This window comes from Tursiops truncatus, chromosome 18 (genome assembly GCF_011762595.2).
Source record: "Tursiops truncatus isolate mTurTru1 chromosome 18, mTurTru1.mat.Y, whole genome shotgun sequence".
Classification (NCBI taxonomy): Eukaryota; Metazoa; Chordata; class Mammalia; order Artiodactyla; family Delphinidae; genus Tursiops; species Tursiops truncatus.
Window position 1 is genome coordinate 2,212,607 of NC_047051.1, and position 469,911 is coordinate 2,682,517.

At 41.9% G+C, this 469,911-nt stretch overlaps 2 protein-coding genes and 4 long non-coding RNA genes across 21 annotated transcripts; 3 read left to right on the top strand and 3 right to left on the bottom strand.

The window, feature by feature from the left end:
- The first annotated feature begins 16,671 nt into the window (after positions 1-16,671).
- LOC141277092 (uncharacterized) lies at positions 16,672-22,785 on the top strand. The gene is made up of 3 exons (XR_012327835.1): positions 16,672-16,690; positions 17,531-17,714; positions 22,278-22,785. It is a non-coding gene; the product is annotated as an uncharacterized lncRNA (long non-coding RNA).
- Positions 22,786-31,053: 8,268 nt separating this feature from the next.
- Positions 31,054-61,436, bottom strand: LOC141276999 (uncharacterized). Of its 2 annotated transcripts, none has more exons than XR_012327509.1 (3): positions 59,531-61,436; positions 59,010-59,143; positions 31,054-35,341 (listed from the first exon to the last, which is right to left on the bottom strand). It is a non-coding gene; the product is annotated as an uncharacterized lncRNA (long non-coding RNA). The 2 variants fall into 2 exon arrangements; XR_012327508.1 differs by lacking the exon at positions 31,054-35,341 and adding an exon at positions 50,485-51,019 and having other exon boundaries at positions 59,531-61,435.
- Positions 61,437-62,261: 825 nt separating this feature from the next.
- Positions 62,262-282,236, bottom strand: LOC109550265 (uncharacterized). Of its 11 annotated transcripts, XR_012327502.1 has the most exons (11): positions 281,947-282,236; positions 280,303-280,390; positions 278,978-279,139; positions 275,824-275,921; positions 260,524-260,741; positions 234,901-235,068; positions 165,162-165,240; positions 160,582-160,618; positions 87,019-92,543; positions 86,091-86,138; positions 62,262-66,917 (listed from the first exon to the last, which is right to left on the bottom strand). It is a non-coding gene; the product is annotated as an uncharacterized lncRNA (long non-coding RNA). The 11 variants fall into 11 exon arrangements; XR_012327505.1 differs by lacking the exons at positions 86,091-86,138; positions 87,019-92,543; positions 278,978-279,139 and having other exon boundaries at positions 62,262-65,034; positions 281,947-282,117; XR_004523020.2 differs by lacking the exons at positions 62,262-66,917; positions 86,091-86,138; positions 87,019-92,543; positions 278,978-279,139 and adding an exon at positions 93,294-94,267 and having other exon boundaries at positions 281,947-282,117.
- SGCG (sarcoglycan gamma) lies at positions 281,709-326,274 on the top strand. 3 transcript variants are annotated; one of them, XM_073794950.1, is made up of 9 exons: positions 293,882-294,038; positions 294,320-294,408; positions 301,025-301,219; positions 301,835-301,936; positions 303,476-303,563; positions 310,564-310,683; positions 314,193-314,265; positions 323,055-323,178; positions 325,530-326,274. In XM_073794950.1, exons 3-9 carry the CDS (start codon positions 301,025-301,027, stop codon positions 325,701-325,703), a joined length of 876 nt encoding a protein of 291 aa, XP_073651051.1. In that variant the 5' UTR covers positions 293,882-294,038; positions 294,320-294,408; the 3' UTR covers positions 325,704-326,274. The 3 variants fall into 3 exon arrangements, with proteins under 3 accessions (XP_033699377.1, XP_073651051.1, XP_019791985.1); XM_033843486.2 differs by lacking the exons at positions 293,882-294,038; positions 294,320-294,408 and adding an exon at positions 281,709-281,843; XM_019936426.3 differs by having other exon boundaries at positions 293,882-294,408.
- Positions 326,275-330,894: 4,620 nt separating this feature from the next.
- On the bottom strand, positions 330,895-407,010 carry SACS (sacsin molecular chaperone). Of its 3 annotated transcripts, XM_033843539.2 has the most exons (10): positions 406,910-407,010; positions 391,322-391,844; positions 369,655-369,805; positions 363,801-363,888; positions 362,817-362,902; positions 360,025-360,136; positions 357,163-357,309; positions 353,616-355,107; positions 352,910-353,001; positions 330,895-343,769 (listed from the first exon to the last, which is right to left on the bottom strand). In XM_033843539.2, the coding sequence occupies exons 2-10, from the start codon at positions 391,339-391,341 to the stop codon at positions 332,212-332,214; spliced, it is 13,746 nt and encodes a 4,581-aa protein (XP_033699430.1). In that variant the 5' UTR covers positions 391,342-391,844; positions 406,910-407,010; the 3' UTR covers positions 330,895-332,211. The 3 variants fall into 3 exon arrangements, with proteins under 3 accessions (XP_033699430.1, XP_019792450.2, XP_033699432.1); XM_019936891.3 differs by lacking the exons at positions 391,322-391,844; positions 406,910-407,010 and adding an exon at positions 369,872-370,042; XM_033843541.2 differs by lacking the exons at positions 352,910-353,001; positions 353,616-355,107.
- On the top strand, positions 370,363-386,861 carry LOC117308820 (uncharacterized). Its single transcript, XR_004523050.2, has 3 exons — positions 370,363-371,036; positions 376,079-376,261; positions 381,185-386,861. It is a non-coding gene; the product is annotated as an uncharacterized lncRNA (long non-coding RNA).
- Positions 407,011-469,911: the final 62,901 nt, after the last annotated feature.

Below are 469,911 nucleotides of genomic sequence, written 5' to 3' on the forward strand. Positions count from 1 at the left end.
TTTCCTTCTTTTCCGTCAGGGTCAACTTCCCTCTTTGCTCCCTCATCCCTGGGCACATGCCCACTGAAGCACCCCTCCCTCCTGGGGTTGGAACGGCATCCTGGAGTGTGGAGACCCCAGCCCTGGGTAGACTGGACTACTGCCTAGAACATGCACCCCCCCCTGCTCCCAGGGCACTTTGTGGGACCAGAAAGCTGGTGATGAGCATCTGTGCAACAAGCTACTCCCCATCCTCTGTTTCACGTCACGACCATCTCTTCCTGAACATGCTCTGTGGCCTATACATGATTTTGAAAGACAGGCATAAGCTTTATTTCAAGAAACTGTTTTAAATGTTTGCAACTTTAGAAAAGACACAGAGAATCATGGAGCATGAGAAAACACAGACTTAGAGCCAAGTATCCACTTGGTGAGAGGTGAGAATCCACCTCTCCTTTACTGGACGCCTGACTTCAGATGAGTCCTCTAACTCTTGCCACATTTTCCTGCCAAGGGCCCACACAGAAATAACTGGGACTTTGAGGATGCACAGTCTCTGCAGACCTACTCAGCTGTGCTGCTGTTGTGGGAAAGTGCTTGATGAGGTCAGTGTGCCGTGTGCCAATAAAACTTTATTTAGAGACACTGAAATTTGAATTTTAGGTAATGGGTCATAAAATGTTACTGTTCTTTTGATTTTTTTCATCCATTTGAAAATGTTAACTTTTTAAAAAAAATAATTAATTAATTTATTTATTTTTGGCTGCTTTGGGTCTTCATTGCTGTGCACAGGCCTTCTCTAGTTGCGGCGAGCGGGAGCCACTCTTTGTTGTGGTGCACAGGCTTCTCACTGTGGTGGCTTCTCCTGTTGGGGATCACGGGCTGGCTCTAGGTGCATGGGCTCAGTAGTTGTGCTTCGCGGGCTCTAGAGCACAGGCTCAGTAGTTGTGGCGCACGGGCTTAGTTGCTTCGCGGCATGTGGGATCTTCCTGGACCAGGGCTCGAACCCATGTCCCCTGCGTTGGCAGGCGGATTCTTAACTACTGTGCCACCATGGAAGTCCCTGAAAATGTTAACTTTTAGTCCTGGGTCAGAAAATAACAGGAAGTGGTCTGGATCTGGCCCCAGGACAGTACTTTTCATGGCCCTGAGTTCAACTATCTGTGGCTGACTCATCTATAAATGTCAAAGCATGAGAATCACCTCCGGGCGTTAAGTGTGGATAGTGTGAAATTAGTAAGCAAATTCACCAGTGCCAGCCACAGAGGAGGAAGTCAATGATTCTTTTTTAATTTAAAAATCAGAAATAATTGTTGTCATTATCAACTTATTCAATGGATATTTCTTGTCTCTCTTCCGGTCAGCTATTGTTCTAAGGGTGGGGACACAGCAGCTAGGAAGATGCACAGTTCCTGCCCTTCCAGTGTTTACATTCTAGGGAAGGCGAAAAACACTTGGATAGAAAAATAGAATTTCTAGCATGTCAGAGAGTGATCAATACTAGGGGGAAAAGGAGTATATGGGGAAGATTTAGACTCTGGTTTCAAATTTTCAAGTCATCAACACACAGATGGAACTTCAAGCCATAAAATTTGTGAAGTCATCAAGAGCACAAATGGAGATCATAAACGGAAAGAGGTCCAAGGCTTAGACACTGAGCTACTCTATTATTAGCGGTCAGGGAGATAAAGAAGAAACACTCAAGGAGACTGAGGAGTACAAGGGAAACCAAGACAGCGTGCTCTTCTGAGAGCTGGGCGTGAAAAGGGGAGGTTCTGGGTGGAGAAGGCTCACACATGGGAACTCCTACGTCGTCCAGGAAGTTGACGCCTGAGCAGTGGCTGGTGGATGCAGTAACACGGAAGTCACAGGCGGCCTCGACAAGAGGAACTTTGGCAAAATGATTGGGTTTGGGGGGTAGAATGATTTGTTCAATATCATATATTAATGCATATATGTGGAATCTAGAAAAATGCTGAAGATGATCTTATTTGCAAAGCGGAAGGAGAGACACAGACGCAGAGAACATATGTATGGATACCAAGGGAGAAGGTTGGGGGGGGATGAATTGGAAGATTGGGGTTGACATATATACACTCTTGACACTATGTATAAAATAGACAACTAATGAGAATATAGTGTATAGCACAGGGAACTTTACTTAATGCTCTGTGGTGACCTAAATGGGAAGGAAATCCAAAAAAGAGGGGATATATGTATGTGTACAGCTGATTCACTTTGCTATACAGCAGAAACTAACACAACAGTGTAAAGCAACTGTACTCCAATAGAAATTAATTTAAAAAGCAAGAGAAAATGGGAAGAAACAGGAAATTGGAAAGGAGCAGAGGCATCACTGTCAATTCAAAAAGAGTCACGTACCAAAATGTTCATTGCAGCTCTATTTACAATAGCCCGGAGATGGAAACAATCTGTGTGTCCATCATCGGATGAATGGATAAAGAAGATGTGGCACATATATACGATGGAATATTACTCAGCCATAAAAAGAAACGAAATTGAGCTATTTGTAATGAGGTGGATGGACCTACAGTCTGTCACACAGAGTGAAGTCAGTCAGAAAGAGAAAGACAAATACCATATGCTAACACATATATAAGGAATTTAAGAAAAAAAAATGTCATGAAGAACTTAGGGGTAAGACAGGAATAAAGACACAGACCTACTAGAGAATGGACTTGAGGATATGGGGAGGGGGAAGGGTAAGCGGTGACAAAGCGAGAGAGTGGCATGGACATATATACACTACCAAACGTAAGGTAGATAGCTAGTGGGAAGCAGCTGCATAGCACAGGGAGATCAGCTCGGTGCTTTGTGACCGCCTGGAGGGGTGGGATAGGGAGGGTGGGAGGGAGGGAGACGCAAGAGGGAAGAGACCTGGGAACATATGTATATGTATAAGAATTCACTTTGTTATACAGCAGAAACTAACACATCATTGTAAAGCAATTATACTCCAATAAAGATGTAAAAAAAAAAAAGGAGTTTCCTGAAGCCAGGGGTGGAGGGTGGGTTAGAATGAAAGGATGGAGCTGAGGGTTTTATTTGCCTGTTTTCATTTCTTTTTTAAGGGGGAGAAAGAACAACTTGTTAACATGCTGATTCAATAGAGGGTGAAATGGAGGAGATAGTGGAGAGATTAGCAAATTGCTGGAGCAGTGATCAGGGAATAGGTGAGAAACGGTCTGAGCCTTGCATAAGTGGAGGAGCTCAGGGTAGCTCAGAGCCGGGAGAACTCAGCCACAGAGACAGGAGAGCAGCCAGCACAGGTAGATGCAGATGCTCGAAGGTGGGAGTTCATGGAAGACCTCTGCTGGTTGTTTCTATTTTCTCGGTGAAATACGGCTTCAGCAGAGCGATAATGAACTTTTAAAGTTGAGGAAGAGAAGATGTGAATAATCATTTGATTACTGTGTTATGATTGTTGGGTAGTATATAGAACAGTTTCTTGGGGGGGGGGTATGGATTTAATAGTTTATGAGTGAATTTTAGAATATCCACAAATCCCCTAAAGCTAGAGGGATGATTTTCTCCAAATATGCATTTTTTTCTAGAAATTAGTTCCTAGCCCTCTTTAGATTATCAAGTGGGTTCATGGCCCACGCAAGATTAAAAACCAAAACATGACATAATAAACCTACTGATGAAAAAGGGTAGCCAGGGCATCACGTCAGGGTTTCTGCTCCACGCCTGGCCTGGACCAGAAGGCTGCCTATCCTCTTGTCTGGGATAATAGTTTCCTTATTGGGAGCAAGAAAATGAATTACGGCTGAGGACCAAATGCTGGGGTCCATAGAATCGTATTCAGAGTGAGGTGTCAGAGGGAGACGGTCCCTGCGTGGGCATCTAGATGAGTCAACTGGAGCTGGGGGTCCAGGAGAAGATCCAGAAGGTGAGACGGGCACGAGCATAGCTCTGCTGTTCTGCAGATACACACAAGCCCCTCCACCTCCATCCCTCCCCCTCCAGACGTCAGCTTGCCTTAGAGGATGTTCAGCGAGGGTAAAATCACATTCAAACGGAAAACATTCAGAACAATTTGGTTTCCTCAAGGTTAAGAAACACAAACTTACTTGAAATAAACAAATATGGAAGAGGAAAACCTACTTTAACCTCAAAACTGAAACACGGTCTCCATTTTGAAAAGATAAAGCAGCATTGAACGATCCCATTGGAGTGCTCAAATTAGGAAATTAGTTGAAATTTGAGGTGTTTTTTATATCTTTTAATCTACTTAATTCTGCATTCCTAAAAGATGTGGTACAAACAGGCAAGGTGTTTGATGTGGAATAATAATCATACAGAGCAGAATAAAAATACAAATTGTGATGAAGATAAATTATGTCACATGAAAACTACTCATTTGGGGAACTTAATTTTTTATTTTCCCTGAAATTAAAAAAAGGAACTGTTCAATTAGTAGATATTTTTAATTGAAAACTTCAAAAAAGAAGTCCAGTTGATCTTTATTTGACATTCATATATATCTTCCTAACTTTTACTTCAAAGCTGAAGGGAAAAAATGCAGCTGTCTTGCCTGATTTTTGCCTTTGGTGTCATTAAGAGGAGGGGAAAGCCTGCCCCAGGCTGAGATGCTATTTACCCAGTTAAAGGCTAAAGCCAATTGTCACATCCAAGTTATAAAGTCCTTATGAAAACAGCAACTTATAATGGAAATCTGGAGCCACCTAAGCTCTGGTAGGGCAACATGCTTCAATAATAATAACAATAATAATAAATCTGGGTTTGCTATGTTCAAACTCATACCACATTCTTGCTGTGAGGAAAATCAGTTTGTATTTCCAGGGAGGAGTTCCAAAGTAGAATCGGGTATTTATCACGACTGAGCTGAACTGACAACCTCTCCTCATCCTATGCTGCAGATTTGGTCCATGTTTACATGCGTTATTTTTAAAGTTAATGTCTTAATGAAAAATACTTCCTATCAGAATTGACCTTTCCTCTTATTCCTAAAGAAAGGTACCACCATTCTACTTAGATGAAGGTATGACTACAATTCATTTTATTAAATATTCCGTTAGAAAAACACTTTCTTTCTTAGCAAAGTATGCACTTGCTTTCGTCTTGGCATTTTCCTCTTAGCTGTCGTCATTTGATGGAAGCATTTACTTTGAAATGCCTGCCAAGTATTTTTGCCCAATACCACAATAACAATGCAGCAATGTAGGAGTGATTTATCCTAGTAAGTTTACAACGGCCGAGCCTGCGTGGAACATTCTGGAGTTCAAACAGAAGGTTTGCTTTTTTTCTCTTAAATTGCAAGAAGACTGTCCAACAGCACACTGTGCCCGGCTGACCTTCCCTGCGCAGTATAAACACCACCAAGTAATTAACTGGTCACTTCGATTAAAAACAAAAGACACTAAAACACAAATAGCTGTGCACATGTCCATCCTCGAAGGTACAGATCTGTACAAACACACACACACATACTTATGGGTATTAATCACTTTCCCTTCGATCCTATTAAGAGTTTTATTATGGACACATTTTTTATTAAGTAAGTGAAAGCATCATTTCTTTGCTTAATTTCAATGGGTTTAAAAAACCCATTTTTATTTCTACCATAAATTAATATGAGCATGTCTTGGTTGGGTTGCCTAACTACTGGACCTCACTTGAAATAACCAAAATGAATGTATTTTCAAATTTGCCTCTCGTTTTACGTCTGTGTGTGGCTTTTTAAAAAGATCCACAACAAAGGGAAAAATGCTTGTAGGCTGCAGTGCCAAAGGCTGAAGGCTTATTTAGAAAGGTCGCTGCATCCAAAGGACAGATTGCCAGTTCTTTTGAATTTTCCTTCCTTGCCCCTTCTATGGAAACAGAAAGAAACACGAATCGTCGTCTGGGAGGCAAAGGTAGGGACCACCCAGGGCAGAGCTCACGCAGTGTCTAGTGACCTTCTGCTCCAGCGCAGCACAGAAAGAGGGCGAGATCCAGACGCAGCTCCTGCGGAGCCCTCAAGTATTGCCACTTCATCTCGCCCTTTAGAGGCTTAAAAGATGCCTAAGCGGCTGATTGTTTCAAGAACAAAGCCAGACCTGGCTGGGACTGGCCCTCCAGAGGGCTCCAGCCTTCATTCTCTGACCTCCGCCTCCTAACCCCACTTGCCCTGTTTCTGGAGGATGCTCTGTTTTCTTTTCAGAACAATCTGTCGAGAAAGTGGGCTCCATGAATATTCAATCCCTAAAGGGCAACTCCTAAGAAATAAAGTGAGCCTGCACTCCCTGGCTCTGTGCTCTGTGTAGGGTGGTGAAGACAGACCCCCTCTGGACGGAGACGTGTGTGGCAAGGGGCACCTGCCTTAAGTCCGATCCACCGGGACCCATGGGCCAGATGCTGGGCCTGCACAGCCCGAGGGCAGGGTGAGTTCAGGGAAGCTTGGTAGTGACGTCAGCAGCAGTGGGGTAGCTGGGGGATTTCACATTTCACAGTTTTTCAGACTATTCTGCTAGGATTTTTAAAAATCTAATTTTGCTTGTACTCACGTGTGTTTGTGCTGGTGGCAGTGGTTGGTTGATTTTTTTTCGTTTGCTACGGAGCTTAATCAGGGGACCTCATTGTAAAGAACTGGTTTAGGATGGGGTGAAGAACACAATTATTTATAGATACCGGGTGGGGAGAGGGGGTGTGATGGTGGCTAGGAGAGCCACATGGACACAAAGTAAAGCGACAAAGTACATCGAGGTAAGCAAGTTTCCAGCAGACAGCCATTCATTGGGTCCGCAATATTTACTGAGTACTCTGCCCTGGTCAGACACTTAACTAAATGCTGGAAATTGAAAAGATAAATAAGGCAGAACTCCTATCCTTAGATAGACTCTAACGTAGGAGACAGGCCCACAAAGAAGCAGACTGTCATCCTTAACGCAATTGACTTATAACATTTATTACCAGGCCTGGCAAATGGTGGGTAGTCAAGAAATATTTGTTGGGTTCTTTAGCAAGCACCTAATAAAGGCAAGTTTCCTAAGTAGTTAAGTATTTGTTTCAGATTATTTTTAATATATATGTTTTTGTTACCCCCCCCTACCTCCCACACTAAATTGGTAAATTCACTGAGGTCAAACCTGTGTTTACTATCTCTTGTCTGAGCCTTGATGCGGAGAGTGAGGTCTGGTTGGTGAGAATTACATCCTGAGAGGAAGACAATTTCTTTTCACTTTCACGGTGTTTCAAAGTCATGTACATTTTACAAATATGACTATTTTAATATTAAAATAAATGCTAATATTTTTAAATGCTTAATGATGCCTACATTGTAGTCTGAAGTCCTTCGATGTGGGAAACCAGGCTGAATTGAAGTGTAGTCACAGCATATGTAACTGACTCAGCCTCTGGGCAGTTTCTCATGTGCCCTTTGGTGTCACAATAGCTTATGAATCTAAACTTTATCTGCCACCTGAAACAGGACACATGATCTTAATGGCTTCTTCAACGCCCACACACACTCCCAGGGTCTGTGCCCCCGTGAGGAATGTGGCCCAGACTTGGGACGGTTTATGTTCACAGATGACAGGGATTTCAGGGCTGTGTCTGCTCTCAGATCCACCCCGCCCCCATCTTTTTCTTTGCTCTGCTCTGAATTCAAGGGTCTTAATTCTGCTCCTTTGCCAACTGGTTTGTGAAATGGAAGCACTAGTATGAAACTGAAGGCGGGGACGAAGGGGGAGTCCAGAGCACAAGCACCTGGTCCTGTTATGTGCTTCTCAGAAGTGGTGTATTTCCTCCGTAGCCCCACCTGCAGCCAGTTGAAACCAATAGATGCAGAAAAAGCATTGCAAACTTCAACACCCATTCATGATAAAAATTCTCAAGAAACCATAGGAAATTTCCTAAAAGTGCCACCTTTGTGTAGCAAAAACTACACAAAAAGACTAATGGCAAAAGGAAAACTGCTAAACTTGACTTCATGAAAATTAAAGCCTTCTGTTCTTCAAAAGATGATGTTAAGAAAAGGAAAAGGCAAGGTACAGACCGAAAGAAAATATTATTGGTGCAGATATCTGACAGAGGACTTGTATTCAGCACATATAAGGAATTTTTAAAGTCTTAAAGTCAACAATAAAAAGAGAAACAACCAAATAAAAATGGGAAAAAAAAGAGTTGAATAAACTCTCACAAAAGAAAATATATTAATGGCACATAAAAAAGATGCACCACATTACCGGTCCTCAGGGAAGAGTCAATTGAGCCACAATGAGGTAAGGAACCCTTAGAATGGCTGAAATAAAAACGCCTGCTTGATAATACCACATGTCGGGACAGTGTGGAGCCACTGGAATGCTCTTACATTGTGTGAAGGATAAAATGAAGTAGCACGACCACTTCTTGACCTGTTCGGCAGTTTTTCCTATAACTGCACCTTCACTCCTTACAGTTACCCAGGTGAAAAGAAAATCAGTCCCACAAAAAGAATTGTGCGTGACTGTTTATAGCAGCTTCCTCCAGAATAAGTTGGAAAGAGTGGAAATGTTCATTGAAGGATGAATGGATAAACATGAATTGATGAACTATGCTCTATTCATAGAGGAATATGATCCAGTACAAAACAGTAATAATATACTGCTGATGCATGTGTAGCAGTGCAGGTGGATCCCAAGAACTCTATGCTGAGTGAAAGAGGCAAGGCATGGAAGTCGCGTTCTGTCTGATTCCTCTTAATGAGGAGCTTCCTGATCTGCAGGACTAATTCAGGATCCGTGGTTGCCTAAACCAGAGGGGCTGAATACTAGAAACTTGACAGGGGAGTTTGGGGACAATGTCGCTCTTTTATAGCCTGTTTGGAATTGTAATTACAAGGTTGCAGAGATTTCCAGAACTTACTTTACCATACCCTCAAAATGGGTGCATTTTATTGAATATAAAGTATTTTAATACAGTGAATTGTGTGTGTGTGCAAAGCAGATCAGAGACATATTTTTTATTCATTGTCCACCCACGCCAAAGTGTTAAAATCCCCAAGAAGGCATTTTCAGACACTGCCTCAGCTCTGCTCATAATTGATCATGAGTATGGGATTACAAGTATTGTAACTAAAGTACAGATTTTTTTTTTTCCAGAATTGATTTTTTTTTGAAGGAAAAAAAATTTTCCTTTCAGCTTTATCTAGCTTATGAGTCCTGGACTGTTTGTAAATATTTCATTTCCTAACAGTTTAAAGAGACAAAAGAAACCTCATAAAGTGCAAAGTGCTCAGAGTCGCAGCCACTCTCTACTGGGGCTCAGCTTATGAAAAGTATGTGACAGAAAGATATTTTTCCTCTTCCTCAACAAGGCAGATGTCCTAATACTTCTTCTTCCATAAGCACAGATCCCTTTACAAAAACAACACCTTCCTCTCGGGAAACATTTGCACATTTAAAATAATTCGGTAGCCCCCTTTCAGTTTCTTTGGGTGTCTGAGCACATCCTGCTTTGCTTGTTTTGTTTTGTTGGTTTCTGATCTGAGACCATCTGACATGTGCTTTGGTCTCCCCACTTGGAGAAAGGCACAAGGCAGGAGAAATGTAGTTGGCTTGCCCTTGAGATGTGATTCATTTCAAAGAGCAAAATCGGAGAGGGCACACAGGAAACTCCACCCTGGACAGAACGCGTCCGCCCAGAGCTGCGAGACCCAGCAGTGCCCAGGGGCCGGCTCCGACTCCCTCTTACGGGGGCCCCTCGGGGACGGGGTCAGGGGCCCGCAGCCCAAGCCCTGCTGCTCCCCGTTATAGCCTGCGAGTTAGTGGTACAAAACACGACGGACCTCTGTAGGCCTCTCTCCTGGCCTTCCCTCCCCTGAGCTCCCTGACAGGGCAAAGTCCTCTGCCCAGTTCTCAGAACAATTTTTTACGAGCCTCCAGCTCCAGTTCTCTGCTTGGCTCGGGAGTCTTGCACCACTGTGTTTTCTTTTGTATCCATAAAACCCTCTTTCAATCTGGCTTTTCTTAACTTTGATGTCAGTGGGAAGAGATGGCAAACTTGAGGAGAAAGATGTTTCATTAGCCAATGTTCACTTATTGCAACCACAGACACATTTTGAAAAGCCTGGAGGAATTTGGGATTTGTGCAAGAAGCCTTGCATCTCTGCCCCGCAAAGAGGGTGGGCGATGGCGTCGGCCTTCTCTGTCTGAGCTTTAAAGGGCTAGCATCTCTTCAGCAGGTAGCAGATACATTCCTTCGCCTAAGTTATAATTTTAGATGTAGTGTCGGGGAGCTGCCGATAGGTGGTGGCAGGGCAGTTACCGGCTTGAGCTTGACGCAAATCAGCATCACGGACACGGAGGAATTTTCTGATGGCACTTCGTCCACCAGGAGCCCTTGTTGTCGGCCAGGTACTGTGCTCCCACCTTTGAGGAATGAGAGGCGCAAGGGAAAACAAGCTGACTCCGTGTGTGTGGCCAGTAACTGGTGACACAGGGAATCCAACCCAGCTCCGGCCTCTGAGTTCGTGACAATACACTAGACCACCTTGCAGCCAGGGCAGGTAAACGCCGTATCACATTTTGTTTAAGTTTCAACTGAAAAAATACTGTAAGTCGTTATTTTCCGTCAGACTTAAGAGTAGCTGCAGCCACCTACAGCAAAACTCAGTCCCAAGTAGACAAGGTTCTGGAGAGCCGCGACGTTTCACACAAAGCATGTATGTGTGTGAGATCATTTGCGAGAAGCGCTTAGAATAGAATGGTGTACGGGGGGCACTCAACAAGCACGAGCTGAAATTAACGGTAATGAAGTGGAAGTCTGATCATAGAACTGCTTCCTAGGGGAGTCGGGGGGGAGGTCAGGAAAGTGATATTCCTGATCACAGATGAGCAAAGGGACAATTTAGGCATCAAATCTGGAGAACACGGTGGTCTCAGGTTTAAATCTAGAACGGTCCATATCGGACCCTGTAATCAGGAGGTCACACAGTAACAGCAGGTAATCGTTCCTGGTGGCTGAAATCGTAAGAGGTAAAACGTGGAAACTTATATTCTATGCCCTGTTTGTGGCCCTGTGGCCCAGAGCATCGGAGAAAGTCTACAGAAGAGACAGACAAGCACGGCGCAGACGCACAGAAGGAAGCCAGCCAGGACAACGCGTCTTAACTGTGCTGAGATCCAGGGTCCAGCTCAGTCCTCAGGCGTGGCTGCGTCCCTGGGTGCTCCAGCTCCTCTCCGCGGAGGAGAGTCCTTCTCTGCGCCCCCAAAGCAATTTCAAAATCTGCTGGCCTGGCTTTATTTTTCTTCATGAAACGTTATCTACCTTTTCCTGACGCTATACTACGTATACATGTGTTTGCCTATTGTCTGAATCCCCCAGAAAAGGTCAGGAATTTGGTCCACGGCACTATCTTTAGAGCCGAGCACAGTGCTGGACACATAGTCAGTGTCTGTTGAATAAATCAATGGTATGAATGGATAAAATCTCCTTGCGCTTAAGCTACTTTTAGCTGAACTTACGTTTCTTGCAAATCAGAGTTGTAGCTGACCTACAAGAGTAGGGGCGTGGCTGAAATGTTCAGATAGCAGGAAGCACCAGGATGCTGGGTAACAGGTAGCAGAGGTGGGAGAAAATGTACTAGAACAATGAGCTAACCATGCCGGCTGCATGACCAGGACACACCGGTTCCAAGATCTGCCCAGCACCATCTGATGACAACACCTGCACCAAAGAGTGATCTCCATTCCAATAAATGTGTGATCCGGAAACAAAGCATTATTCTTACTCCAGCAGAGCAGTGGTTTATCTGTCTATCTAGGTGGTAACAAGATGTGCTTATGGGCAGAAGAGCCCTGGCATTGCTATCCTGCCTCCAGTGGAAGTGGTCTTGAAATAAGGGCATCGTATCAGAGAATTCCGGTTCCACGATCTCAGACAGACAGAGAAACACAGCTGTGTAGCTGACGCTACTACCTAAGTATCTGATGCAAGTGTAATAACACTGAGAACTGAGTGTTGGTTCACAACTTCCAGAGCCTCCCGGGTGAAATCTGAAACCAGCCTCTGTACGGAGGCAAGGAGAGACCAAAGAAAGAGGCAGCCACTCCAGATTGGTAGGTGGCAGGTGTGACAAGCAAGGGAACTTACGTAGGAGGCTTATTCTCGGTTACTGCAAAATGGCTAGGTCTCCGCATCCACCCACCAAATCTTAACAGTCTGTCTAGCAGCCTTACCTAGGTTCAGTCACGTGTTCAGTCCAGGTGGTCTCAACACCACATTACTCTCTCACGGCTGCACCCCTGAAAGGGTTCCTAGAGTGGGAACGGTGGCTGGAACACACATTCCAAGGACAGGGCGGGGTGTGGAGTCTCCGACTGCTTGGGTCCAGCTCGTGGGTCAACAGGCAGTCACGACTGAGAAGAAATGAAATCATGTTAGCATCCTCTGCTTAGTTAGCCAGAGACATACATAATATACTTATTTTTTTTCCAGCCAAACTGGTAAAAAGTTTATAAAAGAGTGAATGCATCAATTCAGACCGCTACATGTCCTCCAATGTGTTTCTGTTCTTCTGTAATAGAACGTCCAATTTTTAGCTGGCTATGTGCCCAGCCACCAAGAAGGATTACATTTACCTTCCACCCTGGTAGCTGAGTGTGGCCATGGTACTAAGTTCTGGACAATAACCTGTAAACCTGAATGGTAACTTCTGCATGGTGTCCTTAAGGGAGAAAGAAGTCTTTCCCTTTATCTTCTTCTTTCCCACTTGCTAGAGTGAGGACATAATGGCTGGAACCCTGGCAGCCACCTTGGCCCACAAAGTGACCTTGGGAACAAAAACCCAAGAAGCCAAGGTCCCTGACACTTCAGTTCCACAATATCATCTCTGGACTGCATTCTCCTGGAATTGTACATGGAAGAAAATAAATTCCTAATTTCCTTAAACCCCTATTGGGTTTTCTTTCACTTGTGACCAAACCAAGTAGGGGAATTTATTCCCTATTAATGGCATTGATATGCATATGTTGGACCATCCTTGTACCCTAGGAAAAAATCCCACTTGGTCATGCTGAATGATCCTTTTAAGGTACTATCGAATTTTGCTAATATTTTGTTGAGGATTTTTGCAACTATGTTCATCAGGGATACTGGCCTATAAATTTTTTCTTATCCTGTCCTTTTCTGGTTTCAGTGTCACGGTAACGCTGGCTCCATAAAATGAGTTTGGAAGTGTTTTCTCCTTTTCTACTTTTTGGAAGAGTTTGAGAAGTATCGTTATTAATTCTTTAAATGTTTGGTAGAATTCACTTAGTGAAGCCATCTGGTCCTGGACTTTTCTTTTTGGAAGGTTTTAGACTACTGATTTATTGCTCCTTAAGTCTCCAGACTTATTCAGTCTAATCAGATTTTCTATTTCTTCATGATTGAGTCTTGGTAGGTTGTCTGTTTCTAGAAATTTTTCCATTGTTTCTAGTTTGTCCATTTGTTGGCATATAATTGTCTATAGTAGTTTATTAACGATCCTTTGTATTTCTGTGGTATCAGTTCTAATGTCTCCTCTTTCATACCTAATGTTATTTGAGAAAAACAAAGTATTTTCAGATAAACAAAATCTGAGTGTATCTGTCACCAGCAGATCTACACCATAAGAGACGTTTAAAGAATTTCTCTGGCTTAAGAAAATGATTCCAATTAGACCTCAAATGTACACAAGGGAATGAAGAAAACCAGAAATGTTATATATGAGAGAAAGTATGCAAGACTTTTCTGTGTTTTTAATCTTTTCAAAATCTTTTAAAAAAATAATAACTATTTAAAGGAGAGATAGCAATGCTCTCTGTGATTAAGATCAGTTGTGGCAATGAAATATATGACAGAAGTGCAAAGGAAAGGCGTCCCCTCCAGCTTTTCTCATTCAGTAGACGTGGGATGGGGATTGAGAATTTACATTTTTAAGAAGTTCTCAGGCGAGGCTAACGCTTCTCGCTAGGGACCAGTCTTTGAGAACCACTGAATTATAGATTTAATGCTATCCTAATACAAATCTCAGCAAACTTTTTAAAAAACTAGTTGATAAACTAATTCTAGAGGGTTTAGAAAATTAAAAGAGTATAGATAGCCAAAATATTCTTGAAAAAAAATTGGAGGACTTACATTACCTGATTTCAAGATGTGCTATATAGCTACAAGAATCATGGCATAATGGTATTTGTGTAAATATGTGAGGACAGGGAATAATGAGAACACTCTTCACGCACTTCTGGTGGGAATGTAAATGTCACAATGACTTTTAACTGCTTTCTCGAAGTATCTATAGAGTTAACTGTACACTTCCCATATTAATCAACAATTCCACACTCAGGCATTCACCAAAGAGAAATGATAGCATATGTGCATGAAAAGACTTCTATATGATCATACAGGCTCCACGAATTACAGCCCCAAAGTGGAGACAAGACAAATGCCCATCACCTGGAGAACAAGAGGAACAAGTTGTGTCATGTTTGTGCAATGAATTCTACTCAGTAATTAAAGGAATAAACTACTGATATACTCAACATCATGGATGTCCAAAAAATTATGCTGAGCAAACCAGGCCAAACAGAAAAGAGTATCACACATCCTACATGATTCCATTTATAGAAAACTCTAGGGAAAGCATTTAATTTCTAGCAATGAAAAGTCATTGCCTGAGGCCAGGGATGGGGGAGACTTTGACTGTGGAAGAGATGAGGGATCTTTTCGCAGTGATGGAAAAATTCTATATCTTGATTGAGATGGTGGTTACATGTGTATACACATTTGTCAGAACTGATTAAATTGTACATTTCAAGTGTCTGTATTATATTGTATGTAAAGTATACCTAAATATAAGTGATTTTAAAAGATAATGTACAAAGGAGTTTTCAGGAGGCTCTCTATTATGTAAGACAGAAATACTATAACATTCTTTTGGGGTAAAATTTATCTTATTTAAAGTGTTTTTACATGATTAATTATAATGCAGCATTTTGAGGAATCTGTTAAATTTCTAATGACACACATTTTAATCTCTTTGTAGTCCATCACATAAAGCATTAGCTGTGGATATTTGAGAAATATGTTTGGGTGAGCAATTTATAAGTTAAATAATATGTATATATGTGTAAAATTACGCACAATTCAAGTTTCTTACAGTTGCTCATATATTAATATTGTCTTAGTATATAAGATACTTCTTAATCCATATTTTCATAATATTTGAACTGCAGCAAATTATACGACTTTCTGTGACAAAATTTTTATTATTTTGCCTAATCTCTGCAGCAAGAATGCAATTATCATCAATAATTATAATCCAAAGACAAAAAGAAAAGCCTAAAGAAAGGACCAAATTGTTCTTTGTCACTATGATGCTCTTCGGCTTAATTTTTGCCTTGGGTAAATGAAAATGGTTGATGGATTTTAATGTCATTTTAGCCCTTTAATTCTACAGTAAATAATTAATCTTTTATGATGAAATGTAGTCATGTTTAATAATTCTGTCATTGTCTTTCATTGCAGCTCTGATTCTTAAAGACCTTTGATCCCTAGATGAGGCTTTAGCAAATTTCCTCTCCATGTGCAGACACATCTTTCATCAGATGTAGGATTAACCAGGATTAGTGATCTTTCAGAGACAGGGACGTCCGGGATTCCATTTTCTGTAGTGATCGTTTTTCTGTGGATTATAGGGAGATGTAATATATGAAATATGGTAGTTCTTCAATTTTTGATTTCTTTAAAACCTAAGAGAACAGAGAAAATGGGGGTGGGCAGGAAAACTGTGAAAACACATTTTAAGACCTACAAAGTAAAACTAAACTCCAAAATCTGGAAGGAAACAGAAATACTGAGTGAGGTGTGAAGAGAGATATTGAGGAGCTCCCCATAAACAGGGTTTTTCATGATGAAATCACGGGATCACCTTGCTTTACCGGCCTTTCCTAGCCCCCAGGATTCTCCGGAAGGAATTCTGAAAGACAGTGCGTTTAACACCAAGTAAATTCTCTGGGATTTTCCACAAATTCCCAGGAAAGAAGTGTGTGGGTTCCCTTTGAAGTTTAATCATTTCTTTAAACTATTAATAAAGGAATCTTTCACAGCTCCGGCTTTTGCGGGAAACAGACAAACAAAGGCCCACATTTTATATCACTTTGGGGGGGAAAAAAGAAAGTTATTTTAGGGCTTCCCTGGTGGCGCAGTGGTTGAGAGTCCGCCTGCCGATGCAGGGAACGCCGGTTCGTGCCCCGGTCCGGGAGGATCCCATATGCCGCGGAGCGGCTGGGCCCGTGAGCCATGGCCGCTGAGCCTGCGCGTCCGGAGCCTGTGCTCCGCAGCGGGAGAGGCCACAACAGTGAGAGGCCCGCGTACCACAAGAAAAAGAAAGTCATTTTAGAACTTCCAACATATTGGCGTTACCTCGTCTCACCACACGCCGGCAACACTCCCGTTTCGGCAGCTTGGTACCCGCGTGTGCGGGGTAAGCGCGTGCAGGGGCACTGCGCACGCGCGCAGGGGCACTGCGCACACACGCAGACGCATGCGCACACGCACGACTTGGCTCCGCTGAAGAGGGCGGGGCTCCCGGGAGGGCATCGAGGCGACGGCGTCTGTACTCCGGCGCTGCTGGGTCCAGGGCACCCGGCTACGACCCAGACGGAGGTGGCCGACAGTCAGTCAGCCTCTGAGGAGAAGCGGCTCCTCCCAGGGCTGAAGGGCCGCACAGGAGGCTGGCAACGAGGTATCTTAATGTCGTCTCAGTGGAGGCGTTTTTGACAAAAGATGCGCTTAGGCTCCGGGAAAGGGTTTGGTGACAAATTCCCCCCAGAACTGACTCCACGTCAGCACAGCAGCCGAGCATCCGCATCGTGTCCGTGGTGGGCTCGTGTCTGCAGGAAGGAAGGGCGCGGGTCAGGAGGGGTTAGACTCGGATTGATGCGCGGCCCCTCCTGACCGCCAGTTCTCGGCTCTCTGCTAGCTCGTTCCCTTTAACGTACAGTTTTTAAAATTCGCTTAAACCTCATTTGTCTTCCAGTTGAAACTTTATGTGGTCTCTCCCTTTTAGAGCAAACTGAGTACGTGCATACATCCACAGATAGGTACATCCACATATACATCTGAACCCACACATACATTCACATATACATGCACACATGAGTGCACATGCATCACACATACGCAGACTTACACACACACACATATACACATACGTACACACATATGTAAAAACATGAATGGGAAGAAAAAATGTTTAACACTTCAAACTCCCGATCTTTACTTTTTCACCTTCCATTTCTTATCTCCCTTTCTCTCTCCTTTATTTGCCAGTAATCAATAAAAATTTTATTTTAACCAGTTTCAAAGCTAAATAGAGTAATTACCCTGCCGAGGAACCAGTTCCGTTCTGAGAGCATGTTTGTAAGTCCAATTTGTTCATGAGTCCAACAAAGTTAGCCTAGGTACCCAACTAACACAGTCGGCTCTATAGTACTGCTGTAATAGGTTTATAATACTTTTCACACAAATAATACATTTTTTTTAAATGCACAAAAAATAAAATATTTTTATTCTTACAGTACAGTACTTTGAAAAGCACAGTAGTGCAGTACAACAGCTGGCATCCAGGGACTGGCACCGAGTGAACAGGCAGGAAGAGCTACTGACTGGAAGAGAGGAGGTGGGAGATGGTAGAAATGAAGGACCCTCAGCAACAGGAGACGGAGGGCGAGCTGAAGTTTCACTCACGCCTGACGCTGATGGCACAGGTGCTGGTTCCTTGCTGGATTCAATTCTATCTACCCTCTTGAGAAAAAGCGATCCAGTGATATCTGGTAGCAGCTCTTTTTTCTCATCATAGGTGACACAGTAGCACTGGCTTGCATGCTGAATGGCTGCTGCAACCTTTGTGTACCGTTCTGCGTTCAGGTCCTGTGCCTCAAAAACTAACAGTGCCTCCTCAGATAAAGAAAATCCCCTGCCATTTCCTCTTCGTGAATCTCTTCAGTTCTTCAGTTACTTCTTCTTCCTCTTGTCTCTCTCTGTCCTTTCTCTGGGCCTTCAGTTCCATCAGGTCTTCATTAGCAAGCTCCTTTTGTTGCATAGCAAGGAGTTCAATGAAGTCGTCCTCTTGCAGATCTAGCTCCAGCTTCTCGCTGAGGGTCACTATAGTTGCTAAGACCTCTTTGGACTCTTTTTCCACCTTCTCAAATCCATGAAAATCGGGAGCAAACTTCAGGCAAAGTTTCTTCCAAACCCCATTCATGGTGACGGCTGTAACCTCACGCCAAGCAAAGTCAGTGTTTTTTTATGGCCTTGTAGATGTTGTAGTCCTTCCAAAATTGTTGCAAGGATTTTCCTGATTCATCACTCGCCTTTACTGCCTGATGAAAAGTGTGAATAGTAAATAGTATTTCTTGGAAGTCACTGTAACTCCCTGGTCCATAGGTTGGATGAGCAATGTAGTATTCGGTGGCAGATGCACTACTTTGACGTTGGGATGAAAGTCATCCATGAATGGGGGGTGGCCCAGAGCATTGTCGAGCAGCAAAAGAATGTTTTGCTGAGGGGCTTCCCTGGTGGTGCAGTGGTTGAGAGTCCGCCTGCCGATGCAGGGGACACGGGTTCATGCCCTGGTCCGGGAAGATCCCACATGCCGCGGAGCGGCTGGGCCCGTGAGCCATGGCCGCTGAGCCTGCGCATCCGGAGCCTGTGCTCCGCAACGGGAGAGGCCACAACAGTGAGAGGCCCGCGTACCGCAAAAAAAAAAAAAAAAAGATGTGCTCTCTGATTCTTTGCCGTGTTTCTTCTTCAAGTCTTCATAAAGGCTTTTAGCTTTCTCTTGAATCAGCATTAAGCTGAGCAGGACTCAGCGCTGATGTTGGTCCTGCATCCGCACGCTGAGAAGTTTCTCCATCTCTTCCATCACTTTTCCATGCTTCTTCAATATCTTGTCAACATTGTCAGCACAGCAGACTTCACATGTTCTATGATCTTGTCCTTGTTCTTTACAACTGAGCAGATGGTTGAATGAGTCATGTTATAAGAACAAGTGACATCTGCCATCTTTTCGCCTCGCTCCACTCTCTCAATTATATTCACTTTTGTTTCCATCGTTATTGCTTGGCGCTTCTTAGTAGTACCAGCTACATCACCGTTGCTTTAGGCTTGTTTCCGGACATCCTAGGCTTGAAATAAAGATACTGTACTACTGTATTCTGTACTGTACACTAAAGTACACAAAAGCACAACCACTTGTAGAGGATGCACGCATGTGACACTGTATGCCAGACACGTGAACTAACTTACGTGATTGGACGTGCGAATGCACGTTCACATCTTTGAAAGTTTGCAACTTGAAGGTTCGTAGGTAGGGGACTTACTGTACATGTTCTACAAAACCTTACAGATTATATCATTTATATACAACTATAGCTATTGAGAAAATAAGGTCCAGCCCCTGCACGGCTACCACACTGAAGAGCAAAGGCACCCGCAGACTCGCATCCATTACCTGTACCTGTCAGTGTGGTGTGGGAGACGGCCCATTCGAAGGATAAACCTCAAAGTCACAAAAAGTAGATCTTGTTTGTATCCTGATGCAAACAAGCCAACTTTAAAATGATACTTGCACATGGGGTCCATATTAGGTTATGATGGTGTGGTAAGTCTATTAGACAAAATTTAAATACACTTATCAAGGCATTTATGAGTGAATAAAATGATGCTTAATAATACTTTGGAAAAAACTATTTAGGAACAAAGATGAAATAAGATTAGAAAGATACCGACTGTTGATGAATCATGGTAATAGAAATACGAGAATTCACTATACTAAACCCTACTTTGTTGTATGTTTGAAAATTTCTAATAAAAACGAAGACAAAAATAATACAAGAAAAATAATGTATGAATTTTTCCCCTTATATATTCAATACAAATAAAATTTCAGATATGCACTTAATAATGAATCACTGAATTCCTAATCAGTAGTCTGTAGTTAGTTCTCAAAGGAACACAAAATGCCTATTTATACCTGGAATTCGTGTTGGCCATCCATTATTCAATATGGTATATTTACACTAAAAATGGAGACTAGGAAAACTAAATGCCTAACATGATGTAATTTTCCTTGAAGTGAGTTTAGGCATTCTTACAAAAGAATTTTAACATATTAAATATATGTTAAATGAAATTTAAATTATACATAGCATAACATTTTGTATACATGTCTATGTAGTACTACAAATTTTAAAAAAAGATTATATATAAAATAGAACTCTCATTCAGGAACATCAACTACATAATAATTATGTTCCAAAAGATCTAAGAAAACCAGTATTTATTAAACCTCTTTAAGACTAAATGATATCCTAGATAGTCATAAATAAACTATTTATTAATACAATAATAAAGCAAAGCAAGTTTACTACCAGATTCTCATATGAGACTCATGTTAATTAGGTAATAGATGTATATTCTCAAAAAAAAGTGGGGAACTCAATTAAATTTCCAGTACAAATCATAAGTGTAAATTTGTTTTCTTAAATATGCATATCAAATTATTTTTCACTCAAAGGATTAATATTAAGTGGAAACCTATCCTCTGATGAATTTGTACCTTCTGGAATATAAGGTTAATGTCCAATAAAAATATAACGCAAGCTACAAATATAGTTTTTAATTTTCTAGTATCCACGTTAAAAAGAAAAAAATAAGTGGAATTAATTTTAATAATATATTTTATTTAATTCATATCCAAAATATAATTTTAGTACAATATCAATATTTTAAAGATATTAATAAAATAATTTACTTTTTGTTTTTCGTACTGAGTTTTCAAAATCTGTGTATTTTATACTTACAAAACATCTTAATTTAAATGCTAAGTTTTCATGGGACATACTGGATCCATGTTTAGATTCCATAACATTTATAGTTGAAAAAGGAGATTCAAATACTCAAGTTGTTCTACAATGCACTTAAAGTTTCCAGTAACTTCATAGAGCATCAGGTTTTGGGTGGTTTTTTTTTAAATTTATTTAATTTATTTATTTCTGGCTGCGTTGCGTTGGGTCTTTGTTGCTGCATGCAGGCTTTCTCTAGTTGCGGTGAGCAGAGGCTACTCTTTGTTGCAGTGCGTGGGCTTCTCACTGTGTTGGCTTCTCTTGTTGCAGAGCACGGGCTCTAGGAGCTCAGGTTTCAGTAGTTGTGGCACGTGGGCTCAGTAGTTGTGGCTCACAGGCTCTAGAGCGCAGGCTCAGTAGTTGTGGTGCATGGGCTTAGTTGCTCCACGGCATGTGGGATCTTCCCGGACCAGGGCTCAAACCCGTGTCCCCTGCATTGGCAGGTGGATTCTTAACCACTGTGCCACCAGGGAAGCCCAGAGCATCAGTTTTTAAACTTAAATGAAAACTAATAAATTAAACTTATAGTCCCTCAGTCCCACTAGTTGCAATTCGAGTATTTAGTAGCCACTCGTAGCTGGTAGCTGCCACGTCGGACACCAGAGCCCAGGTCCGTGGTCTTCCTGAGTCCATGTGGATGGAGTACTACCCGAGTAGTTGAAGCAGTGAAAGTGAAGGTGGCGAACACCCATTTAAAGTGTATATTTTAAAAGGAAAATGACAAGTATTTCGGACTTTTCCTCCCTCCCAGAAAATAGCAAGACACTATTTAATTATTTTCAGTTTTATAGTATTAGCCACAGATAAAAATAAAAGCACATCATCTGTCTAGTACTCACCATTATTCTTTTTTAAAAAATATTATTTTGAGCATAAAATATTTGCCTTAGAATAAACAAACTTTGTAGTTATTTCTTTTAAATGTACAAAAATGTCCTAATAATAAACAGCTTGGATCTTTCCAGTTTTATTTCCAAGCCCTGAGCTATGGGCTTATTTCAGGCTGTAAAAACTGATACAGGGCGGTTCTGAACCACAGAAATCCTTCTAAATACAATTGCAGTGACATTTAGATCCACGGGCTGCCAAGGGAAATTCATTAGTTTCCCTCCATGAGCATCATTACATGAAGTCTCCTCCCTGGGTTATTTTTTGACTTTCCTCATTATCTTTTCATTCACTTTTTCTAATCACAACTTCATGCAGCTTCACTTTGGGCTTTGGATACTTCAAACACTACTGAACTACAGGGACATAATATATTCTCTAACCCAAATAATTTATTCCAGTGTGATTATAGAAATCGAACACTTGTATAGCACATGTGATATGCGCCCCGCTGATCTAAGAACGCTCCTTGTTCTGGTCTATGTCATCCTCCCAGCACCCCTGGAAGTATGTATTACTGTCTTCCTCATTTTACAGGTGTGGCAACCGTGCACAGAGAGGCTAGTAAGTCACCCAGCGTTACACAGTGAGAAGTGGTGAAGCAGTGCTTGAATCCAGGAGTCTGGTCCCAAAGTCCATGCTCTTCCACTGCTCTGTTGCCTCACCAGGGCGGCCTTTGGCCCAGCTGCTTGAAGTTACATCCTGAAGTCGGCGTGTTTCTTCGGAATAACATTTTATCTGCAGTTTCTGGTCCTGTTATGCCAGGACACATAAGCAGAGCCGATCCACATGGACCCAGTCTTAAGGCAATATAGGTGCTTGATGCCACGATTGCACTTCGCGCTGACTACATCACCAGACACTGTGATTGCCACGAGTCACGGGCCCTGCCATTATTCACCTGGGCAGCTCATCTTGTTACCCGGGAAGTACCCTGTGACGCTCAGGGCACTTGGAACTTCTTTCATTAATTGTGGATTTAGGAGTTTTACTCCAATATTGAGATACAGGTGAAAACCTCCTGCCTCCTGACCACAGCGGCCCTGTGTCTGTAAGTACCTTGAAATTGACTTATACTAAAAGTATCATTTTTACCAATGGCCTTTTTTTCTGTCACCAGTAAACCTCTGTTTCCCTTCCTATAACAAATTTCTGTTTTGATTGCATTGCTTTTTAGAAATCGGCTGAGAATACATGTGTAGATGGAAGTACACCTCTTCCACCATTATTTGATAACCCTATACCAGTGGTTCATATTCTTCTGAGTTGAGAGAGATGGTGATGAGTTTTTTCCTTAAATTCTGGATATCAGTAAATAATTCACTTTTTTTTTAACCCTCCTGGTCCTGCCAACCATGAATGGTTGGGTAAATACCTTTAAGAACCTACTACTAATAGATCTGAAATTGTTTTTTAGACAGGTATTTTTCTGCCCTCCATTTTTAACGTACTTTTATTTTTAACATTAAAGTCTTAAAAATATCAACATAAGTCAGTATTTCAAAAAATGCTATGAAGGTTAAGTAACATTTTCACTGTCATAGTTTTGTCTTTGAAGCAAATAATCTGTTTTCTTTGTTTTTCCATTTGCCTACAATCCCTTCTGCGTGGTTCAGCTGTGCAGACACTGTAGTGAACGGCCGAGTGGGTCTGGTGGGTGGAATGAACAGGTGTAAAGGTCTGAGGGGCTGGGGGTTCGGGGAGAGGAGAAGGGGGCCTCGCTGCATTACAGTCGACACTGGTGGGAAGCATGGACCAATTAAGGCTTCATACTCACCCACCATCCTCTGAAACTACCAAAGGTCCCCAGAATCTTACCATGGCCAATCCAATAATCAATATGAATCTTCATTACTTACCTTCTTAGCAATATTTGACAAAGCTGATCACACTTTAAAAACATGATGACTCAGTTTACAGGATACCATTCTCTTGATTTTTCCTTACTTTTCTGGTGACTCCTTTGCAGTCCTGTTTGCTGCTTGTCACCTTGACCTCTAGACACTGAAGTACTCTGAGATCAAGTGCAGACCTATTGTTTTTTCTCACCATATTTGTGCGGGTTCACACAGTCCCATGATTTACATATCATCTGTTCACTGATGAATCTCAGATTTAAATGTCTAGCCTTGAACCTGAGATCCACTCTCAAATATCCAACTTTCTACATAACGTCTTCGCTTAGATGTTTCAAATTTAATACGTGCAGTACTGATTTCTTATTTTCCTGCCCAAACCTGCATTTCCCATTTCAGGCCAAGCACCTCAGAATCATTTTTACTTCACTCTTTCAATCATCTTTCATCTCTCCAGTGCACATCTAATTGATTAGAAGATCTTGTCAATTTCAGTTGTCCAAGTCACCTCAGGCTGCCATAAAAAAACATCATAGACTTGGTGACTTAAACAACAGTCCGAGATCAAGGTGCTGGCAAAGTAGATTTCATCCTGAGGCCCCTTCTCTTGGGTTGCAGGGTAGGGTTGCAGGTGAAGAGGTATCTCATTGTGGTTTTGATATACATTTTCCCTAATGACTAATGATGTTGAGCTTCTTTTCATGTGCTTCTTGCTCATTTGCATATCTTCTTTGGAGAGATATCTATTCAGATCTTTCGCCCCTTTTTCAATTGGTTCATTTTTTATTGAATTGTATGAGTTCTTTATATAGTCTAGGTACAAGTCTCTTATCATATGTGATTTGATGATATTTTCTTTCATTCTGTGTGTATTCTTTTTGCTATATTGATGGTGACTTTTGAAACACAAAAGTTTTACATTTTGATGAAATCCAATTTACCTGTTTTTCTTTTGTCACTTGTATTTCTGGTGTTATATCAAAGAAAACTGCCTAACCCAAGATCACAAAGATTTATTCTATATTTTCTTATAGGAGTTTCATAATTTTAGCTCTTACATTTAGATCTGTTACCCATTTTGAGTTAATTTTTGTACATGGTGTGAAGTAGGGTTCAAGTTCATTCTTTTGCATGTGATTATCCAGTTGTCCCAGGTTAATTTGTTGGAAAGACTGTTCTTTCCCCCACTGAATTGTCTTGGAAACATTGTCACAAATCAGTTAACCATAAATGTGAGTATTTATTTGTTGATTTAATTCTTTTCCATTGAATATTTTCTATTTCTAGCCTTATACCAATAACATACTCTTTTGATTACCATTGCTTTGTAATAAGTTATGAAATAAGGAAGTGTGGGTCCTCAGTCATTGTTCTTTTTCAAGTTTGTTTAGGCTGTTCAGGGTTCCTTCCTTTTCCACATGAGTAGTTTTAAGTTCAGGTTGTCAGATTCTGCAAATATGTTAGTTGGTGTTTTGGCAGGAATTTTATTCATTTGTAGATCAACTGGGGGAGTATGCCATCTCAACAATATTAAGTCTTCCAATTCATCAACGTGAGATATCTTTCCATTTATTTAGGTTTTCTTTAATTTTTCAACAATATTTCATAGTTTTTGGAGGAAAAATTGTTCACTCTTTTGATCTATTTTAAAATAAATTTAATAAATGAAATATTTTAAAAATATTTTATTCCATTGCTTGTAGTAATCTCTCATGATCCTTTGTATTTCTGCAGTGTCACTTGTTACTTCTCCTTTTTCATTTCTAATTCTATTGGTTTGAGACTTCTCCGTTTTTTTCTTGATGAGTCTGGCTAATCGTTTATCAATTTTGTTTATCTTCTCAAAGAACCAGCTTTTAGTTTTATTGATCTTTGCTATTGTTTCCTTCATTTCTTTTTCATTGAGTTCTGATCTGATCTTTATGATTTCTTTCCTTCTGCTAACTTTGGGGGTTTTTTGTTCTTCTTTCTCTGATTGCTTTAGGTGTAAGGTTAGGTTGTTTATTTGAGATGTTTCTTGTTTCTTGAGGTAGGATTGTATTGCTATAAACTTCCCTCTTAGAACTGTTTTTGCTGCATCCCATAGGTTTTGGGTCGTCGTGTTTTCATTTGTTTCTATGTATTTTTTTATTTCCTCTTTGATTTCTTCAGTGATCTCTTGGTTATTTAGTAGTGTATTGTTTAGCCTCCATGTGTTTGTATTTTTTACAGATCTTTTCCTGTAATTGACATCTAGTCTCATAGCGTTGTGGTCAGAAAAGATACTTGATATGATTTCAATTTTCTTAAATTTACCAAGGCTTGGTTTGTGACCCAAGATATGATCTATCCTAGAGAATGTTCCATGAGCACTTGAGAAGAAAGTGTATTCTGTTGTTTTTGGATGGAATGTCCTATAAATATCAATTAAGTCCATCTTGTTTAATGTATCATTTAAAGCTTGTGTTTCCTTATTTATTTTCACTTTGGATGATCTGTCCATTGGTGAAAGTGGGGTGTTAAAGTCCCCTACTATGATTGTGTTACTGTCGATCTCCTGTTTTATGGCTGTTAGTATTTGCCTTATGTATTGAGGTGCTCCTATGTTGGGTGCATAAATATTTACAATTGTTATATCTTCTTCTTGGATCGATTCCTTGATCATTATGTAGTGTCCTTCTTTGTCTCTTCTAATAGTCTTTATTTTAAAGTCTATTTTGTCTGATATGAGAATTGCTACTCCAGCTTTCTTTTGATTTCCATTTGCATAGAATATCATTTTCCATCCCCTCACTTTCAGTCTGTATGTGTCCCTAGGTCTGAAGTGGGTCTCCTGTAGACAGCATATGTATGGGTCTTGTTTTTGTATCCATTCAGCCAGTGTATGTCTTTTGGTTAGAGCATTTAATCCATTTACATTTAAGGTAATTATCAATATGTATTTTCCTATTACCATTTTCTTAATTGTTTTGGGTTTTCTATTGTAGATCTCTTCCTTCTCTTGTATTTCCTGCCTAGAAAAGTTCCTTTAGCATTTGTTGTAAAGCTGGTTTCGTGGTGCTGAATTCTCTTAGCTTTTGCTTTTTTGTAAAGGTTTTAATTTCTCCATCGAGTCTGAATGAGATCCTTGCTAGGTAGAGTAATCTTGGTTGTAGGTTTTTCCCTTTCATCACTTTAAATATGTCCTGCCATTCCATTCTGGTTTACAGAGTTTCTGCTGAAAGATCAGCTGTTAACCTTAAGGGGATTCCCTTGTATGTTATTTGTTGCTTTTCTCTTGCTGCTTTTAATATTTTTTCTTTGTATTTAATTTTTGATAGTTTGATTAATACGTGTCCTGGTGTGTTTCTCTTTGGATTTATCCTGTATGGGACTCTCTGTGCTTCCTGGATTTGATTATTTCCTTTCCCATATTAGGGAAGTTTTCAACTATAATCTCTTCAAATATTTTCTCAGTCTGGTTTTTTTTTCTCTTCTTTTTCTGGGACCCCTATAATTCGAATGTTGGTGCATTTACTATTGTCCCAGAGGTCTCTGAGACTGTCCTCAATTCTTTTCATTCTTTTTTCTTTACTCTGCGCTGTGGTAGTTATTTCCACTATTATATCTTCCAGGTCACTTATCCATTCTTGTGCCTCAATTATTCTGCTATTGATTGCTTCTAGAGAGTTTTAAATTTCATTTATTGTGTTCATCATTGTTTGCTTGCTCTTTATATCTTCTATGTCCTTGTTAAACGTTTCTTGTATTCTCTCCATTCTATTTCCAAGATTTTGGATCATCTTTAGTATCATTACTGTGAATTCTTTTTCAGGTAGACTGCCTATTTCCTCTTCATTTGTTTGGTCTGGTGGGGTTTTACCTTGCTCCTTCATCTGCTGTGTGTTTCTCTGTCTTCTCATTTTGCTTAACTTATTTTGTTTGGGGTCTCCTTTTTGCAGTCTGCAGGTTCGTAGTTCCTGTTGCTTTTGGTGTTTGCTCCCAGTGGGTAAGGTTGGTTTAGTGGGTTGTGTAGGCTTCCTGGTGGAGGGGACTGGTGCCTGTGTTCTGGTTGATGACGCTGGATCTGGTCTTTCTGGTGGGCAGGACCGAGTCCGGTGGTGTGTTTTGGGGTGTCTGTGACCTTTTTATGATTTTAGGCAGCCTCTCTGCTTGGGTGGGATTCTGTTCCTGTCTTGCTAGTTTTTTGGCATGGGGTGTCCAGCACTGTAGCTTTCTGGTCATTGAGTGGAGCTGGATCTTAGCATTGAGGAGATCTCTGAGAGAGCTTTTGCTCTTTGAAATTACATGGAGCCAGAGGGTCACTGGTGGACCAATGTCCTGAACTTGGCTCACCCACCTCAGAGGCTCAGGCCTGACACCCAGCCGGAGCACCAAGACCCTGTCAGCCACACGACTCCAAACTGGGGAACTCCACACTCCAGAGGCCCTCCTTTCGACGTGCTACCTCTCCCCTTCTGCGCAGGTCTTAAGTGTGTGATATCTTTGCGTGATTTATATATCAGGATAATATTGGGCTCATAAAATGAATTATAAAATGTTCCCATTCTTATAGTTTTTGGTTAAGTTTGTAAAGAATTGGTATTAATTCTTCTTTAAATGTTTGGTAGAATTCATCAGTGAAGCCACTTGATACGGGGCTTTCCTTTGTGGAAAGTATTTTGATTACTAATTCAACCTCTTTACTTGTTATGCTTGTTTAGTTGTTATACTTTACTTGTTATTCAGAGTTTCTGTTTCTTCTTGAGTCTGTTTTAATAATATGCTTCTTGTGGGAATCTGTCTGTTTCAACTAATTTATCTAATTTTTGGTCTACAGTTGTTTATAGTATTCCTTATAGTCTTCTTTTGTTTGTTTGTTTCTGCAAGGTCTACACTGATGTTTTCTATTTCATTCCTGATTTTAGTATGTTCAGTCCTCTCCCTTATTTTCTTGTTCAGTCTAGCTAAAAGTTTGTCAATTTCATTAATCGTTTTGAAGGACCAACATATGGTTATTGATTTTATCTATTAACTTCTGTTTTGTATTTCATTTATTTCTGCTCTGATCTTTATAATTTCCTTCCTTCTGTTTTCTTTCGGTTTATTGTCCTCTTTTTCCAGTGTCTTAAGGTGGAAATTTAGGTTATTGATTTGACTTCTTTTATATATATACATATAGGCATTTACAGCTCTAAAATTTTTTCAAAGCTCTGTTTTGGCTTCATTCCATAAGTTTGGTATGTTGTGTCTTTGTTGTCATTTATCCCACAGTATTTTCCAGCTTCCCTTATGATTTGTCTGAGTAGACCTATTCCAACTTCCATATGATTGCTGTTAGAATGATGTCTCCTCTACCCATTTACTTTCAATATATCTGTATCTTTGTATCAAAAATGTGTCTTCTGGGGCTTCCCTGGTGGTGCAGTGGTTGAGAGTCCACCTGCCGATGCAGGAGACACGGGTTTGTGCCCCGGTCTGGGAGGATCCCACATGCCGCGGAGCGGCTGGGCCCATGAGCCATGGCCACTGAGCCTGTGCGTCTGAGCCTGTGCTCTGCAATGGGAGAGGCCACAACAGTGAGAGGCCCATGTACCACAAAAAAAAAAAAAATGTGTTTTCTGTAGACAGCATATAGTTGGACCTTCTAACAGGTCTGTAAACACATGAAGTATTGCATTAGGCTTTTTATATTATCTACCAGGTATTTTTATGAATATCTAAATGGTCTTCCAAATCAGTAAATCTGACCCATCAGACATGTGTATGTTGGAGGGTAGGAAGGGACGGGAGCATGAGAGAGAGGGAAGTCATGGATAACTACAAAGCTGTTGGCATAATCAGTTGAGTGGGTGAATGTGGCATTTACTGGAACACTGAAGAAGACAAGGAACATCATATTGGGAGGGGAGAGATCTTTCCAGAAGCTATTCAGATGGTTTTGAAGATTTAATGATAATGCATGCCAGGAGGCCTAATAAACGTAGGGCAGAATACAAATATTGATGATAGCAATGCTGATGACGTCGGTGATGATAACTACCTAGCGGTCATGGGGTTCCAATTGGACAAATATTCTGGAACCACTTCTTTTACCTTCAGCTCCATATACATGTTTCTAGCTGTCTAGCCTATGTTTTGGCCCTAAATATAAATGTTAATGTTAATCCTCTTATACTCCCTGGCATCTCAATCTTCAGCTCTCTCTCATTTCACTGGGATAAACACAGCCAAGTATTTTCTTCCAAAATACATCTACAGCACATCCAAAGGTTTTCCTACAGACAAATTCCCAGGACATGAAGCGAAAACTAAAAAATGTGGTATAAACAAAGCAACTCTATTTACAAAAGTCCAACTTAAGATTGAACAGAGGAAGAGTGAGTCAGCATCGCTCACCACCAACAGATGTTGTTATAGGTCATTGTGGTTGTTTTTAATCTCTGTCAGTTTTTTTTTAAACCTTAGCGTGCATAAGAGTCACCTGGTAGGCTTCCTAGGACCCACAGAGAATCTGATTCAATGCCTGGAATAAATCATAGGTAATTGCCCTTTTAACGTAATCATTAAATGATGATGATGATGATGATGAGATGGTGTTGCCCATGGATCACAGTGAGAGAAACTGTCCATCATTTTGGTCATTAGTATCAAGCACGCCTGTCGTGTCTCTGCTTACTTCCGAAGATTACAACTGTCGGTAAGATTAACAAACCGTTATACCTAATGCCGCAGCTGTGTGAGGAAACCCCCCTTCCCTGAATATTTGTAGATCTCAGACTCTTCCTGCTGTTATTGCTTCTACTGAACACTCTGGGCTTCTCTTGATGCTAGTACAGCTGTTTTCCAGAGAAAATAACTGAGGAATGTTTCTAATGAGACAAATCTGATGAACAGCTATTTTGAAAACATTTCAGAAGCTGTTTACCAGGGGAGTTGCACAGATTTAAGTTTGAATTTATGGAATGTGTTCAGCAGAGTTAGTGTCACAGCCAATTATTATATAATTGCTTAAGATTTCCTGCTGTGTCATTCAGCTGTGCCCTCCCTGTAGACGGCTCTTAGAGGGAAAAATAAAGTGTTGTCACAACCTCAGTTCCCCCTTGTCTTATGGTAGATCTATCAGGCTTGTAGATAGTAGAGTTACAAAATCGGAGTTATGTGAGGAGGAACACATTTGTTTGGGGGGATTGCAAGCCTTAGACATGGCCTAACAGAATATGTATTTAACCTGTGTTGTGGCATCCCCCCAGTCAGCAGAAATGAAAGTAGATACAACTTTTTAAAATTGGAAAGTAATTTTAAAAACTATCCATTTATGATCAAATGGATATTGCAAACAGTCTTTCATCATTTAACCCGCTTTTTATTTAATTTTTAAATGCTTCTTGAAAACTGGTTTTTGCCACAGCTGCCTTGGTGCCATGGTGCAGAGCTAATCCAAGTGGAGTTCTGGAGAGAAATGTTCTTACTGCACCAGAGTAATATGATTCCACCATCTTATTTTCAATGGAAAAGTAGGAATCCCTACAGCCGTGAGAGAGCATCTGCAGTCATTTCAAGAATGCCGGGAAAGTAGCTAATAACTCTTTTCTCAGCTTTATTGAAGTATAGTTGACAAAGAAAATGGTACAAAATTATAAGATATTTAAAGTCAACAATGTGATGATTTGATATATGTATACATTGTGTGTACACGCAATACGTATACATTGCTTTCAGAGAAAGTTTTTTAAGCTCAAAGGGCCTGTCTTGTTTATTACTGTTTAGTACCCTGGTACATAGTTGATACTCAATAAACAATTGATGAATGAATTAAATTCCCTAATTATTAGATTATTTTGATTACTTTCCTCTACCAAAATATTTCTGTGTTTTTACCATTCATCTTACCCTTTGAATACTTCTGCTATTATTCCCAGTGCTCAGAATATATCAACAAAAGAAGCAGGCAGAGATTCTAGTCCTCCTAGGGATCACTTCTAGCCAGGGAGAAGATGAGTTTAGATGGAGATAAAAACAATAAATATAATAAATAGCAAAGTCATGTTATCCTAGAAAATGATCAATGTTATGAATGAAGAAAAAGGAGGAAGCATAGTTGGCTGAAGAGTACCATGCTTTGGAGGAGTGAGGAAGGTTTCGTTTTAATAAAGTATTAGCATAGAACGTTTTTTAAAAGATGAAATTTAAGCAATTTGAAGGAGATGGAGAAATTAGCCATGAATTATGTGAGGGAAGGGCATTCCAGGAAGAGGAATTAGCTTGTCAAAGGCTAAAGTGGAAGGGACCTGGTGTTTCAGGAACAGTCAGGAGGTCAGCGAGGCTGCAGCAGGGAGAGGTAGGGAACAGTAAGACTATGGGGGTGTTACGTAGGGTCTTGTAGACTTGGGTTTTTTCCTCAAACCCCCCAGAGCTCTGTATTTTTGAGTTATCACTGTGACTGCTCTGTTGAGAGTAGATTATAAGAGGGCAAGGGTAAAACAGGGTGACCAACTCCATATTCTGGGTGAGATGTGATGGGGACTCACATCCAGGTGGTAGCAGTGGAACTGGTAGGAAGTAGTTGGCGTCTTTGCCTTTGGCTATGATGGAGTAGATTTTGTACAGACTAACTAGCCTGCCTAGAACAGGTTATAAAGGGGATAAAATTAAAATAACAACAACCTTCTGAAGGCACTTTTGTCTTCTAGAGCAGCCAAGGTGTCTACAACTTGAGTGGCCGAGATGCTCAGAGAAGGGACATGGCATTGAGGTGAGCCACTTCTCTCATCTGGGTATCTGCCAATTTCTAAGGCCACAAAACTGAGAGGATTAGCTGAAAGCAGTGGCAGAGAACGACAGGAGTTTCACAGGTGTGTGGAGACAGATGTTGAATTTTAGAGGTACCAAGGCAACCCAGATTTGAGAAGAGGAGAGCCCGGAGGAAAGGTTGTCATGGAGGCATTGGAACTGGCTGATTCTTAAGCTACACGGGGGTGAGGGGAGTGGGGAGCTTGAGGGGCCAAGAATTCAAGCAAAACTGCACTGACAGTTCTAGACAAATGCAAGCAGGTGATTAAGCATGTGGCTGGGAATACAGACACCGAGCTTCAGGACAAGACAAACGGGGTACCGTGCAAACACAGTGAGCTTTCACATAAGATCCCCAAAGTACTATTTTCTAGGAGAAAGGGAAAATCAGAAATACATTATCCTTCATTAAGACAGAAACCCAGTTTGAAACATCACCATCCTGAATGAATCAAGTGTATCTATTCCTATTCTAGTTATCCTCCAGATAAAAGGAAATAATCCTAGATGAAGATACTATATTTCCTGTCTCTATAACATTTATACACAATATCCTCCATTCAGCAGTTTATTCTCAAGCTTTTAGGAGATAGAACCAGTTGGTCAAAACGCAAGAGAAAAAAATAGAAACCAGCAGCAGCTCCACAGGTGATTAAGAATTACGGGGAGGGGGAAGGGTAAGCTGTGACGAAGTGAGAGAGTGGCATGGACATATATACACTACCAAACGTAAAATAGATAGCTAGTGGGAAGCAGCCGCATGGCACAGGGAGATCAGCTTGGTGCTTTGTGACCACCTAGAGGGGTGGGATAGGGAGGGTGGAGGGAGGGAGACACAAGAGGGGAGAGGTATAGGAACATATGTATATGTATAGCTGATTCACTTTGTTATAAAGCAGAAACTAACACACCATTGTAAAGCAATTATACTCCAATAAAGATGTTAGAAAAAAAAAGAAATATCAGACTAATATGTTCAAGGAAAGAAATGACAGGATGGAAGTTTTTACCAAATAATGGAAATCTATTAAATAGAATCAAATGGAAATTTTGAAGCCATAATATAAAATAACTGAAATCAGCTGCTCAACAAACAGTTTCAGCAGCTGGTCAGACGCAGGAGAGTGGGTCACTAAGCTGGAGGAGAGATCTGTAGGAAATACCTTATTTTGAAATACTGAAAGAAACTTTTCAAAATGAAAGAGAAGCAGTATAGAAGATAGAAAAAAGGCTCTGTGAAAGATCTAAAATGTGTATAATTGTAGTTCCAGATAGAGGCGAGAAAGTATGAAATAGAAGCAGTATTTGAGGACACAATAGCTGAGAATTTTCAAAACTGACAAAAGACTCAAGTCAAAGATTAAAAAAAAAAAACAAACTATGACCACAAGCAAATTAAATTAAAAAGAAAAAAACATCCATCTGCACATTAGCAGCATAGTAAAATGGCTAAAAGGCAAAAAGGAAAATGTTCAAAGCATCTAAAGGAAAATAGACACATTTCCTTAAAAGGAGCAATACCAGTACTGAGAGCTGATTCTCCATAGAAATTATCTGAGCGTGAAGAAAATGGAGTGACAACTTCAATATGCTGGAAAAAAATAACTGCCGACCCAGAACACTTCATTAGCAAAAACAATCCTTTGGAAATAAAGACCTTTAGACACACAGAAGCTGTGAGAAATTATTAGCAGCAAACCTACAATGAAAGAAATAATCAGGGAGTTCTTCAAGCAATAGAAAAATGATGGAAACGTGGAAGTACGGAAAGGTAGGAGGAACAGTGGAAAAAGTGAATATATAGGTAAAGTTAAATGAGAATTTCTGTTTCTAACATTAATAGTTATGTCATATGCTTGAAAATACATGTAGAATTAAAGTACATGACATTAATCGGGAATTCAACTTTGTAGTAATGAAGAAGTAATAAAAAGTACTTATTATTTAGAGTAGTCCTAATCGGTGTAGGATTTATTTTGAAATCTATAGGGATAGATAAGCCTATAGAGAGGAAAAATGGAATAAAAAACAGAATCATAAATATTTGATTAACTTAATAAAGGGATAAGATAATCAGAGAGGACATACAGTAAATAGTTTATACATATAATGCCAACTATATCAGTACATGTTCCAATTAAAAGGCAACACTTCAAGATTTTTAAAAATCCCAAATATATGCTGTTTCCAAGAGATATGATTTGGATATAAGGGCACAGAAATGTTAAAATAAAAGAATGTAAATGATATAATATGTAAAGTATAACCAAAACAAGCTGTAATCCCTTTACTAATAGACAAAGCAGACTTCAAGGCGAGAAGCATTGCTAGAAACATATTTCATAATGATAAAACAGCCAGCCTACTACATAGATAAATTATAAATTTGTTTTCAGCAAATAAAATTAAAATATATGAAGTAAAAACTGGTAGTACTGAAGAGAGGACTAGGCAAGTCCACAGTCACAGTGAGAGTCTTCAACACTCTGCCCTTAATTGCTGGTGGAGCAGACCAAAAAATCCTACACAGAATATTTAAATTGCATTCACAGCAAATTTGACCTAATTGATAAATCTAGAACACTGCACTCTACTTTTTAAATGCATTTGGGGTGTTTAGTGCAATTGGCCATTGTCTGGGCCTTGAGGCAAGTCTCACCGAATTTCAAACAATTGAGATCATTTAGAGTGTGTCTCTGGTACAGTGGAATCAAGCCACCCAGAAATAACAAACATTTTTAGAAAATACTAAATGAAACATACATATAATGCAGTGCTATACGAAAATGACAGTGTGTCACGACAACGTTGAACCACGTTGAAGAACGTTGAAAGTCGGAAATAATCATCCCAGGACTGAAGACAGAGCTGGAGGCGGCACGAAAGGCAGACTCTGTCCAGCACGCGTGACATGTTCTCCTCCTTCCTGCCAAGCATCCTGTACACGGGGCTGCATATTTGTACAGAGGCACCACGGAGGTGGCTCTGGGAAACCTCCAGGGAAAACAAAATAACACAGGTTACTTTTAAAGCATAAAGGCAACAAACAAGCTGAGGGACACAGAGGGATTCAGTTAATATTGTTCCTGTGAGTCCTTGTTAGTGACGCTGAGGGTGAGCTGCTGGAGGCTTCAGGCCCCCAAGAAAACGACTAAGAAAGTGCCCTGCACAACAGGGCTGAAGGAGCGACACATACATGGTCTGTAGAGCTGACAGACAAAGAGAGATTTAGGAAAAGAGTATAAATGTTATACTGAGAATGCACAAGGTGTATGACAAAGATTAGGTGGGGCAGATGCTGAGAGGCAGAACGTGCTGATTGCCTCACCTCCAATGGCTGAGAGACAAAGATGCCCGAGCACATAATGCTGAGAATTCACGTCAGAGAAGTACAAGGAAAGATGCTAAGAGAGTTAATACTTTGTCTGAAATTGGGTGCTAGAGAAGAGGAAGCAGAGGGGGAAAATGAGAAATCAGATACTTTTACAAGCTATCATAGTTCAGAAAATAAAAGAAAACAAAGCCGTAAACTAAAGTTATTGCCTATAGTTCTAATAATAATGGTTACCCCCTGCCCTCCAGAACAAAAATACAGCCCATCCTGGATTTCAGGACTTCATAAAATCAAACAGAGAAAGGACATCACATTGTACATAAAAGTTATAAATCTGAGACCAGAACATACCGGTCACGGCAATAATATAAACTGGCTAAATGAGCTGCATCACACGTCAAAGAAGAAAATAATTTCTAATTGGAACGTTTCATGCCCAAGAAACACACCTAAATCAAAGTGATCAGAATAGGCAGAGGTACACAAGATGAGTGCCAATAAAAAGAAAGTAGAGCCTTTCAGCTTCTGGTCCAACACGGAAGGAGCTTAGGAGTTGCCACTCTGTCCTAACAACAAGTAAAAAGCTGAACAGATTGGAAAATCGATGATTCTTCTTAGATCTGTCAGAGAAGTGAGGTCACAGGGCAAATGACTGCTCCGGAAATGGGACAGACCGGTAGATGTTGAGAATCATAACTTACAGGAGTAGAAACGCACGAGCAGAAGCCTCCCAGGGAACCAGCGTTGAGGTAGGAAACCCTGAGCTGTACTGAGGATTACCGGAGGTCCAGTGCAGACAAATGGAAGACTCGAAACACCCAGACGAGTCAGTCTTGGGGTGGCGGCACCTTTGTGCGCTTTACCTCTAGGAGGCCAACCATGTTCTCGCAGCAAATATCAGAGAAAATCCCCCCATGATTCCTGCAAGGGAAGGGGCCAGGAACCATTCTTAGATAGGCCAGCGTACTTGTTCTTTTTTTTTTTTAATTGAAGTATAGTTGATTTACAATGTTGTCTTAGTTTCAGGTGCACAGCACAGTGATTCAGTTATACATGTATGTATGTATGTATATAGAACATATATATATATATATATATATATGTGTGTGTGTGTGTTCTTTTTCGGATTCTTATCCCTTATAGGTTATTAAAAACTATTGAGTAGGGGCTTCCCTGGTGGCGCAGTGGTTGAGAGTCCGCCTGCCGATGCAGGGGACACGGGTTCGTGCCCCAGTCCGGGAAGATCCCACATGCTGCAGAGCGGCTGGGCCCGTGAGCCATGGCCGCTGGGCCTGCGCGTCCGGAGCCTGTGCTCTGCAACGGGAGAGGCCACAGCAGTGAGAGGCCCATGTACCGCAAAAAAAAAAAAAAAAAACAAAAAAAACACGCAAAACAAACAAACAAAGCTATTGAGTAGAATTCCCTGTGCTATACAGTAGGTCCTTGTTGGCTCTCTATTTTATACATAGTAGTGTGTCAGAGTACTTGTTCCTATCAAGGCCTGCCCTCAAGAGAAACTAGTCACCCAGCATCTAACCTTTTTTTTAAATCGGAGCCTAGCTGACCTGGGGAGAGGGGAATACCCATTTGGGGAAGGTACGTATTCCCCTGCAGCCTTCCGTAGCTATCCTGCCCCACATAAGTGGTGGGGGGGACTGAGAAGCAGCGGTGAGGGTCACATTCTGGGGCGCAGGCTCCCCAAAAGACAGGGGCCTCATCGTAAGACTGTAGAGTGCATTCCCTTCCTGCACACCTCACCACTGCATCACTAAAAACCAGTGTACTGCAGTTCCTTCCACCCAGAACTTCCATGTCCAACGTCCAACAAAAAATTAAAGGATACTAAAAGGGAAAAATGTAACTTGAAGAGACTGAACAAGGCTCAGAACCAGTCAGATGTAGCAGGAATTTTTAAAACTATGATTAATTTGCTAACAGCTCTAATGGGAAAAGTAGGCAACATGCAAAAAAAATGAATAGTGTAAGCAGAGAGATGGAAAGTCTAAGAAAAATCAAATAATAGAGGTCAAAACACTAACAGAAGTGAAGAGTTCTTTTGATGGTTCATTAGTAGACTGGACACCGCTGAAGGAAAAAAAAATCTCTGAGTTTGAGGATATGACAAAAGAAACATCCAAAACTGAAAAGCAAAGAGAAAAAAAAATGACCGAGAAAAACAAAAGAAAAGAGAAACAAGATTATCCAAGGACAGTGAGACAACTACAAAAGGTGTAACATGTGCCTTACGGGACTAGAAGGAGAAGAAGGAAGAGACAAGAAGCGATATTTGAAGCAGTCATGACTGAAAATGTCCTCAGTTAATGGGAGACATCAAAGCACAGATGCAGGAAGCTGACACACCAAGCAGGATAAATTTTCAAAAACCTACCCTCGGCATATCATATGCAAACTTCAGAAAATCAAAGATAGAGGAAGAACTTTAACAGGAGTCAGAGGAAAAATACATATTACCTGTGGAGGAGCAAGGGTAAGAATTAGATCTGACTTTGCCTCGGAAAAGAGGAAGGAAGGAAAGAGTGGAAGGAAATTTTCAAAGCATTGAGAGGAACCAACGCTTTGAAACCAACCAACCTAGAAACCTCTACCCTGAAAAATTATCCTGCAAAAGTGAAGGAGAAACAAACACTTTCTCAGACAAACTATGAAAGAAGTTTCTGCCCAGTAGAGCTGACTTGCAAGAAATGTTATAAGAATTTCTTCAGAGAAAAAGGAAGATGACATAGGCCAGAAACGTAGATCTACATAAAGAAACGAAGAGTATTGAAGAATGCATAAGTGAAGATAAAATAAAAACATTTATACGTTTATTTATTTATTTATAGTTTATTCTTAATCTAACAGATAATAGTTTGTTCAAGATAATAAAGCAAAATGTATTCCATTACGTATGCTTAGTATATGTATACATATACTTATGTATCAGGGAAATGACAGCAATGATACAAGGGGCGGGAAGCAGGAATTAGGATTTTTTTATTACACGTACTTTCTTGCACTACACGTGAGGTGGTCTAGCGTTATTTAAAAGCAGATGTGGATTAGCTGTAAATGCATACTGCAAGCTCTAGAACAACCACTAAAACAAGTAAAAAGAGAGGTTTATTGATATGCTAAGAGAAGAGAGAAAATAGAATCATATAATAAAATGCTCAGTTAAAACCACAAATGGCAACAAAAGAGGGGAGTGAACAACATCAATGAATAGAAAACAGTAATGAATATGGTGGTTATTAATCAACCCTCAGCAACACAGTGGAGCAAAAACAGAATAACCTCAGAAAGGGTTTCGTTTTGGCTTCTCATCTCATCCCCCAGGCTGGTCTGCTCTGCACCAAAGGGAACTCCCTGGCCCTGGAAAGTTCCCCTCATGGAGAAAAGGAGAGCAGGGTGAGCAACCAGCTTCCCAAATTTGGGGGGCACTACATGAAGAACTGTTTTGGTTTTACCCACGTCCCCCCCACCCCGGAGGCGGGCATAGCTGAGACATCTGGAGATGCCTAGCAGTAAGGAAGGGCAGGTGCTACCTACCTCAGCCATGTACTGGGAGAGACCGTGGTTCCCAGTGGCTTGCTCTGCAGAGGACCCCAGACCCCCATAGTCCTTTCAGATGCTGCAAACTCCCTGCAGCTTTCTTCACTGACGACCCCATTGTGGACTCCAGTGGATGGTCCCACAGAGGACCCCGCTGCTTCCACCACTGAGGACACCCAACAGTCAGAGCAGCAGCTGCAAACCTGCTGCCGTGCTCACTGCTGATGGCCCCAGAGGTTTCTGTGTTCCGACTCCCACTGTCTTGAGTCTCTCCTCACCTCAGCACAGAAGCTCCAGGCCCCAGGATCCAGTGTGGCCACTGCACCCTCGTGCTGCCAGCTCAGGGCCTGCAGCTGCTTGGGCGTACACAGTCGACCCCAGCATGTGTACATGTCCAGAGCTGGCCCGTGTGGCCACATGAATGCACACCAGCAGCCCTGCAGTGCAGGTGCACGTTGCCAGCTCGTGTGCCCACAGTTGGCCCTGGCCCCCGCCGCTTGCCCAGCCCTCACCACTGCATGAGTGCAGGCAGCCAGCCTCTGCCACCGCTTAGGTATTTGCAGCCGACCCCCCAGTCAAGTGTGTGCACACCACCAGCTCCTCCCACCACCTCCCCCTGATCAGTCCCTCACTGCTGTTGCCCCGACCACCACCAAGGACCCCCCCAAAGTGCTTACCACCAAGGACCACGCAGCTGCCAATGTCAGGAACCCCAGAACCCCCGGGCCACAGCTGCTACATGTGCCCACACCACCAGACCCAGGTGCCCACACCTGCCCGCGAAGGCATTTCCTTTATGAAGTCAGTTCTTAATGTCTGGAAGACGTGACTGCTTCTTCAAATGCACAGACACTGACTAACTCAAAGCTACAGGGATCATGAAGAATCAGGGAAATGTGACACCACTGAAGGAACAGTAAACCTCCAGTAACTGACCCCAAAGAAGTGCAGTTCCATAAACTGCCTAACAGAGAATTAAACATGTGTTCTAAAGAAACTCAGCAAGCCACGAGAGAGCACAGATAGAAGAAAGAGTCCTCAAACTTGAAGGGGTCATTTGAATTTATCTGGTTAGAGGAGGAAAAAGAAATGAACATGAATGAAGAAAGCCTATGAGACTTAAGGAAACCACCAAAAGAAACAATATTCACATGATGGGAATCCCAGAGGGGAAAGAGTGGTGGAACAGCACAGAAAGCTTATTTAAACAAACAAGGGATGAAAAATTTTGAAATATGAGGAGAGATTTAGATATCCAGCATCGTGAAGCTCAAAATTCCCAATCAGGTTCAACTCAGAGAAGACTTATCCAACTAACACACCATAGTAAAGCAATTATATTCCGAAAAAGGTGTTAAAATAAATAAATAAAAAAGAAGACTTATCCAACTAACACACCATAGTAAAGCAATTATATTCCGAAAAAGATGTTAAAATAAATAAATAAATAAGACTTATCCAAGACACATTATAATACAACTGTCAAAAATCAAAGAGAAAATCTTGAAAGAAGCAACAGAAATAAGTTTGTCGCATACAACAGAATGCCCATAAGTCTACAAGCAGATTTCTCCGCAGAAACTTTGCAGGCTCCGAAAGAGTGAGATGATATATTCAAAGTACTGAAAAAAAAAAAGAAATCCCCCCCCCCAAACCTGGCAACCAAGAATACTTTGCCCTGCAAAGTTAGCCTTCAGCATCGAAGAACATGTAGAGACATTCCCAAACAAAAGCTGGAGTTCATCACCAGTACCACTGCCTTACAAGAAATGCTAAGCAGTTCTTCAGTGAAAAGAAAGGTTGCCAAATAGTAAAATGAAAGGATATGAAAGTATAAAACTCACTGGTAAAGACAAACATCTAGTCAAATTCAGAATACTCTAAAATTGTAATGGTAGTGTGCAAATCACTAATAACTGTAGCATAAAGATTAAAAGACAAAAGCATTTAAAATATGATAGCTACAATAATGTGTCATTGGACACACAATATAAAAAGATGTAGGGCTTCCCTGGCGGCGCAGTGGGTGAGAGTCCGCCTGCCGATGCAGGAGACACGGGTTCGTGCCCCGGTCCGGGAGGATCCCACATGCCGCGGCGCGGCTGGGCACGTGAGCCATGGCCGCTGAGCCTGCGCGTCAGGAGCCTGTGCTCCGCAGCGGGAGAGGCCACGGCAGTAAGAGGCTCGCGTACCGCAAAAAAAAAAAAAATATGGTTCCCTTTCCTTGGGCTTCCCTGGTGGCGCAGTGGTTGAGAGTCCGCCTGCCGATGCAGGAGACACGGGTTCGTGCCCCGGTCCGGGAAGATCCCACATGCCGCGGCGCGGCTGGGCCCGTGAGCCATGGCCGCTGAGCCTGCGCGTCCGGAGCCTGTGCTCCGCAACGGGAGGGGCCACAACAGTGAGAGGCCCGCGTACCGCAAAAAAAAAAAAAAAAAGAAGAAGATGTAAATTGTGACATCAAGACCATAAATTGGGAGGAGATAAAAGTGTTGAGCTTTTATATGCAAACAAAGTTAAGTTGCTTCCCTTAAAATACACTGTTAAAAGATCATGTTTTATGTAAGCCTCATGGTGTATACACTGAGAACTATAAAACATTTATAAAAGAAACCAAAGAGTTCACAGATAAATGGAATGACATTTCTTGTTTATAGATTGGAAGAGTTAATATTGTTAAAATGTCCATTGTACACAAGGTGATACACTGACTCAGTGCAATAGGGGTAGAGATCAAAATCCCAATGGCATTTTTCACAGAAATAGAACAAAAATTCTTAAATGTATATGGAAATACAAAATGTATATGGAAATGCAAAAGCTAAAGCAATCTTGAACAAGAAGAACAAAGCTGAGGGATCGCGATTCCAGATTTCCAACTACAGTCATCCCTCAGTATCCTTGGGGGGTTGGTTCCTCTCCATGGATACCAACATCCACAGATGCTCAAGTCCCATATATAAGATGGCATAGTATTTGCCTACATCCTCCTGTATACTTTAAAGCATCTCTAGATTATCTATAATACCTAATATAATGTAAATAGTTGTAAATACAATGTAAATGCTATGTAAATAGTTGCCGGCGTGTGGTTAATTCAAGTTTTGCTTTTTAAATTTTCTGAACTTTTTTAAAAAATATTTTTGATCCCTGGTTAGTTGAATCCCTGGATGTGGAAGCATGGATTCAGAGGGCCAAATATACAAAGATATAGTCATCAGAACAGTATGGTACTGGCATAAAAACAGACACACAGAGCAATGGAGCAGAAATAAGAGCCCATAAATACACTGATGCATATATAGTCAACCAATTTTTGAAAAAGGCACCAAGAATGTACAATGAGAAAAACATGATCTCTTCAATAAGTGGTGTTAGAGAAACTGGATATCCATATACAAAATAATGGAATTGAACTTTTAACTTATACCATATACAAAAATCAACTCAAAATCGATTAGAGACTTGCATATAAGAACTGAAACTATAAAATTCCTAGAAGAAAACATAGGAAGAAAAACTTCTTGACATTCTTGGCAATATGTTTTTTTAACTGAACACCAAAAGCACAGGCAATAAAAGCAAAAATAAATAAGTGGGACTACATTAAACTAAAAAAAAAAAAAAATTCTGCCCAGCAAAGAAAATAGTGAGCTAAATGAAAAGGCAACTTACTGAATGGGAGAAAATATTTGCAAAGCATACATCTGATAAGGGGTTAATATCCAAAATATATAAAGACATCAATCGCAAATAAATAAATAAATAAATAAATAAATAAATAAATAAATAAATAACCAACCCACCCAACTGAGAAATGGGCAAAGGACCAGAGGAGATATTTTTCCAAAGAAAATATACAAACGGCCAATAGGTATATGAAAAGATGCTCAACATCGCTAATGATCAGGGAAATGCAAATCAAAATAACAATGAGAAATCACCTCACATCAGTTAGGATAGCTGTTATCTCAAAATCAAAAGATATGTGTTGGTGAGGACAAAAGGGTACCCTCGTGCACATTCATCAGTGGATAAACGGATAAAGGAAATGTGGTAGCTATACAATGGAATATCGTTCAGCTGTGAGAAGGAAGAAAATCCTGCCATTAGCGACAACATGGATGGACCTTGAGGACATTAGCTTAGTGAAGTAAGTCAGGCAGAGAACGACAAATACTGTATGTTCTCACTTATATGTGGAATTTTAAACTACCAAACTCCTAGAAACACAGAATAGATTGGTCGTTACTGGAGGCGGGGGGCGGAGGGTAGGGGAAATGTGAGAAGGTGGTCTGAAGGTACAAACTTCCAGTTATAAGACAAATAAGTCCTGGGGATGTGATGTACAGCATGAGGACTATAGTTAATAATACTGTATGTGTATTTGATAGGTGCTAAGAGAGTAGATCTTAAAAGTTCTCATCACAAGGAAAAAACTTTTGTAACTATATAAAGTGATGTTAACTAAATTTATTGTAATAATTCCTTTGCAATATGTACATATATCAAACTCATTATGTTGTACTCTTAAACTAATACAAGGTTATATGTCAATTATGCCACGATAAAACTGGAAAATAATTGGAGACAAATTTTTTTAAAAGATTATTCATTGCATCATTGTTTATAAGAGCAAAATATAGGAACTCACCACAAGTACACCAGGAAGGTTCTGGTTAAATAAATGATGGTAAACAAAGAAATCTCTTTTGATTATCCTGTAGAATGATCGTCATAGTGTTGAGTTAAAAAAGATCAGGTGCAGAACAGTACATAAGGTGTTGCCATTTATGTAAAAGAAGAGGGGCAGAAGACAATAAACGTGGAAGCGTAATTCTTCCATTTGTGTAAAAATTTCAAGAAGGATTAGGGTTGCCAGATAAATACAGGCCACTCAGTTAAATCGGAATGTGAGATAAACAATTTTTTTTTCAGTTTATGTGTATCCCATGCAATGGTTTGGACATACTTATACTAAATAAGTATTCATTTATTATCTGAAATTTAATTAGGAGTCCTGTGTTTTTATTTGCTAAATCTGGCAATGCCAGGGAGGATACACAAGTGACTTGTAACAGTGTTTAGCTACAGGCTGGGGAGTCTGGAGTACTCATGAGCAAACATGAGACAGTTTGCTTTATACATTTTATACTTTGATTTTTAAGCCATGTAACCGCATTACCTATTAAAATAATATAAATAAATAAAACAAATAGAGAAAGCTAAATATTCATATAAGCGAACTACTAACAACCATGTGTCATTAAATGAGATTTCTCTTTTATATTCTGTTTCTGGTGAAACCAGGCCACATCTGTCACCTTATAATTTGAAAATATAAATGTCCACAATTCAGTGAAAGTTGAAACATTCTGTGATTTTTATATTTTCAAAGTTTCCTAAGTCTCCCTAGGCTTCTAGTTGGCCCATTTCAGCGGTGGAAAAAAAAAAAAAAAAAAGTCAAACATCTGAGGTTTGGGATAGAGGATAAAAGTGTCATAAAGTATTATTCTTGAGAAGGCAAGCTCAGCCAGGTTTTTGAAATCTTCCCAAATCTTCCCAGCCTTTTGACAGCTTCTCAGATAACGCAAAAGGCCAGTCAGACATGTCTCTGCAGCAAGCACCAGGTGGGGAAAAAATCAGAGGGAGAGAGTGACATGGGACTTTTTGGAGTGGCACATCCACACCTGGTGAGCTCACACACTCCCACAGAAGTACGTATGCAGATGAGCTGATGCGTAAAAGTAACCCGAGTTACAGTCAACGTAACATAATTACTCAAGTGATAGGGAAAATGAAAAAAATTAGTAATTCTGACTAGCTCTGGTCTCTGATTTTAAAAAATAATATGAAATTAGCATGTGTTTTTAACTTTTTGACATCAATATCTTTATTGTGTTTCTTAATTTAAAATTAATTTTCCTCTTTTTTATAGATAGGAAGTATAACAAAATTATAATCCAAGGCTCCTTAACTGGTAAAAATGTAGCTTTACTATCTATATTTTTCTCTCAAGCACGTTTTTGGGGTTTTTTAAGTATAAGTAAATGGCTTCTTTTAGGGGTTCAAGTAATATGAATCAGAAGAGATATTTTAAGCTGAAAATTTCTGAAGCTATCATTGCTTGGCAAAATTGTAGGGCAGTCAAGGTAGGTTTTTTTTTTTTTTATTGTTTGGCATTTTGAAAGTAGAGTTTATAAAAATGTCATAGCCCTAGTTCTAATCAACTGAGAGATTCCCACCCTCCAGCTTTATGCCAGCCGGCTCATATATCCTCACACTTTTTTGGCAAATGGTCAAATACAACACACATTATAAGCAGCTGGATTAATCTGACAGCTCTTAGTAGAACCCTTTCATCTGAAATAGAAGGCTGCTATTTAAGTACAGTCTAATTGGAAAACACATACACATTTATTCCTAATCAATGGGATTATGGCACAAGAATGTAACTTTGAAATTCCAAATGAAAGGTGTTGTTAAAAGTAAGAGCTCATAAATTTACAATTGTTTTCAGTATATATTTTTCTCTTCTTTTTAATGTTTTGTTTAATTTTATTTGAAGAAAAAAACAGGAAAAAAAGGCAACAGTTACCTTTCTGTATTGTTTGTTCTCTAAAAAATGTAAAGAACACAACACAGAATAGAAATTTCTATAAATAAGACGCTGGAATTCTTAGTTTAGCATGCAGGGGTGTTTTTTTTTTTTTTTTTCTGTCTGAGATTATAATCAAAACAGTATTGGTCTTTCTTAAAATTTCACCATCTCCATCATGACGATATTTGCAATGTTTTAAATGAGAACCATATGTTCTTCTGTATCCTACTTAACAGTGGTAGCCAGATGTCTGAACAAATTATGAAGGACAGCTCTACCAGCTTCTCCTAACAGTTAAGCATATTGCTGACCAGTTACCAGTTCTCACAATCTGTCCTCACCTCAGCTGGCAGAAAGAAGAAAAAAAAGTCTACCTTTAGGAACATATATACATACGTGACTGGGACTTATTATTTTGGTCAATGGTGAAAGGTGACAAACTTTCTGAGAAGCAAACAAAAATACCTTTTAAAATATTTATAGTGTTCAAATGAATTACAAAAACTGGTATCTTGGTTGCAATCCTACTAAAATCAGGGTGAAATTCACAAGTTTTATCATCAACTACTGCCGTAATTTCTCAGTGGACAGTCTTCTGATTCTGCAAGTTTATTTTTAAATTTTATTTATTTACTTATTTTTTTAACATCTTTATTGGAGTATAATTGCTTTACAATGGTGTGTTAGTTTCTGCTTTATGAAAAACTGAATCAGCTGTACATATATATACATCCTTATATCTCCTCCCTCTTGCATCTCCCTCCCACCCTCCCTATCCCACCCTCCCTATCCTACCCCTCTAGGTGGTCACAAAGCACGGAGCTGATCTCCCTGTGCTATGCGGCTGCTTCCCACTAGCTATCTATTTTACATTTGGTAGTGTATGTATGTCCATGCCACTCTCTCACTTCGTCCCAGCTTATCCTTCCCCCTCGCCGTGTTCTCAAGTCCATTTTCTACGTCTGCGTCTTTATTCCTGTCCTGCCCCTAGGTTCTTCAGAACCATTTTTTTTTTTTTAGATTCCATATATATGTGTTAGCATACGGTATTTGTTTTTCTGTTTCTGACTTCACTCTGTATGACAGACTCTAGGTCCATCCACCTCACTACAAATAACTCAATTTTGTTTCTTTTTATGGCTGAGTAATATTCCATTGCATATATGTGCTACATCTTCTTTATCCATTCATCTGTTAATGACCACTTAGGTTGCTTCCATGTCCTGGTTATTGTAAATAGAGCTGCAATGAACATTGTGGTACAGGACTCTTTTTGAATTATGGTTTTCTCAGGGTATATGCTCAACAGTGGGATTGCTGTGTGGTATGGTAGTTCGTGGTTGTTTTTTTAATATACAGCAGGTTCTTATTAGTCATCTATTTTATACATATTAGTGTATACATGTCAATCCCAATCTCCCAATTCATCACACCACCCCCACTCCCCCACCACTTTCCCCCCTTGGTGTCTATACGTTTGTTCTCTACATGGTGTCTCTATTTCTGCCCTGCAAAACAGTACATCTGTACCATTTTTCTAGGTTCCACATATATGCGTTAATATACGATAGTTGTTTTTCTCTTTTTGACTTCACTCTGTATGACAGTCCATAGATCCATCCACGTCTTTACAAATGACCCAGTTTCGTTCCTTTTTATGGCTGAGTAGTTTTCCATTATATATATGTGCCACATCTTCTTTATCCATTCATCTGTCGATGGACACTTAGGTTGCTTCCATGTCCTAGCTGTTGTAAATAGGGCTGCAATGAACATTGTGTTACATTGGGGTACATGACGCTTTTTTTTTTTTTTTTTTGCGGTACGCGGACCTCTCACTGTTGTGGCCTCTCCGGTTGCGGAGCACAGGCTCAGCAGCCATGGCTCACGGGCCCAGCCGCTCCACGGCATGTGGGATCTTCCCGGAGCGGGGCATGAACCCGTGTCCCCTGCATCGGCAGGCAGACTCTCAACCACTTCACCACCAGGGAAGCCCCGTGACGCTTTCTGAGGCATCTACAAGAAAGGGCATCTACAAGAAAGCTAGAGCTAAATTATATTTAATGGTCAGACATTGAACACTCCCCCCTTAATATATGGAATAATTCAAGGATGTCCTCTTTCAGATTTGCTACTAACATTTTAATAGAGTTCTTATTTGTGTAATGAGGCAAGAAAGAGAAACAAAGGCATACAGTGGAAAAGGAAGATGTAACATTGTCTTTATTCATAGAAATCATGATGGTATAAGTAGACCATCCTAAAGAATTTACAAAAAAACTACTAGAACTAAATAAGTGGATTTAGCAAGGAGGAGGGTAAAAGGAAAATAAATCAACTGTATGTCAATATACTAGTATCTTTAAAAAATAAAATGTTGACATAAAGATGGTTAAATTAGCAATAAAATCATAAAACAGTTAAGGATGAATTTAACAAAACACATGTGGGCCCTATCACTGAAAACCATAAAGTGTTTCTCAGAGAAGATGAAGACACTAATGCTATACAACCCAACATGGATGACCCTTGAAAACACTATGCTAAGTGAAGGAAGACAGGCACAAATGAGTACATGCTGTATGAATTCATTTGTAGGGATTTCCTGTGAAGATCCTCCATATTGACATAGAACATAGCATTCGTTTCCAGGGCAAGGTTGGGTGAGAGTGACTGCAGACAGACATGCAGGAGCTCTGGGGGTGATGGAAGTTTTCTATATGTTGAGTGTGGTAGTACTGACATGGGTATGTACATTTGTCAGTTTCATACACCTGGACACCTAAAATGCTGTAACAAAGAAATGCCAGAAGAAAGAGACCAAATTGTCATCCTTTGTTGATTTAGAATATACAAGTGGAAAATGAAAAAAACACTGGATCCAGTAAGACACTTTGCAATAACATGCTAAGCAATTCCACTTTCCAGAGAAAGAGTATAAACACTCAAGGGGCCGTAGCTGAGGGAGAAGGGAGATTTGGTGTGTAAGCCTGACACGGTCTGCTGCCTTTCCCTGAAGCATTTGCAAATTCATTGGTTTTAGGGTCAAAGAAACTAAGAACCTGAGGCTGAAGCAGATGCTAGAACGAAGAAGAGCTGAGAAGATACTTTAACAGCTGTGAGGGACATGAGAGATGGAAAACGTTAGTTCAGGCTTATCAAGACAGAGAAGAGAAGGACAGAGAAGAACCTGACAGTCTGAGGCACTTATCTCTTTTCATTAATTGTTAAAATCCGTCAATTCCTAAGCAGTGTAGGCTAAGAGGAGAAGCCAAATAGAAAATGATTGCTAACAGAGTCATGGGTAAAACAGAGACTTCCAGTACTAGCAGTGTAGTGAAGTGGCCATGCAGATAATAATAATAATGATGGATAATATACACAGAGATCCCAACTACTTAAAGGAACTGGAGAGTTCCCATAAGCAGTCAGAAACAGGAAGAGAGCTTATTCTCAAAAACCGCAACTGGAAATAGTAAGAGTGGTGCATTTGTAGCTTAGTTGTGTAAGGATGCTCAGCGCCCTCCCCAGTGACTGAGGCAGGAAATATTAGTGAAGAATTACAGCCTCCATTGGTCAAGGTGTGAGAGATCAGAGCTTAGGACTGAAAAAGCAGCTGGATATGTGATAAGGGAAATTCTAACAGCAAGTAAGCAGTAGGAATAAGACTCAAAATCTGAGTATAAAATCTGCCTAAATCCCTAACTGTTGAAAAACTCAGTGGTGCACAGGGAAGATATGAGAGGGCTCAGTGCAAAAGTGGACAGAGCTTCATCAGGTAGTGTGAGTTTGCTGCTTTTTAACTGAGTGCATTCCAATACTGTACACAGCCCAGATAGCAGACATCTGAAACTGCACAGGCTTGATGTATCAAAGGGCAGAACATAAGCCTTGCAGAACAGCTGGAAATTAGCAAGGAAACCACAGAGAGGATTCAGCCCCCAAAATGAGTATAATTTTTACTGAAATCCATTGCTGACCATGAAATTAACACAGGCCCAGGAAAGATCCCCAGCGGACTGGGCTATAAAAATCAGTGGTTGAGCGCGGTATAAACAGAACAGAGAGATAAACAGCTACACCCTGGGAGTGGGAAGAGGGAGACAAAGTTTGAAATTTGAGTCAGACCTGCAGTACTACCACAATCATCAGAACACAACAGAATACAGAGTTGCTACAATGTATTGTCTCCAGTGTCTAGATTTCAATCCCAAATTATAGAGCATGCCCCCCCCCAAAAAAAGAAAAACTAAAAAACTGATGCATTACCTATACTTAGGGAATAAAGACAGTCAATATAGACTGACTCCAAGTGAGCCTAGATAAAGAATGTAAAGCAGCTATCGTGTATGTGTTAAAAAAGGTAAAGAGAAATACAAGGGGAATATATATGATAAATGAGTGAAAGGATAGCAAGTCTCCACAAAGAAATAAAATCTATTAAGAAACAAAAATTCTAGAGCTGCAAAAGTAACAACTGAAAATTAAAATGCACTAAATGAGATCAATGGCAGATCGGGGTAGCAAAAGATAGACTCAGTATTCTTGAAAATAGAAATCACTCAATATGAAGAATTTTTTAAAAATTTAGAAATACGAACCGAGCCTCAGAGACTGTTAATATAAACTGTATGAAATATGTTCATTGGGGTTTTAGAAGAAGAGGAGAAAGAAATAAAGGCAGAAAAAGTATTAGAAGAAATAATGGCAAAACATTTTTGCTAAACATGTTAGGAAAATTAATTTATAGATATAAAAAGTGCAACAGATGCCAATCATAATACAAACAACAACAAAAAATCACATCTAGGATCTTCATAGTCAAACTGCGGAAAGCCAAAAAATAATGACAAAAATCTTAAAGAGGCAGGAAAAAATGCCATATTGCATACAGAGAAATAATTACTGACTTCGTAACAGTAACTATGGAGGCCCGAAGACATTGAAGGGACATAATTAAAGTGTTAAAAGAAAAACACACACACACTTACCCAAGAATTCTATATCCAGTGAGAGGATGCTTCATGAATGAAGTTTTAATAAAAATATTTTCAGATAAATGAGAGCCGAGAGACTCTTACCAGCAGATTTGTACTATTAGAAATGCTGAAGGAAGTTCTTCAGGCTGAAGCGAGATCATATCAGTTGGCAACTCAAATTTACGGGAAGAACTGGAGAGCACTGAAAACTGTAATGTGTGTTAATGTAAAGTAAGAAATACAATTAAAAATGGATTTTCTTAGTTTTTTGAAAGACTTGAATAAAACAAATGTATAAACACAATATGTATAAGAATATATTTATAAACATTATAAACATTACAACAATATCACTAAAGTGAGGGGTAGTGGGTAATGAAAATATACTGTTGCCAGGTTCCATCTTTTAACTAAAATAATTTTATATTAATGCTAATTTTGTTAAGAGAAACAAAAGCAGACAGAGATATGGACAATGATTAAGAAATGGCATCTCTAAGCACAACCATGTCAGACTGGATGAAAAAAAAGCAGAGGCACCAATTACATGATCACTACAAGGAACACATTTTAAGTTATAAAGACATAAAAAGCCTGGAAATAAAGGGCTGGGAAAAGATATACCACGAAAGTACTAATTAAAGCAGGATCAGGGCTTCCCTGGTGGCGCAGTGGTTGAGGGTCCACCTGCCAACGCAGGGGACACGGGTTCGTGCCCCGGTCCGGGAAGATCCCACATGCCACGGAGCGGCTGGGCCCGTGAGCCATGGCCGCTGAGCCTGCGCGTCCGGAGCCTGTGCTCCGCAACGGGAGAGGCCACAACAGTAAGAGGCCCGCGTACCACAAAAAAAAAAAAATGTACCCATGTAATGTATTAATAGAGTAAAAGAGAAAACATCCATTCATGACATAAATTGTCAACAAGCTAGGAATACAAAAAAACTTCCTCAACCTGTTGAAAGCTGACATTATACTTAATGGTTTCCCCCTGAAATCAGGAGCAAACACAAGCATATCTATTTTTACCATCTATATTCAACATTGACCAGATAATCTAACCAACACAATAGGTAAGTAAAAATATTTTTAAATAAAGAAAGGACTTTAGAATAGACAATAGGAAATAAAATTTTCTTTAATCACAGATTAAATAACTGTGTATGTTTATCTATTTGTCTTTTCTTTGTATGTTCCGTTTCTCTTGCCATCAGTGCTCTTGCCTTCCTTCAGCTTTATCCCTTCCATCTCAATCTTCCTGACTCAGAGACTCAGAGCACAGTTACAGAAGCTGTTTTAATATTCCCATATGCTGGTTCCCCTTATTTGTCATTTCTGGGCATATTTCTAACGATTAAATTTTCTCCTGGTTATCAGTCACATTTTCCTGCTGTTTTGCATCCTTAGTTTTTGAATTGGACGGCAGATGTTGTGAGTGTTATGTTGTTGCCTGCAGGATTTTGTTATATTCCTTTAAATACTATTGGATATTTTTCTAGCATGTAATTGTATTACTTGAAATCATTTAGATTACGTTAAGACTTGCTTATGTTTGTCAGGACCAGAGAACTTTTATCTACAGCTGATCTGGTCTCAGTGCTAAAGCATGTCCGCCCACAGTCCTGTGTATCACAGTGGCGAACTCTCCAGTGGAAACAGAAACTGTTCCCAGCTTTGTGTGAACAGGGGAGTTTTTCTACCTTGTCTTCTCTAGTTGTTCCTTCTCTGACTTTGGACATTTCTTCTCATGCACACGCGGGTCAGCACTCAACCAAAGCCTCGAGGTCACCCCTCTGCAGCTCTCTCTGCACAGCTCCCTCCTTTATGGTTTTCCAAGTCACAGGCACCTTGGCCTCCCTGAACTCAGAGAGAATGGCAGGCTCTGTGTGGGCTCTCCTTCCACTCTCTCCAGGTCTTTAAACAATGCAACCATGGGTTGTCCCGTTTGTTTCCCTTTTTGACCAATTTTATGGTTGTTAAAGTTGTGAGCATAGGGAGGGATGAGCCGGGGAGAGTGAGGGGCTTGCTAAGTCCAGGCTCTCTTCCTTCATCTTTACTGGAACTTACTTGATTGATTTCTAAAGTAATAAAACTACAATTCTGAAACCACAAAAATTCTATAATTTGCCTGTTTAATAATTCAGAACAATTCCCAACCCACCCCCAGGTTTATAACTTGTCATCTGTGTTTTTGAAAAGTAACATGATACTTTGGTTTTTTGGGTTTTTTTTTTACATCTTTATTGGAGTATAATTGCTTTGCAATGGTGTGTTTGTTTCTGCTTTATAACAAAGTGAATCAGTTATACATATACATATGTTCCCATATCCCTTCCCTCTTGCGATACTTTGTTAATGATAACACCCTTCCCCCACATTCATTATCTTGATTTGGCACCATATTAATCTGGAGGCAAGAATTAGGTTAAAGTTAAAATTATGCGTTATTAATTTCCCATAGACCTACATTCACAACTGTGTGTGCATTGTGCCTACAAATGTAATAGAGAGCTATCATTACAAAATGAAAACCCAAGGAAATAAAGGATGAAAGGGAAAGAGATATAAGAAAAGTGATGGGATTACAAGTAACAGAATCATCTGAGGTGAAGTGTAAACATGTGCTTTGTGATCACAGTTTTCCACATCCTCTATGTTTTCATTTCTAATTTGGAGGTGAGCAGACCGCCCTCTAGTGGGGTAGAGAAGCATGTCAGTTAGCAAATTGCAGAGGGAACCAACAAAACATTCAGCAGTATTTTTCTCCCTCTTCTTCCTTTACTTAAGAGATTTTACTTCAAATTTAAGAGATTAGTAGAACTTAGAATTTTCAGAGTTTTACAAAAGAACTTAATATTTTATTCTCACATAATCATCATGAAGCAGATGGCACAGAAATTCATAGCCCTATTTTACAAATATTGAAGCCAAGGTTTGAATATAGCTTGACCTGATTGGTCAGCTATATTAATAACTAAATAATGTGATTAGAACTTACAAGTCTGGTGTTAGGAGTAATGTTCATTTTATCATGGAAAGAGGTACACATTTCTACAGCAGAAGGCTGCTGAGACTGTGCCTAGATTTGTAATGACAATCACGTTGCAGAATGTCTATGTTTCCCATTTGGAACTTCTCCAGACCTTTTTAGCATGTAATCTTGATCCTGATGACTAAGGTCATTGCAGAGAAATAAAAACATCTTCTTAATTTATTATATGAGTTTTAAAGTTCAAAATAACAAAATCAAATGGCATAGATATATTCCCTGAAGATAAAATTGCTGAGAATTTTTGGAAAGAAAGTTTCCTTTGTTTGAAAAAAATGCATCTTCTTAACTGTATCTTTTTCCAGTAAGTACTAGAAAACTTCTGACTTTGGGGGCGTGTCTCAGGGAAATTCCTGAGTGCCTCATCGGTTTTGTGGTATGAATTTATTTAGAGGCTCCATTAACTTTATTTTGTTAAGAAACCCTTTGACCTTATTTGTTCACTGTGGATTTTTTGTCTTAGTGGCTAAGATGGACGTGAAGGCCAACCCAATAACCTACCTTCTAATTTTATCTCATCATCTCAAAAGCATATTTTTACACCTATTACCTAAAAAGAGTAATTAGAGGGGATGATAGTGTGGTTTAGTGGTTAAAGACTTGGTCTGAGAATTAAAGAACCTCTACTCCCACTCACTGAGCTGACGCTCTGGCATGGGTTAACCCTTTAATTCCGGTAAATGCAGAGCTTTCAAAAGGAAAACTAACACTTCTTCAGAGGTGATGAGGCTAGTATTTTCCAGAATAGAACCACTATGTAATTGTCTTGGGTGACTGTAATTTATTTTGAGGTTTTGCAATCAGTGGTAGATTTTGAGGGGAGTTATTAAGAGATCATGACCTGGATGAGCAAAAAGCACACCCTCTGGTTGGCCCGGGTTTACTATTGCATGCCCGTGAAGGCACAACAGAGTCTGGAAGACTTGCTTGATTGTAGAAGACCCAGGTATTAAAGACAGTATCAGCTTTATTTTACTTTTGCCCAAATCTGTAACGCTCTCAGTTAGTAGCATACTATTGGAGCTGCTGTTCAATCCAAAAGCACTATAGGGTTCAGAGAGGAAACTCAGAATATGCATTTCCAGACCTGCCCACTACGTACCTCCAAATCCACTGGAAAAAAAGACAAGAAACAAGAATATAGAGAAGATATCTCCTCCACGCTAAAGTTAGGACAAGAGCCAAGTTCATACAACAAACTCAAGAAAACACTGCTTATAAGTACAAATTGAACCAAGCTGAGGGAGAACATTAGGAACCTTTCAAATAACACAATAAGTAAAGTAACCGTAAGAATTTTGACAGATTTTACTTGTATTCCCTGAACAGTTTTTAGATTATATAATTTTCATTCATGAAAATTAAAGAAAACATCAACTCCCTGACATAGAACATAGGACCACAGAAAGATATAAATGAAAAATTATATATCTAAGGGAAAAAAATTACAAGGAAATATAAAATTTCAAAACATTCAACAAAACATGAGTAGAATTGACCTTGGAGAAAATAACATTAAGATATGAAATAATAAGATTAAAAAGAAGTCTTACAACTCAACAATAAACAGCTTAAAAACCCCATTTTTAAAATGTGCAAAGGATTCGAATAGATATTTCTCCAAAGAGGATGGCCATAAGCACATAAAAAAGATGCTCAAAGTCATCAGTCATCAAGGAAATGCAATCAAAACCACAATAAGGGGGCTTCCCTGGTGGCGCAGTGGTTGGGAGTCCGCCTGCTGATGCGGGGGACGCGGGTTCGTGCCCCGGTCCGGGAGGATCCCGCATGCCGCGGAGCGGCTGGGCCCGTGAGCCATGGCCGCTGAGCCTGCGCGTCCGGAGCCTGTGCTCCGCAACGGGAGAGGCCACAGCGGTGAGAGACCTGCGTACCGCAAAAAAAACAAACAACAACAACCAAAAAAAACAAAATAAGATACCAATTTTCACCCACTCGGATGGCTAAAATAAAAAAGACACACGAGACAAGAGTTAATGAGGATGTGGAGAAATTGGAAACCTCACACACTGCTTGTGAGAATGTAAAGTTGTGTGGCCACATTCTGGCAATTTAATAATGGAGTTATCATACGACCCAGCACTTCCACTTGTAGAGCTATCCAAGACAGATGAAAACAGATGTGCACACAAAACTTCTGCACAAATGTTCAAGCAGTATTATTCACAACAGCCAAGAGGTGGAAACAACCCAAATGTCCATCAACAGATGAATGGATGAACGAAGCGTGGTCTATGAACACAATGGAACATTATTCAGCTTTAAAAAGGAGGAAATTTTGACATATACTACACCATGGATGAACCTGATGACATTGCATGAAATGAAATAAGCCAGCAACAAAGGACAAATATTGTACGATTCCAAATAAGGTCACATTCTGAGCTTCCGGGTGGACGTCAATTTTTGAGGGACACGATTCAAAACCTAATTATTTCTGTGTTAAGCAATAGTCTAAGAATATTTTCATATAATATATCATTTACTCATCACAATAACCATGAGGTAGGTACTAGTAATTTCCAATTTTTTAGGTAAGAAAACTGAGCCATGGGAAGTACACAAAGCTAAGTGATTAAGTCCGTACTGACCAGGGACCATGGTCGTATCTGAAAGCATGTGACTGCTCTGCACACTTCGCAGCACTGGCTTGGCTGGACACATTCTCGCATCTTTATTCTCTTTTGCCTTCTTCAGGAAGTTTTCTACTTTTCCACTGAATGATTTATTTTCAAATATTTAGTCATTGATTCTTGTTATGTATTACTTCTAATGGAAAACAATAGTAATAGTTCGAATGTCCAACGGTTTGGGTTAGTAGTAAAAGATGTCCAACAGTAGGATTTACATTCAGTTAAAAATAATTTTTTTTAACTTCAAAGACAGTACATGTTCGTTTTCCCCAAAATGGATATATAAAAGTTATAATGGGAAAAAAAATATCCCTTATCTCACTCAGTGATAATCATTATTAAGACCTTGGGGCACACATTCCCATTCTACATATAGTTTCCTTTAAATGGGACTGGTCTTGCACACTTTAAAATAAGCCTTCAGTTGGGAAATTGGAGATTTAGTTTGCTTACTCAGTTACTCACTGGTTCGCACGTTCAGTAAATGTTTGCTGAACACCTGCGATGTGTTGGAAGTGATGCTGGTTGTTAGGGGATGATGGTGAGTGAAACCTGAAGAGTGCTGCCCTCCTGCAGTGCACAGTCTGGTGGGAGATGCAGATTTCCATAAGATAATCACATGCACGAAGGAAACAGAGCCGTGATGGGTAAGTGCAGGCAAATAACGAGGGGGAGTGTTTCAGACAGAAGACACGTCATGAGCAAGTAGTCAAGAGCTGCTGTGAGTTAGCAGTGGCTCCCAGGGTGTGAAAGGACCAGCCAGCCAGGGGTCGGGAGGCGTGCCGTTTGGACATACGGGTGGAGAGTTAGGCAGGGAACGGATCTGCACTCTCTCATAGGCAATTAGAATCCTTTTGTATTCATCCTAAGTACAGCTGCACTCTGTCCGAGGGTTCTGAGTGGGGTGTGACATCAATCTATCTTTCCCAGCTGCAGTCCCATTGCTAGACACTTAGTTGCTCCAATTTGTATGTAAGTTGTTCTAATAAATATCACATTATTAAAGTTTTTTTCTCCTACTAATCTTCTAGCACTGAATTGTTATTTGTCCCAACTAATTTCACATTTAATGACATTTAGATATTTTCCACTATTTACTTTTTTGGGGCAATTATTTTGTTCCAACATTTGTTTTATAAACTTCCAAAATAAGACACTATATTTGAAAAATTTTAATGATATTAAAAGGTAGGAATAAGATGTTTAGAGAAATGAATAAAAATGCATCACCCCACGGGCAGTACTTATGCCTCAAGTCTCAGATGATTGTCACAGAAATAAACGATTATGGTGCACCAGATCAACAAGAAGTAAAACCCAGCAAGGGACAGGACTCCTTTTTGGGTAAATTGTTTTTTAAACATCTTCTCACTAACCACTTTCTTTTCACAATTTTAAGTTATTTTGCAATTGGATCATCTGGAGTGGTTGGTTGGAATAATTATTCATCCAGCCTTTGAACTGCTCCTCATGGAGAACTGACCAGCTCCTGAGAGAGCCAGCCCGCTTCCTCTTCAGGTCCTTAGAACTGGGTTTTCCTGGTGGCCTGTGCTAGTTTGCCTGTGTCTGGAACTGGTAACAAGGAGGGGATGATTGGGAAGGAGAGGACAGGGAGTTTGGCTTTTTTTTTTGGAATGAATGAATTCTGAAAGTATCAGTCCTATGAGACAGTTTTTGGTACACCTGGGATTATAAACTGAAAAGCAACATTTGACTCACTCTACAGTGGAGGGACATAGCTTCTTGACGATTTGATGACTTTTATCATTCCATTGATAATTCTGAAACCCAAATTTAACCTATAGCTTCTAATCTTTCTTTTAGTGACCACTTTTTTTTTTTTTTTTGCAGTATGCGGGCCTCTCACTGTTGTGGCCTCTCCCGTTGCGGAGCACAGGCTCCGGAAGCGCAGGCTCAGCGGCCATGGCTCACGGGCCCAGCCACTCCATGGCATGTGGGATCTTCCCAGACCAGGGCTCGAACCCGTGTCCCCTGCATTGGCAGGCAGATTCTCAACCACTGCGCCACCAGGGAAGCCCTACTGACCACTTTTTAATAGCTGTATTGAGGGTCAGTAGATTTGGTTTCTCTTTAGCCCCTGATTCCAACATAGGTTGTGAGAAGAATAAATTAACCAAGGAATGGATGAAAATGAGATTGCCGATGATAATGCAGGGAAGGAGGATCAGGACAGCTGGACTGGATCGCAGCTGTAACCAGGGTAATTGGACAGCCCTCACTGAGAAGGCTGCATGTGACTCAAGAATTGCAGAAAGAGCCTTTCAGGCAGGGGAGCTACACATGGGGGCCCCTTGGGGCAGAGGCTTGCTTGCCGTGCCGGAGAAACGGCAAAGGCCAGCAGGGCTGAAACCCAGTGTCAAGGAAGAGACAGAGGCTGCACAGTGCAAGGCCGCCTCTGTGATGGGGAGACTGCAGGAGGGGACCGTGAAGGAAACAGAGGCAGAAAGTTGGGTAAGAGCCACGTAAGACTGGCAAGGGTACCTTGGAGGTCACAGAGAGTACGCTGTGCTGTTCTGAGGGTGGTGGAAGTGGGCTCATTGTGTCGTTAGGCAGTGTTTCAGAAGGAAAGGCCAAGCCGCTTTTTCAAGACGGTGCGTTAATCTCGGTGCGCGTTCCTAGGTAACACAGAAAATAATGTTAAAATTTGCAATCCCGCTGTAACACATAAGGGAAACCAGAGGCTGTGAGGAATCTCTGTATGTTGTAAACTAAACAGAAACAGTCTAAAACCGAAATTGTGTGTAAGACAGGGCAGAGAGAGCAGAAGTGGAAGGGAACCCAGTGGGAACCGGCAGAGGCCTTCCTAGCGATACTGCGTCAGAAGTGGTCAGACCGTTCACGCTCTCTCAACCTCCTTCTCACGCCTCCAGCCAGGCTGCAGTGACAGAGGTCTGCCTCTACCTGGGACTCGGTGGGTCACAAAGACACACGCAGTGCCCCGCAGGGCTGGTTACGGCTGGAAGGAGCTTGGAGGGCACACAGGAGACCAGCCACCGTGGTACCTGACAGATGGCTCGTGAAGAGCGTCCATCTTCTTACTGAGAAAAGGCTGGACGAGTCACAGCAGCACACGCTGCCTCCCTGCCAGTGGGCTGTAGTAACAGACGCAGCGGGTACATCCTCATTCAACACCTGCCACGAAAGTGAGACAGGTTCAACAAACTGGAGAGCTTACACCTGAAGAAACAAAGTTCATAGTGCAGTAAAATAGAGCTTTAAAATAATACTTTCCTAAAAGCCAAAGGATGGTATCAATAAAAATGTATCAAAGGAAAATGGACACTGAAGAAAAGAGATTCAGTAAGCTAAAGAATTAAGCAAGAGGGCTTCCCTGGTGGCGCAGTGGTTGAGAGTCCGCCTGCCGATGCAGGGGACGCGGGTTCGTGTCCCGGTCCGGGAAGATCCCACATGCCGCGGAGCGGAAAGAATTAAGCCAGAGGATTTTCTCAGAATGTCATGCAAGTGGATAAAGCGAGAGAAGTCATAAAAGAGAGACATAGAATAAAACCAGAATATCCAGCATCTAATTAAAGGCAGTGTCGGTGGGAGAGAATGTGAAAAATATATATTTCAAGAAGCAATAAAAGAATAGTTGAAATCATGGAAGAGATGAATTTTCAAACTGAAAAGGCCAGTTAAGTGCTGAGTTGAATTTATAACGCCAGCAAGCCAGCCTCACCTCTCACACAAACACAGGGAATCAGTGGCAAAGTGAAAATCTTAAAATTTCCCAGAAGGAAGGAATAGGTTATTTAAAAAGCAAGGAGAAACTGGTGGACATTAAACTTCTCGGCCACACTAAGTACTAGGAGACAATGGGGTAGTATCTTCCGTATTCTACGGGAAAACAACCTTCAACATAGAATTTTAAACTGAGACATTCAAGCCCTATTTAAAGGGTAGGAGTAAAAATGACAATATTTTTGCATGCATAGAGCAAAAACTCTATCAACTATCTACCTTTTCCAAAATAGGTATTAGAGGATGAACATCAGAAAGAAGAAAATAAATCCTTGAGGAAGAAGCATACAAATATTAGAGGTTTTTACTATTTACTATTGAGCCAAAAGTATTAGATATATGTGTGTATCTGTCAGAATTTAAATCTGTAAACATTATAACATGTACAATTTTATACCCATATATTTAAACATATTTTAATTGTGATGAAATTGACAAAACCTAAAATGAATCATTTTAAAGTGCACAATTCAGTGGCATTTAGGCTGCACCCCATAAGTTTTGGTACATTGAGTTCTTATTTTCGTTTGTCTCTAAGTTTCTTTCTAACTTCTCTTGCGGTTTTGTCTTGAATCCTTTGGTTACGATTATGTTGTTTAATATCTAAATATTTAAAAATTTTGCCCAGGTTTGTTGTGGGCTGTTCAGTTAACCTTCCAGTGTTTTGAGGAATGTCCCATGCTTTTCTACCCTGAGGGAGATCTGGTAGTCCCCAAACAAGATAACATAGACACACACAGTTATTTGTGCATCTGATCTGCCGTGTTTTCTCTGGAGCAGGGTGTCAGGGTCCTGCACTGGGAATGTGGGCTGCCAGCTTCGGGATGGCTGTGAGTCAGGAGGGGGTGGGACAAAGCGGTTAACACACCACAGATCTTGCCTACCACTTCTGGTGGACTCTTTGTAATTCAGGATTCAACTGGCTGCTGTAAACCTTTGACCACTTTCCAGAGTTCTGACCAAGTTGGTTCTGTTTCTGCTTGATATATTGATGGTTCTTTGGAGGCTCGGGCACCCGGAGTTGCCCGCCAGGTCATTTTTGTTGATATAAGTCTTCCACACCCACTTACTTTTACACTGTGGGGAAATGGTAAACTTCGCTGAGAAAATATAAATTATGATTGGCTTGAGAAAAGGTAGAAAACTAGAAGAGAACCATAAATAAAGAAGAGATTGAAGTAGCAATCTAGCTATGACCCACAGAGTAGAACAAGGCTCTGGAGATTTTCTAGTTGATTTCTATGAAACTCCCAAGAAATAAATAATTCTGAGCACATAAGAAATCGTCCCATGGGAATTTGGAGAGCATATGGGAATAGAGCTTAGGTGTTAGACCGAGGAGGATGGAATTGTAAGTTTCGATCTGCTATTTATTGATGTAAATAGTCTCACACAGGATTTGGGACTTAGAGTGCTGATTTCAGGACTTGGAATGACTGAGTTGGCTGGTCGTTGCCTGGACCTGGTGGTGGCTCACGATCAATGGCGGGGTGGGGATGGGGCAGTGCTGGAAGCTCCCTGACATCCTCCAGAGGAAGGTCTCTGAAGGCTCAGAGAGTAAGCTTGTCGGATTGGATAGATCGTGTGTGAGCATCTCAACTTCCCCATCAAGTGAGATAACCTGAGAGGCCCTTGGTCTTCTTGGAGTTCTCTTGAACATCAAGGTGGTCCGTTTCCCCGGTGACATTACACTAATGGGACATGAGTGCAGAAGCTCCTCCTGGGAGTCCAGGCGCCTGAGCCTTTGCACTGTCTGTTCTCTATAAGGACACTCTTGTCCAGACATCCCACAGCAAAGCCCTCACCTCTGTTAGGTCTTCACCCAAACTTTCCTTTTTCAAAGCGACCTCCCCTGATTACCCTATTTAAAACCCTATCTAATGTTACATGCATTTAAGTAAGAGCACATGTGGGGGTAAAGGATGAACAGATGAACAAAATATTAAAGTGAGAAGGGCTTTCTGTGGACTGACGACAATAGTACACCATTCATTGTGGAAGATCATTTATCTAAATCTTTGCATCTAAAAACCAAAAAAGAAAAACAATCTTAAAAGGACATCATGCATCATAGTGTAAAATTGTGTATCATCTATTTTATTTATGCATAGACACGTGTATAGTGCTGTGTAAAAATGTGCCTGCCTCTTCCCATATGTGGTGTCTCTGGGGAAGGTGACAGGCAAGAAACGAGGGTGGTTTGCAGTATTCTTACAGCCAGCATGGGAAAGTCTCAGTGTCCATCCAGCCTTCATCGTGGGCACTTAGATGCCTCCCATCGTTTCTGTGTCTTCATCCAAGTGTCATTGCCTAACTTTATTAAGGAGGCAGAGAGGACTTGGGCGGGGGGAACAGAGATGAGGTGGGGCAGCTCAGGGACGGCTCCCCACCCCATCCCAGGACGTGCAGACTGCGTCCAGCAGGGAAGACAAGCCACGGAGATGTTCTCCAAGGAAGCGAGCTCATGGTCGTTTTCCTTTATAGGAATCAGTCTGACTATCGTAGAAAGGAAAAGAAGAAAAGATGGAAGCAGGGAGTCCTGCGCAAGGCCAGCGTGTGTCTGGAACGCGCAGACGTGATTGGGAGGGACAGACAGGGGCACCTAGAATCAGCATCCTTGCTTTGTTGTGTGGCTGACCATGGCATAATCCAGCACAGGAAATAGAACTGGGATGATTGCATCTCATTCTGCCTCCAGCCTCAGTCCTTGACCTAGCACAAAGTGCATGCATTTTGCTGAATTAGGTGCCAATCATCACAGACTGAAACGAGGCACAGTAAGATAATGAGAGTCAGCTCTCTGCCTCTGCTCTCCATGAAGTATACGCCTTATTCCCAAGGTCTGGAGGAAAAGCTGCTTCACCTGATGCCTTTTCATTGCTACCTACAGTCTGTAAAGTGTCATGGTTGCCATTTTCCCTTCAGAGTGGTAACACATGCATTGCATTTTCTTTAAACTGTATCAGTTGAACTTCTATGAAAATAAATGATTAAATACTCACACAAACTTTTATTTTACATCAACAGCCATCATTACATAGGCCTTGATTTATCCTACATAGAGTAAATTAAAAGTATGGAAAAATCATAGTTATTCAGGAATACAAAACAAACATCTAAATGAGTAAATTAAAAAATAAAATAAAGGTAGTATCCCCGTAGTTTAAAAGAATGGCTTTGGTAACATTAAATGAATAAATGTTAAGAAGAATATCTGGTCCATGTCGTAATTATCAGTCAAATGCAAGAGTCAGACAAATTTACCAAAGTGGGCTATGAAGCAGCGATCTTCATAATATATTCAAAATCTTAAATTCATCTTTCTTGGTTTTTACCCATATAGTTCACAAAACTAGAAAATTTAATACATAGAAAATATGTATGCATGTATGTTTTAAAATTACTCAGAGTAATGATACATGCAACTGTTTGGCTTCCAATCCATGCATATTTAAAGGCCAAAGATGTTGGTACAGTGTTTTAATTAACCCGACGTTCCCCAGGGTTAAACAGCAGCTCAGGGGAAGTGACAGAGACAAATGGACCCGCGGCAGCTCCTGTCACCTGCGCGTCCTCCCTGGGACCCCGCGTCTGTGCTTCTCTCTCTGGATGCCCTGAGATTCAGTATTCCATCATGGAAGACATGTCCCTGAAACATTAATTCCTACCGTTCGTAACTCCCTTGAGTATTACGAAGGGGGAAAATCACATTTTTTAAAAAAATGGTCTTTTTTCATGGTTTCTGCATTTGGTAGCAAATTAGAGACTCTGGGTCCTCATTATCCAGTACTCTTTGCTCGCACTTGGAGGCAGAGGGAGCATCAAAGGCGGCGCAGAGAGTGAACTGGGCATCGCCAGTGGGACCTGGCCTCCCAGCTGCGCCCCACCGCTCCCAGCGGCCAGCGGTCTGTTCACCCTGCAGAGGACAGGGTCTCAGGGCTGAGGCCGGGGGGGGGTCCCCCGAGCGCCCTCGGTTACCCCGGGTCAGTGTGCATAGCGGTGAGCTCAACAAAAAAACAACACGAAACTTAAAAAATATCTAAAAGCCCAGTTGAGCGTGAAATCGCCACCAAAGAGGACGTCAACAACTAATAAATATTGCAGGTGACCCAGAATTGGCATGCGGTTAAACTGAGAACATCCGTTTTCATTGCGAAATAATCAGCGTCACTCTGCATAAGACTTCATTTAATTGTCTTGAACCTAATTTCATGTACTAGAAAGACCACTGTAGTAAAATTCTAAGTCAAGGTTTAACCATGTATGAGCCTTGTAAAAATAAATAAATAAATAAAAACAATGCTTAATTACTGTGATTAAAAAAAAAAAAGACTTCATTTAAGGGACCCTTTCCCTTGAGCTTGCTGGAGACCCACGCCCTGGGGCTGTGCTGTCGGGCCCAGAGCTGGAGCGCGTGCACCCCGCCTTCCCGCAGGAAGCAGGGCATCAGGAGGAACAGCAATCGAAAGGCAATTACCGGGCACCAGACCGGCACAATCTGTTCAAGGGACTTGTCCGCCGGCATGGGGTCCGTGCGCGCAAGAAGGACCGGGTAAGGGATTCTTCCTCAAGCCGCAGAGTTTCCCAGAGATGCCGAGGGATTCGTGCCAGGTCTCTCGGCCAGAAGGAGAGCAGGGCTGCACCTTTCCGTCCTTATTCTCTGTGCAGAAGATTTCTGATGTCCCAGACATTGAGGACCTCCATTTGATAGAGCAGCCTGCTTTGGGGATGTTGACAATCAGTATTTTTCCTCTTTGCCTTCTCCCTGGAGATTATGTTAGACAAGTAATTATTATATTAACCAGAGTCAAGGCAAGAGAGAAGAAAAAGCAAAACAAGACCCGAGTTAAAGAGAAAATACGTACCTGGGCAGGTAGCAAGGCAGACATTTCTTTCTGGAGGTCCAGCTATTTCTATTTCTATCTTTGAAATCCAGCTAATATTTTAAAAGAGGGCATACATGATTCTTGGTGTAGTTTTACTTTGTTATTTTGGCTAAAAAAACTAAAAAACTACTTTAACAGGATGACTGTAAGAAAGATAAGTTTCATTTATGCTTATCAGAGGCATTTACAAGAAACAACCTAAGTTTTGCTTACACAAACCAAGTTAGTTTATAAAATAAACTAGCTGAAGTATCTGTTATGTGGCTTAACCCGTTTTGTCTCCATGGGGAATTTGCATACCTGGTCTCCAATTTATTTCATTTAAGCCCACCTGGAAAGACGTCAAAGATAGGTTGTTGCATTTTAAACGTTTTTGCAGAAAAATAGATATGGTATGTTCTTGTTTTATAAAATAGATTGTTAGCACATGTATTAAAAAGGACCTTTACCTGGGTGTTCTTTTGCACACTGGAGAGTAACGTGGTGGGGGAAGAGACTTTTAAAAACCTTTTGAATTATATTTGTCTCTCTCATTTATTTATTATAACATTATCAGAAACAAACGTAGATTAAAAAGCAACACATAACAAGCCTAACAGACAAAGTCTCACTAAGAGGTTGTTATTTATTATAAGTGAGGGACAGAGGTTGAATAGGGGAGGGAGATGATGACCCCTTAATGTGAGAGAAAAATAAGACTCTTCCACCTTTGAAGTCAAACCAAATAGCGCTACAGGCAAATCCTTCCATACTTTCCTCTGTTGCTGGCAATGTTTATCTTCTGGTTTGCTTTTCAAACCTCTATCAAACTTCTGCCTTGAACCTCTGATAGTTTTGGACCAACAAGAGAACTGAAACTTCTAAGTAAGAAGTATCAGGTGTTAGACCCTGCCTGGTGACCTTCAGTCACAGGGAGTGAGTGGCTGGTCCAGTTCAGGTCCCGAGCAGACACGAGTAACAGTGCATCTGTACATCTCTCAGCCATGATCCTTCGGAAGTACCTCTACGATGACAGCTCTCATCAGAGCGTTGAATTAGTCGTGGTTACATCCTAGGGAAGGAACTGTGCCCTGGCACACAGAGTTGGGATGGTAAACAATCTCCCATTTCCCCGTTGATATTTTGTGAGATTGTTACTGACATAAGTATATTCCAAGTTACCAAATCGAAGGGAAGAAATAAATGAGATGTTTACAAGGATTACAAAATTTGGGGTGGAAATTCTTAGCGAAAATGCCTTGGAAGATAACAGGAGAGAGAAGCCAAAATTCTTGACAACTCAGGATGAAAACACCTCAGGAGATACCATGGAAAGAAAGGCTGGATGACCACGGTCACAGCCACAGCTGCAGTGAGTTCAAAGCTGTCTGAACAGCCAGTGTGAACCTTCCGAGAGAAAGAATTCACCTTTTCCTGATCTCTGCACATTGATTTCACATTGTTGGACCTTGACGAACATCCTTCGGTTTTAATCCACCAATGCATAGATCCAGTCTGCCAACAGGGGTTTAAATATGCAAGAGAAACCTCCTCCGAAGCATGGAGAGAAGGGTTTTCCCACTGCCAAGGAACCGGAGCTCTGTGTTTCCCAGGAGATTTTGCGGAATAGTTGAATTAATGGTGCAGTGCAGTCGTGCAGTCAGTGTCAGAGGGGCTGAAGGAAGAGTGGTCTCTCCATCCTGGATCAAGGATGTCACGGAGCAGCAGGTAGATCCCAGCTCAGGAGCTCAGTGGATGAAATCCACTGCTTAACCTCAGTCTCCTAACAGTGAAACCAAGGGCAGTAGATTGGATCAGCAATGGACAAATTTTTATATTATTTTTCAGTTTAAGAAACCCCTTGTAGAAGAAAACTGTACTTTTTAGAATAAACAAATAAAAGAGATACACTTGTCCAAGCATTTTCTCTGAAGCAGCCTGGGAGGGTCTGGCGGAAGAGCGAGAATAAATGCATCTGAGTTCTCCCAGCATCCCCACGGTTCGGCCTCAGGTCTGCCTGGGTCCACAGCCTCTTACTCAAGTGCCACTCATATTTACTATAGTTCTTTGCAGATTTTCTTAACACCTGAAAAACGGTCCCCCTTATAATACACATGCCAGTGTATTTCATACTCCAGTGTACTTAGAAAATGTAATAAAATTCAAAATAAAGAGAAATGAAAAATAAAATTAAAAATTTAATTTTGGGGGCTTCCCTGGTGGCGCAGTGGTTGAGAGTTTGCCTGTCGATGCAGGGGACACGGGTTCGTGCCCCAGTCCGGGAAGATCCCACATGCCGTGGAGCGGCTGGGCCCGTGAGCCATGGCCGCTGAGCCTGCGCATCCGGAGCCTGTGCTCCACAACGGGAAAGGCCGCAACAGTGAGAGGCCCGCGTACCGCCAAAAAAAAAAAAATTAATTTTGTTTATAATAAAACAAAATTTATTGAGTGCTTTTATATATTAAGGCATTTTTCTAAGTGTTTTTGCAGATATCAACTTATTTAACAATCTCCATAAGAATTCCGTGGATCAGGTACTATTTTTACCCCCTTTTTATACTAAGAAAGTAAGGCACAGGGATTTAAGGGTATTTTTAAGGACTAAATGGGATAAGAGCTTATGTTTTTAACACATTTAAGAGGGAAAGGAGTTAAAAAAATACACAGACACTTATAAAGAAATATTAATTCAGCATCATCCTTAAGAGATTTCCATAAACCTTATAGGAAAATATGTAGTACACATGGAAAACACTAAAATCGTTTCCGACCTAATGGTGTATGAGAACGTAACGAAACTCGGTCCAGCTCCGATGAGCTCGTTTACAAATCGAGCCGCCAGGTTACCCTCACTCTTCCGGAAACGCAGCATTGCCTAAAACTGTATTCGCTTGCGTCTGTCTGCCAACTCAGAGAAGCAGCTCACCTCCAAAATGCTGGTAATACATGTGGATAATGACACATGAGAAGACACTTCTAGTGCTCAGTAAGGAACGTCCGCCCTCACCCTGAGGATCCAACCAAGTTGACCTGCAAGGATGTGCCGTGGCCAGGACCTGTAGAGACTAGAGCAGGGCCCGCACGCGGAGTCCCAAGCAGCTGCTGAGACCTTCTCCCTCCCTCCCCCGTCTGCTCCGTCTTCCTTCCCTTTGTCCCCTGGCTCGTGGCCTTCCATTTCCCATCAATGAATTCCCCTTTTTCCACATCTGGCTCGCCAGGGTCCACTCGTAGGGTGCCTCCTACACGGACCCCATCTCTCCCACTCCATCCCCTTCATCACCTCACCAGCCTCTCTTGAGGGGAATCCGTGTGGTGTGAATTCTACAAAATGCTGGCGGAGCAGAAGAGCACACAGAAATTGTACAACGTTCTCCTTGTCCAGTCTCATCAATGGCAGCTGTCTTGTAAGCAGCTCTTAGAGAGGCTGACGCGTTTGCGCTGCCCCTGAGCAGCCTGGGTTCACGTGCGACTTTATGCAAAGCACACCCCAAATGTATGGGAGGAACACAAACGTTTCTTAAAAGATCCTTTCTATGTTTGTTGAATGAATGATGGACAAACAGATGAGTTAAAACGTGCAGAATCACCGTGATACAAGACACAGTTAAGTACACGGATAAAGTGAAGTATAATCTTAGAATCTGCAAAACATTCCACTTTGGTTTACGTATTTTCCATAATGATATGTTACTCTATAATCAGACTTTAAAACATGTGGTTTCTCAGAATTTTATAAATTTGTATAAATTTATAAATATACAGTCATATAAAAATATATGTATATATTTTGTATATAAATATATACATATATATGTATATATAAATATACAAAGTCAATTTTTATAAATTTGGACAATAAATAAACAAGAAAATAGTTGAGCGAGGACAAGTAAGACTGCAGAGATTTTTTTCCCTGGGATGTACACTGATACCCTTTTTCTTTCCAAACCACATTTTGCATGTGACTCTTTTAAAAGTGTGTGAAGGAATGAAGATGGATATATTCATCTGGATATGGTCCTGCTCTTGGGGTGAGTTCCCTGATTTTTTAAAACTCTTTGCTCTTAAATCAAGTTCACCAACAAGACCAACAGAGCAAGAAAGTTTTCATGGTTGGAATCCACGTTGCTACTTTATAATGTCCTAAAAATCTTTTTTATTTCCTGATAGAAAACATTCTTAAAGACAAAAGTAAAAATCAAAGTATTGTTAGTGATTTGACCAACATATTATTCACACATTTGAAAACTAAATTAAGAGAGCAAGATAAAATAGACTAAAACGGTTAACAATCAACCTAATGTTTAACATTTTGATCTCAGTTGTTGAAAGACAAAATACATTTTCAAAGTAGAGCTGGCTGCACATGAAATTGCAGTGGGGAAATATTGTTTTTGATGTTCTCCTTCTCCAGTTTCGACAGGGTGTTTCTTTATCGCTTGTTCTTTCAATCTCTCAGTCTGTCAGTGCCATTCCCTCTATGAAAAACTTACTCCTGGAAAGAGATTCATTTATTTCATGACTTCAGTGAACAGATACTTTAGCCAAGTATCATGCTAGGCGTTGTGGGGTGATGCAGATGTGAGCAAGGCGTCGTCTCTGTCCTTGTGGAACCTCCAGTATCACCTGGTGTGTGACCAGGGGAGGATAAGCAGAGCAAACTCAGTGTTATCGAAAGGATTATTTACAGATAGAGTGAGAGGGCGTCAGAGCAGAAGTATACTTCTGATGGATCGCAAGGAAAAATCAGTTGTACTTTGATAAGCAACTACACCAGAAATGAATGAATAAGTATATTCTCAGTGTCAACACTCAATATTAAGCATTATTATTCCAAGTGGAAAGAATAGCAGGGTAAAGCAGTGGATTTCCACAGAGGTTTCTAGGAATATAAAACTGAACCTAAAACACCGGGACACGAATGGAGAAGCACTCAAGCATTGAGTAAAGCTTTCAGGTTCACGGGACGTAGAGTCTGTTTTAGGAAACCACTGACGGTCAGTTCAGAGAAAACTGGCACTATGGGCATTATGCTTTTGGAAGATTACACGTGTAGCCCTGCAGAACGGATTGAAGGAAGAGAAAGTTTCTGGAGGGGAGGCCATTTCGAAGGCTACTGGGACAGAGCCCGTGCAGGAGGTGGGAGAAGTGTGCACAGAGCAGAGGTATGGAGGTACAGAATTCAAGGTGTCTGTGACAGAGATTAGGACGAAATGTGACGTCACCTCCAGCTTCCTACCTCTCTTTATCTGTCCCCTTCCTCGTCCTGTGTGATTTTGTTCATCAGTGGTCTTCGACGTTTCAGCACCAATCCATGGCGGTCTCGCTCTGCCCCAACTGAGCATCCCACTCTGATTAAGTGTGAGGTTGGCCATCCCCTCTACATCTCCAGGTCTTGCCCTAATCCGCCACTGCCCTGCACCCTTCTGCTCCACTGAGACTTGCAGATACATTTCCCCAGATAACTCCCCCGCCTTCAGTTCAGTAGCATCATTCTCCTCATTCTCCTTTATGCTCACAGTTGTATTGGCACTGACTGCATATATTTATCGTTTTTTCCCTATTCTATTAGTTTGAAAGTTTTTATTAGACTAGGATGATTTTTAGTAACTAATGCATGAACAAGCTACTAGGCGCATATCTACTCTGTGGGATAAATGCATCTTTAACTGGTAAGTGGATAATTATAACGGTGAGAGATCAAAGTATAAAACTCCATCATATTGTATACGTCTTCTATTCTGAGAAATAGTATTGTGTTTGTTAACTCAGTCAGTGCTGTGTTTTGTTGAATAATACATTTCTAAAATTTATCTGGAATCAGATGTGAGAAATTTGAACTATAGGCTTGAAAGTTAAAAACAGTTTCTATTCCCAGAGAACCGAAAGATATGAGAAAAATCCCTACTTTAGCATCTTACTTTTTAGATATGATATTCAGTGACAGATTTGTACATTTTCTTGTACAGACATTAATTTTTTTCCTTCAGTGGAATACTGAGCCACTGCCTTAATTCCAGTAAGTATCCAATGATGAATGAATATTTTTTCTTTTTGGTGCTCTTAAAGATGTCTACACTTGCCTCAGTTATACTGCTGAGGCAATCTGGGTTTCCCACTAGCACTGGCACTCTTAATGTCTGCTTTACTTATTTTTGTTGATAATGATATTAAAGAAAAATGCAACTAAATTTTGACTAATTGAGCAACTTCAATTTGATATACAAATATGATAACAGCACCATCCGGCTGTGTTTTTTTGTGGGCGATAGTCTTCAAAATTTACAAAAGTTCTAACTTTGTATAAGGAAAGCCCTTTAAGAATATCAATATCTAATAACAAAATTTCAAGTTGTTAAAAACTGAATATACATAAAAATTGCCTGTTCTCTCAAAAACACATGGCCTACGTTGTCTTGGAAAAATATGTTTTCTAGGAATCAAAGAACAATAGCTATGAGACATTTTAGCAATTATCTTATGACAAAGAAACAGAGGCCCAGAGAGGTAGAGAGATTGACACAAAATAATGCACTTTATAAGGCCCATAACGGATATGTGTTAAACATAAAAATCTTCTCTACTTCTTTGTACTAACCCACATTGCACTTTTAAACATCTAAATTTGGTTTTTTTAGTTGTGGTAGAATACCCACAACATAAAACTTGCCTTCTTAACCATTTTTTCTAAATTTGATTTTAAGCACTAGTATTTTGGATCTCTGCCACAGAGCATCAGACACTGAGCTTTGAAACGGGTACCATTTCTTGCTATGTGGACTGCTGCTAGAGGGGCTCAATAAATATTTTGCCAGATAAGTAAAAAAGTATACTGGTGTTTGGGAGCTGGGAAGGAAAGGAAGAATCTGGAAAACAACTCTGAACCTTGATTTCAATTTCTGCCTAAGATAAACTCTTAAATATAACTTGACTTTTCAGTAAAACAAGTGCCTTTACGTTAGGACGTGTGTGTCTTACTGGTCCATCTCAGGGTCCACTTTTAACCCCGATCCCTACTGATTTAAGTGCGTTAGGAGCACAGACAACCACCATTTCTCCAACTCCTACATCCATGGCTGGACACACAGTGCAGCACAAAGAGCCCTAAGTGATGAACTACACAACCAGGTTGTGCTTCAAGACCGTCTCTCTGCCCGTATAGCCCAAATATGTTTTTAAGAGTTTAAAGTGTTAACTTTTTCAAATGTACTTAATGTGTTATTTGTAGGTTTCTGTGAATTGCAGAATACCTTTTTCTGAAGCCCTTTAACTAATTTGCCATTTTCTTTCCCCATTGCTTTCTGTCTCCCAGTAAGTAGGATGTCCTTAGACATATAACATCCTTTGAGCATGCAAGGCAAGTCTTCTCTTGTCACTTAAGTTTTATTGTGGCCAACTGTTCACAAGTCAAATAGTTTTAGTTGGGAGTATTTTTAAGACAGTAAGTGCCTGTGTTTACTAAAATGTAGGAAAATCTTTGCTTCCCCGCGTTAAATAAAGCCCCAAGAAAAAGTAATTTTTTTTGCGTTGCTCTTAGTATCTTCTAACTTGGAAAAATTACATTCAGAAAAAGTTGGTTTAATGATGTCAGATAAAGTACAAAGTTTCAAAACTCATTCTGTGAGCATAATTTATAGCTACATAAATGCTGATTCCGGGTTTGAACGCTGAGGCAGCCCGAGGAACACCATACCAGCTGTGACAACTTGCAGGTTGGGTCCATTATAATTGAGTTTTACCTATTTATCCACTATTTGCAAGAACTGATTGAGCTGCCTCTCGATTTTACCTACACTCTGGGCTTTTAGTGCATTGAAATTACAGTTTTGAACTGAAAAATACCATAAACAAATTAATCTTTTTAGGAAGAGGCGAAATATACTGGCTTGAGCGAAACAGGTTGCAATTTTTATTAAATATTTTAAGTGCTTTACAGCCACTGGATTGCATTGGATTAGACTGCATTTCAGAGTCATCTTTTTTCTCTTAAATCAAAAATTGTTACCAATACCCGACATTTTTAATTAGCTTCTGAAGTTTTCTGCTTCCTTTTCGAAGAAAGGTGTTATGTAGTCCTCTTGTTTATTCTACTCAGACTCAGTAAGGCATTGTTCTTTCTTCTCATTTTTCTTTTCCATTATTTTTCATTTTTATTTATGCTTTTTTTTTTTTTTTACAAAACTATCCTTCCATTGTCTTTAAATAGACTTTATGTTTTGAATAGTTTTAGATGGAGACAAAAATCGAGAACATAGTACACAGTTCCCATACGCCCTGCACACTGCTTCCCTGTCATTATCTCACATTAATGCAGTACATTTGTTACAACCAAGAAACCAATATTGATACATTATGATTCAGTAAAGTCCTTTATTCAGATTTCCTTAGTTTTAACTTAATGTCTTTTTCTGTTCCAGGATCTCATCCAGGAACCCTCTGTACAATGAAGTGTCACGTCTCCTTAGGCAGATGTGACACTTCAGTTAAATTTTGTGAAAGTTGTATGCATTGTGTTTAGATTAATTTTTTTCAAATGAATCCAATAGTCCCAGCACCATTTGTTGGAAAGACTGTCCTTTCACTATTGAATTGCTTTGCTCCTTGGTCAGAGATCAGCTATATTTATGTGGGTCTGTTTCTGGGCTCCCTATTCTGTTCCACTGATCTATTTATCTATTCTTTCACCAATATTGCACTGTCTTGATTACCATAATTTTATAGCAACTTTTTTTTTTTTTTTTTTTCCGGTACGCGGGCCTCTCACTGCCGTGGCCTCTCCCGTCACGGAGCACAGGCTCCGGACACGCAGGCTTAGTGGCCACGGCCCACGGGCCCAGCTGCCCCGCGGCACGCGGGATCCTCCCGGACCGGGGCACGAACCTGCGCCCCCTGCATCGGCAGGCGGACTCCCAACCACTGCGCCACCAGGGAAGCCCTATAGCAACTTTTGAAGTTAATAGTGCCGGTCCTCGAACTTTGCTCTTCTTCAGGGTGGTGTTGGCTATTCTGGGTATTTCCCCTTTCATTATAAACGTTAGACTCATTTTGTCGATGTCCGCAAAGTAACTAGCCAGTAGTTTGATTTAGTATGATGTGAATCTGTAGATCAAGTTGAGAAGAATCTTAACAGTGTTGAATCTTCATATCTATGAACATGGAATTTCTATTTATTTAGATCTTCTTTGACTTCTTTCAGGAGAATTTTGTAATTTTCTTCATATAGATCTTGTACATATTTTGTTAGATTTATACCTAAGTATTTGGGGGGGAATGCTACTATAAATGCTGTTGTTTTAAATTTCAAGTTCCAGTTGTTCAGTGCTGGTGTGTCGGAAAGCAATTTATGTTTGCATATCAATCTTGTATCCTGCAACTCTGCTATAATTGCCTATTAGTTCCAGGAAGGTGTTTTCCCAATTTCTTTGGGATTTTCTACATTGATCTTTTACATGACAGCTTTCTGCTCTAATTTTTATTAGTTCTTTTTTATACGTGCTCTAGGCATAAATTATTCTACTTTCTGTAATTCTCTAAAATAGAAGTTTAGATTACTGATTTTAGAATTTTTGTCTTTTTTAATGTATGTATTTAATGCTATAAATTTCCCTCTAAGCAATGCTCTCGCTGTGTCTCACACATTCTGATAAGTTGTATTTTAAATTTCATTTAGTTCAAAATTTTAAAACCTTTCTCTTGAGACTTCTTTTTCCATTGTGTTATTTGGAAACGTGTTGTTCAATACCCACATGTTTTGGGATTTTCCAACTATCTGTATTGATTTCAAATTTAATGCCCATGTGATCAAAGAACATACTTTGTACTATTTCTATTCTTTTAAATTAGTTGTGTTTCTGGCCTAGAAAGGGGTCTATCTTATGCGTGCTCCATGTGAGCTTGAGAAGAGTGTGTGCTGTGATATTGCTGGATGCAGAATTCTACAAAGGTCAATGAGGTCAAGTTGTTATGGTGCATTTCACCTCAGCTGTATCCTTGCTGATTTTCTGTCTGCTTGATATGTCAATTAATGAAGAGGAATGTTGTCTTCTCCAGCTATAATCAAGGACTTGTCTGTTTTTCCTTGAAGGTCTGTCAGGTTTTGCCTAAATAGAGGCAAAATCCTCTCTGGCATCTTGATTCTCTCTTGCTAGGTGCATACAAATTAAGGAGTGTTGTCTTCTTAGACAACTGACCTTTATATCATTATGCAATGTCTCTTTTTCCTTGTTCTGATGTCCACATTGTCTGAAATTAATTCGACTGGCCAACTTTCTTCTTATCACTGTTAGTATGATACATATCTCCCCACCTCTTTACTTTTCACTTGTGACTTTAGGTTTAAAAAGGGTTTCTTGTAAACAACCCGTAGTAGGATCTTTTTAAAAAATCCGCTCTAACAACCTGTCTTTATTAGTGTATTGAGACCACTCACATGTAAAGTGGTTATTGACATAGTTGGATTCATAGTTACCATGGTTGTAACTGTTTTCTATTCACTGTTCTTCTTTCTCTTCTATTTTCTGCCTTCTCTGGCTTTAAGTTAGCACTCTATATGACTGTATATTCTCTTGGCTTGTCAGTTATACTTCTTTCAAAAAAATTAGTGGTTTCCATAAAGTTTGCAATATACGTTTATAACTAATCTAATTTTATTTTCAAATTACACTGTACCACTTCGTGAGCACTGCGGGTGCCTTACAGCAGAGTATTCCCACATAAAATTGCTGTCTTTATCTCCAGTGTATCATATGTTATAATCAATCACACAATACATTGTTGTTATTATTACTTTGAGCAAACATTTATCTATTAGATGGATTAAGAATAAAATAAATGATTTTACTTTACCTTCTTTCCTTCTCCAATTTCTTTTTTTAATGTAGATCTAAGTTTCTGACCTATGGCATCTCCCTTCTCTCTAAAGAACATATTTTAATATTTCGTGCAGGGCAGGTGTGCTGGTAATGAATACTCTCTTTTTGTTTGTTTGAGAAAGTCTTTACTTTTCTTTCATTTTTGAAGAGTAATTTCTCTGGATGTAGAATTCAAGGTTGGTGGGTTTTTTCCTTTGAACACTTCAAATATTTCCTTCCATTCTCTTCCTGCTTGCACAGTCTCTGATGAAAAGCATGCTGTTATACTTATCTTTTTCCTCTATAGATAATTTTGTTCTTTGCTTTATTTCAAGATTTTCTCCTTGTCTTTGGTTTTCTGCAGTTTGAATATGATATGCCTAAGTGTAGGTTTTTTGGTATTTATCCTACTTGATATTCTTTGAGATTCCTGGATCTATTCTTTGGAATGTCATTAATTTCGGAAAGTTCTTAGCCATTATTACTTCAAATATTTCTTCTGCTCCTTTCTTTCTTCTCCTTTTAATATTCTATTTATGTGTATGTCACATCTTTTGAAAATACCCCACTGTTCTTGGATATTATGTTCTATGTTTTCCTTTTTCTCTATTTGTATTTCAGTTTGGAAAGTCTATGATGACGTGCTTCAAGTTCACTGATTCTTTCCTCAGCTACGTAGAGCTTACTGATGAGCTCATCAAAGGCATTCTTCATTTCTGTTAACAATGTTTTTGATTTCTAGCATTTCCTTTTGATTCTTAGCGTTTTCATCTCTCTGCTTACATTACCCATCTATTCTTGTATGTTGTCCACTTTTTCATTAGAGACATTAGCATATCAATTACTTAAAAATCCTGATATAAAATTTTCAAAATCTCTTCCATTGGTGAGTGTGGTTCTTATGTTTGCCTTGTCTCTGCTGACTGTGTTTTTGCCTTTGAGCTTGCATTGTAATTTTTTGTTGAAAGCTGAACGTGGTGCACTGAATAGAAGGAACTGAGGTAAGTAGGCCTTTGGGAAGAGTTTTTGTGTTTATCTGGGTAGGACTTAGGCTGTGTTTACTGTTTGGTGTAGAGGTGGGTGTCAGAGGCTAGAGTTTCCTCTGGTGCCCACGTTTTTCTCTCCCATATTGTCTGGGTTTCCCTGGAGACTCCTTCTCAAATAGAGTCTGAACTTTGTAGCTCTTTCAGCTTGAGGCACTCTTATTATTCAGGATCCCTGTTAATTGCTGGCAGGCAGTGGGAGAAGGAAAGCAGTCATTCATTTAATGATTAACTTCAGTCTTTCTGTGTCCCTCAGCTGTGATTTTCGCAACCATTTCTTAGCTTTTTCTCTCTCCCCTCCTTAGATGAAACGGGAAGGTTAGAGTTGACTGGAGTTGCGTAATTGCCTTTCTCCCCAAGTGAGACAAGGCTCTGGTGAAGTCACTGTCCCTGGGGAGTAAACACTCATCATAGAGAAAACACCGGGCACATTTCAAAGTAGTTGGTGTTCTCCTCCTCATGCTGCAGACAGACGTGATTTTTCTCGGCACCTACCATGAGAATCTGCTGGGTTCCTTCACTTAAAGTCCACGAAAGGATGGAAGTCCCCCTGGACTGCAGCCCCAGGAGTTCCTCACCACCAGTCTAGTCCAAACTCAGCCTCCAGCAAGTCATCACATTACCACTCGAGTATGCCTGCTGGTCTATGCCTGCAGTGCCTGCTGCTCTGGGCAAACTGATCTTGGCTGCGGTCCCCTGAATTCAACTGAATCTCCAGACTTCAGGCTGGCGATTAGCCCTGGAACCTCAATTCTCTGATGGGTTCAAGAAAGCCTTTGATTTTCAGTTAGCTCAGATTTTCTCTTGTTGTGAGGACGACAGCAATGATTTCCAAGCTCTTTACATGTTGGCACTGAAACTGGAAGTGCTCTGCACATTTTTTTAATGTAGTATTTTTCAAAGGCACTGGCACTGTGCTTAACATCTGGTTACTAGATAAAAACTGTGTGGTTAGGAAAATATTTTTTCAAGTATAAGGCTGAGAGATCAATCCATAAAACTTTGCACACCTGAACAAGTGTTCTGTGGACAAAGATCCCTTTAGCAATTGGGGGGTGTTTTTTATTCTCTGATATTGTACTGCTCCTTTTTTTCTTTCTTTCTTTCTTTTTTCTATTTTTTTTTTTTTACCATGCCACAAAGCTTGCGGGATCATCGTTCCCAGGCCAGAGGTCGGGCCCGAGCTCCTGTGGTGGGAGCTCAGTCCAAACAGCTGGACTAACAGACAACCTCAGACCCCAGAGAATATTAATTGGAGTGAGGCCTCCTGGAGTTCCTCATCTCAGCACCAAGACCCGGTTCTATCCATCTGCCTGCAAACTCCACTGCTGGACATCTCAGGCCAAACAACCAGTAAGACAGGAATACAGCACCACCCAAAAAAAAAAAAAAAAGAAAGAAACAACAAAAAAATATGTTACAGACGAAGTAGCAAGGTAAAAACCTACAAGACCAAATAAATGAAGACGAAATAGGCAATCTACCTGAAAAAGAATTCAGAGTAATGATAGTAAACATGATCCAAAATCTCAGAAAGAGAATGGACAAAATACAAGAAACATTTAACAAGGATCTACAAGAACTAAAGAGCAAACAAATGGTGATGAACAACACAACAAATGAAATTAAAAATACTCTAGAAGGAATCAATAGCAGAAGAACTGAGGCAGAAGAACGGATAAGTGACCTCCTGGAAGATAAACTGTTGGAAGTAATTGTCAGGGAGCAGAATAAAGAAAAAGAATGAAAAGAATTGAGGACAGTCTCAAAGACCTCGGGGACAACATTAAACACACCAACATTTGAATTATAGGGGTCCCCGAAGGAGAAGAGAAAAAAGAAAGGGTCTGAGAAAATATTTGAAGAGTTTATAATTGAAAACTTCCCTAACATGGGAAAGGAAAGAGTCAATCAAGTCCAGGAAGCACAGAGATTACCATACAGGATAAACCCAAAGAGAAACATGCTGAGGCACATAGTAATCAAACTATCAAAAATTAAATACAAAGGAAGAATATTAAAAGCAGCAAGGGAAAAGCAACAAATAACATACAAGGGAATCCCCTTTAGGTTAACAGCTGATCTTTCAGCAGAAACACTGCAAGCAGGAAGGGAGTGGCAGGACATATTTAAAGTGATGAAAGGGAAACACCTACAACCAAGATTACTCTATGCAGCAAGGATATCACTCAGATTTGATGGAGAAATTTAAACCTTTACAGGTAAGCAAAAGTTAAGAGAATTCAGCACCACCAAACCAGCTTTACAGCAAATGCTAAAGGAACTTCTCTAGGCAAGAAACACAAGAGAAGGAAAAGACCTACAAAAACAAGTCCAAAACTATTAAGAAAATGGTAATAGGAACATACATATCGATAATTACCTTAAATGTAAATGGATGAAATGCTCCAACAAAAAGACATAGACTGGCTGAATGGATACAAAAACAAGACCTGTGCATATGTTGTCTACAAGAGACCCACTTTTGAACTAGGGACACATACAGACTGAAAGTGAGGGGATGGAAAAAGATATTCCATGTAAATGCAAATCAAAAGAAAGCTGGAGCAGCAATTCTCATGTCAGACAAAAGACTTTAAAATAAAGACTATTACAAGAGACAAGGACACTACATAATGATCAAGGGATCAAACCAAGAAGAAGATATAACAACTGTAAATATTTATGCACTCAACATAGGAGCACCTCAATAGATAAGGCAAATGCTAACAGCCATAAAAGGGGAAATAAACATTAACAAAATCATAGTAGGGGACTTTAACACCCCACTTTCACCAATGGACAGATCATCCACAATGAAAATAAATAAGGAAACACAAGCTTTAAATGACACATTAAACAAGATGGACTTAACTGATACTCATAGGACATTCCTGCCAAAAACATTAGAATACACTTTCTTCTCAAGTGCTCATGGAACATTCTCCAGGATAGACCATATCTTGGGTCACAAATCAAGCCCTGGTAAATATAAGAAAATTGAAATAATATCAAGTATCTTTTCTGACCATAACGCTATGAGACTAGGTATCAAATACAGGGAAAAAACTGTAAGAAATACAAACACATGGAGGCTAAACAATACACTACTAAATAACCAAGAGATCACTAATGAAGTCAAAGAGGAAATCAGAAAATACCTAGAAACAAATGACAATGAAAACATGACGACCCAAACCCTATTGGATGTAGCAAAAGCAGTTCTAAGAGGGAAGTTTATAGCAATACAATCCTACCTCAAGAAACAAGAAACATCTCAAATAAACAATCTAACCTTACACCTAAAGCAGTTAGAGAAAGAAGAACAAAAAACCCCCAAAGTTAGCAGAAGGAAAGAAATCATAAATATCAGATCAGAAATCAATGAAAAAGAAATGAAGGAAACAATAGCAAAGATCAATAAAACTAAAAGCTGGTTCTTTGAGAAGATAAATAAAATTGATAAACCACTAGCCAGACTCATCAAGAAAAAAAGGAGAAGACTCATATCAATAGAATTAGAAATGAAAAAGGAGAAGTAACAATGACACTGCAGAAATACAAAGGATCATGAGAGATTACTACAAGCAAATATATGCCAATAAAATGGACAACCTGGAAGAAATGGACACATTCTTAGAAAAGCACAACTTTCCAAGACTGAACCAGGAAGAAACAGAAAATATAAACAGACCAATCACAAGCACTGAAATTGAAACTGTGATTAAAAATCTTCCAACAAACAATAACCCAGGACCAGATGGCTTCACAGGTGAATTCTATCAAACATTTAGAGAAGAGCGAAAACCTCTCCTTCTCAAACTCTTCCAAAATATAGCAGAGGGAGGAACACTCCCAAACTCATTCTACGAGGCCACCATCACCCTGATACCAAAACCAGAAAAGATGTCACATAAAAAGAAAACTACAGGCCAATATCACTGATGAACATACATGCAAAAATCCTCAACAAAATACTAGCAAACAGAATCCAGCAGCACATTAAAAGGATCATACACCATGATCAAGTGGGGTTTATCCCAGGAATGCAAGGGTTCTTCAATATATGCAAATCAAGCAATGTGATACACCATATTAAAAGAGTGAAGGAGAAAAACCATATGATCATCTCAGTAGATGCAGAAAAAGCTTTTGACAAAATTCAACACCGATTTATGATGAAAAACCCTCCATAAAGTAGGCATATAGGGAACTTACCTCAACATAATAAAGGCCATATATGACAAACCCATAGCCAACGTCGCTCTCAATGGTGAAAAACTGAAACCATTTCCAATAAGATCGGGAACAAGACAAGGTTGCCCACTTTCAGCAATATTATTCAACATAGTTTTGGAAGTTTTAGCAACAGCAATCAGAGAAGAAAAAGAAATAAAAGGAATCCAAATCGGAAAAGAAGAAGTAAAACTGTTACTGTTTGCAGATGACATGATGCTAAACATAGAGAATCCTAAAGATGCTACCAGAAAACTACTAGAGCTAATCAATGAATTTGGTAGGGTCGTGGGATACAAAAGTAATGCACTGAAATCTCTTGCATTCCTATACACTAAGGATGAAAAATCTAAAAGAGAAATTAAGGAAACACTCCCATTTACCATTGCAACAAAAAGAATAAAATACCTAGGAATAAACCTACCTAAGGACACAAAGACCTCTATGCAGAAAACTATAAGACACTGATGAAAGAAATTAAAGATGATACAAACAGATGGAGAGATGTAGCATGTTCTTGCATTGGAAGAATCAACATTGTGAAAATGACTCTACTACCCAAAGCAATCTACAGATTCAATGCAATCCCTATAAAACTACCAATGGCAATTTTCACAGAACTAGAACAAAACATTTCACAATTTGTATGGAAACACAAAAGACCCCGAAGAGCCAAAGCAATCTTGTGAAAGAAAAATGCAGCTGGAGGAATCAGGCTCCCTGACTTCAGACTATACTACAAAGCTACAGTAATCAAGACAGTACGGTACTGGCACAAAAACAGAAATATAGACCAATGGAACAGGATAGAAAGCCCAGAGAAAAACCCATGCACATATGGTCACCTTATCTTTGATAAAGGAGGCAAGAGTATACAGTGGAGAAAAGACAGCCTCTTCAATAAGTGGCATTGGGAAAACTGGCCAACTACATGTAGAAGAATGAAATTAGAGCACTTCCTAACACCACACACAAAAATAACCTCCAAATGGATTAAAGACCTCAATGTAAGGCCAGACACTATAAAACTCATAGGCAGAACACTCTATGACATAAAACACAGCAAGATCCTTTTTGACCCATCTCCTAGAGAAATGTAAATAAAAACAAAAATAAACAAATGGGACCTAATGAAACTTAAAAGCTTTTGCACAGCAAAGGAAACCATAAAAAAGACGAAAAGACAACCCTCAAAATGGGAGAAAATATTTGCAAACGAAGCAACTGACAAAGGATTAATCTCCAAAATTTACAAGCAGCTCCTGCAGCTCAATATCTTAAAAACAAACAACCCAATCCAAAATGGGCAGAAGACCTAAACAGACATTTCTCCAAAGAAGATATACAGATTGCCAACAAACACATGAAAAGATGCTCAACATCACTAATCATTAGAGAAATGCAAATCAGAACTGCAGTTAGGTATCACCTCACACTGGTCAGAATGGGCATCATCAAAAATTCTACAAACATTAAATGCTGGAGAGGGTGTGGAGAAAAGGGAGCCCTCTTGCACTGTTGGTGGGAATGTAAATTGATACAGCCGCTCTGGAGAACACTATGGAGGTTCTTTAGAAAACTAAAAATAGAACTACCATATAACCCAGCAATCCCACTACTGGGTATATATGCTGAGAAAACCATAATTCAAAAAGAGTCATGTACCACAATGTAACACAATGTTCATTGCAGCTCTATTTACAATAGCCAGACATGGAAGCAACCTAAGTTTCCACTGACAGATAATGAATAAAGAAGATGTGGCACATATATACAATGGAATATTACTCAGTCATAAAAAGAAACGAATTTGAGTTATTTGTAGTGAGGTGGATGGACCTAGAGTCTATCATACAGAGTGAAGTAAGTCAGAAAGAGGAAAATAAATACCGTATGCTAACACATATATATGGAATCTAAAACAAACAAAAAAAATGGTTCTGAAAAACCTAGGGGCAAGACAGGAATAAAGATGCAGACGTAGAGAATGGACTTGAGGATATGGGGAGGGGGAAGGATAAGCTGGGACTAAGTGAGAGAGTGGCATGGACATATATACACTACCAAACGTAAAATAGATAGCTAGTGGGAAGCAGCCACATAGCACAGGGAGATCAGCTCGGTGCTCTGTGACCACCTAGAGGGGTGGGATAGGGAGGGTGGGAGGGAGACACAAAGGGAGGAGATATGGGGATGTATGTATATGTATAGGTGATTCACTTTGTTATAAGGCAGAAACTAAGACACCATTGTAAAGCAATTATACTCCAATAAAGATGTTAAATAAATAAATAAATAATATATATATGTAATATCATATATATATTTTTTCTACCAGAGGGAGGGTATCTGTATGATCACTGAGATCTTCCTGTTTTCCTTTTGATCCCACTACAGATGATAAAATACGCTGGAGCATGAGAGTAGCTACTTAAGGGGCTGTGGCAGCGAGAACTGAGCAGCTCTTCTCCTGTAGCCAGAAACACCCTGTGCACATCTGACTACATACTGAACTCACCCCACAGCCTCGTGAAGCACAGGTGTTGAGGAATGAGACAAGTACAAAGAACAGTCTCTCCTAAGTGCGTCCAGACGGTCTTCAGGACAACTTGGACTTAATATTTTCAGTATTTTTTAGAGCTTTAATCGCCATAAGTAGGGACCATGGTATCTGAATTTTATAGGTAGACAGAGTCCATGGAGGACTTCTAAACTCACACATTCAGTCATAGATAATAAAATCAACCTAAATACATATGAATTTCAATTGTGGGTTTTCACGTCAGATGGTTAAGTCAGCATCTGAAACCTGAAAAATGCAGGCTGCGTTCCGTAATCAAACCTATTGATTTCACTCACTCTCTATATCAAGCCTTCTTTTGTCTCTTTCTATCATGTTTTGTTCATGTCCTGTAGATAGTGTGTATGCTGGTTTTCTATTTCCTAGAAATGTGTCTTTCGAGTCCGATTTTGCCGTTATGAAAACCAAGAAGGACTTTAGTCCTGCACAGTGTCATGTTATTTAAAAACCACAGAATATGTAAATAAAATTCATCACCACCATGTATAAAGGCAGGGAACAGAGACATTACCGTCCAATAGTAAATTCCATCATTGTTTGCCTGTTTGTTTGTCAAAGCCTTTATGAAGCGTGCTACTTTCGGGACTGTGTCCACAAGCTCCAAAATGACCTAAAGACGAAGCGTGGAGACCAGGAGGGAAGCAGAGAGAGGTGGGGCCCGAGGCCCAAAATACAGGGGGTTAATGCAAGGAGGACTTGAGTCCAGAGCGGAGGCTTTCTCACTTCATAAATTACCATCCTGATGTACATTCAATACTGGCGAATTCGGTGCACAAGTCATGCAAAGAATGTCCGTGGGTGGGGAGGGCTGACAGGAGGGGTCAGGCAGCAGTGTCTGCGGCTGGGCTTGCTTTGTTAACGGCCCCAGATTTCAAGCAGATACGAGGACATTCTTCACATACCTGAGAGCGCCGGGTGCTCCAGCACACTGTTTCCATCTCTAAGTGGATCTCGAAAGCTCTTTCTAACTAAAACGCTGGCAAGGAAACAATCCCATCACTACATGTCGCTGTCATTTTGTCTTTTGGGTGATTGGTTGCAGACGCTGGTTCGAAAAAATGCTTCGGGGTCCTCGTCACCCCACCTGCCAGCCGTCCACACTGAGCCACCGACTGGGAGAGCAGCCGCTAGGCCACAGTGATCTGGCTTCTAAACTTACGTTTTCTTGCCTCCACTTACCGGTGCTTATTTTGTAAAAGAAACGTCCGAGGGTTTTAGATGATAGTATAAGGCAATAATGGATACCTTAGATAACTTTATTAAACATAGATTAAACTTTAATTATAGAAATACAAGGAATTGTATTTCTATAGGAATATTCTATGTTCTTATAGAAATACAAGGAATATCAAATATACACAAATTCAGGACAAAGTTTAATTCAAAATAGAATTGGACTGGGAGAGCAGGAATATTACTTAGTCTTATCTTTAACAGAAATAAAAAATGAAGGCTGTAACAACTAGATGTTTTCTTAAGTGAAGGAAAGTCTAAGACTAATTTTTTAAAACGTGAATAGTAGATAACCTGAAAAGCTCCTTGTGATAAGGCTATTGTATTCCTTGTGGAACGTATTTCAAAGCATGGCATTTTAATATTCTTTACAAGATAGGACAAACAAGGGTTTTATTTTTGTTATTGCTATATAATTAAAAGTTGTGTAAGCCAGGAGGTGTAATCATATTACACTGCTTAACTGTAAATGTTATTAGTCATATTAATGTACACTCTGATTACTGATTTATCAAAAGGGAGATATACGTATTTTGGAAGAATGGGAGGGGGGTAGTCTATGGATATGGAGGACTATATAAAATAGATTAATTCTCAACCTGAATACAGGCAGACCCCGTTTTTAAATTTATTGTGCTTCACAGGTAATGGGGTTTTCACAAGTTGAAGGTTTGTGGCAACCCCACATGGAGCAAGTCTTTTTCCAACAATATTTGCTCACTTTGTGTCTGTGTGTTACGTTCTGGTAATTTTCACAATATTTCAAACTTTTTCATGACTGTTACGTTTGTTATGGTGGCTCTGTGATCAGTGACTTTACTGCTACCCCTCCCTGAAGGCTCAGATGATGCTTAGCAGTTCTTAGCAATAACGTATTTTTCATTAAGGTATGTGCATTGTTTTATTAGACAACATGCTACATTGCACACTTAACAGACTACAGCAGAGTGTAAACATAGCTTTATTTGTGCTGGAAACAAAGTTACGGTGACACACTTTATCTCAATACTCACTTTATTGCTGTGGTCCAGAGCCAAACCCGCAGTATCTCTGAGGTTTGCCTATATAAGGAGAGTAAGAGATATCGTCTAAAAGCTAGAAATCAAGAAAGAGCTGTCTGTCCAAGCATTTATTTGGGAATGCTGTGGTAAATTACATTAGAAACAGCTGAAAGATAGGAAAGAGTAGAACAAAAATTAGGAGGATGGGCTAAGGACCATCATTTTTCTTAGACAATTATGTTTTTTGTTTTTGTTTTTGTTTTTTGCGGTACGCGGGCCTCACTGTTGTGGCCTCTCCCGTTGCGGAGCACAGGCTCCGGATGCGCAGGCTCAGCGGCCATGGCTCACGGGCCCAGCCGCTCCGCGGCATGTGGGATCTTCCCAGACCGGGGCACAAACCCATGTCCCCTGCATCGGCAGGCTGACTCTCAACCACTGCGCCACCAGGGAAGCCTGACAATTGTGTTTTTAATGATCACTGTCAGAGTGCCACTTGAATACATGCACATTATTACTTGGATAATTTTAAACAGTTTAACAAATTTTTTAAAGAAATTAAGTCCTATTAAAAAAATTTTTTTTGGTATAGACTATAGCAATATTTCTCTTCAGTTAATATAGAAAAGTAGAAATGAGAATTAGCCAACCTATTATTTCTTGCCAAAATATTAAAACAGCGCTGAGAACAATCAAAACTAAAGAATATAGCCTGCAATTCTGCTTTCCTAATAAATAAAACTATCGTCATTTTCCCGTCCAGACTTGTAAAAAACTTCAGCCTATTGATCAAGACTGAAACTTTGAGACATGCTATCTTGGTATGAATCCTCGTCGTATCTCTTATTTTGTGATTTGAACAAGTAAGTTAACCTACTTAGTGGGCACATACATCACTACATTATTTAAAGGTTGAATAAGATGATAAGTGTAAAACACATACCTTGTGCCCAGCACATGTTCAGGTTAGGTAAATGTTGATTTTTCTCTTGTCCATGGCTGAAATCAAAGCGTGGGCATATTTTTGCATCTCTCCACATAAACTCAATTCAGGAGCCACTTTCCAGCTTCCGACACTGCCGTGCCCTCATCATGCCCATACTGTGTTCCGCTAACTCCTACCCATTCTTTAGAAATGCCTTCACTAGTGGCCCCTACGCACAGTGATTCTCCCTCTTCCGTGTTATCCTCTGCAGCCTCCTGCTATTTCCTTAACGACACTACCATGCAAAATAATTATTTCTGTGTGTAACTATTTCTTCGGTATCTATTTGTGTCTGATAACAGACTTTTAACTCTTCAGGGCAGGGAGGATTTCTCTCTCAATCATTATTATAACCTCAGCTCTGAACACAGTGTTTGATACGTAGTAGGTGGTCAGGATACGATTGGTTCAAGGAGTGACCGACTAGTAACTGTGGTGTGACTTTCCGTAGGTCTCTGAACTGTTTCTTTCTTCACTGTCTCCCTTACTATCAGAATACTTCCAATTCCAGCATCTTCCACTTACTGGCAGTACGCTGAAGAATGCTCTAGGAATAGGGATTGTTCTTGTTTGGGATTATATATGTTTAATAAACACACCAAAGTGTGAAGATCTCTGTCTCAGTTCTCAGATCTAGTCTTATACGACCACACTCCTGTAATCACCGACTCAAATTGGTGATTCAATGTATGTCTGAATGTTTAAGTGAAAAAATACACCAAGACCATCCATCAGGCAGTTACGAGGCTTCCTCAAGCTTAATTCCACTTTACAGCGTTGCTTTTCTTAATCCATCTTCCTAGTGGCCAAATACTTTGTACAATTGATGCCTCATCTTTTAAGAGGAGAACAGTACAACATGGAACACATTTGTCCTCTTGGGTTTTTTTTTTTTTACAGTTTTATAATATTTTCTAAATGCCCATATTCCATTTGATATCTTCTCATTGAAAGCACACTTACTAGAAATATTTCAAAAAATCTCCTTTTGCAAGTCACCTTTTTAGGGAAGCTTTCCCTGGTTATTATCTAAGCCTGACTTATCCCTGGTTATCATCTAAGCCTGACTTATCCCTGGTTATCATCTAAGCCTGACTTAGGTCCCTTCTCACCCAGGCATCATTGCCATCATCACCAATATCATTCTTATTATCACCATCCTGTAAAAACTGCTGAGAGCCTGTGTGTGTGGCGTTACACTAAATGCTATACGTGTACTATGTTGTCTAATTATGCAAAAGTCACAGTGACAAACCCCTAACCTTGATACATCAGGTCAAACGAGTTGTTTGACTTTGCCCCAGTTTCAGTTTTATTTAAGCTGGTGTAAAGCAGATTGTTTCTTTTCCATTTTGGTGGAAGCCTAGAGATTGAGTATTTGTTTTTCAGTACTGGATTAAAAAAAAATTTTTTTTTGTTATTGATTTTTTACTGAACTGTGTATCTAGATGTTGGCTGTCAATTAGCTTTGATAAATGGGAATATATATACATATATTATATATATACAATAAATCTATATATTTATATAGATATAAATATAATTACTGTATTATATTATTATATATGCAATACATACATGATATACATAAATATTAGATATGATTATCTACCAAAGCTAATTGATAATAATACATACAAAATACAATTATATAAAACTATGTATGTATTAAAGTATCTATACACATGTACAAACATATATGAACTTATATGTATTAATGGTCTATTCACATATACCTTCTCTCATGATTCAGCAAAGGCCATCATGAAACAGAGTGTTTAACTCAGAAATGAAACTTGGGTGTGAACTCGTACACAGGGAACCCCCGTTACTGACTTGTCACGTTACTGAACGTCGTCTTTTCTTTCTTGAGTCGTGATAACGCAGACCTGTCCTCTAATGTCGTTTCAGTGTCGCTTTTCTCAGAAATAACTACCAGCAAGGCCGCATGGATTCAAGGTAAGTCTTCGCTGTAGCAGATTATATACTAAAAAAAACCCTAGCATTATAGTTTTTCCATTTTTCGTCCTTTTGAAAGCCTTAATATTATTGCTATGAATGTGATTGTATGAAGCTATAAATTCCTCACTTAATCATTTTTAAATCTCTCTGACTGTGACCAGGAGTTGGAAATACATAAATGTTAAATTTTATGCTTTTTTCCATGTTCCCAAGCCCTGCTCTTCTATTAAAAACTGTCATCTGTTACCTAGTCAAAGGAAAATGGATAAGAAAAGCTTATTGTAGTCCAAGGAACATTCCTTTTTGCATGAATTTCCCAACTTTAATAGGAATGTAGGCTGACTGACAAAACTTGGAGTTTTCAGAAACGGCAGGACTGAGTGGGAAAGGACACGTCCCACCTCCTGCTTTGCTTCTCCCCAGCGTCAGTGTAAAAATATCTGGTTTGCAATCTGTGTTTGGGTGCACTCCGTCACCAGAAATATTCCTCTTGGGACTCAAGTATATTTCCTTCTGATTGTTTTATAATTTCGAAGTCAGACTCAGTTTTCATGGCTTTTTATCCCAGGTGAGGATAGGTAATGCTTGGGTCAAAAATGCACCTTTTTCATAAAAGAAAGGACAGACGCCCTGGCTTCAGCAGAACTGTTTTGCTCTAAGCACCTTTCACTGAAGTTCAGCATAGGCGGACCATCAGGCTGACAGCAGGAGTTGCCAATATTTTGTTTTGGTTCTTTCAAGGTGGGAGGAGTCTGGCTTTACAGCTTACAGGATTTCTTTCCAGCTCCTTCTTTCTCTAGTATAAGATCTTGGGCAACTACTTGCTTTTCTTCTTAGCCTTCTTAGTTTTCTCATTGGCAAAATGGCCATAATCACACTTACTGCAGGGGTTTCTACTGATGTTTCGAGGTCTAAAAGGAATAAGGTTTTATGTCACATCGCAAATAGTCAAATCAGTCCTCGGTACGTAATATCATCAAGCTGTATGATACCTATGGTTTCCAGACTAAGTTTGAATGATGATTTTCATATTTGTCAGAACTCTGAGAAAGGGGTTGACTCCAGGACGCAGGCAGAGAAAATACAACGTAGACCTGGAGCATTCTGTGTTACTAGAGAGTGAAGTGCTCAGGAGAGGACAGGACGTATTACAGGGGCACAGAGGCCGACATGAGAGAGCTCCCGATGGCCAAGCCGGGAATAATTTGAACAACAGAAATAAATGGAGTACTGGATTACCGCCCACAGGATAAAATAAATAGCCATGAGTCCAACATCCTGGTGAAAGTACATAATTGAATAAATAACGAATAGAGAAGAGGGATATCTCTTCTTTACAGAGTTCCAGTTGATGAGTAGAAGCAATGAGGAAAATACAAAGTCAGCACTAGAACACCACAGTAATAGTTGTTGTTGGCCAGATTCACCAAATGGTGTGAGTGAAGATTTAAGGAGAAACAGAATCGTTGCGTTCCTCGCAATGTATCTCTCCCAAGATATTTATTAATTGCAAAGGGAAATCTTTATAATGGACAAAGCTACAGACACCATCTTAACTAAGTAATCAAGGTAAATATCCCTGATGATAAAACATCTCGGCATCATATACCCTCAGGATGTCGCACTGAGAAAGGCCCATCACTTCTGTGATCTCCTTTAAAAAATGGACAACTTCAACATAATAATAAAAAAATAGGACAAACCCCAATGAGGGGACATTCTATAAAATAACTGACCAGTACACCTCGAGCGCCAACGTTCTGAAAGACAAGGAGAGATTAAGGAAACGAAGGAGGTGAAAAACTAAATTCAGTATGAGCTCCTGCGTTGGATCCTGGAACAGAAATACGGACGTTAGTGGAAAAATACCAGTGTTAACTGCTTAGTTTTGGTAATCGTACTATGATTATGTAAGATATTAACACTGTGAGGGACCAGGTGAAGGGTGTAGGCAACTTCTTTGTAAGCCTAAGTTTAATTTTTTTAAATAAAAAGTTGAAATATCTGTTAGGACAAAGCTGTCATTCTTCTTTGGGAATATATCTAGCCATATCACTGAAATTGCATATTTCTAATTTATTACCAATAATTTTACAAAGTTTTGGGAGAAATTCTCTGAATCCATCCCTGAGTACATGCCCTCTTTCAGAGCTAAATCCTGTTGCCCTTCATCAACAATATTTTAATTTGGGGGCGGGGGGGGGTAGGTTGACCTCTGGGTCACAGAATGATTTGAAGAGAAGCAAACCCATATGAAATCATGAACTAGAATGAACTCAGAGATGGTACCCAGGAATTGTCTGGAAATCTCTGTGAAAGGCCATCAAGAGGGCAAAGAGGTTCAGGATGGAATGAACCCCAGACGTTATGTACCTTTCTGTTCTTCAGACTCTCGCCGCACTTTCCTCATCTGTTCAAGGAATGAAAAAGCATGTGATTTCCCTTCAGAATGAGCCTTGCGTGAGAAGCAGCCTCGTACAGGTCGGAGCAAACATCAGGGTCCCCGAGCTGAGCACAGCACTGGTGACCATCAGAAATGCAACAGGGCCAGGCCCAGGCATTGATACACTGCAGGCACTCATTGCAAAACGATGAAAAGAACACACATATCTTTAATCAAAACGAAACACTTAAAAAACATTTTTTCATTTAAACAACTCCACCATCTTGTCCCAACCGTCACAGAACTTCTGGGTTTCCATACCAGGAAAACTTTTTAAAAAGAAACTTTGAGACTCTGCTAGGCACATCAAAAATGGTTCTTTTATGGTTCATTGTCATTTAATTAGACTAACAGCGTTTCTTAAATGATACAGTTTTTGCTTTTTATTATATCCAATGCATGGGATTTCCAGTCAAAGTAAGGCAGGTGTGCCCCGCCATTGAGGTGCTCATTTCCCTGGTGACGGTTGGGCCACGGTGCTCTGGTTCTGACCCTCTGCAGCAGGGTCTGCATCTCAGAGGAGGTGTCATAGTGCTGGGCAGGAGACCTCTGCCTCTGCTGTCGACTCGTAACCACGGGAAAATTAATGCTAGGATGGGGGTCCTACATAGAACGTCTTATAAAGACATTTAAGATAATTTTCTTATTTTTAAAGAATGAGATCTAAGAATAAAATAAAAAATAATATTTCTTTCTAAAAGGAGAATTGTTTGAAGATCCAGGAAATTATAAATTAAATGTCATGTTGGGCTCCTGTTTCCCAGTGATTAAAGGACTTGGCTGGAGAGGCCCCTCTCCTCAACGCCCCCCATGTACGGAGAGACAGGTTCTGAGGGTTTCCTCTCAGCTCTTCCAAGTACCTGGCACGTGCTCTTCCTAAAGCTTAAACGCAGTGAAACTTAAACTTTCTGGATCGTAAGCCCCTCTCGGAATATGATGAAATGTGTTGATTGTGGGAGAAAAAAGTATATACACAAATCACCCCCCATCTTGCTTACTATTTCCGGTGCCGCCTAGATCTTGTGAAATCCACCCCCCGCCGCCGTGGACTGGAGAGCTGGGGAGAGTCCAGTTTTACCTATGCAAACAAGAGTTCTCTTTTATTGTGTATTTTCCACGTGCTTAGCATGTGTTATTTCGTCTAATTCTCAAAATAATTCTATGCATAACTGAGGCAGGTGCAAAATGAAAATGCAGGACCCTTGGTTTTAAAACCGTAGGAAAACAGTGCTTATAACGACACCGAAACACAGCGCTCTTTACTTTCTTCCTGGGTCTCTCACCTGGGGTTCCTGGGGTTCTTTTGTTTGCAACGTCACGCTGCCCTCCTCCTGCACAGGCGTGCCCAATGGGCATGCAGGGCCCCCGCGTGCGCACAAGGCCTAGCTGGGCCCCTTTCCCTCCCGCCGGGTGGGGACGCCTGTGCTCTGGCTTCAGGCGGACGAACCTCGTGACCTCGAGCCCGGCATCCCACTTCCTAGGGGCCTGGGGTCAGGACCGGGCTAGAAGGTCAGCCCGTGGACCACGGCGATGCCCGGCCAGCGCGCCCCAGGACTCCTCCATCGCCCCGCCCATCACCGGAGGGATGCGCACAGCGTCGTCACCCTCACCCCAAGGTTGGCTGCAGCAGTGGTGCCTGGGTGGCACGGAGGGGGAGGCCAGAGGGGACCTCGGGGGGCCGTGATGGGGGCGCCGGCAGCTGAAAGCCTGTCCTGGGGAGAGGGGAGAAGCAGCAGTGGGGGAACCCCTTGTAAGCTAAGGCCCCGAGCCCCCCCTCCCATGCCCCCTTGCCCCACTGAACTTCACTTAAGAAACAGATTCAGGGGCTTCCCTGGTGGCGCAGTGGTTGAGAGTCCGCCTGCCGATGCAGGGGACGCGGGTTCGTGCCCCGGTCCGGGAAGATCCCACATGCCGCGGAGTGGCTGGGCCCGTGAGCCATGGCCGCTGAGCCTGCGCGTCCGGAGCCTGTGCTCCGCAACGGGAGAGGCCACAACAGTGACAGGCCCGCGTACCGCAAAAAAAAAAAAAAAAAAAAAAAAGAAACAGATTCAGAGATGAAATTATTAAATGTCAAGACACTGGAGGTAAAGAAGATCAGGGTGTTTAGGTAACGGTCCAAGGCACAGAGAGTAATCGCGGAGCAGGGATTCAAAGCCCGGTCTGCGGGTTCCAAAGCCAGCTCTTCAGCACTCAGGCACACAATGAGGTGGTGAGGACAGGTGTGGACCGGCAGGGACCGAACCTAACGTGCTAAAGCACAACCACCTGTACACCCACGGGGAACCGTCAGCCCACGGGAGGACCTCGTTAGTTTAACAGGAAAGAGCTAAATCGGACTGGAGTTCTGTTTCTTTGACTTTAATATTTGCTTTTTGTTGCTTTTGTTATTATAATCCTACATAATGGCCTGCCTCGGGGAACTCTGCCCCTCTGCCTGAGTGTTAAACTAACGCGCCTCTGTTCAGCTCACAGGGAGACGTCTGACCCCGTCCATCCACCTGGGGATGGCCGCAGGAAAGAAGAAATTAACACATCCCCTCCCCTAGGCTGGCCATCCCATGGGACCTCTGCAAAACCATGGCCTTTTTACTTTACTTCCTCATCTCCTCCCTGTCTCTGTGCTGTAAAGGAGACTGGCATCCAGACCCCAAAAAGATGGTTTCTCAGAGACACTCGTCTGCCATCTCCTCGGTCAGCCGGCTTTCCGAATAAAGTCATCTTCCTTGCCTCGGCACCTCGCCTCCGATTCCCTGACCTGTCGTGCGGCAAGCAGAGCGAGCTTGGACGCGGTAACTTTAGGACCTAGGGAGACAAAGATGAAGGACAAGGCATCCTAAGTGTTCGGGGTTCCAAAGAGGAAGGGGTGGGATCGGGCAGGGGCTGGGAGTGCCTGGCCCCAAGCAAATGGGAGGTGGGCAGGAGGGGCGGACGGACAGGGCCCAAGGGGCCTTCTGCCGCACGCGTGTAGAAAACAAGGACAGGGCCTGAGAGGCCACAGGAGGCCCCTGCCGGAGGCTCAGGAATCACAGTCAGCCAGGCTCACGGCCCTGAAGCCAGACGTCACGAGAGGCAGAAGCACCCGAGAAGCCTACCTGTGAAGCAAAAAGAGTGTCCGAGACAAAGCACTGGAGACACCACAGTGAAAGAGCCAGCAGGTCTGGGTGACGGAGTGTGTTTGGAGTCAAGGCAGAGAGCCAGTCAGACCAGGGAAGGATGGATGAGGCCTTCGGACGGTCTGAATAATAATCCTTTTCAAAACACAAAAATCACCAAGCCCCACTGAACTTATTCATTCGGATTTAACTGTACACCAACTTGACTGTACTGGCCTCACCTAAGCACTTTTTTCCCTTTGAGTCTTACCGTGATTTCTCCATATTGCTAAATACATCAGGCTATTTCTGTAGCAGCAGCGTCATGTATCGAACCCAGACTCCCTAGCGAAGCGAGTGGAGATGCAGACTCATGCATGATTTGAGGCTTCCCACATGATGTCCACGGGCGCTCAGACAGCGGGGTTCACCTGGCTTTTTGCTAGGCGACGTGTTTCGCTGTATTTTGTAACAGAGAGATGCGTCAGGCTACACTGGCACCTGGACGAAGCTGCCCGCTCAGAACAGCTGTGGGCACGCAGCCTCCATCTGTCCCCCGGGCCCGTCCATCCAGGCTGGGAGGGGTGGCCTTGGAGACAATATAAAACAGCCTAACTGTAGCTGAAACCAGCATCTTCCTTGCATAGAATTTATTTTATGCTTCTTTCTTTCAGTCAGGTTTGTGCATTTTCTGGTATAGAATGTCTCTAACAAAGCATTCTGGATGATTGCTAGTCCATCACAGAGTTCACCTTTGCCAAGTCAAATTTACCCGTTTCAACGGCTCCACCAAAGTGAGCTCACCCTCAAGAAGTCCCACCTGCTCTTGGAAGAGTAGTTGCCGTTAGCATAGAACTCTGCCTTCCACCAAGCATGTGGGGCACCTTCTGCACTAGGACAAGGCCCTTCTTCAGCCGCCCAGCTTGGCTTTGCCCTCCACTTCCTGCCCAAGGGGAGAACATCGCTGCGCTGCTCACCAACAGATCTGCACAGGAAAGGGAGCTCAAAACATTCGCTTTATGATTTTTTTTTTTTTTTTTTTTTTTTTGCGGTACACGGGCCTCTCACTGCTGTGGCCTCTCCCGTTGTGGAGCACAGGCTCCAGACGCACAGGCTCAGCGGCCATGGCTCACGGGCCCAGCCGCTCCGCGGCATGTGGGATCTTCCCGGACCGGGGCACGAACCCGTGTTCCCTGCATCGGCAGGCAGACTCTCAACCACTGCGCCACCAGGGAAACCCTAACTTTATGATTATTTTTAAATTTATTTTTAAATTTATTTTTTATACAGCAGCGTCTTGTTAGTTATCTATTTTATACGTGTTAGTGTATACATGTCAATCCCAATCTCTCAGTTCATCCCACCACCCCCACCCCGCTTTCCCCCCTTGGTGTCCATACGTTTGTTCTCTCCATCTGTGTCTCTATTTCTGCTTTGCAAACCAGTTCATCTGTACCATTTTTCTACATTCCACATATATGCGTTAATACACCATATTTGTTTTTCTCTTTCTGACTTACTTCACTCCGTATGACAGTCTCTAGGTCCATCCACGTCTCTACAAATGACCCAGTTTTGTTCCTTTTTATGGCCAAGTACTATTCCATTGTATATATGTACCACATCTTCTTCAACATTAACTTTAAATAGCTCTGATAAGATAGACAAATGTAGACACTGCTCTTCGCAAAGTTTAACTCATCAACCATGCACACGGATGCGTATACAGATACCGATTAGCTAGCTGAGGATCAAATAAAGGAAAAAACGTGGTGGTTTCAAACTCTTTTTATGCAGATTTCAAAAGATGAAATAGAGTTTCATAAGAGTACACTAGTTTGCTAGGTCTGTCATAGCAAGGTACCGCAGATGGGGCGGCTTAAACAACAGAAATCAGTTTTTTCACAGTTCTGGAGGCTGGACGCCCAGGATCACATGCTGGTGGGGTTGGTTTCCTCCCTTCTTGGGCTGTAGAGAGCCCTCTTCTCTCTGCATCTTCATATGGTCTTTCCTCTGTGTGTGTCTGTGTCCTAATTTCTTCTCTTTATAAGGACACCAGTCAGATTGGATCAGGGCCCCACCCCCATGACCTCATTTCACCTTAATTATCTCTTTAAAGGCCCTTTTTCCAAATAAAATCACATTTTGAGGTCCTGGGGGGCAAGACTGTGACATGAATCTTGGAGGGACACGCACATTGTGCAGCCCTTGACAATGGGCAACTGTACTTTGTGAGACAGGACCCCCGATGCGAGCCTACGCGTCCGTGCTGAGCGTCGTGCGCATAGTTCAAGGGTGAGTGTCAGGAACACGACTGATTCGACTTCGTATGGTGTCTCACTCTGCAGAAAAGACTCTCATTTGTTTCTGTTTTCCATCACTCAACTAAATCTTAATTGAACACCCATTATGTACAAAATGCTGTTAACTGCACCACAGATAGAAAAGGATTCAAAGACATCTGAGGTGCTCCCCATTCTCAACACAATTCCAAATCTTCCTTGAGAACCAATGAGGTTATGTGGTTCGTATATGGTAAACGCCAGAATGCACACTAGCCCTTAAGACAGTGACTAGTGACAGCTGTAGACGCTCCTTATAGGTTTTGAATAAATATTTTACGCATAAATATAATTATTTTTACAGCGTTTTGTTTTTGGTACCTGGAGAGGTTAAAAGGGAAGCTGGTTCTATTGTTCAGAACATTTCTTTGTGACATTTTTCCAGTGACAACTGAGGCTTTAGGAGAAAAGACAAGGCTTGGAGTGGCCCTAAAGTAAATGACTAGTCACGCTAGAGCCTCACCTGGGGGGAAATTTGGGAGAATTCCTGTGAAAATCAATCATGGGGAATTGATAGGGAATCTAAGATCGTATCACGTTAAAAGCAAAAAGCCACCCATCCTTTGGCTACCTGTTAACTCTTTACTAGATGAATGCATTTGCTTGGTCACAGTTTACAGATCTTTTTCCCCTGAAGACAAGAATTCTGCAACTTTAAAGAAACTTTCTCTGTGGAAGATTGAGTGGAAACAACAATGTATTACGTTTTTTCCCCTTCAAATGTTACGAAAAATACTCTTTCTAGATTGATAGCCAACACTTCACTCTTTAATCCTTCTGGATCCAGCTTTGTGCCAAGTTAGAAACCTTTAAACACGTTTGTTAGCAGTGGCCTGGGCCGGCTGGCTTTGAACTGCTGTCACACTCCCGGGGCTGTAATTTCTACGAACCTGCCCCTCACACAGGCTTGCAGAGCGCTGCCGCGAGCCTCGTGTGAGACAAGAAGAGTCATAAATAACAACTGTGTGAAGCCCTCCAGTTTTCATCCATCGTTTAGACTTAATACAAAGGCATTTCAGAAGTGAGTCCTATTACCGTCTGAAACAATGCAGGCCTGCGGTAGGTCTATTTGAGACAAGATTTTACAGCTATGTCATAAAACATATCTGAGTAAAAACACATGGTTTCTTGATCGTTAAGATTTTTCCAACTGAATGGGCCAAACTTCACAATACAGCAGAACTTAATGTTTGCTTTGATACCTGTAATGAACGGCCCAGTAATCCCAGAAGGCCATGAATTTTAACGAAAGATTAACCGTTTCCTACAATCTTGTGCACGTTCACTGAAACACACGAATAAACCTCTTTTCCGGATTTAGCCTCAAGGAAAACATGCCCACGCGTGTGGGCTCAGGTCCATTCAGTTCGCTCCCAACAGCTTCTATCTGCTGATGTCAATGCTGATTTCCGGTCCCAGATCCCTTCTTGATGATCACAAAAATGTTTTCTCCAAAAAGACAGCGCCAACTACCTCGAAAGGGACCAAATAGTAGATAGAGCAAATCAGAGAAACCGCAGTTCTGGGAAATGTTAACCAAAGTGATTTCCTGAAATTCCTTATTTCAACTCATTACAGGGACACTGAAAAGGATCTGGCCATAGGCAACACGCACCTACGTTTCAGGTTCAGATTAACGGCCGGAGTTCAATTTTGGTTAAAGAGAACACATTCATCCCTCTTTAGAGTGGTTTTCCTACTGATTTGTTTTTAAAAGCAGCCACTGCGAGCACATGCCAAGATGCGGTTGTTTCTCCCTGACACCCAGAGTGGCTGAACCGTCCGAGCGCACCTTTTCACAACCAGCCTCCTCCCCACGCCGGACACTGGCGTTGTGGACACGCGGCAGCCACTATCCACAGTGCACACGAGCTGCACAGGCCCCCAGCGCCAGGCGATGGAGAAGGGCAGGTGCGGTGCAGGACGGCGCATCTCTGGCCAGGGTCCCGGCAGCACGGCCCTGCCCACACCTCGCCCAGATCCCAGCTTTGGCTTCATGGTTTCTGATTCAAGCAAGTTCTGGGAATGAACCGAAGGAGGGAACCATCCAGTTAGTCCTTGAGACGAAGTGTTTTTAATGCTCTCTGGCTTATTCCGGGTTCTTAAGTTACATCCTCTCCCGGTGTGCTTTTCTGGCCGCGGGTGGCCTGGGTTGGTCACCAGTGGTCCACGCTTGGCAGAAATGCTCTGCCCTGCTCTCCACCGCCGTCCGAGAGGTGGGGCTCCCCCGACGCAGGACAGGCAGGAGAGCGTGGAATTTCAGGCGTTTACACACTTTCTTAGGTTGGAGCTCGGTTTCTGCAGTGGACTCATGTTTCACCTGAGAAACTGTAACAGGGAACAGCCAATCCTGACTCCATGTTGGATCTGTTTCTTTCCTTTAATGGCTGCTTCCTCTTGCTTTTGTTCCCTAAAAAGATACAGTCTATACATAAGGGCCTTCCCTGGGGAACCTGCCCCTCTGTTAAACCAAAGTGCCTTTGTTCAGGGGAACATCCGGACCCTGTCCACCTGGGGATGGCTGCAAGAAAGAAGAAATGAACACATCCCCTCCCCGAGGCTGGCCATTCCAGGGGACACTTGCAAATTGTATGGCCTTTTTACTTTACTTCCTCATCTCCTCCCACTCTCTGTGCTGTCCAAGAAGCTGGCATCCAAAGCCCCTGGGATGGTTATTGGAGACTGTAGTCGGCCACGTCCTCGGTCTGCTGGCTTCCCGAACAAAGTCATAGTCGCTGCCTCAACACCTCATCTCCCGACGTACTGGCCTGTCCTGTGGCGAGCAGAGCGAGCTTGGATTTGGTAACAAACCAACCCAAACAGTGTGAGAGCATCGCACCCACGGACACGCAGCCAAGAAGATGGTGAGCAAATCACTCCGTACATTTGAAGCAAACAGGCTACTTGAGGAAGGAACACATTATGCCTTTATGACTGGTCATCAGTAAAGAGAACTGATTTTAGATTCCACCAGATTACTTAAAATTTTACGTATCGGGGCTGAACACATATGTCATTAATTCCCAAATAACATTTAGCTTTTGTGATTGAAACAAGAATAGGCATGAATCTATATTACTTGGTATTATCCACCAGACACTGTTCTAAGTGCTTTACCTAGACCACACACCAGCCCTACGAGGGGGGCAGGACACTGAAGAACCCCCGGAGCTGACCTTGGGTTCGGACAGAAGTCAAATGCTACACCCCAAAGTGAGATCACAGATATAATATCCATTGCAAGGTTTCTTGAAAACGGTAACTGCTCAAAGCATGTTTGCTACCAGTAACGGTACTAAAATTGCAGGGAAATGAATTATTCCTGCTACCTTCCAACAACTTTGCTCAATATTTATGTGAAGAAACATAATATTCAACCTGCTTCCACTAGATAAATGAATGTGGCACATGATTTCTGAAGTTTCATCTTATCTCCCTGCCCACACATTCATGAGCGGGCAATAAAAGCTTCAAGTTTTTTAAGCTACGAAGATTTGGAGGAAGAAGAACAAAGGGCGTTATTTACTAAAGCTACTTCGGCAGTAACCTACTATTATAAGTAGGTGTACTCAGATTTTTTTCATCTCTTCAAACCAAATTTGGCAATAGAAGTTGTTCAGTGTTAGTGGCAGTATTAAATTGTACTGATTATATGTGAATCAGAGAAATATACACCCCCAAATGGCGTTTTCAATAATCAGAGAAGTATTTTATATGCAACAGGTGGAGAGACTGTAAAATGCCTGTCAGACACCCAAGGCGTTGCCTATTGCAGAAATCACAGGCTTTGGGCCTGGCCCAGCCAGCTTCAGCTTTCTCGCTGTAGATGTGTCCCTGGAAGGTTTTCTCCACCTTCTTAGCCTTCCATGTTCTCATCTTTGAAAGTGTGACTGGGTGGATTAAGAGGTGATGCCTTTACAGCACCACACAGTGTCTAGCATTTACCAAACGCCCAGTAGGTGGTAGGTTTCCAGAGTCCACATGTTCTTGTGGGGAAGGAACCTTTCCACGAGCAGAAGACCAGCAATGATGTCCCCTTCCAGGCTATGTTCATAGGTTTGTTTGTTAGGAGCGGAATTGCTCAGTTTTTTGGGGGGGGGAGGGGGCAGCTGTGTGAGGAGGGTTTGCCCACCTGGGCAGCAGAGTGGAGGGGGGAGGGGTAACAGAGTGGCCGCACCAGAGGGGCATCACATCACTGTCTTCCTGCACCGTCTTCTGGCCATCAGCTTTGCATTAAGGCTGAGAATGAGGGGACGGGGTGGAGAAGACGCACGCAGGCTGTGTGGGTTGAAGATAGGGATGTGACAGAAAACAGAGCAAAAATCTCTAGGGAAGATGATCAAGGAGGCAAACTCAGGAGGAAGGCCTGTAACCCGGGTCCCTCTGCTGGGGCTTCTCTGCTCCCCTCTGCTTTCCCAGCTGTCCGTCTGCCTCCCAAAATCTGAGTGAAGTCTCTTACTTACGGTTCCCACTAAGAAAGCTATAGTATGCATCCCACCCTTGCTGAGCAATGAACACCTAACTCTTAAATTGTTCACATTCTTACTTGTAGTTCTTCAGGTAATTTAGCAGATACTTACTGTGTTTCCCACTGCAAAGGAAAACAAGACTTTTGCTGGAAATACAAAGCTGGATGAGGCATTGCCCGGCTGCCCCAGGAGCTGGCAGCCCAGCATGGGAGGTTAGGTCGAGCGCAGAGAGAGAGAGCACAGCAGAGACGGACGGGTAGTGCACAGAAGCAGAGGCCAGCCCGCGGCGGGCAGACGGACGTCCTGCAAGAGGGGCCCCTCAGCTCTATCCTAAGTAAAGGGAAACTGGGGGAGGCACACCTTACAGCATTCTCTCTCTTTCTCTCTCTCTCTCTTTGATTTAGTGTGCAGGCATTTAGAGCACACCTGATGGCCTCACCAAAATCAGGGAAGTACAGAGCAGACAGAGAGAAGGAAAGAGTGATTTCCAACACAGCCTGTCCAAAGTGACACGTGCTTCTCAGACACAGAACTCTCCAATCTGTAGTGACCGCAGGGAACTGCCCACAATAAACAGACCCTGAAAAGAATTGCAAACCCTCCCTGGGCACTGTTCCTTTGCCCAATTAAGACCTGGCATTCATGTGACAGATGCCCTGGTCAAAGGACCAGACTCCGTGTGCCCTGGTGGAGGTGGCCAAGGGCACGAAGGGCTCCCAGGCCCCCCCGCCCGCTGGCGTCTCAGGCAGGGACGGCTTCAAGGAGCGTGGTGGACGGAGACGGCCCCGCAAGGGTCAGGCCTGAAAGCAGAGTGGTAAGTTTTCTCTGTTTCTGTTTAGTTTAATACACGCAAATGTCCAGAAGCGAGGCCCACTTCTTATTTTCCTAATAGTTTCAACCGCTGTGTCCTCTCACGGGGGCCCCGGAGGAACATTCTGTGCAGAGGAGCACAGCTGTGTGACAGGAGGGAAGGCGCTGGGCCAGCTCCACTTGGTCAGTATCTGCAGTCTCCCCAGATCCCCAACCCTCCCTAGCCCTTAACCGTGTATGTACGCATGGCTATGTGTGTGTGTGCAAGCGTGTACATGTGCACACGTATATGTGTAATCGTGACGTTTGGGATTATAGCCCGGATAAACCTAAAGGTCACAGTCGGCATCATTTCAGACGCTCTTTCACTGATGACTCATTTCATTGATGAGTGAGTTCCGCAAGTGGGGAAACTTAGCCTGAGACTTGGTGTGGACCTCAAACCCTGCAAAGTGGACGCGGGGACAGAATCAATGATTTCGTACTCTGAGCCTGCCCAGCCCCTCCCTCTGCCAACTTACAGAAAGCCAAGGAAAGAGAGCATCCCCCCCCCCGCTACACACGTGGGTGCGTTTCTAATTCCTCTTGAATCCCAGCAAGGCTGGTTCTGTTCAGTGTCCTGTCACAGTAACGATCACCCAGGTTAAGAGCGAGCCCTCTCCAAGACACGATGCTATTTACACGAGAAATCCATCTTGCAATGTGTGACATTTTTTTCCATTACAAAAACTGCAGCTCGCGGTATGAAAACGGCTGATGAGAGGGTTTAAGGGTGGCGTGTGAGCTCCTGATAATAGCACCACCCATTCCGGCGCCACTCAGACCTGAGCACGTTGCATGGGGCATCTCCTGCATCCAGACGGGGTGATTTAGTTATTTTTAGCCAGCCCTGGTTAGATGGGAGGCGGTGCAATAAGGGATATCACCCAAGGTGACCCCCGCACCGTAAAGAACCCCTCCTCCTGGGCCGTGACGGTTGGGGGTGCTCCATCCACTCCCTGGGTCCCTGCTGCCTTAGAGAAGGACTCACCCTGCCTGTGGGACTGTCCCTGCCGGGTCACGAGAGCCAGGAGCGGACTGTCGCAAAGGGCATCTCGTTCGGTCATGGTCACGGGGTTCTAAACAGGAAAGGGACTTGTACTCTGTGTTCCCTTGCAGTCCTTGGAATTTTTCATCAGTTTTTGAGTCAGCCTGAGTCTGTTCTGGAATTCGGGAGACTTAATCGTGCTTCCATGTCAAGGAATTATTGCAGATGTCGACATGATCCCTTCTAAATGAGCCTTTACATTTTCGAGAAATGCCTTCCTTTGAAGGGAGGGTGCCCACGAGGACCCCAGTGACCTACATATTTGTGATTCCCTAAGACTTCAAGCCAGCTCTTGGCACCCCACCAGGAATCTTTGGTAGGAAAGTTTTGAGCTAGATACTTTCATATAATAAATTCTATCTGACAATTCGGGCACTCCCTTTCATGACCACATCTCCGCTTGCCAGGCGGGTACACTGTACAGAGTCAGTGGGCCCAGTACCCACCCCGGGCCCGGGAGTTACATGTGCTTTTTGTAAACCATTCTTTTAATGAGTTCAAATGAGACTGTTTCTAGTTACATCTCATATAGAAAATGTACCTTTTTTTCAAGTAAATGCCTGCAAATTTATATGAGAGACACGTATCACTAGTAAGAAGATTCAAAAACCCAACTTTATACGATTCGAATTTTATCAGTAATTGTGAACCGTTTTTATAAAATGCTAGCTAACCTTTTTCTTCTTTTAATGTAAATATAGTTGCTGAAGAGGAAAAACCATGGTGTTTAGCCCAGCAATTTAAAGCTTGTCCCCTTTGATGTGTTCTAGGTATGGAAAGCTTTTCTGTATTATACCCTTAACGCAGAGAAAAGGCTGTTAGAGAATCCTTTATCCCAGCGGAGACCCAGTTCACGCTGCAATTGCCTTTCACTCTGCAGAGCCTAAAGAGAGATGGAAATTTTATATGGCCTGATGTCAATCAGGGATGTGCCTTGTGGAGCATCTAGTTAAAATAGCGAAGTTAAAGACCTTGCCTACTCTTCTTAACTGCGGCTGTAAACTGTCTGCCCAGAACTTCCCTCCGTGTTCAGCCACGTCTCCAGGCCCCACTCCTCTCTTTCTCTGAAGTCTTCTTGCCCAGAGTGAGCATGGAGGAGCCGGCCTCTGTGCATCACCTCTCCTGTACTCACTCACTCACTCATTCATTCATTCATTCTAGTCATTCGGACATCCTTCTCGACTTGTTGGCCTGACCCAGGCACTATTTCAAATGCCACGTTGAACAGAGCCAAGAGTGCGGAAATCCTGGCCTGATCACTTACAAAATACGAGAGGTTTGGGCAGTTACCTGACTTAACCTCTCTGGGCCTCCAAACAGAGAAGGGAACACGCTTACCACACGTGGCTGTAGATATTGATGCGGAAGGTAGCTGTACCTTCCCGTAAAGCGAAAATGCAACACCCGTACTTGTACGTTTTCCTTTATGGTGGTGCTTTCAGCCTTCCTACAAGTCTTCAAGTACAGGATCGTTTTATCCTCACGCCAGCTTTGTGAGTAGAATTTATTATCTCTCTTTTCCCAAGAACTGAGGCAAAAGGAAGACCACAGATGGGCGGACTGTCCCCCCAGTGCTGTCTCAGCACAGGTCCTGCTTCTGGACCATACGCTGCCCCGCGACGTCCGTCTTGCAGAGCATCACGTAATGACAAAAATAATGTTAACGTCAGGAACCACCTGTTCATAGCCTTGAGATCATTTTTTTTTCTGTAGGAGACAATTATCTGTGGGTTCCCCGAAGTGCCTGGAAAAGTACTTTCATACAAACCCACTGATGCCAGAAATCCCAATAGTAACAACTAATTCCTTGAAGGTGAACATTGACCTTTTCCTCTAATATTTATCAGAAATGTACATGGGCCTAAAAGCGGAAGCATATTTAGTCTATAATTCTTCAGAGCATGTGATTCTGTCAGCTTCGCCCTTGAAAGAAAGAAAGCTGGGTAGAGAGAGATCTGGAGCACACTTTTGGGTCTAGGAATTTTCTGTAATACCTTTATGACTTAAATACACTGTTTATAGCTTTGTTTAATCTACAGAAACACTTTGTTATTAACCCAAAGTCCCCATATTAGGAATTTAAAAAATAAATCATGTTATACTCATAAATTGACTTATTAATAAACAATTAAAATGGTAAAGAAGATTATTATAAAGGGGAAAAGATGGCCAGTGAAGGGGAAAAGGAAGAGACCTCGGGACTTGCCTGGTGGTCCAGTGGTTAAGACTCCGCACTCCCAGTGCAGGTTTGATCCCTGGTGGGGGAACTAAGATCCCACATGCCGCACGGTGCGGCCAAAAAATGAATAAATAAAAGATAAATAAATAAAATGCACACACCCAGTCATTAAAAAAAAAAAAAAAACGTAAAAAAAAAAGAAGAGGCCTTGGGGCAGGAGGAAAAGACAGCAGTGAGGCAGAGAGGACCCACAGAGCACGGCCATTTCCCTACACAGAGTTCTCAGGGCACATCATCTGACCCAACCAGGTCTACTGAATTGAATTTACACTTTGATTCAAAAAAGCAAAGTTTCTGCCCCTAAACCTATACTTGCCTCTTGACGGAGGCTGATCCTTTCAGGATAGCACCAAAGGAGGCATGAATTCCCTGTGTTTTTTATTTTAAGGAGGTGCTAACATGCAGTTTAATTATAAGCACTTAAATTCCGGTGATGTCAATGGCCTCACCTCCGAGGGACCCCAGGGCAGGGCCGCAGGACCTGGAGCGGTGACCAGTCCACAGGCACGTGTGGATTCAGCACACAGGCCTGTGAACGTGGCCGGGAGCCTTTTAGGTAACGTCTAGGAACAGCTGGCTTCAATTCAAGATTTTGTGGAAAGAGCAGAGTAGGGGATGGAAAGTTCTGAAAAGGTAAGGAGTCAAGTTCAGTAGACACAGCACAGGTTGTGGCTGACAGTTCAGAATTCTCTTCTGCTATTTTAAACTAGGCCCATGGAAAAGTCCAGCTGACAGACCAGTTATTAATGGGTTCACTACGTTCCAAACAACATATGGAAAACTTTCCTGTAAGAAGAGAACAAAGTATGTATTATTTTATTTTTATGTTAGAGAGAGGTTTTTAAAAAATTGTTTTCCGTATTCCAAGACGGAACATGTTTGATGCAGAAAACTAAGTACACTGAAAAACAAATACCGATAAATTATTAGTTTATAGACATTTATAACATATCCATATTTTAATTTTAAAAATATAGAAAGCATTTTTTTTTTTGCAGGGTTGCTGCATTGGGTCTTCGTTGCTGCACATGGGCTTTCTCTAGTTGCAGCGAGTGGGGGCTACTCTTCGTTGTGGTGCACGGGCTTCTCATTGCAACGGCTTCTCTTGTTGCTGAGCACGGGCTCTGGGCGTGCGGGCTTCAGTAGTTGTGGCTTGTGGGCTCAGTAGTTGTGGCTCGTGGGCTCTAGAGCGCAGGCTCAGTAGTTGTAGCGCACGGGCTTAGTTGCTCCGCGGCCTGTGGGATCTTCCCGGACCAGGGCTCGAACCCGTGTCCCCTGCATTGGCAGGCGGACTCTCAACCACTGCGCCATGAGGGAAGTCCCATATTTTTATTTTATAATAATCTTCTTTACCATTTTAATTGTTTATTAATAAGTCAATTACAAGTATAACATCATTTATTTTTTAAATTCCTAATATGGGGCCTTTGGGTTAATAACAAATTGTTTCTGTAGATTAAACAAAGCTATAAACAGTATGTTTAAGTCATAAAGGTATTACAGAAAATTCCTACACCCAAAAGTGTGCAAGTTTTGAATGCTCTGAAGGAATCAGCTACATGTTGCAAAGCAGCTTTTCCCAAAGTCCATAGTGAATGATAATTAATGAGAAATGATATGAATAATTGCCCACCTTCCCTTGCACTTTGTTCACCCTTTAAATTATTTCATTTCAGCACCACAAATTAGATAGGAAAAGCTGATATTTTTTTAAAATTTTGAAACAATTTAGTCTTATTCTCCAAATTGCTTATTCATTTCCTTTGGTCTGTTTTCTACTGGGTATCCAACGTTTTCCAATTTATTGCTAGGCTCTCTTTATAGTCTAAGTAATTAAGCCTTTGTCATGTATATTATTACTTCATTATTTGATTTCGAATTTTGTTATGGAAAACTTACATACACAGAAATTTTAAATATGCGTAGAATAACATATATAAATATTTTCTTGGGAGTTTTACCTTTGATAACATGCTTATTTACAAAGGTCTTCCCAACTCCAAGAATGTAGAAATAATTTCTTGTACTTTCCTACACATAAAATCCATGAGGAAGTTTATTCAATAAGAGACAGAAGCCTTACCTTTGGAAAGTTTTGAATAGTTAATCAGTTGCCTCAATATCATTTGTTAAATATTGTCTATTTTCCCCACTGATTTGCTAATTCTTGCAGTATACTAAATCTCTATATACAGCTTTTTAGCACATTTATTCTTTCAGATGAACTTTGAAATCAACCAGTAATTTTAAATATCTTTGAAATTTTGAGTAGAATTGTGTTAAGTGTGTAGAGTATTTTGGGGAGGATTTACAATATGTTTCTGTATTCAAGTATTACATCTTTTAGTGGGATGTTTTATGTTTTGTGTTTATGTTTATGATAAGATGACTTTTTAAATCTAACCAATTAGCTTTTTTGGAAATGTATTGCTTATTGCCAGAGCAAATCTGATCTGGTCCCCATAGTTTATGACTGTTTGTCCCCAATAAGGATATTATATATTATGCTACTTAATTTGTAACCAAGACCATTCTGAGTTTTTTTTTTAAGTTTTGATTGATTTTAATTGTTTTCTTAGTCCAAATAGATAATTGAATCCTCAGAAAATAATTACCAATTTGCATCCACCTTTTCTTTTTTGTTTGATTAACTATGACAGTAAGAAACTCTTTAAATTCCAAACTCTAATGTTTCACCATTTAACATAAGTCTGACATTTTAGGGATTCTTCAACAGATGAAGCAAGTATATCGTCCTCTTCTTTGCTTAAGTGTTTAACTAGAGTGCACACTCAATGTTATTACCTGTCTTTAGGGATTCTGATTGATTCTAAAAACTTTGTGACAATATCTACTCTCCACTTTAAACTTTTAGAAATAGAAGTTTAGAAATAGAGTCCCTGAGTGTAGCTGGGCACACAACTACCACAGGACGGGCATTTCCCAGCTTTCCTTGAAATTAGCCCATGTGGTTAATTTCAGGGCAGTGGGATGAGAGCAGAAGTGAAGTGACAACATTTGTCTTCCTGCCTTAAGGGCAGCGTCTCTGTGGAGACGTTTTTTCTTTCTCCAGTGTTGGACTGGGTTAGTAATAAGTAGACCAGCACTCGGAACAAGAGGTGGAAGTTACTGGGATTCCATAGTGTCCACCCTCCTGGTTGAAAGCCTGGGTTATCTCAAGGGTCAGAGCAGTTGACCAGTCGAGACCACTGTCTTCCCCTAGACTGCTAAGGAAAGGACATAGTATGTGTAATGTATACATCAATTTATATTAATATTTGCATATGATATGTAAATGTATAAATATATTATATATTCATGTATATATTTAAGTGATTGTGTTTTAGCATCTCTTTCTTATAGAAGCTTCGTCTATACCATAACTAATACACACATCAATTAATGTAGTCATACGTTTTTGTCTCTTTTGATCGGGAAGAGGCTGGTATAATAACCCTTTAGTGTGATGTTAGACTTGGTTGACTACTACTTAGAGTTTTTATATGCACTTCCGTTAAGAGACTGGTCTGTATCTGAGAGAAGCGGATGGAGTAAGAACCTGGGCTTTCGGGCCAGACTTCCTGGGTTTCAGTCCTGTTGTCTGTTTCTTGATGGCTCCAAACCTGAAGATATTCACCGTCACCGTGCGTCAGTTACGTCATCTGTGAAACTGGGAAAATCACTGAACACTTTCAAACAGCTGGTGTGAGGATGAGATAAATCAATACGAGTAAGGTGCTTCAGACAGTGCCTGGCACAGAGCAGGTGTTCACTGAATGCAATTATTAGTGTGAACGTGTGCATTTTTGTTGTTGTTTTTGTCCTCAGGTTTCAGTATCTGGATTATCCGACTTACTTTACTGGATTAATTTTAATTTGTATTTCTTTTCCATTTTTCTCTGCTGTGGAACAGTTTAACTAGCATAGCCATCACCCATTTTGTGAAAACAATTCTTTGAACTCTTTTAATTAATTCTAAGGAAGTTGTTCTACCTACAATGTTTACATCTTTTCCATAAATTACTTTACCTCTGCCACTGATCTTATTCTGGGATTGGTTCTTCTTCGACATTATCTCCTCTAAATCTTCACCATGGGGCCGAGGCTTCTGGAAAGTCGATATATGCCTGAAACAGAAGTCCCCAGATATCTGCTGCACAGGTCTAAGTCCACACTACAGTGAAACCACAGTGACCGTCCAAATTAATCCCTCAAACCTTCCGTGCCTCCCCTTCACTAAAGGCGCGTGGCTGGTGAACAAAGTTCCCCTTTCTGTCTGTCCCCAAGGACTGTGCGATTGTCACAGGGCAGGTGTGAGCTCGATGGGGCTGGGTGAGGAGAGACAGGTAACATCGCTGTAGTTTTCAAGCCTTGTGCTCCCCTGCACCTTCCTGCCACCCACCTCAGAACTATTGGAAATGTCTCTGTGTTATAAACTTTATGTGAAATATCGTTAGCCAAGACACGTCACCCTACTGTCAAGGAAACAACAGTTGAAATGATCAGAACACATGAACAAGCATTTACAGTTGCCGTGGTGGACTGAACTGTTCCCCCCAAAGGTATTAAGTCATAACCCCCAGCACCTGTACATGTGACCTTACTTGGAAATACTCTTGTAGATATAATCAAATTAAGATGAAGCTATACTAGACTAGGGTGTGGCCCAAATCCAACAGCTGGTGTCTTATCAGAAAAGGAGAGGCAGACACCGAGGCCCAGAAAGACGGCGGGAAGAAGGCCCTGTGAGGGCAGAGGAGCACCGAGGACCGCGGCCACCCCGAGAAGCCACGAGACTCAAAGATCCTCCCCTAGGACCTTCAGAAGAAAACCCTGCTTCCGAGAATGGCCTGCTGACGTCTTGATTTCAGACTTCTTGGCCTCCAGAGGTAGCAAGAATAAATTTCTGCAAAGTCATCCACTCTGCAGTAATCCATTGCGGCGGCCCTAGGCGATTCATACAACTGCTAAGAGGAAACGGAAGACCGTCAGCCTTTTTTTCCCACAATCCATACGGCTTTTATTTTGCTCTTTCTTTTGTCCTATTGCCCTGAGTACAAATTTGATTTTGACGTGGGGGAAAGGTCTTTAATCACCCTCCATTAAGGTTGATATTAAGCTTTGACTCTAGGACGTTACCAAAGAGAAAGAGCATATTAATCCCCAAGTGTGTAGAAGAAAGTAATGAATGCAGATAAGACTGGAAATAGACAAAAGAGAAAACGTGCAAAGCCAACATCAGCTTCTTTCAAAAACTAATCGAAGTAATAACATTAATGAGACTCATCAGTGAAAGAAAAAGCACAAATTAACAATATCAGATACTTCAAATGTTAAAAAGATATTAAGGTGATATGAAGAAAAATTCTATGCCAATAAATTTGACTATATAGATTAAATGGAAAAATGTACTGAAAAAAGTTGATCAAAGTGACATAAGGAGAAATGAAATGTCTACAAGTCCTTTATCTATTAGATATATTGACTAGGAAATTAAAAATCGTTCGATAAAAAAGGTTTCAGGTCCAAATGACTATACTAGTGAATTCTGTAAAACTTAAGAAGGAAGTAGCACCAATCTTACACACACATTTACCGAAAAAAATGATACTGGAAACATTTTCAACTGGTTTTATTCAGCAAGAATAACCGTGATGCCAAAATATGGCAAAGACATTACCAGGAAAGAAAATATAGACAAATATCCCCCAGGAGCACAGGACCAAGCATTACTAACAAAATATAAACATACCTGATCCAGCAAAAGATAGTACATTATTACAACAGAGTTTATTCCAGGTGTACACATGAATTCACCATTTAAAAATCAATCCTCATAATTCACCTCACTAACAAGCTGAAGTAAAAATTTAAAAAAGGTGATGTCACTTGATGCAGATAAAATTCAACAGCCAAACATGATTTTTAAAAAAGAAAAGCAGCAAACGAGAACAAAATGAAATTTCCTCATTTAACAATAAGGCACGTCTAAAGTTAACATTGCAGTTAATAGTGCCTCCTTTACCGCTTTACCCTGTGGTCGGAAGGAGAGTGTTTGCTCTCACCATGTCTGTTCTGGGACTTCCTGTCCCAGTTGCTGCAATAAAGCAGGATGCAAGAGAGCATCCCAATGGGAAACAAAGAAGGAAAACTGTACATCCTTAAAGATGGTGATTGTGTATGCAGGAAAACCTCATGGAAAATACAAAATGAGGAAAACACCAAAGTCCTAGAACCAAACAGTAAACTTAGTAAGGTCGTAGGATTTCTAAAAAACTTTTTATTTTATATTGGAGTATAGCTGATTTACAATGTTGTGTGAGTTTCAGGCGTGCAGCAAAGTGATTCGGTTTTACATATACATACATCTATTTTTTTCAGATTCTTTTCCCTTATAGGTTATTAGAGAATATTGAGTAGAGTTACCTGTGCTACACAGTAGGTCCTTGTTAGCTATCTATTTTATATATAGTAGTGTGTATGTGTTCATCCCAATCTCCTAATTTGTCCCTTCCCCCAACCTTTGCCCTTTGGTAACCCTAAGGTCACAGGTTTAAAGGGTCAATATACAAACTTCAAATACATTTCCATATAATAGTAACAAAACATGTGAATATAAAATTGTAAAAGAAAATATCACTTCAAAAGCATTACAATATCAAGACCTAACAGATAGGGATGAATCTTAGAAAATGGGCAAAAGAAGACATGCAGGTGCCCAGTGAGCCAATGCAAAAGTGCTGAACGTGTCTGGCCATCGGGGAAAGAGCAGCTAAAGCCACAGCAGGTGCCCTTTCACACCCTATGGAAGAAACGAAGGCAACCGGGCCTCGGCATCTCATTTTTGGCGCCTCCATGGAATAGTACAGATCCGGAGGAGGAGACTCCCTTCCCAAAGCAACAAATGTAGGACGGGGAGAAAACCGGTCCACATGTTTGGGGAGCAGGATATTTGCACAGAAATGCATTCCAACCCTTGTTTCCACCTCATTCCAAGGGTTCGTTTCAGCTTCCAGGAGGAAAGCTTTCCAAACTAAAAATAAAAGTTGCCTGCATTTCTACAGAGGTTTTAGCCTAACGTTCTAATTTACTGCCTTCAGTGCCCTTTAAACGTCACGGTAATGGCAACAGGAAAACAGAAGGGAAAAAAATGAGTAAAGTGTATTTTGGAAAATTCTCCTCTTGTATAACCGTGTCTCCACCAGTAGCTTTGCCGCGGAGGTGGGTCAGCGGTGGGGTTGGCAGTGTATTGCTGGGAGCTCCACGGGGACGAGGCCAAGATTAACAGGACTTTGAGAAACAATACGCCTAATTTCACGGTGACCCTCCCTCACCAGCATCCTCCGCACTCTTCGAAATACGCCTTTTGATTTGTCTTTCATTATAAAAGATGATGACTGCATCTAGGAAACAGGATGGATTTATCCTAGTACATCGTAATGACAAACACTGCCAGATTCTCAGGCTTCTGAGGCTGAGTGGTGTCCGCTGCATGGGCTCCACCAAAGAACTGAAGTCTGAATTCAGCTCATTTGAAAACGTCCTCCACGTGGATATTTCAAAAGCTGTCGTTACTCCCAGGGCTTTCCTTGAATGTGAGAAATAAGTTACTAAATCATATTTACGTGTATGAGATGACCTTATCCCTACCTGAGGGTGCAGGAAGACAGATATAAATATTCGTCTACAGACAACAGCATGCGTTCTTAGTTTGCTTTTAACACGTGCATTCAGAGAACTCAGGAGGCCCACCACTGTTTTCCAGCAGCAGTCCTAAGTATCAGTACAAGTAAGCCAACTGTGCATCTTTCTACTGGAATTGGTTTAGCAAACAGAAATATTTTTAGTAGAAAAGTATCATAAAAGTGTCACAGCCATTATGTTGCAAATGCAGCTAATTTATTGTCTAAGGGACAGATTTCTCCCTTACTCGTAGAAATTCCATAGAAATTTATATTTTTGTGTGTGTAGGTACTTTGAGTTTATAGCCTGGATGTTATCTCACAGAAAGAAGCACTAGGTCTTGGAGGTTTGCGCATGCATGGGGGTAATGATATTCATGTTAAAGTTACCAGAGGTTCCTGAAATTTTCCAGAACTTACTACCGAATTTTTGAGGTGACACATTTGATTCAGCCATTCATTCATTTAAATACTGGATGACCTCAGTCCTTTGAAGACCGGGGCAATGCAAGTGTTCCATCTTTTCCACAAGTCAGGAGAGGAAACACAACGAAACCCTGACTAGGGACTTAGCTGCAGTGACGTGCATGGCGGAAAGAACCTGGAGAAAGCGCGTCATCGTAGCCCGTGTGGCGACGGGCAGAGACGGGGCAGGCAAGTGAAGTAACCGGGCCTGCCCTGGCCTGCCTGTCCTCTCTGGTCTCGGGGCCTCCCGGTGCAGAGGCCGTCACGGGACGCCCATCCCGAGGAGGTCTTTGTGCTCTCGGCTGTCCTTGAGCTCGCGTAACTTGCCCTGCCTCTTGGAGATGCGGGGACCTGGAACATGTCTCCTGTGTCCCACACCACCTACGGCCATTGATTTCGTTGCGACTGATGGTAACGTTCTTCTCCCCTCTGCAGAGGGAAATGCTCTAAGGCAGAACAAAGTGGACGTTCTTGGTCCCCAAGCCTTTCCCTGAGCAGAGGTGGAATGCAGAAAAAGAGGAAGAAGGTATTTGAATACAGAATTCTCCTTTTTAGGGGCAATAACCAGGTTATCTCAGACTCCTGGAATTGCCTTTTCTCTGGCCTTTAGGTCCTTCCTTCCTCCCTCCCTCCCCACACTTTCCTTCTTCTTTCCTTCCCTTTCTTCCTTTCTCTCTTTTCTTCCTTTCTTTCCTTCCTTCCTTCTTTCTTTTTCTCTCTCTTTCAGTCAATCTTTTTTTTTTTAATTATTTATTTATTTATTTTATATTCATTTTTGGCTGTGTTGGGTCTTCGTTTCTGTGCGAGGGCTTTCTCCAGTTGCGGCGAGCGGGGGCCACTCTTCATCGCGGTGCGCGGGCCTCTCACTGTCGCAGCCTCTCCCGTTGCGGAGCACAGGCTCCCGACGCGCAGCCTCAGTAACTGTGGCGCACAGGCCTAGTTGCTCCACGGCATGTGGGATCTTCCCGGACCGGGGCACGAACCTGTGTCCCCTACATTGGCAGGCGGACTCTCAACCACTGTGCCACCAGGGAAGCCCTCAGTCAATCTTTAAGAGTGACTTCAAGTCCATAATTCTCTTTCTAGGAACCCCCTAAACTAACAAGGAATAAACCTTTCAACCAACACTTTTATATACAAGGCAGCGTGGTACCAGGGCAAGGATTTCATCACCTGGAGCTTTGACGACAGATTCACTGATGTCTCTCTGGGAAGAGTAGCAGGATTCACTTTCCCTTGTTCCCAGTCACAGAAATAACACAATATGATTTGCTCTGGTCCTCCTCCAAAGGCCGGCCCCTCACTGCTTCCTGATGGGAAGGAAGACGCTGTGGGGTGACGTTCCCCCTTTCCCTGATTCCCGCTCTCAGTAGCCTCTGGGGGGGACAGAACACACCCACTCGGGACTCTGCATGAGCTTCCTTTCTGGAGTTTCTGCTCCAAAACAATTGCAATGATAGAAAATCAAGCCCAACTATACCTGTTTATTGCAGTGAGCCCACCGCATTTGGAAAGGATATTAAATAACAATTATGCTTTCATAAATTGACTTTGCAGGAGAAGGATTAGATATTTAAACTATTATCACGTCCATGATCTTTCAGATGAAAACTTTCACTTCAAAAAGGAAAGCGATCTCATCAAGGGCCAACTGTACATGTTTTTTTAAATAAAAAAATTTTAAAGGTGAAAAGATAATACGAAATTATAAAAGCTTGAATAAATATATCTGTGCATTGGATCCATCGTAGGCACCGACATACACTTTGTATTTCACAAAATAGATGCTGTTAGAATTTAGATACGCAGGGTTGCCAAAACTGCACGTGTTTCCTTAGAGACCTTTTAAAAGCAGAAATCTAATTATACAAAAAATTTTAGGAAAATAATAATGGCAATTTTAAAGTTCCAGATGTTAGAGTCTTTAAACCAACTAGGCTAGACGAGTGTCAACAGTATGGTTTTCTTTCCCCTTTCAGAACCTTGGTCTCTGAGGGTGAACGGCACTGCACCACCCAAGGCACGGGTCAAACAGCTATTTATCCCCTGCTTTACTGATACAATGTAGTGCTCATAACGATGAATCAAGTGCTACCCGTTATCACAGGCAATCAAGAAAATTAAACCTCCTTAAAAATCATTTACACAAATACAAAGCATTTCAAACTTAAGTGACGCTGTCATTATTTTTGTTTTTCCAAGGTACGGCTAAGTTCTCTCTCTCTGGCTGATATGTCCAAGATGTCACTGACAGTGGCAGCAAGACCACCAGATTGGTTCTGATTTTTGTGCTCCACCTGTATGTCTTTCAAAATTAAGTATCTGACATCTAATTTTACTGAGATGTGCCTTTTCCCAAGTATCTAATATCCTAGAGAACTAACGTAAAAGTCATCTCTTGTCCATTTCCTGAGAGTTTGCCTAAAAAGTGTAAAAACTGCACCAGGGGCTTCCCTGGTGGTGCAGTGGTTAAGAATCCGCCTGCCATTGCAGGGGACACGGGTCCGAGCCCTGGTCTGGGAAGATCCCACATGCCGTGGAGCAACTAAGCCCATGCGCCACAACTACTGAGCCTGCGCTCGAGGGCCCACAAGCCACAACTACTGAGCCCGCAAGCCACAACGACTGAAGCCCGCGCGCCTAGAGCCCATGCTCTGCAACAAGAGAAGCCACTGCAATGAGAAGCCCGCGCACCACAATGAAGAGTAGCCCCTGCTTGCCGCAACTAGAGAAAGACCGCACACAGCAACGAAGACCCAATGCAGCCAAAATTAAATAAATAAATAATTAAAACAAAACAAAACTGCACCAAAGCTAGGTTGACCAGCCCGAAGTGTTCTTTGAGACAGCGTGGGGGAAGTTCCAGACCTGCCCTTCTCATGGAGGAGCGGAGCCTCAGCAGAGCAGCTTCAAGAATCTTTGCTGGAACACGCGTCCCGTGCGCTCTGACCTCTCCCCTTCAGCATCTTGTGGATGCTCAACACACTGGAGCCAATGCTCTGAAGTGCCCGACTGCCTTCCCGCCTCAGCACTGGCTCAGAGCTAATCCAGGAAAAAGGTGGCTTCTCTCTAGACAAGCAGGAATCAGCAGAAAGTAGACAGAGTGAGAAATAAAACACCCCCAGGGGCATGTCTCTGTCTCCTCCAGAGGCCGCCCAAGGTCCTGCGTGGCCTTTGTACATCTCCCGTCCCAGGACTCCTGTCCGCACAGAGGCCCCCTCCCACCGTGATCTCAGAATCCGGCCCAGATCTTCTCCAATGAAAATTCCAAAAGGACCTTCCATCCTGAAGAAGTTGCTTGAGGAAGAGAGTGAGTTTTCTCAGGGCCTCTGGCCGGGCTCACAGGAGCACAGCAGTAGGTAACAAGCTGGCTCTGAGGGTAACACACACCGGAGAGATGCTAGGATTTCTCAGAGGATTTGCACTTGTGTCGGGTGATTGCAGGAGAGTTTAAGGTAGCGAGTCTTTGCTTGAGGTGTCAGGAGGTACAGGGGACCGCATGATGGGACCTCCTAAATCCCACCTAGAAGCTGGGGGGCCTGGACAGTAATGATTAAACAGCGGCCGTCACCCGCCCTGCGTGGGAGGGGAGACGTTTGGTCACTTCCGCAGCTGGACAGGGTCTGTGTCTGTGCTCAGATACCCTTCGAGTTGTCCTGTTTGTCCTGATGCTTCATCGCCACATAACAGCCTTCCTGACATTGAAATGGGTTTATGGTCAATAGGAGAACACCGAGGCCTTGCGCTGAGCGCCAGTCCAGTTCATAGCAGCACAAAGGACTAGCTGACAGCTCCAGGCCAGCTCCTGGACGCCAGGGCTGCCTTCCTCTCCCTCAGCCCCCAGATTTGGCCGATGCAGACAGAGGAGGCCACTGGACACACTCCACGCTCCTCAGACGCTCCGCGTGGGGACATTTCACTGTTGCTCGCCGGGGCTGAGATTACTTAGAGGACACGAACCTCATCCATCCCAGGAGATTTGCTGGGTTCTTTGATATGACGGTAGCTGCCCGGTAGCCTGGAAGATTCTGCACAGGACACACCAGCCAACTGGAACAGAGGCAGTTATCAGAAAGGAAGAAAAATTAGTCCTCAGAATGAGTCTTGAAACCAGGGGCCTAGATTAGAAAACCAGACGAGGAGTCCAGTCGGGTGGTCTTGGGAAGCCAGGTGACCTTCTCTCAGCTCCGTCAAGGGCTGACGATCTTGCAGTTGGCACCAACAGAACAGTGTTCGCTAGAGCGTGCGTTTCCCCAGGGCTCAACAAGGGCCAAAGACCAACGGTGATTCTCTGCAACAACTCTGGCTAATGCTTGGGTTTTAGACTCTTCTTAGCGTCAAAGGCAAGGTTTGGACAAACGCTGCAGTTGCGGTGTCCCTAACTGAGAATTGCGCTGGACTTGGTGTGCACGAAGGCTTATCTCAGCTGTCCCTTCTGGGAGTTTTATAAATAAACCTCATTTTGGAGGTTTTTGTGTAATTTTTTCCATGCAAACATGATCAATTGGAGTGTAGATAACTGTAAGTGTTTGCAAATCTCTAACACATATCCTGAATACACAGGCTAAGTGTGTATGAGGTATAGGTGCAAACCTGACGTCTGTGTAGGAAAGAATGATCTGACGGTGCCCAGACTGTTTGGGGAATGTCCGGCTCATTTATCTCAACAGGAAGAGGCAGATTTTGTGTCCCTTTATGAGGACACATTTTTTTGAGTCAATTTAAAACAGACAAAGTGTCCCTGAAGTGAACAAGTTAACCATTGTGGTCAGCGCAGCTCCAATATTAGCGTTTTTGGGGACTGGCTAACTCGTGTTGATAGGGTTGTAATGACCTCAGCGGAAATGTTTTGATAATGTGGAGGTTAAAGTTCACTTTGTAGAAGACTGAAGGTTGATATTGATGTGAGGGAAACTTAAGAACTAAAAGGCACCCGTAAAAAGACCGTCTAGTCTCCAAAGTGTGTATAAGAGCAGCTAGCCGGTGGGGTTGTCAGATGCAGCAGACAGGTACTCAGAGAAGCCCCTGTGCGCTGGGAAAATGTGCAGGAGAGCTTTGTGAGTCCTTCAGTAGGAAAAGGAGAGAGACCCCAGGGGATAAAAACATAGGATGATGATAAGGGAAATCATATTAGGGTCCTAAAGGGGGCCATAATGTACTAATGGGTAAGGTTAGTAGTGGAGCAAAAGCACAGAAGAGTGCGTGGGCCAATCAGAAATAGTCTGATTCCATTGTCTTGGGTGGAAGGCGTCTGCTTCTGTAGTCAGTGGCTTCTGGAGAATTCCAAAGAACCCTTAGTTTAGGGTCTTTCAAAGGATGGGACGTCTAGTGTCAAGGAGAAGTGCTGCGTGTTGGTTAACAGGACACACACCTTCACTTTGACTGGTAAGTCCGTTATTCAGAGAGCATCTTCCCTCAACGCTCACGGGCAGCTTCTCTGATGCTTTACAGACATGCTGAAATGTTTCCATGAGCGGGTGGGCGTGCAGACAGCACCAGCAAGACCTCCTACGACTAGCTCACCAGCTCAGGCCGATCCCTGCTCCTGTGGATAATATGGTGAAATGTCTTAATTTCATTCTATTCTACCATCGCTGTCTTTTTAGGTGATCATACAGCACTTCAAGGTTTTTAAATTTGCCATTTATCTCATAGGAGTGCTTGGATAGGTCAGGAGATCTCTTGGTTTCTAAATCAGGTTGAAATGAGGGACATACCCCACATCCTACCCACTATCAACATGAAAGTACATATTTTATCTTTTGTCAGGGAATTAACCATCTGAATTGATTTCATCTCTGTGACAAGGTTTTATTTTAGGAGTAAATTCAAAAGTATCTTGTTTGGCAATTTTCTGTTTTACTTGTTCTGTGTGATTTGTTAACAAACAATTAAATCGCCGCCATCCGAAGGCGTCTCCGGGCAGTTTGTGTAGAGTTCCCAAATCTGGGTCGTTCCCGGAGAAAACTACACAGTCGTGGAGTCTTTGACTTCATGTAAAGGAAGGAGGAGGGATGGGTTTGACAATGATGTGTGAAGGACAAAGCAGTGATGTTTTATAGGAAAATGAAAAGTGGTGAGCACTTCTTTTTCTTCTTGTCAATAGACAAGATTTGCGTAGGAATCCCACTTCGGTAGTTATGGGTACTCAGTGACTTACTTCCCACGCGTATGTGCTTGTCTCTAACTGCAAGATTTAAGAAAAGGATGAGACTCAGGAAGGATATAAGGGAGTTCTCGGCACATATAGTAAAGAAAGGTAGACCCAGGATGACCAGGGTGGAATTTTAAGACACAGAATGGCTACATTACCATCTTAACGAACAGAGGCCCAGAAGTTAATATAGAGGAAGAAAAAAATAGGACTGGCTTTATTATCCTGGTGACAAATATCACGCATGTGAGTTTGTGTCAGAGCTGTGGGACATCTAAACGTGGTAACTAATCTCTGGTTTGCTTGTTTGATATTTTCTTTCAAAATCTCTGGTGGGCTTCATCTTTTCCCGAAGTACAACAAGGGTATATCTTAAGAGACCCACAGACTCACTTCTCTGAAAGACAGGAAGATAGAAAAAAAGCTGTGGATCTGGAGAGGAGAGAAGCTTCGGTCAGCAGTTGTGAGGTGGGCACGTGCACGGGATCTCAGAAGACAAGGAGGCTCCCTTCCCAAGTCCCTGTGCCAGCTTTGGCGCTCACCATCCCTTCAGAGCTCACTCCAATTTTCTCACCACCACGCAGTCCCAATTTTTAGGTAAGAGATGCAACCACCATTGGTTTAGGCTTTTGTGAGAGCCTGCAATCTTTTACCAGTGTCTTCATGGAGAAATGATTCCAAGTTCCAAATATAAGACTTCTTCGAAGCTTCTGGAAATGAACCCCAGGAACTTCTAGCCTCCTTCAGCTTAGCTTAGAGGCTAAGCGGCGTGGCTCTTCTGCTTGTTTTATCTCGTGGCCAAGAGGAAGTCACCAGTGTGGAGGAATAACAGTCAGCCTTAGTGACAGTTATCTTACGATTTCTAGGGCTGAAAGAAGAAAGATTTTCAAACCTGAATTTTGGGGAGCGTTTTCATTTGTTTTAGATCTATGAGAGGTAGACTGATCAGAGACTATATGTCTCACAAGCAGGGTTTAAAATGTTGCATTTCAAGAAAAGTTGACAAGAAACATTCACATTTTCCCTGCCTGTTTTAAAACATCATTATGTGCTCTTGTGATTTATGGCCTCTCTTGTCATTCTGGCACCTACAATGGATAATATCATTAAAAACTTTTTTAAAGCTTTTATTTATCAGAGCCATGGAAAAATGACATTCCTATTAGCTTTAGTTGGAAAAGTTAGAAAAGCATGTTGTAACTCATTCCAGGTAATATCTTTCTTTTGTATAGCTATTACCCAGACCTATCTAAAGAAACAGTTGGATGTGAATTATTTCAAAATCAGAATAGTCTCTGTAAAATTTGAAATGCACTATGCGCCTCAGGTGCTGACAGCGAAGCCTATGCCAAGCATTTGATCCACGGATACCCGTTTTCCAAGTTCTCCAGATCCTTAGATGTGCATCTCTTCCATTTTTTTCTGTGGCCAATTTTCAAATAGGGGATCGGGAAACAGTTTAGAGATCATAAATCACACTGATCGTTGGGAAATAAAAAGGGTTCCTTTGCTTCTTCAGATGTGGTTCCACACAGTTTTACAAATCTTTAAGCTAAATCAGAAATCCAGACGCAAAATTATGGTGCTTACATATATCACGTCTGTGACGTTCCACGGAGGAACGTGGGGCTGGAAGACCTGACCAGGCTATAAGCTGGCATAAAAAAGCTCAGGTCAACACTGCAGAAAACAATGGAGGAGAGTTTAAAAGTGAGTGTGGTTCCACTGCTGTGTACATGTCTCACTAAGTGACTAATTCAGCCAAAATATAGCATTCACTGCACGCGATCATATTAAAGAACTATCGTATTTGCAACTTTCTCATTAAACGGACCTGGTAATAGTTTCATTTTTACTTTAAAAAATTCCAGTCTTTCTGATAGGACTAGTGACTGCCTCCCCTTTATTTTTACTTGTCTTTATATTCTCCCAGTGTTCTTTAAAGAATAAAAATGAGTTACTTTTCTAATCATAAAAATACATTTAAAAATGCCTACACTGTCTTAGAAGCACTCTTCACATCTTCCTGTCTTCTCGGCTGCTCTGCTCACGTCGGCGTCTTCTCCCTTGACCTTCCTCTAGCACGTTTTTGGGTGTTTTGGTCGTGTGTACTCCTCACTTGCTATAAGTCACTTTCCTTCCCAATGAGGCTGCAGGAGGCTTGACCATGGGGATAATTCATGTGCTTGTTGCTTCTCAAAGTGGCAACGCAACATTAGCACAAAGATGATAATGATGCCCTTTAAGATTTCTTTTTTTAGGGCTTCCCTGGTGGCGCAGTGGTTAAGAATCCGCCTGCCAATGAAGGGGATACGGGTTCGAGCCCTGGTCCAGGAAGATCCCACATGCCATGAGGCAACTAAGCCCGTGAGCCACAGCTGCTGAGCCTGTGCTCTAGAGCCCGTGAGCCACAACTACCGAGCCCACGTGCCACCACTACTGAAGCCCACGTGCCTAGAGTCCACGCTCCGCCGCAAGAGAGGCCACTGCAACGAGAAGCCCGCGCACCATGACGAAGAGTAGCCCCTGCTCAGCACAACTAGAGAAAAGCCTGCGCACAGCGACGAAGACCCAACACAGCCAAAAATGAATAAGTAAAATAAATAAATTTGTATAAAAAAAGAACAAACTAATCCCAAAGTTAACAGAAGGAGGACTATAATAAATATCAGAGCATAAATAAAAAGAAATAGAGAATAGAAAAACAATAGAAAAATCAACAAAACAGATTTTTTAAAGATAAAGTTGATAAACAGCTAGACTAAGAAAGAAAGAAAACAAATAAAATCAGAAATGAAAGAGCAGACATTACAACATATGACAGAAATAAAAAGAATCATAAAGGACTATTATGAACAATTATGAGCCAACAAATTAGATAACCCAGAAGAAATGGATAAACTTCTAGAAACGTACAACCTATCAAGACGGAATCAAGAAGAGATAGCCTAAATAGACCAATAACAAACAAGGAGATTGAATCAATCCTCAAAAGACCTTCCAACAAAACGGAAACAAAGACAACAGACAAAAACCTTCCAACAAAGGAAAACCCAGGACCAGATGGCTTCACAGGTGAATTCTCCCAAACATCAAATAAGAACCAACAGCTACTCTTCTTAAACTCTTTCAAAGAGGAGGAGAACACTCCCAAACTCATTTTATCAGGCCAGCAAGGGTTCACCCAAAAGATCACGTATAATAATGTTGGTAGGAGCTTTATTTCTCTTAGCTAAAAATCTGGAAACAACCTCAAATTTCAGCAACAATTTCAGTAATCAAATTGGGGGGGGGGTTAAATTTACTTTTAAAGAATTGATTTTATTCTTAGAACCGATTTAGATTTATAGAAAATTTGAGAAGATGGTGAAGTGAATTCTCATATACCCAGCACCCACTTTCCCCTATTGCATCTTACATTGGTATAGCCCATATGTTACAACGAAGGAACAAATATAGCATTATATGTTTTGGAAACTTCATAGTTTGTTAAGATCGTCTTAATTTTTACCTAACGTTCTTCCGTTCAGGACCCATCTGGGACGCTATAGTACATGGAGTCATTACAGCTCCCGTGGTTTCTCTGAGTTGTGATAGTTTTTCAGTCTTTCCTTGTTTTTGATGACCTTGACCGCTTTAAGATGAGGTATTTTGTAGGCTGTCCTTCTGCTGGAATTCATCTGATGCTTTTCTCAAAATGAGGCAGCAGTTATAGGTTTGGGGGAGGAAGATCGCATAAGTAAAGTGCTATCTCATTGCCCCCGATCAACATACACACTGTCAACATGATTTATCACTGTTGACACTGACCTTGATCACCTGGCTGAGGTCAGGTTGTCAGGTTTCTCCACTGCAGAGTTACTCTTTTATTCCCCTTTTTCACACTTGACCCTTTAAAAGGCAGTCACTCTGCACAGCGCACACTAAGGAGTGAGGAGTTATGCTTCCTCTCCTTGAGGATAAGGTAAATTCCAGTATTTTTATATAATGGAATATTCAGCAATAAAAAAGGAAAAAAAACACACTACTGATAAAAAGAACAATGTGGTCGAATTTCAAAAAATATTATGACACATGAAACAAGCCAGGCAGAGAAGTGTACCTCCTGTAGGATTCATTTATATGAAACTCAAGAATAGACAAAAATAATCTATGGCCACTGAAATCAGAAGGATGATTGCCTCCAGGGAGGGGGCCTGATCATAAAAGGGGCACCAGGCAATTCTCGGAGGTGATGAAAAGTTCCATGTCCTGATTGGGATGCATTCATTTGTAAAAGTACAGTTAACTGTAAACTTCAGGTGTTGATTTCACTTATGCAAACAATACGTTAACTGAAATATTACACTTAAAAAGAGTCTTTTGCATTTATTATCAAATAAGTAATTAATGGTCTTGGTAAAAGCAGCTTCAGTACAACTGTTGGTGCAGAAGATCTCCTGGATCTTTTTTAATCAATACTTTTTTAATTGAAGTACAGTCGATTTACAGTGTTGTGTTAATTTCTGCTGTATAGCAAAGCGATTCAGTTATATATATATTAATTCTTTTTTTTATATTCTTTGCCATTATGGTTTATCATAGGATATTGAAGATAGTTCTCTGTGCCACACAGTAGGACCTTGTTGTTTATTCATTCTATATATAAAAGTTTACATCTGCTCACCCCAGCCTCCCACTCCATCCCTCCCCCAAGATTGCCTGAATCGTAAATTTCCCTAAAAGACCTGCAATAATAGAAGGGAGTGAGTGAAAGAACATTACTTATTAAAGAAAGATCACTAATTAAACTCGAGAAATTAGAAAAGGAAGACAGAGGACTAAAGATTTACAAAGGAAAATAAACTGCATGAGCGTACAGTAAGAGTGCTGATCTCATAAAGGAACTAAAAATAGAGTTTACAGAGTATCCGACTGCCACGGCAATCCAACTGAGGGGAAAATTTAAGGAGACGGCTGACGCTCTTGCAGCAGGCGTACTTCTAGACCACAGACCAGCAATTTTAGTCTGTCGTACATCTTTTTATAGTGATCTCTGGAAGTTTGCTAAGCCCTTGGAACTTAAGCCCTAGTAAGAAATAATCCCTTAAATTTTAAGACTTTTCAAGGACACACACACAGGTACTAAAGAGCTGTAATTTTAAAAGCACGTGTAAAAGAACATGTGAAACAATAGAGTGTATAACACAGAAGAGTCAGCACAGTTCTCACATGATTGTCTAGTGAGCTGGTGGCTGCATTTTATTTTGTCTGTGTAATTTGAGAAAATCTCTAGGATATTAATGAGAGAACAGAGAAGATCATTAAAAGAGTAGAGGGGAAAAAACTTCTCTGAGAATAAATTTGGAAAATTATCCATCATGCCGTAACAGAGAAATTGTAAAAGCCACTCTCTGTTGGAATACAAAAAGAAAATATTCTGCAGAAGAAATCAGAACCTCAGAAGAACTATTTAACCTCTCCTGGAGCTCTGGGTAGAAACAGTATCTTAGAGAAGACACAAAGGCACTTACCATAAAGGAAAAAAGAACAAGAAACAGGACCTTTACTTTGTATATTTGTCCTTGGGTGGGAAAGGAATCAAGATTCTTAAACAAATGTTTTTCCAGAATCTTTATATTAAATCTAGAACTATAAAAATAATAGCTCAAAACTGGGAGTTTAAAGCTCAGATATTTTAAAATCTTCTTCTTCAAAAAAAACCTTTTTTTCTAGGACTATTATTATTAAAGCAAGAGCCAGACTCTGAAAGACTAAATTAAATGGAAAGGGTTGTTAAAATATGTACATGCAGGCAATCACAGATTCCAGTGAAAAACAGAGAGAATATGGATTTTAATTACATCGAGTTTAATTAAATCCTCCTTCCAGCACATACTTTTTTCGGCACTCATTCATTCTACAAACATTTACTGAGGACAGATACTGTTCTGGGTACTTGGTTTTCAGAGATGAACAAACAAAATCTGCTGTCAAATAACTCACTGTTGGCATTTTTTCTGGATTTATTTTTTTTTGAAATAGTATTATTTCAAGACTGGGAGATGGATAAGATCTTCTCTTAGAATTCCTTCTAATCACATAATTTTGTTAAACATCTTGTTGCCAACTCAAGAGATCAGCATCACTAACTCATCTACATTGGTAAGAGCTTAAATAAATATATAGTTATTGTTGGGCTTTGAGAAGGAATATTGGATTACATACCTAGGGAGCTAAAGCCAACCTAAAGGAACATTTATGTCTCTGTTCTCCTATGGCATGGGGTTTTGATTCCAAAGAACTCCTAAGCTTAAGCTATTTATTTAAGCATTTCTCCACTATCACAACATCAACTGGTTATTGCATTCTATGTGCCTATGATTCTTTCACTATTAGATGCATAAGTATTTTAAGATGTTTCAAGATAAACCTGATGTATTTAGGTAACTGAATGGTTACTCGGGTAACTGAGGGTTGGTTCTCTCTGTATCTCCAACTCCATCTCTACAGACAGAGGCAGAGAGAGAAATCTCCAATCAGGAAATGGCAGCGGAGGCTTTTTAGTCCATGAAACCAGGTCATAATTTTTGTTGTAGATACTGATTTTAACCGATTGCTTTTAACTACGAATACCAGTTCTAATGTACGAAGTACAAGTTCTAAGTGGAGAATAGGGAAATCGGTGAATCAACTCTTTCCATGAGACTCACGGATTGAATTTTGTCTTGATTCTTTCTGAATCTGCCATTCTTATTTTAGCTGAAGTTGTTTTACCTTGAGTGGAACTGAACTGGGCGCGCTTAAGACATTTTCCGGCACCATAATTTAGGATTCATTGAAATTCTTTACTTTGTTTTCTTAAATTGTTTCCAAAAATAACTTCAGAGGCCATTAGGTAAAATCAACAAGAATATTCAACAAAGAAATAATTGCCCCGAGTTCTTATGGCCGGGCTGCGTGGGGCGGGGGCAGGTTTACACACACACACGCACATACACACACTCCACATAGCTGAAAATGCTTCAGTGATTGGTCATTGCTATCAAATAACAGAAAACAGCTGCACTTAGTAAAGTAACAACTGGACTGCAATTGTAACCCTAGCTTTTCATTTGATACTTGGTTGGGGGGATGGGAACCTTCCACCACATATGATACAAAAATATGACCAGCGCCATGATTAGAAAATTAGTGAAGCAGTGAAATCGAGCACCTACCGGTTTTTCGTCTTGCAGTCTCTTCCCTCTGCCCCTTTTGGTCCCATATCGTTTTCCCAAGGTAACGTCAACAAGTATCTCCCCCGGGCACGTGGCCTATCACTTAGGAGGTACTCATATTTGGTTAAGAAAATGCATAAGTGATCTTTTTAAATGCTCACTGTTAACATCTCTAGGAAGTTGAACAACTTTCAGCTTAGAATTGAGGCAGCTAGAGCAAAGGTGTCATTGGCAGGATCACACAAGCTGACGTTCCTTCACTGCACGTAGAGTCTGGGGCTGACTCGATTGGTTGAGTTCGGGTGCTCAGACGAGGGTTCCAGAGCCTTGCCCACCTCTCCTCCCTGACTGCCCCAGCTGCTATTCTCTGACCACACTTCAGCCAGCTTCATACCCTCCTTTCACCTCGTGGTGCTTGAAAACACAACACCCATCCCAACAGCTGGAAGAGAATTTCCAGTGAGGGTTCTGATGGCCAGTCCGTGTGGCACACCATTCCCTGGACACGGCACGGCTGCCCCGCAATGGACAGCATTCCCCCCCAGATGCTGTCTCCCGGCAACCATGGTTACTACCTGAGATTCACTCACTCGCATGGGACCGAAAACTATCTTAAAGCAAGTAACGCAAATAAGAGAACTGGTCGGATAACAGATCTAAGGATATGCTGAACACCGAAGCCTCAAGAAAGACAGGGGTGCGTCTGCACTGCAAAAGCCCAGGAACCAAGGGCTTACATGTTTCCAAGAGCCTTTCCACGTTTTGCCAAGCCTGTTTTCATAGCAGCTGAATTCTCTGTTACAGCAAACTGTCCTTTTCTTGTAGTGGGAATCACGGAAACGTGGGGGAAGACTCTCCCAGGGATAACCACCATGGTAACTTCTCACACCACCCACGAGGGTAAACACTGTTGAAACTTCTAACACCATAGATTAATTTTATTTGTTTTTAAACTTTGTATAAATGGAAATCGTATAGAATGCCCTCTTATGTGTCTGCTTCTCTCAGTTAATATTATGCTTTTGGGATTCTTCCGTGCTATCGCTGTTAGTTGTAATGTATTTGTTCCCGTCGCCATATAGTATTAACTTGTCTGAATATAAAAATATTCTTTCCTTTATTCCATTGTTGATGAAAATTTGGGATTGTTTCCCATTTGGGGCAAATAACACTTTGATGAACTTTCCTCAGGGGAAGTTCACACACAGGTACACCTTTCTTTGGATATATGCCTAGGTGTGCAATTCCAGGTGAAGAATGTTTAGCTTTACTGGACAATGCCACCCGGTTTTCTAAAGTGGTTTTATCAGTTTATGCTCTCCCCAGCTGTGAATGAGAACTTCAGTTCCTTCACCTCCTTGCATACTACTTCAGGTTTTGTTTTATTTGGTCTGTTTGTTAATTCTGGTAGGTAGGGTTATCTCATTGAAGTCTGGTGTGCATTAGGTCACGGTTAATGAAGAAATCTTTTTATTTGCTTATTATCATCTCGCTGTATCACCTACATTTACTGATTTTATTTAGCTATACTAGTTTTTTTAAAATAATGTTTGTCTACTATGTTTTCTATCCATTCTCTTATTTTTCGTTTAACGTTACATATAGGGTGTGTACCCTTCAACTGAAGGACTTAAGGCTATGTAAGTAACGTGTAGTTGCTTTTCTGTCCAGACTGGTAGTCTTTGTTTTTTAATTGAAGAATTTAGGCCATTTACATTTACTGATATATTTGGGTCTATAGCTCACGTTTTACTGTTTGATTCATATTTTCCCCATGTGTTCTTTGTTTCTATTCATTCTTCTTATCTTCTTTTGGATTAACTGATAATTTTTTCGAATACTGCCTTGCATTATTTTTACCATTTGTATTGATTACCACAAAGATTAAAACCTGATTTTTAAATTTATTTTAGAACAATATAATCAGAAATTTTACTGATGTATATTTAGTTATAATTTATTTTATTATAACAAATACTGCATATACATTGGTTATAATATACTAATGTGTAATAGGTACTTTGCTTCCCACACAACTCTTTATTCCTGGGAACTTTTAAAAATTACATATAGCTTCTTCTCACCCTAATGTTATCATACATCTTAGTGTTTTATATACTTTAAGTCATCATACTAGATGATAGGTGACATTTTTATTGTTTTACCATGTTTGTATTTTCTCATGTTTCTACTTTTTGTTACTCTTCATTCTTTTTTGCATTTCCACGTCTCCATCTAGAGGGACTTTGATCTTTCTGAATGGCTCCCATTTAGGTTTAGTTTAAAGCAGCTCTAGATGAAAAGAATTATTTTGATTTTTGTTCACCATAACCTATATCCTTTTTACTTTTTTCTTTCTATTTTACACCTGTCTTTTAGTCTTGAAAATGTTTGCTAGCTTATTTTCTAGTTCAGTCAGTCTCTTCTGCTCTGCTCTCGCTGTTGGGAAGCCTGTCTTTTTTTTTTTTTTTTTAACATCTTTATTGGAGTATAATTGCTTTACAATGGTGTGTTAGTTTCTGCTGTATAACAAAGTGAATCAGTTATACTTATACATATGTTCCCATATCTCTTCCCTCTTGCATCTCCCTCCCTCCCACCTTCCCTATCCCACCCCTCTAGGTGGTCACAAAGCACCGAGCTGATCTGCCTGTGCTACGCGGCTGGGAAGCCTGTCTTTTGACTTCTGAATTCCAATTTTACATTTTCCAATTATAGGATTTTTACTATTATTTTGTGAATTCTACATCGTGTCATCTCCGTTCTTGAACATGTTAATCATGGTTGTTTAAGATCTGTTTATCATACTTTCATTAATTGGGTTATTTGTAAGCTAACACTATTTTTTACCCTTTTCAGCTTTTTTGGTGTGACTGTTAATTTCTTATTGAGAATTAGATTCTACCTAATCTAAGGAAGATTGTTATCCTCCTCCAGAAAGGTTACAATATACCCTCTGGTGGTGAGATTCAGTCAGGGTGCATCATTTTCATCTAATTTAGGACCAAGACGACTGTGAGCTGGGTTGGGTGTTACTGCAGGCTCCATCTCCATCCTTCACTTATTCCTAGAACCTTTCTCCCCAGCTGGCCCACCTCAAGGCCTGGAGTGTCTAACAGAACCTTTCTGCTTCACGGTGCTTGAATACCATTGTTTTTATCTCCAGACGTTTTCAGGAAATTCTATTATGTTTTTCAGTGGCTTTACGCTGAGCCTCTTATCTTCTTAAGAATTCAGTAAATGCCTCTAAGCAAAAAAACATAAACTATAATACATCTCTAGGTCTCTTCTGTCACTGGGAATTTAGCTTCTCATATCCCAGCTGTTTTGAAGTCCCAAACTCCAGTTTCTTTGTCTCCAGTTCTCCGGAACTGCCAGATGCTCTGTTGGTGCCTTACAGAAGCATTTCTCTGCCTGCAGCTTTGGTTCTCGCCTCTGGTCAAATTGAAAAATGCCCAGACAACAGTGACTCTGGGGAAGGTCTTATGTATCTCAGAGGTCTCCTTCTCTCCAGGACCTTGATCCTTCCATTTCTCGTCGCCCTGACAGCTCTCCAGTGTACTCAAATGGTTTCATCCAGTTTTCCTGTTTGTCCTCAAGCTGGAGTTTTGGTCTGCTGCAAGCTCCTTCATAATAAATGGAAGCAGAAGTGTCAAGGCACATTTGATAAATAAAAATGTGTACTTCTTGCATCCATTACTGTTGTTAATAGGTTACCGTCTTTAATTCCAAGGAGCTAAAGCTTCTACACCATTTCATTAGACAAGAGTAAGTGCAATCCTCTACTACTCTCTAAATCAGCTACTCTCTAAATCAGCTACTCTCTGAATCACCCAGAAGTGTTGGTCAGAGTCAACCAGCAGCAAAACATCCTTGTCTTTTACAGACGTCGTTATATTTGGGGTTAGACACTAACTTTTAGTAAGACACACGGCTTACCTCAAATGCAATAGCTTCCTGTGATCACCTCATTAGGTCACCAGAACTGCTATGAAAAATGAAGTTCAGCCTGTTTGTTTGTTCACTTTTCACATGGTAAATTTTGGACCATCTACAAAGTCAGATGTGTAATCTTTGCATGTTTCAAATACATTTCATGCCATTTTTATCAATGTGTAATATGCAGTTTTCAGTCAAAATATACTAATCCCACACTGCTCTATTTATCTATATTTAAAACTTTATATTCTTTACAGACATATGGAAGAAACTTCGTGCCCTTTATCTCACATTCCAAAAGATTTTTGAGTGTAAAGATAGTTCTATTCCATCAGTGATGAACACATAAAATATATAAATAGGAAAATATTTTCCATGTTATATTTTACCTAACGTGTGTTCACATAGTATTAAACGTTTCTCTTTGGTATAACTGGTCTTATCACTTTGAGAATTTATGCAAATGTCATTGAATGAATTCAGGTGCTTGAAGCTCTATTTTAAGGCAACCATGTGATATAGCTGGCTTAGTAAAATGTGGTTTTAGTATGAAAAAGGAGAAGTCGCATGCCAGGACGAGAGAAGTGCTGAGCCTGCTTTATTCTGTTGTGGTCAGGACTCACCTTGATTTTGGTGTCCTTTTTAAACCTCTCTCAAGGGCAACATCAATGACAAGATAGTATATAGTGTCCCTAGGACAGTGAATGACTCTTAAACCATGTTTGCGTGGAATAGTTCACAGGACCAAAAAGAAGCTAGTACATGTCAAGGGACAAATTTTCCAATATTGGGACATCTCTGACATGGAAGCATAAGAGGCATTCTTGGTCTTTAGGAAGACGAGAGGCTCAGGGTCAAACGGTGAGCAGGATTGACTTCAGATTTATATGAAGAAGAACTTTTTAATAATTGGAGCAATACTGTGGTGGGTAAATTAATGCAGGAAGTAGAAAAGCATAAAGCACTAAAGATGTTCAGTGATTTCTTGGGGATGGCATCAAGGGGAGAGTCTAGGTGATTTCTAAAATTTCTTCCAACTCTAAAACTATAAGACCCAGCAATGTCATATGAAGTCAGATCTCTGCTTTCCTTTCCCATTTAATAACTTAACATTTATTTACATGGAACATCAAAATTGGTTTTTCTTTCTTTCGTAATTTGGGGGAAGGATTGGAAATTTGAAGAAGAATAAGCTCTCTGCACAAAATTTTATCATGATGTAGTATTTAGCTCAAATTTCTGCTGTCTGGTCATTTCTATAATCATCAGTAGTAAAGGACACAGGACTCATGGCTAAGATCTTAAATCAAGCGAGGTTTCTGCCTCCTGAAAACCAGGACAGCCTTTCCTCCTGTTTTCCTCAGATTCTCCTTCGGAGACGTCACCAGAAGCATGTTTAACACTCATATTTGTACCAACATCTGTTCAGGAGGATCCAGGAGTTATCTAAAACATCAGAAGATTTCTGTCCTGTGCTCCCCACATCTGTCTGAGCCCTCACCAGAACTACCTGTAATGTCCATATTTCTACCCGGTGGTCTCTTTAGGGCAATCTGCGTTTCTCTCTACCTTGCACCTCAAAACCCTTCCAGCCTCTACCCATTACCCAATCCCAAGACCAATTCCACATTTTTAGCAGTTTGTTACAGCAGTATCCTACTTCCCGGTACCAGAATCTATGTTAGTGTCTCGGGGCTGCCGTAAGTAAGTACCACAAATTAGGTGGCTTAAAACCACAGAAATGTATTCTCTCACGGTGCTGAAGGCCAGAGTCTGACCTTCCCCAAGGGGGTCCTAGGGAGGATCTGTTCCATGCTCTTGGGTGGCAGATCCTCAGCTTGTAGCTGCATCCCTCCACTGTCACGTGGCCCTCTTCCCCGCGTGTCTCTGTCTCAGTGCATCTCTTCCAGAAGGACACCAGTTACTGAACTGAGGACCACTTAATCCAGTATGACCTCATCTTAACTAATTATATCTGCAAAAATCCTATTTCTCACATAAGGTCACATTTGGTGGAGACACTATTCAACATCATTTATAAAGTGTTTAAGGCTGTGCCTGGTACGGAGTAAATGCTGCGTATGTGTTTGCTAAATAAATTGTACTTCACGGCGCTGAAGAAAAGGCAATGACGTTTTTCTGTAAATGAATTAGGACGCAGCCATCGAGTGCCCAAAAGGCTCTGGGTGTCTCTCATCGTTTTCTTCGAGACGTAGCAGCTGAGAGCTGGTGTCAGCGATAGTCACTAAAGGCAGCATGTTTCTCATCGTTTTCTTCGAGACGTAGCAACTGAGAGCTGGTTTCATCGACGTAGTCACTAAAGGCAGCGACACGAAGGAGAATTTTCTGAGCAGCGTTTTCCTGGCTGAGCTTAAAGGTCGGCTGCTCAAACACTTCTGTTTTGGAGATACGACACTTTACAGCATGAATGGAAAAAACTGCCTGGAAGCTAGAGTGTTTTTTACGTAACACCCACTATGTGTACCTTACATTTCATGGTTTGCAGAATGTTTGCTTTAAATAGTAATAGGGCTGCAGAAAGCCTGCCTGATGTGCCTCCTGATCTGGGAATCGCAGAACCTGAGAGAGCTGGCGGCCTGTTGATGGCCTTCCTCGGCTTCTGCTTTGCACACTTACTGGAAGGGCTGTCAAAGTTGGCACAGCTTAAATGTCATTTTTTTAAAATAACTGAGGATCTAAAGGCAGGCTGAGGTTGTGTGTGTGCACGCGTGTGCACGTATGCGGGCACGTGTCAAAAAATGAAAGAGTTTAGCAAATATCTTCATTTGATTAAATGTGAAAATGAACTCAGACTTCACTTAAAATAAGTCGCTTTTCTCAGCCTCCTGTAGGACTGTTTCAACTGAGTTCAATCAAGGTGACACTTACAAGCTGGGACCCTGCCAGGTAAGAATGACATCACACGAGGAATGTTCTTTGGCTGTAGCCCTGCCTCTCCTACATCCTTACCTCCCACCCCCCCGTTTTGTCCTTTGCTAGAACCTGAAATCTGTTCTCATTCCTCTTGGGAGGTCCGTTTACGTTGAAGGCACATCTGGCTTAATTAGGCTGACAGCTGCTCCAGGTACATTGGACGGGGTCCAGGCATCACATGCATTGCCATGAACTTGGCAGTTTAACCTTTCATAAGCTCATCCTTAGGCTGCAAATGAACTCGAGAGATGTGCTTTTATTATTTGTTACTACATGTTCATTTTCTACCTTGCTACCAAAACTGTCATCGGAGAGACCACACTACAAGGCAAAAAGGGCGCTTCCCTCGTGCCAACTGGTGAACAGCAAGGACCCAACTACCCAAACCTGTGAAATCTGGGCGGAAAAGCGTAATAATAAGTGGTCCAGGGCGGTTCTGGGGAAGGGGCTGAGAAAACAATTCCCCTTTCAAGACCCATGGCTTGCGTTTGCTTACATAGAACCCTTAGGCAGTAAAAGAGTGACTACAGTTATTGCCGCTTTGGCCCCAGCCAGCAGAGAAGGTGGTCTTCGGACGCCCCACACGCAGTGACGGTCTCATCCGCACTCCTGTTCCGCCAGCAACGGGGTGACCGAAAGGTTGGCACATGAGGATGGGATGGGGCGGGCTGCTGCAAAGCCACGCAGCCTGTGCTTGAAACTGCCTGCATTGAATGCCTTTGCAGTTGCTTTCATCGGCGTGCACACAGCTTTATTCCAGGAGAGCTCCATGCAGAAAAGCTGAGAACAACAACTGCTCTAGTCACCTCCGCCCCAGCCCGAGCCCAGATTCATAAAAGCAAAGGCAATTCCAGAAGGCCCTTCCAAGGAAAGATGGTTTGCCTTCTCCCACCATACGCACTCAGAGAAGGAGAGTGCCTTGCTGGAGGTTCAGCTAATAGAATATTTGGTTCTCTGGGGGGTTTCCTTTTCCCAAGGAGCCACACTGTTGGCCTTCCAGGGGACAAAGGGAATCTTTCGAAACGGAAGGTCCTTCAGTTTGCCTTCTTCCTTGAGCTGACGTTTTCTACCATTACAGTTAACTTGTCTTTTTCTCCCTGACAATTCACCTCTACTCTGATTGGTCCCCGGAGGTGCACACGGGGCACCAAGTTTCTGACACCACGCCTCCTCCGGGAATTTCACGTTGAAATGCACTTTGTCTTACACAATAGGCCCAGCCGTACATTTTTCACACGCATGTTTTTGTGAACTTGAATTCACCTTTAGATTTTTTTTTAATCCTCATTTTCCTGAGGGCACTTTTTGCGAAATTGATAAAATTCCTAATCTGTAGCATGTAATGGGCGAGTCCCATCAAGTGTGGGTTCCTAGGATTCTCCCGAAACTTAAAGACTTGGTGAAGGGAAAGAAGACCGTCAGCAACGGACGATGTCCCTCAACACTGGGAAGTGAGACTCAGCACACGGCGCGGGGATCCGCTTCCGTCTGGGGGGCCTCCGCACGTCTTCCCACGCCGGAGGAGAAAGGCTTCCCGCACGCCCAGGAACTCGCATCAGCGACCTTCTCCGCCAGGGCAGGGCCAGCCAGCCCCGGGAGCCCTCCACCCTGACCCTGACCCTGACCCTGACCCTGACCGGTCCAGCGGCGCACCTGCCGGGCTGGAGGCTGGGGCCCGTGCATCTCAGCAGCGGGATGCGCTTTGAAAATAAGAGCCGACGGTGCGTGTGAAGAGGGGCGCAGGCTCAGTGTGGGCTCCCCCAAGGGTTCCCGGGGCCTGGCAGCGCTTCGGAGGCTGGGGCGGCTGCGGTGGCTGCCCGAGGTCAAGCCGGAAGGGGTGCCAGGATAGATCTTCCTTTCCGGACGGAAGCGGGCACCCGAAGGCCACTAGGGGCTCAGCTGTCTCCCTCTTTGGCCCAAAGTCCACGGCTGCGGCTCCCAGCTGGCCAGCCCCATGCTCCACCCCCCTCGTGCCGGGGAATGACCAGCCTTGGCCCCCAAAGCCAGCCCGCCACGGGAGAAAGCGCCAGGACGTCAAGGATGCCCGTAAAATCCCAAAGACGAAATATTCAGGTCGCTCATTTCAGTACATAGCATATATAAATAATACTTCTTAGAGATGCTTAGCTACAATTTAAAATATATATATATATATATATTTTTTTTTTACAAAAGTATGTTACCTATCACTATAAAGTTGCTCACAGTGTACAGATAGGACTAAAACAATAAAGGAACAAAATTAGAAAAAGTTTTATCACATTATTTTTCTTGCCCCACCAGCCAATTAAACGAACGGGAACAGTTAACATATCAGATTTAAAAAGTGCACCAGCAATTGGCTCTCATGGATGCTTTGATCCATTTCCTAAAACAGACAAAGAATAAAATTCGCAGTTGAGCAAAAACAAAAAATCAACTTTCAATGTGATGGCAATCAAATCTGTGCTTCTTGATCAAACGCTATCAGAATAACTGACTTCTTTACTTTTTCAAACCTGTGTACAAGTCAGGTCAAATGTCTGTTTTAGTTTATATAACTATTAATAACCATACAATAAAATTTTATGATGTAATGAGACACCACGCCATGAATGTTAGTCATGGACCGTGCACCATGCATTTCTGTCCACTGTAACTCACTCGGCACAGCGGCTAGCTTGTTTATAACAACCCCTCTTGACAACTGGAGTGCTGCCTCTTCCCTGCATATTAATTAGTACATGTGACAGAGGATAACGCCATCTCTGGGACAACAAAGCCTTTCATTCCCCTGAGCCTCTGGGCATCCACTTGGCTGTCTTTGTAGATGCTTTTTCCTCGCTGATTAAATGAGATAAAGTCAGGCCACTTTCTGAGTTCCAGTGAACCGGGAGGGGTAATCCAGCACCCGCTGGAAGGCCGCTCACACCTCCCTGGCTACTCTGTCCTCCCAGCCCGGGAGCCGACCGGGAGCCTCATCTCATGCAGAGCTGCTCCTGCTGGGTTTCAGAGCCACATCTTCATTTTTCAGATTTTTCAAAAAGGCTTTGATGGTCAGCGCTCACAAGTAAGTACAACGCATGTAATTTAAGTCTGAAAAACATGTTGATAGTAAAAAAAAAAGTTGGCTATTTGACTTACTTTAGCTCAAACATCCAGCTATTTGGAAATATCTGTTTTTGACTGAATTGCTCCTCTCATCCAGGTGTTTGGCATTTTGTAGACAAGGATTAAGTGCCCATATTAGCATATAACGTGTCATATCCCTGGACATTTGGGCAAACTAAAAGAAATTGGCTTCTTTCTTAGCATAATCAAAACAAACTTTTCTCATTTCGTTTATAAGGTCACATCCCAAAGGGGAGGTGGGTTCCATGAAACAGTGGTTTTCATCCAGTTGCTACTTGTTTCACTCCGGGGTAAGGATTTCCAGCGAATAAGACATGTGAGCTGAGCAGTCGGGCCCGTGGAGCTGTGAGGTCCCTCAGGACGCTGCGCGTGTCACCTCCATGCAGGCACGCGGCCTCCGCTGGCCGCCCCCAGCTGGTCCCCGGGGAAGCACCTCCCAAAATGTATAGACAATGCAGATGGACTCTCAGCCTCGGAAGTTTCCCTCATTAGAGCTGAGGGTGTGGGAGAACAGAGCCTGGAGCCCTGGCCACAGGCAGGGGCAACAGGCGGGGCTGCGCCATGCCCCGCATACTCCTGGGGGCCTGGCCGGTGCACGGGTGGGAAGAGGATGCTCGGGGATGGAGGCCCCCATGCGAGGAGCTGAGCTCACGTCAGAGCCAAAAAGCAAACTCGCCGTGGACTAAAGCATAGCATGCGTTTGCCCTCTCCTTGCTTGTTTTCTAGAAATTTACGGACACGGGAGACTCTGGGCCAACCCGCTGCAGGTCCAGGCTGGCAGCTGCTTCGGCAAATTCCTCCAGTGAGGTGGATCGGATCCTGGTACGGACGATGACACCAGGGTGGAAGAGAAGTTATTGACAGGTACGCACAGAGACAGCAGGATGTTTGGAAGCAAAGAAAAATTCCCGCAGCCAGCAGTTTCCTGTCTCTTCCCAAAGCCCATGCCAGTGTGGGTGTCGCAGCTGATTCCTGGGGAAGACAGAGCGTACGTAAGCCCTTTCCACGAGATCACAATATCGGGCGTGAAGGCGGGCAAGGCCAGCTCTCAGTGCCCTGCGGGTATGAAATAAACCCTGGTCTCCAGGTGGGGAAAGCCATCTTCCTATCAAGGTTTAAATCAGTATTTTTCCTGTCACGCTTTTCTGAGGTCAGGAGTTCGTACAGCCTTTGTCGTCACCGTACCCTGTGTGCGTCCCACCCAACAGAAAGAGCTCTGGCTAGACGTTTAACCAACCAGTTTTTTTATAAAGATCATATCCAAATTTCACCAGCTTTGAGATTGGGGGAAAATCACTCAACGTTCTGAGTATTTGTTTCAGTTTTCTATAGTGAAATAACAATAACACCCACAATTCAGAGTTGCTAGAAGGAGCACACGAGGACACAGATCTTCGGAGCTTTGCAAACTCTCAAGTATAGGACACAAGGCCGGGGGGTGTGCACCTCTGCCTTGTGGGCCACAGGAAAGCATGGGGACGCAGGCCTGCGGTGTGCACAGCCTTCGGAGGCTGTGTGCCACAAGGTGGAGGAACTTGATTTGCATTTGACAAAAATGTCCTTCAGATCAGCAGGTAGAGAACTGAATCTAAGGGGCGGGGAGGCCTTTAAGAGGCTGCTGAGGTGTTTTACACAAAAGGCAGAGAGGCAGTGGAGCTAGGGCGGTCCTGACGGTGACATGGGCGTGGTCAGAAGCAGCCTGTTTAAGACACTCAAAGCAACAAGAGTCAAGTGAGTTTTCACAGTGTGAACGGTGTGAACTTGGGAAGACAGAGTGAGAAACAAGTTTGGGAGTAAAACACAAGAGAGTCAGTTTGGCACGTGCTCAGTTTGTTACCTGCGCGCACCTGGAAGGGAATGTGAGCTGGCGGGACTGAGTCTGCAGACCACGGGTGACGGCAGGGCTGAGATGCGAGTTCCACTTGTCAATAGAATTGAAAATGATGGTTCCTGGGAGCACTCAAGCTTCAGGGGCAGAGGGGTGGATGGCCAAAAAGGGAAGATGGCCAGAGACTGGGCGCCAGGGTCCCCCGGCACCCCGAGGGCAGGAGCCAGCGCCACGGGGACCGGGCCAGCTGCGGCCGTCTCTGGAGGTCTTCCTGACTCCATCAGTTCCTGGCACAGAGTCAGGCTGGGATTCCGTGCAGGGCTGTGCCTTTAGCCAGGTGCCACCCACTCACACTAGGCGGTGGACCCGTGAGGGCAGGGGCCGCGTCCTGGTCGTTGCTCTGGGTCCTGAATCTGCTCCAGGAAGATGGCAGACTTTGAAACTGGTGTTTGTTGAGCAAAGCAAGACTTGAAAATCTGCTTGAATATCCTAAGATTTGATCCCATTTTGTAAGTAACTTGTGTCAGGAGAAGCATCAGTTGCATAATAGGTGGGGTACATGTAAACGCTACTGTATCCGCAATACCTGGCCCTTGCGGTATCTGGGGTGCCACATTTTGCCCTCAAAATGTATATAAAAAAGATACAGCACGGAGACAAAAAAAGAGAAAGATCTCTCTCGCTGCCTCTCTCCTCTGTCCTTTGACTTTTTGAGAGCTACGGCTGAAAAGAAATCCTCTAAGACGAAAACTACTAATTCCAGTATCTCACATTTGGGGCCATTTTCCTTCATTTTTAAAAACACTGCTGTAGCCTGCCCTCCACTCCCCACTCCCAGCCATACTTCTAACCTGCCGCAAGGCCAGCAACACCTAACGCAAAGTGTCCGCGTCAGCGGGTGGCCATGCATATTCATCACCACCCCTTGGACCGTCCTGGTGATTTCTCTCTTGCATCTCGCATCTCCTTATTGGGTTTATAAGTTATGTGATCTTTCACTTTCTGTGTCAATTTCCTGTTCTCATTTTGCAAATTCAGTGCCATGCATCCACTTCTATTAATTTGGCACCTGGAACTGAGATTTACTGTGTGGTCTGACATCTCTAGTTCACTCAAAATAAAACATCAGACCCGTAGCTCTCTCTCCATTGCCCCAAATTGTGTTGTGGTTCTTTGTACCAAGCTGAGTCATCTCCTTAAAGCATAGGCCTCGGTTTCCTTGATCAGTAAAGTGGGGATCATACCTGCAATGTTTCCTTCTCATAAAGACGTGATAAAATTCCTAAAGTAAAAATAATTTTCATTGGCTTTTGTGCTTCAGGAAATTATTTTCCTTATAAAACACGGGGTCACCTGAGTGATAAGGAAACCGTGTTCATCCACAGCCTATGTCTGCAACAAAGGCCTGGCTGGAAGCTCCAGAAGTGGCCAACCAAGCCTCACTGACCGTATCTCCAAGTGTCGGTGACACCTATGGGAACAGTTATGTCTGTTGAATCTGAAGAGGATTAGGTGCCCGTGAATTCGAATAACGTCTGCAGTTACACCAGGGAGGATGCAGTTACCAGGGTGATCCATCCTTACGCTTCAGGATGGGGGCCGACTAACAGCTGGTTTGAGAAGAAAGGTCTTCTCCCATGATCAAATTTCATCAATGGTCAGGGGCAGGATGAGCCATCCACCTGCTGAAGCTCCCGGGCCAGACCTTCACTGCAACCAAACATCGACTCTAGAGGACCAGGTCCTCCCGGTCACTTAGGCAAACTCTGTGACTTACAAGGAAAGGTCCAGACTCGCAATGTACAGATCCACGTAAGCCTCAGTATCCACGAGGGGCTCCAAGAGAAGCCAGTGCAATTGTAAACCAGGCCACAAGGCTAGGAAAATGCCCGGAGGAACCACTGCCAGGGGGACGCCAAGTCTGCAAGAGGCTGTCCTGCTACCGGGTTTTAAAAGTAGTCGGTTTCCTACGTCTGTGACTCTATCTCTGTTTTGTAAATAGGTTCACTTGCACCATTTTTGTAGATTCCACATATAAGTGGTATCATATGATATTTGTCTTTCTCTGTCTAACTTATTTCACTCAGTATGACAATCTCTAGGTCCATCCACTGAGGGGGAAAGCGGGGGGAGGGATAAATTGGGAGATTGGGATTGACATATACACACTACTACACGTAAAACAGATAACTAATAAGAACCTACTGCTTAGCACAGGGAACTGTCCTCAATACTCTGTAACGACCTATATGGCAACAGAATTTTAAAAAGAGTGGATTTTATGTATACGTGTAACTGATTCACTTTGCTGTCCAGCAGAAACTAACACAACACTGTAAATCAACTACATTCCAATAAAAACTAATTTAAAAAAAAGTAGTTGGACATTTTTTAATACAGTAGCTCTCTCTCCCTTTACACTCTCTTCTCTTCCGCTCTTCAATCTGTAGTGGGAAAGAATCTGTATTTGGTAATTTAAGCTCTCATCTTAAGAAAAGTTTGAAGTAGCTGTGAGTAAACGCTGTGAGCAGGAAACCTGAACCCGGAGTCGGTGTAACCGACCAAGTCCCTAACACATGGGGAAAGACAACAGCACCAGAAATAAACACAGCCGCGCATACATCAGCAGAGAATGTGGATGGAAACTTCCCTGCGGGTACCACTGGGAACAGGGAGAAAACAAGCAGATGGTAATACTGGAGGGAAAGGGGAAATATAAAAAGAAAACATAAAAAGAGGAACTACTGAACTGTTTTGCACAGGATAGGAGAAATTCTGAATTGTTTTCTACTTAGCAAGGTAAGAGTTAAGATAACAATTACGATACAAATAGATAACACATTCATGAAAAGGATTATATAAAGGCGTAAAAGAACTTTAGGCTTAAAAATGTGGCGTTCAGGCAATTCTAGAAAGTAAGTACATATATATTCGCCTAAAATTAGTGATAAAACTGGATATGTCAAAATCTAACTTGCATTTGAAGAGATATAAAACAGCCTGCAGACATGTTTAGTTGAAACAAATCTAGTAAATCACAAACAAAATGCAAAGCAAAATTCAAAACTACGATTTTTCAAAGCATCTGTTTTTTCACGCATGAATAGCCACCATCACGGTTATTTATCAACGTCTCATATTCAATTGTTAGACATGTTATTGGTAACTGAAAGTATGTGTTACCTACACAGGTATGTTTTGCAGAAGCACCGAGACGGGCATTGCTTTGGTTCATGTCTGAATCACTTCGGCAGCAGGCGCCGTGTGTGCAGCCAGGTCTGAGCAGATGCTGGGTGTGGAGGGCACAGCCCTAACAGCACGTGGCCCAGCCCCCCATCAAGGGCTTTGGGCTGGTCAGTCGTCAAACTACTCTGTTCACATAAAGGTCTTCAGATTTACGCCAAGACGCATCTTTCACACGAAACTCGATAAATGCTTCAGCTTCAAATGGTAAGCAATCCCACCCATCTGTCCTCAAGCCCCATTTCCTCTGAGCCCTCCCTCCCCAGCCTTCTAGACTGGTGAGCCCTGGTCTTTCCTGTTTCCAAAGTCCTCCCTGTGCTGCCCCTAGAGACGCACTCAACAGTCTGTTCTGTCCGACCTGCCCGCTCTCAGTCTGCTACTGTCCTGTGTGTCACACATCACCGAGCCCCAAAGGGTTCAGGGAGTGCCTGTGAATGAAGGTTTACGCGACCCGAGCAACAAATAAACAAATGACGTGATAATTAAACTGAGCTGTCCCAGGGCAATCATGAGATCTGGACAAAATAAATAAGCCGATTTACCTGTGCCCTGTTTTTGTTTTTATTTCCCTAGAAATGAAACACTCTTCATTTGGATTAAAGATTCATTTTCAGTCCGAAATGACATGTCCAAATTTCTCAGCTTCTCTGGATTACTGGATAATCCAGGGGTCTTTCATTCCTCAGATTAATTTATTCTTCTGCCCTCTTTGAATAAAATGAAGTGTACAACTTGAATCATGGAAACTACTATTTTAAAAATTGTTTACGGGGGATAAGGGGGGAAGGGATAGATTGGGAGATTGGGATTGACATATACACACTAATACTACTATATATAAAATAGATAACTAATAAGTTCCCTCTATAGCGCAGGGAACTCTACTCAATACTCTGTAATGGCCTATATGGCCATATGGGAAAAGAATCTAAAAAAAAAAGAGTGGATATATGTATATGTGTAACTGATTCACTTTGCTGTACACCTGAAACTAACTCAACATTGTAAATCAACTACACTCCAATAAAAATTTAAAAAAAGAAAGAAAGAAAGAAAAAAATTATTTGGGATAAAAAAAGTTGTTTACAACCTATATAATTAGATAGGTAAATATGGTCTAAGCACGATACATATATTTTAAATGTGTAATAGAGCTACCACAACCATTGATGAAAGATAACTTTGTTCTGGTTTATATGAACAAGTTTATACACCTTGAATACTTCTTGCAGGTTGTATTATGAAAATATTTTCTCTCTTGAAGAAGGGATTAGTTGTCAGAAATCCGATATGTTCAGCAAGAGAAGGAATCTTGGTTTTCTGATGGAGGTGGATTTTCTGTTCAAGATCAGTCATAACTTGTTCCTATAAAAACACACAAGGAAGGGATAAGGCACATTCTTCCCTAATATTGCAGGGAAGCAAGTTCAGAACTTAAAGATGAATTACCTCATTGTTCTACTAATATACGGTAATTAACTGCGCCTCTCGGTTTAAGTTACTAATTGGGGGATTCCTATCGGGATTGGAGCTACTTCTCCTCTCAAGAATGTTCACTTCTAAACCAGTTGTTAGACACCGTCTCATTAAGTTACTACTTCATTCGCTACAGCTGCTGCTTCTTCACCTCTTTCTTCAGAAGAATCCCATCCAGCAGAGGCGGTTTCCATGTTTCATAATTACTCCTCCTCCAAGGAAGACCAAAGAAGCTGACGGCAGCGCAATCCCATGACTGCACGTCTTGGAAGTGATGAGGTACAGTCAATAAAATATAGACGTATGCAGGATTAATGGAGCAGGCTGCATTTCAGAAGTAGAAAACCCTTGCAATACCAATTATAAATTATTTCTTAAAGCTAACTGTATTAAAAAGAAAATCTCTCCGATTTCTCTTAAAGTCACTTTAAATGGACCCATTCTGCTGGTTGTTTGTCTTAGTTAACCTTACATTAAGCTTTATCTCTAGTTTAGGAGTTTACTTTTCAAAAAGTCACTCTATTTGCAAATAAGAGAAAGCTCTGCAGAAAACTCAAACTAAAACACAAAATCTTCTTTTCCCTCAATCAGAATTTAACAATGAGTTCACTGGTCCGTGACACTAAAATGTATTTCTCTGTTAGCAGCTGACACAAGAATTCAAGCAGGATATTAAGCTGAACAGCAAGGTCTAGTGAGAAAATCAGGAAAAGTCTTCAGAAATCCATCGCCAGAGGCTCCACACTGGTGAAGGGGGACTCGTGCTGGAGGGAGGGTGGGTGTCTCCCCTTGGGAGAGGTCGCAGGTGCATTAGATTTTGAGAAGTCTTGGTCTCAGACGGCCATGCTTTTTCCCGCAAAGCTGTCAGATATGTCTTACCCTTAAAGAACCATCATGAAGGTGTGAGAAATAATGGAAGCCAGACAAAAACCAGTCCTGTCCTTTACTGCTTGTTTGGGGAGGCCCAGGCCTCCAGTGGTGGAGAATCCTCACCAACCTCGCCTTATAGTACGATGAAGACAAACACAAGTTAAGATGTGGGTTCACAGCTGCGAACCAGGCCACAGGGGCTGGATGAGATCAGGAAACAGTGCCCCTCAGGGTCTGCTGAGCCCCCTCGGGCCTGTTAGCTTCTGAGTCTCCTGGATATGCTGAGGTTCAGGCAGAGCAAAGATAAGGTTTCCGTGTCCCCTTAGCACCTGGGCCAATTTAGCAGTGGTGCCACTCACGCTGGGAGACTTCCTATCCTTCTAGAGTTTTCCTCCAAAGCAGTTTCTTCTCAAGGGTGTCCCAGGTCAGAGAATTTATGGTAGATTACTGGGTGGTGAAAAGAGGCCCCTCTGCCCTGTGTTCTGAGCTGTGGTGCAGAGCAGCCTCTTTGGGCTCGTGAGGACCTGTGTGTCTGTGAGAAATCTGGAACCAAAGTAAGAGCCGTAGAAAAACAGCGACAGCCAGGACAAAACACACCGCCTCGCTCTGACCCAGGAAATGGAAAGCATTCTATGTGCCTCCTAATTCAGCCACATTCAGGCTTGGGCCATGGTGAAGATGTTTTTTTTCCTGTTCATCTATAGAAGGCACTAAATGTGCATTAAACACCCATATAGGAAAATAATTTTTTAATAATGGAACTTAATTTCTATGTCCCGGCATGCCCCAGTCCCACCAGGGGCAGGAAGTTCCTTCCCGTCACTTCCAGGGAAGCCCATCACCTGAGGGCCACGCAGTGCCGGCACGGGCGGCTAGGCCATCCAGTCATGTTCGTCTCTGCAGGGACGGCTGGTCCCCAGCAGCAAAACCTCCCAGGTCCCAGCTGGGCCTCCTTCAAGGACCCTGCAGGTCTCCAGGCTGTTTCTCAGGCACCTCTGACCCCATGCTGGTGCAAGAAGCATTGACGGGTTTCGATACACCCTCTGCAGCTTCCAGGAGCTCTCCAAGGCGGCCCCGGCGTCTCCAGCAGCAATCGTCACCCGGTGCTCTGGTTCCTGGACCCGGGGCCCTGCGCTGATGCTGGCTGATGTCCCTCACCCTCTGAATTTTCAGATTTCCTAGAAACGAGATGTTTGTGCCAACCCACCAGCGAGCTGTACAACGTCCACCCTCTCCTCTTCAGCAACACCTCAGCAGCTAGTGGGTGTTCTAATAATTCTAAGGAAAATATTTAACCCCTCCGGGCAGAGAAAGCCACCCTACACCTCGATGGCTCCAGACTCTGACTGCTCCAGAAGCTTTATGCTCCAAGTCCCTTAAGGACTAGACTTTTTTTTTTAATTAAAATTTTTGTTTTGAGATAACTGCAGATTCACATGCAGTTGTAAGCGATCCCAGGTATTGAATACCTTGTACCCGGTTTCCCCCAATGGTAACGTCTGGCAAAACTACAGTACAATATTACAACCAGGATGTGATGCAGTCCACATACAGAACGTTCTATCACGCCAAGGACCACCCCATTTTATCCTCTGGCAGCCACTAATATGTTGTACTTTCTCTATAATTTTGTCATTTCAAGAGCATCATATAAATGAAACCATATGGAAACATTATATATAATATATAACATATACAGAATGTTACATATTGCATATATAATACGTATATGTTATATATGTAATATATATGTACTATATAGCATATGTGCAATTTAGTACATTCAAGTACGTATATCCGATATGCTATATGCTATATAGTACATATACATTATATGAAAATTTTTGTGATTGCTTTTTTTCCCCTCAATATAATTCTCTGGAGATTTAACCAGGTCATTGCAGGCATCAGTGGTTTCCTCCTGTTTGATGCTGAGGAATATTCTGTGGTATGGACGCCCCACATCCACTGAAGGACATCTGGGTTCTTTCCAGGTTTGGGCTCTTATGAATAAAACTGCGATAAATATTCGTGTATAGGTCTTTGTGTGAACGTAAGTCTTCATTGCTCTGGGATAAACGCCCCGGAGAGCAAATGCTAGTAGATACGGTAGTTACACGCGCAGCTTTTTAAGAAACTACCAACTAGTTTCCAGATTCCCACCAGCAGTGCCTGAGGGACCCAGTTTCTCTGCACCCTCATCAGCATTTGGTGATGCCACTATTTGATTCTAGCCATATCGATAGGTGAGTAGAAATAGCTCTTCATGGCTTCAATTTGCATTTCCCTAGTAGCTAATATTGTTGGACATCGTCTCGTGTATTTATTTGTATTTATCTGTAAATCCTTTTCATTGAAATGCCTGTTAATATCTTTTAACTATTTTCTAATTGGATTGTTTTTATACTGTTCTGTTCTTTCTTTATACATTATAGACACTTGTCATTTATCAAATATTTAGCTTGCAAAATTTTTCTACCAGTGTGTAGCTTGTCTTTTTATCCTCTTAGTGAGTGTTTTGCAAAGCAAAAACTTCTTAATTTTGATGAAGTCCAATTTATCAATTTCTCTTTTTATGGGCTGTGCTTTTCATGGCAAGTCTAAGAACTCTTTGCCCAACCATACGTCCCCAGATTTTCTCCTGTTTTTCTCTAAAAGCCTTAAATAGAATGGCAGATTTTGACTTAGGTTTTGTTTAAGCTGTGAAGTATAGGTCACTATTTTTTAGGTCACTATTTTTTTTTTTTTTTTTTTTTGTCCTATGGACGTCCGGTGGCTCCAGCTCCATCTGATGAAACTCTGTCTTTTGCCTTTTGTAAAAGTGACTCGCCCCTCCCCCTCTTCCTTCCTTTTGTCTTATTTATAATTATCTTGGATATTCCTCAATTTTTCATATGAACTAAGGCTCAGTGGTCAAGTCTCATTTAAAACTGCCCTTTAGTAATCTGACTGGAATTTCACTGAATCTGTATATTAAATTGAGTACAACTGACATCTTTAAAATATTTACTTTTCCCATTTAGCAAAATGAAATATATCTCCATTTATTCTGGGTTCCTATGTCCCATAACTTTTCATAGTTTTTTCTACAGAGGTCTTAAACAATTTTTGTTAAATTGTTTAAACTATACCATATAGTTTTTGTTGACAATGAGAAGTATATCTCTTATTCTACTGTATTACTTTTATTGTTCTTATAAAAACTCTCTACTACTTTCAAATACCAAATATTTTGAATCTCCCTTTCCAATTCAAATATTTCAGCTTTGGTTAAAACCTCTAGAGAAATATTAACTAGTAGGGATAATCCCTAACTTGAATAAGAATACATCTAAATATGGGGATATATGTATAACTGATTTACTTTGTTATAAAGCAGAAACTAACACACCATTGTAAAGCAATTATACTCCAATAAAGACGTTAAAAAAATACATCTAAAGTTTTACCATGAAATGCTACTTTTAACAGATATGTTTTTAAAGTTAAAAAAAACCCTCCTATCTAGTTTGCTAAGAGCTATTGTCATGACTGTGCACTGAATTTCTGACAGCTTCTTCCGCATTTATTGTGCCAAACACAATGTTGCCTCTTTCCTTTACCTTACTAATATGAGTAAGTGCAATGATAGAGAATAATACTGCGTCCTGTGACAAATTCCACCTCTGCATGCTCTATTTTCTTTAAATACTGCTGCATTCGCTATTTTTTTTTTTTTTTTGGTGAGATTTTTGAAAATGTGATCATGAGTAACCTTGCTCTGGGTTTTTATTTTACTTTCCTTGTCTAGCTAGATGTAGATTATTGGCCTAAAATAATAGATGCATAATTGAATGCACCTTAAAATAAGGTGCATAATTTTATTTTGCTATGTTCTTGGAATAGTTTGTCTTGAAGTTTTGTTAGAAGTCATCTACTAAAAAATGTCTCATCTTGTTATTTGAAGGAGGGATCAGGAGGGACCAGCATACAAATGTATTTCTTTTAAAAGTTATTGGTTTAAGTTTCTTAAAAAACAAATTTATTTGAGACAATTTTGGTAAGGTATATTTTTCTAGATAATAGTCTACTTCATCTATATTTTCAAAAGTTTGGTACGATGCTGTATGTGGCATTTTCTTGTTTTAAAATATCTCTCAGGGGCTTCCCTGGGGGTGCAGTGGTTAAGAATCTGCCTGCCAATGCAGGGCACACGGGTTTAATCCCTGGTCCGGGAGGATCCCACATGCCGCGGAGCAACTAAGTCCGTGTGCCACAACTACTGAGGCTGCGCTCTATAGCCTGCGAGCCACAACTACTGAGCCCATGAGCCACAACTACTGAGGCCCGCATGCCTAGAGCCCGTGCTCCACAACAAGAGAAGCCACCGCAACGAGAAGCCCGTGCACCACAATGGCTCCTGCTTGCCATAACTAGAGAAAGCCTGCGCGCAGCAACGAAGACCCAACACAGCCAAAGATAAATTAATTAAAATAAAATCTCTCTCTGTTCATTAAAGTTATGCCTACTTTGTAATGCTTAGTGTTGTTTATTTGTTCATATCCTGACCGATCCTGAATTTCCCCTGCTCACTCTGTTCAGATTATGATTTTTAAGCCTCTCAGAGAAAAGCTTAAATATATATATTAAATATGTGTTTTTCTAACAACACGTGACAGTATTCGGTACCTCTAACTTTCTCCCTGAACTACAAAGACTTTAGCATATTTAACCTTTCCTGTTCATATTTCTTATTGTTATAGGCAGATTTAGTATCTTTGTGATTGACGATGAATTAACTTTGGTAATATGTTTTGAATTCTTTTTCTCTGTTCACTATTGTCTCTGTCATGGCACACACATTCAATTCTTTTTGTCTATGTTTATTTGCTTCCTGCAAATATACCTTTTATAGTACTTTTAGTAAGCATATGTGGTTTGTAAAGTCTCACCTGTCTTTATAGTTCTCTATTCTGTGCTCCCTGTTGAATGATAATTCAGCTGGGTATAGAACTGAAGTTGATATTATTTGTCTCTCGGTGATCTGAAAGCTGTTCCTCTGCGGCCCTCTGCTCTGTATTGTTGATGTTGAGAAGTCTATTCAAATAACTGCCATTCTTGATTGGGGAATTCGTTTTCCTCATTATTAGTTTAATATCTTCCCCCTCTATCTAGGTGTGGATTTTTTAAAATCTTTCATGGGATTTAAAATGGATAATCGGGCTTCCCTGGTGGCGCAGTGGTTGAGAGTCCGCCTGCCGATGCAGGGGACACGGGTTTGTGCCCTGGTCCGGGAAGATCCCACATGCCATGGAGCGGCTGGGCCCGTGAGCCATGGCCGCTGAGCCTGCGCGTCCAGAGCCTGTGCTCCGCAACGGGAGAGGCCACAACAGTGAGAGGCCCACGTACCGCAAAAAAATATAAAAATAAATAAAATAAAATGGATAATCAATCTAGAGACTCCATACCTTTCTTCACTCTGAAAAATTCTCAGCTTTTAGCCACTGTCTCCATAAACATTGTTTTGGGTCCACTTCCTCTGGTCTTGGTGTCCTTCTGTTCTTAACTGGATTTTGATTTATCCTGGACCTTCAAAGTCTGTCTACCACTTTACCTAACTGCTCTTTCATATTTTCAAAAAATCTCTTTGTCTTTTGGGGACACATTCTGAGTAAATGCCACAGTACTGAGTTTCAATTCTCTAATTGTCTTTGGAACTAGAATGTTTTGGAAGTTGGATTTGTAGGCAGAACTTGTCAAGAAGGATCTCCATGCCTCTGTTTCTTTCTCTCTCTCTCTCTCCCTTTCACACACACACACACACACACACACACACACTCACTCTTTACTGACTTTTCTAGGAACTGCAGTTGTGCACATCTTCCCCAGAAGCCCACTCCTGAATCCCAGCCTCTGCAGGTCCAGAGCCCCTACTCTGAAGTGATATTGGGGATATAACTTGCATTCATTCATGCAGTTAACCAAAGTGAAGCACAGCTGTTCTGAGGAGCACTGTGCCAGAAGGACCCTCCAACCCTGGCCGTACAGCCCTGGCCACCACATTTCTGCTGGCCCTCTACCAAGAACTCAGCATGACTCCTTTTATTATTTTTTTTCCAAGGAAGACATATTTTACTATAAGAGAAAGGCAATAAGTGGACAACTGCGTAAACAGAAAAGTGGAAACGCAATGTTAGAGTTACACACTGTAGATTAGACATCAAACCCAACATGGGGGTAAATTTGAGGAGTGCTTATTGGCTCAAAATATTCCCTCAGCACTGGAATTTCACTTATATTCTTTATTAAAGTTGGTTATGCCCCCACACAAGTCCCCCAGACGTGGATGGCGAGGAATAATTCTGAATGCTCTCTGAGCCTCAGTTCTCAAAATCAATGGGTCAGCAAGACCGGACATTATCTCCTTTACAGTTTTAGCATCTTGCTTCTTTATATCCCATCTAATGACCTCATAATCTTTACTACGGTAATAGTCCCCTCACTATTCATCCTGATCTCATATTTATGTAAGAGTTAAATCCCATGTTTTAAAATGCTGTCAAAGCTCACTCTTATTTCACAATATAATGAGTTAACTTTTTCAAGGAGGCTATCCTTTTATAACACTTAGTTTGGGCCAGTCCCGTGCTACATGACTTTACGTATTTATTCACCTAATGATCACGATACTCCTGTGATGCAGATGCTGTTAACAGGCTCACTTTACAGCTGACCAAACTAAAGCACAAAAGTATTATGTCACCTTCCAAAGGTCATGGAGCACGTAAGTGGCACGCTGGTCCCAGAGACTGTGCTTTTGACCGGTACAAGTAACCATAATATCCAGGTCACACCACCTTTGCCTCTAAGGTTAACAAACCGAAATTTTGCATCTTTGTAAGGCTTTAAAGTTCTTTGGGGACAGAATCTAGCTTATTCATCTGCCTACCATCCAGGGCTGCTTTCAAACTACTATGGCGGCAGAATTGAGTCACTTTGACAGAGACCTTATGACCCTTAAAACTAAAATATTTACTGTTCTGGCCATTTGCAGAACAAAGCTGCCAACTCCTGCTGTGGAGCAATAGTTATGCCTCCTGCAAGCAGTCCTCTTAAGTGAGGGTGTCTTCCAAGCTCCGAGGGGCAGGTTTGCACAGGCCGGCGATGCCCGTTTGTGGGCTGACATGATGAGACACGCTCACACTCGACTTCAGGCTGATCTCACAGAGCCTGGACCCCTGGTGTTGGAACCGAAAGGGACCCTGGAGGCCACCTTCATCTGTGACCAAGACCACCAAGAACCTACAGGTGCGCAGACCTGAGCTGGTGGAGGAGCCAGCCTTAGCCTTCGATTCTCTCAATAGAGTGTCGGGAATTCTAGGGCAGACCTAAAACTCACATTCAGTACATTATTTTGAGATTAAATAATATACGCACTCCAAGGACTGAGTGCCAGTTTTCACAGGGGCATGTGAATAAATGCCCCTGCAGAGTCACTGTGCTTTGCAATTTATTTTTTTCAATTGAAGTACAGTTGACTTACAGTATTGTGTTAGTTTCAGGTGTACAGCAAGGTGATTCAGTTATACATGTGTATGTATATATCTATATTCTTTTTTTGATTCTTTCCCAGTATAGGCTATTACAAGACACTGAGTATAGTTCTCTATGCTATACAGTAAACCCCTGTGGTTTATTTTATACATGGTCCTGTGCATCTGTTAATCCCATACTCCCAATTTATCCCTCCCCTCCTTCCCCTTCGGTAACCGTAAGTTTGTTTTCTATGTGCAATTTGTTTAAAGAGCAAACTGCTGTACGGCAGGAGTGTCTGGTCTGCAGCCTGCTTGGTGCTTGTATGTCGGAAAGATTACAAGGCAACCCAGCACGATTTTACCTACAGGTCATCAAGGCTAGTTTACTAGTCCGTTGAACTGCCCCAGGGGATCATCAAATTCTACCTTAGGTAAGTTTTGCAACAGTGTGACAATAATTTCAAAAGGTTTAAGTGAAAGAAATAGCCAAGTTTTTCCCCCTCTCAATTTTTAATTAGTGATATTAAATTACAGAAATACCAAAAAAAAAAAAAAAAAAAAAAAAAAAAACCATTGACCATGAAGCCCATCTGTCTTTTAGGCTCAGGCAGATTGTCTGAAGTGGCACCTAAAGGGTATTCACGTGGGAGGAGGAATTAACAGCGTGAGGCTCCAGTCGCCCCTTCCATCTGCAAAGTGTGGACCTCGAGTCTCCCTGTGGGAGCTGAGTGAACACAGCATCCCTAAGCCCACAGGACCCTGAGCCATACTCCAAATTACATGCAGCAAACCTCCCGGAGATGCTTTGTCCTATTTCATTTTGAACTCGTGTCCCTTCGGAGCCACGTTCACTACATTTCTGTAGCTAAAATTGAATGTGGGAGCATATCGTGTTTTATACTGATTATGATACCACTGTGTCCTCTCACATTTATTTGTTGGTCATTAGCAGATCTGTCTTGTCCTCTCAGTTCCTAATTTTGACCAAAGGGGCTCATCCCAGATACGTGAATCCTTTTGTTCAGTGAGTGTCCTTTATATTTAAGCACTGAGTGCATCAAGCTCCCTTAGGTATCTATAATGAGCAAAACGCTATCATAGTTTAGCTAACGGCTGTATTAACTTTGTTATCTCTTCGTAGAAGCGCAGAGAAAGCTGCACGTGCACAAAGGGAACGTAGCTTAACAGGAAGGGAGTGCCGTGGCTCGCATTTTCCACCGTGTCACACGCAAACCCGAGGACGTGTCGCGGTGGCCAGTGGAGACGGTGTTCCCCGGTGGCACTGTCTTTCCCTGTGTAGACACAGTGAGCAGGTGTCATGATTAGACTTGACAGCTTGAGTTTGGAAGTCCGAAGGGAACGCCAAGGACAAGGAGGTAGTGAGGTGGAAGGAGAGGAGCTGGGGACCATGGGAAGGAGGGGCCGCGTGCGAGAACTTGGGCTGCTGCCAGGAGCCACTGCCAGGGCTGGGGTCCAGGGAAATCTGGCCACGCTCTCCCCCAAATCTGGCCTCCCGGGAGCTGGAAGGGAGACACCAAGGATAAGGTACACACCACTCTATTTGCTATTTGAGGGGTTTGTTCGCTTTTCTGTTTTAATGACAATGATCAGGGTTGCCTGCCGTGCAAGTTCTGGGGCACAAGGTTTATAACAAGGAGAGACTGAAATTCAGAAACTGCGTGTCACTCTTTATCTGGCTCTTATCCGACATGTACACAGTTCCTGATGGAATACAGGTACAGTAGGAAAAAATATCTCACCCCCAATATTTAGGGCCTGATCCTTTCTGAATTTAAGACACTTCCAGAGTTGGGATACATTAAGCCCCAAAGCTTACAAAAATTAAAACAAAATTACCTGGTAAGGTACGGTACAAACCATGTAATTTAAATTTCCTAAGAAATGAACAGTTTTACAACCATTATTATATGACTATATTTGATCTCAACTTGTAATTGCTTAACATATGCACATGCTAAGAACATCTTTTCTAGTCAGGACATATAGATTAATTCCATTGTTTTTATTGGATGCAGAGTATGTCACAGCTTGGATATATCAAAATTTATTTAACTCTTTCCTTACTGATGGTCATTTAATTTGTTGAATTTGTTACCATGTTTTGTTTTTTGATACTAAAACTAGTTTTGCAATGAAAACAAAAAAAGAAATGAACAGTTTTTAATTGCATTGTTAGAAGACCTTTTATTCAATACAAATATATCATAAAATCATGGATGTGTATTAAGGATCTCTCTTTTTCAGTCATTTGAAAACATATGGGTTTATCTAATAGGAGAACATAATGCAATAAATCCGAGTGCATACCCAAATATATTTTAATTGCCAATTATTGCACTGAAAATAAACATTTGCATTATACTCATTTCTGTAAAAAAGTAATGCTATAATTTTTAAGTAGTATTTATTCAAAGCAAATACTTTTTGATATACAGGTGGGCTGTGACAAAATCGTATCATCATGATTAAAATCCACAGAAACCTAAGGAAGAGAAAAACGAGCCCTTTGGAAAAGATTCATCCAAGGCAGCAGTATACTATGTTATGCCTCCATCTTCCTAACTTCTATTTTCACCTGGAGAGCCATCTTCTTTATGGCAAAGATCTGTGTTCCATGAAATTGATTAGATGTTTTTAACAAGAAGTCATTTTTGACCCATTCATTATTACCCTCACAACCCTGAATGTTACATATAGTCACTACCCAGTCATTTGTAACCTGGTAACTCACAGCATCACCGCTCATGCATTCATCATTACACCATCTCAGCATCACCAGCCATCACAGCAGCAGCATCTCAGCATCACCAGCCATCACAGCATCACCAGCTAATGCAGCAACTCCAACCAATACACGCCCACTAACCATCACAGCATCGTCGTACCACCAGAACATCATCAGACAATCGGAACATCACCATACCATCAAAAATTGTTTTTTAATCAATCCAATGATAATATTTTAAGAATAGAGTATAAGGAGAAATTTTTATGGAACAATTATGCATGTTTCCTGGGAGTCCAGACTGAGATATATAAATGATCTGCAATTCTCTGAGAAATTGTGACACAGAAAGTCTGGTCTGATACATAGATTTGGTTAATACTTTAACAAGAATTGATAAGAATGGAATATATATGAGGGAAATATCAAGAGAGAATGTCAGCAATAATTAGAAAATATCACTGAAAGAAGGAAATCAGCTCTCAGAGGAGCTGGAATCACACCAACAATAGCTATTGCCCATTTCCTAGTTTTGCCAGCTTGGATACCCTACCACACCTGTTTTTATAATCCAAACAACTTGCTACTAAATCCAGTCTCCAAGACCTCTTGTGTGCATGTGTTTTAAGTTTATACCTACCACTGCTCAGAGCCACCTTCCTTGAATTACTTCAGTACCTGCCAAGCTTTTTGCCCAGGTTTGATCCAGTTGTTGAAAACGAATAGCTAGAAGGGCAAATCTGCTGGTGACACTGCGTCACTGCACCACTGAATCGTGTACGGAGTTCCAACAAGCACCTAGACCTTACATGGCGACTGTCAGAGTCAACAGGTAAATCTTTCAGGATCTAGTCATTTTCAAAACTGTTCCACCTCAGAAATTAGATGTCCATCATTTATGGACAGTATTTGTGATCAGAAGTCTGAGTAAGAGATCAAGTAATCTATAGTTAGGGCTATGATACTGATTTTAACTCTTACAGAAGTTTACTTAAAGAAAGTAAGAAACTATCATCAAAATAAGAATGCCTTTGAAGTGTATATAAATTGTATTTAAACTGCTGTGAAAATCAAAAAATAGTTATGCCGTTATCATATTAAACATACCCTTTGTTCCCTTTTCTTTGTTGATTTCATTAGAAAAAATACTGGCTTTGCTTTTTTAAAAAACCCAGTTCATTCTAAATTAGATTTTGTATGAACTGGAATGTTTCAGGGAGAAGAAAGGGGTAAGTCTGAGAAGAAGATCATCCACAGACTCTGGGTTTCTCCCTTCGATGGATTCAGATACTTTCCCACACACTCCTATTCTATCAACTGATGTAAGATGTAGACCTACAGCATATGTGTAAACACGACTCCAAAGACGACTGAGGTGATCCTCTTTCCAGGATGGAATCTGAGGTTTGTTTTTTTTTTCAATTTTTTTCTTTTTTTTTTTTTTTTTGCGGTATGCGGGCCTCTCACTGTCGTGGCCTCTCCCGTTGCGGAGCACAGGCTCCGGACGCGCAGGCTCAGCGGCCATGGCTCACGGGCCCAGCCGCTCCGCGGCATGTGGGATCCTCCCGGACCGGGGCACGAACCCGTGTCCCCTGCATCGGCAGGCGGACTCTCAACCACTGCGCCACCAGGGAAGCCCCGGAATCTGAGTCTTTTATGCCCCGCGTGTGTGCTCAGCTGAGCTGTGCCCCGACCCCTCAGGCAGGCCCTGCCCCAGATCCCAAACCAGCCAGTGTGGAAAGCGCCCACCGAGAGCACAGTGTTGCCCCATGCCCTCCCCGTCCACACCGCTTCAGTTTTAACAGCACTAGTTAATCTAAGTCTTATTCCCTTCTATTTGCACGGACACGGCTCCCTCTCAGAACGTGTCACCCAAAGCACAAACTGAGTGTCTCCTCCGTGGATGCCCAGAGCCACGTGTGGTACCCAAACCAGGTTTGTTCAACGGTCAGTGACTCACAGAAGGGATGAAGGGATACAGAGAACGGCTCACACCCATTTCCCCGCCCATCGGATGTATTCACTCATCACAAAATTTCCATGACAACCCAGAGCTGCTTTCCCACTTCAAACAGCACACCCTAAAAGCCGTGATTCCACATGCTTAAAATAAGGTAATTGTCAAGAATAAATTTCCCCTAGAGCGAAATTAAGGGCCTGTCCAAATGTTTTTCAGATTATTATAATTGTTTATGCAATACTGCTTATCCATCCGAACTATCTACAGAAATGGACTCTAACTCAGCAAACAGACAAATTGACTTGGCTCCGTTTTAAGATTAAAAGCAAAATTACAAGTTAAAAGGAGAACCCGTTTGATTTTTGATACTCGCTGTACCTCCTTACTAGAAAATTATATGTCCTGAATACTCGACATGCCATTACTCCTTCTTAATTGAAAAGTAAGATTCATATATGAAGGCAGAGGGTTTTTTTATCATTTTGAACAACTAAAATATTACAAACGAATGACACGAGTGTGAAGAGAAAGAGAACGAAGCAAAGCTCTTAACCAGTGCCATTTCTGTAACAGCTCCTACTTGGGAAAATAAAGTTGTTCAGCAGCGCTGGGGAATGATAACCCCTCTATTAAGTAAAAGGAATGATATTGGTTGGGATGACTCAGAATTGCCTTGGCACTTAAATAAATTCACGGGGGGTATACGTGCTCTTAGTACATGTGTTTATCTAATACCTAAAACTTCTGTTTAAATAGAAAATGGTCACAAACTGTTTCTTTTTATCTTGTAAGGCAGAAAAATGGCATGTGAGTGCCGGCCAGGAAAATAGTCCCTGCATAAGTGAATAAACACCCTTATCTTCCCCACGGTAATGGACGTGCCAGGTGATCTCCCCTCTGGCACTGGAAATTATTCATCCAGTGTACTCTTAAATCTACCATTGTTTCCTGGTTTTTGAAGATTTTCCCAAAAGGCATTAGCTAATTTATCCGACTGATTTCATAATGAGAAGTGGATTAATTACCTCTCCCCATCTTTGTCTCCAATCAACTCTCCCTCTACAAATAAAACTACCTAAATATATGTAGGTAAGGAGAACAGAGAGGAAAAGCTAAGATTCTGCATTTAGGAATGAGTCTCAAGTCTGAGAAACTGTCCTAGTCCAGAGGACCCTCAGTGGATATGATGACGCCTTGTAACAGGGAATCCAGGATGGGATTGGTAAGAACTAAGGAAACAGGAACAAACTGTGGACTTTAGTTAATGACAATGCATCAGTATTGGTTCACTCACTGTGACAAATGTGCCCTAGTAACAGAAGATGTCAATAATGGGAAAGTGGGCCTGGGATGCATGGGAACTCTATACTACCTTCTCAACTTTTCTGTAGATCTGTCTATTCTAAAATAAAAATGATTTTAAAATGCTTTCTCTTACTGACTGAATTATTTTGACCCCAATGAAATATATTTAGACTATTATGCTACAGTCAAAATTAGTCTAAAGATTTTTTACAAAGATCTCATCAATTAAGAGATAGAGCTGAACTGTGACAAAACACCGTCTTCCTTTGATTTTATAAAACAGTGTATTGTTCTATGCTTATCTTCATGTGATTAATAAAGCACGTAGGTGAAATGAGCTAGCAGAATCCACCAAAGTTGTAGAACATTCTGAGTTGCTACGGGTAAAATAATTATGAATCAAATTCAGGAATTACGCAGAATAGTCTCTTCCCGGGGACCAAGGCACTGTGGAATTGGCTCACTTTTATTAATATTCCATCGCATTCAATAGGTGACAATGGTAGGAAGTCACCATATTAAAACTAAGCACAGGGTGTGGGGTGGTCCATGACGGTGAAAAATACGTGGCTTAACCAGGTCATAACTGGGCCAGGAACTGCTTTTTGGGACACAATGCCCTAGAAACTGAACAATTACAGGAATCAAAAACGACCAGAGCCTTTCTGAGTCTTTTATCAAATGATTCCGCAAGACGATTCATTTCTAAAATCTTTCTCTCACTGACTAATAAATACCTTCCATAGATGTGGATGATGAACGTGTATATACACGCTTGGAAGTTTTAATATTTTACTCTCATAAAATTAGTAGAAGTGAGGGGCTCTGCAGTTTTCTTTTATTCCAGAAATAAGCTTTCTATATAATCTAATGGAATCACGTGTGCCTATATCCTTGTGTGCGTGTGTGTGTGTAGAAGCAGGTCACAAGTGATGCAGGCTCGCAGATACACTGAGAAAGCCATCAACCAAGTGAATAAATCAGAGACTACGTGTTCCTGCCCTTACCCTGCAGAGCTAGCTTATCATTTATGGGTTTGGATTTCTTACCCCCTCCTGTAGGGAGGAGAATTGTGTGAATTCTTCCTCATGCTTAGATGTGTGAAAAGTAGCCCTAAACGTTCCTTGAGAAAGCAAACATTGTAGTTAATGCAGCACGTTAACATATTACAAATTTTGAAACGGACTTTTTTCCTTTGTGATAAATCTGTGCTAACAGTGGGTTCTTCTCAGCATCCTCCAGTGTGGCTGGTCCCTTGAAAAGGTTTCTAACGAACAGGGGTCTGTGGAAATCCAGCCAGGAGAAGTGTGAGCCCATGCGGCCTACTTCACCTCACGGCCTGTTGGCAAATGGAGAAGATCCTGAGATCAGCTCACCCCACACTGTGATTCCCAGAGCACAGCCTGGTCAGGGTGCTTGGGGGAAAGTGCGTCAGGGTGAAGTTCTCCTTGTTGGGCTTCTTTACAGAAGGGGAAGAGGAATTGAATATCCTGAATCCGGTCCACGTGGGGCTCCCACTGGTGTAAAGGGAGGATTTGAACACGAAAGGAATGTGAGTTGTTCCCTCTAACTCCTGCAGGGTGTATGTGGCCCAGATTCCTGCCCTTCGCAAACAGCCTGAATCAGGGCTCCAGACAGGAAAAGGAAGCCCATCCCGGAGGCACTGCCCGTTTGAGCACCCTCGATCTTTTAAAGACGTTTTGAATAATTTTTCTTCATTTTCTTGTCTTCATGGTGAATTACGGCATCCCCCCTGCTATTTATAGCGTTTGCACATCAGTCTAAAGACCGGGATAGGGTCTGTTTCTGCAGCACAGAGGCTGCCCTTGGATGACGGGTCACGTGCGTCAAATCCACGCCAATGTGTGACAAAGCGCTCTTGGAAGGGCCAAGATGTGAAAAGACTACTGGAAAGCACACACGTGGTTTTTGAAAGAAAGGGGAGAAAGAAACGGCACATGTCCATCCCCAGCAGACAGAGAGACCGGCAGAAAGTGCTTCATTTTCAATAAAACTTCTCAGCCTCCACTGAAACCTGGATCAGGTTTATTCCTGGTGATGCCCCTGGTGGCCCTGCAGTGGGAGTGATTACAGGGGTGACTTGCCCCCCACCACCGATATCGTGGGGATCATAAAGGGCCCCTGGGGAAAGTAAACCACAGTTCATGTCCCTGTAAAGGGAGCAGAGGAGGCAGGGACCCTGCGCTCTCCCCAGACCCCGGCCTGTGTCTTCACGTCCTAATGGGATGTAACAAATGGACTGAACCCCGAGGCCATGGGGCTCACGCTTACACGCGTAATGATTTTAAAATGTGTGGCTGCATCTTGAAGAAGAACAGACCTTGACATATTATCCGTTATCAAACGGCGGTAATTGACACAGAGACAGGCTGCGCTTTACACTGGGTTGTAATGAATCTGCCTGGCTGACCCCAGAGCCTGCACTTCTGAGCGCCCACGACTCACGACCTGACGCTCTGTCAACTGCTCCAGGAGAGATGAATTACGGATGAGGTACTAATGACGCATTTCATCACCTGTTTACCTTCAGCGATCAGTGGCCCTCCTTTAATTTACCAGAAAGACGTTTTTTGAAGCTACTGTCAGTTAGAACGGCCTCTTGTTTGAAGTGGTTATAAAGTAACACATACCTGAGGAAACTTGGCTTCTGGTTCTGGTACTAAAGTCCTACAGGAAGAGAAAGAGAAAAAAAAAAAATCAGGGTTTTCTAAACAAGAGAGGAAAGGTTAACACTTGTGACTTCTTCCATTAGTAGGTTTTACTTCTCAAACAAGGGCCGCCAATGAAGTTAACCCATCAGAATATGTTCTCATGATTTAGGACCAATACTGAAGCAGAAGTCCCATAGGCTCTGTGCTGCACTTCATGTCAGCATCCATTCCTAATACGTGGAGGGTCACAGAGGCACCATCGCAGAAAAGAAAGATCAAAAGAAGTGGGCTGAGATCCCAGCTCTGCGTGGCATCGGTAGCCACTTATCCTACCGCATTTTAAATTTCCTCAAACGCCTTTCCCACTGGATCGTTGTGCAAATAATAAGACAAAATTAGAAAATGGCTTTATACCGTCTGGTACCAAGCAAGCAGCCATGCCATTCTCCTTTCTCTTGCATTTTAACAGCTACTAACATTCAATCCTATTGATTTCAAATCAACAGATATTTGTGCTGCAGGGGATAGAAATCCTCATTAAGGAACCATAATAACCAAATAACTATAATAAAAGGTAGAATAAAACAGGCAATTTCTCTAAGAACTTTCTTTCCTGTTTATTTCAGTTTTAGGTTTGTTTTCTTTTTCCATTCTTCATTCATTTTTATATAACAATATTACATGAAATCTCATGAAATCTAGTTTAATATGTCCTAGTTTCGAATCCTAATGTAATTCACCCCTGAAAAAAATCACAAAGTTGCACTAGCTTACAATCACCTCCCACACAGAATCTAAACTCTACCTGGTGGGTGAAGCCGTGGGCATTTACTAACCGTATCAGCAGACGCTAAAGTTACACGTGACAGAACTCAACTCAAACCAGCTTGATCTGGTGGCGGACATACTGGCCCCCTTGCCTAAGAAAGGGGCAAACGGCCTTGGGCATAGAGGGATTCAGGAATGCAAACATCTCCCCAGGAAGCCTTCTCTTCTTCACCTCCAGGCTCTGTTTCCCATTTTCTTGGCCTCCTTTTCAGGCAGCTGGTCTCTCTCTCTAGGCTGGCAAGATGGCCCCGTGGCAGTTCTGGGCTTACAACGTCCCTACAGCCAGCAAATCCAGCGAGAAGAAATCATCTTTTTCAGGAAATTCTAGCAAAAGCCTTAGAAAGGTGGTGCCTGGTCCAGTTGGCTTATGGCCCCTTCCCTGAACCAATCACTGTGGCCGGTTGGTACAGACTCTGATTAGCCACCTCTACGACTGAAAGGGAAGGAGGCCAAGCACATCACACACATTCAACGGGTTTTCTACAAAAAAGACATGTTCAGTTACAAGGAAAATTATAGAAGAGAGTACTGGCCAGTCGGTGATACCCCTGCTCTGGTCCTAAGGCTGACCTGGCTCCGACCTTCATTCTTCCTTAGATACAAGTTCTTGGGGAGGGGCAGTACGGTCTTCGGCGACCTTCACTCAGGACACCGACCCTGCCTCCCAATGTTCTCCTTCCCGGAGAACTTCCGTTTTTACTCTGCCCCATTCTCCTTCCCGGTCCCTAAATCCTCACACCTCTCTGCCCCTCTCTGGTCAGTGACTTGTTTGGCCTCGTAAGCTGATTCCTGAACAAGGCTGTCCTTATCAGGCTACTGGATCCCTGTCACCCTGGTCACCTCCACGAATCCTGTCCAGCCTGGTTTCTAAGGAACCCGCACACACGTCCCCAAAACTGTTTCCCAGCTTCTCTCTTACTGCTGTCCAAGCTCCAGAGACAAAGGTGCCCAAAGACAAGCAGACTTTCTCTAAAACAGTCCTCTTTTGCTAACTCCTTGTGAGTTTATCTTCTGTCATTTCTTTTATTAGCCTAAACTAATATACTCCTCAATTTCTCATTCCATTAAATCTATTCATGTTTTTCTAACCACCTCCCCCCCTTATTTCCTGACTATTGGACTCTGATATTACTTTAAAGGCCACAGAACCACTGGAAAATGGAAAATGGTATGGAGTTAGATTTGGAAGGTACGGGCTCAAGGACCAATTCTACCACTTCTAACTGGGGACTCGCTGCAGATCACTCCCCACGGGGACAGCTCAGCATCGGTGAACTGCGACACTGTCCTCAGAGCTTGCTGTGAGGCTCAGATGAGACAGGGCATGTCTGTCAATGGCAAATATTTTTCAATTGTATGTTTCGATTTCTATACTATTTATTATTTATTTCACATACTTGTTTTCAGGATAGTTTGGTTTTGCTGCTTCCACCCAATCAGACGTATTTGAAGGAGACCAGGAATTATGAACTATATTCTGCTAGCATAGCTTCAGGAGCACAGTAGATGCCCAATAAGCATTTTATTTCATGCTTGGCTCTGAAATATAATGTAAGGAGAAATACTTGGCAGTTTTGAGCCTTTAAAATTGAAGTGTCAACCCTACTATCACTATAACTTTAACGCCGAAGTCAAATCTTATCATTTAGGCAACATGGAATAGATGAACAGAATTCCATTTATGTAGAACTGTCCAGAGGGAGCCATTAATTCATTTTCTCTTGAGGAATGAGAAGGAAAGGCAATTGCAGTGTAAAATTAATGACTCGTATGTCATTATAAAGCTGGGAATACCTGCTGAACTTGTAACTTAATTTTGGATTCAAGGAATAGATTATATTCGCCCAATCTTATCCTTCTGCATGGAAAGCAGAGAAAACCAATGTGGAGAATGAGTGACAGACAGACACAGGGAGACACACGAATAAGATGTGAAAACGCCACCCTCGTTCAGTGTCCCTCAGCTTAGGCTGCTTTCCAGTCTTGCGTTTTATGAGGCACCTCAGCATCCTTGTAATAAGTTCCCATGTTTACTTAAGATCATCTGAGTTGGATAAAAATCAGCCCTGATAAACAGTTTAATAATGTCACTTCCAATACACGAGACAAGTAAAAATTCTACCATTATTCACTTCACGAAGGAAGACAAAATACTAGGTTCATGATATTAGGATAAATATTAGGATGCAAAAGGTGAGGGAGATTTTATTTCTGTGTAGGGTGGGCACCTGCCAGAGGACAGAACAGCTCTTTCCAGGCACAAGGAAGCTAGTTTCTTTACTAATAGATGGTACTGGTCGAGTCTAGAGTCCCACGCTGGACACTCAGATTTGAACCAAGCCCCGGCACTGTGATTTAATAGCTGCATCACCATTCACACATCACAGAACCTTTCTGTGCCTCCTTTTCCTCTTAGTAAGAGGCAAAGAGCAACGAAATCCATGGCAAATAGCAACGAAATCCATCACGTAGCGTTGTTTGGATGATGAGATGTTGAAATGTACCAAGCACGCTTAGTATGTGCCTGGAATGAAGTAATATTCAGTAGCTATAACTGTATTTATGACTGTGGAATTAGGGGTTTTTGCAGAGTTGAGGTTAGCGGTCTGCTCTTGAAAGCAAAATATCTTAGAATTAACGAGTAGCTCCGGTCTGTTGAAGCTGCTCCCACAACAGCTCAGAGCAGCGTTTCTCCTCTCAGTGCCCAGCCTTGGCAACGTCTCCACCTCCACAGCTGGGCTTGCACTTGAACCCATTCCATCAGGAGCATCCCCTCAGTTTTCTCAATCCTTTACATCCTTAGCCCTGTACCACAACCACTGACATTCCAATCCACGCTACTACAGCATCAAGAACCTCCAAGAAAATACAAATATTATTTACTAAACCTGATTCGCTATGGGATAAACATGCACTGGTGTCTATAACAGGGAGATGTTCTTCAAAGCAAAATAAAGCAAAATGAAATTTTAAAAAGCACTACCTTAATTATTCATTTCTGACCTCAAGTTTCAATTAATGGAAGGCCTCATTCTATAAACAGTCCAGTGAGTGACCAAGTGTCTACTTATCAGTCCATCTTCACTGCCATTTATCAACCTATCAGTTAAACCTGTTTATCATTCCTCGTGATTCTTAGTCCCAGTATATTGGATCTAACTCTATCTTTAAAGCATGATCTACCGTGTACACTAGTGAAGTCCCAAATTATTGTTACCCAGATGTGGACTATTTCCACTGTTTAGCAAACCTAACCAGAGTTTGGGGAGGATTCTAAAGGAGATTTAATTAAATCCTCCCACTTTATTAGACCTCAGCATTTCTGGTAAGAGTTGAGTGTGGCAGAACACTGCAGTTGGGGCTGAAATAAAATCTAGAGCCTGTCTGCAGATTTCATTTAATTGTATTCCTGCTTCCACGATGAACATGGAAATTACGTGTTGACTGGAGAATCTGAATCACAAAGAATGACCTCTAAATAAAAGAGCTTTTAAAAACCTTAATTTGATGTCTTGGTTGAAAGATGCTAAAAATAAAATTAAAACTAAGCTCTTTCAGGGGAAATACTAAAATATTCTCATCTCGCCAGCAAAAGTACTCTAAGATCACATGCCAATTAGACAGCTTTTAAATTTAATATTTGTTTCTTCTAGAAGTAAACAGTTCATGCAATCTTTTAAAAATAATTCTCAGTATTAAATGGCCTTGCGGCTCCTTCTCTATGTACTTACAAATGTTGGTGTATAGAGACCTCACTTCGGTGATCATTTTCAGCTTAGACGCCTCAGGGAAAAAAGTACAGGTCATGGTCTGAAAATGAAACAGTGGTATTTTAACTTAGCTTTTTAAAAAAGTTTATTTATTTTTGTCTTACTTTAACATGGTCACATGTTAATATATATTTTCCCTAAGTTATATAGAGCATAAAGATTAATTTGCTGGGTTTTTTTTTTTTATGTTCGTCTTCTGTACTCATACGTAGGGCTACCAGTTGCTAGAGAGAAAAAATAATTTTTCTCCTTCCCACTATTGTGGTAGAGAATCACACTCTTAAACCTCCCAAAAGTCATTAAAATACATTATCTGCTAGCAGAGAAAGTGATTTTCCTTTATTTGTAGTTATTCATACAATAAATCTAACTAACTCTTGAGAGCTAAGTCCAGCCCTGAGTATGAATTTCTACCCTATCAGCTGCAGTGTGGATTATCTGTAAGGCGATAGAGATTAAGCTTCACCAAACAGAATTGCATGCTGGTTCATGGTCATAATTTAGAAGAAGTTAAATGAGATGGAAAGAGTAAATTTTTCTTCTTAATTGACTACTTCCTGCAATTCATCACTTTAGTCTTTCATAAAGAAATCTACCCTCCACACCAGCCCTGTACCTGACCAAACACCACTGTCTCAATACATCAGTGATATTTTCCCCACTAACCATTTCCATAAGATTTTTTAATTATTAACTTTCCTACAGAACAAAGAAAAATTATGAATGCAAACGTTATAATTCATCATGTCGATAAACTATTTAACATGAATTATACATTATTTTATTATTTTTTTAGTCTTTTAAAATGTTTTATTAAACAAATTATAAAAGTCATGCATGCTTATGACAATTTCAACAACACAGGAAACTATAAAGTGAAAGATAAAGTACCCCATCATTTCACTCCTCACAAATAATCATCATCAAAAATGTTAAAAAAGGGCTTCCCTGATGGCGCAGTGGTTGAGAGTCCGCCTGCCGATGCAGGGGACGCGGGTTCGTGCCCCGGTCCGGGAAGATCCCACATGCCGCGGAGCGGCTGGGCCCGTGAGCCATGGCCGCTGAGCCTGCGCATCCGGAGCCTGTGCTCTGCAACGGGAGAGGCCACAACAGTGAGAGGCCCGTGTACCGAAAAAAAAAAAAAAAAAAAAAAAAAAAACAGCATAAAAAAAAATCATCAATAATTTCTTACGTATCCTTCCAGAAATTTTCTCTTCATGTGTAAGCATAGAAAATCTTTATACAACCCAAGTAGATCCCTACTGTACACAGAGTTTTGCAAACTACTTTCACATTTTAAAAACGTATTTTTTAAAATTTGTTTTTTTAACATCTTTATTGGAGTATAATTGCTTTACACTGTGTTTGTTTCTGCCGGGTAACAAAGTGAATCAGCTATACGTATACTTATATCCCCACATCCCCGCCCTCTTGCGTCTCCCTCCCACCCTCCCTATCCCACCCCTCTAGGTGGTCACAAAGCACCGAGCTGATCTCCCTGTGCAATGCGGCTGCTTCCCACTAGGTGTCTAATGAATTATACTTTAAACTCAGGGATGAAAGCTTACTCTTGATGACTTTCTTTCAGCACAACTCTTACCACATTCTCAGACAGCTTTAGCATCTCAAAGGATTTGTCATCTTACTTTTTTTTTAACTTGGTTATTGGTTCATTCCTAAAAGGCTATAAAAAGATAAACTGTAAAAGCAACTAATTTATAGTTACGGGATGTGAGTCCTGCCAACTTCACCTCTGTGCCCTCAAATAGTAATTTCTTTGGATTTCAGATTTTTTACGCCCCATCTAAATAAGGCTTGGCTAGATGTACGGTCGACCACTTCTTCAGCACCACAATTCTTTACATTCTCTTTTCTTCCTCTGTAACAGCTTATACTTTTAAGTATGTTTTTGTGCTTATTGGCCTGTAGTTATTAATAATAATACAATATTAATAAAATCTATCTACCTTTTATTAATCAGTAATAGATATATGTCTGTCTACCTAACTAACTAATCAGGGTTTCGTATGAGGATGAAATAATCATTGTTACCATCCTTAATGGATGTAACTTTAGTCAAAAGCAGAGAGTCTTGATGTTTTCAGTCTGAACTGCATTACACGACTGCGTTTAGAAACTGTCTTACAACTTTGCTCTGGGAACCACTTCATCAGGTGATCTCTCAGACTCTTTCCAACACCAGTGTTCAATCATTCACAACCCACTTGATAAAAATCATTATGTCTTCAAAGTACAGTTCTGCCATGTGGACTTGAACAATGAAACAGATTTAGGCTATGCCATCAGTTGTAGCAAGGATCATGTACAGATTTTCAAGCATTTCCTCCTTTCCATGGGTTCACTGTGGGGAATGTCAAAGGGAGGGGCCTGCAAGCCATCCGTTCTACTGGGCATGAAATGTGGTTGCATCAGGAATCGACCCCGTGTATGGAACGTCTTCAGGAGCACACACACGCGTGTGCACTGGGGGATCTGTCCTCTCGCAACCATCTGAGTCGACAAGGCATATCCACATTTCAAAAAAATCTAATAATACAAGGGAAACACGCTGTCAGGGCCAATTAATTAAAACAGTGGTTGCTATGGGTTAGGCAGTGAGGGCTGTCTGAGAGGTTGGGTGATCAGGAAACTCTCTGTGGACGAGGGAGAGTCAAATCACCAAGGATTCTTACGACTCAGGCTGAGACCAGGCACCTGTGTTACACATTTTCTTGACTGAGCTAGCATACTCAGGGGGATTTAGAAAGCGACAGCCTTTGCAACTCAAAGGATATGCAAAAGTCCATTGAACAGAGGAAAATGTTTGCACAGATGATCAGTTTGAAAAGAAAAAAAGAATTCTTTCCCTTTTACATTGATTAGGAAGGTAGCAGAAAGAAGGAGCTGATAAGCACATAAAGGAAAGAGGTTGTGAGTCTGACGATTTTTATCAGGGAGACCAGCAGTAAGCAGTTTCCTGAGCACAGCCTAGAAGAAGCATGGAAGGAAATTTATATGAAAATACTGGTCTTTTTCCCAGATGTTTCCCATGTCTAGACAGTTAGTGAACAGAGATGAATATCTCTAGTCTTACTTCATGGACCAAAAATCTCCTCCTTTTAAAATGTCTGCCTGGACGCCCAGAGCGGGTGTGCCCTATGAGTGATTTTCAAAGTATGACTCAAACAATAAGAAGCTAAAGTGAATTCATCTATTTTTTGTGTTTTGTTTTTATAAGGACGGCTGATAGTTCCCTTGGTATCAAGACTTCTCGAAAAGGGGGAAAAATAAGAAAATGAAAAGAAAAATAGTTGATTTGATTCTATGCCTCCTGTCAAGTGCTGTTTTTAAAATTCAACTTTGAATTTTCTTGTGGCATGAGGACAGCGTTATTTCCATTCCCAGGCTCTCATGTGTAGCTTCACTGAGTTGCAGGGTGGAAAGAGACTTCGAGAATTCAGCCAGTCCAACCTTCAACTGCAGAAGCAGAGATGGAGGCCCTGGAGTGTTTTTCACTGGCAAATAGCCTCCTCCCAAGGCCAAGGAACTCTCTGGAGTATTTTTTTTTTTTTTTTGCGGTACGCGGGCCTCTCACTGTTGTGGCCTCTCCCGTTGCGGAGCACGGGCTCCGGACGCGCAGGCCCAGCGGCCATGGCTCACGGGCCCAGCCGCTCCGCGGCATGTGGGCTCTTCCCGGACCGGGGCACAAACCCGTGTCCCCTGCCTCGGCAGGCGGACCCTCAACCACTGCGCCACCACGGAAGCCCCTCTGGAGTTATTTTGAAAATACAGGACTGTCAAACCCTGATCACGACAGAGGTGTAGACCCCCGTTCACCAGGGGATGTCAGCCAACTTTTTAGAGTGGGATGGGATGTCCACTGTCACCTAGGAATACAACCCTTTGATGTATTGTAGCTTAAAAAAAATTTTAAAGGAAAAACTTATTTCTGAGGAAGGGCAGGATTGAATTAGTTTGCGGGAAATTTAAGCCCAAGGATGCAACAGTATCACTGTTGCATCCTTGGCAACCTAGCAGAGAATTCTGGTTACTCTTGCACTTAAATTTTCATTCACGCGCTTTAACAAGCTACTTTCTTACGGATTTTGCTTGGGGAGGTATCTCACATCCAGTGCCACGCGCTCTGAGGTGTTCTCACCTTGAAAACATTTCTTCACGTAAAGAGCCTACGACTCTATACTTAAAGATACCCACGTTTCACGTAGGCATGTTAATTAACTTTAGCGCTTGATGAAGTGCTTTCCAGCGTCTAAGATGCTGAAGAGGGCATGACTCTGAGCTTCAAACGTCAAGTGGAAATGCTTGGGTAAATCTGGGCCAGGTGATTATTAATTTAAGGCCAATCAATGATTGACCATTTATGTAGTCTGAGCTGCATTTTAAAAAATCTTAAATTTGGTGTTTTCATAGACGTGGTCGACGGGAACAAATGACACAGGAAAACAAAACATCAATAATTCTAACCTCAAAAAAGACTGCCTTATGGGATTGCAGCATTATAGGAATCTGTATGGTAGATTAGGACATTTATGCTCCAAGTCCCTCCCTAACTGAAGAGCCCATGAATCCGTGACCTCTGGACAAAACAGGGTTTCTCAACTTCGGCATCGTGAATATTTTGCTGGATAATTTTTTGTTTAGCAGCATCTCTGGCATTTGCCTACTAGATAGTGGTAATACTCATGGCAATCCCACTCAGTGGGAAGACAACCAAAACTGTCTCCAGAAATTTCCAAATGTCCCCTGAAGGGCAAGATCACCCACCAGTTGAGACTAGAGAAAGAATTTTTTAATGCACTTTTTAAAAATTTTATTTATTTATTATTTTTTTGTCTGCACTGGGTCTTCATTGCAGTGCATGGGCTTCTCGTTGCAGTGGCCTCTCCTGCTGAGGAGCTCGGGCTGTAGGCACGCTGGCTTCAGTAGTTGTGGCACGCGGGCTCAGTAGTTGTGGCTCGCGGGCTCTAGAGCACAGGCTCAGCAGTTGTGGCACATGGGCTTAGCTGCTCTGCGGCATGTGGGATCCTCCCGGACCAGGGCTCAAACCCGTGTCCCCCTGCATTGGCAGGCGGACTCTTCACCACTGTGCCACCAGGGAAGCCCTAATGTACTTTTTAAATGTTAACTTTTACCCCCTCCATAAACCCCCTCCCCAGTTACAATTCAGTGAATGTCCTAAGAGCATCACCCCAATTTGGGACCAAAATGTGCTGGGCTTATATGACCTCTAATCAAACTTCAATAGTATTAAGACCAAGTAAGCTTTCTTTCTCATTTATTCATTTTCCTTCTGAATAGTTAATAACAGTGTAATGCTTTCTAATGCTTCTTTTGATATTTGCTGTTTCTATGAACGTTTTTTATACATGGCTCTTTAAAGAACGAAAACCGTATAAATCCTCAGGTTTTAGCAGTTATGTTCTGGATCGCTCTTAAGTTTTCACTTTGAAAGACTGATTCGGAGCCTGTGACTTACATTTTGTTTTATGAACAAGTATATATGCATTTGTTTAGCTGTTTTAAGATTGGCAGTGAAGCCGTCAAAATGACGTAGCGGCTGTCACCTCTGTGTCCGCAAGAATGTATGATCACCGAGAAATAATGCAGCAGTATTTTGCAGTTTTTTCAGTGGGGCCGGCCACCATCCTGCATGACCACAATCTAAAACCACAGAGGAGAGCTGGTGTTGTTCTTTGGCACTTAATAAAAAGTTAACGCTGGGCTTCCCTGGTGGCGCAGTGGTTGAGAGTCCGCCTGCTGATGCAGGGGACACGGGTTCGTGCCCCGGTCCGGGAAGATCCCACATGCCGCGGAGCGGCTGGGCCCGTGAGCCATGGCCACTGGGCCTGCGTGTCCAGAGCCTGTGCTCTGCGGCGGGAGGGGCCACAGCAATGAGAGGCCCCCATACCGCAAAAAAAAAAAAAAAAAAAAAAATGTTAATGCTGCCTGGATTCATTTAGGACAGACTTGAGGTAGGGATTTTAAACCGTTTATCCAGAGAGAACGAGGAAGAGCAGAGCTTACTGTTCGTGGTATGGGAGGCTGCTGGGACTCTGACATGACTGCCCACATTCCCCTGACCTCCAGCATCACGGGTCAGCCCTCTAGGGCTCGGACCCCAGACTCATGACACCCCTCCCGCCATCGCTTAACTGAAAATCTCCCCCCAAATACTTCCTCTCATAGGCTTATTTGAAAACTACAGGTGAACACAAGGAAGCTCCTGGGTGGTATTTCCTGAAACTGAACATTAAAAAGCATATGGCCGTATCCCCAGATTTCTACTTAGCGATATGACTTCACTTTCAGTCGATTAATTAAGAGTTAAGAAATTCTTCAATACAAATGGAATACAGAAAAACAACCACAGTCCTTTATCTTAATTTCTATAATGTTAAAATTTTGTGAGAGCACAGAAGGAAATGTATATGAAACCAGGGTAGTAACATCCTTCTAGAAATTCTTTAAACAATTAAACACGTGTATTATTATGTGTTAATATTTTCTCCCCAGCAAGTGCCCGGTGTTAGGCCCTTAGTAACTGCTGAAGGGCAAATGCACAAGCTTGTTGTTACTGATTCTTCTTTTCCAAAAGCCCAGGCGCCCTAGTGCTGCCGCAGTCAGGCTTGGACTTCTTTCTACCTTTGCCAAAAGAATTCCCTTGACTTCTGCTCTGATTTGGATTCTGTCCCCTTGGTCCTGTGACTTTCTCTCTCTAGGATTACTTTTCAGTCTAGGGGAAGACATTTTCCAGAGTTCCCTGAGAAATGGTACTTGGCAGGTCATTTTTTCGAGAACTTGCATGTCTGAAAATGTCTTTATTATACTCATTCTTGATTGATAGTTGGCTAGGTATGAAATTCTAAATTGCCTCAGCATTTTAAGGTTTTGTTCCATTGTCTTCTAGCTTGAGGCACTGCTGTTTGAGAAATCCAGGGCCAATCTGGTAGTTCATTCTTTTTACGTGATCTGTTTTTCACCCTTGGAAACTCTTAGACATTTTAGGCCGTCTAACTCTGAGCTCATTCCTGAGAGTGCCTCCACCGTTTCTCTAATCATGTGTCACATGCAAACAAGAACTTCTGATTCCCATTTGTAAAATGTGTAATACAATATAATGAAAATTGCATGTAAATAGTACCTCGTGAAATTTTGCTCCATGATGAGGTTTTTTTTTTTTTTTCTTTTCAGTGGAGGAAAAGTGTTACCAGAATTTGTGACTCCATCAGCTCAGGGGACTTCTAGGGAGCTTCAAATCCCAAATGCAAGTCTTCTCCACCCCTTGGACTTTCTCCAGCTGGGATTCATCACTCCGGCCTCTGAATTCGCTCCGTTTCATTTCCTGTGGTTTCTGACTTCTCCTCTCCTCCTGCCGGTTTCGCTAGACCTTCTCTCCTTGACCCTGGTTCCTAAACGTGGATATGCCCTTGGATTCTTTGCCGATGCTCTCCTACATTGCGTGATATTTGAATTTTAAGAGGCCTCGTTTAATTTTAGGATATTAAATGTCACCATTATGATTGTCACTTTCAAAATATATATCTGATCATAACCTATTTTACATGTCACCCTGCATTTCCACCAATATCGTCCTCGGAGTGGTGTACTGAAGAAAAGGCTGAACTGAGATCTTAGCGTAGGAGTTGGCAAACTTCTTCTTAAAGGGCCAAAGAGTAAATGTTTTAGGCTTTGCTGGCTACACAGTCTCTTGCAAATACTCTCTTCTGCTACTGCAGGGTAGACGCAGCCACAGACAATACCTAACAAATGAGGGTGGCAGCATTCCAGTCAAACTTTATTTACAAAACAGGCAGAAAGTCTTATTTCACCCTGGGCTGCGGTTTGCCAATGCCAGAGCTATATCTTGAATTTTGCACTAAGTAGTTGTTTGACCTTAAGAGAATCATATGATGACCTCCATATCACAAAACTACTGCATTAGAAATTATTTCTTTTGACTAGAATTTTCCTCCTCTCGCCCACTACCTTACGGGCCTACTAAACTCCTATTCATTTTTGAGACCCAGCTCAAATGTTGCCTCTTGGATGAAGCCTTCCTTCACTCATGCTTACAAGATTGTGTATTAATAATCTTGGTACAGGACTTCCCTGGTGGTCCAGTGGTTAAGACTCCACATTTCCAGGACTTCCCTGGTGGCGCAGTGGTTAAGAATCCGCCTGCCAATGTAGGGGACACGGGTTCAAGCCCTGGTCCGGGAAGATCCCACATGTCACAGAGCAGCTAAGCCCGTGCGCCACAACTACGGAGCCCGTGTGCCACAACTACTGAAGCCCACGTGCCTAGAGTCCGTGTTCCGCAACGAGAAGCCACTGCAATGAGAAGCCTGCGCACCACAATGAAGAGTAGCCCCTGCTCGCCGCAACTAGAGAAAGCCCACGCAGCAACAAAGACCCAACGCAGCCAAAAATAAAAATAAATAAATAAATTTATTTTTTTAAAAAAAATGACTTCGCACTTCCACTGCAGGCGGCACGGGTTCGATCCCTGGTCAGGGAAGTTCTGCATGCCGCGCAGTGTGGCCAAAAAAATCTTGGTACTTATACTATACTTGTGCCTAGTCAGAATTAGCTGCACCTCCTTTTATTCCCATATAGAATACACTTAGAGTTCATTAAAACGCTCCCAGTGCCCTTCCGTAGTTGTTTCACATGTCTCTCTTCACCCCTTGATTTTAAGCTTATGCTTTGAAGCTTCAGTATCTGTTGAAGTCCCTGCTATGTAATTTATGCTGAATCGTTGCTTGTTAAACATTTGTGCATTTGTGCGATGTAATGGCCTGCATGTTCCTTATGCTGTCTTCCTGCTAAAAATATGATACATGTTTTAAACCAAACTCATCCTATTTCTTCCCAATTCTGTTTCTCCTCTTGTTAATGACATCCTCTGTCTTAGTTACCCAGGGCTCAAAATGAAATCTATCTGCATTGTGGTTAAAAGAATAGAATCTGTGGGCTTCCCTGGTGGCGCAGTGGTTGAGAGTCCGCCTGCCGATGCAGGGGACGCGGGTTCCTGCCCCGGTCCGGGAAGATCCCACATGCCGCGGAGCGGCTGGGCCCGTGAGCCATGGCCGCTGAGCCTGCGCGTCCGGAGCCTGTGCTCCGCAACGGGAGAGGCCACAACAGTGAGAGGCCCGTGTACCGCAAAAAAAAAAAAAAAGAATATGATTTGTGTCAGACAGATATGAAGCTGAGGCTCAGTTAGGATCCTGGGCACATTACGACCGTCGCGAGGCAAAGTTTCCTTATTTGTAAAAGGATTCGGTGCAGCCCAGGGTTACCGTGGGCAGTCGGTAAACCCTGGGCTTTGAATGCGTAGCTGACACTACAAATGGCTCCTGTTATTTCTTATTGGGCTCGTTCTAACATTGCTGGTAGTGTGATCTTCAACAAATTTTGGAGGAAAACTCATTTTCCCTTTAACTTTTCTTGGTTTGCGATGACACTACCTGATGCCCTTGATCCTGGAACATGTGGTAAGAGCTAATTCCTTCTGGAGACATTTAGTCTCTCTGTAATACTCAAGTAATATATGTTACGTTAAATTTTATAGCCAAGAATTAGTTTATAATTAACTGACAGTATTTAATTGGATGTGACTCTTTTTAAAAACCATGTGCTCTGTCTACAGAGGGAAAATATTTATCTTTATATTTTTAGATGTTTTGGGGAAACCCCGATATACTCAGGCCTACTGTATCTTAAATGCATCTAAACATTTTGTGTAGCCATTGGCTTTCAGTAACTCAATGAATGATATTATTCAATCAAGAGTTTTTTAAGAACTTTTTTCTTTTCATTTATAATCAGAAGTATACAGATGGCTGTTAATTTTGCATCTGCACCCTCTTATTCTTTCTGCACAACACAAATTCCTATTCATACTCCAAGCCATGTTCCTAAAATTCATTTGGTTCCCAAATATCTATTTTCCTGTGACAGGCCTTTAATTCTGTTCTGGAATAATATTTTAATATTCAGTTTAATTTAACCTTTTTTATAAACTTGTGTTGTTTTAAAGAACAGATTATAAGCTCTATGTATGAAGTAAAATTATTTTATTAATGTTTATATATTCTCACACAACCTGGTATAATTCTGCCTGTTACACAGGCATCTCTTCTTTTCTCATCGTTGTATTAATGTAATAAAAGTTGTATCGAACAAAGCTGAGCAGGTCTCCAGGAGCCCTGTTCCACAGACTAACTGAACAAATGTTTCTTGATTTCAAATTATTAACATGCTAGTTTTAGAATAATATTGATTGTTTTCTTTGAGGAACAGTCAGTGAATGAAATATACATGTAATGAATCTTCTCTGAGTATCTAAACCCTAAGTATATGCATTCACTTAAAGGATGCGCTATGATGTTATGCCCTACGAAACCCCATCCTACTTTCCAAATACCTGTAGAGTAACTGAGGCTGCAGGATGTCCCACAACTTGCCTTCTCTGACGAGGTATCACCTCTGACTGAAAAATCATTATGGCTATTATTATTGCTGCAACTCTGCGAGAACTAAGCCACTAAGACTATGCATGAGAATTTCGAAGAGAAATACAAAAGTAAACAGTAGGTTTCACAGGAAATTTATCAGACTTAACATGGTAATAAATGTGGTAAAAAATAAAACCTCAAACATAGCAACCAGCAAAACAATGAAAACAATGCCTTAAACTTTGTCCACCAGCTCCACCACATGGCATCATGAGAACTTACAGTTTATATTCAAGGGGAAAATAATCTTCCCAAATATTTCAACATACCTATTCATGGTGAATTGAATGTCTCATGGCCAAAAAAAAAAAAAGGATTGAAAGTAGTAAGAAACAACTTTTATGAACAACTAATGTACGTCCTTTTATCTTGTTCTAAGTTTAAGAGGTTATAAGAATACAGTATTTTCACCCCGCAGGAAAACAGATGCTAAGGTAAACTAACTTTGAATTTTAAACATAAACTCTTGCAGAATGTTCTGCAATATTATTTTACAGTTTACAACGTTGGGTTGAAAGTTCACGGTTTGTTTTATTCTATCCAATATCTATTTTACACAATAGTCTTATATCTCTGTGCAAATCATATCATTTCAAAAAATACAGGAAGATATAAAACCATAAGGTCATCCCTTTATAAATTTAAGAAGGCTTTAAAATTAAACAAATTATTTCTTTGATTTAACATTCTGATCTCCTACCACGCTTTGGTCTGTATCCTTACGTTGCAGCCTACAAGTATAATTTAAAAAAAAATAAATTCTGCAAAACTATTGCTGTGAGAATCCAAAGCTGACCAGCCTAAGGAAAAGGACAGGATTTGGGAGGGATTTCAAGCGCCCATCACGGGGAGAAGGAGTCGGATAACAGAGGTAGGAGGGTGGGCACCGCAGGGCACTAACCTCTGAGTTCTAGTGTCTTCTGGGGGTCTTAGGTCTGATCTACAAACACTGCAATTGGACTTGCCTGACTCAGGCGCCTGCCCTGAGCTCGTCACCTATCCCAGGGAAAACTCAGTCACCTTTGCTCATAGTCACCGAAGAAGGCCATTCCTGGGCAACCACCGAGTGTCGGCAATACCTGGGTACCGTCCCTATAACCAACACCAGCACCAAGATGGTTCTAAAGGCAGTGGGACTATTGAAAGGAGGAGATCGCTTCCAATTCCACTTTACCCAGATGAATTACCAAACTAGCCAAATCTAGGTAATTAAATATTTCCAGCCCAAGAGGGTGAGGTCCAAATTATATTTATGGATTTTAGACCACAAATTGTACATAATGGGAGAATTACAAACTTCTCTCTCTCGATGTGACTTTGGTCTTCTTTCTTTGGGCAGATTGTGGGAGTACCAGCTAAATGAGGCTTTTTTGACCAATAAAGCATTTGGTCCTGTCCCATTAGGTGTTAAAGGAGGTTACAGGAATTATGACAACCCTCTGGACTGGATGAGTTTTCACAGCTGCACCCCTGAAAGACACTACCTGTTGCCAACAGTGAGTTGGCAGGTGATGGTGGCTCTATGACCATGACACTAAGGTCACGTCTGCAGGCAGGGACCCACCTGTTTATGTGGGATATACAGCTAATGCATTAGCACATGTGCGCTTCTTAAATCTCTCTTATATCCTGAGGGCAACTTTTCAATAACAAAATAATTCCCCCCGCCATTTATGAGGCACTTACTCCATGTCAGGCCCACATCTGCTTTACATGTACTAACATATTTTAGTGCATGTACAACAACCTTGTGACGTAAGTATTATTATTATTATTATTATCGTCCTCTTATACATCGAGAAACAAAGAAATGTAGTCCCAAGATCACACATCTAGGGATGATTTAAATCAGGTCAATCTGCTTTGAAGCCCACCCAAAGATAAATTGCCCTATAAATGCATGTTTAAGGTCTATACCGAGAGATAAATTATCCTTTTCTCAAACTTATTAAAAAGTATAGATAGTGTACAGATTCAACTAAAATATAATTCATATAGAAGGAGCAGATTCTTGCCTTGTTCTGTGTCAAACTCTGGACCTAGGAAGAATCCTAGTCTCCTAACTAGCTGATAGTAGTAGCGACAGATCTCATCCAAAGAACTGCACAGAAACCATTTCCAGTTATTGTTTGTACCGTTCAGTTGATAGTTATAGCAATCCTATATTGAACACCTACCGTAAGTCAGTTGGTTTCCCTACATTGTCTTATGTCATCTTCCCAATACTGTCAGATTGGTATTATCATTCCCCCTTCACAGATGAAGTCGGGGGGTGGCAAGTCCCAGGTCCTAAATTAGGTCCAGGTGAAGCTGCCTTTCACATCCAACTGGGAGGGGGAGAGCTTGTTTCATTTTGTTTCAGTTTTGAGGCTTATACTTTTTCCGTTACAACACGTAACATCTCTAGAACATTCATTTACCTCCTTGTGTTTAATCTCACCTCCCCAGATATACAGTGAGCCAAAGGTCACTTCAAATTCCAACGAGATGCATCGTCTTGGGGAGGGCTGTTATCAGCAGGTATCAGGTATCGTGGCCACATGGCTGACCCATCTAAACTGTATTTGGTGGGCACCCTTTACATCGCTCAGACCACAACGCAGAGATGCCACGTGCTCTGCAAAGGAGTGGCTTTCCAGCTGAAGAATTTTATAATCAACAGTCTCTGCAGAATCACATAACAATTTCCTCTGACTTTTCCATCAGAGATGTCCCTCCATCAACATTCTGTGCACCAATCCACGAACAGAGATAATATTCCCAGAATTCATTTCAATTATGAACAGCATAATCAGGGGGTTGGTTGAGAACTCTTGAGAGTGTGTGTGTGTGTGTGTGTGTGTGTCTGTGTGTTACAGGTTTACAAGCTTTCCAGTAGTTTTTTTAGAAATCTTTGCGTATGCTTCTTTGAAAAGACTTCTGGATCCTCCGCGCCAACGCACCAGTATTTCTAGCTAGAACCAAAGTTAACTATTGACCCGCACACTGTCTTGCGGGAGACCCAGGCACTTAATTACCACCCCGTTATCTGCTTTCGAATCAGCTCAACAATTTCCAGACGTTACTACGTTCATACGATTTTTCATCTTCTGTGATGTCATCATTTGATCACCCACTTTTTGATCTTTACAGTTCATCTAAGTTTTTTACTTTCGGAGAAGCACTACATTGTAGAAGGACTTTAATTTTTTCCAGCCTAAAATTTAACTCTTGCTTTACCTTACACTTTCATTTAAGAAGCTATTTGATTTCTTTTTAAAACGTATTAAAACATCAGTCCTTGAAATGACTTTGAAAGTGTCTGTTCTCTCCAACCCTAGTTTGTGTATTCCAGAAATGGGAACTCTGTGCTAGTTTTTATTCCTCTTTTTGGACAATAATAACTATCCCATAGCAGCAGGGGCTGTATAGACACAGCGTACTGTGCAGTAGGCTGCGTACTCCTTTCAGACATTAGCACTTCCCTTGCCTGGAAAGATTCATTTGACACTAGTTTTGAAGTCCTCCAGTGACACAAATGTGCATTCCTTTCAAGGTCCCCAACCTGTTATACGAATGTTCAACTCAATGATCCTCCAGACAGGTCCTCAACTCTCCACAGCCTTCATTCTACAAGGGATGTTATCTTATCTTAGAATTACACTTAAATTAGGCTGAGATGATCTTTCTTAAACAAACTTTGTTAGCTAATACTTAATACATTACAGCATTCAGGCACTAACTCACCATTTCCCTAGGAGGTGTTCTGAAGTATTTTCTCGTGAGTTTTTTTCTTCTGTTTAAGGAGGATTAGAACATCTTTTCCTTATGAATCCTACAGATAATTATATTATCTATAGGATTTTGAGACAATGTGTTCCAATAAAGGGACATAAAAATGTTAAGAACAGAAAACAATGAAGGATACGTATGTGTACACACACACACACACACACACACACAGGGAATAGGGAAAGAAGAACAGAGGAGAATAAAATTCATTAAAAGCTATAGATTACAAGTAGGAGACTACAATAATATACTAAAAATTGTAGATACCATAAAAAGTAAGGTTTGTTGGAAATTTTCTCCCTATGTTTGTAAATAGTTACTATAATGTTACTTAAGGAAAGCTTTTGTTGAGTTGCAGAAAGCAGGTTACACTGCATTTCAAATTTTAATATTTAGTTGCTAAAATACTAGTGCCTTAGAGATAATAGACAGCAGGGGGAATTGGTGTCATTTTCATGACAACAATACAATTTTTAGTGGAATTCACCTAAGCCTGTGGAGATGGAGAGGGAGACCTCAGTCTAATGCTCTTTTTTTTAATCACCCCCATGCCGTCCCCTCCCCAGGCTCCAGGCCATGGATGCTCTCGGGACAGCAAGGCAGAGGCTCAGAAAGGTGTTTTCCAAGAACTGACGGAGGCGCAACATTCCGGGAACAAATCACCCACCAGCATCATTTTATTGTTCTGCTTGCAAGAAACACAGATCTTTCTTAGAACTTCGGCGCGTGGCCTACATCACAATTCACAGGCGTTCAGGCAAAAGTCGCAAAATGTTTGCTGGTCTGCAGTGAAAGTCTCTGTTCTGTGCAGTGAAAGCACCACTCTTCTGGGTGCTCCTAACTGGCCTCGTCACAGCCAGGCTGGGACATTCTCCCCCTGCAAAGCAGCTCAATCTGCAGCATCTCTTTATCTGCCTCTCCCTGACCCCTTTTAAAAAGCAAACGTATCCTTCCACCCAGTTTTATTTTCCTTACCAGGCACATCGATACACACTCCGGACCCATAATAACCCGTTCAACACACCTACAAACTCTGTTTAATCCACTAAGGCCTTATGAAGTGATTCAGAAAAATCGCATAAACAGTGTCACAACCAGAAATGAAGAGTTGGTATTACCTGGACATATTACCTTTCTGAGAGCACGCAGATTTATTTCCCCCTCCACTTTCTTTGTTCTGTATGTAACGTTACAGTGAAACCAAATCTACACTCTAGACGAAGTCTGATTTTCACATTTTATGAATTTCATCAGCGCTAAGTATGTCTAATACCCTCCCTTAATTTTTATAAATTTGAATTAATTTGGAAAAAAATGGAAATGAATAAAACGATTAAAGAGTTAAATAAAATCAATACATTACTATCCAGAGACAACAAAGATTAAATTTGGGAATAATAATTTCGTGATTTTTCTCTCTATATTTATTTATACCCAAGTAAAGCATATGGGTACTTAATGATGTATTTGTTAATTAATAAGTTAATAATTTTTACAACTAATGAAATGGATAATTGTGCATGATAAAAAATTAAAAACAAAATGACAGAAAACACTATTCTTTTTACATATATATTTTTTTAATTTATTTATTTTTGGCTGTGCTGGGTCTTCGTTGCTGCGCGCAGGCTTTCTCTAGTTGCGGCGAGTGGGGGCTGCTCTTCATTGAGGTGCGCGCGCTTCCCATTGCTGTGGCTTCTCTTGTTGTGGAGCATGGGCTCTAGGCACGCGGGCTTCAGTAGTTGTGGCACGTGGGCTCAGTAGTCGTGGCTCGAGGGCTCTAGAGCACAGGCTTCAGTAGTTGTGGCACACAGGCTCAGTAGCTGTGGCTCGCAGGTTCTAGAGCGCAGGCTCAGTAGTTGTGGCCCACAGGTGTTGCTCCACGGCATGTGGGATCTTCTCAGACCAGGGCTCGAACCCATGTCCCCTGCATTGGTAGGTGGATTCTTAACAACTGCACCACTGGGGAAGTCCCGAAAACGCTATTCTTAACGGTTGAATAATATCTTTTGGATGTGCTATGAATTCTTGTCCATTCTTTTGAAAACACTTCCATGATTCCAAACTGTAGTACTATTATATTTCCATTTTTGTACTTCGATCCAGGCCAGATCTCTAATCGTGACCTTGGATTCTGAGATATGAAATTGTGGGCTCAAAATTTAAAACATTTAAAAGCTTTTGGAACACACAGGCCAATGTGTTTCTAGAAAGGTTCTATCAAATTTATCAATCACTGTAACTCCATACCTCCTGACCATAAATTAGTCATATTTTAATTGTTTCCTATTTTATAGTTAATAGTTAAGGAATGTAACTTGTGTTCCATTTATTACAAATCTATTGCACATGGTATTTGATTTTATATTGATTTGCCATTTGTATGAAATTTGTTAATTGACCTTAGGTGATTTTTATTAGTGCTTTAATTTAGGTGTTTTTGTTTGTTTACAAAAGCTTATTATATATTATAGTAATTAATACTTTATCTGGCATTTATATAGCATATTGTTTTCTTAGCTCTAATAATTTTAATCTTTTGACTTCAGTGTGTTAAATGTAATTAATTGATGTTTTCCTCTGTGACTTCAATTCTTTTCAAGAGATTGATAATTTAGTGTTTAATTTATGTTTTGGTATATGATATGAGATGAGAACAAAAATTGAGTTTTTCCAAGTAATTAGATGTTCTTCCCGGTACCACTAATCAAACTATCCATTCTTCTTTGGTGTGGTGTGTTTTCGTGATCACACACATGCACACACCACACACACACACAGAAAGGGAGAGAAGGGCTTTCCTTCCACCCGTTGAAGCTAGCAACAGAACCAGGATGCTTAAATATAAGTAAGTATCATTTTACATCTGATAGGGCTTAATTTCCCACATTCTTATTCTTTTTTATTCTCCCCATTCTAACTTTTTCTAACTTTTATTAAGCCCTCCCCCTCAGCATCCTCATGAAACCTATTTCCTTTATCCCATGGCTAATAATTGTACTAACACTTTAAGAATTTAAGTTAATTTGGGAAAAGTTAATATCTTTAACATAGTTCATTTACTTATTCAAGATCATGGCACATTTCTCTATTCCTTAAAATTCACTTCTAAGTTTCTTAGTAAGTTTTCTGGGTTTTTTTCCTGTATGTTTAACATAATTCTCTTTTGGGAGATTCTTAGTAGAATTTTTGGATTTTATTTTTCTGATTGTTCTAGTTTTCTTTGCTATCATCATCTTCTCTCATCTCTATACCATCAAACTTATAGAAGCTCTACAAGAACACTTTTAGTTGTATGCTAGCATTCACTCGCTTTACTGAATACTCATGTTTAATTTTAGGTTTCTATCCAATTGATTCTTTTGCATTCATTAAGCATGGAATTATGTGATTTCAAGTAGTGGTGAGGTTGTCAACTTTGCAATAGTTCTATCTCCTTTCATGCATTTTTGTTGCATTGACCAAAATATCCAGAACAATCTTGATTAGTTGTGATACGTTTATAAATATATACGTCAATAGAAATCCTGACTATATCTCTTTGTTATGTTTGTTTTGCTGTTTTATACCACAGGAATACAAAGGATCATGAGAGACTACTATGAACAATAAAACCAAAACACTGGATAGCCTAGAAGAAATTGTTAAATTCCTAGAAACCTACAACCTAACAAGAATGAATCATGAAGAAATAGAAAGTCTGAATAGACCAATAATGAGTAAGAAGACTGAAGCAGCAATCAAACACCTCCCAACAAAGAAAAGCCCAGGACCAGAAGGTTTCACTGGTAAGTTCCACCGAACACTAAAGACAAATTAACGTAAACCCTTCTGAAACTCTTCCAAAAAACTGAAGAGGCAGAAACTCATTTTATGAGGATGGTATTACCCTGACACCAAAGCCAGATAAGGACACCACAAGAGAAGAAAATCATAAATCTATACCCCTGGTGAATGCAGATGCAGAAATATTCAAAAAAATATTAGGAAACTGAATTCAACAGCACATTAAAAGGATCATACACCAAGATCAAGTGGGATTTATCTCTGGAATGCAAAGATGATCCACATATACAAAGCAATCAGTGTGATACACTATATGAATTAAATAAGATAAAAATCATAAGATTATCTCAATAGATGGCACAAAGAAACATCCTCTCATGAAAAAAAGAAAAAACACTCAACCAATCTGGTATAGAAAAAACATACCTCAACACAATAAAGGTCATACCTGACAAACCCACAGCCAACATCATACTCAATGATATGATGGTCATACCCGATCTTTTCCTCTAAGATCAGGAACAAGACAAGTGGCCCACTGTCACCACTTCTATTCAACATAGTCCTGGACGTCCTAGCCAGGGCAATCAGGCAAGAAAAAGAAATAAAAAGTGCCCAGACTGGCAAGGAAGAAGTAAAATTGTCTTTGTTTGCAAATGATATGATCTTATATAGAGAAAATCCTAAAAACTCCACCAAAAAAAAAAAAACCTCAAATAATAAATGAATTTAGTGAAATAACAGAATATACAATCAACATACAGAAATTAGTTACATTTCTATACATTAACAACCAATTATCTGAAAAAGAAATAAAGAATACAATCCCATTCACAATAGTATCAGAAACAATAAAATACTTTGGAATAAATTTAACCAAGGAGGTAAACACTTTTACACTGAAAACTAAGACTTTGGTGAAAGAAATTAAAGAAGATATAAACAAATGGAAAGATATCTCATGTTCATGGATTAGATGAATTAACATTGTTAAAATGTCCATACTACCCAAAGTCATCTATAGATTCAATGCAATCCCTATCAAAATTCCAAGGGTGTTTTTAACAAAAATAGGAAAACCAATCCTAAAATTTATATGGAGGAATGAAGACCCTGAATAGCCAAAGCAATCCTGAGAAAGAAGAACATAGCTGTTGGCATCACACTTCCTGATTTCAAACTATACTACAAAGCTGTAGTAACCAAAACAGTATTTTTTTATTTTAATCATTTATTGATTGATTTTATATTTTGCTATGAAACTTCAAGCACATTTTAATTTGACTTATGCTTTTAATCAACATAAAAGGATTCTCATTTTGCCACTCTGAACTGTTTGAATTATTAAATTTATTTTTTTAATATCCATTTTATTTGTTCTTATTTTATACTATAAGAAATACCATATGAAATATCTTCTTGACTTTCATTTTACCACTGACTTTGATGGTTTTCATCTTCTTTTTAATTTTATTTTTTTAAATGTATTTGAGGGGACTTCCCTGGTGGTCCGGTGGCTAAGACTCCACACTCCCAATGCAAGGGACACTGGTTCAATCCCTGGTCAGGGAACTATATCCCACATGCCACAACTAAGAGTTCTCATGCCACGACTAAAGATCCCACGTGCCACAGCTAAAAGATCCCCATGCCTCAACTAAAAAAAAAAAGATCCTGCATGCTGCAACGAAGATCCGTGTGCCACAACTAAGACCCAGCACAGCCGAATAAATAAATATTCCAAAAAAATAATTAAAAAATAAAATGTATGTGAAATAAATTTTCTTTGTTGATTAAATTCAAAATTAAAATCTGCTTTAATTCCCCCATGCAAGACAAAAATATATGTGACACATTTAAATTTTTTATCTTCTTTTTTAAATTCATAACCTTAATACATAAAAACTGTTATTTTTATATTCAGGTTACCTTTCCTGAATTACCCCTGTCTATATATGTATATCACCTTTATTAAGTATGGTTAATAAATGTGTATTCTATATTTTCCGTATTTTATTTTTTTATCTTTTTTCTTTTCATCCATAGATATCTCACTATGTAACTTTAGAAGACAAAGTTCTTAATCATAACTATGTAAGGACATGCAAATGCAAAAAAACAAAAAAAAACCCACTTTGATATTATGTAATAAAAATATCCAGAGTTCAGATTTCAAATTATCTCATAAATATCATGGTCAGTATGAAATTTATTAGAGTTTTTTGGTTGGAATAAAATTGAACAGGAAACAAGACTCATTGTGTATTTTTTTTTGGTATTGAAATACTGAAATATCTCTTTCAATTTAAACTCTAACATAGCTAAATAAAGTGTGAATTTAAAGAAGGTACAAAAATAACAAATAATTCATTTTAAAGTTACACCTAGTTCTAGATGTTTTGCAATATTTAAAGAGAAATAAAGAAAAGAAAACATCATTTCAGCAGCCTAGGTCAAAACCAAAGTTCAGATTTGATTTGTTTAGTTGAATTCTTATTTTTTTCCTCACACTCCAGTGGCCTAGTGTTCTAGTCTAGGGGTCCTTTCCTTTCCTTTTCTTTTTTTCTTTTAACTGTTTGACTCCCTTCACCCACTTCTCCCATCCCACCTCTGGCAGCCACCCATCTATTCTTTGTATCTATGAGATTGATTTTGGGTTGTGTTTTTTTTTTTTATTTTTTAGATTCCACATATAAGAGAGATTATAAGGTATTTGTCTTTCTCTGTCTGACATTTCACTTAACATAATGCCTCCATGTTGTCAAAAATGGCAAGATTTCCTTCTTTTTATGGCTGAGTAATATTCGTGTGTGTGTGTGTGTGTGTGTGTGTGAGAGAGAGAGAGAGAGAGAGAGAGAGACATGGTCTTGGGATCACCGGATGAGCTATCGGCAAAGCCATGGGGTACTGAAAGCTAACGGACGGGGCACAATGGCCTTGACATGGTGGAGAAAATTTAACCCTAAGTGCCTACAGAGGAGAAGGAAACAGCAGGGATGAAGCAACAGAACACAAAGGACTTTTAGGGCAGTGAAAGTATTCTGTGTGACACTATAATGGTGGGTACATGTCATTGTACATTGGTCCAAACCCATAGAATGTACAATACCAGGAGTGACCCTAATGTTACCTATGGACTCTGGGTGATAATGATGTGTCCATGTAGGGTCATAGATCATCACCAATGTACCACCTGGAGGGGGATGTTGATAATGGGGGAGATATGCGTGTGTGCGGCCCGGAGTTATATGGGAAATCTCTGTACCTTCCATTCAACTTTCCTGTGAACCTAAAACTCCTCTAAAAATACAGCTAATTTGAAAACAAAATGAAACAAACCTATGAAGCAAACTGGTTTGTACAGAGTCTGGCAACAGAAAGGCCTAGGAATAGAGGCATCGGGCACCCCTCAAGGTGGAGGGCAAGGTGGGCTTGAAGGTGGGAGAACAGGTGACCTCAGTGGGGGCAGCAGCCCGCCCACGTGTCCTCACCAGGGGCAGCAGGGCCCGGGTCTCCTCTCTGTGGAAGTTGAGCCAGGACCTGCAGAAGGGACTACCAGGCACAGTGGAAGGGACGTAACAGGCAAGGGCGGGGACAGTGGGCAGAGGGGCGGCCTTGGCACTGAACGGTCCCACTCACTTCCCTTCAGCCCTTTCCCTGGGTGGTTCTCACACTGTGGTGACAGTGCTTCCAGGATCTGTATGGGAGATGGAAGGGATCCAGATTAAACACAGAGGAGCGAAGGGGAACCAGGATGACGATGAGGGATGGTGTAGGATGCACGCTTTGCTGAGCGCTCGCAGCGAGACCAGGACCGGTCCAGCAGGAGGACACGGGCTGCAGGAGGGACATCGATCATGGACTAGTAGGTCACCTGAAGGCCACACTGAACTGACAGGAGCACCACAGTCCTTTCAAAGGGGGAAACTAATTTACAGGGACTTAGAAAGGCAATCAAATTTTTTTTAAAGCATTAATCATTCTAAGAAAATAAAAAACAAACCAAGGTGACATATATTCAAAATATACTATGTGTCATCTATGAACAAAAGAAACCTTACCTAATCATACATTATAACCGCTAATTTAGCCAAAATCATCATGAATTAAGTAGGGAGATGGGAGGTGGTGTGTGTATGAGTGTTTGTACGTGAATGTGTACGTGAACCACATGTGTGTCTGGGGGGAGCAGCTGAGAGGGTGTTGAGTACTGAGGAACTTAAAAACCATGAATGAGTATTTCAGCAGTATTCATTTGAGCCTATTATTTCGAACATGAAAATAAAGCAGCTAAAAATCTGAAACTGATCGCACCCGAAGAGCGAGGCTTGGGCACAGGGTGGGTGGATCCTGTGCTACTCTTTGAAGTTTAATTTTCATACATACAGGCATTACTTTGATTTAAAGAAAACTTTTAAAGCAATTAAACAGGAAAAATGCATCAACAATGCATCACAATGGGGCTTTGCCACCTGCGTTTGACTTCACCTACGCCGCCGTCTGGTGTCTTCCCAAAGGACCAGAACAATGCCGCTCTCAGGTTCGTATCTGTGGAGTATCACTGCTGCCTAGCATCCCAAAGGCGTTCAATAAATGCTCTGAATGAAATATGTAAATCCAATCAATATAAAATGAGCCTTCTTTTTCCAAAAAGCGAACGGGTGTGACTCAAATAACACTAAAGCGATATTAAAAAGACAGTGAATGGGTATCCAGGCAAGAAAGTTTACTCTGAAGCCAGATCTTGTTTAAAATCCATCCTACGCCTTTTTGGAAGATTCCTAAACTTCTAACATTTGAATTTTCTCATGCTTGAATGGTGATTGTCACAGTTCACTCGCAGGGTTGCTACGAAGATGGATGGAAATTACATGGTTTAGTAAACGTCAGTTTCCCTTTTCAGACCAGTGATAAGTGGTATAGTGGCTTCAGTGAAAAATGTGCATGGGTTTATATATCTTGATGAATTAATTTATGGAAAGGAACTAGAAGATAAACCAAGTGATGTAACACAGCAGATACACTGCAAAATCCATGCTAAAACCTTAAAGGGAATCTGTGCCCATACACAGAACCAGACACGTAAATACTTCCCCTAATTCTGCAAAAACTCTGGTTCTAGATGCAACAAAATCTTTAACTGGAGGCTTGAACTGGAGAGTTTAATACCTAGAAATCTCTCTCTACGCTTGTAGCAAAGCCAGGGCTTCCCTCGGATGCCCTTGGACTGTCAGAATCAGCCCTAATCAAAGACAGAACAAAAGAAGAAATAAAAGAACAATCATTGGAACGCAGATTTTTTTTTAAAACCGAAACTTGTTCTTAACATTTTGAGTTTCCCTGCTTCACAGGTCTGACTCTGGGCATTGCACCTCCAAGTTAGCTTCTCCAGGGACAGAGCTATTTCGGAATCCAAGAGAGTCCTATGCATGAAGGAAACACATACTTCTATGGGAATAAAAAAAAGTCAACATTCCTTAAAGATGTCTCTTATCAATTACAACTCAAGTGTTGATTACAAAGGGAAACAATTTCCCATTCAAGACTGCCTAACTCGGGTCTAGTTTAATGTATTCATCTAAGCTAAGTTAACTTTCCAAAGGTCTTTAGTATAGCGAGCCGGCGTCCCCTCCTCCAAACCCCACCCGCAAACTCTGAAAGGAACGTATATGATCTGGACAATACACAAAGGAACAAGTGGGGATACAGAAACAAATGGCTATTGTGATGGGAGCCTGGAGGTTCCTGATCCCGGCTGAGGGGCTAGAAGGAAGGCAGTTAACAGTGGACACCAACAAGAGAGCATTGTGCCCGCGGAAGACTGCACTTTGTGTACGAGGGGAAAATCAAAAGCATTGTAGACATCGCTCTGATTTCCCATAACACAAATGTTGTAAGACCAAGAACAGCTGAACGAGACGGCAGTTCATACAGGAGACAAGTCCAAATGATGAAGCCTAGTCATGGTCAGCAGTTAATTAAATTCAACACGCTGTTTTTATCATCCCTGGGCTTTGACTCTCTGACACTGACATTCCCCACACTCTTCTTAGGGAGTTTTGACTTGGCTGGAATCTCTGGATAATAATCATCTTCCATTTAGCTGAAAGCAGCCGGGAGAGGGGCCATTTGATCATTGTTAGTGAAGATGGTGAGGGAAAGCATCAGAAAACCCTCTCGTTTTCCCAGGGTGGCTGTAATTAGCGTCCCTCTGAGTCAGTTCTTAGCTGTGACAAAGACCTGGGCTTGGTGGCTGGAAGAAGGGGTGTCTTCACAGGTGTATGGGTGAGGAAGGGGCCAGAGGAGGGGTGGGGTGGGGGAGGGTACAGAAAAGGGGGCGTGGGAAGAGGCCGCATTTTCCTATTGCTTTCTTGACCTACATAGATTTCCCTTTTGGGACTGAATGAGGACACATAACTACCTGCTCTGAAAGTTGCACAAAAGAGCATCTGTTCTATTCTAAAGGTGAGAAAAATCTTTGTACAGGGATAAATATAGAAGCACACACACAGCAGTATGAGTGTCTATATTTATTCACATCCAAGTTAAAAGGACCTTTTTAAAGCCAACGAGAATATTTTCTATGTATGACCTTCATGTGCCTAAAAATAATTTCACTCTTGTACACACAATTCATTTCTTCTTTGAAGCAGAGAGGAGAATAATTAGTGTTTCCAAACTCGACATCATGACTAATTTGAATATAATATGAGCCCCGAAAAATCTCCAAAAGAAAAGAAAATCTCCTGGAAATGCAAAGGAAATACTTTCCACCAGCTCTGTAATTGTTTACATTAGATCCCAAAGATGTTATGACTTGATTTAAGGATTTAATGATACGGCAGTAGCTTTGTCCGTGGTTGGCCAAAAATAAATTTTTAACCAGGTTCAGGTCGGTCACCTGGACATGGAAAATGTACTCCCCACCCTGGACGGCTGTAGGAGGAGACCTTGTCAGCATCTCCATCATGGGCGGTAGGGGATTCGAGTCTTCCAGCAGCCCCCCACCCCGGCTCCCACTTCCCTGAGTGCATGGCCACCCAGCCCTGTCAAAACTGCAGGGACCCCAAAGCTCTCTCCCCTCCCCACAAATAAAAACCAAACAAAGCAAACCAGCAGAGCCGAGCTCTGCCGACCATTTCATGTGTGAATGTATGTGTTTTCAAAGTCATATAATTTCCTATCCCTTCCCCAGAGCTGGTACTTCTAATTCATTCAACAAGTATCGAATGAGCACGGGGGAAACGCGGTGTCCTTCTAGGTGCCTGGAAGACCGCGCGTGGGAACTGCACGTGGAGAAATCCCTGCCCACGAGCTTCCAGTGGAGGGAGAGGCAGTCGATAGGGAGTCAACACATACCCAGAAGGATGTCAAGTGGATGCAATGGCAATGATTCAGAGTAGGGGAGGGCGTGTGGGGTAGGAGAGCTGACGCCCTGTGTAGGAAGGTCAAAGAGGCCTCTCGGAAAAGAGGGCGTGGAGTGAGGGTCTGAAGGAAGTGAGGGTGGGGTCGCCTGATACCTGCAGCTTCCTCCCACTTGCCGTGGCCTGGCCAAGCCTGCCATGGGGCGGGTGAACAGGCGGGTAGACGTGGCGACCCTGGGCGGGGGTGAGGGGAGCCAGCCCCAGGCCACAGACACCTGGGCCCCTTCCCTGAGGGACACGCAGAGCTGTGGGAGGGTGTTCAGCAGAGCGGTGGCATAATGTTCTTCATCTCAGTAGGACCGCTCTGGCCGTCGGAAGGTCCTGGCGTGCACCCAGGTAAGAGCTGGGGACCCATGTGGAAGTCACAGAGGTGATGAGACATGGTCAGGGTTTTGGGGGGGGGGTTGGTATATTTTGAAACAAGAACCCGAGGGATTTGCTGGAGGGTTGGAGTGGGCGTGAGAGGAGAAGAGGCATCTAAAGGTCACAGTTGCCACTTAGAAGTAAGAGCAGAGACCGTGCGAGGGACAGATGTGCAGAAGAGACGCTGAGAAGGCATCAGACACAAAACGGGTTCAAGGGAGGACTCTGAACTGAAGGCACACGCTCGGGAATCCCGGGCTTCTAGGAAAGAGTGCCGGCCTCGCGATGCAACGCAGTAACCCAGGGAATGCGTGTGGACCAAGCAGAGGAGAGAGAGGCTTGGGCCCAGGACGCGCTGCAGCGCTGGGCCCTGAGACGCCGGGGAGCCTGCCGAGAGCCCCCAGCGAGGAAGAGGAGACAGGAGAGGGGTCCCAGAGGACAGCCGGGCGAAGCACCAAAGGGACAGCAAGGAGTTCTCTACCGGAAGCTACCGATGGAGTGAAACGTGTGAAATAAAGACAGAAGGGGCCACTGGATTGGGTAACGTAAACCATTACATTAAAGTAAAAGTCTATGAATATTTCTATTCCCTGTATTTGTGGAAAGGACACATGTCAGTGGATCATGAGAAGAAGTAAGCAGACAGAACAGAGTTAGGCTGGCCCAGTGGCAGGACGCCGTCTCCCGCGGGGCTCCAGGGCACCGGCAGCAATGAAATCCCATGTCTGCAGGCCACTCTCAGGCGTCAGGAGTGACCCTGGAAGCCGTGAAGCGACAACGTTCTTTGCTGTTAAGATGCCGTCTGGGGCACCTCACCAAGGCCGTCTGCTTTTCTCCAGGAGCCTCTCAGCATCCTTCAAGCAGGAAAGGCTTCCAGAGAACAAGGCTGTGTCACCCACACCCGCTTCCATCCTCATCACAGACTCTGAGTGAGATGCCGGGCCCTGGAAAAACAGCGTCCGGGTGATGTCCCCCCAGGAAAGGAAGCAACGGCAGGCCCCCATCCGTGTGAGGCACGCCAGGAGGCCCAGAGCAAAGACACACGGCTTAGCTGTGCATATCAAAGTATTGAGAAGCCCGTCGTTAGTTTTCCTCGTTTTGACTACATTCACCGTGTGCGTTCAGATCTGCAACATAAAACAGAGGACAGAAGGAGAGCAAAGGAAGCCCCGGCAAAGCTGCTGCACGAGTCCTGGCGCACGGAGGTGCTTCTGCTTCCCCCGCTCCGGGTCACAAGTCCTAGCAACGGGGGCTGCTGCGCCACCCCAGAGGAAAACTGAAGAAGGGCTTTAAAATACATGCAAACTCACAGACATTCCTTTAAATGTACAGAAACTACCATTACGTAGTTTCATTTTAATCTGAAAGAAGCTCTGGCAGGGTTTTCTGCTGACTCTGCTGAACTGAAACCCCTACCATCTTCTGCACAACCTCACTTTCTATCCCACCCAGGAGCAGACCCAATAAAACACGCACAGCGGAGCAGACAGAAACCCACGTCTCCCTCATGCACAGAATCGAGATCAACGGGCACGGGAGCTCAGATTCCACAGAAACCGATACAGGTGCCGATGCTGGCCTTGTGCCTGAAGAATGTGGCTCTCCAACGTCTTCCTGAAGGAGCCCAGGCCGGCTACCTGACCACAGGTTTTCCCATTCCCGTCAAGTGTTAGACAGACAACGGACGGTTGGAAACAGGACCACGGCTAATTTAATGCTCTTTTAATGTCAGGCATCCTTAACACAGGAACCAACCAACATGGTGGAGGCATTTCATATGGGAAAGAAAAGCTTACGGCCTTTGTGTTTGTCTTAACATCACCCACTTCTCCGCCCCCCCAGCTGCTTCTTTCTTGAGCTCAACCATATAAGCCACTGAGTCACAACTAACTCTAAGGGGCTCAGGCCCCTCCTTCAGAGGCCAGTGTGGGATGATGGGAACATACTCTGGGAGTGTGACACTGGAAGGCCAGGAAAGCTTGTGTGCATCCCTTAAAGAAATCTCTCCAGGTGAGCCTAGATGCAGAGACCCCTGTTTAGAATCACCTGGAACTGAACCTAAATGACTGAAAACCGTCTAATCTGGTAATGTTTATTGCCACTTTCAGGATGACTGCTTTAAGTGAAGAAATAAGAGCTTAATTTTGACTAAATATCTCAGGATCTCTAGCCTGGTGTGTGTGTGTGTGTGTGTGTGTGTGTGTGTGTGTGTGTGTGTGTGTGTGTGTGTGTGTGTGTGTGTGTGTGTGTGTGTGTGTGTGTGTGTGTGTGTGTGTGTGTGTGTGTGTGTGTGTGTGTGTGTGTGTCAATGTGCTCAGGGTTGAATTGGAAAGAGGAGGGTTAGGGTACCTTTTATTTTACTTTAAACCAATAAAACTTTATAGTGAGAAAAGATTCTTCACTCATCAGGGCATAATATCAAGGAGTTCTGACAGTATGGATTCCTTTTTGAGCAAGTCCATGCATGTAGGCTACACATATATATTAGGGTGTTTGCTGCAGAGCTAAAGGTCACAATTCTTGTCCAGAAATTGCATTATGTCAATGGTGTCTCTAGGCTCGTGGCCACATCCCTCCAATCTTTGGCTCCATCTACACGGCCGTCTCCCTGGGCATCTCTGCTTCTGCTCACGAGGGATCTTGCCACTGGATCGAGAGCCCACCTAAATAATCCAGGATGATCTCATCCTGAGACCCTTAACTGCATCTGCAGAGACTCTTTTTCCAAGTAAGGTCGCATTCACAGCTTCAGAGGGTTAAGATGTGGACCATTCCACCAACTGCAGGTGGATAGGCTTTTAGCAGATGGAGAGAAACAAGGACAGTTTAGCACAGCTGCAAACTGATGCACAGCACTACGCCAACATGCAAAGAAATCCTGACTTTTCCATTTTCTATAACTAAACTTTTAAAAACATGTATATTTTTTATTGGAGTATAGTTGATTGACAATGTTGTGTTAATTACTGCTGTAGGGCAAAGGGACACATATACATATACATTCTTTTTTTATATTCTTTTCCATTATGGTTAATCGTAGGATACTGAATATAGTTCTCTGTGCTATACTGTAGGACCTGATTGTCTACCCATTCTATAAAAGCTGCTATCTGCTAGCCTTAAACTTAACTTTTTCATGAGTCTCTACAAGTGCCCGTGGAGATGGAAGGAGACTTCAACGTAGGAACCCAAGGAGAGGAGTCAGGGAGAAGGGAATCTTAAACCCTTGCCTTCCCTCCACCTGGCTTCTCCCCCTCACACTCAATGGCAGAGGAAGGGCTAAATCTCCCACTCCCACCTTATTCAGGAAGGAAACTTCTCTCTGTCATACCATCCCCTTTGCCAGGTGATAACTACCTTAACCTAAGAATAAAGTACTTGGGAACACACTTAACAAAAGTGCAAAACTTGTACACCAAAAATTATAAAATACTGTTGAAAGAAAATTAAATGAGACACATAAATGGGATATTCATAGGATATTTAATATTATGAAAATAGAGATATTGCCCCGAATTTATCTACTAATTCAACACATTTTATTTCAAAATCCCCGGTACCAAATTTTTCTAAAAATGTTGACCAGCTGTTACTAAATTTCATATGGAAATGGTATAAAACCAGGATAGCCAAAACAGTCTTGAAAAAGAAGAATAAGGTTGGAGGACACACCATTCTTGGTTCCAAAACTTGTTATGAAACTATAGTATTTAAGACACTGTGGTATTGGCATAATGACAGACAAAACAGTGCAATGAATATAATTCAAAGTCCAGCAATAATCCTTTCCCCTTATGATTAATTGATTTTCAACAGGATGCCAAGACAATTAAATAGAGAAAGATTAGTCTTCCCAATAAGTGGTTCTGGGACAACTAGATCTCTACATGCAAAATAATGAAGTTAGACTTCTTCATAACGTAAACATGAGTTGACTCAAAATGAATCATAGACCTAAATGAAAAAGGTCAGTTATAAAACTCTTGGAAGAAAACATAAGAAGTCTTTGTGATCTTGGATTAGGAAATGGTTTCATGCTTATAACAGTAAAGGCCCATGTAACCGAAAGAAAAATAGGTAAATTACTCTTCATCAAATTAAAAATACTTTTGTGGTATAAAAACTGGGAAAACTTTATGTGTAAAAGACAGTCCACAGAATGAGAGAAAACATCTGAAAGTTATACACCTGATAAGGGACTTGTTTCCAGAATATATATTTAAAAATCTTTTACAACTCATTAATAAAAGATAAATAAACCAATTCTTTAAACAAGCAAAGGTATTAATAAAACCTTCTTTGTTCACAGATGACATGATTTTCTATGTCTATGTAGAAAATCTCAAAGAAACAGTCCAAAACACCTCCTGGAACTAATAAGCAATTATAGTAAAGTGGCAAGATATACAAAAGCCAATTTCTTTCATATATACCAGCAATGAACAAGTGGAATTTGAAATTAATAACCCAATACCATTTACATTAGCACCAATGCATTAAATACTTAAGTATAAATCTCACAAAATATGTGTAAGATTAATATAAGGAAAAGTACAAAACTGATGAAAAGAATCAAAGACCTAAATAAATGGAGACTTCTTGTTCATGGATAAGAAGACTCAATATTGTCTAGATCTAATCAGTTCTTACCAACTTGATCTATAGATTCAACACAGTGGCCATCAAAATCATAGCAAGCTATTTTGTGAATACTGACAAATGGATTAACGTTTATATGGACAGATAAAAGACTGAAAATACCCCACACAGCAATGAAAGACTTACTTCTAGACTTATTATGAAGCCACAGTAATCAACACAGTGTAGTACTGATGGAAAAAATAGGCAAAGAGAGCCCAGAAAGAGACCCACATAAATATAATCGCCTAATCTTTGTCAAAGGAGCAAAGGCAACTCAGTGGAGAAAAAAGAATCTTTTCAACAAATGGTGCTGGAACTGGACCAAAAAATTGAATCTAGACACAAACTTTACACCTTTCACAAAAATTAACTCAAAATGGATCATAAGCCTAAATGTAAAATACAAAATGATAAAACTCCTAAATGATGGCATAGGAGAAAATCTAGGCTACCTTGGTTTTGGTGATGACTTTTTAATTTTTAAAAAAATTTTTAAATGTTTTGTTTTTTAAAATATGTTAGATATTTATTTATTTATTTTTTGCCACACACTGTGGGATCTTAGTTCTCCGAACCAGGGATTGAACCCAGGCCCTCAGCAGCGACAGCACAGTGTCCCGCCAAGGAATCCCCTTTTTAATATTTTTTTTTCTGGCCTGGTGATGAATTTTTAGATACAGCACCAAAAGCACAATACTTGCAGGGAAAAATAATAAATTAATGTCAGTCAAATTGAAAACTTGTTTTCTGCAAAAGACACTGTTAAGTGAATGAAAAGACAAGCAAAAAATGTTTGCAAAACATATCAGAGAAAGGACTGGTATCCAAAATATACAAAGAACTCTTAAAACTCAACAATAAGAAAATAACCTGGTTTAAAAAAATGGGCAAAAGATCTGAACATACACCTCACCGCAAAAGATACACAGATGGCAAACAAGCACATGAAAGTACATCCAACACCGTATGGCCTTAGGAAACTGTAAGTTTAAACAACACTGATACACCCACTACTCACCTGTGAGAATGGCTAACATCCAGAACACCGACATCACCAAATGCTGGGGAGGACATGGAGCAACAGGAACTCTTACTCATTGCTAACGTAGCAAAATGCTACAGACACTTTAGAAGACAGCTTACCAGTTTTTCACAAAACTAAACATATTCCTACCACACAACCCAGCACCTATGCCCCTTGGTATTAACACACATGAGCTGAAAACATATGCCCACAAGAAAACCTGCACATGAATGTTTACAGCAGCTTTATTCGTAATTGCCAAAACTGGGGAGCAACCAAGAGGTACTTCGGTAGGTGAATCAACAGATAAACCGTGGTCCATCCACCTAATGAAATAGTACTTAGTGTTTAAAAGAAAGGAGCTATCGAGCCATGAAAAGATATGGATGGGTTAATGGGTACCAGGATACAGAGCTTCTTTTCAAGGTGATGAAATATTCTAAACGTAGACTATGATGACAGCTGCACCACTCTGAATATACTAAAACCCAATGAATTACAGACTAAAAAAAGAAATTCTTTGCATCCATACCATGCATTATATATTAGACTTTGAACTCTTATTTATGTTTTCCCATTTGAGCCTCCCAATAAGTTTTAGGATTAATTATCTCATTTTCTACAGACAAGGACACGTGGTTCCAATTAGTTATGCTAGTTAGTGAGGAAGCTAGACAACAGACACCACCTCCTACAAACCCTTCCTCCTACTGTGTGTTCTCACCACCCCCCTTGCTATCTCTTCCCAGAACAAGGGCCGATGGTGGCAGAGGAGGGTCTTAGACAGTCTGTCCAATTTGTCCACTTACTTTATTCACAGTTTCTTGAACGAACCATGTGACCGTTCGGTCAGGTTGAAATTCATTTTGATCCAGTATATACAATGTGGCTTACTGGATTTGGAGGGGACATGGTCATTCAACTTTTATTTGCAAGCGTTTAAGAAGCCAATCATGCAGGTCAGTGACCCCGATCCTTCAAGAAACCCTGGGGAAACTCAGAAGCACATTCCAAACTTTTGGAAAGATTGTCCTTTCCAGAAGGCATCATTTTAATTTTCATTGTAGTGTCTTGACCAACTGTGTGGACCTGCCAGGGAGACCTTGGCTGGCATGATAACTCATTACTCACTGGACAATCTTAGGTACGAATTAAAGTCTCTGAAGTGCAATTTTCTTTTGAGTAAAATGTGAATAATAAAGGGACTTCCTTGTTAGGTTATTGTGAACATCGCATGAGCTGAAACACACAAAAGGTTATCAGAGCACCCCGCCTGCCACATATTTCATTAATAAAATTCAGTCCTACTATTATTACCAAAAGAAAGAAAATGAAAAACAAGGAAGTATTTTGAAGGTCCACTGGAGGACGTGATTATATTTTGGAGAGATGGACAAAGGAAGGGGAGGAGTTAGAGGTGACCCCAAGGTTTCTGCACCAGAATAAGCAAGACAGTGATGCTGCCGTTGAATTTAAACTAAGCTCAGTACGTTTTTTCACGTTGGATTTAGTCGCATGAGAGCAGAAAACTGAAATAGACTTGGGAAGAATCTATTGTACAAGCAAACGCTCTTTGCTTCAAAACAGAAATAGATTCAATGACTATTTGATGAATGAATGAATAAATCCAGGGTTATCACTAAATACCCCTTGTTGGCTCCTTTCTAGATTTTGTCCTAATTCCCACATGCAAGCTTAGTCCAAAAGTATCTGAAGAAGGACATCTCTTAACCCAAAAGATGTGACTTCTCCAAACCTGGATGAGCAAGAAAGGCGGGCGCTCTGTGCTTTCAGACACTTTTAGAAAACCTGAATGTGGACTGGACGTGAGATAATACAAAGGTATGATTGCTAATTTGTTTAATGTAAGAAAATGCCTCTAATTTTTGGCAGTGCAAACCAAAGTATTGTATTTGCTTTTTGAAATCACTCAGCAAAAGAGAAAGAAAAAGAACACGTGCACAAGACTGTGTTAATGGTAGAATCTGGGTGATGACATGATGTTGGCTCTTTCTTTACTTTTCTTTTATTTTTTGTCATAAAAAGAAAAGAAGTGAGAAGTATAAAGACGGAACATCAAGACACTCTGAGCGATGGAACAAAACAGCGGAATAACCTTGAGACTGCCCACTTCCAGAACACATGCTAAATAAATAACAAAACACTGTGGTGTGAGCCAATTAGTCCTGGTTCTTTACTGTTTTCGGTTGAACATTTTTATGCCATTGTGAACAGAATACTGATTTCGTATTTACCACATGGCTATTATAAAATACTTTTTTCATAGTTTTAAGAGCTGACTATTCTATGAATCCTTAAGATTGATAGAGCACATTTCCTTCTAAAACCATAGTGTTCCTTACACGGTTAATTGATTTCTCTCTACATCTAGCTCATTGAAAAGAGTAATTAAGCATTTTACATATATACAATAATGCAAGATTTGGAAAAAGAAGCAGAGAGACAATGAAATCTGCATGGAGAAAAACGATCAGTTTAGGGAAGTAAAACAAATATATATGTACGTAAACAGTTTATTTGGTGTGGGTTTCAGTTTAGAGACAGTCTCTCACGTATGATAAACCGTAATCTATTTTCATAGGTAGTGGGATAATGAAAACAAAAGAAACGTCGTCGTTAATTCCAGTAAAATCGTGTCCTGTTTCTCATTAGCTATTTACAATTTAAAGCTACATAGAAGAAAATTGCTAACTATGCTTCTCCACTAAAATTATATTCTAGCATAGCTAAGATCACGTTTTGCTTCATGTTATTTTTAAGTAAACATATACAGTGCCCGTGAATAAACTTGTTTTCCTCAATGTAAGTGAAAAGTGCAAGTTTGGTCATAATTTTCCACGAATAACAATCAGTAAATATGTGATTAGACTTAGTGGTGAGAACCAGCCACCTATAGCAGCAGGTTAAGCTTCTGTCCAAGAGATTTTATTTGAATTTTAACTTAAACACTGTACAGTGCAGTGAATGGCACGTAGCCTGTTTTTTATTTTCCTAAACTTCATCAATTCATAAAGTTTTAGGTATCTTCACTTAGAATTCTGTCTCGGGCATTTTCACACACCAGTACTTTTTTCAGGAAGCTCTATGGTTGCTCTGGGATTTTGTTTTTATAACAGACTACAGTTAATCAGAAAGAAATGTATTTCACTTTGAGTTTATTTTTAAATTTAAATGAATGAATCAACTCGAGCAAATTCAGATCTGATAAAATAGGACTCCAAAACAACCCGCCTCTTGGCTTTTCTGGATGCAGAATATTCAAGTCAAATGTAAACAGGAGCCTGGTTCCAGTGAGGAGATAATCTCTGTTTGCCCCAGGTACTCTGATTTTACCATTCTGTGAGTAGAAAAATAATCTAATTAATTTGATTGCCTTGAAGTCCTTGCTTTATTGCAAATCATAAAACCAGATGAGGAATAAGATGAAACAACACTGACATGCCCCTGAATGCTTGAGATTTTTCAGTAAGGCGGGGAACAAAGGATTTATTTCTCTAACTAAAGGATGATGAGATTAGTTTCCCCGGTTTCCCATTAGCGGCTGTATATCTTTCTCATCCTCTCTCGGTCCTTACTCAACTATTTGAGCTCCTCTATCACTAAACTTGTAATGTATTCCCTGCCCAGCCTTCAAAGCCATATTCACATTCACAGATAAAAGGCTCGGTGCACCGTCCGGGGTAGGACGGCCACAAGCCACCCTGTGGTGATGACATGAGCACATGATAAACGTCCTGACACAAAAAAGCTATTTTTTAGAGATGGCCACCACTCCATAAGCAGACCTTTGTTGCTCTATCTGTGAGTTAAAGGATCGGTCCTCCCACTGAAAGGCCCTGGAGTCGACAGACCGACTGCTCCAAGCTGCTGACACCACAAGACAGAACAAAGAATCTGTCCAAGACTTGATCCCCTGGGTCGGCAGAGGCCAAGTTCAGCCAAGCCATCGATCAAGGCCCTGGAATGTGCAGCAAGAAAATACCCGCATTCTGCCAAAGGGAAAGCCAAGCTGAGTCACTGCCCCTTCACGGGACGAGGGAAATTCTTCCACGTCCAAAAGGCACCAGCAGCCTTCATCCAGGTCTGCGCCGTATAATGGGTAGATTTTCAGCAAGTGCTCAGAAGACAAATGATGCTTTTATCTGGCTTCTCCCCCTGGCAGGAAGAGTTTACGTTAAACCCACTTAGCTGTCTGGAGTGCAGCCTGCGGATTACCTGTTTGTATGAATCGAGTACATTACCTGGTCACGTGACGGGGGGAGCTGGGGGAGAAGGAGATTTTTGTCAAGTTGGTTTTGCTTTGAAGGGATCTTCAGCGATTTCTGAAGCCTCACAAAGACGACTATACATTCTGGGCCCCACCAGGAGAGAGGATTAAAAGGGAACAATATACCGGCTAGAGACGTCCGTCTTGTATTTCTAGTGGTTTTATTAGTTTCGCCTCACTCAACTGCAAGCTTTAACATCAGCCACTCATCATGGCAAAAAAGTTGGGACGTGAATAAAAAGCGTATCTCTGACATAGTCTTCCCAAGCTTGGGAGCTAAGCGTCCAATGGAATTTTGAGATAAGGCTTCAGCAGGTAGAGTGAAACAATCCTCTTTTGAAAGAAAACTGAAAGGCCCTAAAAGTCAGGTATGAAGACAGCATTTGGAGGACAGGCATCTTAAATGTTAACAAAGTTGAACTCAAATACCTAAAATGATTAATTGACCAAACTCGCGTTAAGGTTAAAGCTTTTTCGTTCCTAAAACACATTTTGATTCCAAGAAGGAATTCTTTTCGCAGCCACCCTGAGTGAAGTCTTAGTTTTAGCCTCAGAGGTTTGCTTTCTTTATATTTGTAAATTTCAGTCTCAGCTGACGGCAGGTGGGGGGATAAGATGAAAATGGCAGGATATCAGAGAATTTAATTTCCAGCCTCAGTTCCAATGCCCGATACCAAATTACATACTAAGTCTTGTTGGTACAGCTCTCTAATGTCAAAAGTTGACAGTCAATATCTTGTGGACCTACCACACACAGCTTTTGTTTTTTTTCAGGACCAAATAAGATAAACGCATGTGGAATTGGTTTGGGGAAAAAAATCTGAAATATTGTGATGAACTCATCCTTGGGTTGAAGTTAGAGTGAATCTCACTGATAGGGAATGAAAATTTAATCTACAATTTTGTTCTCCATTCCATTTCCAAGTTTCATCTCTTTAACAGACAAAGAAATCACTGGACCATTGACTGCATAACAGAAGAGAAAAGTGGATTCTTCAGCACTTTCTGCCCTGCCTTCCGGTCATTTCCTGTGTTAGCTCTCGACCTGAAGCAATTTCTAACTGAGACCAAAAGCCCATATTTGGCCAAGATAAGAGGCAATTAAATAATTTAAGTTTAAAATTCAGGCCTCAATTTCAAATTGACAAAGATTTACGGATTAGTATCTATTGCAAAATAAGTGGTTTTTTTCTAGAGCTCGAGAAATACAAAAAAAAATCTAATTTACAAAAACTGAATATTTCTAAATGCATACTTCTTTAAAAAGCAAATGCTTAGATATTTATTCACATTACAAAAGATTTACTAACGTTAGCACAGCTTTGATCATCCCAAGCAGAGTTGCTTTTTGGCAGCTCCGTTAGATGTAAATTGTACCTATCATAAGGTTCACTCATTTGACTGTACAAGTTCATGGCGTTTAGTATACTTCAAAATCTGCGCAACCACCACCACAATCTAACCTTAAAATATTTTCATTATCTCAAAAAATAACGGTGCGCCCATTAGCGTTTGCTCTGTCCTCCCTCACCCCAGCCCTAGGGGTTAACAATTAACCTACTTTCTGCCTGTTCTGGGCATTTCATGTAAATGAGTTCATACAATACGTGGCCTTTCTTGACTGGCTCCTCTCGCTGAGCACAGTGTCTCTGAGTTGCATTCACGTCTCAGCCTGTGTCACCACTGCATTCCTTTCGTTACCAAATAATATTGCATTGTGTGGATAGAGCATGTTTTGTTTATCCGTTCATCTGCTGATGGAAATGTTAGTCATTAGGGAAATTCAGATCAAAACCACAAGGAGGTAACACATCGTATTCACCAGATGGCTATATTAAAAAAACAGACAACAGCAAGTGTTGGGAAGATACAGAAAAGTTGGAAGCCTTATACTTCGCTGGTGGGAAAACAGTTCAACAGCTCCTCAGAATTGTAACTGCTGAGCCACCGTGTGGACCCCTAATTCCACTCCTAGTAGACTCACAAGAGAAATGAAGACACGTGCACGTGAATGTTTACAGCATCCCTGGGCACAGCAGACAGAATTCACTGTATACACTATTTCCACAAACATTTCAAATATAAAAGCTGACATTTCTAAATTCTACATAACTTCTCTAACCTCTCACGGGAGAGAATCTGTGTAGGGGAGGCCTTGCGGGGGACACTGGTACCACTGGCCGGGTAGGGTGTCAGCCTCCTGAGAGCACGGCTTTCCTCCTCTTGTTTGTTTTGTCTTGATTTTAGGTATCATCTAGGAAGCACATTAAAGTAGAATTTCTAGCAAGCTCCTGAAAGAGTCCCCATCAGCCTCAACTAAGTAGGATGACTTATTAAAGATGAACAATGTAAATGAGAAACTATCATTATTATGATGATGATTATCATCACTATTATTTTGCTGGTAGAGTACTTTGTCTTTGATACATTAACTAGAATCAAACTTCTCATGTTCAGAGAGTTGGCCCCTAACTCCTCGTGCCCTTGCAGGTCACCAGGTGAGCAGCCTTTAGAGGCATCTGAGTTTTCTACCCGGTATTTCATCTCTTTGCCTGTTTTTACCCTCGGCTGTGACCCCCCATCTTCACACGTATGTTAACGTGAGCCAGGTCACACGGTTTTCAAAGACGGTCACTTTAGTGACTGTGCTTTCTTCCTTTACCTTGGGGTCAGGTTGTTCCACGCTCAGAAAGACGAGGGAGGGTTAACTGTGTATAGAGACAAACAGATCTGTGTTGCTGGAGAAATAAGTACAATAGGGGGGTGTAGGAGAACAGTTTTATTTGTCCGTTTCACCCAAAGGCTAAGCCATTCCTATCAGATCAGCCAGTCCCACTGCTTTCAATTTTAGTGAAGCATGTTTTTTTTATACATAGGAGTTCAGGATGTAAAACGTAATAAGCATTCTCAATTGGAAAAGCCACATACAACTTGAGAATGTGTCACTCACGCCTCCCTCGCATCCTATTTGTGCCTGGACCGGTGCTAGGCACACAGCAGTTTCTCAGTGAATGGTTTAAAAATTAAGGACACAAAAATGAAGAGAACAGCTGAGGCTGGAGACACGGACAGATTCTTCAAGTCTTCAGACTGAAAGGAGAGTCAACTGGTTGGATCGAGTGTCAGAAACATTTCTCTGACCTCAGGGTTGAGGACAGACTGGAGAAGGACAAGATGAAAGTAGAAGTACCAGTCTATCCACACAGAGGAAAGGAGGGCCTGAACCACACACGGGAATTAAAACAGAGAGGCAGTATTTACGAGAGGGCGGGGAGGGTCATCTGTGCGGCAGACTGACCGCCTGGACGCGGAAGGTAAGAGGAAGGCAAACCCCAAAGATGTGTCCAGGTGGCAGGATCAGGCCGTGGCCTCGTGGAGGCGCCTCTCACCTGGGCAGGAACTTGCTTGGCTGGGGTTAGAGAAGAAGTGAAGTTTGGTGCTTATGGAGGATTCCGCGCCTGGGTTATCATCCCGTGATACGTGGGCAGGCAGCGGATCACAGAGGGCAGGGGCGTGGCTGGGCCGCGCAGACTGTGAAGTCTCCAATATAAAGTAGCCGTTTAAGCCTTGGGAGTGGAGGAGCTTTCCAGGAAGAGGGCAGAGGATGAGAAAAGGATTATAACTGGAGCCCTAGGGAACAACAAAACTAAGGTGTAGACAGAGGCCCTCACCATCCCTAGAAAGATGGTGTTACTCAGAAAATCTGTCATTATTGATAAAGAGTCAACCGCCTCCTGTTATGAGTTGAATCGTGTCCCCCGCAAAATACATACGTTGAAGTCCTAACGCCGGTTCTTCAGAATGTGCCTTTCTTTGGATGTAATGGGTTAAGATGAGGTCCTCCTGGAGGAGTGGGCCCCTAATCCAGTTTGACTGGTGTCCTTGTAAAAAGAATGTCACGTGGGGCTTCCCTGGTGGCACAGTGGTTGAGAGTCCGCCTGCCGATGCAGGGGACGCGGGTTCGTGCCCCGGTCCGGGAGGATCCCACATGCCGCGGAGCGGCTGGGCCCGTGAGCCATGGCCGCTGAGCCTGCGCGTCCGGAGCCTGTGCTCCGCAACGGGAGAGGCCACAACGGTGAGAGGCCCGCGTACCGCAAAAAAAAAAAAAAAAAAAAAAAGAATGTCACGTGAAGAAACAGACTCGCACACAGGGAGGATGCCACGCGAAGACTGTAGTTATGCTGACACAAGCCAAGAAACGGCCAGAAGCCAGGAGAGAGGCCAGGACAGATCCTTACCTGCTGCCTTCAGAGGGAGCTCGGCCCTGCGGACGCCTTGATCTTGAACTTCCAGCCTGCAGAACCGTGGGACTAGACATTTGTTTCTAAGCCACTCAGTTTGTGGTACTTTGTTACGGCGGCCTCAGTGACTGGACAGAACACCGCTGCCACACAAAGACGGTAAAGCTGTTCTGTTCTAACCCCCCCGCACTCCTGGCATCCTTCTTGGACCTTTCTCCTGATTCTCAGAGGTTTCTGGGTGGGTAGATCATCCCCCCTCACTCACCAGAGCCTGAGAATCAAATGATCCTGCATGGCTTGACCACTTCTGTTAACCTAGTCTTTCCCCCAGCTTGAGATAAGCCAGGAAATATCGCTGTACCTCAACTTCCTCATTTTAAAATAAGGCAGTATGATTGCAAGACCATTTCCAGCTCCAAGTTTCTAAAAATAATTGGATGGAAAATAACTTGCAGAAAAGTGAGGATGAGAGTGTCAGTTCCCTCCCACCCCCATCTCTTCTCACCACGAAACATCCCGAGCTTTTATCTGAGCAAAGGTAGAGACCTCCCTTGGGGCCTCAACAGATAAATGCTCACAATTCGCTTGCCGTATTTTTAAGCCTTTCTTATGGGCTTCTTAAATATGAAAGTCTCATAACTGCATTAACAGTATTTTTTCCTTTATCTTAAACCTGTCCTCTTAAAGCTTCAAACTTTACTACGATTTGATGTTAAACTTGATGACTTACAAAATCACAGGTATCAGACCACAATTCAGATCATTCTCAGATTCATCCCTCTAGACCATGGTCCTAAATTGTTTTTGTCATCTCACCACCTACGAAGCCCGTCTGATTTCTGCCTCACCTTCTAATCTGCCTTCTCTGCCATCAAGGTTAGGTTGCCCATCATTTCTATCTGTCTCCTCCCCTTCTCTAACTATATTGCTCTAACTCACCATTTCAAATTCAATGTCTTCCATAAAACTAAGGAACCACCTAAGAAACAAAGGAAACTCTTTAGGGCCATCCTGGCTTTAGCATCTGCGCTCTCCCTGGGAAATCACAGCCTTCACCAAACCAGTGGTGTCACTGCGTATCTTAAATACTGTTATATCTTAAAGACTGTTATCTAAATGTTGTTGAAACTTTATCACATGCCAACCTGAGAAAACAGGTTGCGTATATTTTTGAGATAAGACGGCCATCACCACGTTGGCCCAAGGACTGATCTGGGAGTAACAGTTCACACTGTTTTTTTGTTTGTTTTGCCCTTTACTGTCATAACCGTGAAATGCGTAATTCATAAAAACAGTAGTATTGTTTCATGAAGTCAAACCGTATTGTCATTTTAGACCTACTTGTAGTAGAAGAGAAAAAAGGTATGTTCTTTCAAGCCTTAGCTTTGTACGAATTTTACATATTTTATTTTAAAACCAAAATAAATAAACGCCTTGTTCTTTCATCCGCCAAGCACAATGCAGGTTCTTAAAGAAAATAAAATATCGTTAACTGATTCTCCAAAAGCCCAGTAGAGTGTAGAACCCTGTTTTTCACTGAGCATGTTTATATCTAAGTATGTATTTCACAGGAGTTTCACAGTGACTAGGAAGTGGCCCTTTAACAAATGGTGGGCAAATAGCCTCGTACTGAGGGGACAGGATTCTCAAAGGAAATGGCAGAATAGGGGGTGCCGGGCCATCAGCTGAGAGTCTTTTACCAGTGGAAACGTAACGAGAAATTTATCTCAAAACAACTCTCTGTGAGTCAGGTTGCTTTACTCATTTTCTAGAAAAAGGAACCGAGTGTCATTTCCTGCAGCTTGTAAGGGGCAGAGTTGGGACCATCTGTATCCAGGTTAACACATCCTCCTACTTCTCCTGATCACAGAAGAAGCCGTAAGCGAGCTGCCTGTATTAATGCAAAGAACAGCTTCCTTTCCAAATAATCTGAATTCAAATTTAGTAGATTCCCGATGAATACGGTTTTACTTTACTATTTCTGAGACTCTACCCTATTGCAGGCTGGATTCCTTTTCAATTCTGAGTTGCAGGGAAATCCATCCTAAGCAAAGTCTGTCTCTGTCTCTCTTTCTCACGTACACACACTGTTACCCACGTTTAGGAAGCTGCAGACTTTTTGTCGACTTTGTGTACATCAATGGGCTATAACGCGTACCTTTTTTCTTTTCCTGGCTGCCAAGGCACGGTAGGTACATAAGTGGATTTATGGTGCCACCATGTGGTAATATACAGAGAATCATTTAAAAAAATTTTTTAATTTATTTATTTAATTTTTGGCTGCATTGGGTCTTTGTTGCTGTGCGAGGACTTTTCTCTAGCTGCAGCGAGCGGGGGCCTACTCTTTGCTGTGGTGCGCAGGCTTCTCATTGCAGTGGCTTCTCTTATTGCGGAGCAGAGGCTCTAGGCACACGGGCTTCAGTAGTTGCAGCACGTGGGGCTTCAGCAGCTGTGGCTCGTGGGCTCTAGAGCGCAGGCTCAGGAGTTGTGGCGCACGGGCTTAGTTGCTCCACGGCATGTGGGACCTTCCCAGACCGGGGACTGAGACCATGTCCCCTGCATTGGCAGGTGGATTCTTAACCACCGCGCCACCAGGGAGCCCCTCATTGTTTTATTTTTTTACATCAGGCTCCCTGGACTTCAATCTGTGGCTTCAGCGTCACCTCTGGTACCACTATTCCCTGTCTCTCCGTGAAAACGCTGCCATCCAGAAGGAGAAGTTTGTGTGACTCTGGTCTTTTGGGTGGGATATTAAGTAAAAGATGAGACGCTGAAGGCTGCTTTCCACTGGACCGGGCGTGGAGTTACTTGTGGGTGTACTTTTTAAATGAGGCTTCACTTGCAAGGGTGCCTTTGATTGCTAAGAGGTATGAGTAAAGTGGAGTCCAAGTATTTGTGAGTTACCTACAGGCAAAAAATAACCAGCTGGAATAGAGTTAGTGACTGGTTTTCTCCAGGTACATTTTCTAATGTATTCAACAAGAATCTGTCGAGTCCATGACTAGCATAAAGTGTTCTCCTAGGAACTGTGGGAGCTCACAGACAGAGAGATGGATGAAGATAGACTGATGGATAGGTATACAGACAGATGATAGACAGACAGAGAGATACCAACAGAAGGAGAGAGTGACAGATTTCCATCTTTGATCAGTCTCTAACAAACTGGGACACCAATGCCTAGAAAGGTCATACAACACAGCAGCGGCTACAAATGATTCCTGTCACAAGGGATCTGCCTCTAATGGCAAAGTCTTTGTCATTTACCTTAAATGATACAGGGATATATGTATTTGTCTATATAATACTATATTTTACAAGACAGGATAGCGTGATGATCAACATTGCAAACTCTTAAGCCAGACTTCCTGGTTTCAAAACTTGGCCCCATGATTTGTCATCTAGGCATATTCCAGGAAGTCATTTACTCTCTCAGTGCCTCAGATCCATCAGTAAACTGGAGATTATATTCAACTCTAAAGGTTGTCTAAGGACTGGATGGTTAATAGGAGTAAAAGCTCTTGCCATAAGTAAAGCAACGAATGCACTGCCTGGCACGTCAGTGCTCAGTAGATGCCAGCCATCCCCACAATATTATATTTACTAGCTTCAATTATTTTTACAGATGTTTTAAATTTTACCATATAAAGAAATAGGGCTGCCCATCTTAAGCTAGAAGTCTTCAAAACAGATTACTACAGTCATTAATACTTACATTTGACAAGATTAGTCTCCAAGCTCCATAAACAGAAGCACTATACGAAGTGGACATAGGCTACAGCACCTTCAGGTCTATGGGCTGCCCAGCCCTAATCGCTCTGTCATGTAAGGGGGTTTCCATTAACTTACAGAGGTGCTAGCCATCTCAGATCCTTTTCTGCCAGATTCATACAACCAGTGATCTAGGGAGCCAGGATGTGAAGCCGAGCCCCAACCAAAAAGGAGAGTGAGACGACCTCGTGGTACTTCACCAGTAGGAGATGCTATTTAATAGCCCTGTTTTCAGGTTCTGACGAAATACCGTATTCTGTTGAATCTAGGAGGCCACAGGTTGTGAAATACACATTATCTTAGGTTCCATTAAGAAAGAAAATACATGCAGCCAATTAAACTGGGATGAGTTCAACTATAAGATACATTCTGATTTCTGGGATGTTCAAATTTGAAAAAAAAAATACAATATTAGAAATGATAAATTATGGTCATAATTGTTTAAGGAGTTCAGTAATTTTAACTGCTAGTGCTCAGAATTTACTCAGAGAAAAGCACTCATGATCTTGCAAACCCAGGGGGTCCTGGCCACAAAGAGGTCATGGTCCACGAGTGACCAGGCCCCTTGTTAATCCACTCAGCACAAGCGGGACTTCCCACGTCCATGTAGAAAGATCTCTGCTTGCAGAGCTCATCTTCTATTGGAGGAAAACACACAATCAACAAATAAAAATATAATTTCAGGTAAGTGCTGTGAAGAAAACGAGTGACTGGTAAACAGGGACTGGGGAAGGAGGACAAGATCTGTAGAATGATTGGGAAAGGCATCTCTGAGGGTGTGACTTGAGGCCTGCATGATGCAACGCCAGGCAGGAGGCTGTCGGGAGAGTGGCCGAGGCCCTGGTCAAGGGCACCAGCCCCAAGACGGAATGAGATGGAAGGAAGAGAGTAAGTCTGGAGGATGGAGGACAAGAGGGAGGACACGAGGAAATGCGAACAGACTCAGACGAGATCAAAGAAGCGGGCGGGAGCCACGGAGAGGAAGGAACCGCGTTTCCTCTGCTCCCCCGGGTCCAAGCTCAGCCGCCACGGGCACAGACCCACCGACGGGTGGTCCATCCGTCTCCTGCTGGCAGCCAAGTCCATGGAGACCAGCTGGCCTCCTCCCTCTCTCAACTGTTAGGGTGAACTCTGCCAAACTGGCGGAGACACAGGTCACAGGGGAGGAGCTATCCCCTTTGGTGGATAAGTTGGAAAATGGCACGTGGGTCACATCCCGGGACTCAGTTCCATGAGCAGAGCGTGACCTGCATGCAAGCCCAGCTCTTGGTCTCTGCGAACGCAAACTGCATCCTGTGTGAGCCATGGACCTGCTGAGAATAAGGGAGACCTTATATTCAGTCTACTAATTATGGGTCTAATGAGGGCAATTTTGTTTTTGAAAAAAATTACAAAGCCAGCCACGTAAGGGGAATGCAAGCCGGGTGTTTCCTGGAACTTAAACAGTTTACGTTTGTAAAAGAAATGACAAAGTATCAGCTCGGTTATTTCAAAAGTTGTTCTGTTATAAGGAAAGAGCCTTTGGGTCTGACGGGGTTGAGGTCAACTCCCTTCAGCAGTGTAGATTCCTTTCCTTCAGGAATCCACACCCGCCTCCCGTGTGCCCGGCTCACAGAGTGTCACGGATTTCAGTGGATTTGCCTTGGAAACCCAGGCCCCCCCATCCACGTGTGACACCACACTTCACTCTGCCTGCTCATCTTCTGTATCTCACCCCCTAAGCAGGGCATTCATCCATCACTTACGTTTCATACAAGAAGCTTAAGAACGTGTATGACTGGGCAGGACCCTACGGGGATGGGGGGGGGGCTTTGCCATCACCTGGTCTGGTTTCCTCACACACGTCACAGATGTGCCCCAACTTGGCAACCACACAGATGTCATCTGCCCTCCAAATGGTGCCTGAGCTCACGAACGGCTGTAAACCCAGCTCCCTCATTTCAGTTAACACTGGTTACCCATCCCTGGATCTCTACCCACGGGTCCCCTCACCCTCAACGTTCACACATCAAAGGTGCAGGAGCACAGACAGAATTCTAGCTCTGGGCACGAAACAGAACTGAATTTCCCATAATTCTCAGGTTATACAGGTATGGTGAGCTCTTAAAAGAAATTTATGCTCAAAAAATACAGCCTAATTACATGAAAACCGTGTTGAATGGAAGTTACTAAAAAAAAATCATTATTTACTTCTGGAAGTTAGTTGATTTTATTTTTTTCAAGCAGATACAAGGATATTACCACCAGAGAGCACCATGGTTCTTCCTTAATCTATATATACATATCAGTTACACTGATCCTTAATTTCAGGGGTTTCTTAAACAATACCCATCATAATTTAAGCTGAATTTGGAAAATTCTTTTGCTTTATTTTTGACCTTTGTCTATTAAAATATCCAAAGGTATTTCAATTTTGTTTTTTAATGTGAGATGTGAAAACACATTTAAAGTGTGTTTTCAAACACCATGATATAATTTTAAAGAGTTTTAAAATACTTTTGCTTAAAACTGATCCTGCCTCATTCAATGTTGTTTACATTTGACCTCTTAAGCTTGTGCATATGCCATCCATTTCCTGATTCTCATGAAATGTTTGTGTTAATGACCTTTAGGTCTTATTTGTGGAAGAATACAACTTGATTTATGAATCTTGAGAATTGCTGATGGGCTTGAATACCGTTTTAGAATCATCCCACTCTTTTTTTTTTTTTTTTTTTTGCAGTACGCGGGCCTCTCACTGTTGTGGCCTCTTCCGTTGCGGGGCAACAGGCTCCGGACGCGCAGGCTCAGTGGCCATGGCTCACGGGCCCAGCCGCTCTGCGGCATGTGGGATCTTCCCGGACCGGGGCACGAACCCGCGTCCCCTGCATCGGCAGGTGGACTCTCAACCACTGCGCCACCAGGGAAGCCCCCACTCTTTTATTGAATAAACATTTACACTTATCCTCCTCACTGCCATCATCTCTAAACTCAACAGATAATATCTAAGGCCGCTCTCTGCTCTAACGTTTCATGAGTGTATGAGACCATATTCAGAATGCACCAGTCAGAGAATATTGCTTCAGAGACAAGTACATGAACAACCCCTGCTTTGAGTCAAATCTGACCGTATGATTGTGTGCTCTTTCCTAACTCTGAGGGTGTTTTTAGAATAAAGTATGTGTGGTCAGGTTCCCATAAAGAGGAACTTCCTTTTTCCCTGGCTGGGTTCAGGAACGGACATTTGGGAAGGTTGCAGTTTTGGTTTCTTGGGTGATGATTTCAACGGCCTCTGCCTGGAACTCACCTTGCTTTTCGGACATCACCAGATACCACGTTGGCCACACAGATATAAGCAAGTCCCCACTCAGATCGTGAGCTGTGCCTGGGTGAGAGTTGCTTAGAAGAACTAGAAGAACTGACCCAAAACTTCCAAGAGTCGGAGTCCAGGGAACCTCTGTAATGAGATGCCCCTGTCAGGACATAAAACCAGGGTGGGCGGGTCAGCGGACAGGGTGACTCTATGGACAGACTGTCCTGTGTTTAGTATCCAGAGGTGGCCTTTCCTACTGCTAGAAGGAGAACTTGGAGAAAAACGGATTCCTTCAATGTTAAACATGAGAGTTCAAGGTCATGTTAATTTGATCTTTGAAAGGGATGATGAATATAAGACATCCTTGAGATATAAAAAATAATCCAGCGCTAGTTTTGAAAATTGTGACTTGAAATAAAAATGCTTTGAAAATGTCCCTTATTACACGTCTTCTAGAGCAGGCCCTGAAAAGATCATCCAAATAATCGACTGGTTATTCTTCCTCATAGAAATTCCTTTAATAATACAAGACTTTTCTGCTGGGAAAGCAAAACTGACTTTCATTTTTCTGGGGAAGCAAAATTGTAAAGGGATACAAGAAATGCAGGTATTTTATATGACAGAATTGCATGTGGCTTAATTTAAAATAAAAAAAGACATGATACAGTGAAGTAGCCCTAAATTATATGTCTATGAATTTCAATTGCATGGGATATTTATGCTTTAGGAAGCTTTAATTTGGGTTAAAATCATATGAACACATATAAGCCTCTGTTTCCTTAGTGATTAAATTAAAATGGGAGAAGACAGCTCTCTCCTAATACATTCACGCTATTGTCTCACTAACTATTCTCCAGAGGACTATTCCAGGTAAATGATAGGAGGTTTTCTATAGAAAAAAGGTTCTAGGGCTTCCCTGGTGGTGCAGTGGTTAAGAATCCACCTGCCAATGCAGGGGACAAGGGTTCGAGCCCTGGTCCGGAAACATCCCACGTGCCGCGGAGCAGCTAAGCCCGTGCGCCACAACTACTGAGCCTGCGCTCTAGAGCCCGGGAGCCACAACTACTGAAGTCCGCGCGCCTAGAGCCCGTGCTCTGCAACAAGAGAAACCACCGCAATGAGAAGCCTGCGCACCGCAACGAAGAGTAGATCCCGCTCGCCCCAACTAGAGAAAGTCCGCACGCAGCAACGAAGACCCAATGCAGCCAAAAATAAAATAAATTAATTTAAAAAAAGAAAGGTTCTATGATGAAATAAGTTTTCAAAAGCCTACATAACTTATCTCCTTCCTGGAGATTCACAATGAGTATTATTATTTAAGGATGCTGAGAAATTCTGGAGTAAAGAACCTGCTAGAACTTTTTGATATAATTTCTCAAACCTATATAACCACACCTTGAGCATATTAAGGAAGAAGTATTCCACAGCACACAGGTGAGAAACGCTACTATAAACAAGAGCATAATGGAATAATTTTCACCCCAACACCGCCTATAAACGTCTTAGTGGAGATGCAGAAGTGACAGTGGATTTATACAACTACTGAAGGTAAAACTGAGTCTCAATTAAACCTCAGTTGCATCTGTATAATCACAATGAACTTACGTTTGGAATTTTTGTACAGTAATAAATTATAGCTTGTCCTTTGTAAAGTAATGAGGAATTCCTAAAGATTTTAAAGGACTTCTCAACTGGAAGTTAGGAGAAATTGAAAGCAAGGTCTGGAAATTTTACATTTAGATTAGAAACAACTGTGACATGGAAGTCCATATCTGCTAATTATCAGCTAAGTGATCTCGGATAAGTTATTTTAATTCCCTGGGCCTATATGAATGTTAATTTATGTAATGCACATAATGCTAAAGATATATCGGAGACACCAAACAACCTTAGTTCTGTTTTCATGCCTCACGGACATGCTCTTAAATCCTACAGATCTATACAGCATCGTGTTCTAGTTACTAAAACTAGGTTAAGAATCAGTGCTTCTACAAACATGGTTACCAAAGAGGATAGCAGTGGGGGAGGGGAGGGATAAGTTAGGAGTTTGGGATTAACACACACACACATACATACAAAACAGATAACCAACAAGGACCTACTGTACAGCACAGGGACCTATACTCAATATCTTGTAATAACCTATAATGGAAAAGAATCTGAAAAAAATATATATGTATTTGTATAACTGAATCACTTTGCTGTACACGTGAAACTAACACAACACTGTAAATTAACTATACTTCAATAAGAAATTTAAAAAAATTTTTTTAAAGAGTCAATGTTCCTATCCATTAAAATCATTTATTTTCATGCATTGGGTTCCATGGGGACACCTGGTGCTCCTGACGGCCCGACATCCATCCAGCTCCTCTTTCTAAACGTACCCTGATTTATTATCCAGGCAGGAACCTGTCCACAAGTACAGTCTATGCATTTCCAGGGCAGCTGATCCCACCCCAAGCTCAGGATTTGGCCATAAACATTGAGTGAGGAAAAAGTAAAGACTCAAATAAGATCAAGGGGACCCAGAAGGAAGCTGGGGCAGGCTCTTCCTAGAAAGCGCTCACAAGAGGTGCTCTCTGGTGCTGGATACTCTGTTGGCCTCATTACAACCCTTCTCGACCCTGCTCCTTCCTGCTCTTTGCCTGGGAAAGCTGCCTTCTGTGGACGGTCTCCTGTAGGCTCCCAGCTCTCTCATTCAAGGTTGATTTTGGTTAATGGAAGACTCCAAGGACAGACTGCAGAGCAAGGGCAAAATAAAAGGGCAGAGCATCAGCCCCGCCCTCAGCCTGCTTCTTGGTAACTGCCCTCTTTCATCCGGCTCCTCCCTCCACTGTCTCTCAGAATCTTGTTATGGAACCTACATCGCTTCCCTCATTTTTAGCCTCAAGAATTTTCAAGAAGAATTGGCATGTCGGAGTCAAAATTCTCTGTTGTGTCCTGGGAGGAAAGAAAAGTCTCAGAACTAGCTCTTTAACCATTTCTATTTCATCACACAAATAAACAAGAACATAACAAAGGAGATAAACACATAAGAAAAGAGAAAGGTGCCACGATGACATTATATTCCCGTTGCTGCAGAGGACACACAGGCAAGGTGTGGACAGTTTTACCAGCATGGGGACAGAGTTGTCAAGGAAAGGTGTTTCATAAAGGATAATACAATTAAGCTGAGTTTTTAGATATAAGCAAATAATTTCAGTGAAGACAAAGAGGACAAGGAAATTCCAGGTAAGTGACAGTCAGACAGCATGGTACAAACTGTGCCTGGTAGTCACTATGAGCATCTTTTTGGCAAGTGTTTTCACTGCATATCTAATCGGCCAAAAGGCGAGTTTGCCATGAAGAGTAAAATAACTGGTTGACAGTTTTTGGTTTGATGGTTTGGTTTCGACTGGTTGAAATGCGGTAGCATCTCTTCTAGTCATCGACCTTATTGATGGTTTTATCCAGCTGACAGGTCACAATGATTTGCCCCAAGAGCTGGTTTCTTATTTTGAGACACACCACATTGGAGAAGAAAGAGGCCGAGGGCCTCAAGGACCCGGAGTTGAGCCCACTTTTCCCACAGAACCTCGGAACGTCTATGGATGGGCCTGGGACCACGTGCCAAGAACCGTCAGGAGGCTTTCACAGCACCACAGAGAGCTCAGGTGCAGATGTGCGTCCCGGTGCTTGGTAACGGACACCTCTCCTAACGAGGGAAGAAATTTTAGCAACAATAGAAAAAGTCTGATGCTGAACGAGAAGACGAATCAACGAGCAAGACAAAAACGAACAAAATGCTATGAATGAAAGACCTGGAGGACAAGTGCTTACAGACAACGCACAAAATAAAATCAGTTACTGGCACAGCATTGCTATGAATCTACACACATTTTAAATGCATGCAAATATTTCTATTTCACAAAAAACTTTTTAATTTTGTTATTCATTTTTCCATGCTTCACATTTACGTCCTTTTTAATGTTCCTCCTTTATCTTTTGTAATTTTATCTTTTACAGCAAAATTGTCTTACAGCCAATCAGTTATGGGACAAAAATGTTCACAGCAAAAATGCTTACTCAAAGACGCTCACAGCAAAAGCACCTGAACCAATAAAAGCCATAAAGTTCTGAAACAGAAAGAGGTGTTTGAGGAACTTTGAGAATTTCATTAGGATTGAAATACTGAGTCTGAGACATCAGGAACAGGGGAAAAGATGGGACTAGAAACAGGCAACGATTCGTACAGGATGGGCCTTTACCGCCACATGAGGAAACAGGGTTTTGTTCTCCTGTTAAAGGTATCTATTTAGGGATTTTAAGCAAGAGAACAATATGACCAATGTTATACTTCAGAAAGAGCCCTCTGGCAATATAATAATGTGGAGGATAAATAAATGGAGAGAAGGGCAGTATTGGAGGCACAGAGCCAGAGGAACTATTATAATCTTCTGTGTTAGAGATTCTAAATTAGGATCCTGGCCAGGGGATGGTGGACTCAGTTTTTAGACAGACAAACTGTAAGGGAATAAAATGTTTAAATGATTCTAATCAGAATAGATGAGGATAGAGGAAAAAGAAGGATGAATCCCATATTTCAAACCTTGGTATATGGAAGATGCCTGAGTCTTCTCAGGCTGCCGTAACAAACACCAAGACCGGGTGCTTAAACAGTTGAAATTCTGCAGGCTGAAGTCCGAGGTCTAGGTGACAGCCAGGTTGGTGTGTGGTGAGAACTCCCTCTTTGGCTTCAGACAGCTGCCCTCCCACTGTGTCCTCACACGACCTCTTCTTTGTGCCAGTGCGAGGGACCGGGGCGGGGAGGGGCTGCGGTGTGAGCCCACTGGTGCCCCTTCTTACGAGAACACGACTCATCCAAGTCAGGGCCCCACTCCCAGGACGGCACTTAACCTTGGCTACCTCCACATGGTCCTGTCCCCAAATACAGTCACACTGGGGGTTAGGGCTTCAGCACATCTGGGGGGAGAAACAATTCAGTCCATGGGAGAAGAATACCCTATCAACAGAGAAGCTTAATTTTTCACTGTTTTTATACAGCCGTCGTTGTGTTTTACCCATCCTTTCAGTACTGTTACCTTATAACAGGCAATCACAATGTATTTGAGTTTTTGAGGCCCCTGATCTTTCTGGTTTATGCAGAATCCTTTTATAAAACCACACTGGTACCTAACTGGAGAACATCTTTTGGAAACAATGGTCTATGTTCAGGCTATTGGTGAGATCGATAATGCAGTTCACACATTTCTGGACCCTGAGAAAATCACACTTATAAAACATTTTCCAACCAAATTACACATTTAACATAAAGTCTGAGAAGAAGAAAATCTACATCATCTAAACTTTTCTAGTCTTTACTGCCTTTGTGAGTCAACTTCTAAAGGAAAGCAAGTGACCTCAGATCATCATAGTTTGGGTTATTCTTTGAGTATCTGATGCTTAAAGGATCTGCCCCCTGTAGAACGATACAGGGCAGGCTCAGCAAAGCTGGTAAAGGGAGTGTTGGTGTTGTTCTAATACCAGGTAACAAAAGTAGAGAGGATGACAGATGACTGATAGAGATGACAGATGATAGAGATGATAGATAGACAGATATTAAATAGATAATAGATGGGTGATAGACAATAGCTATAGATGACAGATAGACTTAAATAGGTAAGAGATGATTAGATAGACTGAACAATCAATTATGTGGAAGCACGAAGCCAAATATTGAGAATACTGAGACAAATAAAGCGTATGCCCCACTCTGAAGAAAACGCATTCATTTATTCAATAAACAATTATTAAACATCTACTGAAGGCAAGTAATAGATCCAGAAAACGAATAAATAGGAATGATATTTACCATCATGGATCTTAAACTATAGAAGAAGCAACAGAATTTAAGAAATAATTTTAAAAGCTTTAAAATCCCACTTTGATAGGTGCTATCAAGGAAAACTAGATCCAAATAATGATTTTGACATGAATTTCAAGTGCTTATAATACACGAATTTCAAGTGCTCATAATACACAACTATTTGATTAATGTTTTCTAAAGCACGCTAATCCTCTACGTAGCCATAACTGAAGCAACAGAGGGACTCATAATATATTTAAACACTTGGACATTTGAATCCCCTGTCAATGCATCATAATACACCTTCTGGTGTGAACTTGAGTCTGATTCAGTGCTGCACACAGTCAAAGGACTTGAAGACCCACACATAAGCTATCAATATATACTTTTTTTAATGTATATTTTAAAAATTTATTTATTTATTTATTTTTGGCTGCATTGGGTCTTCATTGCTGTGTGCGGGCTTTCTCTAGTTGCGGCAAGTGGGGGCTACTCTTTGTTGCGGTGCGCGGGCTTCTCATTGCGGTAGCTCCTCATTGAGGTGGTTTCTCTTGCTGTGGAGCACAGGCTCTAGGCACACAGGCTTCAGCAGTTGTGACACGCAGGCTCAGTAGTTGTGGCTCGCGGGCTCCAGAGTGCAGGCTCAGTAGTTGTGGCGCACAGGCCTAGCCGCTCCATGGCATGTGGGATCTTCCCAGACCAGGGCTCGAACCCGTGTCCCCTGCATCAGCAGGTGGATTCTTAATGACTGTGCCACCAGAGAAGCCCCTCAATGTATCCTCTTGATAGCTCTGTAGCTACAAGGTAAGCTGACAACTTTCCTCACTTAGCTTGGTCATGTTTTGTTAGAAGCCTCCTCCCCCAACACCTGCTGGGCCTATTGTCGTGTATAACTTTGTAATTTCTCTGCTCCTTTCAAAACACTGTTTTTCGAAGTATACACACATGAATTCATATTGCTATCATTTAGAGACTGCACTGAACACATATTTCCAAGTACGAAATTTTTATCTTATTTGCTTCCTATAAGATTTAAATTGTCCTGCTTGATCAGGCTACAGAGTCTTAACCTCAGTGACACAAGGGTCTCACACCTGTCTCTGCTTCTTTCACCATTTTATAAACTGAATAAAAATAAAATGAAAGGGAGAGGTCATGGTTTATTGTCTTTGTTCTGTGCACAGCAGCTGTCTCTTTAGTTGTGTTTAATCCTATCTGGGGCTTGCTTAACCCTATGTGCTGGTTACGAAATTGCAGCAAGAAATAGCAAGGTTTAATGAAAAAAAAACTAACATTTACTTAAAACCAGTTACATAGCAGAAAATATTAGATCCATTTTCTCTTGTAATGGTCACAACCAGAGAATGGTCTTGTTTCCAGAGAAACATATATTGTTGTTCTCATTTTATCAAAGAGGAACTTGGTCTTGGAGAGATTAAGTAATTATCTCAAGACCTAACAGCTTGAAATCAGCAGCTGATTTCTCTGATATCAATGGCGATTCTATCTTCACTACAACACCTTAAACTATCTTGACCAAGCAAAAACACTAGCTATTCAAAGGCCATAAACACCCTTCCACTGCACAGACACCAAACAGAATGAAAATCCATGCCCTTGGGAAGCTTATATTCTAGCAGGAGGAGACTGAGAACAATTAACAAGAATACACACACACACACACACACACACACACACACACGTATAAGATTAATAGGATATTATATATAAACAACGATCATATATAGTCTATACAAAACCATTAACAAGATATTATATATGATATATGTATTTACATATCTTGTCTGAAATTATCACTACGGTAAACGCAGATTGTTAACGGGTGGCTATACTACGTTAATTAACATGTGGGAACAGAAATGTCCTTTTCTACAGAGATTCAGCATCAGAACATCCTGCCCGTCTCTCCATGCCCTGAACCTCCAGACTACCTGGACTCTCTTATATAGACGTCTTGGGAGGCAGCCTCAGATAGATAGGTTTCGTTTTATTTGGGTTTTCACGCCATTGTACCTGAACTAATAGCGTGGAATCATAACTCAGGACTCTACCTCAACGAGACTTCATTCATCACAAAATAAACTTCAGGTCAGATTCCATGAAGTGCATCAGGAGGGATGTTTCCTTGATGGATACCACATCATTCTTCCATGAGGCATACTCAAGGACAGAGCTTCGCAATGACATTCTCCACAATGAGATCTGCTCAGAGGTCGGGACGGCTATATGGCCCCTCACAGGTGGCAGCTCCACAGCTCACTGTTCAGAGCCACAGGTCCCCGGCTGAGCGTGAGGACCCACTTGGATTTAGGCACATTCTTCCTATCTCCCTATCAATAAATTCTAAGTGATATAAAATTGACTGTATTAAGATTGAGAATCCTGATAAATTTTATTAGGGGAAATCTATTTTAACATGCTGTTCTAGTTTATTGTTTCTGCAAACTTAATTGGGAAACATCCTGAAAGCACCAAAGCAACTTGCTTTAACGAGCTGGGAATGCTCCCGCCCAGTTCAGGCAGTGTCTGTAGTGACCAGCAGAACCACTGAAGACTTGAGGTCAGCCTGTCAATACCCTCTTTCACCCTCACCTCCATCCAGATCAAACGTACTTGGAGAAGAACTGACTTAAGGTTCAGAAGTCTTGAGGACTAGCCTCGACTGAATTGTTTGCTACGTGTATAATCTTAGACAATATCTGAGCTTTTTTGCCCATCACCTTCCTCACCGGGAGGATGAGACAGTACCCAAGCCTGTTCATCTGAGGGTGTTTAGAGAATGCCAGGAAAACATTCAAATGTAAAGGATGCAATAGGTTGTCATGTATTTTCATCACCCTGATCATTGTATTTGATTTTTCCAATAATACATTTAGTCTGAGTATCACGTCATATCGTATGGTAACGAGGATAACCTTGTTATCTGTGGCACTTTGGCTAAAACTGCAGGCACCGAGGAGTTGAACGGGGGTGCCCCAAAGGCCGCTCAGGAACCTACAGGTCACCAATCAGAAAAAGTCTTAGCGCACAGTGACGAGTTCTAACAAAGAGTTATTCCCAGCATCTCTCTGTCAGTAGGTCTATATATCAAATTCTGTGGATTCAATTCAATCCTAGTCAAAATCTCAGCAAGTTATTCTGTGAATACTGACAAACTGATTCTGAAGTGTGTATGACGAGCAAGAGACCCAGAAAAATCAACACAGTATTGATGGAGCAGAACGAAGTCGAAGAACGGACACAATCCAACTTCAAGACTTACTACAGAGCTACAGTAACCAAGACAGAGTGGTGTTGGCGAAAACAGAAAAATAGATCAATAGAGCGAAGCAGAGAGCCCTGAACAGACCCTCACAGTGCTGCCCGCTGATCTCTGACAAAGGATCAAAGGCAGTTCAATGGAGAAAGGACTGTCTTTTCAACAAATGGTGATGAAACGACATCCACATTCCAAAAAATGAACCTAGAGACAGACCTTTTACCTTTCACAAAAATTAACTCCAAAGGGATTACAGACCAAATGTAAAACACTGAACTGTAAAACTCCTAGAAGATAACAACAACAACAACAAAAATCTAGATGACTTTGGGTACAACTGTGTCTTTTTTCTATACACCACCAATGGCATGGTCCAAGAAAGAAATCATCGATAACCTGGACTTCATTACAATTAAAATGTCTGCTCGGTAAAAGACACCATAAAGAGAATCGGGAGACAAGCCACGAACTGGGAGAAAATATTTGCGTTATATCTGATAAAATTTAATCCAGTGATATAAAAAGTATGATACATTATGACTAGATGGAGTAATCCAAGACATGTAAGGTTGGTTTAATAATTTAACATCAACCAATGTGATTTACCATATTAATAAAACTTTTACATATGCATATGTAAAAAGGAGAAAGAAAAGTCATGTGATCATTTCAGTAGAGGTAGAAAAGTCAATTTAAAATTCAATACTCATTCATGATACAAACCCTTCAATAAACTAGGCGTAGAATGAATTTTCTTCCATCTGGTAAAACACATCTAGGAAAAACCCACGGCTAAGATTATACTTCATGGTGTAATATCGAATGGTTCCCCCTAAAGTTGAGAACAAGGCACGAATATCTGCTCTCATCACTTCTGTTCAACATTGCACAGGAGGTTCTAGCCAGTGCACAAGGCAAGAAAAGGAAATGAAGGAAATAATGTTGGGAAAATAGGAAGTAAAACTGCCTATATTAATGGACAACATGATTATGTCCTTGGTAATAAATACTAAGGAGTCTGTAAAGAAACTATTAGAACTGATTAGTGAATTTATTCTGCAATCTGCAACATATCAATTGTATTTCTAGGTATTAGCAGCAAAAATTAGAAAATGAAAAAAAATAAATTATTTTACAATAATATAGAAAGTGTAAAGTTATTAGAAATAAATTTAACAAAGATATGCAAGACTTCTACACTGAAAACTGCAAAGCACTGCGGTGAAAAAAAAACCTAAAGAGCGAAGTAAATAAAGAGATAAGTCATGTTCATAGCCTGGAAGACTCAGAAGTTATTAGGATGCTAGGGAGCTCCTGTTTAACCTATGTATTAACACAGTTCCAGTCAGAAGCCCTGCCTGCTTTCTTTAGAATTTGATAAGATGATTTCAAAATTTATATGGAAATGCAAATAATGCAGAACAGCCAAAACAATCTCGGTAAAGAACAAAGAACTTACATTACCTGATTTCAAGACCCACTATAGAGCTACTCTCATCAGTTTGACATTGCATTTAGGATCAACACCTAGTTCAATGGTGCAGAACATACAGTGCAGAAATAGAGGCACATTTATGAGGTCAACTGATTTTCAACAAAGGCACTTAAGCAACTTAACGAGGAAAAGAAAATCTTTTTAATAAATGGCATTGAAAAAATGGGTATCAACGAGGGAAAAATAAAATAAAACTCAACCTCCACCACACCGTGTATACAAAAATCAATTTGAGATGGATCACAGACCAGAACATAAAAGCTATAACTATAACATCTTTACAGAAGACAAACATGGGAGGATTTCTTTGTGGCCAATCGATAGTTCTTAAACACAACACAGAAATCACTAACAACAAAGAAGTAAGATTGATAAACTGGAATATATTAAAGTGTAAAACTTCTGCCAGCCAAAGGACACTTTGAAGAAAATGAATAGGCAAATCACAGAGAAAATATATGCAAAACATATATCTAACAATAGAATTCTATGCCAAATATATAAAAGATACCTACAACTCAGTAAAAAAGAAGATAAGCAATCCAATTAAAAATGAGCAAAAGGCTTAATAAACACTTCAAAACAGAAGATGTACAAACAGCCAAAAAGCACATGAAAAGATATTCAAAATTATTAGTTATCAGGGGCTTCCCTGGTGGCGCAGTGATTGAGAATCTGCCTGCTAATGCAGGGGACACGGGTTCGAGCCCTGGTCTGGGAGTATCCCACATGCCGCGGAGCAACTAGGCCCATGAGCCACAACTACTGAGCCTGCGCATCTGGAGCCTGTGCTCCGCAACAAGAGGGGCCGCGACAGTGAGAGGTCCGCGCACCGCGATGAAGAGTGGCCCCCGCTTGCCACAACTAGAGAAAGCCCTCGCACACAAACGAAGACCCAACACAGCAAAAAATAAATTAATTAATTAATAAACTCCTACCCCCAACATCTTCCAAAAACAAATTATTAGTTATCAGGAAAATGCAAATAAAATCACAAAATACCACTAGAACGCCTGAATGGGTACAATTAAAAAGATGAATAACACCAAACGTTGGCTAATTGAAATCGCAGACATTGCTAGTTAATATATCGCTGGCTGTATAAAAATACCAAAACCACTCTGAAAACATGGGTGGTAGTTTCTTATAAAACAAACTAATATCTACCGTCCAACCCAGTAACTCCACCCCTGAATACTGAGCAAAACAAAGTATATTTGTAAAACCAGTCCCAGAGTAGCCTTAGAATATTTATTCATTACAACCTGGAACAAGTGAAATGCCCATTAAAAGGAGCCTGGATGAACAAGCTGTGGTGCATTCCTACAACAGAATCATACTCAGGAAGAAAAAAAATTAAACTACTGCTACACGCAACAACACAAGAAGTCACACATAAATGTTAGATTCTACTTGTGTAAGGTTCTGTAACAGGAGAAATTAATCCATGGTGGAAAAAATGGGGAAAATGGTTACCTTTGGGGGATAAGGAATTAGTTGGGGAAAGGTATAAGAAAACTTTCTGGGATGATAGAAATATTCTATATCTTAGTTAAGACAGGAATGTCAGTTACACACGTGTATGTACCTGTCACAACTGTGAACTTCACACTGAAGATGTGTGCTTCTCACTGTATGTAAATTTTACTTTGAAATAAAAGAACTGTAAACAACATTGACCTCTACATAGAAGGTCTCCTTTTTGGTATGGGTTAGCAATTCTGAAACTTCTCCCTGTGTATTCCATGCTTGAGTAAATAAGCACATACACTGAAGAAAATGGGAGTCAGGTTTGCCACTGTCGGAGAAGTGGTTACAAACATGAAAAAGGAGAAAGACAAAAATGTAACTTGTGGTTCTTATCATACTAAGTGAAGTAAGTCAGACAGAGAAAGACACATATCGTAAGATATCACTTACATGTGGAATCTTAAAAAAAATAATACGAATGAACTTATCTACAAAACAGAAATAGGCTCACAGACATAGAAGACAAACTTAGGGTTACCAAAGGGGAAAGGGGAGGAGGAGGGATAAATTAGGAGTCTGGGATTAAAATACTATATATGAAATAGATAAGCAACAAGGACCTGCTGTATAGCACAGGGAACTCTACTCAATATTTTCTAATAAACTATAAGGGAAAAGACTCTAAAAAAGCATATATATATATACATATATAAATATATATATATTCAGATTTTATATATATATATATATATATATATAATCTGAATCACTTATAAAACAATAAGTACACCTGAAACTAACACAATATTGTGCATCAACTATACTTCAATAAAAAAGGAAAATTTTTAAAAATGTAACCTGTGGTGCTGATTTGGAATTGGAAGCCCGGGCATGAACACAGGGTTTATGATAAATAGATGAAAGACAGATGATGATAGCCAGACAGATGGAAGACAGGTGATAACAGATGAAAGACAGATGATATATGATGATGATAGCTAGATAGATAGTAGATAGATACATAATTAGATAGACAACAGATGACAGATAGATAGATAAGACAGAGAGATGAACGCTGATGTATTTCTTAGCTCTGCTGAGAAGGCCTAGGAACAATGACTCACCTAAAGCAGTGATTACAGCTGGTGCCAGTACCTTGGTTTACACTTAATATTCTACAGGAAAAGGAACTAGAGTACCTCAGAGAAGAGGCTGATACCAAGGCTGGGACAGAAAAAGTACAAAATAAGTCTGCAAGATCTTGTACTAAAAAGCAACAAGGTGGGGCTTCCCTGGTGGCGCAGTGGTTAAGAGTCTGCCTGCCGATGCAGGGGACGCGGGTTCGTGCCCCGGTCCGGGAAGATCCCACATGCCGCGGAGCGGCTGGGCCCGTGAGCCATGGCCGCTGAGCCTGCGCGTCTGGAGCCTGTGCTCCACAACGAGAGAGGCCACAGCGGTGAGAGGCCCGTGTACCGCAAAAAAAAAAAAAAAAAAAAAAAAAGACACGGGAGTCAGCTTGAGGGGCTCCCACTGGTCAAATGTAGAAGAATTCGATCATCAAGATAAATAATAATTGTAATGGATTAAAATTTTCAGAATAAAATAAAAAATTATTGGCCCAAACCTATACAAATAAATTACTAAATAAACAAATAGGAGAGAAAAGGAATATTTCTTAAAATAGGATGCCAACAAATAAACACAGACATAACGATGGAGGCATAAAAATCATTAATGCACGTTAACTATAGCGGATAAGTTTGATGGGGAACAGCGTATGCATGTAGTCTCAAAGTATCGCCCCATAAATTACATATTATTTAAAAAGGAAAAACAGTAACTTTACAGTAGAGACACCTGGCTGACAATACCTTAATCCAGTTATCAAAGTTAACATCAGCTATGCTGGTACAAACTGACATTACGTGTTTCTCCATACGATATAATAAGGAGAACACAGCATCATTTCTGCGGTGTTCTTACGAAAATAATCAAAAAAGACTCATTCTTCAAAAGAGTCAAGGTCAAGAAAGACGAAAAATTAACTCAGGAACTAATTAATCCCAGGTAAAGGAGATTAAAATGATACGGTACCTCAATGCAGTGTCTAAACCCTGGATAGGATCCTAGAACAGGAATAAAATAGTCATAAAGGGCATTGGACAACTGATGAAATTTGGACTTGGACTGCCAATTAAACGTCCTGATTTTTATCATTGTAATTTGGTTACATAGTATTTGTCCTTGTTCTTAGGAAATATACACTAAAGAACTTAGTGCCAAAGGGGCATAATATGTTCAACTTACTCTGAAGGGGTTCAAGAAAAGTAAATGTTATCTCTATATTGTATTATGTCTCTATGTACTATACCTGTCTCTAGAGAAAGAATGATAAATAGGTCACTATTCTTGAAATTTTTCCACTTTCGAAATTATATTAAATAAAAGGCTGCATAAAAGAATGCACATCGAAATAGGGAAAATGCATACAAAATTATATCTTTCCTATTTTGACGGTTTCTCTCAAATTTGCATAGGTCAGGTAGTTGTGAATTGTTCAAATTAATAGTGAGAGTAGGTGGAGGCTACTGGTTAGAAACAGCAGGAAGCAAATTTTACTATTAGCAATTCACGACGAGGGACAAGGTTTTAAAAATCCTTACGCAGAGGAGGTGGCTGAATGCAAAAGATCACAGCTTTCTCATTTAAAAAGGGCAAGAAATCTATTGCATAAAACCTTCTGCAGGACAGAATGGATTTTAAATGCCCTAACATTACATGTTTTCATAGAGTACTCTGAACCGCTACACAGCTGCTGGAGATAGGAAAGAATTTACTTCTTCCTGTATTTGATAAAATGACTGGAAATAGCACTTTTAAAACAAAATCGTCATTTTGTTTCAATTTTCAATCCAAGAAACCCCTTGACTTTCACCCCATGGTTACATATGTCTTTGTAGGCTCGCAAGAAAACGCATCAAGAACTCACACTAACAGTCAGGAGGAAACCTTTTGACTTACATCTTTTCCCCTATTATATGAAATTCCTGTCCTAAGTCATATACTTGAATCCTGCCATGAGTGTTAGGATGCCCACGGCACCCTGAAGGCTGTGAGATGACAGGTCATAAAACGTCAAGTCTGGGAAGGACAGCATTGGGTAAATACTGCTGCTACGAGCTTGTGCCTTGGGGCTGAGCCAAACGTGGAGGAAAGCCAGCACACGGCTCAATCAACACTAGTTACAAGATGGGGAAACAACTTCCCGCGCCCCTCAAAGCAGCATGTGAGTGAACATACATTCTAGTTGTTTTTTCTTAACTTGTAAAACATGTAGTCAGGAAAAGGGAAACAACGGAGAAATAACCATGGCACAGATATTTCACTTATTTCTCATAAAAAGTCAGGGAAATACAAATGATAACACTCTCTCTTCCTTTATAAACATGACGACAGATTTAGCGAGGCTGAGTGTTCCACTGAAGCTCCAGCCACTGTGGGATGGACTTGGATTCCAAACTAGGTGCCGTTCCAGACCAAAGGCTTATGCCACGTCACATCCTTCAAGAGACAGCGACGGTCTTCACTCTCCCTTGGGAAAAAGTGTTAAAGAAGAAAAATTGTTGCTGCGCTTCCCTACTTCTCTCCCTCCATTTTATCAATCTGCCATTATTCTGAGTTGGAGAGAATGGACAGAGCCAGTTCTGGGGGAGCCGGAGGCACTCACAACAGTGAGGATGGCTGAGGTCCCGGGGCGGGGAATGCGGACGGGCTGGCCCTGCCCTCGAGCGCGATGCGGAATGCCACACTCCGTGGACAGTTCAACCGCAAGTGTTTCTAGCTGGCATGTCCTGCTGTAAACCGGGAAGGATAGAACGAAGTGCATTTTTTTAGATCTACAAAAAATGAGACCTTATCTCCTCTGAAAAACAAGAGAATGTTTGAGAGTTCAGGTCAGGGTGAGAAACAGGGAGGTACCTACTATGAGCTACAAGCAAGGAAAATGAAGCTGTTCTTTGAGCGTTCAACTAGGAAAACCCACCCAGAGCAGATGAGAGAAGCCATCCTGTGAGTACGCTAGCATAGTTATAGCTACACTACTTGTTAACTGCCTATTACGAACTGGTCAGAGGACTGGACATTTTACACATTTTCTTACCTCGTCCAATCCTCCTAACAATCTCATGATTTAAACTGGATTAACTCAATGTCACAGAGGAAAATGAGACAGAAAAATCAACTTGGCTAAGTCCTAGCTAAGACTGAAACCTAGGCTGTTAAACGTCAAAGTCTCTGTTCTCACCTCAAGGCTGTGTTGGCCAAAAATGGGTTTCCAAACAGCTGGGGTGATCTACAAATCCTACATCGGGGGGAAGCCCTGGCACAAGGCTATAAGGTAGGCAGTAACAGTCCATCCTTCCCTATTTTACCTATAGGGGAAGATTAGATGACTAAAAGAGGGTTATCACCCTGCAGCACAGAAAAGAACATCCAAAAAACGAGAAATGCCAGTGCTTACTCATAACTGTTCAAAGAAGATACACACGAACGCGTGGGGCCATAAATTTCTAGCACACGAAGAGGTGTCCTCCGTTATGGAATAAGAATGACTCACCTGGCATCACCACACACGCTGCTGAAATAGGTCTCCGATGTATTCACGCCATTTCCCTCTAATTATATGATCAGTAAGAACTTTACTGAATTACCAAGGAACATTCCAGAGTATACGCCATTCTATTTTATGCAAACAAATTATGCAACTAGAAATAGTCCAATTTAAAAAAAGAAAAATTCAAACGTTTGTGTAAAATATATTAAATCATACAAAAATGTCATTCTTAAAGAAAAAAGGAGAATTTTAAGCCATGCTGCAGATAAACCACCTTAGATGCAAACAGAAATGCTTCCTTTTCCTTGTCAATATTATCAGTCTTGTGATGCCTTTTATATGCATCAGAAATCTCTGAGAGTGATTTAGGGATCATGGCGCTTTTATTTTAACATTCACTACGCATGAAATTTTAAATAATTTTATATACTACAAATAATGTTATTCAAATGTTCATTAAATTGTGGTGTCAATAGGAGAGTGGAAAAACAGACCCCCAAATCAAGGAAGGACCAAATGTTTTTCAGTTAATGCTAGAGAGAACGTTCTGAAAATTTTAAAGCTGCATTATGGGAGCACAGCTTTCGTGTTGGCAAAAATCACTGTATATCAGGCAGGGATGATGACAAAATACTGGTGACATAATGCAAAATAAATGCCGTAGCAATGTGCCCTTACACTTCAATTTCGGGAAATTTCTAAGCTCTGAAAAAGCATACTACCTACCTTACATTGATTTCTTTATGAAAATTACTCCTGAATTATTCAAGTTTTGAATTGCTCAAGGTCTTCAGAAACAAAAATGGGATCATTATATTGAATGCAGAAGAAAAATCATTCCAGTCAGAAGAAAGAATAACGTCCTTTAGAAATTAATGTATTTGTGCCTGATGTATACACTTCCTTGTGATGCCTGATCAATATTTAGAAAATAAAAGGACAAATGACTTTAAGAAATGCAGCCTTACAGGACTCTCAGGTGAAGGTCACCTGAACTTGCTTCCACCTGCCACCCTTTCTCTCTGAGATGGAGATCTGTGCCCAAACATGCCAGGGCTAGCATCTTAACAACAAAGGTCAAGAAAATTCTCTTTCCTCCGAATTTCTTACTTGCCATTAAGACTGTTTGATCACAGAGCAAGAAATTTAAAAAAAAATACAGATCAAAAGACATGCTAAAATCAGTTGTGTACCTGGAATATAGTACCGTCTTCCGATGGAAAGTTTATTGCTAAAATGCACATGCCTGGCCCTAAACGCGCGTACTTCCGAGAGTCTGCACCACTGAACTCTGCGCTCCTCTGGACCAGCTCTAGCTTGTCCAGTGTATGCCTCCCCAGTGGCTCTCCCTTGCTTGGCCTCTGGTAGGAGGTGAGGAGTGGTGGCCTCCTCCTGGGACAGGTTAGAGTCCGACCTGGCACGGGCTGTGTGCGTGCTGGCAGCGGCCCCCTCACTGTAGTAACTCCGTTCCTAGGAGAGTCCCTGGTCCATAGGTGCTCGGTGAATAGCCCTTGAATTGTTTAATGTGGGGGGCCCTCTGACTCGTGCTGGGGCTGAGGCAGGGGATAAGGCCCCAGGGTAGGAAACAGCCAGGGGGAAGAAGTGCTTTATTCCTGCGAGAGCAGCTTGTGCTGGAGGTCAGGGAGCTGGGCCAGGACGTGAGGAGAAGGCTCTGAGCATTGGGGCAGCGTGCTGGGTGTGTAGACATTACATCATTCTCACATCTCTTGTACCCAGAGCCCATGGTGAGGGCCCTGGACCCAAGGAAGAGAGGATACTGGTAACCTTAGCATCACACAGAAAGTAACTGAAAGAACACCTACTGAACGCTGGCAGAAGACCTCAGACTTCCCAAAAGGCAAGAAAATCCCCATATACCTGGCCATGTGGCTGACGGGGTCCTGGTGCTCCAGCCTGGTGTCAGGCCTGAGCTCTGAGATGGGAGAGCTGAGTTCAGGACACTGGACCACCAGAGGCCTCCCAGCCCCACATAATATCAATCGGCGAGAGCTCTCCCAGAGATCTCCGTCTCAACACTAACACCCAGCTCCACCCAACGGCCAGCAAGCTCCAGTGCTGGACGCCCCATGCCAATCAACTAGCAAGACAGGAACACAACCCCACCCATCAGCAGAGAGGCTGCCTAAAATCATACTAAGTCACAGATACCCCAAAACGCACCACAGGACACAGTCCTGCCCTCCAGAAAGACAAGATCCAGCTCCACCCACCAGAATACAGGCACCAGTCCCCTCGACCAGGAAGCCTACACAAGCCACTGAACCAAACTTACCCACTGGAGGCAGACACCAAAAAACAACGGTAACTACAAACCTACAGCCTGTGAAAAGGAGACCCCAAACACAGTAAGTTAAGCAAAATGAGAAGACAGAGAAATACACAGCAGATGAAGGAGCAAGACAAAAACCCACCAGACCAAATGAAGAGGAAATAGGCAGTCTACCTGAAAAAGAATTCACTGTAATGATACTAAAGATGATTCAAAATCTTGGAAATAGAATAGAGAAAATGCAAGAAACGTTTAACAAGGACCAAGAAGAACTGAAGAGCAAACAAACAAAATGAACAACACAATAAATGAAATTAAAAATTCTCTAGAATGAATCAATAGCAGAATAACTGAGGCAGAATAATGGATAAGTGACCTGGAAGATAAAATAGTAGAAATAACTACCACAGAGCAGAATAAAGAAAAAAGAATGAAAAGAATTGAGGACAGTCTCAGACACCTCTGGGACAACATTAAACACACCAAAATTCGAATTATAGGGGTCCCAGAAGGAGAGAAAAGAAAGGGTCTGAGAAAATATTTGAAGAGATTATAGTTGAAAACTTCCCTAATATGGGAAAGGAAATAGTCAGTCAAGTCCAGGAAGTGCAGAGAGTCTCATACAGGATAAATCCAGGGAGAAACAAACCAAGACACATATTAATCAAACTATCAAAAACTAAATACAAAGAAAACATATTAAAAGCAGCAAGGGAAAAACAACAAATAACATACAAGGGAATCCCCATAAGATTAACAGCTGATCTTTCAGCAGAAACTCTGCAAGCCAGAGGGCAGTGGCAGGACATATTTAACATGATGAAAGGGAAAATCTACAACCAAGGTTACTCTACCCAGCAAGGATCTCATTCAGATTCAATGGAGAAATTAAAACCTTTAGAGACAAGCAAAAGTTAAGAGAATTCAGCACCACCAAACCAGCATTACAACAAATGCTAAAGGAACTTCTCTAGGCAGGAAACACAAGAGAAGGAAAAGACCTATAAAAACAAACCCAAAACTATTAAGAAAATGGTAATAGGAACATACATATCGATAATTACCTTAAATATAAATGGATAAAATGCTCCAACCAAATTTCACAAATCCTCACCAGTAACGGCTCATTTGATAAAGTAAATTTATTTGACATTCCACTCAATAATAAGGGATTGGCTTTTTAATATTTATCATCCATTTATGTTCCTTTTCTTGTGAATATCTTTTGTTTTAATATTTTCACACTTATTTGTGCTACTATGATATACATTATGTGACTTATGACATGTAATATTCTATATATTCTATTGTATATATTACATGGAAAGGCTTGCCATTTTAACCTTAGCAAGAATGTCTTTACCTAAACAAATAACAGGTTTTCACTTATCCATGTGCTCATATTTTTTCCTATAGAAACTTTACAAATATTCTGCAAGACCAGAAAGTCTTCAATCGGAGTATGACAAGAGACTGTCACCCGTGTAAGTGCTATACACATTCATAATCTTTTCCATAATCCAAAATGCTCTGAAACTAAAGTAATAGGATTTTATAGAATTATTTGTAAGCAAAATCTGATATAAGATTATATGCTCATAAAAATCCGTGGGCTAGGGACTTCCCAATGAGAAATATGAAAGTCAGGTATACAGCAAAAAAATTCTACCATGTGATCGAATTCAATAATTCTCTGTATTCTGGGACTTCCCTGGTGGCGCAGTGGTTAAGAATCCGCCTGCCAATGCAGGGGACACGGGTTCGAGCCCTGGTCCAGGAAGATCCCACATGCCACGGAGCAGCTAAGCCCATGCGCCACAACTACTGAGCCTGCACTCTAGAGCCCGCAAGCCACAACTACTGAAGCCCGTGTGCCTAGAGCCCGTGCTCTGCAACAAGAGAAGCCACGGCAATGAGAAGCCCGCGCACCACAACAAAGAGTAGTCCCCACTCGCCGCAACTAGAGAAAGCCCGCATGCAGCAACACCCAACGCAGCCAAAATTAAATAAATTAAATAAATAAATTTTTAAAAATAATTCTCTGTATTCTGAATGTGTTTGTGTGCTGCATGTGTGTTGTGTGTATGTGCCCTGTTCATCATAATGCCTAAATATATCTCAGATCAACTCAGTTCTGTACTCCTCACTTCCTGGGTCCTCTTTTCTCCTTCCCGTCTGCGTGTTTTTTAAAATAGTCTTCATTTTCTGCTTTATAACAAAGTGAATCAGTTATACATATACACATGGCCCCATATCTCTTCCCTCTTGCGTCTCCCTCCCACCCTCCCTATCCCACCCCTCTAGGTGGTCACAAATCACCTAGCTGATCTCCCTGTGCTATAACTGATTCACTTTGTTATAAAGCAGAAGCTAACACACCATTGTAAAGCAGTTATACTCCAATAAAGATGTAAAAAAGATGTGGCACATATATACAATGGAATATTACTCGGCCATAAAAAGAAACGAAATTGAGTTATTTGTAGTGAGGTGGATGGACCTACAGTCTGTCATACAGAGTGAAGTCAGAAAGAGAAAAACAAATACCGTATGCTAACACATATATATGGAATCTAAAAAAAAAAAAAGGATCATGAACCTAGGGGCAAGACGGGAATAAAGACACAGACCTACTAGAGAATGGACTTGAGGACACAGGGAGGGGGAAGGGTAAGCTGTGACAAAGTGAGAGAGAGGCATGGACATATATACACTACAAAACGTAAGGTAGATAGCTAGTGGGAAGCAGCCGCATAGCACAGGGAGATCAGCTCGGATACTGGATAAGGGACTGTGGATGTTAATATCAATCATAAAAGAATTCTGTTTCATAGACTCGGCACTCACACATATTCACCTTCTGGCATGAAGCCAAACTAAACAATCATTTAGGTATATTTGCAAGTGACTGTAGCAGAATGCCACTGCACCCATGATTTTTTAAAAAATACAAATTCATACTAAAATCAGGTTATGACTGAAAGAAAAAGAAAATTTGGAAAAAAAGGTGTTTTCCAGTGAAATTGTCTAGATCTTCTTCAGTCTCTTTACAAGAGTCCTTTGTAGAAATAATAATTCTACTTAGCTGTGTGTAAAATTGGTGGGCTAGGGATTCCCCAGTGAGAAACAGAAAAGTACAGTACGCACCAGAAGAGCCCCCCACGTGATCTAAGCTCATAAATTCTACTGTATTCTAAGTGTATACATGTCATGCATTTTGTGTGTCTATGTCATGTTCATTATGATGCCAAGACAGATCTCGAATCTCTTCAATTCTGCATTCCTACTTCCAAGTCCTCTTCTCTCCATCCTGTCTACATTATCCCTAAGAGAACTCATCTCTCTTCATGGCTTCAAATTCCCTGTGCTGGACCCAATAAAGACCCCCAAAGATGTTCACAACCGTGTAAGGCTATACATTACTTTACATGGCAAAAGGGACTTTGCAGATATGGTTAGGGATCTCAAGATGGGGCGATTATCTGAGATTATCGGGGTCAGAATCAGAGAACGTGACGCAATGATGGAAGCACGGGTGTTGATCAGAGAGAGAGAGTTGCAGCTCCTACCTGGACGGTGTGAAGATGGAGGGGTCGCTGAGCTGAGGAGGGCAGGCAGCCTCTAGAAGCTGGAACAGACCCGGAGATGGATACTTCTAGAGGCTCCAGAAGGAACACAGGCCTGCTGACACGTGGACGTCAGCTCGGGGGAACATTTCAGACTGCTGGCTTCCAGAACTGTAAGATGATAAATGTGCACTGCTTTAAGCCAATACATTTGTGGTAATTGATAACAGCAGCAATAAGAAAATAACACATTCCCCTACCGGCAGACAATTCCCACTTGAGAATGAGCGAGACTAGGCTGCTGAGTTCCAGACCTATGTCCTGATTTCCATTTGGCATCTCCACTTGCATGTTTCAGAGGGACTTAAAACTTAGCACGGTCCAAAGGACACATGCTCTGTGAGAGTCATGGACATTACAATAAACTACAGCTGTGGAAAAGAAACTTAAATGCAGGACAAAATTTGTGTAACCTAGGTACACAGTTTACTGGTTCAGGACAGGCTTAGTTCCAACCTTGCAATGAATGACCTTAAATAATAAGAAATATTGCCCCCAAAGAATTATCATAATGCAAATAAGTCATCTGCTTAAAAAACTTTTAGACATCAATTACAATATCTCTTAAAAGACTTTAGAATTTTAATTATCTAAAGGTTATTTAAAAAAAAAAGTTGGGTTAAGAGAAACTTTTTTCTATCATGCTATTCTTTTAATTGCCTGGGAGAAGCCAAAAAAGTAATTAAAATACTGAAAGTGTAAGGGATTATCATCACCAGAGTATCTTCAAAAACAAAATAAAACCAAACAACACAAAAAAATAATTAAAAACTTGCTAGAGTCTTTTAGGTCATTGGCTTCCAGTGAAAAATCATACTAAACACGGACTAATTAAACCAGGGCTTTCATTGTAGATAACGCTAACTCTATGAAATGGCAAGAGAAAAATAAATTATATATTGATCAAGGGTAAGTCATGAAAAAGACAACAGGGCTTGTAAAATATTAGGAAACACGTAGGGAGAGACTTAAATGTCCGAAATACTACTCTTTCAGAAATTATTTGATTGGGTTTTACCACCATGAAAACCTCCATGTTCTCAAAATATCACTAAGTCCTCAAAATTACCCATGCATGTGAATATTTGTACATGAATATATAGACAGATATCTAGATATACATGTATACCTTAACCCATTAAAGTTAGTATCTTTCTTTTAACATGGGATTCTGTATAAACTGGTGGCTTTTGCAAAGTAACCTCCTCATCAATAATTTCATCCTGTCTATGAACTCTTAAACTTCACTTCATGTCTGTACATTCAAAGCTCAAATCTCTCACCAAAGTACAAAATGAATTTCAAAGAAATGGACCAAAGGATGGCTGGTATATGCATATATACATACCAATAAAGTGCATTTGCTACGATTGCGTTAGCAATAATAGCTGCATGTACTACTGAACATTTCAAACTTCAGACCCTATTTATAGCACTGCGTCAACACGTATTACAAGGCTGTTGTCCTGTAGATCTTTCACAAGGTCCAGCTGAGAATTACACCATGTCATCTGCCTACTGTTGATGCTGCATGGGAACTGTGGCAAACAGCCCAGGCACTGGAATATTCTAATTAAATTAATATTTTGATTACTACTGCAAAAGATTATAATGCCACGACTACTGATAAATAAGATTTGAGCTCTGTGCTAAGCGCTTCATCTGCTTATCTCATTTAAACCTCACTGCAACCCTTCAAAACAAATATTATTCATGTAAAACACTTCTTACAAGTGAATATACTGAGTAAAGAGAGGTTAAGTAACTTGCAGAGGTTGCATAGGTAGGGAGGGGTAGAAATTCAAAACCGAAATTCAAACCCGATTATGTAACACTAGAATGTGTTTTTGAATAAAACAGTAATTGACGTGTTAGAAATAAGTAACACATATCATTTTTAGTCATTTTCAAAAGCAGTGAATACATAATAACAGACTACCTGATGACCACACGAAGTTGTTACAAAATAAATTTGTAGGGTCTGTTTCAGCATAAAGAATAAATGAGAAAATATATATGTGCAAAAAACACATTTTGTCAATCCCATTATGTTGCCAGAAATGACTGCCTATCTGGGGAAAAATGATGACCACTTATTACGTATCATATTCAAAATTAAATTCTAGATGATTCGATATTTAAAATATAAAAAAGTTTTTAAACGTCTAGAAATATTAAGAAAGTGTTTGGAAACTAAAGATTTAACTAGAATACTTTTTTAAATAATGGAACAGAGCGTGCTGAAGCAGGATGCAATCATATTTTTTACTGAGGTATAACTGACACATAACAACATATTAGTTTCAGGTGAGCAACATAATGATTTGATATTTGTATGTGCTGTAAGTCTAGTTAACATCTCTCATCATGCACAGTTATTTGTTTTCTTGTGATTAAAAGCTTTTAAGATCTGCTCTCTTAGCAATTTTCAAACATGCAACACAGTACTATTAACTATGGCCACGATGCTGTACTTTACATCTCCATGACTATTTAATAACTGGAAGTCTGCACCGTTTGACCCCTTCACCCACTTCATCCACCCCTAGCCCCTTCTCTGGCCACCACAAACCAATCTGCTCTCTTCTGTTCTCTGTATCTGTGAGCTGTCTTTTTTTTCCTATTCCAAATATGTGAAATCATATGATATTTATCTTTCTCTGTGTGACATATTTCATTTAGCATAATGCCCTCAACGTCCATCCGTGTTGTCAAAAATGACTTTTTGTGATTTCTTTTTTCTGGCTCAGTAATATTCCATTGTATAAATATGCCATCTTCTCTTTATCCATTTATCCGTCAATGGACGTGTAGGTTGTTACCATAACTTGGTTATTGTAAATAATACTGAATTTGAACTTGAGGGTGCACATACCTTTCTGAGTTAATATTTTCTTTTTCTTCAGAAAAACACCCAGAAGTGTGATTGCTGACAGTTGTATTTTTAGATTTCTGAGGAACCTCCACACTATTTTCCACAGTGGCTGCACCAATTTGCATTCCCACCAGCAGTGCACAAAGGCTCCCTCTTCTCCACACCCTCACCAACACTTGTTATCTGTCTTTCTGATAACAGCCATTCTAACAGGTGTGGGGTGATATCTCCTAGTGGTTTTGATTTGCATTTCCTTATGATTGGTGATGCTGAACACCTTTTCATGTACCCGCTGGCCATCTGTACGTCCTCTTTGGAAAAATGTTCTTTACTATACATTTACATTCGTGCTGGGCACAGCTGGCCAAGGTAAGAACTTACATTTTACCTGGAGTGAGATAAGAACCACCCAGGAACCGTATTTTGAGCAAAGAAGTGACAGGGTCGGGCTTAAGTTTTAAAAGAATCATTCTGGCTGTTACATGAAGAATAGATTATCAGGGGCCAAGGGTAGAAGCAAAGACACCCGGATCTTCATATTCACTCTCCGGTGGCCTTCTACCTTAAGTGTCTACGAATGCACTGGTCTACTTTCATGTACCTCATGCATCCGGTTTACTGAATGCTTCTGTGCCAGGCACTATGCCACACACCAGGGCACAAAGGTGATGCGGCACAGGTCCTGCTCTCTGGGACCTACAATTTAGTGGAAGGCACCGAAGCAAAAACCCCGTAACACACAGAGTGTAGGTGCTATAACAGAGGGTTGTACCAAGTATTATCAGAGGAACAATAATGAATTCTGTGATTATTCATTTCTCTTCTAATAATTTCTGATGACTCCTGGGAGGTAAAGAAGGAGAAAACCAGGGCTGTGCACCACAAGATCTGTCGACAAGGAGCAGAGGGAAGAGAAGATTCCAGCAAGTCCCCAAGCGCACATGGAATGCAGCCGTGAAGACTCCAGCAGAATAGATCTGTCCGTGCTTGAAAGTTAATACCGAGTAAAACATAGCATGGAAATGATGGAAAAAATACAGAGACACAAGTGAAAGAAAACACAACTTAGAAGACCTTGAGGTGCGGCCAAACTATGGACTTACTTTCCTGCAGGAGTCAGGGAAAGGCTTTAGAAAGTGATTTATGTTCTAAAACATTCTGGAAGACCTCTGTGCAATAAGAGCACGTCCCACTGAAAGTACAGGCTGAGATGAACACACAACAGACAACAGACAGGTTTTCCTAAATTACAACCTACCAGCTTGAAAAGAGCAAATGCACCTTCCCAAGACTTCACTGATCTCGAGTCACTGTGGATCCACAAAGGACTCCACCATAACCAGAGAGGACAAAGCCCAAGTAAGATGGGGACCATGACAGAGCCAATGCAGATGTGTTTAAGACATGGAAATTTGAAAATAAAGAGATTAGAAAACACCGGCCAGGTAATTGTATAAAAATGAAAACTGACTTCGAGAAATGTGTATTTGACAAAACTGAGGACAGGGTCAAAGTACTGAGTGTGAGGAGGGCAAATGCTTTATATTGATAAACGGACCTTCATCGGAAGGTCAAAAAACTTAAGGACTGAACAGCATTGCTCTGAAATATATAAAGAAAATATTTTCAAAAAATACAAAGAGAACCTGGCAAAACCAGACCTACTGGCAAGTCATGCTGAAAAAAATAATGGTATAAAGAATCTGAATATCACACACATCCAGCTTGGTATGATATATATATATACTTATATATACATAATTGTGTAGCAAACAAACTGAAACTATGCATTCTTTTCAAACACCATGGGACAGTTGCAGTAATTAGCCAGATGTTAGGTTACCAAAAAATTCTTTTAGAAAGTCCCAAAGCAGAAATTACACAGCCCAAGTTCTGATTACAATGTCACAAAACCAGACAGTGAACAACCAAAGGCTAGCCCCAAAGAACTTTCCACTCAGAAATGTTAAATCGCTCTTCTAAATGACTCAGGATAAAGAAAAACTTAAAATTAAAGACTATTCAGCAATGAGTGAGAATAAAACACCATATATCAAAACACAGAATTTGGACAAAGCATTAATCAAGGAAAATTTGACTGCGAGGGCATTTACTAGAAATGGAGAAAAATGGGAAATATATGAGCAAAGGAGTCAATTCAATACAGTAGAAAGAGCAGTGGTCCAAACGCACAGCAAGGAGCATCAAGCCAGGGGATGTGGAGTGAGTTCCAGAGCCAGGCTCTGGGGTAGAATCCTCCTCTCTCCAACTTGGTCCTCAAGAGGTATTTCACTTCTCTGTGCCTCAGGCTTCTCATGAGCAAACCAGGGCTCTCATCGTTTTGTTAAAGTATTAAGTGAGATAATGTGGATAAAATTCTTAGGAGAGCACCTGACACATGGTCAGCACCCAATAAATACCAATATAAGCTTATTTTAAGAGGAAGGCAACAAGGTAATTCAATGAGTCAAGGACTCATTTTCTAGGGGCAGAGGTGGAGGCAAGAGCAGGTTGCGTTTTCTGTAATAAGAGCCCTTTACCGGAATCTCAGTGCCTCCAAGTATGCTGCGGTAGAGAGCGCACTGAGGTCGGAGCAGTGCACATCGATCAGTAACGGAATCTATCCAACATCTAGGGAGACGTTAGTGCTAATTCTACACAAACCCTTTCAGAGAATGGGCAATGAACAGCCACCTTCCAGCTCATTTTATGAGAGCTGCATAACCTTGATTAAAAAACTTGAACAGGACATTCCAAGAAAAAAATCAGCCCATCTCTTGTATGAACATAGATGCAAAACTCTTAAACAAAATACCTGCCAACCAAATCCAGTTACATATAAAGGGATAACATGAGTGACCCAGCTGAACATATTCTAGACACACAAAGTTGGCTTACCATCAGAAAAAAATCAACCAATGTATTTCATAAAGGAGAAAATTAAATAGAATAAATTAGAATAAGGGAAAAACTCATAGACTTATCTCAATCTATGCAGAAAAATATTTGAAAAAAATTCAACATCATCTGATAATTCTAAATCTTAGCAACTAGAAATAGAAGGAAGTTCCTTTAGTCTAAAAGACAATAGCTGTAAAAACGTTACACACCATGGTGAAATGCTAAACACTTCTATTTAAGACTGGGAAACAATCTTGGATGCTCAGTCTCCCCTTCCATTCACCACAGTTTTGGAGATCGTAGCCAGAGCAGTAAAACAAGAAAAAGAAATCAGGAGCATTGATTAGAAATGCAGGAATGTGATCGACATTTTGTGTAGGTAACATGATTAGGTACATAAAAATAAAAAAATAATCTACAAATAAACATTAAAATTATTATTTGAGTTTAGTAATGTTATTTTATATAAGGCTAATACATGAGACTAAACCTCTTTCTCCATATCAAAACAAAGGGAATTTTTTATTTAAAAAAATAATTTTAAACAAACCTAATGAAATGTGCAAAATTTCTACATAGAAAACTGTAAAACACTGAAAGAAATAAAGAATGAAGGAAAAGAATAAAGGACACGCGAGGACTTCCCTGGTGGCTCAGTGGTTAAGAATCCACCTGCCAATGTAGGGGACACAGGTTCGAGCCCTTTTCCAGGAATATCCCACATGCCGCGGAGCAGCTAAGCCTGTGCGCCACAACTACTGAGCCTGCACTCTAAAGCCTGTTAGCCGCAACTACTGAGCCCGCGTGCCACAACTACTGAAGCCCGCTAACCCTAGAGCCCGTGCTCCACAACAAGAGAAGCCACCGCAATGAGAAGCCTGCGCACCGCAACGAAGAGTAGCCCCTGCTCACCGCAACTAGAGAAACAGTGCGTGCAGCAACGAAGACTCAATGCAGCCATAAATAAATAAATTTATTTTAAAAAAAGAATAAAGGACATGCCATGTTCATAGGTTGGAAGAAGCAATATTGTTAAGATGTTCATTCTCCCCAAATTGATTTACAGATTCAATGAATTATCACTCAAACTCCAATAGGTTCCTTTGTGAAATTGGCAGCTGGTTCTAAAATCTACATGGTAATGTGAAGGACCAAGAGTAGCCAAAAGAGAAGAACAGGGTGGAATGACTTGCTCTAATGGACATCAATATTTATTTCTAAATGACGGTAGTGAAGCAGTACGGTATTGGGTGCAGAGACAGACAGACCAATAGGACACAAGTGAGAGCTCCCACATGGGCACTGGATTTATGACTAGGACAGTATGGGAAGCACAGCATATGGTCTCCTTGAGAAAAAGGGCTGGGAAATTCTGGATATGCATAGTGAAAAACATGGAACAACCTCTGATTCACATCTGATCATTAGATCTAACAATGCAGAGGTTGTTCACGACCCCATCACGCACAGTTTTCATGGAGTGATGGGGACTGAAATCTGATTAGCACAGATTCAAAAGAGATCGGGAGAAGAGGAAATTGTGATAGAAAATGCAGACAACTCCTTCCAGGAGTTTGATATAGAATAAGATACACACACTACTATGTATAAAATAGACAAACAGCAAGATCCTACTGTGTAGCACAGGGAACTATATTCAGTATCTTGCAATAACCTATAATGGAGAAAAATCTAAAAAAGACTTATGTGTGTGTGTGTGTGTAATTATTCAGTATATATACTGAATCACTTTGCTGTAAACCTGAAACTAACACAACATTGTAAATCAACGACACTCCAATTAAAAAATGAAAATATTAAAAATCTAATCATGTCATTCTCTACTTAAAATCTTTCCATTTTTTCTCATCAAAGCTACTCTTTAGTGAAACATTATGTGCAAGGCACTGTGATAAAAGCTTTATTTATAGCATTCTAATTAATCCTGACAATTCCAGGACATACGTACTATTATTATCTCAATTTTTAAAAGGAACACAGACCTACTAGAGAATGGACTTGAGGATATGGGGAGGGGGAAGGGTAAGCTGTGACAAAGTGAGAGAGAGACATGGACATATATACACGACCAAACCTAAGGTAGATAGCTAGTGGGAAGCAGCCGCATAGCACAGGGAGATCAGCTAGGTGCTTTGTGACCGCCTGGAGGGGTGGGATAGGGAGGGTGGGAGGGAGGGAGACGCAAGAGGGAAGAGATATGGGAACATATGTATATGTATAACTGATTCACTTTGTTATAAAGCAGAAACTAACACACCCTTGTAAAGCAATTATACTCCAATAAAGATGTAAAAAAAATAAAAATAAATAAAAATAAAAAATAATAATAAATAAAAGGAAGGACCTGAGGCTTACAGAAATTAAATAATTTGACGCAGGGTTACACGGTTCTTGGGGATAACCGACCTTGACATCGTTCAGTTTCTTGAACACACACATCTCAAAACAGCCAGACACGCACTTTGCCCTCAGTCATCCACTCCCGCTGTCCCCTCTCTGATCCTGCGGGACTTAAAGTTTCTTTCTCCAAATGTCCTCCCGACATTCTGAGCTACACTACGTCTCCCTGCTGTGTGCTTGTAATTTTCCTTCTAAACTATCTCCATGTAGTCTTATGATCAGGTGATCTCAAAGTCCCTTCAAGCTCTAAAAATGACTATGATTTCACCAAGTTTAGAGCAGCAGTTTCTTATTATAAGAAGTTGGACATAGATTGCTCTGTATTGTTTTTTAATTTCCATAAACTTTTTGAAAATCCAGTGAAGATTATAATTTTATTTATTCTTGAGGATGCTGCCTGTGTAACTGTGTTCTAAAAAAGTTATCGCGATGATACGATTAAACATCTGGCAATACAAAAGGAAAGCATCCTTTCGGTACTCCGCTCAGAAAAGAATAATGAACTGCCTGTCTCACAACAGCATGTCCCTCCTCAAGCTGAAACGTGGAGCCTCATTCTTCCTGAGCCAAACAGACTCGCCTAACGTTCTTGTAAGCAAGTTAGACAGCCAAAGAGCCCTTGCCTCAGCGCCACCATGAACAGCATTGTTCCATGAAATAGACGTGTTGTCTGCAGCATGTCCTAGAACCGTTTGGAAACCATCCAGGAGACAAGATGATAAAGATTAAAAGTCATTATAGTTACTTTCAGAGCCAGAGTTAGACTAATGCATCTTCGGGAAGGACAGTCACACATCAAAAACAGCCTTAGCGTGACCTCTTAGAGAAACAGAGAAAATTATTGAGGAGGAAAAGAAAGGATTATAAGCACAATCTTTATAAGCACGGATATTTATTTGGCAAAAGCACAGGCTGGGAGGAAGACAGAAGGACATGACGGGCGTGGCTTCACAGACACATGCCGTAGTACGCTTCTTCGGTGGGTATATGCACACGCATCGCTGTCAAGTATCTATTTTAACACCACAACCCCAGACGACTTTTGATAGCCTGCTATAGAACAGTTCAGTGTCTACTCTATTAAGGCAGATGCAAAAAGCAAACAAAAAGTTAAATAGTTTATCTGACTGTACCTACTGAGTAAAAAAAGAGAAGAAAATAAACAATGTAGATTAAGATCCCACAGCAATGTGATATAACACTTAAAATCAAGAGGCTCAAGTTAATCTTGGGATACGGGATATTTTTTCCAGGAGCCTTGAATTCTGCATTAATTAAGGCTGTTTGGGTTGCAAATAAAAGCCCTGCTTTCACTAATTTTTTTTAAACATCTTTATTGGAGTATAATTGCTTTACAATGGTGTGTTAGTTTCTGCTGTATAACAAGGTGAATCAGCTATACATATACATATATCCCCATATCTCCTCCCTCTTGCGTCTCCCTCCCATCCTCCCTATCCCACCCCTCTAGGTGGTCACAAAGCACCGAGCTGATCTCCCTGTGCTATGTGGCTGCTTCCCACTAGCCATCTATTTTACATTTGGTAGTGTATATATGTCCATGCCACTCTCTCACTTTGTCCAATCTTACCCTTCCCCCTCCCCGTGTCCTCAAATCCATTCTCTACATCTGCGTCTTTATTCCTGTCCTGCCCCTAGGTTCTTCAGAACCTTTTTTTATTTAACTAAGAAAGTTTTCATGGACACCAGGAGCAGGAATGTATGCAGGACACAGAAAAAGAGGCCAAGGGCACAGAGCACCACCACCATGGCTGTGTCTCTCCTGTCTGCTTCCCCCAGCGTGCTGACCTCATGCTGTTCTTACTGCAGCACAGTTTTCTCTACATGGTGGAAACAGGAGCTCTGAGAACCCCAAAGTTGTATGTCTTATGACCTCAATCACCCGGTAGACATTTCCCTCACACTCTCTGGTCCCAAGTCTGAAAATTACCAGGAAATATGCTCATGGACGCAGTTTGGGTGAAGAACTTCACATGGCTTCATTAATAGTGATCGTGTAAAAAAAAAAAGAAAAAGGAAACTTCTGTGATAAAAAGATGGGTGGAGAGGGGGATGGTGATTTTCACAGAAGCCTGATTCGGGGCAGTTCAAACAGTGGATGTCTACTCTACACATACATGTGAAACTAACAGAAGAATTCCCTAGCAATAAAGTAACAGGGAGTGGGGTCAGCGGCATGGTGGATAGAAGTCCCAGCCCTACTTCCCCACAGAAAAATGGATTTAACAGTGATAGGCGGACAAAGAAACTGGCATTCAGATAACCCCAAAATCCACGTAAGAAGTTGCAGTATCCTGGGGGAGCAGAAAGCTAAGAGGGCTGCACTGAAATGGGTTAGAAGATCAATTTTACTTTACCTGCTTCGGCCCCGCCCCCACTGGCATAGCGCAGCCCCGGGAGAAAACAACCGTGCTCCGTGCTTCTCCCTCAGCACGTGCAAGCACTCAGCGTCCTGGGTCCTCAGAGGGCTTCCCCAGGGCAGAGCTTGTGTCTCACCTCTTTGGAGCGCTGACAGAGCCAGCACGGTTTGGAGGCCTGTGAGCCACTGAAAGCGCAGAGAAATGAGAGCGTCTTGCTGGCGCAGCTCGCGTGAGTGGGAGAGGATGTACAGCTCAAGGCTGCTCCCTCAGAGGGGAGGGAGGAACTGGAACACGTGCCCAGTGTTCCAGCTTTTCTCATGGCAGCCTGGGGACTGGATTCTGTCTTGCCTGCCTTGGGACACTGATGGGAAGCGGTATACTTTAGATGCCTGGTGGCCACTGAGAACAGGAGAGAGTTAGCTGATTACTGCTGTAGAACCAGAGAACTTAGAGCATCACACATAGACACCAGATGCAGCAAGAGACGACAGACTCCTGAAAAAGAAACTGGCCACGCCCCTCTACTTGAGAAAGTGCATGCACGGGCCAAGAGAAGTTACATCCTCCCCAAAAATGCTTGCGATACACCTGAAATCTGTAGTTGGGCTGTTTGGTGAGTGTCTTCACCTGCATGAAGCCAATTTACAGGACTGGGAGAGACTGGCTGGTTTTTCAAATGTGCAGGTTCCAACACGAATTTTTAAGACACATGAAAAAAACAGGAACACACAGCCCCAAAAAAGGACAAAATAAAACTCCAGAAACCGATTCTAAAGAAACAGAGGTATATAAATTACCTAACGAAGAAATCAAAGTAATTATCATAACGATACTCTATTAGCTCAAGAAAATGAGGCATGAATAAATCAAGAATATCAACAAAGAGACAGAAAATATTTTTTTTAAAAAAAGAACCAAACAGAAATTCTGGAGCTGAGAAATACAATAATATCCTTCAAAATGAAGGAGAATTAAAGACTTCCCCAGATAAAAAATGCTGAGGAGGGCTTCCCTGGTGGCGCAGTGGTTGAGAGTCCACCTGCCGTTGCAGGGGACGCGGGTTCGTGCCCCTGTCCGGGAAGATCCCACATGCCACGGAGCGGCTGGGCCTGTGAGCCATGGCCGCTGAGCCTGCGCGTCCGGAGCCTGTGGTCCGCAACGGGAGAGGCCACAACAGTGAGAGGCGCGTGTACCACAGGGGAAAAAAAAAAAAGTGCTGAGGAGTTCTTCACCAATAGACCTGCCTTACACGAAATGCTAAGGGGCAGGTCCTTCAAGTTGAAATGTAAGGATGTTAAACAGCAACATAAAAGCACATGAGAGTATAAAACTCACTGGTAGAGGTAACTATATAGACAAATATGAAATACTGGAACACTGTAACTGTGGTGCATAAATCTTTTTTAATTCTGATATAGAAGATAAAAGTATAAAAAAACTCTAACTATAAAAATATTCTAATGAATTCACAATACAAAAAGATGTAATCTGTGACATCAATAACAAAGTATGGAGAGAGGGAGAAGTAAAAGTGGAGAGTATATGTATATGATTGATGTTAAGTTGTCATCAGCTTAAAATAGATTATTATAAGATGTTTTACAATAAGTCCCATTGTGATCACAAAAAAAATATCTATAGAAGATACAAAAAAGAAAATAAAAAAGAAATCAAAGCATGTCACTACAAAAAACATCAAAGAATCATGAAGGAAGGCAAGAAAAGAGGAAAAGATGGACAAGAAAGCTGTAAGACAGACAGGAAACAATTAACAGAATGGTAATAGTAAGTCCTTCCTTATCAATAATTACTTCAAATGTAAATGGATTAAACTTCCAAATCAAAAGAGTGGCTAAATGGATTAAAAAAACAAGTTCCAACTATAAGCTGTTTACAAAAGACTCAGTTTAGATTTAAGGACATACATAGGTTAAAAGTGAAAGGATAGAAAAAGACATTTCATACAAATGGTAATCAAAAGAAAAGGTGGTCCAGTGGTAAAGAATCCACCTTCCAGTGCAGGGGAGGTGGGTTCAATTCCTGGTCTGGGAACTAAGATCGCACATGCCGTAGGGCAACTAAGCCCGTGTGCCACAACCACTGAGCCCACGCGCCTCAACTAGAGAGCCAATGTGCCCTGGAGCCCACATGCCACAACTACAGAGAAGCCCTTGTGCCGCAATGAAGATCCCGTGTGCTGCAACTAAAACCTGATGCAGCCAAAAAATTAAAATTAACAAACAAACAAAAAAAACTGTCACTAGAGACAAAGAAGGACAATATGTGGCGATAAATGGGTCAATACATCTGAAAGATAAAACAATTATGAATACATGCATCCAAAATCAGGACACACATAAATAAAAATGAAGGGTGAAAGAGAGTAAGACAATAATAGTAGAAAATTTAAATAACCCACTTTCAATAATGGATAGACTATCCAGAGTATCAATATGGAAACAGAGGACTTAAACAACATTATAAACCAAATGAACCTAATGGACATATGCAGAACATTCCACCCAACAGCAGCAAAGTACACATTCTTCTCAAGTGCACATGGATGGAACATTCTTCAATCTAGACCAAATATTAGGCCACAAATCAAGTCTAACAAATTTAAGAACATTGAAATCATGTCGAATATCTTTTCTGACCCCAATGGAATGAAACTAGAAATTAATGGCTGAAAGAAAAATGTAAAATTCGCAAATAAGTGGAAACTAAATAACAATCTTTTGAACAAAAAATGGGTCAAAAAATTAATAAAAAGATAAATTAGAAAATACCTTGAGACAAATGAAAACAAAACTATAACATACTAAAACTATGGAATGCAGCAAAAGCAGTATTAACAGGGAAATTTATAAAAATAAGTCATACAGTAAAAAAGAAGATCTAAAATAAACAAACTAACTAAACCTCAAGGAACTAAGAAGCACAAACTAAGGCCAACGTTAAGAGAAAGAAGGAAGTAAGATTAGAGCAGAAATCAATGAAATAGAGAATAGAAAACAATAGAAAAAATCAAATTCTTTCTGCAGAGATCAACAAAATTGACAAACCTTTAACTAGATTAAATCAGAAAAAAGAAGACTCTAAAAAATCAGAAATGAAAGAGGAGACATTACAACCAATGCCACAGAAATTAAAAGATTATGAGACTACTTTGAAAAATTATACAGAAATTATCCAACAAATTGGATAACCTAGAAGAAATGGACAAATTTCTAGAGCTACAACCTACCGAGACTGAATCATAAAGAAACAGAAAATGTATACAGACCTATAACTAGTAAGGAGATTGAATCAATAATCAAAAGTCTCTGAACAAAGAAGAGCCCAGAGCCAGATGGCTTCACTGATGAATTCTACCAAATCATCTGAGGAAGAATTAACACCAAATTCCTCCAAAAAACTGAAGAGCAGGGAACACTTCCAAATTTTATGAAGCCAAAATCACCCTGATACCACAGATAGAAAAGGACATGAAAAGGAAAAAAACTATAGGTATAATAGATAAGTATAGATGCAAAAAATTCTCAACAAAGTATTGGTATTAGCAAACCAAATTAAACAACACATTAAAAGAATCATACAAATGGGAATTATTCCTAGGATGCAAGGATGTTCAACACACAAAAATCAATCAATGTGATATACCACATTAACAGAACAAAGGATAAAACTCTCATGACCACCCCAATAGATGCAGAAATGTATCTGACAAAAATCAACACCCTTTCATGATAAAAACACTCAACAAACTAGGAATAGAAGGAAACTACCTTAACATAATAAAGACCATATATGACAAGTGCACAGCTAACATCATACTCAATGGTGGAAAAACAAAGCTTTTCCTCTAAGATTAGTAAGAAGAAAAGTGTGCCCACTCTCTCTACTTTTATTTAACATAGTACTGGAAGTCCTAGCTGGAGGCATTATGCAAGAAAAAGAAATAAAAGACATTCAAATTGAACAAAAAGTAAAATAATGTCTGTTTACAGATGGCATAATCTTATATGTAGAAAACCCTAAAGACTCTAGCAAAAAATGGTTAGAATTAATAAACAATTCAGTAAAGTTGCAGAATACAAAATCAACATGCAGAAATCAATTGCAACCCTATAGACAAACAACAAATAATCTGACAAGAAAATTAAGAAAGCAGTCCCATTTACAATAACATGAAAAAGAATAAAATACTTAGGAATAAACTTAACGAAGGTGAATGACTTGCACACTGAAACCTATAAAACATTACTGAAAGAAATTAAGGAAGAGACATATAAATGAAAGACATCCTGTGTTCATGAACTGAAATACTTTATATTGTTAAAATTACTACTTAAGGTGATCTACAGATTTTCTTATCAATATCACAATGGAATTTTTTTACAGAAATAGAAAAAACAATTCTACAATTCATATGGAACCACAGAGGACTCTGAATAGGCAAAAACAACATCTAGAAAGAACAAACCTGGAGGCCTCACACTTCCTGTTTTCAAAATATATTACAGAGCTACAGTATTCAAAACAGTACAGTACTGGCATTAAAACAGACATATAGACCAATGGAACAGAATAGGGAACACAAAAATAAATCCAGTGTATATGGTTAAATGATCTTCAACAAGTGTGTCAAGACTACACAATGGGGAAAGGATGGTTTCTCCAACAAATAGTGTTGGAAAAACAGGATACCCAAGTGCAAAAAAAAAAAGAAACTGGACACTTTCCGTACACCATACACAAACGAACTCAAAATGGATTTAAGACTTGAAAGTATAAAACTCCTAGAAGAAAACACAGGGAGAAAGCTTCATAACATTGATCTAGCAATGACTTCTTGCTATGACACCAAAAGCACAGGCAACAAAAGAAAAACAGACAAGTGGGAGTACATCAAACTAAAAAGCTTCTGCAGAGAAAAAACAAAGAAACAACCACCAGAGTGAAAAGGTAACCTATGGAATGGGGGAACATATTTGCAAACCATATATCTGATAAGGGGTTAATCTCCAAAATGTATTTTTAAAACTCCTACAACTTGGGGCTTCCCTGGTGGCACAGTGGATAAGAATCTGCCTGCCAATGTGGGGGACACAGGTTCGATCCCTGGTCCAGGAAGATCCCACATGCCACGGAGCAACTAAGTCCATGTCACAACTACCGAAGCCTGCGTGCCTAGAGCCCGTGCTCCACAACAAGAGGAGACACTGCAATGAGAAGTCCGTGTACCGCAACAAAGAGTAGCCCCCACTCGCCACAACTAGAGAAAGCCTGCATGCAGCAAAGGAGACCGAACACAGCCAAAAAAAAAAAAAAAAAAGAAAGAATTCAATTTTATTTCAGATTTAGAGCATTTTAAAATTCTCAAGCAAAAAAAGAAATCAGTACTTCACATAGCACATTTATTCTATTCTCCTATTCTCATGATTTTAAAAATAATATCCAAATTGCCACTTTAGTAAAGGAGATAACCAGATGGCAATTTTATTTCTAGAATTTTATTTCAAGAGGGTCAACAAATCATTCTTGGTTAAGCTTTTAGTTTATATAGCTTAAGTGTTTCTTAAGCTTCTTGGATCTGCAGATTTATAGTAGTTTTCAGATTTGGAATACATCTTGGCCATTATTTCCTCAAACTTTTTTCTGCCCCTGCTTTTTTGGATCTCCAATTACAGACATGTTACATTGCTTTACATTGTCCCACAGGTTACTGAGTCTCCAGGTTTGGGTGGGTTTTGGGTTTTGTTTTTTTTCTGTCTCTTTTCTTTGTCTCTGTTTGGATAATTTTTATTTCTGTGTCTTCTACTTTATGAGTTTTTCATCTAATCTGGTGTTTATCACATCCAGTTAAATTTTCATTTCGGTTGCTGTTTTTTTCAGCTCTTGAATTCCCATTTGGCTCTTTTTATATCTTTTAGTTCTCCTGGTATTATGTTTTAATGTCCAGTTTTCCCAACACCATTTATGGAAGAAGCTCTCATTCACCCATTATATATTCTTGACTGCTCTGTTGTAAATTAATTGACCATATATGCATGGGTTTATTTCTGGGCTGTCATGTTCCATTGACATGCGTGTTTTTATGCCAATACTATACTGTTCTGATTACTGTATCTTTGTAATATAGTTAGAAATCAGGGGGCATGATGCCACCAGATTTGTTCTTCTTTCTCAAGATTGCTTTGGCTATTCGAGGTCTTTTATGGTTCCGTACAAATTTTAGGATTGTTTGTTCTATATCTGTGAAAAATGTCACTGGAATTTTGATAGCAATTGCACTGAATGTGTAGATGGCTTTGGGTAGTATGGACATCTTAACAATATTAAATCTCTAAATCCATGAACATGAAATACCCCGTAAGTTTTTATGTGCAGTATTCTCATTTAATCATCTAAATTACCAATGATTGTAGTAATTTCCTTGCTACCAAACAGTTATTTTGGAGAATGTTATTTTAATTTTCAAGTGATTGTATTTTTGTTTAAATAGTCAACAGTGTACAGAAAGGAGATTTGTAGGATTCTTTTGTGGTTCCTTGATTAACAGGTTTTTCTTTCTTACATGAAATTAGTTCTTCCATACCTATTCCATTAAGTGTTTTTCTTTATTTTCATATTTTTCTCATCATCTCAGTGGGAAATCAGTGTTCTGTGACTATGACAATGTCAGGGTCATTTTAAATTCCTTCTGAAGGAAAAGTAAGTTGCTGTCTACTTAGAATGTGTTGAAAACCAACAGCCAGCCTCCATGGTGCCAAGCCATGATTTTTTTCTGCATAGCATGATTGTGGGACCCTCCAGCAACAGCGATTCAGGAGTAGCTTGAAGATGTGGCTGTGTAATTGCTCTACACCTAGAGTCACAGAGACAGTAACAGCTCTGCAAGGGACCAGGCAGATCATCCAATTAGTAAGTACAGTCCCTTGTTTTGTAGACTTTTCCACACCTTTCGTGGAAAATCTGCATTCATATTTGCATGAAGAGCAATGCCTTACATAACAGAAGACTAACAACTTATTATAATTTATGAAAACATAATTTTTAAAAGGGTTACCCATAACCTCAGCTCCTTTAGAAACGAGGTAGAAATGGTTTTTCATCAGCCTTTAAAACTAACTGTATTTTCTGTTCTAAATGTCAGTTGGTAAGTAACTCACCAGAGTAGATCATGAATAGCACTCAAGAGACATTGGAAAGTTTATATTGGAGATTCTGTATTTCAAAGTAACTGGAACTTCTTGACCATGCAGACAGGTGATGTCTGTGGAACATCTATTTGTAACTTAAAAGCAGGTATATCCTGAGTTACCTCTAGGTGTACTCTTTACATAAACAGCTGTCACCTGCTCTGGCCTTACCCATCTTTACTGTCATTAATAGGATCTCCTTTCCTCACCTCCCTCCTAATAATTAGACATGGGGTTTCACTGTTAGACTTAAAGCCAGCCCTGTAATAATGTTAATACTATTACTGATGCTGCTTTCATCTTACCTCTAATTCTGATTTTAATTCTAATACTAATACCAGCTAAAGTTCACTGAGTGCTTATTAGACACCAAGGTCTTTTCTAAATGCTTTACGTGGATTATCTTTTTTTAACACAAATAAGAATCTACTACTATAATCTCCATTTTACAGATTAGGAAACTGAGGCACAGACTGTTGAGTAACGCAGGCCAGTGGTAGAAGTGGGCCATCTTCCCAGGCATCTACCCAGAGCCTGGAGTCTGGTTTTAAATGCTGTGCTACTGCCCGGCCCTGGAGGTCACCTGGGTATTCAGGTCATATCCAGGTGAAAAGGGGAATTCTGAGAGCCTTCTCCAACTACAAGGGCCCATGGAACCTGTCTTTCTTGTAAAAACTACAGGCAACTTGCCCAAACTTGATCCTGCCTGCATCAGAAGTCTGATGAGAGTCACACGCATGACTTTTCATGAGCAGGAGAGAGAAACGGGCTTCATAAATCATAACCTCCAGCTGTTCATTTCCGAGAAGGAGAAAAAGACCCCGAAAGAATAGCAGACTCTATTCAGATGTCTGACAAACATCTGACTAGTGATCATAACCCCGTGATGAAGGGCAGGAGATTACCACACTCGCACATTTTCTTTCCAGGGGCTGTTTCTCAGAGGAAAACAATGGATCTTATTTGGAAATACTTCCTCCTTGATCTCATGCTTTTTGTTAATTTTAAGGTGGTAATGTTCAATGGTTATTCCCGTTGGCGTCAGATAAAGACTGAAATTGTCCATTGAATTTAACTAGGCAGTGTGGCTACAGCAGAGGGAATGAGGGAAACAAGGTAGGGGTGAGGTTCTAGAGGTGAGATGGCCCAGGTTCACGGAGTCCTGTTGAAATGCTGGCTTTCATTCTGAACATGGTGAAGCCACGGGCATGATTTGCATACGAGAATGGCATGATCTGACTCAAGATTTTAAATGATCACACAGGCTGCCATATTGTGGACAGACCTGTCCACAACAAAGGATACAAGGACAGAAGAGACCAGTTAGGAAGGGATTTTAATAATCCCAGCAAAGGAGGACAAGGAACTTTGGTAGCAGGAGAGACGGAGGGATGGAATGCCGGGGTGGAAGTGGAACCAGTTAGATTTGCTGAGAGATGGGATGTGGGTAAGAGCAGCAGTGAGGTCCAAGGATGACTCCAGGGCTTTGCTGATGGCGCTGGTCCTGGTTTTTTGTTTGTTTGCTTGTTTGTTTTGTTTGCACGGCTACAAGGATGGAGTTACCACTAGCTGAAATGAGGAAGTATTCAGAAGGAAAAACAGATGGCCCAATGCACTGGTGCCATGTTATTCCATTTCATTAATTCAATCAATAAAATGTACTGCGTGTCGATTTCATGGGCTGCTCTATGTTAGATGTCAGAGATGGAGAGAGAAATACACGCTGTCCGTACCCTCAAAGAATCCACAAGCTAGGAGGAGACAGACATGGAAGACCATGTTTCAAATAATTTACTTCCCTCTTAAGAGGAGGAAATGTGTTACCACGGAAGTGAATTTATCACCCCACAGAACATGACTAAACCAAATCATTCCCCAGTCCCATTTACTAAAGTTCTATAATGTTAAGAGAAAAGTTTGAAATATCCTCATCCTGAGCAGGTCCGAACAGCTAAACCCTAAGGACAGGTCAGTGTTTGACATCATCCCCCCGACCCCAAGAGGTACAGACATGACTGTATATGAAGAGACCTGAGTTGACGAAATAACTCTATTTATCTATTTTCAAAATTTCCCTTTATCTTGAAGCACAAACTGTGAGAAGCCAGGAGGACAGAAGAAGATCTAAGAGTAAATCAACTTAGAATAAATTGGCATCCTTCTGAACACAGCAATTTGGCAAATGGGAGGAAAAGTGTCAACCGTAAAACTCAAAGAGCATATTATCACTGTAGATGCCTTGTTGGTTCTGAAATCCTTCCTTAGGGTATTAAGATTTTAGACTCAAGAAGGACATGAGAAACACAATCACGTGTTTTGTTTTGAATCACTTATTCACAGTATAACCTTTTAAGTTTTGCCCCTAGTTTTCAGAAATATAGAATTTTTCCTTCCAGTGTGCATATACTTACTACTGTGATTATATAATATTACACATATTATAAAATTATCATTCTACTTTGAAAACTAGCCTCAGTAGTTTATAGCACCGCTATACTGAGCCAGCTTCCCCAAAAGCTTCCCTGGGTTGAGCTGATCATATGTCATTTCTAGGGTTAATTAGATACAAATTCTAGGACTAAACCCGTAGTAAGAGCAAATTTATAAGCTAACAAACCATTTCCAGAGCTCTTACTTTTTATGCTAACATTTCTACTGTGGTCTTGAAAATGAGCGTGGCTATGCATCTACGAAATGATTTTAAATAAGCTAATAAAGACGGAGTGAACATTGAAGAATCTATGCAACAGTATAGAGCTCTTCCTTCAAATTTACGTTTGGATCTGACCATGCCGGCAACAGAAAGCACATCTCTCACACTGGGGCAAACTTCTGAGCAAAGACCTGTTACCTTCTCCTAAATCTATTCTGAATGTAGAAGCTATTCCCAGTCCTAAAGTACAAAGTTCAGGAAGATAAGAACCACTGTTATTCGTTTTTGTATCCTAGTGTCTGATACACAGTAGGTCTTCAACAAATGTCTGCAAATGAATAAAGGAATTAACTAGATCACTATTTTTAATTTGATAATTGAAAGTATTTTCACACAAGTTAAAGAATGTATCAGTGAGGCAGAGTGACCTAAGGCATAATAGTCTTGGTCACAGGAAATTTCTCTGGTTGATAATTACTCTACATACTACGGTATATACACATACCAGAGAATAATTTGGTGAAACCTAGACTTAGTTGGTAGTGGAGTAAAATATTTTGAGATGTTATTTAAAACACATATGCAAATGAACTTATAATTATAAAATTGTATTAGAAAAATCATAGTACTTCACGTAATATGGCGCTTTGAGAATTACATGGTGTAACGCCTGTAAAGCCTTTGAATAGCGACAGAGACCTAGCAGGTGCTTTGTGTACTTTGCAAGATGAGGAGAGAGGATGGACTGTTAGCAGTTAAATTTGTAAAACCTTGAGAAAAACCCATATGAAACTGTAATGAATTAAAGAAACATTTATCAATCACCTACTACACGCCAACTCTGTATAAGTTGCTCGATAGGGACTGAGGCATGACTGAGATGCAGTTTCTGCCTCCGATGTGTGAAGGTGAGGTAATTATAAATAATTAAAATGCAACATCCAGGTGCTACAATGGAGGTATGTCCAAAGCTCTGGGGGACAGAGCAAGATGAGTAGCTAGGCTGTGGAGAAGAGGACCCTGGAGCTGAGTCACAGAGGATTCCCAAAGGGCGAAGGAAGAACGGTTTTCCAAGCAGAGAAAACAGATGCTCAGGAACCTGGAAGCGAGACCGTGCTGTGGAGTCACTTTAATCAGGGACAGACAACGTGGGGCGATGCTTCGACAAGAGCGGGACGATGGGCGACCTCAGACTGAAGGGCCCTGTGGGTTTAGCGTTCTTCCTCTAGGCAATGCTGAGCCACCAAAATTTCGATTATACCATCGCCTAAAACGTAAGATATTTTAAAACAGCATTTCCTCAAACACTTGGGAAATCTTCTGAGAGCTGAGCCACGGAAAAACTACAGAACTTAAGTTCTGAAATGTCTCAGGAGATAAGACTCTAGCCCTGCCTGGGGCATCCCTGGGAGAAGCCCGGAGGAGCTGCAGTGTTATCAGCTGCACTTCAGTGAATTGAAAGAGGAACTTAATGTAGTATCAGGCATTCATTAAGGTATTGGAAGGAATCTGTCTCACTGTCCCTGACCAAGGTCATTAAACAATGCAATTTTTGCATATATTATATACAAAGCTAAGATTAATCCTGCTTTTCTTATATATCAATGTTTCATCTCATAATCGCACATACAGAGGCAAGAGAAAAACTGAGCAAACTCCAAGGCAATTAACCAGAAATAGGAAAGATCCTCCTGATTTGTCTCTTTAAATCTCTATGGAAACTATATTGACAAAGTACATGATGGTCTTCATATACAAACCCTTCTCTTTAGAAATGAAAGTACCTATTAAGAAGTTTAAAGTACCGGGCTTCCCTGGTGGCCCAGTGGTTAAGAATCCGCCTGCCAATGCAGGGGACAAGGGTTTGAGCCCTGGTCCAGGAAGATCCCACATGCCTCGGAGCAACTAAGCCCATGCACCACAACTACTGCGCCTGAGCTCTAGAGCCCGCAAGCCACAACTACTGAGCCCACGTGCCACAACTACTGAAGTCCACGCACCTAGAGTCCGTGCTCTGCAACACGAGAAGCCACAGCAATGAGAAGTCTGAGCACGGCAATGAAGAGTAGCCCCCGCTCGCCTCAACTAAAGAAAGACTGCGCGAAGCAACGAAGACCCAATGAAGCAAAAAATAAATTAAAAAAAAAAAATTAGGGGCTTCCCTGGTGGTGCAGTGGTTGAGAGTCCGCCTGCCGATGCAGGGGACACGGGTTCGTGCCCCGGTCCGGGAAGATCCCACATGCCGTGGAGCGGCTGGGCCCGTGAGCCATGGCCGCTAAGCCTGCGCGTCCAGAGCCTGTGCTCCGCAACGGGAGAGGCCACAACAGTGAGAGGCCCGCGTACCGCAAAACAAAAACAAAAAAAGTTAGTTCCTTTAAAAAAAATTTTTTTAAGTACTGACTACTATGAATATAAATGGGATTTCAAATACGATGGGCTTTAAAAGGTTTCTATCCTATGTGATAAGAAATGAAAGCCTCTAAGTCCGAAAGTTATGTATGTTTCAAAGGCAAGCATTTTACACTTTCCGTGTCCGTTATTACATTTTATTATGGGAGGCAGTATCCCTGGAATAATGCAACTCCACTTCCTACATTCGGTATAGACTGTCTCTAGACGTATACAGGGAGCTGTTTCAATGGATCTTTATTACTATAGATTTTCATGACAATCACTCTGAGTTCATTTCAGATACTATCACATTCAAATTTGGTGACTCAGATGGTCATAGCACCGAATGGTCTGTCCCTCTAGGAGATTTGTACGTGTTTTGATGGACACTTAGTGTCATGTTGAAAAATTAACTGTCCCTATTTTTCCCCTCCACTGCCAACCACTTCGGATGATTATATCCCTTCTGAAATTGCTGTTGTTCTAGCGTTGTTTTTGAGGTCCACTTAAGTACCCAAATCTACTCACACTTTTATCCCTGGTATGGCAGCTTGGAAAAATGTAGAACGCTACACAGCAAAATGAAGGCTGTCTTTAAAGAAATATGAAAATTTTGATCTTCATTTAAAGGGAAGCTGGAAAGCTTTTCACCAGCTCAGAAGCCCAGAGACGTTAATAACTCAGCCAAGGTCACATAACTTATACACATGGTGGGCCGGCCTGACTCCAAATTGCAGTCTCTGCTGACATTCAGGGCTCCGTTCATATTAGTATTAATCTACGATGTTTCCATATGGATTTCCTGAACACCTGGACTCAGGCATGAGGAACTGAAATGCGTTTTTCTATGTTGATTCATTCAAAATATCTTTTCCAAGCACCAAGTGCCAAGTCTTACGTTTGCAACAAAAAACTAAACACTGTTCTTGGCCAGAAGAATGCTTAACCCAATTAGGGAGGAAATCTCATGAATTACAAAAACAAAGGGGGAAAACACCGTGAGGTGTTAAGTGCTGTTCAGAGAAGGAACCTGCTCCCACCATGACGGGTGTGGTGCTGGGTGTGGGAGGCGCCCGGCAACGCGAACGCCACCAGATTAGGGAAAGTGGGCAGACATTAGGGCCCACCACGGGTCAAACACCGCGTACAATCCAAACTCCTTTTTCAAGACCGCAAATCCTGGAGATGGCTCAGAGCCCCGATTTGCCTTTGACGGCTCAGATCCAATACGCTACCGCACGTCGTCACGCCCTGTCTTGCAGTTCCCATGTTCACCATCCCATCCAAAGCCAGCACTACCCTGAGAAACACCGCGAGGATGGAAAAGTACCTGGTCTCCTTGTCTGCAGGTCTTAAGCCCTCTAATGCACCCTGCTCCTAGCTGCTGCGGCTCTCTCTTTGGACTACGTACTCATTCTCAAAAGCTTGTTGCTGGCTTCCTGTGATCAAAAGGAGTGGTTTTCAAGCTACATGTGCAGCCCACCCCACTTTCTCAAGGAAAATCTTAAACCCAGAACCCCAATAACTAAATCAGACTGAAATGTATTTATCTGCAGAAAAATTACTCCCAACCCCGCAGGCCTCAGGGATCTGGGAAGCAAGTTTAAAAAACACTGAAACAATCAAGAGGAGCATTGAGAGGCACCTTCACTAAGGATCACAGCCTAGAGCCTTGCTTCCAGCAGCCTTGCTACTTACGGGCCAGGAGCACAGACCTCACTCGGGAGCAGGGGAGAAATGTTGCACCTCAGACCCACCCTGGCCCTGAATCAGAAACAGCGCTTTAAAGATCCCCAGGTGGGGCTTCCCTGGTGGCGTAGTGGTTGAGAACCTGCCTGCCAATGCAGGGGACACGGGTTCGTGCCCTGGTCTGGGAGGATCCCACATGCCGCGGAGCAACTAGGCCCATGAGCCACAACTACTGAGCCTGCGCGTCTGGAGCCTGTGCTCCGCAACAAGAGAGGCCACGACAGTGAGAGGCCCGCGCACCGCGATGAAGAGGGGCCCCCGCTTGCCACAACTAGAGAAAGCCCTCGCATAGAAACGAAGACCCAACACAGCCAAAAATAAAAAAATTAATTAATTAAAAGAAGGCTGAACACTTAAAAAAAAAAAGATCCCCAGGTGACTTGCATGCACAGTAAAGCTGGAGAAACACACAAAGCGCTCTAGCACTCCACCATCTCCCCACACTCATCCCTTGAATGGCTTCCCCAACGCAGCCCCTCCCCTTCCCGGAAGTGAGCATCTCCACAGCACCTTATTAGGTGGCTTCACCCCTCCCCCGCTCTCCAGGTGCACTGGATACCTTCTCCCTCTGTTACCGCACCACCTGCGTTTACCTGCTGGGCTTCATTCTCACCGTCACTCGACCTCTGATGGTCAGGAAACAGCCCAGACTTTAGAATAAGCAGGATCGCTTCCCCCTGGCTGGGGCCTTTCCCACCCCTCAAACAGATGCGATCTACCCTCTTCAGACCCCAAAGCACTTAGAACCATTCTTATACAAAGAGTATTCTATTTTCTTGTGTTTTAGCTAATTGGATGTTTGTTTTGTCTCCTATCAGATTGAGAGCTCTCCGCATCAGGAGCTCTGGCTTGCTTAACATATGGCGTGTAAGTGTCCACAAAATATTTCTGGAATGGAATTGATTCTTGTGGGAAAGGGAGCTGAATAAAGGGGAGGGAAGTGAAGCCCGATGACAGTGTTCCCATCCAGCCCAGCCCAAACCATGGTACCTAAGTCCAGCCGCCCGGGCTCTGCATTTCAAACTTCACTTCAGGAACGTGGGGAGGAGCCCTGCAACGGCAGGACTGTATTCCCGGGTGGTGTGTGGAAAGCGTCTGCCGAGACTACAGATTCCACGTCATGCTCACTGGAACTGCAAAACTGAAGTCCACGCTGCAAGTATGCTTCTTGAACTCCCAGCCTTCTACAAGTATGCTACTTCTGAAAACTGTAGAAAATAAAAATAAAGCAGACTTCCAAACAAATGCCACTGAGTCATTAGATTTCAGATGACATAAAAGTCATTTTCAAAGGAAGAAAATCTAATCATGACATCAGGGTTTAAATAAGCGTATTTTATTTATTCTAAAAATCTCACTTCAAAGAGGCTGGTAAGGAGCATATAATACAAGGCTTAAAATACCACAATATGACACGAACTAAAGAAAAACAAGACCGGAATGTGAAAGGACACACAACGAGGCCAATAGGTGAGGTAAAATTTTATCAAGACATTTGCTTTGCATCTTTTCGAATGCACAAGTAGACAGCAGGGATCCTGTATTTTCTGTTAAGCTTTTAGCAAACGACAGAGAAAAGGAAACACCCCATTGAATGATTCACATCTAGAGCATAAGATGGGCTGGGTCATCTTTGAAATCAAGATTTTTGATGAACATTGGAGACAGAGCTAGAGAACATTCTTTCAGTAAGTATTTGAAAGATGCCCATTTAGTGGGGTTTTTCAAATTTTGGCTTTATTGAGGTATAATTGACCTATAAAGTTATAAGATATTTAAAGTATACATCCGAGTGATGTGATATATGTATACATTGTGAAAGGACTCCCCATCTAGTTAATTAACCCAGCCATCACCTCCCATATTTACCGTTGTTTTTAGGGGAGAATATCTGAGTTCCACTCTCTTAGCAAATTTCAATTATGTGATACCATGTAATGTTGACAGTTGAATAAAGAATTATTTGTCTCAAGAGACAATGGAACTGGGGTTGTGTTAGCCACCTTTGGTCAAGACTAAGATTCTATTAAGATAAAAATAAAGCCAAAATTTTATTAAGACAATTACTTTGCATCTTTTCTAAGGCGCAGATAGACAATGGAAGAAAATTTAAAGTCATAGAAGATAGACAGCCACAGAGTGCAAAGGAAAAAGGCAATGTCTCAATACACATGGGGGAATGAAAGGATTTTATTGTACCTGGATTTAACTCTAACAGGTGCTTTTTAACTTTCCCCAGAATGACATTGGTCATTTGACTAGAGGGAGTGCTGAGGGAAAATTTTAATAAAGATCATTTTAAAGGCATAGGAAAAAAGATGGTGCAAAAGTATATTAAAATGTTGATGATGGGGTTACAACTGACATTAATTTTTCTTTGTATTTCAAAATTTCTACAATGTATGTGAATAGTATCATGATCATAAATATCATATATATTAAATAACAATGAAAATACAAGAAAAAGAGATGCTATTCCATTGCAAGATGAATGAAGACTGCTTTCAAAAGAGTTACCAGAGGTATAATTCTGTTGTCAGAAAGGAGTCTGAATTGCTTGGCCAAAATATTCTGGCCATTTTCAAGGAAAAAATATCACAAATTAATAAAGATAAATTGCCTAGAGATAGATTTCAATGAAAGTGAACATCCAACAGCAGCGTATTTATTACCCTGAATTGGTAATTTAACAGAGGCACATCTGGTACTGAAATACATATTGTTTAAACTATCTGAGCACATCTGGTCTTATCTTATTAAACAAACAACGCAAATCCAGGTAAAACTGGGCATCTCCTCATGTCCCTGGGAATTACGATACAAAAACTTTCCAAACAGCAGAACACATGCAAGGAGACATAGGAACACCTCCAGAAAAACACACTTTCATCGATCAGCACGTTAAATTAGGGATGTGTTGGACCATGGATAACTCTGGAAATTGAGCACAATTAAAGACATGCTTGCTTCAGAAAAATGACAGTTTTAGAATGAAAGAGAGAAAAATAAACTTATAACTACATTCTAAAGAGCAGACAGCTTTTTAATTACAGGCTGTATAGAATCACACCCTTATTCACGCATGCATCCACTTGTGAACCAAAAATCTTTACACGCTCTTGTGTGCCAGCTTCTGATGAGATACTGGCGACCAGGTGAGTGAACACAATCATCACAGAGCTCCAGGTCAATGGGGAGCTGACAGCACGCTAAAGCCTGGTGTGTGCTCTACAGGGGAAGGTCCTAATGTTTCAGAGAAGCCCCGAAGCAGAGAGAGACCTGGCACCCACAACTAGCAACCCATCACGCAGCCCCCAGGATTAACCCAATCAATCGTGGCCTCGCCATCCCACTAGCACCTAGGCAGAGGGCCGCTGCTCAGTGCGGGGTTGGTGAATGAGTCTCTGGTTGAGGCCTCAGCCCTCCGCATCCTGTTCATCGCTCTCGCTGGCCCACAGAAGCACCGATAAATAATGCCGAATGAATGAATGAACCGTTAAGCAAGGGATTAGAGGCCTTGATGTTACTTCTCATTGTCTCTCTTCAAGAGAGTCAACAAAACTCTCATATGTCTGGGGAAACGTGTGAAAATAGGGAAGCTATTTTTAAAATGTCTAAACTTTGCCTTGGAAATGACCTTAAAATGTTAAGGCAATTTGAGAATCATGAAAAAATGTAATTAAATAACTTAAATTACTGAAATTATAACCTCTGTAAACAGGACAGGAAACGCTGACCCAGATGTTGTACTACCAGACAGCACCCTATTCCCTTCCATCGTGCTGTGAATCTGGATTCTTTATTCAGAACAGAACGCTCCAGTAATTACTAGGAATGTCTTGTTGACACCTGTTCAGAAGAACATTTTCCCCTCCTTCATGTGATTTTATTTCATAAAGCAGGAACAAAATACTCCAATAAAACATATCTCTAATTTAATATTAATGGGAAAATGATTTCTCTTTAAAAGATTATTTTTTAAAGCGTTAAAACAATTTATTCCTTTAAGCAAAGAATCATATCTGTACAATTTATTTTAGAGATGTTTTTCTATCTCACATAGAATAATTACCTAACCACAGCTTTAAACATTTGTGAGCTCCATATTTTTAAGAATATAAAATAAAACTGACATGATTGCCGCTACCAGTAAATTTACAACCTAGCAAGGTAAACACATCAAAGGAAACAATCTACTAAAAGCGATGAAATAAATGTGAAATATATAAGATGGCATATACCAACCAAGTCACATGATGCAATAATTAATAAATGGCTCAGAGAACAGACCCTCAGGAAGGGGTAGAGGAATCCAAGATGATTGCACAGAGGGGTCGGACCCAGGAAGAGCCTGAAGAAGGGGAAGGATTTTGACTGCAAGCACAGAAACGGAGAAGCCTGGTAGCCAGGGCAATCTCAGAAGTCAATACAGGTAGATGGAAATTTCCTACAAAACTCTATGGCCCCTTCTAGCTCCCTCTAATCAAGGAGAAGTTAAAGGTGTATTCCACGCAAAACTGGAATTCTAGAGACAGCACGTAAATACACACCACAGGAATCTACTTGGTACCTACCAGAAGGATATATGTGTGTGTAATATCAGACGGATATATGTCCCATCTCAGGGAGAGATATCATGCAGTATATACGTTTAGGTATCACTTCATATCATATCAGGGGGACCCAAATCCTATCTATGATCGAAGACTGAAATTCCTGACCATCAGAGTTTGCTTTTCCCAAAAAGACCCTCAAAGGAAGTGGCATCCATCCTTCAGAGCCGTACGTTTCACTCCCAACAGCTAACGTCATCCCACCCACAGCCAAGGAAGCATCGGGATGCAACCTCTCCTCTGGCGGGTTAATCTGAGAAATCTGTCTGGGGATTTCTCTTCGTGTTTGACCACCGTGTCCTCCAGCCTCTCAGCCTCACTTACCACAGTGATGCCCGCTTACCCGTGAGAAGCCACATGTACGTGGCTCTGAACGCCAAGTGCCCTGTATGTATTCCCCATCTTCCTCCCATCTCATTGGGGACTCCTCACTACACATCTCCTCCTCTCCCCAAACTCTAAATGCTGGAGGGACCCAGGACTGAGTCTTCCAGACTCTTCTCTCTCCAACTACACTCCAGCCCTTAGGTATCTTATCCAGTGTCACGGGTTAAGTCCCAGCTTCCATCCTTATAGCTCCAGCCAGGAGCCTCCCGCATCATCTCCCGATGCATACGTGTGCTTACAAGACACATCAGCGTTGATGTCTTAGAGGGGACTCAAACTTAGCAAATCCAAAACCAAACTCATCATCACTCCCCTAAACCTGCTTTTCCAGCCATCTCCAAATCAGCCCACGAGACCATCGTACATCAATCACTGTTTGGGGCAAAAATGTGAAGTTCACTCCAAGTTGGCTCTTTTCCTCTGACCTCACATCCAACCCATCACCAAATGCATTGACTCTGGGCAACACATCCTCCACACTGACCCGCACTCTTGCCCGGGCTGTCGTCACCTCCCACCGGGACTGTCACGGTAAATGTCTGTCATGTTGCCCGATCACTGCAATATACTCAATCAGTGGCTTACACAACAGATTACATCTCACAGTCTGGAGGCTGGACGTCCAAGGTCGAGGTTTGGTTTCTCCTGCGGCCTCTCTCCTTGTCTTGAAGATGGACTGCCTCCTTGCCATGTCCTCACACAGTCCTTCCCCCTTTTCCTCCCACCCCTAGTGTCTTTCTTGTGTCCTGATCCCTTCTTCTTACAAGGACACCAATTAGACGGAATTAGGGCCCCACCCTAATGAACTCATTTAACACTAATTATCTCTTTAAAGGCCAAATCCTTAAATATAGCTACATTGGGGGTTAGGGTTTCAGTATATGAATTTGAGGAGGACACAAGTCAGTCCATAATGGTATCATTCAACAGTTTCCCGTCTCACTCAGAAAACAAGCCAGTATCTTTTCAGTGGCCGGGGAAATAGTACCGGGTGTGGCCACCCCGTCTCCATTCTCTCCCGAGCTCCCGCGCTCAAGCCAACTGGCCTCTTTGCCGTTCCTGGAACAAACAGGCACACTCTTGGGACTTGCAGTTCTCTCCTCAGAAGAGTCCTTCCCTCCCTCTCACACCGTTCTCAGGCCTTTACGGAAATGCCACTTCTCTAGGAGACCTTCCTGCCTAATTTACAGCCTCACCTAGAACACCACGACGCACTCTCCTGCTTTATTTTCCATCAGGACACCCATCCCCATCTCTCCCTACGTTGACATGACACATATTTTACGTATTTATGGGTATCTGTCTGGCAGCAAGCTTCATGGTGGCTGAGGTCTTTGCTTTATTCAATGCTATTCTTCATCATCTTGAACAGGAACAAATATTCTCCTATCCAGGTGACAGAAATTCATGACTGTTTTCAAGGGTACACTGCAGGTAGGAATTATCCACTATTTCTAGAACTTATTTGGCCTTGGCCACTAAATGACCTCCACTTTCTCCCACTTGGTAATAAACTTGTACTGGTTTTTGGACCTCTTTCTGGCTGCTGACTTTGCACAGCTGCTCCAAATCCATTATCATTTCTTGTTTCTTTGCTTGTATACTTAGAACATGCTGCAATCAGCACATACAAATTCATAAATTCAGACCTCAAGGGCTTTTCTATGAAACCCCTTGGTTCACTGAGGTGTTAACATAAACAATAGTACTACAAAGAGTTAGAAATTTTACATGAAAGGAGAGAACGTTTACTGAGCACCTGCCGTGTGCCGGGCACTTTAGAAGTGCAGGGTTTCGCTGAGTCCTTACAACAAGCCCCTCTGTTACTACTGTTACTACAAGCCTCTCTGTTACTACTGTTGCTGAGATGATCGATACTGTGTTAAGTCTACTGGTCTGACTGTCTCCTCTCACACACGGGAGCTGATCCTGTTCGTTGAATATAAGAAAATCTACGGGGTTTTTTTTCTCCTGAATGTTCGGAGTTAATTTACGACGCTTAAGGATTTTATATAACAAGAAGCTTATCTTCTCCAATGAGCCAACATTCTCCTGTCCTGACACAGCCTCCATCTCAGAGACGCGGTATAATGAGTCAGGAGGGGAGAAAGGCACTGTCTTCAACAATTCTCCAAATACAGCATAATGTAGTCATTAAGAAGAGTCTGGATTCCTGAGTGCAAAGCCCAGCTCTCCCATCTACGAGCTGTACATCTTGGGAAGATACTTCACTTTTCTGTAAAATGGGAAGGATGGCGGCAATGACAATGACAGTATTCATAGAGGTGTTATGCCCACAACCTGTAACAGCTTCAATAATGTCAGTTATTCATCTGCAACTTGCTTTTTTCATTGCACAAACACGTCACATATGCTTCCCCTGATGATAAGCATTTAGTTAATTTCCAATCTTTTACTTTAATAAACAATGCCAAGCCAAACACCCTCGTACACATTTCCACAGGTTTATGTGAAAATCAGTCCAGGATATATACGGAGAACAGAATTGGGGAAATGTTCATCTCCAATTTGTCTAGATATCGCAAAATTGTTCTCTAACGTGTTTGTACCAACTTTTACTGCACCCCAAGCAGTGAGTGACACCCTCCTCATCATTTGATTGTCAGGCTTCATGAACATGACCATCTGATGTGTGTGAGATGATGTCATCAGATATTCCGTTTTCATTTCCCTGATGGTTAGTGAGGCTGGATATCTTTTCATCGTGTTGGCCTTTCAGATTTCTTTTTCTGCCAGTTGCTTATTCACCATCATATCTGCTACATTTTATCGGTCAAGGTAATTCATAAAACCAACCTTGATTTGAGCGGAGGAAAAACAGAGTCCACCTCTAAACAGACAGAGCATCACGCACACAGAGAAGGGAGGAAGGAACTGACCACGGCCATCCTCAAAGGCTGTCCCTTTATCAGTCGGCTGCTTGCATTTTTGTAATTGTTTTAGTTAATTTTATAGGAATTATATATTACTCCCAAAAAATAACTCTTTAACCATTTCGGTTATTACAGAGTATTGAGCAGAGTTCCCTGTGCTCTACAGTAGGTCCCAAATGAAAACAGAATTTGAAAAGAATAGATAACATGCATGTGTATAACTGAATCACTTTGCTGTACACCTAAACTAACACAACTAACTAACAACTAACCGCTGGTAATCAACGGTACTCCAGTGTAAAATAAAAATAATAATAATTCTTTGTAATTTATGCATCACAAATGCCACTTCCCAGTGTGTGGCTGGTCTTTTCACACTTTACAGAGTCTTTCGAACCACAGAAGTTTTTGGTTTTAATATAGTCAAATTTATTGCCTTTGTCTCATAAACTGTGATTTTTGTGTCTCTTTTAGGAACATCTGTGCTCTCCAAAAGTCACATTCTGCTGCTCCTCCATATGCTTTGAATTTTAGTATCTACATTTGGGTCATAAACCATTTGGTACTTATTTTAGTGCATAGTTTGGGGTAAGAATAAAATCTATTTTAACTTTTTTGCATGTCACGAGCCAATTCCCCCGGCACAGTTCGTTAAAGCGTCTAGATTTCTTTATTTATTTGTAATGCCCTTCTGCCATATGATACGTTTCCTTATGTTTATGGGTCTATTTATGGCCTCTCCAGCTATAATACAAACACTATTTTAACAACTTAATAAGTAAGTTAAGCCTGAATATTTGGTTTGCTATACCTTCATTTTTCTTCTGCAACTTTTCTTGACTATTAATGGTTCTTTGCTTACTCATTCAAATTGCAGTCAGTTTGTCAAGTTCCACTTATTAGTATCTTGATTGCTCTTACATCAAATTTTAAAACTTAATTACATTATATGCAATCCCAATAAAAATCTCACCAGGCATTTTTCATTTTTTTTCTTAGAAATTGACAAGCTGATTCTATAATTAATATGAAACCATCTAGTGTGTAGAAATCCGGTATATCCAAAGCAGTCTTTGAAAAGAATTAAGTTGAAGGACTTATACTATTTGATTTCAAGGCTTATCATAAAGCCGTAGTAGTCAGGATTCGGTGACACTGGCCTGAAGACTGACAAATAAATCAATGGAACAGAAAAGACCCCAGAAATAAACCCACATCTGTACTGACATTTGATTACCAGCAAAGTCAGCAAAGCAACGACAGAGAGGAGAACTTTTTCAATAGGGATGGCAGGAACAACTGAACACCGTCCGGAAAAACAGACCGTAATGCCCACCTCAAAACAAACACAAACATAACTCATCACGGATTACAGGCCTACATTTAAATGCCAGAACTACAAAGCTTCTAGAAGAAAACGTAACAGAATATCTTCATGACTTAAGAGGCAGGGAAAGGTTTATTTAATAGGACACAGAAATTTCAAGCCGTAAAAGAAAAAATTAATCTATCAAAATGAAAAACTCTACTCACGAATTTATAAATAGATACTATTGAAAATGAGTAAGAAAGTACATACTGAAAGGAAATATCTGTTTATCTGACAAAGGCTCGCTATATAGAAGAATGCCTTCAGCTCGATAATAAAAGCCAGTCTAACAAAACACGTGCAAAAGCTTTGAATAGGTACTTCCCAAAGTACCATATATGAACGGCCAACAAGCACGTGAAAAATTTCTGAGCACGATTAGTCATCAGAGAAATGCTTATACAACTATAATGAGATACAGCTGCACACCCACTAGAATTAAAAAGACTGACAGCACTAAACGTTGGTGAGGATGAGGGGAATCCGAACTCTCATGCATCAGGCATAGGAACGTAAAATGATAAACCTCTCTGGAAAAATGTAAGATGGTGTCTTAAAAAACTAAACACACACCTACCCCACGACAAGCAATTCTACTCCCAGGTATTCACCCGAGAGAAGTAAAGTATGTGACCACAGAATGATCTGTACAGAAACATTCGTAACTGCTTTATTCATAAGAGACAAAATTTGGAAAGAAGCCAGTGTCCATCAATAGGGGAATGGAAAAACAAATTGTTTCAATGAAAAATGTTATTCAAAAATAAAAAGGAACAAACTACTAAAACACGTAACAACGTGAAGGAATCTCACGTACATTATGCTGAGCGAAAGATGCCTTTACTCAAAACAATAGACACTGTGTGATGACATTTACAGGAAGCTCTGGAATAGGCAGATCTATTCTAGAATAGAAAAGCTCAGAACTGTGCTTGCCTATAAGGATTAAGGACACGAGGTGGTGGTCGTGCCCCACATCTGAACAGAGTTCTGAATTACCCAAGCGTACCTGCTGTCAGAACCCATGGAATGTTCTGTAATGACCTAAATGGGAAAAGAATTTGAAAAAAAATAGATACATCTCTATGTACAGCTGAATCACTTTGCTGTACACCTGAAACTAACACAACACTGTAAATCGATTATGCTCCAATACAAAAACAAAATTTAAAAAGATTAAAAAAAAAAAAAAAAAAAGCTCATGGGATGATGGTATACATAAGACCTGCCTTCCGTTACCCAAAGCAATCGATGTATACTGAGAACGTCAGCCTCTGCACTCCCTGGAAAAATCATCTTCCTGAGGTAGGAGTTTCTCTTGTTGGGGAAATTGCCCCCCAGCAGGAAATGGGGGCACAGGGATCTGTGGAATGCGACAGGGGTCAACACAGACTAGGTGGGGCACAGCTCTGAAGCGACCCTGGACCCTGCCGTGTCCTAACCGGGTGACCTAAGTATTAGAAGTCACTACTCTTGCTGAGACTGCCTCCTTCAGAACTCGGGACAATAATATTATTATAAATGAAGTCTGAGCATTTCATGTGGGAATTAGAACAAACTTATGTACTTCAGTCCCATTTTCCTAACCAGAGTCTGGTTTTAGGCAGGGGCTCAAGCCCAGCTCAAAATCTGGTGTAGAACCTATACGCTGACTTCACTCTATGTAGGAACTGAAGCCCCTGCCCCAGCCCCAGGGTCTGTTTCCAGGAGCGATAACCCAGGGGCCACGGCGGTGCAGCCCGCACTCAGAACCTAGGTCTGGGGTCCTCCTTCTTTCTGGCAACTGAGAATTTCCTATTTTTCATTTAGGTTTTTGGGGGCTCTTTTTTTTTTTTTTTGGTCTTGGCTGTGTATTTGGAAAATCTTTATATTTCATGCAGCATTTCTTCGTATTTGCAGGGAAAGAATATTAAGGAAAGCCATTCCTCATCGTGTTCGCACTTTAACTCTTCTAAGTCTGGTTTCTTCCTCTACAGGATGGTACTAGTGACGCTAATAACACTTAGTATCTATCACTAAGGTTGATGAGAGGATGAAGGGAGACTAAGCATGGAAAGCACTGGTGTATAAGGTCTCTCTTCTAGAACCTAGTCCAGTGTCCAACCAACCTCAAAGAACAAAGTCAGAGGATTTACGTGGGTCCCTACCAAGAAAATGCACAAGGAAAAGAAATAAGAGCTTATACACTGGAAAGAAAGAAGTCGGGGCTTCCCTGGTGGCGCAGTGGTTGAGAGTCCGCCTGCCGATGCAGGGGACACGGGTTCGTGCCCCGGTCCGGGGAGGATCCCACATGCCGCGGAGCGGCTGGGCCCGTGAGCCATGGCCGCTGAGCCTGCGCGTCCGGAGCCTGTGCTCTGCAACAGGAGAGGCCACAACAGTGAGAGGCCCGCGTACCGCAAAAAAAAAAAAAAAAAAAAAAAAAAAAAAAAGAAGTAAAGCCATCCTTATCCGAAGATCATAAGATTGTACATTTAGATAATCCAGTAAACTAAAGACAACATATTAGGTGCTGTAAGAGAATTTAGCAAGGCTTCTGGTATAAGATAAATACGAAAAACCAATTGTATGTATCTATATACTAGCAACAATTAGCTAATTATTTGATTTTTAAAACACTATAATTTATAACTGATACCTAGGAATAAGTCTAACAAAAAATAAGCAAGACCCATAACAGAAGAGGATAAAACACACCGAGAGAAAGAAAAGATTTAAGTAATGGAGAGATATTCCACATTCATGAATTGGAAGACTTAATATTTAAGTTGATTTTTCCCAAAATGAAGTATAAATGTAATTCAATCCCAATCGAAATCTCATCAGGCGTGTGTGTACACGTGCATGCGTAGAAACAGAAATGTAAAAATTAAGGGCGGGACAAGTCAATTTTGAAAAAGAGCAAAATTGGAAGGTTAGAGTTCCAGATACAAAGACTCGTGAGCAAGCAGTGGTCACTAAGGCAGACCAGTGCAATCAAACAGGAAGCCCAGGAACAGACGCTGCCTTTACAGTCCCTTGATTATGACAGAGGGGACAGTGCTCCATAGTGGGGAAAGGGCGTTCTCTGCAATAGTGAAAGTGGATTAACTAGATATCTATTCCGGAAAAAAAGTGCCCCACTATGTACTTCATACCATACATAAAAGGACAGATGGAACACAGATTTAAAGATATTAAACAATAAACCTCTAGGAGTTATCATAAGGGGGAGTTCTTCGTGGTGCTGGACAGGCAAAGATTTCTTCAACAGAACATGAATGCATTAACCATAAAGAAAATCTAGTTCTTAAAATGAAGAACTTTTGTTCAACAAAATTCACTACTAAGAGAGTGAAAGGCAAAAAAAAACAAAACCAAAAATTCATTTGCAAAACATATATCTGTTCAAGGGAATCATATTCAGAGTATAGTATATACGGAATTCCTAAAAATTGATAGGAAAAAATATCACCTAATTTATAAACGGGGAAACGCCTTAAGTAGTCACTCTACATGAAATAGTTTTCAAAATATTCAGTCATTAAGCAAAAACAAATTAAAAGCAAAATGAGATACCCAACCACCAGAGTGGCTAAATAAACACGTAATAACCAAAACTAAGTACTGGTAAAGATGTGGAATGATTTAGACCTGTAACACTGCTGGCGAAGTCGTAAACTGGCAAAACCATTTTGGAAAGCATGCCCATACCCTATGACGTAGCAAATCCACTTCCAGATACATAGTTAACTGAAACGCATTCATCTGTGTACAAAGACATACAGAAGAAGGTTCATAGCACAGGCAGCAAAAGCAAAGATAAGCAGATGGGACAGCTGCAGACTTTAGAACTTCTGTGCAGCAAAAGAAAGAATCAAACAGAGTGAAAAGCTACCTACAGAACGGGACAAAATGTTTGCAACTCGCATATCTGATAAATATTTGCAACTCACATATGTGATGGTAAATACTTGCAACTCACGTATCTAGATTAATATCTAGAAAATATAAAGAACTCAACAACCACCACCAAAACAACCTGGTTAAAAAATGGGCTAAATATTTTAATAGACATTTCTTCAAAGAAGATATACAAATGGCCAACAAGCATATGAAAAGATGGTAAGCATCACTAATCATTAGAGGAATACACATTAAAACTACAACGAGATGTCACCTCTTACCTATTAGGATGGCCACTGTCAAAAACAAAACAAAACAAAACAAAAAACAGTGTTGGCAAGGATGTGGAGAAACTGGAACCCCTGTGCACCTACCCCTACCTCATGATCCAATTAAATTGAGAATTCCATACCAGGCACTTTAAAATGTAAAGCAAACCCAATTTATTAAGTGTAAAGGGCAAAACTGGAAAAGAAGGGACTGGATTCTTTATGGCCCCAAGGACCCGGTAGACTGGCCTGAGTTTGAGGGACCTGCATCAGGATGGAGGTTGCCAACACTGGATGTGACAGCGACCATTCCCTCAGAGATTGCGTGTTCATTGCTGTTAGTACCCCGTCTTTAATGATTAAGGAGAACGTTACGGGATCCAAGTTAGGTCTCCAAATATCTGTACCGTTCCTTTAACTTATCTAACAAGACAGAGCTGAGTAATAACAAATTGTTTCACAGCCATGTTCCCATGAACAGCACAAAATTTTCTCTAAAACACTGTACACTCCAAAACCAACATACGCAACAACTAAATCTAATCATACTCCGTATGCTTCTCACTTTACTTTTTCTCAGTGCATAAAATCTTAACAAGATTCTTTTAAAAACTCCTTATGGGAAATCTGACACCACCTCATTTCCTTACACTCCAAAATGAGTTGTTCAACTCACGCTTAAGAAATTTCCCATGTCTTTCTCTTTGTTTTTCCTCTCCTGGCTGGCACAATTTTTGATATGTAGTAGGTACTGCTTTATTTGTTTAATTTTACTTAATTGAAGATATAAAATCAAAGTTTAAATGTTCATAAAAGTTTAAGAAGGAAAACTTTTTTAAAATCACTAAAGTTGAAGCCAATGAAATGACAGGAAAACTATAAAATACCTATTTTCTTCCATCCAAAAAGTCCTTATTATTCTATTACAGATTATTCCAAAGCATTTTAAATGATTTTTTTTTTCAAAACCAGTAAAGAGCAAAAGGGTAAAATTTTAAAACACGCTACAGGAGTTTGAGCAAATTCAGAGTTTTCTCATCATTAAAGTTAATGAACCTTTGAGACTATGGTTTTAATATGAAATGATGATGTTATTCTTGAAATCTGTTCATGACTATTCATGGTGAAGCAGTTTTAGGTTCACCGAATTTACATGTTGCATATTACAGAGCGTGACAGCTTGAAATCCCATAGCCAAGAAACCCTGTGACTTCCAATTCAAGTTAAGTTATGTCTTAAGTTTATAGATATGTGAGTGAGCACATGTAATCATGTTCTTATACCTCCTTAAAATATTCTAGGGCCTCTCATGTTTGCTCCAGTGTGCTAAGCCATATGACTTTCCAAATTTCTAGCACAGTCCAGAGACTGCAAAACTTTAATACATTGTTTTGAAACTGTTTATTAGAACACAAAGGTATCTGAAGGAGAATCTGACACAGTGACCATGAAGTTTTCTTATTCAAGGAATCTTTTTGAGACTCATAAAGGTTATAGACAGTGTCAAAACAAATGCACACTTACACAGAATTCTGCTTACAATTTTAGGAATTTCAAAGAATACTGAAGTCCAATTCTCAGATCCCAGGTTAAGAATCCTTATCTGAACTTCTTGTTTTTTTTGCAGTTCGCAGGCCTCTCCCTGCTGTGGCCTCTCCCGTTGCGGAGCACAGGCTCCGGACGCGCAGGCTCAGCGGCCATGGCTCACGGGCCCAGCTGCTCTGCGGCATGTGGGATCTTCCCGGACCGGGGCACGAACCCGTGTCCCCTGCGTCGGTAGGTGGACTCTCAACCACTGCGCCACCAGGGAAGCCCTGAATGTGGATCTTGATGTTTGAATATGTTTTAACCTTGCACGATGTCCATACTAACAATGTATGGGTTGTTTAATAAATAAATATTTAAAATAAAAAAAAGTGATAGCCTAGGCATGCGAGTGGCCAAAGTAAATGTATAAAGTGAGGAAGATCATCAATATCACGCGATTGCTGAAAGTGGGGGAGGCGCAGAGAAGAGAGGGAGGTAAGGGAGGGGAGGGGGAGAAACGGGTTTACTGGCACAGAAATAAATATTGGTCTAAAAAGTCACGCTGCTGCTAAGGTTAACACGGCTTAATCTATCCAATTAAGTGAAAATGTGAAGATGATAGAAAAGTCTGCCATAGGACTTCCCTGGCGGTCCAGTGGTTAAGACTGCACTTTTCCAACGTAGCGGGTGCAGGTTCAATCCCTGGTCGGGGAACTACGATCCCACATGCCACACGGCAACTAAGTCCGCCTGCTGCAACTACTGAGCCCGTGCACCGCAAGGAAGAGCCTGCGCACTGCAATGAAAGATCCCAAGTGCCACAGCTAAACCAAATAAATAAATATTTGGTATTTATTTACCAAACACAGCCATATAGGAAAATAAATATTTTTTAAAAAAAGAAAAAAAGTGAAGAGAAAGGGTGAGAAACCAACCCTGACAGTCAGGTGGTTAAGACTCCAAGCTTCCACTGCAGGGGCCACAGGTTCGATCCCTGGTCAGGGAACTAAGATCCTGCACGCTGCGAGGTGTGGCTAAATAAATAAATATAAAAAATAAAAGTCTGGGGCTTCCCTGGTGGCGCAGTGGTTGAGAGTCCGCCTGCCGATGCAGGGGACACGGGTTCGTGCCCCGGTCCGGGAAGATCCCACATGCCACGGAACGGCTGGGCCCGTGAGCCATGGCCACTGAGCCTGCGTGTCCAGAGCCTGTGCTCCGCAACGGGAGAGGCCACAGCGGTGAGAGGCCCGCGTACCGCAAAAAAATAAATAAATAAATAAATAAAAGTCTGCCATAAGGTAACTGTAAAAGGAACAAATATTATCTCGGTTTTTTAACCGAGATCTTACTTGGAGTAAGATGGACCGTGCTCAGATGATGCTTCGTGCAGAGAAGGAGAGGAGCCGCAGTAGAAGAGCCAAGGTGCCAGAAGCAAGCGGACGCCGATCTGCACAAGGAGGGACAAGTATTTGGAACCCTGAGTCGAGGGAGGACTGGGAGAGGGCAGGACAGAGGTGGGAGAAGAGGAGCAGGACGGGGTGCGGGGCGGCAGGAGGACCACACTCTGCACAGGTGCTGCAACAGGGAAGAACGACTCTGACTCCATGTGAGATCTGTTCCTTTCGCTTTAACCCTTGGGCTCTGTTTAGTCAGGCTGGCTCTGCACCTTTTGTAAAAGAACGTTGCCTAGAGCCTGAAATACAAAGGACAGCCCATTCTCCAAGCTCTGGCCTTTAAGAGTCTATTCATGTAGAGGCACAGCTGCAGAATGTCTGGTTGGAGGGTCACAGGAACATCACGGCCTGACCTACCTGACAGCTGCAAGAACAAAGGATCCTACACCAAGAAGTCTGCAGCAACTAACCGCCTCCCTCCCTCACCTAATGCTTTGCTGAAACCCTTCAGAGGGTTAGAGGATTTGGGGGCAGGAGCCTCCCATCTCCTTGCATGGCCTTGCAATAAACCTTCCTCTGCTCCAAACTCCAACGTCTCAGTTTGTTTGGCCTCACTGTGCGTTGGGCACATGAACTTGCGTTCCGTAACAGTATCTCTTCCTCAGAACCCCCAAATCTTGAGATTGGTCTAAAACTCACAGAACGTTTAACGTGAGTGGTCGCGTTATGGAAGACACTGAATGACCCAAACGCTTCCTCTAAGGTGATGCAGGAGCCAAAACAAACCTGTTAATTCTTCGAAAACTCTTTCTGACAACAGAACATATTTCCAAAGAAGACTGCAGAATCTTCTCTGGAAATGTTACGGCTAAATTAGTTATACAAGAGATTAAAATGATGCAAGTATAAAACCAGTTGAAGTTATCAAAATCTACTAAATATCTTCTTTAGTATCTTTTAACTTGTTTCTTGTGATTCTATGATTTCCTTTCTTCAAAAGCCCACATATTTTAAAATATTAGACACCATTAGAAACAAGAATTTCAGGTACTGAATTTAAATACATCTGTAAAATTCCCTCATGCACATGGATTTCATTAAGTTCAGTGAAGCAAATAAAACCTGTTGTTATGAAAAGGACCTTTGACAGCTCATAATTACATAAAAATAAATGCACCAGTTGAAGAGTAGAATAAAATTAAGATGTCAGCATTGATGAATCTCTTAACTAAAATTTTTAAGAAGCACTTTAAGACTCAGTAACTTTTCCCTGTTTTGTGTGGTTATATTAAAATGGTAACAATTAATTTTGCAGCAACTTGACAGTAATTATTTAATTCTTAACACATCGTGGAAGGTAATTTTTAGAAATGACAGACTAAAATATATATTTAAATCTGCTTAGTTAATTAAACCATGAAAGACTAAGATGGAAAATGCAATAAGAATTCAATTTAATTCTAAACCTGGACTAAATTTATAGATTAGAAGTAAATGATTGGTTCTAACACATGTACGTAAGGATTACAATACTAAAATGAATACTAGCTCCAGGTCAAGCAGCTAGTAAAAGGCATTCTTGGCAGCGGTAGCAGCAAGATTCCTTTTGGTAAATATTGGTAGCTGACAACAGGACAGATGTGTTGCAGGCTTCACTTAAAAGCTAGTCTCAGATCAAAATCCATCACACGTGGTAGGTATTGCACTGACTCTGTACACTGCCTTGGGTCAGTGTACAATATGGTCATTTTAACAGCAGTAATTCTTCCAATCCATGGGCACAGTATATCTTCCCATCTGTTTGTGTCATCTTCCAGTTCTTTCATCAGCATCTCATAGTTTTCTGAGTACAGGTCTTTTAACTCCTTAGATTTATTCCTTGTTATTAATTTTTATATGATTGTAAGTGGGACAGTTTTCTTAATTTCTCTTTCTGGTAGTTCCTTGTTAGCGTATAGAAATGCAGCCACTGAGTATAATATTAGCTTTGGGCTTATCATATATGCCTTTATTATGTTGAGGGATTTCCCTCTAGAGCCACTTTGTTGAGTTTTTATCATAAATGGATGTTGAATTTTGTCAAAAGCTTTTTGTGCATCTGTTGAAATGATCACATAGTTTTTATTCTTTAATTTGTTAATGTGGTGTATCACACTGATTGACGTGTGGCTACTGAACCATCCTTGCGTCCCTGGGATAAATCCCACTTGATCATGGTGTATGAGCTTTTGAAAGTACTGTTGAATTCGGTTTGCTAATATTATGCTGAGGATTTTTGCATCTATGTTCATTAGTGATAGTGGCCTGTAATTTTCTCTTTTTATGATATCTTTGTCTGGTATCAAGGTGATCCTGGCCTCATAGAATGTGTTCCAAAACATGTGTTCTGTCCTCTGCAATTTTTTGGAATAATTTGAGAACGACAGGTCTTAACTCTTCTCTAAATGTTTGGTGGAATTCACCTGTGAAGCCATCTGGTCTTGGACTTCTGTTTGTTGGGCTTTTTAAAATTATCGATTCCATTTCAGTAATGGTCACCAGAGCTCTATGCTGTACGGCTTCCTCCTATGTGGGCTGCCCGGGCCCTTCTCTTGTAGCAGGCTGACTACTGTGGGCATGCTAGAAGGCTTGTCTGACCTTTGTTCCAGTCGGTTGCCAGGCCCTGCCTTGTGCAGAGGCTGCCAGCCGGCCGTGGGTTGGCAGGTCCAAGTCCTGGCACGGCTGGATACAGGGCCAGGGGAGTCTTGGTCCCGCTGCCAACCTGCTGGCGGGTGGGGCTGAGTCACGAGGGGGTGACCTTCTGGTGGGCTGGGCCAGTCCTGTCGTGGTTGGCCGCAGGGTCCATGGTGTCCTGGAGCTGGTGATGGGGCCACGTCCTGAGGTCTCCAGCTGCAGGACCCTGGGGGTCCTGGAGTTGGTGTTAGCTCTCAGGTGGGCGGGACAAGGGCCCAGGGCATTCCAGGGCTGGTTCTCACCCCTTGGTGGGTAGGGCTGGGTTCTGGGCCCACCCAGCTGCCTGGCCTGAGGCAGCCCAGGACACCAGTGCTGACCGGCTGGTAGGTGGGGCTGGGCTCTGGCACTAGAGGGAGGATTTCAAAACGGCGCTTACCAACACCTCATCCTCGTGGTGGGATGAGCTCTGCACAATGGCTGCTGCAGAGTCCTCACCGCAGGCTGAGCGCTGCTACCTCCTGCCTCTCTGCGAAGCTCTCCAAGATCAGCAAGTGGGTCTGACCCAGGCTCCCTCCAAGTTACTGCTCTGCCCTGGGTCCTGCAGCGTGTGAGATGTGGCATGCGCTCTTTAAGCATGGAGTCTCTATTTACCACAGCATTCTTCTCTCTTTATCCTTGCTTTTCTCTGTTAAATTTCTAGCTAGTCTACCACTGAGCTCTTTGCTATCATGGAGCTACAAGCCTCTTCTCAATTGCGTATTACCAAGCTCTCCGTCATTTCTGAGAGTGCCCTTCCCCACCATCTCCTCCAAATAAAATCCATCTCCTCAGGGAGGGCTGTGGAACTCCCTGCTTAGCCTGCCTCTGCCCCGGGCAGAACCTCGCCCCACTGCTCCAGAGCTGGAGGCGGGCACAGTGGCCTCCTCTCTCACCATGACCTCCCACCCTACAACTAGGGCACTGATTAGGGACTGCAGCCCCTAGTCTCCTCTCCTCTCCGAGTATGGAACTGCTCCCTACGAGGGAGCCAAGATGGGGACAGTAGTGGCCCCATATCCTTGGCCTGCCACACCTGGGGTAGAGGTTCCACCCTAGAGTGGTGGCTAGGTACGTGGGAAGTCCCAGACCTGTTGGCCACACCTGCCTGGAATAAAGCTTGTGCCTGCAGCTTGCGGGAGGGGGCTGAGGATGCTGGAGGCCTGCCCCTTCCAAGGAGAAGCCAGCAACGCAGACTGGGACCTGGAGGAGCGGAAGGCCGTCATCTTGGCTGCAGCCACACAGCGCACCACACTGAGCCGGGGTGGCGCAGATTCAGTCCTAGACCGAATACCCAGATTCTTGCTGTTCTTAGCAAGATTTAGTAGATTCTCATGAATGAATGTTTCTCCATGTACTGTATACCCTCAGGACAATTTCCAGAGACTTTAAATAAATGTTTTTAAAATAATTTTCACCACTCACTTTTGATTGTTTCCTAGAGAGAGGGTCTACAAAGAGCCTCACATCACCATTCCAATACCTTTTCTATTTATGTTCACTTCTATCATTCATTTAAAATTTTCTCTTTGTGTTTTACAATCTAAGTAATATATTAACCTTCTGCATGTAATATATTCATAAATACGTATAAGATGCAAATAACTGTACATGTCCTGTGTTGATCAAAATATCTCAGATAAGGTGCTCAATCAAAACCATTTGGAGAGTTCAGACCTTGTACACACCCCTGGCTTTTCCATGTTCCACTTTGGATATAATTACCTTTTCCATCAGGGAAATCATGGCACGTGCTCTGGGTCCTTGACGCTGTCACCATCCCCAGCAGGAAACTATTGCCAGCTCTTTTTTCCTAAGCCAATGAGAGAGATGATGTTGGCTCTGGGATCGTGTCAGTTTCGGCAAGTAGAATACATTAATAACTTTTACACTATTTGACACAAATATAAAATCAGCAACCTTTACTGTATAGTATGGACATTTTTAGAGCAACAATTCCCAATTCTTTTCACTATGCTGCCTGTGGAATATGTAGAAGATTATTAATCCATCTTTAATAGCACATCTGAATCTACAGCAATCTTACTTATCCCTGTGAGAGTAAATTTTTTTAAAGAATGGTTGTCACTATCACCTATGAGGTGGAGAATAATTAATGAAAATTTTCATTGGACTTTTCTGGGAAAATGGCTTTTGATTTCCACCTGTGAAAAGTCTGCTTTAAAAAAAATGTAATCTAAGAGTTGTAAACATTTCTGCCTTGCAATTATCCACTTGGTTACGTGAAAAACATTTTTAAATACCCCAGCGTCTTTGTGTTTCCATTTGCTTCCAGATAAAACAGCGTTATCTCCATTTAAAAATTCACAGAATACACCAGTAGGACCCTTTCAGGAATGTGTTTGATAATTTACCTCCTCAGTACGTTCACCAAACATCTGCAGACACCCCGGCCATTCCCCAGACACAAAACTGCTGGAACCAAGTCACTCTCCCGTGCGGAGGTGTCAACAAGTAAACAGATGACAGACACAGAAGCACTACCAGGAAAACCCTATGCCTTATCATCATTTGAGCGAACCGCTCCAGGCTTTGAAAAAGAAAACAAATCGTAGTACAGCTGCTATTCCAAGCAGCGGGTGGGCGCGCAGTCCCCTTGGTGCTGCGGACAGAGTTTCTGCAAACCCCGCGGGGGCCGCCCAGCTGCCAGGCCCCGGCCCTGCTCGGTGTCCGGGGCCGCAGAGGCTCGCGGGGGACAAGCCGGGGGACACACCGGAGCCCGCGAAGGGCCGGGTCCCCAGCAGGGCCGCGTCCCCAGCAGGGCCGCCCTGGCGCGCGCGGAAAGGGCGGCGCCGGTTCTGGTACCTCGTGGAACGAGGGCCGAGGCGGGAACACCGGAGCTCCGACCCGCACTGCGTGACGCGACGCCGCTGCACCGGGAACGGCTGTAAGGCGCCCCCGCGGCGGCAAAGGAGACGGGCCGGGGCCCAGCGACCCACGGGGACGTGACGCGGGGTTAGCACGTGGACGCGCGCGCCGGGCGGGCGGGCGAGACGCTTCGGAGGCCCCGCGCGCCCCGCCGAGGTCTGCGGCCCCCGCCCGCCCGGCGCCGGGTCCCGGGCGCCCCGAGCCCGCGCGGGGATGTGGGCCCTCCCGCCCGGGAGCGCAGTCGCCGCGGCGGCCGCCGAGGACGCAAGACGGAGCCGCGGCCCGCGCTGTCCGGGGAGAAGACGGCGGCCCTTCCGCCTGGGACGACGGGACTTGCGGCGCCAGCCCGCGCCGCCGGACCGCGGAGAGCAGCGCAGGTAAGGAGCGCAGCCGCGGGCCACCGCTTCGCCGTCAGCTGCCCGGTTTGCAGCCCCTGAGCTGGCCCGCGCGTGGGCAGGCGCCCCCAGCCCGACCCCGCACCTGATCCTTCCGCCGCTGCGGCCCGCGGGTCCGGGGGGAAGCCACGCAGTGTAGTTGGGACCGTCCGCCTGCCTTTGCCCCAGAGAGTTTTGCCGGCCGAGCCGCCCTCGGACTGGACTTAACTTCGGGGGAGTGACTCATGTTCCGTGAATTGGTTTTGCTCATCGCGTCGCCCTGGGTTACTGACCGGCCCGCCCCCGGAGTTAGGCGCGAGCACACTTGGGGGCTGACCCGGGCTTCCCGGGGCGGGGCGGGGCGGGGGGTGGAGACAGAGAGCCCTGAAGTCACGTGTCTCACACCCGCTTCCCTGGGGTGGTCCCTCCAGCCTCAGCCACTACCCACCGAGTACCCATGGTTGGTAGGTACATATTTGCGTGTTATCACTTGGTTAAATCGGGATTAATTAGAAAGTTGATAGGAGCCGTCGCTGGATAGTTGACTGAGACAGTCACGTACGGTTTTTCTGGGAAACAGCTGCTCGTCCCGTGTTACCTGCTGTCGTAGGAGCAGATGTTACAGAGATGGCACTCTGTGTAGATGCGTGGTATTGTTGTACTAGTGCTGTTGGGTGTCCCTTAAAGCGAGTAAATCTGTGTAAAACAAGGGAATTGTACTTTTTCAAGTAAGCCTTTTTCTATGACTCTCTTGTGCTTTTCTTCCTTGAACATAAGCAGGTTATTTAAAAACTATGAAAAATAGATTTTACAGTATTTGTCAAATATTTACTTAAGCTGATCTCTTGGTTCTTGGTGATGGACTATTTTACTGGAAGGTTCAGTGTGTCTGGTATTAAAACTTCCTCTGGAGAAAATGTGCTTCCAAACATTCCAAACAAAATGATTGCAAAGTGGCCCCCAGTCCACGTGTGTAAAACATCCCGCAGTGAACTTTTGAGGTTGTAGAACAATCATGTTTTCAATTATTTTACTTTCTCTGAATCTTATGTTCTTTCCATTTTCAGTGTTTGTTAGAGCTGAATCAGACATTACACACAATATTTAGTAGATACTGCACATAAATCATTAACACAGGTAGTACACTTACACTTCAGGCTTAGAAACATAAGAAGGTGCCCTGCATAGCAATTGTAATCTATGAATAATGTTTCTTTAATCTCAGAAAAAATGTAGTGATGAATAATCCATTGAACAAATTAGATTCGTTAGAACTACATAGCAGACTATAAAAGGAATAAAACTCACATTTAACCAATAACTTGTTTGCTTTTTTAAACTATGAAAACACCTCTCTCACACATAATGAGGATAATGCTCATTTCATTTTTAAAGAGGCATTTTATTCCTGTGGCTAGATCATATTTTAAATATATTAAAAATATATATGTACTATTACATTTTAATCGGCACCATTTCATTTTCTTCGTTCTGATTTTTTTTAATAAACCTGTAGGTTACTTAGAGTTTTATTTATTTTTGGCTGCATTGGGTCTTTGTTGCGGTGGCTTCTCTTGTTGCAGAACATCGGCTTTAGGTGCGTGGGCTTCAGTAGTTGCAGCATGCAGACTCTGTAGTTGTGGCTCGAGGGCTCTAGAGAGCAGACTCAGTAGTTGTGGCGCACGGGCTTAGTTGCTCCACGGCATGCGGGATCTTCCTGGACCAGGGATCGAACCCATGTCCCCTGCATTGGCAGGCAGATTCTTAACCACTGTGCCACTAGGGAAGTCCTGATTTTTTTTTTTTAATTTATCAGACCCGCGTTTAGTCTTTACTACTTAAGATTGTGCCCTGCAAGAGCTCCTGTCTTACTGTGGATAACATCTGCAAGTATCTACAGACATAGTTACAGTTAAGCAAAAAAAGGTAATTGTATTTCTTTCTCCGGAATTGTATTGTTAGAAAGTGATGTATGTGGGAATGATCATTGTAGTGTAACAACCCAAACATTTTATTTTCTAGACTTAGGAAATGGTGCTTTGTGATTTTTAAAAAACTGCCCATTTCATTGTCTTCTTCGTTAAATTTATACGAAGTAAACACAACTGGTTATGTGCTCTCAGTGATACAAATACAGTGTTCTCTGTATAGACAGCCCTCCTTCGAAGTATATTTGCATATAAATTTCTGAACATGACACCTGCCAAATTAGGAAACAAAATAACTACATATAACACCGTGTCTGTTTAGCATATCATTTTGTTAGATGTGAGGGAGATATTTGTACTGGAATAGGAGGCCGCAGGAAAAGGAGATGGTAAAGAGATGCTTCCTAAGTATTTTAAGGTCATGGACCCCTTTGAAAGTCTGGTGATAGTTATGGATGTGCTAGGAAATGCCTGGACCTACTTTGGGTTCAATTTCAGGAGGTTAACAGCTCTCAAAGCCCAGTCTTGGACTCCGACCAAGATCACTTAAATTAGATTTTTAGCATGTCAGTAGGCTTCGTTGCTGCACATACAAAACCCTAAGTCATTCCATTATACCAAAACATAACTGCATTAATAATTACCTTAATAATAAAACAATGAAAACCTAATTGGAAAAGTAACATGAACCAGATATTAATTTATAAAAATGTGCTTATTATCTTTGTCTAATGTTGGTTGCTAAACGCTTTTTGTCAAAAATAAGGTCTCTGAATGAGAAAAGGAAGAATTTTTAAATTTGAAAAACTCAACTGAAATCATATTGCATTGAAGACAAAGACCTAAGGAGCAAACAGATATGAAAAAGCTAGGGCTGTTTACAAGTCATATTCTTACAAAGAATGCCTATATGAATCGTGGAGCTATTTAGGTGCAGTTCTGTGGGTTGTGTTGGAACTCAGGGTCCTGACCAATGGCCCCTCTTGGTAGACACGGTTTCCTCCTCTGTATCCTTCTCCTTTAAGATTCATGACTCCGTCCGTTTGTTTGAAATCTCTTAATTCAGGATGAATTGAGGGAAATATCCAATAAGTTATTCTCCAGAGAATCTCCTTCTCAGATGTACCCCTAATAGCTTGCTCCTTTACCTCTGTCCTCTGGCATTTGCCTTAACAAAACCCAGGCACTTGAGGAATTCCATTTCATCCCATCTTCACAGGCACCCTGTGATTAGGGCCCCCCTTTACACAGGCGGAAACTGGGCCACAGAGGCTGTCATTGGCCCAGGTGGCTGCTGGGCGGAGCCAGGTAATAACAGAGACCTGCCTCCAAACCCGTGGTTCCCACTGCAGCACAGTGCCCAGGACAACCTTCCCACGAGCCCTGCATTTTACTTTTCTTATGGATGCAAAACAGCTCAAACAGCCAGTCCATGTGACTAGGGCTAGTGATTCCTTGAATCAAGGGAAAAGAAGACCAACGTTTAAGGTTAAAGTGACGTCGTGTAAAAATTAAGCACCGCTAACCTTCACGCCCTTAAAACCTCACAGAATCTGTCTTTGGAAACTCTGTAGACACCTCCTTTAGGTCTTCCTCCTCTCATTAAGTGTATTTCTTTGACTTTTTAGTAAGTCAGGTAAATATAGGAGATTGATAGAATAATATCTTATTAACACAGTATTCTATTAGCAAGTATCGAGGTGAGTTGAGTATAGTAGAAGGGTGGTTTAGCCCACTGTACTTCCTTTTTATGAAAGATTTTAATTTTATTAACATTTATCCTAATCTGCCTGGGACAGTTCTGTCATCCTTTACACAGGATCATGTTTCACTACCCCATCTTTGCCTGTCTTCCTTTTTTCCTTTCCTGTCCTTTCTTGATGGGTCCTAGACCAGATTTTCTGTACATTTCATGGGAGGATTTAGAGCACATATTTGTTGTAAATTTGGTCAAACTCACACCCACACACGGTGCAGGCTCGTGGTTGGTACAGGCTCCGACTTTGCTCTCTTTCCATCCACAGCCTTGAGGAGGGAGGGGCCTCTCCTTGTATTTCCTTCCATGGCAGGAGCTCTGGCCTTGCTCTTCCCAGAGGCCAGTTATCCCTGTTGGGCACAAAGATTCAGGCTTGGCCTCTGGGCCCGAGAGTGGGTCTCCTCACCTGCTGCCTCCGCGCCTGTGAAGCTTAACCTCCCACTGTCTCTGACTGTGACTTCCGTCTGTATTTCTAGCCCTTGAGAATTTTCCACTCTTTCCTATAAGTTTGACTGTATATACTTTTTAATTAATTAATTAAATCATTTTTTAAAAATTGAAGTATAGTTAATTTACAATGTTGTGTTAGTTTCAGGTATACAGCAAAATGATTCATTTATACATTTTATATATATATATATATATTCTTTTTCAGAGTCTTTTTCATTATCGTTTATTATAAGACATTGAGTAGAGTTACCTGTGCTGTACCGTAGGTCCTTGTTGGTTACCTATTTTATGTATAGTAGTGTGTATCTGTTAATCCCAAACTCCTAATTTATCCCTCCCCCCAACCTTTCCCCTTTGGTAACCATAAGTTTGTTTTCTGTATCTGTGGGTCTATTTTTGTTTTGTAAATAAGTTTATTTGAATCATTTTTAGATTCCACATATAAGTGAGATCATACGACATTTGTCGTTCTCTTTCTGACTTGCTTCACTTAGTATGATTGTCTCTTGGTCCATCCCTTTTGCTGCAAATGGCATTCTTTCATTCTTTTTTATGACTGAGTACAGTTGATTTTAGTTTTTTGAAGGTGGAGGGGATGGAAGAATGTCATATAACTATCAGATTCACTTCTTGAATTGACAGTGCTAATTAGACACAGTAAATTTATTTTTAAAATAGTAAAACCAAAGTAAAACGTGACCCACAATACAGTTTATTTCCAGTGGGTTGTATCAGGAGGTAGAAAACTTTTTCTGTAAGGAGGCATGTAATACATACTTCAGGCTTTGTGGGCATAAGGTCCCTGTCACAACTAACTACTCAGCTCTGCAGCGTTGGCCGCCACGGGGATCCCTAAGAGAATAAGCATGGCTGTGACCTGGTCTCACTCTACCTACAAGGACAGGTGGCACGCCTTATTTGACACACAGGCCATTGTCTACCAAACCCTGACCCATACTAATGAAAGCAGTCAATTATTAAGAAATATGTGGAATATTTTTCAACATAGACTGGAATATATGTAAACATTCTTTTTTTGAGAAATCACCTCATACAAAATTACTGCTTAGTCATCCTCGAAAGATTTGGCAAAGAAGGAATTAGTCCCTTTTATCCTGACTTTGCTTTCTCTTCTCACCTCTTGCTTCAGGGAATGAGATAATACACAACCCCTGCGCCCCCCTGCAAAAAACAAACAAAAAAAAACGTTGCTTTCCTCGCTGGAGCTAAGAATTCAAACTGAGTAAATTAATGTTTGTAAACTATGTCCAGGTTGTAAAAATTAGTACAAATAAGCGTTTCTCTTTTTTTGAAAAATAATATTGTAGTAGCTGCATCACTGAGAATATACTCTACGTGTTGCATTACAGTAAGAATCATCCCTGAGTTCCGTCACTCTGCAAAACCGTTGCAACAATGCACAGCGTAGAAAACTATATGAGTGACCCATACTTTAAAGGGGAGGTTGCATTGCACCTATCAGTAAACCATGATCATGTGCATGGTTTTGATTTTATATTTTTATTACTTCATACAATAATCAAATGAGGTGAGCCAGATGAGTAATTGTTCTTTAAGAAAATAAACAAGAAATAAGAATTGGAAATAGGAAAAAGAAAAAAAAACTTAATATTTTATAAAGTTTGCCTTTTTGGCATTTGTAAGATTTTATAATTTCATTAGACTAAATATTCTTAGTTTATACTGGAAAGGAGTCCAGATTTTTCTATGTTGCTTAATTTAAAAAATATTAGCTACATATTGAAAAGTGGTGTTATCCTTTATTTGCTACACCTTAAACAGTTGGGAGATATTTTCCAACTTACAGATTTCAGTTATTTGTAGATTTTTTTTCAAATAAAATAGATGCCCAGGGTGATGAAAGGGAAGGTATCTGTATATACTTTGGTTAAGAATATTTTCCTGCAAATAAACTACTTTTTTTTTTTTTTTTTTTGTGGTACGCGGGCCTCTCACTGTTGTGGCCTCTCCCATTGCGGAGCACAGGCTCCGGACGCGCAGGCTCAGCGGCCATGGTTCACGGGGCCAGCTGCTCCGCGGCATGTGGGATCTTCCCAGACCGGGGCACGAACCCATGTCCCCTGCATCGGCAGGCGGACTCTCAACCACTGCGCCACCAGGGAAGCCCTAAGCTACTTTTATTAGATTTAGAAAGTAGATGCAAGGCCTGCAGGTGTGCTTCACTAGGAGTAGGACAGGAGAAGACAGCAGAACCCAGAGAATCCCACAGGTATAGCCTATTTCTTCCAAAGGCAGATGACTTCAGTGTGGTGGTTCTCACGTGCCTCTGTTATTTCTGTGTGTAAGTTAGAGTAGCAAGAGTGTCCCGTAAAACCTGAGCAGTGTGCTGGCGGGGATGTGATGCAAGAGGAACTCCCATTCACTGCTGGTGGGAGTGCAGAATGGTGCGGCCACTTTGGACGACACTCTGGCAGTTTCTACAAAATTAAACACGCTCTTAGCATATGATCCAGCAATCGTGTTCCTTGATATTTACCCAAAGGAGTTGAAAACCTATGTCTACACAAAAATCTGCACCCAGGAGTTTATAGCAGCCTTATTCATAATTGTCAGAATTTGTTGACAACCAAGATGTCTTTCCATAAACGAATGGATAAACAAACTGGTACATCCAGACGATGGAATGTTATTCAGTGATAAAAACAAGTGAGGTATCAAGCCACAAACAGACATGGAAGAACTTAAATGCATATTACTAAGTGAAAGAAGAAATCTGAAAGAGCTACATGCTGTATGATTAAAATAATATGACTTTCTGGAAGAGTCAAAACTATGGAGACAAAAGCGAGAGAGAGGCATGGACATATATACACTACCAAACGTAAAATAGATAGCTAGTGGGAAGCAGCCGCATAGCACAGGGAGATCAGCTCGGTGCTCTGTGACCACCTAGAGGGGTGGGATAGGGAGGGTGGGAGGGAGACACAAAGGGAGGAGATATGGGGATGTATGTATATGTATAGGTGATTCACTTTGTTATAAAGCAGAAACGAACACACCATTGTAAAGCAATTATACTCCAATAAAGATGTAAAAAAAAAAAAAAAAACTATGGAGACAATGAAAAAAGAGCAGAGGTTGCCAGATGCAGGGAAGCGGTGTGAAAGAGATGAACAGACAGCACAGAGGATAATGGGGCAGGTAAAAAATATTCTCTATGAATCAATGCAGGAGGAAAGCTGGACAATTCACAAATATGTAGAAGTTAAACAAAACGCTCCTGAACAACCGATGGGTCAAAGAAGAAATCAAAAGGGAAATGAAAAAATACCTTGAGGCAAGTGAAAATGACAACACAACATAAAACCTTTGGGGTGCTGCAAAAGCCAGCGGAAAGAGGAAAGTGGGGAGCAAAAGTGCCTACATTAAGAAAAAAGAAAGGTCTCAAATAAATAACTTCATTTTATAGCCCAAAGAACTAGAAAAGGAGATCGAAGTCAGCAGAAGGAAGGAAATAAGAAATGTCAGAGCAGAAATAAATGAAATAGAAACTAAAAAGACCATAGAAAAGATCAATGAAATTTGGAGCTGGTTTTTTGAAAAGTAATTAAAATGTACAAACCGTTAGTTAGAGTAAGAGAAAAAGAGAGGACTCACATAAACAAAATCAGAAGTTAAAAAGAAGTCATTACAGGGCTTCCCTGGTGGCGCAGTGGTTGAGAGTCCGCCTGCCGATGCAGGGGACATGGGTTCGTGCCCCAGTCCGGGAAGATCCCACATGCCGCGGAGTGGCTGGGCCCGTGATCCATGGCCGCTGAGCCTGTGCGTCCGGAACCTGTGCTCCGCAACGGGAGAGGCCACAAAAATGAGAGGCCCGTGTACCGCAAAAAAAAAAAAAAAAAAAGTCATTACAAACAATAGAACAGAAATACAAAAGATCATAAGAGACTACTATGAACAATTACATTCCAACAAATTGGATAACCTGCAAGAAATGGATATATTCCCAGGAAAAATACAGCCTACCAGGACCAAATCAGTAAGAAACAGAAAATCTGAAGAGCCCAATAACAAGTAGGGAGATTGAATCAAAATTAAAAAATCTCCCAACAAAGAAAAGCCAGAGACCAGCTCTGGCTTCACAGGTAAATTCTACCAAACGTTTAAAGAATTAATGCAATTTCTTCTCAGACTCTTCCAGAGGAGTAAAAAATGCGAACACTGTTTTTTTTGCATTTTTATATTTTGAATCCATCTGGTCAAATTGGAGGAGATACAGGAGATGATCATTTCAGAATGGAATGTGAATGTGATCCGTTTGATCATGTCAAAGTAGGCAGGGGAAATGCTGATGTCCTCGGTTGGAGAGCAGAAGGGTGGAGGGAGAGATGCTCTGTCATTAGGGACCAAGAAACAAATGCTTACACAGACTGGAATTTCAGACGTGACCACGGGTAAAACAACAATAGAGAAAAGGAGAGGAAGGCTACTGGGTGATAACATATATGAACTCAAACCACCGGGTGAGTCTGGAGTTAGTAAATCAAGCTATAGCAATATAAAGTTATTTGAAGGTCAGAGGTAAGTATGGGGAGGAAGATGTAAGTAGTGACCTCAGAGCAGTGGACGTGGGGATGGCAGGGAGAAGCGGGAGACGTCGGGGTTTATCCCAAGCCCTTCTGATGGATTTCCTCTCCAGCGTGAGCCGGTTCTGCCTTGGTAATTACTCAGTGGGTTTCCTGTCATTCTGATGGGCACACGCCACACTTCCATTCTCTGCCCAAAAACTCTATACTTACTGGAGCTGCAAGATCTGTTCCCTATAATTATACAAAGTTATATGTTCATGGAATAATACTTTTTAATGATTATGACTCACTTCAGACATTACCATCAGATAACTTTTGAAATTTCAGATCATGCTCCGTTTTCTCTTCTGAAATCTAAAAGTTTTCTATTCCTCTTAGTCTTTCCTTTTCTTACCTCTTATTTCTCCAGCATCCCGATGGTTTTATCCCCTCTGTCTTCCCTGAAAACACTGAATTAGCCCTTTATACTAAATATCGACTTCTAAATTCCCCCAGAGTACCATGAAAAACATAAAATACCTACATTCAGTAGTCTAGTAATCAGTTTCATTTTTTATTGACATGGCAACTCTGAAGGGAATACGAATTATCTTTGTTAAAATGCGTACACTTGGATCATCCCTATTTAAAAATAATCAGAGAAGCTGGGTGAGAATCGTCCAGGTAATTACATTCATTACATTCCAGATGAAAACTGCGTTTTCAGTTGTGTATGGAATCATTTGATCGCTTCATTTTGCTTACTTGAAAAGTCTGTGGCCACCTTTTGAAGACGTATCGCTTCAATTGAAAGTGCAAATAATTCATATGGTATTTTTTCAAGGTTTAAAGTTTATCACTTACAAAGGAATTTAATTTGATTTCACATTTCATTTGCCCCGAAAGCCATCCCTTATTGCTGTTATACTGACCTCTTCTGGATAATTCTTGTAATGTCATTCTGATTGTATATGTTAGCTCTATTTTTTTTTTTTTTTAATGTTACTGTGCACTATAGAATTGATATCATAAAAAACAGAGTCTGGTGTAACTACAAAGTTCACCTAATTGAGGGTTGACTCTAGGTGGGTGCTGAGAGGGGAGTTCATGGTCCAGTAGAGAGAACAGGTCTATAAACCAATGATGGCAATGTAAATACAGACAATTATAATACATTTAAAAATCCATATACAGGGGCTTCCCTGGTGGCGCAGTGGTTGAGAGTCCGCCTGCCGATGCAGGGGACACGGGTTCGTGCCCCAGTCCGGGAAGATCTCACATGCCGCGGAGCGGCTGGGCCTGTGAGCCATGGCCTCTGAGCCTGCGCGTCCGGAGCCTGTGCTCCGCAACGGGAGAGGCCACAGCAGTGAGAGGCCCGCGTACCGCAAAAAAAAAAAAAAAAAAAAAAAAAAATCCATATACAAGGCTGCCTCTGAAAAGGTAAAAGATGAGAAAAAGATGAGAGGTGACTCTAATCCGAGGTACAGCCAGGCAGCCGACAGCACTGTGACTCCCGTGGTTTCTTATGGAGCCCAAAGGAAGGGGACAGGTGAGATGGGCAGGGCTCCACTGCAAAGGTGCGTGTGGCTGTCCAGAACCTGGTACCATATCCTGACGGCTTGCTGAAGGGCTTGAAGCAGGGGGTGACAAGGACAGAATTACCTGTCCTCAGCGTTTCTCTGGCAGCCCCAGGTATAAGGTGAGCACAGCAGGGCCTAGAAGCAGGGAAGCAGGTCGGCTACACACAGACCAGGTCCCGCAGTCAGGGGGGCACTGATGGGTGGAGAGGGAGGCAAGGCAGCAGGAACGGGGGAGCTTAGGGACTGGCAGGCTGGTTAGCGAGGGAGATTCCCAGATCTGTCGCCCCTGGTTTTTGTGGAGGATGGACGAAAGAGCGGGTCTGGGCAGATGATAGAAGTGTGGCCTGGTCTGGGCAGATTCTGCCGTACAGGCGCTCACGGCTGCAGTTAGCGTATAAAGCCACAGGCGCTGTTTAAAATGGGCCCACTGTGTATTCATCAACTTCAGCTGGGCCCGGAACGTGGCCTAATAGGTCTCACTAGGAACTTTCCTGCCAACTCTTCAAGGCAACTGCACCAGACTTCTCGGTTCTTTCCAAACCTTGAATTATCTTATCTGAAAGTCACTTCTCTCCACGCCCTTAGCAGCTCTAACCTTGAACAAACTACTTTACATCTAGTGGAGGGTTAGACCAGTTTTCTTTAAGGACCCTTATAGCTTTAAGATGTTATGATTCTGTTGAAAACAGATGAGACGTGTATGTGAGTTACAAACCCGAACTACAGTGGAAACTTTGAAGATCTCGTTTCAATAATCTCAACTATGCTAAAAAATCAAAAGATTTCTCTTTTCTCGAAGTCATCCTCCAGCAGGACCAAAAGTAGAAGTCAATAGTGTTAAATGAATCTGTGAACGTGAATGGAGATCCAACATACAACTTGACCAATGGCCTTACAGAGCAGCCCCCAATGCTGAAACGTTCATTGCTATAAACCAGTTAACTGATGGTGGAAAGGTCCCTCAGTAAGTAACCTGTCAGTGTGACATTTCAACCAGAATACTGAGTTAGGAGTTTCAAATTTTGACTTTTCAGACACACAGTAATACAGAAGTACCTCTCATAACATCACTGTTAAATATAGTAGATATTTTTGTTGAGAATCGGTAGTTGTGCCACGGTTTTACGTCTAAACGAATTGCCATGATGAGAAGAATAGTAGCGTGTGAAGAATTCATGGAAGATTTTCAAATGTCTTATAAATAAATGTACGATTAGTTGAAGCTGTATCAGCTTTTCCTGTAAGACCTGCAGCTGTTGGTATTAAGCAGCATCAGATTTCAAAAGAAGTTCCAGCATAAATGAATAGAATAAGAGGAAAGGTCTCCTGAGAAGAAAATAAAACTTAACTGTGTGGATTACCATTACATTGCTTCTCATGATCCAGGTTTAGTGCTAAAATGGGAATTTAAATGTATAATTTAGTCAGTTTTAATTCAGACTCTAAAAGTAATGCAAAATAAAAGATTAAGGGTATTTGAGATTTTGATATTTGTTCTGTGTTCTTTACACCTTATAAAAATTGAATGATCTACTTATCGTCCTTTTTAAATAAAGGTAAGACAACATAACATCACCTTGTTACATTCACATAATTTGTTAAACAAAATATAAATTTAGTTTACTTAGAAAATAACTGTGATAATTTTAGCATGTGGAGTTTACCTTCTGTTTATTATGATGATCATTATTTAAGGTTTTCTCAAATGTTAAAGTTTTTTCACTTAAAAAGAAACCTAAGGAAAGTGGTTTTTAAAGAGTGACTATTACATGAGAATATGAAGTTTACTTGGAGGAGAACAGTATACATTTAATACCAATAAAGTTACGAGTTCTCAATGTTGCCTGTGAATTTGAAGTGATTTTTTATGAGATTTTTGTCAACATTAGATTCTACTGGAAACGTGTCCCAGAAGTTTTTGCTGTTCATTTAAGGTAAAGTTCATTTTAGAAAGTTACAATTACGTAAGACTGTCCTGATTCGGGGTTTAACTGGTGGTTTCGTAGGAATTTTTTCCCTCTTGGCACACTTAGTGCTGTGTTCTGGAATTGGTGCCCAAACAATTTTAAGTGTGGTATATGAGCTGTTTGTGTCACTAAGTAAAATTAGATGCGCCTGTTGCTAACAACCGGGGATGAAACTTGAGACAAGGCCAGGCCAGGGAGCCTTTTCTTCCAGGCTGGTTGGTGAACTTGAACTGTCCCCTCTCACTCAGCGAGTCGTGGGACAGCCTGAAACACTCTTGTCTCAGAAGGATCTGGAGCGGTGCAGTTAATTCACAGTGTGCTTTTTACAACGTCTAAGGTAAGTAATCGGTTTTTACTTGGATCTTATATAATTATAATGTTCAATTTAAAAACCAAATAGGTATGAGGCTTCTTGATTATTTTTTACCTTCATAGGTATCATAATAGAAAATGAATTTTAAATGTTGAATAAATTTAGCTCAAAATGATTATGTATTAAGTATCAACAAACTGTACTTAACGTCTCATTTCAAGTTTCTTTCAAGTTATTACGACTACTAATATGCCACCTGTTTTTATCAGGATTATGCCCTTTCTAATAGTTTTAATTTGTATCAATAGAATACCATGATAGCATTTCCGTATTATCGGGCATTCAATCGTTATACTGTAATTAATCTAGACAAAGGATAATCTTTAAGATCACCTGCTGCTAATTCTACTCTTAAACTTCTGTGGCAGAATTACGTTTGATCTACATGTTGTCCATAGTTTTGTTACGGACATTTAAAAGCAGGGTAAAGTTCATGAGAACAGAAGTCCAGGTAGTTTGATACATTGAGAATAAGCAAAGCAAGAGTAAAGTACCAAGTGTGGCTGCCCAGCCCTCCCTGGATGAAGAGGGAAGAATGTATCTCTCCCTAAATCTGGAATAAATAACGTGTTGCTCAAAATATGTATGAAAAAGTAAAAAGAAGTCGAATCAAGGTAAACTTCAGCTTGTTTAAAGTGTCTGTTGATTCTGGTGGATCCTAAGTTAATTAGGGGCCTTAGAAGACAAGTTTGTAAAGAAAGTCGTCAAGAAAGATAATAGGGAAAAAATAGCTCAGCTGGCTGGAAGATGTGTCAGCAGGATGGAGTAACTCACTAGGTAGGAAAGGAACTACAAAACATACTGTGTTTATTTTTTGCTTATTTTCTTGGAAACATTTTGGATCCATAGAGCCACTTAACCGCCTCATGGTTCAAGTCGGTGTTAGTCTTAGAGGTTCTCGAATTTATCTGAGGTTTCTTTCAAAGCCAAAGGAAAAGTAGTATTTCAATATATTTCAATATCAAATTCCAAAGACTAACAAATCCAAGTTTCCCAAACATGCTGGCTAAGCTTGCAGCTAAAATGCTGCAAATAAAATTGTTCTATAATGTCCTTTAAAAAAAATACACACTCTAGTCACTAAACTAGATTGCTATTATATTGAAGATGAAACTCAAAGAATAATTGTAAATTATGAATGGGTGCCCATTTGGTTGAATTTTGCACATTTTGTTGGACCCGGGTAGGGTCTTCTCCGTGGCTTCTCTCAAGCCAGCCCAGCCCTGCTCACCCACCATGAACGTGGTTTCCCGGTGGGGAACCCTCAGGACCTGCCTCCCGCTTCTTTCTGTCCTTCCCGCCTCCTTCTCCTCCCAGCCTCAAAAGCATCCGGTGTTGCTCTTCTCTGGACCCACTTCGGGACCAGATCTTTCTCTGGTGTTCTCATGAGCTTTGTAGAATTCCTCACCCACTGTCCTTGCCATTCCAGACTCCAAGCTCATCTCCTATTTCACATGTTATTGTGCCTTGGGGAATTTTATGGAAATATAGATGCAGGAGTGTTTCATCTGTGGATCTGTAAGGGTCGGTCTTGAGACTTCTCCCCAAGCCCCTCACAGTGCCCGAGTCCACTTGACTTTGGTCCGGCTGGTGTGCTGTGCACTGGTGAAGGAGATGGGCTTCCCAAGGGCTGCATGTGCCCAAGGCGTCTGTGCTTTGTCCTGAAGCCGCTGGGATAGAATTAGTCTTGGGGAAGGTCACTCTGGTTGCCGTGGAGACTGGGTAAGGGGCGTGGAGGGAGGAGAGAAGCGCTGTAAAACATTGACAGATGGCCTCAGCTGAGGTCTGGAAAACAGACCCCGAGGGAGAACCAGCAGGAAGAAGTTGTTGCCATGGAGACCGTACCTAAAACCCAGCCTCACCTTTGTGACTATTTTAACTCTATTGTAAACATTCGCAGTGAGTTTTACATGTGAAACATCTCTGAAAAAGCACACTGTCAAGAAGCCTGATAGACCACTTGAGTTGGTCAATTGACCAACTGATCGTTGATGGGTGGACAGAATTGATCAAATCACAGAGCTAAGAAGGCATGACTTTGGAACTCAGTCTGGTTTATATGGTAGCGAAAGGGAAATACCTAAGATAGTATGGTTGAAAAGCAAAGGTAGGAACAGTGCTTTTCTGATCCTAATTTCCTCCCAAATCCAACTCATCTATCAAGGTAGAACTTCATGTGATCTTGAACCTTAAAATACACTGTTGAAATACAGAGTGCTAATGGATGAACATTCCTAGTAGAAAATGAAGTAGTGTGATGGTCACTGAGATGTGAAATGCAGGAACTGTCGGCCTATAAACTATGACCTATGCATCAGTCACATCATTATGGCCATAAAAGGGCCAGGAAAATAGCAATGTGTAAATCTGTTATTTTCCCCTTTTGCTCTGTGGGTTCTGGTTATTTTCCTAGCAGTTTATGGAGTTTCTGTTAAAGTGGGTATGAGACACATATGAAGTGTGGTAAAGATGGAATGATTTCGGTTTTCAATCATAACATTGGACCTAGACGTGGGGACCTATTCCACAGATACATCGTAAATGAGAACATACTTCATTCTGCCTGCCTGCCTTTAACAAATACGTATAATTGAGTCCCTACTCAGTTCCAGGCACTGCTGTAGGTGCTGGTTATATTGTGGTGAACAAAACATCCTTATTTTGGCCTTATTTCCACCAACTTCAACTTCTGGACCTTGATATTACCCTTTAGTCAAATACTATATAAGGACTTGGTAAAAGCTTCAGATTTCTGAGTTTCTTTAATAAAACCAAGAATAAAACACTAAGAAAATATATTTGAATTGCCCATCTCTATAAATTTAACACTGCTTTAAAATAAGCCTCTATCTGAACTAAGCAAACATGCCTTTTAAAACCACAGTTTTGGGCTCCCCTGGTGGCGCAGTGGTTGAGAGTCCGCCTGCCGATGCAGGGGATACAGGTTCGTGCCCCGGTCCGGGAAGATCCCACATGCCGCAGAGCGGCTGGGCCCGCGAGCCATGGCCACTGAGCCTGCCTGTCCGGAGCCTGTGCTCCGCAACAGGAGAGGCCACAACAGTGAGAGGCCCGCGTACCACAGAAAAAATAAAAATAAAAAATAAAATATAACTGAACTCATTTCTGAGGAGTCTGTTTAGTTCTTTTTCAAACCCACCTTTTTAAAAAATCCTTTTGTATTAGTTCCTTTTGAGCATCAACCATGTATTTATCATTTCCGTGTCTCAAACTCCTGGCAACAGCCTATCCAGACCAGGCATTCAGTAAATGTTAGTTAAAATTAACAATGTCATTTAACAACATTTATGTAGTGGACGCTGTATTCAGTTACTATACTACGTACTATGACAAGAATCAAAGAATGTAGAAGGCAGAACTTCTATCCTTAAGATGGTTTTATTTTAGATAATAAATAGGTAACCATGAATTCAGAGCATATGAAAACTTATATTTTTGCAAAATATACTATAATGTTCCATGTCTGGAGCCTTACGCATTAAAATATTGATAACTATATTTAGAGAGAAGCATTTAAAGCTAATCAAAATTAAGGATACCATCAACATACTTTAAAGATGGTTAACAGGGAAAGGGGTGGGAAAATTTTTAGTTAATTTATTTTTGGCTGTGTTGGGTCTTCGTTGCTGCGCGGGCTTTCTCTAGTTGCGGCGAGTGGGGGCTACTCCTCATTGCGGTGCGCGGGCTTCTCATTGCGGTGGCTTCTCTTGTTGCGGAGCACGGGCTCTAGGCGTGCGGGCTTCAGTAGTTGTGGCACGTGGGCTTCAGTAGTTGTGGCTCGTGGGCTCTAGAGTGCAGGCTCAGTAGTTGTGGCGCACGGGCTTAGCTGCTCCGCAGCATGTGGGATCTTCCCGGACCAGGGCTCGAACCCGTGTGCCCTGCGTTGGCAGGTGTATTCTTAACCACTGAGCCACCAGGGAAGTCCCCATAAATTGTTTTTGAAATAAAGGAGCCTATGAAAATAATTTTTGCTCAAGATGTAGTAAAACTCAAAATTATTTACCTTGGAGTATAGATTTTTAAGTTCTAACATAAAATGTTATCTTATTAATTTTTTGTCAAGGGTCTGTAAGTAGATCTTAAAGCATGATGCGTAACGCGTTGTTCCAGAGCAGTTTCTTGCCAGTGTGAATACTAATACTTTACAGTTATCTGACCTCGGAGTGGTAAAGAATGGGTGTCCTTTCCAATGCTAATTTTAACACATATCTGAAGGAACCTAGCTGAACCTGATAGCCTCTGAAAGTCTGTAACAGAAAAAATTGAATATACAGTGTCAAATAAAAATGGAAGCCACCATGAGTCACCGTTCGAATATAAGCTAATAATTTGTTAAAATAACAACGTCCACTTTTTAGAAAAAAAAAAAACTGGAGCTGAGTGTTCTGCCTCATCATTTTCAATCATGCCTGTCTAGAGTAAGATCCTTGTTCAGTGCAACACATCTGACACTGGTTAATGGCAGGTTAACCAAAAGGGTTAAGGGGGGCAATGATAAAACGTGGCTTTGTTGCCCAAACTCAGGCCCAGATGCCTGCCGCTCCAGCCGCCCTGTTCACACTTTGACTTTAGCCCCGGAAGGACCCATTCCATACTTCTGACCTCCAAGACTATAAAATAATAAAACTATGTTGGGTTAAGCTAGGTTTGTGATAGCTTTACACCAGCAATAGGAAGCTCTAGATAGGAACAGAAATATGTCGCCAGTGGAAACCATACGTGTGCGTGCGCGCATGTGCATGTGTGTACACACACGCTTAGAAAACTGCTGTTTTTATCGATCTGGAGCAATACTGTAAATTAATGCACTTGCTTTAAATTCAGATTCTCTGGCCACCCTTCCCAATCCAATCGCAGACTCTTAGCCTATCTTGTACAGAAAGTGTGGTTTTGCCACCATTATTTAGATGACAAGTGCTTTGAAATAAATATAACAGAGTGCTGTGTTGGGAGTGAGTGGGTGTCTGGGGAAGACTTCTTTGAGAAGGTGTCATGTGAGCAGGTCTGAAGCTGAGGAGGGAGCTGGCAGAGGGTTTCAGGTGGAAGGGATGCCCAGGAGTGAGTCCTGACCTGAGGGTTCACCTGGGCTGATAAAGAGTGAATGGGGCGCTGTGAGCAAAAGACCAACAGCTGCAGATGAAGAGGTGAGCAAAGGCTCTCACGTAGGGTCTGGGAGGTGATGGAGGAGGTTGGATGTTCTCAGTGGGGAAAAATCACGGGAAGGTGTGAAACTGTGGAGTGACAGGCGCTGACCTACATTTCACATGTCTGCTTGTGGGTGGAGAGGGGTTTCCAGAGGGGAAGGAAGGGAAGCAGGTTTGCAGTGGTGCAGATGACAGTTCGCAGTGGCTGGCACCAGCGCGGTAGCCGTGGCAATGGAGAGAAGTAGACAGATTTGGGATGCAGGTTGAAGGCAGAGCTGATGTGGGGCTGTGTGGGTGGTGATGGACTTTCTAATCCAAAAAAAGACTGGAGGGGTCAAAGGTGAGTGAGTGAAGAATGCCCTCATGAAATTGTTAACCCCTTAGGTTTTGAATAATGCAGATTGTCAGTCCTGAGTGTTTGAAAATGCTGAGCGATGAATAGCACCATTTTATACAATCAGCTAGAACACGGGGAAATGTTTGGTTGGAAAGAAATTTATAGAATTATTTTGACCATAACATTTTAAATAAGGACAGCTCCAAATCACTCCTAAAAATAAATGCATAAAAAACCTCAGAGGAGAATATTTTATATGATTCATCATTTTGCTACATTTACAATCAGAAAAGTCATCATAATTTCTAATCTTAATTTAAACAGTTAAAACCATGTTCTTTTTTTCTTTGTGGAAAGGGGAAAATTGAGCAACTTTTAAAAATCTCTTCATAGAGTTGAAATTGTTACTAAAACTCTTAACCTCATTTACATAAAACAGGGAATGTTTGTAAACATTTGTACACGTGCACATTTTGATCTTTCTTGAACTAGGTCAGTACTTGGGAGCTTAATTATAGGCCAGAGTTGGTGTGGTAGGTATCTTGAAAAGAGCCTTTTTAATTCTGAATAATTTAGTAGCTGAAGGAAGATGTAATTTAATCATTTGGCACAAAATTGAGTAATTGGATTTTTTCTTCAGAAGGCTCTTGGGTACCAGCTTGATTTTCCTCCCACTGAATCTTTTAAGAATGTGATAACTGGATTGTTGTAGGTTGGTGCTTCAATTGCAAGCTTAATCTTGCAGAATTTTGAAAGCTGTATATGTATTGATTTTATTGATCAAAATCTGAAAATATAATCACTGGATTTCAAATGAATTTGTCATATCTAAATACATTGCATGACAGATTATCGCTGTGGTTGAAATACAGTGACATGTTTCAAAGTAATCGCCAATGCTCATTTTAAACATCACTAATTTGGGAAATTTGTTATTGGGGTAAAAAGTATTTTGTGGGACTAATGGTCAATCAATATTGACAAATCTTTCTGGCCATGTGTCTCTCCCTCTCTCCCTCTACCCTCCTCCCCCCTCCCCCCTCCCTTCACCCCCCCTCCCTTGCCCCCCACCCGGTGGCAGATGGTACGTGAACAATACACCACGACCACAGAAGGCACCCACATAGAGCGGCCAGAGAACCAGTCTGTCTACAAAATCGGCATCTATGGCTGGAGAAAGCGTTGCCTCTACTTATTTGTTCTTCTTTTGCTCATCATCCTCCTTGTGAATCTTGCTCTTACAATTTGGATTCTTAAAGTGATGTGGTTTTCCCCAGTAAGTATTTTTTTTCCTGATAAACATGTTCTTGTTTTGTTTGTGCGGTCACTTCAACCACATTGTATCAACAGAAGCTTCCTTTCATGCAGTTAATGTTGGTTTCCTGTCTGGATCAGAATTTTCAGTAGCAAAAAATAATATAACATTCACTTTTCTTTTTTACCTTTTTTAAATAATTTCACTGCGAACTGTAGCGTGTTGGTTTTCATTGCAGTGCTGTATCCTGGTTGTGTTGGTGGCTGCCCGAATCTGTACGTATGTTAAAACTCATAGAGCTATAAGCCTGAAGAGTCCATTTTATTGCATCTTAATTTTTAAAAAATTTTAAATAGTAATGGTAAGATTTTTTTTTTCTGACATGTTGGTGGGCTCTTGCATGTTTGTTATAAAGTGATTACTTAAATCTTATATGCATTTCCTAAATAGTCCTTTGTATTTACACAAGATGTAATAAAATACTGAATATTGAATAAAAACCACTAAAGTTTTAAATAAAGTGTTTAAGAGAAATACAATAAAGTGCGGATAGGAAATCTATGAAAATGCATACATGATTTAAGTTGATACTAAAAGAAGTGAAGAAGAAAGCAATAACAAATCTCTTTTGAACAGACAGGGATGGGTCACCTGCATGTTACAGAAGATGGACTTCGCCTGGAGGGGGAATCGGAGTTTTTATTCCCACTGTATGCCAAAGAAATACACTCCAGAGTGGTAAGCAGATGAGGACACGTTTAAAGAATTTGTGTTTCATGAGAAATAAATAATGGTGAAACACAGAAAGTTTGCTTTTCTGATGAAAGGTGTGCACGCGTCGACACTGCATGTTTCCCTGGCCACGTGCCTTGGGTGGGCCCTAGCGAGTGACCCCCATGGTCACACCCAAAACCTTGCCTGGAAACCCCCAGCCCCGCCCCAGCGGATTTCTGCTTACATCTCATTGACCAGAATTGTATCACTTGGGTCTCCCTCCCTGCAGGACAGGCTGAGAAAGCATTTAGCCTTTGCAGCCCCTGCGGCGGAAGCCAGAAAAAGAATAGTGTTGGAGAGCATCCGTTGGATCAGACGACCAGAGTGGTTCCTGGGACAACTTATTGTCTAGGCCCGGGAGTGGGCCTCACAGCTCTGACCTGGGCCATGTCCTCCCTTTCAGGGAAAATGATAAAAAAAAAAAAAAAAGAGCCTGGAAGTTGGTGCCTGAAGACGGTTCCGTCATGGAACTGTCCCTCGCTGGCTGTTACTTTGGGAAAGCCGTCATTTAATCTCTTTGAGCTCAATTTCCTCATCTGTATGTGAGGAGTAATGCTACCTCCTTCAAAGTGTGGAGATAAAAGGAGAGGCTGGATGGTAAAAATCGCTGGTGAATTTTTAGCTCTTATTATCATGCTGGTTATTTCAAAACACAGCAAAAACAAGTAGTAAGGTCACGCCATTGGATGAAAGGTGAGACAATGGCAAATCCATCTGCTTCCACACAGCAAGCTGGAGAATTTCTGACGTGCTAGCGTTCCAAAGCACTCCTGAAACTTCTTTCCTTCTGAAAAATCGTATTATACCCCCCAACTTGGGAAGATATTTGGTTCCCTGTGAGTGACATAAACCCACCTGAATCCAGTAGCCAAGTTACTGCGTTTCTTTTGAAGAGAACTGTTACAGAAGAGCCAGCAATCTTCTGTGAGACAAAGCCTCCGCTCAGACTATGACCCCACTTACGTGCTCACAAAGCCACTGTATCTTCCAACAAAAAGCTCTAAAAACGTAGGCATCCAACAGATTTTAAAAGCTCTTTTGAAATTGTGAGAAGCCTTTGGCGTTTTGAAGATAATATGGTATTTATTTATAGAAGAGCTAACCGCTCTCTGATTTACCTTTTAAACATATATCATGTCCTGGACATAAATTATGAGAAATGAAATTTTAATCCCTTGGAAACGACAAAACACTGATTAAAACTTCATTGTTTCAGCTCTTCGCCTTGAGAACGGACTTGGTCCATTGTAACCAGTGCACACAGGCTCTGTAAACCCAGGAGGTTATTATTATATTTTGTGGGGGAAAAAAAATAATGCATTCACCCCCTTCACACAATATAATCCAAGTTTAAACAATAGTTTTAGCCACAAATTGATAGGTTCACAGGATCTATGACATGGGGGAAATTCTTTCGTATAAATCCTCAATTTATATACAAATTCAAAGGTCTAGTCATTTTAAATAGTCTGTATTTGGCTAACATTGTAAATCTGTTCTTAGGACTCATCTCTGCTTCTGCAGTCCACACAGAATGTGACTGTAAGTGCACGCAACCCGGAAGGAGGAGTTACAGGCAGGTTAAAAGTGGGTGAGTCCAGCCTCATAACAGTGCTTTGCGTGTGTGTGGTCCATGAACAGTTGTGCTGAATGCATCCATTTGTTTCTTTTTTCTTCTAGAGAATTCAGAGTTATTTATGAGCAATCAAAGTATGAGTTTTCTACATATCATGCTGTGTGGGCCACGGAGACTAGTTCGGGTGGTGGGAGGACAGTCTGAAGTACTTTAAGTGAAGTGATTTTGGTTCCAAGAAATAAGAGGACCATTTAAGGTAGTACAAGAAACAATGATTGTTGGCAGGATACAAAATAATCTCACAGAGACTGAGGAAAGGAAACAAAGGAGCTGCCCTCAAGAAAAGAAAGACCAGGGCCGGAGAATCAAAGTATTCATCCTCTCTCTCCCTCTCTCCCCCTCCCTTTCTCCTTCTCTCTACCATGTTCCCCTCCTTTCCATGAATCTCTGTCCATGATTTTCACTTGGTAGCGTGGTTGCACCGGTTCTAACTCTACAGGACTCTCTGGTTCTTCATCCGATTGGCTATAGTTCTCAACACCAGCCAACTTGGTCTTCAATGTCATGAATTCTCAATTCACAGCAAAGTACTCTAATTGGCCCAATTACTCTGTTCAACCAACTGCCCTTAGCTGAGCCACGTACACCCATCCGATCAGCTAAGACCAAAGAATATGGTCACGTGGGAGAGAGGTCCTTTGGAATTGAGCGCAGAGAGCAAAAGGATTAGAAAGAAAGAATATCGATGGAAGAAATAACAAAAGAGCAAACAGCTGGTGAAAGGAATATACCTTCTCTACACCATCAACACTTTATAGATTTGCTAAATCTAAGAAATTGGATGGCTCTCCAGATTATGGGGAAATAGATGACAAGTGTACTACCAACACAGGCAGGCAGCGCTCCGTGTCCCCCTTTCTCAACGGCTGTTGTTACAGAACAATAATGTTACATTGGAAGGTACAGCCATATCTTAACTTTATGATTCCTTTTATTACAGTAATACATGAGTTCCATAGTCTGTGTTCTGATTTAATCTTTATAACTTTTTCTAAATGATAAATTGTATTTCTCTTTTGCTTAGAAGCTTGTTTGATCACCAAGTCCAGTGAAATTCTCAATAAATCTAGAGATGAACCTGAGCTTACACAGCATACATGTTCATGATACTTGTCTAAACCAAATCATATTTCTTTATAAATTATGTTGTATTATGAATTGTGTCTACCATTTCTTAAATTTCTTAAAAATTTTTAACTGACTGTAGCTTTTAAATGTTTGAGGGAGGGCTTCCCTGGTGGCGCAGTGGTTGAGAGTCTGCCTGCCGATGCAGGGGACACGGGTTCGCGCCCCGGCCCGGGAAGATCCCACATGCCGCGGAGCGGCTGGGCTCGTGAGCCATGGCCACTGAGCCTGCGCGTCCAGAGCCTGTGCTCCGCAACGGGAGAGGCCACAGCAGTGAGAGGCCTGCGTACCACAAAAAAAAAAAAAAAAAAAAATGTTTGAGGGATTTTTACCCATCTTTTGTCATTCATTCAACAAACATTTATTGAATGCCTATGTGCTACTTTCTATATGCTGTCAAGTAATTAATAACATTTAGAGTGTATAATTATTTTTTAGGAGTTCCAAAAGTAAAAGATTCATTTTATATTCTTCTGAAAATGATTTAACACAAATACTCATTTTCACATTTAATTTTTTGCTAAGTGTGGATTTTCATATATAGAGGAGTTAAAGATAACATAAATCTGTCTCCACTTTCGTGGATGAAATAATGGAAGCACTGAAAAGCTAATTTTCTCAAAAACACACAGCTAGTTAGTAGAGAAGCCAAACCAGGAGTCACCTTAGGACTTGCTTCTCCAACAGGGGTGTTTCCACCACCCTCCCTCTCTACACAGATTTCATTAAATCATGGCACACCGGGAACTGTCCTAGTTGCTGCAAATATGGTGTTGTTTTTGTCACCAAGGAATTCACGTTTAAAAGAAAGTTTCCCATCAGAATTACTTTAAACTGTTAACCTCAAATTTTGAGTTTTAACCTTAGTGTTTCATACCTGAGGTAGAGTTAAAATAAATGATTTCTGTTAAACCTTTGGTTGGAAAGCCTCTGCTATACTGAGAATCCTGAACTCGGAAATATTCAGCTCACCAAATCCAAGACGATTTTCAGTAAATGACTTCCCACAATCACACTCATCCCAGCCTCACACTTCCTGGGAGAAGTTAAATTTAGCCAATCTGGATATTAAAATGTGATTTATGTGAACTAGACAAAGTAATCCCATTTAATTAAATGAATAATTGTTTATTACTAAGACCACTGAAAAAATTGACAACCAATACAATCAAAGCCAAAAGTCTTAAATTCCAAAAGGAATCAAACATGGGAAAGCAAGCATCAGCAGCTAGCATTTCAAATCCTGGAACTAAAAGACAACAAATTGTGAACGACAGTGGAATCTTCTAGTTGTAAATGCAGCTCTGGTTACTACAGTTAATGTTCTCTTGACTTCGAATAATAGAAACCAATTCTGGTTAGCTTCAAAATAAGACTTTTTAGCTGAATGGGGTCAATTTTGGCAATTCCTATTTCCCTGAAATTTTCTGTTTCATCTAGGTTTTCAACTTTATTTGCATAGAAGTCCACATAGTACTCTCTTTTTGTTTTTTTAATTTCTTCCATTTCAATGGCATTATTTTAATGGCTACATAATAGTCCAAGGAATATATATAATTATAAATATAATTATAAAATTATATTATAAATATATTTATTGTAAATACAATATACAATAATATTATTGCATATTATATATATATATATACACACACACACACACACACACACAATAATTTGATTATGTAATACTCAAAAATTGGAGTTAGTTTATTCCATTCAGTCAATGACACAGTTCTTAATTCAGGCCACTCATATATTTAGGAGGTATTCAATAAATACTTGTTGAATGAATGAATGGAGGAATGAATAAAAGACTGTGTAGGAAGGGATGGGCTGGAAAGCCAGCTTAAGTGTGGGAGAGAGTTCTAGGAGATGGGGTGGGGGAAGATGGCCTGTCCAGGGTGCTCCAGAGTGGACAAGGGTTCAAGTATAAGCCTGAGCCACAGCTTTGAGGGATTTGGGGTCATAAGTGGGAAACAAACTCAAAATTTCTCAGGTAAAACAGAAGAGAGAAATTTAACAAAGAAAGGAGTAAAAAACAAGGGGTTAGCATCACTGTTCACAACAGTCAAAACATAGAAACAACCTGTGTCTATAGACAGATGAATGAATAAAGAAGATGTGGTATACACACACACACACACACACATAATATATATATACATTGTGTATATATACAGTGGAATACTACTCAGTCATGAAAAAGAAGGAAATAATGCCATTTGCAGCAACATGGATGGAGCTAGAGATTATCATACTAAGTGAAGTAAGACAGAGAAAGACAAATATATGATATCACTTATATGTGGAATCTAAAATATGACACAAATGAACTTATCTATGAAACAGAAACAGACTCACAGACATAGAGAACAGACTGTGGTTGCCGAGGGGGTGGGGGAGGGGTGGATTGGGAATTTGGGATTAGCAGATGCAAACTAGTATATATAGGATGAATAAACAAGTCCTACTATATAACGCAGGGAACTATACTCAATATCCTGTGATAAACCATAATGGAAAAGAATATGAAAAAGAATATATTTATAACTGAATCACTTTGCTGTACAGCAGAAATTAATACAACATCATAAATCAACTATACTTCAATAAAATAAAGTTTTAAAAAACAGTGGGTTCATCCAAGGCAATTGCTGTGAACAGCACTGGAGCCCTTTCCTGGTTATTATAGGTCCATGAACTCATGTGCTTGGATGTAACAGACTAGCCTAAAGAACAGAGTCAAGCTATACAGATAAGAGTCACTGACTCCAGGCTTATAAAGGTGAACCTAGATGATACCAAAGCATTAGTAGAATGAACTTAACCACAGTTTTATACTTCCAGTCCAGTATCTTCTGTGATACAATATTTGCAGCAGCAGAATAAATCTTTCCTTTTCTCAAAGGACTCTGTGACATTTGTTTTTGTTGTTGTTGTTGTTTGTTGTTTTTTTTTTTTTTGCGGTACACGGGCCTCTCACCGCTGCGGCCCCTCCCGTCACGGAGCACAGGCTCCGGACGCGCAGGCCCAACGGCCATGGCCCACGGGCCCAGCTGCTCCGCGGCATGTGGGATCTTCCCGGACCGGGGCACGAACCCGTGTCCCCCGCATCGGCAGGTGGACTCTCAACCACTGCGCCATCAGGGAAGCCCTAATTCCTTTATTTATTTCCCTCGTTATTTGTACCAAAGCCTTTCATTAAAAGTGTGATTTTACCAGATAGCTCCTTTTTTAATCACAACGAAAGTATTTGAGTTTTCATTTTTTTTAATTAATTAATTTATTATTTATTTTTGGCTGCATTGGGTCTTTGTTGCGGTGCACGGGCTTCTCATGGCGATGGCCTCTCTTGCTGCGGAGCACAGTCTCTAGGCGCGCAGGCTTCAGTAGTTGTGGCTTGCGGGCTTAGTTGCTCTGCGGCATGTGCGATCCTCCCAGACCAGGGCTCGAACCCGTGTCCCCTGCACTGGCAGGCGAGTTCCCAACCACTGTGCCACCAGAGAAGCCCTGAGTTTTATTTCTTAAAGAACTCTCCTGCACATGAGGGTGACTTACTCAGCTCTAATGCATGTCCAGCAAGGTTATAAAGACTAGTAGAATATTAATGAAAGTTAAAAGATTTAATTATAAACTCACTTACTTTAAGAGACGATTATTCCTGTGGTGGGCTTGTTATCACTTGGAGCACAGTTTCTTTTGAAGTGGAAAACATATTTAAACTGAACATTCTATGTCTATATTTTTTATAAAGTGAAGATGGAATTTTATCCGCCTCTGTGCGTTTGTTTGAGTACCCCCTCTACCTGGAATCTCGCATTCTCCCTTCATCAGGGAAACATGAACTCTTCCAGGTCAGCCCAGACATCCCCTTCCCTGAGGTGTCATCCCTGACCCCCCAGGAGGGACAGGAATTCCTTGTCAGGGTTCTCACTGGACACTGTCCATGGTTGTATCACGGCACTTATCAGATTGCCCTGGGACTGGAGTTACATGCTTTTTTCTTCAGTACACTATGAAATCCTGTAAGTTGTGAACTGCATCTCCTCTTTCATGTAGCCTCAATTCTTAGCCCGAAACCTTGACCATAAACGCATACAATAAATTTGTGCTGAACGGAAGAGACTCACTTTCCTGAATTTTCTTTGATTTGAGGATTTATGTAGCTTTGTTACTCATGAAAATTATGCAACTAAACTCATTTGTTGACTATTTCATCAATGTATATGAAACAATGGCTACAGAAAAAATGTCATTTAGTTTAACCACTTTCACTTGACAAATTCTCCTCAAATTGTTACATGAACGTCCAATAAGCTAAACAGTGAACTCTTATTGGATAAATTACTCCAGTTTTTTCCTCTTGATTCTAAACTCAACTTCAAATTCATCACTTAATGCAAATCAGTGTTTGTATGATAAATATGTAAGATAGATCAGTGACCCAGAAGAGGTAAATAGTGACACCGAATCACAGGATAACTGAGTTTGGGTGAAAGCTCAGGAGAGCAAAAATACAGGCAACTATCACAAAATAAAGCCAGGCTTCCTTAAGAGAAAGGAGATAAAACAGAAAAAAATGTGTTCCACTTTGTAACATGTGAACACATGCACATTTAAATGAAGAATCTTTGGAGGGTTCTGAGGCACAAATTAGTGAAAAAACATAAGAATATGTTGCTGACAGTATCCAAAACTGATTAATGTATTCGTTGAAAAGCTTCTATTTAATTTCTAGCAGGTACCAAGCAACTTGAATGAGTACTGTGAGAGACACAGGGACACATACACGAAATCTACAAGTATCCATTTCACAATAAACTTACTTTTCTAGATAAGAAAATAGAACTAACAAAAGAATGAAGGAACACTTGTAGTTCCTTAAGCAAATGCTGAACGCTATGTTCTAGAGAGATGAAGCCATTATGCTGCTAAGGTTAGAAGGACAGGAAACACAGAGAAATCAGAAAACATAAAATGATGGATACCCAACTGTACCAATGAGAGACACTGAACAAGATCTCACACGCTGAAGGTACAGTGTCCCCAGTGCCTGGCACACAGAAGCACACATTAAACATGTGCTGAGTACAGTCGTAATTTAAAAGCCAGTGGGTCAGAGATTGGGATTGGTGTATATACACTAATATGTATAAGGTAGATAACTGATAAGAACCTGCTGTATAGCAAAAATGAACAAACAAACAGAAAAAGTTCATGTGAAAGGAGTAAGCTTGGAGGAGAAAGTGATGCCCTGTCCCTGAAATAGAAAGAAGGGCTGGAGAAGACAGAAATGGCTGAGATGAAGGTGAAGGGCAGAAACTTGAGGGTGTGTTTCCATGGTGATGTCTGTTTGCTCCATGGAGTAGGAGGTGAGGATTAGGGCAGAGGCAAGAATCTGAGTGTGACTCATTCATTGTCTGCGTTAACTTTGGCCATTGAAGGAAGCCATTCATAAGATGGTCTTTCACAAATCTCACATTTCAGAACATAAAACCCTCAGTTGGTTAATACTCGAATACCAATTTCAGTAATCTGCGTAGAAGAATCATATTATTTTTGGCAAGTTTTAAAAACCTGAAAAAATTAATTTTTATATAATTCATTCATACATATATTTGATATAGATCTACATACATGTGACCTACATTAATTTTAATAATATAATAGATTTTGGCTTAGGACTTAAAATTTAATCACAGAATCAAAAAAATTACTGGTAACAAATCTTAAATGTTTAGTGATTTGGTACTGCTGGGTGCCATGGCATGTGTAACACTGCAGAGACTACACACCTTATAATAAAATGCTTTCATTCATTCTTTAGGTCCCAAAATGGTAGAGGTCCAGAGTCAGCAGTTTCAGATCAACTCCAAGGACAGCAAGCCACTGTTTACTGTTGATGAAAAGGCAGTTGTGGTTGGTACAGATAAACTTCGAGTAACTGGTATGTAGTAGCTCTTTATTTTTAATTAAGGAATAATTGACAAACAACATTAGTTTCAGGTGTACAACATAAGGGTTCAATATTTGTATATATTGTGAAACGATCCCCACAGTAAGTCTAATTAACGTCCATCACCACACATACTTAAAACTTCTTTCTTGTGACGAGAGCTTTTAAGATCTACTTTCTTAGCAACTTGCAAATACACAATACGTGGTACCGGTAGTCGCCATGCTGTGTATCACATCCCCGTGACTTATTTGTCTTACAGCTGGAAGTTTGTACCTTTGACCACCTCCACCCATTTTGCCCACCTCCCAACACTCACTTCTTGCAACCATCAGTCTGTTCTCTGTGTCTGTGAGTTCAGTTTTTGTTTTGTTGTTGTTTGTTTTTTAGATTCTCCATATCAGTGAGATCATATAGTACTTATCTTTCTCTGACTTTTTTCACTGAGCATAATTCCCTCGAGGTCCATCCATGTTGCAAAGGGCAGGATTTCCTTCTTTTTCTGGCTGAATAATATTCCATTGTGTATATACCACATCTTCTGTGTCCATTCATCTGTAGTAACTCTTAAGAAAAACAGTATCGCATGGAGGGCACTTCTGCAAAAGCAAATTGCAGATTTGGCAAGTTTACTGTGGAATATTTCAGGCCGATAAGAGAAAGTACTGTAGTTTGAATTTGTTGACTTCTCTTCATGGCATTTCTTTTGAAATTTTTTGACATTCTCTTAGAAGAATGAAACCTTCCTCACAAATCTTTACCCACTTTTTTTTCCCCACCATATTGTTTCCTTTTATCTCTTTCCAATTGGTGTAACCCAAAGGCTTTACACAGAATTAGAAAACTACCACAGCCATCATATAATTCCAACTGTGTTGGGAAAATTGCACCAAAAAACAAAACTTGATTTATTCTTTATGTCGTACGATTCCATAGTTGCTACAATGACGGTTAAGTTTCGTTAAATATATAAAATACGAGAAGAATATTTTTATAAACGTTAACTTTTCCAAGTAAATTCCATTCAAGCTTTTCTCCACCACGTACTATAAAAGTTTGATCTCTGTGTTAAATGGATTGATTTCAAGTAGCCTTTGGAGTTTCTTGGATCAGCAAAAGCAGCAGCAGTTGACAGCCAAGGAAAGAGGAGTGAGGAGCGACAGAGAACCAGGTCATCTGGGGGCAGAGAAAGAGAACTCAATGCTTGGCTATACACGCTTCCCTCTGGCCACTTGCCCTGAGCATGGGGCGTAAGGGGAGGGACTCAGTGGTCTTCCTTTAAGGCGGCCCCTCCAGATTCCTGAGCTGCAGGACATCCTGACCTGAACACACATCAAGAAGTGCTTTCTTGCCGTTGCCTTTGTCTCAAGAACTCAAACAGTCACGTGAAATCCCTCGTCCATTCTTAAACAGCTGCCACATATACTCTAGTCAACGGGGAAACTGAAAAATCATTTTTAAATCAAATTCATGGAGGAGATTAAACAATTTCACCACCCCAGTTTGAAATTGATCTCGGCCTTCGGCAGTCTCATTTTTCCCCCTAAAAATAGAATTGTCACCAAGTGACCAAAATCAGCATGTCTCTTTTACTAACCCCAGTCGCAGAACATGGTATTGGAGCAGCGTCAAAATGTCATCTTCAAAAAAAATATTTTATCCCGTCGCCAGAACTGGCTGCTGGAAGATGGTGCACGGTTGGGTACTTCGGTTCCTTGGTAGTGATTCGCTGGGCGGGGTCCATTCCCCAACATTTAGGAAGGAAAACAGGGCCCTGTAAGAGTATCCAGTCTCATCACTAAGGGGAAAGACACAATCTAGCAATAAGGCAGTTCAATCCCTTCATCCTTCTCTGATTAGCTGAACGGGATTGCATGTGCCACAAGTGACGACGTAGACATTCTGGAGGCACCCACAAAGCCACCCACAAAAGAGGACCTGGAAAGTAAGGTTTCAGCCACTGAAGAAGTGAAGGTAAACACAGCTGGGGAGTCCATGTCCCTTACAGATGTGAAGACGGATCTCTAGCAGCTGCTCAGAGAGGACCACACCCTTCAAGCACACGCTCAACACATCTGGCTCCGGACCCAGTCATGCAGCTCTGTGGACAGTTGATGACCTGCTCCATCAGTTAACAGCCCTTCAGCTGAAAGGAACAAAAGGCCCAATTAAAACTGGCTTCAACTCTAAGGACATACATGATCCCACAGGAGGTCTCCAGGCTGATTCATTCGGTGTTTTCCCCCAGCTCTGCTTCTCTCCTGACTTTCCCCTTTCAGTGGTGGTGAATGGTCCCATCAATTCCAAGGGTCACTTCCTTGTGCAGTGACTTCTCCAAACTTCCATAAGAGGACCTTGATGGCCTCAGGGGGTCTGTGCCCCTTAAGTTGTCCTTCCAGCCTAAATTTTTCTCATATTAAATTGCTTGCGTTTCTCTTTTTTTTTTTTTTTTTTTTTGCGGTACGCAGGCCTCTCACTGTTGTGACCTCTCCCGTTGCGGAGCACAGGCTCCGGACGCGCAGGCTCAGCGGCCATGGCTCACGGGCCCAGCCGCTCCGCGGCATGTGGGATCTTCCCAGACCGGGGCATGAACCCGTGTCCCCTGCATCGGCAGGCGGACTCTCAGCCACTGCGCCACCAGGGAAGCCCTGGTTTGTAATTTTGAAATTTCATTTTGTACTGACGGGTGGAGCCCAAGACAGGGGTGTGGTCTAGGCCAGGCCGAAGGACCTAGGTAAATCATGATGAGCACTTATCTGTGAATGACCCTGCTGTGCATAGGTTAAAAGTGTGGGCTTTGAAGTCAAATCACAGTCCGGCCACTTAGCTGTGTAACTCTAGGCAAGTTAATTAACCTTTCTGTTCCTCCGTTTCCTCTTCAGTAAAATGGGAAAATATACCTGCCTTGTAGGGTTCTGAGTACTAAGCAAGTTAGGATATATCACCTTCGAATCTCTGCACCCTAACCCAATACCCACACCGTGCCTTGCACATAATTAGGTTCTCAGACTAACCAGACAACTGGGAACATACTGATTCGTACAAATTAGAGAGTCAATTTTAAATATTCAAAATCTGGATTTTTCTATAAATTTCCTGATGTGCCTTAAGAAACAGATGACACAAGATACAATTTTTACACATAAAATCTAGAGAATGAATCAAATTACTATTACCGAAAATATATGGACTTAATGCAATTTTCAACTGAAATTTCTTTCAATTTGAGGGCTAATATTGCTTTCTGGTTTTAAAATAAGCCTGGGTATTTGTAACTGCTTTAAAAATCATATTTTGTTTATAGCCATCTAATGAAATCGTGGTATCCTTGGAAAAGCAGGAAAGCACTTATACCTATTTTTTTCCTGCAACTCAAACATCTGTACGAATTCAGCGACGATCAGAGCCTACGTGTCCTGTAATATGCAGTGTAAATGCTCGATTTGTGGGCTGCTGTTTATTTTACTCTTGTAAAAGCTTCCTCTTTGGTTTGTGTTTAGGGCCTGAAGGGGCTCTCTTTGAACATTCAGTGGAGACGCCCCTCATAAAACCGGACCCAGTCCAGGACCTTAGGTAAGAATTTTGTTCAAATATAAACAAACTCTCTTACAGAAGATACCTGGTTATGTGCTAGAATAACACATTAGCAGATATTACCAGGTTGTTTCTTATTCCATTAGTTGTCTTTACTCTGATGAACCTCCGCCCATAACAAGTCATTTCTTACAAAAATCCAAAGGAGGTTAGACGTCCTACTGTATGTCCCGTCCTTTTGTCTCTGAGCTCGTTACTAGCCCTGCCCCTGCCCCAGTGCAGCCTGTACTGTTCCAATAGCTATTCCTGCCTCCAGAAAATCTGAGGGACTTGGCTAAATGCAGCTATTTTATTTATTTTTTCCGATTTTTTTAAATTGTGGTAAAATACACGTATAAAATGTATCATCTTAACCATTTTTAAGTGTACAGTTCAGAACATATTTATACTTTACACACTTTAAAAGGATTTTTTTTCTTTTCCATTATGGTTTATCACAGGATATTGAATACAGTTCCCTGTGCTATACAGTAGGACCTTATTGTCTGTTCATTCTCTATGTAATAGTTTGCATCTGCTAATCCCAACCTCCTAATCCATCCCTCCCCCACCCTACCTGCCCCTTGGCAACCACAAGTCTGTTCTCTATGTCTGTGAGTCTGTTTCAGTTTCGTAGATAAGTTCATTTGTGTATATTTTAGATTCCAAATATAAGTGATATCATATGGTATTTGTCTTTCTCTTTCTGGCTTATTTCACTTAGTATGATAATCTCTGTGTCCATCCAAGTTGCAGCAAATGGCATTATTTCATTCTTTTTTATGGCTGAGTAACATTCCATTGTCTACAGGTACCACATCGTCTTTATCTGTTCCTCTGTCGATGGACATTTAGGTTGCTTCCATGTCTTGGCTGTTGTGCATAATGCTGCTATGAACATGGGGGTGTAAACACAGCTAATTTAAATGTTTCATTGATTCCACATCAGCCAGAGTAAAGTCCAGAATGCTACTGGGCACTTGGCTTGTGACCTAGACTCCTTGGGGCTCTCTAGGTTGGCACCCTGGGGCCTCCTGCCTCACCCGTCCTGAGACTGAGCCACTGCCGGGCCCGGACTCCACACTTCCACACACGCTGTCCCACCTGACTGGGGTGCCCTCCTTCCCTTGGAGACCCCACGAATATCTGCTTGTCCTCACGCTTCAAGTCACATGCCACGCATGGGGCTACGGTTCGTGTGGTCCACAGACCCTTCGTTCTTCCCTGGAGAGCATCAGCTGAGGCAAACACTGCACGTTTTAGTGAAAGAGGACGGTGTCTTATATGGGCTTGAAAGTTGCAAAAAGCGTTCTTAAAAATCTCAGTTTACCTTACATTTTTTAAATATGTGCACTGTTAGTAGAGACAAGAATGTTATAAAACCGAGAGCTTGACGGATTCATATACGCAAAAAAGTTGATATATCTTTTTCTCAATTGTGGCAAAATGCACACAATATAAAATTTGCCACCTTAACCACTTTCAAGCGTACCGTTCACAAGTCTAAGCTATGCGTATTGTTGTGCAGCCGTCCCCCGCCTCCATCTCCAGCATTCTTTACATTTTGCAAAACTGAAACTCTGTGCCCATTAAACGCTAACTCCCCATTTCCCTGCAACCCCTGCAAACCACCATCCGAGCCTCTGTCTCTGTGAGTTTGAGGACTCTGGGCACCTCATTTAAATGGAATCAAACAGTATTTGTCTTCTGTGACTGGATTATTTCACTTAGCACAATATCCCCAACCTTTGGTATATCTTTACATCCTAGCAGAGTATATAACGTCACCCAGTTCCATATATAAGTTTATTCTTTATACAGAGTCTCTGTGTGACTGTATTTCACTTTATTACTAGGCTACTGAATGTTCTTTGCTGCTGTAACTGTTTATTCCAATAGTATATTTGTATTTTATAACAAAAACAAATAATATTTTTAAAAACAAATGTCTTAAAGTCTACAATGTCACTTAAAATCACGTTTCGAATTTGAACTTGAAAAATATTCAGGAGACAATTAACATGTTAACATATTACGTATAATAGGGAATAATGTACAGTAGGAATCCCAGCTTTACAGACAAGCCTGGTGACCTTGGCCAAACTAACCTTTTGAAGCTATTTTTTTCTCATATATAAAACATTGATAGGGACTTTGCTGGCAGTCCAGTGGTTAAGACTTCGCCTTCCAATGCGGGGAGTGTGGGTTTGATCCCTGGTCAGGGAGCTAAGATCCCCACGGATGTCTCATAGCCAAAAAACCAAAACATAAAACAGAAGCAATATTGCAACAAATTCAATAAAAGACTTTAAAAATGGTCCACATCAAAAAAAAATCTTTAAAAAAAGTTGTTAGTAATGCACATCTCAGAGTGTTCTAGGAAAGATTTAATAAGCTATTAAGTTAAAAATATTTTTTCTAAACTGAAAGTGGAATACAAATAATCATTTTTATTATCAAGTAGATATTCACACAAAATGGAATTGGGGTTAGGAAATTCAGCATTTCTCTTAATTTTAATGTCTAATTAAATATTCATCAAAAGCAAATGAGAGTTCAATTCATCTTACCCACTTAGAGAACATTGGCAGCATAAAAATACATTGTGACAATTAAATTATAACAATTTCATTGATTTTGATAAAGGACCATAAGATTAATATTACAGAATTATTATAGTTAAGGGAAAAGAACATTTTATTTTCCTAGGAGAGGAAAATGATTCAATATCTTTAAAAAATAATCCCATTAAAACCATTTTGGAATTATAAAATAATGTAAATTGTAGAGATGCCAAGCCACTCTTTGAAATAAATGTCACTATTTTAAAATTACAGGTCTCAAAATTAAACAATTCATCATACGTTTTCCCATTAGGAAATAAATCTGCTGGCTTCTACAGCAGTCCCTTACTAAAAAAGAAATGGCAGAAGGGTATTATTCTCTGGCTTTCTAAAGGGTGATACTAAGCAAGGGTTACATAACCCAAATGTTACAACAAAAGTGATTGAGAATGTAACGAAATTGTAAGGAATTGCTTACAATAAGGAATGAGGTTTGGATGGAAGACGTGAACTAATATGTACTGAATGCCCCACGGTCAGGAAAGGTGCGGTCACGTAATTTGTCTCGTTTACTCATCAATTCGATCCCCATCTTATAAAAGAGAACGCTGAGGTCTAGATAGTAGTGCGTTCTAAGGCACAAAGGAAAACCATGTAACCAACTCATGACTTAACTTCAGCTCTGACCCCAAGCCCATCCATATACCCTCTGTTCCCTCTTCCTACCATGCAAGTGAACCCGTCACTGATTTATTCTTTGATTTACTACCAGGCTCCACTGATGGAGTACACGAGAGTCGTATTTTCTTCTGTAAGTTCTTGCCGTAAACTGTCTTTCCCTTTTTATTTCTGTCCAGTAGCATTACTGTTGCTGGCCTGAGTAAAGTAAAAAGATATTCCTGGAATAGCATAACTGACCCATGAAAACTTTGAATGTGGATTTTGTTGGGTTAAGATCATGAGGCATTTATAAAAAGATCTCTGAAATATACACGTTTAAATATCACAATTCAAATTTTGGTCTTTGCTCAAATTGTAGTCATGAAAGGGTAACAATTATTATTTTAGTTAAGACAAAAATATAATTAACTTGTATTTAAGCTAGATTTACATTTCTTATGGCAAAATCATCCTCAAAAAAAGGGTGAACTCTGACATACTGTTTTAAAGCTACTTCTCATTCACACGATATAATTCCATCTTTTTTTTTAATTTAGTGAAAATGTATTAAGTGTATTTATATGCCAGAGGCTATGATAGATGTTGGTTCTACAGTGATAAAAGGCATGGTCCCTGACCTTAGTGAGTTTAAAGTCTATTGAGAAAAGAAACATGCAAACAAGTTAAAACAACATAATTCTTTGCTATGATGAAGGTACAAATTATAGTGAGAGCATAAGAAAAAGAGCATGAATTCTTCAGGGTGATCTGAGATGAAATCACAGATAAGGAGGCACGTGAACTGAAACTTAAGCAATCAGTAGATGTGGATACGGTAGGGTAAACGGCAAAGCCTCTGCAACCCAATAGGGATGTGACGTGATTAAATATGTTATTATTCGTAAATTTGTGGAAACAATGCCTAGCACGCAGTCAGTAATATATATGTGTCCTCATTACTTAAGTAAAATGAGCAGACATGGAAATATCTGTTCCTGTTTCAAACACTTGTAAATATTGGTTTGCTTAATAAGAGTTTATAAATATTGCTCAACTAGAAACCAAGGAAAGCTAGTTCCCAGGTCCCAGTAATAAAGAGGAAATTCATGGTCAGAGCACAGGAGAAGCTAGGTCAAGGGTACGCAGGGAGAAATCAGGATCCCATAGAGATTAGGGGCTGGGACTTTAATATTTTATGGGGACTGAGATTCTAACGTATAGCCTAGTGTATATGAAATGCCCAAACTGAGATATCTCATAAATCTTGGCCTCTGTGAAACAGGTATTTCAATTTACCTACTAGCCCAAGGATGCTGCAAGAAAGTTGCTATCTTGGGCTATGGGTTGAAAAAGTTACCCAGGAGAAATCATGAGTTGCGAGCATTAGGAGGACTAAATCCACACTACCTCATTGTGCAGGAGCTCTAAGCTGGAAAATTAACATTAAAAACTGCACCAAGGGCTTCCCTGGTGGTGCAGTGGTTGAGAGTGTGCCTGCCGATGCAGGGGACATGGGTTCGTGTCCCGGTCCGGGAAGATCCCACATGCCGCGGAGCGGCTGGGCCCGTGAGCCATGGCCGCTGAGCCTGCGCGTCCGGAGCCTGTGCTCCGCAACGGGAGAGGCCACAGCAGTGAGAGGCCTGCGTACCGCAAAAAAAAAAAAAAAAAAAAAAAATTGCACCAAGTCTATAAACCAATAGTGATAAAAAAAAAAAAAGAGAGAGAGAGAGAGAGAGAAACTACATTGAAGATATTAATGGCATAAAAACACTCATGGAAAAAAAAAATCTTGCTGAAGATGAGCTTACTAAAAGAAGAAGAAAAAGGCAAATGAATAAGGAATTGAACTACCGTGGGGAAGAATTAGCAGCCACTTCAGGTTACCCCTGAAACTCCAAGTAGTAGAGCAAAACAAAGAGATTTTAAAACAGGTATGAATAAAAGGCTCAAAGAGAAAGAAAAAAAAACCAACTTGAATACAAAGGTAAGGCAAAGACAAGATGAAAACAGAATATTTGGAAAATAACAAAAAGAAGTTCTAGGAATGAGAGATTGAGTAATTAAAATCAGTGGCAGCCAGAACTTGGCTTCTCATACCGTTCTCCAACAAAAGGAATCAGGATTCTTTGGAGAAATCCTTGGCTCATTCTAGGACTGGGAATGTAGATGAATTTAGAGCATCTTATAGCCAATAAGTAAGAAATGCTCAAAAACCCAAACAATGAGGGTATGTCAGAAGGAACACAGGCGTCAACTCTAGGTTGGCAGGTATCAAATCTCCATGATTTTTAGATTCGTTTAAAAAAATAACCATGTTTATAATGTGGAAGAAATTACATCTTTTGCAGATACTTAAATGTATGATAGAACATTTAGATGTTAACTTAAAATATGTAACGGGTGCCTCGTTTTTCAAAATTCTTTTAGAACAGCCATGAAGCGCACTGCTTGGTTTTCTGTTCTACCAGGTTTTGGAATGTGTGGGTTTCGGGGATGAACGTACTCAGTTTCACCAACTTGGCCTGAACAAACTGTTTTACCAAACTTGGCCAACGTACACCTCAGAGTGCTTGCAATGATGTCTAATTCATGAGCAGTAAGAGTTGGTCTTTCCTCACGTTTTTACCAATATTCGGCACTGTCGGAGTTTATGATAGTTTTCATCTGATGTGTGTTATATTGTGTGATTTTACTTTCTGTTTCCCTGATGACTAGTGTGGTTAAGCATCTTTCATATTTTTATTTTGTTATTAAGGTTGCTTCTTCTGTGAATTGACTCTTCATCTCTTTGCTTCTTTAATTACTTTTCAAAATGGATTTGTAGGGATTAAAATATATACATATTCAGAATATTAGCCTTTTTCCTATTATATTTCTATTAATTTTTAATGTTTATGTACTGAAATTTATTAATCATTTCTTTTCTTACTTCTGGATTTTAAGCCATAATTAAAAGACTTTCCCTACAGGAAGAGAAACTCGCCAGCCACGTTTCTTGTACGGCTTTCTCTCTTACATTTGGATCGCTGATCCACTTGGAGTTTATTCTTGTATGAGGTACAGATACAAGGATGTGGGTCTAATTTTCTCTCTTCCAGCTGGCCAACCAGGTGCCAGCAACTGCATTATTATGTAGCTGCCGCCACAATTTGAAATGCAGCCTTTATCATGTATAAGATTTCCCTGTGCATCTGGGTCTGTTTCCGCAGCTTCTACTCTATCCTGCTCAGCTGTCTATTCAGGTCCAAGTACCAACTTTGTTACTCAAATAAACTTTAAAAGGTATTTCAGTGTCTGGTAGGGCTAGCCACACACAGACACACATACGCACATACACGTACACATACACACATACATATATACACATACACACGTACACGTACACATACATACACATATATACAAACGTACACATATACACACATACACACACATACACACAGATGTACACATACACAGATACACACAAACACACACACAACACACACATACACACACTCTTGCAGCTTTTCCCTTTCACCCTTTCTGTCTGCTGTTGCTTATTTTCCCACATGAACGTGAGGTCTTTGATATCCGGCCACTGTTGAACGCGTTCACAGAGAGGTGCACTTCAGAGCATTCTAATCTCAGCCGTTTGGGTAAAATGTGTCTACACCTGTGCTGCACTGAAACGTTTCATCTTCAAGGATAGAAATGACGCAAAGGGGACGAAGGTTGTTCTCCCAGGAGTATCGCAGTATAATGCCGTTAACAGCTAGTCACAGGGCCTGTTGAGGTCGTTTGCGGTTTGAGAACTGGTCTTTGAAGCAGACTCACCCTCACCACGGTCCCTGGAACAGGCCCGACCTGTGCAGTTGCTCACCCATCCACCTCCCTCCCCTGCCTTCCCTCCCCTCTCCTTTCTTTCTCTCTGGCAGGAGAAATGCAGGCAGTTAGCAAAGTCAGAAGGGGCCCGCGATCAGCAGACCAGGCTCATGAAGATACAGCGTGTTTCCCCAACACCTAAACCCAACAGAATTTGACCAGTAAATTCTAGGAATGTCTGTTTCCTCTCACTCAAAGTAATATTTTAAAATGTGTAACAGATCAGGTCTTACATACTGAGATGTACATAAGGAAGCTTTGTTTTCCATAACAAATAGTGGTAGACAAGAAACTTGCTGATCAAAGGGAACAATCCACGTGATTTAGAAGTCGATCAATACTACTCAGCCATAAAAAAGAATGAAATGATGCCATTTGCAGCAACATGGATGCAACTAGAGATTATCATACCAAGTGAAGTAAGTCAGACAAAGAAAGACAAAAACCATATGATATCACTTGTATGTGGAATCTAAAATATGACACAAATGAACTTATCTACAAAACAGAAACAGCCTCACAGACATAGAGAAGAGACTGGCGGTTGCCAAGGGGGATGGGGGGGTGGGGGAGGGGGATTGGGAGTTTGAGATTAGCAGGTGCAAACTATTATATATAGAATGGATAAAAACAAGGCCCTACTGTTTAGCACAGGGAACTATATTCAATATCCTATGATAAACCATAATGGAAAGGAATATTAAAAATAATATATGTATGTATAACTGAGTCACTTTGCTGTACAGCAGAAATTAACACAGCATTGTAAGTCAACTCGACTTCAATTTTAAAGAATTGTAAAAGTTGATCAGTCAGTCAGTTCAGCAGCAAATTCATGACCAGGCCCTTCTCTCCTCTTAAACGTCACCCTTTCTGTCTCCTGCCCCCCTCCACCTTGTGTTCTCCTTCTTGTGGAGCTTTACACATTTCAAGGAAGTCGCCCTTTCAGCTTTTGGTTGAGTCAGGTTGGAGCAGCTGAAAAACCTGTCCAGTGATCACGTTGTGCCTTCTGGTGGAAACTCAGTCTTTTCCAGGCGGAGGCAAATAAGAGAATTTTTCTGCTCCTGTGTTCCTGGTTCTGTATCTGTGTTTGACTACGTCCCAAGGAGATGCTGAGACGTTTTACAAAAACAACGCCAGCGGAGGCCAGTCTCCACCCTGTCAACTCCATTAATTCAGTATTTTTCCAAAAGAAATCTTTGCATCTGCCCTGTAATCTTCCTAAATGAAAAAAAAAAAAAGCAAACAACACCTAGAGTCCAGATTTACATCCTATTTTGTGAACGTGTTAGCAGATGTACGCGTTGCCCTTAAATTTCTCTTTTTCCCGAAGAAGTTTGTATTTTGGCTAAAAAATAGTTTTCCAGAGATATTCACCAATAGCATTTTCTTCTGCTGTGGTGTGCCAGAGTGCTAACCACGCCGTCAAAGCTACTGCACAGGGCTAGGACTGTCTAGTGTTTGCATCTGTCTTCAGAGGATGCTAATTTCATGGACTCCATTGATGGGAAGTTAAAATTCTTTACTGCACTTTATTTCTGGATTTATCAATGAGTAACGTGCCCTATGTTAGCATTCAAGAATGAGTGAAAATACCATATGCCTTACTGATTATATTTTCTATGCTAAGCCCTTGGTTGGGGGATTCCTGGGGTGGCTGTTTCTTATGCTATTTTTCCTGGTTTCTCTCCCTCATTTCAGACTAGAATCCCCGACACGGAGTCTCAGCATGGACGCCCCGAAAGGCGTTCATATTCAAGCTGCTGCAGGGAAAATCGAGGCCCTTTCCCAGATGGACATCGTTCTTCACAGCAGTGATGGGACAGTGAGTCCAATAGATGGGGGCGGGGTGGGCCTCCCGTTGCACAAGCCTCACGTCCCCTGAGCACGAATGACACGCTTGTCCGTTAAGGCATCGGCATAGTAAATTTATGGTAGTTTGTAAAGAAACGTCATGAAAGGCATAGCACAGAAAATGTGAAAGGAAGGAGAAGACAATTTAGCACTGAAAGAAGGGCCAAGAAAGGTTAAAATCATTCTGTGTTGGATCCAGACTGCTTTGTTTGGTATTTGTGCTGTCGAGTCTCTTGTTGTTGTCAGCTTTGAAAAAGTACTAGACTCTCAGAGCTTACAGAGAACATCAGTGCTGTCACTTCCTGGTGAGCCAACTGCCCTCAGTAGGGCTGTCACTAGGAGTTACCTGTGACAACCGTCATCTGTTACTGCCAGGGGTGCTCGCTCGCACCAAGTTCTGGGTAAGCGAAAATTAAATATGAAAAGTAAGAGCTACAGGAAGAAAAAACCCGGAACCTCAGGTCCAGAAATAAAACATCGCTGATACGAACTGTGGCTATAACGGGCAGCAGGGTACAGGCTCCCCACTATTGACCTTTCTAGTGCGAGACCAGTTTGCCAATTACTGTGTGAATTCAGGGACGTTAACAGGCCTCTCTGGGCCTACCCCCTCAATGGTCAAGTACAGGAACTAGTATTTACATCAGAGTGTCACAGGGTTATGAGACCTCAGTGCGGTAAGATAGCTTTGAAATGATACTAATTTAATAGTAAGAGGGAGGTGTTGTTAAGGCAGCCCCTGAGTACACAGGACCCTCGAGGGCAGCCCGCTGGTGGGAAACCAAAGTCATCAGGCGAAGCCCCTGCAGGTTGTAACTTACAAAGTTTTGATGCATGGAGCAGGTAAATGCAAAAGTGGAAGCCAGGAATTTTGGAATCTTTTTACTAAATCATAATGTCACTACGTACTGAAAGCGTGTTACCTTGAAAAAAATCTATACTGATCTTAGTTTTGAAATAATATTACTTATTTTCATGAATTGGGTGTCGTTTTACAAGTAGCACTCAGCCCGACCCGTACTTGAAGTTGATACCCCTTATTACTGGGAGCTAGTTCAAAGTGAAGAGATGTCTGGCCTCCCAGAAAATATTCTCCCAAAAAGGCAAATGAAGATGAACAACAAAGCAGTATATGGACCATCAGTGATCAGAGTTTGCTGGAAGGACAGGAAAAAAAAATAACTAGAAAAAAATTAACCAATTAACCAGGAAAAAGGAGAAAGGAGAAGCCAGCAAGTTAGGGAAAAGCAAAGAACTGGGCAGAACCCAAAGCATTAGATAATAACCTGAATAGGTTCTGCTCTAAAAAAATAAGACCCACTTGACTTCCTCCTCTGACAGTGACCCAGACCCCAGGGCAAAGCCTGCCTATCACGCATGTGTACTGTCACCCACCGCTTCCATGAAGAGGTCAGCATCCCGAGAGGGGACGCAGACGCAAACGCCAGTTTATTAAGAGCTTGGAGTATACAGGATGAGAGCCACGTGAAACAAAGGAGGGGTCCGACCTTGTTGGCGACGAAGAATGTGGAACCTCCCCAAACAGGGTTTAATTCCTTCTGATAAGTGAGCGCCCTGGTCAGGCTTGTCTGCTCTGTGTGACCACACTTATTGCCTTAAGCTGTCAGATCACCAGATCTCAATAAATGGCCATTTGTTTGTATTTCAGTTCAACTAAACCTCGATAGGAACAAAAAAATCCAGTGGCTTTCATCTTATTTTAGTCGTCTGTGTGTCTACTGCCTTCCTGCATTTCATAGAAGGCAGTAGAGTTTCAAATCGTATTTTAAAAGCTGGGGAAATGGTTGACAGCTATTAGGATGAATTTAATTGCCTCTCACAGGAAAATAAAATCAGGAGAAATTCCAACAATCACAGGTTAAAATGACTAAGATGAATCTACTTCTGTGGCTTGTATCAAATACTTTATCCTGATAGGGAGGAGAAGCTGAAGGTCAAAGTGGAACACAAGGTAAATGTGAATCAGGCAAAGATTGTATTATTTGGGTCAAATAATTCTGAAAGGTCTGCATAAAAGTGTCGCATCATACGTTTTTCTAGCTCGCCTAGCACAACGAGTAAAAGAAAAAAATGACTTCCTCCAGTTCCTAAGGACTATTTATCCCCTGCCTGGATGTAAACTAGAAATAGGCTTTTAAGGAATCAGATTAATTGTAATAGGATTTCGGTCAAGCCAGATGCCTACTTCATTTTCTCTGCAGAGAAAGAGCGAATTTGTTTGGAACGATTTGAGCATTTAATTTCGTGCTTGTTGCGTCCATTCCTCCTTGACCACTTCATCTCTCGTTCTCTCCCAAGCAGCTTGTGCTCGATGCTGAAACCATGTGTTTACCCAAGTTGGCTCAGGGGACTCAGGGTCCCGCAAGCAGCTTGCAGGGACTCTACGAAATCTGTGCGTGTCCAGATGGGAAGCTTTACCTGTCTGTGGCCGGCGTGGGTACCACATGCCACGAGAACAGTCACATCTGCCTCTAAACCAGGGGCGTCTTCCACGGAGCTACCTGCCTCGTTTCGGTGAGCTTTGGAGTGCTGACCTCAAGCCTTCACACCTGGAGCAACTCGACAAAGTAAAGCTGAGTTGGCGCATGGAAAGGAAGTAGGACCTGCTTTCGAAAGGAGCTCAGAAAGAAAAATGTACCAGTGCAAGTGTTCCCATGAAACTCCATGATCTCAAAGTGGCAGCTGGACCTTAGACACAAAAGTCAAAGGACTATCAGGAGAATGTGTTGATTCCACTAGACTGATTCATTTCCATCAGAACCATTGTGACTTTCCCTTTCTTGTACGCGTCGATCTACAGTGAAATATTGAACTGCTGTGTGGAATATCAGCTGTGGGTATCTGACTCCCCATGAGAGTAGCTGTGGTCCTGCTGAGGTGGCGCGAGAGTTCCATGAGGTTTTCCTCTGTAAAACCTGTAAGTGCTCTCTTCGTTTTAATGCAACGTGTGTCAGGTTTCACAAGAAAATCTTCAAGTTTTGGAGGGACGTTAAGGCTGATTTGATTTTCAATATGTAGTCAGAGGAATAAATTATACAAAACCATGCTTTCTTTATATAGTCAATGAGCAATGAAAATCAACGTACATTTTTCACAGACTTCACAGTTTGTCTTACTTTCTTTAATCCTCATAACTCTTTGTGGTAGGTACTACTTTTCCCCCAGTTACTGGTGATAAAAAAGGTTCCGATGAGACAAGTCACAAGGTCACACAGTATCTGTTAAAATTAAACTAAACTGTGACCCTGCATTTCCACATCGGTTTTCACTTCAGACAACTTTGACCTGTGTCTCATTCCATCCGCGGCACCAGTCTACCTGATACCTGCGCAGATGGGCTGGTGCTCGCTTGACAAGTGGAGAAACTAAAGTCCAAAGGGGTTTGTCACCCACCATAATCGCACCACGAGTAGGCAGGGGCTCCCAGGTGCCCAGCAGGCATGCTTACCTGACGGGACAGGTGAGGGACCAGGTGGGACCTCACGGAGTCAGCCTCTCACACTCACCGTCGGCTGTGTGATGTGTATTTGCATCCGGGGGGCACACTGAACCCAGGAGCTGACGGGACAGGTGAGGGACCAGGTGGGCCCTCACGGAGTCAGCCTCTCACACTCACCGTCGGCTGTGTGATGTGTGTTTGCATCCGGGGGGCACACTGAACCCAGGAGCTGACGGGACAGGTGAGGGACCAGGTGGGCCCTCACGGAGTCAGCCTCTCACACTCGCCGTCGGCTGTGTGATGTGTGTTTGCATCCGGGGGGCACACTGAACCCAGGAGCTGACGGGACAGGTGAGGGACCAGGTGGGCCCTCACGGAGTCAGCCTCTCACACTCGCCGTCGGCTGTGTGATGTGTGTTTGCATCCGGGGGGCACACTGAACCCAGGAGCACGTTGGTTTTGTAGAGGCCACTCACTCACTCTGTAAAATGCCCTTCGGCACACAGAGCCATGGGTGTCGGTTTTGGTTTGTGGTTTAACCAGTTGTTAGCATTAAAATCCCCACATGGCACAAGACATGGTGGGACCAACAGCACTGCAACTTCGGGGGTTTTTGTAATTTATTTATTTATTATTTATTTTTGGCTGCGTTGGGTCTTCGTTGCAGTGCGTGGGCTTTCTCTAGTTGCAGCGAGCGGGGGCTACTCTTCCTTGCAGTGTGCCGGCTTCTCATTGCAGTGGTTTCTCTTGTTGCGGAGCACGGGCTCTAGGCGTGTGGGCTTCAGTAGTTGTGGCTCACAGGCTCAGTAGTTGTGACTCACGGGCCCCAGAGCGCAGGCTCAGTAGTTGTGGTGCACGGGCTTAGTTGCTCCACGGCACGTGGGATTTTCCCGGACCAGGGCTCGAACCCGTGTCCCCTGCATTGGCAGGGGGATTCTTAACCACTGCACCACCAGGGACGCCCAGCACTGCAACTTTCTAATTAAAGGATTTATAACTATAAACACAACTTCAGTTTCACTTTCCACAGTCTCAGAACTGAGAGAAAAGTGAGTCTTTATTTCCAGTGCTGTTTTGACAAGGTGTTAACAGTGCAGCCCACTTCTGACGACTCCACGACTTTTAAATTACTAGTGTCATAAACACTTGAGATTACAAAACAAAAGTACAGTGTTTCCTAAGCAGTTAAGGGCAAACTCAGCTCTGAATATAATGCTCCTAGTTTCTGGGGGCGGGGGGGAGGGCTTTAGATTATAAATTGGTGTTTGCCTTTTCCATTTAGTTGAGTCCTGATTTTTAAAATTAATGTCTGCTTTCTTGCTCTAACATTCCTATTGTCATAGTAAATAATGTCGCCGTTTTTGTGTCATATGTACTTTCCTGTACCATGTCTGTGCAAAAGAAAAATGTCTTCCAGCCCAGTTGATGTAGATGGAACACAGGATCGCCATGGAACATTTCTAAACTAGTTTGGTTCTCATAGAACGTGTGTACATGTCAAAAAAAATGACGCCGATGATAAAGTGAGGTCGAGAAGAACAATCAAAGAGAAAGTATGGGGAATAGAACCTTTTAAACAAAAGGTGTAAATCAGATCTTTTTGCTCCTCTGCTATAATGGAATCCTCCCTAAAGTTGTTTCTAGCTTCATTCTGCAGAGTGATCAGGAATTTCTCCTTGCTTAGAATAAGAACTTTTAGATGGGCTGTATTCTAAGATGTGTTACATAAACCTGTCTTCTTAAGTACATTATACAGTGTAACTTAAATTTCCATTAAAGGTGCAAGGCCATGCTTATGAACGTACCCACGGATACACACGGATAGCCCTACACCCTAAGCGCTTACCGACCGTCCAGTGCTCATAATTTTAGTGACCTCGCAAAACAGCCCTTGTTTCTTTTCCAACTTCCGAACCGACTGAGAAGCAGACACAAGTGAAAAAGATGAAGATCAAAATATCAGCTTTAATGGTAAAGTTGGATTTGCAGCAAAATGGACTTGCTAAGACCTTTCAGCAGAACAACCCCGAACCTCTCCCACCCCTGCAGGCTCCGACTCCGCAGCCCGTACACGAGTTCAGGTCCCCCCACCCTCCCGGGCACCCCCAGGTCAGTCTCCACTTGTGCGCGGACAGGGAAGCAGGGTGGGAGCTCCTGCGAGGCTGGGTCGATTTGTATTGGTTCTCGTCCCCTCCCTTCCCTGATCCAACACGCCTCTTCTCCCTTGGCTTTAGCTGGCTTCTCCGTATTGTAAATGCCACTGCAAATTGGCTGTGGTTTAATAACCGAACAAACTTTGGGTCACGTATAAACAAGCGGGTGGAACGAGCGGGTCTAAGGGCACCGAGGACACAAGGTGGATTCTGAGCTGACAGTGCGGCTTCACCTTTTGTCCTGGGCTTTGTATCCAGAATAAATGAGGGCACTTCCCGGGCCACTTAGCAGCTACAGGAGAAACAAGCCCAAATTTTAAACACACAGCTCTTATTTTTCAGTAAAATGTACCTCGCGTTGGCTTTGGTATCCAAGTCTTCCCCAGTCTCGCCCACACCTGACAGCATGGGGGGCCCGGGACCGGCTTCCAGACCGATGAAGGAGTGATGACACTTTAGGCCAAACTTGTCAAAACAAGATAAATGGAGAAGAAGCGTCAGAAGTCAGAGTTTTAGGAAATTCCACCTGCCGACTGCAGCTCCTGCCTGTGGGGTGCGTGCCCTGCAGGTCGCGGACCTGCCGGCCTCCGCGATGGCGAGTCAGCTCCTGGAAGGAGAGCTCTTCCCAGGTCTGTGTCCATGTGTCTCCTGCTGGTTCTGTCTCTGGTAGAAGCCGGAGTCATACATGACTCATTAAAATCTCATCTAACTGCTGTTTTCTACTAGCTTTTATCCTTGAGGTCTGCAAAATATTGGAAGGACAGAAGATGTCAGCTGGCGCTAATGAAAGACAACCCCACCAGTCCCCAAAGCAGACCTGTTCTCTTTATTTGACTGAACGCTATTTGAACATTTTCCCATCATTCTCAGGCTCGTCACTGGTCTCCCCCCGGAGGCTGTGGAGCATTCCGCCCTTCCGCTCACGGGGAAGCACAGAACCCGCTCCCGAGTGCAGAAGGCCTGTTCCAACCCCTTTCTCAGGAGCAGCTATGCCCACACCAGCTGGCAGTTTCCACCTTCTTTTTAATAAAAAAAGCAAAATAGGGGAGCCTAATAAAAAAATAGTTCAGGTCCAAAATTCCTTGCCCTGAATTTCAAAATCTAAAAAGTTCCAAAAAATGAAAACTTCCCATATACATCTACTGCAAACCATGGGTGGCAAAACCTGACCTAAATTTAGATGAGGCTACTTCTCACGTCTGTGTAGTTTACTGTGGGTGGGTATTCATGGTCTCACTGCAGAAATACTAATGTGTTTGATTAAAGGGAGCTGCCCAACTCTGATGGAAAAGCCCCATTAAACCCAGTTTATATGCACTGGTATTAATGTTCTAAAATCCAAATTCTGAAAAACATTTGGATGCAAGGGTTTCATATAAGGGACTGTGGACCTGTATTTTTTCTTTTAAAGGAAGTCTAGAAAAAAACACAAAACTCCACCTAGATCAACTACCACAAAAGCCAGACAGGGTGTTCTGTGTACATTTTAATATCCAAAAGCAATGAAACATATTCCAAGTGTCGAATCTGAGTTTTAAAGTAGCAAGAACTTAAGATTAAGTCCCAGGCAGCTGGAGACCCAGCGTTTGGCTCGCCCTGGAACAGAGAATTCCAAGCCTGGTCTGCCGGATTTAGAAGACTTGTGCCTGAGGTGTAAAGACGAACATGTCCTACCTGTTAGGGCTCAAGTGTGAATTGGCCCCAGGCACACAGCCCTCCCCTGAGGTAAGGTCGGTATCAATCCAGCCTCTACCTAGAGAAGAACCATATTTAACGTATTTCCAAATACATATGTATACCACATATGTCAACTAATTTTATTCCCTAGAAAGGCGAAATAAAATCACCTCTTAACAAAGTCAGTGAGCACCTAATAAACCTAGTATATGTCAGGTACTTTATATTCAATCATAAGAAAAGGAACCTATTAAAATTCCACTATAAAATACATAGGAAAGTTCTATCCTAGTATTTCCAATAAACACACAAATACACACAGGTCAGAACTTCATATAGGAAGATATTAGGTTTGATTTTCAAGGAACTGTTTCTCAGGAAATACCAGCTACAATGATTTCATATGTACATTTGCTTTATTAAAATTGTGGCACTTAATATAATAGCAGAAATGATCACATGGCTTCACATCCAGAAGCAATACAATAGTGGAGGCGCAAACATTCCTTATTAACAATAAAAGTAAAAAAGTTTTAATATGTTCCATAAGCCCTTAATGCATAAAATATTATATTTAGCATCATTTACAGCCAGCACACTTATAGAAACTAATTATCATCACCTTTCTTTTACATTCTGCAAAAGAAGTATGTTCGTAGGACATTCAAACATGATAAAAATTAAATGTCAGTTCTGAATCGTTCATGGGGAAAACACAAGCTGATAATCCCTATTTTATAACTTATTAGATATTGTCACATGATTTTACAATTTTTTAATGCCTTCAAAGTGAAATCCAAAAAACTCCACTAAGTGCCATGTTGAAGGACAAAAAATGTTTACTGCAGCACCTTTAGACAACGAAAGGTCACATCCTGTTCAGCCACACTATATAAATTATGACGTTCGTGGAAAATATGTACAAACAAACATAAAGCAAATGTTCTAACAGGTGACAGATGTCGCTTTGGCAGGCGGTTCTTGGAAGCAGTATTCACATCCAGAGGCCAGAACGGCCACCACTGGGGTCTCCCACGTGCTACCTTCACGAACCAGGAAGCCTGTAAACCCAGGGCGGGAGGACATCCAGAACAAGGATGTAAAGTGTACTCAGTGCGTCCCAGCAGTACCGTCTGCAGAGTCTCAATCAAGTAATATTCAGGAGTAAAGTACTGTACCATGTTATACATGTACTGAGGGTCCAATAGGTAAAATTGCAAAAAATTCATGATCGGATCCAGCTGATAAGAAAATAACACACCCAAGAGGATCCACGTAAAGAGATAATAAGCTCCAAAGACTTAATTCCCCTTATTTGTTTAAACCAATGATATGTCCAGTGTTTCATTAGCTCCTTCAAAAAATACTACATGGAAGACATAAAACTAACTTCACCCTAACCAGAGACAGAGAGACTCTTATCTAACAAACTGCTGAGCTTTGGTTGTATAAAGTGCAGTCCAACAAGCCGCCACCGCAGCCGGCCAGCTGCCTCCAGCAATTCCACAGTTCACCACCAGCCTCAAAATAGTTCTTAGATCCAGTTAACGTCTTCTGTTGAAATTCATGTTAATAACAACTCCAAAATTCTCCCCAAACAGTCTGCAGTGTGCTTCGCAATTCCTAAATAACTGGCAAGGAAGCTTAAGGACAGCAATTCATACTTGTGCTACAACACATCCGAGACCTAGCTCTGCTTTTTCTTTAAATGCGTTCACACTTTCTGTTGTATAAAATTTTCAAGTTTTATGATGATACAGGCAGTACATTCCATCACTCTCATGGCAACCTCAGAAGTGAACCTGTCGTTCGGGATCTGTGGGAAAGGCAGCAGATCGGGGTACCTTGTTTTTAAACTGTCTACACCGTAAGCTTCCAAGGTGTGGACGTCATTCGTCAGGCCTTCCAGATGCTCACTGTATTCCTCTATTTTCTGCGCGAGTGCAGTCGGCTTCACGTCTTTGTCGGACTTGCCCCGCACAGCATAGTCGGCGGCGATCAGAGCCAGCTTGGTAGAGAGGAAACATTTGAAGCACACCCATTCGTTGGCGTTTTTGTGGAGGTCATTCCTGGCGGCTGAGAAATTGGCTCTGGCTTGTCGTAGCCATCTGCGTGCTTCGACTGGGTTACCGACTGACTTGAAGGTGGGGGGAACAAAGAACCTCGGAGAGTAAGTCTGTCCGGCTGAAGGTGGGCATTTTTCCTTATTTTGTTGTTGCCTTTCAGATTTATGGCTCGTTGCTTCTTGATTCCATGAAGTGTAGAATCTCTGAAATGAGTACTTCTCTGACTGAAATCGGGATGCTGAGGTTGAAAACGTTCGCCTCGAGGCTCTGTCTGCATTTTGATCTAGAAAAGCCTGTTTCTCTAATCTGTTAATTTCATTCTGCAGATGTTTAAAAACTTCATTAGCAATGTCATGATTCTCTGGGTTTTTGTCAGGGTGCCACTTCAAATACAACCGCCTAATAATCTTTTTTCTTTCAGATTCTGGAAGCTTCCAAGCTTGCTCCACCACTGATGTCACTTCTTTTAAAATTTCTGGTAAAGAATTCACCATAAGCTTCTTGGGGGAATGATGCTTCGAAGATGAGGTCTTGTGGCTCTCCCTACCAAAGAAAAGAGGAGGGATGCTTCGTAGACCAGGGGCCAGGAACTCTGTAGGGCTGGTGGGTGTGGAAGGGGCACTGTCTCTGCTCTGAGAGCTTTCCTCTGGCCTTGAAAACTTATACAGATCAAGAGAGCTAACTATTTTATATTCACTATAACCAATATCAATCTGATATATCTTTCCTAGAAAACTAGAGTTGTCAGCATCTTCTCTTTCAACTTCCTGAACAATAATGGCGTATGTATATGTCGGCTGGTACGACCCATAGATCTCCCCACCTTCAGCATCAACGAGGTACCCGACGTATTCCCCGGGATAAAAGACATTCATTGGGTCCATAAGCAGAGTGTAATGAATCTCAGCAGGTATCGGAGTGCCGGGCATTGGAAGTTCAAGTTTCGATGGTTCTGAAGAGTCGTATTTCACTCCTAAACTGTCGAGTTTCTCACTGATCCTGTAAATATCATTGCATCCTAGCATAGCAATTAGATATGAAGTGTCGGAAATCAAATTGTCGGTCGCTGATTTAAGCGTCATTGCCAAGGCTAACAGGAAGTTAATGTCTTTACTGTCTGAATGCTGTATGTAGAGCAGGATGACTGCATTCCCAAACCTCTTCAGGAAAGCAAAAGTTTCACTTCTGCTCTGAGGAATAGGATTGAAACCTTTAACTCTTAATGTTGTCTGAAGCTTCTCGAAACAGGACACTTTCAAGCCTTCTCTTAGAGCTTTGCAGAGTCGCACGGCTTTCTCCTCGTTGGCCAGAAAAGCGTTATCGTTTTCATGCTTCATGATTCTGATCAGGCCTGTGATGAACTGTTCAGAGGACAGGAGTAACTGCAGCCTGCCCTGAAGAGAGCACAGCGCTCCAAACTGGCAGACCCTGGGAGTCTCCTCATCCAACTGCTCCTCGAGGATGCTGCTCAGCAGACGAGGTCTGAGTTTCTGAGGAAAGAGCATAGTCAGCTTAGTGTGGAACCCGTGGTCTTTCCCCAAGTAGCACTGGCTGAGATCCACCAGCATCTGCACACCGATATTGCCCTGGATCCTGCTCTTGTAATGCGGGGCGTCATCAAACACCAGGATGTTGGACTTCACCAGCCTCCCATCCTGGCTTGGCAGGTAGAGTGCAAGGTCCCGGATGTTCTCAAGATCGCCCCGCACCTTCACCGAGTCATTCTGTAGACTCTTGAACAAGCCAGAAACGACTCTCTTAACGGTGCGCATTTCATTAGGATCTAACTGTTTTCCTTCAGAATTTTTGAATATGCGGCTCAGCACTTCAACATACTGCTTGGTTGAAATGATATCTTCAGTGCCTAAGTGTTTGAACAGCTGGTGGAAGGTGCCCAGTTCTAAAGGCAGCTTGTATAGATACGGTTTAAAATCAGACTCGTACTCAAGATTGATCACCACCTCCTCCGGCTTCAGAAGCTTCCAGCCATCTTCCACCATCACAAAAGCAACGCCCCGCAGCTGAAAACGGAACTCCCTTTTCTCTGCGCTGAGAAACTCGTATATGCTCCTTAAGACCTTTGCCCTAGTCTTGACCATGTCTTCATCCAGAGTTGTGATGTTGCATATGTTCCTGCAGTTATTGATGACCTTATCCAGAGGGGGGTCCAGGTTCACATTCAGCATACTTAAAACCTGCTCCAGCTGTTCTTGTGGACCAAGGTCACTCCCTTCTTGTTCTTTGATGCTCAAGGGGGTGGCTTTCTCTGGAAGAATAGGGCATGACGTCCATAACAGCTGGAGCACGTCACACTGCTTGAATTTTGGATTCACCTGTGCTCCGTTGAACTTTATAAGAGGAAGCGTTCCGTTTACCTCTTGATACTGAGGATGAAATCGAATGAATTCGGCAGGGGCCCGCTCGGGACATAAGAATGGTATTAAAGACAGTTCTTTCAAAAAATTTCCAGATAACAAATCCATTCGTTCTTGGAATATATGGTGGAGAAGGATATCGACTGTATTTTGCAGTGTTTCTTTAGACCAGTTTTCTGTATTAGCCCTCACACTGATCTCCTTAGCAAACTGTAACAACTGCTGCTGAGAAAGGATGTGTTTTAGTCCGATATTTCTTAAGAATTCTACCCAGGATGTCATAAATGCAACTTGATTTTTGGGTTTTATAAGTTGTTCCAATTTTTTAAAGAAGTCCTTAGGAATAAACAATTTTTCGGGAAGCATAACTTCAAAAACTCTCACAGTTCTATCATAGAAATGTTTGGCTTGCTTTAGTCGACTGTTAGTGTCATGGATTATCAATAAACTTTCCAGTTTTTCGAAAAGTTGTTCCTTGATCTCTGACAATTCTTCAATACTTGAGAGTCTATTCTTAAGATAGATCAAATGCTCTAATTTTGCATCATAAGAGAGATTTTCGATTTTTGGTAAGAGGTGTTTCAAATAGACCTCAAGATCATCTACAGGCACACAACCTAGCACCTCATATAGTTCTTTTAAGTGTATTTTTTCTTCAAGAAATGCAGAGGACGATGATTGTGTCCATTTTTCCACTTCAGCGGAAGGAATACTTTTTGTAAGCACATAGCATGTTCCAAATTTCGCAATGCTCATATAGCGACCACTGATGGATTTGTAGCATGGGAGTGACTTTAAAATTTTTACGTCATCTTGGGACATCAAGTGATTCAAATTGCAGTTGAAATACATCAAAAGTGCTTCAAAGTCACTTTCCACTAATTTTTCAGTTCTAAAAGTTGAGGTTTGGACCATATAATGCACAGCCTTCAAAATGCTTGTGGGGCTCTCTATGTTTGCTGTGTAACATGACAGCAGAGGAACAAATGCACTGTCTTTGGAGCAGATTTTGTTCAAAGCAAGCTGAATACAGCCAGCTTTCATGAGAGCATGAAAAACCTTATCACTCTGGCCATTTGGAAAGACTGCAATGTGCATGAGACTTAGAGGAAGCAGAACATCACCTTCGGGAACTACAAGCTGATTGGCTGACACAGTAAACTTTGTTCCAGGGAGCAATGCCCAGTCTTTTAGGGTGTCAACAACAGTGTCAAAGGTTGCTTTTGTCTCTTCTTGATCCTCTTTCACATTTACGGATTCGCTGATAAAATGCCATGCGCTCTTAAGCCAAGACTCACTTGTAAAACTGTCTTTCCACTTTGTGCAACTTTTGGTCTTATATTCACGGGGCAACACAGAGGATAACAAGTCAGCAAAGCTGGAAATGTCAAACACTTTTGCAACTTTACAGTTCAGTAAAATATTACTGTACTTCAGGTACAATGTATTCATGAACAAGTCTTTGCGGGATGGAATCAATTCATGGTATGTTGTTAGAAACTTGGGTCGTTTTGCATCAAAAGTTTGCAAAACACTGTCTAATGTAATGAGAAGGGGCAGTCCCTCCACTTCAATCCCGTTTTCTTCTGCATCCTTAAAACAGTAATCAACTAAGAGTTTTAAACTGTGAAAAAGTTTCAGGTTAGTCTGCTGGAGACGACAGGGCAGCTTCCCAATATGGCAATTAGTATCGGGAGAGGAAAACGTCATTAAAAAAGATCGCACGTCAGCAGGGGTGACATAACTAACAGGAATATCGGCGTCTATCAGACAGTGGTACAGATTAGCAGTTTCATCACAGTTATAAACCAAGTTGAAGCCAATTTCCAAAAGCAGGTGTTTCAGCCTATAGACATTCTCTGCCACTGTTTTGCGTGTGGTGATGTTATAGTCTGCATTTTTAAGGTGGTGTAATTCATCCTGCAGCAAATTGTCAAAAAATGGTCTAGTTTTATTTGAAGTCGACATATTAATCCAGGTGATTATAACTGCAGAGTGCAGGTCGGAGCCATCAATGTTCGGAGCCCGCACAACGGGTAAAAGGCGCTTCATGTCCTCGTAGATGCAGCTGTAAAGTGCTTTCACCAGACAGTATAAATCTGGCTGTAGATCAAGCCTGTTGACTGGGAAGAATGACAAAAACTTCTTTAAGGTGTCCTTTACAACATGAATAGGCGTGTTCTGTAAGACCGATAACGTCGGGTCAGAACCAGGGAAATAGCGCTTTTTTAACTGGATTAATAACTCGACGTACGCGGGAGCGATCAGGGCCGTCATTAAGCTGTTGTTCCAGTCACTCCGAACACCCACCCCATTGTCATCCCGCCACAGGTTCCTCCTGGCTGAATCGAGAGCAAAGTGGCCATTCACATGAAACGGTAACCCCGTCTCTAAAGAGAGGGGCAGAAAGCAGAAGGCCCTGTGGGGCTTTTTGTAGTTGTGGGTGATGCAGGCAGCTACCCCACCACGTGGGAAGAGAGTGATATCTTGGTTCTTGTGAGCTGATATAACGCTCTTAGATACTTTCTCCATACTTGAAAAACCTGATCTATTACAAATTAGCCAGGTGGTAAGGTTTCCCTCAGAGTCCTCCGTATCCATAGTGTAGGTGATCTGCTGAACTGGTATGTCCTTGAGCGGCCTCTTTTTAGTGACACTGTCGATCACAAATGCATGAAACTGCTTCCTTTTCAGCCTGTCCCCATCGGTGATGTTGCCCTTCACAGAATACAGCACGTTTAGGGCTCCCGTAGCTTTATCTATTTCACAAATAGAAATTTTTTCCATGTGATTAAGAAACATTAGAAGTTCAGCCCCATCTGACCGCAGTTTGTCCAAAAGATTCTGGACCATTCTGTCTGATGATGGAACTGAAGAAATTTCTGAAACTTTTGCCATTTCTGCATTACGAAGAGGAAATCGAAACATTGTGCAATTATCCAGTTTAAAGTGGGTTCCCAGATAAAGATCCAGAACATCTGAGAACTGTGTCCTAAAATCTGCATCCAAATCTCTAAACATGCGTCCAGGACTAACAGATGTGGCTCCTGGTGCGTATCTGGCATGAGGATCAAAAATACACAGGATGTCATTGCCGGAAATAAAAGAAGGGCAGTCTGTAATGTGATACACAGAATTGAATCCTATTCCGTATTGTCCAGTTTTACACGGATTTCCTTCCTTGGTGCCTTTCCCGAGGTTCTGAATCCCTCTGACATCGTCTTCTGTGAAAGGCTGGTTGTTGTACACACACAGTGCTGGCCCCTGCAAGGGGGCCCACTTGTCGTCAAATATCCTATCAACTGGATGCTGTCGAGGGTCAAACACAAAACAGATTTCTGTAGCCTTTGCATCATCAGCATTCTGAAGAAGTTCTTTCAGCATTTCCTTTTCTGAAGGATAGGCATTAAGGATACTCTTAATTCTGCTGGTCAGTTTTTCCTTCTGTCCAAATTCAGTGCCCAGTGTTGTAAAGCAGATGTTGGACGCATACCTTTCTAAGGCTTTATGCCGTTTTGGTACTGCTCCTAGTTTCACAGCCACTTCCCTCGGTATATCTGCATGACAGTATTTTACAGTGCTATCCTTTACTTTTATCCAGGGACAATCATTGTAGCATAAAGATTTTGCAGGGAGAAGCTTAAGATTAGTATCTGGCAATAATATTTGGCCATAATTTTTCTCACAAAATTCTTGTTTCTTTTCTCTAATGAGACTCCATATTCCTTCACTGATGATTCGCCGGCAAAGCTGAAAATTCTCTTCTGTTATTTGTTTTGTTTCTTTTTCTTGAGCAATAGATTCCAAAACAAGGGCAAAATCTTCAACAGTAAAAGACTGCCTCACACCCACACTTTCAAAAAGTTCACGGAAACTATTTTTATATTTATTAGGCAACTGATAAAGGTATGGGGCTGCTTCAAAATTCAAATGAAAAGCAATTTTTTCTGAGTCAACGTATGCACTCTCAACTAGAATGAAGCTAAACGTTTTTAACTTTTCAATAATTGATATCTTAGTGATGTCACTTTGCATCATTGCTTCATGAAGGTATTTGTAGCAAGCATTGGTGATGTTCTCCTGGTACAATGTGATTCCATCATCAACTGATTTTGCAACTTCTCTCAATTGGTTTATGACCAGGTCAACTGTGGGCTTCCGCAGTAACCCCAAAAACTCTTTAACAGCCAGTGGCACTGAACCGCAGCCTCTGAAGGAATGTGAATTTTCGTTTAGAACTGGCTGCAAAAGACAAACTATATCCTGATGCTCAGCTGTATAAAGGTCGGTTGCTGCAAACATGGTTTCAGGCTTAAAACTGTTACCTTTCCAGTCCAAAGAAAAACCTGCTGGTTTTGTGAGAAATGGGAGGAAGGGGATGGTTTGATATTTTGCAGCAAAATCCTTTGCTCTAGGATCCCTTATTTTTAGTTTTTCATCAATAAGACTTAACAGGATGCTACTTCTTAGACAAGCAGCACCGTGATCACTTTTATTAATTTCAGCTACTGACTCGGCACGTTCTAGCATGTCATCCCATAAAATATCATCTTTTGCCATACCTAACTGGACGAGTTTAATCAGAATAATAGGATTTAGGTAGTCCTGAGTAGAGCCGTAAGGAAATCGTCCGTCTTTAGTATCAAATAACTTTGCAACCCGTCCTTCAGGGTGGATTAATCTTGATGGTAAAACCAGAGGATGCCCCTCCAGCGAGCAAGGGATACATGGAGTAACACGAAGAATTCCTGAGAACTCATCAACTTTCTCATTCAGAACAAAATTCATTAAAGGATCTCTGAGTTCTGCTTCAATTTCTTGAATATTTGGAAAAAACACTTCTGAAAAAAACTGTTTCTCTGAAAATGTATTTTCAAGCAGTATCTGTTTGCAGCCAGCTTCTTCAAATCCTAATTTTACTGAAGAAGGAAGTTCAACAGCACAGAGGTTTTTCGACCCAGTCTTCTTGAGGTATTTCAAAAATATCTTGAAGGCTGCTGGACCAACATCTCTTCTCTTAAGTATACAGTCATCTAGAAATCTCACATTCTTCATGGAAACCCATGTGGATCCATCAGAGAAGACTCTTGTCAATTCCTTCCCTTTCCCATGAGCTATATCTTCATAAAACCCTTGACAAATTACAGAGAAGTCATCATGAACCAGATCAGGGTCAGGCCACACTGCATGGTAAGTATAGTCCATCAGCTCCCCACTCATGGCCAGGTCACGCAGGATGCTGAGTGCCTCTAGGTAAGCTTTCACAACCACATGTCTCATGAAGGTGGTGTTCCAGCGTCCTTTTGTGTCTGTCTTCCAGATCTCTTTCCTGTTTGAAGTAACAGCAAAGCACCCGTTGATGTGAACCGGCAATCCTGTTTTGATTCGTAGGGGCAAATAGCAGAACACCTCCCCAGCCTGTGGTCTCACAGCCCACTTCCCATCCTGGATCTCAGCCAGAAAAACTCCCACAGCCCCACAAGGAACCACTCCCAGCCTTCTCCCGCTCTCACTCAGGGAAAACTTGAGAGCCTCTCCTGTATCCATGCAGGTACAGATAAGCCACACGGTACACTCCATTGTTTTTTGTGGTAACTCATCCGATGGCTTTTTGGATTGGCCGGACTTAGCCATTTCAAAGAGAGCAGCTGGGTCATCATCTGGACCTCTAAAAAGTGGCGACTGTAAATCAGCAATCCTTCTGAACACGTGGTGAAATTCCTCCACTGTGATCTGAAGGATGCAAGCGGACTTGGGTGCATCAGCGGGGAGCTTCTTGTTACTGCTGTCGCAAGTCTTCATGAGCTTAGCAGCTTCTTTTAAAACACTGATGACAGGTGCAATCAATGCTTTGGAAGAGCACAATTTTTTTTTAATTATGATTGTATCTTGAGCTAAGCTGGGATTGGTTTCCTCAATTTTCAAGTACTTCAGATACATTGAGGTTACACTCTGAGTGAAAATGATAAGCCTGTGTCCACAGAGACTGAATTCATCCACAAGAGAGTAAATATCTGCTGTGTTGTAGCAGGTACTGCTAACTTCACTCACTTTGGCTTCCTGCTGAGTTCTAAAGGACAGTCGGAACAGAGTCCCACTATAGCTGTAAGGTGCTTCCACGGTCAGAGGTAACTGACAGCCAAATACGTCCATGAATGGTTTGAACTGATTAGGAAATTTCCTAAGTCTTTTCTGCTGTTTACTCCAATTAATTTTGATCCCGGGATTAGATCTGTCTTTAATGTGTTTACTGATGTGGTTTATGTTGGGATCAAACATTATCATGAATTCTCGACTCATGATGATGGGAATGTCGGTGATGTGGTACACGGAATTAAACCCAAGACCAAATTTCCCAACTTTGTCAACTTCTGCCCTCTTTAAAGATTCCCCTAGCCTTGTTATGTTCACAAAGTCCGAATCTGAGAATTGAGAGTTGTTGAACGACCACAGAGCCGGCCCATGACACGCTGCCATCCCCGGGTCCAGGAGATTCTCTCGAATGTCCATGTTTCTTCTCATGTCAATCATGAAGCTGCATTCTGTTGCATTTGCGTCGTCAGCATTTTGAAGAAGTTCTTTAAAGATATCTGACACTGAAGGGTATTCTTCCAGAATATTTTTAATTCTTACAGTCAGTGGTTCTCTTTGTCCTGACTGCTCGAAGCCCATGTTTTCGGGGTTGATCAGTCTTGTACTGAGGCATGGGACTTTCAGCCACTCTGCAGTTTTCATGGGTATGTCCTCATGCACCAAAATGATTGGTTCCACGGAATCTTCCAGTAAGTCATTCAGGTCATCAACTTTGATGTCACAGTAACAGCATTCATGAATTGGCTTCATGATGAGCTTGGAAGGATCTCTGCTATGATGTATAGGAACTGGTGTGTTGAGGCTTGCTGGAATCTGATTGCTATAAAGCCATCGGATGATATTCAACATCAGATGAAGATTCTGTTTGCTTTCTTGGTCACTGAGGTCTTGGCCGCTTTTGAGGTACACCTTCTGAATGACCATGGAAATGTGATCTGGCGTCAGCTCCTCTACTGAACCGCAGGCCTTGAACAGCTGGTGGAACTTTGCCATGGTCTTAGGCACACTGTGCAAATAAGGCTGAAGGTCAAGATCATAGAACGGTTTTATCACAGCTTGGGCGAGAGGACAGAACTTTTTGCCAGTCCAAACCCATGGAAATTTTAAGGCTCTAAAAGCATCCTTCCCTTCATTTAAATGATCATGCATGAATCCATAAATTTCGAGCAAAATGTGCTGGAACTGATAGTAGTCTTCATCACTAAATGTGTTCGAAGTATACCAATCGACAACAATTTTAAAGTGCTTTAAGACAGCATTGATACCAGGTTTTGTGAAGATACCTAAAGCTTCTTCCAAGTTCACGTGGACACTCTCAACAAGAGGAAGTGATGAGCCGACCAGAATGGCATGGGCCGCGTCGCACATGTCCGCGGGGGCACAGAGATCCCAGAGATCCCCTTTCCAGACTAAGGATCCTGGGTAGTTTGGAGGCCTTTGCTTGCAAGCTGGAGCCCATTTTATTTTCTTCAGGGCCATCTTCCCTTCAGGTGACTGCAGCAGGGCGTGGTTCTTATTTAAGACCAGTAAGAGCGTTCTGGCTTTCTTCAGGAGCATTTCCTGATTTGGACAAGAGCTGGCCTGTAGAGCTTCAATTTTTTTAGCCACTTGCACAACATCTTTCTCTTTGAGACTGGCTTCGTTTTTTAAACCAATCTGTCTTAAAGAGTGAAGAATATCTGGTGAGGTAAAAGCTGAGGGTGGGAAACAAGTTTCCTCTTCATCATAGAAGAGGTCCTTTAACACTTCCACATCAGGGTCAAAGAGCTCACTGGCCGACACCAGCCGCTCCTGTGAGATCTGAATGAATTTTAATGGCATTAGCCAATCAAGCACATTTGGATTCTCATTTTTAAGAGAGGATAGATTCTCGAGGACCCACAGCATAAGGTGTGTCATCTCCTCGTGTGAATAAAATGCATTTTCGATGTCTTTTAAGATAAGCTTCAGGCAGCTGGTGGTCTTTACCTTCTCCACCTTGAGCAGGTTTGCCAGGCGGATGGTGGCCTCGTCACTGCTGTCCACGACTGAGATGGAGAGCCGCAGGCCAGCCGGGAGCCTGGATGTGTGGTGCAGGACCCTGCAGCCCTTCAGCTTGGTGTAGGAGGAGATCCCCTGACTGGATGAATAGTTAATGCGCTTGAATATTGTCAGTTCCTGAATTACTCTTTTCTCCTTTTCACTGCTATCAGTTAAGTTAGCTAAGAACTTCCTTAGGGCATCTTTGTGCGTTGGAAGGAGCGACGCAACCTGGTTGCACAGCTTCTGCAGAGGCATCTTCTCCATCATCTGCAGAACAGCACTTGGGGATGGCGAATGAATGTATTTTTTAATAAGTGGATGTTGTATGGAGGCATCTAATTGCTTAAGGACAATCCCTCCAAGCTTTTGTACAACGTCAGCTAAAAATTCTGGGAGCTGTGCTTCAGATTCATCATCTAAAATGACTAATGAGGGGATCCTGAGTCTGATGAGTTCCACACACGTCTGACCTTCTTCTAGTGCGGTTCTAGGGATTAGTGGCATCTCATCAAATAAAGTCAGATCCTCTGAAAAATGTATATAGAGATTCTTCCACACCATTTTAAGCCATGAAATAGACGGGTGCTTTTTGTCTTCATCACATGGATACCACTGAACAATCAACTCCCTGCCAGGCCAGAATGTGTTCACTACTTCTTTGATAAGACGTGCAAAACGTTCTGGGTTTAGAAGCTGTAGCTGAGTACACGGTCTTCCTGTGAATCACATAAAGAAATGTTATGAATACATACAATTCTACTGTAACTTACTTAACTTTCTATTCTCATAGATTAGACAGATTAAATAGTACTAGAAAGTCATTCTGAGAGTTTTAAGTACACTGTGAAAATGCAAAAATAGGGCATAACTGGGCTGATCACACATAAATCCGTATTTATAATAGCCTGTGGGAGTGATAGTTCTCTCTGGAGAAAGTGCTTATTTTAAATAAATATCTAAAATGCATTTAGATGTGTTTTAAAAATTATCCTATAATGCCCTGCAAATAGAATCAACATGGAAAATAATTTTTAGTGGCGATTTGTTCACAAATAAAATCACCAAAGAAAACGTGGATAAAGCTTAAATAAATACCCTTTTATTTAAGGGTAGGTAATTTATAAGGAGGCCCGGTTTCCAGGAGCCGGGTGGCCACAGGATAAAGCAAGGCCCAAGTGAGCGCACGGGGGCTAGCACCCTGTCCCAGCTGACCAAGGCTGCCAGGAGCTGAGGCCGCCAGGACACTGGAGCTTCCTCTCCACCAGTTTCCTCTCCACCACAGCCTCTCTGGGACTGGAAGTCTCTCATCTGGAGAAAGGATGAGGCTGAGGTTCTAGCTCTAAGACTGCTCTGTGCACGTGTCCGGGTACGGAGCACAGTCACAACCCTCCGAGGCAGCGCTTACTTGGTACTTAGCACAAAGTGAAGTGTGTTCTTCTGGGATCTGGGCTTTGCAGAAGTGCTTCAGGGACAAGCAACAGGGGAAGCGGGCCCTGCTGTGAAGGCAGGGTTACCCCCAACAAGGCAGCTCCACTCCCAGATGTTTTATAAACTAGGAGACTAACAAGGTTTTCTCTGGGGAAAAAAAGATTTTTGCTGACTTTTAATCAGTGGTCTAGAAAATAACATTTCATTTCTAAGTGCATGTTGTGTTTCAGAGTATTTTATCTGCAATACCAGAAGTAATAAAATTTTAAAATAACACTAGGTACCTATAGGTATGTTATTTGCCCATATAGAGAAATAAAAAGCATCTCAAATTCAATCTTATGGAAAACTAATATTCCATTTTCTCCCTAGGTACACGTAATTTCTAGACTCTTAAAAGACTAATTTTGGCAAGTTATAAAAGGGGGCACACCTCAAGCCCCTTGAAATTTTTCTGTATCAGCATTTGTTAACCAAGGAAGGACACCCTTGTTCCACAGACTCACACATCAGGAAGATGACCTTACTTTCTACCAAGAAAATTATCTTTCATGTTACAATAAGACATTTAGAATTACTGCCATAGAAGTTTAAGCAAGGGCATACTTTTGCAACTTTTGAAGACATCAATACCCACGTTCTGATTATTATCAGTTTCTACATTGTGTGACTTAGGGTAAGTCAAGTAGTAATATTTAAGAAGTCATAAAATCTTGTCAATAGTCTGACTAGCATAGCCTTCTCCGTCTGTGAGTCCCATTAAGATATAATTGTTTTAATTAATTTGTTTAATATTCTAAAAAATGCTTACTGAATTGCATTAACTATAATAGAATTTCCAAATCACAAGTAAGGCAAGGATACAATACCAAAGATACAAAAAAGGGTTAGAAATTAAAAATCAGAACACTCAACAAAAAAATCAAATATGCACCACACTGTGTCCTACGTTAGTAATTGGCACATGACATGCATTTTGTAGATAATCCTATCCAATATCCTTGCATGAACTTTGGAACTTATAAAACATGCCTACCTTCAGGAAAGTTATCTAATATCAGTGTATAAATAAAATGCCAATAAAACCCGCACACCACACGTAACATGCGATTAACACCAGTCATGCTCAAATGAAAACACAGCAGGGAAAACAAAGGAGAGAGAAAATGTAGTAGGACACAATTCTAAGTACAAAAGTCAATTCAATCTGAAGTCCCGATTTCTGTTTATTTCGTATTTAAGCCTTTAGCTTTTACCCTAAAATATAAATGTTAACACAGAAAGAAGTCTCCCTGCCCTGGATTAGAAAGTCACTGAAATTGTAAAGCATCTCCAACAGTATCAGTAAAATAATTTCACAGTGTTTTAATAAATGACTTGTGTTTCTGTGGCCTAGCCTTTAAAATCATCAGCACTGTCAAAAGAGGTTAAGTAGTACTGTTAGGTGTCCCTGGAGACAGAAAGTGCTTATCTAAACTCTCAACAGATGTGTCTGTTTAGAAATATCTCTTCTCAAGGTAGTTTGTGCTTTCCTATAGATCGGTTCAAGATAATCACATCGACATGCTGAATCACTATTCAAGGACTGCACTACGTTTTTTGTTTATTTATGTGTTTATGTTCAGTCCTAACTTTGAGAAGGGTTTTCATCATGAATGGAAATAGGATATTACAGTCTACTTCAAAATAAGGTGAGGGGCCAATTAAATGGTATGCCATCAGTCAGGCAGACCTTCGAAGGAAAAGGAAAAAAGGGAAAGAAAATGAGCACACAGGGAAGGCGAGGACAGCCCGCCGGCAGGCTCAGCACTCCCTCGGGCTCTCTGCAAGCCTGGCGGCAGCACCTAACACCCCAAGGGGGCCAGCGGAAACCTCATTCTACCTCAGAAGGCACGAGCGTCATTCAGAACAGCACTCGTGACCAACTTCTCTCCAGAAGTCATCACTGACACTGCTTCGGCTTCCTAGTTTCCATCCCTAATAGGAGACGGACAACAGTGGGGAGATGGCTGACACAACCCAGAGTCCCCAGGGCAGGCACTAACTGTGCAGCCCGCTGACATCAAGATCCTGTCTTCCTCTTTGCTCACACCTTAAAAATATAAGAGTATACAGTCATGGCAGGTGTGGATGACCAGCCGCTTTTAACACAAGCTAGAAACCAAAGTTAATATTTATATGAATTACCACTATAACAATGACTTGGTTTCTAAATTTATTTCAGCTTCAAGGAAGAGACTGACTCAAAAAATAATGTTTACTAGAAAAAGAATTTCTGTAAAGCAAATCTTACATCCTCTGATCTTCCAAGTGAAACATGAACTGGGGGGAAATAATACAAGTTGAGTCAAAACTTGTTATTAAAAAAAAAAGACAGTCAATAACTGACACTCAGCATTGTGCGAACAGTCAGCGGCCGTCCCTAATGGGAGCTGGCAGCCACTCTACCTTTGCTTGTTCCCCGGGGGCACTAGGCACACTGGACCACGCTCCTCGGTGGCCAGTCCACGCAGGGCCTCTCACTTCATCGGCACAGATCCCAGAACGGATCCCCTCTGACCTTTTTAATCTCAATATTTACGTGCATCATATAATAGGTGTGTGCACTCTCACACTTCCCCATTAAATACCACAGCTTAAAATACCAATTTCAAGATAATTCTTTCATTTGAGACTAAATGTCCGATGAAATGAATGTTTCCAAGTCATTTGAATATGGTTTTATTGTGGTATGTGTAACAACCACCTATATACTCCACTAGTATAGTTTCCTCTCTCCTTTAATAATTACCACCAGAAAAAAAATACTCATATAACTTCTAGCTACTTAGGTAAGCAAAAACCAGGATTCAAAGAATCAAATGAACAAAAACATCAGGCTACAAATGAACACGTTTAGTCATCATACCTGAGCATCCCCAGAGAAGTTGCTGTGCTAGAATGTAATTAAATCCGTTCTTAGAAAAGGCCAGATTGTCACAATTCTCACGTGACGGCTACAGGAATTGTTCTGTATCTTAAGATAACAGTTTGCAGACTCTTACACATAAACAAAACTCCAAACGTAGCAGAATGTACATTTAAGATTGAAAGATGTATTTCAATACGAGCTAAAACCAAACTATTAGGCATTCCTACCATTTGTCTGACTCAACTTTTTTTCTATTTATTTCCTTCAAAACCCATTGACCGGCTCCTCTAACTTCTGACTGTCACCCATTTGCTCAGGTAACCTAACACAGAAATAATCTCGATCTGTAATAGGAAAAACAAAACAAAACAGAATCATCGTTCCAATTCTGCAGCTCTAGCAGGTCACGTAAATCCTTCAAATTCTTTCGGCTTCGACGTCCCCAGCCCTCAAAGGAGGGTGACGATTATCTCAGGATTGTGGAGAGCAAAGGAGATACTGAAGACACAGGAAATCCTGACTCACAGGCACAGTGGGGGGTCTGCCTTTTCGTCCTTGTCCGTGCAACACCATCCCACCTGGCCCAGCCGCGGGGGCTTAGCGTTAGCTTGTCACCCAGGCACTGGGAGTACGAAAGAAGTAACAGACGGCCCCTGCTCTCAAGGATTCGTAGTCTGGCACAGTGAAAACGTGCCTGTGACCAGGCAAAGGGGAGCACATGGACTGCGACGGGGTCCGGGCGTGAACCAGAGACGGCCCCTCAGGCCTGCGGTGCCGGGCAGGGCCGGAGACGCGAGAGTGGGAAAGGGAGCCGCTTGGAGGAGGCGCGTGGGCTGAGGGTTAGAAGGTGAAGGAAAGTCACAGGGCCAAGTGGAGGAGGGAGCCAGTAGTCTAAGCAAAAGGAACACCGTGTGCAAAACACAGGTATGAGAAAACCTTAATTCAGGTAAAAAAAAATTTACCAAGCACCCACCTTGAAGTGGGCGCTATGCTGCACGGCGGTGACAAATCTCACAGGGTTCTGGTCTCACAGGGTGCAGGGAACTCAAGTTTGTGCACCTGCAAGCGCCTGTGGTGACAAGAACAGAAGAGGGATACCGAGGGGCCAACCACGGGATGCCCCGCAGGCCACACGAACAAGACCGCGCCTGTCCCGCGTCAGGATCTGCTCGAAACCTGCGAGCGGGGCAGGCGGTGATGAGACGAGGGGTGTGGGCACAGTGACGGCGTGTCCCCGAGACAGAGGGCCTGCAGCACAGCCAGAGAAAATGCAATCCCCAGACCCCGGAGACTGGAGAACAAGGATGGCGAGCGAGGGGTTCATTCCTGGGCATGGTAACGGGTGCCTTTCTCAAGAGGAAGGACCAGGCAAAAGGAGAGACAGACGCAGAGAGAGGATGAGGACCCCAGCTGGGAGAATGCCGACCTTGAGACTCCTAAGGAACTCCAGGGGCAGAATGATAGCAGCTGCCACCTCATCACCATTTCTTATGAGCAGGTAGCGTGTTAAACTGTACACGTTCTGTACACATCATCCGATCTTCAGAGAAACGCCTACCACGACTAAAACATTACAATTGAGGTTATCAATAAGCTGCCCCGCTGCGATAATGCAAACTGGATAAAATTCAGTTGGTAAGTTGTGACTGCCTGCCATCCTCCACTCAACCCTTTTTCTCATTTCATTCCACTTGTAAGAAAGCAATCTTGCATTTCATGTAATTGAATCTTGAGGGCCCCAGATATACTCTTTTTTTTACATCTTTATTGGAGTATAATTGCTTTACAATGGTGTGTTGGTTTCTGCTTTATAACAAAGTGAATCAGCTATACATATACATATATCCCCATATCCCCGCCCTCTTGCGTCTCCCTCCCTCCCGCCCTCCCTATCCCACCCCTCTGGGTGGACACAGAGCCCCGAGCTGAGCTCCCTGATATACTCTTAATGGAAGGGTGTTCCTGTGCTGCCACGATACTGATGAGGAAAGAGGCTCAGACAGGTCGGGTAATTTGTTCAAAGTCACACGATGGAGGAGTTGACTCTGAGCCCAGATTTGTGCGGCCACAGAGCCCAGGCTTGTAACCACCACACTGCACTACACTGCCCCTCTTGAGACTGGGGTGATAACCGAAGGTATGGAGACCATCACATATGCGTGACAGTGGATGCCTGGGGGTGAATGAGTATACTCGAAGAAAGTGAGGAACAAAATGAGAGCTGAGCAAGGAGTTCCTGAGCTAATCCCATTTAGGGGGTAAGCTGAGGAACGGGAATTCACAAATAATTCTCAGAAGCAGGCGAAGAAGTATAAGGACACCGAGAGAGTGGTATCATCAAAGCCAGGGAGTTCAAAGAGGGAGTGACCAATAATACCAAAGCTGCAGGGAAGTCAGGTAAAAGGGACAGAACATTCCACTAGACTTTATAATTTTTAAAAAGTCATTAACTGGTGACCTCAGTCAGGCAATTTTATTGAAATGACGTAGAAGCAAAAGTCCATGTGCTGTGATAACAGATGATGAGAAAGTACAGACAACAAACACACGCCACTCCTTCCAGAAGCTGGACTATGTCGGGATGCAAGAAAGCGAATCAAAGTCAAGGTCTGTTTTGTTTTCCCCCAAACGGAAAAGACGGAAGCGTGTAATTGCAAATGGGAAAGAGGCAACAGAGGTAAACGGTGAAAGTACAAGTAGTAACTTAATACTTAGCTCAGGATTTTAAATGTGAAGCAAGTGAAAGGTAAAACTACCACACAATGAGACAGATTTTGCTTGGGCTACAGAATTAGAGAAATACCCCTTGCAGAGGAAAAAAACTTCATACTTCAATTGTATGCAGCAGTACTTTCAAAATTGGCCAATCAGATTTTACTGATAATTGGTAAACAGAAGTCCACAGTGCTTTGTGTCAGCAAAACAATCACACAGTCATTATTTAGAGCAAAAAAGACCCAGTGCTGTTAGACATCTGGGACGTTCCCTACCACAGGCAGGGAGCTACACAGACGTAATACTCTCGGCCTCTCCCGTCCCCACTCGTAGTTCCCCACCTGCCCCACACACCAGAAAGAGGAATGACTTATCAACCAGTCAGGGTGAAGAGGCTCTGCCCCTGCCCAGGGAGACTCGTGGGGCAGGGCGTACCCAGGAAGGAAGCCCGAGGTCTCCCAGTGCCCCTGCAACTGGCCTGGCGAGCTCACCCACCTCTGGAGGGGTCACAGCACAAGTCCACCACGCGCCGCAAGCCAGGAGCCCCACTACCAGGATTATCAGTAACACAGGGGAGACTGGCGACGTCTACCTGCTGGATCCCTCTCTGTGCATCTCTTCACTGACGCGGCTCTCAGGAAAGCAGAGGTGTCATTTATTGGGTCCCCATCAGTCCCTATACATGTTTCATGTTCCCAAAACATGGCAATAAAGTAGTATCAAAAACAAATTTTTGTCTGGAACCAATGGTATAAAAGCAATAGAGAAGATACCCAGGAAGCAGTTACCCATCACCCATATGGCCAGATAAAAATACCGGAAAGGCTAGAGATCAGGATTATTAAATAATCACAAGGGTGGCAGGCCAATACTTTAATCAAGATAGGAAAAGTGACCACGAAGACAACTTCTGGGGTAACTGAGCCACAGGTTACGGGCAACAAACACAGTGAAGACATCTCTTCTAGTTTAACAGTCAAAAAAATTAACCAGGAACCAGAGATAAAACATGGTATTGGTATGATCCTACAATAACAAATCAGAATCCACAGTAGGTGAGAAAATGAAAAGACGTACAAAGTGGGAAGACTCAGCGTTATAACAATGTCAAATTACCAAAGTTAAGAGTATATAAATTTAATTTGTCCCTAAAAATATTACAATAGGTACCCCATCCATCTAAGGCCAGAGAAGCAAGTTGTGGCCATGTTCTGTGCTACAGGGTACTTGAACATTTGAGTAAAAGCAGTATGATTCTGCTGGTTCTCTACCCCTTCCACCTGATTTGATTCTGAATAACTTCTGACTGATTTCCAAACCCCTAGCTACCTCAGAAACTACTGGCCATTAACAAAAACTCTGTCTTCAAAAGAAAGTAAAACCACACAATGAAATAGCACAGCCATGAGAAAGGGTGATCCACAACTGCGTGCACCAGCCTGGACGGATCCCACAAACTCGGAGTAAGCGAAAGCAGCGGACAGAGTGCACACTGCGATTCCCCCCACAGGGAGTACAATAACTTGCTGAATCAATCGGTGCTATCAAGAGTCAGGGTCACAGTTACCCTTGAGTGGACAGGACTGTCACAGAAAAGGCAGCCAGGAGTCCCTGGGTGTTGGCAGTCTTCTGGTTTTGATCTGGGCATGTTCAGTTTATAAGACTTCATTAGGCCTACATTTAAGATATGTATACTTTTCTGTACGTACATTATATTTCAACGTGACGTTTTTATGTAAGAATGTAATAGAGAATTTGAAAAGTAAGGGTTTCTAAAACTTTGGAGCAAAGAATGGCAGAGTAGTAGGAATCCATGTTTAGACCCCCAAAAAGGCTACTCTGAAGATGACAATTCCCAGTTAAGGAAGGGATCTCGATATTGGGAACAGCAGTGTCCCAGGGACACCCTCCCGGTTCACACCGCACTCCCTTCAGCGTCACTCTGCTCCATCCTGAACTCGCCTCCCCCATTCCAGCTCCTTTCCCTTCTGTTTACATGAATGATGCACAATCATTACCTTTGAAAAGAAAACAGCATATAGTATAAAAGACACATAACAAAGAATATGCTTTACAACCTCAACTAGTAGGACAAATCTAGAATTTTTCAGGCCAATATCTAACTTTGAAAATGTTCAGGCAACAGTCTTACAAGAGAAAGGATGCTCACAAAAGTTGAAAGATAATACTAAACAGAACCATGGTGATTTTTTTCCCAAAAAGGATTCCCAATAAAGGACACCCAGCCTTCGCTACGACCCCAGGAGTGCCCTTTCCTGGCCCTGCGGCAGAGGTCATTTTGTCAGCCTGCATCTCCTCAACGCTGCCTCAGGACAGCCACACAGAACTGAGGAGGCAGGTGGTGTGAGGACAGAGCAAGGCTGATGACCTTCTCTCCGCGTATGCGCCCTCTAACCCACAAGAGTGCCCTCACCACTGGATAGGCTACAAGGGATGAGGCTGGGGGCACAAATGGAAAAGAAACGGGGAGCACTGAAACCTGCAAAGCACTGCGCACGTGCCAGGGACCACATCCATAAAGGCACACCGCCAGACCGTGACAAGAGACTTTTAAATACAGTATCACGTTCGGATTCTTCTGGATGTCAGAATCCAGCACTGACACATCTTAAACTACAACAAGTACGTGAAGTTGAACCACATGGAACTGCTGAGTGATAACGTCTAAAATGGATAACTAATAATTTCGTAACGGTTCAACTTAATAGGAAACTTACATAAACGGTCATTTTTATCAATACATATATTAAAAAAACAACAACAACTAAACAGCTATAATACCTCGGGTTTGGGCAGCTTCCTTTAAAGCAGCCAGAAGGTGAGGCTTCAAGTTATCCAAAATAAATTTTCCTTCGAGACCTGGGAAAAGGGACCTCAAGAGTGAAAGAAACACAGCAATTTTAATCTTCTAACAATTCTAAGATACAGAAATTCAATCATATAATTTCAAGCCAGTTAAATGTAATTACTATATTACATCAATTATAAGGCACACATCTAATCACACTGCAACACTTTTTGATCAAGTATTACCCAGGCTTCACTTTAAAACATGAGGACATCATGGACCATATCTAAATCCAGAAATTGTCTAAACTTCTTAGAATAAAATTCATTTTATTTTCTGAAATCTCAATACACACCCTGAGTTATAAAGAATTACTTAGTGTGGTATTTTAATTAATTTAAATTAACTTCATCAAAATAATTCACTTTTGACTAACTGTAGTTACTATTAGCTCTTTATAACCATTCTTTTCTGTGTTCTGTTATTGGAATTTCCAAGAAAAACAACAGCTTGGACCCGCTCTTTAACCGGTAAACATCTGGATGCCTTTCACCTTAGAATGTAAAAATGTATCCTTTCCTATTTTAACAAGCAGCTCTGCAAAAGTCACCCTAAGGTAACATCCACACTGACAGCTGACGAATTTCACAGCAGCCGACTGAAGTGCGGGCAGGGGCAGAAGGTGGGGTCCGCGCATACCTGGGATAGTTTTCTGAGCTTATATAGATCACATCTTGATCGGACACAGACGAGGAGAAAGGGATGAAACTTCCGTTCTGTAGGGGCAGCAGCTCCAGCCCCAGCAGCTCGCCGTAGGCCTGGTCGGAGAGCACGAACTCTAGCAGATGCAGCTTCTCAGCGGCGCTGGTACCGCCCAGGTGCGCTGCCTTCCGCAGCACCTGCCGGGTCCACGCGGGCGTCACCTTCCTCACGGGCCTCACGCTGGACACGGCGAGCTGAACGGCGGCGGCCACGTGGGCCGGGACCCTGACGACCTGCTTCCCTGAGCTCTGGAGATAGCTGAGCACGGACCTGGTGCATTCCAGACTCTCGTCCAGTTCCGAGAAGCATGCCTGCTCCAAGGGGACCCAGTGGCCGCTGAGGGAATACAGGACTGCGTGCTGGAACAGCTCGTGAAACAGAGGCTCCAACACGGGCTGCCAGTGCGCCGTGGCCCGCTTGACGTCGGGCCACAGCTTGTAGATGACATCCACCGACAGGGGCAGGTCGGGGCTCCTTCCCGCCTGCAGACGTTCTATGGAGTCTAAGATCAGAGTGGCGTAGGCTCTAGGGACGATGTTCAGGACGAGAAACTCATTCCACAAGGCGGCCGGGTCCCTCCACTGGTCCAGCTCTCTCCATTTGATGCTCCTGCGATTGTCCGTCAGGCCGAAGAAGCCACTGATGTGAGCTGGGAGGCCGGTTTTGCTTTCCTCGCCAGGCGGTAAAGGAAGGAAGCAGAAGGCTTTCCCAGAGAACTCGGACGCTGCTCCTCCCTCCTGCTCATCTCCACTTGACAGCAGCATGGCTATTCCAATGACGGGGACGAACTTCAACTCATCAGCCAACGCATCAAGCCTACTACTAATCCCTCGCCCACCCACGCTGTTACACACCAGCCAAGACGTTTTCTGTGGACCCCTGGCACTCTCATCTTCTAAAACTATATTTATAGGGTACGTGACACAGGTTATGCTGCTGCTGGGAATCTTCTCACAATAGTTACTGATGGCGGCCCCCAGGATCTTTATAGAATCCGGCCGCTCCTGTGTCAGGGCTGCACTCTCACTAGCAGTCACTCTGAAGACCAGCTTCTCTGTTCCATCGGCCTCGCGGACGTGTAAGGAGATGTCCTGCACACTTTTCAGAAAGAGCAGCACCGTGTCTGCATCTGCCCTGAAAGACTCAAACAACTCGAGAACCTTCTGCTTATTGTAGAGGTTACTACTAAGCTGAGAGGGCTGCAGCCGAAGGGGGAAACGGAAAAATGTTCCTGGAAAACTGCCGTTTATAAACGTCTCCTTGGTGCTGCCAAAGATGCCAATAAATGGTGCAAACTGGTCTGAAAGTTCGCTAATTTCTCTGCTGTCCTCTTTGAGATTCCAACATTGGCCTGATTCATGTGGACCAAAAAGTGTCTGATGAGGATCTAACATCCCAATCTGATCACCACTAAAGATACAAGGAACATCTGTAAAGGAAAATTCAAGTCATGATCAACTCTGAAATTTAAAGGACAACTGTAAGCACAACTACAGCACATAGTTACTATCATATATTACACACGAAGAAGCATGAGCCACAGGGCGACTCTACACAGATTTATCTAAAACAAACTAAATCTAGCTTTGGAAATAGAATTCTTTGAGCACAAAAAATGATTTCCCTTTTGATTCAAAAAGTACCAGGCATTGAGAGACTTTACATGATTGTTGTGAAAACCTAAGATACATCTTCAAACACTTACTAAACAATTAAAATACGTAAAGAGAATTTGGATATTTACACGCTCCCCATAGCCAAGTGAACCCAATTAAACAGAACAGAGTTGCAGCCTATGCTCAAAATAAAACTTCAACCACAGATCCTCTGAGAAAAGAGGGAAGGGAAAGAACAACACAGATGATCAGCAAGCACCGTGCCCTGGAGCGAGTGAGAAATGGGCAGTGACTTGAGGGCCTAACCTTCACACAAGACACAACTCCGTGAGGTCCACCTGTAATACGCATGGTCACTGACCACAGCCTCAGGTGTCACAACCGCCGACTCCTAAGCTCTCGCGTATTTTAAGTACGAAACGTTACATCCACCGGCCCAGCCACCATGTCCACCAGCAACGCCGGTCCACGGCCCCCTCGTCCACACTCCCTGTTCCACTCCCACTATTGAAACTACGTCAGGAAGGCTCCTGATGGTTGTAAAGCAGGACTCAAGAACTTCACGGATCCTCGGATTAGAGAACGGCACCCCGGGTAACACTGTCCCACATAAATGTGCTCGTTCTCCGATAGCGAACAAATCCACAGTGAGAGCAGATGCTGGCCATCAGGGGAATCTCTAAACAATTCACTCCCGTACAGCTGGCTCCATGCTTGTGCAACTCACGTGTGTGCCCCATAAAATTTAAAGACTACTACATGACACAGATGTGAGGAGCAACTCACAAATGCTTGAACACATGAATATTAATATTCGTATAATTGTTATATAATGATTTCATCACTGTTATTACATAACACATAAGTAATATTACTTAACACAATATCATACAATATATCGTAATAATGTAAATGCAATTTAAAAAATAGGCTTACTAAAAATGGGCCATAGTGATGGTGACCCTATATCCCACTTGCCCAGGGCAGTCCCAATTCAGGCCAGTGTCTGAGAATAATACCACCTCTTTCACTCTCAGCAGTGTCCCAGTTTGGGCAATAAATTATGTGCCACTCTAGCTACAGCTACAGCTCTGCCAGCTCAACCCTCCTTCTCCTGCAAGTTCAAAATGCACAAACGGTTTCAAACTAAACGATAACAAGTGCTAATTTCATAGAAAAGTTTTATCACAAAACTATAGTAAATACTAAAAGCTCTGATTCTGGAAGAACAGCCATATACCCTTAGAGGTGTCTACCCTAAGAGTTTCAAGTATTTCCTACTATAACTATGAATCAGAAACCTCATATTCTTTCTAGATTACAAGCATGATTTCAAAGTAATGGTTAAAATACTCGTAAGTTTAAAGAGAGTAAAATTTTTATGAGGAAAGTGAGAAACCAGAGTCATTTCAAAGGTCCTCCCCTTGTCAGTTATTCAATACCACTGGATATTATACTTTCTTCTTCCTGTTATTTAAACCTATGTACAAGAAAATCTGTGAAAATCAGTTTGCCTGACTCTTAAAGATTTGCAGTGTAAAAGTTTTTAGAGTAACAATTTTGTGCAGGCTTTCAACAGCTCACGTAAAATCTCAAACCTCACATAAAATGACTTATACTACACTGATTCCACCGGAAATGATGGCATTAACTTTTGCATCACATGATGAAGATTTGGTATAGTTACCATGGTAACTTGAGAAAACACAAGACGCACTGATATTTCATTGATATACTTCTTGCCACTGACAGAGAATTTGGGAAAAATGCCTTTTAAAACAGTATCATCTCTGAAGTTAACCCAATGAAGTACAAAATATAGGCTAAAATAATTTTCAGTCTCAAGACTGAAAAGCCAAACACCATACCTGTTATATGATAGACAGAATTGAACCCAATTCCAAATCTCCCGACCTTCAGAGGGTCGTCCTTTTTCCGGCTCCGTGCTATCTCCTGAATGCCGTGCCAGTCCTCCGGGGTGAAAACCGCATTGTTGTACACGTAGAGAGCTGGCCCTGGGCATCGAGAGGCACATGCAGGTGTTGAGAAAGAAGGGAGCGTGGGTGTTCACTTCTCTTACAATAACTTCCTCTACACAACATTGCTTATTTGATGGGAAGATGGAAAGAAATGAATGGAGTGACTGATTGAGCATTACAGTTTGGTTGTTTTCACATTAAAAACAGAAATTACGGGGCTTCCCTGGTGGCGCAGTGGTTGAGAGTCTGCCTGCCAATGCAGGGGACACGGGTTCGTGCCCCAGTCCGAGAAGATCCCACATGCCGCGGAGCGGCTGGGCCCGTGAGCCATGGCCGCTGAGCCTGCGCATCCGGAGCCTGTGCTCCGCAACGGGAGAGACCACAACAGTGAGAGGCCCGCATAACCACACACACACACAAAAAAAAACAGAAATTACAAATTAATGGTAAAAATTACCAGCAGAAGAAATATAGTATTGTTGACCAAAAATCCAAAAAGGAAAAATTATGGACTTAGATACTCAAAACACAGGGCAAAGAAGAAAATTAATCACAGTGTACTACTTTTAAATTTGTTCCTAAATAGAATATTTATTTATTTTTGTGAATGGAATTACCTGTAAATGTATAAGAAGACTAAAGAAACCCTGTTAATATATTATTTCATAGGGTGAAAAATAACCCTTCTCACGTGCCTATGAATTCAAGCACAGATATGGGGATGCTGGCCACAGTTTGCTTTACAAAAATGGCGTGGCTGCTACTTGGAAAACAGTCAAAGTGGGGATATGAAAAGGCCAAGACCGCGAGGCTTTTGTAGGAAGGACAAGCACGTGGAGGCTGCCTCTGCTAAACCCAGGCCACAGGGTGTCCTCAGACACAGCAGGAAAGGGCCTGGGGGAGCCCCAGATTTCGCCACACTCCTTCACTTGTACCTCTTCATTAACCACATCCTTGAAATCCTTAGTAAAGTGAGAAACTGGGGAAGATCTCTGAGTTTTCTGCATCGGATCTGACATTCTGAGTCTTTTGTAATCTCATTACATAACAAACAAGTTGAACTCAAGAGTTCTCGTGTACAACACTAAGTGTCAGTAAAGGGAAAAAACTGTGACCCAAGAAGATGACACCAGCCAAGATACCGCTCATGTCTGAATGCGAGAGAAAGACCCTCAAACACCACAAGCACGGAGGGCCCTCAACAAACATTTGTTAATTAAAGAGATCAAAGATCATGTCCACTTCCTTCTGTATGTGCAAGTTTTAAAAAATTGTCTAATCTGACGTCACTTCAAAGAGCCTCTCTCTAAGTATGCTTACGCATAAACTCAGCTAAATAATCTTGTTTCATAATTTTTTCTTTTAATGAGGTGAAGTCAGGGCTGGAAGGAAAAACTCCTAGACATGAGAGAATTGTGAAGCAGAATACTTCCAGGATCTCTTCCCGATCTCTTCCCGTATACAGTTCTACAGGACACTCCCCAAATCAGGATGACACCAGACAGAAAGCATTGTGACACACACAATCTCCTTGAACCCTCAAAGTGACTGGGGGTGGGGACTATGTTCTCGCCGCTCCACAGGGGAGAAGGCTGACAGGCAGCCAGCCTCAGGGCCCCACCCAGGCACAGGGAGGAAACACGAGGGGCGGGCCCGACTGACACTCCACACACCAGCACCCCACGGACGTGGGCCACGGGGAGCCCCGTACAGGATCAGGGTTCAGACAAAAGTCCCTCATATCTACACGGGGTATCTTTCAACAATGACTACATTAAATCACAGATTCTCAGAGCCAGGAAACCTGACTGGTTTCACCCTCTCACCGAACACATGAACAATGGGGGTGAGCTGACTTGCCCAAGATCATGAAGGGGGCAGGAGTCAGGGCTAGAATGGAAACCTCCTGCCATACTACGTCTCATCCCATCTCCTTATAGAATTTTAAAAATGCAACTTCCATATCACAAATATGACCTAAGAATAAATATATGTATTTATTTATATAATAAATATATCATAAATGCTAAATATTTAGTATTTAGATGTTTAACAGTAATGTCGATTACCCTCCTAAATCATGAAACCTCTTAAAAAATATATGACTTAATCTCCTTAAAAATATGTCCAGGAAAGTCTGAACTGACCCTCCCTTTTCTCGATAACTTTCTACCACACACAGTCATTCACAATCACCCTACTGACTTTAAAGCTGCACTAAAAGTTACAAATATTCTTTTCAACACAACACTTCAAAGCGCAGGACTTCAGCAGTCTTTACGTTCTCGTTATAGCTTCTTACTGTCTTTACTTTCATTTTCCTTACTCACTTCTCTCCTTCAATCTTTCTTCTCACCCTACTTCAAAATAATTCAAGGGCACTCTCAAAGCACAAAGTGATACACAAAGCCACAGCCTCTAACTTCTTTCCAAATGCAGAGAAGTGTTCTATTTGTCTCGCTAATGATATAAATGCTCACAAGTTGACTGAACAGAAAAAGAGATTTATGTATTTACATTGCTTATTACTCTGAGTTTCAAGATTTTTATTCTTCGCTCTGTAAAAATACCAACTAGCAGAGACATCTGCCCACAAAAAGCAGAGAAAAACACCTCTTGGAGTTAAATACGCCAAGAAGTGAAGGACAGGTGGTAACTTGACTGTTCATTAAACACTCAATTGTAAATCACTAAAACTCACCTGTTAGTACATAAAATAAAACTTGTCCATAACTAATTATCGATTCTTACCCTGATATTGTGCCATATCTTTTGACCAAAGAGTCTCTGTTCCATACTGAGTTTCATCATATAAAAATTTAACTTCTGTGGCCCCAGCATCTTCTGCATTCTGAATTAATTCCTAGTCAAGAAATACACCAAAAAATAATATTTAATAAAACAGTAATATACTGCCCATCTTTGTATTTACCTATAATATTTAAAAGGTAATTACACATAAGTAAAGGAAACCCACTATTTGCATCGTGAGCGAGGTCTTTGTACATTCTTACAGTTAGCAAGTGCTGATGTGTAGTCCTTCCACATTGCTTATTGTGTAGATCTGTGCGCCAGCCAACTCAGTATAATTTTTCTCCCTTGGATATTTTAGTACAATTCGATCTAGTTTAGTCTAACATAAAGAACAGGTGACAGGGCTTCCCTGGCCTGCCGATTCAGGGGATGTGGGTTCGTGCCCCGGTCTGGGAAGATCTCACATGCCGCGGAGCGGCTGGGCCCGTGAGCCATGGCCGCTGAGCCTACACGTGTGCTCCACAGCGGGAGCCTGTGCTCCACAGCGGGAGAGGCCACAACAGTGAGAGGCCCGCGTACAGCGAAAAAAAAAAAAAAACAAAACAGAACCACCGGTGACAATTTCCTGGATGAGCTCTGAGTTAGACCAAACCAAATCCAGGGGCTATATTTTAAATGATGGGTCTTTAGACACAGAATAATCCACCTGTATTAGCACACTCATGACCTCTAACTTTGGGGGGCACTGTTTTTTACTTTCCCAGCACCCTGGAATCACTAACGGGGGTGGGGGGTGGCAGGGATGGGCAGGAACTGCAGAAGGCGTACACTGATACTACAGCCATGCCGACAGCAAAGCCTTCATCAGAGCGGGTGACACAGCGCACTGCCTGCACGCAACAAGATAAGCATCAGACTGAGTGCGGGAGCAGTGTGCAAACGAGAGCTGGCTGCGACATCAGGTGGGTGGTTAGTGCACCCCGTGCACACCAGAAGGCTGGGGACAGTTATCCCACATGCCGTTCAACCCCAAACACGAACACGTGACCACGCTTTTATCTACCTCCTCATCAGCTGCAAAGTCTTCCTGTTTACACAACTTCCCATTTCTCATGGGATTTTTAAGACTCACTCCCACCCTATTTAGTCTAGTAGAATCCCTAAAAATTAGCATTCTTATTTACATTAGGGTATAATATAAAATAATATTAAAGGTAGAAATAAAAATTAAATAGGTAGCAAGATGCAAGTTTAACTTACAGGACGACAGCACTTTAGAGGCTGGATCTTGCTTTCGTCTGGAGAGCTACTTGAGACTTATGTGTATTTTAGGCAACAGAGGTGAAGAAAACAAGATAACATCCCAAGTCCCAGATGCCAACTATCAGTCCCAAGTTGAACAAAAAATACGATGGGGCCCTTCTTCTCAGGGGATCTCTTTCAAACTGATTCTGAGAAGAAGAGGCAATAAATGTGCCAATTTGCATAAGATCTTGAGCTAGTCACTAAAATTTCTCTGGATCTGTTTCAGCAAACATCACACAAGGTGGTGGCCTAAGTCTAGGTAATTCTAAGATTCCTACTACATCTAAAGTGCTAGAATTCTACTAAAATATCCAAGGGACAAAAATCATACTGAGTTGGCTGGCACACATATCTACACAATAAGCAAAGTGGAAGGACTACACATCAGCGCTTGCTCACCCTAAGAATGTACAAAGACCTTGCTCACGACCACTGCCTTGTTGGCCAACAGGATCTCTATCACTCATTTTTGAATTGATGAGGCCCTACTAAATCCTATCTTAAATTTATTCTGTTCACCTCTCTCTACCCCCATAACCCAACAATGACACCCTTCCCACCTTCACTTTCCTAATATCTCAATATAAAAATGGCTTTCAAGTTAGCCTTCTGTGAGCCACCGATCCTGTTCTCAGAGACAGACTTAAACTGCCCCAGTGCCTCATCATTACTAAACCCCCTAGGGTACAGCACTCCCCAGTCAGCGCCTGCCTGAGCATGACTGATACTAAGGTAACCTAAACTGACCTAGTGCTTATTCTCTAAAATGTTACCATCTAAACTAGAAAATATAATAAGAGCTAAGATATTGAACATAATAAACACTAAATAATTAGAGGAAAATGCATAATAACTGATCTACTTTTACACTTAATTAAGGAAGTTTCTTATTAAGCTTAAATACAAAATCTAACTTTTGCAGTATCTTCCATTTGCATTCTTTTATGATTGCTCAGTTTGTTTTTTTAATGAGTGTATTCAAACTAAAAGAATATATTGTAAATAGAAATACTTAACTAAAACAATTATCCTTTTAAATAAACTCTCCCAAAAAGCAAACTTCTAAATCTAGGGGAGTCAAACAGGCATGGGTTCATGGCCCCTGAATGTGGGTTTTGTCTTATTTTATTTGGTCGGCTGGTTGGTTTGTAATGCCCCTGCACAATGTTTTACATAAAATTCATAAAATTACATTATATAATTACATAAAATTACCAAATAAATGTTCCTAGAGCAACACTGCATGACTACAGCACACTGCAGCTTAGGGGGTTCCTTTGCCTCTGAAACCTCACATATTTACACGGACTGCATCTCAAGCCATCCCATCCAGCGTATGCACTGCAGGTGCAGAGGGAAACAGACACAGCCATTCAAATCTAGACAAAATTCTAAAATGTAAATACTAACAGGCCTTGTGAGTAATACTACTCTGTCTCATTTGTATCAGTGTAAATGCACACATGCACACACCCACACCTCACCTTAAGAATCTGTCCTCCTTCTGGATATCTTCTTAAAATGTCCTTGAGGAAATCAACAAGTGGGGGAGTTGTTTGACCAAATCGACCTGAAAACACGGGTAAAACAATTTAGAAGAAAGTCCAGTCCTCTGGCCTATTATCAACATGTTACTTGGTTCTGAGACACAATGAAGGTGTACAAGTTCTGACTTCACACACTTCACTGCAGCCCTCTGGTACGAGGGCTACCTGACTAAACAGATTCAGTACAAAGTAAAGCAGATTCAATTTTATCAAAGCTCAAGATTTTTAATTAAACTACAAATTAGGTTTTTAAAAAATGTTCAAACATATACCAAATGTCACATAAGATTATTAATTCAAAAATAAAGAGCATGGCGGGGTGTTGCTATTTTCCGAAGCAAATGAAATAAATGGCGCTATTTTGTGGCTGCTTTGCCACTAAGTAATAAGCCAGAGATTCTGGTGCCTGTTATGACATCCTTAATGGTCGCAAACTCAACCAATGTTCTGAGTGTTTTGAAATACGGCACAATGTCTCAACGGCTGCCCAGTTCAAATACCCTAAAGTCTCTCCTAAACTGGAGATTCTCAGAACTGACCAACCAGGTCACCTTCAGACAGGTGACAGCAAAGCGTAGGGAGCATGGGCGAAGGGAAATAATTTCTCAGATGCACAGAATAAAAATACATCTGTTTATAAGTAAAAAAGAAATCTGTGCTTAAGACAAAACCATCACTATGAATTTATCTGCATCACTTTGGTACAACTACCCGCCACGACCAAGCATCCACAGGACCCTGCCCGCAGACTGCTCCACCCAACGCATCCTTACAGCTCACTGGCTCCACCCACACCTGTGTTCCTCTGGCCCTGACAGCCCCTCATGACATCCAAATGTTATGTACATTCATTTTATTTTTAAAACATAATCTTTATGCGACTAAAAATGGAATTTACTCCTAGTAAAGTCAATGTTATACCTCCCCCTTTTAAGCCTTTTGATTGAAGGTTTACAAAAAGATGACAATTTTGGGAAGTCAGATCTCCAATCCTGATCCAGTCAGATAACTGAAAAAAGAAAATAAAATTGTGAAAAGCAATATAGTTCCTAATTCTGTAAGTTCAAAACTTTACCTCATTTTTTTTCACCTAAGAAATGTTTGTTTTACAAAACAGTAATAGAGTCACAGATGTAGAAAACAAACCTATGATTACCGGGGGGGGATGGGGGAGGGATAAATTGGGAGATTGGGATTGACATGTACACACTACTATACATGAAATAGATAATTAATAAAGACCTACTGTATAGCACAGGGAACTCTACTCAATACTCTGTAATGGCCTATATGGGAAAAGAATCTAAAAAAGAGTGGATTTATGTATATGCATAAAAACAAAAAAGAAATACTGTTTGTTAAGTGTTCATATAAGGAAATAAGTTGTTCTGGAGAAGTGAATATTCCAGAGAACAAAAATTTAGTCAAAAATTTTATTTAAAAATATAAATGCTTTTTCCTTAAATAATTACAAATAGATAAAGATATAGAGATTCTGCTTTAGAATAATTTTTAAAATTTTATGGTGAATCAGGATTATCAACATAAACAAAATCATTCTTTTGATCGGCATTTCCAGAGAGTATTACTCAGAACAGAGCTCCATGGGATTCGACAGATATTAGAGGACCAAAAAAAAAAAAAAAAGCTTTAATTTGTTGGAATAATTTAGTTTTTAGGGCATTCAACATATTAATATTATGGTAACCTTCTTTAAAAGGATTATACTATGTGGTATTTCACAAATTTTAGCAGTAATTTTTTTTCATTTATTTTGAAGAGCATCTTATAAGATACTGTTCCTAGAAATACACTTTGGTAAACTGCTTATAGACGTTGTTATAAAAAAGCTATGATGTGAAAGGAAGAGATAAGTGAGGACTCCAACCTCTGAAGCTGCTTGGGTCTATGATTTCCCCAACTGGCTTTCCTGAAAAATGCCTCAATATTCGTTTTCCTTTCGGTGACTGCTCTGTTTCCCACAAAGGCGGGGTACAGTGTGTGATCATGACCCACAGGAGCAGGTAATGGACTGCTTTTCTGAAAAAATGCCAGATCCACTTCTCCCCAGCAGCGCACTCATGCTACTGAGGAGTGACTTTCAGGCAACAGTCTGCAAACGCTACCCCGGCTCTCGCCTCTGGTAGAAGAGGTGAGAACTGCCTCTGCAACTGACCCTTCCTTGACAGGGAGGACAGGTTCTGAAGGACACTGCTCTCCATATCACGACTCCACCATCTCCATCGTCCACCCCCCACCTCACACGGCTGCCCTCCAGGCTCGCAGAGCTCGGCCTGCCAAAAGGCGGCTTCAGCGGCCCTCCTCCACCGACAGTGGCACCAGCGTGTCCATTCCCAGTTCCCCTCACATCTAACTCGGTCTTCTCCACTTCCAAATGTTCAGACTCTCAACTTCTGTTGGATTTTTATACCCATCTCCCATCTGGTCTCCTTACTTTCTGTACATCATCTTCATTCTAGTCCCCATTTCTAAAATACAAATCTGAACATGGTTGTTAACAGTTGTTACAGCTCCCAGTTTATAAAGCACTTTCATATACGTGTTCCCACTGAATCTTAAGGCAAGCCTGTAAAAAAAACCTCTGTGCACAGGAAATATGGACAAAGATAATCACAACAGTACCGTTGTTAACAACAAAAATTCAGAAACAACCCAAATCCTATGACATATTCACACAGTGGAATATTATACAGCAATGAAAATGACTTAACTGTACATAAATTGGGGTGAATATTCATAACATAATATTGAGTGAAAAAAGCTAAATCCAAGTTGCTACATATATAGCATAATAAGCTTCTTGTTAAGTTCATAAACAACTAAAAGTAAACAGTATATTGTTTAGCTTATACACACACATCCATACAAACACAGGTATCCACACACACACACACACACACACACACACACACACATTTACGATAAAACTATCGAAACAACTATAAAAAGGCAACAGAATAAAACACACGAAGAGGTAAGGCAAAAGAGATAGGCATACAGGCTGGGGAAGAAAAGAACAGAGGGAAAGGAAACCGGCAACAGCATTCTAGTTCTCCAGTTGGATGATGTCATCAAGGTTGTTCATTCTATTATTAATTAACTAATTAATGATTACTAAAAGAGAGCTATGCATAAGCCAAGGACTAGTAGTCCAGTTCAGTTAGCTAAGGTACTTTTAAAGAAGAACAGCAAGAGGGAGGAAGGAAGGAAATCTGTAACACAGGAAGATGTCTCCAGGTGTTAAAGAGGACTTGAAAATGAAGAACACGGAGTAGAACCCTGCTGGTGACAACACACCCAACCGCCGTGTGAGCCTGACACTGAATGCTTTTGGTAGATTGTAATCAGTGGCCCATAGCAAGGCGGTGATTCTCCCAAAGAGAAATCAAGCAGCAGAGATAACCTCAACAGTGCTACCTGCTTTCTCCCCCTGAGCCTGCCAAGACTTGGGAGTTCTGCTTGGGCCTCTCTCCTTGGACCCTAAATCATTCAACCAAGCAAAGTGACACTGGTCGTGTTCATCTCCAGAGGCAACGAAACCTTAAACGTTGCCCATTTCAGTCTTCATATTTTGTTTCAAACAGAATGATGACAAAATACTTTGAACGCCGGGTCTCTGTTCAGGCCAGCCTAAGCCTCCCTTAAGGACCTCAGAGACGCTCACTTTCACTTACTAGGAAACAATAACTCTCTCCAAATTGTGAAGCAAATAGTATAATATTAACTGCAGTCTGGATCTCCCAACACTTCTTCCTCTGTTCAGCTGTCAAGAACACAAGGAGGTTCTCAAGATTCAAGAGCTGATAGGCAGGACATTGCTGATCAACTAAAAGACAGGAAAGGTAAGCAATACTTCAGACCTCCGGGTTTGAGGCTCAAACACATCTGGTTCGAGGAGAAAGTGTCAGGAAGATACGCAGCTCTAACGAACAGCTTCACTCTCCTCACAGGACAGGAAGAAGAACTTACAGATTCCTCTTCCAGACCAGGAAAAGCAAGAGAGACAAGGAGAAGGATGGTAGGTGACCTGGAAAGACTGAGGACCAAGTAAGTGCCCAATGCTAAGTCCAAAACCAACCAGAGCCAGCGAGTGACACCGAGGTGTCAGCAGCTTTTGTTTCTTTTTACCCTGAAATATGCAGAAGTCTCACCAATGATTCAAATCTAAGAGGTTCTGAGCGGCACTGAATAAAAACGGAAAGAAACCACTTCTGTGAAAGATTCACTTATAAAAAGGAGACCCTTCTTGATGACACGCGTTAGCATCACTAAGTTCACCAGTTCAGTAGAAGTCACAGCCCGTCCTCTGCATCAGGAGAGAACTGTGCCCTCTGACTGTTTTCTGGGAGAGCTCCATCCTTGAGTTCAAAGTTCACTTTTAATGGTTTAAGCTCTTCTTTGTTTTAAAGAACTTTTATTTATTCGCAATAGACAGCCTGACAGGTTCTCTCTGATGTGGAACAGTCAGAAGTCCATAGACTTTGGAATCAGACAGACGTGGGTTCAAATCCTGACTTGATACTTTATCTCTCTGAATCTTAGCTTTGCTCTTCTACAAAATGGACTAGTCACAACCATCTCATGAGGCTGGCTGTTCTGAGTAGTAAATGAGATGATACATGGAAAGTCCCCAGCAGAACAGTGTGTGGAACATGGTTAAGTGCTCAGCAAATGTTAATCATATTCCCAGTGAGTTTACCAAGGTGCAGAAGGAGAAACACACTAAGCAAGTTGCTTCCCAAAATCATGCCCCAGCCCTGACCGCTACCCCTTGAGCTTCAGTGCCAGAGCCATAGCTGCCTGTTGACAATCATGCCCTAGACTCTTACACAGCAGAGACCTCAGAACGGTTTAGAATTCATTTTATCCCATTCCTACCAGAAACAGGAAAACAGATTCCAACATGTTACTTAACCTGGCCTCTGTTACCCGCTGGTAATACAGGAACAGGATCTAGGTCATTTATCTCTTCATGCATTTTCCTAGACGCTTTATACTCTGCCACCAGCTCAAACACATGCAAAAGCGAACTGAAACCTGGATCCCCCGGAACTTGTTCATCTCTGCTAACTGAGCATTCTTTTCCTGGTCTGACTCAAGGCCTGTGAACATCCTTGGCCGGGCCTTCTCCCTTATTCTACATCCAACACCGCCACCACCCCTCCCTCGGTCTGCACAAACACACACCCCCGTCCGGTACCAAACCACCATAATTTTGTCTTTTACAAAGCCCGCTGTGCATCCTTTCCTCTCAGTTTCAGCTCCACGATCGAAGGCTGGAAGCTCACCCCTCGCTCTAGCACAAGCTTCCTAACTAGACTCCCCGCCGCGCACCCACTCAATCTGAAACACGCTGCACACCACGCCCACGTCCACCATCCCACAGCAGTGCTTTGCAGAGACACTTCCAGAAACCTTTCCAATAGCAAGACAGAGCCCCAACTGACTCTTTGGCTCTGACCACATCTAGGGGATAAGATGACAAAGGAGGACCAGAGGAACAACCAAAGAAGTAGGTAGAGGACCCGGGTGGGTACACAGGAAGGTCAAGAGCCTGGGGCAGACACAGATGAAGAGGTAAGAATGACAAGCTTTCCTCTTCAGCCCTGCCCAAAGCCCTCAATCAAGCCACTGTCTCACACCAAAGACCCTGGGGAACCAAGGAGTAAGGAGAACTGATCCCTGGAGGAACACAAGAACACAAGAATCTGTCAAAGAGGGCAAGAGACCAGAGGGTGCACCCAGGCACACAGAAGGCCAAGATTCCACTGAGAGGTTACAAATCACGGGTACCAAGCATGTCCCCAATATTTGTACTGTGTAGTAAGGAAATCCAATACTTGAAATGCCATCCTGGGTGGTTCAAGCAGTCCTTGTGTATCTGGTTCAACTCTTTTTTACCTCTTTATCACTTAAAAAGTGAAGATATTTACTAGGATAAAATAATAAGTTAATTTCTAGTAAAACGTCTCCATTTAACACCTCCTTTAAGAAAACTGTAGTATTTCCACCAGTCTTAAAGGTTATATATAACATGAAATACTCCAATTTTCCAAAGTTTTGATCTGTTAAATCATTCATTTGCACCTTACAAGTTTTACTATAAATTTACTCCTCAAAATAACAGCTTCCGTGTTAAAGTATGCCTGAAGAGCCTCTCGGTCCTAAATTTCTGTGATTCAGAGATGGGTAGAAACATCCAAGACATAAAAGGTGAAAAAAAGTACTGACCAGGATTCCAGTTAAATGCATAACAAAGTCAGAAATATATGAGTAATGATGAAGTCACTTCAGTGGTTATGGCTCCGAAGAAGCAAACCAAAAAAACAAACAAAAAAAAACCCTCTTGCTAAAACGTCCATCAAAAAAGTATCTTAATTTCAGGAAGTGAAGATTCAGACAAAAGGGGGGAAGGGGAAACAATGCTGAAACGGCAAATCGACAGATTCACAGCAGTGACAGGCACACAGCCCCGTCATTCGATCGGTATCCACCAGGCATGATCATTTCCAGGCGAGCGGGAGCCCGGTCGCCCGTCCCGGCCGCCCCATCCCCGGCCTCTCCCCCCAGACCCCGTCCCCGGTACACCCCGTCCTCCGCCCCCGTCCCCGGGTCCCCGTCCCCGGTCCCCAGGCCCCATCCCCGGGCCCAGTCCCCGGTCCTGCCGTCCCTCGGCCCCGTCCCCAAGCCCCGCGCCCCAGCCGCCCCATCCCCAGGCCCTACCCCCATCCCCGGGACCCCGTCCCCGCCCTACCTGCCGGCCTCCGAGCCACAGACGCTGCTCCGACGCGGGGAAGCCCGTCTCGGCCGCGATGCGCCGCTTCACGTCGCGCACCGTCCAGATCGCGGGCACTGCCATCGTCCTGCAGCCCACGCAGCCGGGAAGCACGGTCACCCGGAGCCACCTGTGTGAAGGCAAAGGCCTCAGCGGGCGCCACGTGGGGCCGTGCCCTGGGCCGACCCGCGCTCACCTGTCGCCCATGACTTGTCCTCACCGGCGGCGCTGCCGCGCCCGCACCATGCTCCCGCCGCAGCCCGCGCCTCCCGGCCCGGCCCGCCGACAGGGAGCCGCTGGAGGAAGCCTCGGCCGAGCAGGGGCCAGCAGAGGCGGCGGCGCGCTCTCGGCCGCAAGGGCCCCGGAGGCGCCGCCCGCGGGCACGCGCCCGCCAGGACCGTTAGCTGAGGAGACGCCTGGCCTGCGCGTAAGGCCCACCCGCACGCCCCGGGCCCCGCCCATCCGAAGGCCCCGCCCCCATGGACCGTTCCGGAGGAGATGCCCCTCCCGTCAAGCCCTGCGTCTCCCTCACCTTTCCTTGAGGAGACCCTAGACCCACCAGGCCCCGCCCCCCCACAGGCCCCGCCCCGCCCATCAGGACTCGACACGCCTACAGGCTCCACCCCACCCGGATCTGTAGTTGAGAAGCTGCCTGGCCCCACCCCTCCCTCACGCCCCGCCCACGCCCGCCATCCCTCCGTCTGCGACAATGCCAGGCAGGGACCGCCAGCAACACTTCGCTGGAAACGCGGGACGCAGGTTTACAGAAGACTTGTGTTTTCCTTGACCGAGTTCAGAAGTGCCAGGACATGCAGAACTAGACCTGCAGGGCCTACGTCTCCTTCAACCGTAGTGATTTGAGTCTCTGGAAACATCTCCAAAGGAGGTTGGCGGTGGCCTCTCGGGCATCAGCGGGGAACGAGGCGGCCGCAGAAAAGTGTCCCCGCGGATTCGTTTCCTCTTTGTTTTTAAGGTACAAAAGGAGGATCGATGATTCGGTTTCCTGATGGAGTAAGGACTGCCAGCAGGAAAGTGATAGATGAGAATGCACGCGAGCGTATCCTATGACGCGTTAAAACATATGCAACTTATTTTGGCAATATTGTCTTCCGTTGTTGTGGCCCGTTTCCCATCACACCTGCAAGCTCCTTGAAATCAGAAGCACGAGTCTCAGAGTTGATGGAATCGCCCCAGAGTGACTAACGTTGCCTTGTAATTTGAAAGTGTATGTGGCTTGTTGACGCTTCAGAACCTGTCAGTCCTTTCTTCCGGCTAAGTCTCTCGTAGGTGTGGAAGAGACACATTGCAAAAAAAAAAAGGCAACGTCTACTCAGGCAACTCAAAGGCTCTGTCGTGAACAGGTAAACTTGTGTGCTTCTTGTTTAAATACCTTAATAGAATTAAATTTTAGTGTTGACCCCAAAAATGGTATTAAATACTGTTTTCCAATTGTACCCCCTCCTCCACAGAAAATATTACTCAGAACTCACTATCAGTAATAAAGATACAAAGCACCCTTACAGCTGGTCCATCCCTTCCTTCCAACCGTATTTAAAAGTGAAGTTGCTGTAAGTCATGCAGGTTTTTCCCTACTTGGAACAAGTAAGCACGTTCAGTCAATTACAGGAGAACGTGCAAATTCAGTATAAAGATCAGGCCAGAAAACCCTAACGGATGAACGTTCACGTTCACTTCTTCAATCAGACGAGGCCATGCAAGCAAGTGCATTAGAATATCAACAAGTGGAAAGACTGTGAGCGCTCAGCCCTCTGCTAAAGCGCCAGGACAAATCTTTCACACCTCAATCCTTTGATAACCCTCAGATCTCTGATTTCCTTAAGGAGCCAGGCAAACAGGGTGTAGTGGCAAAGGAACAAAGGTGCACAGTGAAGACTCGAGAGACAAAGAAATGATCTGAAGGGAGAGGATTTCACAAGAAGTGAAGCAGATTTGGCTGGGGAAGGAGGCTGATCACAAAAAGCTTTGAACACCTGGAGTTCAAAGTACACTCAGGATATCCTTTAAAGGGTTGGTCAGCACGGGGAATGCAAATCTGGAACTCAGGCGAGGTGTCAAAGCTAAGGATATAGATTAGGGAATCACTCTTTTAATCACTCTGTTGACGTTTGTTAAACCTCTCCTGCGTTCTAGAGGCACACACTCCTAAACTGCAGGAATACAGCAATGAACAAAACAGAGTCCCCATCTCATGCTTACATTTTGAGGACGAAGACAATAATAAACAAGTGGACAAATGATACATAAATCCACGCTATGAGGTCAGCCAGTTCTGTTTAAGTGAGGGGAGGGCGTCGGGGCAGTGCAAGATGGGACAGGAAAGGCACTCGGATGGTCGCAGAACTTCTTCCTAAGAAGTGACAGCAGAGGCCTGGGTGAAACACAGGAAGATGAGCTTATCCAAAGAGAACTTACAAAGGGGGCAGAGAACTGGTGCAGCTCACACTCCCCTCCTCTTTCACCTGCACTTGGTGTCGCTGCCTAATTCTTCCCCCTCTTCCAGTTCTCTGTCTGATCCATGCCCAACCCAACACAAACTCAGATTTGGAATTAGTGTCTCCTGCTACTGGTGGCTTCCCGGGGCCTGGAAAAGGTCCTAACACAGAATAGGTGCTCAGTAAATATATACAAAGAAAGGAAGGAAGGACTGAGGGAGGGAGGGAGGAAAAGAGGGAGAGAGGGAAAAGAAGGAATGAATAAATATCTGGAAAATACAGAAAAGTGTAAACTCAAACATTATTCATAATTCTAACACCAACCTTAATACAAACAACAATTTTATACATGGCCGTAAATTTAAGGGTTTTTAATATGATGGTAATTATACCATGAACACATAGTTTTCAATGTTTTTATCACTGTGTAAATCTCATTTCTATTAACTGCCTAACTTTCCATTGAGAAGAAATATCTTAGGCTACTTAACCCGATGAATAAGTATGGTAGTTTAATTTTTAATAAGTATGGGTATTTTAATTTTTCAAAAGTGCACAGACTTCGTAACTGTTGAATATCTGTTCATGAAACGTCACCATTACGTATGATAAGAAGGAAATCTGCAAAATGTATTCTAAGAAGTGTTGAGCTGAGCCTTATATTCATTCTGTAGGAACCTATTATCAAATGCAGAACAGCAAGAAGCCTAAGCTTTAGTCCTTTCTTTTAGAACGAGTCCAAATCAGTAAGATAGGAGGGGGTCATGGGACCACCCTCTGAGCCTGTTTCAGTTATAGAGACGGGCAAATGAAGCTGTTTTATTGGACAAGCTGGAGTCAGCAGGACGCAGAGAACAATGTTATTCCTTCTCATGACCCCTGTTTTAACTTGCCCTGGTGCTTTCTCTCTCTTTCCCTGGATGACGTAATCTGGCATTGCATGGGCCCCAGCTTCCCCATCACTCTTAGATGATGAAAATCTTCCAGTCCCTAATATGGACACGTTTTAGTAACTGAAAATCCTATCCAGGGTAATCATCAAAATGCCAGTCCAATCCAGGGCAAAAACTCTTAAATTTTTATTCTGGTCCATTTGCAATCTCACACTGCAGTTTAGAAGCATAGCTCCAGGCTCAGGTTAACTTCCCCTGAAACAATGCTTTGTGATTTCACAAACTGGTATGCGCCTGATAGCATATCTTTGATCAGAGGGAAACAATTAATTAGCCCCTTCTGGAAAATGTTCTCCACTTACACAAAGACAAAAGTATAACAAATCATTATTCCTTTGTTTCATGAGTCAGCACAAGGCTGTTTAGCTTGGAAATAAAAAGATGAGGACATTGCGGGCATGCCATTCAGTGAAGTCCTTAAGAATAAGTCAAACCATAAACGAAACAGGGAGAGGAAAAAGATCTCTAAGGGAGAGAAAACAGCACCTGCAAATCATGGAGTCAAAAATAGCAATAAAGCTGAGGAACTTCTAATAGTTCCCTACGAAAAGGTCAGAGAGCAAAATTCGTGCTGGGGCATAAAAAATATGACCACGCGGTCATGAAGTCTCTATGCCACATATGGAGTGACTGGAGGGGATGGGGAACCCCTTTCAGATTTTAATCAGGTTAGGCGATCATAGCTACATTTTACAAAGATTCCTCAGGCAGCAGAACTGAGGGTGACTTAAGGAGACAAGACTTAAACTAGGAACAAAACCAAAGGAAAAATTGTATCCGTGAGATTAAGTAAAAATCTTCAAAAAGGGCGTCAGCAATGCCAAGTAGCTGAAGTGCCCATAGGACCTGACACCAGGGAGGCCATTGTTGACTTAGTTCTTTGCTCCAAAGCCTACAAGAATTTGTAGGATCCAGGGTCAAGCTATTCAGCGTGGCATACAAGGCTCATCACAGCTGAGCACCAATCAACCTTCTCAGAGTCTTCTCAGGCCACCCTGCCAACCATATTATAGCCTGTGTCCGAGACCAGCTGATACTAATATGTAACATTCATGGAATACTCACTACGTGCCAGGCACCTACTAAAAACCTTCTGTGATTCAGCTCATTTGATCTTTCCAACTATGCCATGAAGTACATAAAAACCTCAACTGTCAGGTAAGGAAAATGAAACTAAATATCTTACTTACAGATCATGGGAGAGCGAGAATTTGAACCTAGGTCGTGCAACTCCAAAGCCCCAGCACTGTTCAGTGTTAAACTACAATATTTATAAAATGCAGTCACTTCACTTTGCCTGGCTCTCCTCGTGGGCTCCACCTGCGTTGTCCCACCTGCCTGCATCCTCTACCCACCCCTCTCCATCTGAGAAGTCCCTAAGTCATAGTCCCAGAATCACCACTTCTCAAAGCTTTCCTCAACCCTTCCAGGCTGCTTCCTTCTGTATAATCTGAACATTGTACATTCACATTGGTGCTATAGCGCTGATCACATTTTTATTAATCATATTTCATTTCTATTCATCGCAATGCATTTTTCCTTGAATCTTAAGGGCCAGCGCACAGAATTATTCAACAAATGTTACTCAGGCGTTTGGGGTTAAATGAATGACTGCATATAGGTGGATATTCACTCCACTCCTAAGATCAGTCAATAAGGTTTTATTTTGGTTTTTACTTCTATTCAAAATGCTTTTGGCTGCAAGTAACTGACTACCTGACTAGCAGTAGCTAAACTGATAAGGGTTTGTTTTTCTCTCACGTGCAGAGGAAGACTGCTCTTCTGCAGTGTCAGGACCAGCACCCCAGTGACGTGGGGACCTTCTCTCCTTCTCATAAAATGGCTAATACAGCTCCAATATGTGCATATTCAGTGTAGGAAGAAGGAAGAGGGAAGACACCCATCCTGTTTTATGGGAAAAGAAGAATTTTCCCAGCAGACTTCTATTTCTCTCTCATTAGCCAGAACTTTATCACGTGGCCACCTCATAGCCGCCAGGAAGGAAGGAAAGTGGACACAGTTGTCTCTCGGTATAAGGAGCAGGAGGGAGGGGGGATTGGTTCCACGACCCCCGTGGTTTCCAAAATCCTTAGATGCTCAAATCCCTTATATAAAACGCCATAATATCTGCATATAACCTACACACATCTGCGTACTTTGCATCACCTACAGGTTACGTATAATACCTACTACAATGTACATGCTCTGTAAGCAGTTGCCGGCTCCTGGCAAATTCACGTTTTGCTTTTTGGAACTTTCTGGATATGGAGTTTCCACAGGTTTATTTAGCTCTTCAAGCCTCCATAGTAGGTTCCAGCAAGATCGTAGGGATTTGTGAGTGATCACTGGATCAGCCCGCAGCATTGCTCTAATCTACATGGCAAAATTATGTTCAAATAATCTGCAGAAATCTTAGAAAACAGTGCAACTGATAAGATTTTAGAAGATGCCGTGTAGTAACATACCAAGGTACATTTTTCTGAAGGATGGGGGAGGGGTGATATTGCGTGCAAGTAATCTTTCTTGGCCTTGGGATGGGAATTTGGGCAGATCCTATGACTTTTTTGCTCACTCTAATATAATGGCAGCCCTGAGGTCACTTTAAGTTATTTCAATTCTATGATTGGAAGAAGTTCAGCCAAAATCATTACGTAAAAATTCAACCTTCAATCCTCATTCGAAGGTCAGTTTTCTCCTCACTGAAGCCATCACCACCCCACACTAAGGCGGGTGGTCAGAGCCTTTCTAGAGGGAAGGGGTGGGGGTGGGGGCGGTTCTCTTCTCTCCTTGTTCCCCCAAGTAGTCAGCTGCGATTGAGCCCACACAGGCCAAAGCCCGGAGACAGGAAAGGAAAGAGGGTGGTCTGTTCCTACTTGGCTGGGTGGACCTGAGCCCTGTGGGCCTGGCAGGTGATTGCGGTCACCTTTCTCTTCCTTACCCCTGTGTTACTGAGCCTCTGTGTTTGATAAACCTCCCCCCGTTCCTGCTTTCCGTCAGATCGCCTGACCTTGAAGGAGCATGGGAAGTCCACCGTCCTGAGTCAGACTTGCTGGTTTCCACTCGTTTTGTCTCCATGCTTTCCTGGGGCATCCAGCACCTGCCCTCTGCCTGCCACAGCCTCCACTGCCGGTGAATATCCTAAAAACACTGAGTTGGACCCTTTAAAAGGTGCATTTTATGGTATGTGAATTATATCTAAAAATAATAACATTGTAGTTGATGCGGAGGCAAAGGCATTCCCTGTACCACAGTGTGTAGAGTCCCTCTGGGCACAAACATTTGTGAATGTGGCTACTTTGACTTTTCTGGTGAGTCCAGTGGTTTGTCTATTTAACCGTCTTCTTAAGATGCTCTGAGTCTTTTTCCAGAATATTCGGAACTGACATCTTTGCCCTCAGATACATACAGGAACAGAATGAAATACAAACTCCTTAGAAGGACATTCAAGTTCTACTTTGTCACGCTCATCTCTCACTCCCCGCCCTCGCCCCAATTTACTCTCCCCCACCCCTCCCACCTACCCTTCTGGGCTCTGCTACAGCCTCCTGAAATTAACTCCCCAGCTCTCTCACGTGGTCTCTGCCTGTATTCCCCTTCCTTCCCCGATGTCCACTCCTCCTTCAGATGCACCCCAAGTATCCTTCGCTGGGAAGCCTGGTGCTCACCTTCTAGATGACTTCCCCCATGGAACCCACAACTCCACCATCAAAGCCTTACGCACAGTGATCCTTTGCACGGAGGATCTGGGCTTCAACCAGTGAGGCAGAGCTTATCTGGCAAGCCACGTTCAATACAACAAGCCAGACAAGTGACAGAACTTCCCTTCTCTTTGTGCCAATGGAGACACGGTGCCTTAACTTTTTTTTTTTTTTGAAATAACTTTGATTTTATTTGTAATTGTATATATTTGCTTATAACTTTGACAAAGAACATCAAAGAATTTGGCACTGAAATCTCATATTGCCGTGATTAAAAGGAACCTGAGAGCTTGGATAAGGGCAGGGTTAATAATAATGATTTGACTATGATATCTTATCCCTGAATGCTTTTGACATATTTTATAGTGTTCTTTAAAAGCTCAGTAAATATAGTATGGTATCCTGGATTGGTCCTGGAATGGAAAATGATACTAGTGGATAACTAGTGATTACAAATAAAGTCTGGAATTTAGCTAATGATAATGTCCTAATGTTGTATCAGCTAGAACTCTTGTGATTGAAAGTAACTGAGGCTCAGCTCAGTGTACAAGGAAAATGGAACAATCATGAGTTTATCTCAAATTAGACTTGGTATGGTACAAACTTCTTTCTCTCTATTCTGCTACTCTCTCTGTCTCTCTCCTCTGGATCCCTCTATGTTGCTCTAAAAGAAAACCTGTGTACTTCACTAAGATGCCATTGTTAGCCCCAACCAGTTATCTACTTAACATTCCAAGTGGAGGAAATGTATGCTTCCCTCTCCAATATCTATGTATGAAAAGTGCTAAAGAGCTAAAATCTATTTTAGTTATTTATTCACCGTTGAAATGATTACTAAGCCTGTTCATCTTGGCCATCCAAACTCATGTGATCAAATAAGAATCAACCAACTACAGGGAAAAAAACTGTCTTCGGAAAACTGAATCTATGCAGTCATGTCACCAACATGTATGATCTCAAACAGGATAGGGCTTCTTTGCTACATGCTCCCATGGCATCCTGCATATTCCTCAGTGAAATTATTCTAAATCATCGCAAGTCCGCCTTCCTCATAAGATCATCTTTGGTGACTTGAGTTATGAAATATTGTCTTACTCATCTTTCTATCTCCATGTTTATCTGATGTTAGTAACTACAAAATATTTGATGAAAGGAGACAGAAAATAAATCAATCTGATGCAGGTAAGAAAAATAACTGGAGTTAGCACAGAATATGTTAATATTCGTTTTTGTTTTTTGGCATTTAAGCAAAATTAATTTTGTTTAATGGAGGCATTAGATTTTAGTCCATGCCTCTGTTTGTTTCTCTGAGGTGTAAGTGACATGTAATATTAGTTTCAGGTGTACAACATAATGATCGGCTCTTTGTATATATTGCAAAATGATCACCGCAATAAGTCTAGTTAACATCTATCACTACACACAGTTACAATTTTTTTCTTGTGATGAGAACTTTTAAGATCTACTCTTAGCAACTTTCAAATATACAATACAGTATTATTAACTGTACTCACCATGCTGTACCTTAAATCCCCATGGCTTATTTATTTTATAAAGATGCTCATTTTTAACATAGCTCCTAGATGCTAGCTTTTCCCATCTTCTTTTTTTTTTTTTTAAAAGTATTATCCATTTAACTTGAAGGTGAGGTTCTAGACTCAGCATTTTCACATAATGAATGAGAATCCACTGGAGCATCTGGTTTCTAGCCAACAGGTGAAAGAAATCCAGCAAGGCTCTTTAAACCCCATTCAGGATGGGAGTCAGGGTGGCCCAGGAAGCCTGAATGATCATCTCAGATTCTCACTTATTCTTCCCTTCTACACAGGAAGGAAAATGGAGATAGACGAGACGGTGCCTTAACTTTTATTTTTAGTTCCATTAAACATGCTTTGGAAAATGATGTCACGTTTCTGAATGAACATTCCTCCCTTTCCTCCTTCCAAAGAGGGACTACGAATTCCCTAAACTGCTGTAAAAGTTTTGAGAAAATAGGATTGTATAGACTTTACATGATGCTTTTGAATCTATTGTTAATGTGAATGCGAGGTAGTTGTTTGGTTGCCAAAAATCCTAGATGATTCAAAGATAGCTTTGCCAAAGCGAAATTAACCAGGAAGGGCCTTAAGTGTAGTCATGGTTATACACAGCAATGGGGTAACACGAAAGAACTTTGCATTAGAAAGGAAAACAGTGACTCAGGCCCTCAGAGTTTGTAAAGGTGACACATCTTGAGCCATATTAGCCATTTCAGGGAATAATAAAACCACATATGGTTTCTGAATTCCTCTTCCATTATGACGACCTTGATTAAACATCCTCTTGGAATGCTTTATAGAAAATACGGAGATAGAGTGAGCTAACTATAGCAGTATGTTCATTAAAATAAATGTACTGCATGTTAATAATTAGAGTGTTTTAATGGAGTCTCGGCCCTAGACACAATGGTAGGAAACTTACGACATAAACCTATAAAACACTCCATCATAAAACTGATTAAATTGAACATAAAAAACGGAAATGGTATGAGCAACGAATACCATAATACACTCTAATACACTTCTTCCTTTTTTCTGTTTCTTCCAGCTATCGATATTGTGCTTTTCTTTTAGGAAGTTAATAATGTTCCTTCTGTTTTATCCTTTATTTACACAAGTTTCTTTTCTTCACTTTCCACCTGTCTCCATCCTCCACCCCTTGTGTGGAGGTGAACTGATGGTCAGACCCAACCCCCCCTGCAGCCCCGCTCTCACACCTTTCCATGGGAGGGATGTCACCGCTCCGAGCTCACTTCCTCACCTGTACGACCCTTCCTCAGGGTTACGGTGAGGTGAAAAGGGCTGTCGCTGACCTGGGAGGGTCGCATTTATTCATACAATAAAAATGTGTGACAGGGCTTCCCTGGTGGCGCAGCAGTTGAGAGTCCGCCTGCCGATGCAGGGGACGCGGGTTCGTGCCCCAGTCCGGGAAGATCCCACATGCCGCGGAGCGGCTGGGCCCATGAGCCATGGCCGCTTAGCCTGCGCGTCCGGAGCCTGTGCTCTGCAACGGGAGAGGCCACAACAGTGAGAGGCCCGCGTACCACCAAAAAAAAAAAAAAAAAAAAATGAAAGGGAAAGTGCTAACATAAAGGAAAGCCCCTGAGCGTCACGGTGTTTCCATTAAAGGTTTTCTTGGATGAGCACGGCAGCCTCAAGTTCCCGTCAGGAAAGAGACTGCCCTCCTGGTTGATTCTGTGTCTGGACTGAGTTCTGGTTCTTCCTTTTCCTCCTTCATCGTCTTTGCTCCCAAGCGTGCCCAAGGTCAGCTCCCATCAGCTCCATCCCTCACGCCGTCCTGGATCTGCATCCCTGCCAGGCACATCCCCCCTGCTCCAAAGTGCCCTGGGATTCCCTTCAGGTGCGTTTCCCTGTGTCTGTGTGTGTTTAGAAATAGAATTTACTTTTCTTTCGTCTCTTTAAACCTTCTTCGGAGAAGACCATGCACACGGGCTAACTCTCAACAAGACGTATTCCTCTCGATGCCACGGCACAGTCTCCTCTGATCCCCACTTGCTTCTTCCAGCAGGAAGGCAGTGCAGCCTATTCCTGTCTCTCAAGAATATTTCTGTTGCTGTGTGGGCACTAGGTTCAGAGTTTGGGAAGGTGAGTCACCTAACCGTCTCTGAGATTGTATCACAGAGACCACTGTTCACTTAAAACAGTCATTGGGATGGTGAGAAATTCAAAACCACCCATAATAATAATACCTGCCATAATGAAACACTTACTGGGCACCAAACACTTCTAATTTAATCTTCCCTAAAATCCTATGAGGCATTTTTTTTTTTTTGCGGTACGCGGGCCTCTCACTGTTGTGGCCTCTCCCGCTGCGGAGCACAGGCTCCGGACGCGCAGGCTCAGCGGCCATGGCTCACGGGCGCAGCCGCTCCGCGGCATGTGGGATCTTCCCGGACCGGGGCACGAACCCGTGTCCCCTGCATCGGCAGGCGGACTCTCAACCACTGCGCCACCAGGGAAGCCCTATGAGGCATTTTTATTTCCATTTTACAGATTTTTTTAAAAAAGAGATTCAGAAAGGTTATAACTTCCCCAGACCACACACAGGGCCCAGATCTAACCCCACTCCGTGCAAACCCATACCCTGTCCATACCCCCATATGGGGTTGTTATTGGTGCTAATAGAGATGTTTATATCCTGGGGAAAACATGACTCCAGGGTACATGTTATACTGTTCAAATAAGAGAATGGTCTTCATGTATAAAAATTGCTGTGGCTCCAGAGACAGATTTGGGGTTCACTCTAAGGAAAAATACTCCACCGATTAGAACAATACTCATTTGTATTCGTTTATCACCAACCACATGCTGAATCTTTCACACCCACTGTCATATTTCATTCCCAGGTAAATCTACAAAGACGACATTATCAACCACATTTATAAACCAGGATTCAGGACCCAGAGATGGCAAGTAATTTGTCTAAGATTTCCTTGCAAATGCCAAGTGTCAAGACTGGAACCCAGGTTTCCATTCAACTTCCTTATTCTATGCTGCTCCCCAGAATTGAAGTAAAGGGGAAACACTTTGCTTGAGATTCTAAAAATCTCACACAGTCAGCATGCTTTAGGGATAAAAGTGCCCTAAAATCTCTCCTAAGAGCTAACTACGATCTTGTGTTTTCAAGCACATGACAATTTTATAGTCTGGCTGGATGTAGGCGGCACAAAAGCCCTCACACACGTGCTGGAAAACACTTTTGAATGAATATGGTAAAGTCAGACAAAGACAAATATCATAGGATACCACTTATATGTGGAATCTAAAAAAATGGTCCAAATGAACTTATTTACAAGACAGACATAGAGTCACAGATGTGGAAAACAAACCTATGGTTACCGGGGGAAAAGCAGGGGGAGAAATAAACTGGGAGATTGGGATTGACATAGACACACTGCTATATATAAAATAGATAACTAATAAGGACATACTGTATAACACAGGGAACTCGACTCAGTATTCTGTAATGGCCTATATGGGAAAAGAATCTAAAAAAGGGTGGATATATGTATATGCATAACTGATGCACTTTGCTGTACATCTGAAACTAACACAACATTGTAAATCAACTACAGTTCAATAAAAATTAAAGATAAATAAGTAAATAAATGTGATAAATATATAAGCATGAATTACAGAATAGAGATATAGACAGATCTATATGTCTATAGAGATATAGACAGCAAACGGTGAGATTTCACAATTCACTAGTTCTGTTCAGTTAATTATAGCCAAGTGAGTTACTTGTGTAAAAATACACTCCCCTATGTTTAGTTGTTAAGCAGCGTCTCAGATAGAATCCCTAGACCATAATTTGATTAAACTAACATCCTTTGGATCAGAAGTATTTGAGAAATGAATTTATGAAAAATGGAATCTTTTTTATTTTGTCGTATTTTATTTTTAATATTTTCTTGCTTACATTCATTAAAGATTTTTAAAAATAGAAAAACATGTTCTTATTTATCTAATGTCTAAATATTTGGTCTTGGAGTAATAATGTCAATGAATGATCACTTCAAAAGCTGACCATTGTTTTATCTCTGTGCAGAGTCAGCGCCACAGTAACTTGAAAATATGAATCATAGAAACTGTGTCCACAAAATTACAGATCTGTGAATTTGTGGAAAACAGTGTTCTGTTTTTTCCCTTTGCTTTATATAAAACGAGGAGCATGCTACAGCCTTCTCACACGGAAGGGTTTATTAACAACTTCATGCATTTGCTGTTTGGAGAACAATGATAGTAGTTGGCAGGCAACCACTACTGGAGGGGACACAAAGGAAATGCTAGTTAAAAATAGGTCAAGAGAGCTTTTTAAGGAAAATTGGGAATGAATCCATAAAAAAACAAAATGACTGAATTTTACATGATTACTGCAATTGAACAGATGCTTCATCTGTTAAAATCCTACATTTTTGCTCATTTCCCGAACCATTTCAAATTTTCTCTTGATAGGATTTTATTGGATAAACTAGATAGTTATAAAATGGAAAAAGAAGATGTCTATTTACTGACTGCTTCTAAAAATGAATATTTCTGAAGCACCAGGGACAAAATTTTTAAATAGAGAAAGGGTAGAATAATATTCAAATGTACAGTTTTTCTTTCAGAATTCACCCAAATCTAAATCTAAACAAACCGTATGATTGTTCACTATTTCCATAATCTTTACAACTGTAATGGCTAAGTAATTTACATTAAAAATGCATCAATGGAAAACTATTAAGGGCAACTGAATGTAGTTCAGAAAACACATAATGTCCTTAGCAAAGAAAGTTATATGTGTATTTGTCTTGTAAGCCTTTGGTCACTTCCTTGTTTTCTAAATATTTTCCCTTTTTGGTTAAATAATCTAAAGATATTATAGATGCAAAACAAATATTCCAAGAAAGAAATGCTGGTCATTCTCTGCAAACCCTCTCCTTACACATGCAGTCGGCCACTGTGTCCAAGTGCTCAGTCCTGATCAACACCTTTTGAGTCTGGCGCCTTAGACCGCTCGGCCATCCTGACACGACTCATCAACACCTTTTGAATCCATTCCCTCCATCTGTTCCTGTTGGTTCAGGCCCTTACCCTCTTTTACTCAGACCACTAGGTCAGGGTCCCAGCTGTTCTCACTGCCCCAAATCGTTTCCCCTCCGACTAACCCTTCCTGTTGCCACCGAGTTGATCTATAATGAAGTATGACTGAGCCTTTCCCCAGCATAACAACACTCAGTGCTTCAAGTTCAAAGGCTTCAGAGACAGGCTCACCTTTCCTGCCTTGTCCTGCCCTCCTTCCTGCGCATCTTCCCAGAGCCCTGCAGCCATGCTCATATCGGGGTACCTTTTTTGCACATTTCCCTGGACATTCTGTTTTAAAGATGTTAAAGTGGGAAAAAAAAAGCACCAACAGCTAGGCACGGCTTAACCAGTCAACTGAGTGGACGCAGAAGGTTGAGACAACCCAATCCAGGGAGAATCCATGCTATGAATTGAAAGAATAGGCTAATCCTAACCTAACCCTTTGAGCAGCCTTCACTAAATAATTGTAAGTAAATTGGGTAACATTCATGGTATTTACTCTAAAAATGTATGGTCAAAATTTCCTGTTCCAGAATAGGGAACAAGGGTTCTTAATTATCTCTTATTGTAACATGACCTATGGATCCAAAGAATATGATGAGGTACTATTAGTAAAGTGCAGACGTAGAGATGGCCGTCCCAGTGTTTGCCTTTTTTCAGTGGCTGTGAGCAGTGGACAGAGAAGCCATCAGTTGCCTCCTCCGTACTTAACACGGTATCTGCAAGACACGCGTCCTCCTTGCAAACCTTCTCTCCTCTCCTTCTGGGGCTCGACTGAAGCTTTAAGCTAAGCCCTCCCTAGTTAAAAATAAAGGTATGGTAAACGTGTGTGACGGGTTTGTAGCACATCACTGTCTTTTAAAAAACACATTTGCCTTCACCTTTCTCCATGCAGGTGAAAGGAACAAATTAAATACTGCCTGAAATCCGTTCATTCGGGACTCTGCACTCCGCCACCACTTCCTTGCAACGTCAGAACGGTCAACTCCTTTCTGTTTTTTTCCCTTTTGTGGGCAGTGGGGAGCAGGGAGCACTTTAACGTTACGTCAAAATGTCAAATGGTTTAGCTGTGCCTTCAGAGGCGAGATGTCACAATCACATGCAATCACTTATCCAGCTTTTCTGTCTTTTATATTTTCTACGATTGTTCTAGGGATTTTGTATTTTCCTATTCACTCTTTGAGGGCTTTTTCTACAGAACCTACTTACTTGGTCTAGGAGGTGCTGCAGCTTTCAGATTGAGTTTGCCTCTGAAAAGAATCAGCGTTTTGTTTCTGTACTGTTTGTCGATGGCTACTGCTGTCAATCGTAACAGACTAGAAATGAGAACCATTTATATTAAAGTTTCACATATAAATGGCTTTGCCTACTGCTTAATTTTAAAAAATCATCTCGAGTCAATTTGACGCTATGCTATCACTTCCCTATGAGATTCCTTCCCCCAGCACCCCTCCCAGGAGATTCAGTAAATGAGATAATTTAAAATCCTGTTTCATGCTGGGTAATAAGTTAACTTTCTACTATTCTGAAGAAAAAGCTATAGTTGATTTTTCAGCGAAGGGGACCTTCCTAAGCAGTGTGTAAAGGGCAATGATTCCAACTGCCGTGAATGGTAAATAACACATGTGTTTCTATGGCTCTGACTGTTCCTCTTCTCCCATCTGTGCCTTCCGGTGACTGCACCGAACTTGCCGCGGCTCCGCACACGAGTCCCTCCTTCCCCCAGAGGAAACTGCCTGGAGCGGAGCAGCCCTTGGGGCTCCTCGGAGACCACCCTGCAGTTTTAGAAGTGCCCCCCGGCACAGCTGTACACCCAGGGCCCTGCCACGAAGACCAGGGAAAAATAAGACGTCTAAGGGTTCGCTTTAACACACCGACGCAAAGAAAAAGAGGGTCGTGAACAAATGTGGTGGATTTCAATCATCACTGAATCTGCCCATTGGCTATATGGATGTTCATTGCAATAGTTCCCCCTACTTCTGTGGATGCCTGAAATTTCCCATGGTAAAATTTTTATCACAAGGTAGAGGGGTACCAAGGGCAAGCACAGGATTTCTGTCAATTCCAGGTAAGGAGGGTGAAAGCCCAAGCACCCCTCCACATACACCAACACTTTCCCTTTGCCCCATGGGCCCACTCTCCACCCTGCTCTGGGCCCCTGGCCAGAAATCCCCACCACCCACCAAGAAGGACAAGAAAGACGGCTTTGCAACTGCTCATTAGGCTGGGATGGTGGTGGCAGCACCGTTCCTGGGGCGCCTGCGTGATGACAGATGCTCCGGACTGTGGGTGAGCCGTCAGGGCTGGTTTCTGGAGGATGGAGGGATGAGAGCAATGGTGCCCTTTTCCACATCAGGGACTACACAAGTGTCTTACATTCACCGTCTCTGATCTAACATTATAGGCATTATCTTCCCCATATTATGAAAAGAAGTGACTTACTCAAGGCTCCATGACTAGTAAACGGGATTCAAACCAAGTTATGTCTGGCTCAAAAGTTTATACTCTTCCCATTACACAATTTGTTTTCTCCTAAAGGAGCTGGGAGGGTGCTTGTTGAGTTGGTCTTGTTGTGTTTGGATGCAGAGGTAGGTGTCTAAGGAAGAGAGGAAAGAGAAGACACAGAAGGGACAGGATGGGAAACATCCTCCCCTCTCTGGCCACACACGAAAGACCGGTTTGGAGCCTATGAGGACAGAAGGTGAAGGACCAGTGCCCTGAAATACTGAATGGGAATAAGTCCATGCAGCACTGCCTCTTTCTTAGGAAACAAAATCAGCACGGGCTTGAGGAGAAGCCAAGCTTCTCTCTCATCTGAATCTTTGTTACTTCGATTATGGGATAGTAGGAAATAAATATTTGGTCTTTGCCTCTGGGTCCTGGCACAGAGCTCCTAAAACTCTCGGAATTTCCTGAGTGATAAGAGTGTTTTCTGTATGCTGATGGCAGGGCCCCCTAATAGCCTCAGATGGGGGTGGGGAGGGGAGTTGGTCACCCCAGGAACCAACCACATGATTAGAGGGTAGGAACTTTCTGACCCGTTCTGATCTCCAGGGAGGGGAGATAGACTAGAGATCGACTTCAACCACCAACGGCCAATGATTTAATCAATCGCGCCAACATGATGACACTTAGCTGGGAACTCTGGAACGACCACCAAGCTTCAGGAGTTTCCAGGCTGGTAAGCACATGGAGGTGCTGGGATGGGACGTGCACCTGGAGAGGGCCCGGGAGCTCTGCACACCTGCTGCCCCCAAATCTTGACCTATGCATCTCTGCCATGAGCTGTTCCTGAGTTGTATTCTTTATAATAAACTGTAGTCATAAGTAAAGAGCTTTCTGGGTTCTGAGTCAGTCTAGTGAATTACTGAACCTGAGGGCAGGGGTCCTGGGAACCCCTGAATTTGTAGTGGGGGTAGCCCGGGGATCCCGTCCCTGCTGGCACCTCGAGTGAAGGCAATCCCGCAGGACTGAACCTGTAACCGTGGGGTCTGTGCTAACTCTGGGTCGTTAGTGTTGGAATCAACTTGAATTGCTGGACACCCAGGAGGTACTGGAGAGTTAGGGAACCGATGGCTGTTGGAAAGATCCTCATCAGGTTGTCGACATTCATCTTAAATGACATTCCGACACTGCCAGGTGGTCAGGACATTCTTCCAGCCTCCCTGGACAGACTGACACATGAACCAGCATAGTGCCATCAGGTAAGGGCCTCCTACACACAGCCCTCCTGGCCAGAACTGCCGTCATCTCTCACCTGGGTTGTGACAGCAAACCATAATGGGTTTCCCCGCCTCTACCCCTGCCCGTCACACAGCAGCTAAAGGGACCCTTTTACAAAGTAAGTCAGACCGTGTCACCCCCCTGCAGTGGGTTTCCATCCCCTTCACAGCTTCCTCTTCAACCATGACTTCGACTCCCTGGCCCTCAGTCCCTCCCCACCAGCACACCAGTCTCCTCCCTGTTCTTGGAACGTGCCAAGCAGTGCCCACCTACGGGATCTGCACGTGCTCCCCTGTCTGGAACATTCTTCTCCTAAATAGCTTATGACTAATTCACTCACCTCCAAGCAGTGCCCACCTACGGGATCTGCACGTGCTCCCCTGTCTGGAACATTCTTCCCCTAAATACCTTATGACTAATTCACTCACCTCCTTCAAGTGTTTGCTCAAATTTCATCTCCAAGAGGTCTTTCCTGAGCATCCTATTTAAAACTGTGACACACGTTCCTACGACACCCCATCGCACTCCCACCTCCTTTTCCTGCCCACTGTTCCTTTTGTTCCATTGTATGAGGTACCATATAATTTAGTTATGTATTATGTTTACTGTGTACTGTCTTCCTCTGTTAGAAAGGAAAAGTCACAAAAGTCGGTATCTACATCCATTTCATTCCCTTACATATTCTAAAGACCAGGCATAATAAATGCCCAACACGTGTTAGTTGAATGAATGACTTTAAGGACAGAGCTTTTGTAGCGAGCAGAACTCTATGGGGTCTTCCCGGAACAGACCACCCCCACCAAGTCCTCTGCCTGCCTCTTGTCTGTAGAAAAAGTATAGCCTCCTAGGCCTTCCCCGAGTTCCAAAGAGTAAATTTAATCAGAGAAGTGAGAAAACGCAGAAAGAAAGGAAAACAGTCAAGCAAGACAAAATAATAATAGTTTAGCCATTAAACAAAGTCAAGGACCTTTAGTTCCTCCTCCAGGGCTACACATGATATTCTGAGCCATGTCCTTTGAGCTGTTTTGCAGATACTGAAATCCCCACCAGTTAACTGCATGCTGCCCACAAGCATGGAGACCCCAGACCAGCTGGAACCAGAAGGTTGATGATGTTGACTCCCAATCACTTCACCACCAACCAATCAGAAGCACGTCCACGAGCTGATCACGCCCTCCACAAGCCCCCTCCCTCCCCCTGTCTTTAAAAGGCCTTCCCTGAAAGCCATCGGGGAGTTTGGGTCTTTTGAGCGTTGAGCTGCCTGTTCTCCTTGCTTGGCGCCTGCAGTAAAGGCTGCAAGTTTCCTTCACCACAACTGCGGGGTCAGTACGCTGGCTTTACGACGTGTGGGCGAGCGGACCCAAGTTTGGATGGGTAACAGTTTGTCTGGAGGATCCTAACTGAAAGGGCTGCACTGCCATCCGCTGGTTGATGGACACTCGACACCTTGGCTGGACCCTGCAGGAAGACAGCACTGGCCCAGTTGTGGCTGGGCTTGAACCTGACAAGGGCTCTCCCCTTGGCCAAACTTCAGAAGGCTCCTCTGAGCCCTCTTTTCAGCTAGGCCTTGTCCTCAGGCTCTGTCTTTGAACGGCATAGCCCAGTTTTAGCAAGAATCCTGCTGTAGTTTAGCAAGAATCTCCTCACCCTTGAGATCTGATTAACCCCCGCAGCTCACCAAAGTCCTCCTCGCGAGCCTGGATACCTTGTCACCCTGGCCTGCCTTCAGCAAGTATCCTGTCAAGCCAGGTTAGCTGGTTCCCCACCCTGGATGCCTCCTCTTATTAATTTGCCATCCACTGGCCCCCTCTCTCGGCTCACTGGCTATAACTACCTAGATGTCTTTGCTGTATTATGAGTTAAGCCAGATCTCCTCCACAATTGCAATCGGTGTCAAGTCCTAAATAAAATCTTCTTACCATCTTAACAAGTATCAGCATAATTTTTTCTTTAACCAACCTTATGAGTTTGAACAAGTCACATAACTTCAGTCTTCTCACCCATCAAATGAGACACTAAGACAGGATCTCTTAGACACTGTCACCAGCCTGAATCAACCCCAAATGGACCAAGCTCTTTAGCAAGTTCTGTACCTAGAACTGTTTCCTTAGCATCCTAGGGGGCAGTTTCCCCAAATCTCGTCCACCCCTCCATATCCTGGAACCTGCTCTTTGCCCTGTCACATACTGACACTCCAGAGTCCCCCTGAAGGCAATGGAAGGGAACCAATCCCAAAACAGCCTTCAACAAGGGAGACTAACTCAATTTTTAGTTTAATGTTCAGATGGTATAGTCAATAATAGATCTGCTTTTATCTTAGCGTAACATTTTATATTGCTTATCACATAGATAATCTAACTTCTTTTCCCCAAAAACTTGCCTAAAGCCAGTTCCCTGGGAAAGCTGTGTGTGTTAATGCGGTGGCTCAGAGCAAGGCCCACGGCCCACACATGCCCCTGAGAACTCGGGATACAGTGCTCCAGAGATCTAGCCCACCCTGCATCCTTCTTAGCTTTAAAACTTAGTATCTTGCCCCAGGGACAAAAAGACCAGACAGTCAAGTTTTACATAGTTGGTCTTAGTAAGACAGGTTTTAAGTGTCTTAATAAAAGTGTGTTTATAGGTTGATGCTTTGATTGTCAACCCATATACTCTGCTCTATGTATTCATAAATGTTGCTATAACCAGTCACTGACATTTTCACTTTAAGTAAATTATAAGTTCTGCGGAAATTCTAAAGTACCCAAAGCCTACAGGATGTAAATCTCTGCAAAGATATTCTCAAAGTTAGTTGACACTTTGTTCTAGCTGTAAATAGACTTTATCACCTAGTGACTGCAAAGATCATCCAATCTGTTGGTTTTTTTCACTATATGTTAGACGCTTCAAATCAATCCTGATTGTTGAAAATGTATACTTAGTGCCAGCATCAATGAGTCTATGTTATCACTGCTATTTAAAATAAATTTATAAATGAAAGTATTTCTAACAAATCAGCCAACTGATAAGTTGAATGAAAATGAGGTCACCTTTAACTTGAAAAAAAATCTACTTTCAAAACTACATGGAGAAAGGCACTACACGGAAGCAGTTTAGAAGGTAAAAAAAGAAAAACTCCAAAGAAATACTGTGATATAACACATATGATGCTACATGAGGGTTCTTCTTTCAAGCTTAAACGATTTAGCATCAGAAATAGTGAGAAAATTAATCTCAGGTGACTTCTTATAATATTAGAAATAATCAAATATTGCAATTTGTCAATAAAAGTCAGACCCATTAAGTAGTCTCTATAGCTGTGTGAACCACACATTTGAATGACAGTCAGTCACAAAATGAATCCCGATTTAAGTTCTTTTGAAAAAGTGACACTTATTTCCTCTGTCTAATGAATAAAAATTTTCAAAAGGTAAAGAAAAAAACCAAATGTTGGGTTTTTTCAATATTTCAAATTTGGAAAGGCAAATTTTAAAAATCTTTTTATTCATTGACATCATTGGGTTACAAGATGTGAAGCCCTACCTGGTCTCTGTGGCCCTAAATTTTGAATTACTGAACACACTATTTGAATACAGCCGTCAAAAATCAATGAAAGAGTATTTTGTTATATGCTTAAGAAAAAAGAAGAGCACAGAGAAATTTAAGGGGTAATTATAAATATACACCGATACTGTATTTTTGTATAAACCCTGAAGCTTATAAAATATGTTCTCATAAAAGAGCAACTAAATTTGAGGAAAGGAGCACATGTTACCTTTTATCGTCATAGTTTATAAAGGAAAAGCAGAGAGCTCGCTCTCTCTCTTCTCTCAGCTTATTTGATACAACTCCAAGTACTTCACAGTTGTTATTTAATATTTTTTAAATAATCATATGGCCAGTGAAAGGCACCAATGTATACATTTTACGGAAGAGAAAATAGGATACATCTAGTCAACTGTCCATCGTAAGAGCCACACCAGGAAACAAAATCCAGAACCGTATAGAGAAATGTAAGGAGTGATTGTCAACCACAGCTTGACGTGTTATCTGCACAATTCCCATTAGAACCAGTGTGTCTACGGTTGAGTCACTTTTACCTCTAAAGAGCTTTCCTCTGTTTTTGCCAACATATGTTTCATATGGGAAAACCCAATAAGCCTTAAAATCACAGTGCAAAGTGTTGTAACTTAAAACATTAACTCATTTACCTAGTATCCTTGGTCTCCATTATCACTTGGCCTGGAATATCTGTCTGGGAAAACCATGAAAATATTTTTCTTTCTTCCAAGTCTTTCCTTTGTTTCCTGTAAGCGTGTACTCCAGTTCAGCTCTGCCTGGCCAGTGAAAAGGCTCTTTTCCCCTCAGCATCCACTCATCATCTGATGTCCGAAAGCGTTGCTGTGTTTTGTGTTTGTGTTCCTTAAAGTATGACTCTCCAGTCTCAAAGTGTTGCCTCCTTGCGTTACGCCTTCTGATCCAACAACCCACAGATGTTCTTAAGGTAAAACGGTATTGATTAGCTAATGGGTTTTGGCTTTTCCCCAAAGCAAAGAGAAGCTATTTTCATCTGAGAATCTTCCGTATTTCTTTTTGAAGGAGTTGGGGAAGATATGTAGATGTTCTCGGGCTCCGTGTTCCTCACCCTTATCTCAGCAGACGAGCAGTACTCCTTGGCGAGCACCTTTCTTCTTGCTCCTGTGATACCTGCATCTTGGCATCACTTTGGGGCTCCTGAAAGAAAAATCAAGGAAGGGTAAAGGAAGGGGTAGGCGAAAGTACTCAGAGTAAAGGCACTGACAATGCAGTTCCTCGTGGAAGACTGCCATGGTTCTGAGCTCCAGGGACTTTCTAATTATAAACTGCTGGTTGCACCACAGCCCTGCCAAGTAGCATGGCACTTAGCCTTCCCCTCACCACCGGCAGACACACATCGTAACCACACAAGGCCGTCTCTATAAATAAAGACATGCCCACTTAATTTAGCTTGATGTTCTCACGACCTGCACATTGCTACGCATCCCTCTAGGTCCCCGGCTTCTTCCAAGTGGAATATGTGCTTCCCACAATGTGCCTTTTTTTCGGAACGATACCCCTAGATCCAAGCCTATGACTTTACACATTATAGCTCATGTTTGAAAATGAAACATCTACGTTTTAAAAAGAAGAAATTTTACCGGTAATACGCTTAATAACCATTGTTGCCTGCAACAGTCTAACATTTTAAGAAATAAACTAGAAGAAAAAGATGACAAGCTGAAACAATGGTAAGCCTGAGGGATGAATGAAACTGAATTTTCTACCCACTCCTACAAGTATCATGGTTACAAATTCTTTATAATTTTCGAGGCGCCCTCTTAGACATTATCGCAGTTCTTTGATAGATACAGAAGCACGAGTCTGGAAGGTGGGTCGCTGTACTTCAGCGCCCTCGACTAGAAAGTGAGGGACTGAAAATGGGAAAACCAGTTCCTGACTTCTTATTCTGTTTTTGCTACCCAGCAATGTTTCCCTTTGGACAAAAATAATGTAGAGATAATAATCTAAGCTATATTTAGAACACTACAGATTCTTGGATTCATTAAAACCCGGGGAAGAAACTCAAAACTCACTGCAAATCCTTCCCCAAACACTTCCCTAGTGACTTGCTAAAATAAAAATATTCCTAGGCACCATGAGTGAGACCAACGGAAACAAACCAATCCGAAGTCTTATTATTCTTTTATAGGAAATCATATATCAAAACATTTGACTGCCTCCTGTCAAAAATTAGAATAATTCTAGATTTTAAATTAAAATTTAAGAATTAAAATTAAACTAAGGAATTGTAGTAGCAAGAGAATGGAAACCTTTGGTATGATAATGGATTTTAAAAATTGGACTCTGGGGCTTCCCTGGTGGCACAGTGGTTGAGACTCCGCCTGCCGATGCAGGGGACGCGGGTTCGTGCCCTGGTCCGGGAAGATCCCACATGCCGCAGAACAGCTGGGCCCATGAGCCATGGCCGCTGAGCCTGCGCGTCTAGAGCCTGTGCTCCGCAACGGGAGAGGCCACAACAGTGAGAGGCCCGTGTACCGCAAAAAAAAAAAAAAAAAAAAAAAAAATTGGACTCTTCAATTTGAAATGCTCAGATTCAGAGACATTATGTATAATAAAGTGGAAGAACAGGATTGATTTCTTTATCTGTAGAATGAGAGAATTAGCATGTGTTCTAAGTTATCAACGCCTCTAAAATTCTATGAATCTAGACAAGTATATGTACTTTTAACTCATCAACAATTGTGAGAATAGGAATTAATCCAAATATGCTTTTTTTATTAATTTTTATTGGAGTATAGTTGCTTTACAATGTTGTGTTAGTTTCTACTGTACAGCAAAGTGAATCAGCTATAATTCACTTTGGTCTAATAATCTTGTCAAAGGGAGAAAGGCATTATACAGATGTGCCTTTCATGAACCCGTGCTGGGTCCCAAGGATCACCGTGTCCTAACAGCTCATGACCTCTCGCTAGTAATCCAATCTTCAATTTTTATATCACTTCTATTATGAACATCTTCCTTTTTTAGACACTGGATCGTTTGTGTGTGTGCATCTCCCCAGGACCTGTCTTATCCTTTAATTGCGCAGAACTCACCATCTGCGGTTGAATAACTATATGCCAATGACCACACATGTGGATGAGAGAAGGCAGTGTGTTGACTGGAACATCAGTTTCCCAAACAATAGTCCCAAATTATAGTCATTTCATAATATTTCTCATATTTGAGATGCAACATACCACTTTGAAGATCTTTGGCCTATTGTGTACCACCTGTTTGATTATTTACTTAATTTTTTTTTCTTTAAATGACTCTCTACTTAAATAAATGTATTATAAAAGGAAACCCAGTACCATGTTCCACAAATAGAAGGCAGCTCTAAAAATAAACAAAAGGAATCTTATTAAATTCTGGTTGAAAACACAAGTGTCCATGAAAAACACTGCATCTTTGACTTGCTCTTTCCTCATTACAAATGGGGATTAGTAAATTTATGGGGCATTCATTGCCTTCAATGATTTTATTCAGAAAGAAGAAAGGCTAAAAATCAAGTATCCATTTCAAGAATTTCGGAAAAAAGGTAATGGGGATAAGCTCAAAGAAAATAAGGTTGAGAGTAGATAAGAGTAGAATTAATGAAATAGAAAACAGAGATACAATGGAAAAGTTAGTTCTTTAAAAAGACTAATAATATTGGCCAACTTGTGGCAAGACTGATCAAGATAAAAGCAAAGAAGAAAAAAAATGTTGGAATGCATCAGAAATGAAAAAGATAAGAGAACATTATTTTTTCTAAAAAAAACTTTTTTTTTGGCCGTGCTGTATGGCTTGTGGGATCTTACTTCCCTGACGAGGGATTGAACCCCGGCCCTGGCAGTGAAAGAGCCAAGTCCTAACCACAGGACCACCAGGGAATACCCAAAAAAAACCACTTTAAGGTAATACATTTTCAAATTTTGAAAATGGACAAATTCTTAGAAAAATATAAAGTACCAAACTAATTCAAGAAATAAGTCAAGCCTATGAAATAGTTTCAATCACTGATATTTAAAATCTCCCCTTGGGGAAAACATTAGGTTAGATGGCTTTACTGGTAAGATGTACCAAATATTCAATAAACAAGCAACTCTAAAAGCTACAGATTCTACCAGAGAACATAAAAACAGACAATATGCCCCAATAATGTCATGAGACTGAGAATATTCCCAAATCCAGTTATCTAAACTAGACTGGGACAGCCTGAGAAAGGAAAATTACTGGCCAATCTTACTCATGAACATAGGTGCAAAAATTCCAAATACGTATTAGGACGTTGAATGGAGCATGTGTAGTATAATAAAGATAATACTTTATGACCAATTTATTGGACTTATCAGAGGATAAAACCCAATATCCATTAATGAACCCCCCTCTCAAAAAAAGGAAAGAAAACAAAAAACTTTTAGTAAATAGGAAGTAGATGGGAACTTCCTTAATGGGCAAACCTCACACTGGGCTATCTCCACTTCTAGTAAACATTTCACTGCAGGCACTGCCAGGACAAGACAAAAAAAAAAAAAAAAAAAAAATGAGAGGGGCAGGAGGAGGGGGGCGGAAGAGGGGACAAAACAATCACCATTCACAGATGGGACAGTCGAAAAGAATTTCAGACAAATTAACAGAATTAATGATAGAGTTTATCAAGATTCCTGATAAAGTTCAATTGTACTTCTACACACCAACAAAAGTTTTTGGTTTTTTTTTGGTTTTTTTTTTTTTTGTGGTACATGGGCCTCTCAATGGTGTGGCCTCTCCCGTTGCGGAGCACAGGCTCCGGACGCGCAGCCTCAGCGGCCATGGCTCACGGGCCCAGCCGCTCCGTGGCATGTGGGATCTTTCCGGACCGGGACACGAACCCGTGTCCCCTGCATCGGCAGGCGGACCCTCAACCACTGCACCACCAGGGAAGCCCAAAAGTTTTTTTAAAAAAGGAAGTTTTTAAGACAACCATTTATAATAGCACGAAAAAATAAGTTACCTTGGAATAATTATAACAAAAGAACTTGTATAAAAATTTGAGATAGAAAAGCTATAAACTTGAACAAAAGACACCCTTTTAAAAATGGAGAGATGTATATGATGGGCAGGAAGGCTCAATATCACTGAAATGTCCACTCTCCTCAGATGGATCTTTTAATTCAAAGGAATTCCAATCAAAATCACAACACCATTTTTTTTTAAGATTCCATATATATGTGTTAGCATATGGTATTTGTTTTTCTCTTTCTGACTTACTGCACTCTGTATGACAGACTCTAGGTCCATCCACGCAGACGTAGAGAATGGACTTGAGGACACGGGGGGGGGGAGGGGAAGCTGGGACGAAGTGAGAGAGTGGCATGGACATATATACACTACCAGATGTAAAACAGATAGCTAGTGGGAAGCAGCCGCATAGCACAGGGAGATCAGCTTGGTGCTTTGTGACCACCTAGAGGGGTGGGATAGGGAGGGTGGGAGGGAGGCTCAAGAGGGAGGGGATATGGGGATCTATGTATACGTATAGCTGATTCACTTTGTTGTACAGCAGCAACTAACACAACAAGGTAAAGCAATTACACTCCAATAAAGATGTTTAAAAAAAAATCCCAACCTTTTAAAATGAAACTTGAAATTCTAAAAGTTTTATGGAAGAACAAGGGGATAAGAATAAAGACACTCCTTCAGAAGCAGGAGGGGAAAGACTTGCTTTATAAATAGCAAACTGTAATATAAAACAATAACTAAGTTGGTATGGCATTCACACAGGAACAATCAAACAGCAGAGAGCTTAGAAACAGATCCACGCATTAATGGAAACTCGATACATGACAGAGGTGTTTGTCAGTTCAGTGCACAAAGCTGGACCCTTCAAAAAATGTTACCCGGACAAGCGCTTATCCACCTGGAAACATAAATGTATCTGTACCTCACACTGCATACAAGTATCAATTCCAGATGATTAAGGGCATAAGTGAGAAAATCAAACCTTAAAGTTTCTGGAAAGAAATATAACCCAATATCTTTATGACCTCAGGGTACAGAAGAACTCCTTAAACAACAAATAGAAAGCCCTAACCGTAGAAGAAAAGATGGCTACATTCAAACCACATTAAAATTTAGAACTTCTGTTCACCTAAAGCAAGCTACATAAATCAGGAGAACATATTTGTCACACAATCAAAAAAAAAAAAAAACTTGAAAGTAAAAAAAGATACAACCTCAAAGAAAAGTGAGCCAAAGACTCCAATTTATATATACTCTTTCCTATGCATAGCATTTCCGTTTTAAAATGATAAAATTTAAATTTGTACTATATTGTGTCTTCTACATGGGATAATGTTGAAAGTGTTTATAACATGATGAAGAGTATATAATGACAGCTCTGTCTGAAGTAGTATTTTTAATATCTTTCATTTATTATCATAATAGCTGTTCATTAAAAATGAGGCACAGATGGAATAACAGAGTCTACGTAATAAGATTTTAAAAGAAGAGGAAAGGAAGGGAGGGGAGGCAAGGAGAGAAAAGGGATTTGCAGACAGGGTCGCCCCTCCCAGCATGGCTTCATTTTTTGGTGCCTACTTGAGCAGCACCCACTCCTTCCCTAAATACCTCTCTGTTATCAGGGCATGAGTCCAGCCCCTTGTGAAACCTCCCTGAGAACTTATTCCCCAAACATTCAAAGTATTCCTTGGGGTTCCCAAGATCCACTTGGTGCCAATAAATCTTTCTTCATTAGTATGAAATTCTGCACGTGGTATTTAAATAACAGTACTGTAGGGGAGCAAAATTTGCCATTTATCATACTAAGCGAAGCAAGTCAGAAAGAGAAAGACAAATACCACATGATATCACTTACATGCGGAATCTAAAATATGACACAAATGAACTTATTTATGTAACAGACTCACAGACATAGAGAACAGACTTGTGGTTGGCCAGGGGGAGGGGTGGTGCCAGAGGGATGGATCTGGAGGTTGGGATTAGCAGGTGCAAACTAGTGTCTATAGGATGGATGAACAAGGTCCTACCGTAGAGCACAGGGAACTGTATTCAATATCCTGTGATAAACCATAATGGAAAAGAATATATATGTATATGTATAACTGAATCACTTTGCTGTGAAGGAGAAATTAACACAACATTGTAAATCGACTATACTTCAATAAAATAAATTTTTTAAAAACTTAGGATGGGGCTTCCCTGGTGGCGCAGTGGTTGAGAGTCCGCCTGCCGATGCAGGGGACACGAATTCACGCCCCGGTCTGGGAAGATCCCACATGCCGCTCAGCGGCTGGGCCCGTGAGCCATGGCCGCTGAGCCTGCGCGTCCGGAGCCTGTGCTCCGCAACGGGAGAGGCCACAGCAGGGAGAGGCCCGCATACCACACAAAAAAAATACAACTTAGGCTGATTATGTTTAAGGCCCCAAAGCCTCAGGGAGAACCTCTGACCTTCCCACGAACTGCCTAAAAGAACACAGAGCACGTGTTCCAGGAAGGGAGAATCACCATACATAGCTGTATTATGCACTAAGTCTGTCTGTTACCATTCTTCTCTGTGTCCCATTGTCTCTGCCTGGCCCAGCAAACGGCTGTTCACCAACCTCTTGCTTTTCCATCTTCATGTCAATTGCCTTCCTCCACTTTCAAGTCCCAAAGCCCTATTCCCAACCTCCTCTCATGTCTCTAGCTGAGGATGGTATTTAAGATGAGGGCTTCGGCCCCTTCGGCGAGTTACTCAGTTCCTGGGTCTGTCCATGTATACACGTTAATAAAATTTTGTCTGATTTTCTCATCTTAATCTGTCTCATGTTAATTTCATCCTTAGACCAGCCAGCAGAACTTAGAAGGGAAGAGGAAAATGTCTTCCTCCCCAGCAGTACCTTACCTATGTGTAGTCCTTACAATTACATGCATTGTTTCATGTGATCCTCAAGACAACGTTATAAAAGAGGTAGACCAGATAGCTGCCTCATTTTACAGGTCAAGAGTCCAAAGCTATAAGAGGCTAGAGGATGTGCCCACACCCTACAGGCATAGAGATGGGGACAAGATGACAGAAGTCCTCGGGACCTGTCGGTGTTAGTTTACAGAGATGTTAGCTCTGCCGGCGGAGTGTGAAGGAGCGAGGTTATGCGCACCATCACAGAGCCTCCTAGGGCACTAGGAAGTGACAGAGCCCCAGCAGACCTCTTGACCCCCAGGTAAGGGATTTCAACAATAAACCAGGCTGCTTTCATAGAATAATAGTGAAATGTGTGGAGCGCATCAACATTCACAAATAATTATGTGTTGTTTATTATATATATAATAACCTTTATTATATATTGTTTTACTTATTCTCATGATTATATATTGTTATGTATATTGTTTTATTTGTTATATATTGTTTATTATATTTATAATGAACAAGCCTTTATTATATATTCTTTTACTTATTCTCATGATTACTTTGTACTAATTTAAGATCAAAATATGTAGACAAAGAAATATTAAAATGTCTTTCTTGATTCTCAGTACATGCTTTCACACACACGTTCATTCATTTCAACAAACATCCATTTGTTGGTGTGCTGTGGCCATTCTACCTATGCAGATATATGAACACATCTCTGCCTATAATTAAGCATATATTTAGTTCTATTTCATTTTTATTGTATTAACCTACAGAAATGTTTTGTTCCTTACTGATCATAGGACTACCACTATATAGATTTTTATACTTATGTGTTCAATGCTTCTCTTGTGTATAGATCTTCATCTGACAGTGCATCTGTTTTTGAGTGCTTCACTGTACCACACATTTCCTTTTATAAATCCTTTACAATAATGCATGGAAGATAAAAGCTAGTAGCCTTTTTATGGCATCTAATATGATTGAACAGCAGTCTGATGCAACTTAAAAAAATAAGAAATGTCAACGTTCAAACTATACATACTGATAAATTGACAATTCCTCAACAAGACAATCAAATTAATCAGGATATGAAAAAACTGGGATTTTTTTTTACTGCTTTCATGATAATTTTGTGTTTACATATTTCATTAACACAGCCAAGAAAATTAGGATATCCTAAATTTTGTACCCAGTTGCATTGCTATTGACAGTAAAACTGTAATGCAGTATGGTAAGGTTATCTTGTAGAGGTATGGTATCTTTCATTTGTTAAAGTGATTTCATAGATATTATCTTATTTCAGTCTCATAACAGCCTCGTGATTTGGTAGGAAATTATTAATTCCATTTGACAGATCAGGAAACTGGTGTCCAGAAAAGTCAAGCACCATCTCATGCTGGGACTTAAACTAAGGTCTTTACTCCATCTCTTACCTTAATCCCACTATTGAGTACCTAACACAATACAGACACTCAAATATTATTTCCTTCTCTGCCCATAGGGTCCCCAAAGGGGAAGGAAGCTTGCTCCCATCATATCACTTTGGGGAAGAGTAATTCAATCGAGGTCACGACCCGGGAGTCACATAACCTCTCCGTGCCCAGCCTTCCTCACTGTGACACGGGACAGCTTGCCCCATCTACACACAGAGTCATCATGAACACCAGCCTGAACGGTGTCTAAAAGTACTTAATGAACGGCAGGCCGGTCCTGCACATACGGGATGCCAGTCTTTTTGCTCATGGACTGTCCTCTAACCCACAAAGGGACAGGAAATGCTCATGCCCTTCTCGCCCACTGATCCCTGTTCTCTCACGCATCAGGGGCTAAACAGTCAGTGCCCTATGATGGCTATGAGGGAACAGGCCTGGCCGTCCACCCTGACCAGCTGTGAAATCCCCGCGTTCGGCTTTGACTCCTGAAGCCACCGCCCACGGTTAATACAAGCACAGTGTGTCCCTCCAGTGATTTCTTCACCTTCCCAGCAAAAACACCCTATTGTGGCAACCTGGGCTTCCCTCAGAGCAGTCGGATTTGACGCCATATATGATCTCATTTAAGGAGCAGGAAAGAAACACGCTTGCTCCACTTACCACTGGGGTGAATATTTCTTTGAGCTGGTCTACTTGAAATGGAAACTGGCCGGATACCCAGGGCTTAACTCACGGCCGCTGTGCCCAAGGGCCCTGTCTTAAGGAAGCAGGGACGTCCAGGGTGCCCCGCCCCCTTCACAGTTCACATGGACCCCTGAGCTCTACCTGTCAAGAAAGCTTCAGTTTCCCTAGAAGCAGTCTTTTCACCTATTTATAGCAAAGACTAGAGCCAGAGTTGCCTTCAGCGATCTCCTGCCAACAGGATACACATTCCTCTAAAGCTGGGAATTAAAAATCAACATTACTCTTCATCGTGTTTGATCAGACGTATTCACAGGCAGCTAAAACCTCTGTGACGTGCTGAAAATTCACCCTTGAAAGTCCCTGACGTTACAGAAACAAGGAACCAATATAGACAGACTGCGGGCCCACAGAAAGCCTCCACTGGAATTACCCTCAGAATAATGGTCGTGCTCTGCTCGCTGTCAGCACAAAACATGAGTCAGCACAGACTTGAAAATGGCATCTTTGCAAAACAGAGAAGTCAGATTAATTCACCCTATAAATCAATAGACCAAAATGTAAGGCAAAGCAAGAATGGCGGCTGTCATTAATTAACAGAACTGTACGGGCACAATCCACCGTAGAAAAGGTCATGGTCACTATAGCCTTATTTGACCTCAAGTAAACACCCCTGAAATGGAAGATTTACAAAAATGCACTTTACAGAGCCGAGAAGTGAAGTTAAAGGTAAGGGAGGGCTTCTCTGGTGGTGCAGTGGTTGAGAGTCCGCCTGCCGATGCAGGGGACACGGGTTGCCGCGGAGCGGATGGGCCCGTGAGCCATGGCCGCTGAGCCTGCGCGTCCGGAGCCTGTGCTCCGCAGCGGTGAGAGGCCTGCGGAGTGCAAAAAAAAAGGTAAGGGATACTTATCTCTCTGTGTGTGTGTGTGTGTGTGTGTGTGTGTGTGTGTGTGTGTGTGTGTGTGTGTGTGTGTGTGTGTGTGTGTGTGTGTGTGTGTGTGTGTGTGTGTGTGTGTGTGTGTGTGTGTGTGTGTGTGTGTGTGTGTGTGTGTGTAATTGAAGATTTCCAGTAGAATGTACAGCAGAAAAAATACTGTCTCAAATTTAATAAGAAAAATGTATAAATTATTCCCTTACTGTCCCAAATCCCTTCTATGTTGTACAAATCTTCCTCGTCCACTTTGCAAAAAGTTCCTCAAGAACGTCTAACTCATCTTTGCCCCCCTACTCGGTCAGATGCAGGTCCACGGATACAGAAGGTATTCAATAAAGAATGAATAGTTTAGTCATTTTGGCCCATTTCCAGGTAATAAAAGACACACATACTGTCATAGCATATCTTGAATTGAGTTGATCTAGCCTCAACTTTTGGTCCGTCGACAGGCAGAGCTAATTGTTGGAGGCAGGGGTTTGGAAGGGCTACCACTGGAGTAAACTCCTTGAAGTCTTAGGTTTACCTTTAAAAGCTCAATTATCTTCAAAGATAAATTTTACATAAAAGTAATATGCCATATGGGTGAACTGTATAGTATGTGAATGATAACTCAATAAAGCTTTTAAAAATAATATATTAAAAATAGATTATATGATTGAAATATATCTCTTTTGATATTATCTGACTAATATTATTATTATCTAGCTTTTTGAAGGGAAAAATAACATTCACTCATTCACTTGAAAACCAGTGCTTCTCTGGGAGCCTGCCAGGGACTTTGTTCACCAGCCATCTGATCCCAGAGGTGGGGAGGGGAGAGGGTCACTGAGCTATTCTCAGGCCCAGTTAAGGGGAAACTGAGGCTCCAAGAGATGAAGCATCAGAGCTAGTCTGATGTAGAGCCCGTTTTCAAAACCGCGTTTACCTGATTCCTAATAAATGTATTTAAAGGCTTGGGTATTTTTTTTTCAGTCACTAGCCGGACCTCTTGGGAAAATGAAGGTACATAATACGTTTTTCAGGATCAGAATTTTCTTAGGATAATCATTGAACTTAAACATTTAATAAACAAAAGTATCAATAAATAAACCCAGGGAAATGTTTGGCATGTTATGGAAAATTGATAAAGATTAGATATAACTTATATTTTAAGTTTAAAAACCTAACAAATTAATATCTTTACGCTCAAAGTAACTATTATTTAATTTATCAGTTAAGATTCTGTTTATATAAGGTTGCCAGACATAGCAAATAAAAATATGCCCAGTTAAGTTTGAATTTCAAACAAATAACAAATAATTTTTTTAGGTTATGTTTATCTTATGCAATAGTTTCTGTAATTTATCTGGTAACCCTATTAGGACTTTTTTTAATGGTTAAATGTATCATTGCATTAAAAACAAGGAGGGGGTGGGATGAATTGGGAGATTGGGGTTGACTTATATGCACGACTATGTGTAAAATAGATAACTAACGCGGACCTACTGCATAGCACAGGGAACTCTGCTCAGTGCTCTGTGGTGACCTAAATGGGGAGGAAAACTGAAAAAGAGGGGATATATGTTTATGACTCACTTTGCTGTACAGCAGAAACTAACACATACATACACCCCCATCTCCTAAATGTTTTCTTTATTTAAAAAAAAAGACTAAGCCTCTATTAATATGGTGAAATAGTGCACAAATTCCAGATGCTCCAAAAATTCAAATACAAACTCCTCTCTAGCACTTAGTATTTTAATGAAGTAAGGAGATCTATGAAGTTTAAATGACCACCCATAAAAATATTCAGGCGGCTTTGACTTATTTTAAAATGTCGTCGTTTCAGAACATGTGAAAAGGATATGTGAGCTGCAGAGCCCGTATTTTCTTGACTAGAGGACAGACTCGTGGTCTCATCCAGAGAGGAATATTGAAGACGAATGCTTGTCTGGATGGCATGTTGCTGTAAGTGGACCATAGGTTTCCCCTTACAAAACCGAGAAGCCCCATGGCATCCTGGGCTTCACACCGCCAATGACCTCTTAGTGCCCTGAGAGGGCACACAGGGTGCAGGGGTCACCGCTCAGGGTTGGCAATCTGAGCGCTCACTGATATCCAGCAAGAAAAGCGAATTGAGATACCGCCCAGTCAACCCCCTCTTTCTACAAATAAGAAATGGTCGGGGCTCCACTCTCTTTCAATTTTACATTCTATAATCTGCAAAATGGGTTGCCTGTTTCACAAGGCTGTTGTGAAGATGAAGAGAGACAACATACGTGAAAGTGTGCTATTTGATCAATAATTGTGATAAACTGGAGTATACCAGGCCTTGAAGGAAATGTAAAGACTGTCTACACCATACCTCTTATCTCAGAGCTGAGGTTAACAGACTCTCCCATTAGCACAAACAGAAGCCACAGCCGAGGCAGAGCCACGCCTCCGATTCCCAGGCCAGTGTTTCTTCCACCTTCCTTATGTGTCCTGGCACAATGGCGCCGTCCTCGACTTACATCTGACACTATGTGCTAAGCGCAGAGTTTAAGGAAAGCAAAGGTGGCCAGGAGAAAGGCACGCAAAATAGAAACTAAAACAGTAACGGCATTGGCAGTATGAAAAGCCAGTTGCCACCCAGGTTGTCCAAGATCAGAACCGCCACGGGAATTGCTCCAATTTCAAATCAGCGCCTTTTGCACCGCCCACTTGGACTCATGGCTGGACAGTCAATATCATCCTCAATTCTGCCACCATACAGGATTTGATGGGAGCCAGAAAAAGGAAATTGGCCTTTCCTCTTCCAGTAGAACATGCCTGCGGCAACATGGAAATACCAGCATCACGTTTATAAGACATCCTTAGCAAGTACTGAATATATTTTTTTGTACTTAGAGCTGATGAAGAAGCACTTGGTCAAAAGATCATTTCAACATTCATACCTTTAGGGAAATGGTATGAGAAACCTCCATTTTTTTTGATTTTTTAAAATAAAAATTTATTAAAGAATTAATGACAAAACATAATAATAAGCATAAATAGTAAAACAGCGAACATAGAATTACCGAGAACCCAGTCCCCGTATAACACTATATGTACATTCTTACTGTTAAACATGGCCTTATCCAGTGTGAACAGCAATTTATGCTTTACTTATTTTTGCTTGTCAAAAAAACGAAGGATGTTCTTCTTTGCTTAATGAATAAATCTTTTGTTATTTTACCTAGGCTCTCCATTTGGGAAAGAAAATCTTGAAAGTATGCTAATTGTAATTGTATTATAATTGAAAGTCAGTTATGTTGTCAGCAGCTTGCATTGTTCTGTTGGAAAGAATTGTGAAAACCTGAGCTTCATCTTAGGATGATTATTTAGTCAACAAGGACACTATTGCCATTTTCATCAAGGTGGTTTATTAATGTCTAGTCTTAGAAAAAGATAATTTAAAATTTTGACAACACTTTTTTTGGCTCCTACGTACCTATGCATTAAGGAATCATTCACCTAATGACATAAGCAAAATGCCTCTTCTTTCTCCTATCGAAATGCTTTCTATTTCTTCCATCCACCTGGCTCTGGGATGTCAGCAGTCACAGTGAATCAATAGAAGGAAAGAAGACGGGGGCCCTTACAAGAGGAAAAATAATCCACATTTCATTGTGCCCAAAGACAATTCAGATCACTAGATTTACAAGAATGTTTGAGAAACCTCTTTCGCCTGCTTCCTCACGGAGGGGTGGACTGAATGAGAAAATGACAGAACACCCGCGAAGCAGCTACATTTGTGCCAAGTACCGTGCTGGGTGCCTTCAGATGCACTGGCTCATTTCAACCCTGGAAAATTGTGTGAACAACTGCCATTATCTCTGACACAGGAAGGAACTGAGGCTCCCAGAAGCTGAGTGGGTTTTCAGGGGCTGCAGAGCTGAGATCTGAACCCAAGGCTTCTGAGAGCAAATCCAGGGTAAAGCAGCAATACACCAGACGCTGCTGATGTAAGCCGAAAGTCTTAAAATAAGCCTGTCAGTCAGGTTTTCCTTCCTATTATGTGAAGAATAGAAAACACCATATCCAGCATGGAAAAGATCTTACAAACCAGGCCAGGAACAAGGAAAATATGGGAATATGGTTTGTTTGAAAGGGAGACCGAAGGAGCCTTGACCTCCACAGAAAAGGAGGCAATTGGCCAGCTGAAAAGCCAGGAAGGTAAAGAAAGGATGAAGGACGGCCACGGAGGAAGGAGGAAAAGGAACTGGGTATCATTTGTCCATGATGTGAAGAAGACTGCAGCAAGATTAGGGAAAGACGGCTGGTTAGTCACAAGTAAAACCACTGGGTTATGACAACCATGCATTAACCTAATATGTGTCTGGTTATCAAGGAATAACTTCCGAAAACAATGTGAGAGATTTGCTTTTCAAGTGACAAATAAAATGGGATTAAGTGTCAGTCGTTTATCTGCAGTGGAGGAAAGGTAAGAGCTCCCCTCAGTATAACTTCAGGGCAGCTCTCCTCAGCTGCGGGGGCATATGGGCTTGACCTGCATTCTGCCTTTTACTCAAATGAACAGGCTTTCTTCACACAGTGAGAACAAAACCTACATAAAAATTAAAGTCCAAGCTATCGACATGTTAGAAGCAAACCCGACACTCTTCACCGAGGTATCAACCTTGTTTTAAGAAAAAGAGTGAGAGATTTTCGTTGCTACTGTTAAAACTGGGATACTCTAAGAATTTAATGATCACTTATTAAGATAAAATTTAATAACTAAGTAAAATGTTTTCAACTAAAAGCAGGATTTTCAGATATTACTACTTAAGATAACTGCAATAAGTGGCATCATTTACGAGCATGCTGTTCAAAGGAGAACAATTACTATAAATTAGCCTAGAAGGCACTTGGGGAATCCCGCTTTATTATTCAACAGCACTCTGCGCTCCACACTCTGCATTACAGCAGCAGACCCTTTGTGAGCAAACCCACAGGACGGGGTGGGAATTAAAATGACAAAGCCGGGAGCTCCGAGCATCTCGGCCGCGGGGATCTCTCTAGCAAGGCTGCAGTCGGAGCCTCCCCGGTAAACCGCAGGCTGCGGCCCAAAGTGGGAATCGCCAAAAGAACCCCTAACTTACAGCAGCACAGAGCTTTAAAGAAGCGTCTCTGTCCTCTCACAAGGGCGTTTCCCAAGGCGACCGCAGGGCCCGGGCGCCCCGGTCCCAGCCCCGCTCTCAGAGGACCTGGTGACCCATCCCCCGCGGAGCCCGCATTCCCGTGGGCCCCGGCCCGCTCCCGTGACATCCGGCCGGCCCCTCACATACTCACCGGTGGCTGCCAGCATCGCGTCCCCGGCCTTTGTGGTCCTTGTGTCCCATCAGCAGGTTCCAGCGTGACTGCCACCGCAGCCGCACTGGTCCAGGCCACCGGACGCCGTGCCGCAGTCAGCAGCTACCCGCCCACACCCCGCGCGCCTTTTTTTTCTTTTTAAAGAGACAGGACCATCACCAACCTTCGGTTTCAATAATGCTGCAAAATGCGGCTTGGTCGCTCCAACTGGTGGTACAGAGGACAGTAAGTGCATTATCTCTTCTGTTCACATTACAAAGTTGCACCTAGGAGGAAGGCATGCCTACCAGGAGATCATCTCTCTTGGACACTGGTATACCTAAGGCTGTGTGACCTTAGACAAGTCGGTTGTGGGCGGCATTTTCCCCGTGGAAAACAGACTGTGACCGGCCACATCCAGTCTGGAAATCCTATCATCTACTAGAATTGAAGAGCAGCCACACACTTGCTGCTAAAACACGATAATACGCTCTGTTTGCCTTGCAGGTTCTAGCTCACAAGGAATTTTTTGTGTTTTATTTGGATTTGGGTAGGAGTTTCCGAAGGTTAAAAAGAGCATTCGCTCGAAAGGCTTTGTAAACTGTGAAATGCTGCACAGCTGTCAAACGCTCTAAGTTTTCATTGTTACTGTCTATTTAATAATAAAACGATAGGAACGATAGATCAGGTAGTATCTATCTCCTTGCTTCCTACAAGAGGAGGATGTGAAATACCGGGAGAGTCTGTTTTCACAGACAGCCCTACCTCCCCTCCCCCTTCGGTGCACTGTCCTCCTCATCCAGGTTCCCAGTGGACGCGTCTGCTTCACCAGTGTGGACGCGTCTGCTTCACCAGTGTGGACGCGGCTGCTTCACCAGTGTGGATCTGGACTGCAGGCTTATCTGGGAACGGCTGGAGCTTTGAAGCTCTGGCTTGCTTTACCTCTGAGGAGAATTTCTAACTCAGCTCAGCAAACTCCAGAACTCTCCCCTGGGGAGACCAACCAGGCCCCCAGTGTCAGAATCACTCCAGATTCAAAGCCACCCACCTCTGCAGAATGGCCCTGTGCGGGCTGCACTCAGGACACTAAACTGCCTGGTGTTTCCCTGGCATCTTAGCCTCACAGAGTTAGATGGATAAATATAATGTCCTAGGAGATGGTAAGGAAGTGTTTTGTTCTAGCAAAATCACCATGTAATGACAGATTTCCATCAGGGAGAAATCGTGCTGGGGAGCCCTTTTCCCTGATTCTCACATGGTGCCGCGTGGGTCCTTGGTGGCAGGTGGAGGCCAGCCTGTCCCCTCAGTTCTAACAGCACCGTTTCGATGGTCCCCAGGTGAACGAAGCCCATGTCGACCGAGACGCGGGCTCCATAGACCCTGGGGAAATCTTCAATTTCTTGTTCACCTAGTGCAGTTATCTGCTCGTAACTCTGAACTATTAGATAAGTTCTAAGTTTATAACTCCCCACTCCCCAACCTGTCAAGGAAAGTGGGTCCCTAAGAATACCCCGGGTAGGGGGTGTGGGGATGCGAGTAGCAGAAGCCCAGAGAAGAGCCTGGTCGTGCTGACTTAGCTGGAAAGTCCTCCAGGTGTCAGGAATCCTAGGAGAGGGAAAGCTGCGGGGTTGAGAGGACCCGAGAGAGCTGGAGGAGGGGCGGGGGAGGGGAGGGGAGATGAAAGGTTTCTATGATGAGTGAAATTTGGGGGAGAGACTTAGTGAATTTCCAGGAAGCCGTGCTGCAGCTTGTGCGGTGTCATTCTGTCCTGTGTCCCCTCATCAGGAGCAAACTTTAGTAAGATTGTTCCCACTTCTCCCTGACACTCTGCTGCCGGGTTTGGAATCCCTCCGCACCTGCCACAGTGCTGAGTCACGTCAGCCCGGGAGCAAGAAGACATTTGGGGAGGGATGCGGAGTCTGCCTCGGGGTGGAGACCCCCTGGGTGAGGACTGCCGCGTGGCATGGCCTCTTCCTCGGGGCCCCTGCCCCTAAGCGAGAGCCTCCGTGCCCTCTGACTTCTGTCCCTCCTTCTGGGTCAGTGATGCCATCACCCAGGTCTACCAGCCCAGGCCTACGTGCTCCAATTGCTTCTTTGGTATCTCTCGGATACATTCATCAAAACTGGCTCTTCAGGGACTTCCCTGTTGGCGCAGTGGTTAAGAATCCGCCTGCCAATACAGGGGACACAGGTTCGAGCCCTGTTCCGGGAGGATCCCACATGCTGCGGAGCAACTAAGCCCGTGCACCACAACTACTGAGCCCGCATGCCACAACTGCTGAAGCCCCCGTGCCTAGAGCCCGTGCTATGCAACAAAAGAAGCCGCTGCAAAGAGTAGCCCCCGATCTCCGCATATATATATAAAAATATATATATTATGTATAATATATATTATAATATATAATATAATATATATTATAATACTATATATAATATCTATTATACTATATATATTATATATATTATACTATATATAATATTATATATAATATTATAATACTATATATAATATTATATATAGTATAATACTATATATATAATATTATATATATTTTTTAAAAAGTGGTCTTCAGGGCCGTGTAGACAGGAAGAAGGGTCATGGGCTTGCCTGCCACCTGTGTCCACACAAATGCAGCCAGTTACACCAAATCCCATGGTCTTATGCTGTCACTCATTCGGTGACATTTTTGCAATTAAATGACAAAACCCAGATTTTTTTGTCTTAAATAGCAGTTATTGCCTTACAATAGTTAGGAAGACAATGCAGGTTTCTTTGAGAAAATATGACAAGCATAGCCCATCATCCTACCATCTGATGTAACTGCTCTTCATCTTTTGATACATATACTATTTATATATTTATATATGTATCAATTTTGTTTCTGGTTTTCCCACTTAAAGTATACTGAGAATATTTTCCTCTTTCATTCTTTGAGAACATACTCTTTAATGCCTGCATAATAACCCTTCTTACAGGTATGCCATAATTTCTTCAACCAATTCCCTGTTGTTGGGCTTTAGGTTGACGTACATGGTTTTCAGAAAGGTTGATCCATTTGCCCCACCTACTCACCTGCAAGGAAGCACCCGGTGAAATACTGGTTCTGCAGAAGTCACCCAGCGACGTTTCAGCGCCTTCACAAGCTTGCACAAGACAGGCCTTTCCACTGCCGTGACACTCGCACGTGATTCCCCGTGGCTTTCCACTCGTTCTGCAGGTTCCTGTACCCCCGTGGCCTCCGCCTGCACTGTCCAGGCGCACCAGGACCCGCAGGAAACTGCACATGTTCAGTTAAATTCCTGGTACCGTTCATGGTATTTGAATGCTGTTGTCAAAAGATTTAGACTTTGTCCTAACAATGTTAGGAAGTCAAAGGCTTCCGGATCTTCTGTGTTCCGGTCCATGATTGGCTGTTGATGCACACGGGTGAGAGGTCACCGTATCTCCACCTCACCTCAAGCTGACCCTAGGAAATAGCATAATAAAGTATCATCTAGAGCCACCCTTGCCCGGAACCACAAAAGCTTAGCCAGAGGAGAAGCCTTTGCCACTTGTCTGGGGCTTTTGTCTGCCACTTGTCTGGAACCACAAAAGCTTAGCCAGAGGAGCTTTGCCACTTGTCTTGGCCTTTTAAGGAGCTGGCATCACCAGGCCTCTGGCTTCTTCTCCTGGAAGACTCCCAGCCACGGCTTTCACCACGGCCCACTCTCCCTTTCCAGCTATGTCTTGGGGCCTAACCCCTCTGCCCACGCGACCTGCACCGTCCAACTCGTACAAAGTTGTATGAGTGTCAGATTTTTATCAACTCAGAGATGGCCATTCAACCTGAGAGACGTCAGCTCCATCTCAGCACCTACTCATCATTCTGGAGTCTTAGCTTTCATGCCTTTTCCCCAGTCTCTGTTAGCTCACCTGTGTACAGGGCTCTCTCCATCCCAATAGCTGCTTTCAGCAGCTTAGCAAGCAAACATGGCTTCAACCCCTGTAAAACCAACCAGGGTCTAGGCAAGTCACCTATGACTTTCAGTTTTTTCATCTGTGAAATGGGAATATTACCTTCCAATGTGGGAGTACACGGTGCTCGGCATATAATCAGTAATTTCTAGGTGTTCAAATCATAGAGGTTATTAGTTTTGTATACTTCCTGCTTTAAGACACTTTCCCAAGTTGAGAAGTATAACTTTAGACCTGGGGGCAAGACACTTGCCCTTAAAAACTACCTATGTTACTTCAGGTCAATTTCTAGAAAATCCCATTACGTTTCTAACAACAGCAGAAAAATGATCCCATGACAAGACCTGAGAAGGACATGGAGCCCCTGAATTGTGAGAACACGAGGGCCATCGGAAAAAACTAACAGACCTACGTTCCCATAAGCACGTGGCCCTCAGTACAACCAGGCCGGCAGGGAAGAGGCACCAGCCACGTTGTGGGTTTCCTGTAAGTCCCCACAGCCTCTGGCCCCAGTGGACATCTAGGTGTGTGGCCAACGTTAGCTGAACAGAGGGGTTCGGGGCAGAGCACGCTATGTGGGGGACCAGACTATGGCGCCCTGAAATATGCCACTTTGGCCTAAGGGTTATTTCGAACTGATGACAGTTGAGAAGCAGCAGACACAGAAAAGCTTTAAGTCCTCCTCTTAATCATCGGAGAGGACTCTGGGCTCCTAGCAGCCCACCTTGAGAAAGCCCACCTCCCTTCAGCTTCCCCTGGTGTGTACCTTCCCACAGTTTGTCATTTTCCTTTGCTCGTCATACCCCTACACACCCATTGTCCTTTGTGACGAGCCTGTGTAAGCCCCAAGTTCTAACCACCCCTTGGCGACCCATCCTTGAGTCTCTCCAGTGTGCATGGGCGCGGGGCATGGCTTATCAAAACTTCTGGGCTTTACTCTCGTGAATCTGGCCTTTGTCAGTTTAATGTCAGAGTCCCAGCAGAACCCAAGGGGGCAGAGGAAGGTTTTCTGCTCTCTGGCGCATACAGATTTGTAACTGGTTCCCTGAACTATTTTCTCAGCAGTCAGTCCCTGGAGCTCCGCTCTGAGTTAACACGCCTGCAGCTTCCTAGTCCTGTGATGTTCCAGAATAACCAGGCCTTCTGAGGCGCAGTCACATAGACAAAGAGACAAAGGCCAGCGCCACACGGCTTCCTTGTAAGTAGCTTTCTGTACAAAGCTAAAATTGGGCTCGTTTTGTCCCTGCTTCAAAATATAACGGTGTCACAGTGAAGAAGTACAAACTTTGCACATCTTAATTACAAGGGACCCAATTCTGCCACTTGATGCTGTGTAGGCAAAATTACAATCGACGTTTACAGTGATGCATGAAACCAACTTAGTCACCTAAAAAACAGAAAAGAAAAATAAAAAGCACACCAGTTTACAACATCATCAGCTCCTTAGAAAAGGAACACTGTTGTCAATAACCCAAACCTCTTGAGGCCACAAAACGAAACACAGTCTATACAACTAGGAGTTGTCTCAGGTCAGCCTCCCACTCTCTTCGGGGTTTTTTTTTTTCTTTTTAACTTGAAAAATATATCATTTTGAATATATAAAAACCAACCATAATCCTACCACTCAGAAGAGCACTGCTGGCATTTTTTAGTGGGTGGAAATCATTCCAGGTTATTTCCTAGGCGTATGTGTGCGTTCGACAACTATTTATTTATTGATCACCCTGTATGTGTAAGGCCCTGTTCCATGCGCTGCAGCAAACAAACAGCAGTAAACAAATGGGGGGGGGGGCCTGCCAGGTGGAGCTTACATTCTAGCAGGGAGAGACCAAATATACACAAATAAATATATATGTAAGCATAAAATCAGCAGTATAAGGAGATAATGATGACATTGAGGAGGCGCTATTACAGACAGAGAAGCAGTTGAACCAAAAACTATTTACTGGACACTTACCATATACCAGCTGTATAAAATACAGAATTTTCAGGCTTAGAATCAGAGTTACAATTCTTAACCTAGTAAGGTTAAAGATAACAATAATCAAAGAAAAAAATCAAATAGTCGACATGTTCATATATTTCTTTCTTTCTGTTTTTCTTAAACACTCAAAGTGTTAATTTTTAATTACACAAGTAACATCATTGCATTCTTCTTGAAAATGACTCAAATGTTACAGCTAAAAGAAACCTTCCTTTATAACCCGAACATCCCGCCAGATTCTCATCTCAGAATAAATAACCGTAATCATGCCGAGTGTCTCCTTCCAGAGTAAACCTAGATCCTTTCGATAATACGTATCACTACAAAGATGACAACGCGTTGTATCGAGTCTTCTGAAGAGCGCAAATTAGATTCCCCGTCCTGCAAATTGCTTTTTCCACCTAATAATCTGTCAGTAAATAGTCTTAAATTTCATGCCAGTACCCCAATCTTTCTAACTGTTGCATAGTACTCCACAGTTAGGACGAATCAGCGTATTTAACTCCTCCTTTCTTGATAGATGTTAAGATGATGTCCAATTTGTAGTATTTAAAAATAAGACGGTACTTGCCTCTTCATGTCCCTGTGACTCTTTTCCTAGGGCAGGTAATAAGGAGTGGAATGGTTGAAACAGAGGATTTAAATCTTAATATACGCTGAACAATGGCTCCATCCATTTAAGTGCTTGTATTGGTTTAAAATTTCACTGGAAGTACATCCTTTGCAAAATTAGAACCACAATATATTCATTGTTTAAGACTGCATTTTCTCCCATATAACAAAATTCTGTGAACATTTTTCTATGTCTTTAAGTGTGCTTTTAAAAGACAATTTTTAATGGAGGCTTATTATTCCATTTCATTTGATGTATTATAATGGCTTTTATCAATTTCTCTACTGTTGGATATTTCAGCTATATCCAATTGCAGCTATAAATCTTTGTATGCATTTAGCATGATTTCCTCATGCTGTCTTCTTTGAAGTTAACAGTGGACCAAAGAGGATGGACATAAGATGTTTAAAGCATCTTATACCAGTTGCCAGATTGGTCTCCAGAAAGACTTCACCAGCTGACATTCCCACCAGCAGGAGGTGGGGATAACCACGTTCATTTTTAGATGAGCCGGAATTCAGCTGTTCTGCCGGACGTACTACGTATGAGGAAGCCATGGAGGACTTTGTGAAGGTACCAAACCCCCCCACCATGGAAGGACCTCACACAACGATGTGAGGCAATGCGACAGAATGGGTAAGAACACGCCAGCTGTGTTCAAGCCCCGGCTCCCCGCCTACCACTGTGGGTCCCGGTAACACCTCTCGTCTTCAGGCATCAGCGTCCTCGAACGTAGAATGGGATGATGACAGAGCCTGCGTGCATAAAGCTTTCTGCACAGCACCTGGCCCAGCTCTCCCATGAGTATTAGCCAGACATCATTACATCGTTGCCAACTATTCGCCTAGAGCAGCTACTGCTCCACAGAGGCCCTTGCGGGGAGAGGGGAGGTGGTGACAGGTGTCAGCCCAGGAGCAGCTGCCTCGGGTCATGGGTGACGTGACTCAGGGAATCCTCTGCCACAACGCCGGGCAAATGTTGGTATAACCTCACCGCGGACACGTGTGTGGAAGGTGGAGGGGGTGGCCTGGGGACACTCGGTCCCACTCGGTGACACACGAACAGCTACAGCATCCGAGGAGCCCAAGAGAAGCCCAAGAGAAGCCTGGCGCGAGGCAGTCCCCCTCCATACCCAGGCCGGGTGTCCTCCCGGCCTCAGCCTCCTCCACACCATTCATCCTTTTAGCAAACCTTGTTTCCGTCCCCATTGTGGACTGAATGTCTGTGTCCCCACTGAGTTCAGACGCTGGAGCCCTGTCCCCAGTGTGATGGTGCCAGGAGGTGGGGGGCCTTTGGGAGGGAACTAGGGCACCAGCGGGGAGCCTCACAGCGGGGTTAGTGCCCTTGTTGGAAGAGACAGGAGAGATGATCTCTGCATCACGTGAGGACACAGCATGCAGGCGGCTGTCCACAAACCTGGAGGAGGGCCCTCACCAGGAACCCACCACGCTGGCGCGTTGATCTCAGACTCCAGCCTCCAGAACCGCGAGGAATCAGTGCCTTGATTAAGCTGCTCAGTCTGTGGTCCCTGGTATAGCAGCAGAGCTGGCTAAGACATGCCCTTCTAGTGCCAAGACTTGCACTGGGCCCCGGGGATGGAGGGATGGGGACGGCCCCTCCCCAGGGGAGTGCAGGTCCCCCAGTAGAGGGAGGCACACAGACACGCAGTGACAGTGCACGTTTGTAACTGGGTGTGTCCACCCAGGGCTGGGGAAGAGGACAGAGAGGGTGAAAATGATTGCCTGGGGGGCTCCGTGTCAATTAACTGGTATTCTCAAGAGAAGCTTGTGCACAAAATAGAACTCAAATGTGATTTTCATATTAAAAATTAATATTTATTTTATTAAAGTTATACATTTAAAGTTTTCCTTTAGCTCTTAATCCAATTCACAAATCTTATTATCTTATAAAAACATAGCATGATTCTAGTGAATTTTAGCAATCTCTACTAAGGAAACTTAGACAACTTAATTAGAATGCCATAAATCATTCAAACTTATTAATAAATGTAAAATCTTCAACTTACTTTTATTTATTTATTTATTTAACATCTTTATTGGAGTATAGTTGCTTTACAATGGTGTGTTAGTTTCTGCTGTATAACAAAGTGAATCAGCTATACATATACATATATCCCCATATCTCCTCCCTCTTGCGTCTCCCTCCCACCCCTCTAGGTGGTCACAAAGCACCGAGCTGATCTCCCTGTGCTATGCAGCTGCTTCCCACTAGCTATCTATTTTACATTTGGTAGTGTATATATGTCCATGCCACTCTCTCACTTCGTCCCAGCTTACCCTTCCCCCTCCCCGTGTCCTCAAGTCCATTCTCTACGTCTGCGTCTTTATTCCTGTCCTGCCCCTAGGTTCATCAGAACCTTGTTTTTTTTTTTTTTTTTTGGATTCCATATCTATGTGTCAGCATATGGTATTTGTTCTCTTTCTGACTTACTTCACTCTGTATGACAGACTCTATGTCCATAGGGTGGCCCATTCTTAGACCAACTAAGGACCTGAGAGCTGTGGTCCTACTCAAAAGATGGGCTGAGCCCATCAGCGTAGGAATTTGGAACTGGGAGACAGAGGAAGCCAGTGAGTGATGAAATTGAGATGAACATGTGTGAGGTATGAGAGAAGCTAAGGAGGGCAGTGTGGGCCACGTGCAGGCTGGATTGTGAGACAGCAAAGGCTGTGCTTGGGGAGAGGAAGTGTGGGGTGGAGAGAGGAAAACCGGAAGCAGGTGCAGGAAGAGGTAGATTTCCCTCAACAGGGAAACCAGGAGCCCGAGGAAGGAGCCTTACACTTGGTGATTTTCCAGATTCAGTTTCCAGGAGATCCCTCTGTCTCTGATTCTCATGAGGCTCCTGAAACCTACTTAAAGCCCCTTTCATCTGAGCCAGGTCAATGTTACTGACAACCAGAAGCGTCACTGACTCAAACAATTTAAGTCTGAATTGACACTTTTTATTGACTATTATAAAATATTTCCCCAAGCTTTATCTATGCTTTAAATACATAGTTTTTAATGGCTAAATAATATATCGTAGTATGGATACATTGTATAAGAAATCTAAATACAACAAAGTTGATTACTGTTAATGCTATCAAAATGAATCCCAGGGTATTGAGAAATCTAAGACCTATGGTTGCCCAGATGATCCAGGAAGAGCTGCAGTATTCAAGAATCCTTTTACCCACCAGACGTGGCAACACACACACACCAGAGCTGACTGTGGAGAAATCTAGCATGCCTTCAAAAACTTCCTCGAGTGCTGTTTTCCTAACTGAACCCATTACAAATATTTTTATGAGGGCACAGTGGCTATTTTCCAGCTACCCCCCGCCTTTGTAACTCATGTCATAGCTCTGCCTGGTCTTAGCCGTGGGACAAGGAAATCCAGGAAAAAGGCCCCCATGAAGTCCAGGTGAGCAGATTAGACGCACAGAAACAACACTTACGCCTAAACCCTAAATCTGCCTTTTCTTTCTAATAGATCTACTGGATGGAAAGAACATAAAATGCCATGGTTGTTCTTTACAGGGAAAGCAGAAATGGCATCAGCTACCTCGGGCAAAGTGTGAGGAATGTGGGCTCCATCCCGTTTCTAAATAGAATATCAAGTGCTGCACTTGTGGGGTTGGAGATTGAAGGGAAAATAATCTATCACCTTTCCCTCATGCAAATTTCACCTGCATGGTAACCTGAAAGTTCTCCTGTAGCTCCTCTTTCCCAGTTTAACAGGACAGTTCGTTTTTCTAGCTGAGCTTCTCCAAAACCCCTAAATTCACGCCAATCCTCCCACAAAATTCCACCCACCCAGTATCATCAAATACACATGAGAGAGAAAAGCCACAGGATAATTCAAGCAGCAGGAGCATCTCTGAACTTCTTTGAGTGCTTTGCCTTATCTTTTTCCAATGATGGAGCTAAACCACCTACGAGGTAAGGGACAATGTTCCAGCTCTTATTTAGCGTTATTTAGGAATGACTGTGGCCCCCTTAGGTCAAAGGTTACTTCTGAGAAAATGTGAGATAAAGTGTGTAAAAGATGAAGCTTATTTTACAGATAAAATGCTGTATTTTACAGATGAATGAAACCCTCTTTTGCTGGAGGGTCGAGTAAACCAAAAGTTCTGGTGAACAGACTGAACTATGACAGACGTGGGTTCCAGTCTGATCTTCTTGACCCTGGGCTAGTCCCTCACCACTCTGTGATTTGCCTTCTTCGTTTATAATGTGGTTTTACTGATGTATTGCCTCCTTCATCCAGGTTCAATGTATTCTGTATCAGTAACACCTCCCTCACTAAGTTAATGAGAAGATTAAGAGAAGTTTGTGACGTGTCTGCACTAAAAGTGGTCTTAATGGGGAAAAAAAGGTCACTTTCCCAGGGGCCTTACCGAGGGTTTAGTCCCTCTCCCTGCTACTCCCCTAGTTTAATTACTGCCTCAGATGTGTCTCATTTGGCCTTTACATTTTGGCCAGCACAGTGTTGGTAAATAACTTAAATACTTTTTTAAAATTGTCAACATTTAAAAGTTGGAATATGTCACTTTCAATCCAGGTTTCTGGCTTCTCTCGACCAGTGGGAGATCTGAGGACACATGTCCCATGTTCTCAAATGACCATCGGTCCACAGTCAGCCCCGGCTGGCAGGGGTGCTCCTCTGGAAGGGGTCGGGTTGGCTTCGCTTCACGAAGGGAAACCAGAAGAATGTCTGCACACCCCATCTTGGGACGTGGAGGGGACCTCATTCATGGAGGGCCAGGGACTCCGCCTTTGTCATTTACTTCCTACCTCACAGCAAACCTCACGATTAAACCAGGCTCACAACGGAGAAAATGGGAGCTAGCAGAGGTCAGGTACCGCCCCATCCACACCCACCTAGCGGAGCGCAGAGGTGGAGTCCACACCTGTCCCACCGCGACTCAGGTCCTGAGGTCAGTGGGGTTGTTACCAACCCTTTGAGTCGGGTCCCAGCAAGGGTCCTCCCGCCAATAGAACGAAGCCCAGTTCAGTTCAGAAGCAAAGGAAAGTTTCATTCTTTGACCAAAGACCGGGGAGGCGGGAGCCTGCTCTGGAGGGCAGGCTCCCCCGGGACCTGCTCTGCTGGGGCTCCTTTACGGGGTCTCAGCTACGGGGCAGGGGCGGGGTTTTCGCGGGGCGGGTTCTCGCGGGGCGGGGTTCTCGCGGGGCGGGCGCAGGCGCAGCTGGGCTGCTCACACTCCAGGTCCCGTGCCTGGGGCAGCCTCTCTGCGCACGGCCCACCGCTGCCGCCATCTTGGACTGAGTGTCGGTGTAGCGTCTGCACGCTGCCAGCCGAGCGCGGAGGTGTCAGCGCAGCCATTTTGCCCCAGGAACCCTGGTGTGAGATGCCGGGGTGCACGCGGCCCCTGTGAGCCAGTGACACTAGACTCAGCACAAAGGAAAAGGAAAAAAGGTTAGACTTGACTTTATTACCAGATTCCGTCTTTGTTTCTCCGGAATTGTGAGTGGCCTTTGCCGGTGACAAACCCTTGCTCTGCCGGCTGCCCTGTTCCGCACCGTCGAGGTCAGGACGCGGGCTGCGTCCTGACCCGGGTGGAGGAGCCGAGCTGCTCCTCAGCCACCGCGAGGCTTGCGCGGGCGCCCCCGGGCCTCGGCCCCGACCGTCCACATCCCTGGACGACCCCCATTTGTCTGACCTCTTGGAGACAGAGGACCCCAGGCAGGTTAAGATACGTGCCCAAGCATCGGCAAGAGAATACGGGCACCGGTGAAATCCTCCTGCCAAGGCAGGGCTGCGGGTCTTCGGCCCCGACCCCGAGGCTCACCGCCGGGCTCAGCGTCCCTGGTCGCACGGTCGTGGTTTTCCGGAGGAGAAGCTCCAGGTCAGAGAGAGGGTCCCGCGGGCGGTCAGGGGGCCGTGGCCCCAGGTCGTGTCTGTGGAGGCTGGGGCTCGGGGCCCCTTCCCTCGAGTGTGATGCACCCACGGAGTGACCCCTGCCACTTGGGGGCCGATGGGTGGTCAGGGCCACCAAGCGGGGTGCGTCCGCTTAGGGGCACAGTTCGGGGAACACAGTGTGGCCCGCGTTCATTCACGGCCCCCGCGGCCTCCTAGGCCTCCAGCAATGCCCCGCTGTGGGGCTTTGTCAAGCTCTCCTTCTGTGGAAACCGGGGGACGATTGGATGGACCTGGCCTTGGAGGTGTGAGAGGTTGTTGCCAAGTTACTGGTTCCAGGGCCGCCCTGTTGGCAGTTGTGTCCACCTTGTTGTTTCCCTTTATCACCGCTGCACCCCCTTTGGTGACCCCTACAGTGAATCACTGCTGCCTTTATGGGAAACTGCACTGCTTGTAAGTGCTTCCGTATCCTTAAGCCATGTTTCACCTGTTTATATTCTGCAGTAAGCGTCCCTCTTTCCTTCCAAATAGACCGTGTGTGTGTGTGTGTGTGTGTGTGTGTGTGTGTGTGTGTCTCGGATGGCATACGCATACTAGAATCTGTGTAAACTTTCAAGATCTTCCGTGTCCCGAGCTCTAAGGCTGGAGGGCTATCAGCTCCGCCTTTTGGGCAGAAGTCCCTGGGAAGGCTTCGTGTGTCTATCACTTGGGTCTGGGAGGTCACCGCGTGTCCCCCCAGCCTTTCCCCCCCCCTCATAAAACTGCTCCTCTCTGGACCATTCCTCTTTGGGGTTTGGGCGACACTCACTTCCTACCTCGGGGCAACTGGAATCGATCGTGTCTGTGGTTTCTGTACAGTCGTGCTCCAGGGGCCCCGTTTCTGTGTGTAGCTGGGTAGCAGGGTTTAGCGTGTGACAGGTTTTTGTGGTGGCCATCGGGTTGTCTAAAAGCACAGCCTGCGCTTGCATCCGCCCTTCAGGGGATAGGCACTGTGTTCCCTTAGGACTTAACAAAGCCGGAACCTGGTGTGGGGTCCGTATCGTGATTGGATTTGCTCCAGGGAGGTCGACTTGCTCTGTCCGGGGAGGTTTGTCCCCAGCCATTAACATCATCCTCTTGTGCCCTTTGTCTATGGGGACACCACCCTCCAGCTTGCCTCCCATTAGGTGGACAGCAGCCCCCAATTTATGTGAGATATCTGAGATATCTCTTCTCAGCAGCGGTACAGGACATTCGGGGACATACTGGAAGGAATGGGTGAGCGTGTGTTGGTCCAGTTTACATTCTAGTGGCTCTAAGCATGCCCGTTCTTGGGCCTTCCCTCATACCCTGATAATATTACAATCTTGGGACCCAGTTTGCCTGAACTGGTGATCAGAACCAAGTAAGTCGCATCAGTGTCAACTAAGAACTCGACAGGCTTTCCCCCCACGGCCAGTGTTGGCCAGGGTTCCGGGGGGTTCAGGTGGTGTGCCAGCTTAGGAGTCCCCAGCCCCGTCATTCTCCGTCTCTGTGGACCATCTGCCTTCGAGGGCTGTGGCCGGGATCTGCCATTTCTGTCCCCCTTCGGAGGCGGCAGGGTCATTCTCCCTTCCAGTGTCCCTCGTTTACATACGGTGGACTGACTGGGTCCTAGTTTCCTTGGCTTGAGGCCCCTCCGCAGGGGCCGGGGTCACTTGCTGGAGTCGAGCGTCTCCATGGGCAGGTAGTCCGGATTCCTGGGCTGACCGGCTGACACTGGAGGCCAGCAGCCAGTAGGTGGGCTTGCCTCCGGGCCTCTTTACTCTCTGACTTTTCTTCCTTTATATCTCGGTTATTAAACACCCAGTAGGCAACCTGGATCAGACAGGAGGTTGGGGTATCTGGTTCTATTTCCAGCCTCTGACGTTTATGCCTAAAGTCAGGGGCAGTTTGGGAAATGAAATACGGCCTCAGGATTGCATTCCTTCCAGTGGCTCAAGGTCAGTGGTGGTACAGATTCGAAGGCATTCCGGGGGTGCTCTAGGAATGCCAAGGGGTTCTCCATTGGCTCCTGACTGATTTCCTTTATCTTATTCCAGTTGACAGGTTCTTGCCTGCTGCCTGGATTCCCTTTAGGACCATATCTTTATAATAGGTCAGCCTCAGTCTTCTCCCCTCTTTCCCATTGTCTCCGTGGTCCCAGTCGGGTTCCTTATCCGGGACCACTTGATTCCCCGTCTGAAAATAGCATGACCTGCGTTGTTTCTCTTCCCTGTGACTGCTTCCTCTCAGGCTTTTGAAAAGACCACGGCCTTTTCTTCCCCTTTAGGAGTACATTGAGGAGGCCCTGGATGTCGCCCCAGGTGCTGGGGATTGCCAGAATTCGTTACCGACCCTTTTGAGTCCATCCACAGTGAGGGTCCTCCTGCCGGTGTCGTTAGAGCCAACAGAATGAGACCGAGTTTGTTTCAGAAGCAAAGGAAAGTTTTATTCTTTGATCAGAGAACGGGGAGGTGATGCACAATGTTGTGTTAGTTTCTGCAGTACAGCAAAGGGACCCACTTATATCAATACATACACATACATTCTTTTTCATATTCTTTTCCATTATGCTTTATCACAGGATACTGAATACAGTTCCCTGTGCTCTGCAGTAGGACCTTGTTGTTTATCCACTCTCTATATAATAGTTTGCCTCTGCTAATCCCAAATTCCCACTTCAATCAATCAGTCAATCAATAAAAATAAATAGAACCAAAAAAATGGAGAGGCTAGAGCTCCTGCTGTCGAGCACATGCTTCCCCAACAGGCAGAGGAGGGGCTGCATTATAGGGTCTCAGCAGCTGGGAGGGCGTGAGGGTCTCCCGGGGTGGGCACAGGTGCAGCTGGGCTGCTCCCGCTCCAGGTCCAGGGCAGGGAACACAGCCTTTCTGCACCAGGCCCAGCACCGCCCTATTGGATTGACTGTCACAGGTGGGGCTTCTGCACCTGCCCCTGGAGTGCTGGGAAACACGTACCTGATGTGAGTGTAGTACGAGGCCTCTGCACACGGCCCCTTGTGAGCCAGTGACACTAGACTCAGCACAAAGGAAAGGGAAAGGTTAGGCTTGATTTCATTACGCACGCTCTTATCTTTATCTCCTGGAGTCGTTTGCGGCCTTTGCCGTGACAGGCCAACCTGGGAGACGGGGACTAGATGAAAAGGCCATCCAGCTGCGCTGGGTGTGGCCTGGGGACTCCTCTGGTGCGGGCTCCACTGACAGGCAAGCTGATTCTCAGGGGGCTTCACACTGGCAGCTGCTTGGCAAGAACTGAAAACGCTCCACATCCTGTTGTCCAAGCGAAAGGGACTCAGTTTGGGGCTGGTCTCCCATGCTGGCGAGCCCGGCCACCAGTCTCTCTGGCGACTCGGTGCTGTCTGGATTAGTCCGTGTGTCTGTACTGATGTTGGAGGCATCTGTACTGATATCCACCATCCCAGGCCCACATTTCCCCAGAGGCCGGGGCACCACCAACCTTGGCGACTCTACTTCCAACCACGGGGGGGCGCAGTGGCATCACTAAAAAGATTCCCACGACAAAGCTGCTGGGACACAAGGTTTGGGGAAAAGACTCATGGTTGTGGTGTTTTGTTTTTTGTTTGTTTGTTTTTATGATAAATTGTTCTAATACAAACTCAAATGCAGTTGTTCAAAACAGAACCTGTTCCAATCCCCTCATTTTGCAAATGAGAAAACGAAGGCCAGAAAGCTCCAGGGACTCAGCCTCCCAAGGTGCACAGGAGGTTGGCGGCCACCTACCCTGCAGGCTTCTCCAGAGGATGCAGCATGACCCAGCCAGGGTCTGGGGCTCGGCGAAGGCCATGCACAGCTCGAAGGACTCAGGGAGGCTCGACGGCAGCAGCCCCACTGTGTGCCATGGAGAACTGCCCAGGAAACCTCAGCATCGTTTCCAGATTGGAGGAAGTCATAATGTAATGGGAAAATCAAGGAGTGCACAGCACAGGAAGAGTGGATGATGGAAGCATGTGGAGCCCAGAAGGGCTTCACTGGCTGCAGCTGCACCTGTAGGGCCAGCAATCACCCTCGACCTCCTGGCTGCCATGTTTGCACGGAGAGCTCCTTCCCTCCACGCAGAGTTGACGAGCTCTGTCTGTTCTTGAGTGTCTGATGAAGAATCTAATTTAAATGATTATTAGGACAGGCCAAAGCAGGGTAGCACTGCCCACTGAAGACCCTGCACGCCGTGGGCAGCTAACGCAGGAGGCTGTTGAAGGGAGCCTACCAATGGATGGAGCCTAAGGACTGATTATCTGGGCTGATGCATCTCTAGCATTCAGACAAATCCCCATTTAAAATTTTTATTTTATTTACACTTTTGCTGCATTTAGTCATGATCATTCTAAATTAATTGCTGTGGTCTGTGTAATTTTATTAACTATCTTTTCTTACATATACCTTGTGTACCTTTCCAGGGTAATGCAGTAAATAAAGAGGAAAAGAACTTGAGAGACTGAAGCACTCAGAGTGAGTCATTTCCTGGTTATCAGACCTAATCCTGTACTAGCGTGGATGCTGTATCCATGGTTAACCTCATGAGGAGGCAAGCTATTCACCTCTCATTTCTTTAAAGATGTGCAGTCCATTTCTTCTAGAGGCAAATATCCTAAAAAAAATTAAGCTAGACAACAAAAGATAGTTATGCTTTATCATTTCTATAAATTCTGCCCTTCTCCAAAAATTGTCTTGATAAAATTTACCCAAAAAAGCATATGATATCATATTTATAGAACATTCCATCCAAAAACAGCAGAATACACTTTCTTCTCAAGTGCACATGGAATGTTCACCAGAATAGATAGTATCTTGGGTCACAAATCAAGCCTTAGTAAATTTAAGAAAATCAAAATCGTATCAAGTATCTTTTCTGACCACAACGCTATGAGACTAGATATCAGTTACAGGAAAAAAATCTGTAAAAAATACAAACACATGGAGGCTATACAATACACTACTTAATAACCAAGAGATCACTGAAGAAATCAAAGAGGAAATCAAAAATGCCTAGAAACAAATGACAATGAAAACACAACGACCCAAAACCTATGAGATGCAGCAAAAGCAGTTCTAAGAGGGAAGTTCATAGCAATACAATCCTACCTTAAGAAACAAGAAACATCTCAAATAAACAACCTAACCTTACACCTAAAGAAATTAGAGAAAGAAGGACAAAAAAACCCCAAAGTTAGCAGAAGGAAAGAAATCATAAAGATCAAATCAGAAATAAATGAGAAAGAAATGAAGGAAACGATAGCAAAGATCAATGAAACTAAAAGCTGGTTCTTTGAGAAGATAAACAAAATTGATAAACCATTAGCCAGACTCATCAAGAAAAAAAAGGAGAAGACTCAAATAGAATTAGAAACAAAAAAGGAGAAGTAACAAGTGACACTGCAGAAATACAAAGGATCATGAGAGATTACTACAAGGAACTCTATGCCAATAAAGTGGACAGCCTGGAAGAAATGGACAAAGTTTTAGAAAAGCACAACCTTCTGAGACTGAACCAGGAAGAAATAGAAAATATGAACAGACGAATCACGAGCACTGAAATTGAAACTGTGATTAAAAATCTTCCAGCAAACAAAAGCCCAGGACCAGATGGCTTCACAGGTGAATTCTATCAAACATTTAGAGAAGAGCTAACACCTATCCTTCTCAAACTCTTCCAAAATATAGCAGAGGGAGGGACACTCCAAATTCATTCTACGAGGCCACCATCACCTTGATACCAAAACCAGACAAAGATGTCACAAAGAAAGAAAACTACAGACCAATATCACTGATGAATATAGATGCAAACATCCTCAACAAAATACTAGCAAACAGAATCCAACAGCACATTAAAAGGGTCATGCACCATGATCAAGTGGGGTTTATCCCAGGAATGCAAGGATTCTTCGATATGTGCAAATCAATCAATGTGATACACCATATTAACAAATTGAAGGAGAAAAACCATATGATCATCTCAATAGATGCAGAGAAAGCTTTCGACAAAATTCAGCACCCATTTATGATAAAAACCCTCCAGAAAGTAGGCATAGAAGGAACTTACCTCAACATAATAAAGGCCATATATGACAAACCCACAGCCAACATCATCCTCAATGGTGAAAAACTGAAACCATTTACACTAAGATCAGGAGCAAGGCAAAGTTGCCTATGCTCACCACTATTATTCAACATAGTTTTGGAAGTTTTAGCCACAGCAATCAGAGAAGAAAAAGAAATAAAAGGAATCCAAATCGGAAAAGAAGAAGTAAAGCTGTCACTGTTTGCAGATGACATGATACTATACATAGAGAATCTTAAAGATGCTACCAGAAAACTACTAGAGCTAATCAATGAATTTGGTAAAGTAGCAGGATACAAAATTAATGCACAGAAATCTCTGGCATTCCTATACACTAATGATGAAAAATCTGAAAGAGAAATTAAGGAAACACTCCCATTTACCATTGCAACGAAAATAAAATACATAGGAATAAACCTACCTAAGGAGACAAAAGACCTATATGCAGAAAACTATGAGACACTGATGAAAGAATTTAGAGATGATACAAACAGACGGAGAGATATACCATGTTCTTGGATTGGAAGAATCAACATTGTGAAAATGACTCTACTACCCAAAGCAATCTACAGATTCAATGCAATCCCTATCAAACTACCACTGGCATTTTTCACAGAACTAGAACAAAAAATTTCACAATTTGTATGGAAACACAAAAGACCCCAAATAGCCAAAGCAATCTTGAGAACGAAAAATGGAGCTGGAGGAATCAGGCTCCCTGACTTCAGACTATGCTACAAAGCTACAGTAATCAAGACAGTACAGTACTAAAAAAAAAAAAAAAAAAAAAAAAGACAGTACAGTACTGGCACAAAAACAGAAATATAGATCAATGGAACAGGATAGAAAGCCCAGAGATGAACCCACGCACATATGGTCACCTTATCTTTGAAAGGAGGCAAGAGTATACAATGGAGAAAAGACAGCCTCTTCAATAAGTGGTGCTGGGAAAAGTGGACAGCCACATGTAAAAGAATGAAGCTAGAATACTCCCTAACACCATACAGGAAAATAAACTCAAAATGGATTAAAGACCTAAATGTAAGGCCAGACACTATCCAACTCTTAGAGGAAAACATAGGCAGAACATTCTGTGACATAAATCACAGCAAGATCCTTTTTGACCCAGCTCCTAGAGAAATGGAAATAAAAACAAAAATAAACAAATGGGACCTAATGAAACTTAAAAGCTTTTGCACAGCAAAGGAAAACATAAACAAGATGAAAAGACAGCCCTCAGAATGGGAGAAAGTATTTGCAAATGAAGCAACTGACAAAGGATTAATCTCCAAAATTTGCAAGCAGCTTATGCATCTCAATATCAAAAAAAACAAACAACCCAACCCAAAAATGGGCAGAAGACGTAAACAGACATTCTTCCAAAGAAGATATACAGATTGCCAACAAACATGTGAAAGAATGCTCAACATCATTAATCATTAGAGGAATGCAAATCAAAACTACAATATGATACCATCTCACACCGGTCAGAATGGCCATCATCAAAAAATCTACAAAAAATAAATGCTGGAGAGGGTGTGGAGAAAAGGGCACCCTCTTGCACTGTTGGTGGGAATGTAAATTGATGCAGCCACTATGGAGAACAGTATGGAGGTTCCTTAAAGAACTAAAAATAAAACTACAGTACAACCCAGCAATCCCACTACTGGGAATATACCTTGAGGAAACCATAGTTCAAAAAGAGACATGCACCACAATGTTCATTGCAGCTCTATTTACAATAGGCAGGACATGGAAGCAACCTAAGTGCCCATCGACAGATGAATGGATAAAGAAGATGTGGCACATATATACAGTGGAATATTACTCAGCCCTAGAAAGAAACGAAATTGAGTTATTTGTAGTGAGGTGGATGGACCTAGAGTCTGTCATACAGAGTGAAGTAAGTCAGAAAGAGAAAGACAAATACCGTATGCTAACACATACATATGGAATCTAAATTTAAAAAAAAATGTCATGAAGAACCCAGGGGCAAGACAGGAATAAAAATGCAGACCTAGTAGAGAATGGACTTGACACTGGGAGGGGGTAGGGTTAGCTGGGACAAAGTGAGAGAGTGGTAGTGTATATATGGACATATATACACTACCAAATGTTAAATAGATAGCTAGTGGGAAGCAGTCGCATAGCACAGGGAGATCAGCTCGGTGCTTTGTGACCAGATAGAAGGGTGGGATAGGGAAGGTGGGAGGGAGACTAAAGAGGAAGGAGATATGGGGATATATGTATATGTATAACTGATTCACTTTGTTATAAAGCAGAAACTAACATTGTGAAGCAATTATATTCCAATAAAAATGTTAAAAAAAAAGTATGATAGACCTAATAAAAGAAGAATGAGATGGGAGCTAAGGATCAAGAGGAAAAGATACAGTAAATACAGTAATGCTAACATGTAACATAATTTCTATAACTGAGTATGAAACATGACTCTGAGCTTCCTGGAGGCCAAGGCAAAAGTGGAAATGAGAAATATGTAATAACAGCAGCAGACAGAAAACATGATTTTTTTTAAAATTATTCTTCCTTGAAACCAAATCTAAAAATAATTGGTGTATGTAAGGATTCATACGATGGCTTTAAGTGAAGAAATGATGGACAATATCCTCCATAAGAGTTTTTGCACAAATAGAAGGCGGTAAGAATTGATATTCCAGCACAACCAGTAAAGTTAATCCTGAGAGTGGCTGGGCCAGCCTAAGTGAACTTGTGAAGAAAAACTCAGAATTCCAGCAAATGGAGGCGTGGAATTAAGGTGGCTGTTTCTTCTACATCCTTGTGCCTGGAGCCAGGTATGAATGCTGAAGACAGCTTGTTCCCATATAAACTCAGATGGGATTAGTCAAAACAGAGTCTTGCAAGAATTCAGCATCTCTAATTTGAAATTATAAATGCTTCTCCTGGGCCGTGTGTCTGGCCCCTTGGCAGGCACTGGGGCACCCATGCCAGGCTGTCTAAGCGCGTCCACTGGCAGCTCCGGGAACCAACAGGGGACATCTCAGCGGTACGTGTGTGACACTGCTTTATTTCATCATTTCATCTCTGGATTGAATTTTGAGCAGATGTGCATTGCTTTCTTTTTTTAAGGTAAAAAGCAATGCAAAATGCTGTGGTTTTGAAGTTACGTGAGCCCTTGAAAAGTATCAGCTTTGTTCGGCTTCGGGGTTTGTTTTTTCCTATACTCTAAGTTTCTCTTCTTGGCAGCAAAATATCTAATTGAAAACTCAGCACGCCCACTGACTCCCCGCTCCTTCAAAAAAGAAAATCTGTGGAAAGTGTTCACTAACTGAGAGAAGTTTTCAGTTTGGTTCCCTTTTTAAATGATAGTCATTTACTTAATCTTCTAAGCATTTGTAATAAATTAATCAATTAACACCCGTGTATCAGTTTCTAATGTGTCTAATATTGCCCTGAGCTACAAAAAAAAAGATAATTTCTTCTATTCTCACAAATATCACAATCTTGTTGGAGACGAGAAACTGAGACATGTGATACAGTTAGAGGACTAGTAAGTACGAATATGTGTCAGATCCCCAAGTGCAAGTTCAGCGAAGGAGGGACCATGGTGGGAAGGGGTGGTCCGGGAAGGATTCAGGGTCTTTACCCGTGCAATCATTCCTCATGCCTGAGAGAATGAGAAATATCTGAGAGCCCTGCTGCTCTCGGCCCTTCTCCAATCTGACAAGTATTTATCCAGATCCAAATCTCTCCCCAAGTTTCACTGTGGCTCCTTGTAAGAACAGGAAAATCCTGCCCATGAATCATACACTGGGAACTACACAGAACCCGGTCGGCTCTGAGCTTATCAGCTCACGCTGGGATTCCTGAGCACAGGCTTGCGTTCCCGCTCTCAGTCCTCCCTTGGCGACCTTCCACTCCAGCATCATCTTTTGTGCAGAGAACCAGGCACGTTTCTCATCAGCATCAATCTTGCTCCCAGCCAGGTATGTCGACGAGCACCAGGATGCGAATCTGTCAGAGGGATTCCAGCCCAGCCTTCTCTCGCAGCTGGGACGCTGGCCGAGTCATGGGTACAACCTGATCAGACATGAAGCTGACAGGTACATTCTTTATAATTATGGTCCTGTTTGAACTTTCGCCTCATCAAAAATGTAACAACCAACGAAAGAAGAAATCCCTACTTCTTTCTTAGTGTATTTTTTCAAAATTTTATGACCACTGTTGAGGAAAGGAGTAAGTTTTGGAATTACTGAAACAGCATGTTGATGGCAGCAGGGTGCCAGCTTCCTCAGCTCCCCCATCCCACTGAGACCCCTTGACGAGCCAGGGGACAGAGACTGGGCAGCAGCGGAGGTGAAATTTACTAGGTAGGACCTTGGGTTCAACAGACAGATCTGCTGCAGCCCTATCAGCCCTCTCGGGATTGTAACGCATTTCAACTTCGTACATTTCACATACTTCAAATATGAGCGCTCAGGACTGACAATAACTGGCCCTCATTCGCTCAGCAGACCTTTATTTCACACTGACGGCGGCCTGGTTATGGGCAGTGTGGTGAGGATGTTAACAAATGGTCCTGCCCTTTGGGTGGTCACTGTTTTATAGGGCATCTCTGAAAGCAAGAAGGAAGGAAGGTCCCAGAGGGGTGGCCTTTGAACTAAATCGGTCTTTCAAAATAAGTTGGTCAATAAAGTTGGACAGAGGGAAAGAGAGTTTTGGAAGATGGACCTTTCAGAGAAAGCAGTTAACTTGAGCCAAGGCATGGGCACAAAAAAGCCAGAGCATTTGCAGAATTTCAGAATTTCATACTGGGTAGAAGGAGCACGAGAGGGGCTTTGAAAAGTACGGCTGGAGAGGTAATGAGAGTCCAGATCTCATGGCGCACAAAGGACCTCTTATGCTACCCAAAGGAATTTGGATTTTTTTTTTTTTCTTTAGGCATAAGGAAGCCATTGAAGGTTTTTAAACAGGCAGCAGAGTAATCAGATTTACTCTTTGGGAATAAGAACTCCTGATTAGTTAATGAGCTCGTATTTCTTTTCTTTCATGTTAACCATTGTTGTATTTGTTGCTCTTTAGACTCTGTTACCGATTGAAATAACAAAATGACTGGAGTTAAGAGGCTATGCCACTCAACCTTCCCAAGTCTCAGTTTCATCTGTGTTTAAAGTAGTGGTTATATTATCTGCTTTGCCTCACTAAGTTTGATGTAAGAGCGAAGCAAGATGAAGGCAGAGCAACTGGCTTGTGGTGCCGTTGTCACTGGTGTGCCTGTTGGACTCTGTCAGTTAGCTGGCACCAAGCAGGTTACAGATGAATCAGTGTTTACTTTCAATGGGGAAAGGATAGTCTTTTCAACAAATGATGCTGGAACTATTGGATATTCACCTGCAAAATATATATATGAACTTACTCCCTTACCCCATACCATACACAAATATTAACTCAAAGTTGGCCATAGACCTAAATGCTAAGCACTAAGTCTATAAAATTTCAAAAAGAAAACATAGAAATATAGGAGAAAATCATTGTGGCCTTGAATTACACAAACATATCTTAGATATGACACCAAGACAAAATTCAAAAGAGAGAAATCAGTAAATTGGATTTTGTTACAATCTAAAACACTTTCTTTTCAAAACACATCATTAAGCAAATACAAAGATAAGTCTCAGGCTGAGAAAAATATTTGCAAATCATATATCTGATAAAGACTTGCATCTCAGAACTCCATGACTCTGTAGAGAACTTTACAACTCCATAGAAAGAAGACAATCCAATAAAAATTGGACAAAAAACTTGAACCAAAAAAATATACTATGGTTAAAAAATAAGCACCTGAAAGCTGCTCAGTATTATTTGTGGTTAAGCACTCACACATATTGAGTGAATGAAATATAGAGAGAGACAACTTTATAATATCAGTTGTGGCTCTTTCGGGTGAGAAAGAGAACAATGATGATGTCATTATTAGCCAAGTGAGCCTCAAATGAGTTAATCCAAATAATTTACATCAAGGTAAATTTTTAATCTAAAATACTTATATATTTGAGGTAAAACTGGTAAATTTCTTCTTAAATTATTTGGATAATAGTTCAGGGCTCCCCGGTGGTGCAGTGGTTAAGAATCCACTTGCCAATGCAGGGGACGTGGGTTCGAGCCCTGGTCCGGGAAGATCCCACATGCCACGGAGCAACTAAGCCTGAGTGCCACGAGTACTGAGCCTGCGCTCTAGAGCCCACGAGCCACAACTACTGAGCCCACGCACCACAACTACTGAAGCCTAGAACCCGTGCTCTGCAACAAGAGAAACCACCACAATGAGAAGCCCGTGCACCACAACGAAGAGTAGTCCCCGCTCAACGCAACTAGAGAAAGCCTGCATGCAGCAACGAAGACCCAACACAGCCAAAAATAAAATAAGTAACATAAATAAAAGAAAAAAAAATCTTAGTTCAAAAACTGACAGATGTTATATCATACCATTTTCTATCTTGCATGTTAGAATTTGTGTGTGATTTGAGGATCCAAACCTCAAGTTGATCAAGTTCAGGATCATACTGAACAGGTGTATTCACCTCCCATCCCTCCTGAGAGCCCTGGGAAGTGACAGTGTAGCAGCACAAAGGGGAATAAACCCATACAACAGAGAAAGTAAATGAGAGGGATTTCAGTAGACAAGACATTTCAACACATGCCCAGAGGACAGAAAGCAGATGGACAGGGCAGCAAAGGAAGCTGGAGCCCAGAATATAATACTGGGGACCCTGTGGAGTCTCCCCTGTGGAGGCCTGGAGAATCTCAGGCCTCAGAAATGCGAGGTATAGTGGGCGTAAGTGAAGGAGAAGGCAGAAGAGCGGAGGGGATGATGGGCTGTGTGTCTTTGTGGCTGCTGTGTTGTCACCTCTCTTCCACCCTGTCCCCACCCCCTCCTGAGCATGTGGAAGGCCAACATTGCCACTATTAAAAATAGTGGTAAAGGAGGTGGGTTTTTTTGTTTTTTTTAATAAATTTATTTTCTTATTTATTTATTTTTGGCTGCATTGGGTCTCTGTTGCTGTGCGCGGGCTTTCTCTAGTTGAGGCGAGTGGGGTCTACTCTTTGTTGCTGTGCGTGGGATTCTCATTGCGGTGGCTTCTCTTGTTGCAGAGCACGGGCTTTTAGGTGCATGGACTTCAGTAGTGGTGGCTCGTGGGCTCTAGATCGCAGGCTCAGTAGTTGTGGCACATGGGCTTAGTTGCCCTGTGACATGTGGTATCTTCCCGGACCAGCGCTCGAACCCGTGTCCCCTGCATTGGCAGGCAGATTCTTAACTACTGTGCCACCGGGGAAGTCCCTAAAGGAGGTTTTTGTAAAAGAGACTGTACCGATTTACCTATAGGAAGATGTAAATCTTCTGTCCTAATGCTTCGTTACAGAGACTCCTTCTGGCATCACGGGGTGGGGATTGACTAACCCAGTCGAGCCACCTGTGGTGAAGGACCAGTTCCTTTCTACAATTTTTTAATCCATTGCAGACTGTTACTTTTTAGAATACAGTGGAAATGAATTACTAGAAAAGATAAAAATGTAAAGGCAAAGACATGCCAAGTACAAGCCCAAACGTTTTATCATTAGATCCAAGAGACACACAAGATTGCATTTCTATCAATGTAATCAAAACAAACAAAATAGGGTGAAAAGAATTATAAAAATGGTACATATTTATTGATAGTGAGCATGTAGTTTTTGTCATTCTGTGGTTGTAACTAGAGGTTGTAAAAGAAATAGTGATTGTCCACACTTTAAGCCTGTAAGCATTGGATGGGCATCACATATAAAAATATTGAAAGTTTTTATTGTAAAAAGTGAGCCTGATCCTTGCTTTTAAATGTATTTAATCCACGTTGGATTATCAGCAGTGCTGTTCACAAAGGATAATACATACCTAAACTGTTGCCATGTACTTTTTGCTTTATTTTTTGAAATAAAATTTACACACCCCAAAACTTTCCATTTTAAAGTGTACAATTCAGTGGTTTTTAGTATATTCACAGAGTTGTGCAACTACCACCACTATCCAATTCCAGAACATTTTCATCCCCCCAGATGGAAACTTTATACTTGTTAGTGGTCATTTCCCAAACTCCCCCACCCCCGGCCTCTGGCAACTGCTAGTCGCCTTTCTGTCTTTATAGATTTGCCTATTACGGACATGTCATATAAATGGGGTAATGCAATAAGTGGCCTTTTGTGTCTGGCTTGTCACTTAGCATCATGTTTTTAAGGTTCATCCATGGTGCGACGTGTATCAGTACTTCATTCCATTTATGGCTGCGTAACATTTTGTTGTATGGAGGGATCACAATTTGTTTATCTGTTCATCTGTTAATGGGCAGTTGAGTTGTTTCCACTTTTTGGCTCTTATGAACAATGTTGCTCTTAACATTAACATACAAGCTTCTGTGTCAAAATATGTTTCCAATTCTCTTGGGTATATCCCTAGGAATGGAATTGCCAGGTTATGTAGTAACTTTCTGACTTTTTCAGGAACTACTGTTTTCCACAATGGTTGCCCGGTTTACATTCCCACCAGCAGTATATGAGGGTTTCAGTTTCTCCATATCCTCGCCAACACCTATTATTTCCCCTTTTAAGTAATAATTATTATAATGGGATGTAGCTGTTGTTTTTAGTGTGTGTGAAATGATAAATCATTGTAGATTTGATTTGATTTGCATTTCCCTAGTGATATTGAGCATCTTTTCATATGTTTATTGTCCATTTTTATGTCTCCTTTGGAGGAATGTCTATTCAAATCATGTGCCCATTTTAAACCTGAATTATTTGTCATCTTCTTATTGAGTTGTAAGAAAGTTTTCATGTATTCTGGATACTAGACCCTTATCAGATACATGATTTAGAACCTCTTTTCCCATTCTGTGCATTGTCTTTTCACTCTCTTTATAGTTTCCTTTGATGCACAAAAGTTTCCGGTGTTGATGAAATTCAATTTGTCTAATTTTTTCTTTGCTTACTTGTGCTTTGGGGGTCATCTCTAAGAAACTATTGCCTAACCCAAGGTCATAAAGACTTACGTTCATGTTTTCTTCTAAAATTGTTATAGTTTTAGCTCTTGAATGTAGATATTTTATCCATTTTGACATAATGTTTAAATATGTTGTGAGGCAGGGGTCCAAATTCATTCTTTTTGCGTGTGGTTAATCAGTTGTCCTGGCATCATTTGTTAAAAAGAGACTATTCTTTTCTCCATTGAGTAGTCTTGGCACCCTTTCTCAAAAAAGTCAGTTGACCATAAATGCATGGGTTTATTCCTGGACTCTCAATTCTACTCACTGTTCTATGTCTGTTCTTATTTCAGTGTCACCTGTGTGGATTGCTGTAGCTTTGTAGTACATTTTGAAATTAGCAAGTGTGAATCCACCAAGTTTGTTCTTTTTCGAAATTGTTTTGGCTATTCTATGTCCCTGGCATTTCTGTCTGAATTTTAGGATCAACTTGTCAATTTCTGCAAACACAGTAGCAGAAATTTTGATAGTGATTGCACTGAACTGTAGATCAGTTTGGGTAGCATTCCCATCCTAACAATATTAAGCCTTTCACTACACAAGCATGAGATGCCTTTATATTTATTTAGATCTTCTTCAATTTCTTTCAGCAATGTTTTTTAGTTTTCATGTATATAAGTCTTGCACTTCTTTTATTAAATTTATTCCTAAGTATTTTATTCTATTTTAAATGGAATTGTTTTCTTAATTTCAGTTTTGGGCTGTTCATTGTTATTGTATGACACAATTGATTTTTGTCTATGGTCTTGTATACTACGTACTTCCTGAACTCATTTATTAACTCTAATAGATTTTTTGTATGTGGAATCTTCAGGGTTTTCTGTATATAAGGTCTGTCATCTGCAAATAGAGACAGTTTCACTTTTTCCTTTCCAGTCTGGATGCGTTTTATTTTATTTTCTTACCCAGTTGTCCTGGCTAGAATTTCCAGTACAATGTCTTGTTCCTGAACTTAAGGGGGAAAGTTTTCAGTCTTTCACTATTAAGTAATATGTCAGTTGTGGATTTTTTGTAGATGCACTTTATCACGTTGAGGAAGTTCCCTTCAGTACCTAGTTTGTTGAAGGGTTTTAATCATAAAAGGGTGTAATTTTGTCAAATGCTTTTTCTGAATCAATTGAGTTGATCACATGGGCTTTTTCCCTTTATTCTATTAATGTGGTGTATCACACTGATGGATTTTATATGTTGAACCATCTTGGAGAGAGAGTTCCTTAAACATCTGAAGGCAATAAACCTCTGAATCTTTGGCGAGGGCTGGGGGGGCTGCATGTGCGTGTGGCATAATACCTTTAACCCTCAGACAGGCAGCTTAGAGCTCTGCCTTAGCCTTCTCTTCCTGCTGGCACAGAACCTCAAGGTCAACTAGAGGGGAGAGCTTTTATAATAATAAATTACACAATAATTTGAATGTGTCATCTACACGTAATATAAGTATATTATACAAGTATATATATATTTATTTGTAAATATTTATGCACCCAATATAGGAGCACCTAAATAAATAAAGCAAATATTAAGAGACCTAAAAGGAGAAATAGACAGCAATACACCTCTTTTTTTTTTTTTTTTTTTTTTACGGTACGCAGGCCTCTCACTGTTGTGGCCTCTCCTGTTGCGGAGCACAGGCTGCAGACACGCAGGCTCAGCAGCCGTGGCTCACGGGCCTAGCCGCTCCGTGGCATGTGGAATCTTCCCGGACTGGGGCATGAACCCGTGTCCCCTGCATTGGCAGGTGGACTCTCAACCACTGCGCCACCAGGGAAGCCCGCAATACACCTCTTTATACAAAGAAACAAATTATATTATATAAACTTTGTGTGATTAATACATGCCACACATATTTGATAAACATGTATTAATGTCATGTATATTCAGTTTATAATTATTTGTAAGTTATAATTTATAGATTTTTATAATTCATTTATAATACATATAATACATTAATTTATATGAACATGTACATTTTAATAATTTTATAAATTTCTTACATTTATATTTTACAAATTACCAAGCTGTCCAAGATTAAGAGCTGGGCCAACAAAATGGAAGCCCTGAGCAGCAGGTTGGCTGCTGTCCTGAGGACTACCTGGCATACCTGTAAATGCCTACAAACTGGTGAAGCAGCTGACCACAGGCTGGCAGTGCTGGAGGACCTTGTCCTGCAGGACTCAGCCACAGGTTTCACTGCCGACCTCTCAGTGCAGTGGCAGTCCTTCTCCACTGTGGAAGTCAGCAAGGCCCTGGATCCAGACATGATTTCCAAAAGGGAACTTCCAGGAGCCAAAGACCAGGCAATGCCGAGTGTGGACAACTCTTTTGGGATGGTCTATGATGAGGCTTTCTGGGGGTGCCACCATGGCAACAGTATGCCACAGCTGCTCATACCCCCTTCATAGAAGAGGACACATGGGACAGCCCACACCTCATCAGGTACTACAATGTCATGTCTGACATGGGAATTGAATTTATTAAAGATAAAAAGGCTGATGAAACATGCTGACGAGAAAGTACACTGAATTAAAGCATCCATAAAAAATATGGACGAAGGACCTGAATAGACATTTTCCCAAAGTTATACGAATGGCCAACACATCCATGAAAAGGTGCTCAATATCACTAATCACTATGGAAATGCAAATCAAACCCCACAATGAGATACTACTTCACCCTGTTAGAATGGCCATCATCAAGAAGACAAAACTTAACAAATGCTGGTGTAGATGTGGAGAAAAGGGAACGCTTGTGCACTGTTGGTGGGAATGTAAATTGGTGCAGCCACTGTGGAGAACAGCATGGAGGAGATCAGATTTGTGGTCACCAGAGGCAGGGGGTGGAGGGTAGGGGAACTGGACGAAGGTGGTCAAAAGGTACATACTCCCAGTTATAAGACAAATAAGTCCTGGGGATGTGATGTACAACATGATGACTATGGTTAGCACTGCTTTATGATATATTTAAAAGTTCTGAAGAGAGTAGATCCTAAGAGGTCTCATCACACGGAAAAAATATTTTTTGTATCAATATGAGGTGATGGATGTTAACTGAATTTATTGTGGTAACCATTTCACAATATACATAAGTCAAGTGAAATATACGTATGTTTTGCTGTATACCTTAAACCTATGCAATGCTATATGTCAATTATATCTCAGTAAAACTGGGGGGGAAGATAAGGAGGAGAAAGTTTACAAAACAAAGTACATTTCTTTTTTTTTTTTTAATTTTATTTATTTATTTATGGCTATGTTGGGTCTTCGTTTCTGTGCGAGGGCTTTCTCTAGTTGTGGCAAGTGGGAGCCACTCTTCATCGCGGTGCGCGGGCCTCTCACTATCGCGGCCTCTCTTGTTGCAGAGCACAGGCTCCAGACGCGCAGGCTCAGTAATTGTGGCTCACAGGCCTAGCCGCTCCGCAGCATGTGGGATCCTCCCAGACCAGAGCCCGAACCCGTGTCCCCTGCATCGGCAGGCAGACTCCCAACCACTGCACCACCAGAGAAGCCCGAAAGTACATTTCTTAAAAAAAAAAAGAAATTAATAGTGCATTGATCTACATTCTGTCATAATTTCTTTATTGTGAGTAAAATATTTTCCTGTCCTATAGCTGAGTCATCAAAGTATACTCCTATACAAACCTTAAATGCAAAACCATATTAAACATGCCAGCTTGGGTTTCTCAGCATTGTGTTAAAATGCTACAAAATTATGTATTTGAGCATTCTGAATTTCCCTACTTGTCTCATTGTGGACCAGTAGCCAATGGTTTGCAGACCAGCACCAGTGAAGGAGCCCACCTAGGAGCTCTTCCCTGAGCAAAGCCCTCACACGTGTGAAACTCCAACTTCCTCTTCCACAGAGGGTCCTGGGAGGAAAATGGACCCATCAAACCACAGCCAGGGAATCCCTCACCACCTACCCAGAACAGTCACCTGCTTCATTCACTCATTTATTGATTCATACATGCATTCAATGAATGAGAATTACCACAGGAGGAAAATTAATAACACACAAAGAGAGATTTCCCGGGCAGTCCAGTGGTTAGGACTTCTTCCAATGCAGGAGGTGTAGGTTTGATCTGTGGTCGGGGAGCTAAGATCCCACATGCCTCCTGGCCAAAAACCCAAAACATAAAATAGAAGCAGTATTGTAACAAATTCAGTAAAGATTAAAAAAATAAATAAAAGCACCCAAAGAAAGTAAACAGAGCAAGTGACTCTGGAGTAAAAAAAAAAAAGATTCAAAGAACAGAAGAGAACTTTAGAAGAAAGTTTAACTGAATCATTAAAGACTCAACAAGAGATATTAAAGAATTTCTTGGATTCAAGTAAGTTTCCTTTTGAAACATAAAAACAAGAACATAATGTCTTGAAAAAGAAAGCAAAGATAAGCATTTGGAAATGAAAAATATGATTGTCAAAAAAATTTTTTTCAAAAGAAAGAATTTCAAAGTTAAAATAACTTACACCAAGGGGCAGGTCGTGGTGGTGGTGGGAGGGATTAAAGGATGAATGAGATGGGAAAGTATTTAAAAAGAATTAAGAGAAGTAGGCAGTCCAGGACATGTAATATTTGACTAGCAGGAGTTCTAAGAAGAGATACCAGAAAATGAAGGGTAGGAGATCATTCTTTTAAAGTGTGAAGAGGACAAAACTTTACTCAGAACCAAAAATGTTCAGAGTAAATGGGACCATAGAATTCCAAGCAGGACAAAAGAAATTAAAAGGCTTGAGACTCATCCTTGTGAAATTTCAGAACCGTAATAATAATAGGAGACTTAGCAATATTCCAAAGAGGAGAAAACAGACCATCAACCAAGGAGAAGATTTCAGCTGGCATCAGGTTTTTCTCATCAGCCACACATACGTTAGAAAATACTGAAGCAATGCCTTCAAATGCAGAGGAAAAATTATTTTGAAACTTTAATAATTGGCCCAGACAAACAATAAACTATGCAAGGGAAATAAATGCATTTTAAGTGATACTGGAAGTTCACCTGTCACATCTTTTTTCTCCAGAATTTACTGGAGAATATACTCTAGTCAACTGAAGGCGAAAGCCAAGCTGACTCACTGTGGAGGCTACTGAAGGTCCAGATGGGGTGGAAGACTCCAGGTGATAGCACATGAGTTTGTCCCAGAAAAAACTCAATTAAAATTAGAACAATTAAGGACTCTGGGAAAAGGAGGACTTCATGCAGTTAGTGTGACAGGCAGATAAATTTTAGGTTACAGTGAAGGTATATTATTCCTTTTCCAACAAGAAGTATAAAAATAATTTAAAACTTAAGGAGGGGCAAATGGAAAGATGTGAAGACTGGCTCAGATGTGACACTTGTACTGTGTGAGCTTTGAGCATCTACTGAAAGTACAGAAAAGGGGTTCATTTGACTGTCGTGAGGCTCATTCCTCTTGGACACCACCGCAGTTCTGCACTGGACACTTAGAGAAGGGGATGTTAACCGGGAAATCCACCCAGCGCTGCAGGAGCAGTGTTTACAAATTCATAAAGGCTGCCCTTGGCTTTCTACTTTTAGAATCAACCTGCAGACACTGAAGACTTAATTATAGTTGCAGAATGAAAGGTAAAATATTATCAGCCTTAATAAAGTCATAACTGTCAGAAGTTGTCAGTGAACAAGGCTAAGGAAAAAGAGGGAAGATTGTAAGGCATTTTATATGGCACAAGGGAGTCAAAAACATTAACAAATGTTGATGAAACAAAGAAATACACTATGCTGCTTAATATGACAACAATAACCAACATAAAAATTTTTTGAATTGTCAAAAAATTGTCAAAAATTTAGAGAAATGGAAATGGGGAAAGGCAGTTCTATAAGTGAGATAAGTCTTTATCTTTTGTATCAGGAAGTAAATAAATATTGTTTTAAATGTATTGGTCATTTGCATTTCTGTGAAATGTCCAGAAGAGGTGAATAAACCTATAGAGACAGAAGATAGAATGGGGATTGCCCAGGGCTGGGACTGATAATGTGGGGTAACTGCAAATGGCCAGGAGGACCATTTTGGAGTGATAGAAGTGTTCTAAAATTGGATTGTGGTGATGCTTACACAACTCTGTAAATTTACTATAATTCATTTCATTGTACACTTAAATAAATGAATTTTACACATACATTATACATCAATAAAGCTGTGTTTAAAAAAGAACTGTTAAAAATTGACAGATCAGGGCTTCCCTGGTGGCGCAGTGGTTGAGAGTCCGCCTGCCGATGCAGGGGACACCGGTTTGTGCCCCGGTCCGGGAAGATCCCACATGCCACGGAGCGGCTAGGCCCGTGAGCCATGGCCGCTGAGCCTGCGCGTCCGGAGCCTGTGCTCCGCAACGGGAGAGGCCATGACAGTGAGAGGCCCGCGTAACGCAAAAAAAAAAAAAAAAAAAAATTGACAGATCATTGGAAGTTTTAGCCACAGCAATCAGAGAAGAAAAAGAAAAGGAATACAAATTGGAAAAGAAGTAAAGCTGTCACTGATTGCAGATGACATGATACTATACTATATGATTCTCTATATATAGAGAATCCTGAAGATGCTACCAGAAAACTAACAGAGCTAATCAATGAATTTGGTAAAAACTCATTAATACAAAATTAATGGACAGAAACCTCTTGCATTCCTATACACTAATGATGAAAAATCTGAAAGGGAAATTAAGGAAACACTCCCATTTACCACTACAACAAAATGAATAAAATACCTAGGAATAAACCTACCTAAGGAGACAAAAGACCTGTATGCAGAAAACTATAAGACACTGATGAAAGAAATTAAAGATGATACAAACAGATGGAGAGATATACCATGTTCTTGGATTGGGAGAATCAACATTGTGAAAATGACTATACTACCCAAAGCAATCTACAGATTCAATGCAATCCCTATCAAACTACCAATGGCATTTTTCACAGAACTAGAACAAAAAATTTCACAATTTGTATGGAAACACAAAAGACCCCGAATAGCCAAATCCACCTTGAGAAAGAAAAACGGAGCTGGAGGAATCAGGCTCCTGGACTTCAGACTGTACTACAAAGCTACAGTAATCAAGAGAGCATGGTACTGGCACAAAAACAGAAATATAGATCAGTGGAATAGGATAGAAAGCCCAGATATAAACCTAAGTGCATATAGTCACCTTATTTTTGATAAAGGAGACAAGAATATACAATGGAGAAAAGGCAGCCTCTTCAATAAGTGGTGCTGGGAAAACTGGACATCCTCATGTAAAAGAATGAAATTAGAACACTCCTTAACACAAAAATAAACTCAAAATGGATTAAAGACCTAAATGTAAGGCCAGACACTATAAAACTCTTAGAGGAAAACATAGGCAGAATACTCTGTGACATAAATCACAGCAAGATCCTTTTTGACCCAGCTCCTAGAGAAATGGAAATAAAAACAAAAATAAGCAAATGGGACCTAATGAAACTTAAAAGCTTTTGCACAGCGAAGGAAAACATAAACAAGATGAAAAGACAACCCTCAGAATGGGAGAAAATATTTGCAAATGAAGCAACTGACAAAGGATTAATCTCCAAAATTTGCAAGCAGCTCGTGCAGCTCAATATCAAAAAAAGCAAACAACCCAATCCAAAAATGGGCAGAAGACCTAAACAGACATCTTTCCAAAGAAGATATACAGAAGGCCAACAAACACATGAAAGAATGCTCAACATCACTACTCATTAAAGAAATGCAAATCAAAAACTACAATGAAGGTATCACCTCACACCAGTGAGAATGGCCATCATCAGAAAGTCTACAAACAATAAATGCTGGAGAAGGTGTGGAGAAAAGGGAAGCCTCTTGCACCGTTGGTGGGATTGTAAATTGATACGGCCACTATGGAGAACAGTATGGAGGTTCCTTAAAAAACTAAAAATAGCACTACCATACAACCCAGCAATCCCACTACTGGGCATATACCCTGAGAAAACCATAATTCAAAAAAAGTCATGTACCACAATGCTCATTGCAGCTCTATTTACAATAGGCAGGACATGGAAGCAACCTAAGTGTCCATCGACAGATGAATGGATGAAGAAGATGTGGCACATACATACAATGGAATATTACTCAGCCATAAAAAGAAACGAAATTGAGTTATTTGTAGTGAGGTGGATGGACCTAGAGTCTGTCATACAGAGTGAAGTAAGTCAGAAAGAGAAAAACAAATACCGTATGCTAACACATAGATATGGAATCTAAAAAAAAAAAAAAAAAAAGGTTCTGATGAACCTAGGGGCAGGACAGGAATAAAGACGAAGACATACAGAGTGGACTTGAGGACCCAGGGAGAGGGAAGGGTAAGCTGGGACGAAGTGAGAGAGTGGCATGGACATATATACACTACCAAATGTAAAATAGATAGCTAGTGGGAAGCAGCTGCATAGCACAGGGAGATCAGCTCAGTGCTTTGTGACCACCTAGAGGGGTGGGATAGGGAGGGTGGGAGGAAGACGCAAGAGGGAGGAGATATGGGGATATATGTATATGTATAGCTGATTCACTTTGTTATACAGCAGAAACTAACACACGTTGTGAAGCAATTATACTCCAATAATGATGTTTAAAAAAAAATTGATGGGTCAAAGAACAGATGCAAAAGCACATTATTTACAAAATGTTAGGTTAATGTAACCAACCGGAGTAAAAATAGATGTTTTCAAGAATCATCTAGGAACAGTGGGGCATGGTGACAAAGTGAAATGGAGTTTGTTGTTTATCATTTATGCTTTTCTATGCTATTTGATTTTTTTAATCAACACATAAAAATTAAAATATTTTTAAACATTTAGATTCATTGATGCAGAAGATAAATTCCTATTTTTAATCTTTTAAAATTTAAATATGAGTAATGATGCCATTGGGTAAATGAGCAGATTTTTTTTTTCTCCTAAAGACCAAGGCCAAGTTGCACACTCTTTTACAAGCCGCCATTGGTAAGTCGATGGAGGCAAGAGCTCAGCTGAGCATAGTCAGAAGTGTGCAGCACTCCCAGAATAGAACAGTGTAAAGGAGAATAAGCAACTGACCATCCCGGGAACAACATTTGGTACAGCTATGCTAAGTGGTTGCCATGCATTAACAGATCAAACATAAATAATTTTCAGGGAAGCAAGTGCCCTAGAAAACGAGATGACAAGTGAAGTTGATAATGTTCTCAGCTGTCTTCATCTGTTAGTGTAAGAACGATGCCAAAGTAATCATCTGTATGCTTGGGTTCTGAGCCTCATGAAGCAGCCTTCTTAACCTGGCCCCAGACTGATAGGGTGGCTGACGAGAGACCGTCAACTGTGAAAACAAATAGCAAGAAGTTTTCGAGATGGAAAGTGTTAGGGTGGATCCGGAGCCTTAGAGCTGCAAGCTGAGGGCCTTGCAGTTGTTTAGTCACCAACACACTGAGCACCGAGGTTGCTACAAAGTGCCTGGGAATAAATAGTTCAGTGTCATTTTGTTGGGTAACCAGAAACTTTAGACACGGACTCCCTTTCAAGTAGAGTGCTATGTTGGTAATAATAATAAACCCATTGAGGGATCGCATGCAGCCAAGCAGACAAGGAAAGGGAACGTGTTGCCTTTGGGCCAACTCCATCGTATTCAGTTCTGTTGCACAGCCTTCCTAATAACGGTCTTGGTTTGCTCATGTTTTTTAGAATCCTCTTTTTACTTAAAAGTGCTCTTCATCCAGTTTGAAACTGAATTCTAAGAGAAAGCCAGTTGTGAGCTGGAGAAGTTGGAGACTGATGTTCTCCTGGGTCTGTTCATGAGCCCTGGGGCCTGCTTTCTCTCAGACATAAGGAGGCGCATGTGAGATCCCCACCAGCTACAAATGTTCACGTGCTAGGCAGGATGCAGAACTTCAGGGGGGTATAAAACAGCGACCTTCCTGAGTTACATGGGACAAATTAATAAAACGGTAACTAGCAATAGAGACCAGCATATAGGGTGTTGTATGGTGTGTGTGTGTCAAGTTTTGTTCAGGTCCTTTGATGTTGGGTACGTGAAACCATCAGTGTGTATGAAGGTGTGTGTGTGTCCGGGAGGATGCAGATGATACTCAACATCTTAAACATTGAAAGGAAAATATGAATGAGACTAAATTATGATCACTCTCCCCTCACTCATCTATCCCCCCTTTTCCAACTCTATCTGCTCACATGTTAAGTAAGCTGCATCTCTTCATGTTTTACCCCAGGTCAAGGTGATTACTGAGCTCAAAGATCTGACAAGTTCACCACAGACAATGCCTCCCTGACAGTATGCACCTAATCCAGCACTACCCAAGTCCACTATTGGGACACACGTAATCCAGCTATAAAGCCCTAAATGCAGGTGGGGGTGGTGGTCCTCTTCCTTTGGGCCTTCCCTCCTCAGCACCCTCAATAGAAAGTTAGAGAAAGATACTCAAAATCTCTCTTCACCTTTATTCCAGCCCAATCATTTTATACTTCAAAAAAAGGAAAAGAATTGGAATAATTAACATAATTTTTCCCTGGACCCTATTTTCTTATGTTCACTTTGATTGGACATATTTGCCCACCATTTCTTTTTCTTGGACTATCTAAACAGCCAGAGTAAAGAAGGCTGTTTTCTTCTTTTCCCTTTCCTTTAAAACTTAAAAGTTGGAGTTCCATAAAAAGTCAAAGTGGGGGACAGGGACTCATCAAAGAAATAATGCAAGAGGATTGCTCAGAACTACGAGTCACTAGTTTCTGTATTGAAAAGCCAACCAAGTAACCAAGCAAATACGCACAATCATATCAGAGCACGTTGTCAAAATTTTTCAGAATTCCAGGACGAAGAGAAGCTCCTAAAACCTCCTAAAGACGAAGGAAAGAAAATGCGGTTAAGTGGAAGCCAGAAAGCAATGGAGCAATGCCTTTGAAATGCTAAAGAAAATGTTTTCATCCTAGAATTATATACCAAGCCCAACTATAAATCAAGTGTGAGGACATAATGTATTTTTTAACGTACAAGTTCTCAAAAAAATTTTCTGTCCCTTACATCAAAAAGCTAAAAAAAAGCTGAGCTTTTTTTTTTTACTAAAAGCTACTGGAAGATGAGTTTCACCAATATAAAGGAAGACAAGGAACAAAAGAAATAAGAAATCAGCACAGAAACAGGCAAAGAAATGGTGAAGAGAGATCCCATGAGGACAGCTGTGGACCAGGCCTGGAGGACAAGAGGTCTGAACTAGAGGAAACTGGGAGGTTGTAGAAGAGGTTTGTCCTGAAAAAAAATGAAATTGATCGCATGCCTGATGTGATCTGGGGGAAGATTTGGACAATTTGTGAAGAGTTTGTGGTTGAATTAGCAAAAAAGACATAAAAATCAAGGGGGGAGAAAAAGATTATTAACTCCAAGAAAAACAAAACTTTGCACAGAAAGGGAAAAGTAATCACGATTTACTACATGGCTCAGCTACAGATAACATTTACCTGGTCATAATGATGTAAATACTGAATACTGAGCTAATTATTTTACAGCATAGCTATTTTTGGAACTGGGAGGAGAGGCATAGTTAAGTAAGCCTCTTTTATAGTAGGAAGATAACCTACAGCTGAACAACTGAAAAGTAGAAATAGAAGCATGCCATTAGAGAATTATACCCTAAAACAGGTAAACACAGCTGTCTCAGAGTAGCAAATGAGGTGAGAAAGGGGTGGAGCCTGTTGTTTCTCACAACCAGCTTGTTAGCTTAAACTAAGGGCATGTATAACTTTGATAAATATTAAAGCTAAGACAGATGCATACAAAAACAATCCAATTAACAAAGGGGTTGGCACCAAGATGGGTTGCTTCTGATACCATAAAACTGTGGAAACCTGAAGCTTCCATTGACAAAATAATTATCCAAACTGGCTTCAATTAGGGGAAAAAAAGACATATATACTTGGAGTCATTGTAGTCAGAAATTAGTGGAATTTTCTGGAATTACAACCTTCTAGAACTAATAAGAAATAAGAAAGATATTAGAAGTGGGAAATGGTTTACATTACGAAGCAGAGGGCTGGCTTTAAAGAGCTCAGATTATTTTGCGAAGATGTGCGTCACCAGTTTAGGCTTATAGCTTCAGTGTCTGAGCCTGTGCTTTCACACAGGGCAAACCATGCTGTGGGTCACATAAGAAGGGGTGATATTGGGAGGTTGGCTACATGTGATCGTTCTCCAGTTTACTTCTAATCAGTGATGGAGATTGTCTAAGCTCTGGGGATCTCCAGCCGTCCTTGTCCTCAGTTTTCAAGAAAAAGATTCAGTGTAGAAACAGTCTGGAGGGAGTCATGGAAGAGGAGAAGGCTCAAGAAGAAACCACTTGGGAAATGCAGTCGCCTGGTGGCTAGGAAGAAGGTGTTCGTACCACCAAGACACTGGAATTCAAAATAACAGATCAGATGTGCACAGCCTTACATAGGCAGTGGAAGTGAGAAACAAAAGACAAAAAGACTGGTCCCGCCGTGACTGGCAGCGCGTTCTGCGCCCATCTGTTTGGGTTTACTGAGCTGTCCTTTGCCAGCAGAGTTAGGGGAATGCATAAAAATAATTCCATCCCATCTCAGGCAGGCAGTATAATCAGAAAGGGAATATAATAAACCAATTCATGGAAATGCTGGGGTGTACCCTGTAAAAACTTAAAGCCAACATCTCTGAGCCAGGGTTGACTTCTTCAGTAAACTTTTGCTGAGTTTCCCAAGACAGCATGTCTCTTTCTCCTTTTCCCAGAAGCATCCCAACCCCAAAAGCCTTTGGAAATAATGTCCTGTGCCAGTTTCCTAATCCCAAAACTCTACAGCAGATTATCCTAAAATAATGTCATTAGAAACGCTAGACTGGATTCTCAGTTGATTGAATTATAAGTTGATATGAAGGCAACTGCAGCTATAAAGTTGGACGATAAATCCTAATCATGTCCCTTGAACAACAACAACAAAAATGTGGGGAGGGGGTCCTTCAGTAAAACCTGGGCTTCTTCGTGTCTCGCAGATCATGACGCTTGGACTCCTTAAGTAAAATAGTGAGGCTCTGTCTTCTTCCTTTGACCCCACAAGCCATGCGGGCCCTCAGGGGGAGAAGAGGCAGCCCTGACCCCTTGTGTATGCATCAGAGCCCCTGCGGAAGCAGCAGTTCACCCAGGGGCGCCACTTCACACACATCAATGCAGAGACCTTTCACAGAGCTGTGGGCCACCCCAAGGGCTCCACCAAAGATGCGAAGAGACCCCAAGGTGAGCATCATTAGGGAAAAAGCCAGGTTCCCCCGGTTTGATGGGAAGACAGGAGAAGGGAAGGTGACCAGAGCCCAGTGGCTACATTCTTGGAGGGACAGTTATTACCTGAATGGTGGGCTGACAGTGGGGAGAGCAGGGGAGGACGATCCTGAGCTCTCTTCCCTCCTGCTCTCCATCCTCTGGCCAGGCCCAAAGCTGGCTGACAAGAAGCTGAGAAAGGGAGTTCACAGGGATCAGTCTCCCAGGATTCAGAGCGAAGAGAAGAATGGATGGGGAAGGTGGGGAGGAAGGAAGCAATGAGGAGAAAGCAGCACAGCTGGCACGTGAGCCAAATGGTCGGCTGAGACAACACCTGGATTGATTTTTCAGAAGCTTGAAAAGTATGTATACTAACATGTGCGTGCATGCGTATGTAGAGATCACACACACACGGACTAATCATCTTTGTACCTCCAAAGCGATCTCAGTTCGCATAGAGTCATGAAGACACAAAACACCGTATGTTATACAAATATGGATGTCATAGCAACCCCCTGCCCCGCAAGATTCCCGTTCAGCCTGGAGTGAGAGGCCTGGGTGTTGTATTTTCAACAGCTCAGTGAGTGATTCATTGCACATAAAGTTCTGAGAACCAGCCACTTCAATATCAGTCATGCACCTCTAAGGAAAAATTTTTAGCAGATTATTTTCCTTCTGATGACGGGGTTGGACCTTCTCTAACCTCCTGAAGGAGCAGTAAAGGTGGAAAGGTGTGAAGGGAAGGAAAGAAGGCAGAGAGAGGGGCAAAGACAGCTTCTGAAGGAAACAGGGAAAAAGCAGGGAGAAGAGGGACACGAAATAATAAGAAAGAGGAATCAGAAATGTGCACGTGTGGCCGACATCATAGTAGAACTTTTATGTAGGGTCCATTTAAAACCTTTAAAAATTCTAAGCACTGAGAGCATTATGACCACCTGCTGAGAAGTTCTAAAGACCACAACACCCAGTAGCTACAAGCGCACCCACGTTCCAGAGCTTGGTTTGTGAATACCATCCTGCAATGAAAGAAACCAGGGATCCTTGGAGAAAGAGCTGGTTCTAAGGCTGGGGCAGGAAATATGCAAGATGTACCTGGAGCATCTTGTAGCGTAAGGAAGTGAGAAAGTACTCAGAAAACAAACGAGCAGGAGCATCTGCAAGGGACACAGGATCCAACCTGAAAGGGCTCCCGACAGCCAGAACGACAGAATAACGCGTACTGGACGACAGCCCAAAGTGAAGACGATGTGCACGCGTCCACAACTCTATAAACAAATACTAAATAACTAAATGAGGGGGAGAGATATGGTTTGCATACACAGGAATTCCAAGCAATACACACAGACACTCTCCTCGCTGGGAGTGGAGTTGAATTTCCTCCTTGGAGGGTGGGCTGGGCTTAGTGACTTGCTCCCAAAGAATAAAGAAATGGGGAGAGAAAAACAGAGACTTTACAGTGGAGAAACCTGACTGACACCACCTGAACCAGGTGGACGTGAGCATCACCAGCAATGTCACGTGGAGATCTGTGCCCTCAGTACCATATGTGGGAAGGACACGTCTCCTCGGGGATAATCTTGCCAGAAACCCATCATTCTGCTCCAATTTGGAGGACATCAGATGAACCCAAATTCAGGGACATTCTAAAAAAATGCCTTCCCAGTACTCCTCAAAACTGTCAAGGTTATGAAAATAAGGAAAGGCTAAGGAATTGTCACAGAGCTGAGGATCTCAGGGGACATAACAGTGAAAGCAACGTGGGGTTCAGGATGGGACCACGGAACAGGGAGAAGAGATTATGGGAAAACGTGTTTGAATTCATGTTTTAATAAAGTCTGGATTTTAGCTAGTAATGGAGCAATGTTAAATTTGAGGAATTTTAAGTTTTTTGAATTTTATTTTTTTATACAGCTGGTTCTTATTAGTTATCCATTTTATACATATTAGTATATATATGTCAATCCCAATCTCCCAATTCATCACACCATCACCACCACCCACTCCACTTTCCCCCCTTGGTGTCCATACGTTTGCTTTCTACATCTGTGTCTCTATTTCTGCACTGCAAACCAGTTCATCTGCACCATTTTTCTAGATTTCACATATATACGTTAATATACGATATTTGTTTTTCTCTTTCTGACTTACTCCACTCTGTATGACAGTCTCTATGTCCATCCACATCTCTACAAATGACCCAGTTTCATTCCTTTTTATGGCTGAGTAATATTCCATTGTGTATATGTACCACATCTTCTTTATCCATTCATCTGTCAATGGGCATTTAGCTTGCTTCCATGACCTGGCTATTGTAAATAGTGCTGCAATGAACACTGGGGTGCATGTGTCTTTTTGAATTATGGCTTTCTCTGGGTATACGCCCAGTGAGGAATTTTAAAAGTATACAAATAACTTTAATTTTAAATAAAAAATCAAATATCTGTTAGAACTATTGATACTTCCTATAATATCTAAAGCAGTTTTTAAGACACTGGCTTGAGTACTATCTTGATTGAATTACAAACCACTTTTGAAAAACGAATACTGCAGAAAACAACATAAACCCTTCTGCTTCGTTTTATGCACAAGGATCATCTGGATGTTTCCATTCACTTGACTGAATTAAAACCAGCTCGTCCTCCAGGAAGCAAAAAGTAACAGCCATGTGAGTTCACTGGCCAAAAGGTGCATGAATAAAACCTCATGTCAAAGTTCTGAAATTTTCCTTGAACTAAAAATAAGCAAAATGAGTTGTTGATGACTAGATTGCTGATAAGGTCACCCCGGGAGACATTCCAGAAGATCTGCAGATAATCATCTGCTCCCACAGTAAATTTCATACAGTTGGCCCATAAGAAATTTCACTCTCTGAAGTGATAAAACGTTTTGATTAATGCAAAAAATTCTCTTTCGAAGTCCAAATAGGAAGCAACTATTTGGATAGCTAGAGGTACTATGCAAAAATTAGGTATTGAGATGGGATAATAAGTCCCTGTGCTGGTAATTGGTAACTATAGGCTGAAACGTGGTTATGGTGCCTTTTTTCTGGATGAACCTCAAAGCCCTTGATTCACAGTGGTGACAGCGAGTGGTACGTTTCTTTAGACACCTCCCTCTGGGGACAATGAACTGGTTCAGAACAGCTCTGGCTAGAGATGGTTTGCCCAGGGATAAATATTCTATTATAAGGCTTTTTATTCCTAGAGTACTGAATCCCAAGGATTCTCTGCAGGGCCAACTTAAAGGACATTTACTGAGCAAGATGTTTCCTGAATGTTTCTCATGGGTTGGAAAATGGTTTGTAGGGAGAGAGGACACCTGTACTTCCCTAGGCACCAGATTCCAAGAGTGACCGATAAGCTCCAATCACAGCAGCAGTTTCTCCATCCAAGGCCTTCAGAGATGTTGAAGGACAGAGGCAGACAGACAGACAGACAAAGACAGACAGAGAGAACCAGACTTAATGTTCCCAAAGTACTAATTCACCACGGAGAAGACAAAATGTTTCCATAACTGTGATAGAGCATCCCGTGGCAGCTAAGTTTTATTTCATTCTTACGAAAATATAGTTTTTTAAATTTATCCTAACCGAAATATTGACTTTGTTCTCTTTTAAATATCATTCTCCAATATGAACTGCTGAATCCTGGGACCGCAAGTAAGATACTCTGAAGGGCTATCTCCTTATCTCACACCGAGAGCACAACTTACATGGAAACGTTCACAGCTGATTCATCCCTGCAGACATCCCTCCATCCCCTGGATGGAGAACAGAACCAGATATCCCCATGGGGACAGCTAAGTAGTTTTTTAACTACAGAAATGACTGGTGACGTGGACCAGGAAAAGTTTCTAGATGCAGACAGTCTTTGCCATGCACCACGGCAGGAATTCCACAGTCGCAAACAAATCCTTGCCGAGATATTTGGATGGATTCAAAGCTTAACTTTGAGGGGAATCCCACCTCTGCTGCCACTGCCCCTAACAGCCCACCATGTGCTGGGATTGTGTGGACTTCCGTTCCAGCCAGAGCCCTGGCCTGATGTCCCAGCATTTATAACCAGAGGTCACTCACTCATTTGGTAACCAGAACGTATCCTATTCTTTTAATGACTTGATTGAAACTTCCTAAGAAGAACTATGTCTTTTTATCCCCAAATCCAGCTCAGGCGTAACCTGATGAATGAATAAGCTACACTGTTTTATCACCCAAAGTCTCTTGTGTAAAATCTAACGTGATCCTCTCAGAATCTGCCACCAGGAAGATGTCGTCTCTTTTAAGGAATTTATAAGCATCTTACATTAGAATCAGAATTATTTAACTTGCTAAGCTTAGCTTTTTGCCCTGGCAGCCAAATCAGAACCAAATACTGTATTCAATAGCAGTAACGAGACAAGGCCTTGCAGTCAGAGTGTTTTCTTTTCTGGTTTTGGTTTATTAAACTTATCGTTTATTTGTATTTTATTCTAAGCTGCCTCAAATTTAGAAAGACAGTGATCGTTAAATAAGTAAAAAAGTGGCAACGTGGGTTATGTCAACTGATCCATGATTTCAAGATGTCCTGTTCCTCCCCCAGGGGCAGGAGACTACGTTTCTTCCCCTCCCTGGGAAGCCACGGGGTGTTGTCTGTGTCCTGGGGGGAGGAGAGTTTTCCGTCCCTCCCCCAAGGCAGCTCGTTCTGCTTTTACACCTCCAGGGGCAGAGGGTACGTGGGTGGGCTTTGGGCTGGTCCCCAGGGGCAGCTGCCCTCCTCTGTCCCAGCACTGAGGGGCTCCGGCCTCCTGCGTCGGGGGTGGGAGCTCCTGTTCCGTCTGGGCTCCCGGCTGAGGGACATGCTCGCCCGCGTGAGCCTTGGGGATCTGCCTTCTCACGTGTCTGTATGCGGCCACCTCCTCCTCGCGCTGCGGGTGATCTGGCCTCTCCTGGAAGGGCTGGCCCCTCTTTGAAATTCTGTTTACTTGGTGACCTTGTAACCTCGGCTCTCTGATGGGCTCCAGAAAAGTCATGATTTGGTAGATTATCCAGCTTGTTGTCGTTGCTAAGGTGGGAGTGATGTTCTTTTGCAGTTTTCTACATCCTAAGTAGAAGCAGAATCACCAAGGTGATAGTCTAAATCACCACTGGGTGTTCTTCGAACACCCTTCAGCTGTGGAGCCATGGTTCCCATCCCCTCCTGCCTTCCTTACGTCCAACTGGGGCCCGGGCTCTGATCCTTTGCCAGGGTTCACATTCCGATCAAACCCATGACCTGAGTTTATTAGTCCCATGCCCAGGCACCTGGGTAACCAGCCGTCCTGATGGGAAATCAGATTACACCACGGGGTGGAGAACCACAGCCTCCTAGGTAGTTATCACTTTTCACATCAGGGCTGTATTTTGGCAAGATCTCATAAATTTTCACAACAGGAACTTTGAAAAGCAACACATAAGATTTACATACTACAAAGAGAAATAGAGATGAATCATTTTCATAGTTAATGCGTAGTAATTATATCAACACAGTCAATCCAAGTAATTTAATCTTAGCCCCATGATATGAGCTCTGACGTTACCACGAGCTTGTTTGGTCTGGATCAGTACTTGACAGATTCGTACTTTTTCTTGAGTGTTTGATTCATGAAAATATATGATAAAGTCTATATGAAAAATGAAGCCTTGGTACCTTCCTGAAAGTTATTTTTACAAATTATGGAGGCCTTTATAACAATGTCTTTCCTAATCATCGTCTTTCCAATTGTCTTTATTTTCTATGTTAACTTGTCCTTGGAGAGTTACTGTTTCTGGTTGGTATTATATATGCCTGGAGAAAGCAAGCAAAATGTCCATTTGAAGTATCCTAGTCCAGCAGTGAGATTAACCAGCTTTCCTAAAGTTGCTACAAGATTGTACAGAACAAAAATTACACTGTTTAAAGTTTTAAAGCAAGTAGTCTCCAGTTTAAATAATGGAAGATGACTGTTTTTTTCTAATAAAAAAGTTATAAATACAGTAACTCTAAGGGCCACACCACATGCTACAAATTTTTCTGAAACAATTTTTTATAGTTTAAATTACAAATACCAGAAGTCAAATGTTTATAATTAAAAACTTAAATTCTGGTATCACAAATCTCAGACTGTCAAACAGAGAGCACATACCTTTTTTTTTTAATTTAATTTTATTTATTTTTTTATACAGCAGGTTCTTATTAGTTATCCATTTTATACATATTAATGTATATATGTCAATCCAGTATACCAATTCATCACACCACCACCCACCACTTTCCCCCCTTGGTGTCCATATGTTTGTTCTCTACATCTGTGTCTCTATTTCTGCCCTGCAAACCGGTTCATCTGTACCATTTTTCTAGGTTTCACATATATGCGTTAATATACGATATTTGTTTTTCTCTTTCTGACTTACTTCACTCTGTATGACAGCCTCTAGATCCATCCGTGTCTCTACAAATGACCTAATTTTGTTCCTTTTTATGGCTGGGTAATATTCCATCGTATATATGTACCACATCTTCTTTATCCATTCGTCTGTTGATGGGCATTTAAGTTGCTTCCATGACCTGGCTATTGTAAATAGTGCTGCAATGAACATTGGGGTGCATGTGTCTTTTTGAATTATGGTTTTCTCTGGGTATATGCCCAGTAGTGGGATTGCTGGATCATACGGTAATTCTATTTTTAGTTTTTTAAGGAACCTCCATACTGTTCTCCGTAGTGGCTGTATCAATTTACATTCCCACCAGCAGTGCAAGGGTTCCCTTTTCTCCACACCCTCTGCAGCCTTTGTTGTTCGTAGATTTTCTGGTGATGCCCGTTCTAACTGGTGTGAGGTGATACCTCATTGTAGTTTTGATTTGCATTTCTCTAATAGTGATGTTGAGCAGCTTTTCATGTGCTTCTTGGCCATCTGTATGTCTTCTTTGGAGAAATGTCTATTTAGGTCTCTGCCCATTATTGGATTGGGTTGTTTTTTTTTTAATATTGAGCTGCATGAGCTGTTTATATATTTTGGAGATTAATCCTTTGTCCGTTGATTAGTTTGCAAATATTTTCTCCCATTCTGAGGGTTGTCCTTTCGTCTTGTTTGTAGTTTCCTTGGCTGTGCAAAAGCTTTTAAGTTTCATTAGGTCCCATTTGTTTAGTTTTGTTTTTATTTCCATTACTCTTGGAGGTGGATCAAAAAAGATCTTGTTGCGATTTATGTCAAAGAGTGTTCTTCCTATGTTTTCCTCTAAGAATTTTACAGTGTTCGGTCTTACATTTAGGTCTTTAATCCATTTTGAGTTTATTTTTGTGTATGGTGTTAGGGAGTGTTCTAATTTCATTCTTTTACATGTAGCTGTCCAGTTTTCCCAGCACCACTTATTGAAGAGACTGTCTTTTCTCCACTGTATATGCTTGCTTCCTTTGTCATAGATTAATTGACCATAGGTGTGTGGGTTTATCTCTGGGCTTTCTATCCTGTTCCATTGATCTAAATTTCTGTTTTTGTGCCAGTACCATATTGTCTTGATTACTGTAGCTTTGTAGTATAGTCTGAAGTCAGGGAGTCTGATTCCTCCAGCTCTGTTTTTTTCTCTCAAAACCACTTCAGCTATAAGGGCTTTTTGTGTCTCCATACAAATTTTAAGATTTTTTGTTCTAGTTCCATAAAATATGCCATTGGTGATTTGATAGGGATTGCACTGAATCTGTAGATTGCTTTGGGTAGTATAGTCATTTTCACAATATTGATTCTTCCAATCCAAGAACATGGTATATCTCTCCGTCTGTTTGTATCATCTCTAAATTCTTTCATCAGTGTCTCATAGTTTTCTGCATATAGGTCTTTTGTCTCCTTAGGTAAGTTTATTCCTAGGTATTTTATTATTTTTGTTGCAATGGTAAATGGGAGTGTTTCCTCAATTTCTCTTTCAGATTTTAATCATTAGTATATAGGAATGCAAGAGATTTCTGTGCATTAATTTTGTATCCTGCAACTTTACCGAATTCATTGAGTAGCTCTAGTAGTTTTCTGGTGGCATCTTTAGGATTCTCTATGTATAGTATCATGTCATCTGCAAACAGTGACAGTTTTACTTCTTCCTTTCCGATTTGTATTCCTTTTATTTCTTTTTCTTCTCTGATTGCCATGGCTAGCACTTCCAGAACTGTGTTGAATAATAGTGGTGGGAGTGGACATCCTGGTCTTGTTCCTGATCTTAGAGGAAGTGCTTTCAGTTTTTCACCACTGAGAATGATGTTTGCTGTGGGTTTGTTGTATATGGCCTTTATTATGTTGAGGTAGGTTCCCTCTATGCCCACTTTCTGGAGAGTTTTTATCATAACTGGGTGTTGAATTTTGTCAAAAGCTTTTTCTGCATCTATTGAGATGATCATATGGTTTGTTAATATGGTGTATCACATTGATTGACTTGCGTATATTGAAGAATCCTTGCATCCCTGGGATAAATCCCACTTGATCATGGTGTATAATCCTTTTAATGTGTTGTTGGATTCTGTTTGCTACTATTTTGTTGAGGATTTTTGCATCTATATTCATGAGTGATATTGGTCTGTAATTTGCTCTTTTTGTAGTATCTTTCATTTTGGTATCTGGTTTTGGGAGTGTTCCTTACTCTGCAATTTTTTGAAAGAGTTTGAGAAGGATGGGTGTTAGCTCTTCTCTAAATGTTTGAAAGAATTCACCTGTGAAGCCATCTGGTCCTGGACTTTTGTTTGTTGGAAGTTTTTTAATCATAGTTTCCATTTCATTACTTGTGATTGGTCTGTTCATATTTTCTATTTCTTCCTGGTTCAGTCTTGGAAGGTTATACCTTTCTAAGAATTTGTCCATTTCTTCCAGGTTGTCCATTTTATTGGCATAGAGTTGCTTGTAGTAGTCTCTTTGGATGCTTTGAATTTCTGCGGTGTCAGTTGTAACTTCTCCTTTTTCATTTCTAATATTATTGATTTGAGTCCTCTCCCTGTTTTTCTTGATGAGTCTGGCTAATGGTTTATCAATTTTGTTTATCTTTTCAAAGAACCAGCTTTTAGTTTTATTGATCTTTGCTATTGTTTTCTTTGTTTCTATTTCATTTATTTCTGCTTTGATCTTTATGATTTCTTTCCTTCTACTAACTTTGGGTTTTGTTTGTTCTTCTTTCTCTGGTTCCTTTAGGTGTAAGGTTAGATTGTTTATTTGAGATGTCTGTTGTTTCTTGACATAGGATTGTATTGCTATAAACTTCACTCTTAGAACTGCTTTTGCTGCATCCCATAGGTTTTGGATCGTCTTGTTTCCATTGTCATTTGTCTCTAGGTATTTTTTGATTTCTTCAGTGATCTCTTGGTTATTTAGTAATGTATTGTTTGATCTCCATGTGTTTGTGTTTTTTATGTTTTATTCCCTGTAATTGATTTCTAATCTTATAGTGTTGTGGTCAGAAAAGATGCTTGATATGATTTCAATTTTCTTAAATTTACTGAGGCTTGATTTGTGACCCAAGATGTGATCTTTCCTGGAAAATGTTCTGTGCGCACTTGAGAAGAAAGTATAATCTGCTATTTTTGGATGGAATGTCCTATAAATATCAGTTAAATCTATCTGGTCTATTGTGTCATTTAAAGCTTGTTTTTCCTTATTAATTTTCTGTTTGGATGATCTGTCCATTGGTGTAAGTGAGGTGTTAAAATCCCCCACTATTAATGTGTTACTGTCAATTTCCTCTTTTATAGTTGTTAGGCCATTGCCTTATGTATTGAGGTGCTCCGATGTTGGGTGCATAAATATTTACAATTGTTATATCTTCTTGGATTGGTCCCTTGATCATTATGTAGAGTCCTTCCTTGTCTCTGGTAACATTCTTTATTTTAAAGTCTGTTTTATCTGATGTAAGTACTGTTACTCCAGCTTTCTTTTGATTTCCATTTGCATGGAATATCTTTTTCCATCCCCTCATTTTCAGTCTGTATGTGTCCCTAGGTCTGAAGTGGGTCTCTTGTAGACAGCATATATATGGGTCTTGTTTTTGTATCCATTCAGCGAGCCTGTGTCTTTTGGTTGGAGCATTTAATCCATTCACATTTAAGGTAATTATCGAGATGTATGTTCCTATGACCATTTTCTTAATTGTTTTGGGTTTGATTTTGTCGGTCCTTTTCTTTTCTTGTGTTTCCCACTTAGAGAAGTTCCTTTAGCATTTGTTGTAGAGCTGGTTTGGTGGTGCTGAATTCTCTTAGCTTTTGCTTCTCTGTAAAGCTTTTGATTTCTCCATTGAATCTGAATGAGATCCTTGCTGGGTAGAGTAATCTTGGTTGTAGGTTCTTCCCTTTCATCACTTTAAATATGTCATGCCACTCCCTTCTGGCTTTTAGAGTTTCTTGTAGAAATCAGCTGTTAACCTTATGGGAGTTCCCTTGTATGTTATTTGTCGTTTTTCCCTTGCTGCCTTCAATAATTTTTCTTTGGTTTTAATTTTTGTCAATTTGATTACTATGTGTCTCGGCATGTTTCTCCTTGGGTTTATCCTGTATGGGACTCTCTGTGCTTCCTGGACTTGGGTGGCTATTTCCTTTCCCATGTTAAGACAGTTTTTGACTATAATCTCTTCAGATATTTTCTCGGGTCCTTTCTCTCTCTCTTCTCCTTCTGGGACCCCTATAATGTGAATATTGTTGCGTTTAATGTTGTCCCAGAGGTCTCTTAGGCTGTCTTCCTTTCTTTTCATTCTTTTTTCTTTATTCTGTTCCACAGCAGTGAATTCCAGCATTCTGTCTTCCAGGTCACTTATCTGTTCTTCTGCCTCAGTTATTCTGCTATTGATTCCTTCTAGTGTATTTTTCATTTCAGTTATTGTATTGTTCATCTCTGTTTGTTTGTTCTTTACTTCTTCTAGGTCTTTGTTAAACATTTCTTGCGTCTTCTCGATCTTTGCCTCCATTCTTTTTCCGAGGTCCTGGATCATCTTCACTATCATTATTCTGAATTCTTTTTCTGGAAGGTTTCCTATCTCCACTTCATTTAGTTGTTTTTCTAGGGTGTTATCTTGTTCCTTCATCTGGTACATAGCCCTCTGCCTTTTCATCTGGCCTTTCTGTGAATGTGGTTTTTGTTCCACAGGCTGCAGGACTGTACTTCTTCTTGCTTCTGCTGTCTGCCCTCTGGTGGATGAGGCTATCCAAGAGGCTTGTGCAAGTTTCCTGATGGGAGGGACTGGTGGTGGGTAGAGCTGGCTGTTGCTCTGGTGGGCAGAGCTCAGTAAAACTTTAATCCGCTTGTCTGCTGGTGGGTGGGGCTGAGTTCCCTCCCTGTTGGTTGTTTGGCCTGAGGAGACCCAACACTGGAGCCTACCCGGGCTCTTTGGTGGGGCCAATGGTGGACTCTGGGAGGGCTCACTCCAAGGAGTAATTCCCAGAACTTCTGCTGCCAGTGTCCTTGTCCTCACAGTGAGACACAGCCACCCCCCGCCTCTGCAGGAGACTCTCCAACCCTAGCAGGTAGGTCTGGGTCAGTCTCCCATGGGGTCACTCTGGGTTCTGATGTGCACACTACTTTGTGTGTACCTTCCAAAAGTGGAGTCTCTGTTTCCCCCAGTCCTGTCGAAGTCCTGCAGTCAAATCCTGCTAACCTTCAAAGTCTGATTCTCTAGGAATTCCTCCTCCCGTTGCTGGATCCCCAGGTTAGGAAGCCTGACGTGGGGCTCAGAACCTTCACTCCAGTGGGTAGACTTCTGTGGTATAAGTGTTCTCCAGAACCCAGCAGTCACAGGATTTGATTTTGCTGTGATTGCACTCCTCCTACCGTCTCGTTGTGGCTTCTCCTTTGTCTTTGGATGTGGGGTATCTTTTTTGGTGAGTTCCAGCGTCTTCCTGTCGATGATTGTTCAGCAGTTGTTATTCCAGTGCTCTCGCAAGAGGGAGTGAGGGCACGTCCTTCTACTCTGCCATCTTGAACCAATCTCAGCACATACCTTTTTAATTGAGGATCTGCCAGGGACCCCGCAGAACTGAAGGCTGAGACTGGCAGTGAGAGTGGTCAGGGGTGGGTGCGGCCCTGCCTGCTGGGGCCGCCAGGGCATCCTCCGAGGGGGTAGGACTGTGCCCAGCTTGGAGGTGATGGATCACCTTGAAAGAGCAGCATGGGCAGGACCCATCTTTTATAAAAGCACTCACTTAGAATTGATGCCTCTCTGTTAGTGGAATAGAGCAAACATTTAGAATTGATGCCTCTCTGTTAGTGGAATAGAGCAAAGTCTGTCTGATATTCTTACGTGGCCAGCTCTGCAAGGTTTCTTCTGCAACTGAGAATGACAGAGCAAGAATGCGTTTCTGGAAGCCAACTAGTCCAAACCCTTCTCCAGAGAAGAGGTGAATGACAAGTCTACAACTAAAATGAAAAGATCAGCCAATCCTTTGTCAGATAAGAAACACATTTGGAAGAAAAAGTAAGCCAGATGGATAGGTGTTTCACAAAACTAAACCAGACTATACCCCAAAATATAATTAGACAACAATATTAACTTTTTTTAAGCATTTAGAGCAGATCACCCTATTTCATAGTCTCATTTCTTAGGCTAACTTACGTTTATCAATTAGCTGACTCTATGTTTATTCTCTAATGATGAGTTATTTGGAATGTAAACATTTTGAAAAAATTAAAATCTTCTTGTATTTCTTTCCTTAAACAATTCTTTCATTCATTTAAAGTCAGTTAAGATTTTATTTGATCTGAGAATTTCTAATTGATTACGAATATAACATATATCTTGAGAGAAAATATGTTCCTCGCAATTATGTAACTTCTGTGTCAGAAAACTATTGGGATTCTCCACCACCTTGCATTGTTCAGATTTGTATAAGCTATTGCAAAATACCATCACCTTTTATATTAGTTCCTTTGTTTTAAAAGGCACTAAGTATGACTTCGTTTACTTCTGACGGAATTGCAGTTGATCTAAACAAGATCTAGAACTACAAACCAAGGCATCATTTCCGAAGGAAGCCCCTTGCGCTTTTATTGTAACATGGCTAGCTCACTTTACACTGGCAATCTCTTCAATATCCCTTAGTCACATCTGTTTCATGGATTTACTTGGAAAATAAAAGGGCTGTGAGAGCCTGGAAGGCACTGATGCTGCCACCATGCATGGATTCAATTCCTCGGTCTTTGAAATCGCCTCCCAGACACATTCTGTGCATTTGGTGCCATGTGGAACAACTTAAGCCAGAGAAGACGGCGTCAATATTAGATCAAAAGTATTTTTCCAGATGCCACTTCAAAATAGCAAACAGAGCTGTAGAGCTTACTTCCCAGTGGAGACAGCCTTTGGAACAATGCTTATCATTCACATCTCCTGCTTCTGCGGATTAAAAACATTGATCCATTCTTTTCAAAAGGCCACTGAAATATTTTGTACCCACCCGAAGAGAGTTTAACAGAGTCTATTAAATTCCCACCCTCCTGGGCCTGTGGCTCAGGAGAAGAAAACCAGTGACATGAATAGATAAGAATTAGAGTCTGGAAAAGATACTTTCATTAGGGAAAAAAAACAAAAACAGAGAGATAAAAGGAAGCCAGTTAAAAGGAAAAAAAAAATGAGGATTCGAGGTACAGATTTCCTTTTAAGTATTTTTGCGTGTTTTTATTTTCTAAGTCCTTCTCTAATTCACTCAGCCAAAGTACTCTGCCTCTCTCAACATTCCAGGGACATTTTATTTAACTGTTCCTCTGCAGGGAATGATATCGTGTACTAAAGAGATTTGGGCACGGTTAAGTGTGAGGTTCTTTGAGGACATGAACCTCATCTTCACTTCACTTTGTATATCCCTGGGTGTCTTCCAAATACAGTCCCTCTCTGTGGTAACAATTCAATAAATGTTGAGTTGAAGAGGAACAGGATGGGATGGAGTGGATGGAACAGGTAAAGGAGAGACCAAGGACGAGATGCGAGGAGTTTGAGACATTTACTCAAAATCAAAACAAGTCCACAAAAACGTATGCAGAGAACAAAGAAGTTTGTTCCAGTTATTCCGTGCAGCTGACAGGGAATGGAGTGGCTATCCTGCTACAGAAAAGCATATGAGTTCTACCACATCTACTCATCAACCACTTCTCCCTCGTATAAAATAAGGGTTTGTATGTGGAGTCAGGAGGGAGAGATTCTCCTGTTCCGAACTCCAGGTGCACCTGCAGCTCTGTCTACACTCCAGCTGCCTACCTCAGCCCAGGCTTCCAGCTGGAGATGCTCTTGCATCAAAGAGCAGGGGTGGCGATGAGTTGAATCTGAAACAGTTATGGGTGAAGGCTTCAGCCTGTTTGACCCCCTATTAATTTAGCTCGGATGTCTCATCACTAAGGAGAAAAAAATTAAAAGAAAGAAAGAAAAGCCAGATTCCTTCCAAAGTGGCAAAAAGAGCACAATGAAAATGTCTCAATATGTTCTCCACAATCTCACCCAGGAAAGCCACTTCGAAGCTCTAGGTGGAACATGATACTCTTGGATTGTTCCAGAAGTGTTGCTCAATCACAAAAATCTAAACGGTTCCTTGGCAATAAACAAATATGTAAATTATGTTGCTTCAGCATTTTAAGTGGTGGGTAGCCTGAAAATGCTTTCTAAAAAAAGATTAGTCTGTGTGTTAGACAGATGTACTAGACAGACCGTCCTTCTTAATCACTGAAAATAATGCCTCCTTTCCCACTAACTTAATCCAAAATAACCTTATATTATTATGACACTTTCAGAAAGAAAACACCTGTGTATATCACCTGGCACAATTTAAAACTTGTTAACAAGGTGGTGACAAGGAACTGGGTGCCGTTTACCAGTGGTCGCTACATGCTTCCAATACACAAAGTCGATTTTGATCTCCCCAGTTCCTTGCTCACTGGTGGTTTAAATAATTGCGTACCTTCCTTCAGCGAGGTGGGATCACTGTTCTTTGCCAGCAGGTGGTGCAAAAACCATATGGTAGAGGTGGTTCCAGAAAAACAAACGGACGTCTCAAGTTGGGAGCTTAGGTACACATGGACCCTGCTGGTGGAGCTCCTTCTGTAACCTTGGCAGGTGCTACTTCCGTAATATATCACCCCTTCCCACCCGACCACCGGTGGTGGGACACAGAGTTGATTGCTAATTCCACACCTTTGGTTGGACACAGAGTTGATCCATTTTGGCCATCATGACGAATTTCATACTCATCAGCTCTCATTGCATTTCCTCTGCTTTCTCCAGCTCCTTGAGGTTGATAACCAGACCAGCCCAAGACCATTAGCCATTCCCAAGAGAGGCAGGTTATTTGTGACGTGACTCCTTCTTCTCACCTCACCTGGAGGGCCCCGGATGAGATTGGGGTCCCTAGGTCCGATGGACTCTGTCTACTAAGCTTCTGTTTCCGTTCCTCCACCTCATTCTTTGCTTCCAATCAGAGATGAGATTCTGCACCATCAAAACTGGTCCGAAGCAAATGACTATGATTATTTAGTGACAGAAATAGTGAACCATGGGATGTGTTGTGGAGAACAAACAAAGCCAGTTAAAAATGTAAAGAATTTGCTTGTAGACATTTTGAATAGTTTAAAATCTGCTTATTTCCTATATGATCTCCTTCAAATTCCTTACCTGTTCCATGCCTCGATTTATTTATTTATTTACTTATTTTGGCCACGTGACAAGAGAGGGCACAGGGAAAGTCGAATGAATTGTAAGCACTCAAGAAAAAAGAATAAACTAGACCCAAATTTAATTCTTATTCACTGTACCAGGCACTGTGCTGTGGACTTCCACAAACTTCAGAAAAACAGCTACTAAGGGATAGTTCCAGGACTTAAATCCAAAATCCAGTTGAGTCTCCCAATGTGTTTCTCTTCATATACTGATCCATAAATGCTAATTTGATCTTAGGTTACGGACTCTAGTTTTCAGGTCTGAGCAAGGCCCCAGGTTGAACGTGACACTCAATGCTGTGGTCCTCCTTGGCTGCTGAGGACACGCTGTCACAGGGATGCTGACTGGAGAAGGTCCCCCTCCCAGAAACACACACACACACACAGTTCACTTTAAAATGCACCCCAGTTTTAAATTACTAGAAAGATGGGACATTCTGCCCTATGTCACCAAGACGGCTGGCTGCCTGAGAATAATCTGTTTCCTTTCAACAGAGGACTAAGCACCCAGATTCAAGTAGGAGAGAAGACAAATTTCCCCTCATTCCCCACTCTTCTGTGATAGCCAGAGATACCCTTGGGGAACCTAGACAGGCCTTACATGATCTCACCGCCAGCTGGACCATGCCCAAGACCTGCCCCTTCAGCTTCAAAGCTGAGGCTCCGTTCCCAGGCAGCTCTCTTCCCTTATCTGCACCTGCATTCCAGCGCTCCCAGTGGGCTGGCTCCAGGCAGCTCGCTCAACCCGCTTCCTCCCTTCCTTTGCTCTGCCACCTTCCTCTGCCCCTAAGGGAGCTGCACAGGGGACCCGAACAGTGTCCCGCCCCCAGCCTCCAGGACTCCCAGGTTCCCAGACGAACCCCTTTATTTAGCTATGGCTGTGTTTATGTGCACTTACTTTTCACGAGGATGTAGAGCCGCTCAGATTCATCCCCCTAATTCTAACCAACACAGAACTTTATATGCTCCATGAATGCAGTTTTTATTTGTAGGTTTTCTGTATAATCCTGTGAACTTGTGTGAGATGGCATGTTCTTTACGGATTCGCATTATCCCCTTGACTCTCATCATACTGGCAGTTGTCTGACCTTAAGACATGTGTTGATCCTAATATGTCCTGATATCACACTTAAGAATGTAGATGTTTGATCTGTGTTTTATCCTTTTTATTGCTGATTCTACTTGTGCCTAATTTTTGTACTCAACTTTTGCACTAAGTTTATCAAACGAGTGATCCAGGTGATAGCAGAGACCACCTATCACTTATCATATTAGCCAAATTATTCAGTACATGTTTATTAAGTATAAACCAAATACAAGTCACTGAATTTAGCTCCAGGAAAGAAAAAACTGAAAAAGTAATGCTCTCAGTCCTCAAAGAGTTTATTATCTTGAAAAGGGAAAAGATTAAGAATGTACACACACTTCTGCTAAGAAGCAGAATGGGGCACGCCTATCTCAGAGGCATAAACAAAGTGGTCTAGAAACAGACAAGGGAGAGGTCTTTCTGGCAGAGGGCAGGCTGGAGATCGGATGGGGGCTGGGGGGGGTCTGTGCATCTGAGGATAACGGCATTCATATCAGCCGGAGGCGCAGAATGGCCAAAACTGAGAAGAGGGGACCAGCAGTTGACGTCTACTGCAGCTGCAGTTGGCGAGGGAACAGAGCAGAGACCATCAGTAGCACTGAATTGAAAAGGGTAGGGGGTGTGGATTCAAGAGGCATTCAGAGACGGATCCTCAGAATTCGACAAGTGCCCCGTGTGCCCGCAGGACTCAGCAGTGCCCTTCCTAAGCACTGGGCATTGTTGCAAGCGTGTCACGTGTGTTAATGCTGAGTCCTCAGGACGAACTCCCCAAGAAAACCGAGAAGAGAAGGAAATGAAAGAGCAGGTTGAGAGCCAGGTTGCCAAGAGCCTCCAAGGCTCTACGAAGCCGAGACAGGATTCAGAGGCAAAGGGGATTCGTGGTGGCTTTTCAGCAAGATGTGCTCCGGCAACACAGGGTGGTGAGTGGTGGGTGGGCCCTAGAAACTGGCTTGAACCCCAGTCCCTTATCTACTGGACCTGTCTGCTTGGACCAGTTACAGGTGGATAGTCGTCAGTCCCACCTCGTCCAGCTGTAGTGAGGATTAACTAAGTTAACACGTGTAAAACATTGCAAAGGGGGGCCCGGCGTGTGCTGAGCTTAGAGTTACACCTTCAGATCTGGGCTCCAGGCAGGTTAGACGGCAGGTGCACAAGTGAGAGGCCAGGCAGGGCTGCTGAGGTCATCGTAGGCTGGGAGGACACAAAGGTGACCTAAAACTGGAGGGGGTGGATTCAAGAGATACTTAAAGGGAGGATCTCAGAATTCGACAGGGTTGGCTATCTGAGTGAAGCCTCAAGGACGACGTCTCTAAGGTTAGATTGTCAGGAGAATGGGGTGCTAGAGACCAGCACAAGAAAAAACCCCTGTTTGGAGGAAGAGGATGTGTGTGGTGGGTGATTAAGATGGGATCGGACTTGGATGTGTTCAATTTGGTCACTAGTGGAATCCCCAAATAGAGGTACAGAGTAAGCAGTTTCAAATGCTTCCCAAAACACAGGAGAAACAAAACCTATAAGATTTACCCTCTACTATTATTCGCATGGTGAATCTCCACTCAGTCCTCAAAATGTAGCTGCCCCCTCTGTGGACACTATTGTGTTTATCAAATTGCGCTGTATTTGTTTATACGTGTAACTTACTGAGCTCCTTAAGGAAAGTAACATGTCTTGTTTTCATCTTTTTTTTTTTTTTAACCGTATTTGGCTGAATTGACAAAGGGATATAAACATCGTCTTTAGAGTGCTGCTAATTTAAATCGCAGAGATGTATGAGGTTCCCAGGGAGGGTGAAAAGAGAGAGGAAACAGAAGACCAAGGGTAAATCTCCCCTTTAGGGGACGCCTACATTTAAAGGTAAGAGAAAGTGGGGAAAGCAGTGAAAATCGGGCCCAGAAGGAGAGGTAGCTGGAGAGTAGAGTGCTGCCTCGGATGAGACAAGAGGAGAGATTTAGAAAAAAGAGAGGTCAGTGGTATCATGCCGAGAGAGGCACAGGAGAGGGAAGGAAAACACAAACGCTGTGGGTGCCAGGACGCTTGAAGGTGGCTGGGAGATACACCAGTTAGGGGCTGGGGGAAGGACCGCGGCCTCATTATGGGGGGCCGACATCCAGGGGACGTGGGCTCAGTAGATCCAAGTCTTCTGAGTTCTGAAGGAAAGCCCGAATGCAGATGCGCGTGTGAATATTAAACCTCAGCAACTAACTCCAGTTCAGAAAATAAAAATGTGACGGCCAGTGCTCTGTGGGGCAGACAAATCCCACCTGCCCTGGAGGCAGCCAGTTTCCAGCACCCAGGCCAGAGTGATGGGGCAGTGGGGGGAGAGGACAGATGCCGAAATGGTGTTCAGTGGTCAGTAGTTGTCAGGACAGGGCAGAAGTCATGTTACAAGGCGAAGCAGTGAGTAGAGCGTTGAGGACACAGAGGCAGGACACACAGCAAGTCATACCTCCTTGTGGTCTCTTGACTTCCTGACCAGGAAGAACAGCCACCTACGGGCGAGCTTGCCTCAGAGGCACCAGGCGCTCGCTTTCGCTCAGACAGCACAGGGAGTTCCATTTACTCGTTTATGAAAGGAAAGCTCAGCGCAGGGAAAATGGAAGTTATTGTCTCTCTAAAAGCCTTTTCCTCTAATACCTGCAGGGGCCAGATAGCCCAGACTGGATTTAATCAGTTAAGGTCAGAGCCATTAGCATCCATTAAGGCGCTGCTATCTGGGGTGTCTTTTGAAGTTCCGTGTGGACCAGGCAGATCCTTTCAAGTCCTGAAGTGATTTTGTTTTGGCTGCGGCCAGCCAGCGGGGGAGCCAAGCCAGGGCCTCAGGGGACCCAGGATACACTGCAAGCTGGGGCCCTGCCATCACCCAGCACAGAAAGGGCTCTGAGCGGGGTCTGCTCCAGGAGATGAGTCTAGCCTCTCAGAGGGTCTCTGCTCTGTCAGCACAAACTGAGTGTCTAGGTCAACTTATCCCATCTACAAAATGGAAATGATGGTAATAAGGCTAAAACCTGATCCAGGAGGTTCCTGCATTTATCATAGTGTAACATGAAATTGAGTACTTAATAGAAGTGTGTGTGTGTGTGTGTGTGTGTTGAATAGAGAGCTTCCATCTAGTTAAAAAATTTAAAAACTGAGATTTTTTTTCTCTTTAGTCCATTAACACCAAATCACAGAACAGACAGACGTTACAGACGCGCATCCAATGGGCTGTTTATAACCACATTCTTCATTTCGTTGGAGGCACTCGTAATTGTTTCATTTCAAAGACAGTGCTATTTAAAGGTCATGACAAATCTTATTGGAAAGCTCCAGTAAACATACGTTATTTCACTGAGCATTTCTGGAAATTCCCTCAGAATTGTTCAAGATGGTACAGGGCAGGTTTGCTTCTCTCAGAAAGAAGCAAATGGTAATTTAGTAGCTGTGGATTCAAACTAAATAATGTTGCCAAAACAGTAGGAAACATCTCACTCAGGACCTTACCTTAACCAGTGGTGATAATTCTCATTTTCATGAAAGCTAAATACAACTTAGGGCTTCTGAAGCTCTCTACTAATGCACAGTGGGTTCGTTTAATGTTTCATCTTTCCACTGCTTTGATGTATGGATTTGTTTATTTTGTCATCATCTTGTTTAAAGACACTCTATGATTATTTGACGGCTATGCCCATTCTTGCCATCCTTGAGATTTTAAAAACTACCTGTCATGGGCAATCACTAGGACCATTCTGCTGAAAGAGAATAATGGGATTAAAATACCACACACATGCAAGGAATATCTAGGAACATAGTGGAGTCGATTTAAATATATACTGAATCAAGGATAAATGCATTGGGTAGAACACAGATACAAGTTCATTCCACTTCAAGGTCTGTGGATACAAAGCACATCTTTCCTCCAGGTAGTGCTGCTGGTGGTGAAGGGCTGGCTTTGGGTGGCCCTGAGACGTCTGTCTCCTTTTGGGTAACTCTGCCTCTGGCAAGGAGCTGGGTGACGGTCACAGGCATGGCAAACTGTTCCACTGTGAACAGGGATTCTCACAGGCTTAAGAGAAAACGTTTTCTCAGAGCACAGCCCTCTGCCCTCAGATTCCACTTCTCACCTTCACCTGGACCTGCTCATCCCTTCAGAGCAAGGGCCACCCTCCCAGTGATGGGCTCCAGGGAGGGGTGTGGGTGAGAAGGCTATGGAGAAGCTGCTGAAGTTCCCTCCTGGACCACAACCTGGGAATTTTACAGATCTCTCACTGCACCACTTTCATCTTAAAAGGTCTGCTGCAGACTGAATGTGTCCCCCAGATCCCTATGTTGAAGTCCTGACCCCCAAGTGGGGGTATTAGGAGGTGGGCCTTTGGGGTTGATGAGGCCATGAAGGTGGGGCCCTCATGAATGGGATTAGTGCCCTTTTAAAAGAGACCACAGGGAGCTCCCTCACCCCTTCCACTATGTGATGTTACAGCTAAAAGATGACTGTCCGTGAACCAGGACTCCAAGTCTGCCTGCTGGCGCCTTGATCTTGGACTTCCCAGCCTCCAGCACTGTGAGAAATAAGTGTTTGCTGTTTATAAGCTGCCCAGTAGATGGTATTCTGTGACAGCAGCCAAACTGATTAAGACAACACTAGAAGTAGAGAACCCCATTCAGGTTTCTCATAATCATGGTTTTTCATAATTAAAATTATGATATGACTTAACAGTGCTTGGTGTCCAGGTGCTTTTAAAATAAAAATGTGATCTCTATAATATTATTATGCTGTAAATAGTACGAAATAGAGTTGGTATGGTTCTTAATAGTCTGCAAAAGCACTTCCCTACAATTTAACTTGTTCAAGCCTAGAAGGGAGGTAACAAACACAAGTGTTCTTACTGTGATGCCCATCTCAGGTGCAGATACTGAGATTTAGAGACATCTAAACTTATGTGTCAGAGTTGTCATCTGTCTGACCTACTAAAAGCCATTCTTTCCCACTTCACACCATTATCCTTGATCAAAATTTTGTAAAATTCCTTTGTTATGCAGTCCTGGGGCAGGTGGAGTTTCTCATCCATTTACACAGTCACTGTAAAGCTGAATCAATAGTGCTGGAAACCTGGATCTAATAGAATCCTTTAAAACGTGGCAAGCACTCAGTACACCTAAAGTAACAAAAAGAACTTGCTGTAGTATTACTCTGCCACATATAGGCCTGAAAATGCCAGTCTGGGGACAGAGGTAGTGGAACCACTGCCATTTTCTCTGGCTGCAGCGGCTGAGTCCTCTGCAAACCACAGAACCCCAGCCCCCAGCATCGCTCCTGCCGGGAGCAAGCGTGCGGTCCATGTTTCCTGACTGCTTGTTGAAACATGCGATTTATTTCTTGCTAAACACTGATTAACGCTGGATTCATTTAAAGTGTTGAATAGTAGACACATCATCAAGCCCACAAAT

Bases quoted from the DNA above. Each gene is read 5' to 3' on its own strand.
- SGCG (XM_033843486.2), top strand. From the start codon at position 301,025: ATGGTACGTGAACAATACACCACGACCACAGAAGGCACCCACATAGAG. The intron at 303,564-310,563 runs GTGAGTCCAGCC...TTCATTCTTTAG, and splicing joins TACAGGCAGGTTAAAAGTGG to GTCCCAAAATGGTAGAGGTC. The intron at 310,684-314,192 runs GTATGTAGTAGC...GTTTGTGTTTAG, and splicing joins AGATAAACTTCGAGTAACTG to GGCCTGAAGGGGCTCTCTTT.
- SACS (XM_033843539.2), bottom strand. From the start codon at position 391,341: ATGGAGACCAAGGATACTAG. The intron at 355,108-357,162 runs GTATGGTGTTTG...TTTCCTTTACAG, and splicing joins TTCTGTCTATCATATAACAG to ATGTTCCTTGTATCTTTAGT. The intron at 343,770-352,909 runs GTATTATAGCTG...TGTGATTCACAG, and splicing joins GGAAGCTGCCCAAACCCGAG to GAAGACCGTGTACTCAGCTA.